This window comes from Passer montanus, unplaced genomic scaffold (assembly GCF_014805655.1).
Source record: "Passer montanus isolate IOZ18808 unplaced genomic scaffold, ASM1480565v1 scaffold62, whole genome shotgun sequence".
Lineage (NCBI taxonomy): Eukaryota > Metazoa > Chordata > Aves > Passeriformes > Passeridae > Passer > Passer montanus.
The window spans coordinates 2,644,609-3,217,444 of NW_024371260.1; the positions used below are offsets into that span (position 1 = coordinate 2,644,609).

At 47.0% G+C, this 572,836-nt stretch overlaps 4 protein-coding genes and 1 long non-coding RNA gene across 9 annotated transcripts in view; 2 read left to right on the forward strand and 3 right to left on the reverse strand.

The window, feature by feature from the left end:
• Positions 1-4,403: 4,403 nt before the first annotated feature.
• TTC34 (tetratricopeptide repeat domain 34) lies at positions 4,404-18,723 on the reverse strand. The gene is given in 8 exon segments (XM_039727554.1): positions 4,404-5,499; positions 10,708-10,919; positions 11,534-11,801; positions 12,223-12,389; positions 13,783-13,975; positions 15,589-15,814; positions 15,859-17,513; positions 18,610-18,723. Coding segments are annotated over 7 exon segments (3,258 nt in total). The 5' UTR covers positions 17,460-17,513; positions 18,610-18,723; the 3' UTR covers positions 4,404-4,908.
• A 142,204-nt stretch (positions 18,724-160,927) lies between these two features.
• Positions 160,928-165,989, reverse strand: LOC120511149. Its single transcript, XR_005629679.1, has 3 exons — positions 165,786-165,989; positions 165,606-165,695; positions 160,928-163,629 (listed from the first exon to the last, which is right to left on the reverse strand). It is a non-coding gene; the product is annotated as an uncharacterized LOC120511149 (long non-coding RNA).
• Positions 165,990-170,305: 4,316 nt separating this feature from the next.
• PRDM16 (PR/SET domain 16) lies at positions 170,306-466,208 on the forward strand. 4 transcript variants are annotated; one of them, XM_039727795.1, is made up of 17 exons: positions 170,306-170,524; positions 279,926-280,275; positions 323,699-323,749; positions 416,406-416,540; positions 424,230-424,332; positions 429,617-429,815; positions 435,309-435,456; positions 436,734-436,887; positions 440,570-441,971; positions 445,484-445,571; positions 449,342-449,511; positions 451,437-451,514; positions 457,038-457,207; positions 458,237-458,411; positions 458,900-459,130; positions 461,790-461,964; positions 464,258-466,208. In XM_039727795.1, the coding sequence occupies exons 1-17, from the start codon at positions 170,488-170,490 to the stop codon at positions 464,390-464,392; spliced, it is 3,801 nt and encodes a 1,266-aa protein (XP_039583729.1). In that variant the 5' UTR covers positions 170,306-170,487; the 3' UTR covers positions 464,393-466,208. The 4 variants fall into 4 exon arrangements, with proteins under 4 accessions (XP_039583729.1, XP_039583730.1, XP_039583731.1 ...); XM_039727796.1 differs by having other exon boundaries at positions 445,487-445,571; XM_039727797.1 differs by lacking the exon at positions 461,790-461,964.
• A 5,421-nt stretch (positions 466,209-471,629) lies between these two features.
• Positions 471,630-484,252, forward strand: ARHGEF16 (Rho guanine nucleotide exchange factor 16). Its single transcript, XM_039727802.1, has 15 exons — positions 471,630-471,679; positions 473,655-474,225; positions 474,815-474,866; positions 475,267-475,436; positions 476,073-476,129; positions 476,559-476,719; positions 477,155-477,307; positions 477,666-477,795; positions 478,526-478,600; positions 479,441-479,533; positions 479,908-480,062; positions 480,365-480,544; positions 480,912-480,985; positions 481,366-481,467; positions 482,705-484,252. The coding sequence occupies exons 2-15, from the start codon at positions 473,680-473,682 to the stop codon at positions 482,842-482,844; spliced, it is 2,088 nt and encodes a 695-aa protein (XP_039583736.1). The 5' UTR covers positions 471,630-471,679; positions 473,655-473,679; the 3' UTR covers positions 482,845-484,252.
• Positions 484,253-484,263: 11 nt separating this feature from the next.
• Positions 484,264-572,836, reverse strand: part of MEGF6 (multiple EGF like domains 6) — a 93,251-nt gene continuing 4,678 nt past the window's right edge. Inside the window, exons 3-36 of one of the 2 annotated variants that reach the window (XM_039727799.1) lie at positions 569,361-569,470; positions 520,566-520,688; positions 511,980-512,105; positions 511,128-511,250; positions 509,985-510,107; positions 507,703-507,840; positions 507,036-507,158; positions 506,008-506,130; positions 505,077-505,244; positions 503,955-504,086; positions 503,746-503,874; positions 501,630-501,758; positions 501,410-501,544; positions 500,113-500,247; positions 497,681-497,806; positions 496,663-496,794; positions 496,202-496,330; positions 495,781-495,912; positions 495,376-495,504; positions 494,706-494,834; positions 494,155-494,283; positions 493,415-493,543; positions 492,513-492,641; positions 491,809-491,937; positions 490,847-490,975; positions 490,086-490,217; positions 489,760-489,888; positions 489,038-489,166; positions 488,799-488,927; positions 488,531-488,659; positions 487,579-487,707; positions 487,361-487,489; positions 486,370-486,501; positions 484,264-485,364 (exon numbers count right to left, since the gene is read on the reverse strand). In XM_039727799.1, the coding sequence (XP_039583733.1) occupies positions 485,297-485,364; positions 486,370-486,501; positions 487,361-487,489; positions 487,579-487,707; positions 488,531-488,659; positions 488,799-488,927; positions 489,038-489,166; positions 489,760-489,888; positions 490,086-490,217; positions 490,847-490,975; positions 491,809-491,937; positions 492,513-492,641; positions 493,415-493,543; positions 494,155-494,283; positions 494,706-494,834; positions 495,376-495,504; positions 495,781-495,912; positions 496,202-496,330; positions 496,663-496,794; positions 497,681-497,806; positions 500,113-500,247; positions 501,410-501,544; positions 501,630-501,758; positions 503,746-503,874; positions 503,955-504,086; positions 505,077-505,244; positions 506,008-506,130; positions 507,036-507,158; positions 507,703-507,840; positions 509,985-510,107; positions 511,128-511,250; positions 511,980-512,105; positions 520,566-520,688; positions 569,361-569,470 (4,345 nt within the window). In that variant the 3' untranslated portion in view covers positions 484,264-485,296. Of the gene's footprint in view, positions 485,365-486,369; positions 486,502-487,360; positions 487,490-487,578; positions 487,708-488,530; positions 488,660-488,798; positions 488,928-489,037; positions 489,167-489,759; positions 489,889-490,085; positions 490,218-490,846; positions 490,976-491,808; positions 491,938-492,512; positions 492,642-493,414; positions 493,544-494,154; positions 494,284-494,705; positions 494,835-495,375; positions 495,505-495,780; positions 495,913-496,201; positions 496,331-496,662; positions 496,795-497,680; positions 497,807-500,112; positions 500,248-501,409; positions 501,545-501,629; positions 501,759-503,745; positions 503,875-503,954; positions 504,087-505,076; positions 505,245-506,007; positions 506,131-507,035; positions 507,159-507,702; positions 507,841-509,984; positions 510,108-511,127; positions 511,251-511,979; positions 512,106-520,565; positions 520,689-527,695; positions 528,177-569,360; positions 569,471-572,836 lie in introns of those variants that run through there. The other variant, XM_039727800.1, reaches the window with a different exon arrangement.

Genomic DNA, 572,836 nt, shown 5'->3' on the forward strand with positions numbered 1-572,836 from the left:
TGCCAAGGTTTCCAGGAGGTCTTGGCCATGCATGTAGTGCCCAAGGTAGACTTTGGAAGTGAATTAATTGAAAATTACCTGGTTGCACACCTTAGAGGTGAACGTTCCACACCTGTATTGAGTGTGGGACCCAAGGGTCAGTGGCAGCAGGCTGTGATTTCAGGGAGGGCCAGGACAGGAGCTGTTTTCTCACTTTCTCACTTTTCTCAATTGCTGGTTCATTAGTGAGGCACTAAAAGCAGCATTACAGTGATCACGAGTGGTTTCCACTCTCTGCTGACATCTTTGGGACTGGCTCATGTTCTCCAGCCTCCCATTTGGGGTGGAAATTTGCTCCCCACCCATCCTCAGACTGCTGAGAGCTACAACCAGCAATATCAGCAACATCAGCAACATCAGCAATATCATCAATACCAGCAATATCAGCTGTGTTTGTTTTCTGCCCTCCAGGCACTTCTGGGAGCCAATGAACCCCTGCTCCCGTGCTCAGGGTTGTCTGTACACACCTGTGGGCAGGTGCAGCCTCTGCAGCACTGACAGAACAAGTGGATAGAGAAAAGTCATTCCTGAAATGCACAGCAGGAGCAGGAGGAGAAGGAGTCTCCTGAATCCCACAGCTCTGGAATGCTGTGCCTCCTAAATAATGAACTAATTTTCTTAAGGTGCCACTGAGTAATGGCTGAGTGAAGCAGCAGATCCCAGCACGGAGCAGAGTGGCTGAAATCCAAGGGAAGCAGCCAAGGCTCCAGAGGCAGGCTCCAGTGCCAGTGATCATTTCATGCACCACATTCAATTTCTGGTGACAGCGACTCCTCGGAGCCCTGGCAAATTAGAAACTGCTGGATGCAGCAGCAGCACAATGATAACAGTTAATCTTCTGCAGGGGCATGATGGTGAAAGAAATGGCTTTTAGATTAGCTGTCATTAGAGTGAAACATCTGCCCCTGCAAGCCAAGGGGACTGTCCTCACTTGGGCACAAGGAAGCTCATTAAATTCCTGGGTTTGCAGGGCTCTGGGCCAGAGGCACACTTCCACCACGCTCTGGGGCTGGGGAGCACAATGACCTGGGCTCAAAGGCAGGAAGAAGAATTCCCTGGAGATGTGTCAGCTTCCAAAGCAGCTGCAGAAGTTGGTTCCTGTGTTTGGGTTCCCTCAGTACCTGGGAGCACACAGCGAAGTGAAATAGGAAAAATTAATGGGAGTGATGGGGTTTAAAAGGAAATGAAACCTTCTGAGATCACAAAAGCTCAAAGCTGAGCTCTGCCTGAACTCTGAGGAAAAGCTTCCAGTGGAATATTTAATTCCAAACACTTTGCCATCATTTCTAAGCTGTTCTTTGCCTGCTGGACTGCAGAGCACGAGGTCAGGAAACTTCTCTTGTCTAACTCAATTTGTGATGCAAATATTCTCACATCTGATTTTCCTTTCACATGCTTAGAAGGAATGTTGAATACTTCAGAGGGGCAAGCCTGGCAGGGTGCTGTTTGTGCAGGAACATTCTCAACCATGATTTCACAGTTTTCTTTCACCATTCATTACCTGGTGATGATGTGCACCACGGTTATTGAGGGTGCAGAATATTTTAAAGGAACAAAATTTATGGAGAGCAAGGAAATAGTTGGTAGTGTCTGTACAGAGCTCAGAGCTGAATAAACTACAGATATTTAAGCTGTAATTAATTAATGACTGCAGCTTCAAGCTGGATTACAAACAGATATCCAGTTTCATCTTTTATTAGGCAGTATTTTCTTCTTGATTACATTAATCTTGATTAATATAAGTATATTTGAGTTCTTCACAGTTGTGTGACATTTCCAGCAGAATTCCTTGAGGATGTGTCCTACAGCACATTGTACAAGCAGCAATGAAGTTCCTTTTCTAAGTATTCAGCCTTGGGCTGCTTGCACAGGGTGAGGGAAGGGTTTCAAAGCAGTGTGAAAGAGCTCCTCAATCCCCAGGATTTGCAGTTTAACATTAAAAAAAGGTACAGAAATTATAATTGCATGTTTTTCTTCCAGATTCTTCTATCTGGAAGAAGTAGAACCAGTTTTTGTTGTTGTTGTGGTGTTTTGTTTTGGTTTTGTGGGGTTTCTTTTGTGGTTTTGTTTGTTTGTGGGGTTTTTTTGTTTAGAAAATGGCTTTTATCTAATCACAGAATTATGAACTTGTTTGAGTTGGGAGGGAACTTAAAGCTCACCTGATTCTACCCCTGCCATGGGCAGGGACACCTCCCACTATCCCAGGTTGCTCCAAGCCCTCTCCTAGAAATTGGCTGGAAGAGTAAGAACACAGCAGAGAATTAAAGAATAAATCAGCAGCTTGGGTACAGGCAAAGGAATTTAGTGGGCACAGACAGAGGACAAGGAAAACAAAAGAAACCAATGGAAATGCTGATGAGAAGAGTCAGAAGCTGCTGGGAGAAGCAGCCATTCCTCGAGGCCATGAGGAATAGACAGCCACCTGAAAAGGAATATTTCCTCTGGACAACTCTCTAGCAGTATTGCAGGGATGCCTGTGGTCCTTATTTTTAAAGAAAAAAAATTCTTTTGGGGTAATAAATGCATTCTGTCCAGGAGAATACATTGCTTAACAAAAAAAAAAAAAAAAAAAAAAAAAAAAAAAAAAAAAAAAAAAAAAAAAAAAAAGACAAAAACCCCCCAAATTCACAATAAATCCATTGATTCCGTTAGCTCACTAGGGAAAAAAAAAATTTTAAAAAAAAAAAAAAAAAAAAAAAAAAAAAAAAAAGAAAAAAAAAAGAAAGAAAACAGGCCAAAATGCCCCAAACTTCCAGACTAAAGGAGGGAATATTACTCCGGGGGACAGGACAACTGGATTGTCTTCTCAGTGCTTTCCATGGTCTGAAAAAAGGGATATCTTGTTTTTACATAATGGAAAGACTTGCAGAAAAAATTACAAACCCTTAAACAACCACTTCTCAAAAATTTTCTTGAGACAGAATTTCCTGTCTGTTGGTTACTACTGGAAGGAAATCACGATCAATTATTTTTTCCAGCTTGCAAATGGAGCCAACGGTTGTTTAAGGATATCATTTCATGCTTGGAAAGAAGCTCTCCCACAGCATCTTGATGCCCATTATGAGGAAAAAGCCTCATCAGTGTCACTAGGATTAAAATTTAATTTAAAGGGCAAGAAGCCCAGTCTTACCTGTGCTCCTAGGGCAGAAAAAAGGAGCATGCAGAGAAGAGAAGGTGGAAGGTTCCAGGTGGTATCACTGCTATGGGCTGATCCCACGGCTGCTGAATGAAGTTCCACCCTGGAATGTTGCCTTTGAGACAACAGCTCAACAAAAAAAGGAGAATGCTCCCTCTTCCCTTTCATCCTAATCAAAGCAGCAGAGCACTCCTCAGCACTGCTTTAATCTTTGTTTTCAGCAGTAGTTTCTCTTTTTCTCCATGGTTCTCTTAGCACGCTCCAAAAACATTGGGACAGCTCCTTTGGAGCAGCCAAAACAAAGGAAGGAGCTGCTGCTCTGGGCCCCACCTCGGGTCCTTTCTGCTTCTGGGCTGAGCTGAGGGCTCCCATCACACAGGTGAACCCCCAGGGATGTCCCAGCACTGCCCCAAGGCCACCCCAAAGCTGGAAAAAGGAAAAGGACAGCAGGACAAGCCCTCCTGGGCCTGCCAGGGGCTGATTTCACCTTTTTCAGCAGGGAGGAGGAGGAGGGAGGAAGGAATGCTGCAGCTCTGGGAGCAATCCCATCCTGGACGCTGCCTCCTCTTGTGCATCACCTCTTCTGCATGAGCTGCAGGGCTGCCTCTGGGGCTTGGACACCCAGGAGTGTGAGGGATGGGATTCAGCAGCTCTGGCAGCCCCCAGAGATGATCAGTCTGTGGAGGGATGATCCCTGTTTTCTGCTGGCCAAGGGAGACACCAAGGTGAAGCCTGCAGTGGATATCAGGGCAGGAGTTCCTGAGTGGATGTTTGATCTCTGTGGAGTCTCACCTTTCCCCTTATCTGTTATTTCACTGCCCCTGGAGCAGTAGAACACTTTATCTGTTATTTCACTGCCCCCTGGGGCAGTAGAACACTTTATCTGTTATTTCACTGCCCCCTGGGGCAGTAGAGCAGTTTTATCTGTTATTTCACTATTCCTTGGGGCAGTAGAACAGTTTATTTGGGGTTTGTGCTGCCCCATCCCTGATATTGGTGCTGATCCTGGCAAATCCACTGCATTCCCACCAGGGCAGATCCTTGATTCGGGAGTGGGGCAGGAGAGGGGTGTAGCACACCCCTTCAAATTAAATTTTAATCCTAGTGACACTGATGAGGCTTTTTCCTCATAATGGGCATCAAGATGCTGTGGGAGAGCTTCTTTCCAAGCATGAAATGATATCCTTAAACAACCGTTGGCTCTATTTGCAAGCTGGAAAAAAAAAAATTGGATCATGTTTTCCTGCCAGTAGTAACCAACAGACAGAGCCTTCACAAACACCTTACAGGAGTTACTTTTGACTGATCCTTTTAACTGGCCCCTAAAAATAAGGCAAATTGATTGAACAGTATGTGTTAAAGCTCATCAAATGCTAGCTAGGAAATACATGATTATTATTCATGAGCTGCAAGTGTTTTGAATGTTTTCCTTCAGTAGGACTGGAACCCCTGTGTTAGAATTTGTTGTTTAGCCAGAAAAAGGCTTTTTTCACAATGGGGAGTTTACATAATCCACAATAATTTTAAGGAATCCTGTATGCTGCAATTTGCTTTTTTTTCTCATTGCTCTCTTGGTCAGTTTTGTTTTGCTGCCTTAAACTTTCTATTCCATGTTCAGTGTCATGCCTGTTGCATATTCATCATCAGCTTCTCTTTCTTATCTTTCTCATCTCTCCTTCATCCTTGCAGCCTCCCAGAAAGCAATCAGACTGGAAAATCCCCAAACAGAGAAATCAATGTATGCTACAGCTCGATGCCTCCCTTTTGAGTCTTGCTTTCAGCTTCTGGAGCTCAGAACTTTTATCAATTTTGAGCCCATAGTCTGTGATTTTCCAGGCCTCTTCATAACGCTGCTTTTCAAAGTTACACTGCGCAATTTTGTGAAATATTTTGGTTAAACATTCCCTGCCAGGGCACTCAGTGATGGTGCCCAGGGCCAGGGGCTCGTCCAGCTGCAGGGCTTGCATGTAGTGCTGCACTGCTGCCTCCTCCCGAGCCAGGGCCAGCAGCAGGAAGCCCTGGCAGCAGTGGTCCCCAGCCTGTGTTTTTGGGCTGTTACAGCCATGCCCTTGGATCACTTTTTCCATGTCTTTCAGAGCTTTTTCATATTTTTTCAGGTGCATCAGGCAGGCAGCTCTGCGCCTCAGGTACCTGGGGCTGGCCCTGCTGGCCAGCACAGCCAGGCTGTGGTAGCCCAGAGCCTGCTGGTGGTCGTGGCTTTTCATCAGCACCTTCCCTTCCTGGGCTGCTGCCTGTGGGGACAGAGTAAGCCATGTTATAAAGGGGAAAATCCATGTAATGAAGGGGAAAAAATAGGGGAATATCTAGTCTGGATCGGTCATACACACCGACACTGAGAAATGGTAGTTGTTTTATCAAATGTTGGAATTGCATCTAGCTGGAGAAACAATAATTGGCGTATTTTTGCATACAGATAAGAGTTCAGCTGCTCCCTGCACGTGGCCTTGGAGAAGCATTTTTGTCATCAGCCTCATTGCAGGAGACCTGGAAGGGCAGGAAAATCCTTGGAGTGCATTCCAGGGGAACTGGAGTGTAGCTTGTCACTAAAAGTTTGATTTTGGCTTCCAGACTGAAATAATTCAGGTGCCACCTAGAAAGTGCCATGAGTGGATCCCTGGATTCTGGATTAGGTCTCTGTGTCCTTTTTTTCCATTTATTCAATCTTAAGATATGACCAAGACATAAAACTCTTGGCTCACTGCTCACTTGCTGTTATCTCAGGAGCTTCTGATGTCCTTTGTTTCTGCACAGAATTTCTTCTGAATTTGTTTGAATTCCTTAGGAATGATGAACAAAATGCCTGGACCAACATCCCCAGGTGCTGCCCCACAAATGCAAGTGCTAAAAATGATTTTTGTGTCTCTACTGGAGCTTACCTAAGCTGTAGAAAAAAAAAGGCCAACTGGTGGCTTTGCTAATTGTTAATCTTGAGTGCAATTTGAACTCTCTGCCCCCATCTGAAGGGAAAAACAACAACAAGAAAATAGAAAAGGCCGAAAGAGCCACATAATTTTTAGGTTCATGGAGGTCAATGAAGAAAACTCCATTAGAATTATTTGCCTCAAATGGATTTCTCATTATTCCCCTTTATTGGTAATAAATAAAGCTTTTAACGTGCTGCAGCACAGTGAATATTCAGGTCATAAACAAGCTGCCATCAGCAGCTGAGGGTTTACAAAAGACTGGGCCAAACAAGATGAGGCTCAAGCAAAGGATAAATATTTCCATCCTCCTCATTTTGGGGGGTAACTCCTGCTTGGGGATGCAGAAATCCAGTTAGCCCAGCCACTGTTTTAGTAGCCACACCTGGCAGCCAGGTCAGGTCCTCCAGACTCTTTGTGTGCCCCTTTTATTTTGGCTGACTGAGGTTAGGATTGATTGCTGTCTGCCAGGACTGAGAACAGGTTCTGCAGGGAAAGGATCAATACTGCAGGGCAAGTCCCAGCACCTCATCTGAGAGCAGTGGCATGACATAATTCAGCCTGTCCTCATGGTTTAGGAGGAATTCTGCCCCAGTTATGTCATTATAATGCACATAATAGATATATTTTGCTATTTTTATATAGAGCAATATATATCTATATATAATATATAGCTAAATAAATATTATATATATAATATATAAAAACAATTATATATACAGAAATAATTTTTTATTTATATATATATATGTCTATTCCTATTTTTCTTAACATATTTGTTAAGGAGTCTCTCAGCTTCCACACAGAGAAATAGCAATAGGACTTCTCCCCCGGGCTTTAACAATTCTGGCCATAAATTTTCAGGCAGCCTGTCCAAACCCACCTCAGATGTCCTGTGTACATTTAAAGAGCAGCACATTTGCTTTGTCCTTTGAAATGTTTTTAAGACGACTCCTCAGTGTCCCCTCAGTGGCAGGAATTTGACAAGGGATCAAGGTGGAATTGCAGCTGCCTGAGGAGCATCTTGGCAAGAGAAGGTGGTTTTTTTTTTTGTCCCCCCTAGAAATTCCAGAGTTCTGGATCACATTGTTCCAAGGAACACAGGGCAGTTCCTCAAGATAGCTTGTGTTTGTGTGGTTAAATTGCCATTTTCAGCCTCTAAGGTGCATTTGTTGTCTCAGAGGCAGAAGAAAACACAATGGTTGTTGTTGTGCTGAATGCTGAGTCTGGTGCTGGAGGTTTCAGTGCTCTAACCTGGGGCATTTGAGGTTATTGCACCACAATGTTGCACTTATTCACTGAGCAATATTGCAATATTGCATTTCTCCACTGAGCCACTGCTTTGACTCCTTCCCTGAGAGTCCCCAAAACAAGCCATGAGATTGTGCCTTTCCTGCCACACTTGGAGGCAAAATCCCATCTGAACATAAAGGATTCCCTCTCACCCTTGCAGATGGAGCAAGGTTGGGCAGCTGGACTCTGGATTCTCTTTTGTCTCTGCCTGATTTCAGGGACCTGAGTTGGGACATTTTTGGTGTGTAACAGGGAAGGATTAACCAGCAGCTTGGACATTATCTTCTAACAGAGATAAAGATGAAAGCCAGGCTCAGGGTGAGAAGGCAAGGGAAGCCAGAAGGACATGGCACAGCTGAGTTCAGCTGCTCCCTGCACGTGGCCTTGGAGAAGCATTTTTGTCATCAGCCTCATTGCAGGAGACCTGGAAGGGCAGGAAAATCCTTGGAGTGCATTCCAGGGGAACTCGAGTCCCCTAAAAGTTTGATTTTGGCTTCCAGACTGAAATAATTCAGGTGCCACCTGGAAAGGACCATGAGTGGATCCCTGGATCCCTGGATTAGGTCTCTGTGTCCCTTTTTTCCCATCTATTCACCTCACTGGGTGTAAAGGACTGAACATACACATATTTCTGTGACATTTTTGGTTCCAGTCCCTAGGGATCAATCTTATGACACGACCAAGGCTTAATTCCTTAGAAAGAAAAAGAGTGAGGAGTTTACTGGGCATGGAATTATGGCCAAGGGTCAGCCCCTGAGCAGTAAATCCCAGCAGATGGAATGATAAACTCTGAGCTTTGGGAGAGGGTTGGGTGTTTCCAGGAGAATTTGGAACAAGTCTTTCCTTCTCCACCTGCACATGCCATGAAGGCCATGTGGAATGGCAACTTCACCTAACTCTAGCACAGTCCATGTAGTTTTGGAGACCTTTTTTTTTAGGAATCTGGATCTCCACAGCAGCTGCAGCCCCGAGGATCTGTGTGAGGGGTTGGGAATCAGTCGTGCATTTACCCCTGACTTAGGAAAGCCAAGGGTTGAAGCTGCACGAGCAGCAAGCAAACTCCCTTCCTCTGACCTTTTGCAGCTTAATAAATCTTTCAGATTCCTTTTCCCATGGGGCTCTCCCAGTTGTTTACAAATTTCTCAGCATGGGACCCTTTTCACTATAAATAATGGGAGAATTTCGTGGCTTTGTTTTCCATGAAAAAAAAAAGAGTACATCAAGGAGCTTTCTCCTTCCTCCACCCTTTCCTATTCAGCTTATGGAGAACTATTTTTAGCTCTTCAGACCTGGCTCCAGGATAATGATGACACGTTTTTAAAATGCCTGTAATTCCAAATTCTCAAAAAAACAATGTGGCAGAAATGCTTTTGTGCTGGAGTGCTGAGACTGGGTGTGAACTCAGAACTCTTCTTTTCCTACCTGGGAAATTCAGGAACAAAGCAAACTCCCTCTCCCAGGGCAGAAATCCTGGCAAAGTCAGGACATCATTGGGATTCTTAGCATTAATTCTGTCTGCAAGCTTTTAAAACTTTGCTTTTACTGAGATCTTCCTTTCATAAACCAGAATAACCTGACGGGCAAAAGGAAGTGCTGCTGGGAAATCCTTTGAGACACTGGGCAGGTGGATGAAACAATTCTTTCCACACCCCAGAGAGCACACACTCCTCCCCTGGCCACAAAATACATCCAAAAACCCCCAGGTGCTTGAGTTCAAACATTTACTAGTTGAACAAAAGCATGAGATGAAAGAGAGAAATGTTTTGTTTTTAAACTTCCAACCCTGGTATTGGGCTCTGGTTTTGAAATCAGCCTGATCACACCTCTTGTCTCAATCTCTCATGATAAATAAGCCACAGTGAGGAGTTTTATTTCAGACACAGCTGCCAAAACCAGACAGAAATAAATTTCTCTCCCATTTTAAAGGCTTCACTCACCTGTGGCACCTGTGGGTTCTCACTTGTCAGTGCAGTATAAATGATACAAATGTTAGTTTGATTTTTTCTTTTCATTTTTCTTTTCTCACTGACAGCAAAGAACATCCCTCCTGTGCTGCCTCAGAAGGGAAGCAGCATGGATGGACTGAGACCCCCACAGAAGGAGTGATGTGGCAGCAGGGGAAATTCAGCTGTAAAATGTGTCTTCATTTACAGACACCTCCTTAGGGCCTCCCTAGTCACAGTCTCAATTGTTCCTTTATCAACTTTCTAAAGAGGAAAATTGCAAATTGCCTCTGAAATCTTCCAACTCTTCCCCCTAAGACTGAACTTTTTACATTATTTAGAAGAGAGGGGCTCTTTTCTCTGTAATGGGTCATGTCTGGGGACTGGTAAATTAATACTTGTTTACTTATATCCTCCTGCTGTTCTGTTCAAATACATTTCAAGGGCTCCTCTTGCTGCATTAAGGATATCAGCATGTTGTTTGTTTTATAACCTGGGAGAGAGCATAACAATATAGCTTCTCACCAGGGTGCACACCAGCAACAAATTGAATAAAAGGAAGCAAACTGATTCTCAGAACACAGAGCTTCTGGGTAATCAGAATTGCAGATGCTTGGCTGAGTGTTAAAGCTCTTGGCCATCAATCTGACCTTCTGCTGTCTTATTATTGGAGAAACTTTCTGGGTGTACTTTGGGGGAGAAACATGAAAAAATGCCAAGTAAAAAATACTTGGGGGGGACCAGGGCTTTGTGGCATTGTTGTGTCAGTTTTAGCTAAGAAAACCAGCTTTAAAACCTTTAATTTTGTAAAAATGCGAACATATTAGAAATCCTAAATGTTGCACAAAAGAAGGATGGCAGCATTTAATGTCACTGAATTGAAATATTCATCTTCTTTTCATCAAGAAAATGAACGAAACATGAATCCCCCTTCACCAGGAGCCACCCATGAGCCCCATGTATCCCCAGAGTACAATTAGCAATGATCTGTTAAATCCCTGTCTGCTGCCCCCACACCCCCTGAATTTCAGTGTGGGCATCACCAGCTCTTGTGCCAGGGAGACCAAAAAGGAATCCCAAATGGGCAATGATGGATGATTAGAGACTGATCAAGGTCACTGCAGTGGAACAAGTTTGGCTCCAGCTCCCTGACCTGGCTGGAGGAAAAGCCAATTTGTGCCCTGTCCATCTGCTGAAACTCTTCCCACACACTTCTCAAGGCAGGGAGAAATTCCTGCAATCCCAGTTTTCCTTCCCAATTCTTTCCCCACTGAATCCACAGATGTGGGATCAAAAAAAAAAAAAAAAAAAAAAAAAGAAAAAAAAGAAAAAAAAAAAGGGGCTGCTGTAGGACCTTAAAGAGTCCCTGTTGCTTGGTGTCTACAAAGTTCAGGAGAAAGGCCAAGTCCTTCTCATCTCTCCTGGCCAGGACACTGAGCGGGGCAGCTGCCCCTGCCACGTTCCTGCTCTGCAGCTGCAGCACAGCCAAGCGAGCCCTGGCAAAGTCCTCAGCAGGACAGGGGCCAAAGGCTTCCTGCAGGTGCTTGAGGGCCTCTTGGTGCCTTCCTGTTGGGGAACACCAGCACAAACCCCATAACCCATCCCACGGGGAGAAAGGTACTGAGAAACCACAGCGAGGCAGGGTTCAGGCAGCCAGTCCATGTCTAAAGGTGTTAATTATGTCATACCTGTCCCAAAGTGTTTTCAAACTTCTCTTGAGAAGCACCATCCAGCACCATCCAGAACCATCCAGAACCATCCAGCACCATCCAGAACCATCCAGCACCATCCAGAACCAATCAGAACAATCCAGCCCCAACCAGAACCATCCAGCACCATCCAGCACCATCCAGAACCATCCAGAACCATCCAGCACCATCCAGAACCATCCAGCACCATCCAGAACCATCCAGAACCATCCAGAACCAATCAGAACCATCCAGCACCATCCAGAACCATCCAGAACCATTCAGAATAATCCAGCACCATCCAGAACCATCCAGAACCATCCAGAACCATTCAGAATAATCCAGCCCCATCCAGAACCATTCAGCATCATCCAGCCCCATCCAGCATTACCCAGCCCCATCCAGCAACACCCCTGACATTTCATATTCACTTCAATCCATTTTTGCTCCTTCACCAGGCCTGACCAGCCGTGCTGAAGGACTGGGACTCACCATTTGCCATCAAAACATCAATGCAGAAGATGTGATATTGTGCAGCCCTGCAGATTTTGGTCAGTGCTTTTGCCATGGTGAGAAGGCCCCCGAGGGTTTCTTCTCCTGGGACATCTTTGGTGGCCACGAGCTCGCTGAGAGTGGCCCTGCCATGCTGGAGGAGCCACCCAGTGATCAACCCTTGGGTTTCAGGCTTCAAGGACAGGATTGCTGGGATCACTGCTCCTGCCTGCACCTTCAGTGCTGAGAACAGATCTTGCACTGCCTCCTGTGGAAAAACAACACCAAGGAAAGAAATGGAAGCAATAATTAAGTATTGATCATTTGTTCTTTCAGCTGCTTTCTGTTCTCTGCTGAAACATGGAGAAACTTTGTTTTTCCTTGTCCTTGTGCTGCAACTTTTCCATTTGCAAAGCTGATAGGGGGTCATAAAGGCAGGTTTGAATGAGTGTTTGCAAAGTGCTTTAAACTCCTTGGATTATCACAGAAAATTGTGACCAAGGTTTAGCCCTCCTCTCCCTAAGCTTGGGAAAGAAAATCAGTAAAGCCAGATGGGCTGTTCATACACCCAGCCAAACTCAGAGCCTTTCACTGCCCAAATCCTGATTCCAGTGATTCCACAACAAATTCTGTGATGCTTTACACTCATATTGTTCAGAAAAACCAGCAAAGCCCCACATGGACAGTACCTTCTGCTGCCTCAGAGCGAGATGAACAAAGCCTCGGCCACTCAGAGCTTGCACATTCCTGGGATCTTCCTTCAGGACAGCATTAAAATCAAAAATTGCAGTTTTCATCTGCCCAAGGCGCCCATAGCATCGGGCCCTGGTGAGGAGGCAATCCTCAGCATAACCACCTGGAGGACAGGGATGCAGCCATGGTTACTGCAAGGATACCCACAGGAAGCTCCAAAAAAGCTCCACTTGGCCTGAGGATACCTCAGGATGAAGTACAATGACAGTTTTCTTAAGTGGAAATTTCCTGTATTTTTGTTGCAAGTGGAATTCCTGCCACGTGTTATCAGCCATGAGTTGGAAGGGAAGAAGAATCTGTGTCAGGTTGGAGTGGGAGCAGCAGGAATGAGAGGAGAAAGCTCTAAGAGGGAGATCTATGACTATGTGAGAGTGGAGGCACGAAGCCATTTGGCTGTTTTAATAAAGTGGGGTCAGAATCACAGAATAGTTTGGGTTGGAAGGGACCTTAAAGAGTCCCCAACCCTCTCCCACGGGCAGGGAAGGTACACATTGTTTTGGATAATGAGTTATCCAGATGGGACTGACTAATTCTCTGCCAGAATTAATATGCACTGGGATTTGTGATACTGAACTGCTTTTTTTTTTTTTGTCCTCTGCTTTCACACAAGTGCTGCCCAAATAAACACATTGAGTTGTCAGAGAAAATCCTGGTGCCCCCATTCCCTGCCTGCAGAGCATTTCTCTGCCTGCCATCCACATATCCCTTCCTTCCAAGGCAATTTCGATAAGGATCTTAACATGCCCAGGGTTGCAATCAATAATTGTGGCATCCAATATTGGATGATAAATCATCAGTGCCACTGGAAATATGTTTTCATAGGGAGGTCATCAAATGCAGCTGCCTGCAGGGATCAGCCAGCAGACAGGCTCCAAGCAATTCCTCTGCAGTAATGAGGCTTTTTCTCCCGCCTGATTTGCTCCAAAACTTCTGTACCAAAGGTTATTATCACTCTGGAGCTCTACCAGTTGGCTCCTCTAAAGACAATATCTATTTCTTAACAAGCATCTGTTCTAGCAGGTGGGGAGCTGATAAGCTGGAATGCACAGGCTGTGAAATGGAACCATCTCCAAGCAATTAACAGGGTTTTTATTCCATTTCCACGAGCCAGTCTCTCTTCTCCTCAGTGCTGCTGTCATAACATTTGCTCAGAGTGAAAGGCAGATTTCCATACAAACATGGTTTTACTTGGAACACGCCAGAAGAATTTCCATGTCAGCCTGGTCTCTCTCCCGAGGGAAAGCTGGGATAGTGAAATGTGTGAGGGGGCTGCATTCACTTCTTTGCACTGGCTGAAGAAAAGGGGGTGATGTCCCTGTAGAACTGAGCTGAACCCATTTCAAGGAATTTAAAATTCCTTATTGTTGAACTCCACCACTTCACGGCCCGGGTGAACGTGCTGTGTCAGCCCTCAATGGGGAGGTGACAGAGGGACATCCTCCCACTCACATGATTTCCCTCAGGAGCAAATCCCCACGGGCATCCTGGCGTCCTACCTGCAGCAAGGATGGCAAAGGACAGGTGGGCAATGGCCTCTTTGATGGCAGCAGCCTCCTGTTTGCCCTTCAGGAGGGCCAGGGCTCGCCAGCGGCAGTGGCTCTGCAGCAGCTTTCGGTCCTCCTCCTGGAAAATGTCCAGCACTGGCAGGAGGCAGGAGGAGTCTCCAATTCTGATCAGTCTCCTCAGCAGCTTTAGGATGGGAGAGGAAAAGGCAGCAGAAAAAGAGTTGGATGGGATGTGAGGTTGTGTGTGAGAGCTTTGTGTGCTTCCCCAGCATCCCCAGCTCTCCCTGGGGGTTCAGTCAGGCCAGGATCACAAATTTGCCTGATTTATCTCCCCAGCTGGCCCTGCTGTGAATGCAGGCTGGACAAAACAGGGATTTTTATCTTTCCTCACCACCACTACAGCTGTGGAAATAATTCTGGGCAAATACCTGTGCTGCCTGCTTTGTTTTGGGTAGCATCCACATTGGAGTGTTTTTATAAATACAGGATGATTGCCCAAAAAAGAGAATGTTCCTGTGGAACACAAGAATTCCAGTGACCCTTTTGACTGCAAAATCAAAACTAGTGAATTAATGGAAAATTAGGGAACTGCTGTAAGTTATTTTTAGTATTGTTATTGGTAACCTGGGAAAAGCATGGATTCAAACCCACAAAGTACTGTCCTTCTGGAAAAGAATCCTGTCTGACCTTTGGTATCTTTGCCTCAACAAGCACTTTTTAAACATAATTTCCAAAGAAAATTAATCAAAAGATGGTTTTTAGAGTGCTCAGGAGGGACTGGATATTCAAATCTGAGCCAGAGAAACCTGGACAAGAACAAAGTTATCCTGATGTACCAGACACATCCCTTGAACTCATAAATTTCTCTATTTTATTGATAGATAAAAGTGACCGGCATCTGACAGGCAGGTGGGATAAAAATATTTTGAAGAGAAATATTCAGATGTTCCATGCAGAACTTGCAGCAGAAGCTGCAGATGGAATTCCAACCTCTAAGGAGAACATTCTAATAAAGCCACACCCTTCATTAACAGCCATCCCAAAGGCAGCAAATTACAGCAAACTTTTATTTTTCTTTGGGAGCAGTGAAGTGCTGACAATAAAACCTTTCTCCTTATTGGTCAGCAGAATTTATATGGCATTTTAAAAAGAATACAAGAGTTCCCTCTGACGGCAGAGCCTGGGAATTCAGCTTTGTAATCCTGGGTAGGAGAGCCAACTTGCTGGAATGGCTTTCAGGGTTTCCAGCACAATTTATCAACATTGGAGAAAGAAAACTGCAGACTGATATTGGAGTTTCTGCACTTGTGTTTTTCTTCTCCAATGCTTCATTAGGATAACTGGGGAGGTGGCACTTGTGCCTTCTTTCCTCTAAGGGAACATTCCAATCCCATAATGTTGTCCCCAGGGACAGGATGCTCTGCCTGGTAGAAGTGCTGAGAAATGCCATTAAAAAGCACGTGAGAAATGAGCTGGATTTAACTGGGAGTCCTTGTGTGGCCTTTTTGACACAAATTCCTGTGATTCCATGATTTTATGGCAATATCAGCCCTGTATTTAATCATTTAAGTTCTGCTAGAGGTTCTGCATGTGGGCTCCAAGTTTCACTGTGTCACAGCTCTCCCTGCTGCTCTTCAGAGAGCTCCTAACAGCAAAGTTTAGTTATAAAGGGGAAATGCACCCAAACCACTGAACACAGGGATTAATCTGTAATTTCACTGTGGAATGGGAAAAAATCTGGCAAAGCTGTTGAGGAGGGAATGACCCCGAGGATGAGGCTTTCCAGGTGCTCCTTACCTGGTTGCCATCATACAAAAAGCCTCTCTTGAGCTGCAGCAGGGCCAGCCTGGCCAGCACAGGAGCCCTCTGGGGGTTTCTGGAGAGGGCCAGTGACAGCATCTTGTGGGCTTCTTCCCCACGGCCCATCTGGTACAGGGCATCAGCACACAGGATCTGGGATGCCTCATCGGAGCTGTCCAGCTCCACCAAGAGAGAAGCCAGCTGGAAAACCCCAGGGGCATCTCTGGAGGGGAAAAACAAAAGCCAATTAAAAAAAAAAAAACAAACACCTTCAAGGTTAGGAATGTGCACAGCCCTGTTTGCTTTTTCTGAAAGGAAACTGAGCTGCCTCCTGGCTACCTCTTCTTCTGGAGCATCATCTGTCCTTCCTCCTGGAGGACCTTCAGCAGCAATCCCCTCTGGTTCCATGGCACGTAGGACTTGATGGTGAAGATGGTTTCATCCAGCTTTAACTGGCAAGCTGTGATATAATCCAGGGCTGTCAAGTAATTGCTGCCACCAGAAATTCGGATCAGCCCACGCCCACACAGGGCTTTGATGCAGCTGTTGGGATGGGGGGACTCGTGCTCGATGACCCTCTGGAAGTCCTGCAGGGCTCCCTGGTGGTCCTGGGCATGGAGGGAGCAGAAGCCTCGCAGTGCCAGCAGGGTGTTGTGGTAAGTGCTCTGCTCTGCTGCCAGCAGCTGCTCACACATGTCCAGGGCGGCCCCGGGGTGTCCCTGCAGGAGGTGACATTCTGCCAGCCGGACACTGAGCTCCCGGCTGGACCCTGGGCAGATGTGCAGGAGCAGCTGGATTGTCTGGATGACAGGAGGGAGCAGCTCAGTGCCACAAGTGCCCCTGAGCTCAGCCCGAGCACGCACAGCCTCCCTGTATGCTGCAAACCTCCCCTCCAGGGCAGCTCTGGCCTGCTCCTCGACCTTCTCAGCATCACAGGGTGAGAAAAGCTCTTCAAAGCGTTTCATTGCCTGGGCAGGGTCTGCTGCAAAGGCTGCTGCTAAATCCTGCATCATTTCCTGTGTGCATCCTCCCAGGAGGAAATACCCAGCAGCTCGCTCCAGGAGGAGAGCCAGAACATCCTCACCTCTGAGATTCTCAGCTGAGAATCCCTCAAGGGCCCTGGTGCAGACAGCCACACACTCCTGAAACTCTCCTGTTTTTCGGAGGTGGGCTGCCCGTGCCCTGCACACCCAGGTGTGCCCGGGTGCCACCGCAGCCAGGAAGCTGTAGCAGTCACCCAGCCACTTCTCCGAGGATTTGCAGCTTGGGCTTCCCTCCTGGTACATGGAGAGATGATCAGAGAAAGCCTGGACGACCTGGGGCAGGTGCTCCCTTTGCCTGCTGCACACGTAGGCCGCTGCCTCAGTTTGGTGCAGCAAAAAGGCTTGGACGTAATCCATAATTCCCTTCCCAACCTGTGTCCCTGAGAGAACCCGTGCCAGCGCCCTCAGCAGCAGCAGCTCCATGGAGCCCCTTGGGTTATCCTCCAGCAGGAGATTGCATTTTCTCACCACCTCCTCCGAGCACCCTCGCCGCAGCAGGGCCTCCAGCTCGTACACAGAGGCCACCAAGTTTTTGGGGATCAGGGTGGAGAGGAAAATTGCAGCTATTCCCACGCTGAGGGACACCACGGCCAGGTTCCTGCTCTGGATTTTGGGGATCTGAGCCTTGCCTTGGCACCAGGCCTCCAAGGTGGCCACCACTCGCTCCCAGAGCCCGCAGGCCATGGAGTTCACTCTCTGCGCTGCTGTGGGGGCACAGCAGCTGAAGGCGGCCAGGTAAAAAGCCGTGGCTGCTGGAAATTCCTGCTGGGAGAGGTGCTCGTCCCCTTCCCCACAGAGCAGGGCGGCGAGCTCCTCGGGGGACATTTCCTGTGCTTGGGCCTTCACCGAGCGGCATCACGGGCGGGACATGGCCGGGGCCTGTAAAACAGAAATGAGGGGAAGCAGAGCAGGGTTTGAGCAGAAAATCATCAGTGAGGGGTTGTGGAGCTGAGTTTTATTAGAGAACTAGCAGTGAGGGGCTGTGGAGCAGGGTTTGAGCAGAAAATAGTCAATGAGGGGCTGTGGAGCTGAGTTTTATTAGAGAATTAGCAGTGAGGGGCTGTGGAGCAGGATTTGAGCAGAAGATAATTAATGAGGGCGTGTGGAGCAGGGTTTGAGCAGAAAATCAGCAGAAAATCTTCAGTGAGGGGCTGTGGAGCAGGATTTGAGCAGAAAATAATCAGGAGGAGTTGTGGAGTAGGGTTTTGACAGAAAATCAGAAATGAGGGGCTGTGGAGCAGAGTTTGAGCAGAAAGTCAGAAATGAGGGGCTGTGGAGTAGGGTTTGAGCAGAAAATAATCAGTGAGGAGTTGTGGAGTAGGGTTTTGACAGAAAATCAGAAATTAGGGGCTGTGGAGCTGGGTTTTAGCAGAAAATCAGAAATGAGGGGCTGTGGAGCAGGTTTTGAGCTGAAAATCAGCAGAAAATCATCAGTGAGGGGCTGTGGAGCAGAGTTTGAGCAGAAAATAATCAATGAGGGGCTGTGGAGCAGAGTTTCAATAGAAAATAATCAATGAGGATCCATGAAGCAGAGTTTTAGCAGAAAAACAGCAATGAGGGGCTGTGGAGCTGACTTTTGACAGAAAATCATCAGTGAGGGGCTGTGGAGCACAGGTTTGAGAGAAAATCAGCAATGGGAGACCATGGAGCAGAATTTTAGCAGAAAATCAGACACGAGGGGCTCTGGAATACAAGTTTTTCCATTTGGAGGGAGCAGCTTTTCACATGCCAGATGCCAGCAAGCCCAGGTGCAGTGAAAAGCCAAGGTTTGGTCACTGCCAGGTTTCTGGGGGAGTAAAGCCACGAGGAGAAACATCACAGAGGTTGGGAAGCACCCAGCCCCCCTTGTCAGCGCTCCCTGCCCATGGAATGAGGCTGGGACAACCATTTCATAAATCTTTAATCATCAATGTCGCCGCTGGCGGGGGACACGGAGGGGACAGAGCCACACCTTGATGCTTCACCCAGCCCTTACCTTTTCCACTGGCCTGGAGGAAGGAGGATAAAATCGGCTTTTTTCCACCAGGCTGCTGCCCCTCATCCCGCACACCTGAGCCCGGCCCTGCCGATACCTGAGAGGGGACGAGCCCGGAGGGATGGAGGAAAGGAAAGAGAAAAGGAGGGAGGGAGAACAGGGCAGGAGTGTTGCCTGGAGACCGCAAACACTGCCCGGGTGTCCTGCGGGGCGGGGACGGGCACGGGAATCGTGCCTGCCCTTCTCCCTCCTTATCCCGAGGGACCGGGAGGGATGCTCAGGGCATGGCCAGGGCAAGGATCTCCCTCATCTGAAGAAATGATGGTTCACCTCGGGGAAAGGATCTCCACTGCTTTGGGGAAAGGATCCCACTCACGTTTTAGCAGAAAATAATAAATGAGGGGCTGTGGAGCAGAGTTTCAATAGAAAATAATCAATGAGGAACCATGAAGCAGAGTTTTAGCAGAAAAACAGCAATGAGGGGCTGTGGAGCTGACTTTTGACAGAAAATCATCAGTGAGGGGCTGTGGAGCACAGGTTTGAGAGAAAATCAGCAATGGGAGACCATGGAGCAGAATTTTAGCAGAAAATCAGACACGAGGGGCTCTGGAATACAAGTTTTTCCATTTGGAGGGAGCAGCTTTTCACATGCCAGATGCCAGCAAGCCCAGGTGCAGTGAAAAGCCAAGGTTTGGTCACTGCCAGGTTTCTGGGGGAGTAAAGCCACGAGGAGAAACATCCCAGAGGTTGGGAAGCACCCAGCCCCCCTTGTCAGCGCTCCCTGCCCATGGAATGAGGCTGGGACAACCATTTCATAAATCTTTAATCATCAATGTCGCTGCTGGCGGGGGACACGGAGGGGACAGAGCCACACCTTGATGCTTCACCCAGCCCTTACCTTTTCCACTGGCCTGGAGGAAGGAGGATAAAATCGGCTTTTTTCCACCAGGCTGCTGCCCCTCATCCCGCACACCTGAGCCCGGCCCTGCCGATACCTGAGAGGGGACGAGCCCGGAGGGATGGAGGAAAGGAAAGAGAAAAGGAGGGAGGGAGAACAGGGCAGGAGTGTTGCCTGGAGACCGCAAACACTGCCCGGGTGTCCTGCGGGGCGGGGACGGGCACGGGAATCGTGCCTGCCCTTCTCCCTCCTTATCCCGAGGGACCGGGAGGGATGCTCAGGGCATGGCCAGGGCAAGGATCTCCCTCATCTGAAGAAATGATGGTTCACCTCGGGGAAAGGATCTCCACTGCTTTGGGGAAAGGATCCCACTCACCTCAGGGGAAGGATTCCTCTCACTTTGGGGAAAGGATCCTCCTCACCTTCGGGAGAGGATCCTCCTCACCTCAGGAAAGGATCCCCCATCACTTTGGGGAAAGGATCCCCATCACCTTGGGGAAAAGATTCCACTCACTTTGGGGAAAGGATCCTCCTCACCAACGGGATAGGATCCTCCTCACCTCAAGAAAAGATACCCATCACCTTGGGGAAAGGATCCCCCTCACCTCAGGGGAAGGATCCCTCTCACTTTGGGGAAAGGATCCTCCTCGCCTTCGGGAGAGGATCCTCCTCACCTCAGGAAAGGATCCCCCATCACTTTGGGGAATAATAACTACTCTTACTTTTTAAAGGATCCCCCTCACCTCAGGAAAAGGATTCCACCTACTTTGGGGAAAGGACCCCCCTCACTGTGGGGAAAGGATTCCACCTACTTTGGGGAAAGGATCCCCCTCACTTCAGGGAAAGGATTGCACTCACTTTGCTGAAAAGATCCTCCTCACCTTGGGGAAAGGATCCTTCTCACTTTGGGGAAATGTTCTCCATCACCTTCAGGAAACTAACCCAGGTCATGACCCTCAGCAGGACAAGATACAGGGAATTACTTACACAAACCAGCAAATTCTGTGATGCAGCCTAAACTTTTAATCTTATTTTTTATTAATAAGCCTTATATTTTAATTATAAATATAAGTTTTAATAGTAATACTAATTTTTAATAACTACTCTTACTTTTTAAAAATAACCCTTATCTTTTAAATAATAACCCTTATTTTGAAAGAATGGCCCTTATTTTTTAACAATTGGAGTGTTTTTAGTAATAGATCAAGTCTGTTTTTAGGAGTGTTTAGCCTGATGATGTCCCTTTAAGCCAGGGCCACTCTGAAGCCCAACTCCTTCTTTCTCTCTCCACATTCTTTGACATTCAAAAGAGTAAAAAAACCCTCTATGATGAATAGAGTTTTTTGACATTTTATTAAGAGTTTGCCCATTACGTTGATTTGATTACTTTCAGTTTAATTACCCTAATTAGCCATCAAGATATAATTTAGCATTGCTGTCACATTGGGCCACAGGTGATATTGCCAGGAAAAGACTCAAGGGCACGACAGAAGCAGTTCTGAAATAGAAATCACATTAAGGGGAGCTGGCTTGATCAAATGCCTCTGCCCCTCCTCGGAGGCTCAGGCAGAGCTTGTGGGAATAAAACTGGGACTGGAGCCTCCAACAGAGCCTGGTCCAGGCTGCAAAAATCATTACCCATCATCTGACTTTGCTGCATGACTGAGTGGGCTGGAAGTTGCTCCCAGCCACGTTTTGCCCTGTAGATACAGAGAATGTGAGGATGGCATTGTCCTCCATCCATCATTTCCAGCTGGAAAAGGCTGGTTTGGATAAGGATCCCCTGTGCTCCCTGATGTACACGGATGGTTTAGGGGATGCTGTGCTTGGCCAAAAAGGCAGCGGCCTCATGAAATGTTGTTTTGTTGACTTTAGGTGAGGAAAACACAGCCAATTTTACATCGTGTATCAAGCTTAAATCAATTTAGGTTCTTAACTTTGAAGCTTGAAGGAATAAGAGGAGCAACATCTAAGGAGCAGAGTGGAAAAAGAGAACATTTCTCTGTGCCTTGGTGTGATCCCTGAGAGTGTGAGTGTTTAAACCTGTTGTTGTAAGAGGTGGAACCAGCAATGCCTCTTAAAGACTTACAGGCTCTTCTCAAGCCCCCAGACAATTTGCTGTGTGTCCTGTGGGGTAGATAAGACCAGCTCCTTTCCTAAAAGGGTCATAAAAACATAGGGGAGGAGGGATAAACTGTGAAGATGTCTATCTAAACATTAAATATTAAGTCTGCTACACATTCATTAAATAGTAACTCTGCTACAAGAGCTCCTCGGGATGTCTCTGATTACCGATGAATTTTTAAAGGGAGGTGGGTGGGGAGGGAGTAAATACAGAATAAGTTTGCAAACTTTCTTTTTCCTGCTTTGCAGAGCAGGGGGTGCACAAACACATCTGCAACAGCGCTTCTCAGAGTCAGGGCTGAGAAATCTTGCACTTCTTTCTTTTAAAGGCTCTCAGTTCCTGCAGTGTAACAAGTCCCTTCTCTTATGGCTGTTAAATGCCACGTGTAGCTATGGCTGAGGCTGAGAAACCAGCATTTTGGGGTTGAAAATTTGGCTTAAAAGAAGGGTGACCTTCCTTTGACAGAAAGGAGCATAACGGAGTGGTGTATTAAAAATATAAAAAAAATCTTTGACTTATGTGATGACTGTTTTTCACTCTGAGCTGGAGAGCAGACACCAAATTCTGCTCTCTTTAGGTTGGTGTGAGCAATGCCAAATTCTTCTCTCTTTAGGCTGGTGTGAACATTCAGGCTGGGGAGTGAATGTTGTCCTAATGATCCAGGCTGAGTGCCCTCCCCACTGAAGCCAGAGGAGCTCTGCTGGTGTCTGAAGCCACAGGATGAAATTTCATCCTGAGGCATCTTTAGTTCCACGCCCTCAGTCTGTTGGGAGAGCTGGGCTGCTGGGAGAAAGAAGGTCCCCTCTGAGCCTCCTTCTCTCCAGGACTTAAAATCCTATTATAGAATGTGTTACACAGCTCTTCAGTCAAACTTTTCTGCTCACCAGGGAATCACAACCTCCTGGGTGCATGAAGGTGTGTGGGCACAGAAAGCCAAGGTGATCTCTCTATGTACTGGACTATTTTAATCTCTGCTCACCCAATAACAATAATAACAAAAAGAATTGTAGACATCCTCCTTAAGGAGCAGGATTAAAATGCACTTGAGTGAGATTACAAGAAAAGAGTGGTTGTTCCATTAGAAAAAGGAATAATCAGGAATAATCCCTTTGTTTATGTTCTGGAGATTAAAGCAGTGACAGCAGAAAGCATCCAGAGGTCACTACACACAGACTTTGCTGTCTCAGCGGCTGGCTGGGCTGTGGCTCTGGGGTTCAGCTGTGCAGTTGCAGAATTTAATCTGTTCTCCTTGAGCTGGGAATTCTGCAGTAGCTCTGTGTGAGGCAGGGAAGTGGCTCTGCCTATTCCACAGTAACAAAGGTTGTGCTTGACCAGGACTAAAAATCTGTGGGGTGAATGAAGGAGGTTCCCCTGCGATGTTCATGATGCTCCTTTAGGATGGTCACGCACCTGCCTTCCCCTCTGAGGTTGCATCTCTGATACAAAGGCTCAAAGGTAGAAATTTCCAGCTGCAATGACAGAATTATGAGGTTGGAAAAGGCTTCCAAGATCATCAAATCCAACCTGTGACCAATCACCACCTTGTCATCCAGACCAGAGCTCTGAGTCCATGTCCAGTCATTAAATTGGTGTTTAAGAGAGCTCTCAAACATGTGGGTGGAAGGTGGCCCAGGCTGGAGAAGTTTTATCCTGGTTATTTTATAATCTGACCCAGTCAGGATCTGGCTGAGTATTACAAAATTCACCCCCTGTAATCTTGTCCTTTCCTGCTCTGAGTTATTCCACTGGAATTTCCCAGCCCGGCTTTGCAGTCCAGGATTTTCTAGATGGAAAGTGCTGAAATCAGGAGCAGTTGGGCCATGTGTGACTGGGGACCAAGACCAACCTCTGGGTATCCAAACACTCCAACATCCCAGACTGCCCACCCTCATAACTGGGCTGATTTTCCATCTGGCTCAGCACCTCTGTGGCCAGTGGGGGACATTGGAACGGGTTTGTTTGAACAAATTCCTCAATGTGCCAAACGAGGAGCATTCCAAAGGAATAGCTGTGCCCTCTGCTTCTGCTCTTCCCAGTGCAAAGTGACAAAGTCATCACATTTCTGGTGTGATGTGTGATTTTCCATGTTTATTTAGCATAGAAGCATTTGAGGCTGAGGACAGTGATGAGTTCGATGGGCTGAGCCTCAGAAGGGACTTCCAGCACTGCCAAAACTTGGAATAACCATGAGGGATAAAAATGGGAAGCTGTTAATGTTGCCAGCTAAAATAAAACACTATTAACCAGCCCACTTTATCCCTCCTCTGTTAATATTGAAGCTTTCTGCTCTTATTTCCCCTCATTCCTTCCCTGCTTTCCAAACAAACAGGGATAAGGGGATGTTGTTAAGGGATAACTTGTTTGGTTCTGCTGTTTCCAAGTCATCTGGGCCTGCAGTAAGTTTATCAAGCAGCCATGGCAACATCAATCACCCAGAAAAATAGCACAGAGTGAAATGACTTTTCAAAATGTCGTTGGTATAATTATCATCTTGGCCATTACATTAAATGCCACCATTTATAACTGTTATGTTTAAGTATGCAAACAGTAATTAACTTGGTAATGAACTGAGGACCCCTGTGCCTCTCTTCCCTCAGCTAATTTGCATGTTAATTATCATTAGCAACCAGGGAAACAAGTTATAAACAGCTTAATTAGCAGCTTAATCATTTTTACAAGAAAACGTGCTGCACTTTGATACACGAGCAAGAGTTGGATTAATGAAGTCAGACGAGGGAGTTCTCCCTGTGCTGGTCCTGCTGCAGTGCTGGGCTTGTTTTGGGGTTGTTTTGGGCAATTTGGGGCCCCCAATGTGCCCTTACACACCCCTGTGCACACTTAGGCTCTGGGAATCCTTGCACAAGGCTCTCTCAGCCTTCCTGATTGGCATCTACTTAAGAAATCCTGAACTTCCTAATAAAAACTAATTTACTTTAGTTTTACCCCTATTTTGTTTCCTTTTTGGCAGAAATTTTCTGTTGGTTTAATGGAAAATTTAAATATAGTTTTGATTATTTAGATATAATTTGATTATTTGGTTGTATATTTTTTTAATGTTCGTTTGTTTGTTTTTTAGGTGGTTATACGTCCATCCCCCAACTACACTATAAATAATAATTATATTATTTAAATTCTAATATAAATAATAGTCAGCTCATACGCATCTCAAAGAATTTTTTTTTCTTTTTAAGGTTTTTTTAAAATCACACTCAAAAGTTAAACAGAGAGCTGGAATTGGGTCTTAAGGACATAATAATTAAAGGAAGATAAGAAGGAGAAATGCAAGCTGTGCTTTGTAGGTGGTGCTGCCCACTCTGTCTGATGGCAGGTGCACTGACCTATTTGGATTTAGGAGATTTTTCCAAGGTCCTGGATGGGTAAAATCTCCACATGAGGCTCACCCTGTTCTTATCCCTTGGATAAATTGTCATTCTGGGAATTATCCCACGTTACCCTGCCAAGAGCGCTTCTCACTGGACCAGGAGTCAATAATCTGAGGGAAAGCAGCAGGAATTTTGTCCTAAGATGGGAACACATTATCCGAGGAGCTTGTGGGATCTGTCACCAGGGATTTTGGGAACGGCTCAGATAAACATCTGCAGGAGAGGGTTTGGACATTCAGCAGGGCGGACCTGGAGCCTGGAAGCCGTTCTTGGGATGTGGCTGCAGAGCATCCCTGCCGTTCCACCGGCACATTTGGCATCCCACAAAACCCGCAGCTCCCACCCCAAATCAGGCCTGAATTCCCCATTCCAGGCATTCTCCACAGCGAGATGAAGATTCCCGTGGTCATACAGAAATAGGGGTTTGTGCCCAAATCCGGCTGCAGAGGTGGCACAGCCGCGATTGTCACCCCGGTCCCCGCGGTGCCACCTCTGCCGTGCCGGGGTCTCGCCAGCAGGGGAGGCCAGCGCACCGCCGGAAAGGGCAGCAATTCCCGTTTGGGAATCGGCCCCAAATTATTATTATTTATTTTTATTTTTTATTAACACAGGAGCAAGAAGCTGCCGCTGCCGTGTGGGTTCAGCGCAAGGAACTCGCCCCAAAAGGCTGCTTGCAGAATCCTGACTTTTCTATCCAGAATGAGGGAGTTAATTTTGGGGGCTCAAATGCCTTAAATGTCTTTGCTTCTTCCTTTTTTATTTATTTATTTTTTTCCCCCGCAGACAGAAATATTTTGATTTTTGACATTTGAATTTACCTGCTGGCACATCACTGGCCTTTATTAATTCAAGAGATTTTATAAAGAGATTACACCATCTGTAAGGATGGGTGAAAATCTGAAAGTTCCCAGCTCAGGCAGGCAGAGAGTGGCAATGAAGGGTACAGTGAAAAACTGCAGTCCTCGGAGGTTAATGTGTAATTTTAGCAAAGAAAAGACAGTGAATGCTGAAAGGGGAAGGAATTGTTGCATGAGGCACGGCTGGAGTGCTCCAGGCAGCTCCAGAGCCCTGCATGGCTCGGGAAGGGGGCGAAGGGGGTGATTTACAGCAGCTCAGGGGCAGCCCCGTGTGTTTTATCTGCTCTGCCACTGCCCCCATAATTTCCTAGCGAGGGGCACTGCCCCTGGAATGGCAGCCAGCAAAGACAGAGCTTCCTGTGCTATGTTCCAGAAATTCTTTATCAGCTCTGTAATCAGAGAGCATGGCTGGATGTTGATTTTGTTACGGTACCTGGAGCGAATCTCTATATGTTAATTTAAAGCCATAAAACTACAGCTTAGGGTTTCGGTGTCCTAATTGAAACTTCCTCTTCTTGGAGGCATTCATTCTGCTGCAGAGGAATAAAAATCATCAAAAAGAAAGGGAGATGCAGATAAAATGAGAGGGCATTGTTCCCAGGAGCCCATAAATGCCAGTGAAACTCTGGCACTCAGTGCCCAGCTCAAGGATCCCCACTGGACTTTTTGTTGGATTTTACCAACAGTGTAGTAGAGGATCCATGAGATTTGTGGTTCAGAAATGTGGGATTTGGTCTTTTTCTCCTGGAGAAATCTCTCCTTTGCACTTCCACTTCCTGGGGAGCACCAGAGCTGGGCACAGCCAGGCCCAAGTCGTGGTTGTGTCATTTCATTCTCCTGTTGATATTTGGCTCTTCTGCTGTGGAAACGCTCACCAAAAGCAGAATATTTGTTCTCAAAGTGTTGAAACCAGTCCAGGCAGTCACTGACAGCTGCAGCTCATGTCCTGAAAATCTCCCATCCCTCAGCCAAGAGTGGGATGGGAGCATCACCCCAAGGGAAGGGCACTGAGGGTGGGTGGTGGGTCCGGGGCAGGCACTGGGCTCCCTCCTGTTGTTCTGTTATTTCCTCAAGCTCAAGGTGGAAGTTCTGCTCTTCTGCACCCTCCAACCTCAGGGTTGTGTGTCCAAAAATCCCATTAAAGCCCAGGCAGGGTGTGGGACCTCGTGCTTGGAAGCGAAGCAGGAAGGATAAGACAGCAGCAGCTGCCAGACTGGGAGCCAAGGGCTGGAGCAGATCAAAGGCAGAACTAAATTATAGATTGATAGATGCCTTTAGTTTATAAGTTATTAAGCACCAGGTAACAGGTTAGATTAATATTGTGCCTGGAGGTTTCTTTTTTGCTTCTTTTTTTCCTCCCTTTCTTTCTCCTTTTTTAAAAATTGGAGAAAACAAAATATTTTTCTAATTAAGTAAATCTACAGTGCTTGCTAATGGGGCCCGTCTGTGTGCTTGTCAGGGCACAGGGAGAGCTGGAATAATGATTTTATTTTTTCATTAAATAGAATTATAGGCAGTTACTCAAAGCAACTGTGAGTCTAATTGAAAGAAAACCATTTCTTCTTAATTTACTTTCACGGTTCTGGATGATAAAAGAGTGCGTTCGCTGGAAAATTAAATAAAAAACACAACATGAGGAAGCTTGAAATAATGCTGCTCAGGCACAGGTGGGAAGAGGCAGCACAGCAGTTTTCCTGCTTGTTATTAGTGCAGATACCAGAGCTTCCTCTTACACCCAAAAAGTGCATTTTTGCTTCCTAAGCTTTCCTTTCAACTTTCCATTTCCATTTCCAGGACATCCCTTTGCTTTCCAGTTTCCCATCCACTGGGTAAGCTCAGCCTGTTTGCAGGGTTAGATTTTTCCTCTCCCCACCTCCATGGCAGCAGTTTTTGCCTGTATCCCTGAGATTCCTGGCCAGTTCAGGAACTGGGATCACTGGGATAACTGGGATCACTGGGATAACTAGAATCACTGGGATCAGCAGGCATGGCTGGGATGTTAGCAGGGGGTGTGGGGAACAGCCCAGGACAGGGCAGGGCTGTGCTGCCCAAGCCCTGAAATCACCACGTGTGAATCTGGGAGAAGCCAGGTAGGGAATTCAGCTTGGAGAGGGAATTGGAGCCACTCCAGGAGTTATTCCAGGGGCAGAGCAGGAGGTGGGTCTGTGAAAGGATGAGTTCCAGGGTGTAAAGAACATCTAAGAGGGGCCTTGGGGCTGGGAACTGCAACGGGGCTCTGCAAACAGGTGAAGCCCAGGAATTCCTCCTTCTCCTTCTCCTTCTCCTTCTCCTTCTCCTTCTCCTTCTCCTTCTCCTTCTCCTTCTCCTTCTCCTTCTCCTTCTCCTTCTCCTTCTCCTTCTCCCTCTCCTTCTCCTCCTCCTTTCCTCAGCTCCTAGCCCAGCTTTGGGCTCCAAGGGCACCTGGGATTTCTCAGAATCTCATGGCTTGCTCGGATTTCTGTTCTCTCAGTGGCCAGGAAAAGTTTTTCTCTGCCTTCCTCAGCCTTGAGTGACCACAGAAACCTCCAGGCTCGTGGGGAGTCGCCCAGCCCGGGCACGGGAGGGGTTAAATAAATGGGAACTGATGAATTCCATGGTGAGGGTCTCTCCCTGGCCCTGGTGCCACATCTGGCAGGGTCACAGCAGCAGGAGGAGAGGGTCTGTTTCCACTAACCAGTTCTGCTACTTCTTACACTAAGTACTTCCTAAAGCAGGCCTGGGATAAGGTTTCACCGGGGCTGCCGTTAGATTTACGGGGATCCCATTTGCTCCAGCCCTTGGATTCACTCAGGCCGGGACAAGATTAAAACCAACCCTTCAATTTCCTTTTTTTTTTCTTTAGGAAATGAACTGTGGCTTTTCTGCTAATGAAAGTGCAGAGACACTGAACTCATTCAGGCTCTCTGCTGGCTCTGGGTGTGTTTGATGTGTCTTCAAGGTGCACCTGAAGGAAACAAGAAGTTAAGGCAACTCTTGGCAATTAGCACTGACCATTATTTTCTGCCTTTTATCAATGCCTGTGCATATAAGGAAGCCAGAGCAGCACTCGGGAGCTGTCACTTTGGGAAATGTTTAGTCTTGTCTGTTTGAAAATAGGATAAAGAAAATGTATTTCCATGAAACAAAGGTCAGTATCCAGATTCCTTCTGCATCTTCCTGTGAGGCTGAAAAATCTGTTTCATTCCAGTTTCATCTTCGTGCTGGTCATACAAAACTCAAGAAGTAATTTCAAAAGAAAATTGGAATCTGCTCTTCTTCTACTCCTGAAATATTTCTAAGGAATGGTGTTTGTAATCGAGAAGAGCTTTTCCTTACAAACTCTTCTGCTGCTGATGCCATGAGGCTTTCCAAGGGAAAGACCTTCCCTGTGATCAGCTGTGTCTTGGATCAGGATGATTCACAGCAATGGGACAAGATATTTATATTTTTTTCCCACCAGCAGATTTAGCTGGGAATTTTCTGACAAAAAGGGTTTTTCATTGCTAAGTGCTGGTTCAGCCAAAATTATTTTTCTTCCATTTCATTCCCAGAAAACACTGCCTCCATTGTTTCCCTCTGCTGCTGGAGGATCTGGGCCTCTGGGATCAATGGTTCCAGTGCTGTCCCTGCACAAGCATTTTCCTCCCCTTGGAAAATATGAAGCCTTCCAGGTAGTCTGGAGAACTGGACACCATAAAAATCCCCATGGAGGCAAAGGAGCTGGGATTTTGAGATCCAGATGAACCCTGGCTTGAGTCTGATTTGCAGAGGACCTGCCAAAAGTTGGGTTTGGGGTTTTTTTTGTTTGTTTATTTTTCCTCAGTATCTGAAAGGATGGGGTCAGGTAAAGAAAATCCCCAGTCAATGGGCTCACTGTGCTTTAGTGATAATTAAAACTGGGAGGAACTATCACCAGGCCCTTGGAATTAGGTGGTTTTTTTAGGTTTGGGAGCACACTTCCAGTCCAGAGGAGCTAAAATGAAGATTTGCTGCTGAATCTCCCATTTTATTAATGTGGAGGCTCCCCTGGTTCTGAACACCCCAGGGAAGTGCTCTGAGGAATAACCAAAGTCCTGGGAACTGCCTGATAAATGCTTCTTTCAAAAGAAAGATTTTTTTCCCTCCAAACTCTTTAATACCTTCCTAATCTGAAGGACAATTTTTCTCCTCTATAATCACTATATTAAAATTTAATACAGAGTATTAATATAACATACTTAATGGCAACCTGAATATTATTCTGGACATATCTGCACTCCAAAAGCTCTGGGAGCTTGAACAGGAGAGGATTTAACTCTTCCCAGGCTCATGGGGGTAGCAAAGCTGTTTTTGTTGTTGCCACACAGAGCAGTGCTGGGAATTTTGTTGGCAGGTGGCAAAAATGGCAAGCAGGGAATTTGCCCTCTTATTTTGTCTGCTGGGGTCGTTTCTGTTCTGGAAAATGTTCCTTCTGAGCCCATATTTGTAGGGAATTTCAATGAGAGAGAGGGTGCAGCTGTTGTGGAGGCTGTTACTGAGGTGTCTGTGTTCAGTCATGGCAGGGTAGAGGATGGAGAAGTTTGGACATCCCTAAAAAGAAATAACTGAGGAATAGAAAAGGAAATTTTACTGCCCCACACAGCAGTGTTGCTGTTACCTGTCCCCACAGCCCCTGGGCTGTGGCTGGGGGAGCGGGGGCTCCATGCAGGACTCTTAAAGTGTGGGAAAAAGAAGCACTTTCCCACCTTTCTCCTCGTGTCCTTTCTCCCTGTGCTTCTTCAGGCAGCAGATTCTCCAGATCTTGTGCTTTGCTCTTCCTGGAGATGGCTCAGCCTCACCAAGGAGCCTTAAAAAGGGAATCAGCCCCCAGTTGATGAGATTGGCTTCAACTGACAAATTACTGCTGAAAGATTGTTTTAAAATTTGGGGTTTTGAAGGTTTGTATTTCTAATGTTCAACCTGTGGTGCACAACTTGCTGTAAAGGAAAATTCAATTAACTTCTAAACACAGCCAGGCAAAAGCTCTGGCTTGATGCAAAGTGCTGAAAGTCAGGACAAAAAAAAAATCTGTGTGGCTGACAAAGCCATAAAACCTCAGATCCACTTAGAGGAGAGAACATGGGAAACAAATATTTCCATGCAGGTTTGGTTCTGTGGGTCCCTTTTTGCAGGAGTGGCTTTGTGAGGGGCTAAAAATGGTGAGAGCCAGGGCTTTTTTTACAGCCTGTTTTAACAGAGTCACAAGGTGAAATATTCTCACCTGGAAAGAAGTCTGTGCTGAGGTGGAGGGAGGGGGGAAAGAAATTGGAAAAAGAAAATAAAGCAGCAGGCAGTGGGTGGCAAAAGGGAGCGGGGGACACAGCGGTGAGTGTGAGGGATGACTTGGAAAGGAGAGGGATGCTATTGAGGAACAGCAGTAGGAAGGAAAAGGAGGGGGGGGCTGAGGGGAAAAGCAGGAGACATGGTAAGTTAAGTAAATTCACATTTATTTCTGCAAGAATTTGCTTCAAACGCTCTTCCTGCCCTCGCTGAACGCTCGGTGTTTGGACGCCCTCCACGCCCGGGGAACAAAACGGCTCTGTTGGAGAGCTGGGGGTGAAGCCCCGGTCACGGGCACGGCCAGCCTCCTGTGCCCCACCTGAGCAGCACATGGAGCTCCTCCAGAGCTCCCCAGGCCCTGCTGAGCCCCTGGGCTGGGCTGCAGACCCCAGCCCTGCTGCTGATTATCGCCAGGAGCTCCGTGGAGGAGCTGCTTCTGAGCCTTGGTCACCTCACGGTCATCCTGGTGGTGTTTAAATTCAGAACGGGCACGTCAGGCCATGCAGCTGAAATCCCATCCCAGCCTGAGCTCAGGGTAATCCCATCCCACCCCTGAGCTCAGGGATGCTCCCTGGGTAATCCCATCCCACCCTGAGCTCAGGGTAATCCCATCCCACCCCTGAGCTCAGGGTGAGCTCAGGGTAATCCCATCCCACCCTGAGCTCAGGGGCGGCTTGGGATTACCCTGAGCACAGGATGGGATGGGATTACCCTGAGCACAGGATGGGATGGGATTACCCTGAGCACAGGATGGGATGGGATTACCCTGAGCACAGGATGGGATGGGATTACCCTGAGCACAGGATGGGATGGGATTACCCTGAGCACAGGATGGGATGGGATTACCCTGAGCACAGGATGGGATGGGATTACCCTGAGCACAGGATGGGATGGGATTACCCTGAGCACAGGATGGGATGGGATTACCCTGAGCACAGGATGGGATGGGATTACCCTGAGCACAGGATGGGATGGGATTACCCTGAGCTCAGGGTAATCCCATCCCACCCCTGAGCTCAGGGATGCTCCCTGGTTAATCCCATCCCATCCTGTGCTCAGGGTAATCCCATCCCACCCCTGAGCTCAGGGATGTCTCTGGTTAATCCCATCCCACCCCTGAGCTCAGGGATGTCTCTGGTTAATCCCATCCCATCCTATGCTCAGGGTAATCCCATCCCACCCCTGAGCTCAGGGATGCTCCCTGGCTAATCCCATCCCAGCCTGAGCTCAGGGATATCCCTGGTCAATCCCATCCCACCCCTGAGCTCAGGGATGCTCCCTGGCTAATCCCATCCCACTCCTGAGCTCAGGGATGCTCCCTGGTTAATCCCATCCCACCCCTCAGCTCAGGGATGCTCCCTGGTTAATCCCACTCCTGAGCTCAGGGATGTCCCTGGTTAATCCCACCCTTGAGCTCAGGGATGTCCCTGGTCAATCCCATCCCAGCCTGAGCTCAGGGATGTCCCTGGTCAATCCCATCCCAGCCTAAACTCAGAGAAGGAAAGGCTTTTCAGCACCAAGGAGGACAGCAGGTTTCCCCCAGGCCCCTCCCTGCTCACAGATATGTCCCAGCTCCTTGGGATTACAACCAGGCCATTGTTGTGGGCCAGGGGAGCTGCAGGGGACAATGGGGGACATTGTGGGCTCTGCTGCTGGGGGTTTTTGAACTTGTCTTGTGCTGTGAGGGCTCAGAGCATCTGCAGAGTGGCTGTGGTGATGTTTCTGCACAGGCCTGAGGTGGCTCCTTCACACAAATCCCTGTTTGAGCCAGGACTTCCCATTCCATGCAGAATCCTGCATGTTCTCAGCTCTAATGGCTTCTCTAGACAAAAGCTGCAACCCTTTCCTGATCATAATTTGCAATATTTTACCTGCTGTGGACCCCAGTGGGTGTGTGGCAGGGCAGTTGCTGTGGGCATATTCCACAGGCCAGCAGTATTAGCATTGTATTTATACATGTTTTTTATTAAAGCTGGTTGTTGTTGTTCTAGGCCACTCTTATTAATCTGTTATTTTTAATGGTAAAATCTTATTTCCTTTAAAATAGATTGTGTAATGGTGTTTAAGAAAAGAACTGATGCACCTTCTATGTCCATTAAAAAGTACATTTTACTGCTACAGACCCATTAGTTTTTTTATGCAGGAGAGTTGCAATTTTACAGAAATTTTTAGAGATTTCATTCAAAGTCCCCTGCAGAATTTATTTGGCTTTGTCACCTGCAGTGGAAGGCTTTAACAGATAAATCCTGAGTTGCTTTCTGAGGTGGGAGCACCATCCCATCCACATTAGCTGGAAGAGACTCTTTCAGGAGCACCAGCATGGCCAGTGGTCTGACAATTAAATAGAATATTTCATCCAGTGCAAGTCTTGGTTCCTGTAACAGGAACCCTCCTTCCAATGGATAAATTTTCCTTTTGGGATGGAGGATCTGCTGGAATTTTGAACCAGGGGTTCCCACCCTCTATCTCTGGTAGTGGCAGTGATGCCAAGCCAGGAGTACCATGGTTTTCTAGGAGAGGAGAATATGAAGGGCATGTTTTTAGGATTTTTTTCTCTTTGTGTTGGTGTTTTTTATTACTTGGGTTTTTGGTTTTTTTTTGTTTTTTTTGAAGAGTAGCTGATTTATCCAAGTTCACCACTGCCAGAGGCTTCTCTAGGCAGGGATGTTCTGAATGACCTGGAGGAAATCAGAGGTTTATACCTGAATTTCTGATTAATGATCAGAATAACTGATCAGTAATGTCTCAGCTAACTTATAACTTTAATAACTAAATAACTGATTAATTATCAGTTCCTAAAGGTGGAGGAGGCTGAAACAGGGGTGCTCCTCATTCCATTTCTCTGTAAAGTTTCTGGTGGGCCCTGCTAACCCAGAGGGCTCCAAGGCAGCCTCCAGCTGGCTGACATTTCCCACACGTTCAGGGTGTCCCCCCAAGATGTTCTCCAATTAGTCACCATCACTCACAGTCTGTTTTCCATACTCACCCACAGTTTACAGTCGGGCAGAGGAGCACAATGGCAGCACAGCTGCTCCCAGCCAGACACAAAGGTTATGGCTCTGTGTACATAAGCAAGCTGTGAAAGTTCCAGTCCCAGCCACCCAGCCCCTTCACCCTCCTGTGCTTTTAAAAGCCAACAGAAGCAGAGACAAACAGTGAGTGCTCCTCTCGTCTCAGCCCTGGAAAAACATTTGGAAGCATGGAGTGAAAGGAGGGATTTTTGTTTTTCTAATTTGATTCCCATTGCTGCAGCTGCAGCCAAAACCTTTGGGTTCTGGAGAAAGTTCAGAAAGTGCTGTTTTTTTGGAAGAGGTTGTGTTTATTGGAAAATTACATCTTGCCCAGTAAAAACTGACAGTATAAGTACTCCAGTCTATTAAAAACTACAGAAGACACAGTTAAGAGTTGATTTAATGATTGCTGCAGATGGGGTTTGGGAACTCAGAGCCCTGGCATTGGTGAGTTGGGCTGGAGATTGTGTTCTGGGAACACAGAAACCATCACTGTCGTATTTGTGACCCCTCTCATCCACCCTCGTGCCTAAACCAGAACAACTGCCACAAGCAGGCTCTGCTGGTGCCTTGTCATTCGTTTTTCCTGAAGGAAAAGGTGTCAGGGATCAACACAGCAGCTCAGTGGGAGCAGTGGGCACACCACAGCTGGCAGACCTGGCATCCTATTCTGGGAGCAGACTCTGGCTCAGACTGGGGCACGACCCCGTGAAGTTTCCTGGAACTCTTTCAATATGGAACAAAAATACGTCGTGGAAAGAGAGGAACTGCTGCCCCAGAGATGTTAGACCTGACCTAAACCCCAGCAGAATGCCGTGAGCTGTGGGCAGGGTTTGAACTGAGCCCTGAAAACACAGCTGCTCCATGGCAGAGCTCTCCATGGGGGAGGAAGTTCCCATCCAAACCTGGATGTCCAGGGAAGGTCTATTTCTCTGCCCATGAAGAAAGGAACAGCCTTCTCCTTTGCTCAGGGAGCCTTCCCATTCCTTTTCCCCCAGCTGTCAGGTCTGTGCAGAGCAGTGGAAACCCAGAACAGCTCGGGTGGTTTGCATGGCTCTCACACACACCCCACATCTGCCTCTGCCATCCTGCTCAGCCACACCCCACTGGGAAGGTGTGTGAGCCTCGAGGCTCTGGATGCCTCTGCAGCTGTGCCAGATGTTTGATCCAGCCCAGCCCTGCTGATCTCCTCTTTCAGTTCCAGCCCCCGCATTTGCTGCCTGCTGTCTTTGGGCTTTTCCCCCTCAAATTTGCCTGGTGCCCTCAGCCTGTGGGTTGGGCTGGAGCAGCAGGTGCTTGTCCAGGGAGTGGAAGGGCTGTGAAACTCAGTGCTTTGGTTCTGGGGTTTGTTGGCTGGACACTGACTGGGATTCTAAGTACCTATGGAGCCTCTCCTCCCTGAGACCCACCCGGTACTGGATCACCCACGACTGCCCAGGAATTCTCTCTTCCCACTTCACTGGCTCCTGAGGCCTGGAGAGAGTGGATAGAGACTTCCTGTGCTTTTGAGAGGAGCTGCCTTTCCCCTGAGCATCAGCTGCAGTTTCCCTCCAGCCAGCAGAAGAGTGTGTGTGTGTGTGTGTGTGTGTGTGTGTGTGTGTGTAAAGATCTTCGTGTCGCAGCTGCTTAGAACAAATTCAGTCTAATTCAGTTTTACAAGCGGTGCTAGGCTAAATCCAAATCAACATTGCTTTCAGCAAAATGCAGTTAGAATTCTTTTTGGCCTGCTAGCAGAGCGTGTGTTGCCATATTTTTCTTTCAGAAGTGAAATAAAATATGACATTTACTGACAGCCTGCTTCCAAAGTGGAACGGGCTGATCTCGGTTACACGCGGAGGCTCTGGAGCCAATCCATGATTGCTCCTGGTTCCCTGGGTTGGAGCTGCCATCAGAATGGAACCTCTGCAAAGAGGAAAACTCATCTAGCAGCAGTCTCTTGTAAGGAGATGGGGAGGTTTCTTTCAGGAGGGATATTTTCAGCTCAAGTGATGGAGTGAATTTTGAAACTCCTCGTGCCCTGGGCTCAAGCCTTGTTCTCAACCCGAAAAGTCCCAAAGGCAGCTGTAATTCAGACAGTTCCACAGCTGAAAACTGGAGAAAACCCAGCCAGCAGCGTGTGGAATATTGTATGGCTCCTAGAACACCCTTGGGGAGCTCCCCTCAGATTCAAAGCACTCACTGCTCACTCAGCTTTGCTGTTCATTTTCTTCTAGTTCCTTCTGCTGTGGGCAACACAGGATCATGGAATGGTTTGGGTTGGAAGGGACCTTAAAGCTCATCTCTTTCCCATGGGCAGGGACACCTTCTGCTATCCCAGGCTGCTCCAAGCCCTGTCCAGCCTGGCCTGGGACACTTCCAGGGATGGGGAATCTCCAGGGTCTGACTTAGTTACACTCAGTTACCATCATAGGGATTTATTCTCCATGGGGAATGACCTCATTAGTCCACCTAAATACCCTCTTGCAAATCTATTTCCCTCCCCAACATCAAGCCTGGGGATAAAGAGGGAACACCAGAGCTGCAAGTACACACAGATGTATTCTCTGTTTCTCTTTCCCTTGGAGCTGTTCCCTTCCCATGCCCACCTTTGGACTCTGGACTTTCTCCCACCCACTTCCCTCCGAGCTGGTGCCACTCCCACTTCAGCTCTGAGTATTTGGGCAAATGAGCACTGGGACAATGTTGGCTGCTCTCCTCCCATTATTCCCAACCTCCTCAAGCCCTGTGATGTTACTTTGGTGGTAAATAGTCACCATAAATTCTTTAATAGGACGAAGATAGGCTATCCCTCATCCCAGCCAGGCTGTGGGAAGGTTGTAAATCTGGAACAAGAGCCATTTGTTTGGTTGGAGAATCCAAAGCTTTGCTGCTTAGAAGGATTCATTTCCCCCCTGCCCCTCAGTTAATCATTCTCCAAGTCCTCATAAATATCCTGGGCAAAGGAAAAGAACGACCTATTCTTGCTGTGCCATAAATGGGTGGTGTTATGCTATGAGTTTTTACTCCTCAGCTCACAGGTGAGAAATTCAGCAGCAAACCAGAGGTTGCAGTGTGGGGGTTTCTTGCTGACTCTGCTTTCTAGGCCAAAAGGAGGTGGAATAAATGTGTTCAGAAACCACATAACCTCCCAGGAGAGAGAACAGAGACAGCCAGCATCACATGTAGGTGTGTATTGATGTGTTTTCTCTTTTTAAAATCTGTGTTAGTGGTGCAAACTCAAGAAAATACCGCTCAAAACTACTGCAGCATTTCTACTGGCTAGGCTTCAAAAAAGCTCAATTATTTCATTATTTAATTTTTTTTTCATTCAAAATGTGAAGGTGGGAGGGCCTTTCAAGGTAGACTCTCAACTGCAAAAGTCAAAACCACTTTTGTTTTTGAAGAGAGACATTTTCAGGCATTTATTGAAAACATCTTCCGAAAGAGAAAGAAATAATGAGTCATGAGGATTTCCATACTAAAAAAAAACCAATGGAGAAAAGCCCATGTTGTATTTCCATTATAAGGGAACGTCAGGAGGAGTAAAAGCCAACGTGTGAGCAGACTTCACCCAGGAGCAGCTGAAATAGCCCCAGTCCTACACATGGCTGATTCCTTGAGGATCCAGCTATGACTCTGCTACAGGTGGAGCTGCTGCTCACTAGACCCCAGTCCATGAGTTAGCCTCAGCCAAAAATTCATTTCCCAGATGTGCAAGTTTCTATTTTTCCTAAAAATGCCATTTTTCCTTGTTAGAATGGTTTCTTACCAATTCTTGTCTTGAATTGTGTTTTGAACAAATGCTTTGAGTTTGTCAAGATGTGTTGTTTCGAAATTTTAAATGACTTTTTGCTTTTGAACTTTATTGCACTGGAGTAAAGACACTTAAAAACATACAAAAATGAATATTTCTCCAAAGTGAAAGGAACAATATGAGAAAACACAAAACTACTTTCTTCAGGCAACATCCTTGGTGGTTGTGGCCAGAGAAAGCTGAGACTTCAACTGATCAAAAAATGGGCAGGCTGGTGGTTCCAGAGTTGAGCTGTGTTTGTTTTGGTGATGGGAACATCTGTCCCTGGCAGTAACATCTGGTTCCTGGCAGTGGTTCAGTGGTTTTGGTTGCTTGCAGCCCAATTTGTAGAACCACTGGTGGTTATGAAGACCACACCTACAATTTAATGTGACCACACGTGTCCTCCCTTCATTTTCCTGTCACCAGTTGGCTCAGCACTGATTCATCAGCTCTGCTGTGGTGGAAAACTTTCTTCTCTTGTGCGACTTCTTGGAAAGGAACATGAGGTTGGGAGGGTCATTCTTGGAAAGCTGCAAGGAAGCCAGAGTGGCCTTTGGGGGTTGGAAGGAGGGAGGTCACTTTGGTGGTGCTGAGAAGTTCAAATGTGTTCAGTGGGGCAACCACCACCATGGATTCATGACTTGAAGCTGTGCTAGAAATCCTGGAACACAGGAGCTATTCCCTGGGAGTCTGCAAGTTATGAGAAGGAGGTGTAGAAGGAAAAAAAGAAAAAAAAAGGAAGAGAAAGAAAATTGTCTTTTTTTAATAAATTGCTTGAGCTTCAGTATTAGCAGCCCAGGGTTTGCCTTCGGATTAGGAGCCAGCTTGGGAACCAGTGAGAGCTATCTTTGCCTTCCTCTAACCTCATTAACTCTGTAATGTTAAACACATTCTCCAGCCAGGCTCCTCTCCATGTCCTGCCTTCCTCCCAGGCCAGGAGCACCCATCTCAAAAGCATCTCTGTGAGCGCCAGCGCTCCCTTCTTAGCTCTTATTGTCCTTGCCCGCAGATAACTGAGCAGGTATACACTTAAATCCAAGATAAACACTTCCCTGGCCTCCCATTTATTGCAGCCCTGGGCTGCTCTGAAGCTGGCCACTGTGCTGGGCTATCGTGGCCTCTATCGCCTCCTCGCAGAATGTAATCCATAAAATGCTTTCATGGTAACCTTAGACAGCGGCCAGCGGTGATAACATCTCGAGGCCCCCGTGACAGACAGGAACTCGCAAGCATGGAGTTAATAATGCAAACTTTCAAAAAATGAAACTGGCAGAAGGAGCCGAGGAGGGGAATAAAAGGGGCCGGTGTGGCTGTAATTGGGACCATGTGAGCTTCCTTAGAGAGGGATTAAGGGAAAGAGACAGGCCTCGCCCGCGAAGATTAGTTTCAATTAGACGGGCTGGAGGCGAAAGTCAGGACTTGGTGAAAGATTAAAACAAGAAGGGAGAAAGTTTCCATTGCTTTTGCTCCAGGCCTACACAAGAGGGTTCAGTGAGATCATGCTAATTGAAGGCAAAGCTTGCATGGAAGTTCGGAAGAACTCGCATTAATTGATTCGATGCTGCAATTTTTTTCCTCCTTATCCTCAGTGTTCTTTTGGGTTGTTCTTTTTTTCTGTCTTTTTTTCTTTTTTTTTTTCCCTTTTCCCTTTCAAAACCATCCCCAACTTTTGCTGTGGTTGAAATGAAGTTGTGAACACCCCACCCCTAGAAGTGAAGGGAGAGCAGGGGACAGTCCCTGGTGCCATCCAGCCAGTGCTGTTTCCATCCCTGAACCCCTCCCAGTTTAGCATCAGCTACCAGAACCAAATTGATGCTGTCACTGTTGCTGCTGTACAGCTGAGCTCCTGGTTTCACAAATTAAAAAGCCTCTTCTCTTGACAGATTTGTTTTTCCCACATGAAGATCCAATTTAGGGCATTATTTTAAAGTCCCCGCTGAAATTTACAGTGTGAGAATCACCCAGGCTTGTGTTTTTTTCCAGTTCTGAGGCTGAGTTGGGCAAACACGTGGTTTCCTCATGGCTCCCATGAAAAGGAGCTCTTCAGGAAATGGGAAATGGTGTTTGAGTCCATCTCTGCCTGGCTGAATCCAGTGCTGGTGTAACTGTGATCCCAGGGAGGAAATACTGCTGCTTTCTTCCTCCTGCCTCCCTCCCCACTGCTTGTCATAGTTTCAGTGAAAAAGGAAATAATGGAATCACAGAAATTGGAACTGGGGAAGATGGGCTGGAGTCAGCTGGGCAGAACCTCTCTCTGGCACAGCCCTCGTTGCTTTGTCTGGTTTGCAGTGCTGAAATTACAATTACACCATTTCCTTGAAGAGGAAACTATTCCAAATATGAAAAGGTTTCCCTGTTAAGAATTTTCTCCCTTATCCCCTTGACAATACTGAAAGTTATAGGAAAATGTATATCCAATCTTTCTATATTAGATCAATATTTTTATTCCATTAAACTTGTCTCTGAGGAGCAAGAGACATCATCTTTTGCCAGATTTCTGTATCAGATTGTCACTCGGTGGGTTTTTGTTGCAGAAAGCTTTGGAATTACAATGCCCAGTCAATTAGAGTTAAATGCATTTTCACAGCCAGCCAGAAAAACATTAGCACTAATCAAAACCATCGCGCCGACAGGGATTCCCAAAGAGATTTTTCTGTTTTGTTGTGCTTTATGAAAATGTTCTCTCAGCTAGAAACATCAAAAGGCAACCACCAGCATGTTCAGCTAAAATATGAGGACAAGACTGGGAGCTGGGGCTGCAGGGGGATCTGCCCTGCTCAGTTGCTGCAGGATTTTTGTGTCTGAGCTTGGCAGGGGAGGTCCCTCCTGGCAGCCCCAGGTCTGCTCACCCCTCACTCCCATCCCCTGTCCTCAGCTCCCCACCCAAATCTGTGTCCTGGTTCCTGCTGCATTTTTCAGATTCACAGTGAAATCAGCTCCCAGGGCTGATTGCCTGCTACCTTTTCATTTTTCATCTTGGGAAAGGCCAGCTCTCCCTGTAGGATCCCACCTGGCCATGGGATGGCTGTGGGGTGTTTGTCAGGGAAAAGGGCAAGCTGCAGGGCTGGCCCTTGGAGTGGAGCCCTGTGTGTGCAGTGGGGATGTTTTCTTCCATAAATATCCTTTTGCAATGCACACATCTCCTCAAGGTGATGCCTTGGGATTTAACTTTTATATTTTTCAGATCCTGTGCTTTAATAGATAAAACTCTAAATGTATAAATGTATAATGTAGAAATGATATAAATGTATCATGTATAAATTTTAATGTATAAAACTCTGAAACTCCATGGCCTATCAGCTACTGTTCTCCAATTTTATTCAGAAAAACAATTCCTCTCTAGGCCTGAAACTCAAGGACACCTTATTGTCTCAGGCCATGAGAGATGTAAACAACAATGAGTTGGGGGGAAAAACTTGGAGTAAATTACTTCATTACCTGAAACTTTAATTGGAGGATAAACTCCTTATGGGTAAATGGACTAAACTTATAATTGTATGAAAAACTCTTGGCCATTGTCCATCTTGGGTGTAGCCCCTCAGAGGCTTTTCACTGCCCAAGGTGTATCTACTGAAGGCCTTTAATAAAAACCCACTTTATTATCTTAATTTTGTCTAGCTTCTGTTTGAGGTGGCCACAAAGGAGTCACAGAATCCCTTTCTGAGCACAGAACCCAGAATGCTCCAGCTGCAGCTCACGGGGGTTTCTGAGGACCTGACCAGTTTTTCCAGCCATGGAAATGACACCACGGATATTCCTGAAGTGGATTTGGACTCATCTGGGGCGTGAGAGGCTGCAGTTGGCTGAGGGGTGTAAAAACCTGAGAAGTTCTAAGAGTGGGCTATTGTTCAGATGTGGGAGCACGGAGCAGAACCAATTGACATCATCCGCTACCTCCAAGTGGCACCTGGACACAAACAGCACTTTGTAATTCCAGCACTTTTTTTACATGGAAACATTGACAACATTCCAAAGTTTCCCTGTTAAAACCCACTATCCTTGTTTCCCTCTCCCCCCCCACCTCCCTCCAGCCTTTTTTTTTTTTTGGTTTTTTTTTTTGGCCTGGAGTTATTACATGAAAGCCTGATAAATGGATGCTGTGAATGAATGTTTTCCAAACATTGTAGGAACTATTAAGAAAGTGGTTTTCCTTCTTCCCCTTTTTCCTTCCCACACTCCTCCCTGCTCCCACCCCACAACTAATAGCACACAAATAGCACTTCATGCAATTTTGGCTACTCTCCACTATTCCAGGCAGACTTCAGGAAATCTCTTGATTTATAGTTGGGGCATCCAAAGGCAGCATGCTGCCTGCTTCCTTCAGGGATGCCTGTTGGTGACATTTAGTGGGGTTGAGGTGCAGTATTTCAAGTGGGCAATATCCATATTTTAGTCAGATAACTCCATGTTTATACTCATAAATTGATTTAGTATTGAAATAAGCTCCTTTCATGATGCTTGCTGGCTTTAGGGGCTTTGTTATGGTATATTCAGACTTCCTGAAGTTTAGTTTACCAAAGCACAGCCAAACTCTTCTATCCATATTCCCACAAGCAGTCCAAGTGAATTCAATAGGGCCATTGACATTAATAGGGAAAGCAGGATTTGGGACTGGGCTCAGAAAGCCCCTGGAGCATGTGCTGGGGGCTCAGTGGCCTTTGGGCTCCCCACTGCTGCTCTTGGCTGCCCCAGGAACATCAGTCCTGAGATGCTTTATGAGGCTGGAGCTTCCTGGAGCCCTGCATCTGCTCTCCTGCAGATGGGATGATTAGAAAGGGCTCCAGGCCAAGCCCAAAGCTGCAGCTCAGTGCTTGGCCCCTGGTTTGGTTTTTATCTCCATGATCAGTGACCCATAACTGGGAACAGTCCCCAGGAGAATTCCCTGTTTGGAAGGGTCCTGGGCGTTTCCTGATCTCTCAGAACTGGTTCTGCAGGAGGATGAGTGGTCCCTGGACACTGGGGGCTGGCTGTGCCTTGTGCCATGGCAAAATATGGAAAAACTCCTTGGGATTGCTATAATTTGGCTTGCTTACTCTTAATGTAGGTTACATAAATTACTTTTCAGCAAGGGGCACAATTTTCCTTGTTGGTCCCTTCTCTTTCTTAGATATTGGGAAATGGAGACTCTTAATGCACCACCAACAGAACTTCAGCCTAACAGGGTAACACTTACAGAACCTAATCCTTGGATAAATCTGTGCCTCTGACACAGGAGTTATTTGGAGAAAGAAAAGGCCTGCAACCTAATTGTGTGCTCTGCAGAAAGGATTCCTCCTGCTCAGAGCACAGAGATCCCTCTGGACCACGGAGGGCCAGAATAAATAATGTTTCACCCCAGTTATTGAGGTGCCTGTCCTTAAAATTGCATTTTGTTGATGGGCCTTGCTGATCTGACCTTGCTGGACCATGGCAGAATTTCCTCTTTACACTGAGCTTAATTCAAGCTCCCTTGCAGTGAGGACCTGTGAAATCTTTCCATAGGAAATGTGAGAATAAATAAGGCTTGGCTTTGACTTTTCCTTCATGGGAGACAGGACTGTCACTGTTGTGCTTGGAAGGAATTTCTCACGACATCTCCTCCTGAGCTGGGCTGCTCCTGGCTGCAGGGGGAAGGTGTTTGCAGAAGGCAGAGAGCTTCTCTATGGCACAGAAAGATGGACATTGGAATAAGTAAAAAAATAACCCCTGGGTTTAGGTTTTCCTATCCAACGTCTCCCAGGGAATGAAATGTTAATTGAAAGATGCACCTAAATTCCTGCACTCCTGAGCTCAGACTGGGCTTTGGCCCAGGATCAGGGTGTTCTGGTCCCAGTTGGAGCAGATTTGTTTTTCCTGCAGTGTTGTTCCAGAGATTTTAGTCTTTTTTTCTTACAGATGGGTGATCTGTGACATTCCTCCCTTCTGGAGATGTTCTGGTTTTCTCCTCTATAAACAGAGGAAACACCCATTTCTATGAAGTGCTGAAGACAAGCCCCACACAGCCTTGGCTCTGCTGAGAGCTCTTTAGAAGGGTCTCAACTGAAAGCTTTATTCTATCCAAAATAATAGTAATAATAACATTATGCCAAACTGTGGCATCCTTGGACAACTCTGGGGCATTTACCAGAGGGGATTTACCTGTTTCAAAACATGTTTGGAATTCTGGCCAGAGTTAAACACTTTTCTATTGGTTTAGTCTTGTTTTGAAGGGAAGGGGTGTAACAGCACTGACAGGTATCTCAAAGTTTTTTAGGGGATGTAGCTTCAGGTTTCTCCTCAATTTCAAAACTGTGTTTATCAATAGGTAATGATTCTTTCTCCAATTGTAATATATTTTGCTTTATGTTATTTGTTTTCTCCTTTGTCATTCATTCTTTATCTTGGATGGAAAAAAAATCCCATATGAACTGTGAAACAAAGGAGTTGATCTTTTCCCTAAAAACATTCTGATATTTTGTATATCTGCTTTTCTCTCTGGATTATGGCAACAGGTAAAAGTTTTCCCAAGAACAAAATAATCCACGCTTACAGAGAAAGCAGAAAGTTTTTAAATTTCAAAAACTCTTACAATTGTGCTCCCAAAACCACACCACGAAGGCCCCACATTAAAACATTATTTTAGAGACATCAGTGCAATAACTTTGATTTTTTAGAGAAGTTCGAAGAGGAAAACTTAAAGGAGGAACTGAAAGCAGGACAAGCTCCAGAGACTGTTCCTGCAGAGCCGTGTGGGACTGGGGCCTTTGTCTATTGAAAAAAAATGGCCCCAAAAGCCCCTTCTCGTCTCCCACTCCTCCCACGGCTTCAGCTAAATTCTCAGATCGTGAGGGCATGTAGGGAACAGCTGCTTATGATCTCTTCACAAGTGCTGGGTCATTGGTAAACAACCATCCCTCCACCCTCTTGGAGAGAAGGAAAAAAAAAATCATACAAAAAATGCATTCATTTTGCTGATGATGAAGAGTAATGAAGAGCACGTGCACGCTGCGCGCGGAGAGAGGGAGAGAAAAATGACAAATTAAATCATGTCTGGTTTGACAAGCCTTTAAGTGTAACAGATCTGCACTTGTGCTGCCTGACAGGCGTGATTGATACCACGGAGCACTCGTCAATTTTTAAACACACAGCCTGAACAAAGAGCCACTTCATCCTGGGCCTCGCGGTGTCGAGGCAGCGCGGGGTAAGCACCCTCCGTGCCTCGTGTTTTCCTTGGCAAAGCCCTGCTCCTCGCTGTTTGGACAACTATATTTATTTTTATGATCCTTAAAATATTGTAACCCAGTCAACTCAACAGTCATTTAAGGTAATTTCTGGTCTGAACGGCATCTATTTTCTAGACAACTTTACAATAATGTATGTTTGCTGTGGGCCAAATTCTTTGTGTGGGTAGGTGGGTGTTCAGAGTTGTTAACTGGGGGGGAGTTGCAGGATCCAGGAATTTCTAATAGCTTGAAATCTAAACCTCCTGGATGTTTCAGGCCTTGCCATTTATAGAAGATATTTAGCATGGCAAAACAATATGCTTTTCTTTATGTTTTCTTTGTGTACACACCAAGATTTGGGTTTTTTGGGGGAAAAACTTGGTCTGAGACTGACTTTGAAAGTCTCAGTCTGAACAGGTCAAGGTGTTAAATGTGGAAAAGGGCAGTAGTGTAAAAAGAGCCAGTCTTTAGTCATCAGTGCTTTGCTATTGCACCACATGAACACTTTCCATGGGACTTATAAATGCATTAAATAGGAGCTGAAGGATAATGGATGGTTTGGTATCAAAGATGGCTCAGCAGTTCAGAGCAGCCAGAAGGATTTGTGAGGGCACAAAAATGAGCACAAAACCCCTGTAAGTGTCCTAGAACATGGGTAATCCTGTGGAAGGAGACATCAGTGCACTCACTTTGGTTTTTAAAGATTTAACTCACTCAAAGCAGAGTTTGTGGAAGAAAATCCCACCTCACCCTGCAGGCAGTGACAACCTCTGTCACCTCCAGGTGCCCTTGGCTCATGTTTTTATGTTGCTGTGAAAATATTTATTAGCAGGGAAGATGAACCAGCAGAGCTTTTAGCTAAATCCAAGTGTCTGTAAATCCAGGAGCCTCCTCAGCCTGGGGTTTAGGAGATGCTTCCCTTGCTATCAGCTGGGTCTGTGCAGGGATAATTCTGGGATTCAGCCTTTCATTTTCTGTATCTTTACTGCTTCTCCTGGGCTCCTGGCTCCATTAAGGGTGGATGCCCAACTCTGTTTATTTAGGCCTTTTTAATCTGACATTTCCAATCAAGCTAATTCATCCGAGAGAGACCAACCATCCTTTTATTTATTTTAGCCTATTTTAGCAAGGTAACCCAATCCAGACCATCTCCATATCTTGTTTACAAGAGCAGCTGTGGTGACAACATCTGTCCTGTGTAAAATGTCAAAAAAAAAAAAAAAAAAAAAAAAAAAAAAAAAAGGAAAAAAGAAAACTTGGTGAAAATCTTTGAGGTATCAGCATTGTTATTCAGCCACATGTGGCAAAATGAGCCTCTAAAATTATTTTCTGCATTATTCAGAGAAGAAAAAAGGTCAGAAGGAGGTAGAAGAGCTGTGGGTGAGGGTCTATGTCCCTGTGTCAGGCCATGGAATGTTCTGTGGAATCTGGGAGTGCTGGGAGTACTGGCAGCTCCAGACGTGTTTGGACAATGCTCTCAGACACAGGGTGGGATTTTGGGGTGTCTGTGCAGGGCCAGCAGTTGGACTTTGATTATCCAGCTCAGCATATTCCATGATCCCAGGAATACAGGTAGAGGAACCCATGGAGGAAATGGTCGTTTCATGCTTATAAAAGGGGTTTGTTTGTAAGAAAATAAAGACAGGTTCTTTTCCTGATGTAACTGGTTAGATACATCAGCAAGAGAAGGTTAAAAGGAAGGGAAAATACTGTAAAAAATCAGGTTTTGGGCCCAGTGATACCTGAACAGGCAAAAAAGGCGTTGTGATTATTTGCATATTAAGCTCTTGTAGATTCTGAGTGGCACTAAAGGGATTTTACACCTTGCTAGTGAAAACTGCTGATGTTAAATGCTGCTGGGAAGTCGCTTTTACCATCCAATAAACGAGAGGAAGTGTGGCAGAATTCCACTCTGGGAGGTGAACTCCCACCAAAATGACATTTCAAACATGTGAGAGAGTGCAAGGGAGGGAACAGCCAGGGTGACACCACTTTGTGTCCCCAGGAGGGAGGGAAAGCTGAGATTGCTGGGATGCCTGGGCAGCACTCAGCTTGTCCTGATCCCTCTGAGCCCTGAAAGCTCTTGGATTTCAGGAAGAGGTGGAAGCCTGAGGAATTTATTTGTCACTTGAGCTGGGGATGACCACCAGGAATGAAACCTGCAGAGTCAATTATAATTATTCCTTGCTGTTGTGTGGTAAGCTCCTGTTTGAGTTCTCTGCTGCACCATGTGAGGTTTGACATGAATTGTGAATTTTCCTTATCCACAGTTTATGGAATAATATTGGAATAATGTTTATTTATGTGCACAGAAGGGGCTGGACACCGGGGATGGCAGCAGCTCTTCCTTGGCTCAGGTCTGACCTACCCATAAGAACAAACCCCATGGGCAGAGCTGGCAGAAATTTGTTGTTCCTACATTTTCAGGAATTCAACACATCCCCATCCCAATCAATAATGCAATGATTATTTTGTGAAGTGAAATATCTGTGTTTTATCCAACAGCCATTTCTTACAGAAAAAAAAGTGAATGTTGTATATCTGACAGGCACCTCTTTGCTACTAAAGCTGAAAAAAAAAAAAAAAAGTTAAATTAGAGGGAGGAAGAATTGCCCCACTGATCCTTCAAATTTCAACCCAATCAGAAATAGATCTGGTGAAAAGCACTGTGCGTGGTGCAGGAGCCAAACCCACCTGAGAGAACTCTTTAACTGCATTATGGCCCAGCCTGGTGGTGCACAGAACTGAGCCCCATCTGCTCCTGCTGCTGCACTTGCACCCACGTGACAGAAAAGATTAAAACAAGATACCAAGAGAAAAGTCAACTGATAGGGGAGGAGCGAGTGGGAACGCCTGGAAGGAGGTTGTGAGATAGTGACAGCTTGGAATAAATCCAAACCCAATTGCAGCCTGGAGAAATTGCCTTTCTGTTGTTGCATGTTTTCTGTAATGCAAACCAGTGTGTGTGAGGGGCTGGGGGGATGTGACTGTCATTAGGAAAAGCTTTTGCCAGCACAGTAGCTCAGACACCAGGGGATAATGCATTACACACTGATGCTTCCCAGGATGTGGATTCCTCCGGATTCCAGGGCTGTTGTGCTGCTGATTCCATCGGGAGGATGTGTTCCCCAACCACAGCAGGTTAAAGATGGTCCAGAGGAATTCCCCCACCTTCCTGCCATGCTCAGGTTTCACCCGGCCCCGCTGCCCTTTGAGGTTCCAGGAGGAGGTTGGATTTCAGACAATGGGCAGAACAATGGGCAAACAGGGAAAGCAGGAGCCCTGGTCCTGTTACAGCTTAATCCCACCCTGGGAAAAGCTGGCTTGGCATTTCAAAGCTGGGGCACGCCAGAACACCTGCGGAGATGAAAGCACTGGCAGGGATGTGCCTCTCCTCGGCCCTGCCCAGGTCCTGCTCTGCACCCAGGTTTGGCTCAGGTGATGCCTTGGGAAGGCTGAGCTAGAACAGAGACTAGACTGAGCTAAAGAATAAAGCAGGGATTTGTTAAGAAGCCTCAGTGGAGCCGCCTTGGGCAGCACAACACAAAATGGCCACAAAAAATGGACAGCTGGTCACAAGGTCTCGCACTTTTAGAAGTTCTGCGCCATTTGCATATTGGAGTTAATTAGCCAGTTCCAGCTTTAGCCCATGCAGTCCTATCCTGCTTGTTTTCTCTCTTCAGCCCACGTTGTTTATGCTCTTGGGCCTGAGATTTGGGTCATTTGTCCTTGGTCCCCAGCTAGAGGAGGAATTGTTTTGTCTCCCTGTTCTGTGCACAGAGTTCACCATCTCCTGATGTGAACCCAGACCCACACACTAAAGCAGCACAGAATCTGAAAAATAAAAAAGCCAAAACCAGAGGCATCACAGCAACCATTGCACGAGCTTGGGAGGACGGGGCTGATGGTCCCGACAGCACCAGAGCTGTGCTCAAACCCAGTCACTTTGGGCATCCGGGGAAACAGAGGAGCTTTGACCACTGGTGGCCATGAAGGAGATCCCAGAGCCTCGGTGTTGTGCTGAGCAGTGGTGACACCCCCAGCTGAGTGACAACTCCTGAAAGGTGGCTGTGCTCAGCTGGGGCTGGGCTCTTTCTCCAGGCAGCACCGACAGAACCAGAGCACACAGCCTTAAGTTCCACCAAGGGAAATACAAGTTGGATATCAGGAAAAAGTTTTTTACAGAAAGAGTGATAAAGTTCTGGAATGGCTGCCCAGGGAGGTGCTGCAGTCACCATCCCTGGGTGTGTTTAACAAAGCCTGGATGTGGCACTGGGTGCCAGGGTTCAGTTGAGGTGTTGGGGCTGGGTTGGACTCCATGGTCTTGAAGGTCTCTTCCAGCCTGGTCATTCTGTGAATTCTGTGATTCTGTGGATTCTGTGAGTGGCCCTGTGATGCTGAGCCCTTCCCTGCTGCAGTTTCAAATGAATGCAATAAATTTGGCTTCCTGTCCTCACTGCTTTGCTGCTGGACACGGCCACGTTCCACTTCAGAGGGAGCAGGTGCTGATGGCTGCGAAACCCGACCCAGGGATTGATTGTAAGGCATCTTAAAAACTCCCACTTGCCAAGAGGTAAAAAAGGAGCCTGCAGAATGAGATTTTCTTCCCTTAGACCTGGAAAACCTGGTGGTGTCTGTGGTTTTGTAAAACCTCTCATACTTTATTTATTTTTATTCCTCTGCTAGCCCTTGGGTACAGATTACTTTCAAACAAGCTGGTTTACTGTTTGCATAACACAGGCTTAAATTCAGTTAGAAATGGATCGTTTTTCAAGTAAAATTCCCCAGAAAATAATTACAAGTATTTGGGGGTGTTGGGGAAAACATCAGAAATCTTTCTTGCTAAAGTCTGGTGACACCTGGCAATTAAAAATAAAAATCCATTTCGTGATCCAGACCTTCCTCCTTGTCCTTTGGGACAAATTAAACTGAACTGCAGAAGTTTCAAGCATACTTCTAAATCCAGCATCGTTTGCTTCTGGGTAGATTCTACATTCTACAAATTATTTCTTCCTGGGAAAGTGTCTTGGATTCATATTAATGAGGATTCCATGTTTGTGGTTAGGGGAAATTCAGTCTTGTGGCTTAAGCAGCCTCAGGACTCTCATTAAGTGCAAGAGGTTAATAATCTAAACTAGCAGTTAACTAGCTCTGGTCAGCAGAGCATTATTGCTTTTGGCTCAGGCAAGCTGAGCTGGTCCCTTGTCCTTTGCAGTGCTAGAAATGCAGGTGGAGACCAAAGCAGGTGAGCTGCAGATCAGCCATTTCTGATTTTGGTGCTGGGGGAGATGTTGGGAAGGGGAAATAAGGGACTGATGGAAAAACTATGTGAGAGGAGGGAGGTGGGAGCTCTGGGGTGAGCTCTTCGCTCAGAGGTGGTTTGTGCTTTGCTGGGTTCAGATCCTGGTCCAGCCAAGGGCTCTGCACAGGCAGCTCAGGCAAAACCCTTCTTTTTTTTGTGGGAGTAAAAGGTTGTTTTGCTACAGCACAGTTCACTGTTCCCAGCAGTGCTTGGCTCTGTGTGGGGAGGCATTTCATGTGTCAGGGACAGCCACTGAAAGAAATCATGGAATTCCAGAGCCCTGGTTGGAATGGAGCTCTGGAGATCCTCTGTCCCAACCTGATGGGCAAGCAGCTCCACTTGGCCTGCAGAGTCTCTCTGGGCAGCTTGTTCTGATGTTTGATTGCTGTTCTGATGTGCATTTGGAAATTCCACCTGGTGTGAGTGCCCCCACACTACTGCCCCTCTCCTCCAAGGACAGCCTGGTCCCATCTGTGCATCTTCAGCCCCACCCCAGCCCTCTGCTCCCCTTTGCCTTCTCCCTGTGCCCAAAAGAGTCACCTCTGTCCAGTGCTCCTCTACGTCCCTCTCCAGCCCCTGTCCTTTGGTCCTGTAGTCTTTTGATGACCCCAAACTGGGCACAGTGCCCCAAACCCAAGAGGAAAAGAGGGAAAAGCTCATTTTCCTGGCTCTGCTGGCTGCATCCTCACCAGGACAGCCTGGGATGTGGTTCCCCTTCCCACCTGCCAGCAGGATTGAGTTGCTCTGTGGGTCAAGAGCCTGAAAGAATCAGCTCAGGTGTTCCTGACGTTGAAGAATTGCTGCAGGAAGGGGAGGGCAGTCACAAATTGGCTCTGTCCTTCTACAGCCCGTGGAAACTTTAGTTTTAATTGCACAGACTCCAAGCAAATTAAAAAGAAGCAGCCGAATCAGTTATCAGGCTGGCTTCCTGCAGTGTCCTGACAGGTCCCAGAGGCCTCTGCAGAGACAAGGTTTGGCTGGTTTCTGCCACATCCTCTCTGCCTAAATTTAGAATGGTAAAGAGATTCTAATCTTTTTATGGAGTAAACTCTGTTCCCAGTGGAAGAAAATAGGACATGATCAGATACCTTAGAGTGATGCCCCCCTGCCTTTATAATGTGTTTATTTCAAGGCTACAGTTTATTTTAGCAGATGTCTCCTGTTGGAGCATCCACAGATTTATATTCTGGTGTTTCTGGAGATCCCTAAATATCGAGAAAAGCACATTTCATTTAGTCTTGCTAACATCAATCTGAGAACAAGCATCCAAGATGTTGTCTGGAAATCCAAAACATTATTGTGGAGAATCAAAAAGAGCCTGGGCTGAGATGTCTGAAGGAAGAGCTCTTTTTCCCCGAGTCAGCCCCATGTACTGACACAGCTCACACCACCCTGAGCTGCCTTTTCACCTGCTGTAAAAGGGGAAAGAGCTTCAGAATCCACAATTTTTGGGAGGGATAGAGCTGCTTTTGCTGTCTGGAGCTCCTGTGGCCGTGGTCTCCAGGGTGTCTCTGCTGCATCAACAGGCAGCTGAGGTTTGGTGGGAGCAGGGGGAGCAGCAGGGGCTGCTCACAGTGAGTGCAGTGCTCAGAACCCCTGGGAGCCCCTCTCTGATGTGGTTTGGGGCTGTTCTGAAGCCTCTCTCTCCTTCTGTCAGGCTCTGCACAAGCAGTTCCCCTTGGGAAGAAGTGCCTGGGACTCCAGCCTAGCCATACATCTCTGTCAAAATCCCTATGAATAAATTAACCTTTCTAAAGATTAGTGCACCCTAATACCTCAGGGTTTTTTTGCTTGTTTTTTAACAGAACAAATGCTAAAAATGCCTTGACAGACCTGGCTGGGGTTTGAGCTGTGGAGCATCTACAAGGGATTATGCTGTGAGTGGTGTTAAAGGCACAGCCCTGTGATTGTGGCCAGCACTGCTCAGTCCCCTCCTCTGAAGAAGGACAAAACACACGGTTTTGAGCAGGAAATCCTCATTTGAGCAAATCATAACAACGCTGAAGAAAGCTCTCATGCTTTTCCTTCTAAAACACCTCAAATTCAGCCACCTCCCAGTGCTTCAGCCCTGGTAGTTCCCAGACAAAGCCGTGGTGGGATTCAAACAGCTCTGGAGGTTTTGGAAGCTGCACCAGCACGGGGAGAGGCAAAGCACTGGTGGCCAAATGGGAACAATGGGCTCAGTGTCAGCAGCCCAACATCCCCTTGTCCTTCAGGCTTTTCCCTCTTTCCCTGCTCAGCTCCAGCCCTTATTTTGGTAGGACAGACCAAAGGGAGGTCAGGTATCTGTGGCTCCATTCTCCTGCCATTGAATTGCTGGAATTGATCTGATCCTTTCCAGGAGGCCTCCAGGGGTGGAGGGGGCCATTCCAAAGATGGCAGGGAGTGTTTGGGTTTTTGATCCTTTTGAGATGAATTATGGGGAGGAAGCTGTCTGCTATCAGAGGAATTAGTCAAATTCCTTGTCAGATGTGCAATCCCATTAAAAATGCATTATCTGTTTTCAAAGCTTAAGTGTGGGTGTTGGTTGAGAGTCTTTAAAATATTATTGTAAACTTTCACTGAGAAAAAGTATTCCTGAGTCTTTCATGAGGGCTAATCCCACTTCAACTACCGTAAACCATCAACTTCTGGGGTGGCCTTCATGAGCAGTGCCATTATTCTGGGAAAATCCCCCTGGAAGATGCTCACATTTGGTTTATGACGTTATTAGCAGCTCAGCATTGAGCCGATTTGTTCTGATAATGAGTCTGCTCCTCAAATTCTCCCTTTGCTTTCCTGCCTGGCATTTAGAGTTCAAACAACTCCCTGAATCCGGGGCTGAACTCATCCCAAATGAGATCCCCAACTCTGCTGCCAGCAAAGAGTAAATTCGTGACCTTTGAATGTATGTGCTCCTAACCTGAACATGTAAAATGTACATGGAAGGAATCTCAGTCAAAGCTTTGAGGAATGTGCTCGTGGAGGGAAGCCACAGGTTCTTCTGTGAGGGATTAAGGGGATATCCTGGAGCAGTCAGTGTCACTCATTCTTTGGAGCACATTCCAAGGAATTCTTTTAATAAGCAGATAAAGATGTCATGTAAACGTCTCCTTTTAAAGTATCTATTAATTGCAGAATCACACATGCTTCCTTTTTTTTTTTTTTGTTGTTCAATTTTTGACGTGTAAACAGAATTTCCAGGAAAATCTCACAGATTTCAGATGCCTTTCACTGACACTCACAACCACAGCGTGGCTCCAGTTGGATTTACAGTAGCCATGGCACATCATAAATGATCTTCTGGGGCCAGCTGAGCTCTGTTCCTCAGGTTATTTCCCTAGACCTTTGCTCACTGGAATTATTGTTAAAGAACAGATGTAATTCCATCATTTTTATTTGCTTCTCTGAGCACAGCTGGGATGGCCACAAACCTGCAAATCAGTCTGCACAACAAAGGCACATATTTTAATGATCAAAAAATAGGGTGGTCACTTTTTTAGAGGAAGGAAACAGCCTTGGCTGGCAAAGTCTCCTTCCTAGGTCTGTGCCAGCACCGAGGGCCATGTTTCATGTTACTTTATTTTTCTGTTCCATGCGAGGAGTTGGCAGAAAAGAGACAAATTCCTCAGCTCTGGCTGGGTGCTCTGGCTCTTACAGTGACCATGTTTCCTGCCTGCATCTCTGGCAAGGGACTCAGTTTCTATAACAACTCCAGCCCTCTGTGTCACTGCAGGGTAATGGAGCCCAGCTTGGTGCTTATCTCCTGAAATACCTAAAAAAATCTGGGTTCAAATCACTTTCCACACCATTGCCAGTCCACCTGTTAAAATATTTTGCAGACAACAAAGTATGGAAGGAGTAGAAGCTCGTCAGGAGTGTTTGGGATAATGTTTTGTTTTTGAGGGATTCTTTGGTTTTATTTTGATGGTGGCTGAACTCCTCAGAGATCACAATTGGGACCTGTAAATGAATGCTGGAGAAAGGAACAATCACTCTTTCTTTAGCCTATCCTCATAAAAATTCAGCCCAAAATTACAGTTTGAAGAGAGTTTCCCTCTCTCCTCTGCTAAATAAATGAAAGGGCACCAGCAAATATTCCCCTCCACCCTTCCAGGCTCAGCAAGCAGTGAATCTTCAGGACCTTGCACAATTTCCACCACTCTTTGCAGTCTGGGTCCCACAGAGTTCACATTGTCCCAATCACCAGAGGCAGAACCCTGCCTGACATTGCCCAGACAACCTCATAACCCAGCAGAGCCAGAAAATAAAGACATTTCCTTGGATTCCAAGTGCTAAGCAGAGAACATGTGGTGCTCAGGTCTTCCCCAGCCCCACGAGGCAGCTGCAAACACAAGTTATTGCAAAGCTGCAAAGCAGAGACGGTGGCACTTTAATGTTTCCTTGTCTAGAATGGGTTTATCTCAAAATTTTATGTTATTTCAACAAAGTGAAGTGTTTACCATAAATAGCAGGTCCTGCAGAAAGCTGTTGGAACACTCTTCCTACTGTGAAGCAGCAGTACCTCAAGCCTGAACCAATTTAGGGGAGGCATTGGCCATCTGATTTTAATATTAACAAGCGGAGCAAATTTGTGAGTGGGTTGTTGGCCAGTTTCATAGTGAGGGGCACCTGCAACCCATCAACACGGCTCAGGCAACAAGGTGTCAATGCACAGGCAGAATAAAAACACGAATTTGGTGCGTGCAGGGATCACTCAGCTCGTGGGGAGGTGTTAACATGCGGGAGGAAAGGAAAGCTGGCTGGTTTTGGGGCTTTGTCAGCAATGGCCCAGCTCTCAGAGGGGAGAGGAGCAGGGTGAGGGGTGGAACGCGGCACAGGGCACAGCTGCAAGGCTCAGATGGGTGGGTGGGAGCAGGGCTTGAAGCTGGAGGTGGCAGAAATTGGCTTTGACCTTGTTTTAGGCGGCAGAAGACAGCTCCTGTGGCACGTGGGTTGTGCAGGAAAAGTTTGGAAAGTCCAAGAGGGGCCAGGTGGATCCCTCAGCACAGAGCAGAGTCTCCTGAAGTCACCTTAAAACTTGTGCTCCTTGAAGGGTCCTTGAAGGAACTTGGAAAGACCTTGGAAGGATCCTGGAAGGGCCTTGGAAGGACCTTGGAAGGGTCCTAGAAGAACCTTGGCAGGATCCTGGAAGGACCTTGGAAGGACCTTGGAAGAACCTTGGAAGGGTCCTAGAAGAACCTTGGCAGGATCCTGGAAGGACCTTGGAAGGACCTTGGAAGGACCTTTGAAGGACCTTGGAAGGACCTTGGAAGGATTCTGTAAGGACCTTGGAAAGATCCCTCCCAGCTGTGTCCTGAGCTATTGCTTACATTTTTTGCAATTTCTTGCCCTATTTCATAGATTTCTCCCCTCTTGCAGTTCCCCAGAGGGTGATCTCAGCACGTTGTTATGTTCTTTCCATTGTGTGCCAGCTCCAAGGGTGTGTTTCCATTTCTCTGAATAAGCACAGACCCACAGTGACACGATCCAGGGGCAGACAAACATGGGCTGTCACAAAAACCTGGGCCTGTGTTTGAGGGAACACAGGTCACCTCCTGATCCCACCTTCCCCTCTGACAAACATCTGGAGCCTCTGTGTCCTGCTGGAGTTTCTTTCTGCTCACCTTTCCCTCTGTTGCTTTACTTTATCCAGGCTGAGGTTCTTGGGGCTGCTCACAACAGGAGGCTGTGTGGAGACCTCTTTGAACCTTCCAGGACCTGAAGGGGCTGCAGGGAAGAGGAATTGGAGCAGCTGTGGCTGCTCCAGGATCCCTGGAAGTGTCCAAGGCCAGGCTGGGTGAGGCTTGGAGCAGCCTGGGACAGTGGAAGGTGCTCCTGGATGAGCTTTAAGGTTGTGTCCAGCCCAGCTCATCCTGTGATTCTCTGGCTTAGCCAGCCTTGACTTAGCAGAATATTCACCCTCCACTTCAGGAGGTTCACACACACCCTTGGCACATGGGGACTTCCCTGTGTCCATGGTCACTCTCCTGCACATCTGGAGTAACACCAGCCCTCCTTCTCCATCCAGCTGAACCTCTCTGAGCCCACACTCAGCTTTGCCAGTCACTGTTTCCTGTCACTTGCCATGGCCTCTTCCCTGGAGGTAAGAAAATAACCTGGCTCACTCCTTCCCAGTGGTAATCTGTTGTTTTGGCATCCTGTGAATGACTGGTTTCAGGCGAGTCTCTCAGTGTCCCTTGCCAGCAACCAGGTTTTGGATGTTTGCTTTGGGAACATTTTGTGGTTGAGTGGCTGTGTTCCATTCCACATGTAAACACGGGTGAAACTCACATTTAACAGTTCTAAACACTTGGACACTGGTCAAAGGGGCTACTCCACTTCTCTTTATTTAATACACTCAGATTTTGCACAAAGTACAGAACAATTTAGTAGCAGGAATGCCCAGGACCTGCCAAATGTATGATTTTGTTTGATTTTATTTTTAAAAAAGCCTAGCACACAAGCTGAGCCTTTATTTGGAAGGAGATATCGAGAAAGCAAAGCTTAATTGGCTCTCAGACTGTACAATTGGAGTCATGTCTAAAAGCAAAGCTGCCTTCTCCCTCAGTGTGTGCTCCTACTGGAGGCCACTTTCCACTCCTATTTGCATGAGTGGAAACCACAGTAACCCCCCACAGGACTGTGCCAGCATGATTTGAGATTGGAATTGGGTCTCCAGTATGGTTTGAGATTGGAACTGGGTCTCCAGCTCTTTCAAGCTTTGATTTTACTTTCTCAGTCATCTGCTTGCTCCCAGTGATGCCAATCTGGTTCCTTGCCGTGGCCACGTGCAGGAGTCTGGCTGCAGCACCAGGACCTCATGTCTGCTCAGCAGTTTTCTAAATCCAAACCTTTTCCTGCTTCTTCATGTGGCACAAGGTCAATGTTCTGGGGTCTGTGTGTTTGAGCCACTTCATTTTATACACCCTGGATTGTTTGCTGAGGACCAAGCACTGAACTTACACTCGTGAGAAATCCAGGGGGTGCTGCTGATGTCCTTACATGTATTTATGGTGAGCTGACGTCCTCTGTGTAACAAAACCACCACTTCCAGACCTATTTTAGCTCTAAGTATGTCCTGTAGGCCTCCAAAAGTAGGGCCTTTTCTAGTGAGGGACCTGGGAACAGCAGAGCTCAGCCTTGCAGGCATTTGCATTTTAAGGGCACTTCTGGCTCATTGAACTCTTGTGGGTTTTCATGCCCAGCCTGGAGGGGACTGAGGATCTCTGGTAGCACTTGTTGGTGCTCCACAGCTTGTCTGCTCACATGATGCTGGCAAACTGCCTCATTTCCAGCTGCTAAATTGCATTCAAAGGCCATTTAAAATACTTTCCTAATAAAACTTGCCTATAAAAATAGTTACTATAGCTGCTGCAAGGATGTTCTAGGAGCCGGTCCAAAAGACAGTCCCTGCTGAGATGAGATCCACCCTGCTAAAAAAAGCTGAGAAATTGCAGCCTTAGCAGGATTCCAGCAGGATTCCAGCAGGAATGAGCAGCAGCAAAGTGGCAGCGGAAGCGTTAATCAAACCTTGGGCTTTCTTAGTTAATGCACAGTCACTGCTGCAGCTGATGGATCAGATACAGAGCAGGGCTTGGTGGGTAGGGTTTCTGAGCTGTTTAAATATGTTACAGCTTGGCTTTTAAAGTAGAAGAGCTTGGATTAATTGGGTAAGTGGCACTTAAGAGATTGCAGTTTAGGAGGACGTGGAGTGTGGCTAAACACAGCCTGGGTGTTCGCTGGCTTTTCCCTCTCCCAGCCTGTGCTGCTCTTTCCCCAGCCTGGGGACACAGCAGATCTGCTGCAGCTTTCATTGCCAGGGAGCTGAGACATGCAGCTGTTTCCATTCTTTGATCACAGGAGATAGCAGGACAAGCAGTCCCAGTGCTGATGCAAACTCCTTTTTTTTTATTCACAACAAGCTCTGTTAAGCTCAGTCCAGCTGCATGGGCTCCCAGGAGGGGCAGGGGAGGGTTGGCACAGATGGTACCTGCTGTGTCCTCTCTCTGGCCAGGTACAGCTATCCCCTGCTTGCCATTCCACTCCAAAGTCTGCTGGAAATGTAACTTTTAAAAGGATTCTTTTCTCCAAACGCAGCAGAAACTCTCAGGGGCTGACACTTCCCTCTGAGCTTGAGCATCTCCTTTCCCTTCTCATGGAGGGGAAGGGTGGCTCTACCTCAGCCCCATCCAAACAGCTGATGCTTTAATTTACCCTTTTGTTATCAATTCAGCAAGGAAAACCTTTCCAGGTCCTTCTGATTTGTGAAAATATCTTCTTCTTTTTCTCAGCACTTTGTCCCAGGACAGAGAGTTGCTTTTCTTCATATTTGGACATGCCTGGCTCATATTCCAGCTGCCACAAATAGCTCAATTTCTCTTCTTTCATCAGGACTTTTTCCTTCTGTGCCATTCCAGGGGCAGACAGATCTGGATTCTCTCTGCAGAAAGGATGACAGTGACAGAAGAAGCTGTCAGGGAGCTGCTCCCACTCCATCATTTGCTCAGAACTGGGCACCTTCGTGTGTTTTCAATGGGGATTTAGGGGCAAACCTTGCAGAAAATCTTCCTTTACACACTTAAACCCATACCAAGGATAAAAGTGCACATCTCCAAGCACACCTGGAACTCTTAAAAGCTTTTTACTGTTCTCATCCCCACAAGAAAGTGGAATAGTTTGATTACACCCTGGAGAGCCAGAGTGGTTTTTCTAAGAGTCCCTTTGGAAATGGGTGATTTTTGTTTCCTGTACCATCCTCTCCTTGCTCTCTCCCCAGTCTTTCCTTGGCATTTCCAGAGAGAAATTGTTGCAACACTTCTTGTTGTGTGGTGAAATCAAACCTGGAACATTTGGGATTGATGCAAATAAAACAGCAACCATGGAACAAAACAAAGTGCAGACTTTCTGCCTTTGGAATGGGCTCTGCTGCTCTGGCTGCAAGTAGAAATTGTCTCATTTGGGAATGCTAAAACATTGCTTTCTAGTGCTAGAAAATTGCTTTCTGTGAATTTCTTCTTCTCTTTAAGCTTACATGGCTTTGAAATGTGTTAAAATGTAAATTTTCAGGCTGCTAATTGAGCTGTTTTAACAAGACCTAAGGTTGCAGACAAGGTCTCCAGGAATGGGTTTGTTCATTTTTCTTTTTATAGAAAGTTGTAGCACAGGAAGTGATGGGGTGTTTTTTAGTTAATTCTAAGTGAAATATAAGAATTTTCGCTTTCTAATTCGTCTAATTCAGGAGTGAGCACTTAGAATGAGATTTTTCCATCCTAATTTCTGTCTTAATTTTTGATCTGCTATGAGAGACATAACATAGAGGGATATCACTTATTTCATCCTTCTGCCTTCCTAGAATATAAAACTAAAATATAAAACTACAGACTTTTGGGATCATTAACTAAACAAAATCTGCTAAATCTGTTTAGCAAATTTGCTAAACAGAGCTGATTTGACCCACATTATCCAAATTAAAACCAAGAAAACTCACACTGAATTTTTCTGAAGTACCATAAGTGTTGACAACACCTATCAGCTTTAAAGTGATATTTGTGCATTTCCTTATGTCTGTCACTGCAGATGGAACTTAGGACTTCCTTAAGATATTATTTTTATAATTTTCAAGCACTGAAGTGCCTGTATTGATCCGAGTGATGCTCAGCTTGTGTGGAAATCAATAAATATTTAGGATCTCACTGCAAGCGTGTGGTTTTTAGTGTGAGTTCTTGCCTTGCCTTCACAATAACCCTCTCTGCCAGTAGGTGGGGTTCCAATCCTGTTAAAAAAAACCTGGGAAAGCCTGTCCACGACTGCTGGCTTCCCTCGCACTTCCATCCACAAGCTGGCCACATCTGGAAATGTTTGATTTGATATAGTGTCGTTTTACATTGCAGAAATGAGCGTAAGCGGTTTTTTAACCCACCAAGTGAGAAATGTGATCTGGGTTTTACTACCGACCCTTTAAATAAAAACCAGATCGCTTATTAAACCATTATCTATCAAGGATATGGAAAAGGGTTGGAAATATCCCAGGATCAGGATTGGAATTGGAAAGGACACATTTCTGTCTACTGTCCGGCCCTGATGGGCAGAACTGAAATACCTCACAGGAGGGAAACAAATGCAGGGAGAGAGGAAAAAGGAACAAATTCATCTCCTCTCCCTGTATCTGCCTTGGCTCTGACCATCCCCACTCAGTGCTGAAATGTGTTATCAGGTGTTGCTTGTTATCAGGGGTGGGGTAAAATCTTCTCTCATGAGCTTGTTGAGCAGGAATAGATGAGGGAAATTCAGCACATCCCAAATCCCTCCTCAGTGCAGGCAAAAGACAGCGAGAGGAGCAAACTCCTGCCTTTGAAACAGAACTCAGAATTGTGCCACCCTTTGTGCCAGCTCTGAACGTGGCACTTTGGAACCCCCTATGAACTGCAGCTCATTTCTTTGTGTCCCAGAGGATTCACCCTGGTTATTGCAACTAATTCAGCCCCTTGTTTTCACCCCTCTTTGAGTGATGTTTCCTCCTCCATGAGGGCACATCCTCCTGGCTTTGACAGAGCTGCTCACGTGAGCAGAACCCTGTGAATTATGACAGTTGGCATCTGAAGTGAAACAAAGATCAGATCTGAGATGGAGATTTATTTTTTTTTGGCCATCATGTTGCATTTAAAAGCTCGTATTACTTTAGTTGTATTACATTGCATCACACCCGGCTGAGTCAATGTGTCATAAAGCTGCCTCATGTAATTGTACCCTGCATAAATGCACCAAAATGCCCCTGAAAAGTGATATTTCATGCTTGCCAGCTAACGCCTCGGTGAAGATTAAATCCACCAAAAGTAGGTATGTCCAATTGTTCGTTTGGATCAGCAAATAATTCATTACCCACATTATCTTTTTTCTGAAATGTCACTCTGTGTTGTAAATCACTACAGGGCCTGCTTAAAATGCCAGCACAGGGATTTGTTTTAAAGGGAAAATGAAATTTTAGGGCCAATTCACACAGTCGTTTTCCCCCTGAAGCAGGGCTGCCCATCTCCAAAGGCAAAGTGCCTGCTTAGAGGATTTTTCTCCCTTGAAGTTGTGGTTCTCCCTGGGCTCAGTTTATTCACGTGGAGACTCCCACCCACATGCAGGCCTGGAAATCCTGAGGGGAGCAAAGTGGGAATTGTGAATGGAGCTCTTGGGACCCTCCGGTCTGGTCTGTTTTTGTGGATTATCTCAGGGAAAAGGAGATTCTGCTTTTTTTGCAGGATTTTCTGCCTTCTTTGCCCATCTGCAGGAGCTCAGGAGATCGCTGTGTTAGCAGGAGCAGGCCCAGCTTTCAGAATTCATTCCTTCAGCCTGGAATGAAGGGACAATGACAAAAACAGACTCAGAATGTCACTCAGAATGTCCTGAGTGGGAAGGGATCCACAGGGATTGTCAATCCAACCCCTGGCCCTGCACAGAGACCCCTAAAATCCCACCCTGAGGAAGTTATCCAAATGTCCTGGAGATGTTCAGGGCCGTGCCCATTCCTTGGGCAGCCTGGGCAGGGCCCAGCCCCTCTGAGGGAAGAACCTTTCCTGAAATTGAGCCAAAACCCCCCTGGCACAGCTCCAGGTGATGTGAGGGGTCAGCTCAGTCGCTGGAGCTCAGCAATTCCCTTCCTGGGAGAACGGGGAGGTGACCCCAAGGAATTGCTCAGGTGGGAGCTGCAGGCAGCTGCTGCTGCTGAGGGGAGGGAAGGGCAGATCCCTTCCACCCTGTGGAAACAGAGACTCCAAAAAGCACAAAAAGGGAAGGGAAAGGCCAGGATTTGGTGTGGCAGCTCAAATTGCTGACAGGGCCTGGGGAATGGGGGCCAGCTGGGGCCAGGCTGGGGCCAGCTCTGCCTGGGCAGGGCTCGCGGAGGGGTGAGAACCAGAGTGTGGGGTTTTGGCTGGTCCCAGTCTCGCTGGAGGGTGGGCAGGGGCTTTTTGGGGTACAACAGGAATGTTCAGTGTGCACAGGCAGTCACTGGCACGGGGAAAACCTGAGGCACTGCGGAGATGCTGTCTCTCAGCACAGGAAGCTCCCAGGCTGTGCTGTGAATTTTGACTAAGAGTTACCTCAAAAAATGAGTTTCTGAAACACTGATGGAACTGGGGGAAAATTGAATAGCACCTCTGGAAACACAAATGAACCCTTTCCAGCAGTGATAATAGAAATATTTCAGCATAATTTCAAATTAGGGGCACTCAAATGGCTACAAATATTAGGAGTTTCCTTCTTATCAGAGTGATGACATTAAAGATCATCTCATTCCATCCCCTGCCATGGGCAGGGACACCTTCCACTGTCCCAGGATGCTCCAAACCCTGTCCAACCTGGACTTGGACACTTCCAGGGATCCAGGGGCAGCCACAGCCTCCCTGAGCAGCCTGTGCCAGGGCCTGACCTGTGTGTCAGTCCCATTAATTAGCCACTTAATTAACCTCAGGATGTGCTTTTCAAAAGCCTCTAGATTAATTCAGGAAGGAAGATGTATCCAGGTGGTTATTGCCATTTAATCGCTGCATTTTGCCAGTAGAAAGTTTCATGGAATACCCTGAATATCCTGAGTTGGAAAGGACTCCCAAGGAGTGAAATGTCTGTATGTTGGCTTTGTTCTTATGGAATCATTCAAACTTATAGTTTTTTTTTTGTTGTTTGGAATATCAAGGAGCCACATTTGCTGGGAATAAAGCAGGATTTATTTTCTGCATTAGTTAATGGCACTTCCTCTCCTCAGCCAGCATTCTGACTGGAGGGGATGAAGCTCAAGTAGAGCAGCAAAACTCTTGGTAACACTTTAACAGGATTTATTAAGTTTGTTTGCTTGAATAAACAGAAGAATCCTCAAGCACTTTCTCTTCTGAGGATTAACAAGGAACCTGGTTGCCTGACACTGTGAATTCAGGGTTTTATGGATGTCTTTATCCTCAAATACATTCACAGATCTCAAATTTTATCTTTTTTAGGTAGCAGGAGGGACATTGACCCTGAAGTGAGCATCTCTATCAGTGAGTTCCTCAGCTCATGGGTGTCAAATTGTTTCTGCAGCTGGTTTTAAAGCCAGTCAAAAATGATAAAGTTGCAGTCAAGTAGGATCAAAAGATTAATAAATCTGTGTCCCAAATTTGCAGGATATTTGCTCCACACAAACCCTGTTCCATGCTAATTTTAGGAGCCATTTTTACATCACTGAGAGTGAAAAACATCACACCCTCTACTGTGAGCATCAATTGGGAAGAAATAATATTGTGATTCATGTCCAGGCATAAAAGTTTATAGCTATTATTTAATGCCTGTTACACCTCAATCCCTGTCTGTGTGTGAATTTGCTGTTCATGTTTCTCCACGTACTTTACACTCAATTTCTGCCATCTCTCCCTTATTGCCTTGCCCAGGTAATTAGCTGCTCCACATTTGGGGCTAATTAGGAGAAATTCCAGGCTACTGATACAGTCACACACTTTGATTTTGAGAACTGCCTGGAATGGGTGGTTCTGATCCATTCCTTCCTAAGGAGAACAGCACCAGTGGCTTCAGCTGAGCCACTCTTGATTTATGGAGCTGATTTATCCATGATAAAGAGCCTGGCCCTGCTGGTTTCCCTGGGACACTTCTGTTTCTTTGGGGGATGAATTATCCTGCTGGCTGTAGCTTGGTAGGGCTGGCTGTGAGCTCCTGAACCAAATGCAGATTTGAATATTCTCAAGTAGTTATGAAAAAACCCCTTTGGGTTGGTTTTGGAGCTTGAGATCCATAAGTTCCAGTTCATCCTCTGCTAAACCTCTTCTCTAAGCTTATATATTCTACTTATTCTGCACATATCTTTGTTTTTTTGTACAAAACCCTTAGGTACTACTGAAGAATTCTACTTTTTGAAACACTCTGAATGCCTCCTATTGAAACGTTTTCACTCTGACCATCTTTTCATGCCTATATTGAAAATATTAACAGCCTGCTTGTGAAAGAAAAAAAAAAACAAGTTTCCATGTCCATATGGAAAATGACTGAAGGGTATGGATGAAATTAGGGCTTGCCTGTTGGAACATTAACAGATTTGTCACACTGTTAGTCCCAGCTAATCCATGCAAAGTTGGGAAGAAAGCAATTCAGGGTGGATTTGGGAGCTCCTGGCTGTGGGAAGGGCTGTCCAGAGTGCAGGGCAGGGATGTTCCTAAAGCCTCCTAAACACCAAAATCCTGATTTGCACCTGGAAATGACCTGGCAGGGGAATTCACTGCATATATTTATATCACTAAACTGTTGTGGAGCACATTAATTTGGACATGTAAATCCCTTTTATCACATGGAGAACGTGGCTGTACCCCAGGAAAAGGTGTGGGACGAGCCTAAGGAAGGGGAACAGCTGAAACAATGCGGGTGCAGGTGGGTGTGTGCTCCCTGTGCCTTTCCATGCCTGAGGGGTCCTGTCCCAGCAAGGCTGGGTGACAGAATTGGGCTGAAATGTCCAAATTCTGCTGTGTCTTTGGCACAGCTGAAGACCCCCAAAGTTTGATGTGCTGTGGGTAAATGTGCAGGAGACCCAATCCTTGTTCAGCAGTGATCAGCTGGGAAACAGTGATCAGGGAAGGGCAGTTCTTCTGTCCTTAGACTGGCCCTGTTATTTATCCAAACAGCTTTGAATCAAAATAAGAGAAGATGCCAAAAGCTCCTGCAATTTCCCTACTCATATTCATTCAGAGAAAACTTAGGAAATCAGTGCATCTTGCTGCATTTCCCACTGTCTATCCAGCATGAAGGATGAACTGTACTCCACGCTGAAGCTCTGCTTTGATCTCAGGGTATTCCTGTTAGATTTCTGGTGGTTTTAGCTTTTATCCCCAAATCTTTCACCCTGGGAAATGGGGTTTATGCACACACCTGAAACACAGGCCAAAAGACACAAAGGCTGAAATGCAGAGGCTGCAGAAGGCTGGCACTTTCCTTTTGTAGTGTGAGGTTTGTTTTTTGGGGTTTTTGTTGCTGTTGTTGCTGCATTCCAGTTCTGATCCTATCTGTTAATATCCTAGCTTGGCTTCACTCCCTCGGAGTTTGATGTCCCAACTTTTCCTTGTTAGCACCAGGAAATCATAAGCTTATAGTGAGTGATAGCCAGTGGGTCTGGGATTGATTACAAACAAAAATCCTAGATAAGATCATAAATTTAACCCATCCCTGTGATGTGATGGTATCAGGATTCAAGAACGTCTCAAAGTTGTTTCCGATTTTCAGCCACTTCATCTGGTTTCCATCCACCCCAGCTGGGAGCAAAGTCCTCTTGCGGTGGACTCTAATCCATGCCAGCCTGGGCTTGGGAGAACCTCTCGTTTCTGTTATTATTGTATTATAAAAATGGATAGAAATGCTTTAGACAGGATGGACTTTTCAAGGAAGATCAGCTCAGGCACTGCTGAGATAAAACTGACTCGCGAATAAGATCACAGGGCTGATTCCCTGCCCTCCCATCCCCTTCCTGGACTTTGGCTGCATCTAAACAAGTTCAAAACTCTATTTTCACACCCTGAAAGTCAGCAGAGAAACACTGGAGCTAAAACCTGTACTTCAGAATTCCCTGAGAAGAGTGAAACAACCGTGATCGATCCCTGCAAACCCAAACGTGCCGCGATGTTTGATCCCCATTTCTCCATCCTAGGAAAAGATCTTTCTGCTCCTTCTGCAACCACTACTGGTTTTATATCCATCCTCCATCCCAGCTGCCAGCTTCCCCTGCTGGGAATGAGGGCTGGGATGCAGCCCCTGTGCCTGAGAGCAGATTGAACTCTCCACCTTGGCGGCGGCGGCGGAGCCGATGCGCTCCCATCCATCGGCGGCCCCCTGGAACCAGGTGATTTAATGTTACTGTTGCTTTAACGGCCTCATCGCTGCTCTGGCTGCACAGTAGTTGTCTCCTGTGTGACTGTGCCTGGGAAAATCTATTACTGGAGTGCCATTAATCTGAGGCTGCCGCCTCTGGCACTTTCTGACTCTTCTATTTAATGGGCCTCTGCTTCCGGAGCTCTGGAGACATGCTGTTTTCCTCTCTTGATCAGCTTTGTTTAATTATCAAAATATTTGATGCAGAAAATTGACATTAGTTGTGAAGGTTCCTGCCTTCCTCCTCCTCCTCCTCCTTGCAGCCCTCCCTCCCAGCTCTGCAGTGACATTGAGATCTTCTGTGTGTTCCACCTTCACCTTAAAACAGAAAATCCCTGGGACTGCTGCACTGGTGAGCCACAGGTACCTGCTGCGAGCCCTGGGCATGCAGACCTGCACTTCTGTCTCCTTTCTGCACAGGTGACAGTGCAGCCAGCTGGAATTGCTGAAAACCTGGGAAGAGGGAGCCCTGTGGGTTGCTGTGCCTGGCTCCAGGCTGAGCTAACCCATAAATGAAGGCTCAGTGAGGTTCAAAGTCATGGAAGTCCCTTAGAGCAGAGATTTCCACTCTGGTTTTCTTCTCCTGTTGCCAAAGCTGGAAGCTTTAGGGCTTGCAGGTGTTTCAGGTGAATTTTGCTTACCCAGTGAGCACATTCCTCATTCCAGGGCTTTGGGATGGGCCCAGATTTAATGGCTAAAACAAAGATTATGGTGTAATGCTGGTACCATACATATTAGGATCTTCATGAGCAGGGAATCCCTATAGAAGTCCTCACATTAGCCAAAAAACCCACTGGTGGTGAGAAGGCAAAGTTAACTAAGGTAAATTATGGTTCTCAAAGTGAACTGAGGTAGATTATGGTTCTCAAAGTTAACTGAGGTAGATTATGGTTCTCACTGGATGTCCTGAGCTGCTGGAGCAGCTCTCACGTGGAAGTGGTTTCCTGTGCCATGGAAAATAACCTTTCTCCAAGCAAAACCCAGCAGGTTTAGTGCAGGGAAATGTCTGGGCCCTGTTCTTTCAGCCAAGCCAGAGGAGCTGGTGCTTCCTCCTGGGTTTTGAGCCTCTGCTCTTGTCAGCATTTCCTGGGGCCACAGGCAAAGCAGCTTTGAAGAGGGTCCCAAAGCAGTGCCACAGTCTCTGTCTCTTCTTTTTGCTGTGTCTCCACAAAATGCAACAAATAATAGGAATTCCTGAGATTTGGGGCTGCTGGGAGGCAGAGCAGGGAGCTCTTTGTGTGATGATAAAACACAAACACCACTGTTGTATTATTCCTCAGACATGTTTCTCTTTGTTCCACTGGACTTGGCTCCTTACTCCAACAACCAACCACCATTTCTTCTTTCCACATGCTCTGCTTTCCTCACAGGACACACACAGGCTGTGAGGAAGGTGAGGAAAGTACAGATGGGGCCTATAAACATTACCCAATTCACTTTTACAGTGACTTTCAACAAACAAATCACATCCCAGCAATAATTATCCACCTTTACCAGCAAAGCCTTACATGCTCCTGTCACCCTCAAGTTGCTGTTTGATGTTTGTGTAGCTTATTTGGGTCTCTCTATAGAAATATTTCCATTTCCTCTTATTAATTAAAATGAAAGGTATTACATTTACTAATTAATTCCTGTTAGAAGGCTGTCAGAGAACCTGGGGTGTTTGAACAAAGCATTTTGCAGCAAAAAATAAATAATATTTCGCTGGAGCCAGAACATTTTGCAGAAGGACACAGATTTTGATGAGGAAGCTTCTGGGCATCAGAGTTTTTCCTCCAGCCAAAGACAAAGGGACACTGAAGGAAGAGGTGACCGGACACGAGTGAGCTCTGCCACTGCAAGGGTGATTTTGTTTTCACCCCATGCAAATAGAAACAAGTCCAAGGTCTCCAAACCTTGCAGTGCTGGCTCAGAGCTTTGCTTTCAGCTGCTGCTGTGCTCAGCTGAGCCCTGCCTAAGGACGGGAACTGGCTGGGCTGCATTGGCACCTCCCTCCCAGCTGGAGCAGGGAATGTGCCTGATATTGCCTAGGAGACAACCAAAATGGTACTTTTTGGGCTCAGGTTTTGAGCAGTTTTCAGCAGAGCTCCCATTCTGCCTTAAATAAAAGCCAAATGGATGATTCACAAAATCTTGACCTGTTAGTTACTGATCCTTGGCTGTGTAATTAAAAAAAAAGAAGGAACAAGGTTGATGGCGTTTTCCCCCCTCCTCTCCCTTTTTGTAAGGTTTAGTCTTGTGTGGTTTAAATTTTCCAACCCCTCTCTCCCACTGCTGTTATCCTTAGAATATTTTTGTGGAAGTCAGTGGAGTTATCTGTGTGTAATTCTGGAATAATCCAGGCAGCTCTGGACCACTCGGATAAATGGGGAGTGCAGGAGAGAATAAAATTCAGGCTCTCCCTGTGAATAACCACTGCTAAAAGCTCAGGGATAAACCGCAGTGCTGTTTGGGGCTCAGAAATGCAAAGCTGCTCAGGCAATAGAAATTCACTGCATCACAAATCTGGGCATCAGGAGAAGGAACACCCCGAGCTTCATTTATACTGCAAATGAAAATAATCCTAAAAATACAAACCACCAAGGTGCAAAATGGGCTTTCCAATTCATAAGCACAAGCCACCACGAGTTAAAAACCTCTTGGTTTCTTTGCTGAGTGCCCCAGGCAATAGTTTTCATCTATATTTCTCCGTGGTCAGAAGTCAGAGCAGACCACTGCTATCTAAGACCTTGACTTTTTTCCCTGACAGTTACAATTATTACAGCCCGGGGGACTCATTTTCTCAGTCTGGCCACCCGCTGACCTAGCCTGCAACCAGAATACACTTTAAAACAAACAAACACCAGCTCAGCTCCCCTCTCCTCCTCCTCCTCCTCCCCCAGCCCAGGAATATTTTCACACCACCCCTCGCAGAAGGATATTAGCCACTATTGCTGAAGGCACAATCACATTATCAGCACCATTCTCTCTCCCTTTCTCCCTCTCCTCCCCCCAAAGATAAATCTTTTATGTTGCTATTTTCTTCTCTTTTGTATTTGGCACTCGATATTTACGTGATAAACTGCAGAGCTGCTACTAAATGGGCCCTGATACAACTTAATAAATACATAACAACATCCAGGCTGCACGGCCCTGCCATGTCCTGGGCTCCTCAGCATCCTTGGAGATAATGGCTGCTAAAATGAAAGTTAAGCCTTCCTGTAAGGAAAACAGATATTTATCCTGCAATAATTAATGGCATGGAATGAGCTGGTTGATAATCCTGCCTCTCCCTGTTTGCTGTTTCCTCCTCCCTGAGCACCAAACTCCTCGGGATGAATATGTAAGGAATACACAAATAACAATTTTTTTTTCACTTGTCTCCTGTTGTCTGCTGCTGCAGCCAGGAAATGGCCACATTTAGGCTAGCTTTATTAGGCCAGACTTTAGAGAGAAGTCAGTGTGAGGTGCTCACTGAGCTGAGGGGATTCAGTGAACACAGAGAGAATAAATCCAGGGGTTGGGCCTCACTAAGGAGAGTCAGGAAAGGGCACAGAGCAAAAAATAAAGGAGAGATCCCAGGTTCAGGCAGATCCTCCTGCCATGGAGGCATCTCACATTCACCTGAAGTGCACAAACCTTTCTCTGTTCTCATAGTCTAACATTCCCAAAGGTTTTTCCAAATTTTTAGCAGTTTTAATTTTTTTTTCGTGTGTACAGAAAGTAATTTAACCTGGCTAATTTCATACTACGCACTTGACAAAACATTCCCCCCTAACATCCAGTGAGGTTTTCCAGGTGAATCATCACTCTGTGTCCTGGAGACATGGAATCACAGAATCCCAGAATGGTTTGGGTTGAAAAGGACCTTAAAGATGACTCATCCTAAAACCCTGTCCTGGGCAGAGAACCCCCCTCAGATCCCATTTGTACCCAGTGAGGTTGTTCACAAAATGCTGTTTCTTCAGGCATTCTTTCCATCTTTCTGTGGAAACAGAATTTCCTTGTTGAATCCTTGATAAGAAGGGTGGTCAGAGTGTAAAAAATTGGGCTGGAGGTAACCTGTGAGTGTTGTACAGCTGTGATTCACATGACGTGACTTCAGCTCCTACCACACGCGCACAAAGGTTTTGTTATCTTTCCAGGAAGAAAAGAGAAATTATCCCAGAGTTTGAACCAGCCACAGAAGAACATCAAACAAAACGCTTCGGCAGTCTCTAAAATCCCTGTATTTTTGAGAAGAGCTGTTTTCCCTGTGATAACATTGATGGCAGGATGAATTAATGCATTAACTCGCACGGGGGACACATGTGGAGGTACATTCAGGAATCATTCCTCCAATTCCCCCCTGCTTTCCCTTTCCAAAATTCCTCTCTTTTCTTTACCAGAGCCTTTCCTAATTGCTGAAACCCTCGGCACAAAGTGCCATCAGCCAAAATGGAGCGAGGCAGACTCCCACAAGCTGCAAAACTTTGCAACACAAAGCCACGGGCACAAAGCCTTTAGGCTCTATAGAAAAGCCCAGTGAATGGCAGGAGGAATCCCAGAAAACTTCACACGATGCTTCCAAAATGATGAGGAGCTCAGTGGAGGAAAAGCACCCAGGGCTCTGCATTCCTGGTCCTGGGCATTCAGAGATGTGGATGTGTGGAAACCCAGGGCACTGGGAACATTTCTCTGTCTGCTCTGGGGTGTCCTGACCTCCATGGGAGCACTGACTTTGATCCTCATTCATGGAGAAAGTTTCCTAAACTTCAAGGTAGACTGGAATCCACAAAAGTGTGAAATGGATTCTAGAGAGTAGTGTAGGTGTATCACCTGGTGAGAAATTTAGGGTTTGGGATTTTTAGTGTGTTGTGGATGGGAGCAAGATAGAGGGCACAGGGTGTTGTCCTGGGTTTCTTCTTCATGCTTCCTCTTCCTTCTTCTTCATGGGTTTGGGTGGCATCTTGTAATTGGGCAGATAAGTCCACATTGCAGCTCTTTGGGATCAGTGATTGGGTTAAAAGGGAAAATAATCTAGGTGTCAGTTCTTAATTGGATAGTTCAGTCTTAAAATACCTTGTAACAAGACATTGTTGGACATTTTGTGCCTTGTTAATGAAAGGTTGCCGCATTCATGGTTGTAAGGCTGTTTCACTGATAAGAAATAATAAACACCTGAGTCCCATCATGAAACTACTGCCTCAAGTGCCTTCAATCCACACCCAGAGAAACCAACAACGGGACCCTGACATGGATGCTGAGAACTGCTCAGAGAAGAAAGTCAGATAAACTTTCCCAGACATTGCTCCGCTGAGTTTTGGGAAGTTTCAGAGAAGGAATTAAAACAATTCTTTATCTTTGCACCTGGTGTTGTTTTTTCCTAAGAATGTTTACAGAAGGGTGGTGTGAAGGGTATTGATTGAGGACCAGTCAGGTCCACCTGTATCTAATGGTCTATTAAAATGTGTGGATTTTAATAAACTGGGATTATCAGCCTTTTGAGACCTGTGAGTTGCCTTATTTATCCATCCTCAATGTTATAGATATACATTATAATTTATAGATATAGATTATAGATATTTTTATTATATATGTAATATAAATATATATTATTATATATATTTATAGGCGCATAGTATAATTTTGGCTTTTTGCAAACATTAAAATGGATTTTATACGCGTGGTGTTAAAGTAACTTTGTTATAAAGATATAGTTTTTATTTCTGTTGTTAATTAAGCTTAGTGGAATAGCTGCTTGTGTCAAAATGCCTGCTTGGATGGGATAACACCCAATGAACACAGGATGAGGACCCTGCTATAACTCTGCCAACTATCAGCACTCATTGTCTGAGGGCAGTGTGGACCAAGGCCCAGAAACTGAAGAAGATGATAAAAATGGACTAAAACCACAACCAAGGGACAAATATGCTCTAAAAAGGCAGACCCAAGGAGGAGCCATGTAAAATATGTAAACTAGTTTGGTAAAATGTTTACTATGCATAATTGTTTATGAATATGCAACAGGCTGGTGTAATTAAAAGGTATTTAAGGGATATTCCTGAAGATAAGTGTGCTCTTGGCTGACCCAATAATCTTTGCTCTGTGCTCCTTGTCTCCTATTGTCCTTTTATTAAACTTTTTACTTTTTTGCTCTGTGCTCCTTGTCTCCCATTGTCCTTTATTAAACTTTTAAAATTTTCACAATGAACGTGTTTTCCACACTCGATACAACACCGACACAGGACATTGTGGAGCTCAGCATCCCACAGAGAACACCACGAGGAGCTTTGAGTGGTGCTTCCACAGGAGCCTGGTGGAAGCTGCTGGAAAAGCAGCAGATCCCAGCCTGTGGAGGTATCTCCATGCCCTCTTTGCAGGTCCCATTCTGTGGAGGTATTTCCATACCCTCCTGGCATGTCCCAGCCTGTGGAGGTATCTCCATGCCCTCTTTGCAGGTCCCAGCCCTTTGGAGCAGGCCTGTGGAGGTATTTCCATGCTGCCTTAGCAGGTCCCAGCCTGTGGAGGTATTTCCATGCCCTCCTGGCAGGTATCTCCATGCCCACTTGACAGGTGGCTGCTCCTCGGACGGGGCTTTCAGCAATGTTGGGATTTTCTGCATTTAGCTGCCCCACAAAGAGCATTCAGAGAGCTCGCTGCTCCCTGTTTGTTTAGAGACAAGCCATCTTAAACTTGTTTGAAGCCCTTTTTTATTGAATTCACACTCTTGTGCCAAGCACTGAAAGATTTACTTTGGCTCTTGCGGGAAGATGGAAAGCACATGAATGCGTGGCTGGCTGCCAGCTGTGGGTGAGCTCTGAAAGGCCCAGGACAATGTGGTTACAGGCACCAAACATGACTAAAGAGGGGTTTTGGCACTCAAAGGGCTGCTGGAGGTTCCATCCAGCGGCTGGAGAGGGCTCGGGAGATGATAACACAAGAGAACACACCCGACCTGCATGGTTTGCATCCCAAGCCACAGGTCCACAGCTGCTCCCTCCCCTCCTGCTCCTCCCCAGGCTCCAGCTGCACAGGAGAAGCCCCAGTTGGACTCATCCAAGGCCAGGTACCCCAATGGCTGTTGTGTATTTCTTGCAGATGTTGCCGTAATTTTGTTGTGGTACAATTTGACATACGGCTCCCCGCTGCATCCGAAAGGGGCACATTATCTCAATTAATGTTTCACGGCAAACACGGCACTGATAGTATTCATGGGACTAAAGACTATTACCATTTGCATGGTGACTAGCACAAGAATTATGACTATGTGTGTTTTCCGCAGCAAAATTTGCCCTCGGGCTCCTTTTTTTTTTTTTTTTTTTTTCCCCTCCTCCTTTTTGGCTTGTGACAATGTTCCCTTTTTCTTCCTCCTTCTGTTTTGATTTCTACTTAAAGTTTTATGGCTCTGTCCCCTCCAGGGTGCTATTATCTTGTATGCTAATAGGGCTATGCATATTCTATTAGCGTTGTCAGTGTGAGATAAGAGGCACATTCTGTAAGGAGCACTCAGGGGGTAATAATCCCAGCAAGGGGTCTCAATGTTAGTACATTATCAGTCATCTTCACATTTCAGTGGAGCCTGTTTATGCACCTCTTCAGCTGCGCAGCCCAGACACCGAAAATTGCTGAATGTTTACGGAAACTGTTGTAGGGGAACATAATGGGGCTTGGAGATTGACTTGATAAAGGAGCCTTCTCCTTTTGTCGGCTCGCAGATCCAAGATGTTTGGAGCTGGGTGCAATAAGGAGGATAATGCGTTAGGATAATATGTCAGGATAATATGTTAGGAGGCAGTTAGCAGCTGAAAGGAGGGGCAGATCCATGCTTCAAGCAAAGGATGAGAACAATCTGTGCTCCTTCAGAGATTCCTCTTTTTTTTCCCCTCTCCTGGCTGGCATCGAGTCTTTTTACACCCTTTAGGCTTGAACTTTCTCCTGGCATTGGGACTTTTTCACCCTTTAGATTCAAACTTGAGGGCCCACAGAAAGAAAATCGGTGGCAGTGTGTGAAGGGCAAATATGTGCAATAAGAAGGAAAATATCTTAGGATAATATCTTAGGATAACATCTTAGGATAATATATCAGGATAATATATCAGGATAATATGTTAGGAGGCAGTTAGCAGCTGAAAGGAGGGGCAGATCCATGCTTCAAGCAAAGGATGAGAACAATCCGTGCTCCTTCAGAGATTCCTCTTTTTTTTTCCCCTCTCCCGGTTGGCATCGAGTCTTTTTACACCCTTTAGGCTTGAACTTTCTCCTGGCATTGGGACTTTTTCACCCTTTAGATTCAAACTTGAGGGCCCACAGAAAGAAAATCGGTGGCAGTGTGTGAAGGGCAAATATGTGCAATAAGAAGGAAAATATCTTAGGATAATATCTTAGGATAACATCTTAGGATAATATATCAGGATAATATATCAGGATAATATGTTAGGAGGCAGTTAGCAGCTGAAAGGAGGGGCAGATCCATGCTTCAAGCAAAGGATGAGAACAATCCGTGCTCCTTCAGAGATTCCTCTTTTTTTTTCCCTCTCCTGGTTCACATCACTGAGATTTTTTACACCCTTTAGGTTTGAGCTTTCTCCTGGCATTGGGACTTTTTCAGCCTTTAGGCTCAAACTTGAGGACCCACAGAAAGAAAATCAGGGACAGCATGTGAAGGGCAAATGGGTACAAGAAGGAAAATATGTTAGGATAATATCTTAGGATAATATGTCAGGATAATATGTTAGGAGGCAGTTAGCAGCTGAAAGGAGGGGCAGATCCATGCTTCAAGCAAAGGATGAGAACAATCCGTGCTCCTTCAGAGATTCCTCTTTTTTTTTCCCTCTCCTGGTTCACATCACTGAGATTTTTTACACCCTTTAGGTTTGAGCTTTCTCCTGGCATTGGGACTTTTTCAGCCTTTAGGCTCAAACTTGAGGACCCACAGAAAGAAAATCAGGGACAGCATGTGAAGGGCAAATGGGTACAAGAAGGAAAATATGTTAGGATAATATCTTAGGATAATATGTCAGGATAATATGTTAGGAGGCAGTTAGCAGCTGAAAGGAGGGGCAGATCCATGCTTCAAGCAAAGGATGAGAACAATCTGTGCTCCTTCAGAGATTCCTCTTTTTTTTCCCCTCTCCTGGCTGGCATCGAGTCTTTTTACACCCTTTAGGCTCAGACTTGAGGGCCCACAGAAAGAAAATTGGTGGCAGCGTGTGAAGGGTAAATGGGTGCAATAAGAAGGATAATATCTTAGGATAATATCTGTTTTAGGTGGCAGTTAGCAGCTGAAAGCAGGGGCAGATCCACCTTTCAAGCAAAGGATGAGAATAATCCCTGTTCCTTCAGAGCATCCTCTTTTTTTTCCCCCTCTTCTGGTTCCCATTGAGACTTTTTACACCCTTTGGGCTCAAACTTGAGGGCCCACAGAAAGAAAATCGGTGTGAAGGGCAAATGAGTAACTATTTGTGACTCTTTGGGACTTAAATAACATTCCTGGGTGGCAGCAGTGGGCACTGGGCTGTGAAATAAATGTCCTGCCAGGGTTTTCCCCAGCTGGGCAGGCAGTGGTTGGATGTAATTCCTGTTTCTCCCACTCCACTCGTGCTCCCATTAAAATTCTCAGCAATTCAGGGCCAAGAGTCCTCTTAGGGATGAGTGTTTGTTCTGTCCCCACCCTCCACTGTGGCATGGCTTGAGCAAATCCATTATTTACCAAAAAAAAAAGGAGAAATTTCATCTCTTTTTCCACTTTTCTGAGAGCACAGTTGTGAGGGAACCTTTCACTGTGTTGGGTTTTTGTCGTGGAAGTTGTAGGAGAAAAATAAAAGCCCAGTGTTAGTTCTTTGTATGTGAAGTTAGAAATAGGTGGCATTTTAATGGGGTTTCTGTGTATTTCTCAGTAATGCAGTTACTTCTGACCCAGCAGAGCAGTGGATTTATGTGGTAACACCTGGAATATGATGGGATCCAAAGTTATCATTTAATTGGGTTAAGGATGGGAAGAAAAGGAGATTTTGTGCATTTCTTAGGTGAGAAATGTCATTAGGTCTAAAATAATGGATTTTGTAACAGATCCAGTGCCTGATTTGGCACAATCAGGGGAAATTTTTGGAAAATAATCTAATGGGTAATGACGAAATAAATGAGAGGCGAGGAACCAACCTCATATTTAGAGTGGACAAACAATTTCTGGAGACAGGGAACTTTTGCTGTTCCTACAGAGAAACTTTTCTCTGGGTAGAACAGTGAACAGTGCCATGGGAGCAGCTGAAAATGTCACTCAGTGTAAAAATGCAAATTTTTAAATGCAGAGGTGCCCACTTAGGGCATCTAAACTCAATTCCTGGCTCCAGAAGGGAGGAAAAGGCTGGTTTGGATCACTTGTGTAGGACTTCAGACTGCGCATGGATATGAACACTCACTCCTTACTTTAAAAATACTTGTCCTTGACATTTCCAGACACATGGCTCACACCAAATGTATGCAGCTCCATCTCCTGAGGGTCCTGAGATTAAAACCCCTGCTTTCTCACCTTGTGATCTGGCATTAATAGCTGATAGAAAAATCACAGACATGACTGACATCTTCCTAGAAATGTGAGCCTGTGGAATTAATGAATGCCATGCAGGAAAGCAGGGGTCAGTTTGGAAATAGGATTTCTGTTGCCAGCCATCCAGTCATGAACTGGACAATCTGCTGTGCTTTTTTTGGGGGGGATTTTATTTTTTTTTTCTTTTGCATTGAGGAAAATTGGTGTGGAGAATAAAGCAGTTGGAAAATAAGCAGCTCTGTTTCTGTGGCCGCTGGAAATCAGGCTGGCTTCTGTTTGTGTGCCTTTAGCACGTTCCTTGGCTGCTAAATTCTGTATCCTGCTGTTCATCTGCAGGGCAAACCTGCAAATCTGCAGGGAAAATCACCCAAATCTTGGTGGGTTGGTTGGGTGCTGGCAGAAGCTGAGCCCTGGATGCTCCATGGAAAGGCAGGGGGAGAATTCCAGCCCCAAAGTCCATCAGCTGATTGAGGCACGGAAAAGTCAGCTCTGGAGGATTTTCCATCCCTTTGATCAGTGCAAGGGATGTTCCTCACCTTGCCTTGAGATTTGGGCATCTCCCGTCCCCACAGCAGCAGGCACAAGAATTTTGTCCCCTCTTTTCTACTTTTTTCTGCTGTATCTGTCTCCAGATTTGTCAGCACTGATCATGTCAGGATGGATTTACCTTTACATGTTGAAATAATGTTATTCATAAATGAAACAGTTCAACCTCTGCACAAATGTCACCAGCATGGGCTTAAATTGCTAAAAGTTCTCTGCACTTTTCAGGACACTCAAATATTTAATCAAAAAAACCAACATCTTTCTGGCTATTTTTAGTGTGAGATACAAACTTGGAAGCATTTTCTTCGGAGAACATGGACAGATTTCCTTTTCCCTTTTATAGCTTTTTAATATCCTTTATATATATTATTTTTTTCCTTTTTATATCTATATTTTCAAGGGTAAGAAAAAAAATAGAAAAGATACAAAGGAAGTTGGAAGAGAAAAATTGAAAGCATTTTAGTTACACTTTTTTCTTTGGTAAGGAGCAGGAATATTTGAACAGCCATCCAGAAATGCTGCAAAGCTTTCATTTGAGAGTGACATGCCATTTCTCACCGCCCTGTCCTGGCAGCTCCCACCCCTCTGAGCTCTGCTGCAACCACTTTTCTTGCTTCTGGGTGCACACAGCTTGTTTTGGCTTCCACAGGGAAAAAGCAGAACTCCTGAGCCTGTCACAGGAGGCTCAGGTTTTGTTCCTAAGCCAGGAACAAATGCAAAAGGGAGGGAATGGCATCGCTGCTGCTGCTGCTCTTTTGATATTTCATCAGAAAAACCCCTGAGCCCTTGTGCATCCACGTTATCCACAGGCACTGAGGGGCATTCAGGGCTCACTCTGACTGGATTCCTCACTCAAGGTGTGTTTGAAGGAAGATTTATTTAATTTAATCGAAACGAGGGTGTGTTCAGCTGAAGCAATCACTGTAAATCAAATCTCTCCTTGCAGGACCAAGCCAGCTGTGTTTGTAGGAGCTAAGAGGATAAAAGTAATGAAACCCCCAGGATGGAGCTGTCTGATGTTTTCTGGGGGTTTGTTATTGTTTCAGAGCAACTTATGCAAAAGGAATCCCCAAAATATCATTTTTGTGGGACCTGTGTAGCAATGTATCTGAACAGCTCCAGCCTCAGTGTGAGCAGCCACACCACTTGTAATGTTCCTATCAGAATTTTCTCAGGGCACTGCAGAGTTCATCAGAGTTACTGAGACATAAACTGTGCTGAAACAAGAAAGAAGAAGCTGAGAGACCAAGATCACAAGAAGTAGAAAGCAGAAGACTGTGAAACACCTAGGCTGTAACCAGCCACAGATGCTGAAAGATATGGGCAAAAAATGAGTGAACAAAACAAAGGCACCAATCAAGAAGGGTGCACTGAGCAGTTTGTAGAATCTATAAATGTGAGTGTGATGTAAGCAATAAAAGGCTTCTGCTTGATCATATTAGAGTCCGAAATTTCCCACAGCAGACCTGGAGGTGAGGGATGTGCTGCCAGCCTGCAGGAATTGGCAGAGCCTGCTGGCACAGGGCACAGCAGGGCCCCAAAGCCACCAGGAATCCCCAGGCTGGGGGACACAGAGGGACCCTGTGGGATTGAGCCCTTTTCTGATCCAGAGATGGAGCAACTGAGAGGTGTGTTAAAAACTTTAATTCCATTTTCAGTCTTATTTGAAGGGTGAGACAATACAGATGTTACCAATCTGTAAAATGGTCACAATACAATTGACACAGTCTCAAGCTGCACCAAGGGAAATACAGATTGGATATTGGGGAAAAGTTTTTTACAGAAAGGTGATAAAGTTCTGGAATGGCTGCCCAGGGAGGTGCTGCAGTCACCATCCCTGGGTGTGTTTAACAAAGCCTGGATGTGGCACTGGGGGCCAGGGTTTAGCTGAGGTGTTGGGGCTGGGTTGGACTTGATGGTCTTGAAGGTGTCTCCCAACCTGGGGATTCTGTGAATTCTGTGGATTCTGTGATTCTGTGAATTCTGTGAATTATAAGAATTGACACCATCACAATCAGAATCCAACTATTTCCTAATTACAATACACTATAAGTGTTTCTTGGCCTATCAGCTTTAGCCACACCATGCTGTAAAAGCCTTAATAATAATCTCAAATTACCCCTTGTGTGTCCCATCTTTCACAGTTCTATTTCTCCAAATATCCAGCCTTATTTCCAAGGCCATCCTTTGAAACTTGTCTCTGGTTCCATTTCTCTCCCAGCAGTATCTGTCCCATTCCATGGCATCTCTAAATCAGCATTTCTTATCTCAAGGTTTGCACACAGAAGTGACCCTTCTGCCAGCCTTGGAGAATTTCCTATAAATTGAGAATTTCCTATACATTTGGAGAATCTCTATTTTGAGAATTCCCTACCAATCCATTTCCCACAGGAGCCCAGTCCCTGGCAGGCCCTCGGTGGCACTGGTGAGCTCAGGAAGGCAGAAATGTGGAAGCAATTACTTTAAGAGCCGTCTTTTGGGCAATTCCCAGAGAGACATCAGACCCTGTATTTATGAAGCCTATTGCATCGGGCCCTAATGAAGCAATTAAGCAAAGGGTCCTCTGTGTTTGATCTAAATGTGGTAATTTTTACAAAAACATCACCGAGTGATAGATACCCATAACTCAGAGTCCTTAATTGTACTTAATTTGTTTGGAATACGAATGTGCATTTAATTAAGCCGGGGCTTTGCCCACATGTTTAAAGAAGGGCTGTCAAGGAAAATTAAGGCCCAGTTTGTTTTCAAAGTTACTGGTTTTTATCAGGCCAGGACAGCGATCTTCGAACAGAAGGTTACAGATAATTAGGCAGAGACCTCAAGCCAAAAAAGAAAATAAAATAAAAAAAAGTAAAATCCAGAGACACTGTACAGCTGAGAAAGCAGGAAGAAAAACTCCTTGATGAAGAAACATAAGATTCAGCTGCTCACACAGGGAAGTCATGCATGGCTGGGATTTGGGAAATGGGACCTGTTGGTTAAAATGTGGTTTGTGTTTGAAGCTGGGGGTGCAGGATGGCAGCAGCAGCTGCTGCCAGGAGCTCTGGCTGCAGGGATGGCATCACCACCGAGCAGCAGGGACATGCAGAGGGCAGGCAGCAAGTCCTTGAGATTCCTAAATCTGGGGAAAAAATGTGTTTTAATTACCCCTGTCCCATTTTTGTAGGGAGTTCTCCAAGCCTGACAGAAGCTCACGTCTGTATGCAAACCTTGAGATAAAAAATGCTGATTTAGAAATGCCATGGAATGGGACAGACAATGAGAGAGAAATGGAACCAGAAATATTGTAGGTGCCAAAATTCATCCTGGGGAAGAATAGGAATCTGATGTTTGGAAATGGAATTTATTCCTGGAGAAGCAGAGCTTTTGATTTGCTGATCCTGTTCTGAAGCAGCACTTTTAATGCAGACAATTATTTTCAAGAGTGGCAAACAGGGAGGACAGCACACAGGAAAAAAATCTTGTGAGCAATTGTGGACTTAAAACTTTAAAAAATTTAAATTAATAAAAATTAATTTAAAATTCAATTAAAATTAATTTTAACATGAATTTAAAATTTTAATTAAAATTATTTAAAGAATAATTTAAAAAATAATTTTTAAAATTTAATTCAAAAAGTTACAGAAGGCAGTTAGAAATTAATAACACTTCAGCACATGAAGGAAAAGGGGGATTTTTTGATATTGAAAAATTGGTTTCTCAGCACAACAGCAAACAAAATCCATGTGTGGACACCACGCTCTGCCACTCCTCAGGAATCACATGCTGCTTATCAGCTTCTCAACACTGTCATTTTTAATGTCCTGCTGAGACATTTCTGTCAAGGGATCCTTAGGGTGGAAAATCCTTCCTGTGGCGTTACCTGGAAGCCTAAATGGGGTTCGTGGCCAGCAAGGAGCTGTGCACTCCTCAGCAGAGTCACAGAGGGTGACTTTTCTTCAGAGAGGAGCTAGAGCTGGACATTGAACCCAGATCCCCACTCTGAGGGTCTGAAGAGGGAAAATCTTGTTTTTTTGGAAAGTTTTGATGGACTGCAGTGCTGATGGCAGCTGCAGAAGCATTAATTGTGCATCAAAACATGGGGATTGTTGGTGGATTTTGTAACAAAAATGATAACTCTGGTGGTGTCTCCTGATGGTGGAGCTGCCTTCACACACTCACAGCTCAGAGGAGCTCGCTGTGGGATGGGGCCTGCCCTTCTCTCCTTGGGGGGCTCCATTTCAAAGCTGGCAGAACACCCAGAACGGCCCTCATTTAGAAGAAAATGAGTCAACTGCAAATAAACAGAATAAAATAAAATAAATCCTGTGGCATTAAAGTCTTTTTGGCTGGACCAGCCCATGCCTCACCAAGATTTATGGCTCGGGTGTCAGAAGGAATGTCCAGCCCAGTCAGAGCAGGATTCTCCCATGTTGCAGATGTGTTTGGAGAGCCCAAAAATAAGATTTAGCAGGATTCTCCCATGTTGCAGGCATGTTTGTATGGCATTTGGAGACCCCAAAAATAAGATTTAGCAGGATTTAGGAGAATTCTCCCATGTTGCAGATGTGTTTGGAAAGCCAAAAATAAGAGTTAGCAGGATTCTCCCATGTAGCAGGCATGTTTAGAGAGAGTTTGGAGATCCCAAAAATAAGATATTGAAGGGAAAAATGCTGAAGGGAGAGCAAGAGGCAGCAGGAGGGCAAAATAAAGGCAGGGAGATGCTGAATTGTGGCAGTCCTGGGGGTGAGGAAGAGGAGAAAGAGGAGAAAGAGGAGAAAGAGGAGAAAGAGGAGAAAGAGGAGGAGGTCACTGGTTTTTACGTATCTGAACCAGTTTGCAAAGGCAGGCCCACAGCACAATTCCTCTCCCAGTTAATGAGTGTGGCAGCTGCTGCACCCCCTTGCTGGTGTTTAAAATTTTTGCAGCAATAACAGAGAATTTGAAAGGACATCAGAGGTGGATTTACGGGGCTCCTGGGAAATCAACTGTTTCCTGTTTCAACAGCTTCTTCATCATAACTGGCTTTCTCAGACACTGAATGATGTTCTATTAATCTTGGTGTGCAGTGATTCCTGCTAAACACAGAGCTGGGCTCAGCTTCAGTCTGTGAACCTCAAAATGGGAACCTCAGTTTGTGAACCTCAATTTGTGAATTTCAATTTGTGAACCTCAGTTTGTGAACCTCAAAATGTGAACCTCAAAATATGAACCTCAGTCTGTGAACCTCAATTTGTGAATTTCAATTTGTGAACCTCAGTTTGTGAACCTCAGTTTGTGAGCTTCAATCTCTGAACCTCAAAATATGAACCTCAATTTGTGAACCTCAATTTATGAATTTCAATCTATGAACCTCAGTTTGTGAACCTAAATCTGTGAATCTCAATCTGTGATCCTCATTTTGTTAATCTCATTTTTTTTGATTTTTGTCTCTTCAGCGGAGTAAACTTTGGGCAGAGGTCTACTGCCCAAGTGGGTAATTGTGTTCCAGTGCTTGGTGTGAATAATGCAGATAAAAAACCTCCAGTGAATAATTCATTTTGCCCCAACTCCTTTTGAATTAGCCTGTTCCTGGGTGTATCCTTGAGCTGGGCTCCCTCCGTGCGTGGATTGACATAGCAACGCTGCAATTCACAGGTACTTAAATATCAAAGCTGCTCCTCCCTTCATGTGTTCCTGACAATTCTTGTGGATAGCCGAGCCTCGTGTGCTGTCCCATAAAATCCAGGGTTTGATTTTCAGGTGAAACATGACCCACTGTGTCTGTGTTATCTAGGATTAATATCAAAAAACTTGCAAGTGAGGGCAGATATTTTGGCCTCAAATGAAAAGAAAAATTATTTGGGGTTATTCCATTGTTGGGTGCCAGTTTTCTGCAGCATGTATAGCACCAAAAATCAGATTACACCCTCACAGCCTGGCAGTGACTTCTGGATTTTTGGTCAGGCAAAGCTTGTGAGGAGGAGGAGGAGGAAGGAGCTGCCTGGAGGGATGGAATTCCCGAGGGGTGTGGGCAGCACTGGAGTGCCTGAGCATCACTGAGAGCTCCAGAGAGCTCCGTGGAAGGTGTGGAGTCTCCCTCACCAGAGATTTCCAGAACCCTCTGGACACAATCCGGTGCTCTGGGGTGACCCTGCTAGGGCAGGGAGGTGGCAGCAGGTGACCCAGTGTGGTCCCTTCCCCCCTGACCCATCCTGTGGATGTTTTGTTGATCTGAACAGAAGGAGCCTGATGGGGTCGGGTTTGTCAGAGGGTTCTGAGGAGCCTCTGGGGGTGTCCAAAGTGCCCTGTTCTGGCTCTGTAATTGGTGCCACCCACCTGAAAGCTGCTCCTGGCTGCTGGAGTCATTGGCCAGGCTGCTCAGGTTGTGGCTCTGTAGGACAGGGTACCGTGCAAGTGGCTGAATGGGCAGGGTTTTATGGAAATTCCAGTGGGAATCTGCTCTCAGAGCATTCTCCTGCCTCCCACGGCCAGCAAGCTGTGAGGATGCAGCTGCTAATGAGGGCTGGCAGGGCAGGGGCTTCTCTTTGCCTGCCTGGGAGTTCCTGCTCTGCAGAGAGAGGCTGATGCTCCTTTGGGCTCCTTTTTTCCCTTTCCAGTCCATTAGAGGTGACAGAGCCGATGAGGAGCCTGTCTGTCACCACTGTCCCCAGGGGGAGAATCTTCATCCCTCCCTGTGCTCACACCCAGCCTCGGCTCAGCTTCTCAGGCTGTGCACCAGGACAGGGGGAGCTCCCCTGGGAGCTGGATCACAGCTGGATCACAGCTGGATCACAGCTGGATCACAGCTTCCAGCCCTGCCAATCCCTGCCCCACACCCCCCTCCTGCCCTGCTCTGGCACAAACCTCTTCCCAAGTGCTTGGAGCTCCAGATAAATCCCTGCCCATCGTTTTCTGAAGATTTGTGTTCTGAGCAGCTCTGCCCCACTGCTCGGGGAAAGATCCCCAACACCCCAGCAAACACTGCGTGGATTTTTCCAGGAAGGAAAATGGGAACACCCCCCTGGCAGCTGGGCCATGGGGAGTTACTCTGTGCAGCCCCAGCTCTTGAATTTACAGAAATGCACAATTATATCCCAGCCAGGGCCCGGCTGCACTGCTGGGGGAGCTGCTCCCACCCCGCAGCAGAGGAGGGAAGGGAGCCCTGCCCAGGAGCTGGCTGCAGTCAGGGGGCACCGGGGGGCTGATCCCAGGGGATCTGGTGACAAAGTGACCTGGGGGTGGCCACAGGGATGGGCTGGGGAGGGTTTGCATCCCCAGGCATCGATCTGAACAACAGCAGCAATAACATCTTTGGATTTCGCTGCTAATTAATACGTGTGCTGTTCACACCCCACCTCTTCACGTCCCGCTTTGAGCTGACCTCCTGCGCCTTTGCCAGAGCCCCAGTGCTGCTTCCCAATGCCCATTTCCGAGGAATAAAGGCAAGACAAACAAAAATATCCGTATGTGTGTGTATCTCTATTTGTTTAAGTATTCTCCCATATCCCACCGGCATGAGCTTCCCTGTCTCTGGCTCCATAACACCCCCTTTTTCCTTTCCTATATCAATTCCAACTCAGTTTATTACAGTTTTCTGTCTGAATTTCCAAAAATTATTTTTCTAGGGTTAATCCCTAACCCCCAGCAATACCACTGGGAGAGCTGTATGGCAGGCTTGAAATAGTTCCTACTTGGAGCAAGCAGCCTTTTCAAGTCTTTATTTATAATTCAAGGATTGGAGAAGCTGGAGCAACAATTTTTGGGTGTAATGCATGACTCTGCTGCAGTTGTGTCTGACAGACCTGTGCTAATTACTCTGTGTGGGTTTGATGGAGAGCCAAGAACGGGCTGGAGAAAAATGTGAATCACTAAAACTCAGGTCCCTGAAGTCAAAAGTAAAACAAATAGGGAGAGATCATTATCTGAGGCAGAGCCTTGCTTGCTGTGTACAGAAAAAAAGCCAGTCTTATGTTTCGTGCTTCTTTTTTTCTCCTCCTTTAGATGCAAGTGGTATTTCTGTCTGTATTTATAAACCCCCTGATTTTGTACAGTTGGGGCAGACAGTGCATTCATCCTGCTCTTGCCCATTTTCCTGCTCTTTGGAAAGCTGTAGCTGGACTTTGTGTGGCCTTCAAAGAGTCACTTAACCTTCCTGTGCATCAGCTTAGTCATTTGTAAAAGGAATATTATAATAATAGACACCCCTAGGGGCTCTCCCAGGTTTCAATAATTAATGGGGCTAAAGCAGTTGGTGAGCCTCAGATTAGAGGTCCTAAATAAAGGCATTAAATTCATATTTTTTACTCCAGAAAAGCAAAGCATCAGCCTGGGAAGCGCTGCTTTAAAGCTGGGAGCTGCTGTGAGCCTCGTAGCAGATTTTAATTTCCATGCTCCCAATTCAGCAGAGCTCTGAATCCATTTTTAATTTTGCAATGCCCATTTTTTCCCTGCACCTGAGGGAGCTGCTTGAGCCAGATCCTGGAAGAGCAGAGGAAGAGGAGGATCTGTGAGTGTCTGTGTGTCCATCCCTCTGCACCTCAGCCACAGCATCCTTACCACAGGAAAACCACAGGAACATGAGAAACCAGGACAAAATGCAAATCAATAAATGGAGAAGGAGAAACCACAAGCTGTGCATTTCCAGGGAGGTTCTGGGGGATGGATGGAGGCTGCTGAGCATGACCTAATGCCGCAGGAAAAATCAGCAACCACCGACCTCAGCATCCAGGCAGCCCGAATATTGAACCAGAGGTCCTTGAGTAATTGTCCTTTCTTCACTCCAGGGGTGAAAAGGCTACATTAGACATTCACCAGCAGCAAATGGCACCTGACATCTCTTTAAGTGAAAGTCAGCTCGGAATTTTTTTTAATGGCCGAGCATAAATCTTTTAAATTATAAATCAATAAATAGTTAATTCAATAATAGGAATCTTTTAAATATTTAATGAGTCATATGCAGAATGGCTCTATAACTGGATGTTGATGGAACTGTGTCAAAGGAATTTGAATCAAACTTTTCTAAACTCCCTGTATTAAAATAGTTATTGATTCAAACATAAACTATGAAGACTCTGGCAAAAGTCAGGGGGGGCTTGAGGGGCTTGGCATACATTTCCTCATCCAGGAAAATGTGAAGCCAACAGCTTATTTTTAATGATGGATTCTGGGGCTTTTCAGGTTGTGTTAATGCTCCCACTACAAAAATGAGAAAGACCCTACGCAGACAAGATTTCTCGTGTGCATATTCATTAAAATCCTGGTTTAATGACAGCTGTGCTCTGAAATAAAAGCTGGGGCAGCCTGGTCTGGTTAAAGTTCTGTAACCAGCACTGACAGGGGCACCAGGAGCCATCTCCACTGGAAACTGCCCCAAGTTTTATTGATTTTCCAGAGTTTTCAGGTGAGAGGCAGTGGGAGGTGCCACTGTGGACACCAGACCTGAGTTTCGGATTCTTTAGGATCCTTTAGGATCGGCAGTCAGTGTTTACTTAACAACTACGTGCTGCTGTAACTCAACACTTCCCTTAATTACCTTTAATTGAGGGCGTTTTGTGCTTAATCCTCAGACCACACCCAGTGCTCTGTTATTCCACAGCAGAGGTGGCACCTTCACATCTCCTACAGCCCCACCTCGGCTTCCCAAACAAAAAAGGAGCTTTTGGGGAGAGGGATGGTGCTGAGAACAGCCTGAAGGAGCTGCTCGGAGGGGAAATGCAAACAGGGGAGGGGGGCACAAAGAGAGGGAAAAAGGATTCCAGGAAGGAAGGAGGGATTTCAGGAAGGGAGGGATTGTCTGGCAGAGGAACTGGAACTGGTTTTGCAATGTGGCTGAATCTCAGGTGGATTCACTCTGGGGGTGTTCAATGGGCATTCACTGCTGTGGATTCCAGAAACAGATTCTGATGTTTGAGGAGCAAAAAGGGCTTTGGTCACAGAACCATGGAATTATTAAGACTGGAAAAGACCTAAAAGATCATCGAGTCCCACCATCAGGTTTGGACCTTCACTCAAGGCTTATTCAGTATTTCAGGAACTTCTTGCCTTGAAACCACTCAGCAATATTAACAGTCTCCACTCCTTTCCAAACCAGCATGAAGGCATTTGATTTTGCCTCCTGAAATAACGAAACGTGGTGTCAGAAACTCCTCGCCACCACACCCTGCACCCATCACAAAGAGTTTTGTGTCCTGAGGAGCCACATCCTGAGTGCTCAGGATTGGTCTCACTGCCCTGCAGGGGAGCCAGGACCAGCCCAAAGCCAGGCTGAGCATCACCTGAGGCAGGATCTGCTGCTGGCTCTGCCTGTGCATCTGTAATCAATCGCAGTTGGTTCAATATTTGTAGCAGATCAGAGTTCCATTTGTATTCTGCGCACCTCTGCTTTCTCCTCTCTCCCTGGGTGTATAAATATACCTCCAGAAAAGCTGCCTGCATATCCTTGTTGGGTTTTTTTCCCTCCCTGAGATGACAGATACTGTAACAATGGCAGTAGATTAATATCTCCTTAATCAGCCAAATGAACATGACATACAAGGGTGACAGCTCAATTTGCTGCTAACAGATTGTGCCTATCACAGCCCTTCCAATTCCAAGGGATGGTTATTTCTGGAAGAGATCACATGCTGAGGGGAGGACCCCACAGCTCAGAGGCTCCCATTAAATACATCAAGCACCTCATAGGTGTTACTCAGCCTCCTGTCAGGACACTGCCTGTGTGGGGAATGAAATGAGCCTTGACACAGACACTGCCTCTCTTGTTGGCTCCCTCTCTTTATTGCCAGCTATTTTTTGTTGGCTCATAGACTTTTTTTCCCTGTTGGAGCAGCTCAGACTCCGAGCCTGATTCCTGAGGAGATGCACAAAGAGATGTTGTGGGGAGGAAGGAGTCTGGGGGGAAGCCACACATTAAATCTGAGCCCCACAGCTCTCTGGTTTGCAGGTGGGATTTTGGGAGGATCTGGTTGCTAATTCTAAAATTCAAATTCGGATTTTGGGTTTAATCCAAGTCTTTCTTTCCCTGCTTCTTGCAGTGTTTGAAGTGAAGGGACCATGGGAACCATGGGCAGGTTGTCCCCAGGGGTGTCCCAGGCTCAGCCAGGTCCCTTTGTGCCAGACAACACCTGAGCCCAGCTGGGGCCTGGCACCAGGACATGGAAATCAGGCTCAGGCCGTGCTTGGTGAGCCCAGTCTGGGGGTTTGCACCGCTCATCTCCACTGGAAACTGCCCCAAATTTGTATTTATTTACCAGTTTTCAGTGGGAAGTGTCTCTGTGGGCACCAGACCTGAGTTTAGGATCCTTTAGGATCTGCAGTCAGTGTTCACTGATGTAACTCAACACTTCCCTTAATTACCCTTAATTGAGGGTGTTTTGTGCTTAATCCTCGGGGCTGTGGCTTTGCTGATGTGCAGTCGTGTCCTGGGCAGGGCAGGGTCTGATCCTGCAGCCCCTGCTGCTCCTGGGGGCTGGGACAGCACAGCACAGGTGGCATTTCATGGCTGAACCCCAGGGCTTGAATTTCCCAGTGACTCCCAATTCCTGCTTTTGTTGAGACCCTCCCCACCCTGATTTTGCACCCAGATTTATAAACCAGGTTTGCAGGTGTCTGCCAGCCCCATCCAAAGGCAGGGGTCTCCCCAGAGTTCCCAACAAATCCCATCACTCCCCAGTTTCCTCCGTTTCTTTCTTGCACAGCTCCCAGCAGTTTGCTTCAAGACAAGACCTGTGCTTACTTTTGAAAGATAAAATCGAGCAGTTGGAGTGGAAAAGGTTTCCAAGGTAAAATTGACAATATATTACTGAAATAATGGCATGGAGATATATCCCTATGATTGCAATTATGGAATTAACCCTGCCCAAGGAGGCTTCTGTCATTCCCCACACTTGCCACAATTTCTGTCATACAAATGTGTTCATTATTTTTATTTTTTTTTTCTTATTATTACAGGTTTTGCCATGAGAATAATCATCAAGGTTTTATGACTAATAAATTCTCTAAATTACAGTCCAAGGATGCATTACTTTAATTTTTCCCTCCATATTCTGTTTTTAATTGCCAGGCGATTTCCCACTTGCCTTTTTTAATGACTCATTAGGCTTAAGGGGAAAGAACAGAATTTAGTCCAATAAAGATCTTGCATTGAGTTTTGGACACTTCAAAATGGGAGTGACACATTAAGAGAGGAAAAATCTGAGAGGAGAATTCAGATTTCAAAGGTTGAGGATATTCAAAGCAAAACAAAGAAAAAATTTTAAAGAAATCTGTAGGCCAGGTATTCTTTATTAATTATTTGAACAATTATCTCTGATGAGAAATGCACTCAAGATGTCTTTTTGGTTTTTGTAGGATGTAGATGCATGCATGACCTTTAATGTGTAAATGGACCTCCTGGGATAATTTCAGAGTTCTGAAGATTAAATTTAGACATGTCCTTAAAAACCTTGTGAAATCAGGGCTGGAGGGAATAAAAGGTGACGCTTTTGGTGACAAATTCCTTTTGTGGGCTCTGTGCTTTGCTGTCTGGTGGTGGCTGGGGCAGGTGAGGGCACTGGAATAAAAGGGGATGCTGAACGTTTGGGGTTTGCTGAACCCACTGTAAATTTGGGGTTTGCTGAGCCCACTGCACATTTGGGAATTCCTGAACCCACTGCACATTTTATGTTTACTAAACCCACTGCACATTTTGGGGCTTTGGTTTTGCTGAACCCACTGCCCATTCTAGGTTTACTGAACCCACTGCACATTTGGGATTTCCTTAATAATATAATCCCAGAGTGCTGCTCATCCCAGTGACAGATAATCCAAGATATCATGAGTGGCTGGGGCTGGAGGAGCAGATTTCAGGTGGAAAACTGTGGATAACAAAAACTCACAAAAACCATGAACATAGTACAGAATATAAATTTCAGAATATTTAAGAAAGTAGGAAATCTGCTGGGGATACACAGTTAAATTCATATTTATAATTATATATAATATTATATCTATCTATCAATATATCTATATCTATATCTTTATCTATATATCTCTATATCATCTATATCTATATCTATATCTATATCTATCTATATATATCTATATCATGTTATAGTTATATTTGTATTTATATGTATAATAGACATTATTATTAATATATGCTATATATAAAGCAATATAATAACATATTCTGTTTCATTATTATATATATATTATACATGTTAATATTTATATGTATTTTTATTTGTTTGGGGACAGGGATTTGGCTGTGCTGAGCCTTCTCTGAGGACACCAAATTTGTCCCTGCATGTCCCCACATATTCTGGCAGAGCTCAGCTGCTGCACTACCCACCCTGCACTGCTCAAAGATTTTCAGGCAGCCCTAAAGAGCGAGTAAAATCCCCCTGGCTGCACGGCACAGAGCAGAAGAAGGAGTTTTCCCTGCGAGTACCATCGCAGCCGCTCTAGAGGGAGGCAGAGCGCCGCTGCTCCAGGAATCATCCTGGGCTGTGCGAGCAGCACAATCAGCAGCAAGGAAAAAAAAATAAAAATGCTCTTTGTCAAGTGTGTTTCAGGTGGCAGCACGGGTTATGCCAGTGGCAAAGTCCTGAAATATTCAGCTCCATCAGTGGCTCAGCAGGATTTTGCTGGCCAGCACTTTCCCTGCGATTGCAGCCCGTGCAGGGCAGGATCAGGGGGTGCTTGGGGAAGCTGGAGCTGAATTTGGGGCTAATCAGGACTGGAAGTCACAACAAAGTGGTTCCAGGGATCACATCTGGGCTCCCGGGGTGGGGGGAAATTATATCACACCTGGGATATATCTATATTTATATCATCTATCTATCTATCTATCTATCTATCTATCCATCTATCTATCATCTACCTATCTATCTCTATATAATCTATATCTATATCTAATCTATATCTATCTATATCTATGTCTTTGTCTATATAATCTATATATAATCTATCTATATCTATATATATTCTATCTATATCTATATCTATATCTATATCTATATCTATATCTATATCTATATCTATATCTATATCTATATCTATATCTATATCTACCTATATATCTATAATATATATCTCTGTATATCTATATCTATATCATCTATATCATCTATATCTATCTATCTATCTATCTATCTATCTCTATATATTTATATCTATATCTATATCTATATAATCTCTATATCTTTATCTAATCTATATCTATATCTATATTTTTAAATTCGCTCCTTGATATTTCTCCTTCCTCTGCTGACCGGGAGCAGTTTGCTGGGAGTGTCTTCCCACATGGACTCAGTGATTCCACCAGGTGCTTCCTTGGGCTTCAAAATCACCATTTTTGGGAGTTGCAGCCTGTGTTGAGTGTGAGATAAAATCCAGCCTTGCTGGAGCTGATGAGCTTCAGCCCAAGCTTGCAGGAAATCTTCTCTTCTGCAACAGTTTTGGTTGTGTTATTTTTAAACTGGCACAACAACCCAGTTACTAAATAGATTTTAATTAATATCAATTTTTTGAAATGTATTTGCATGCCTGTTGAGGCTTTGTGCATTATTAAAAATAATTTATTGGATATTAGACTCCTCCAGGACACTGCTCACTGCTGTGTGGCCTTCCTGTGCCTTGGCAATGGGTGGAACTGGCCTGGCTCTCCTGCTCCTCAGCATCTGAGGATGATTTTAGCCCTGTGTGAGAAAACCTGAAATGCGGTTCACCCCAGCACACACAGCGTGGAAATCTGCACCTTTTTAGCCAGGAAAAATCCATCCCAGGGAATTGTGTGTCACACAAAGAGCAGAGCAGTGACCCCACTACAGTCCCAGTCAAACTCCTACAACTTCTGCCTTTTGCAGGCCATGGTTTCCCTCTGCTAACTCAATCCTAACCTGCATTAACTGTTTAAACCCAATTTCGTTGCAGTTAAAACTGAATATGACTCTTAGTCTAGAAAATATGGCCTATTTCCTTTTACTAGTTAGCTTTTAAAGGTGTTTTACAATTCAAATGAGCCATGCAATTAAAGGTGACATTGCCAAAACTGGACAGACTAAAATTAGACATTCCTGCTGTGTGTTAGAGCTTGGCCCACATTTAGATCATGCTGTCTTTGGGCTCTACCTGTCTGCTCCAATCTTCTGAGTCAACAGGACACTGAAATGTTCCAGAATCCTGGTGTGTTGTTCTATTCCTTCTGTCTTCCAGGATTACCTGATTTAGGGCTCCAAGCACACTCACACACACTCATAACAATATTTTAGCTTTATTTTTTTTTTAATGATGGTTTTTGCACCGCCTTGACCACCACAAACCCATAATTAGGAGCAAGCTCTGCCTGAAATCCCTGAACTGTGCACCCCAGAGCAGGCAGCTGTGTGTGCTTCTGAACAAGGGCTGAGGGGAGCTGCCAGGCTCGGGGACAGTCACCTCCTCCTGCTTTGATCTGTAGTAGCCTCAGAGTAACCCCTGAGTTACAAGGGTGTTGAAGGAAGGGTCTCTTTCCACTGTCTGGCAGCAACAATGCCCAGAATCCCTGACATGCCACCTTCTAAACACCCCAGAGCATTAATTAAGATGCAATTACACCATCCCTGGGTAATCAGGGATGTGATTACCATTGGCAATTAGCGCAGGATTCTGTCCCCACAGTTTGGGGACAGCAGTGTGAGGAGTCCTGAACTCTGCAGTGAATTCCAAAGTCAGGAGTGAGGGATACCCCCAGAAAATGCCTGTTCTTCTCTGAGCAGGGCATGTGGCCACAAGGAAATCTCTCCTCGTTCCAGGCTCAGCTCCCTGGCATTCCCTGAAATCAGTGGAGCTGGTTTTGTCCTGTCCAGCTGGGGACTGCAGGGAATTCTCTCCTATCAGCCCATCTAACTGCCTGACATGATGCTGCTGGAGCAGGCAGGTGAGGAAAATTCACTCACTCCTTTCTGGGAGAAAGGCAAGGATTGAACAGTTACAGCTCCAGAGGGATGTGTGCCCACCTCAAAGGCAGAAATAGTCAAAATCTTTGGAAAAAATGGTGGAAAAAAAACAGGAAAAAACCAACATAAAGTGTATTTTAAGTTCCCCAGTGCAGCTCCCTGGCAAGACAAGATTCTATCCCAGCAAACACAATAAGGCAGTGTTTGTGTAGCATGTTTAAGGGGTTTTACAACGTGCTGTGGAACTTCTGTGTTATAAAATAGCACATAAATATGCTAAAAACTTCTTGTATTGCCTGTCTGCCTTTCCCCATGTCTCACTGCAGTGCTGAAGCGTGGCTCTGGGAGCAGGCACCTGATCCAGCATCAAGGAATCTCTAAAATTCTCTAAAAAATCAGTTTTTCCAGCACTAGCTAGAAGATGCAGCCCCTTGCAGAGAAGTTTGGGACACTTGGAAAAGCCACATCCAGCCCTGGGATTTCTGCAGGAGTGATTCCTGCAGTGGATGAGGGATCTGTGCTGTTTGGAGCAGTTGCAAAAAGAAAAGAAACTGGAGTGCAGGTGCCTAAGGATGGAGAAAATGTTAAACTGGGATTGTGTCCTGAGGGATGGGGTAAATTCTCCACTTCCAGCAGCTGGGATTGGAGCTTCCCTGCTACATTTGGCTCTGAGGGGATGAGCCAAAAGCTCCCTGAGATCTCCCCCCATCCCCGCCAGCAGGTACAAATGTATTCCCCCCCTCAGTAAATCCCCCCTGTCAGGAAACAAAGTAGTTTTTAAACTTTAAAGAGCAAAGTAATGGAAATGAAATACAAAGGGAATGAGAGAAGGAAAAAAAAATTGAGTAAAATGTCTTTTTATTTTGGTATTCTGCAGCAAAAAGTGTGTGCACTAAATAATAAATAAGCCATGCAATGTTTTTACAGCTTCTTTCGTATGCGTGAATATTTAAAACATGCAAAAATGTGGAACAGGCATTTACTGGGGACAAAAGCAGGGAACTGATTTTATGTACAGAGAGCAAGATGGGAAAACCAGAGAAATGCATGTTTAATGGCTTGCTGCTCACAGAAGGGAGATATTTCCAAGTGTGAACATATTTGTAGACAAACCAATCTGACAAGTCTGCTGGGGGATGATGGATTACAGCAGAATTGGCCTGAGAAGCAGAATTTTGTCGTGTGGGTGCTCGTGGTGTAAACAGTGCCTGGGGCTGGCAGCAGGGCTGGGAGCTGGGGCTGGGCTGGTACCTGAGAGCTCCTGGGTTTCCTCAGAGGATCCACGGCTGGGTTTTCATCCCTTTGTTGGATTTAACTCTGTTATTCATGGCCAGGAGTTTGGGGATCCAGGAGGAGACTGAGGGGGACCCCAGGGGCTGCAGGGACAGCTCTGCTCCCTGCTCCGGGACAGGGACACACCCAGGGAACCCCTGGAGCTGGGCCAGGGGGTCGGGCTGGATTTTGGGAAAGGTTCATCCCCCAGAGGGTGCTGGGCACTGCCCAGGCTGCCCAGGAACGGGCACGGCCCCGAGGCTGCCAGAGCTCCAGGGGCTGCCAGGGGTGCCCAGGGTGGGATTTTGGGGTGTCCCTGACAGAGCCAGGAGCTGATCAATGATCCTGAGGGTCCCAGGAGCTGCCAGGGGTGCCCAGGGTGGGATTTTGGGGTGTCCCTGACAGAGCCAGGAGCTGATCAATGATCCTGAGGGTCCCTCCCAGCTTAGGACATTCTGTGATTCTCAATTTGAAGGCAGTAACTGTGCCCCCTTAAATTGGTGATTGTAGAGAGGCTGCCCTGGTGCAGTGCCAGCCCCTCTGCCTGCTCAGGGCCATAAAATCAGAGCACCCCCCTCAGAGGTGACAGGAACTCCCCCAAATCCTGGGTGAGGAACAGAGCCTGGCCCCAGCCCCAGAACGCCGAGCTGAGGGGGTGCAAAGGGCAGCCCTGCAGGGTTTTTTGGGATCTCTGAGCTCTGGGTACAACCTCAGCCTCCTGCCCAAGGCTCCCCATCCCTGGCAGTGCCCAAGGCCAGGCTGGGCAGGGCATGGAGCAGTGGGAAGTGTCCCTGCCATGGCAGGGGGTGGCACTGGGTGATCTTTAAGGCCCTTCCAACCCAAACCATTGTGGGATTCTGTGCTGAGGGAGGAGGGACAGGCTGGGGGAGTGAGTGGGAGTTTGTCAGGGACTTTCTCCAGCACCACTTGGCTCTTTCCTTTGTGCTGGGAAGTAGCTGAAACCAGAGAAGGAGCAGCCTGCTGCCCTGACTGGCAGGGGCTCCCTGCTCCCTGGCTTATGGTTTAATGCTTCTTTAACTGGATTTTTTTTTTCCTCCTGACTTTTGATTTCTTTCTGCCAACTTTATATTTTAATGCATGTTTTTATGGAAATATTTATGGTGCACATGTTGCATATAAAACACTATCATAAAGCTTTTTTGCTTCAGTCCTGTTGAAATAAATGATGTTATTATTATAATAATTTCATAGAGTTATATCTGTTCTGTAATGAAAAAGACCTGTGGCTGCTTGAGCCATCAACCCAGGCAGTTTTTACAGCTTTCTGTAGCTGCAGTGACCTCATGGAGCTGCTGAAGCTTTTAAAATACTCCATTTCCCAGCAGAAGTGGGCACACAAAGCAGAAGGAGCAGATAGAAGCAGGAGGTTTGACCACGAAATCAGGATGGGCTTCATGCTGCACATAATGTTATATTTGATGGGTTTTGGTATTGCACCACCAAAACCAGGGTTGTGTCCTTCAGAAGCGAGGTGCCAGGGATGCTGTCCAGGTGGGATAGGTGGATGTGTTCATCTGATGCTGAGGGATGGACCTTGGGGCTTGTAAAGGGCTTTTTCCTCCATCAAACATTTGTCCAGCACTTAAATTACAGAGCTCTTGTCCACCTTCAGCTCAGCAGCCTTTGGGTTTCTCAAACGAAAGCAGCCTTTGGGTTTCTCATCAAGGACAGACCCAAACCCAGGCTGTAAGGGAGCCAGAGTAGAAAAAACCAGCAGGAAATTTGTGCCCATCTGCTTGTGTGAGTTTATCTGTGTGTGCCTGTGCGTGCACACTCACCAGCCTGAATGACAAATTTGGAAAGGGCTAAAGCAAACAACTGCAAAGTACACTGGGTTTGCAGGAGATTTTAAAAATTAATACTCAAACACGAAAATGCTTTATAGAAGAAAGGAACCTTTTAGTAACTTCTGCATCCTAGGAAGAAAAAGTATAATGAATAATTCAGCCTTGTGCTGAGGAAACTGATTTGCTGAACACGTGAAATAAATCTGGGGGTGAACTGGTCCAGATCACCTGAATTAAGAGTTTGGAGCAGGAATGATGGGAGTGAAGCATGAGGGTCTCTGTAATATTGTTGTGAGTGGTGTTGTCATCACTAATGTTATTGAGGATCATGGTGCCACAGGATGCTGCTAATTGTGGGTCCTTTGGGAACCCAGTAGAAGAAAGTTTTTGACATTTCTGTTACTCAGGAGACGGGGCAGGAGGGAGCATCACCCATGGGCTGGCAGCTCTGAGGTGGTGGGACAGGTTCACATCAACTTTCAGTTAAAAAAATAAACAAAAAATCACCAGAACAGCCCCAGAATTCAGTAGCTTTTTGGACTTTGTGTGCCTATTAGCCTAGAGAATTTTCCATAGGATGATTTAATCTTTGTGGAGAGCACAGTCAGGTGGCCCTGGAGAAGAGGCTGGTGTTCTTTTATTTCTGTCAGAAATTCTTCCCCCAGTGCCTGCTGCAGCCTTCCTCAGCAAAGCCAAGTGTGAGCTGCAGCCCCATGAAAAGTGGAGATTAAATCCTCTGCCAGGAGAGCTTTGCTGCTGGTTTGCCATAGGACAGGGCCCCAATTTGTTCTCTTCAGAAAGAAATGCCTCAGTTATCCCAGAATAACCCCAAGACACGAGCCAGGAGTGAGTCTCTGTTACACTGCGCAGATAATACTGTGAATGAAATAAAATTTAATTCGATAAATTATTCCAGAATCAATCAGTGGCATTTTGGAAGCAGCTGCACCTGCAGAAACAGCTCCTTGTTAGATCTCCAAACCAGGAGTGGAGTTCAACGGCTGAGGGAAAACTTGAAAGCAGGGAGGGCAGCAGGGTCTCTCCAGCAGGTCAAGGTCATCCTTGGGTAGGATCAAAGGGCAAGGAGGTGGGGGAGTTTCAGGGAGAACAAAGAGCAGGGTGGGAGATGGAACCCCAGCTCAAGTGTTTAGGGGATGGGTGAACTGAAAGCTATTTTGATTTGGTCTGAGCCTCCAGGTGAAGTGTTTTATATGTTCACAGCATTGAATCTGATTTACTTTCTAATTTTCATAAATGCCACACTCTGGACGTTTATTATTGCCCCCAGGTACAGGAAGTGCCAGGAGTTAAATTCCCTTTTTGAGGAGGAGATGAGTCCACTCCAATTCTCTGGAGTTTCCTTCCCTCCTCTGAGTGACCTGAGCTGGGTGAAGCCACCTGGGAGGACCTGGCAAAAGCAGCTCCAGGTTGGTTTTTCTGGATGTCTGTGCCTCTGTGGTACCTGAAGGCCCACACTCAACTCCATCACCTCCTTTTTGACTTTTCTTGTGGAGCTCCTCATGGCTGGGGCGAGGGGGAATTTCCAGCAGAAAGAACCAGTGTTTCTTCACTTGTCAATTAACCCCAGGCACAAATTCACTTGCTGCCCTGGGAGCAGCCCTGGCAAGGCTGTGTGGTCCATTTGGAAGGCCAGTCCCATCTCTGGATGCTGGAGGGGGCACAGACTGAGCCCCTTTTCTGCCATGCCATAAAAGAGTGGGGTTTTGCGTAGTGCGCTTTGGAATGAGCCCCTCGCAGGAACAGGCCCCATAAACTTTTTATAACCCATATTTTATAAGGTAGAATGAGTTGGTCAAAAGGAGTTTTTTCATGTGTGTGTGCACATGGATCAGACTCATGCACAGGTCAGTCAGCTTGGCAAAGCAGGCTGGACCAAAGGCCCAGTGGATGTGGAAATGTCACTCAAAGGTGTGGATGAGAGGAAAAAGTTTTGGGAAAATGGCACAGCACTGCTTGGAGAGGCATCAGGAGTGTCCAAAGCCACACTGGACAGGGCTTGGAGCCCTAGTGGAAGGTGTCCTGCCCATGGTAGGGTTGGTCTCTAAGGTTCTGTGTGACCACAAACGTTCCACGGTTCTGTGGAATGGCAGCACCTGGCTCCTGCTCACCCTCAGGTGAACACCAGGTGAGGTAAAACCCTCGAGCCAGGCTCTGTAAAACCCTGACACTTCAAACAGCTTTAGAATCTGAATTTTAAGGAGTCACAGACTCAGCATCCCAGGCTGGGAACATCTCCATCCTCCTCCATCCAGAGGTGACCACAATCCTGCTGTGCCCCCAGGCACAAACCCTTTGCACTTTGATGTGTGCTAAAGGTGTGAAAACTCCTTCTGACACCACAGAGAGGAGTGGAAGAATTCCACAAAGTTGTTCCCAATGCCACAACTGCGAGACAAGAGAGAATTTGTTCCCAATATTTGGCAGCTAAAAAAAAAAAAAAAAAGCCCCCCAGACATCACTCTGCAACAATAATTTAGACATGGGCAGGATTTGAGGAGTTGTAAGGAATATTACCTGCCATAAAGTTTGAATGGTGTTGAATTTACAAAAAATGCCTGATGTAAAATCATACTGTCAGGAACAATTAGCCATGGTGCATAAAAAACCTCTTACAGAGATTACACTTCCCAGATTGTTTTACAGGAAAACTTTGTGTTAATGTTACGCTTTGAATGCCTTTTGCCATGAAACATTTAAGGAACAACAGTTTATAGTCTCTGATCTTTATGGTTTGGAAGAATGAACACTCTCCTCATGTTAGGCCAAATTGATGTTTTAAATTCAGGAGAAACCCCATCATGGCATAAAAAAGGAGGGAATGTCCTGAGAAGAAAGTGGTCAAATCATTCCAAGATGTTATGGGTTTAAGGGTTTTTTTCAGCTTTTTTTCCTACGGAAAAATTTTCATGGTCCTGGGCATATGGTCAAAAAACACAGAAGTGAGATATTTTTAGACAGGCACATTTGGGATAAAATTACCCACTCTGGAGTGCTCAGGGACAACCTGGTGGCACTGGGGATGGCAGGGGAACATCGCTCCTTGCACGGATGCTGCTCCAGCAACGTGGTCTGGCTCAGGAGCACTGAGGAGAGGCTGGGAGCCTTCTCCTCCTCCTCCTGCATCATGCCAGGCCCTGTCTCCTCCATGTCCATGTGCATCCCCACAGCCAGGCTCCAGGAGAACCTCTGCCCATGCCAGCCCTGAGCTGAGCAGGGTTTGCCCGGGCAGGACTGAGCACAAACACAGTCTGCCATGAGCACGGCAGGAAAGGGGCTGGGAAAGGGGCTGGGAAAGAGGTGTGCAGGCAGCTGAGGGACTCTCCTGTCCCCTCACACCGAGGAAAGCTGCAGGAAAAGCCTCTCCAATGACTGACACTGCCAGGATATGACTGGTGCATCCTCTGTGCTCCAGCACCTCCTGTGCAGCGCTGGTGCCGCCCTGGGTCTGGTCCTGGGTCTGATCCTGGGCCTGTCCTGGGTTTGATCCTGCCCTGGGTCTGGTCCTGGTCCTGCCCTGGGTCTGGTCCTGGGTCTGATCCTGGGCCTGTCCTGGGTCTGATCCTGGGCCTGTCCTGGGTCTGGTCCTAGACCTGTCTTGGGTCTGGTCCTAGACCTGTCCTGGGTCTGGTCCTGGTCCTGCCCTGGGTCTGGTCCTGGGTCTGATCCTGGGCCTGTCCTGGGCCTGGTCCTGGGCCTGTCTTGGGTCTGGTCCTGGGCCTGGTCCTGGTCCTGCCCTGCGTCTGATCCTGGGCCTGTCCTGGGTTTGATCCTGCCCTGAGTCTGATCCTGATCCTGCCCTGAGTCTGGTCTTGGGCCTGTCCTGGGTCTAGTTCTGGTCCTGCCCTGGGTCTGGTCCTGGGTCTGATCCTGGGCCTGTCCTGGGTCTGATCCTGGGCCTGTCCTGGGTCTGGTCCTGGACCTGTCTTGGGTCTGGTCCTCGACCTGCCCTGGGTCTGGTCCTGGTCCTGCCCTGGGTCTGGTCCTGGGTCTGATCCTGGGCCTGTCCTGGGTCTGGTCCTGGTCCTGCCCTGGGTCTGGTCCTGGGTCTGATCCTGGGCCTGTCCTGGGTCTGGTCCTGGGCCTGTCTTGGGTCTGGTCCTGGGCCTGTCTTGGGTCTGGTCCTGGGCCTGGTCCTGGTCCTGCCCTGCGTCTGCTCCTGGGCCTGTCCTGGGTTTGATCCTGCCCTGAGTCTGATCCTGATCCTGCCCTGAGTCTGGTCCTGGGCCTGTCCTGGGTCTAGTTCTGGTCCTGCCCTGGGTCTGGTCCTGGGCCTGTCCTGGGTCTGGTCCTGGGCCTGTCCTGGGTCTAGTTCTGGTCCTGCCCTGGGTCTGGTCCTGGGTCTGATCCTGGGTCTGTCCTGGGCCTGGTCCTGTGTCTGATCCTGATCCTGTCCTGGCTCTGGTCCTGCCCTGAGCCTGGTCCTGGTCCTGCCCTGGGTCTGGCTCTGATCCTGGGCCTGTCCTGGGTCTGGTCCTGCTCTGGTCCTGGTCCTGCCCCATCTCTGGTCCTGCCCCGTCTCTGGTCTTGCCCCAGGTCTGGTCCTGCTCTGTCTCTGCTCCTGCAGCTCAGCCTGACTGCAGGGACTCAGATCCAGCTCTCCCAGCCTGTCCTGCAGTTTTTTTTCCAGCCCTGTCAGCACCCTCAGCCAAGGCATCCCTGGCAGCTCGGGCTGGATTCCGTTTGGCCTCACGCATCATCACCAGCCTTGCCAGTCCATTCAGGCCCGGGGTGATGATGTGTGAGGCAGAAAAAGCCCAGCCTGGCCTTCAGGTGCTGGGCACAGTCACCACAGGGGCAGGAGAATGCTCCTTCCTTTGGTCCCTGGGAGCCAGGGTGACCTGGGAATCCCTGAGGCTGCAGCAGCTCCTGGGCTCAGCAGGGTGAAGATCCCTCTGTGGGCATTTTGCTTTGGTTTTCTTCTCTTTATGGGGTGCCTTGATGGGCACATGAGTATTTTTAGGAGTGGCCTGGCATCAGATTAATAAATACATCCCAAGCTGGACTGTTCTGTGTGGGATTTTCTGTTCCCACCACCCCATATTAGGAGATGCAGTTCCAAAATAACTGCAAGTGCCCACAGCCCTGCAAATAACCCACAGGAAACTGCAGAGCAGGAAGCAGAGCCAGGCAGGAGCATCCAGCATGCTCAAAAATCATATTCCATACATTTTCTGGCAGGAATGGAAATCAGACTGTGGAAGGTTCTGGAATATATGCAGGTAAACACAGAGTTTTCAGAATTCCACACGTCTGGAATCATGTGCTGTTTGCTTGAACTGGCTTGGAAAAGGCTTTTTAGGATGGTGACCAAACAACCTCAGGCTTTGGGTTTGAAGATGATTGAGCTGGATTTTGGTCTCTAAATGTTTCCAAGGGTTGATGGCACCACATGGAATCACAATCCAACAAATCCTCACAGATGTGTGGTGAGCAGAGTGAGGAAAACCAGGGAAATCCCTCTGGGAATCCAGACATTTCCCTGGCTGCAGCTTCAGGTTTGCACCCAGCAGGGAGAAAAGGCTGGGAAGAAAGGTGTGGATCCATGAGGAGGGTGAAAGTTTAGGGAGAATTCTCATTTCTTCCTGTTTCATGTGGGATTTGGAGGGACTCACACTGCTCAGGAATGCCAGGATGGGATCCAGAGCTGATGGATACCAACAATTTCCAGCACTTTCAAGGAAAGCTGGGTTTTTTGATTGATCCTGATGGTGTGGGATGAGCTGCAGAGCTGGAAAATCAACCCTGTAGCCCTCTGGAAATGCTCCTGTTTGCTCCTTTTCCATCAGTTTATTTCTAGAACCTCAAAAATCTCATCCCAAAAGGCTCCACCAGACAGATGGGCTGCTCTGGAAGCCAAAGCACCTCATCTGTCCTTGTGCTGCCCAAGGTGGATCCATTGAGGAGATCCTTTTCATAAATCCCTGCTTTATTTTTTAACGCTGTCCAGTTTCTGTTCTAAGTCAGTCTTCCCAAGGCATCACAGGCCTTTCCTCTGGGATTTGAAGAGCTCCCTTGGCTCCCTGAACTGCTGCCCCTCTAAGGAGAGATGTTTTGGGGGTTTGCTCTTTGTCCAGTGGTTCTGTGGGGAGGAATTTTCCTTCTCTGGAGCTGCTTGGGCTGGGAATTGTGGTTTTTGCTGCCTGAGCCCTGGGCACAAGGAGATTTGGGAAGGTGGGAAAGCGAGAGGGAACATTTTAAGTGTTCTTCCCAAGCCTCTGACGCAGCTCCTGCAAGAAGAAACCCTGAAAATGAAAGAATTCTACTGGAAATTGGGCACTTCTGGGGCTTCTCTCCAGGAGCAGGCAGCAGCTAAACCCTCCTGGCAATGGGATGTGCATTCCCACAAGGGTTTGGGTCCAAAAACCACCCCAGATGCTGTAGGAATTATTTATTGTGTTCATCAAGTGTCTTTCTATGAGTTCATGGGGTTGTGGTAGAGATGTGAGAGCTGGAACACGGGCTCAGAGCAGGAGTTTCAGAAAATGGGGTGGGTGAAAAGAGAGATTCTCCATCCTGGGCTGTGTTTGGGGAGCAAACAGGGCTGGCAGAGTGGCCAAGGAGTGCAGAGAGCTGAGTTATTTTTCTAACACTCTTTCTGACCACCTCTGCTTATTATGGTGATTTATTTGTTTATTTTCAACTTTAAAGGACATCTCTTTTTCCACCCAGAAGAGCTGAGAGCTGTCAGCAGGGCTGGTCCCCCCAGCAGTCCAACAGCTCAGTCTGACAGTGTGAGAGGTGCAGGGAGGGATTTAAACTGGGGGTCAGCAGTGAAAACAGGGGAGAATCTGGGCTAATTCACCCCAAATCATCATGGGTCAGCATTCCAGCAGTGTCTGTGCTGCCAGGCAGGCTCTGCTTGGTGCTTCCTCTACCAAATGTGCTCCTCAAGCTTCTCTGAGTGCCACAAGTCCTTTTTGGGGTGCTGGAGGAGGGCTGGGAGAGTTGCCTTGCTCTCCTTTGGAAGGCAGAGCCAAGGAATAATCCCATTTTCCAGCCATCTTCGTACCAACAGAGTTTGTGTGTCGTGTCTGACCTCCTGTAACAAGGTTAAACCACAAGGATCCCCTGGAGAAGTTGCCATTCATCTTTTATATGTGAAGATTTTTGAGTATAGAGAGGGGATAAACCTAATATGGTGTTTAATGGGAAAAAATTATGACACCAATAACACATCTGTGTCTGTAATTTCACAGGTTTTCTCTCTGTATATTTATATATGTATATATGTATAATTTAATATCAGCCTCAGGGTTGTGGTCTCACATGTCATCAGCTTGCAGGAAACTGGATCCTTGGCCTAAGTATCAGATGAGTTGCTAATGTTTGGAAAAAAAGCAAAAAACATGCTTTAGGTCTCTGTTTTATGGCTGTTATTGAAGTAAGAATTTGTGATTGTAACCCAAGCACTCGCCTGGCCAACATGTTTTCATTATTGTCTGGATAATTGAAAGTCCAGGCAAATTTGGATGCTGGGAGACACTGCACAAGAAGGTCTTGGAGCTCACAAGTGTTGAGGTGGCTGAAATTAAGGCTGAATATATGAATATATTTCAGCATTTAATGCAAGGCTTGAAGATTTGTTTTATTCTCCAGACGTGGTTGATTAACTTGTGCTTAATTCATTTCCAGTTCTGGTTATGCAACACTCCCAGGCTGTCACCCACAGCTCTGCTCTCCTGAGCTGCACTTTGGCTTCTCAGGCTTAATTTTGCTGCAGCTCAGGGTAAACAATCCATGAAAATGTTATTCCATTGTCGTGGAAGGAATTGCGCCAAGGTAAGGGAGCTTCCCTCTTGTGGGAGCAGAACCTTTCTGATCTTTGGAGATTCACCTGTGGAAAGAAGCTGCTGGATCCTCACCAGCCTGGAAAACCAAGTTTAGACATTTCTGTCCACAGCCCAGCATTTCTTGAGGAATTTTTGTTTGCTTTTGTTTGTTGTTGCAAAAAAATGGGTGATCCTGGTTCAGTTTGTGGCTAAAAAAGCCCCAGAACCTTGGTTTGTGGGCAGGAATTGATATTTATTGAAAATTCCCACAGCTGGCAGAGCAGGGATGGGGATTTAACCCAAAAGGTGGTCCTGTGTGTCACTGAGACACGATGACAGGGGCACCTCTCTGCCATAGTCCAGGCCTATTCTGTTCCCTGGGTAAACACAGGATCCAAACCTTCAGGATTTATGAACCCAGAGCTTTCCCCACCACGCTCACCCCAGAGCTGACACACACAGCAAAAGTCAAATGAGTTTTGCACAGTAATCCCTCCTAACTGGGCAGAACTGGGAAATGAAACCCAGCAAAAAAACCTTTGGGTGGCTTTGGAAAACACCTTGGGACTTGTGTGCCAGGTTTCTGGATGCTTTAATTGGATGCACGTGTCTGTGCTGACAGAAATGGGGGCTTGGGCCCTCATTAATCTTCACACAGCTAAGGGGTGCAGAGCAGCCCCCAGCCCACGTGGAGCAGCCCTGCCTGCTGCTCTCCAATTTGGGGGGAAAAGCCTTTGAACAAGTGGGAAAAGCCAAGTCCATCCTGAGCTCTGCAAGGAACTAATTACTCACCTGGGCTCTCCCCCATCCCAGCTTCTACCCCATAAATCCCCCGAGCAGCAGACACCCACCAGCTTCTCCTCTGAATCAGGGCCTTTATGAACATCTCAACTTGCTGGGGGAAGATTCATGGCCTGAGCTGCCTTTAAGTATTTTTGTTATGAATAGGAACCCTTAAACATTTCCTTCTCATTTAATTTATCATTTTTTTTTTTGGGCTTTCAACACCATGTACGAGTTAGAAATAATGGGAGGCAAAGTCTGTCCCTGAGAAAAGGGACTTAAAATAATAAAGTGTGCCCTGGGAAGGAGAAGAGTGAGGGGAATAAATTGCCCATTACCAGCAGGGACCAGTGTCCCCAAATATTGACTTTATTCCATGCTGGAGCATGTTGGGCACAAAGTTTCTACTTGATTTTGCAATGTTCTGTAGGATGATGATACCCAGAATCACTACAGCTCAGCCATGCCTCTATTCAAGGTCATTCTTAATAATTAATAATCAAAATCTGGTGATTTACTTACACTTGCACCAGTGGGGTTGGGTTTTTGTTGTGTGTTTGGAGAATTTTAAATTTTGTTTAGTTTTTTGTGTGTTTTGTTTGTTTCTTTGGGTTTTTTGTTATGGTTTTGTTTTGTTTGTTTTCATTTTTTGGGTTTTTTTTTTTGCCTCACAGACTGAGAAAGTTCAGGCTGTGGTTTGAATTAGGGGTTCAAACAAATCAAAAGGAAACAGTGACTTCCTCCCACTCAGGTATCCCAACAATAAACCTGAGGAGATTTCACTTGGAAATGGATTGTGGATTTGCTAATACTTTTACTGAGTCCTTTTTACAGCTTGCCATGTCATTTAACATCCCAGCAGAGCACAAAACCTAATGCTAATAATATATTTAGAGCTTAAAATTGAGCTGTGTTCGGAGTGAAAGCTTTGTTTATGGCATCCTGGATGAACTAAAAAATGGCAAAATCTGCGAAAATGCAGATGAAGGATAAAAATCTCAATAGAGAAATCCCTTGGACTGTTCAGTGGAGAAGATCTGTGTCTGAAATGCAAATCCTGCCCTGCACTTGGGCCCTGAGTGAAATAACAGCTTGCTTTTCTCAGCTGCTGAAAGCCCCTTTCCAGGGGCAATTTGGTTCCCTGCCTTTTCAAAGGGAAATTTCATCCACCTGATTTTTTCCCGGGTTCTGTTTACAGGTGACAGATGGACTTACAAATGTGCAACTCGTCACTGGGCCCAGAGTGACCCTGCCCATTAGCAGTGCTGTGTGCGAGGTGTGTTTGGGGGAGTTTCAGGAGAAAAATGAGCATTTCTGGGGGAATTTCAGGAGAAAAATGAGCATTTTTGGGAATTTCAGGAAGAAAATGGGCATTTTGGGGTAGTTTCAGGAGAAAAAAAAATAATGTTTTGGAATTTCATGAGGAAAAGGAGCATTTTGGGAGAGTTTCAGGAGAAAAATGGGCATTTTGGGGATAGTTTCACAAGAAAAATGGGCATTTTGGGGATAGTTTCACAAGAAAAATGGGCATTTTGGGGGAGTTTTGAGAGAAAAATGAGCATTTTTGAGGGGTTTCATGAGAAAAATGGGCATTTTTGGGGAGTTTCAGGAGAAAAATGGGCATTTTTTGGAATTTCAGGAGAAAAACAGGCATTTTGGGGAATTTCATGAGAAAAATTGGTGGTTTGAGGGAGTTTTGGGAGAAAAACAGGCATTTTTGGTGGATTTCATGAGAGAAATGGGCATTTTGGGGATTTCATGAGAAAATTTGATATTTTGAAGGAATTTCAGGATAAAAACTGGCATTTTGGATGAATTTCAGGAGAAAAATGGGCCTTTTGGGGGAATTTCAGGAGAAAAATGGGCATTTATCCCATTATAACCCAATTGTGCTTTTTCTAAAGTCAGTGCCAACCCCCCAGATGTCTCTGGGGGAAGCAGCTCTGGGGGAAGGTGGTGAGTTCACCTTCCCACCTGGTACCTGCATGCTCTGGCATCTTTTCCAAGCAAAATTTTGGGAATAAAACACCTGGAGAAAATGAGAACTCCAAACTCATCACCCCCAGGGCTTCTCTGCTTCCCACTGATTGAGGAGAACATTTTTTTTTTCCCCTGTTCCAAGCCAGGCTGAAGACAGCCTGTGTGGTTTCATCTAATCTGCTCCTGGAACTGCCACCACCACGTTGGATAGCTGGGATTTGGAATGTTAACCACAGAATCAGCCTGAGGAATTTATAATTCACCTCAGCTATGGTGGGATTTGGTACAATAAGATCATTATTGCCTCGAGATAGCCTTCAGGTCATTAATTTAAATTAGAAATGCCTTCAAACAGGATATTGTGCACAGCTCCTTCCATGGGCTTTAAAGCTTAAATAAGCTCCAGAAATCCTTGCTGCCAGATATTCTGTTGGCAAATGTGGATCACCACTTCCTGACAGTGAAATACCTGCCTGTGGTTGTTGAAAATGGCATTAGAGACGTTCTTAATTGTGTTAATTATTGTTGTTGTCTTTCAAGGACTGAAGCCTCACACAAGATAATCACTTGTCACTGTTCTTGGGGATTTGGCACTGAAGAGGGGGTGGTTTCTTGCATAACTGGATTCAGGCTAAAATAACTGTGACCTTGTAAATGAGGTGGATGTTTCCTAGGGCAGACAACTCTTGGAGCAGCGGAGGCTGTGGGAGGGAGCTGTAGCTGGAAAGGGAATTTTTAACAACAGGAGACAGCACTGGGAAGTGGGAAAGGCTGAAGGAAGGACTGGGAGGGACCTGGATGTGATGGGTGAATGGAGATCCAAAAATGACTTAAATATCTGAGGGTGCAGAGATGCTCCAGTGCAAAGAGAGGGTTGGAGGGAAGGCAGCCTGGAGAGGCAGGGCTTTGGCTCACTCTGGGGATGGAAATATTGGAAATCATCTGCCAAACTGAACTGATCAGTTTGGAAATCAGCTGCCAAACTGAGCACCAGCCAGTTCTGAGGGCACAGCCTGCAATTTCTGCTCCTTGCTTGGTGTGGATGTGCCACAAGCAGAGCTCAGTGCCTTGGCCTCTGCTCCATCCTCAATGCCATAGCAATCTGATTTTAAAAACTTAGCACTAAACTGTGCTGCCAGGCTCAGCAGGAAAGACTCAGCAACATTTAAATTTACAGTTCTGTCAGCTACAAATTTTGCTCTCTTAGTGGTTTCAGTCATCTCCTCCAGCCTTTGATTAGGATTTCTTTCCCAGTCTGAATTTCCCCGTTCAGAACGGGGATTACCTCACATCCAGGGTTTCTGTCTGACCCAGATTTCGAGTGAGGGGCTGAGCTGTCAGTGCTGCAGGCATCTGGAGAGACCCAGGGCTTGAGCATCCAACCTGCTGATTGCAAACGTACCTGTGGAGGTGTTTGCAGTGAGTGTTGGGTGATCACAGCACACACAGAGCCCAAATCCTCCCAGGCCTGGGGCAGGAACCTTCATTCCTGCATGCTGCAGCGTTTGTGCCCTTGCTTTAATGATGTTTTTGAGGTTTCCTGGACAAGTTGCTGCTCAGTGATGAAGAAAGGCGTTGTCTGGTCCTTCTTGGAAAGCTCAGAGTGGAGCTCAGTGCTGGTTATGGATAATATGAAATTGGTTTTTTCCCTCCTTTCTAACCACCCAGAGCTGTCCCAGTCCTTGCTGCTGTCTTCCCATTTCTTGGCTAACTGGGGGAAGGAAAGCTCCCTGGCAGCTTGCCACACCGAAACCCCCCAGCCCTGATTTATTATCACCAAAACCAGCTGCAGATGTTGGCTGGGCCAGGGCTCTGCTGCCAATTAGGGCGTCTCATGCAGAGATTCCTGCTCTGTTTGCCTGGCACTGAGGAGAGCAGGGATGAGGGGAGTGCCATAAAAATGGGGTATAAAATGATGGGAAATGGCTTTCACCTGGGCAGGTAGGGGCTGCAGCAGCGTGGGAGCAGGTTGGGCCAGATTTCAGGGATTTCAGCTCATTTTTTGGGTCTTTCACTGTGTTAATGAACCCTAAAATTCCACACTGAAACTCTCCCAGCCTGTGTGGTTTGGGGGTTTGAAATTTGTCTGGGGTTCACTGGAAGTTTGTCTGAACTTTCCTGTATTGGAAAGAAACTTTGTGTTTTCAGCAGCCCCCAAACCTCAGCTCAGCCCCTCTGCCTGGGGGAGCAGCCCTGGGAGGGTTTGGTTTCTGAAACCATTTGGGGAATGGTGAGAGAAAATGATTTTCAGGGAATTCTTGGATGAAAACAGCACTACTTACAACTGTGGAGACAGGAGAGAAAGAGATACAAACATTTCCAGTGTTGTAAAGTACAGCCAACCTCAGGTTAGATATTTCCTCCTGCTGTTAATTCATTGTTTAAATCAAATTGGTCACAAATCTAGATAATCTCATTCAAAATAGAGTGATATAAAACATGATTCCTTGAATCCCTTTATACTACTTCTATTACATTTTTCGTCTGTGATCTTTGTGGCAATTTCAGCAATAATTTCCCCAATACTGCATTTCCAGTGCTCCACGTGACCTGTTACATCCACAAGACTGCTCGAAATATTATAAACATGATGAATATCACCAACTCAGATTTTCAACACTCTGTGAGGAATTGCAACTGCAATTTGACAAAGTTAAATACAGCTGAGGTCTGTGAGGATTAAACTGGGGGGGAATTATCTGAGTGCAGAGTGAAATAAATGTGTGAAATTGTGGGAGAGGAAAATCTGAGACAGCTTCCTTCATTGGTCTCATTTGAACTTGTGATGGGAGGATGCTCCTAAGGATAAAAGCAGTTGTGGTCCTTAGTGAGGAGCCTAAATAATTTATTTTTTCTTAAGTCAGTGTTTTTTAGTGTTGTCTAAAACTTTTGAAATTCAGCAAAAAAGTCTGCTACTTGCTAATTCTGACAGACCTCCTTAACACAGGGTTTATATTTGTGCTGTGTCCAGAGATTTCCTAAAAATAAATAAATAGAAAGTCCAGGAGAACTTAAAGCTGCCTTTTGCCAAACATTTACTCCTTCTATGGTGTGTCTGTGTCCATCTTTTTATGCTTCCTATAATGTTTAAAGTCAACAGGAAATAAATAACATCTCAGGCTGTTGGTTTATTGTGGGAAATGGATTTACAGAGAATTCTCCAAGCCTGACAGAAGGCTCACCCAGTGTGCATCTGTATGCAAATTTTGAAATAAGAAATGCTGACTTAGGCATGCCATGGAAGGGGACAGACATTGCTGAGAGAGACATGGAGGTAGAGACAAGTTTCAAAGGATGCTTTTGTAAAAAAGACTGGATACTTTGGAGAAACAGAACTATGAAAGATGCATTGTAGTGGGACCCGCAAGGGATAATTTTAGATTATTAACTTTAAGGCATCTACAGCATGGTGTGGCTAAAGCTGATAGGCCAAAAACCACTTATAATGTATTGTAATGAGGAAATAGTTGCTTCTGATTGTGATGGTGTGAATTATAACATCTGTATTGTCTCATGAGGCAATGAGACTGAAAATGGAATAAAAGAGACAGAGACAGTCTCTTCACATGAGATTGAAAATGGAATAAAAGTTTTTAAATCGCCTCTGAGTTGTCCCATCTCTGGGTCAGAAAAGGGCCTAATCCAACAGTTTATAACCTGTGTATTTCCAGCTCTGGATATTTGATTTAAAAGCAGCTCTCAGTGAGCTCCTCAGGTATCAAGTGCTGAGTGCTCCACATGAAATGCCAAAGCCGAGCTCAGCGCGGCCAGCTTGGAAGGAATTCCTTGTACACACAGAGATCAGAGCCCATTAGCCACCAATATTAGATTAAATGAGACTAAACACTACGGAGGGTGATTTTTCCCTTCTCCCAGTGGTTTATTATTGCCCTAATGCAAAGCACTGCTTTGCTGGAGAGACTTTGCAGTGTTTAGTCTCTCCCCGGGAGCTGCGCTCGGGATGCTCCGAGGGGATCCCGGAATTTGGGGGCTTATCTCCAGAGCAATCTGATGCACGGCCCCAGCAGAACTGAGGGGTGAAACCCTAGAACTGGCCTTTGCTCAGACTTAATAGCAACATAAAAGACTTGATTTTCAAGACTTGATTTTCCCCTTTAAGGGCTGAGATGGATTTCCCGATGAAGATGTGGTGTTGTGTTACCGGAACGCACCGAAAGGATTTTGCAAGCGAAGCCCCCAATAAAGTTCCACAGCTCCTGTAGGGCTTGAGGAATTGGGATGCTTGAGAAGGGCCAAAAAACACCCACCTAAAGAGCAGGAAAAGAATTTTGGGTAGTGCTAAAGCTTCCCTGGCAATGACACTTGGCGGAGCTCTCCGGGCATCCCCGGCTCTGTGTGTGCTCAGTGTGTGGGATGAGGCTGTGCAAGGAGGAGGTTTTGTTTTGTCTCTGCTTTGTCTGTTTGGGAAACTGAAAATTGGTTCCTTCCAGCAGGAATTGCTGCTTGCCAACAGGTCACATTCCCTGGGATCTCAGTGTTGTTTTGCTTGTGGCATAGCTGGTGAATGCTGAGTGTCTTTCTTAATTTTCACTTTCTCTGAAGAAAAATGCCATGAAAATTTTCAGTTGAGTCTCCTGAGGGAGTTAAGTGATGCTTGGCCAGGCGAGTTCTACCTAAATCTTAGGGATCCACAGGGAAACAACAAAACTGACACAAACTATGTCCTGTTCTCTTCTGCCTTCGGAGAAAAAAAAAACCCAAATCCCATTCCTTCAGGCTCTGAAGATTTCACGATTCCAGGGAGCCAATGGATCCTAAATTCCCTCCAGTGGGGGAATCTGAGCAAAACAAATTCCACATTCTGCTCAGAATTTTTTTTTTTTTTTTGCCACCCAAATGTGATGCTCTGGTGTGACACAGAAATGTTGCCAAAACCACACTGAATCCAAATGCTTCACAAAGCTCAGTCAGATTTTTCTGAATTTTCATTTCAGAAGGGGAAAAAAGCTGCAGCAGAATAAAATAAATCCTGGTCATGCTGTTATCAAGTGTCACTCTGGATTTTCAGGGATTTCTTCTAAAAATTTTTCTGTAGAATGAACATAACACCATTAGAAATTTGAAACTGGAGTAAAGTTTGGATGTAATAGAATATTTCCATGCATTCAGGTTTTAAATCAACAAATAGATTTTGGAATTTTGCTCTTGCCTAAAAACCCACAAAATTTAAAAATCCTAGAATTCTTTATGAATTTCAACCCCCTTTTCTGATTTTCCCTTCCTGTGAGGTGATGCAGAAGTCTTTAAGTAGTTCAGTGAGTATTTTACACCTGGTACCTGCTCATCTGTTGTGGGGATGAATTCCCAACAAGTATTTTTTGTCAGGTCCAAAGGAAGGAATGATCCTGACTCTCCCAAATCCCAACAAACTGCCTCAACCACAACATTATTATTAATTTTGGTGGTGATTGGAAGTGTTTTATTGTAATTAATAATGACCTGAGAAAAGCAGCAGCAGCTGCACTTGTGTTTTTGGAACCAAAGACAATATTTTCTGATTTAAGAAGCCTTCACAGGTGATTTTAACCTTCAGCATTAAACAGAAAGTCACCTGCAGCTGGAACAAGCTATCGGACAGTGTGTTGGATTTTTCTGTGTATCAGAACATGCTGGATATTGAGATTCCTGGTGTGAGGGACAGAAAAGTGGCTCTAGGGATGAAGGGTCTCTGCTCCTTGGGAGGTTTCCCATCAGATCTGACCAAAAAAATCCACCCTACAACCTCCAGAACCAGAGGCTGGGGGTTCATGGTCCAAGTCTCACCTGCTTTGTCCAGAAATCCTTCATTTACACCCTGCAAATTCCCTGTGGGCAGGATTTGGGTTAATATTTGCAGAGTTGGGATGATTCTCTGCAGTATTTGTGCTCCTCAGCCAAAAGAGGAAGAATTTTGGAGCCTAGAGATCCACAAGAGGATAAGATGAATATAAGAGGTGCAGCTACTCCAGGTTGTTACCCTGCATGTTATTCTGCTACCGACATGAATTTGGTGTACAACTTCAGAGTCTGAGTACAAAAAACATTTTAGATCAACATGGAGCAAGCCTTGTCCTCTGGGGAAGTGGGGAGTGAAATCCCTTTGGGAAAAGAGGTTTTTGTTCCTGACAAAGGAGCCAGCAAAGAAAGGTTGGTGGGCCTGGTGTGGCTGGAACATCTCATCAATGCTCTGGCTTTAATTGAGTTCTTTCACTGCTCATACACTTTTAATAACATCTGGAGACAGGGAACCCAAGGCCGTGGCTTCTGTTTCTGATAGATTCCTTTGCACTGAGATTTAATGGATTAGCCAAAATGATGTGAAAAAATGGATCTCTGATTTATGACCTGCAATTTTTCGCTTACTGCAGCATTTTTTTCCCCCCTCAATCAGTGTTTTCCACCCTGTTAAAGTCTTGTGTGAATAAGTGCTATGTTGTGTTTCTGGATTTGCCCCGAGGGCTCATCAGACGACCCTTTGCCTACAGTCCCCACCAGGCCATTTAAACAGGAAGTTTAATTTTATAGTATTAAAAAAGAGAAAACGGTACTTAATTATCTGGCTGTGAAACAGCAGTACTCTTTCTTAATTTTAGTAGCTAATAAAATGCTGTTCCTGCAGTTAACTACTTCTGGTCCAAATGCACTACAATTTTGGCTATTTGAATAGAATATTTTATTAACTGTTATATATTGCACTACAGTTTTTAAACTCTGCTATGACATATTTCTCTCAAGATTTATTAGCATTTTTTATTTAAAACAATATATTAAGGAGAGGAGAAAGAGTAATCTTAGCTAAAATTCAAATATTAGAAAAACATAACATAGACCAAATCTTTTCATTTAACTTCTCCCCCCCCTCCTCCACCTTCTCCTCTCCCACCGTTGCTATAAAAAAGTTTTTTGGAACAACAACCCACACCTGCATCATTAATTCAATATGTCTTCCAACATGACTCAAATCAGAGTATCAGTTTCAGGGGCCATTTGCTACTTAAATGACTTTATGAAAACAGAACAATGAGCTGCCCCTATGCAGTCCTGACTCCAACTCTGGCTAAAATAAATCTCGACATCTTTTATATCCTCGTGCATTTCTTTCTTTCCCAACAGTTGCCTCTCTGCTCCCCGCCTGGAGCAAACAGGCTCATTAAGTGCCAGGTCTGTTGTGTGCAACTGTCTTTAAAAACTCGTTAATGCCCCGAGCTGGGGCAGGGTGTCTGTGCCCAGGCACAAACCCATCTGGAAGTCTGCTAAATTAAAAATTACTTGGGGTAAAAGCCTTTTGTCTCAGCCCAGGCTCTGAGGAAAGAGACTCCTTGCTCATATTGACAATATTGGAATTTTTGCCCCCAGTTTGAAGGTGCAGATGGCAGAAGCTGGGATGGTCCCATCGTTGCAATGGGCTGAGGGTGACCACTGAGAGGATTTTGTTCCTCAGGTTTTGGGTGAGATAGAAGCTTTCTTACAAAGCTGGGGCTGATCAACCACCTCAGCTTGTGATGGGGAGGTTTTGATGAGATATTAGGAAAAACGTCTTCAGAGAAAGGCTTGTCTAGCACTGGAAGAGGCTTTCCAGGGAAGTGGAGGAGTCCCTGGCCCTGGATTCTCCCATCATGGGTGGGATTTTTGGGGTCTGTGCAGGGCCAGGAGCTGGACTGGATCAATGCCTTTTGGGGCTACCTAAAAACAGAGGCCAGGCAAAATTAAGGGAATAAAAAGCAGTTCTGTTTATTGAAGGGCCTTCAGGTACATTTCGGGAAAAGCCCCCTAGGGCCTACACCCAAAATGAACCACGGGTCATGAGTTTTCATATTTTTGTAAGTTTGACGCATTTGCATATTGAGGATTAATCTTCCAATTACAGCTTCAGGTAATGAAGGAATTTACCCCAAGTTTGCTGCCCCCAACTCCCTTTTGTTTCCATCTCTCAGGCCTGAGGCAGTGAGGTGTCCTTTGTTGCCAGGCCTGGAGAGGAATTGTTGTGTCTGCCCCAAAGGGGAAAGCAGCAGCTCCCCCTGTCCATGGAGTTTAGAGTTCTGCACTGAAGAATTTCAGGATTATAAATACATGGAAAAGATAAAAGCTCAGTCAGGCTGATCCTTGTGGGTCCCTTCCAGCTCAGGAGATTCTGTGTGTCCAAAAAACCTGTGGATGTGACACCTGGGGACATTGTTTCATGGCGACCATGGTGCTGGGGCTGGCCTGACAGCCAGACCTCATGATCTGGGAGTTTTATTCCAACCTTGATGATTCTGCATGCTCCAATTACAACCTGCTCTTCCTCTGGTGCTCTACTACAGGGTGTATCCTAGTTGTAGCAGCTGATTTAATGGAGCTAACTCTTATTCCAAGGGTGCTCCTACTCCACACAGGCCAGACCATCACCCTGACTCCCCCAGGGGGCTCAGGGTGTTCTGGCTGGTGGGGAAAGAAACTCAGGATGGACAGCCCATGTGGGAAATGGATTTGTAGGGAATTCTCCAAGCTGACAGAAGGCTGATCCAGTGTGCATCTGTGTGCAAACCTTGAGATAAGAAATGCTGACTTAGAAATGCCATGGAATGGGACAGACATTGCTGAGAGAGAAGGTGAATTAGAAACAAGTTTTAAAGGGTGGTTTTGTAAAAAAGATTGGATACTTTGGAGAAATAGGACTATGAAAGATGCTTTGCAGTGGAACCCATGAGGGATAATTTTAGAAGATTGGCTTTAAGGGATTTACAGCATGGTGTGGCAAAAACTGATAGGCCAAGAAACACTTATAATGTAATTTGGAAATAGTTGGCTTTGATTGTGATGAGCGAATTATAACATCTGTATTGTGCCACCCTTCGCATGAGACTGAAAATGAAATAAAAGTTTTTAAAATGCCTCTGAGTTGCCCCATCTCCGGGTCAGAAAAAGGCTCAGTCCAACAGGCCCACACAACTTCTAAATCAGGTCACTTCTAAAGGAAATTATCCTTTGTTTGCAGAAGGGATCAAACCCCAGCGAGCATCTGCTGAGCCTTGGCTGTCACTTAGCGATGGAGGACACACAATTCCTGCTGCAGCCAGGTGAAAAGGGAAACTCTTGCCATCAATTATGTGAGGAGGAATAATAATAATAATAATAGTAATAATAATAGTAATAATAATAATAATAATAAAAAATTAATAATAATAATAACAATAATGATATTTAGTATGAAAATATAATTATATCTATAATTATATATCTTATATAATTATTTTCTCATATATCTTATATGAATTAATTTTCTCTTATATAATTATATAATTACAATTTATATAATATTATATAATCTATATATTTTATTATAATAGTAATTATAAGAGGTATATAGACTAATAATAGATACATACTATATGTAATATATTACATATATTATATAATTATCATATATAAAATAGATTATTATTATCATCATCATCATCATCATCATTATTATTATCACTATTACTACTATTATTATTACTATTGTTATTATGATTATGTTTTGGAGGAACCATCCTTCACAGCTGTGCTGCTGAGGTTTCGTGGTGTGCAGTCAGTTCATTTGAGCCTTTATGAGACCCAGACAATGATCAATATCAGCCTGGCAAGCACCTTGGATGGCAGCAAAAAATAAATGAGGTTATCATGGATATACAATGGAGTCTGTTGGAAAGCTCTCTGTGCTGGAGGTTGTCCTCACACTGAGGAAATGCATCTCCAGCACTGGAAAAATCTTTATTTTTATCAGGGATGTGGCTGCTCATCCCATGTCCCAAATCCAGCTCTGAATTGCTTGAAGGGGGGGAAAAAAAAAAGCTTCCTATTCACTTGCAAAAAGCTGCTGCTTATTATATCCCTTCTGGTTTGGTGCCCCCTAATATAGACATAGCTAAAAATCTTCCCAGATCTATTTTGAGGGCTGTCTGAGCATAAATATTTTGTTGATGACAAAAAAGTGGCTTGTTGGTATATTTGAGAGTCTTCAAGGGCTAAATTGGGATTGGATGGGAGCCAGGATTGTGCAGAGCAAAGGCATTGGGGAAGACAGTTTGTACAATGTGTAGCAGGGAGGAAATATGTCAGGTTTGAAAAAAAACATGAAAAATCAAACAACAAAAACAAAAACTGGGGTGGAAACAAGGAAAATGCTACTGAAGATGGTAATTGAAATCAGAGTAATGAGAATAAAAACGAGGTTTAATATCTGAAGCATAGGAAGATACTAAAAATGTGTTACTTTTAGCAGCAAAAATGCTGATTTGTGTCATAGTTGTTGTGAATTCTGGGTGTAGAATTTGGAGTTGAGGGGAAATTGAGAGAAGCTCCACAAAGATGCTTCTGTGGGAGAAGGTAACAGGAGGGAACTCTGCAGAAAATCCTTTGCAGGCCAATATTGGCAGTTCTGGATGAATCAATGGATGAAACAAAGCCAAAGAAATCACTCCCTGAGGGCTCCAAGGCTCTCCTGCTTTCGAGAGGAGCCGATGCCTCAAAGGAATTGGAGATCATGGCCTTGAGAGGGGCACTTGGGGATCATCACCAACCCCTGCAATGTCTTCACTCTGCAAGCCCCCGGTAAACAAAAAAACCCCAAAACATGGAAGCTGTAGAGCCAGGATCAGCTGTCCTTTTGATCCAGATTGGGATGGCAGAGTGAGTCACTCATGTGCCAGGGAAGGCTCTAAACACTGGGGAAACACTGATGGATTGAAAATGACTAAAAAACAAAACTGGTGATGGCTGGACTTCATTAATTTCAGCCCAAGTGCCTGAGACAACATGGAAATGTCACTGCTGATTGTTGCAGGGGTGGCTGAACGTCAGGGATGAGGATGAGGATGAGGATGAGGATGAGGATGAGGATGAGGATGAGGATGAGGATGAGGATGAGGAGGTCTGGCTGAGGAGTAACCCAGTGGTAGCTGCTGGGTGGTAAATCCTTGCACACCCTGCCTGGGTGGGGGCCTGCTCCTCCCAGGTAGGCTGGGTGAAGAGTTTGGGCACATCCCAGCACCCCTGGGGAGGAGGGCAGAGGAATTCCCAGCTCTTACCTGGATAGTGCTGGAAGGAAGATGTTTGGTTGATGTGCAATTCATGAAGGTTTGGTTGATGTGCAGTTGATGAAGGTGCCCAAAATTGGCTGCACATGAGCAGGTAATGAGCCCCTTTTGGAACCACTCTCAAAGCTGGTTGGGTCTTCTTGAGCATGGAACCCGATGGAAACTTTAACAGAAAATATTTCACCTCTACTTCTCAAATCAGGCCTTGACTTTCTGGTGAGATGTGGGAGAGGTGATCACTGCTGAGACATCAAGAACTGATTACCAAATTACTTTTTATTCATAACTGATTGGAATGAACACAGTCTGTGTATCTGAAGGCCTGTAGACAGAGAATTAAACTCATCTCTGGAGCTCCAGCCTTGGCTTTCCCTATTCTCTGTCTCCTGGCCCATCCTAGACCTAAAGCTGTGCCACCAGACAGGTGAAAAGTGAATAAATTCTCTGCTTGTTCCATTCAGTGTTCTCAAATCCTCCCAGCACTTCAAGAAAAGGCTCTAAAGAACTCCTAAGAGTGAGACTGTGCCATTTTTGTGCAACAGCAGTGTCACAATAAGTTGAGGTGAGCCCCTGGCCCACGAAACCACTTTTCAGGAGTTTGGTTGTGATGCTGAGATTTCGACATTGATAAATCCAGAGGGAATGATGTTGGTGGGAAGCATTAGGGGAGTTCAGGACATGGTGAAATATTAAATTACACAATTTTTCTAAACCTTTCAGTGTTCATATCTGTGTCTGGCTGAGGAAGAGGTCCCAAACCCTCCCAGGTTCACTTTGTCCTGGAGAGAGCAGCTCCTTTTGGGGAGCGAGAGGCCTCTGTGGAAGGAAGAGCTTAACTCCAGTGACTCCTTTGGGTTTGACTCCTTGCAATTCCGATCTGAAGCTAATGCCCCATTATTCCAGCAGTGGCTGGTTGCTTGCTGTCATTTCAGGCACCCCTCAGTGCCAAGCAGCCCTCAGTATTTACCCACCTGAGCCTTATCAGTGCCTGCTCTCGGTAACCCGGATTCGTTGGCCATTATGGAGATTTGGTGGCTGTTCTCAGTTGACACACTCATTCTCTAAAGACAACATCCCAAATGAGTCTGTTAGGGCTGGGAGCTGCTGGGCCAGCCCTGCTAAGCAGGCTGAGATCAGAGTGTTTGCACTTTGAATTTGCTCAATTGGGCCCTTTCCATTATTGAGGCTGGGTGGCTCCTGCTCCCCGCCCTTGTTCCCTGCATTAACTCTCTATTACCTTGTTTGTTCAATGCCAGCTTATGAATGTCAATTTGTTCTCCAATTAGCTCTGCCTTATTGACTGCCCTCAGACTCCCCAGCTAAGCTTTCTGAAGTGCCTATCACTATCAAAGTGATTTGTTTAATTTTTTTAAGGGATATAACTTTAATGCGTCCTTTTATTCTGCTGTTATCTTGGTTGCCCCTATCTGGAGTCCGTTTATGGAGTGGGGTTTGTTCTAATAGCTTCATATCTGTGTTAATATTTCGTGACAGTTTATGTACTTAACTCGTGTGGGAGACACATTAATTCTCCTCACCTGGCTGTGATGGACTGGCAGGAACCTGTGAGAGGAAGACAAATTTCCCAGAGGTCTGGAGGGTAAATGCAGATGGGGTTTGTGGGAGAAAAATTAAGAAATGCATTTACTTGAGCATCTCATTCCCTCTGCCACGTACAGGAGATATTTTCCTCTGTGGGACTCAGCAATATCCTGGTTTTCCCAGTACACTGGTAGCTGGAGGGACATCAGGTGTTGGTGGAGAAGGAATTATGGAATATCCTGAGCTGGAAGGGACCCACAAAGATCCTCCAGACCAAATCCTGGCCCTGCACAGACACCCAACAATCCCACCCTGGGGTTAACTGGTTGTGCTTGAGATAAAAGAAACATCTCAGGCATTAGTTTTTTGGAGTTTCTCATTCTTTTCTCCCATATATCGTAATAAAATTGAAGTGTCAGAGCCCTTCCTCTTGTTGCTGAGTTGTTTTTTTTTAGCAGCACAGGGAACATCTCAATGGGGAGCAGGATGCAGATGATTCCTGACTCTTCTCCAGATTGTCTGCTCTGGACATCTCTGGGAATTCAGGGCTGGGTTCCGAGGAGCAGGGCTGGGTTTAAATTCCATGTGTTGGTGTTTATTGGGAATTATCTGTCACAGCAGAGACAATAACACAAAGAACAAATGGTTTATTTTTCTTTCTTCCCTCTGAACTTCAAACACCCTCAACATCTTTGCCTGCCTTGGATCTCCTGTTTCCAACCAGGAAAGGTTTTCTTTTATTTAGAGAAAAACTCCAGGAGACATTACACTGGGAACATTTTATGCTGAGCTCTCATGGCTGTCTAGACTTTTTAGTTGTCAGTTTTAAAGTCTGGAGGAGAAAAAAGAAAAATGGAAAGAAAAAAAAGGAAAAGAAAAAATAAAGAGGAGAGAAAATAGGAGAAAAAAAAAAGAAAAAAAGGAGGAAAAAGAAAAATACTTTTTTTTTTTTTCCTAGAGGTTTTAGAAAAGGGAGGAAATTCAGTTTTTCCATCTGTTTTAGCCTTGATTCATGACACCCAAAGGAACTGGACCCAGATCTTGTAGGGACACTGCAGGTGCTGAAGCTCTTTGAGAGACTTCCCTGACCTCTGATGCCAAGGGAATGTGGAGTTTTGAGGGATCCCCAACTGCTGGGAGTCCAGCCTGGCAAAATACAGAAGTCAAACTTCAGATTTCCCTGCTCTTTCATTCCCTCTTTTCTACAGCAGCTTCTCGTCGTGTTTTCCCACCAATTTTTTTTTAACGCTACTCCCCAAATCCATGGATAATTGGGTTCATTGGCTCCCCAAGCACCCCAAATATTGCTGTCACTTCTTGGTTTGGCCATTCCAGGTCTGTTCTGATGGATTGGATCAGTGCTACTGCTGAGCAAGGAAGCACAAATCCAGCTTTGATTTTGGTCAAATATTTCCTATGTTACAGCAATTGAACCCACTGTCTGAAAATAACATTTCTCAGCCATCCTCAGAGCTTTGCTCTTCTTTCTTAAGCAATCCACCCCCAAAAAAGTTATTTGGATTTGCTGAAGAAATATAACTGGGGCAAAAGCGTTGAGAACTCTTAGGAAAGGACACAAGGAATGGTTGTGAGAGGGGTTTGCTGCTTTTTTCTGTCTGAGACAGGTGGGTTTGGGCATCAGAGCAGTGTCAATAAATGGCTTTTGCAGTTATCTAAATGCTTTGGCTCTGCTTGGGCGTTTAATCTCTTGTAAAAGCTGTTTATTGCTCTCAGTGCTGCTCTGCGAGGATACAAATGCCACAATTAGGCCTCTCAGAGACTTCCCAAAACACAGCTGATGAAAGGTCAAGCAGAAAAATTGAGATGCTGCTCTCCTTAATGAAGAGAGCCCAGCCCTCCTGCATAAAGCTCGGTATCAGCCCCAAATCCGGGGTGGGAGGATGGAGGGGATGTGGGTCCCTGGCCAGGGTGAGGCTGTGTTTGGTTTCCAGGTAACAAACTGCCATCACCAAAGGTGTTCCTAAAAGTCCATTTGAGTTCTCTTAGCGATCTTCCCCAGGCAGATTGTTAACCCCAACGTGCTGTAAAATGTAAGTGGCATTTAGAGGTGGCATCACAAAGAAGGGGCAATCAAGCCTCATTAACACTGGAGTTTATAATTGCAGATTACTGTAATTTGTGGTGGATTCGGGATTTAGCAAGGGTGTTATTTCTGCTGTTGGGGGCTAATGAGTGGTGGGAGAAATTTATGTAAGTTTAGGCATTTCTTCTTCTTTAGCAATCAACTGACAACAAATGAAGACCTCAGCTTTTGGTTTGTGATCAGAAAAAGCAGCCCAATAAATATTACACTAAATTTGGCCTGGGTGGAAGCCCAGACCTTTCTAGGTCCTGTTTTTAGTCCCTCCTCTTGCAAGGAAAGGAATCATAGAATTGTGGAATTATTAAAGTAAAAGACCTGTAAGATCATCAAGCCCAATTGTCAAACCAGTGCCACCACAGAATCACGTCCCCAGGTGCCACATCCACACGTTTTTTGAACACTTCAGGGATGGTGACTGCACCACTGCCCTGGGCAGCCGGTGCCAATGCTTTATAACCCTTTCCATGTGAAAATCTGTCCTAATATCCAGCCTGAACCTCCACTGGCCCAGCCTGAGGCTGTTCCCTCTCCTCCTGTCCCTATTCCCTGGGGCAGAGCCCGACCTGGGGCTGTCCCCTCCTGTCAGGGAGTTGTACAGAGCCTCAAGGTCCCCCTTGATCCTCCTTTTCTCCAGGCTGAGCCCCTTTCCCAGCTCCCTCAGCTGCTTCTGAAAGACTTGTGCTCCAAACCTTTCCTGAGGATTCGTTTGTTTTAATTTAAAATGTGGAGGATAAGAATGAGGCATCTTCCTTCAGGGTTTCCAGGTAATGCTAAATCAGGTGGTGCCCAGAGGAGGACAGGTCTGTCCTTTGGATCAGAACCTCCTGCTCATCTCTGGCAATTAAGTGAAAGGAACTCCTTTGGTTCCTTGATTTTCCCTTTTTAACATAATAAACACTTTCTTAATAAATAATTTCTTAATAAATAATTTCTTATAATAATTTTTTGTTGTTTCTAGGGGTGGATCCAAACTCAGGAGTGTCTGAGCTCAGCTCTGAGCTCCTTTGCTTTCAAGCAGTATTTGGTTAGTAGGATAAAAGGCAGAGCACAGGTTCTTACCCTAAACCAGGGAAGTGTCCTAACCTTCCACAGAGATTACAGCTGAGTTAGTCCAGGTTTTAAGGAAGTTCATAATTAGGGGTTTTAATTTATTTCATAGGATCTTTGAGAGGGGTGAATTTAGGTAAAGAATTGAGGGGTGTGCCCTTAGGCCTTGCTGCTGATGGAAAACAAAAGGAAAAAACAATGGAAAACCAGCTTTGATTTTTGACTGTTATTCCATTCTTTAGCTCCAAGAGCTGCTTTAACGTAGCCTGATTGCTGAGGTAAATTAAACTCCTAATCACATTGACCCAATTATCATCCAGAACACTCTGCTTCCCTCCTCTGAGGTTTGGAACTTGTGACTTCGCAGCTCCCTCCAGTTGTGACAGTGATGCCATTTGATCTGCCCTGGCCTGGTTTTTCCTCTCTGTTCCCTCACCCCTGAGAACTCCTGGCTGGAGAGTTTGACTCTCCCACAAACCTTTTCCTGAAGTTAAAAACAAGAGTTAGTTTTTCACAGCGATGCTGAACTCATGGGGAATGAAGGGACCTCCCCAAGCCAGAGGAGAAGAGAGGAAGGAAAAGAGACTTTAGCAGTGGACAAATATTGGGATTGTGACCACCAGCCACATGTTCAGGGCACACAAGAACTATTTAAAGCATAAAGACAAGTTTCAGGCTTGGAAGAAGTCAAAGAGATCCCCTGGGGCTACCTGAGCACCCTGGAGACTTCCAGAGCATCAGAAATTCTGCCTTCAGTGTCTACACCAATATTTGCTGCAGCAAAAGTGTAGCAAAACCTAAAAATCCCAGCCCAGCAGCATCTGTGCACTCCCAGCCAAAATGCCTGAGGAGAGCCTGCAATTGCTTTATTTTTTTTTTTCTGCATGGTGACAACATTAAAAGATGTGCAAGTTTTATTTTTTGACTGCACTCATCGTTCACAAACAGAAATAAAAATGCAAACCCTCCAATTTAAGTCCTTCAGCCAAAAATATGTCGATTTGCAAAGCAAAAAATAGCAGCCCCTGCCATCCTTGACAGCTGTAGTTTGGCTGATTTTAGGAGATATCCCGAAAGGTGAGCTTGGAAGGATGTCATATCTGACTCTTATCTTTGAATCCCATATACTTATGTTTATTAAAATCAATATAATCCATTAGCCTACTTTGTTTCCATTTTTAATAATCTATTGATATATTGCCTGGGCTTTTATGGGACTAAACAAATTTCCTCTTTATATGCCCTGTAATAGCCGGAGGTCAGGCTGCTTGAGAGCAGTTGCTGTATATAAATGTTTATTTACTGCCTGACTACTGATTGAGAACATATCTGGTCCACAGGCTTCAGATGGCTTTTAAACTAGAGATTTATGGCTTACTTCCTGTTTTCCAGACACAGTACACCATTTTTAAATAAAGTAATGAATGCAAGGTATTGTGAAAATAATAGCCAGGGATTGCCCCAAACTCCACGTTTGGGAGCAGGGCCTGTCGGGCCCTCTGTTATTTCATCATTCATTTGTTTTCTATTGGGGTGGCTTTTAGGGACATTAAACACTCAACTGGTGCAGTTTCCTTTGTGCCCAGGGTGTCTTTGTAGTCTGGAGCTGCCCTCCTGGAGCAGCTCAAGTGCCCCCTTCAGCCTCTCCATGGCCAGGCTGGGAATCTGAAGGGAAGAGCGTTGTCAAAATTTGCTGATCCATTTTATTTTGGGGGGGTCACTTTCTAGCAGCTTCTTTTCTGTTAACCCCCAGTTTAGCAAAGCATTTACAGTCAGGATGGGTTTTACCCGAGACCAGGTCCCTCCTTTGTGTGGTTTCTTGCCTTTTTTTGCTTCTAGCTGAGAGCACTTCACAGAAAATGCTCATTTTTAAGTCTCTAAAAGTAATTTTGACATTGCCGTGTTCTGTTTCTGTGCTTCTTGGACACCACATTTCATGACATGTCAATTAACCATGTTTGAGAGGCTTTTGTTCTCCAAAAGTGTGATTATCTACCCAGAAAAATCCTTTGTCCCTGCTGTGACAAGACAAGGAAATCACATTTTTCATCATGTTATTGTGATAAAAGCGCTCACTCATAAAATATCTCAAATTGGCGATGGCAGACAAGTGGCTCAGTTCACACTCGTGACAATGGGATCCCTGTCAGCAGAAGTTTGCATAAGTTCCTGGTCTCAGGGTGAGAATTTCAGCTCCAAATCACAATTTCATACACTAAAATTGGCCATTATTTAGGACATCTCTGCCTCACAGGGTTTATTCCATTCATGATTCCTGAGAGCTCAAATTCCTTGGCAGAGAATGGGGTGTGAGTACAAGAGCAAGAAACTGGAATTTCCCCCTGGAGATGGGCTCGTTCACTTATTTATTTTTGCAATTTTCATTGAACATTGCTCCCCTCTGGCCATGACATGGTTCAGAATCACCATTTTTAAGGGTATTTTGTTTTTTTACAGAAACCTCTTGGTTTGAGAGTCCAGCTCTAGCTTGCAGGAGGTGAGGATTTCAAAGGGCCACTGAGTCATGGCTGTGGCCATAACCTGCTCTGCCTCATTTAGAGCCACCCTGGGCCCTGCTAACCCCAGGAGGGGAATTTTTGTACTGATTTCAGTGCCTGATATTTATTTTTATATAAATTATATTTATATTTATGTCATATTTCTGTCTGTGGATGCCTTTAGGCCCACACTAGGCCTTGTTTGGTGATTTTGGTGTCCCCTTGAGGGACAATGTTGGTGGCACAGGGACTTGAGCAGGCACAGGATATACCAGCTCCAATTTGGGTGTCTTATACTCACCCTGGCCACACATACATTGTATTTATATTTATATTTATATTTATGCCATATTTCTGTCTGTGGATGCCTTTAGGCCCAGACTGGGCCTTGTTTGGTGATTTCGGTGTCCCCTTGAGGGACAAAGTTGGTGGCACAGGGACTGAGCAGGCACAGGATGTACCAGCTCCAATTTGGATTTCTCATACTCATGCTGGCCTAATCTCCAGATGCTTTTTCAGTGATTTCAGTGATGTTATTGTGATTTTGCAACCTGAAAAAGGTGTTGTGCATCCCTCCAGCTCTGAGGGCAGGGCTCTGGGCTGCCTCCTTAGGCCCAGGGTGATTTCACCCAGCTGGAAACCCACCAAAATAAAGATGATTTGTAACACTAAACCAGCCCAGCTGCATTTGGGTTTTGTGGTGTTGCACAGGGTGTTGTTTTAAACAGGAATAAAGCAGTGGCTTCTCCTTGATGAGTGCCCTGCCTGCTGAGGAGCAGATCCCCCGGGTTTCCTGGCCGTGTGTGATTCCCAGTGCTGATCTCTGGCCCCTAGATGATGCTGTTCATCTGTCAGGATCCATGAGTGCCTCTGACAACAGCTGCAGTGTTTTGGAGATGCTGCAGCGTGGCAGGAGTTCAGTCAAAACCGCCAATTACATTTTGTCCCACAAGGAAATGAGAGTGAAGAGAGGTGGCTGTGAAAGTGCCACGTTGGAGTGGCCCCGACACACAAATATAGGCCCTTCGAGGGAGTTTTATGTGTATTTTTAACCTTTTATCCCATTAAAATGAGTCCTAATGAAGGCAACACAGAGCACGGTGTGTGCCTGGGGAACACAGAGCTCCTGCTCTTTAAAATGTCCCCCAAGAGACTGAACTCCCTGATCCTTTGACTGACCATTGCATGTCCAATATCACCATTTTCTACAAGGAATAGGTGGCTGTCCTTAGGGATTTATTTGGCACCAATAAAGGGAGGGGCTCAGTGACTCTCACAAAGTGTTCCAGGAGCATTCCCAGCCTGTTCCTGCATGGAGCACCTCATGTTACCTCATCATCCTCATTCCCTTTGGACTCCGAAGCATGGATCCTGTTTGTGTGGGTGTTCACGAGATGTTTTGGGGCTTTTCCCTCACTTATCACATGCAGAGCTCGATTCCACACCCCTTCCACTCAAGTGGAGAGTGATAGACTTTAAAGGGAATCTACTGATGCCACAGCTACTTAACAGGATTTTCCAAAGCATTGGTGTGTCTAATTCCCATTGGTTTTACATGAGGGAATTGGCTTCCACTTCCAGGGCATGATTCTTGATCATTCCTTTGTTTTTACAACACCCACAACATCAGCAAACTCAATTTTGCTGAAGGGGTGGCCCAAGGGACAGCTCAGCTTTGAAAGATTTTTTGCATCATTTTTTAATGGAGAGCTTAAAAAATTTGGGAATCCTCCCATTGCCTTCTGGAACAATATTCAAAAGTTTAGGGCTTGACTCAAGTACTCAACTACTCCCACTAAGAGGGGCTTATTCTGCCCGTGGTGAAGCTGATCTGTGGTGGAACTGAAGGAATTTTAAGGGTTTTACACCCCAAGTGGACTTGGCTGAGAGCATTTCCTGACTCTTGGCTGTCTCCCCTTCTACGTGCACCAAGCTGTCAAACTCCTTTCCTTTGTTTGGATGTCAATGATTTCCTTGATGACAAGATAATCCAAATTACCTCTTTATTGCCCTGTAAAATCAAGGTAGGGGAGGAGCACACCCAGGGATTTTGGGCTGTTCCAGAGCTCTGGCAGCAGGTTTTGAAATCTCTTTCTCCTCTCTCTCCTCATTTTTGGGAAGGATCTGGGACTGTGGGTGCTGGAATAAAAACTCTCCAGCAAGTGCAATGTGTAAATTTTGAAAAAAAAAAAAAAAAAGAAAGAAAAAAAGAAAAAATTAAACATGTGGTATGTGTTTCAAAACCCGGAAAATATTATGAAAGCAATAAACTATCCCTGCTGCAGGGGCTGTGCCTCTGTGAGTACACACTCTCAGATTTGGTTACGTGTCACTCTCCAGCCCCATTCCAGGAGAACCTGGGCTGGCCGAGGAGCAGCAGGGCTGGGTGTCCCTGATGGAGCCTGTGCCACCCCAGGGGAGGTGACAAACACCTCCCTGCATCCATGGAGCTTGTCCTGGGATTCTGCAGCTGTTCCAGCACTGGGGAGCCTCGTGCCAGGCGAGTGGATAAACATTCAGGGGGCAGAGGTGTCCTCTGAGCTCTGTGACGCTCATCATTAGCAATGGCCACGTGGCTCACGTTGTTTCCTCCTGGGAATTAGACATTTTGGCCCATTAATCCACCCAGACAGACACTCAGTAGCCTGAGGGATGGAAAACAGCTTGGAATCATGGCATCCAACCCAGCCAACCATCCTGGGATGGTTTGGGTTGGAAGGGGCCTTAAAGCTCATCTGTTCCACCCCCTGCCACGGGCAGGGATGCCTCCCACTACCCCAGGTTGCTCCAAGCCCAACCTGGCCTTGGAGAAGGAATTGTGGAGCATCAAGGAAAGGTTCAGGAAGAAGTAAGTCCCTCCCAAGCTTTCCAGCAGGTTTTGGAACAAGCCGAGGACATTGGCAATGGGATTCCTGTGCTGTTGTGGCTTCAGCAGGTTTAGTCCAAGCTCCAGTTAAACAAATCATTGTTTGGGGAGCATGGACACTTCATTTTTTTAATAGCCTGTGACCTGCAATAGAATTTAGGTTGGGTGTTAATGACCAAAGGTTTTGCAAGTAATTAAATTTGTGGCCAGAGCTGTCCCTGAGAGGCTGGGAGTGTTCCTGAGAACAGGCTGGTGCCTGTGTGGTGCTGGAGTCTTAAACTTGAGTAGGAGAGCTGTGAGGAACAGGGATGGGGCTGAGACTCATCAGTCCAGGTGGCTCCTTTAATCTACATCATGAGTTACACACACTGCCGTGGCTGTTTCATGAATTTAGTAGCAAAATTTTATGAAATTATGAATATAACTCTGGGGTTTTTTTCATTGGGCAAAATAAATGACAGGAGTACAAATGAGATGAGCTGTAACTCACATCACAGAAAATGGTTTCATTTTCAGGATGGGAGTTTCAGGTTTAAATTTCAGGTTGGGAATCTCATGTGTAAATTATCCATTAAGTTACTCACACTTTACAAAGAGAAGGTGTGGACCACATATATGTTGTAGGCCACTCCTAAAATGTGAATATGTGCATCATTTTAGGATCTGTGCACAAATCACAGAGAATCTTCTTGTTATCCTGCAACCATTCTGCTTTTTGTGAAATTATTCTCTTCTCTATCTAAGCTTTTGTGCCATCCTTCAGGAACCTGAGGGGCCACAGCATTTCCCTTCCATTATTGTGGCCACAGTTCAAAAGGACATGTCACAGATAAAATAAAATCAACTTTAAGTTCTGCCCAACATCTCAGCTCCTGTCAGAGTCCTACATGGGATCTTTGCTGGCTGAGGCTCTGCTGAATTGCCTGAGCAGTGCTTTCAGTAGGAGTTATTAAATTTGGAGGGTTTACATCCGTTCTTGTGCCCTGGCAGGTGGCTGTGCCCTGCCACCCCTCCCAGTGGGCAGGAGGGAGACTGGGATTACACTGGGCTGGTTCATGTCTGGGGCTGTGAGAAGCCCCCAGCAAGAACAGACACAATAAAGCTGCAAAATAAGAAGAAAATATTGTATTTTAAATTTTTTTTTAGCCAGAAGAAGGGATGGGGAAAGGCTGTAAATACACAAACTCTGCATTTACAACGCTTTGTGCTGCAGCTTTGCACGGGAGGTTACCTACTGTGCACTGTGTCTTTAAAACACTAATGGGCCCACTGAAAAAAGAAAAAAAAACACCAAAAAAACCCCAGCAAACCCATGACAGTCCACCAGCAACTAGCACACTAACAGGTTCTCATCTGACACCAGTAGGGAACCAAAGATATTTTATTATTTGGAAACTCCATATAGGGAAAGCCAGCCTTGAATCTGTCATTACTCCAAGAACCACACCTCCCCTGGGAGTTAATTATTTTCTTAAAATGCAACTTGTACTGTTAGTTTAAAACATTCCAACTGTGTTCGCACTCTTTAAATCTTCTGTAAACCTTAGAGTTTAAATCACTTGCAGATAAGAGTAATTCTATTAGAAAAAAAAGGTTTGGTGGAAGGGGAAAGAGAGGGAAATAAAAGGGCATTGATAGAAGCGTCCTTTGGGTGCCCATTGCCCTGTCACCTTTAGAACTTGGCAGGAGCTGCAGCCCACAGTAACTTTATAGGTCCTGGCACAGAATGAAACAAAATAGGTGCATGCCACATTTTCCTTCCAAAAAAACGCCAGGCAGAGACTTACGCCCTTTGTGAGGGGCTGAGTATGGCAGAGCTCGGTTAGATTAAAAAAAATAATAAATTTATGCTTAGTGGGGCTGACAGGTCAGAGCCTTTGCTGGGCTTGTATTTTGAAAGAAGGCATTGGGCAAAGGGCTGTCTCTGGCTGGGATCACGTTTGGGAACGGAGGGTTGGGAGAGGTGTTTAAATACGGGGCGCTACTGCGATGTTTGAGCACCTCAGCTCCTCTTGCCTTGGCTCCTTTCGCTGCTTTCATGGCAATTCTGGGGCATTACAAGGAGAGAAAAAAAAAAAAAAAGAGCTGGTTGCTGTGGGTTTGCCACGAGTGAGGCAGGAAAGGAAGAGGGTGATGTGTCATTTTTGGAACTGTCTGGCCAATCCTTCGTATGCTGCGTTGGCCGTGCTCCGAGGTTTGAGGGTAATTCAGTGGTTCCAGAGCTTGGCTTCTTTTTCTCCTTCATGCCCTGCCCAGCCCTTCTTTCTCCCTGTAATTTGTTTGGGCTGAAAATCAGCATCCCAAATTCTTTAAGGACTGTTTTTCTTTTTTGACCAGTTTGCTTTTGCAGGAGTGTCTTGGTTGAGCTGGGGTCTGTGCCGAGGACCCCACAGCTGTGGGAGCTGTTTGGGAAGGAAGAGGATTTGGGAAAGGCAAAGAACTCATCCCTGATGATGCTGTGTGACACTGGTTGTGATTCTGGGGACACTTCTGCTTTGTGGGGATGCTCAGAGACCCTGCTGGGGGACAGACATGAGTGGTGAAAATCCTGGGCCTTCTGAGAGTGTCTGGGTGTTGCTGTCACCCATTAAATAATAAAATCTGTTCTTTTGTAAAGCAAATCCCGCCCTTCCCTCCAAAAACATTCTGGATTTTTATTTTGGAAATACCCTAAAATTGGAATTGTCACCCAACCTTTCACTCCATCCAAGGGCCTTGATAAATGGAACCCCAATTCTCACTCTATATGATTTCTGCAGGTGAGAGCACTGCAAAGGCATCTTCTCCTCTCAAGCCCTCAAACCCTCAGCACCCTTGGGCACCTGGAAGAAAGCAGAGTGTCAGGAAGAATCCAGGATCCCCTTTCCCAGCTTTATTTGCCTCCTCTCCCATTTTTCTTGATTTGTTGAAGTGCCCAAGGTGCTCCAGGCAGCCCAGATTCCCTGCCTGCCCCACGGCCTGCAGGCAGGGAGCTGATGGAGTCACATCCCCTCACCTGAGTTCTTCTATCCTGTAGAAATAACAGCAGTAAAATAAGAGAAAGAGAATTCTTTTTCTCCCCAAAACCAGCCTTGACTGAAAATTCTTGCCCATAGGTTCAATCAGAACAGATCAAGGATGTGTTCTGGAGGTTTTTGTGTCTTTCTCTGGGTCTCTTCAAGCAAGTAAAACACTTCTACAAAAGGAATCCAACATAAAGCCCAGAAGAGTATTTACAGAGATGACTATCAGAGGAGGAAACACTTCTGATTATGTTTTTAGGCAGAATAAACCTGTATAAAGGACACATTTCCCCTTAAAGCTGAACTGTGTGTAATGAGACACAGGAGCCCACTGAAAATAATGAGCTGTTAAAGAAATAAACAGTTAAAATAATAACAAAAGGCTAAACAGCTTTGGAAAGACCGAAAAAAAAAAGTCTAATGTGATATAAAGACAGAGTTCCTTGCTTACAGAGAGAAAGGTGATCTGCTTGAAGTGCACAAACTTGAGAAGCCCTGGGTAATGTCGCTGCTGTTTGCACAGTTTACCCAGACAGGCTAAAATATCCTATTAATAATAATAATTTGCATTCAGACCTTGGAAATACTTGGCAAAGCCCAAATCTCTCTTTCAAGGCTCCCTAGGAGTGAAAGTGATTCCCTCTGGCTGATGCTCAGCCCTGTCCCTGTCCCCTGTACCCTAAGGGACTGATGGGACAAAGAAAAGCAGCCTTGAGTTTGGTTCAGGTTGGATTTTAGGAAAAAATTCTTCACTTTAAGAGTGGTTAAACACTGGAACAGCCTCCCCAGGGAAGCACTGGAGTCACCATCCCTGGGATTGCTCAAAAAACGTGTGGAGAGAGCTCTCCACTGGATACTGCCTCTCCTTTCTTCTCACACAGTAAAAATTTGCCCACTGGCATTAATTCCCATCCCAGCTTCAAGGGAATTTCTCATCCTACTGGAGCATAAAACAAGGAGTAATTAGTTTTAATGTATCTAAAGCCTCTTCAACAGAGAAGAAAAATCTCATATCCTTGGTTCTCCTTGGTGGGACTAAGCCTCATTAAGGACCTTGAAGTTGGAAAAAAAAAAAAACAGATAAAGAGAAATGTGCTTTTTATGATGGTGAGAGTTCCTTTTCTGCTTTATTTTTACCTGTTTTTCTCATTTTTCTCTTTTTGGGGGCGATTTTGGTCCCTCTGAGTGTTCACCCTTCAGAGTGCAGAGCAAAGCACTGATGATGATTTGCAGAGCAGAGACATCACAACAGTGACTGAGTGCCAGGGATTTGTGCTGGGAGATGGTGGAGAAAAGGTTTGAGGGGGAAAAGATGGACAAAAAGCCTTGTGGAGCTGGGGGAAAAGAAGGCTAAAAAGCCTTGTGGAGTTGTTGAGTTTTGTCAATCTCTTTAAGGTTTTTTTCACATGGAACAAGGCACTTTTCTCTGCTTGCTGGGGCCGTGTGCTCTAACACTCCAGAGAAGAGACAACAGGCTTGGCTGAGTTTCGGACTTGGCCAACATTCCCAGAGCCTTTCTGAGGAGGTGAGGCACCCAGGGAAGTCCAGCCCTGTGCCAGCTTTCGTTGGCCATGTCTGCAGCAACCTTAAATTCTATTTTTCACCTTGCATTTGCTTGTTTTTGTTTCTTTTCCTCTCCTGGTTCCCTTCCAGAACTGCTGAGTGTACGAGGATGCAAGTAAAGGGACATTCTCTGTTGCCTAAATTGTGTCAGTTGGAAAGCTTTAAAAGTTAATATTTACATGAAATGATCTCCAATCCATCTTGCTCGATGCCTGTTTGTTTAACATATTTAGGTGATGGCTGCATTTGTTTTTTTAAACTATTTGCACGTTAAAGTACTTAAATCCTAACAAACCCCATCTTTCTCCAAGCCCTTATCACAGTTGTTAAAGATTTTTTCATTAGTTCTATAATTGCACCTTTTAAAAACATGTCTGGGTATTTCTCATTTCAGGACAAAAAAGCAACATTTTAACATATAAGCCCTTTAGAGTGCAGAAAAAAATCAAACTTTTTTTGCTGAATTTTATATGGTTTTACAATAAAACACATTTCAGATGCTCCTGAAAGTGTGGGGAAATTAAATCCCAGAGGTGAGTTCTTCAACCTGCAGAGATCAGTGCAGGATCAGTGGTTTTACCAATGCACAGCCCAAGCCAAGGGTGTCCCCTGTGGGTTTGAGGAACAAATTTGGAATTCCTGGAGAGCTCTGCAGGTCTGGGTGGGCTGAATTTTGGGGGAATTCTGAAGGAATTCTGAAGGTCTGAGTATCCTGAATTCCAGGAGAGATCTGCAGGTCTGATTTCACTGAATTTCACGAGAGTCTGCAGGTCTGAGTGTGCAGAATTTTGGGGGAGCTCTGCAGGACTGGATTTGTTAAATTCCTGAGGGTCTCTGCAGGTCTGATTTTGCTGAATTCCTGGGGGTCTGTACAGGACTGAATTTGTTAAATTCCTGGGGGAACTCTGCAGGTCTGATTGTGCAGAATTTTGGGGGAGCTCTGCAGGTCTGGGTTGGCTCCATGAGCTTCCCCCCCAAGGGAAGCAAGAGGTTTTCAGCACTGGCTGAGAAGGAAGAGCAGCACTGCATGAAATAACTTTCTAATCAGAATTCCCTCCTCCCTCAAACTCTGTTTGGACAGACAGTTAATTTATCTCTGTTTAACTGCGGAATCAATCCATCCATCAAAGCTCCAAGAGCTAATTAGCTGGAGTCAGGGCAGCTGGGCTGGGATGCAGGCTGGGGTGTGGAACACTTTAGGAAGCTGTAGCGGGAATACAGGGAATATTTCCCCTAAAAGCTGCCCAGGAGGTTCCAGGCATCCAGAACCTGCTGGTTTGGGCAATCCTGCCCCACAGGATCCCTGAGGGAATCCCTGCTGGCACAGAGCTGGCACTCCAGGGTGGATGAGCACTCCTGTGGTTGGGAAAGCAGCTGTGGGCTTGGAGGTTGAACCCAAAATGTTGTGGGCAGTGCCCATGGGATTGCCCTCACCCAGCTGTGACTTCTTAACTGCTGCTAATAAGGCACATCCCTGGAGCACAGAGTGGTTTGGGGTGATGATGGATTCATTTATTGGGGTTGAGGCTCCTCTGTGCTCGGCCTTTGGAGTGATTCCTGCCCCTGGTGCATCACTCCCACATGAACCCATTTTCCCTTCCTGCAGACAGTGCCATCCCTGGGCATTGTTTTACACCCAGTGGCCACAGTTATTAAATTTGGTGTCCATTAAATCCACATAAAGGGCTGGATGCTCCACTTGCCGTGCCCCAAGCCAGCCTGCAGCCCGTGCTTTCCCCACACATGTTCCACGTTAGCCCTTTTCATTGACTATGAATCCATAAAAATCCATGTGGAACAGAGGGTACCCAGTGCAGCCCTGTCTGCCTGACTCCTTCCCATTCTAATTGGGCAGCAAAGCTGTTTAATAGAGTCTGTGGAGTCTGTTTAACTGCATTCTGCCAGAACAATGCTCTATTCATGTTCTCAACAGAACTCTAGTGATTGCACTAATATCTTTAAACTAGAAAACAAGTCTTAATTGGAACAGATGCTGCAAATACCAATGCAAATGGCCAGCTCTGGTGTGATCAAAACCAGGCCCAGCCCATTGATTTGTTTTTAATAGCAGCTTTCATTTTTTATTAGTGTACACAAACCTCACTAACACTATACAAAAAGTCAGTAACAATATTCTGAAAAATCATCTTGTTTAAAGCAGACTCAGCCCTGCATTGTTTCTGGCAAGGTGCTGTTAAAGAGTTTCCGTCCTGTTTTGGCAGATCACGTTACTCAAACACTCCTCTCTACTTTCTTCCCTTCTAGGGTTTGAATAATCCCAGTGATTTTTGGAGAAAGCTGTTGCTGTTACATGTAATAATCTATTTAGATATTCACTCACATTACAAACAGGCATTCAGGTTAGATTAGGAGAAATAAATCCCCAATCCTGGTAAGTATGTGTGTGTGAGACAGAGATTTGCTTGCTTTTGGAACCTGCTCTAGCAGAACTCAGCCATTCCCAGCCATGGACTTTTAAAAAATTTATTTTTGTGGCAGTGCTTGGCCTGGGGAAGTCAGAGATATAAAGAATACAATGCTTTATATGCTAAGAATAAAACTCTAGTGTGATTTTTCTGGAACAAATCGGTTTTGTGTTAAGGATGTGTGAGCTATTTGATAGCAGCAAGAATATCAAAACCACTCAGAGCAGAGAGAAATTTATTATGGCACACCTGGCACTCAGGATTAGTTTATTGGTCTGTGTAGGCAAATATTCCCTCAGTAGCTGCTACTTGGAATTGGAAAATATTTATATATTTATATTTATGTGTATAGACAGATATTTGAAGCTGACTGCAGGGATTAGATGCTGTTTCAGTCAAAATCAAGAGGCATTGCAAGCAAGAAAAGAACAGGAGATGATGGCTCTGGGCCTGTTTTCAAATCTGTGGGCTCCTGTTGGCTTTTATTTGGAGAATTTGCTCTCACTGAGGCTTTGCAAGAGAATGAAGAGGCTTTTTAGGCCTGGGGTGTGTTCTGTGGTGCCTGGGGGAGGCACAGCTGAGGATGTGGGGATGGCCCAGGGAGAATGGCAAGGAGGGCTGGGATGATGCCTTGGGGTTTGAGCTTTTCTATTTCCCATCTCTTTGTAATCCTGCAATTCTTTAGTGTAGAACTCTAAATTCCACATCGAATGTGAGCTGCTGCTTTCCCATTTTGGGCAGACACAACAATTCCTCACCAGGCCTGACTTGCTGATTTGGGCCTGTAAAAGCTGGAGCCACTTTTGGGGTGAATTTGGCCACCTCACCTACAGGTGGAGGCACTGTATAGGATTTTTCCAAAGCTGGGAAGGGTTCTCCAGGTCCTTGCTGTGAAACTCTGGATGATGGTATTTAAAGTACTTAAACAATTGATGGTAGATCTTTCTCAATCCCTATCCTTTCTCTCCTATAACAATCATTAGGTTCATTACCTTGCTTATTTTTGCTCATTGCTAAAGCTGAGCAGGCAGTTTTATTGGATGTACCATTTTATTTTTGTGTTGTCTTTATATTCACAGTAAAATAAGACAATTCTTTCCATTGGTGTCTTTGGTTTTTAAATCTCCCCCATCAACTGGCAGAACACACAGACAGGGCAGGCATGGCACTGTGGGAAATGGATTTGTAGAAAATTCTCAAAACTGGGCAGAAAACTTACACGGTGTGCATCTGTATGTAAATTTTGAGATAAGAAATGGTGACTTAGAAATGCTACAGAATAGGACAGACATTGTTGAGGGAGAAATAGAACTAGAAACAAGTTCTAGCTCTGTGGGTCAAAAAAGAGCTTAATCCAACAGTGAACACCTGGAAGGGAATCAGGAGGGGCACCCCAAAAGGGGCTTGGATTGAATTTGGCCTCCTTGGGAAAAGGTTTTGTCAGTCCCCTCCAGCTTTGGAAAGAAATGGAAGGAATTTTGAATGTTTACCTCAAGAAAATTCTGGTTTTGTATCAAAAAAGAATCTTCTCTCACAGGGCTGCTCCAACAAAATGAATTGCAGCAAATAATTAAAGGCAGTGTGTAGGGGTTTGAAAGTCAGGTTTTTCTTGATGCATTTTTGGTTTCAAAGCAGCACAAAAGTAGTTAATTTCTCATTTATACACTTCTTCCTTTTTACATGAGGAACATGTGAAAAACTATAGGCTTGGAGCCAAAGAAGTGGCTGGGATTTAGGCAACCAGTTTGGATAATTAATGTGTGAGTGTATGAATTGATGAAGCCTACAGAAAATTATTCAGAGGCTCTAAAATAAATGATGTTTGAATAGACTTGGTGAGCTCTGCTATTTTTATTTAACGCTAATACTCTTGTAGGTGTGTGTAAAAAAGGGGAAAAAAACTGATTATAAGCTGTTTGCTAATGGTTCACTGTCATGCCTGAGCTTTCATTTAACTGATTTTTATGCTGAAAAACACTGAAAATTTTGGTTGACCCCTTTCATGAGCTCTTCATACCATGGCCAGCAACCTGAATGGCTCCAAGCCCTGCCCAGCCAGGGATGGGGCAAGCACAGCTTCTCTGGGCAACCTGTGCCAGGGCCCCACCACCCTCACAGGGAAGGATTTAATCCAAATATTTAATTTAAATGTGCTCTCTCTCAGTTTAGAGCCATCATCCTGGAATTTTCCTGCTCCAGGAGGGTTTTTGCAGGAGGAGGCTTTTCACCAAATCTTGGAAAACATAGAATTTTCCTCTGAAACCACTTCCCTGTTCCACTGGGAACTGCACCTCCACACTCCAGCCATCACCAGTTTGGGCTAGAAGTGAAAATAAAGAGAATAAAAGGCCCTGATCAGTGGGAATTGTGCAGGGAACAGCCAGTGGGAAATGTTGTCCCTGCTGCAGGAGCCGTGGAATTGCTGAATTTATCACAAGGCTCCTTTCCCCAGGTGCTGAAAGGAGCCTGGGATCCTCAGGTTGTCTTAGTACTTGCACTCTGCTCCCAGACAGGCGGAGAATGATGTTGGGAATGATTTACAGTCGGTGTTAGGGGAGGTTTTTACAGAGATCAAATCACACAATGAGCTGGAAAATCCTCCCCATTGTTGTGGCTGCTCCCTGGCTGCTGCTGGCCCTGGGACATGGCTGGGTTTGCCTTGCTCAAACCACAGTGGGGGAATTACAGTGGGATTAGGTCAGTTTATTATAGAGAAAAAAACATAATAATAATAATAATAATAATAATAATAATAATAATTGGATGTGTTGGAGGAAACACCTTTTTGAAAACCAAATCCACCACTTAGGTTTTGAGGGCTAAGAAAGCAAATCCCATGTTTATTTAGGATATTAACAGAGGAAACAAGTGGCTTCTCTCTGCTGGTTCTGCTGCAGAGATTAACAGGCACACACTGGCCTCGGTGTTGAAGTCCTTGCTCCATTTTTGCTTGGAAAAAGCTCTGAGCTACCTTTTAGATGTCCAGCTGGGCAGCTGACAGCTGAATTCTGATCCAAAAGCAGGGAGCAGCAATGTTTTGTGGATATTTAATTAAAACAGCAGTCTCTCAGCGGAGGGAAAGCTGCCACAGTTGCCTTCAGCAGTTGCTTGGTACTTTCTCTTTAAGTGGCTCGTGACATTTTTAGTTTTGGAATTAAACTTCTTTCTCAATATGTCTCAGTCTTCAGACTTCTGGGCTGATTTTGCAATTGCTCTTCTGGCTTTAATGATCTTTGTTTGGTAGGACAGAATTTTAGCTGCTACCTAAACATCTCAGAAGAAATTTCAACAGCACAATCCAATGTCTGAGTTTGAAAATGTTTGAGGGAAAACCTTCAGTGTCTGCCCAGAGCCAACTGAATAATTAATAAGCAGGTACTTTCTCTTAAAGGAATTTTTGGTGGCTCCCACAATCCTTCTGATTACACCATGATTTTACCTAATGAAGTTCCCAACTGCTCATGATTTTTCAGTCAGGTGCATCTGCTCCTGCACTCATCCATCTGCATTAGGAGCATTCCCAGTTTCCATAGTAACTGGGCAATTTAACATATCTGGCCTTACAGTATCTAACAGTGAAATACTCTGTCCATTTTATAAATGTGCAGCCAGAGGTGAGGGGGAACAAAGTGATTTGCCCAGGGTTACGGAGTTCATCTGCAGCTGAATGGGGTAAGAACATTGTTTTTTCCAGAGTTCCAGGGAAATGCTGGAGCTGCCAGGCTGCCCGTTCCCAGGGAGGCGTTTTGCTGGATCACATCAGCTGAAGGTTGTGTCCCAAGTGTTCCTTTTCTCAGCCTTGGAAAAGAGACTTTCAGAAATGAGGAGGTTAGGGCTGGAGAGCAGGGTGAGTAATGAAACCAGAAATCAAAACTTGCAAGTAATGTATTCAGCAGAAATGCCAGCCACATTCCTGGGATAAATAACTCCCGATGAATAATTCAACCGGCGTCATCACTACAGGGCACAGGAGCAGGATTGGTTTCTAATTATTTGGCCTTTTCCTCTGTAAAAGTTCAACCCAGATTCAGCCCCTGACGTGTTCCAGCTCAGGGTCTGGGTTTTGCTTGTGGCTTGGCTGGAGATAGCCCAGGGTGAGCTTTGGAGTTGTGCTGAGCACCCTCATTTCTCTCTGACACCTGAAGAAACTCCAGGAATTTGGGCTGTTGGAGGGTACAAAGCCACCCTTCAAAGGAAAAAAAAAGGAATCTGGAGCCTCAAGACTTTGTGAAAATAGGAAAACTCTGAAAGCTGTTGAGGAATCCTGGATTAACACAGCTCACAGGGAGTAGGGAAAAGGTTGGTGGCCTTTGGAACAACTTCTCACATTAATTTTCTTCCAACGCTGACAGCTTTGATTTATTACCTCAAGGCTGGTTAGAAAACACCCAGACATGAGTGAAGCCAGGAGTTATGGAAAGAAAAGGAAAATATGGTAAACACAGTGATGGATAGCACTTGGGAGACAGACAAACACTGCCCTGCTCTGCTGCTGCACCCAAATATTGGCTCCCAGTGAGGATCCAGCCCTGGCAGAGGATTCCAGAGTCTGGAATTGCTCCCAGCAGAACAAGCAGGCAGGAAGCTCCCCTTGGGATTTGCTGCTTTCCCATCTGTCAGTTCAATTTTGGTGCTGATTCCTGCCTCAGAGTGGGTGTTTGGGGTTGAGTTGCTCACTGATCAGCCTGTGTTGGGGAAAAAATGTTGTTTGCAAGTGCTTCTTATAAAGAAATCAAAATTATGATTTCCCAACAGAAATTTGCTAAGATGAGTTAAAGAGAGTCACCAGAGTTGTGTGCTGAGGATCCCTGGCTGCTCAGGGCTCTCCCAGCCCTTTGCTGAATTAAACTCTTATTTACAAAAGAAGGGCTGATCCCACAAACCAAAGTGAACAAAATCACTGAGGAGCACAAGTTGTCTTTAATGTCATCAATGGCATTAATTATTTAGAAATGCAGTGCAAAAACCTTCAGAGCAGGCAGACAACTCCCCTGGCTCCCAGAACTGTTGGGATGTACAAACAGCCAGCAATTCTCAAGGTGTGGAGCTGCTCCTCCAGACTTTCCACCACAGTTTTACATTCTTGTGTCATTTACAGCTCTTCCTCCAGACCCATATTATATATTATTATATTATTAAATTGTTATATGTTGCATTATATATTATGTATTATATATTATATTTAATATTATATATTATATTTTATCTGTTATAATATATACTATATACTATATAATATATATATTACATATTATATAATCTACGATATATTCTATATTCTATATTCTATATTATATATATAAGCCTGTATATATATAATATATATGTATTATAATATATATATTATATAACTATTATAGTATTATAAGTTTAAGTAGTATTTGTAATTAGACAAAAAATGCCTGCATTGTGGACATGAGTGAATAGTTATTAGGTTAAAAAATAAAAAATAATTCAAGTGTCATTTCTTAATTAGACAGTTTTCCCTTAAAAGACCTTATAAAGATAGATACAGAAGCATTTTATAACCTGTTAGGGGAATGTTGTAAAACTCACACTGAGCCACTGGCCCTGCTCCAGAGGACCCTGCACACTCCGTGGGAGTGTGAGAATTTGGGAATGTGGGAATTTGGGAATGTGGGAATTTGGGAATGTGGAAATGTGGGCATGTAAGAGTGTGGGAATTTGGGAATCTTATAATTTAAGAGTTATTAAGGAAATATATTTCCCCTAATTTAGATTTTTTTTTCATTTAGCAAACACTGATTTTGCTCTTTTTCCCAGTGCTGTTGTTCCTGCCACAATTTATGGGGCTTTTTGGTTTTTATTTTGCAGAGGGAATGTCTGGGGGCAGTCATGGAAGTGGGTCCTGCACCCTCTGAGGAACTTGGAGCAGGATGAGGAGCCATGTACTCTCTAGGGATTCTTCTAAGACATCACTCTTAGCAGCAGACACTAAAACCAGAGAGTTTTACACCATTTCTCCTTCATGCAGTGAAAATTCAAAAGGGAGATTGGGCCATGTGGCACCCATAAAATGAAGGCAAAACCTTTCAAAAGTATTGAGATCTGCAGATAGGGTCAGTTTTTTCTTAATGTTTCAAAAGTGTTGAATATTTTAAAAAAACCCTCAACAGGAGTTTAAATAAACACAGGCAAGTGAGTCAGTAAGAAGATATAAAATCATCAGGAAAGGCTGAGTTTGTTTTAATACAGGGATTACTGTAAACACTCACAGTGCATGGTAACAATTTGTAGCCCATGTGTTTTGAAATATCATAACTGGTGTCAATAAACACATTAAAATTTGACTTCAAAGAGCTCTGGGGATGTTTTGAGTGTCACAAAGACATTGCAGCCCGGGGATTTGGGATGGAAACAAGTATGGGAGCAATCAAACAGCTCCTCTGTGAAGAAAGGGATCTTGTCAGGCTGTTAGAGCCAAGCATCTGTGAGGGTGATTATTGCTGTGGACGGCTCCAAGAGCTCCCAGCTCCTGATTTTGTTTTTTGGTCTGCCTCCCCTCCCACCCTGACCTGCTGTTTTGGCTCTCCCACCTGCTGGGTCTCACTACCCTTTGGAGCAGGGTTTGTTTCTGTCTTGGTTTGAAAAGACAGGTGTTTGTTAAGGAAGGCAGGAGCCTCCCTTGAAATGGAAAATGCAAACTCCTCCAAATTTTTATAATTTTGAAATTAAGGGGCTCTCAGGCAAAGATATGTGAATAGGAATAACAGTTCTTTACTAGGAAAATTTTTGAAAAATACACATGCAATAGTACAAAAAGAAAAGCCACTGACAGAGCCACAACAGGAGCTGAGCCCTGTGGGTCAGGGTGCTGGCACAGCCCCATCCCGTGGGGGCTCAGCCCTCCTGCAGTGCCAGCTGTGCTTCTGCTGGAGCAGGGATCCTGCACAAGGCTGCAGTTTTCCTCTGCAGCTCCAGGGCTGCTGGAGATGGGCCTGGTGTTCCTCTGGGAATGCAGGGCAGGAGAAAGCTGCTCCTCTGGGCATGCAGTGGGCAAAGGCTGCTGTTGTGTTCCATGCTCAGATTGTATCCAGGTAGGAATGCTTGGCTCCTCCCCTGGGCGGAGCTTCTCCCAATGGGATGGTGGAATTTGATCAGCCATGCAGGGACACTCACTGGCCCATTAACAGAAGATAATTAATAATTAATGGACCATTAACAGCAGAGATCTCCTGGAGGGAGGATTGGTTGTGGAAGAAATAAAGAAAACTGCCCAGTGAACAGGAGATAACTGCCCCACCTCTAATAGATAAGAATAGAATAGACAACCCCAGCCCAAGACAATTTCTCCAGACAGCCTGACTGATGCCCAGGCACTGTCCCAGCAGGAATCACAAATTTGGGATGTATCTGTAGCAGGTGACACACCTGAGAGTTTTCCCCATGGGCTGCCTGGGGATAAAGCTCATCCATGCATGGGATGCTGTGGGAATTGTGTTATTCCTGCATTTCCAAGGTGCCTCTCAGCCTTGAGCTTATGTTCCACCCCGACAGCAGAAACCACCCAGGCAAGGCATGATGGAATCATGGAATATCCTGAGCTGGGAGGGATCCAAGGATCACCCAGTCCAGCTGCTGGCCCTGCACAGACACCCCAACAACCCCACCCAACCCCTGGAAGTGGTGTCCAAAGGCTCCTGGAGCTCTTGGGGCCGTGCCCATTCCCTGGGGAGCCTGGGCAGTGCCCAGCACCCTCTGGGGGAAGAACTTTCCCAAAATCCAACCTAAACTTCCCCTGGCCCAGCTCCAGGGGTTCCCTGGGTGTGTCCCTGTCACAGAGCAGAGATTGTCGCTCAGGAGGAGCTGTGGTGGAGTCAGTGACTCATGTGGGGTGGATTTGCTTTTCTCACTCCTGTTCCTCTGGTGTCTCACAGAATCACCAGGTTGGAGAGACCTTCAAGATCATCGAGTCCAACCCAGCCCCAACACCTCAACTAAACCCTGGCACCCAGTGCCACATCCAACCATTTTTCAAGCACATCCAGGGATGTTTTAAAACCACCACCACCTCCCTGGGCAGACCATTGCAGCACTTTATCACTCTTTCTGTAAAAAACTTTTTCCTAACATCCAACCTAAATTTCCCAGCTTAAGGCTGTGTCCTCTTGGGACTCTCAAGAGCTCTCAGAAAATGAGCCACCTCTCCATTCCCAAACGAGATCCTGTCACATCAGCACGAGCTCCAGGTGAGCACAGGGTGGCTTTGATGTCTCACATTGTCTCATCCACAAATTCAATTTACTGCACCTGAGCTAAACACAAACAGCCATTCCCCTTATTGCAAAGCCCACAGCACCCAAATTAATTCACACATGTCCTTTTTTAAGGTGACAGAACCAGTCTGAGGGAACAGATGAGCATTCCCTTGTCCAGGTTTAATCATCCCAGACAAGATTCCCTTGTTTTAATCCTCATGTTGACAGCAGAGTGCTCCATGTGCAGCCCAGGCAGGATTAAATGGGGCTTCTTGGGGGGATGTTTGGAACAACCTTTAAATGCTGAGGGCACCTGTTGGCATTAATAGAGCAGGGGTAAAATCCAGGCTGGATGTACACAACTGGAGGGGACAGGGGACATTGCTGACACTTAACACGTGTTGGAGTGGGAGGAAAATGGAAATAACACCCACAGAGACAGCCCCTGGTTCCATGTTGCAGGAATTTACCTGGGGTACAAACATCTCTGCACACAGGCAGCTTTTGCTTGAGTTGAAATTGCTGTTTAATCCATATTTTTGTTTGGAATCTGCCCCTGATTCATCAGCACCTTCCTGGAGTCACTGTAGCACCTTTGCAGGCGAGCTGCAGGAAAGGGTAATTAAATTTAATAGAAGCCACCCTTGCTTTGAAGCTGCCCTGGTTTTAGGGCCACAAGGAGAAGCAATTAAACTGCAGCAGCCGTGGATTTAAGCTGAAGGTAGAGAGTAATTTATTTATTTTCTTAAAGGAAATTTCCTCAGTAAACGGATTTGAATTGTCAGATCTGATTGGATTTTAAAGCTACAGATATTTCCTTCTTTGGGAGTTTTGCTTCTCTTGAAGCAAAAATGAGATTATTTCACAATTTCATGACTTTATCAAAAATTAGTGGTTAAATGAGGTAACAAGGAAAGGAAAAAATATTCTAGAATGCCATAATCAGTGCCAAAGTTACTTCTAACTATTTAAAAATAATTTTTAGGAGTTTCCTATGAAGGATCAGTTGGAAAAGGTCTGCCTCCAGCACGGACATTATTCAGAAAAGCAAACTAGTAACTCAGTGAATATTTAGAAGGAGAAAAAATGGTCCTAAACTTCACCAATCTTGGAAATATTTGAAGAACCTCAGCTAAGCCAGAGGCACAGATGAAAAATCTCAGTGTTTTTCATCTCTCTTCCCCTCCCAGAGTGCCCAGGTGTGCAGGGATGCAGGACCTGAGTCCTGTGGGAGCAGCACCTTCTCCACTGGGGGACCCTTCCCTCTGAGCTCTCTGAAATATTTGGGGTTTGGATTCTGAACATTATTTTAACCTCATTAAAACCATTTCCTTTGGAAACCCAGCAAAACCCCAAAGAAAGCCCAAGTACAAATCAATGCAAATGCAATTACTGCAACCCCCCTGCCTCTGTGCCTCGGGGGCTGCAAAAATCCATCGATTGTGGGCTGTAATTGATCTGGGAAAGGGGAACACCCCACCCGCTCCCAGGTACAGCCCTGGAGCAGAGGCTCGGGGCTGGCCGGGACCCGGGGGCAGGCAGCGCTGCCGGGGGAGCTGCGGGGGCTGGAGCTGGGAGCACTGGGATCGTGGGAGCTGGGAACATGGGAACTGGGAGCACTGGGATCATGGGGACTGGGATCACAGGGGACTGGAGCTGGGAGCGCTGGGATCATGGGGACTGGGAGCACTGGGATCATGGGGACTGGGATCACAGGGGACTGGAGCTGGGAGCGCTGGGATCATGGGGACTGGGAGCACTGGGATCATGGGGACTGGGATCACAGGGGACTGGGAGCACTGGGATCGTGGGGACTGGGATGATGGGGACTGGGAGCACTGGGATCATGGGGACTGGGAGCACTGGGATCATGGGAACTGGGAACATGGGAACTGGGAGCTGGGAGCACTGGGATCATGGGGACTGGGAGCATGGGAACTGGGATCATGAAGAACTGGGAGCTGGGAGCACTGGGGTTTGGGGAACTGGCAACACCGGGAACTGGTAACACGGGGGACTGGGAAGACAGGGGACTGGAGCTGGGAGCACTGGGATCATAGGGTACTGGAATGGGGAACTGGGAGCTGGGAGTACTGGGGTTTTGGGGAGCTGGGATCATGGAGGGCTGGGGTTACAGGGGACTGGGAACATGGAGGGCTGGGAACACAGAGAACTGGGATCACAGAGAACTGGGAGCATGGGAGACTGGGGTCACGGGGAATTGGGATCACGGGTAACTGGGACCTTGGAGGACTGGGAACAGGGGGAACTGGGATCGTGATTGTTTTTGCTCACAGAAGGGGTTGGTGTGGTTGTTAAAGCAGAGCTCTCACACCTGTGGGATGCTCTCAGCTCTCTCTGCTCTTGGCAGCCTTCCTGTGGGGTTTGCTGTGGCACATCCCATAAAAACATCCCCTCTGTTTGTCCATCCCTGCAATTTCACCAGAAATCCAACATCAGAACCCTGTGCGGCTAAATTTAGATCATAATGTTCATTAAAATTATGAAATTAGAGAGCACGAGGTGAGAGGTACCTGACTTGGGGTTATCCTTAGAGGTCTCCTCAAGAAATATTTAATGTCAGGGATCTGAGGGATCAACCCCAAGCTGGCATCAATCCTCTTTGGGAAAAGCTGGATATATTGGAGGAAGTGTTAATCTCTCTGCTTTATCACCAAGTGCTGGGACCTGAAAGGTTTTACTGAAATTATTAAACGAATCTGCCATGCTATGCTCTGTGTTTATAAATAATTCCACTGGTGTAAAAATCCTGGCTAAGTGAGCTAAGGAATTCCTAGGAAAGGTGAATCTTCAGCAATTAAATTCAAATTCAGTTAAATAATCTGAAAGTTATGTGTTTACAGAGATATTTATCCACACATCTGTGCACATCCAGGCAGGCAAGAGAAATCACATCTGAATTTCTGCTTGGCCCTTCTAAATGATTATAAATTGCTATAAATGATTTATAAATTTCTCAGGAACCACTGGGGGAAATCCCCTGAAGAGAACTTGGAGAATCTGCTCAGGACTGGCAGGAAAAGAGCTGAAATCTGCCTTGTTCATCACTCAGCTCCTGCAGCTCCGGGATGAATCTCCAAACTCAGGGATGCCCTCTGCTGCCTTGGGACCGAGCATCACCTGGCACCTCCCTGCAGCCCTGCCAGGGATCTCGGGGCTCTTTTCCTCTGCTGAAGAGCTCTTTTCCTTTCCTACAGGAATTTTCCTTTCCTGCACGGATCTTTTCCTCTTCTCCAGGGATCTTTTCCTCTTCTGCAGAGATATTTTCCTTTCCTGTAGGACTCTTTTCCTCTCCTGCAGGATTCTTTTCCTTTCCTGTAGACTTTTCCTGTCCTGAAGGGCTCTTTTCCTTTCCTGCAGGAATTTTCCTTTCCTTCAGGGCTCGTTTCCTCTTTGCAAGGCTCTCTTCCTTTCTTGCAGAACTCTTTTCCTCTCCTGCAGAACTTTTTCTCTCCTGAATGACTTTTTCTCTCCTGCAGGACTTTGTCTCTCCTTCAGGATTCTTTTCCTCTCCTGCAGGACATTTCCAGGGCTGTGAAGGAGGCACAGCCACCCCTGGGCTCAGCCACCCTCAGCCAGGCATGGAGGAAAATCAAATTCCATGGGCAGAGGATTTAGAACAACTCCACAAACCCCACCAAATCTCATTTTCTCCCGATGAAGAATAAAGCAAAGATTTAGGGAAAATCACAAGGCTTTCCTGTTCCAGAGGCTTCCCAAAGCTGAGATCCATGTTATCCCACCTGTTGGGTTATGCCTTTTTTTGGCCCCGAGATGGGGCAACTGAGAGGCATTTCAAAAACTCTTATTTTATTTTTAGTCTCATGTCATGAGACAATACAGGTGTTATAATTTATGCTATTATAATCAGAAGCTATTTCTTAATTAAAATACACTGTAAGCATTTCTTGGCCTTTTGTCAAGCTTTAAAAATTTTCTACAAATTCATGTCCCACACTACCGAGTTAATGCAAGAATTCAGAGCCCTCTGGAGTGTTCTGGAATCAGGATCTTGGATTTTTCCTCCAGCCTGGGGTGTCACCTTTGAGCAGTCTGCTGGAAAAGAGTGAACAAACGAGGGAGAGCTGGGGACAGTTTAAATATTTCACAGCTCCACGAGTTTTGTATGGGGACGGATTTGTAGTGGCTGAAATGTTTAATTTAAGGCAAATAAAATGTTTTAAAAAGCACAAAAAAAATCTGATGTGAAATAAAAATAATTTAAAAAAATTTGCTGGAAAACAGAGAGAACCTGTGTGAAAATGGAGGGGAGGGAAGGGAAGGGAAGGGAAGGGAAGGGAAGGGAAGGGAATTCTGTGTTCACAGAGTGACACCCAGAGAGCTCTGTGAGTGCTTTTAATGAGATTTCACCCTCACAGAGCATTGCTGATGTAATCCAAGATGGATCCATTGATGCCAAACCCATTTTACATGCAGGCACCCAGGTCAGCTCCTCCCTCCCAGCAGAAAATCCTTCAGCAGCCCATCATTACTGCTCTGCAGCACTCCCAGGCCTGGCCTGGCTGTTTCCATTCCCCTCTCAGGCACGACTTTGCTCAAGGGCACACCACGAGATAGCAGAACTTGGCACACATTCCCTGCCTCCATTTCAGCCTCCTGCTGCCCTTGTGCTGCCAGGGCTCCACAGGGCACTGGGAATTCATCCCCCTCGCTTTTATTTCAGTTTTGGTGTGAACAGGCTGAGGTCTCAACCATTTGGGACTCGATTCCCTCAGAGACAGGGAAGGAGTTGCAGGAGTCCTTCCTGTGATGCATTCCCACCTGTGCTGTGGATACGTGGAGGGTTTAAATTGTAAATTTATCCAGGCAGGATGTGCAGTGTCCCCCCCTGGAAACATTCCAAACCCACCTGGATGAGTTCCTGCTCCAGGTGGCCCAGCCTTGGATGATCTCCAGAGGACCCTTCCAACCCCAGCCTCCTGGGATTCTGGAAACTCCTTGGATTCTGGAAACTCCTGGGATCCTCCTGCTCCCAGGAAAGCATCACCAGCCTGGTGAGCAGAGGACTGGTAATGAGGATTAAAGAGTGGGAGCCAAATGCCATCACCCCAATGTTCCCCTGTTCCTCCTTCTTCGCTGTCAGACTAAGCCAATGTGTCAGATTAAACCTTTTTTTGACCCAGAGATGGGGTAACTGAGAGGCATTTTAAAAACATTTACTCTGTTTTCAGTCTCATGTGAAGGATGAGACAATACAGATGTTATAATTCACTCATCACAAGCAGAAGCCAACTATTTCCTAATTACAAAACACTATAAGTGTTTCTTGGCCTTTTTTTTTTTTGCCACACCATGCTGTAAATGCCTTAAAGTTAATAATCTAAAATTATCCCTTGTGGCTCCCACTCCAATGCATCTTTCACAGTTCTGTTTCTCCAGAGTATCCAGTCTCATTTGCAAGGCCATCCTCTGAAATTTGTTTCTCCTGCTGGTCCATTAAATGTTCTTTGAAATTAAGAGGAAGTATTTTAAGAAATCCTGGCAAAGAGGAGTCAATAAGCACAGCATGGCAGTACCCAAAGCTCCTTGGAAATGCAGCAGGAGCTGTCCCAAAATCCAGGAATGCCTGAGGATCATCAAATCAGGGAATGGTTTGGCTGGAAGAGACCTCTAAAACCCATCTAGCCCAACCTTCCTGCAATGAGTAGGGACATCAAGCAGAGCAGCCTGGGATGCTCCCAGGTGTGGTTGTGTCTGAGGGTCCCCAGGATGAGGGAAGAGGTGAGAATCTCCACTCCATGTTTCAGAAGGCTGATATTATATTATATTATATTATATTATATTATATTATATTATATTATATTATATTATATTATATTATATTATTATCATAGCATATCATATTATGTTATATTGCTATATTAAAAATAATAGAGTGAAAGGATCCATCAGAAAGCTAGAAAGGAATAGAATGGAATGAATAATAAAAACTTGTAACAGACAGGGGTTGATCAGGAGCAGGGAGAGGGCAGCAGTGCAGGGCTGTCCTGCACATCTGGTGGGAAACAACATCTGGAATGCTTGGAAGTGACCAGGAAGGATAAGGGGCAGGAAAACACCAGTCCAGCACTGAGCATGAGCACCTCCATCCCATGATTTATCAAGAAATTTACAGCTCTGGCTCCTTTTTCCCACTTTGGAAACATCCAGGTGAGTCCCTAAGTGTGAGGGGGTGGAGATGAAGGATGAGAGAACATTCCAGAGCTTTTCCAGGTGGAAATGTCCCTGCCTGGAACAGGCTGCAGCTCCTCAGGGTGAGAGGCCGTGCAGTCCTTACCCCAGACCCACACGTGCACCCACACATCCCCCCAGCCCCTGTCACCGCTGTGACCCCAGCCAGAGGCTGCCCGTGGCCAGCAGGGACAGGGCTGGCAGCAGGGACAGGGATGGCAGCAGGGACAGGGCTGGCAGCAGGGACAGGGATGGCAGCAGGGACAGTCCAGTGTCCCTCTCTGTGCCTCAGCCAGGACGGGAGCCCAAACGGCCCTGGGGTGCTGCTCTGGGAGGGGCAGTCTGGCTGCCCACCCACTCCCTGCCCAAACAGGGCACGGGGACACCAAAAATATTGAGGTGATTGTGAGAAAGCTCAGGCTGCTTTTAGGAAGCTGCACCCCTGCCTTCACCCCCTGCCTCAGCTTCCCCCAGCTATGGCCACCTCCTCCCAGGGCTGATCCAGGTGTGACACATCCCATCCCATCCCATCCCATTATCTCATCCCATCCCATCCCATCCCATCCCATCCCATCCCATCCCATCCCATCCCATCCCATCTTATATTATATTATATTATATTATATTATATTATATTATATTATATTATATTATATTATATTCATAGCATATCATATTATGTTATATTGCTATATTAAAAATAATAGAGTGAAAGGATCCATCAGAAAGCTAGAAAGGAATAGAATGGAATGAATAATAAAAACTTGTAACAGACAGGGGTTGATCAGGAGCAGGGAGAGGGCAGCAGTGCAGGGCTGTCCTGCACATCTGGTGGGAAACAACATCTGGAATGCTTGGAAGTGACCAGGAAGGATAAGGGGCAGGAAAACACCAGTCCAGCACTGAGCATGAGCACCTCCATCCCATGATTTATCAAGAAATTTACAGCTCTGGCTCCTTTTTCCCACTTTGGAAACATCCAGGTGAGTCCCTAAGTGTGAGGGGGTGGAGATGAAGGATGAGAGAACATTCCAGAGCTTTTCCAGGTGGAAATGTCCCTGCCTGGAACAGGCTGCAGCTCCTCAGGGTGAGAGGCCGTGCAGTCCTTACCCCAGACCCACACGTGCACCCACACACACACACAGATTTTATGAAGCCATTCCATGCAAGGATTTTAAGTATGTGTATTTTTTTTTTTATTTGGAAAACTTCAGAGTGCTGTTTTTTTCACACACAGTAAAGTTAGCTTTGCTGAGATTCATTAGTCCCCTTTCCCCCTGTGTGTAAATGGATCTCTCTCAGTTATGCAATGCAAGGGTACACAACCATGAAAAGTGCAGAGCCAGCCAAAAAAAGCATTGTTCTGAACTCGGACGTGTAAAATATTCATATTCAATAATAAAAAAATAATAATAATAAAAAAACCACCCAGCCCTTAATAAAAAATTCACAGTGTAAAATATGCATTGTCCTCCCATCCCCAGGGCTGCAGCCCTTTCCAGCCCACCACACTCCTGGGCTTTTCACTGCCTTGTTGGGCTCGATTAATTCCAAACCAATTCACCCCAGACATGCCAGGATTAGGTGCCTGAATTGTTTCTGCTTTCCCCACGGCTGCAGGAAGAGCTGCCAGCAGCTGGGGGTGCTCACAGCAGCCAGGGGTGTGTGGCAGGGCTGGGCACCCAGCGCCACACTGGGCATGGCCACAGCCAGCAGAGCTCTCCCGGCAGGGTTTGCATCCCCTAATTACCTTAATGAGCACATTCCCAGGGGCTGAGCAGCTCCCCAGGGAGTGTTGGAACTCAGGGAATATCTCTCTGCCTGTCCTGAGAAGTCCTGACCCCCAGGAGAACACTGCTTTTAAACATTCTCCAAAGCTTCCAAGATGAATTGGAATCTGTGAGTGTGTGAAATAGATAGTGGTGTGGTTCATCACAGGGTGAAAAACTTAGAGTTTTGGGGTTTTAGTATGGAGTAGATAGGAGACAAAATGAATTATTTTGGGCCTTGCCTGATCTCCTTCTTTTTCCTCATCTCCTCCATTTTCTGCAGTGTTGGTGGCACAGAGTGATGGGTTAGAAAGAGCCACAATGCAGGGGTTGTGTGAACAGACAAATAATCAGTTATTGGTAGAAAGGTAGAAATAAAATACATTCTAAGAGTTAATTGGACAAAATTGTTTTAAAATACCTTGAACCTGTGTGTCTGGTGACTTCTGGTGCCTTCTCTTTGTGTGCTAAACCTGAGATGTAGACAGCAGGCTGAACTTTTGATAAGAGAAAAAATAAACAACCTGAAGACCAAAAAACCCAAAACCCTTTTGTCTCTCAACCCTGGCCCAGAACTTTTTAGGGATCTCCCTACCAGGGGATCCTAGGGGGGATTTCCACAGGGGATCACTTTGGGAACACCCTGAGGTGTCTCTGTCAGATTAGGCCTTTTCTGGCACCTCTAAATCAACATTTCTTATCTTAAAGTTTACATACAGATACATACTGTATGAACTTTTAAAGAATTCTCTACAAATCCATTTCCCAACTGTCCCCATCCCTTTTGCCCTGCAGAATCTCCCATGGAGCTCTCACAGGGAAGAAGATATGAAATTATCCTGTTGGGATCATTTCATTCCTTGTTGGGATCAGTTCATTTCATTCCTTGTTGGGATCATTTCATTCCCTGTTGGGATCATTTCATTTCATTCCCTTTTGGGATCATTTCATTCCCTGTTGGGATCATTTCATTTCTTGTTGGGATCATTTAATTTCATTTCATTCCCTTTTGGGATCATTTCATTCCTTATTGGGATCATTTTATTTCCTGTTGGGATAATTTCATTCCCTGTTAGGATAATTTCATTCCTTGTTGGGATCATTTCATTCCTTGTTGAGATCATTTAATTTCCCTGTTGGGATAATTTCATTCCCTGTTGGGGTTGTTGTGGGGTCTGGGCAGGAGCTGGGCTTGGATCATTGATCCTGTGCGTCCCTCCCAGCTCAGCATGTCCTGCCTCTGTGATTCCATGCTTTAATTCTGATTTTTCTGCATCCCCCCCTCCTGCTGGAGCTGCCTCAGCGTGTGTGTCCCAGGGGTGACACAGGACAGGACAGGACAGGACAGGACAGGACAGGACGGAGGAGGCTGAGCAGCCTCACCTGGGACTGGAATTATCCACCAGGCCCTGCTCAACAGGTGCCCTGAGCTGCTTTAATGTCACTAAAAAACACCAGTGGGACCCAGGAGCCCAGCACTGCAGGGGAATATTAAAGTGTTATTATGAAAATTGCTTAAAAAAAATTAAAATAACTCAGGAACAGGAGGAAGGGCTCTGGCACTTCAATTATATGAAGATATATGGAAGAAAAGAATGAGAAACTCCAAAAAAACAATGCCTGAGATGTTTCTTTTATCTAAAGTACAACCAGTTCAACATTTTACACAGAATGAGTCCCAAAGAGCATAAATCAGGGGATGGAAGAAATGTTTTAAAAAGGTCTCCAAATATAATTTCTTTACCTCCCACGTTCTCAGGCCAAATATTTTAAATGGAAAAGCATGTGGGACAAAGAGCATGGATATTATCAGTGTCCTTAAGGACATTCCCAGCAAGGTGATTTGTTCTGTGTCCCCAGCCTGATATTAATAAATAAGGAAAAGGAAGGAGAGGAAGAAAAATCAGAAGTTGGGAAAGCTGTGACCACAAGTGACAGAATGAAAATGATAAAAATATTATTTTTAATAATAATTAAATGCCGTGATGAGACAGCTGTTGGTCATAGCTGAGATTTTTGGTGGGAAAAACGAGCTGAAATTGTTCTTTCTCAGTTCTGTTGGGTCAGATTTGAGACACAGCACTGGGATGCCTTGAAGGGAAGTGGGAGGATGAAGGGAAGGAAACTGGGAGGGTGAAATGAAGGAAATTGGGAGGATAAAGGGAGGAGAACTGGAAGGATGAAGGGAAGGAATTAGGAGGATGAAGGGAAGGAAATTGTGAGGATGAAATGATGGGAAGTGGCAGGATGAAGGGAAGGAACTGGGAGGATAAAGGGAAGGAACCAGGGGAATGAAGGAAACTGGGAGGATGAAATGAAGGAACTGGGAAGGGAACTGGGAGGATGAAAGGAAGGAACTGGAAGGATGAAGTGAAAGAACTGGGAGAATGAAGTGAAGGGAACTGGGAGATTGAAATTAAGGGAACTGGGAGGATGAAGAGAAGGGAACTGGGAAGATGAAGGGAAGGAACTGTAGAATGAAGGAAATTGGGAGGATGAAATGAAGAAAACTGGGAGAATGAAATGCCCTCAGTGGCTTTGGGAACATCCCAGCCTCCCCAGCCCAGTTCAGCCCATCCATCCCCATCCCCTGTCCCTCAGTGCTCCTGCAGCCTCTGGGAATTCCCTGCTTGCTTTTCCCAGGAATCCCTGCCTGAGAACAGAGAGAGGAGCTCGGTGGTGCTGGAAACATTTCTCCTGCTGGTTCCCCAGGCAGCTCAGACCAAGTGTGACCCTGCTGGTGTCAGAACCTGCCCTAACCCAGGAGCCCCTGGAATGCAGAGGAGATGTGGAAAGGTTCAGCCCCTCGGATCCTTTGCTCCCCTGACAGATCCAAGTGGAAACACAGGCACTGCCAAAGCTGTTTCATTCCCAGATTCCTTTGGAAAGCAGCATTTTTCAGCACAGCACAGCAGGGGAGCTGTGCTGGTGGGCTGATGACACCTTCTGAAGGACTTCCAGCCAAAATAATATGGATTTCCTGGAAGCACATGCCCCCGGAGGAAGAGATCATGGATTTTGGAGGTATCCAAGACAACAGCCCAGATGCTGCTCCCAGCTCTGCTGCTGAAGTCACTGCCTTCAGTGGCTGATGCAGAGCTGTGGGGTTTCACTGCTGAGGTCATTGTTCCTTTAGGAGGGGAGGGATGGATCCCTGCATGTCCAGGATGCCTGGATAACCTCCAGCTTGCAGGCTCAGAATTTACATTTCCAGACCCATCACAGGCTTTCCAGGGCAACTCAACAACATCTGGGTTCATCTGACATCTATAACTAAACAAAAAACTTTAAACCCTGATTCAGATAAGAGAGAGAGACAGAATTCACCTGCACAGGAGCTGCTGAGCTTTTATCATCTCCTTTTACTGGAAATAAAAGCTTTTGGGGCTGGGTTCCTGATTGAATTCTCTTCTTTATGGAAGAAAATTAAATTCCTTTTAATTCTCTTCTTCAGTGGAATTGATGGTGCTGAAATGCTGCAGAAAAGATGAAATCCACTTTCAGAGTGAGATGATTTTTGTTTTTAGAAGGTTGTGCCTGAAAGTTGGAAGAAGTGAACAGACAAAAATATCACTGAGGACATTTAAAAGTGAAAATTGATATGGTCAAAGATCCCAGCAGTGAACAGAGTTAACTCAGCCCTAATTGCCCGTGCCAGACCCCCAAAATCTCCAGTCCCACCACCAGAGTAATTTACCAGCACTTCCATCAGGCTGACCCTCCTCCAAAGGGTTTTAATCCCAGCTGATGTTTGATGTTCACCAAGAAGTGTCTGTGTCAGGAGCAGCTGAATGTGTGAGGTTGTTCCTTCAGAAGCCACAGAAGTGATTAAACCCAACAATAATCCATGAAATCACATCAATTTTTTTCTTCTCCTCGCATGTCCCGAGGAATTCCCCAACTCCAGCCCCGTTCCAACTGGCACCATCCTGCACTTGAGCTCCAGTATCAGTGGAGGCTGTGGTGGTTCCAGTTTTCCTGCTGAGGGATTACATGAAATCCAAATCATTCTTTCCATGGGGGATTACAGAGCCACTCCGCTTTCAGACATCCCCATCCAGGAGTGAGGAACTTTTTCCTGGGTGTCTGTCCCTTCCTTGGTTATTTATCCTATCTAGGCATAAATCCATTCCATTAATTTCATTCCTAATGATTCAGTCCCTAAAGGAAGCTGATGGAACAGCCCATTGTAAATGTAATCTTTGTAGTTTTGGCTGAATGCCCTTGGATTGCTAATTCCACATAAATTACATGACTCAGTGTTCCCCTTTTCAGTGGTTGAAATGCTTCTGCTGAGATAAAAACTCACCTGGAGGAGCTGTCAGCCGCTGCTGGACGTGGTTCACATCTGAGGGGTGAATTGCAGCTGATTAAAAAGAGTCTGGATCAAATGTCCATTCTCAAAAATTGGGATTTTCTGTTCCACTACCACAGTCTGCTTTGGGGATTTTTTTTGGCAGTAGGGTTTAGAGCAGGAAAATAGGAAATTAAGTGGAAAAATGTGAAGACTACAGCAAACAAGAAAATCCTGGAAGGAACACACTCTGGAGATCCACCCAGGCCATTAATAACATGGAAAGATTTCATTAGAGGGAAGAGGAGAAGAAAGGAAGTGCAAGGGGGAGCATGGGATAAAAAATCCTGCATTAAACCCCACACTTCTGGTTATAAATCTTGGAATCAAAAATTCACAAAATCATTTAAGGCTGGAAAATCTCTCCAAGACCACCAAGTCCAACCTTTGGCCAGTCCCCAGCCCAGAGCTCTGAGTGCCACCTCTGGGAATTCCTGGGACACTTCCAGGGATGGGGACCCCAAACCTCCCTGGGCAACCCCAAACCCTGCCTGAGCATCCTTTCCATGAGGAAATTCCTCCTGGAGATGGCCCTTGGGGTCTGAAAGTGCTGCAGGGGTCTGTGTGGGGCTGAAGGTGCTCAGGGGAGATGCTCCAAACCCAAACCAGGGCAGGAGCAGCTCCCCAGCACCATGCTGTGTAAATAAAGCAAGTTAAATTTGTTAAGGACAGTGTGGTCACCTAAAAATGAATTTTTTCAGGTGGAAAAACCCCTTCTGCCCTCTGCTGAGGAGCACCTTGCAGGGGGAGCAGCCGCCCAGAGTAAGGAGCTTTGTTTAAGAGAGCTTCATCTTCAATTCTTCTCCTCTTCTGCTCCTTCCCAGCCCACAGCTCCCCACGGCCGCTCAGACCCCCCAAAACACCCTTGAGCAGGGGTCACCCACCGTGATGCCTTAGGGTTTTAGTTTCTATATTTTTTATCTATTTATAATCCTATAAATCCTATATAATCCTATAATTTTTATCTATTTGTAATTCTTTAGTGCAGAACTCTAAACTCCATGGACAGGGGGAGCTGCTGCTTTCCCCTTTGGGGCAGACACAACAATTCCTCTCCAGGCCTGACAATCAAGGACACCTCACTGCCTCAGGACCCAAAAAAGTTGAACAAAAATTAGGAGCAAACTTGGGGTAAATTCCTTCATTACCTGAAGCTGTAATTGGCAGATTAATCCCCAATATGCAAATGGACCAAACTCATAAAAATATAAAAACCTGTGGTTTGTTTTGGGTGTAGCCCTGGGGGGTTTTGTCAGCCCTAAATGTACCTGAAGGCCCTTCAATAAACATAATAAATACACTTTTTATTCTTTTTAATTTGTCTGGCCTCTGTTTTTAGGTAGCCCCAAAAGGCATCAGCCAAGGCCCAGGTGAGCCCCCAGCACAGCAATTTAAAACCCCTGGGGTTTTTTGCCAAAAGTTTTTGCACCATTATGTCACATCCTATATATCAGAATTTGCTGGGAAACGCTTGGTTTTGTTGTTTTGGTTATTTTTTTAAAATTTCTTTTCAGTGTTCCTGCTCTCTCCTGGAAATAGAAACCCCAGCAGGTCGAATGACCTGAGGGTTTATTTATTTCCAGGGTAGGTAGGAGGAAGTTCAGCCTTTGTGCTCACAGAACACTCTGAGCATTGGAAACATAATGAGCATTAATGAGTATGAAATAGAGACCCTTTGGGATCCATGACTGCTAACTCAGCTGTCCCACAGACCCCAAAGCTGCCACAAATCCCTTTCCCAAGTCACCACGAGCACACAGAGGGGAGGAGGAGCTGTGATTTGAGTGAGCCAGGATGAGCTTTTGGGATCATTGGCAGCTCAGCTAAAATCCATTTATTGTCTGTCTTTAGTCTCAGTGAGCTGCTTCAACACGTGGGGGGTTTGTGTCTCTGTCATGGAATAAATCTGAATTTCTCAGGACACACAGCAGAGACCTCTCCAGTCAGTCAGAGACTTGGAGAATCATTGGAATGATTTGGGTGGAGAAGGAGATTAAAGACCCTCTCATTCCACCCCCCTGCCACGGGCAGGGACAGCTTCCACTACCCCAGACTGCTGCAAGCCCTGTCCTGGGACACCTCCAGGGATGGGGAATCTCCAGGGTGTGACTTAGTTACACTCAGTTACCATTATAGAGATTAATTCTCCACGGGGAATAACCTCATTAGTCCACTTAAATAAGAAAGGAAGAAGGAAGAAGAAGGAAGGAGGATGAAGGAAAAAGAAGGAGCTCAGGACAACACCCTGTGCCTTCCATCTTGTTCCCATCTACAACAAAATTTTAAAAATACTAAAACCTATAAATATGGGATTACTAAAAATACTAAAACCTATAAATCCCAAAACCTAACTTTCTCACCCAAGTGACACACTACACAACTCTCTATAATCTATTTCACACTTTTGTAGACTGTAGTCTATCTGAAGTCCTGGAAGCTTTCTCCATGGGTGCGGGTCAAAGCCAGTGCTTCTCTGGGGGGGAGGACCCCTCAGAGCAGACAGAGAAATATTCCCTGTGCCCTGGGTTCCCACAACAGAAAAGCTGAATAATTTCAAATTGTGTGTGCAACAAAATTTGGAATTCCAAACAAGTTGAAATTCCAAACCAAATTGGAAATTCCAAACCAAATTTGGAATTTCTGCTTGATGGCCACAGGCACCAACCTGGGAGCTTTTGATGGTTCTGGAGGGGAAATGGCACCTGAGCCAAGGTCCTGGGGAAGAGGGTGGAGAAAAACTGGGTGAGAACCACAGGAATTGTCCTTTTTGGAGATCCCAGCCATGTTTGAGCTGCAATTCATCTGCTTCTGCTAAAGAAACACACAGCTGCTCTCTGCCTGCATTCATTGTTTAATTCATTCATGCTGCTTGCTGGAAACACCATCCTTAAAGTCCTTCTGGGGCAGAGTTTGCTTTAAAGAAAACTCTCCATGGAAAAGGCTTTCCTTTAAATTTAGTACAAAAGAAAAGCCCAACCAGTTTTATTTATAGATCAGGGCATGAGAGATTTTCAGTGTTCAAGCCAGTGCTCTATCTCTGTTTCTCCCATAAAAACATGTTTAGCATTTTTCTCATCCTACCAGAATAAAATTCTTTTATTGAGATTTTTTTTTCCCCTTGCTAAAATGCAGCCGCTTGAATGAATGACAAAAAAATACTGGATTTATCCACTGGATAATTTAGTGAGTTGTGATTCTGTTCTTGGGTGACATGAGCTGGGTTTTGGTTATTCTTTAATAGATCATCTCTTACTTCTGTGGCTTTGGGACAGTTTATAAACCTAAGGTTGTATTTCCCAGAGATCTGTACCAGATGTATGATAAATTTGGGAGTTTTATTATATTTATTTTTCTATTTTTTATTATTTTATATTTTATTTTATTTTTATTCTATATTTTATTACTGTAGAAGCATCCAGAATTTCCTTGTGGAATGTCTGCTTGGAGGAGCAGTGAGAAAATGGCTGAATGGAGAAATGGCCAGAACTGTGGCCTTTCCAACAACCTGAGTGATAAAATGAACAATTTCATATTGTGTTTAATGTGTAAATTTCAGTTTGTGTTTAATGGGAGGGGAAATGTTAATTGGTTTTTTTGGTGAATGGCAACACTGCAAACACAACTTGATTTCTATTTATTCATAGTAAAATGCAGAATTTGGGGTGTTTTTCTTTGAAGTGATGGTTTTCCCTTTCCTGGTGGAGGTGGGTGGTGATAACCAGCTCCATCTGTAAAAAATTCAAGGGTGGGGTGGTTATTGAGCAGAATCCTGACCTGCTTTGCTGCCACAGAGCTCAGTGTCACCTCAAAAAGTGCTGCAACCCTTAACTGGTTAAAAAAAAAAAAAAAACAACACTGGGGGCAATGGCAGCTTATCCCCTCGATGAAAATTTGAAATTTTTCCATTTTATTGTTTCCCAGTTATTCTTTAACCCTTGCTGTGCCCTGCCAGCCCACTTTTAGTGACTGACACACTTCAGAATCAAAAGTTTCACTGCCTGGATGGTTCATTCTGCTGAGCTTTGTGACAAAATCCCTGATTATGACTCAGCTTCCCTTCCAAATGTCTTTGCGATCAGTAATGGAGTCACATTCTGGGTTACATGAGAGAGGAGTTAAAGGTTTTAGTGGTAATTTCATAGAAAATATGTTTTCCATAGGAAGCAATGCTGCCCCTTAGAATGCACCTGAGCACCTGGAAATGTCCAGGGTGAGGTTGGACAAGGTTTGGAGCAACCTGGGATGGTGGAAGGTTCCCTGCCCATGGCAGGGCTGGCATGAGCTGGGATTTAAGGTCCCTTCCAGCCCAAACCAGTCTGGGGTTCTGTGAACGAGCAGGTGCTGAATCTTATTTGAGCCATTCACTGTGGAATCCTTGGATTTATGGGATGAGAGCTCAGAGGCTGCTGTGGGAGAGCTGGGCAGGAAAAGGGGTGGGAATGGGGAGTGTGGGGGTCACTGAGGCCACCCCTGGGACAGGGTGACAGCAGTGACAGCAGTGCTGAGGGTGTGACAGCCACAGGGGCTCCAGGTCAGACAGGGAAGTTCCCTGGACGTATTTAAGTCATCGTGTGGATGATCTCACTCCATTATGTGTCACAGAGCTTCTCAGTTCACTCTATTTCACTTTATAATTCGGAGAAATGAAACCATTTCCCCATCTCGGCCCTACCAAGGGAGCACAGCCACAGCTGAGTGGCAGTGAAGGAACTCCTGATGTGTGTCAGGGCACTGGAAGGAGCCAAGTGAGAACAGGAGCAGTCTGGAGGTGAGGTTGTGTGGCAGGGATGTGCCTGCCTGGCCTCTCCCTGCTGTTTTAGGGGGGTTTGTTCTGCAAGCAGGAGCTCTGCCCAAGCATCCTGCACAGCTTTGTTGGTGCAGAGAGGATAAAAGCCACCTGCTTACACCTGTAATGTGTTTTACTCCTGTGTTCTTTCATCAGGGATTCTGCTTTTCCAGCAGCAGAATGGGAAACATGGGCATTTAAATGAATTAAAGAGGATTTTAATGGGAAAGCCTAATAAAACAAGTTGTCCTTATCAAATTGCCTTTGAGTTGGCAGCTTGCTGTGCTGCTTTTTTATAAATCACTTCATCCTTTACTCAGAAGCTTTATTTCCTTCTTGGAAATGACAAATTCCAGTGTGGAATCCCAGACTGGTTTGGGTTGGAAGGGTCCTTAAAGCTCATCCCATTCCATGAGCAGGGCTGGGACACCTTCCACCACCCCAGGGTGCTCAGAGCTCCATCCAGCCTGGCCTTGGGCACTGCCAGGGATGGAGAATCCCCAACCTGAGCCAGAATTATCCATCTGCTGGGGTACCTGTTGCTGATTCCCCGACCCCAGAGGCTCCCCTTTTAGGGGAGATCCTCCTGTCAGAAAAGAGAGACCCACTGGACTTTTTCGGTCTTCAGGTTTTTGTTTATTATTATTTTATATAAAGTTTTGCACACTGTCCACACCAGGCTCAGCACGCTGGAAAAGCACCACAGAAATGGCCAACAATCTCTTGTTACAAGGTGTTTTAAGGCTAAACTATCCAATTAAGAACCAACACCTAGATTATTTCCCCTTTTAACCCAATCACTGATCCCAAAGAGCTGCAATGTAGATTTTTCCACACAATTGCAAGATGCCACCCAAACCCATGAAGAAGGAGGAAGAAGAAGCATGAAGAAGAAACCCAGGACAACACCCTGTGCCCTCCCATCCACAACACACTAAAAATCCCAAACCCTAAATTCCTCACCTAAGTGACACACTTACACCACTCTCTATAACCAATTTCACACTTTTGTGGATTCCAGTCTATCTTGAAGTCTAGGGAACTTTCTCCATGAATGAGGGTCAAAGTCAGTGCTGCCCAGGGGGTCAGGGCACCCCAGAGCAGACAGAGAAATATTCCCAGTGCCCTGGGTTTCCACATTCACGCAGACTTTTGTTTGACCCAGGTGGCAGTGCAATATTTTCTTTTAGTGCCAGTTGTAAAAGCCTTTCTCTCCCACAGGCTGCAAAGCAGCATTTCCAGGTTTTCTGACACAAGGAATAGTGAGAGTGTCTGGTGCTTTCCCAACTGGGCCATTCCTTCCCCAAAATTCTGCTCTTTGCTGTGTTTTAGCACAGATCTTCCCAGGAATAAGCCAGTGGAACATGAGTCACTGCAGGAACCAGGGCCTGGGCGAGGTGGGCTCCTGGCTTATAAATGGCACAATTGTAGATACAGGAGTGCAAGGGCTGCTCTGCTTGGAAAGCTGGCTGGAAAATAGCACTCATGAGGTAGGCAGGCATTTATATCCACAGGAACCATTGGCCAGTTTGTATATATTTGCATTTCATTTTCTAACCACACTTTTGGAGCTTGGTTTTTAACTATTCATTGATGAGCTTATCACAGGCTGCGCCTCACAACAAAATTCTGGCATCCGTCTGAGGCTGCCACAAGCCCTCATTTGGAGAATTTCTGGGCTAAAAAGCCACCAGCAAGGTGGAAAAGCCTGATGAGCTCCCTGTTCGATGTTTGAAGTGCTATTTTTGTGTTAATGAAGAATGGGGGAGGGTCTGTGTGAAACTTGGGGTGTCTGAAAGCAAAGGGCAGGACTCTGACAGTGTTTGTCCATTGCTGTTTCAACCCAAATCTCTGAAAGGAACGAGTAGTTTGTTCTTCCACCTGTAAAAGAGCCCACAATAAATGTGCATTTGTGAGTGGAGAAAGGTTTCTCTCTCAATTCATCCTTCTGGGTGAGCAGAGTCCCCTGCCCTGGGAGAAGGGAGTGGGGAGGAAACTTTGCAGGAGTTTTCACCTCCTCCCTGCAAATAAAACCAAAACCTCGCACGGCTCAACACCAAAATTGTGGGGAGAGGAGAAACAGGGTTTAGGAGCCAGAACAGAGGAGTGGATCCCTGTGATGGGGAAATTTTGCCTTTCATCTTCCTTGAGCCCTGAGCTGTCCTGTCCTGCCATGGATGGTGTGTTTGTGTGTGTGAGAGAGGCTTTTCGGCTCAGCAGTTATCTGCAGCTGATGTGACACCGCGGGGAGAATACATTTCCCAAACCATCCTTTGCCGGGGATTAAAAGCCGTTTTTAAAAGAATTCCCACCTCGTTCTGAGCCGTAACCACACTGGAGAGGTCCTTAGTGGGACAGCAGCGCACGGAGGGGGGACACGAGGTGATGCCGAGGCATTTCTGGTGTAATTCTCTCAGCCTGGCCAGCTCTGCCCAAGGAATGAAGTTGACTCATTCTTCCTGGATGCGATCCACCTCTCATGGAAATCGATGGAATTCTTTCTGCTGCCTTTTTAACACATGTTCTTACAGTTACTTTCTCCTCGTTTGTAAATCTACATGAACTCTTGCTTCCCTGCGGTTAAAAATATTATTTTTTCGCTAGTGATGGACCAGTCACTCCGAGAGTCCCGTAAATACTTTCCCATCTCTGGTTATGATCTGCAGAGCCGAGCACAGGAGCTCTTTGTGCTCTCTGCGCTTACACCATTTCATTGATTCCGCCTTTAAGGTCAGCGGGGAGAGCCGGGGGGGGCAGGGGGGTCCCCCAGCATCGGGGGGTCCCGGGGGGCCGGGCCGGTCCCGCAGCCCGGGGAGCGAGGGATGACGGCGACATCACCTCACACCCCATCAGGTTTTTTTTTTTGCCTTCCCCCCCGGCCCGTGAGTTATGCTCTGAACTGCCTTTTTAAAGATCTTTTTTTTTTTTTTTAAGGAGCTGCTTTGTATTAAATGAATAAAATATGTTCCTGTCCCGTCGGGTCCCTGTTCGCTTCCATTCCGCCCCTTTATAAAAAGGAGTTAATCAGGAATGAGTTGCCACTGGCTTTTTGCAGTTTATCGCATTCCCCAAAGGAGTTTTACATCCTCAGCCCATTGGATCATCATCTTTTAATCCTAAAAAAAATACCTCTGCCTGTGTATGGGGTGTTTGAACACTGAGATCCCGGCGCCTTGTAAACAGTTTTGTGTTTTTTTCCCCCAAACCCAGTATGAATTTAGGTTTGCGTTTATTTTCTGCTCTCACAGATGCTTCTGGTATCAAAATCTCGCCGCTTTAATTTGTTCAGCTGTAGAAGAACAGCGTCTGTGCAGCCCCGAGAATGTTTTCAGGTGTTCTGGGAAGAGATAAATGTTTCCGCTTTTAGAACGCTGTTAGTGTTTAAAGAAAAAGGAACATTCGGAGAAGTGTTTGAGTCTTTCTCCTGTTTGTTAGGGGGGGGAAAAAAATGTTCTTAATTATGACTTGCAGGGTTGGGGGGGGTGCTTGGAAAGCTCCTCCAGAAAAGTAATTCTAAACAGTAAAGAAGGGGGAGAAATAACGGAGGAAAAATGCTCTATGATGTTTTATTTTAATAATCCTTTGCAGGCATGTGAGCCGCGGTCTGAGGGAGAAAAAAAATAAAGAAGTTTCAGGAAAAAGGCACGAACAATACCGCCTTTAAACCCAAATCTGCAAACTTCTGAGAATATGCCCTCGTATTGAATACACCGGATTTCTCTCCCGAGCGAAGGGGAAGGTTTTGTTCGTTTGGACAGTCTTTGAATACTGTTCTAAAACTTCTTTCAAGTGGGAACTGAAGAGAGAAATGTTAAGTTCTGGGAGGAGACAATAAGTTAGCATCTTTGAGCGGGGTCCCTTGCATGCAAATCAGCCTTTTGGCAATTTGGGGAAGTTTAATTGGAAGGTGGAAGCGTGCAAAGATAAGAAAGCGGCATCGGTAGGAGCTCGCTGGGGGTCCGGGGGGACCCCGGCCCCGCTCCTCACCTTGCCCGGGGACCCCGGCCCGCCCCGTCGGGCATCGCCCCTCTCCCCCCTCTCCCCGAGGTGTCTCGGAAATCAATCCCTGCCTCTGAAGTTTCTATAATTTTCACCTCATGAATTTTTGTCGCCCCTTTTCCCCCCACCTCTCCCCGCCCCCGGGGTTCTGGGTCAGGCCGCGGTTCTTTGGCTGCTCGCAGCCCCTCCTTGGGCTCGCTGCTCGGGCTCCTCATTTCCCACCGCCGGAAAAGGTCTTGAACTCAATTAATAGCTAATAATTATCCAGCCAGCCCCGCCGCAGCCGTTCCTAGCGGGGAGAGCCCAAGTGAATCAGGCGCGGACCCCGCGGGGACTCGGGGAGGCCTCCTTGGTGTCCCCTTGGGGACTTCGGCTGCTTTTTGGGGGCTGAGCCGCAGTCCCGCGCACCCAGGGGCAGCAGAAAGAGGGGACAGTGAGGGGACACCCCCCGAGGGCTCCATCGGGGTCCCCAGGGGATGGGGACACCGCCAGAGCGGGCGCAGCTCCGCGGGGACGAGCGCAGGAAGCTCCGAATTGGGGCAGGGCAGCAGATGGAGATTTGGGGTGCAGCCCTCGCCACCTCTACAATATTTAATTAACGCAAATCCCGCCCTGGCCGGAGCCCTGCGGGGTTGCGGGCCTGGCTCGGGGCTGCCGGGAGGAGCAGGGGGTGCCCCGGGCAGGGGAACCCCAAAAACCGGGAGGGGAACGCGCCCCGAGCCCGCCAGCGGCTGCATCTCCCTGCGAGCCCTAAATCTCCTTAAATCTCCTTAAATCGGGGGCAGTTCGGGCACTTCCGAGGGAAAAGGCGACTCAGGTCGTTGTAGTGGCTTCAGAATTGGGCGTTTGGGCTGAAAAATGCTCGATCGAAAATTGCCCCAGCGGTACCTGTTTGCCAGGGGCACTTGCCGCAGGGGAGAAGCTCCCAAAAATCCCCCGGGAGGAGGAGAGAGCTCAGCCCTGAGAGACCGCGGGCTTGGGCTCTTTCCATAACAAAACTCTTCTGAATTACAGTGCACATCGTTCCTATTTTGCTTTCATTTGGCAAGCAATCTCCGGGCAAAAATATTTTGATCAAACGTCGAAAAAAATTGCTATAACTCCTTAATTTCCCTTCATTCCCAGAGATCGTCACGATTAAAATTGTGTTTACATCCCCAAAACTGTCTGTTCATGGGAGACAACACTGCTCGATGTCTGACGATTGTAATTATAATCATGTTCAAGTTAGATATTCAAATGTAAATTGTGCTTTTCTTTTTCTTTTTTCTTTTTTTTTTTTTTTACGACTTATTTTAGGACGTGAATTTTTACCTTCGCCGGGACCAGCAAGGCGCAGCCTGGCGCGGTGGAGTGTAACGAATTCGGAGGAATTCTTAGAGCTGAACATGTTTTTTGAAAAATCTGAAATGGCAATTGACACGGTGTTTTTTCATGGCCAGAGGAGCCAGTGTTTTCTTCTAGAAATAAGAAAAAAAAAATTAGACTGATCACCTCATTTTGATGCACAGACGGGTTTCAGTGCAGCTGGAATATCTGGGAAGAGGTGCAGGACAGAGAATGCAGGCACAGGTTATGCTGCAGTATTAATCTTCCCCTCTGTGTTTCATCGCTAAGGGGACCAGCAAGTGACTTAATTTCATTTTTTTTTTCAATGTACAAAACGCATCCATTTCTCCCTTTCTCACTGGCGCTTGTTCCGCCGCTTCTCAAAGCTTTTCGGGTAAAAAAAAAAAAATTAATTTAAACCAATGAGAGTGTAAATAGGTCACTTCAGGAAAGGCTCTGGCGGGTGGAGGATGTGACACCCGCACCGAGCTCCATCACCCTGAGCAGCTCTGAGCCCCCCGAGCGGCTCCGGGTGGCCCCGACACCGGGGGGAGGACCCGGGCCGGTGTCTCGCCACCTCCTCAGAGCGGGGAGGGGGCGCAGCCACCTTTGCAGAGTTTGATTTTTAGTATTTTTATGGTTTTTCTCCTCTCCCCGGCCGCCAGCACAGCCGCTGCTGGGAAGGCGAACTGTCGGGGATGCTCGGAGGGGGCTCCCCCCGGGCCCCCCGTTATCCCCGCAGCCCCGGGGCTCCCGGCTGTCCTTAACCGCCCCCTTGTGCCGGCTGCTCGCAGGGACCGCGCCTCGGGAGGCGTCGGAATTCCTGGGCAGGAGGGATGCGAGGAGCGCTGCTCCGTGGCGTGGGTGCGAGGCAGCGCCTCGTCATCCCGTGGGTGCGCTCCCGCCGCTAATTAGCGGCAGATTAGCGGGGAAAATCCCCAGGGAAGCGTGTGACATTCTCAGCGGCTGATCTGCGACCCCGCGGAGCGCAGCCCCGTCCTGTGCCGCCGGGTTCTTGCGTAGTTTAAAATATTAATTCCCGGTTTAATCCCGTGCGCAGAAACAAGGAGGGATTGATGCGAAAATCCTCGGCAAGGGGCGTGCGGCAGCGCCCGGACAAGCTGGAAGGGCTCAAGCATTTTAATCTTCTTTACCGCTTGAAAATATTTGTGCAAAACAGCTCGCCAAGCGCCTCTCCTCTCTCCCGTGCCCCCCGTGGGTGCCCACCCGAGCCCGGGGCTCCCGGGAGGGCCCCGCGGGGAGCGGAGCCGGGCGCTTCCCACGCAGCGCTTCACCTGGAGCGTGTTTCCCAATCCCATCTGGCAGCACATGGCTTGTGCTGGAGATGCCGAGGAACCCACCCGTAAATCCCTGCCACTCCAGCGCCCCCTCCCCAGAGCTGCGGGGACCCCCCCGCCCGCCCCACGCCGCGCTGAAATCTCCGTTAGCGGGGCGAGGGTGGAGGAGCAAAGAGGGGCCAGGGCGGAGGGGTTCAACCCCGAGCAGGCTCATTTTGGGACCCTCCCTGCTCCCCTGTGCCCCCAGACCCCCCAGACGCGGCCATGCGGGTCCCTGTCCCCTGGCACGCAGAGGGGCTTGGCTGCTTCTTCCCCTGCAGGAGGTGGTTATTAATTCTCGCTGGAGTGGTTTTCCCCTTCAGCCATCCCCAGGGTGCCCGTGGGCACAGTTCCTGGGCAAGTGGCGGAGCACGGCGTGGCTCCAGGCCGGGCAGGGCCCCGGCTCCTTGGCAGCCACCCGGCTTGACCCGGCAGCGCCCAGAAGCTTCCTGGCGCTTCTCCCTTCCTCCACGGGCATTCATTTGCCCTTCCCCGTGGAAGCGACACGCACGCAGACAGGTGCAGGCTGGAAAAGCCCGGTGGCCACCGCGGGATGCTCGCCCGCCGGGACACGGGGGGGCTCCGGGGATCCCGGGGGGGCTGCGAGGCTCCCCCTGCCCGGCCGCACACCTCGCTGCGGGGCTTTGCTGAGCCCCAGGAGCCCTTTCCTTCCACGGGGGCTCAGAGCCGGGATGCAGCGAGGCCCCGTGGAACCCCGGTGGGAGCAAGAGCGCTGTCCCCGGAGCTCCCGGGCCGTGCCCTCGCCAGCAGCCCCGAGCTGCTGGGGCTTGCAGCGAGTAGGGGCAAACGGGGCCCGTTCCGGGGCTGCAACCGCCCGGCCGTGCCCGCTGCGGGGAGGGATCCCACTCGTGTCGGGGATGGCAGCGTGTCCTGCCCCACACGCACCGCAGCCCACGGCCAGCACACCCCGGCTCCGGCCCTTCCAAATTCGTTCTCTCTTTTTTTTTTCCCCACATTTTCACCCTGTTATATATGTTTTTATTTTAGGGGGGGGGCTTTATCTCCTTTTCCCCCCTTTCCTGGGCCGGCAAAGCGCCGCAGCCCGGCCTTGCCGCCCCGCTCCGTGCCCGCCGGCGGCTGCGGGAGCCCCGCTCCCCTCTCCAGCCCGGCCGCCGCCGCCTCGGCCCGGCAGGAGCGCGGCCGGAGCCGGGGAAGCGACACGGGCAGACCCGGGGTGCCGGGGACAACCGGGGCAGCCCAGACACGGCGGCTTTCGATCTCTTCTCGGTGGCTTCGTTTGCAGAAGCATCCCCCAAACCGTGGTACCCCCAGAGCCACCCCAACCGCGCACCCCCGAAAGCGTTTCGCCTCTCCCCAAAAAATCCCCGAGCGGATCCGCTGGAGTGGGGCTGTGCCCCGCAGGAGCCGATTCCTGGGGGAGTCTGGGTGATGGGGATGCGGGGGGTTTTGGCCAGAAAACAAAAGCCGGGGTTGTGCGGGGCTGGGGCTGCGGGGGGCACGGCCGCGGTGCCCGCCCGGTGCTCCGAGCCCTCCGTGACCTTCGTTCCCCGCCTCGGCCACGGGGACGCGGCGCCCGGGGCATCCTCCCCTGGCCAGCCGCGGCTCTCCCGGCTCTACCCGGTCTTCTGCCAGAAGACCGCTTCAATAACAGCGAGAAATAACCTGGGACGACGTTTTCAAACTGAAACCCGCCCGTCCCGGGAGCGGCTCGGTGGGGGACGCGGGGACAGCGAGAGTCCGGGATGGCTGGAAGAAATATTTCAATGAGTTGGAAACACTCGAGCTCCTGTTTCACCGGTGAGGCTGGGAAGAGCTTGTTTTTCCAACCTCGGGGTGCCCGGCGCGCCGTGGAACGGCGTCCTCGAGGCAGGAATTCACAGGCACCGCTTCGGCATTTTAGGCGACACGTGGCTCCGAGTTCCCTTCAAACGGATTTATTTTATTTGGCCTCCTGCTCCCCCACCCTTCCCTCGGTAGCATCTGAAAGGCCTCTGCTCCCATTTGCAATTAAAGAGTTTATTGAGGAGGGGAAAACCGGTAATTAGCAGGAATATTCCCCCCCTCCCCAGTTCCACCTGCAGGGCAGGAGTGCAGCTGGCGGAATGGCTTCCAGCAGGGACCTGACGCACCCACACAAGTTTTGCTTTGTTTTTTTTTTGGGTTTTTTTTGCGGTGCCCTTCGGTGCGAGGGCTCCCCGGGATGGGTCCGCACCTCCAGCGCGGAGCGCCGCGCTGCCCTCACCCCATTATTTTATGGAATGTTTAAGACGACGCGCGTTTTCTCCCTCTCTCCATATTAATCTCATTAAATCCTACCTTTCAACCTTCTTCCGTGACCATCTGACCTGGCCACTTGAATTAAAATAGTGCTTTCTCCGCAGTCAAAGCCAGCACATCAATCACCGGCTATTTACACTTCGCTCCTCTCTTCAAAGCTCCTCTGCCCCAGCGCTCGCTACCTCCGCTCGGGGAGGGGGCGGCCAGGTCCTGGGGGGCTCCGGGGGTGTCTGTCCTTCCTCTCCCCCCTTTCCTCGGGTGGCTGGCGGCTTCCCCCGTCCCTGGGGAGCGCTGCCCCAGCGCGCTGCCTTCCACCTGAAAGGCAGAGCGGAGCGGCCGCCCTCCCTGCCCGACCCCTCCCGGCTGCCCGCGGGGTGCGGGGCCCGGGGCCCTCCCGGCGCGACAAACCGAGGGTGAAACCCCCGCCAACAGCGACAAAACCGAGCCGGGGATGGAGGAGAGAAGCTGCAGAAACGCTGGAAAAAAAATTCTGGTAGAAACACGAGAAATACCGACAAAACACGACAGCGCAAGTTCTCTTATTTTAAAAGTTATTATTTTTCAAGTTAGGCAACCCACCCCCTGAGCCGAAATGGGAGAGGAAGGCAAAAGGAAAAAAAAAGGGTAAAAAAAAATAAGGAAGAAAATAAAGACAGACACTGGTTGAAAAGTTACGTAAATAAACATTTTTCAGATTAAAAACAAAAGCATGTCCAAACTAGGAACGTTTACAAGATGACAACTACTAACAAACTTTCTCTACAGCATTGCTATTTAGCAGTAACAATAATAATAGAATAATAATAATCACCTCTTTAAAGGATGGCACCTTGATCCTTAAATATTGTCCAGTGTGTAAGGTCAGTGTGCGGAGGGTTAGGAGCGGAGAGGGCTGATTTTTCTTAAAGGGGCAGATCAGGAGAAGGCTCTGATGGTGCCGGCAGAGAGGAGGGGGCAGAGATAAGTGGTCTGAGGAAGAGGATAGGACAAAAAAAAAAAAAAAAAAAAAAAAAAAAAAAAAAAGGGGGGGGGAAAAAAAAAAAAAAAAAGAAAAGAAAAAAAAAAGGGAGAGAGGAAAAAAAAAAAAAGACCAAACCAGCCCGATGATGATGAATACATTGGAAAGTTTTTTTGGCCCTGGTGAGGGTGTCAGATTGAATGCTCTGTGCGCATGTGCGAAGGTGTCCAAACTGACAATGCTGGGGAGATGAAGATAGTGTGTAGCTGCTTCTGGGCTCAAGGAGGAGGAGAGGAATCCACACGCCGACACGATGAGATCCAAGGCGAGGGCGAGAAAACTGCCCAAAAGTAGGTCCTTTCTCTCCCTTCTTCCGCGTACCGGCGGCGGGGCCGGGGGCACGGAGCCGGGCCGGGGGCTGCGCGGGGCTGAGCCCCTCTCGCCCTCCCCGCGGCGGCCGCTTTTTTTTTTTTTTTTTTTTTTTTTTTTTTATTGAGTCGTTCCAAGTCTTGTGAAATAATATTCCCGGCTCCTGAAATAGTGGGCGCTAGAGGTCTGCGTTTGGCATCTGCCGGCGGGAGCCGAGAGACGGAGCGCTGGAGAGAGGGGGGAGAGAGAGACAGGCAGAGGGAGGGGGGGGGAGAGTGGGAGAAACCCTTCTGGTCTCGGGAACAATTATCGAGGAGAGGGAAGGAAGAGAATTTGTAGCAAAAAATGGATCCGCTCTCAGTGAGGGGCTTTGGAGTCGCAGGTCCAGAGGGAAGATCCTGAAGGCAGCTCGGGTGTCCCAGCTGGGGGTTAAGAAGGTCTGGGGGAGGGGAGTGTGGGGGAGTGTCTTTAATTTTTAATTTTTTAAAATTTACTTGGGGGTGGAATTGCAGCTCCTAAGTCTCCCGCAGCTTTTGCCCTCCGTCTTCCAGCGGACCCTCTGCCGTTCGTTCTTTCTTTCGAGTCGTTTTTAGCCTGGATTTTCCGAGGAGGAAGGAAAGTGTGGCTTTTGTAGGGAAGAGCGGGTCCTCTGTGCCCCGCTGCCTCAGAGTCCCGCTGCAAAGGCTCGGGATGGTTCCTCGGTGATTCCCTGTTAGGTTCCGGTGGCAGCGCAGGATTCTGGAGCCCGGGCAGCCAGCCTGTCCTTTCATTATTATTATTATTATCATTATTATTATTATTACTATTATTTAGTTTCTGTTTCGCTCTGTGCAAAGTATCTGGAGCTGCAGAAGTTGCAGCGCAGTGTGTGCCCCGCTGGAAACTCCGCTCGCAGCGCTCGGAAAAGGCTCGGGCGAGCAGCGCTGCCCGCTCCGCTTCCTCGCGTGGCTTTCCACGGGACCCCCGGGGGGAACCTGGGGCCGCTCAGAGCCGGGCGTGGGGCGGGGGGATCCCCGCAGGTGATGGAGAGCAGCCCCCCCTGCACACCCCGTCGGGGTTCAGCCTCTCCCCGCGGCTGCCGAGGGCTCACGGGCGCTCCAGCGCTGCCACACGTGGGCTCCGAGGTTGGTTTTGTCGTTCAAGTTCGTCATCCCGGAGCCTTTCCAGGCCGCCAAGGTCAGCGAGGGCCGGTGCCGCCCCCCGGGATGAGCCGCGGTCGCCCCTTCCCGGGGAGGACACCCCGGTTCCAGGGGGGACCCTTCTCCAAAGCCAGCGCGGCTCCTGGGGTCACTTTTCCTCACAAAGTGGCTTTGTCGCCGGGTTTGTCGCCGGCCCCGAGCTCCGGCCGCCGTTCCTGTTTCGCAGCAGCCCCAGGCCCCGCGGCTCACCTTGGTGTCGCGACATTTTCCATCGCGATCCAGGAGGGTCCCCCTGTCCCCAAAGCGTGTCCGTGTGTCCCCCGAACACCCCGCTCGGCTCTGCGGGCACCAGCGCTGCTCGGGGCGGGATGGGTGACCCTTTGCGTGGTCAACATTGTCACCCCATCGCTGGGGAGTTCTAAGGGAAGTTCATTGAATTAATCCAGGGATTTTATTTTACTTTATTTTATTTTTTTCAATAAACACTCGTTTTAAGCGTCCCCGTTCAAATAATAACTTTTTAAAAAGTCGTCAGTTATTGTTTTGGATTGTTAAAGTGAGGAATGATTTTCAGAGCTCTCTTGGCTGGAAAAGCCAAGTTCAATGGTTAAACAAGGTGGAATATTTCACTTTTACTTTTATTTTCTTTCTTATTTTTTTTTCCTCGCCTCTCCTTCTCTTTCTTTTTACTTCTTGAAAAGGCCCCGGGTTTTTTTTGCAGATGTGCCCCGGCGGTTCAGTGCGGGTTTTTACAAATGTGTCCCCGGTGGGTGCGATGCGGATCCGGCCGCGTTTGAGACCCTCCGCGCTCCCCCTGTGAGCTCTCAGCGAGCTCCTGCAGCTCAAGGGCTAAAAGATTTTCGGTGCCTGGATATCTCCAGAGCTCGGGGAAGAGCTGGGAGCTCCGCGGCCGGGAGCGAGCCCTTCCCGGCGGCCGGAGCCGCGAACGCGCCTGGAAGCGCCTGCTCGGAGGCTGAGCCCTGATTAAAATCAGGTGTTTAATACAATACAAGGCCCAACGGTTTATGGGGTTTCAGGCGAGGATTTTTTAGGGATCACAGTTCAAAACAGTAGTCCGGAGCTAAGGTTTCAATATCCCAGGAGTATTTATTTGCCAAACAGATTAAACACGGACACGAGTGTGGGATCTCGTTGTATTTTCTCCCGCGAGGTAGCCACAACTTCTTTCACCGCACGGGACCCCGCAGGTCCCTTCCCAGCTCCCTTTTCTGGCTGCTGCAGCCCCGGGAGCGGCTGCGGGTGCTGGGAGAGCCCGCACGGCCCCGGTGCGCGGCCGCCGAGCCGTGCGAGGCTTTAAAAACACGCTGTGCTGGAAAATTTCATTTCATTGGACAATATTTTAAGCAGATGTGAGGCTCCGCTGGGAATTCCACAATATTACCTGTCTGGGAAAAGGGGCGAACGCTTGTGCGCTGGGGTGGGAGCGGAATTCTCGGCGGTTTCAGCGCCACTCACACGGGGAGAGCGGCAGGTACCGGGGGCAGCGGAGCTGAACCGGAGCCGGGGATGGCTCTCGCTCGCTCCGTGGCTCCCGGCCGGGCTGGGAGCCTTTAGAAACGGCTGTAAATCAAAAAACGAGGCTCGCTCAGGGTGCGGGGAGGCGCAGCAGCCCCGGGGGTGCCGGCGCCCAGGTGAGCGCTGCCCCCGCATCCCCCGCAGGGCCGGGCTGGGCTCCGGGGGCTCGGCCACCCGCAGCCCCCGAGGGGATCAGCGGCACGGCCAGGTAGAAGGCCACGCCGTGTCCCCGGCTCCAAGGGCCTCGTCTTTTCGCGAGAAAATAAAATCTGGGTGAGCGGGGAGAAGCTCTGCAGCAGCCGGGGTCTCGCTGCTGCTGGCAGAGAGAGGATGCAGGGGAGGCGAATGACACAGGAGCTGGGCGCTGCACGCTCAAAGCGAATTCGTTTCCTTTCGAAATCCCTGAATTTCAGAGTACAGCTACAACACCAAGCTACACACCGCAGGGCAGGATCGCAGGCTCTTAAATAAATGCTCGTGCTGGCAAAAGGTGGTTGATATTTCTGCAGCTCCGTTTGTTTTCACTGTTAGGAACAGGACGGAGGAACACTTTGGGGCCGGAGTTTTCAGGCAGCGCTGGTGCATCCTCCGGGCAGGCTGGATTGGCAGCAAAATGGTTGTGAACCCAGCCCTGCCGTGCCCGGCACCGCTTCCTCGGTTTCAGGCTTCGCCTTCGAGGAGAGAACAGCCTTCCCGTTTACCGATATTTTATTAATTTTATTTTAATTAAGGCTGAAGAGACAGTGAAGGGGAAAGGGAGAGGAGCGAGGAGAGCTAGAGCCCAAGCGCCACTTCCCGGCGCATGGCTCCGTTTGTGCTCCCACAGACGCTCCCAAAGCTGCAACGCACGGACGAGGAAAATTTATGGCGCTTTGGGGCTTTTAGATTTTTTTCCCCCCATCTCCAAAGCTCTCCCTCTGCCCTGTCCCTACCCAGAGCCCCGGGAGCGAACACGGGGGAGCGGAGGGAGGCAGCGCTGTGCCCGGCCCGCTCCGCTGCCCTCGGTGACCGGGATGTCCCCAAAGCTCTCCCGAGCGGCGGCCGCGGGTGCGGAGCCCCGCGCAGGTGCGGGGCCGCCGCCGCCGGGTCCCCACCGTGGCTGGGTCCCCCCCTGTCCTGCCCCGGATCTGTTCAATTAGGCAATTAGGGATGCGGGGCAGAGAAGGGGAGGGGGGGGGGGTTTGATCCGCTAATTAAGATGATGCGTAATTAGCGCTTCAACAAAAATCGCCGAGGATTTGAGATCGCTTTACTCTTAATTTATTTTTTCTTCCCCCCCCAAAAAAAATCTACAAATATAGTGTATCAATTCCCCCACTCGTCCCGCGTGGGTCATTTGGGAAAAAGCACCGAGGGAACAACTGCAGGGCACGTCCTCTCCTTGGCCTGGGCAGGAACTTGGCAAACGGGGGCACCGACGAGGGGCACTGGCTGCTCTCACCCGCAGAGCAGCAGCTCCGAGGTGCCAAAGTGCTGCGGGAGACGCGGGGATGGGGGATCGGGGTCCGGCCCCGGCTGCCGGCAGCGCCCGTGGGTGTCCGAGCCGCTCGGATGAGGTGCGTGTGATGCCCGTCCACGTGTGCTCGCATCACGGGGCACCGGCGGGTCTGCACAGAAAAGTGAGTTTGGAAAGTGCGTCAGAGAAAAGGCGCGTTATCCCAAATTCGCCGAATTCCCGATTTCACTGAATTCCCGTTTCCTGTAAAACCTCCGTGCCGGTGCAAGACGTGTCTGTCTGTCTGTGCAGAGGCGTTTGTCTGTCGGGCTGGCAGCGCGCATACAAAGGTCTTAAAACACGCATTAAAATCACAGCTACTGCACGGTCACGACCCAGAATGTTCTGTGCAGAAATCGGACTGAATGTGTACTTTATGTTTAGTTTTTTAACTCGACCACCTAAACCTGCTTTATTTTTAGGCTTTGCACCGCGACTGCTGTGTGAGTTCAGGGATGGCAGAGGAGGTCTTTAATGAGCTGGGGGGATAAAAATAAACCAAACATTTTCCTGAGGGCTGCTATTAAAAATACCTGGGGAAGACACTGATGTCGGGAAAGCACTGAATTGATTTTTTGCCCGATTTTAGGCACACTTTAGCGGGGTCAGAGATCCCCGAGGGAAGCAGGGCTGGGAAGAGCCGGCCGGGATGAAGCGCAGCGCACCTGAAGCGCGCACGATCCCCGCTCCCTCTCAGGCAAAAAGCGAGGCAGGAGCTTGGATTTCACCCCACGGCAGCTCTGTAATTCATCTCTACCTCTCGCTGCAACGATACCCCGGCTCCTCGGGCGGCTGGGAGCGTTCCACGAGCGGGGAATTCTGCCGGGATTCTCCGGCCCCGCTGCGCCCGGTTCCACCTGCCCGCCGGGCTGCGGGCTCCGCTCCCTGGAGGGAAAGCCTCGGGAATCTCCTGTGCCGCAGGGAAATCTCCTGTGCCGCAGGGAAATCGCCTCTCCAGGCACGGCTGAGCTCCTTGGTGGCTGCAGAGCAGCCGGAGATTCTCGCAAGGAAAGGCCCTGTTGAGTGAGAAGTGTTATTATTGTGATTATGGCTATGATTATTACGGCTTACGTGGTTTATAAAAGCTCGGTGCTGTTTAATACGGTGCTTTAAAGACAAAGGCCTGAGAAGTTTGCAAACATGAAGGAGGTGAGGCTCAGGAGCCACCTGGATGGTGGGGAATGAGTTGTGATCCTCCGGCAGGGTTGGGGAAGGGAGGAGGTGTTGTGCAGGATCCCTGCCCGCTCCTGGTGGCAGGATCAGGAGGAGAATCCACATTTTTCAGAGCTGCTTTTGCCCCTCTACCTGTAAAATTTCAGTTTTCTCTGGTTATTATTATTTCCCCCCCGTCTTGATGCATTAAAACTTCAGCTGTGTGAAATTGTTTAGTGGAAGAAAAAGCTGCATTCCCAAGCCAGACCCTTCGTGTGGCACAGAGCTGATGGCACCTGGGATTATTTGTGCCCTCCGTGGGCCAGGACAAGCTCAGGCTTTGTTTCCACAACTTGCTGCCTCTTCCCTATTACTGGATGTGTTTATTTTTCCCCCCAGTTAAGGATTATTTAAATGACAAACTCCGACTCCGAACGCTAAGGGGAAACACCCAAATCTTGGCTGAGCAAAGATTTTCTCTTTCTATTTGCTATTTCCCAAAAAGATAGCGTTCATCCCAGGGGGGTGAGAGCCCAGCACATCAATAAATGCATGGCCACAGTGCCTGTCTGCAGCTGGGGATGGACACATCCGAAGAAGGGGATGTGCAAACACATTTGTTCCACTCTGGGTAATAGCCTGTTGATATGGCATCCCCCTCCAAAATTCCTGCTGGGCTTCCTGATCTTAAATACACTTTTAATATTTTTTTTCTCTTTTTTCATTCTTTCTTTTTAAATTTTTTTTTTTTTTCTGGAGGAATTTCAGTCCAGGGATGTTGGAGTGGAAAAGATCTACGACCTTATTATTTCTTTTCTTTTCCTAATGGATTTTCATGCATCAGTGCTACCTCCTCACGGCTGTTTATTTTCATTTTTATTGCAGTTGGGTTTGCCTTGTGCACCGTCCAAATCCGTAACGGAGTGTCCCTGTCCCGTGGAGGATTTCTTCCTCCTCTTCCTTCCCTGAGTGATGGCACCTTCTTTGCTCATAAAAATGAAATATGACTTTCATCCCTGCACTAAGTGTGCATCATGCTTCTGAATGCTCATACCCTGAATAAGGAGATTTTTTATCTTTGGGTTGTTTTTTTCCCTGTAATTGGGAAGAAATTTCCCTGCAGCAAAGGATGTCTTGGTGGATAGGGTTGGAAAATGAACTCCTTTTTCATGGATTTCAGTGTTTCTCTCTGCAGAGGTGTGCAGGACAGTGGGAGGAAGGAAAGTTTCTGTTCAGAGGGTGACTGAACTTTCAGCATGTGCCCTAAAAGAGGTGTTTTACCCAAATTTATAAAAAAAAGCTCATAAGGTGGGGTTTTCTGTACCACCGAACCCACTTTTGTGCTGCAAACGAGGCCACTGGTCCTCTTGGGGAGACATTTGCCAGGTGAAAATGGACTGAGACAGCCAAATTATTTCCAGTAGGCCACAGAATAATGCTCCCATCACGCTAAATCTTGGTCTGCACCGAGCTGGTGTGGAAAGACTTTGTCTTCTCTTCACCATTCCCTTTTTGGAATAATTTTAGGGACAAGAGTGGGGTGGCTGCACCACAGCCCTCCCCAAAGCAGGGCTGCACGGGCACCGGGGGTGAAGTGCCAGCCCAAGAGAAACCAGGTGCTGATTAATTTTTGCCTCGATGGTTTTACATCTTTCAGGTGTTTTGCTTTAAGGTCCGGTTTGGGAGGGGATTTTTTGGTTTTTTTGGATTGTTTTTTTTTTTGCTGCTCTGTTGTTCTTGGCTTGGGAACTCTCCCAGCAGAGCCCTGAGACACAATGGCCTGGCCTCAGCTATTGGGATCAATTTAGCCATCATTACCAGATAACGCTGTCAGCCCGTTTGAGATCCATATTTGTTTAATAGTTAATGTTCTGGACAAAATACAGAGGGCTGGGGAGAAGTCAAACTGCCCTGAATGCTCTGCTTATTTTATATCCACTATAACTATTTTTGTCCATGAAAATTGGCTTAATTATATCAATGGAATGTTTCTTTTTCAATTCTGTAGGCAATTAGTCCATCTTGCTGGCTGCAATTTATTTTAATAAAAAAATAAACCAGTGGCGTGTTCAGTTCCTCATCCCCTGGGGACAAATGCGATTGGTGTGTTTAATTTCATTAACTACAATGCGGCCTACTGGAAAAATGTATAAAATCAGCTTTATACAGCTTAAACACTGGCATTTGAAACAAATCATTACTGCATTAGCTGTCACCCTGGTAATTCTAGAATCCAAGACAAAAATATTATAGCTGTTTTTATAACCCTCTGCAAATACACTGTTAAAATAATTTGTAATCATTTTTTAAACACGGCCTGATGTTTTCAGTTAAAATATCTTATCACCACCAGAGAAGGGTGGCTATTCATTATCACATGGAGGCTTTATTGAATGATTCATGGGTTGCTTCCCCAGCAGAAAATCCCCTCCTGTCTGCCTGAAGCTCCCTCGTTTTGGAGATGGACTCTCAGCACTCAGGGTTTTTTTGAACCAAATTTGTGTTGCTCCAGTTGTAATTCCAGCTTTGGGAGGGCAAGTGCAAGGAGCAGTTTCATCAGCAGTGCAGAAGAGGAATATTCAAAAATTTAGTTTTTTTTTTTCATGAGACCCAGTAGGGAACATCCTAAACCAGCTCTGAGTGTTCTTTTGGGCTCTGAGGTGAGAGGGAAGAGCTGAGGCTGTGCCCATCCCACTCTGAGTTCCCAAAATCAGTCCTGATTCTGGAAGGTTCAGGCCAGCCCAGCCCATCTGAACCCAAATCCTCAACACACACAGATCCTGCCTGAAGCTCCCTGGTTTGGAGGTGGACTCTCAGCACTCAGGGCTTTTTTTTAATCAAATTTTTGTTGCTCCAGTTGTAATTCCAGCTTTGGGAGGGCAAGTGCAAGGAGCAGTTTCATCAGCAGTGTAGATGAGGAATATTCAAAAATTCAGCTTTTTTCTTCCATGACACCCCGTGGGGAACATCCTAAACCAGCTCTGAGTGTTCTTTTGGGCTCTGAGGTGAGAGGGAAGAGCTGAGGCTGTGCCCATCCCATTCTGAGTTCCCAAAATCAGCCCTCAGTCCTGATTCTGGGAGGTTCAGCCCAGCCCAGCCCATCTGAACCCAAATCCTCAACAGATCCTGGCACTTTGGTTCACACTGTACCCCCTCACTCCACCTGGGTATTCTTCAGATGCCACAATCCAGCCACAAAACTGCTCTTTTTGATTTTAAAATGAATCTGTTCCCTGTGTAAGAGCACCCAGGGCTGGTTTAAGAAATGTGCAACCCATGACTAAGGCTGGGAACAGCACCCGTGCCTGATCTAAGCTTAAACTGCTAAAACTCAGCATTCCTTTTTTAAATGCAAGGCCAGATCCCCAACTCATGTAAATCAGCATCAACATCAATGAACCTAATTTTCACCAGCTGAGGACACGGCCCCAGAGATTTGTGTGCATGTGCATAATAAAATGTACAAATATGGGTCTATAACTGCTTTAAGGGGGTTCACTTTCAGCCTCTGCAGATCAATATCTGCTGCAGAAATGCAGTTTGGCTCGGGTTGGTTTTTCTCCTTAACTTAAGGAATGATCAATTCTATAACCTCAGCATTTTTTAGACAGATTGCTATTTTCTGAAGTGGCAAGGACTTCCTTTCCAGGGGAGTAATCCACAGAGGATGGGCCACACTGGACATGAGCCATCTGCTCCCTTGCATGCACTCAGCTTTATTTATTTCTTCTCCCTTCCCCTGCTGTCATAACCAGTAGTTCATTTTCTTTCCCTATCTTTAACTTTACAGCGGCGGCACCTTGTTGGAAGTGATACCAATTTATTGTTTTATTGGTGTGGCAGGGCAGGAGAAAAATCAGCTTTATTTCCTACTCAGGATGAAATCACTTCAGGGGGACTAAAGAAGCTCGGGGCAGTTTTTCTCCTGGGTCTGGAGGGCACAGAGTGGCTGTGGAGGGTTGATTCTTACAAAATACCACCTAAACCCATGAAGAGGAAGGTGAAGAAGAAGGACTGGCTTCTGCCTTAAAACCTCTATCTTGTTTTATATATATTACTGTATTCTAAATCCTTAAACTCTAGGTTTTCCACCATGTGATATATTCAAGCTACACAGCCATAATTCCAGTTTTATCATTAAATTTTGGAAGCTTTCTCCACAGCCTCAGGTCAATGCAGTGTTCTCTTGTCAGCACAAAAAGTCCAAATCTCTCAGCAGCCAGGGTTCCAACACTGGAGGGTTGGGATTGGGATCACCGCTCTCTCTTGGTTGCCCGGGCTCTGTGGAGTGGCAGGAAAACTGCAGGATAAGAGGGAAAAAAGTGACTTTTCCATCATTGCCACGAGCATCTTTACATGAGTTTAGGCTCAGGATTAGGCTGGGATCAGCTCCAGGCAAGGACTGGCCCCCAGCTCCAGGGCTAAGTTTCTTCTCTTTCTCTGGGCTCAGGATTTGTTGGCTGGAAAGAAATGCAGGAAGTTTGACCCAAAGTTTTGCTCTGAACTTGGAAAAGTTGCAGAATGGAGCAGTGGTGGAATGGGGGCAGCTCCTGTGCCCTGTTATTACAACAAAACCAACTTGGAGCACACTGAAACAACATTACCTGCTCCAGGATGCAGGAAAAGCAGGAATTTGGCATTTCACGGAGCTGACAAAGTAACTTTCCCAGCTTAAAAAAATAATTTACCCTCAGCTGCTCCATCTGTGACATGGGAGGGATGCACTCTGTGATTTCTGGACCAGCAATGCCTCATTAATCACCTTTGTGTTGGTCCAGCTCCCACCGAGGTCCTTGGGATGATTTTGTTGAATTTCCTGCAGCAGATTTTTCCCTTTTTTTTTTGCAAGTTTCATATTTGGCTTAAAAATCTTTCATTCCATCTCAGACACTAATAAAAAAAAAGCTTTTGTTTACTTGTAGTCTGGCATTTTCTTTGCTTTCAGGACAGTGTTTAGTGTTTTTTATTTCATGGCAAATGGACCTTTTGGGCTCAATCATGTAAATGAATTTTTAAATGGCTGTGCTGCGAGTTCATGTAGTATAAAATCACTCCTCCATTTATTTTTTTTTTCTGTTTATAGAAAAGGACTGGTTTCATTTTATATTTTATTGCCTCAATGTGAAATAAAGAACCTGCACGACTTGCGAGCGATCATATATTTTATTTCAGAATTATCACATAGGGATAAAATAAATTTCAATCCCTACATGGCACAATAGGCAGATTTAAAAGGAGTTGATACCTCGTGGAGAACTTTGAAAAGCCCTTTGCTCAGCAACAGTTCTGCTCATGTATCCCATATAGGAGAATAAAACCAGATCTTGGTTACTTTGGGAGTTTTTAAACGTTTCCTGCTAGAATTCCCAGCAAGCCTTTACCCAGGGAAAGTCCAGGACAGAATTTGGTCCTTTGTCCTCTGTTCCTGATAGTGTTTATGAGGGAGGGATTTTCTCAGGTGAGCTGCAGGAAATCCAAGTTATCTGCACTGTGTGTCCTCAAGGAAATGCCTGAGGAGCTACTGATGCTCCCTCAAACACGCAGACATTCCTGCTTTTCCACACAGATACAATATTTGCTCAGTTGAGACCTTTCAGATGATTCTAGTGCTTCCTGAAATAATTTATTTCAGGGCTTTATGATTATTGGTATAAAAAATGGGTGCACCTGTGAAGCAAAGAGACACCAACCTGTGAAAACCCCCGGAGATTCCCTGCTGGACTCCACAGCTGCTCCAGCAGCAGGTGGGTGATGCAGATGTTCCACGTTTCCAAGTGTGGTTTTCATTTCCTCTCTTAACTCACTCTTGGCTTTTTAAGTCCCATTTCAGCTAAAGAATCATTTTTGGGTGGCTCTGGAGAGAGCATGGGTGTCCCCAAGGTTGGTGGCACCAACATCATCTCCAGTCACAGCCAGAGAGTTTCTCCCATGACCAGGAGCCAATTCCCAGCTAAATATTGATTTTTGGAGCAGCAGTATCTGTTGCAGTAGATCAGGGGAAGGAGCCTGGGTTTAACACCCATCCATGAATCTATTTTTACCCAATGCACAGTAACCAAACAGTTTTGTTTTTTTTTAATTATTATTAAATATCGTGGTTTAGCAGTTTGGGAAACAAGTCTGGAGGCATTAACCAGAGAAAGCCCTGCTGCAGAATTAATTCCACTCAGCACCTCCTTGGTGTTCCTGTGGCTGTGATATCCAGGGGATTTGTGTTATATTTCTGTTATATTTGTGCTATATTTGTGTTATATTTGTGTGATATTGGAGAATTTGACTTTTCAGGCCAGCAATAAGGACCTGCAGGCAGGGCTGGGGGAGCTGAGCTTCTGGTGGGTCAGTGGCTCAGCCCCAATCCCAAACCTGGAGAAAAAGCACAAAAAATGGCCCTGCCCAGCTCCCTGCCTGAGAATTCTTGGTTATTTACTGCAGAATCCAGAGCTTTGGGAAATGAGGTGGGGGTAAAGTGAAATAGTGGCAGATTCCTGGAGCCTTGCTTTGCTCTGAGCCCTCTTTTCTCTCCCTGTGAAAATCCCGAGGGTGTAACTGGGCAAACTGAGGCATGTGTCCAACTCAGGAACTGGGAATTCCAGGATGGAGTTTTGCCTTTCCTTCTGTGCAGCTCTTCAAGGCCTTGAGGGAACCTTCCCCATGGCTGGGTAGCATCAAAATCTCACTGCTGGGAGCCCCAAACCTTGATGGTTCCTGGTGGTCTTCCCATGGACTTTGCAGGACTTTGGAGCAGCTCCTGGAGGCCCTGGAATCTTTGGGATATCCATGGTGTTTCCAAAGAAAGAGTTTTTCCTTCTGTCTGGGTCCCTGTGCAGCTCTGGTTAATGATTAACCACCGAGGGGCTGGGGTAAGACGGATTTATCTCCATGGAAAAAAATCAGCCCTGCCTTTGTCTCCACTTCTAAAGTTCTTCTGGTGCGATTTGGCTTTTAAATATTTGTAAATGTGCCTGGTTTTTTTAAATCTGCAATTTGTAGAGTTCTGTGCCTGATTCTTCTCAAATATCCCAGAGTAATGTGTATTTCTGCCCCCTCAAAATCCCAGAGTAAGTGTGATGATCCCATTCCAAGGCAATGTTTTGGTAATTGAAGACTGAAGAGACAGCCTGGAGGACTTCCATGTCAATATATATATATTTTATGTCTCTATTTCTAGTTCGGAGTCACAAGTTATAATTCTGCAAGGAGTTTTACTTTTGTTTACAGAGGAAGATTCTTAATTTTCCTTTTTAATTTTTTCAACGTGGCACATTTAAAATGAGAAAAAGCCCCCAAAACAGCCCAGTACCAACCTGCTGATGTATCTATGTAGAGGTTAAATATTGGCAGAGTGGCCATTTAGATCCTTGTGCCTCAGTGCTTGCATTAGAACAAAAAAAAAAACCCAACAACCAGCACTCTTGAAAAATTACTGAATTCTCCTTGCAGTGTCGGGTTCCAAGATAATGATGTGTCTGTGTGTGAAAATATTAAATTGCAATAACATGCAGAGTGAGTGGCTTTCTGAATGGGGTATTCAGTTCACAGCTTGGACTATACATAAAGCTAGTGAGTGACAGAATACAAATGGTGTCATAAAACATCAGGGGAATTTAGAGCCAGCCTCAATCTTTTTGATCTATATTCTATCTGTGGAGCTCTCTCCATCTATCTTTAGTTAATGAAACAGTTAAACAGATTTAATTATTTATCACTGTTTAATGTCAGGAGTTATCAAAACAGATTACACTTCCCCCCACACACTTCAAGGTATTAGAAGGACTCTCAATGTCTTCAGAGAAGTCTGGGATGTTTCCTGTGCACAAACAGTGCTTTAAAACAGGTTTTTAAATGTTTTTAAGCCCCAATTGTTTGGTGACAGCAGTTGCTGAGTTTCCTTGCCTGAGAACAACTTTATTCCTGCAACTTGGCTTGTTTCTTACACAAACTACTTTTATTATTCCCAGAAACCAGAGAAAAATGAGAATTCTGTTTCACTTGAGATGGGGAACGGAACAGAATGGGATAGGTTTGGAAGGGTGGGAGTGACAGGGCCCGAAACGAGAAACACACTGAAAAATTACCCAAATCACTGTAAAATCTTCTGTGTTCTTCCTCTGCACCCCAAAATCAGCCCCAGCAGCTTTAGAGAGCTCTGTTAACCATCGTGTCCCAGTGTGGGACGTGTTCTTGTGGCTTCCCATTGCCCATTCTCTCATCTGGGGATGTGTATAAAACATTTCAGGGAATTTCTGATCTACCCCTGGATCCCAGCCCCTTCTGAAATGCTCCTACCTGTGGGTCTGGTGTTTCCTTGGAGGAAATTTCAGCATTGTCACCCCCAGGAGGACACCAGTGTTGATATTCCCCTCCCAAGGCTGTCCTGAGCTGCTGAAAGCCCCCATTTGTTCCTCAATCTCATCTGCTCATTGCAGCCTTTGGGATCCCTCTCTCTCATGTGTGGATGTGTACAAAACATTTCAAGGAATTTCTGATCAGCCCTTGGATCCCCTCTGGAATGCTCCTACCTGTGGGTCTGGTGTTTCCAGGGAGGAAATTTCAGCATTGCCACCCCAGGAGGAAATTTCAGCCTTGCCACCCCCAGGAGGACACCAGTGTTGATTGTCCCCTCCCAAGACGGCCTGAGCTGCTGAAAGCCCCCATTTGTTCCTCAATCTCATCTGCTCATTGCAGCCTTCGGGATCCCCCTCAGCCCGACCACCTGGGTCTCCTCTATTGGCAGCTTTGATAAGAAATCATTCTTCTCCACCTAAGCTCTCCCTTTCCCCGTGGTTTTAAGTTGCTCCCCAGCCCTGACAGACTAGCCTCGTTCAAAGGCAAGCTTGGAGGAGGCTGCTGCTTCCACTCAGGCCCGGGACTCCATTACCAGAGGCCTGAATCCTGTGGGGACCTCTGGGGACACTCACTCCCCTCCTGGGCCCAGCAGACAGAGTGTGGCATTGTGAGCGCAAAGGGCAGGGGGATAAAGGAATCCAGCTTGGCTTTTCCCTCACAAAGAGACCTCAATACTTTTGTTCAGAGGGGGGAAATGGAATAATGCTGCTGGGTTTGCTCCCAAAGCCACCGGGCGGCTTCACGCCCCAAGGGCTCGGGTCTGGGGCAGAGCTGGCTGACAGGGGAGAGGACTTTGCACGTGAAATGAGATTAAAAGGCCTCTCCGTGCCAACACCTGAAAGATTTTGGGCCTTGCCAGAAGAATCAAAGGCACCAGGCTGGGTAACCCCCCTGTGCTGCAGGGATGGGCAGGAAAACCCAGCTGCTGGAAAGCCAACCCTTCCTCCATGCCAGGAGGGCACCGGGGTTAGGGGCTGCTCCAGGTACCTCAGGGAGGAGCCATTCATGGGCAGCCAAGTGATGTTCTTTATCTTTTAGGTGTCCTGCCCTAAAACCCTTCTAGCTGCACAGAACTCCCTGGGATGTCCTTTATCTTTTAGGTGACTTGTCCTAAAACCCTTCCAGCTGCACAGAACTCCCTGGGCAGCCAAGTGATGTCCTATATTTCTTAGGTGTCCTGCCCTAAAACCCTTCCAGCTGCACAGAACTCCCTGGGATGTCCTTTATCTTTTAGGTGATCTGCCCTAAAACCCTTCTAGCTGCACAGAACTCCCTGGGATGTCCTTTATCTTTTAGGTCACCTGTCCTAAAACCCTTTCAGCTGCACAGAACCGCCTGGGCAGTGGGATCCCACTTGGTTTTGGGTGCAAGAGAAGGTTTTGTGTTGTAGACATCAGTGTTTAGCTAAGTTTGGAAGCATCTACACATCTAAAGCCCAAACTTGTTTGAAATGTGGGAGCTGGGGCATTTGGATTAAAGGGAAAAAATCATAAGAGCAGAATGGTTTGGGGGGACCTTGCCTTTATCTTTTAGGTGATCTGCCCCAAAACCCTTTCAGACACAGAGAACTCCCTGGGATGTCCTTTATCTTTTAGGTCACCTGTCCTAAAACCCTTTCAGCTGCACAGAACCGCCTGGGCAGTGGGATCCCACTTGGTTTTGGGTGCAAGAGAAGGTTTTGTGTTGTAGACATCAGTGTTTAGCTAAGTTTGGAAGCATCTACACATCTAAAGCCCAAACTTGTTTGAAATGTGGGAGCTGGGGCATTTGGATTAAAGGGAAAAAATCATAAGAGCAGAATGATTTGGGGGGACCTTGAAGATCTTCTAGTTCCAAATCTCTGACAAGGACAGGGACATTTTCTACTATCCCAGGCTGCTCCAAGTTCCATCCTTGAACACTTCCAGGGATCCAGGGGCAGCCACAGCTTCTCTGGGCACCCTGTGCCAGGGCCCCACCGCCCTCCCAGGGAACAATTCCTTCCGTATATCTGACATAAATGTCCTCTCTTTTGGTTCAAAAATGATACCTAATGATAAATTTTCCCTCTATGATACTGAATTTCCCCTCAAAAATGATACCTCTAATTTTTCCTGGACCTGCCCAGTGGAAACCTCTTCCTCTCTGCACCTCTTGCATGCAGAGGGGCTGCAGCTCCCAGGGCCAGGTGGCACAGATAGCTCTGCCAGAGGTCACTCCTGTGGCCAAACCCTCCCCTTGTGTCACAGGGCCATCATTTATGACACCCCGCCTGCCTCAACGGGAGGAAAATCGGAGCCCATAACATCATATTAAAAATATTGATAAATTATTGATTATCATTTAGCCCAGCCTTCAGATGTGATGAAGTGGTGGCTGTAAGTGCCCTGAGTGCTGTGGGGTGGGAGGGGATGTGGCTGACAGGCAGATTTCATTTGGGAAGTACAGGCCTGGCTGTGTTTCAGCAGTCAGCTGCTGACACAGACTCCTGATGCTCCCATGGATTTTTGCTGCTGCTGTCAGGTGACAATTCCTAAAATATTTGAGTAAAATGTTGTCCCAAATAGGATCTTTCAGTAATTTTGGATCTTAAACCCACAGAGCTGTGTCCCAGGGCAAACTCCTGGGAGGAGAGGGCAGAGGGGACAGATGATGCCACCTCTAAAGGGCAACAGGAGAGACTATCTGAAATTGGGGTTTTTTTATGAATGAATTTTATCTCTACAATTATTGTAGGAGCAGCTTCTGGCAAAAGGAGTTGTTGGGAGCCAAGTGCTTGGAATTTTGCACCGTGGGATAAATAGCAAATATCTGACTGGCTTTGCAGGAGGGGACAGGTGGGGTGGTGAAAGATTCCAGCAATGGAAATGAACTCCGAGAGTGGTTTTGCTGTTGCAGGAAAAGCTCAGGTTCTATCCCTGTACCTTGGCCTAAACACTGTAAAGATCCACAATAACAGAAATTAGAATTAAAATGAATGAATGGCTAAAATGGACCTTTCACAATTTGTTGGCAACAAATTCCCTTTTATTTTTTAAGAGTATTCTTTGCTTAGCTCATATCATAGAAAATAGCTGTTAAAACATTAATTACTTTAATTCCAGCCATCATTAATATTGAGGAATTATTTTATCCCTTGTTGAACTCCAAACCTATTCAGCTGTGCAAACTTTTGTAGGGAGGGGGAAACAAATTTGTGAAAAGACAAAATTATCTCACTAAGGACCTAAAATTCAGACATTTATTGCTGCTATTTCTTGGTTTAATTTCTTGTTTCTCTCCTTCAAACAAGGAGCAGGAACGACTTTGGTGTTCCCACACTGGGAGAGGGAAGGAGCTGGAAGTGCTGCTGAGGGATTTTTATTAAAACCTTGGAAAAAAACCCCACAAACCACCTCAAAACCCATCACTGCCATGATCCAAATGGATCCTCTACACTTCACCTGGATAAAAACCCTAGGAGAACCAAAGCCAGGTGAAGGCAGGGCAGGTTTCCTGGGAGAGGGGAGAGGAATTGCTGCTGTTTCCATGTCAGGATGCTGGGATGGGATGTCCTGTAGGTTGGTGGGCTGGTATTTAGTCAGAGGTTGGGCTTTATGACCTCTTCCAGCCTTAATGATGGCATGATTTAATTGCCCTTGGTGTGGGGTGGAGGGGCTGGCACTGCTCCTTCCCCTCCATCCCTGGAGCCACCCTGGGTTCAGCCCAACCTCGTTGTTCCACAGGGAATATTTCCCAATTTTTTCCTTTGCTGCAAGAGCACTGTGGGAGTGACTCCCAGCACAGATTTTCTGTAGGATGAACACATTTGGATAATTTGGAGGAGTTTGAGCCCTCAGCACTCACCAGAAGCAAGAGCCAAAGCTTCAGGAGTTTCCCCCTTCACTTGCGGTGCGAGTTTCCCCTTTGATTAAACAAATGATTCTTTGCCTAATTTGTCTATGTTGGCTATTTTTTTTAAATGAAACATGCACTTAATTAAGTAAGAGAAATACAGAAACATGTTTATTCTTGAGATTTATGCGAAAAATGAGAACCCCACTGAAATTTCCAGTAGTGAAGCAATTAAGTAATGGAATTCCACAGTATAAACATGGTATAATTCAACTATAAAACCGATGTCTAAGTAATGTTAATGAGCTGACTTGAAGCTACAAGGGCTCAAAAAGTTCAGTCACAGATGAAAATGGAATTTGTTCTCAATTATAAGTGAAAGAAAGTTGGTTTGAATGAGGGATAGGCTCCAGCTGGAACCCCCAGATAACTTCCCCACGGTTTGGGCTGACAGGTTGCAGAATTTGCAGTGGGTTGTTTAAATCTTTGTCACAGTAACTACTGAAAAATTCTATTTTTTGTGCTTTAACACAGAGCTGAGAGCCACAACTCAGGGATTGTGTCTGTGGGAAGCAGCTCAGACCAGACTGATGCTACAGCAAAGCTCCAGCTTGAAAGCTGACAAAATGTGGGGGTTTATTTCAACTTGAACTTCCAGTTTGTATTGAAATTTGGCAATTGCTGGAGCAAACCTTGTAGCTGGCAAGTTTAATCCCTGTTTTCTGTAGAATCCCCCCCCCCCCCAGCCAGTGGAAGCATCAGGAGGACAAAATGAATGAGGGCTCTCAATGGCACCTTCCGAGAAGTGAATTTTACTTGTTCCATGTTCCCTTCCCTGCTAATCCTGACTTTTTTTCCCCTTCTAAATTCCTATCTATTTTGGTAAATCCCTTTTTCCTGAGCATTAATGAAGCAGTTTGCTGGGGGGGTTGTGTGCACAGAGCTCAGGGTCACTCTGCCAGCCCCAGCCTTGCCTGTTCCAGTGTTTTTGGCCATGTCCCGGGGGCTTCCCCTGCTCCCCACACTCCATTTTCTTTTCTTCTCCTATTCCACTTCAGAATGTTGTTTCTGTCACCTTCTCAGCCCAGTAAATAGCACGCTGAAGATTTATGGGGTTTAAACTTTTAATGCCATAACAGGTTTTATATATTTTTCACGGCATTATTCAGACGTGTGATGTTATGGTTTAGCTCAAATTCTGGTGCAACTGCTCCGAGCAGCTCCTTCCTTGTGGGCAGCTCCTCTTTGCCAAACTCCTATTTGCACTTGCTCCAGAGGAGGAGGGAAGGAATGTTCCATAAATGTTGCACGGGATTAAAGGATGGAGACTCAGAGCCTGGGGGAAACACCAGCCACAGTTTGCCTTTGAGAAGTGTCTGTTCTTCCTTCTCCTTCCTTCTCCTTCATTCTCCTTCCTTCTTCTTCCTTCTCCTTTCTTCTCCTTCCTTTTCCTTCCTTCCTTCTCCTTCTTTCTCCTTCTTTCGCCTTCCTTCTCCTTCCTTCTCCTTCCTTCTCCTTCCGTCTACTTCTTTCTCCTTCTTTCTCCTTCATTCTCTTTCTTTCCTTCTCCTTAATTCTCCTTAATTCTCCTTCCTTCTCCTTCATTCTCCTTCCTTCTTCTTCCTTCTCTTTCCTTCTCCTTTCTTTTCCTTCCTTCCTTCTTCCTTCTCCTTCCTTCTATTTCCTTCTTCTTTCTCCTTCCTTCTCTTTCTTTCCTTCTCCTTAATTTTCCTTCATTTTCCATCATTCTCCTCCCTTCTCCTTCCCTCTCTCAGATTTCCCAGCCCAAATGGGGTTTGGGGTGATGCTGTCAGAGCTGGGGGAGGATGGGGAAGAAAAGACCTCGGGGGTTCTGGGCAGTGAGGCATTAATGGGGTATTTTGGGTGGATGTGGGGGTTTTGACTTGGTTGTTTCCATGTTGAATCCCCCTCTGTCTCCAGCTGCACCCTCAGAATGGTTCTGAACACCTTCAGCACCAGGTTTTGGGACGTGGCACCTTGGTCAGCCTCACTCAGAGTCAGGGATGGTCCCTCTGGTGATGGAAAGGTTTCCAACATGAAAATCCATAGGAAAATTCACAGGAGGAGGTGAACAACACAGAATGCTGAGGAGGGCTGGACTCCCTGCTCATTTTGGGGAAAGTCCTGCTCTCTTCTCTCACACTTTCTCTGTTGAACACCAGACTATTAAAAAGAAAGAAAACAACAAAAAAAAACCCCACTCCACCTAAAATGAATTAATTGAGGGGCACATCTGCTTGCCTTGGGTTCTTTTCCCAGTGATCCTAATTCTGTGGAGTTTCATGAGTTTATAAAACATTAACTACTTCGACAAGAACAACAAACATTGTTCCCTCCTCACACAGCTCCCAAACCCAGCTACCAGATGGACCCAGAACCCAGCAAGGGAATATAAATTTTGATGGAGAGAGCTTTGGTGTTCTGGGTATTAAAGTGTGTGCCTTGGGAAATGCAGCACAGTAGAAGTGTGTGTTTGTGCTGAGTGGTGTCTTTGTCTTTCATCTATAAAAACACTAATTAAAATATAATGTAAAAACCTGCAGCAGATCTGCGTGTGCTGCTAAGGTAAATAAAAATGGAACAAAAGGTGTATATATACATATATATATCTATGCATGGTAGGTCATTAAAAGTGCATTGTTAAACTGCTGTGTGCCCCAAAATTTCCGAATTAAAAGCTGAACAGAAACACATCTGGAGTGGGGCACGAAATTCCGAGTTCTGCATTGAGTCCTTGCTCTATTTACCAGGAATTGCTGTGTGGGGATAGCTCCTGGACCCCCACATCCCAACCCCCCTTTGCCAGCCCCTCCTGTGGCCAGCACCAGCCCTGGCAGCTTTAGCCCAAGGCTGGAGCTGAGCTCCAGATGCTGCTGCTGCTGCCTGGGGTGTCCAGACCCTTTTAACCACTCCAAAGCTGAGCCAGCCTGGAAAATTAACTGGGCTGTGTAATGAGGGAAGGGGATGAGCTGTCAATCAGTTCAGACTGATCCTGTGCAGTTTAAAATGGGGAACATCACATTTAAACGTGGGTTATTTGGTGTTCTTTCATCCAAAGGTGGTGCTGACAGGGAACCACCGAGGCAAATCAGCAAAAGAGGGTTTTGAATTTAGTGTGTGACCTCCCTTAGGCTCCTGGAGCCCTTCAGGTGGCCCTGGGACAGGGGGACTGTCCCCTCCAGGAGGTGGCCCACATCTGGGGTGTTTCCCTTTGGATGGAACACACCTGGAGTGCCTCAGGCAATTCCCAGCACTGAATTCTCTGAAATTGAGCTCTGGAACCTCTGCCAAAACAGGTCCCCTGCACAGGGCACAGCCTGGTGCTGCAGCTTAGGAACTTTCCCTGGAAAGTGGAAGGATGGTTTCTCATGGAGAATCAGGATGGGAGCAGGCTGGAGTTGGGAGCAAAGCAGAGTTTCCTCCTTGAGCAGGAAATTCATGATGCCTTGAGGTGACCACGGGGTTCTGAGTGTTTCCCTTTGTCCACTCACTGTCCCTCAGAGCAGCTCTCTGGAAGGTTTAATCCAAAGTCCATCAGGAACTGTGAAGATCTTTCCATGGGATTCATGGAGTCATGGAATCACAGACTAGTTTGGGCTGGGAGGGACGTTAAAGCTCATCTCACTGGAGCTCCCTGCCATGGGCAGGGACAGCTTCCACTGTCCCAGGCTGCTCCCAGTCCCATCCAGCCTGGTCTTGGACACTTCCAGGGATCCAGGGGCAGCCACAGCTTCTCTGGGCACCCTCACAGGGAAGAATTCCTTCCCAATATCCACCTAAACCTCCCCTCTTTCAGCTTGAATCCATTCGAGCTTCTCCTCACCCTCACAGGGAAGAATTCCTTCCCAATATCCACCTAAACCTCCCCTCTTTCATCTTGAATCCATTCCTCCTTGTCCTGTCTCCCCAGAGCCCCTTTCTGGTTTCCCTGTGGCCCCTTCAGGTCCTGGAAGGTGCTGTGAAGTTTCCACACAGGTTTCCTCTTCTCCAGAATGAACAACCCCAACGTTCCCAGCCTGAGAACTTTGATTCACCCAGTTCTGCATTTGTTCCTCGGTGTGTGAGTGGAACAACTCCTCCCTGGCACTATTGGCCTTATTAATAAATATCTTCCTGGGCAGAGATCCAAGGTTGAAGGTCTCTGGTACAATGGAGGTTACAAAAGGTCCCCTTATCACCACTGGATTACTTTAAAGGTGTTTAAGTCCCCTCCAGAATCTTCTCCTGCTCTTCCTGGCACAGGAACAGCCACCTTGGTAAAGAGAGAGAGGGGAAAAAAATAATAAAATCATAAAATCTCTCTTTGTGCCACTCTCTCCCTGAAGAAAAAGCAGAACATCTGATTTAGGTTTGCTGAAATAACAACAGATGTTTATCTTGTATTGTATGGCACATGGCACTACATCCCATAAACCCCCTCCTGCAGCTTAAACCCGAGTTTCTGCTCCCTCATTTGGACACTTGCAGGCTTTGTGCTCTTTCTGAAATGTTTTCATTTCTCTGGAGCTTAATCTGCTACCAAAGTATTTGTAAGTATCACGTTATAAAGCGTGAAATGAGGAATAGCAAAGGAGATTTTCAATACTTCCTTCCCCTAAGCACAGCTACTTACCTGCAGCCCCAAAGAATGGCAAAATTGTGCAAACTTGCTGCAGTCTTTCATTAAGAAGAATCCACTCGATGTGTGAGGTTGGGAACAGATCAATAGAGGAAAAAATCCTGTCTTGGGAAAGCAAAAGCTGGGAGGAGAAATGTAAGGGGAAAAAGAAATAGCAGTTTTTCTAGGGCTTGTAAAAAGTGAAATATTTTCACTTTTAAAGTTTACATTTATTTTACTGTGAAAAGAGTGAACGCCTGCAGTGGGTGTATTTTTATATATATTTATACACTCTCTATTTAGGTTATATAGAGACTTAATTCCACTCATTGCAACTGCAGAAAACTCTGCTCCTTCAGAGAAATGGCAATTTTCATCCAGAATTAAACCGTAACTATTTGTGAGCAAAAAGAAATGAAAGAATAAATTCAGGAAGAATTTCTTCATGGAAATGGCTGTCAGGGGAAGAATTTCTTCATGGGAAGGGAATTGGACAGGGAGGTTTGGAGTCCCCCAGGAGGATTGGAGGTGGCACTCAGTGCCCTGAGCAGGGGACAAGGTGGGCATTGGGCACAGGTTGGACTGGATGGCTCTGGAAGGATTTTCCAGGTGGTTCCAGGATTGTTGATGCGGTAGAAGCTGAATCCTGGCTTGGACAGAGACATTGTGTGGGTCACGAGGTGTTTCAGGTGACAAAACAAAAGAGATGGACAAGAGGCGTCTGAGGAAATTAATGTTGGGGGAAAAAGCAAAATGGGAACATCCTGATCCTGCACAGCCTCATCCCCGTCTTCAGCTGAGACAGATTTTAAATATTTTTTGGACATTTTCTAGGTATTTCTGAGCTCCACTGATCCGTGAATGTTGTGGCTTCTCCGTTAGCGTTCTCTCTGAAACGTGGTTTATTTTATGTTTGAACAAACGCAGCCCTCCTTTGTTTCCTCCGCTGAATTCTTTATTTATTATTTCCTAAAATGATTTGATTTTCCCCCTCCTTCCCGACACATCTGATTGCAATAAGCTGATACAAAATAGAACCAAGAAACAAAAGGCTGAACATGCTGATAATGTACATTTGGTTTGTATTTATCGTTTTAAGATGTGTTTTAATTGGTTCACTACCAACATCCTGTAACTTTCAGTCAGACAGAAGAGAAACCTGTTTCATTTTAAAGTCAGTTAATTCCTTCCCTCTTTCAGCTGGGAGCACTGGTGAAGGCCCTACTGTAGTATCTCCAAATTTAATTTCATTATAACATTTAAAAAAAAAGGATTAGAGTACATTTTGGTTTGTGATTCTCCCTTGGATTTCATTGTGAAATGGGATTTTAAAAGAAGAACGACACAAAATGTGTTTGGGTATGTTCATGAATAATTTCTAATGAAAAAAATGCAGCTATAAACCTCAAAATAAACAGTGTTCTTGTTATCCCAGAAGCTTAATCTGCTTAGTTTAATGAGGAGAAAGTGGAAAGGTGACAGAAATGCCACCTTGGAGCACTTACCTACAGCAAAATTGGAGACAATGGCGTAAAGGTGCAACAACCTTTATTAAAAAAAGAGAAAAAATAGAAATTGAGGAAAAAGGGGCTGGAAGAGCAGCTCCCACATCCCATAAACAGCAGCAAGGGAAACCTCACCTCGCTGGGTCTGCCAGGAGCTTGTTCAAAACTACAACATTTCCCTGCTCAGAGAATTCTGCAGAGACTCCAAGTTCATGGCTGAAAATTCGAGCTCTGAGGTTGGAGCCTCCTGAGAGCTCTGAGTGCCCCAAACAGGAAAATTCATTTGGGGAAGTCTTGCTGAGCAGGAGCTCACCCAGGAGAACCTCAGCACGGCCCCTCTTGCCCCTGCAGAGGCCACTGGCACAGTTACCTTGGATTTCAAGCTCCAAATTGGAATTAGTTTTCATAAATATTTCACATTTTAGAAGGCACAAGTGTCCTTTTGCCCCTGCTGAAATCAGAGCTAATTAAAGCAGTGCAAGTATTTCTATTTTCCACCTCACTGCAGCAAATTTTATGAAAAATCCTGGCTTTATTTCATCCACGACTGTTCCAAACCCTGGATTTAAACCCACCTGGCAGCCTCGGTCCTGCTGGGATTTAAATGGGATCCATGAGCACATTGAGGTCACAGGGAGGATGATGAGGATGATGAGGATGATGAGTCTTCAGTCTCTGTGGGTGACAGCTTTTGGGTGATTCCACAGCCAGCTCAGCCTCACAGAAGTGACACTTTCACACCAACTGTCCCCTCCATGGGAAAAAGGTGTCCCCAGCACCTCTGCTGGGTGATAAGGAAAGGTTTTGTTGCTGTGGTGAAGCTGTTTCATGTGGTCAGTCTGAATCAAGAAGTTTGTTAACAGAAGTGGTGAGCTGGTGGAATTACCTGGAAGCTTTCCTGTCTTGGTGTCACACACTTGGGGACCTGCAGGAGCTGCCAGAGCCCAGAGAGGGGCACGGACAACCTCGGGGCCAGGGTGGGTGATGGAGATCCAGGGGGTGCTTGGAATCAGCCCTAAAAGTTGGGGTTTTTTCCACCAAAACTGAGCGATTTGGAAGGTTAAAAAATCAGGTTTTGAAAATAAGTTTTCTGTCTTTGAGGTGTGTGAGGAGTTGGTGATGGGGATTCAGGGGGTGCTTGGAATCAACCCTAAAACATTTTCCCCTAAAAACTGAGCAGTTTTGAAGGTTAAAAAACCAAATCTTGAGAATAAGTTTTTCTGCTTTTGAGGCACTTGAGGGTGGACGATGGAGATCCATGGGGTTCTTGGAATCAGCCCTGGAAGTTCTTTTTTGCCCCCAAATTTGAGCAGTTTGGAAGGTTAAAAAATAAAACCTTCTTGAAAAGAAGTTTTTCTGTCTTTGAAGCAGGTGAGGAGCTGGTGCTGGAGATCCATGGGGTGCTTGGAATCACCCCTGGAAGTTTTTCCCCTCAAAACAGAGCAGTTTTCAAGGTTTAAAAATCAGATTTTGAAAAGAAGTTTTTCTGTCTTTGAGGCGGGTGCGGAGTTGGACCCTCGTCAGGAAAACTTATGGAAACTTTTGTTTCAATGAACGCTGCGGAGTTTCCCTTTTCCACTTGGCTCCTGGAAAAGTGGGGAGGGGGAAAGATGGAAAAAGCTTCAATGTTTTTCCCTGGCCAGTTTGGGTCACAAAGAGAACTGGGAAGTTTCTTTTCCCAGCAAAGCCCTTGCTGGAAGCCTCTGTCCAGCTCTGCCAGGCTGAGCCCTAAATCTGGGAGCTGGGATGGGAGATGCCAGCTCACCTGGGAATTTTTGGGCAGGATTTCTGGGATTTTGCACAAGTGAGAGGTGCAAAATCAGGGAGGGAGACGCATTCAAGGCTGAGTGAGAAATTGAGGGCCAATATTGCACCAGTGTGGTGAGGAGAATGACTCCAGGAAGGAGCGATCCCTCAGGCACTGGGCTGACAGTATAAATAGCTCTGGATGCTTTAAAACAAATACAGAATCATTTATTTAGCTCAGCACTCTGGAGCTTTGCCAAGGCTGTGCTAATTATATTGTATCTTGTTTTTATCATCTCCGTTACAAACGATTTCTTGTGCCAAAATGTCTGGACTCAGCTTCTCCCCCAGTATCCCGTTCCCACTTCAGGTTTCTGTCCATCTCCTCGTTTTTTGTTGAGTTTTCCAGTTGCTGGAAAAAAAATCTCAGTTGTTCACCTTGTGCCACAGCAATCTGCTGGGGGAAATTCCCTAAAAATGGGGAAGAAAGGGGAAAAAAAGGTGATTAAAGTGCACCATGATGCCAACACACTCTGCTGTGCATCCCTCTGGGTCTGCAGGAGGTGTTTGCCCTTTCAGAAGTTCTCACGAGGTTTTCTGTGCCTGGAAATCTTGCAAAGAGCAGCTGCACCACGAAGGAAAAAGGGATTTTTTGCTGGGATGTTCAGTGCAGAGGTGAGGCAGGCAAAGCAGGGGGTTTGGGGTTTGCAGAACTGGGAGGGAGAAGAGCTGCAGCGATGGGAGATAAGAATAAAGAGGATGCAGAGGGTGCTCAGATGCAAAAGGAGAATAAGGGGAAAAAGGTAGCTGGGACAAAAGGGGTCAAAAGGGCACAGAAAATAAGAAGTGGAGCAGAGGGGGGAGAGTTTCCATGCTGCAGCTTTTGTGAGATAAAGACAGACATCAGTTTAAAACACTCCCAGAACAAACTTCAGAAACGATAACATTTTATAATTCCGAGGACGAGGTGATTCAGATTGAATTTTTTTTTCTATATTTAGTGAAACTTTTCCCCTTGAGCACTCGAACAGAAGAGTTTCATCATTGCAGGGGATGCTTGGTCTAAAGGGGCTGTGGGCATCAATCCTGCTGCACCCACAGCTCAGGGGGGCAGGAAGGAGATGGGGGAGGGGGTTGCCAAGGGCAGAGGACCCTCAGAGCGGCTCAGAGACCCTCAGGGTGGCTCAGGGACCCTCAGGGTGGCTCAGGACCCTCAGAGTGGCTCAGGGTGACTCAGGGATGCTCAGAGTGGCTCAGGACCCTCAGGATGGCTCAGGAACCCTCAGTGTGGCTCAGGCACCCTCAGGGTGGCTCAGGACCCTCAGAGCAGCTCAGGGACCCTCAGGATAGCTCATGGACCCTCAGAGCAGCTCTGAGACCCTCAGGGTGACTCAGGGGACCCTCAGGGTGGCTCAGAGACCCTCAGAGCAGCTCAGGGACCTCCAGTGCGGCTCAGGGACCCCAGAGTGACTCAGGGACACCCAGAGGGGCTCAGGGACCCTCAGGGTGGCTCAAGAATCTTCAGAGTGACTCAGGGATGCTCAGAGTGGCTCAGGACCCTCAGGGTGGCTCAGGGACCCTCAGGATGGCTCAGGGACAAGGGTCTGGCTGTAGCCTCCCATCAGATGCTCCCTGCACACCCAGCTGAGGGGAGAAGTCACTCTCCAAGGATGACAAAGGGGGCCTTGCTCTCGAGGCCTGAGCTGCTGCTGAAACACTCTTTGAACTCTTTGAGGTTTCTTTGGTTCCTTTCTTTTTCCCTTTTTTTTTTTTTTTTTTTTTTTTTCCCTCCTTGTGGGTTTTTGCTTTCTTCTGAAGAACAAAAAAGTAACTTCCCATGCAGATCTGGCCTGTGTGGGACAAGGACTCTTTTGAACTATTTTCCATACTGTCCCTATTCAAAAGAATCTTCTTGCAGCTTCCTGAGGAGCCCTGACAATGTTCCATTTGGGGAAAGACATGGGGAGAACAGGATTACAACCGGGCAGAGCACACTGAGGCATTCCTGAGGGAAATCCTGCTCTGTTCCCTGCCCAGTGGTGAAACAGAGCTGAACACTGAAATTCTCATCGCGTTCATTCAGCTGGATGTGTGTAATAGAATTATTCTTCCTTATTATTCATTATTGTTGCGCTTTCTATCATCAGAGAAAGTGCAATTCCCGCTCCGCCTGAGGCCCCTGATGCCAAAAGTCATGTCCAGAGTGGGAAAGATCCCAAGTTAAAGCTGGTCAGAAGCCCTCTGGCACGTTTTCCACGTAAACATCTCAAATGTATGGTTTCCTCAGCGAAGATATTAAGTCTGCTCCTATTTTAAACAAAGCCTATTTTTAATGCTGTAGATGAAAATAAATAAAAATACAACATGCTGGCATTTCCTTCCCATAGGATCTGGACATCTAGGGGGTTGCGATTTGCTAGTTCTCCTCTGAAAAAAATGTGTGTGCAAAAGGAGCACAAAAGTGATTTAGCTCTGGGGCTGGGGGTGAAGCTCTGTGGGAAGCTGAGGAAAAGGTGACAGAGTGAACACAGTGCAAATAAAACAGGGGTGAATCCAGGAATGGGATCCCAGCAATGAACACTTCTTCTTGTAAAATTCATTTTTACGTGGGCAAATGGGGGAAAAATCTCTGCTTGGAGCTCTCCCCCAGCGAGACCACCCCAATTAGCCGAGGGTTTAGGAGGGGAGGGGCTGCCACAGGAAAACGGGAGGAAGATTTCCCGTGGATTTCCAAACACAGGGAAGGTGCCCGCGGCTCTGGCTGGGAAATTCGATCCGGGAGGGTGAGGAGGGGTCGGGGCCAGCCCTGCCCGGGGCTGCCTTCCCCCCTCCCCTGCTCAGGGATGCTCAGCAAAGCCCTGCCTTGATAAGAACTTCTTGGAGCCCTGGGTGCAGAGAATTTCAGACTTTCTGTGCTGACAAGCACTGATCCCCACGAGAACACTGCATTGACCTGGGGCCGTGGAGAAGCTTCCGAAATGGAATGATGGAACTGGGATTGGGGGTGTGGAGTTTGGATAGAAGTGTGTAATGTCACAGGGTGGAAAACTGAGAGTTTATGGGTTTAGAATATATTGATATATATAGAGCAAGATGGAGGTTTTAGGGTGGAGGAGGCTTTAGGGTGGAGGAGGTTTTAGGGTGGAGGAGGTTTTAGGGCAGTCTGGTCCATCTTCACCTTCTTCTCTCCTTCTTCTTCTCTCTTTCTCCTTCACCTTCTTCTTCTTGCTCTTCTCCTTCTCCTTCTCCTTCTCCTTCTCCTTCTCCTTCTCCTTCTCCTTCTCCTTCTCCTTCTCCTTCTCCTTCTCCTTCTCCTAACTGGATAAAAAAGTTGGCATTGCAGGCCAACTGTGGTTGGTTATTGGGTTAAAAGTAAAAATAATTTAGGTGTCATTTCTTAATTGGGCAGTTTATCCTTAAAAGGCCTTGTAGAGAGAGAGACAGAGCTCCATTTTTAGTTTGTTAGAGTGTTTCTCCTTCTCCTTCTCCTCCATGGGTTTGGGTGGTTTTGTGTAACTGGATAAAAAAGTTGGCATTGCAGGCCAACTGTGGTTGGTTATTGGGTTAAAAGTAAAAATAATTTAGGTGTCATTTCTTAATTGGGCAGTTTATCCTTAAAAGGCCTTGTAGAGAGAGAGACAGAGCTCCATTTTTAGTTTGTTAGAGTGTTGCAGAACTCAGGGTTTGTGAGACTGTAACAGAGATAAGAGCTAATAAACATCTGAGTCCCAACAAGAAATACCATCTCACGATTTAATCCCAACCCTGACAGAAAAGAAGCAAAGACTCCTCATGCCTAAATGAGGCTAATGATGGGTTCTCCTGGGTAATGCAGAGCAGAAGTTCAAAGCCTGGTTTTGCTGTGCACAAAGTCCAAATACCTGCCAAGGCTCTTTGATGAAGTGTCTTTGTCAGAACGATTAAATGAAGGTTAAAAAGGCCAGACCTTTTCTCAACATGTTTGACTTGCTCTTTCTTTCCTCTCTTCAAGGTGTCTTCATGTTACATTTATTTGCTTCATGAATTCTTTATTACACTAATCAGTCCTGATGTACAAACTCATTAGAAAATGAGCTGGAAATGTAAGATCTGTCAAATTTCAGAGACTTCTGACATCGTTAGACTCAAGGGCCTTTTTGCAGGGAAAGGGGAGAAAGCAAAGAAGCTAATGAGGAAATGTCAGATAACGTAGAAGTCAATCCATTTGGGGATGAAGTTTTACAAAGTTCAGAGGGAAAAGTCGCAGCCTTACCAAGGCAAACACCTTTTTATTTTAATTTAAATTTTGGACAGAGGAATTTTTTTCTTCCTGGGGTTGCTGCACACTTCTAGTTTGATTTTGTAATCGACATTTTAAATCAGTTTACTGTGTTGCTTTTCCAGTGATGACATAGAAATGAGGGAAATAATTATTTTAAGGGGATTTGCTAATTAGATGAATTAAAAAAAATGTGCATTTTGGGGTTTGTGCCAGCTGAAATCACTGCCCCAACAGGCAGGTGCTGTGGAGATGCTCAGGGAAATGAGCAGTGCTTTGAAAAGACCTTAGGTGGGTGAGATCTGTCAAACCAGGAGGTCACAAATCTTGTCATGAGTTTAACCTAAGGAGAAAGAGGTGAAAAAAAGGAACAGTGGTGGAGAGAGAAGGAACTTGGCTGTGGTCACACACAGGTCTGTGGCTCTGAGAATCCACAGGAGCTGTGCCCTGCTCACTCAGTCACTCCTCCCTCTGTGCAGGACCTGCTCAGGGAGCTGAGCAAGCTGAAAGTGAGGAGAAGTGATCCAATATCAGCACAGAGAGCATCTCATGGCACTGGAGATCAGCCTGCAGCCTTTATTCAGCAATGGTGGAATATAAAGGTTAAATAGAATTTCCTTATTTAATTTTTTTAATGTTTGCTAATTTCAGCTCAGGTCACTGTTCAAATATAATATGAGTGGCTTATTGAATTTGTTTAATTTTATTTAATTCATCAGCTCAGCATTGGGAAAATTTGGATTTTAGGATCTGGTTTGGGTAGGAAGAGACCTTAGAGATCATCTCGTTCCAAACCCTGCAGTGGAATTGTTAACCCTCCATCCTCCAGGGAATGCAGCAGGGATTTGTCAGGTTCTGCTCTGGGATCCTTCCCTGGATCTTTGGGCATGGAAATGCCTCCTGCTTCCATCACCTCAGGCTGGCACCTGGCAAGGGGCAGTGCCACCCCTGTGCCCCCGTGAGATCCCTCACATCCAAGAGGTACCAAGCAAGGAAATGAAGCCTCTCACATCTTCCAAGGAGGGCTGGGATTTGGGACAGCTGGGATCTGTTCCTGGTCCTGTTCTGACCCCCCTGTGCACCCTTGGGGTCTCCCCATCCCTCCCTCCTGCCCAGGCTGCGTGCCTGGCACAGGCACGGCTGCTCTCTCTGCTGTAGCTGGATCCCACAAACCTCCAGGCATCAAAAAGAGATTGGTTCTGCTTTGAGATGATTTCTTCTTCCTGAGGTACTCATAGATGCATTCCCCTTGGATTCTGGGACCTTGGAAGGTGCCAGTGATGCACAGCAAGGGCTGGGTGTGCTGGGCACTGAGTGACTGCTGCTCTGCAGTGTCCTGGAGAGCACAGAGTGGGGAGAACCCGAGGAAAAAGGAGAGATTTGGGATTTCAAGCACAGGAAAATGGGAATCAGGTGGATTCTGTGCTGCCAGGACAGGTAGGGGAGGTTTTGCTGAGCACAACTGCTGGAATTGTCAGTGGAGAGTGTCTTCAGACCCAGAATGAGATCCTGTGGCCAGGAGGAGCTCAGACAGGGAACTCCTGCTCACACAGAGCTGGAGAGAGCTCCACACCACCTGAAACTTCTGTCCAGAGCTTGTCCCTTCCCTCTCCCGTGGCACAGAGGAGGTGACAGCCCAAAGAGGTTTCCTGCTGTGTGGGACCAAGGCTCCCAGGCTGAGCATCCCTCAGGGATGTCCTTCCGTGGGCTCTGCTCTCTGGGGTGCTGAGCAGAGCCTCCCTCCCTCCTGCTCCTCCAGCCCCAGCAGGGAGAACAGGAGCTGGGCCTGCTCAGCACCTCGTAAAAACAAATCCCTGAGAGTTTTGGGGGGATCAAGGAGGGAAACCAGGCTCAGCACAGCAGATAAGTTTGCTGGCAAACTGCAAGGAGCAGGGAAAGGCAAACTGAGGCATTTCCATCCCCAGCAGAGGGGAGTTCAGCCCTGGATCCTGGCCTGCTCTGGAATCCCTGCTGAGGGGCAGCTGCCCTGGATGTCCAGGAAGAAAGCTTAGCTTTCCTCTAAATGAAAATGCAGAGTCTCAAAGATGAAGTCATGGTGAATTTTGCCCCCTGATCAGGAGTGCAGGATCAAGTTCTCCAAGAGACAGCGAGTTTGTGTGATGTAGTTCAAGGATAAGGGGAAAAAAAAAAAATGACAGGCCTAATTCATGCTCTTCCAAAATTATTATTATTTTTCAGCCAGGGTGGTGGCACTTTGGGCACACCCAGGGCAGGTTTGGCCAAGGTTTGGGGTCCTGCTGCAGCCTGGGGGTGCACGGAGAGGGCAGGGCAGAGGTGACCTGCAGAACCCCTCTGAGGCAGAACTTCTGGGGCAGGCCAGGATGATTCATTTCAGAGAGTTCTCCTAAAATCAGATTAGAGAGGGCAGGCCAGGGAAAGGGAAGGGGTTCTGTTCTGCTTTACAAATCAAACTCCATCACAAAGGTGTCAAAGAACTGGCACTTCCTTCTTGCTTCTTCCCCTCTTTCCTTCCCCTTTCTGTCTCTGGCTGCTGTCTTGCCATTTTTTTCACAGACAAAACCCACATCTCAAATTCCTCTTTGAAGCTGCTCAGGTAAAGCCATTTCATCAGTCCCTTAGGAAAGGGAAACTCTCAGGGATTTGCTTTAGCTGAGGGCTGTGGATCTGAGCTCTGAGGAGCAGCCCACAAGATTCCCACCCCACGTGGGGAGCACTGGACCAGGCTGGCTGCTGGCAGATTTCGGGTAGGTGCTTCTTTCCTGATGCCTTTGCTTTGCAAGTCCCTTTATCCAGAGCAAATCAGCTGCTTTTGCACCAGTCTGCTTGAATTCATCCTAAACTTTCCCCCAGTTCTATCCCAGCGACGCTCTCAGCCAGGTCTTTAGGATTCCTCAGAGTTTCCTCTCCTTTCCAGCTGGGAGTGGTGCTGGTGGCTGTGTCTGAGTGTGCCTGCCCCAGCCCTGCAGCGGGAGGATATTAAAGGCTCTTGCTGCTGCCAAACAAAACCCACTTCTCTGCAGGTATGAAATCTAAGCACACACCTAAAGTGTTGTTGTTGGCTCTGAGCTTTTACAGCCACTGGCAACCCCTGACTTTGTCTTTAGGCTCTGTCAGAGCCTCAGCCTGGGACTCCCACTCGGGTTTTGGATGGGTTTGTTGGGCTGAAGAGTTTTGCTCACCCCTTTCCCAGTGGTCACTGCCCCCCACTCAACACTTGCAGCTCCCCCAGCACTTCTGTCCTGTAGTGTCACACCCAGGATGGCTGCAGAAATCAGGGAAAAAGGAATATTCTAAATATTTCATAGAATAGTTTCAAACAATTGGCATTTTCTTTCTCCACAATGCAATTTTAAATTTTTCTTTAATGGTACAAGGGAATTTTTAAATCAAATTTTTGGAATAATCCTCCTCCTGAAGTGCTGCAGGAATTGCAGAGCTGTGTGAGTTTTACTCTCCAGAGCCTGGTTAGCTCCTGGTGATCTCCACTTGGGAACGTTCAGCACTGCTGGTTCTCTGTCTTGCTGTTAATTATTCCTCATGACAAAGTTTTCCTTCTTTTCTTCATTTTCTTCTTTCTTCATCCACTTCTCTTTTTCTTAATTTTCTTTTTTTCTTCATTTCTTTCTTTCTCTGCTCTCCCCTCACTCACTTGTGGCAGCTGGGATGGGAGGTGGATTTTACTTGCACAAACTTTTCCTTTGGAATTGCACACCACTTGATTTTTTTCCTGTAAAAAATTGTTTCACCATCAAACCAATAATGTTTAGATGGAAAATATCCTTTGATACTTTTATTTTTGCCTCTCTGTTGGTACCAAAAGATACCAAATGCACCAATCTTGACACAATTCTTCCCTGAAAACTTAAAAACACCAGCTGGGAGAAAAATTCCCTTTCTCCAGCACAATTTACCCGGGCTGCCTTTGCCATCCAGGAAGGCTCGGGCAGTTTTCACTCCTTGAGACACCTTTGGGCTCTCTCTGAGTGAGTTCAAACACATTTCTGAGCCCTAGATGGGGAAGTTTACATTTCTGCCAAGTGCATGGTGATAAAGGGGAGACTTTGATCCCCTGTGCCCCATGTGCTGGGCCAGGACAAAAGTCTCAGGGTATTTCCCTCAACAAAGGGATTCTGTGCCCCTGAAGTTTTGCATCTGGAGCAGCCAGAGCAGGGTTGTGCCTGGAGGGATTTATTTGGGGGGGGGAAAACCTCTGGGGAAAAAGGGATTCCACACATCAAACCCTAACCAAGCTCACCTGGATTGTCCAGCAGCTGGTGGTGGGAAATAAACACAATTTCTAGAGGGCGGGAAATAAACACAAATTCTAGAGGGTGGGAAATAAATAAACACAATTTCTAGAGGCTCTGCAGGAATTTGGGAGCAAACACACACCTGCAAGGACTATAAATAGAAACCCTGCCACTGCTGTGTTCTTGCAGGGGCTGCAGCTTAGCCAGACAAGTTCCCTGTATATTTTTTAAGTGGATTATTAGAGGGAAAGGAGTCATTCCATGAAGAGTTAGTGCTGCTGCCAAAATGCAGCAGTTTGAAAGCAAAGGAGCCTCCTGGATCCTTGTACTTTTATGTCAGCCTGACCTGGGGCTGGGGAAATTCTGGGTGCTTGGAACAAAAACCCATTAGAGAAACAAGCTGAGCCTCGGTGTCTAATCACTGCTGTGTCACTGCTGGCTCTGGGCAAAGACTGCTCAAGGGCAGAGGGGTTTGTGCTCCTTCTCCTGAGTGCTTTGTGCTGCTCAACTCCTGAGCAGAGAGCAAGCAGCCCAACCAGCTGGCTTTTAAACGTGGAGGATGCGCTGAGGCTGGTTTTGGGGTTATTTAACGCCTTTTTGTTCCTGCTCAGGGCAGCTGGGTGTGGTTTGGGCTGAGCTGAGCTTAGCTAGGCTGGCCTGGGGAGGCAGGGCTGAGATTTGGGAAGGCAGAAGTCCAAGGTTTGGGTTTAAGAAAGGAGGGTTTGGGTTTAGGAAAGGAGGGTTTGGGTTCAGGACAGTTGGATTTCTGCCTCTGGCACCACCCTGCAGGATGCCCCTGGTGTGGCCACATCTTCTCTTTGCTCTGCAATGTAAAAATCACCAGCAATGAAAGGATTTGTTGGTTCTTTGGGGAAAAAACCAAACCCCTTTTATTAACAAATCAGATCATTTCCAGTGTCCTTTGGAGGTCTCTGGGAATCCCTACAGCACAAATTCACCCCAGATGGGTTCAGCTGGGTGGAGCAAGATGGAGGTTTTAGAGTGGAGGCTGCTCCTTCTTCTCTCCTTCTTCTACTTCTCCTTCTTCTTCACCTTCTTCTTTTCTCCTCTTCTTCTCCTCCTTCTTCACCTTCTTCTCCATGGGTTTGGGTGGTTTCGTGTAATTGGATAAAAGTCCACATTGCAAGGCACGAGTAGTTAGTTATTAAGTCAAAAGCAAAAATAATTTAGGTGTCATTTCTTAATTAAACCTCAATAGTTTATCATTAAAAGGCCTTGTAGAGAGAAAAATACAACTTTTTAGTTTGTTGGAATTAAGTGCTGTAGAACTCATAGTTTTTGAGACTATAATATAAATAAAAATAATGTAATATCTACATTATAAAATTTTTATCATATAAAATAGAAATATATTTTAAAATATGAATTTATTTTCTTTTTATTTTATATATAAAAATAAAAGTAAAAATAAAAGCAAAAATAAAAGTAAAAATAAAAATAAATATAAGTAGAAACATAAATATAATATAAATATAAATATATCATATAAATATATAATATAAATATAATAACAATTCTATAAATCTATAATGTAAATGAAATTATTAGCTTTTATAAATAGAAACTAATAAACATCTGAGTCCAAACAAGAAATACCATCTCACACATTTAATCCCAACCTCAACAAAAAAGAAGCAAAGGATCCACAAAGCCAGAGGTGCTGGGAGTGTCAAACCCTGCTTCAGCTCAGGGGGGAGGTGTTGAAAAGGTTCCCAGGAACCTCAGAGGAGGCTGAGATGGGTTCAGAAGAGTCAAGGACAAAATCAAGAGGGCAGAGAGTGCAGACAGGGATGAGCTGTTCAAATTCTTTTGTTTTAGAGGTTTTTTTCCTTCCCCAAACTGGGGTTCCTGCCCTGACGGTTCCTGCAGGTTTGCTGACAGAAATGCTGGCAGGTGAGCAGTGCTGGGCTGGAATTCCCAATCTGTTCCTAAACTTGGGGTCAAATTACAACAAATAATGAAATAAACCCCAAACAACTCCCCCCTCCTCATGCCCCCCCAAAAAAATCCAACGAAGAAATCCCAACAAAACACAGCAAAAAAAACCCCTCCAACAACCTCACCAAAACCCCAACCAGCTAAAAAGCCCAACTGAAAACCTTAAAATGCTCCATAAAACCTTTTCTTTTCATTCCTTTTCAAGGCATTTCCATTTAAAGGCCACTCAGAAACCCCCCATTCACCCAGCTGATCTCATTAAAGGCACTGAAGAACTCAAGTGACTCCTCAGGGACTTGAACTTGTCCTTGAAGGAGCTGAAAATTCCAAATATGATGTTGAGGAAATCTTCAGCTATTCCCTTCCACGTCCTCCTACTGATGTGTGTTGGGGCTTAAAGGCTCTGGTTGTTTTCTGTGTAGATTTTCTTAAATTTCAGGAAGAGAAACCACATTTAACTGCCAATTAAATGTGGGCAGATTTAATTATGGAAAGTGCCATCGTGGGTAATTTGTGTGCACTCTGCAGTCACTTGTGGTGCTCTCACACCTCTCACACTGTTCAATTCCTGCCTAAAAATCTTGCCAAATTCTTAATTTTTGCTATTGAAAATTTTGAAATTTAGAGACTTCAAAACTAAACTAGTTATTTAATTGGATTTTTTTTTTCCATTTTACAGCCATTTGGGTGCAGTGGTTCTGTTCCTCTTGCTGCTGTGTTTAGTGGTTGAGGGTGGACTCCAGATTAGAATCGTGACATTGCAATACCTATATGTAAAAGAAATAACATAAAACTACATAAAATATTAAAAAAATTAAAATAAAATATAAATAATATAAATATAAATATAAATATAAATATAAATATAAATATAAATATAACTATAAATATATTCAATACAATATCATTATATGCATATACTACACAATATATTTATTATATAAATATACTATGTAATATATTTATTATCTAAATACAATAAATATAAATTCAATATAAAATAGTTGAATCTCCTGGCTTGGAAGGGCCCATTAGGACTGAACTGACAGACTCACTGCAACAAACAGAACAGTGGAGCATTTGAGGCTAAATCTGTGTTTCCACTCTTTACCAAAATTGCAGCATTGGTGTCCACAGTGTTTTCTTACAGGAAGAAGGACATAAACCACTTTTTTGTTGTTGTTGTTTTTTTGGCCACAAAGACTAATTTGTAGATGAGAGTGGAGGTAGTGTTTGCTTTCCCTAGGGATGAGAAACTCCCTGGTGGTGAACTTTCTGATGATCTCAAAATCCTGGCACGGTTTGGCTTGGGAGTGACCTTAAAGATTATTTTGTTCCACCCCTACCTTGGGCAGGGACAATTTCCAATATTCCACGGTGCTCCAAGCCCTGTCCAACCTGGCCTTGGACACTTTCAGGATCCGGGACCATCCACAGCTCCTCTGGGAAATCCATCCCAGGGAAGGATGACATCATTTGGGATATATTTTACATTTTAGGAAGAAAGGATCTTCCTCAATGAAGCGCAGCAATCGATGCACAGCACTTTGTGCAGTGCAGGTGTGGCACTAAAAGCCTCTCTGGGGGGCACCTGCTGCCTTTTGCAGATGTTTGAGCTCTCATTGTCCTCTGCCATGGCACCTTTGCTGGGCAGGAGCACAACACCAACTTTTTTACCCCAAAAAACCCTTTTTTGGACAAAAAAGTCAGCAAAAAAGTCCTTCTTCTCCATGGGTTTGGGTGGTTTTGTGTATTTGGATAAAGAAGTCCACATTGCAGGCCATGAGTAGTTAGTTATTAAGTCAAAAATAACAATAATTCAAGTGTCATTTCTTAATTAGAAGGTTGATCAGTCATTTCTTTATTAGGCACTTTAGGCTTTGAGCTTCTTTTATTCATTAATTTTCAGGAATTAATTTAGGCAGCACAGCACATACCTAAAGATTTGTGGGTAAGTGGGACCGTTCTAAATAACAACCACCGCGAAATAACCGCAGAGCTTCTGAAATAAACGGGATTTTGGTGCCCTTGCCCAGCTGTCCTCCGGAGGTGACAATGCCACCCTGCCCAGCCCACTGCAGATAGCGCTGGCATCCACCCGGCATTTCTCCCAGATGAGTTCAACTTTTCTCCCCCTCCCCTTCCTTTCTCTTCTTCCCACCTCCCTCCCTCCCTTGCCTGGTCCTTGACAGAGGCGCAAACACTCTTAAATGAGAGATAGTGGCTTCCATCCAATGGAGCCCCGGTTAATCACCGAACATCGTGGGAAAAGCACAAGATGAGGGCCGAGAAACAGCCCATTGTCTGGGCAAGATTAAAGCCCCAAAAGCCGTATTGTCTACTGAGGGGATAAATCTTCCTGCTGTCACTCAAGCACTGAATTAAATTCCCCTTCATTTCTAAAGGGGCTTATCTGTCCTGAATAGGCTGTTGCGCCACAAGCGTAAGGGAACGTATTAAGTGAGCTCCTGTCTTGGGCACCTTCACAAATAGACGAAAAACAGGAGCAAATCTGGAAGGGGCGGGCGGCAGGGGGGACGAGCAGGAGAGCTTTGGGCCTGGGGAAGAGAGGAGGGATGCTAATTGTTGTCGCAGGTCGCTCTTGCAGAAGGAGGGGGCGGATGGAGCCCCCCGTGCGCTTCCTCCCATCGCCGCAGGAAAAGCGAGGAGAGGCTCCGAGCATCACCCGGTGCTTGTGCAGTCTCAGGGTGGCAGTGGCACTCTTTGGGGTCCCCAAGGGTGGAAGCAGCCTTTGGGTGATGCCAGGGCTGGGGTTTGGGGTGTTGGCACCATGCAGGTGGTTTGGGGAGGGGTTTTTGGGTGGGTTTGGTGACATTTAGGAAGGATGTTGAGCACATCCAGAGGAGGCAACAAGGCTGTGAGTGGCTTGGAACACAAATCCTGTGAGGGACAGCTGAGGGAGCTGGGGGTGTTCAGCCTGGAGAAAAGGAGATTCAGAGGTGACTTCAACTCCTGAAAAGTGGCTGTGCTCAGCTGGGGTTGGGCTCTTTCTCCAGGAACTGGCAGAACCAGAGCACACAGCCTCAAGCTGCGCCAAGGGAAATACAGGTTGGATATTAGGGAAAAGTTTTTTACAGAAAGGTGATAAAGTTCTGGAATGGCTGCCCAGGGAGGTGCTGCAGTCACCATCCCTGGGTGTGTTTAACAAAGCCTGGATGTGGCACTGGGTGCCAGGGTTTAGCTGAGGGGTTGGGGCTGGGTTGGACTCCATGGTCTTGAAGGTCTCTTCCAACCTGGTAATTCTGTGAATTCTGTGAATTTTGTGAATTCTGTGAGTTCTGTGAATTTTGGCTCAGCTGCCCTCATGGGCTGAGCTGGGTGGGAGCTGGGGGAGCAGGGATATTGTGAGAGGTGTAAAGTCTCCAGGAGCCCACAGGCAATGCCACCACTGCTGCCACCCTGAATGCTTCCTCTGGGGGCTGCCAGGGGGGGACAGGGGACACACATTTGTGTCACTAGGATCCCCTCCTCCTTCTCCTCTTCCTCCTCCTCCTCCTCCCCTTGAGCTCACCCTCACAGCATTCCCAGCTGGCTCTGCTGATACCTTGGGAAGGCTGACCTAGAACAGAGACTGGATTGATTTAAAGAATAAAGCAGGGATTCATTAAAAGGTTCTCCTCAATGGATCCACCTTGGGCAGCACAAGAGCCCAGCCAGAGCTGCACCCAAGGTGAACCAAAATGGTCCCAAAATGCATGATGGTCACGGGGTGTCTCACTGTGATCAGTTCTGCTCCATTTGCAGGTTGCAGTTCATTGTCTAATTCCAGCTTCAGGTTATGAAGTCCCATCCTTCTTGTTTTACTCTCTTCAGCCCACGTTGTGGTATTTGGATCCTTTGTCCTTGGTCCCCAGCTACAGAAGGAATTGTTTTGTCTCCCTGCTCTGTGCAGAGAGCTCACCATCCCCTGACATGAAGCTCAGAACTGCACATTCAAGCAGCTCAGAATCTGAAAAATAGAAAAGCCAAAACCTGAGGCATCGCTGCCATCCCACCTTGAGGGAATGAATGTTGTCCCACTCTTTTTGGGGGTTCAGAGCAGCACTTCTGGGCTGCAGCAGGGAGGGACACACGTGGCTGGTTGGTGGCACTCAATGAGCTCGGGGTGTTGGATGTTCTGCTGTCTGGGAGGTCCCAAGGGCTGGAGGTTGGGTCCAGCTCCCTTTGCACTCCTGTGATGGTCTCATTTTTCTCCAGCATGGTTTTAACCCAGAGAAAGGGCAAAAAATCTCTTCTTTTTCAAGTTAGTTGCTATTCCTTAGTGCCAAACCAGAACAATTGCACCAAACCAGACTGGGGATGGTAACTATGGAAGTGAGTCTGAATTCTGCCTCTTTGCTGATACTATTTCTATTTTTCCCCTCTCTGATTGAAATTTATTCTCCTTTATTAACCCTTTCTGTGCCTCTGGTGATGCCCGGGCTGTGTGATGCTGTGTTTATTTTTAGCCTGGTTGGTTTCTATTTCTGCACGTGGAAGAAGCTCCTTATTGCAATAAAAGGTTGGTCTTGAACTGGTCCTGAATGAAAGCTGAGGGTGCTGCTGGCTGGGCATTCCCAATGCAAACGCCAGCACTATTTCTGTTTCTATTTACCACACAAAGCATTAACCAAGTGAAACATGCCCAGCACAGCTTTGCAGCTTCCCAGGCAGACGGTTAAACCTCACCTCAGGGCTGGGCTGGTGGATTAGAGGCGGCCTTGGTGAGATTTGGGAAGTGCTAAACAGGATTTTCTGCATCCTGAGTGGAGTTTCCTCTTGTTGATAGGGTTTAATGCTCCCCTGTACAAATCTCTCACTGTGCAAATACCTCCAATCTCTCCTTTTAGCCACCCAAACAAGTGGGTTTACACCTGCTTACCAGATTAATTTAATTAGCCAAAAATGGAGTGAAAGAACTGCCTGGAGAACAATAGTTCCCAAAGAACTTTTTTTTTTTTTTCTATTTCTTGTTGGTTCTGGTAATCTGGGGAAGCTGGTTTGAGATATTATTTCTCTGAGCTTCCTGACTTCTTGTTCCAGTACACAAACTTGAGAAAATAAATGGTCAGAATAATGTTTTGAGGGTTTTCTTAGATTTGGAATAATACAAACAAAACTTTTTCCAGACTTCCCATGAAAGAACTGATCTAGCTCCTTGCTATCTCAGGTAATACAATTTATTTGCAGTCTAAAATTGACTCAGTTCTCAAGGAAAACCCAGAGCTGTTCTTCCACAGAACTTGTGTTAATTCATGAATGAAGAAGGTTTGGGAGGACATTCCTGGAGCTGGAATCAGTGCTTTGGTGTAGCTTTTTATCTGCTGCTCACCCAAAGGAATTGGAGCTTTGGGGCAGAGCTCAGAGCCCAACCCTGCTCCGGCTCCCTCAGAATCCACTTGTTCCAAACCCTCTGGATTGGGTTTGAGCACAAATTATTTCATAATTTCAGTAACTTTAAATATTCATTTCAATTCCCCCCTGATTCTGAAGACTTTTATTTACAAATCAAGCCTCTTATTTGAGCAGACAGCATTTTCAAGCTAAAAAAGGAGCTGTTTAGTCAATGCCAAACTGCCTTTTCACACTGATGCTCCTTTGCTATTTTAGATTGTAAAGACACCAGACAGATTCCTGCTTTATTACATCTATATTTTCTATTAAATAGAGTTGTTTAGAGGTACATTGGATTGAGCAATGTGAAACCACTGAATAATATTATTAATTTGGTTAAAATTCAGCTGACTTTTCCCTACTGAACCGAGGTCATGGGCTGCTCCATTCATTTTCCCCCATATTCCCAAATCTTTTGGAAAACGGCACAAGCTTTCCTTAAAGCACCTTCTGAGCCCTCCATAATGCTACTTTCAAAGTAATTTGTATTTAAAAATAATAATAACAAGCAAACAAACTTGTCAGCCCATGGGATGCTTCTGCCCCGCGGCTTAATGGCGCAGGTCTTTATACAGCCAAATCCAGCAGCTTTCAATAACAAAGGATGAAATTCATGAAACAAATTGCTCCTCTCCTCATAAGTCACACTCTCGTGTGCCAGGGGAAAGATGTGTTGATAACATTCAAAGAGTTTGGTCGCCGATGAATTGTAAATTCCCACCGAGCCCCGGGCCTCGGCGGAGAGCTGTGAACAGCGTGGGGCTGGCCACAGAATGCTCTCAGATTGGGGCATTCACCACTTCATTCTTGCAGCACTTTTAGGATAAGAGCTAAGGAACACCACGGGGAGATTTTGGTAGGCAGCCTCGAGGGGGGATATAAAAAAAAAAAAAAAAAAAAAAAAGAGGGGAAAAAAAAAAGGAGCAAAATATGCAGAGGCGATTTAATGAACATCCAGGGCTCTTTAGAGCAGAGCTGCGAGCTCTGGCTGCGACTTTGGGGGCAGGGGAACAAAGGACAAACGCTCCTGGCTTTCCTGCCTGACAAAAGGGAGCAGTTCCCAGCCTTTGGCTGGTCCTCGCCCACCAGGAGTGGCACTGGGCAGGCTCTGCCGTGGGTGCTGCACTCCCTGGGGCTCCGGGAGGGTGGGAGAGAAGTTTGGGGTTGGAGCATCTTGGGATTCTCCTGCTGGTGGGATTGAAGGAGCACGGAGATGTTCCTGAGAGCTCCTGTCTGTCCCACCAGTGTCCCTTGGGGCTGTGGTATCTGCACAGGCTTGCCCAGGGCAGTGTGTCCGTGGATTCCCTGGAGTAATTTGGGATGTGGGCACATGCTGCTGCTTTCCCAGGTGGTGGGATGGAGGCTGGTGCTGGTTGGCTTTTCTGTCTGAGCCCCCTGTGAGTGCTGAGCTGGGACAGCTCTCATATGAGTCCAAACCCATGGGGTTTTCTTGTAGGATCTCACACTGAAACCTTGAGGAAACGTGGCTTTCACAGGAATAAAAATGCTGGAATTCTGCTCTTCAGTTTTCCCCGGTTACGGTTTTTTAGATCTTGGGATTACCCAGTTCAACTTACCCCTGACAGACCTCCAAGTGACAAAAGCAGGGAAGGATGGCTCTTTGTGCCTTTTGGGGACCTCCAAGTGACAAAAGCAGGGAAGGATGGCTCTTTGTGCCTTTTGGGGACCTCCAAGTGACAAAAGCAGGGAAGGATGGCTCTTTGTGGCAGTTGAGGACCTCCAAGTGACAAAAGCAGGGAAGGGTGGCTTCCTGTGCCATTTTTTGATGAACCCCTCCCTAATTCCAGCCCGTTTGGAGGCAGCTCTCAGCCTGCCCTGCTCCATGCCAGCCCTGGGCCCTGAGCAGGGACTCCAAGCAGGCCAGGGGAGGGGACCCAGCAGCAGGGAGCTCTTCCCGCGGGTCAGGACACTCGGGCAGGCCCCAAAAGGGTTAACAAACAAAGTGCCTGGATGGCTTTGTTCCCTGGCAATCTAATCAGATGTTAACCTACAGTCTATATCCAAGCAATCCTTTCCTTATGATAGTGATTAGTATTACACTGGGAATGAATAGAGCGAGGAAGGATTCCTATGGTAACCTTCAAAATGCATTCCATCGGCAGGCTCTGCCTACTCACAATAATTACGTTCTTAACTCGTCTAACAAACGGCATGCTAATTAGCTGCTTAACCAGCCTCGGCTCATTATTGCCAGGGTTGGGCAGGCTGGAGCAAAGTGACCCAAAGAGAACAGGCCCCACTTAAAAAAAATAATAGTAATCATAAGGCATTTGTCAGATTGGCCATGAAGATGGACCTCCTCCACGGCAGCGGGGCTGGCCCTGTGTGGGGACAAACCCTTGGCACAGAGCTCAGCTGCCATGGAATTTGGCTCCCTGGGATGCCCGAGCCTTAGGTTGGCATCTGCTGGTGCTGATGGTGAGCTCCAAGTGTCACTGGGGGATGTCCCAGGTTTGCTTGAGCAGTGATTTTGTTCCAGAGCAGGTTGGGTCCTCCCACCCTGAGTGTGGCTGGACCTTGGTGGCTTGGCTGAGCGCTCACCCCTTCTCCTCTCCTTGGAATCACAGAATCCTGGAATGGTTTGGGTGGGAAAGGACCTCAAAGATCATCTCATTCCAGCTCTGCCATGGCAGGGACTCCTTACACCATCCCAGGCTGCTCAGCGCCCCATCCAACCTTGCCTTGGACACTTCCAGGGATGGAGCAGCCACAGCTTCTCTGGGCACCCTGTGCCAGGGCCTGCCCACCCTTCCAGGGAAGGGGAATTTGCCCTAACCTGGTTTAACCAAAGTTTTTTTTTTTTTTTTTTTTACTGAGGCACCATTTAAACTGAGTTAACCATGGAAGTTTTGCTGTTTCAGATGAAAGCAGGCCTGGCTCAGTTCAGCTCTGTTTAGCTCTTTGGAAGTTGGGTGAGTGAATAATTTATGCCTGGGCACAAAGAACACGTTCTGAAGGAAACTGAGCTTCCTGCATTCCTGAAACGCACCAAAATCAAGGATGCTTGTCCCACTGGGCACTGCCCTCCACCTGTCCCATGCTTTTATAAAGTCTCTTCGTTGTTTTTTCTGGGACAACACATTCAGGGTCATTCCCTGGATGCCAGGAAAAGACTCACTCCTCTTTTTGCCCCTGACAGGCACACACCATCCAGCCATCCCAATCTGGAGTTGTGGTGTTTCTTCTTTGAGGATAGAGGGGTTTTCTACAGCTGGGCACGGCACCAGATTTAGGCAGGGTTGGCTGCTGGGATGCTCTGTCCATCAGGAATGTCCTGTGAGCTTCAGGATTGTAACTCTGCTGAGAGAGAAGATGAACTGAAACTCACTGGGGGATTCCATCAGCTGTTTGCTTGGTTTACTTTTTTTTTTCCTTCCCCTCACAAAATATTTCATTTGCTGCTGGTCCTTGGGCTGACTTCCAATCCATGGAGCACAAGGAGAACAGCAGGTTCATTGCTTTTGTGGTGGGTTTTTAGTTTTTTTTGGGAAGTTTTCTAATTCTAATAGTTGAGATGAGGGAAAGTCCCAACAGGTCCATTCCAGCAGCCCTTGCAAAGGCATTTTCCAAACTGGAGCATGCCGGGGAGGATCCTGCTTCAAAAACCCTCAAAATCCAGTTGTCTTTATGGGCAGCCAGGGTGGCTTACAGTAGCTGCTGTGGTTAAGGAGAGATCACAAAAGTGAGGAGGTTTTAAAACTCTTTTTACAGTTCTTCAGTGTCAATCCACAAAGTTAATCCTAATGTCAACAAAGAATAACACCATTTATGTGCCACTAAATGCAAACTTGTGCTGTTGCAGAGCCTGCAGTGGTAGGGCTTGCCCTAAATACAATCTGTTCCATTTTTATGCCTTTGCACCAGCTGGAAATGCAAGCTCCTACCACGATTTCAAATATTGATTCGCTTAGCACACATCAAAACATTACCTTGAGATATTAAGCAGAATGTTTATTTTTGGGCTTCACACCTCCAACCCTTTTAACACCTTAATGTGCTCGTGCATTTTGTTGCACTCCTAATTATTTTTCCCCTCTTCACCTCTGCAGTTTATTCTTGCATTGTTGAAATCCAAGGGTATGAATAATGAGAGTGAGCAGAGCACTCTGACTCTAACAGAACACAGTTCCCTTCTTGGATGTGCTTTGGGAGGACCACAGTGTTGGAATTGTGGTTGTTGAGAATTTCAGACTTTCTGTGCTGACAGGCACTGACCCCCAAGAGAACACTGCATTGACCTGAGGCCGTGGAGAAGCTTCCAAAATTGATTGATAAAACTGGGATTGTGGATGTGGAGTTTGAATAGAAGTGTGTAATATCACAGGGTGGAAAACTCAGAGTTTAAGGTTTTAGAATATAGTGATATATATAAAGTAAAATAGAGGTTTTAGAATGGAGGTTAGTCTTTCTTTTTCCTTGTTTCTTTCACAGAGTCACAGAGTTTTCAGTAGAAATAGGAGCTGTATTTACGATTTCATGAGTTTGTCGTGAGATGGTTTTCATTTAAATGAGAGCAAATTTTATGCTCAAGTGTTGCTATACACAGTTTTAACTTCCTAAAGTAACTCTTTATCTTATTAGCAGCAGTGATTTTCCTCACCTTCCATTCAGAAGGAATTTCTCCATGGAAAGGGTGCTCAGGCCTTGGCAGGAGCTGCCCAGGGAGGTTTGGAGTTCCCATCCCTGGAGGTATCCAAGGAAGGGCTGGACGTGGCACTCAGTGCTCTGGGCTGGGGACAAGGTGGGGATTGGGCACAGCTTGGACTCGATGGTCTTGGAGAGCTTTTCCAAACTCAGAGATTCTGGGATTGTGTGTATCTGTAGAATAGAAATGCAGTTTCATCGCCACCTCTCTTCCTCATCATAAAATGTTGGCCAACTTTACAGCAGCAAAACCTGGAAATACTTTTTTGTCTACACGTGATGACTTCTTCAGTTGTTAATTTGGAATTTGCAAAGTTTCAAGAAGCTGGATATGTTTTAATAACCCAGTAGGAGCTCCGTGATTTCATCATTCCCTTATCAATGGCTACTGGTGAACCCAAATATCCACACCCAACAAAGGCTGACTAAGGGATGAATGTTTATTTTGGTTATCAACTCACTTTTCTCTAGTGGAACACTCAATTATATTATCACTCCATCTTTAGTACTGATAATTTCCACAAATATTTTGCATTCTGCCTGTTTAGCCCTTGTTTTTCCATGTTAACAACTCTCCTGGCAGGAGGGGCAGCATTTGGGAATTTCGTGCCTGCTGTAACAGAACTTAATTTTCTATTTGGACATAAAACCATCCCCAAGAATTTGTGTTCAGCTTCTGTGTGCAGGACAGATATGGCACCGTGCAGTATAATGGAGCTCACATTTCAGCTCTCCTTGGGAAGCTGCTCCTGCTGCAAGTTGAGAGTGAAAGAACCCCCCAAAATTCCCTTCTGCTCCCAGGCCAGCTCAGATGGACAACTCTTATGGAGTGTGTCTGCTCTGGGTCAGCTCTAACAGCTGCAGCCTCATGATGTGAGACAGACAGGGGGGAAATCATGATCCAGGCCAAAAAAATCAGAACATTTTTATCCATTGGATGTGATTTCAGGCGTTTGAACAGAATCAGAAAGAAGCAAAGGCCCCCACTTAGCAAAGAGTCGCCGTCGGCCGGCCACGAGCTGGGGCGTGCTGGTGGCAGTGGGAGGAATGCAGCTGCTGAATTCCCTGCTTTCCACGGGAGCACAACAAAGGCTGCAGCAACGTGGGCAGCGGGGAAAAGCATTTTAAAAATCCTGCTGGGAAATGGAAACGTTTGGGAGGCGCTGCCTGCGTTTGGCGTTGGTGACGAGCAGGGCAGTGCTGGGTTTTGGAGGCTGGGCGGGTTTGTGTGGCAAATTCTGAGTGTTGCTTTCATGGCAAATCTGCCATGGGCCTTCCAAAATGTCATTGGTGTCTTCAAAGGGGTGCCACACACCCCTGAAACCCCAAAAACCCCAAATTGAAATGTGCATCTTCGCATGGAGAATCCGTTGAGAAAACAAATTCTACCTGCTTGAAAGAGAGGAGCAAAGCAGGTGCTTGGCTTGACCAGGTGGGCATGGTGGAGGATGGCTTCTGTTCTCTTGGCTTTTTGGGGCACAGAGGTTATAGGAATATGGCATTAAAATAAACCAGTTGGGATATGGCATTAAAACAAACTAGTTGAGATATGGCATTAAAATCTCTTTTGAGAAAGGATCCCTGCTCTGGTACTGCCTAGAAATGTAATTATTTCTTAGTATTCCACCCTTGTATATTTATTTCAAATATATTTTGATGCTAAGAACAGTTTCCTCAGTGGAATTATGGATTTCTTGTGGCTGCAGTTGCTCCTCTGCCTTTCAGAGTTGCTGTGGGGGTTCATCCCCATCATGTGTTGGTCCAGTTCAGGAACAGAATGTGCTTCCAAGTGTTGGGACACCAAGCTGAGGGTCCCAGGCAGGTTTGGGGCAGGCTGTCCCTACTCTTCAGACTGCTCTTCCAGGGCGGGTGGGAGTGGATGAACCAGCTGGAATGTGGAGGGCTTTTATTCCTTCCAAGTCAACGCTGGAGAAACGCAGGGTCCCGTCTCGAATAACTCCCTGAGCAGGAAAATAAACAGCCCAGTGGCTGCAGAACCCTGCCAGCCCTCTGGCCCCAGGTTTTTCAACAGTGTCAAGTGATTTCTGTGTGTACAAAATTTCCTTTCACCGCCGACTCGGGCAGTGATGTGTGCTAAGAACCAGCTGAGACTTTGGCACTAAAACACTGCAGAATCTTCTGTTATGTTACAGAAATCCTCTCCCTCTTCCTCAGGCAAGCCCAGCTTCTCAATTCCCCAGCCCTGTTGGTAGGGAAAGTGGAATTATCAGCAAGGAAATGCCTCATTTTCTGGAATTAAACCAGAAAGTGCTGGAAATCTTCCTCGTGCTTGCAAATCCGCGGGGTTTTTGTGCTGTTTAGCCCTTGGTAGCCGGGGCTCTGCAGATTTGGGGTGCCTGTTTGAAATGGCACCTCCCAGGCTGCAGGAGAGATCCCCTCCTCGTGCAGTTGGAGTTTGTGGCTCTGGAGAAGCCCCTAACTCTGAAATGCAGCATATTCATAACCACCCCCGTTTGTGTGAGGCAGAGAAGGAACAAGGAGTATGAAAACACAGCTCTGTGAAAGATTCCCATTATCCCACCCCAGATGGCACCAGCTGTACTCCTGGACCAACACTAAATGACTGTGGCTTGTGCCAAATATGTACTTGAGTGGGTTGTACATGCCCTTTACAAATAGAAGTTGAATGTTAATAGATACTGAATGAAACCCACTGCCAAACCAAACAGAGCCCCTGGATATACCCAGGGCGTGCAGGGAAATTACACATCGCGGCGGCGATGCGTGCGAAGGATTTCAAAGTGCTGCTGCCTTTAATGTGGCCCTGGCTAATTCTCCCTATGCTAATGGCCATGCAAGGATGCAGGAAGAAGAATGAGGAGAGGTTAAAGGAGCGCTGCACCGATATCATGTAAATTCGGGATAGGGTCAGCGTACGGTGTTGTAAACAACATCACATCTCGGAGTACATGGAGTTCTGATCCTTTCAGGTATTCGAGCCTTTGTCTGCTGATATAACGCCTGCCTGTCAGCCCCACGGTCAGAGGCCCAATCTTTTTTTCTTCCCTCGTTGAAAAGGTCCCAGCGCCACATCGGGGCAACACACTGGCTGCCTATTCTCCTTCCCCACGGAACGCAATCACCGGACAACTCGGCTATAATTCACTCCCTGGCCAGCCCTTTGAAAAGGTGGGCTGCCTCAGTGCTGTTAGCCCAGCAAGATAAATCATGTACTCGAAATTAACTTCCATTGAAAGGAAGGGGTGGAAGAAAAGCCGACTGGTCAGGCGGAGCATGCTAAAGAAAAGATGACTGGAGTTGATAAATGTCATTGCGGATAATTTGGGGGCTGTGATTAAGATCTTATCTAGGTAGGAAGTAAATAGAAAAGACTTAATAAAAGTCCTACCCAGGGATCCGTCCTTATGAACTTGTGAAGTTTTAATTTTTTTTTTTTTTTTTTTGGTGAATATTGAAGAGAGCTCCAGAAAGGTCTTCATTAAAGGGGAAGTTGTTTTCAGGGCACTGCCCAGAGAGCTCTGAAAGGCGCCTGGGTGAAACTGTATGTCTTCCCCCCACTCCTTTTTCTTTTCCAGAGGGGAAAGAAAGCATCTTTGTCTAAAAATTCCTTCAAAAAGTTAAAGGATAAACAACTGGGGGGGAGCTGATGAGGATTTCTGGGTAACAATCATCTGTTTTTTCTCTGCTCTTTCGCTTTCTTTAATGAATGGCCTTTGCTGCCATAAAATTCCCTACAAATAAAATGTAACCTTATCCCCAATATGTGTTAGGAAGAGAAGGCAGAGGCCCGTTTGTCCATAAACTCACAAACTGCTCACCCAGAAAACGTAAAACTGCCTCCCATTTTTATAGTGCTGCCCAGAATTTGCTTTTATTATATTATTAGCAGTAGTTTGCTGGGGGGTTTTTTCCCCCCTTTTCAACCAATTACTGCAACAACCTGCAAGCAAGGAGCAGTAAACTCTGTGAACATCTGTGGGGCTGAGTGACAGGGATCCAGAATTGCCTGTCCTGGAGAGGAGGGAGCCTCCCCCCAGCCCTGCCTGCGCTGCTTTTCCAGCTCAGAGGGAGCACAGACAACCCCAGCAGCTGGACAGATGTGTGGGCACTTCTGCTGGCTAATGAGAATGGTTAAAATTTTATGGAAGAGTGTATCCTGTGATCTGTAACCTCCCTAATCCCAATCTCAGGGGGATGCTGGGCTCAGAGAGGTTTCCAGAACCCTGGAACGCCACCTCCTAAATTACCCAGGCTTCTCATTTACTTCCTCCATGTCCTTTTACTACTTTGCCCACCACACAGAACATATTTCAATATGAAAACTGGGTAATTTGCTTTAGGAAAAAATGATGGAAAGGCCCAGCTAAGGGCACACAGAGAGGGGAGGTGCAGAGCCAGGGGTGTTGTGTGCTTACCCAGAGTGGGGCAAAGCCAGTTTGGAGAATTTGGGAGGTAGAAAAGGAGATCAGTGTGACTTTAACCCCTTTGTACCCCAGAGCTTTTGCTGCTCTAAAAAACAAACTGGAAAAGGCAAGAAGTGTGAGCAGTTACAGCATTTGCCTTTCAGAAAGGCTCTGATACTGAGTAAATTATTAGACAGTGGTGAAGGACAAAAGCAGAACCTGCAGCTGCAAAGTGCTGCTGTAGTGTGGAGGGAGATTTGGGGACAGTCCTGCTCAAAATGAGACATTTCCAGGCTCAGCTGAAGATGGGCTTCAATGCAGATAAATATTCTGAGAGCTCAGTGTGGATCTCAGCCCACTAAATGCAACCTCCAACCTGCCCAGCTGCAGAGGCACCCTGAAATTTGGGAAAGGAAAAGGAGCACCAATATGGGGAGGTTTTTATAAGAGCTGGGAATTCCTGGGAATGCTGGCTCCAAGGTGCCTTGCTGGCAGCCCCAGCTCCCAGGGCTGCCTCTCACTTTGTAATTAAACACTCCTGGGGGGACCTGCCCTGCTTGCATTGATTTTTAATAACCCCTGCAACAACAAAACTTGGGAATCTGCAAATTTCAAAAGTGTATTTTCCCCTCTGTGGAGGGGAAATGAAGTTCTGCACTTTCTGTTTGTGGATTCACTGAGGTGATGCAGGTTTCTAAATGTGAATTCACCAAATTGAGCCAAAATTTGGGGTTTAGTCTTTAATAACAGGAATATTTGCCCTGGGGAATTGGTCAGGCACTACTCCCATCATTGTGTCACAGGCACTTGAGCCACGAGAGCCTCTGCTGCTGCAATGAAGGGTAATCTGCATTAAAAAATAATTATAAAATGGCTATAAATGTTGGCAATAAACAGATGCTGTCCTTATGGTGCTGACCTGGTTTAGGCCAAATTTGGGCAAAAACCTCTAAAGGGGTTTCCTCTAGAAAGTAAATTCAAGTGGCTTTTTATGTCTTTAAATGTAAAAATAGCAATGGTTATGATAAAAATTTCTGTGCTAGCTCCCATTTCTAGAGTTACTAATTAGAGGTAATGAAAATGATGAAATAGAACTTCCAGCAGATTTGTTTGAGAGATTTTTGCCCTGAGATACAAACAGCTCTTAAACAGGAAAGGTAAAAAAGAAAACTGTGAGTTTGCAATGCAGTAAACTCATAACGTGGGGTTTGTGTCTCTGAGCATTTCCTGCAAGCTGTGCTTTAATGACTGACAATTTCAGGGACTTCTATTCTTGCTTTTAAGAAATGTTGGGCACAGTTTCTGAACTGGCTGCTTCTCTCAGTTCTCATTGATGAAGTCACCTGCCAGGTTTCTGCTTTTCACACGTGTTTGCTGAAGAAAGTGAAATTTTTTTTAGGAATTTCTCCTCCAAATCTAGTTTTAAATATGAACTCCAGGCATATTTTAATTCCCAGACTGCCAGCATCTTCATTTCCCAATGATTTCATCAGCGTGTCCAAACCTCCCTTGTTAATGACTCTGAGAAAACTGTGGACCCAATAAACTCCGTGTCAGGCAAAGAATACAGTGAGGATTGGGAAGTGACAGATAAAGCAAATATCCTGCTCCTAAACAAACACAGCAGGACAGGAGAAGATGACAAATGACGGGATTGTGTCAGCTTGGAAACAGATTGGACTAATGGCATGCTGGACTTTGCACTCCAGGAGATCGATACTCCATCAGGCCAGAGAGCTGCAGCCCCCGTGAATGGCAGGGCCAGGCAGGGAGATGTGCTGATAGCGCTGCTCTAAAGCCCAGCCTGAGCCTGCAAGGGCACTTCTGGCCACTGGCATTTCCATTTTTCACCCTTCCCTCACTGCTGGAAGTGGCCATGGGGCAGAGGCTGGCTCTTTGTGGAGTTTGGGCATTGCCAAGTGCAAGGCTTGTGTTGTTTCTCTCCTCCAAACCTTCTCTTTTCTTTTTATTTTACATAATTTTTTCCCCTTGCTCCATTTTTTCCCCAGCTCATCCATTTCTCCCTTTTTACCCCATCCACTTCTTTTTTCTCCCTGTTTTCCAATATAGATAGTAGTATTTTATGTATTTACCCAGTATTTAGTTCAAGATTTTATGTATTTACCCAGTATTTAGTATTTAGTTATTTACTATTTAGTTATTTAGTGTTTCTGTTAAGGAAGCTGATTTGTGACTCCTTAAGGTGTTCCCTGGGGGAATTGAGGAGTTATGGAGACAGAAAAGAGGGGTTTATTTCTAGACTTTGAGGGAGGGTGTTCACATAAAAATGATACATTTTTGTCCTTTTTTTCACTTCTGTTCCCCAAACTTTCAGTTGCCATCAGCTGGGTTCAGTCTGTGTGAACTCCCTCTCACTTTCTGGGGTCAGAAAATCTGATGGGATGGGAGCTTCCTGTGCCATTTAGCAGCTGGTGCAGAAATATGGCACTTCTTCATCAAAAATAGCTGCTTCCATACCTGTGGGGGAAAAAACAGCTGGCAGTGGTGTGGGAGAGGCAGATCCTGTCTGGATGTTGGATTCCAGGCTCTGGGGGCAGCGCCAGGCTCCGTGGGATGTCCAGGGAATGCTCAGAGTGTTCCACAAGCTCTGTCTGGTGGGATTCCCATTACCTGAGCTGGCTCCCATTTCACCTGAGGCCACATTTCCATTATCAGGAGCCACCAGAAGGATTTGGGTTCCCCAGCTTGTTCTTTTCAGCTGCTGGCTGCACCGAGGACCTAAAATTTCTGTGAAGTGCGAGTGGTGAGGGCAGGGGACAGGGGGGACACGATCCAAGGGCTCCCTAAATGGGAATGATCCTCACAGGTGGAGAGGGAACTGCCAGGGGATGGGTGAGGAGCACTTTAGGGCTTTGTTTCATGGCAGGGAAGGAGGAGAGGTGACAGCGTGTGCACGGTTGTGTCACCTCAGTGTCACTGCCAGGGCAGGAGGGGAGGGAGGGATGTGGAGTCACCTCCAGTCCCTGAGCAGGGTGTGCAGAGCCAGGGAAAAGCCCAGGTTGCTGTCCCTGGATAAGTGTTGGTGCACAGCCCTCACTGCCACCCCAGAGCCTCCAGGGCCACTTTGGTTCATCCTCTTCATTCCCAGTGGGGTTCTGGAGACCCCTCCCCATGAGCAGCAAGTTCAGAGTCCTGCTCCTTCCTTCCTTCCTTCCTTCCTTCCTTCCTTCCTTCCTTCCTTCCTTCCTTCCTTCCTTCCTTCCTTCCTTCCTTCCTCCCTTCCTCTCCTTCCTCTCCTTCCTCTCCTTCCTTCCTCTCCTTCCTCTCTTTCCTTCCTCCTCTCCTTCCTCTCCCTCCCAGGGACTGCACAGCCCCTTCCCTGTGTGGAGGGGTCTTGGCTGGGGCTGCACTGCCTGGAGAGGGACACAAACCCTAAATGTGCAGTTTTACCCCTTGCCCCAGCAGCAGGGAGGTGCCATCAGAGTTTCCTGACAGACCTTTGGGTGTTCAGACAGGAAAAGGTGGTTGGGATTGGGAATGGCTGGAGTCCCCACCTCTGGGTCACAATTTGGGCTCGAGAGTCTTTTCCAGGCTCTGGGATTGTGGCATTCAGTGAAATCCACACTCTGGAGGGTTAACTGCCTCCTGATAGATTGCACTCTCTTTAATAGCTGTTAGTTGTTTACCTGAGCTAATAAGATTAATGTCGTGCTGAATATGGGGGGGGGGAAAATTCCCAACACATGCTTTTAGATTTATATGCTAATCACCAGGAGCAGGGAATTAATGCTGAGGAGGCATGGAGGGAATGCTTTTGCCTGCTCCAGAAAACAGAAGAATTAACAAACTCCAGCGTGGCCTGAGAGATCCCATCCTGTGGATCCTGTGGAAGGGGAACCAGCACGTGGAAGCAGCAGGCAGGCTCCTGTGAGGGAGGGTTGGTAGGATCAGCCTGGAAAATGTGTATTTTTAACTTGGAGAGGTCAGGTTCAGAGCCCAGGAGATCCCTCTATTGCTTGTGCTTTTCCAAGGTGTTTATTCAGCTTTAAAGTCTCTTCAGAAAGAGAAGGAAGGGAAGCCTCTGGTGTGCCTATCGCTTTCTCTGTTGATGTTTCTCTCTACCCATTTGATATTTTAGATAAATAGGCATTATCTAATCTAAAGGAACTTTTTGGAAGGCCCGGCGAGTATTTTTTATTAGAACCTAACAAGCTGCTATTTTAGAAATTATATATATATATTTAACTATGCTATGGAAAGGTGGAGTTTATGTGAAGGCCATATAATAAAAAAAAAAAGCAAATTAAATTCCAAGCAAAATATATAGAAATAAGTCATGGAGAAATTTAGCTATGAACAACATAAATATTTTTCATGGTGTAGGATTTAATTAAAATCAAGTACTCTCAGTTGGCACAGAGGTGCTAAAACATACATGAGTTGTAACAACCGATGTGGACGATTTGTAAAATAAAATAATTTGGAAATAAATTCAGTTTGGAAAGGCTGGCTCTCACAGAGAGGGCGATTCCTGCAATGCAGGAGGATAAATGGAGAATTGGGAAGGTTGGGATTCCATTCCTACCTGTGCCATCCCATAAGGGAAGAGCCTGCCCAAACCAGTGCTCCCAATCCCTGCCTGCCCACCTTGCTGCTGCCCCAGAATTTCCTACCAAGAGCACATTCCAAGGGCAGTGAGGAACTGAAATTGCTCAGGCATGGAAGTCATCACAGAGCTGGAATTTGCTGTTTAAATTCTTTTTTGAGTGACATCTTCTCCCCTCTTTCCAAGAGTGTTGGAGAAGACGGAATGCTCATCTACCTTGCCTTTATTCCTGAACGCAGGGAGGTTGGAGAAAAGAGTTTCCAGTCGAGGATCGCTGCTCTGAGGGGGCTGACCTGGCTTAAAATCAGATTTTTGGAGGTGAATTGTGGGAGGGGGAGCGGGCAGAGAGAAGTTTAGTCTCAGTATTGTCTGGCTGGCTTGGTTACTGCCATGATCTCACTGCTTCTGGTTGTCAGACTGGACTAAAATCATGGAGATGATTTGCTGAGAATGAGAAAGCGAAGCCTTCTCACAAATATTTCAAATGTTACCTTTGTTTTACTGGATTTTCTTGAACACCAGCAATTTAACCCAAACAACAAACACAAACCTCTCTCTTACTCGCTTTTCTCTTCCCCCGCTGATCTGTAATTTATGCACAACGTGTGCTGGAGGAAACTGGAGGAAAAGGAGACTTTTACATTTATTTTGGCTTCTCTTCCCTTCTAACAGGGTTGCTTGGGCCAGAGAAATTGCTCCTCATATGGGTGGGGAGTGGGGCAGGCTCAGACAATCCCAAAAAAGGCTCCCATCCCTTTCACCCTTCCCTTGAGCAACAAATGGATTGCTTCACGGAGGCATAAATTTGAGTTAATAAATTTGAGTTAATAAATTGGAGATGTATAAAATATTGTATATTTGATGTATAAATTGTAGTAATTTACACACCTTATTTATACATATTTGATGGATAAATTGGACATGTGCAAAATAAATTCGAGCTGACTCCACTTTCAGGTAGCTCAGAGGAATCTGCTAATTTGGTTTTCTTTGGGAAAATGAGAAACCATGGACTTGGCTGTGACCAAAGGATTCCTCACTCGTGCAGCACTGGCGATCTGTGTGTGTGTTTGCGTGTGTGTGGCATGAAATTTGGCGTTTTCGGGAGGATTTTGCCTCAAACGGGAGCTCAGGAAAGAGGCAGGATGCACATCCCGAGCTCCCGGTGGTGTCGGGCAGCGGCAGCGAGTTCTGGCAGCCAGGGAAGTTTGTTCGTGGCGCTGGAAGAGTGAAAACGCCTCGAAGGCGCCGCGCTCATTTGTCTTTTTATTTGTGGCTCTAATTAGAAGGAGAACACGCGCTAATGGAGGGCACGGGGTGGGAAAACTCAGAGTTTTTGGCAGGGGGAGCGCGGCAGGGCAGGATGCTGCCCCAGCCGGCGTTATCCCACACGGGGATGCTGCGGGACAGCATCCCTGCTTCCCCAGGGCCCAGCTTCCCCCGGGCTCCCGCAGCGATTCTGCAGGGATTCTGGGTGGATTCCTGCGTGGATTCCTGCATGGATTCTGTGTGGATTCTATGTGAATTCTGTGTGGATTCTGTGTGGATTCTGCGTGGATTCCTGTGTGGATTCTGTGTGGAATCTGTGTAGATTCTGTGTGGGTTCCTGCGTGGATTCCTGCATGGATTCTGTGTGGATTCCTGTGTGGATTCTGTGTGGAATCTGTGTGGATTCCTGCATGGATTCTGTGTGGATTATGTGTGGATTCCTGTGTGGATTCCTGTATGGATTCCTGCTTGATTCCTGAATGGATTCCTGCAGGGATTCTTGCATGAATTGCTGCAAGGATTCCTGCACGGATTTCTGCATGGATTCCTGCATGGACTCCTGCATGGATTCCTGCAGATTCTGCATGGATTCCTGCATGGATTCCTGCTTGATTCCTGAATGGATTCCTGCATGGATTCTGCACGGATTCCTGCATGGATTCCTGCAGGGATTTCTGCATGGACTCCTGCATGGATTCCTGCAGGGATTCCTGCAGACATTAATGTGTGGATTCCTGCATGGATTCTGCATGTATTCCTGCACGTATTCCTGCACGGATTGCTGCATGTATTCCATGCTGGCCCAGCAGGACAAGCCCTGCTCTTGCTGTGCCTCTCCCTGAGCAGCCCCAGCGGGCTCTGTCCTGTCCCTTGACTGAAGTGCCACCGGGCCAGCTGCCACAGTGGTGGCCCATTGTGCTGCCAGACGGGAGAGCCGGGCACGGGCTTGTCCCTTTGCAAGCCTTCTTAATTATCTTTCACATATTCCAGCTCGGAATGATATTTCAATCAAATTTCTTCGTAAATATTCATGGGCTGGTTTGTTGGGATGCTGAGCAGCCAGGGATGGGAAGAAGTGGGAAGAATCTGACAATTTTAACTGTAAATATTGAGAGCTTGGATGGGGTAGAAGGAGAACTGAAAGCCACCTCTTCTCAAAGACGTGTTTTATGGTTAGTTTTTTTTCTTTCCTTCATTTTAACTATTTTTAATGCAGCATAAAGTGAAGTGCAGCTATTTGACCAGACTCAACAAGTGAAAGGCTGTGAAGATCTGTTGGGGAAAGCTGTCTGATGATAAAAACATTTCTGTAATCAAAAATCAGCTGCTCCATTTGCCCCTGCCCCCTTCTCATTTCTGTCTATTTTCCAATGTAGATCCAAATATTTTATAATGTATTAAGGAAGCTATACATGACTCCTTAAGGCCTTGGATGATGTTTTGGGAAATCTTCCATTGTTTGGTGACCAAGTGGAGATACCTGAGTGAGGCTGCAGCTTTTTTCTCCCAAATTCTGTTCAAGCCTTTCCCTTCTCTCCCAGTTTACCCAGGAAGCCAGGTGGTCCCTTCTCAGTACTGACCCATGGTAGCCCTGTGGTCTCCTCTCCAACAAATGCTGAATTCCCCTGGGATGGAAACTTGGCAGGTTTGTGGAGGTGCTGTCTGAAGAGCAAGGCATTAATTCATCTCTCTAAAGGTGCTTTGTGCAACCAAACCCCTCCAGGGCCTCTAAGAGCAATGTTCAGGCTTTTAATATCAGGCTTCCATGTCCCAGAGGAACCTGGGGAAAATAGAAATACTTTTAAGAGTCAGGTTCTAGTTAAAAAAAAGCCAACACACCAAACCCAAAATAATTAAAAAGATGGATGCAGTCTGGTTCCGACCTTTTGTTTATTCAGCATTATTTAATTTCACAAATATTAAGTTTCCCTTTTCCATCATCAACACCCCTCCCATGGGATGCAAGTTGCCACCAATTCCATTCTTCTGAAGCCTCATTATTCTCACCAGTTGCTCACTTTGACTTATGGAATTCCCAGAGCGTGGAACAAGTGTAAATATCATTGTGAAGCCCTTCCACACTCCAAACTCTGGTGGTAAACAAGATCTGAGACAGTCAGGAGGCTGCAAAGCAGGTTGGATATTGAGATAACTCCCTCTGAACCTCCTTGCCAGGACTGAGCAGTGTGACCAGACCAGCTGGAGTGACACAGAGCAGAAACAGGAGAAATACAGAAATTCCTGAGGGAAGCAGGGCAGGTGGGAGCAGAGCTCACTCCTCACTCGTGTTTGCAGCACTGGGGCTGCTCCTGATCACCCAAAGCACTCATGGAACAAGTGAGGGGGCAGGAGGATGTGGGGCACAAGGTGGTGATGGGGAACACCCCAGATGAAATGGGAATGGGGCGGGTGTGGGACACCCCTCACGCTGTGTTTCTGGGGGTGTTTCCCCAGCAGAGCCCACCCCAGGCTCAGAGAGCAGCACTACTGCTTTCACACAAGATTTTTCCTCAAAGAATATTTCGGTGAAAGTTGGGGAGAGGTACTGAACCAACAAACACAAACAACTTGGTGCAACTTGTTACTTTCACTTTAAATACTTTAAATACTTAAAAATCCTTTATATACTGTAATTATAAAAATCTATCTGCTGTTGATTTTCATATTCTGCGCTTTTTAAAGCCTCAAGCTGTAAAATAGGATGTGATTTCTAAGGAGACACAGGTAGGGAACTCTGAGTTGTAGTATCAGATGAGCTTCAGCCAGGTGGAGGCTGAGTGCTTTTAAAGAAATACAGCAAGGGGAAAAATGGGACTGTCAGGAACCTGAGGCTGAGGAACACACACTTGGAAATATTTCCTGAACCTCACAATTTTACAAGAGGGTTTATAACCATGGCACCATAGTGGGAGGGTGATTTGGTATGAAAAACCCTGTGTTTGACTCATGGGCTCGTGGCAAAATGAGCTCAGCCACAAGAATTCAATCATTTCATGTGTGGATATTAAGCTGTGAGTGTTGGAAGTGTCATCCTGGCTGTTCCCTCTCCAAAGAACAGCTCTTTGCTATTTAGATCAGCAACAGGAAATAATAAACTCGTTAACATGTCCAAAATCTTTTGTTGGGAAAAAGCTACTTGGTCTCCTCCTTTCAGTTTGGTGTGTGTGGCAGTGATCAGTGCTGAGAGGGCAGGATGGGCTTGAGGGAACAATCAGGAGCAGCCTGGGATGGGCTGGCAGTTGGGAAATCTCTCCTCATTCCCAATATAAAATGTATAAAACCAGGAAAACATCACAAGATTTGACTGCAGCTCACACAGGGGTGAGAAACCAGGCCCAGTACAACTGCACTGTGTGCTTGCAGTGGGGTTTGTGGATATCTCCAGCCTGCTGAGGAAAAAGGGACAAATGGGATTTCCTACTACAAACTACTCCTGCTAATGATAACACAGATTTTTGTTGCATCTGTTTATTTATTTGTCCCAAAGCTGTGAAACCCCGCGCAGGCCGCAAACGCTCCTGCAAAACAAAACAAGCCAACGACAAGCAATGGGGGGAAAAGCTCCTTGATAGGGAACAAAAACATTTTTGTTGAGGCCTAATAGAAGTTTGAGCTTTGTCTTAAAGCTCTCCCCAGCCTGCAGTGCCTCTCGCTTATTGAATAAGTGAAATGAAGCCCTTGGCGGGAGCGAGCGAGTGTGGGACAAAGGGCAGCAGTGAAAAATGAACACAGTTTCAAACTGCAGAGAAACAGATGTGAATCTGCAGCGGGGAGAGAGAGCCAGGAGAGCCCAGCACGGCCACCAGAGCACGGGCAGCCTTTAAAAAAAAAAAAAAAAAAAGCAAAGTATTTCTCTCACTGTGCTTCTGCCGCCACACGGGACTTGGCGGGATCGTCATCATCATATTCATCTTTATCCTCATCCTAATCCTCAACCTAATCCTCATCCTCATCCTCATCCTCATCCTCATCCTCTCCCCAGTGAGGGTATGGACAGGCTGCATCCCAAAGTGTGGGGAACAGCTGAGGGTTTTTGGGGAATGGGCATCAAAAGGGCCAGGGCAGGGCGGGGGGGAGGAGGAGAAGGAGAAGGTGGGTGCTTATTAAGCCCTGCTAATGTCGGTGATGTATTGAGTGAAACATCATGAAAAATGAAAGCAAATCCTCCCATAATCTTGACAGAACAAAAGGCTTTCAGTTAAAATAGAAAAATGCTACGGCGGCATATATCAAACATAACTTTTATATTAAATGTGCATGTGGTAGAATATGGATCACATTAGAAGAAATGTTGTTTGGCTTTTTTTTTTTTTGCCTTCAACAAGCACCTAAAGCTCTTGCTTGGGAAACGCTTGGACAGTGCTGCTTTCTCCTAGTAAAATTAGATTTTCTTGTGTTTTTTAATTGTGAGGGATTTGCCCATCTGCACTTGGAAGAGAAAAAAATTTTGCTCATCAGTCATTAACTACAAGGTTTACATGTCTGGCCTGAGTGAAAGTAGCTGGACTTCTCATTCATCTTCTCCTGACAGGATAAACCCAATATATTGAAGCAGTTCTTCTTGCTTTTAAAAATCCCACCTCTCATAACCACTCCATGGTATCAAATTTTCTGATGGCTCCGTCTCTTTGAGCACAACTTCCCCAATTCTAATTACTGCAACCTTTTCTTCTAAGAATAATAAAATATAAACCAGAGCTGGCACAGGAGCAAAGTGCCCCCTCACAAAAGTCAAGGGCTTGCAAAGAAAATAGAGTTCCTCCTCAGAGCCCAGTAGCAACAGCAGTTGTTTCCTTTAATGCATTTAATTTGTCACAACTGGAGAAAAAGTATTTTAAAATACTTTCTCTCTTTAAAAACCAGTGTATTCCTCTGGCTCATCCCGCCCGGTGCCGCTGCTGTCATCTTGGCAGGGAGGAGAATTCACGTATTAGTTTAGGGCTCAAGCAACATAAACAAAACTCAAGTGGCTGGAGGGAAAAAAGGATCATTATGTGAGGGGAAAAAAAAAATTAAACATCTTGACTCAACAAATGCTCCAGCCCTGTCTTATACCAGACTGTCTGTGTGCCAAGTTACAAAAAAGTCATCTGACTTGGGAGGGGAGAAAGGGAAATGGGGTTGTGTTTCCATGTGCAGAAACGTAAGACAGGGGAAAGTGGAAAGGATTTTTCTAAATATAATTCTTTTCAGCTCTTTTTTTTTTTTCCCTTTTCGGTCTATAAAATGGTTTCGTTGTAAATACAGTTGTGCCAAATGCAAATGAGTGTTGAAAAGGAAGTTTGAGCTCTTTAGGGTGGTGGGGGGAGTGAAAGCCAAACTCGGGATTTCTGTGCCTGCCCAAGGAGAGACCATCACGTGCTGGGTTGTCTTCTAGAAAGAAACCATGACAGATTGGAGGGAAAAGATTTCTCTATCCATCTTGTTATGTCACCTCTTATAAATCAACATATCTTAATTAATTACATTCTTTTCATAGCGAGACTTTAAAATTGATGAGGGTGTGCCAGTGTGTATTTATTGCTCATTAGCTGCATGACTCTACAGAGTTTCTGTACTCTATTCCCACATGTTTCAGAACTCTGCAGCTCACTGTGGACATCTCATTTTACTGGCTCTGGGGATAATTGTCTCCGTCACGGTGACTTAATTGTGCTGCCATCCTGCAGCAGACATGGGAGACGCAGAAAATTATTCTCTGTGTGTGTGTGTGTGTGTGTGTGTGCGCGCATTTTTACCTGTCATATAAATATCTGTGCATTAATGGCTGTTCACAGAGACCTCAGCTTAATTCCACTTAGGGACAGCAGCATATTTGAGATGGCAGATGTGTGGGGTGTTTTGGCTGATTTGTCTTGTTTTTAAATTAAATATTTAGTGGAAAAGGCTTAATTCTGGGTGATACCAGGAGTTGATCTTCCTTAGATGTGCAGAAGGTCACACATTAAATATTTCTCTCTCATCTTGATGCACCAAAATTTCCTCAAAAACCAAGTAGAAATGAAACTGAGTCTTTAATTTTTAACTAATAGCAGGGCATGTTTGATACGAGCTGCAGAGGTTGATTTGAGCCACAAAACAAGGTGGGGTGTGAAGGGAAGCAGCCTGGAATTGTGCTGGTGGCAGTGGGACAGAACTGTGGAACAGAGCCCTGGGCTCACCCTGGATTTTGGAGGAGCCATCCCAGAAATGCTGAGGGAAGGGAACAGCACGGAGAGTTTCCCAGAGCCCAGGGAGAGAGCAGCAGATGGAAAGTGTCAGTGTGTGAGGGCACTGCTGCTGCTGCTGGAGAACGGGCAGGGGAAGGGATGGGGGAAAAGAGAGGGGGAAGAGGCCAGTGAAAGATGGATTGCACTGCAGAGGAGGGGGGAGAATGAAAAAGGAGTGGGGAAGGGGTGTGTGAGTGCAGCTGAGCTGGCTGCACAGTGGGGAACAAACTGTGCCTGAAGAAAAGAGCAGAATTTGGTTTAAATTTGCTCACGAACAAAGCGGACAACTTTCAGCATTTACACCAAAATCCTGACAGATTTGGTCTCTAAAATACCCAATGAATAGGGCAAATCAATCCTGGGGCTTATTTTTTTTTTAATCCCCATTTAAAATTGGATCTCCCTCATATGTGACCCACCTGAAAACAACCCCACCTAGGCAGGACCAGTGGCCCTGGGGCAAAAAACTCCAATTCCCTGCTGGAGGGAGAGCAGGGAGAGTTTCCCATTCTGACAGGATTTACCTGCAGTCAGAGGCACCTTGGTTAAAATCCCCATTCCCACCAACCCCAGTTCCCTTGCCACCACATGTTTATCTGCTTTGAGATGAAGCTTTTTGGAGAAAAACTGAGAAAACTTGGCCAAAACTTCCTGCCAGATGTACCTGAGACTTTCTCTGTGTGCTTGGAGCTGAAAAATGATGAGTGGCAGCAGGCAGCACCCAGTGGGTCAGCTCAGTGTGTGTCTGTTCTGGATCCTGGGTGGGGAGGAGGAGGAGGAGGAGGAGGAGGAGGAAGAGAGCGGCAGCAGTCGGGGTCACTCCCTCAGCAATCCCAGACTCAGATCTCCAAGCCTGAGTCTCTCACGCTCTCATCACCTGTGAGAGCTCCCCAAGTGCTGCTTTCTGGGTGCTGAAAGATCCCTTCTGTCACAGCCCTGGGCCCTGAGAGCCCAAAGCCAGCAGGGTCAGCTCCCAGCTAGAATTTGTTTTGCCCAAACACCAAATTTCTGCACCGAGGGCCAGTAACAACCTGATAGTAGAAATCAAACATCTGGACCTCAAGAGAAAAGAGTCACCCCTAATTTAGCTTCTAAGAATAATTATTTCTTTTTCCTATAATTGATGCTCAACATTTTATAAAATTTTCTACCTACGAATGAATATTTTGCCAAGTGCTAAAACATTTTCATTTTCTGCTGTAAAATATAAAAATATGCTTTAATAATTTGTATATAAAACTCTTATTTCTTAATCTTTTTACTTTGAGGTGCTGTACCTGTGGTTAAAGACTGCTTAGCTTTGTTGTTCTAAGGATGTTAAATCCCCTTAAATGAATATGTTTTGGGCTACATTAGGAATTAGGAATACGGATTAAAAACATTATGAATATGAATAAACATTTTCAGGAGCATATCCTTGGTTTTCTTAAGGAACAAATGTCTATAAAAGATGGTTTGTAGCTACACTCATTTTTTTTCTAGGATTTTTTTTTTGGTTTTGTTTTATCAAAAAATCCTGGATTTTTTGATACATCTTTGTGTGCAGGCTTCTTCCCTCAGCTCACTGGTGATTTCTATACATGATGTAAAAACCAAAACCTGAAATAACAGCTGAGTTTGAGCAGATCCAGTACAACTCACTCTTGGTTTGGTTACTTTGCTTTGACTGTGCTCCGTTGCAGATCTGTCTGCTCTAACAACTTGTTCATGGTTTTATATTTTACCCAGACTTGCCCTGGTTTGCAACATAAGTCAGTTTATGCATTCTGAGTAGAACTGAAAATATTTTCCATGCGTTAGAACAGCGGCTCCTCATCTGCAGTGTGGGTCATGCAGAGCTTGGTGTGTTCAGGATGCCAAAACCTCTGGAACATTGTTGCTGAGAGGCAAAATCAAGGCTGTTTTCTTGCTGTCCTTCCTTTCTTGTTTGGGACATGAACCATGGCTGCTTGCTCCCAGGGAAGACCTTGGTGGTTTGGGGTGATCTCACCTCAATTTGAAATTCTCAGGAGTGCTCCTAGGACAGAGTTTTAACTTGGCCTCTCATAACTGCTGGTTGTGTTTTGCTCTCAGGGCTAAGCAGAGTGATCCCGCTGCCTGGAGCCTGCACCTGAGCAGGGCAGCTCTGGCCTTTTGTGCAAGATAAGGTGGGGACATTAAAAAAAGGCTGAATTCAGTTTGTCCACACCACAAACAGTGATAAAGCAGCCGTGAGAAGATGTGAGCTGAGGCGAGATGAGTGGTTGAAGCCCCAGGGCTCTGTTTTGCAGTGATCTGGGATCAGATGTCCCCAGAGCCAGGACAGTGAAGGTTTTGCTTTGTCACATCCCTCTGATGGTGCTGGATCCACAACGGCTCCTTCCTCTGCCTTCATCCCGAGGGGACAGGAGCCACCTGTGCTGGTGTCCCTGTGCCCAAGGCAGCAATTTGGGACCCTCAGGGTCTGCAGCCCCCCAGCGTGGCTGCTGGGGAGGCCTGGGGACACCCCAAGAGCAATTCACAGAATCAGGGAATGGTTTGGGCTGGATTTAAAGCTCACCCAGTTCCATGGCAGGGACACCTTCCACTGTCCCAGGCTGCTCCAAGCCCCGTCCAGCCTGGCCTTGGGCACTTCCAGGGGGCAGCCACAGCTTCTCTGGGCACAGAAATTCCTCACTCTCCTCTTCCTCCTGCTGGGAAGGAAGGAGGTGCAGCTGGGTGCAACTTTCCCTCCCTGGGAGTGGGATTGAAAAGGGGCACTGGGCCTTGGGGTGCGTGTCCCTGAGGAATCAGTGTCACCGTGTGGGATGTGGGCACCCCTCGACCCCCGCACTCACTCAGTGGCTCACAGGTGAATCCCTGTGGGATCACAGGGAATCCCTGCAGGATCACACAAGGAATCCCTGCGGGATCACACAGGGAATTCCTGCAGAATCACATGGGGAATTCCTGTGGGATCACACAGGGAATCCCTGCAGAATCACACAGGGAATCCCTGTGGAATCAAATGGGGAATCCCTACAGGATCACACCAGGAATCCCTGTGGATCACACAGGGAATCCCTGCGGGATCACACAAGGAATCCCTGCAGGATCACACAGGGAATCCCTGCAGGATTACACAGGGAATCCCTGGGGGATAAAATGGGGAGTCCTTGCAGGATAAAATGGGGAATCCCTGTGGGATCACACAAGGAATCCCTGCAGGTCATGGGGAATTCCTGCGGGATCATGGGGAATCTCTGTGGGAATTAAGACACGGGTGGGATCATGGGGAATCCCTGCAGGATCACACAGGGAATTCCTGCGGGATCATGGGGAATCTCTGTGGGAATTAAGACACGGGATGGGATGGGATGGGATGGGATGGGATGGGATGGGATGGGATGGGGATAAGGACGAAGATGAAGATGAAGATGGGGATAAAGATGAGGACAAGAATGAGGTTGAGGCTGAGGCTGAGGCTGAGGCTGAGGATGAGGATGAGGATGAGAATGATGATGAGGATGAGAATGCGGACGAGGACGAGGATGGAGTCCGGCGCATCCCCGCGGGTGCAGTCCGGGGGAAGGCGATCCGGGGCTGCGGGCGGTGGGGCCGGGGGGTGCTGCGGCTCTGCCCGCGGGTGCAGCAGCCCCTTGGGAGGGTCGGGCAGGGCCGGCCCGGTGCTGCCCCGCGGTACCGAAGTGCCGCCCGCGGGAGGCGCAGCGCCAGCGCCCGCGGCCGCTAATTCACTAAGTGCTGGGTGCCCGCTTTGTTTGTGTGGAGCTCGCAGCCCTATTGATGTCAAGCAGGCTGTTAAAAAGCATAATGACATGGCATTAGAGACCCCGAGAGCAATTAACAGGCTGCTTAATTAGCAAAAGGAATTAGAATTTGAGTGGCTGATCTTTGCTTAAAGACTTGTAAAAAAAAAAAGCTGGAGCAGTTATCTGATTATGCATTGATCGCACGGCTAACCCTGTCCTTGGGTAATTCTCGTCCCTCCATTGTGGGCTGTGAATATAAAACTGTTTAAATATTCTGACCTGCCCCGGGAGCTGGAGGGGAGCAGCGCTCGGGGGGCTGGGGAGGGCGGCCGGGGGTCCCAGGCTGGCCGGGGGCTGGGGGTCAGCGCCCGGGGATGGGAGCAGCGGGGCTCGGCCAGGGCGGCAGGCGGCCAGAAGAGTCTGAAAAGTGCCAAAAAAAGAGCTGGGAAAACGGGGAAGGGTCTGGAGGGGCCACACGAGGAGAGGCTGAGGGTGCTTGGTGTGTTCAGCTGGAGGAGAGGAGGATGAGGGCAGAGCTCGGGGGCTGCAGGGACAGCTCTGCTCTCTGCTCCGGGACAGCGACACACCCAGGAACCCCTGGAGCTGGGCCAGGGGGTCAGGCGGGATTTTGGGAAAGTTCATCCCCCAGTGGGTGCTGGCACTGCCCAGGCTGCCCAGGAACGGGCACGGCCCCGAGGCTGCCAGAGCTCCCGGGGCTGCCAGGGGGGGCCCGGGGGGGGTTTTGGGGGGTCCCTGACAGGGCCAGGAGCGGACCAATGATCCTGAGGGGCCCAGGGTGGGATTTTGGGGTGTCCCTGACAGAGCAGGAGCTGATGAATGATCCTGAGGGTCCCAGGAGTTGCCAGGGGTAGCCAGGGTGGGATTTGGGGGTGTGTGAGCAGGGCCAGGAGCTGACCAATGATCCTGAGGGTCCCAGGGTGGGATTTTGGGGTGTCCCTGACAGAGCAGGAGCTGATGAATGATCCTGAGGGTCCCTCCCAGCTCAGGACATTCTGTATTTCCATGTTCATGCATTTCCATGTGCCTGGGCCATGGTGTGTGTGTCACTGCCAGCAGAGCCAGCCCTCACCCCTGTGTGCCAGTGTTCCAAGGGTCTGGGCACAGGCAGGACCCCTCTGCCAGGGGAAGGGGCAGTTTTGGGATGAGGATGAGAGGAATTGGATGGGTCAGAGTGAGTTTCTCACTGGGGTGGGTGGGGATGGATCCCCCAGGGGTGCCCAGCCACGCTCCCTGCCCAGCTGGGGCAGCAGAGGAGCCCCCAAAAATGGATTTTTATACAAATTCCAACTGCCCCAGGGATGGATTTTACACCTGTTTGCTCTGCCTGCTGAGGGGTTTGAGCTGCTCCTGATGCTCTCCCTCCTGAAATAATTGTGGGAGCAGGCTGGTGGGAAGGGGGAAGTGTGGGCATCCCAAATGTGTTTATTTTTGGTGGTGTGTGCAACAAAACAAACACATCCAAAGAAAAGAAAATGTACCAGAGGAAAAAGCAAGTTATAAATGCTCTGAGAGCATTTCAAAGAAAGTCAGAGCCAATGTTCACAGAATTTCTTGGGTTTTCATTTTAATTTTTTAATTTTAACTTGGATGTGACACCTGCCTGACCTCGCTGTGCTTTTGGCAGGTGCTTCCCTATTTCTGTGTGGCACTGAGTTATTAAAAAAATCCATTAATGCCTGTGTTTGGACTTGCCAGAATTCCACCTTCCCCGAATTATTTTTTATTTTATATTCTCTTTGCTGCACATAATTTTTGGCTTATTGGGAAGATATTATTTCCCCACTTCTCGAAGCAGCAAACACATAATTTTTTATGGATTTGTGAGACTGAGGAGAGAGAATTAACCTTTCCAAGGCAGAGAATTCTGCTGGAGCCAGTAGAGTTTTCATTGTTTTACTTGCAGAAGTTTTGTTTGACCCAAGCCTGATTGTGTTTAGTTCCTGTCAATTTGAGTTTGGAAATGTTAGTTCTAAACATAACCACCCAGTCACTAAAAGGCCACCATTGTTTATTGTTTTCCTTTTAATAATCTTATTTTTTCCTGTCTTCTAGATAGCTACAAAGAGAACTAAAATCAGTCCCATGTTCCCAACTTAGTGGATAAAAAAATCTATAGAAGTTTTTTGGTTTATTTTCCTATGGATACTGTCTGGGAGTTGTGCTGTGGGATCCTCTTCCAGGGATCCAAGTTCCAGTGAGGGGCTGATGAGCTTTTAATGCTCTGAAATGAGTAAATTGTGATTTGGGTTACAGTAAATCTCTGCTTACGGGGAAATGATTCTGTAGGGAAATATTTATTGCCTCGCTCTGAGTTAGTGTGAGAGAGATCAAATATGTGTTGTATTTCACGTTGTATTTGAGTGAAATATTGGAGATATTATCAGACTGAAGTTAATCAGCTACTCCTTGGCTCACTGACCCCTCAGATTCCCTCCTTTCACACTTTTCCTGCTGAATGCAGCAGTTTTTTGTTTATTTGTTTGATTTTTTTTGAAATTGGATTTTTTTCTGTTGTCATCATCTTTGCCTTCTTTTATTTTTTTTTTTCCCTTAGAGGTACAAGTCCCTAAAATAGAAAGAGTAGGGAAATTTTCATATCAGGAGGCCGTGTGATGCAATTGCCAGGGAAATTTCGAAGCTGACATTCCAAGGTCTTGATCCAGACATCAGCTCCATGTAGGCAGAGCTCTGCACTCATGATTTAATTGGGATTTCTTGTGTCTTCGGGGATCTGTCCAGACGGGCACCAGGCTGCTATCAGTGAAAAGCCTGTGTTGCACACAAGCATTTTCCTCATCTTTCTACTTTCATGACATATTTCTCCCAGAAAAAAAGCTGAATCTTTTCCAATAACTGCTAAAGTGTATTTGAAATAAAAAAATCCCATCCCTCCAGAGGTTTCCCTCGCTGATAAATGGACCATTATGCTGTGCAGCCAAAGGAGATATTCATATCTTCCCAAAATTGAAAGAACATATTAATAACTGATCTTGTGTCTTAAATAAATTCCACATTAAGTCGAATAAAACATATTTTTAAGGAAAGGAAATGACAAGCCCACATTTGATACCCATCACTGGGTGAATGAGTGTGTGAAGTTTTGCTCATGTTTAAACATTTGTGGGATGAAAAATGAACTGCTCAGGGTTTGCTCTTGCTTAAATCCTGGGGAACCTTTGATTTCTCAAAGCCTTCACCATGAAGATAACCAGAATTTCTGAGAAAGGTTTTCCTGAGGGTTGTTTCTGGTCATCAGGAGATGGTTGTGAGAGGGAGAAGAAAACACCCAGGACAGTGATACCCGAGCCACACCAGGCACTTAGATGTGATATTGGGAAGGAATTCTTCCCTGTGAGGATGGGGATGCCCTGGCACAGGGTGCCCAGAGCAGCTGTGGCTGCCCCTGGATCCCTGGAAGTGTCCAAGGCCAGGCTGGAAAGGGCTTGGAACAACCTGGGGTAGAGGCAGAGGATGGAATGGGATGAGTTTTCAGGTCCCTTCTAAGCCAAACCATTCCAGGATTCTGTGATCCCCTCTGGTATTCACTCACTCAGGTGTTTTATTTCTTTATTGGTTCTTTTTATTAATAGTTGCCCACACACTTTGTGCTCTCTGGGGGAGGAAAAGAAAAAGGGAGCAAAATTCCAAACAGTGCAATTTTAAGGAGAGGAGGAAGGGAATTTAAATTGAGTTGGTGGAGTCATACCCTTGTAGGTAATCTTGACCTAATTAGTCTAATGGAACATAGTCCAGCACTAAGCATCTGCGCTCAGATTTTTCAAGAAGTAAAGATTAAATTTAAAGAGATTAGGCAACTTTTTTTTTTTTTTTTTTTTTTTGCCCCCCTCTGCAAGATATTAGCTGTTCAAAAATGACAAAAATGTCTTTAAGCCTCTCTGAAGGAAGGGTGACCAAACAAGCTGCCTTTTGTTCAGGCCCGGAGCTGGCTCGCGAGCGGGGAGAGGTGGTGTCCGGTCACCGTGTGCGGGACCAGGGACACGACTGATCCATGGCCAGCAAAGCCAATCAGCCCGGGAATTAGCAGGAGGATTAGGAGCTGGAGTTGCCAGTGCAGCAGGGAAATCTTTGGCCACCCACCAGGCCTGGTGGAGAGAGGAGTTTGTGAAAGGTTTCTCTAAACCAGGGGGAAATGTGGGGTGATGTCCTCAGGGCTGGTGTGAAGGAGCTGACAGAGGCCACCTTGGCTTCTGCCTGTTCTTGAGGGTCTGAAGTGAATTCAAGCTCCTAAATCTCACCTTTGGTAGTTTTGAGAACTTCAGACAGGCTGAGAGTGCTGATGATTCACAGATTCACAGAATCCCCAGGTTGGGAGAGACCTTCAAGACCATGGAGTCCAACCCAGCCCCAACACCTCAGCTACACCCTGGCACCCAGTGCCACATCCAGGGATGGTGACTCCAGCACCTCCCCAGTTCCTGGGAATTGCCAAAATTCCTCCAAATTCACAGAATTCCCCCAAATTCATAGAATCCCCAGCTTGGAAGAGACTTTCAAGACCATGGAGTCCAACCCAGCCCCAACCCCTCAGCTACACCCTGGCGCCCAGTGCCACATCCAGGGATGCTGACTCCAGCACCTCCCCGGGCAGCCTTTCCAGAACTTTATCACCTTGCTGTAAAAAACTTTTCCCTAATATCCAACCTGTATTTCCCTTGGTGGAACTTAAGGCTGTGTGCTCTGGTTCTGTCAGTTCCTGGAGAAAGAGCCCAGCCCCAGCTGAGCACAGGCACCTTCCAGGAGCTGTAGAGAGTGATGTTCAGCACAGAGGAGAAAAGGCTTCGGGGAGAACTTAGTGCAGCCTTCCAGTACCTGGAATGGCTTAAAAATGGAGAGGGGCTTTTTATATGGGCAGAATGTGACAGGAGTAGGGGGAATGGATTCACACTGAAAAAGGGGAATTCGGATTGGATATGGGGAAGGAATTCTCTGTGAGGGTGCTGGGACCCTGGCACAGGGGGTCCAGAGAAGCTGTGGCTGCTGTGGAAGTGTCCAAGACCAGATTGGACAGGGCTTGGAGCACCCTGGGACAGTGGAAGGTGTCCCTGCCATGGCAGGGGTGGCACTGGGTGAGCTTTAAGGTCCCTTCTGACCCAAACCTGCTGTGATTGTTCATGACAGGCACATGGAAAAGGGAAATTTTGGAAGTGTCTGCACAGGAAGGTGCTGATTTTGGAGATGGTCAGTTGTTAATCTACTAATGTTCCACTTGAGGGGACAAAAACTACTCATGAACTCACAGCACTGTGGGGACTTCAAATGGTGATTGTAGGTCAGTCCATGGTGTGATCCTAAATATTTTCCTCTTGTTCCTGGCTGGATCTGTGTGAGTCCTGTGGAGCAAGAATGAAGCAGGATGTTTCAAACCTGACTGAGGAGGTTGGATGGATTTTACCATCCAAACTGGTAGCAATAATCAGATTTTTTAACAATGCTTCTGAATTAATTCTTCTATTGCCTGTCTGTGCTCAGACGTGAGAGCCTCAAATCATCCCAGCCAATGCCAATGTGGATTTTTTTAAAAGTATGGTGATTTTCCTAGATTTATTTTGGTTGATTTGTGTTTTGAGGGCTGGCATTAAACAGCATCTGTCTGAGGATCAGTGGTAATTCCAGGGGTTGCATTGCCTGATGAGTACCAGGTATTTCCATGTTACCTACAATTCCCCCAAAGAGGTGAAGCACAGAACTGCAGCACAGCTATTGTTCAAATTTCAGCAGAAACAATAAGATAGAAACCAGCTACATGAGCCTTCCTTTTACCTGCTGGTTAAAATAAGTTTGATTTTCTTTTCCCTGAAATCAGAACCTCAGAGAAATATCTCCAAGCATTTTGCCTCTCTCTGCTGTCAATCTGAACAAACATCTTAAAAGAACAATTCAAAAAACTTCTAGAAACAGCAAATCAAAAATTAAAAAAACCCCTCACAACTAAAAGAACAATTCAAAAAACTTCTAGAAACAGCAAATCAAAAACTCAAAAAAACCTTTACAAGTCTCCATATAACTCCTCAACAAAACAACTCCATAAAAATAATAATAACAGAGCTCACCAAAAAAAAGTATTTCAAATATAAAAAATTGAAACATATAACAAAGTATTGCCCAAAATCTACAGAAAATACAAAAGCACCAAATCATTACCCAAAATACAGAAAAAAACCCCCACTATGCAAATCAATACTATTGTAAATATAACATAGATAGAAATCTTTTAGTTCCTGTTGATGGTCTTCAGACCTTGGCAATCAGAAAATGCAGGTATGATGTCTGCCATCATATCCCAAAAATATATATGGGAGTGGAGTGGATTGGAGGCACTCGCTGTGAGGCTGTGCTGTCCAGAGAAAGGAGAACTGCTCTGCCAGAGATAAATCCCCTGGGATGTTTGTTGTTGGGAGGTGTTGATTTGAACGTCAAGGTTGTGGCATGGGGAGGGCACCCTGCTCAGCAAACCTGGAGTCAGGGCTGGCCCCAGTCGCTGTCACTGCTTCCCAGTAGCTCATTATTGAGTCAAGTGACCTGGGAAGCCTTTAGGAGTGGTTTTGAGTTTGTTTAATCTCTACATTTTGTGAGTTTTGGTTCGTTTTTCTGCACAGCTTTGAGCTCTGTTGGGCCAGGAGCAAAGCAGGAGTGTCTCAGTTCAGAAAGTGTTGTTAGCTGTTAGAAACCTGGTGAGAAACCCTCTTGATGTAGCAGATTTCGTGGGACTGGAAGGATTTATTTATCCCAGACTCTTTTAAGGATTTATTTATCCCAGACAATCCATCTTCTTATGTGGGAAGGTTGTGAGACCCTCAGCACTGCCCCCACAATTCCACAGGTGAAGCCTCACCTGTGCCTGTCCCATCCCTAAAATTTATCCAAGCAAAAGAATAAGAAGCGCTCACAGCACCTTTATGAAGTCCCAATTCTACCAGTAGGGTTTTATATTTTATTAACAACCCCCTTGACTGTGAAGCCTCAGCTGAAACACTTCTTGACCTTTCCAAGTGAATCGGCGAGACACCGACCATGTGAGGTGGGTCATATGGAACAGATTTAGACACAAACTCATATCATCCCACCAGAGGAATGCAAAGTCCCTCCAGATCCCTTCCACAAAGCTGCATCATGTGTGTGAGATAAATCCAAGGGACACAAGGGGCTGCCAGACAGCCCAAAGGACAATAACTTTGCTATCTCAAACCAAACCGGCAGCGCTGCCCGCGGATTTCCCTCTTAAAGGTGTAGGAACTTCTCCCCTGCTGCTGGGAATGGCTGGGTGAGGGGGTCAGGGGGTGCAAGGAACAGGGTTTTTTGCTGTTTGGGTCTGTGGTGGGCTGGCAACATGGATAATCATGAGCAGGAAGGTGCCTTTGGAAAGCTGTGCCAGATTTTAAGACATCAGAAGCATTTTTTTTTTTTCCCTGAGCCCCACAACATCCTGGGAGAAGCTTCCATCAGCTCTTGTTTTACACAACAAACCTACAAGGGCTTGGCAGAGAACTCAGAGGTGAATTTTCTCCTCTGCTGAAATGTAACCTCTCATGAAGGAGAGGTTGTGTGAGAAGTGAATGAGTGTGCTGAGAAATGAATCTTACAGGCCTGAGAGAAACGTCTTATGGGTCTAAGAGAAACATCTGAAAGGCCTAAGAGAAACACATTCTACAGGCCAAAGAGTAACATCTTATGGGTCTAAGAACAGGGATTTATTGCTGTTTGGGTCTGTGGTGGGCTGGCAAAATGGATAATCATGAGCAGGAAGGTGTCTTTGGGAAGCTGTGTTAGATTTTAAGGCATCAGGAGCAATGATGTTTTTTTCCTGAGCTTCAGAATTTCCTGGAAGAATCTTCCACCAGCTCTTGTTTTATACAACAAACCTACAAGGGTGACAAGGTAGAGAACTCAGTGGTGAATTTTCTCCTGATGTGACCTCTCGTGAAGGAGAGGTTGTATGAGAGGTGTCCTGTGCTGAGAAATTAATCTTTCAGGCCTGAGAGAAACATCTTCTGGGTCTAAGAGAAACATCTTAAAGGCCTAAGAGAAACACATCCTACAGGCCAAAGAGAAACCCTCCTTACAGCCCCAAAAGAAATACATCTTTTGAGTCTAAGAGAAACACATCTCATGGGTCTGGGAGAAATACATCTCACAGGCCTAAGAGAAGTACATCTTATGGGTTTAAGAAAAATAAATGTCACAGGCCTGAGAGAAATACATCCTGCAGGCCCAAGGAAAACACACATCTTACAGGCCTGAAAGAAACTCATCCTAGGCCTAAAGAAAATAGATGTTACAGGCCTAAGAGAAGCACATCTTGTGGGCCCAAGGGAAATACATCTTTCAGGCCTAAGGGAAATAAATTTTACAGGCCACGGGAAGTATAAACCAGTAGGAATTGTTCAGCAGGCATGGAGCAGAGGAAGTAGGTGACAGTGGGAGGTTAAAAAGCACATCCAGTTCAATGCTCCAGGTGTGCAGGGAGAGATGTGGATCCTCAAAACGCCCCCAAAATCCCTGGTTTGGGATGTGTTGCCTTGTCTACAAAAAAACCCCTCCTCATTAGGTGCTGACCTGAGGGATGAAGCATCTCCTGTTCGTTTGCCATCATCTCCTTTGTTTTGGGGACACTGAATAAAGGTTCTTTGGGTTTCAGAAAATCTGCTGAGGAAATACAGCTATTATTTATGATCTTACTCATTCACAATCTATTAACAGGAAGAGCATCTTTAAGCCTTTAGGCAATAGTTCAGCTGATGGGGACAATTTCCTGCTGTCTCACTTTGTGCAGGAGGAGCTGCTTCAGCAGGAAAGGTTGACAGTCTGCAGGCCCTGGTGATTAGGACATTTTTTCCCCAGTGAAAAAAGGAAATTACGTCTTCCCTTGGGAAGGAGAGGAGGAGCTCCACAACAGAAGACCATTATGGTCACCTTGTGCTGCTCCTTTTGATGGAACCCACAAATCCAGCAGACACAGATAGTGCTGAAGGCTTTGACAGAGGCAAAACTGGAGGCAAAGACATTCTTCAGCATTTTATTTGACACTGTGACTGTGCAAACACTTCTCTGCTCAGTCTCAAGGTCCTTTATGAGCCCACCTCTAAATTTCCAATGGGTTATTAAAGGGAGAATAGATGCCTAACACCAGTGGTGTGCCCAAAAACCCAAAATGTGATGCCCAAATGTCATTGAGGCACTGAATAACAGCTGGAGGTTCCTGAAGATTTGGGGAGGCCCTGGATGTGGAGTTCTGTTGGAAATCCAGCCATCAGTGGGAACCAGCAAGGCACAGCCCTTCAGCAGCCCTGTTGGGAATTCTGACCTCTGTGACCTGTTTTTTGCTGATGAAATGTAGAAAAAACTTGAACATCAGGCTTGAGAGACAAAGCTTTGCAAGTTAATTTGAATCATGGAAAGTTTGGGTTGGAAGAGACCTTAAGGATCATTTCTTTCCAACCCCCTGCCACGGGCAGGGACACCTCCCACTATCCCAGGACCCATCCATCCTGGCCTTGGATACTTCCAGGGATTTCAGGGACAATGACAGCTTCTCTGTGCCAGGACCTGCCCTCACAGGGATGAATTTCTTCCCAATATCCCACCTAAACTTCCCCTCTTTCAGTCTGAACCCATTCCCCCTTGTCCTGCCACTCCAGCTCCTGGTCTAGAGTCCTTTTTCCTTCTCTGCGTCCCCTTCAGACCCTGGAGGGTGCTGTGAGGTCTCCACACAACCTTCTCTCCTCCAGGATGAGCATTCCCAACTCTTCCAGCCCGTCTCCAGTTCCCTTGGGAACTTTTTTGGTCTCCTCTGGACTTTCTCCAACACTTCCATGTCCTTATCCTGGGGGCACCAGAAGTGTTTGCAGCATTCCAGCTGGGACCTCACCAGAGCAGAGTAGAGAGAATCCCCTCCCCTGGCTCACTGAGAGGTGTCAGGTGCTTGAGCAGCCTCATCCTTCATTCCCTTATTTCTGAGCTCTTTCCTTCCGAGCTCTTTTGCCTTAGGACTCCACAACTCTGACCTCCAGCACCAACATTATACCTTTAATTACGTCTGCCAGACAAATGCGTCACCTTCACCTTATTTTAGTGCTGTCTGAACAACCCTGGGCCACAGTGCTGGGAGGCTCAGGGCTGACAGTGCCCTGAGCACGGAGCATTTGAAGCTGTTCCTTGTCTAATCATCCTGTAAAGGTGGTGCTTTGCTCTTAAATTAATCAGCAGGGCTCGTATTTAAGCAACAATGATACCTGTATTTTTTCCCCCCCTGAGATTACAGGCCTCTCTCTCATCCATGGTAAGCTGGATTCTGCTGTTTATCTGATTTGTAGGATTTTAATAAGTTTGGCCTGCACAGAAGTAAACATGTGCTTGACCTTGAGCAGAACAGAAGAGGAGCTCAAGCCCCCGTTGGTGCTGCTGACAAAGCAAACGGTTTAAACATGGAAATCAACACTCTATTTTCCTTCAGTATTTATCCTGCTTTTAGTTAAGCTACAGCAGAAGAAAAATACAGCTCGGGCTACATCTGCACCAATCCTCACATTATTAATATTCCTATTAAAGAGCAATGAGGATAAAGAGCAAATGGGCAAGAATAGGATTTTCCTTTTCTTGCTGGCACTACGGCATAAAACATTATTAAGATGATTTGTTAAATAATAGAAAGGGTTTTTCATTTCCTAATTTTCCAGCTGCAGCTAAAGCTATCTCCCGGCAACCAGCTTCTCATTCCTTAATATTTAGACTTATGGACCAATTTGAGAGTATTTTCTTTGCTGCTATGATTAATGCTCCTGTGAAACAATGTCATCGCCAGCCATCCACCTACCCTGTCAGCCTGGCATCAGCCTGGCTGTGCTCTGCTGTAATTTATGGCTTCAGCCAGTAATTTGCAAATCTAATGTTGGGGAGGCTATGAGGATGTGAAATTTGAATGCTTTCCCCTGATTTGGTAAATATCTCCCCCATTAGTGAAACAAATGGCACAGGGATCAGACATCATCTCCAAGGCTCGATAAATATTTTATCAGCCATAATGGAAATTGTCAAATTGATCTAATTGTACAATACGTTATCAACAAGATATCAAAGTTGGACATGGCCTCTGCCCTTGTCTATCATTTGCAGGCTTTTGTCTTCGATTGCCTCTTCCTGGGAGGAAAGTAGGGAAGTGCAGAGTTCATTGCAAAGTAGGGTGAATAACAGAGCCACTGAATATCCATTTAGAAGATAAATTCTGGAGAAATAATTAACTCTCCCCTGCTTGACTATAAAGTAGGACTGCAGAGGGTTCATGTAAATCTCCCGAATGGGAACTGCAATTTTTATGTTGAACCCATATCCATTGATCTCATACATAAAGGGAAATTATCCATCACGGATACTGCTTTTGGGGGAACATTCATGGCTTTGTTCCTTTAAGAAGAGGCTGAATGGATTCAAAAGTGAATTTTAGTTGTCTGGCAGCAGCTAGGGGAATGATTTAATTAATTTATTTTTGAAAATTTAGGGGTAAAATGACCTGACTTCAGCTAAAATTAAATGTAATCATTACTCTGCTTGGAAATGGTCAGTCACAGGAAATCCAAAGTTGTAAATAATGAAAGATGTATTTGAATGTCTGATGTTAACAAGATAAAAGTAGAAGATTTTGCCACGTTAATATTCATTCTTGTAGAGTTGCCTGGTTAAACCTCAGCCTATAGAGATGCTTGACTTAACAGAGCTGTTTTCAGATATTTTGAGAATTTTGGGGGAGAGGGAATCCCATCCATTAATAGAGAAAAATCCATTTATATAAAAATACTGGCGACAATTTCTCATTTCAGAATTTCCTGAAAAGTAAAAAGGAGAAAGGGTTGCCCTGCCTGGGAGAGTGAGAGAAGGAGAACTGGGATGTTCTCACTCCCTGTTCTCTGCAGCACATCCAACCAGGCAGCCAATGTCCTCAGGGGCTTGGGGGAAACTGGAGTCTGATGGAGTAAATTCCTGATATTTCTCAAGGTGGAAAGTCCTGTCATCTTTTCTTTCAGAAAGCTCCATTTGCAGCCAGCCTGTTAATATTTAATGGCCTGGGACACAGGAAGGGACCCGGGCTGTGCAGAGTGTGTGACTGGTCAACCACTCCGTGGCTTTTGTGTTCATATTAATTTTTCCCCCAATTATGCATTGTCTAGGAGCTATAGGATCTGTTTTTCCCTGTGCCTCAGGCTGTTTATTGCTAAAAATGAGGATGTCACTCTTTCCCTGCTGCACTGAGGGTGTGGACACTGCGCAAGTGCTCGAGATCTTTGAACTCCAGGTGCTGATGAAATGGAAGAGCCTTCTTTTCTTTTCCTTGATACTGTTTGTGTCTCAAAGTGCCCAAAGGTGTCCCATTCTGGGAAACCAGCTGAAGGGTGTCAGCGGCCTTCCCAGAGCTGGAATATTTAAACATGTTCTTGGATGCAGCCCTTAATTATGTTTTTCATTACATCTCTTGGAGGCCTAAAGGGAAGCTCCACACTTGATGTTTTTGGTTTCCTGTCATTTTGAATAAAAAGAAGGAGGGAGAATGAGTTATCTTAATAGGAACCTGGAGTAAAAGTAGCTTGAGGTAGCAGTGCCTTTGAGGAAGTGCTTGAGGTTCAAGCTAACAAGCTGCAAACATCCTGCAGAGCATTTTCTGCTCTGAAGTTGGGCGGGTGCAGCAACTTTGGCCATCCTAAATGGGGACCAGAGGTGCATGGAAGTGTGTGTGGAATTAGAATCCATTTCAGCATGTTAATAACTGAGCACAAGCAAAATCACAATGCTCATTAACTCAGTGAAGGGGAAAGGGGGCTGTTTTAACAAAACACAGCACACAGACAGCCCAGACCGAGGGGCTTCAAGGCAGCCCCGTAGCCTCGGGGTTGTGGAATCAAGAAAGGTTTTTAAACATAAGCCATATGCTGGTTCTTTCTTCCAAATGTTCTTTGAAAGTCCACGTTCAGCTTTCCACCCCTGCTCCCCGTGTCCTGTGAGCATGGGAGTTGTTTGGTATGGTTTGCTCCAAAGGGCTTCTGGATATGATTTTTATTTTTTTGTTTTTAATTTTTTCTTTTTTTTTCCAAACAGGATCTGAGCTTGATGGAGTGATAGCTCCACAGATAGTATCAAGGTCCTGACATTATTCAAAATGTTTTAAAAGAGTGGATTTGGACGGCTTTAGGCACTGTTGTGTAGCAGCATAGTAAGAAGTGGGTGTAATTTAATTTTTGCTGAAGAGGGGACACGGCTCAGTGTTTGCTTGGCTCAGCCTACACAGGCTCATTTTTGGAGCAATATTTTCTAGATCTGTAAAAATACAAAATTACTGGCCACCTTGCCTTGCAATACAGGTGAGTGTGAAGCCTTTCCTGTGAATTATTCATTATGTGAAAATGTATTTACTGAACACCAACCCATGTGTGTAGGACCCTATAAGGAGGAGAGTTTTATGTGGAATTAGAGCTTTTGGCAGGGTCAGCCAGGAGCCAAGTTCTTCCAGGTCCTTAAGGGCAACCAGGGAGTGAGGAGTGTGACAAAGGGTCTGATCCTGGCCTTGCATCAGGAGGTGAGTCAGAATATCCTGATTTTCCAGCACAGCTTGGTTTGAATCCCGTGCTCCTGAGTCTCTTCATTCCTTTCAGCTCCACCACTCGTGGTCAAGGAGAAGCTGGGAATTTTCCCACTCTTCCCTATCCTCCCCTCTCCCAGTGGTGACTTCCACAAAGATCCATGTTGGATTAAGCTCTTTTCTGACCCAGAGATGGGGCAGCTGAGAGGTGTTTTAAAAACTTTTAATCTATTTTCCATCTCATGTGAAGGGTGAGGCAATACAGATGTTATAATTCACACCATCACAACCAGAAGCCAACTATTTCTATATTTCCATATCTATATTTCTATAACTGCACCAATTCATTTCCCACAATCCACACTTGTGACTTTGTGGTGGAGGGAAGGTTTGAGCCATTAAATCCAAGTTATGGGTCCTTTTTTGGCCTGGCTGGGGGCTGACTCATTCCCAGTCTCCTGCACTCTGCCCACTGTGTTCTCTGGAGCATCTCAGGAGCTCTGCAGTGCTTTTGTCTCTCTCTGCACACACACAGAGCACACAGATTTCCCCTGAACCCCTCAGGTGGCTGTGAGCAAGCCCAGATTCAGCACCACTGACCTGCACTTCAGCTCACTCTGGTGAGACATCTCCTCCCTTCTCCTTCCATCCTGCGCACACTCCCACTTCCAAATCAGCAGACCTAAGATTTTTATCTGTAATGGCTTCTGGTGAGAGGAAAAAACCCAGTTGTTCTTAAACATTCATTTTCTAGGCCAACAATAACCCCGGCCTAGACAAATAACTCCCTCCTAGTTCCTACAGAGAGAAGTGTTAGACTACACAGACAGTGAGGTCATTCATAGTCACTATTGTTTCTTGATAACCCAATTAAGAAAGTGCAATTTATCTCGCCTGTTTCCATTTAATTATCTAATTTGTCTGCCCAGCCGGGGTAGTTATCTCCCCTGCACTCTGGGGTTGCTCTCCTGCCTCAGCCCTGCTCCCCAGGTGCTGCTCATTCCTTTGACCTATAGCCAGGGACACTTATAAATCAGGGGGGTGGAAAGAGCCATCACCTCCCTCTGCCTTCCTTTGTGGGGAGGGGAGAGAAATGTGTGTGCTGGATGGAGAGGCACAGAGCTATTGCCCTCCTGCTAATCCCAGACTAAACTTTAATGCTTTAAGGTTTTTTTATAGGATGGCTTGGGAAAAAAAAGAAAAGGGTTGTGTGTGAGGAGAGGGATTTGTCAGGGTGGGTGTTCTACAGCAAAGGGTTAAACCCTTGATATTAATATCCACTGGAGGAGTTATTAACACCTGTAATCCTGATATTAATCCTGATATTACCAGGCTCTAATGGATGCTGGGGGTGGAAATACTGTTTTACCTGATATTAGCTGTGGTGCCAGCTTCACTCTGGATCAGGGCAACCCCTGGGATCAATCCAGGTCCAGAACTACCCTGGAAGGGGGGAAGAACTTGGGGTGCTGGTGGGTGAGAGGCTGGAAATGCCCCAGGTCAGAACCTCCCTGAGTTCTGGGCTGATCCCACAGTTTGGGCAGCAGGAAAGGGGGGATTCTGCCCCACTCAGGTGAGACCCCACCTGCAGAGCTGCCTCCAGCCCTGGGGCCCAGAGGAGGCCAAGAGGATCAGAGGGATGGAGCAGCTCTGCTGTGGGGAAAAACTCTGAGAATTGGGATTGTTCATCCTGGAGAATTTCTGGGTCCCAGCTCTGCAAGGCCCACCTACAAACACTGTGCTAGACACGCTGCAAACCCTCAGAGATAGAAACAGCTCAGAGATTTGTGTTCTGGGTGGAGATCTAGAGCCCAGAAAGCATCATTTGGGGCTTAATGTCGTGAAAATGAGGCACCTAAAGGGTAGGGATTAGAGAGCATTTCAGTTTTTGCCTGGTCTCAGGTTGCTGTGTAAGTACAGCAGCAGTGACCGCGTGTACTTTCAGTTCTGAGTGCTGGGAGCCAGGGCCATCCACCCTTCCAAAGGTGCTGGGTGTGTGTGTGTGTTTTCAGTTTTTTTCTGAGGTTGTTTGAGCTGCTGCTCTTTCTCAAGAGGTGTGTTCTGTGCTACTCGAAGTTAACCATGAACTGTGCTATCTGCTGATAGCTCAGGGATTGTGTTTGCTTTGCTCCAGTCCTGTGCAGTCCAAGCAGGTGGACAAATACCTCAGCAGGGCTTGGCTCTGTTTGTGTTGTGTTGTGGGTGGGTTTCTTCCTCTCTGCTCTCCACCCCTTTAGCCCTGGAGCAGAGGAGCTCTTGCACTTGCAGGGGTGCAGGCTGTGTCTTGCTGAATCATGTTTAGAGAAGAGTTTAGCAGAGCAACCAGAAACTTGGCGCCCTGCAGGAAATCTCAGTGGTTTCCAGCAAATCTCTGAGAGCGCTGGCTGGCTGAGGGAATGAGGAGCAGGTATTTGCATTTATCCCACACATCACCAAGTGAGGCTCTGCTGCCTTGTTTGTAGAGTGTCAGAATTCAGTGGAACTCTGATTTCGTGTCATCTGCTCTCTCCTTTTGACAGGGATTATCAGATCACGGGGCTGAAGCAGCCTGTTGGGAAATGCCTCTGGAGGAGTTGCTGCATGTGCTGATTTCGTGCTGTGCATCTCCAAATCCTTGGGCATTTTATTCAGGAATGATTATCATGCACTGATGATGGGTGCATCCATACCTGGAGAGCCCCCAGGGGTTCCTGGCTGCCCTGGGGCTGTGCCAGCATTGGGATGATTTACACCCAGTGTGCACAGGGCAGGAGGGCATGCCAGGGGACTGTGGTGTCCTGTCATCACCATGGCCACAATTCCCAGGGGATGAATTCTCTGCCTGGTTTACTCTGCTTGTTGTTGGTTTAAGGGTCCTGTTAACAAATAATTTTTATTCCCCAATGGTTTTATGTCTCAAAGTTCCTCTTTTCCAAGAGAAGTTTCAGCTCCTTTACTGTAAAGAATTAATGCAGGACAAAGCACAGCAGTGGAAATCATTCCACCAGCAATGACTGAGATGTTTATTCACATTTAAAGACCAGGCTTAGGTGATTTGATCCTGACCCACATTTTGTCCAGCAGGATAGAACCTTCCTGTTTGGTTCATAATCCCTGGCAGTTAGTGGAGAAATCCTGAATTTTCCTGGTGTGTTTAAGAGTAGAAGCAGAGTCACAAACACTCAAACATCTTCTGGTCCTCAAGATTTGCTTCATCCTTTCAGGGTGGTATTTCTTGGACCTTTTCATGTGCATGGATGGCTGCTAGGGATGTGATGAAATACATTTTTTCCTACACGCAGAAGTATCTTTGCCACCAAAATCAGGTGTCCTGCTGTCTGATGTGCCATTCCACAGGGATTTGTGACTTCCAGCTGTCCTGGAATTTGGGCTGTCCAAAAAAGGGTTAGGTTTGGGGTGTACCTGAAGTGGAACCCCCAAGGGTTGTCTTGGCACCTCTACCTTGATTTTGTGCTTCATAAGAAGATGTGTTAAATGGGGAAACATTTCTAAATCCTGAAAGCTTTGCTTGTTTCTCCTGGATGGTGATTTTTTTCGATCAAATATTGATTCTGTGAGAAGCCATCAGCCACTGTTTGTTATTTTCCTGTTTCAGAGGTCCAGCTCAGGAACTGTTTTGTGGGGTGACCAAGCCCAGGTTCCTGCAGGGAATTTTGGAAGGTGTAGCTCTGGATTTTGGCAGCATTTTTGCCACAGACCTGCAGGAAGGGACCTCAAGAGCTGAAATGAATTCTGAGAACCCGAGCTCTGAGTGTGATGAAGTCAACCATTCAGCACAGGCTTAAAAAACCAAACATGTTCAGAGAAAACCCAGCCTGCTGGCAACAGGGGCAAAGTGTGGAGTCTTTAGCTGAATCCACATTGAATTCTGGATCCAAAAGCAGAGGATCTGCTCATCGGGTCCCTCCTCATCACATTCTTCTCCAGGAACCAGAGAATCACAGAATGGGTTGGAAAGGACCTTAAACTCATCCCATTTCACCCCCTGCCATGGCAGGGACACCTTCCACCATCCCAGGCTGCTCCAAGCCCTGTCCAGCCTGGCCTGGGGCATTTCCAGGGATCCAGGAGCAGCCACAGCTGTGCCAGGGCCTTTCCTGAAGTAAAGAATTCCTTCCCAAAAAACCAAAACCAATCAACCCAAACCAAACCACACCATAGAAAGGGCTCAAGGACTTTTTTAGGTGCTTAGGGGATGACACCCAGAGATCCCATGCAGTTCTTGGGTAAGTGTTAATTCACACAGTGCAAGAGCAGAGTTTTGGGGCTTGCTGGCCATGCAGAAATTGCTGTCTGAGCCTCCATGAGCATCTTATTTAATCCTTCTCCCCCTGCTCTCCCTCCCCTGTCGTTCTGGGGAACCACAACAGTGAAATCTGCCTCCTCTTTCATGGCAGAAAGCCTGGGAAGGATCCTGTGCTCGTTTCCATTATGATAAAAGACAAAACAACTAAATTAAATTGGAAGCAATCTCTGCATTACACAAGTCTGCATACTCCAAAATTCTCAAAACAAAAGAGGTGCAGGGGAAGCCAATCACTATCAGAAAGGAGGAAAAAAGTGACTCTGGACTAGAACTTTTACAGTTCCTTAACTCAGAACTGAAATATTTTAACCCCTCCACAACCAGAGCTGTAGAAACAGCGAAGGCAGGGAAGGGGCACTGGATGTGGACATTCCCTGAATTTAGGGAATTCAGGGAATGACATCACTGCAGAGCAGAGCTGCCCCCAGTTGCTGTCAGAGCTGCTGCAGCAGGGCTGTCTGGAGCTGCAGTTTGCAGATGTTCACAGGGAGATGTGGTCACCAGCCAGAGGGAAAACGCGACTTGGCAGGGGGAGGATGCTGAGGAAATCCAAACTGTCTTTCAGCACTCGGGTTCTTCAAGAAAAAAAATAAAAGAAGAGGTTGAAACTTTGAAAGGCTAGACTATTATTTGTTATGGTTAAATTGGCCACTGACCCACTGGCATGGAGAACAAGCTTTTGCATAAAGTTGTTGCTAGATTTTATTTCCTTGGAAATGGAGGAATGGAAAAGTTCACTGCTCAGGTATCTTGCCTCATCCAATTTAATTATTTTAAGCAAAAAGGAGGGAAAAAAAGTGGGGGGAGGGGGGAGGGAATTCCTTGGAGCTCAAGTCACAATGTTATTATCAATTCAAATTCAGCTTTTCTGTCCCTCACTCTGGATGGAACCTGATCTCATGAAACAGAGCTCCTTTACCTGCTGCTGTGTGTGCTCGTGTGCGCTGAAAATTGCTGTTGATGTGTCCAACCTTCTTTAATCTGTGTTAAAAACAAATGGAATAGACTTATATTCTTTTTAAAAAAATATTATTTTATGTTTAAATAATAAATATTATTTGCATAAGTGAGCTTTCAGCCTTTTCAAAGACCAGAACTGGTCTTTGCTGCCTGCTTGTGAATTAAATTTTGAAAGGAATATCAGGTCACATGATACCTCAAACACATTGTTTAGGAAAACCTTTGCCAAGGTGACACCTGTGATCTTTGTGGAGCTCTGAGCTCAGTGCAGGGGAAGCTCTGTGGGAGTCACTGGCAGGATGGGATGCTCCCAGGAAATGTGCTCAGCACTTTGCAGGATCATTTCCCGCCCTGTGAATTCCTGAGAAGGGTCAGGACAAGGACTGGTGCCCACCACAGCATCCCTGGGACTGGGTTCAGCTCCTGGGAGCCTCAGCAGTGAAAAACAGAGAGAGTTTTGCATCAAAACCTTTAAAATAGGATTTAATAAAAGCCCAGACAGATCCACAGCCTCCACTCCATCACCTTGACCAAACCACATCCCTAGGGTTTGGGTTTTTAGGGTTTTGTTACTCATCTGTCTTTTTCTGTCTGTTCAGGTCTAAAGTTTCCTGGGGTTCTGTGCAGTTTTTGTCTCTCTGGTCTCTGGTACAAGGGGGGTTTGCTCTGGGTTGTGGCCTCTGTAAATGACATTACTGCACACACAGGGACAGCTGGAACTGGCTGGGTGCACACAAAACCTGGACCCTACAAGGGATGTACAAATGTGTGACAATGCCCAGAAATTCCATGAGCCTGCTGCTCACAGCTCTGGATTTTCCTCCCTAGTTACAGCTGCCACCAAACACAGCAGAGTGTGGGGAGTGTGGTTGTCCCTTATCAGTGACAGCAGCAAAGGTGTGCAGAAAAATACAGAATTTTGAATTTGAAGGTTGGCAGGTACCAATTCACCTTTCTGGGTTATCAAGAAGCATCTTTTTGGCAGGGATTTATTCAGTGATGAGACCAGCATTGTGTTTAACAGACCTGGAGTTGGGTTAACAATGAGTGGTGCTGGGATTCCAAACTGGAATGAGCAAAACCATTGTTATTCCTGCAGAATTCCCCATTTGAGATGACTGTGATTAAAAACTACCCCTGCAGAAGTGATGTAATCCCATAAAATTTTGTGATGAAAATGCAATCAGCCTTTTTTTTTTTTTTTTAATGGGGGGAGATATTTACATTGGGGGAAAAGGAACTCTTGTTTTCTAAAAGAATTTCAAGCCCAGTGTGGGAACTGCAGGCCCTGCTGAAGGACTCTGCAGTCACCTGGCTCTGCCTCCCTCGTGACTGATAAGTCCCAGCTCTATTTTGATAAGGCTCCATGGTGACATAGCTGCCACAAAGGAGGGGCTTTCTCCTGTTACAGACTGGGCTCCCCCCAGGTGAGGCCACTGGCTTGTTCCTGAGTTGACCCATTGACCTTTTAATCACTGGCAAATTATCCACTGCTGTATTCCCCAGCCCTCCTTCTGCACTGTTATTAAACACACTAATTTCTGTTTTATTAGGCCAGGAGCACTGAGGAGCAATAATGACCCTTTTCCTTGACTGCACTGAGGGGTTATGGAAATTTTTTTTATGCTTTTTTCCATAAATTTTAGTGTCTTGCAGTAGCTCCCGTGGCACAGTGGGCTTTCAGGTGCTGCATTTAATGCTTTAAAACTGAAGTTCCTACAGAGGAAAAGCCTTCACACAAGGTGTCCCCATCCCAGAGCTGAGGCTCCTTCCTGGTGGGAAGCAGCAGCCATGGAATGTGCAGCTAGCTTTGGATTTTGTTGGGATAAACTCTTCCCAAGCTGGGCTGGGACTTTCCTGTGGCTCCTGGGCTCTGCACAGGTGGAAGTGCTGCTGCAGGAGGAGAATTTTTCCCCCAGGGATAATTTTTTCCCCCAGGGAACCCCAGCAGGAGGGAGCTGCTGTGGATGGGACCCAGCCCAGGCTCCGCTGCAGGCCTGGAGGGAGTCTGAAGGGGAAAAAAGCAGGAAACACATTTGGCCTAAAATAACAGAGATAACTTGATGTTGCTTGCCTGATATTTTTTAACGTTTCCCATCAGTCTTTTCACTAAAGCATTTCCAGTTTTTCAAAGGATTTATTGTGAAGGTATAGGGAGCATGGGGGAGGGCAAACAAATTAGGGGGTTTAAAATTACTATTAAGTATCTTATTTTCAAGCCCCTTGACTGAGTCCCTCAGTTCAGAAGGGAAGAAATCAATGAACCATAGTCTACATTTTGAAAGAGAACTGGAGAGCTTAAGTTTCCAATACTGGACTCTTAAAGAAACCCAATTTTTCAGAAAGCTGCAAGTGCCCACATTCCACACAGACATTTCCTTTCTGGTGTTTCCATTGGGAAGCAAACGCTGAGACACCTAAATTGAAATTGAATTGAAAGCTTAAAACAGTATCTTTGATAATCATTTTTATGAAGGGATGGAATTTATTGTACTTCAGAATGTAAAAAAATAATCTAAATTAACTATTTTCCTAAAAGTTCTTTTGAACATTGATGAATGGGGGAGGTTACCAACAATCCTGAGTGTACAAGGTGATCAAATGAGAATTTAGCCCTTATGAGGGTTTTGAGAAATTTCATATTTGATCTTTTTTCTCCTTCTGTTGTGTTTATTTGGGTTCAGTTGGGCTGCATCACCAGAGGCAGAACTGCTGTTTATTCAATATATATATATTTTAAAATCTATATGCAGTGTGTATATATACTTTATAGAGTGCTGACCATCCTTAGTCTCACCTTATCCTTTAAGCACACAGAGGCAGAACCCCAGTGACATTTTAGGACTGAGCTTCATCAGAGCACCACAGATTCCCCCAAAAATCAGTGAAAAAGCACAAAACCCACTTAGATTTGCCGAGCAGATGAAACAATCCAGGGAATCACAGCACAGGGCCCGAGCTGGTGATAAACCCCTGCCCCTGCGTGCCTGGTGGGTGCAAGCTGGGGGTGTTTTAGTCCCAAGCCTTTTGTTACAAGGTTTAAACAATAAGTAAATCAAGTGCAATCAAAGCCTGGCTTTGCCTGGATGGGGACAGGGCCTGCACTTGGCGGCTCTCACCAAACAGGCCTCGGCTCCAGGTTCACAGAATTATTTCCCCCTTATCTTTGTTGTCGATGCCCTGATTGTATTTAGATTTCCACAGAAGGGCTCTGTTATTTTGGAGTAAAAGGGACCTGTTGTATTGTTTGAGAGGCACTTGTTCCAGTTCTGAGGACTTTCCATCTGTTTTCCTCTTTCCTTCCTCTCGATAGGAGCAGCATTTCCTCCCCTCCTGACGCTGCTGGAGGGGTGGAGAGGGAGCTGTGCTCAGCCTTGCCCAGCTCTGTGCTGGAGGACGTTGCCCAGCATTTAATCCCTGTCTCTGGGCAAAGAGAAGAGGGAAAGAGGAGAGAAGGAGCAATTTTTTGTCCTTTTGTTCAAAGAATTTGGAGAAAGGACACATGGAAGGCTCGGAGGCTGGGCAGAGAGCAGGATCAGGAGTTTTGCTACCTAAGAGCTCGTGGGTGGCCCGCACGACACAAGTTTGGGCCCTTGTCCAGGTCATGGTGAATTAGTGGCCCACAACAGAGAAAAACCTTCTCCAACCAGTGCTAATTTCTCCCTCTTTCCTCTCCCATCCTCACACACCCTTCTCTTCACAACTCCAGCGAGTGTTGAACGTGCTGGGCTGGCAAAGGAGGGCTCATTCTTCTCTCAGCCTTGATGTGTGGTTGCTTGTTGGAGTCCTGAGTGCTGAGAATTTGAAACTTTCTGAAGGGCACAGACCCACAAGGAAATACTATATTTGACCTGAGGCTGCGGAGGAGGCTTCCAAAATTGATTGATAGCACTGGGATTGTGGGTGTGGAGTTTGATTAGAAGTGTGTAATGTCACAGGGTGGAAAACTTAGAGTTTGGGATTTTAGAATATAGTGATATATATAAAGCTAGATGGAGGTTTTAGGGTGGTAGCTGGTGCTTCTCCTCCTTCTCCTTCTCCTTCTCCTTCTCCTTCTCCTTCTCCTTCTCCTTCTCCTTCTCCTTCTCCTTCTCCTTCTCCTTCTCCTCCTCCTCCTCCTCCTCCTCCATCTTCTCCATGGGTTTAGGTGGTATTTTGTAATTGGATAAAAAATCCACATTGCGGACTTTGAGTGACTGGTTATTGGGTTAAAAGTGAAAATAATTTAGGTGTAATTTCTTAATTGGATAGTTTAGCCTTAAAAGACTTTTTATAGGAAGTTAGGCATTTTGTAGCTTGTTAGTAGAATGCTGTAGAACTGACAACTTGTAATTTAGATAAGAAATAATAGACATCTAAGCCTGAACGTGAAATAACATCTCTAGTGCTTCAATCCTGACCCTGACAGAGGCAAAAAAGAAGCTGAGAAGTGGCAGTTGCTGCCATGAATTACCCACATTGAGACACTCAGGTGACAGCTCTGTGCCCTCTCTGAGGCGGGCAGGACTCAGCAACCTGCCAACCAAAGCAAAGAGAGGAATTGAGAGGAAGAAAGTTCATAGGTTAAGAAATGTTTATTGTAATTAGGAAATAGTTGGGTTTTGATTGTGATGGAGTGAATTGTAACACTTGTATTGTCTCACTTTTTAAATGAGACTGAAAATGGAATGAAAGTTTGTAAAACACCTCTCAGTTGCCCCTTCTCTGGGTTAGAAAGGAGATATAATATAATAATATTTTTACATAATATAATATAATATAATAATATTTTACATAATATAATATAATAATATTTTTACATAATATAATATAATATAATACTATTTTACATATAATATGATATAATATAATATAATATAATAATATATAGTGATATATAATAATATATAATATATAATAATATATTATATTTAAAATATGTAATATTTTAAATATAATATAACATAATATAATACTAATTCTGACATAGAATAATATAGAATAATATAGAATAATATAGAATAATATAGAATATTTTGCATATAATATAATTTAATATAATAATATAATATATAATAACATGGCATAATAATAATTTTCTACAAATCCATTTTCCACAGAAAACCACTCAAAAAATCCTCTTTTCCAAGGAAACTGAGCATCCTGGGGTGGTGGCAGCAGGGCTGTGTCTCCAGGTGACCCCCAGCTGCCTCTACCAGCTCTTATGTAACCTTGTCCTCCCCTCGGAGCCCGATGGGATAATGGATTTCTTTAAATTAATAATGCGTAAAGGGAGATTTACACCGCGCCGCTGCAATATTGTCTTTGCCTTTTATTCCTGCATTTGTCACTGTAATCCCTGATCGAGGTGTGCAGTGGGGGGGATAAATAATGAAGGCTAAAAAAACTCTGTCATCAGCCAGAGCCGTTTGCGAATTCATCACCGATATTCTTGGGGAGGCAGGGACAGAGGGGGATGAAAAATAAGGAGTGGTGCTAATATATCTCACTGATTTCCATCTCCCATTTATTCCACTTTGAGCTATGATAGAATGTGAATGTGAATCCCAGAATGTGAATCTCGGGAATTGCCATTCCTTTTTTTTTAGGGATGAGTCTGAGGCTGCTCCTGAGCCTCTCAAGCAACACAGTCAATACCAAATTAATGGACTTTAAAGTCAGATGTAATACACTTACTTGGAGTTTTTTGATTAATTAGGGTTTAACCCTAATTAAAGGGTTAAAATAGTGACAAAAATAGTGGGGAAATATGGACAAAATAGTGAGAAAATTGTGGCAATTCCTTAGCATTTAAAGTGCTGGGAAATATTTTTAAGATGTGTTTAAAAAGGCAGAGAAATAAAGCAAGTATTTTTAAAGTAGAAACCCTGTAAAGATTTATTTGTTCATTACTACAAGAATGTCCGAAATAGTTCAGAAGAGTCACCCTGAACCAGCTGCAATTTCTGATTTCTTTAACCTTCCTAAAAAATGTTGCAACTCCTAAATTTTGAAATTGTGGTCTTGTGACAAAAAGAAAATGTGGTATTGCAAAAGAGCTTCCCTTGCCATATCCCCTGAGCATCCCAGCCTAGGAATTCTTACCAAATTTTGAGGGTAAAACATTTGTTTTTTCCTCTCAGATGAAGTGTGACATGCTGCAGGGGTATTCAGGGTAGAACAGAGTATCTAATATATTAATTTAAAATAAATAAAGGCCTTTATTTAAACTTTTACTGAAGCATTTGTAATCTCCCTGGTACCAAACTCATCCTGTGAGCTTCAAAATTCCTGAATTTCCAGAATCCAGTGTTGGATGCTCAATCCCTGCCAGGCCCAGGCAGCAGAGTGAAACCAGAATGTAGTAGCACTCAGAGAAGGGGGAGAAGATGAAATATATCACAAGATAATAAGAAAATAAACCATTAAAAGGCTCTGTTTCCCATTATCATGTGGTTTTATGTTAATGAAGTTGTTCCAGGCCTGTTTGAGTTTAACTCAAGCAGGGGAATATGAGTAATATGAAAAATATGTGGGGCTGAAGACCCTAAGTTGAAAAGTCTGTGAGCCATGGGATGTTTTCGTTCAGCAGGCATTTCACAAGAAGGAATAAAGCAGCCAGAAAGTGGCACGGAAAAACCCCTGAGTGCCAGATTTTCCTTTTTTTTTCAGCTCTAGGTCCCCACTTTGTGTCCATCAAGGCAGGGCAGCCCTGGTTGGTTGGAAAATTGGAATTTCCAGCTCAGATTCATCCTCTTGGTTGTCCATATTTTTTATAAATGCTTTTATGGATCTTAAAATTCAAAAATAAGATTATATTAGTGGTAAATTGGCATCTCTGTCGAAGCTGAGCTAGAGTTGGGTGTTTTTGAAACAGATAATTGTTTTCTAAAAGAAGAAAAAAAACACTGGAGGTAGGATTTGGAAAGCAGCTTCCGTCAGCAAATGGAAAATTGTGAAAATGGCCAGACTTGAATATTTTTTGTAGTGTTTTATTTCAGAAAAGCTGAAAAATTGAGCTCTGACCTGAACTGACCTGATTTTAATACCAGAAAAGAATAAGCACAAAAGGACTAAGATGTCCCAGATGTAGCAAAACAGATTCCACTGTGAATTGAATTATCTAATGTTAAAAAAAATTATTATTATTTTCAGTTAATTGAAAATGTTTAACAAAACCTGTTATGTAACGTGCACTGAGCTCTTTAATTTATTTTTTTTTCTTTAAGAATGAACTTAACAAATCCATGTTCTACGATAACAAGGATCTTATCATAGAACTGGGTTGGAAAAGTTGTGAGCAAAAAGTTTGGTTTTGTTTTTATTTATTTATGTTTAAAGTAGTTCAGCTTTTTATTTTCCTGCTGGATATAAGGAGCAGTAAAGCTTCAGATTCTGGATCTGGCCCTTGCTCCAGGCGAGTAAAAGATTGTCATTCTCCTTTTTAAAGGCAGATATTTGTGTTCTCAAAGCAAAATCTCCTAAAAATCAAGACAGAGATAAAGAACCTGTTCCCTGATTTAAGGAAAGTAATTTTTAAAGCGTTATCTCAAAAAGAGAATAGACCAGGTGGCTCCAACCTGGCCTTGGACACTGCCAGGGATGGGGCAGTCAGAGCTTCCCTGAGTAGCAGTTGACAGGAGCAGAATTGAACTCTAAATGAAAATAAAATGTTAATTTTGAGTGCTGTCCTTTCAGTGCATCTGCATTACTTCCTGAAAAATCAGCAGTGAAAAGCAGCAGCCCTTCAGACACCTGGGTGACAGCATAAGAATTTTCCCTCTCTACAAGAAAGCTTGGAGTCCCACTCGCCAGCAGTTCATATTTCAGACTGCGGGACAATCGCTGGCCAGCAGAAGCAAAATGTAAAAATATTTTTATCTTAAATATTTTTCTTAATAATAGTTTCAAAGGCAGAGAAATGGCTGGTTGGACTGCAGCTGACTGCTGCGTGCTGTGGCCTGGCAAGGCCGAGCTGGGGGGAAGAGAAAATCTTGGATTTTGGTGTGTTCCTGGCCAGGGTGGAATGTGGATTATTCTGCCCTGGTGTACGACCCAGCAAAAGTATTTCTAGAAGGAGTAACACAGGAGGAGGAGATGTTGTGGGTCTGTGTGTGGAGATCCCACTAGGAATGAAGCAGTTGTATGGATTTTACGTAGAATTTTTGGATTTAGCTATCAAGCTGCAATGAAAATGTTCATAATTAACAGTGGAGAGTGGAGCTGTGGGTGAGAACGGGGTGGAGTGGGAGCCACCAGTTGTTAAATGGGAAAACTCACTTTATTTCATTGTTCTAATCAATAATCTGCCTCCTGTGAGTGAGGAGAGCAGGGAGCTCAGTGTGGAATCCCTGAGGAAGTTGGGATACTCATGGGGTAGGTCTGTAGTAAGGCTGAACGTTCTTTCCTCACATCTACTCTGAATGAGATTGAGACTTTCCCCTCCTCTTCCTGCAGCAGTTGAGCTCTCTGTGTGTCAGGGAATGGCTCTGGGAGGGAGGAAAAGCCACAGGGATGCTGAGGCTGCCCTGGGGAGCCCTGATTTTGCATTTATCCCCAAACCTGGCTGGGTTGGGTCACACGCACAGGCACTGCTCATCCAAAGAGCTGCCCCACTTCTGGAAGTGTTCCAGGCCAGGTTGGACGGAGATGATGGGATGATGGAAGGTGGAACAAGGATCCCCTCCCAACCCAAACCATTCTGTGCCTCCAGACAGGCACAAATTTTAAGCAGAAATTTTCTTTTTAACATTAAAGCTGCTTTTGCACCCAACCCGAGCTCTCAAATGAAAGGATTGTGTGTGAGGCCACAGGAGCCTCTGCCAGGGCTGCAGGACCTGTGGTTTGCACCTCCACTGGTTCTTGTTCCTGCTTTGATGTTTAAATTCACAAAAGTTGCAAATGGAACAAAATAGCTCGGGGGTGGAAGAGCCTAAATTGGCCCAAGGTGGCACTTGGTGCTGGCAGTGGTGCAGGGATGGGGACGCACATGGGATCCCTTAGAGCCCCCGGGGAGTGCTGCAGAGGGGCTGCAACATTAAACAGCAATATCACCTTGCCTCCTGTTTTGCTGAAATGAATTAACTGGCAGGAAATCATGGATTTCCGAGCCCGGCTTTCCTTACGACATTCCTCGCTGCAAAAGGAGAATTAAACCGGTGAAAGTGAGTAACGAGAAACAGGCTCTAGAATTATTCTGTGTGGTAAGAGGGAAACAACATCGACCTGGGGAGTAGCAGCTCTTTTAGGAAAGGGTTTTGGAGAAGAGAAAGGGGCTGAGGGAATGGAGAGTGCAGAGAATTGATCAGAAGGTGTTGGGTTGCAAAGAAGGCATAAAATCTGTTAGAGGTGAGAATACACCACAAACACCCCAAAAATTGGGGCTGTGTCACAACAGTCCTGAATTATTGGAAATTGCTCCACAAAGTTCTCTTTTAAAAAATTTATTGTCTTAAATCTCTGATGGGTTCTTTATCCCTGCTTTGATTTTTAAGAGATTTTTCTTGGAGAAAATATATCTGGCTTTCAAGAGAGAATGACGATCTCTCACAGCACTTGGCTGTGTGCGTTTGCAGAACTGAGGGGAAGAATCCACTGAGCACCTCTGAAAATTCGCTCTTAAATCCCTTATTAGGTCATGAATGGCAAAAAAAAAAAAAAAAAAAAAAAAAAAACCCAGCCATAAAAAGTTTTGAAGGAGATATTTGGAATTCTCACCATGGTTTTATCATCTTCCCAGCACTGAATGGTCTCACTGTTGGAACTGCTGTGGTGGGAGTTGGGGACTGATGGGACAGGGCAAGGCTGCAGGAATGTGCTTTCCTTGCCACGGATTGTCCAGTACAGCAGGAACATTCAAACCACTGCAAAGATTCATTCTTTGCCCTGTTCTTCCAGAGCTCGTGTGAGTTCTCCTTCCTCGTGCATTTGTACGGGACCACATTCCTTCGGATTCCCCTTCTCAGCTCTTTCTGAGGACTTCTGAATTTAAAACTTGCAGTTATATCCACGTGTTGTCCTGGATTGCTGCAGCACTGTCTTGAGGAACATGAAGACAGTGCCACTGGGGAAAATTCTGTTTTCTATGGTTTGTTGTGTTTGGGTTTGGGGCTTTTCTTCTCTAAACATTGTGCAGTGTTCAAAAGCTTGAAATGAGAAGCCACATTCCAGGAAAACAGTGAGTGCTCCTTGCCATGTTCACTGCTAGCTTCTTTCAGAGTGTCCTGAGAGCTCTGGGGTCTGGAAGCCAGCAGTTCTCAGGGATCAATATTTTGGAAGAAGGATCCATTTCCTATGAAATGTGGTTGCTCTCAGGATGAGAGGGAACGGCCTCAAGCTGGGCCAGGGAAGGCTCAGCTTGGATATCAGGAGGAATATTTCCATGGAAAGGGTGCTCAGGCCTTGGAAGGGCTGCCCAGAGAGGTTTGGTTTGCCCATCCCTGGAGGTGTCCAAGGAAGGCCTGGATGTGGCACTCAAAGCTCTGGGCTAGTGACAAGGTGAGGATGGGTCACAGTTTGGACTCAATGGCCTTAGAGGTCTTTTCCAACCTGAGTGATACTTGAAATTTGCAGAGAGAGAGAGGCGAGGCCTTGAGGAACAAGCTTTGCTCAAACCAACCATGCTTCCCAGAATTTCCCAATCTGTCCCTGGTAAAGTGCTGCGGATTTAAGATCGAATTCCTGCAGCCTCTCCTGCTTGGAAGTTGCTGGAGGGATGGCAGGACCAGCAAGACATGCCCTCACCTTGCAGACCCCAGCTGCTTTACCTTCTTATCCACCATCCCTCCCTCACTTCTCTCCCCTCTCCTTTTTTTCCCTGCCTCAGCATCTTAGCGAGAGACCGCGAGACGAAAATAAAACAAAAAAAAAAACAACACCAAAAAAAAAAAAAAACCCAAAAAAACCCAACAAAAAATTCCTTTCTTCCCCAGCCCCGTGGCTGTGCTCTCCTTGCCTGTGCTCGTGTCCCAGAGCCGTGCTCGGGTCAGCAGCGAGCTCACGCTTTTGTCAGCGTGATTAATAGCGCTGTGGATTGTCGTTAATTCACTGGCTAATGACTGCAACTCTGGCCGCTCCCGGAGTAATCGGGTGATGTATGTGGGGAGCGCGCACCTCATGGCAGAGGTGAAAATCATTTCGACAAGTCAAATATTGTCACAGGGAACAAATGGCTCTCCCTGTTAATAAAAATTAATGAATTTTTTTTACCGCCGGCCTGCTAAATGAAGCCGTGGAGTGAAGGGAGTGGAGTGGAGGGGACAAGCTCGGCGGAATTAGAGCGCTTTATTCGGTGGTTAAAAGTGTAAACATCTTTATTACGGCGGTGATGGGATGTGGCAAGGAGTGGTGGGGCTTTTGTTTGTGCTCAGGAGGGGTTTGCTGGGATGCACCGAGGCTTTTCTGAAAGTTTGGGGCTGTGTTTGCATCAAGAGGGAGAGGAGACAGGAAACAAAGAGGTTTAGTGGAGAAAAAAAATAGAATATTTAATATTAAGATGTGGTGGATCCCTGCCTTCATTCTTTCAAGGAGTGCCCTGGCTGCTCTCAGGCACAGATCTTTGGCAAAGCCACCTCTGAGCTTGCCCAGTGCTGGCTGGTTCTGCCTTTCCATCAATTCCCTGCCCAGCCCTGCCTCCAGTTCCACCAGGGTTCAGACACTTGTCCACACCAAGCCCAGGCAGGGACTGATCCTGTGGGAGAGGTTGGTCTGGGCCTGGTGGGTTTGGAGACCAGGTGGGGGAGGAAGGACTGGCATGGCAGAGGTAGCACCCCTGAAGAAGTCAGCAGAATTTTGGGATTTTCATCTCAAATTGGTACCTTATTACCTGTAATTAGTGAGCTCTGGCTCACAGGTAATCACAGAAGAGTTTGGGTTGATTTTGCCAGGATTTTGGCTCTGACCAAATGAGAAGCGCTGGATCCTGTAAATGAGGTTATTTTTGATGTGCAATCCCTGGAGCAGGTGGTTTGCTCACAGGATTGGGGTGCAGCCCAGCACCTCAGAATTCCAGAGAGATTGATGGGAACACTTCTGGAATCCTGTGGGAATGGGTTTTGGGACCACTGCAGTGGATGCATTCCTCTCAGGGAGCTTGCATCACCTCCTGGCTTGCCTTAGCTGTAATTTTTATACTCTTGCCAGGCTGACTGATGAAAATTCTGGTATTGAGTAGAAAACGAGAGTTAAACAACCTTGCTCTGAGGCCTTGTTTGTTTTATCAAACTTGTGAGGGAAATCTTCAAGCAATTCCACCAGTTAAAGTCAGGTATATGAAGAAAAATAACACTTGACCTGCAAGGGACCTTTAAGGTTCTCTGAGTTTCCATGGATTTGGCTGTGGAGGGAGCAGAAAAACAGAGGGATTAGAGAAGGAAAACCCAGGGAAGCTTTAGACAAACAAACAAACAAAAGCCCTCAGTGCACTCCTGGGGGGAATGTTGAAGTGCCCAAGCTCCTGTTGCAGCCAGGGCACGGAGAGATCCTGCAGCTTTATATTTTGGGAATTTGTGCAAAGCTGCTCTGACAGAGGCTGAACACAAGAAGAAATATTTGTGCTACTCAAAAATGGCTCATTTTTCACAGCTGGGTATAGGTGCTGTCTTGGGAGATAGAGACTTTCATATTTTTGGGTTGTTTCCATCAATGAACTGATTTCCCTGTCTGCATTTAATTTTAATGTAAATATATTTGCTGATGATCCATAAAGGAGGATGTCATCTTGGTGATTTTAATCCATTTTTGTGGGTATAATTTTATGATTAACAAAGTTTAGAAATGTGTTTAAAACTCTAAACAACAGTGAAAACTTCCTGCATAAAGGATTATTAATTGTCAGCTAATTGGGAGGGTGATGATCTCTGCCTAAACACTAAGGCAAGGTGTTGATTTGTATTAATTGTTGAGGATCCCATTAAGGTGTTAACTCCTGTTTCCTGTAACAGTATTTTGGATATTGATGCATTTTTTTTTCCCTTGAGGTAAATTGTTCTTTCTTGATGCTCTCAGCTCTGTGTGGTAGGGATGGCAAATGAGGACTGGATTCCAAACAGCACCAGTTTAGAGAGGTATAAAAGTATACTGGATTTCCTCATTTATAATTATTCCCTTTATTAGAGGCTATGGGCATTTTATAAATGCGGGTCAACAAACAGCTCCTGCTGCAGCTTCTGCTTTCGAGGGATATTTTATGAGTGTACTTGAACACTTGGCATATATTTCACTGGAAAATCCACCCTATTTGTCAATGAGACAGACTAAATTAAAACTTGATTAGGCAATCCCAAATCTGGGTTAAGCGTTACTGTGTTTAAAACCAAATTCTTTGTGGGAGATAAGAAATGAAGAGCCTTTTTTATTTTTGAAAAAAGACTTTGAAAACTCCAGATTTCAACTTGGTGGACTTTCACATACGTGACTGTTGTGTTCAGATTTATAATAAATGAACACCTGGCTGAAAATACTTTTACAGAGATGAACAAATTTGCCGTGTATAATAAATAACACGAGCCAGAGCTGCTCCTCTGCCTTGCCCTTAATCCCTCCTTTGCCAGAGCAGCCTTGGTGCATCTCTTTAACCATGTGACTGCTCCAAATCCAGGAGCTGAAGAGTTAAGGCACAAATAAAATCTCAAGTTCAGACTGTCAGCTTAGATAGTGCTTAGCAATGGTCGAGGAAAAAAAGCCAGTTGTGATTTAGAAGAAAAACAGTGAGATTTGACCAATTCCATGGAATACCTTTCTTAGCCCCGGGGTGAGTGGAAGTGGTATATTAACCAAGGAATAGAGCAGAGGAGGAAAAAGGCCAAATCACATTTCTTTGAAACAAAGAGGCTTTTTACCAGGAACAAGCCTTGATAAAAATTACAGTGGCATCGCAAGTCATTTCAGCCGCTCTGCCTCGGGCCATATTAGAGCAGTGAGGAAATAGGGGATGCAGCAGCCCTGAAATACAAATACAGTAGTCCCAGGAGAGTTTTTAGTATAAATAATCCTTTTTGGAATAATGTTGGGGCTTTAAATAGGGCCAGGTGGTGGGTGCAACACCCAGGATTGCTTCGGAAGGAGGAGAGGGAAATGAGAAGCTCTGCCTGGATGTGGGGAGTGCCCTGGGAGAGCCCCAAATCCTCGTGCTTCCTCAGCTTCCCAGGCTGTGACTGCACCAGAATCTGCTGGAATCAGATTAAAATGAATGTGAGTGTATCTGTCAGGCTAAGGCAGGAGGATGTTGTGGTGTGGCTATGAAGTGAGTAGGTCTAAAACAACTGTGGAGTCTCTGGAATTGGGCAAAGTTCCTGTGGAGAGGATGGGATTCTCCCAGGAGTCTCACCTGTACCAAGGTTTGTTCACAGTATTGGGAATGGATTTTATGGAGTGTCTCTTCTCACTGTCATTTGTTGAACCTCCCATCTCTCCTCTCCTACATTTTGCAGACAAACTCTGGGAGCACTTTCTCTGTCAGAAGTGACTTGTAAATAGACCACAGTGGGGAAAAGCAGGAGGATTAAACACACGCTCAGTTCTTTGTCAGGTTCTTGTTTCTGGAGAGAAAAGAGCACTTGAGTGGCCAGGAGAAAAGTGCCCCAAACAGCAGCTCTGTGGAGGTGCTCCCAGTGCAAACATTTATTGAAATAAATAATTTATTCAGTGGGATGGGGACAGGAGAAATGGAGAGATCTCTGCAGAGAACAGCATCAAAACCCCCAGTTGTTTCTTGCTGTCATCACTTGGCTGGTTAAAATTCAATTTTTCAAAGTAATTAAACATTTCTACAATTATCAGGACACTGGTAGCCAGAGGAAAGGTGATTAGCCAAAGAAAGGAGTTCAGTTCTGCTCCCAAAATATCAGGAACCTCCTCAGCCCAGCAGTGAGAAATACTTGGTCAACCTCTGAATTTTCCTTATTTACATGGTCAAAATGTGGCAGGTGAGATGTGAATTGGCTGGATGGACACAACTGGATGGGTGCAGTCAGAGATGTGTCCCAAATATATTTTGGCTTGGTGGGCAGGCTGGGATGTGTGGGAGCATAAAATGAAACCCAAAACGAGTCAGGAGCTGTAAAACCCCAGAGCATTCCATGGGCTCTGGGAGTGAACCCATGGGGAGTGGGAAAGCCATTTCCAGCTGATTTTGGAGCACAATCCTCTGCTCCCAGCCCAGATTTAGGCCAAGGAGCTTTGTCCTTGTGGGTCACAGTGAGGAAACCAGCCCACCCCAAAGATCAAAGTTTGAGAGCCCTTTGTGTGTCCCTGTGGGGCAAAGCTCAGGCACCCCTTCTGTGCCGGGAGGGGTTTTCACCCAAATCTTCACTTCCAGGTCTGGGAGAAACATTCCTAGGCCCAACTGAACTTTGAGGCTGCTGCAAAAATGTGTCTTTGAGTGAAAAACTTGTTCAAAACTTGTTCAAAACTTGTTCAAAACTTGTTCAAAACTCGGGGAGGACTCGGCTCAGTGACCCAGTGGGGTCTGTGCTAAAAGGTCTTAAGCTGGAATGGTTGGATTTGGTTTCACTGATATTGTGAGTTGGAGCATTTGGGAAACTCTTTGGCAACATCCCTGTGAGTTCTGCTTGTGCTGTTTGTAATTAAAGAGTGTGTGAAATAATGATAATGACTTCCAAAGACTGAATTAAAAAACTAGGGCTGATCCATTAGAAAAGATGAAAAAAGTTTTACAGAATTTTTTGGCTTCAAAACAGAGGGATAGTTGTAGAAAAGGACTTGAAATACAAACACAGAAATCTGGTAAATGTGGACAGACCTGAATTTAAAAAATATCTGTCTGGTGTTCTGAGTGTTGAGGACAATACAGTTTGCAGAGAACAGCCTTACTCGGGAGGACAAAAATAAGATACAGGATATTTTCCCCCCTGTTTTTGCAGAGCTCTGCTGTTTCTTCCCCGATACAAAACCAGCGAGCTTCCCCAGAATTTTTTCTTTTTGGCCGGGGCAAGGCAAATCCCACTTATCTGGTGGCATTAAAATGTGTGCCTGTGTGTGCCTGTGAAAATAGAGCCCTGCTTTTGACACCCACCTCACGGCTCCATCCTGTGCCCTGCATTGATTCACTGCTCCCCTTTTCATTCCCCACTCCGTGGGCACCATCCCCTTTCCTTCCCCGCTCTGCCCTCCCTCCTCTCCTCCCGCACCGTTTGCGCGCCTCCCGTCAGGAAGTGGAAATTGTTATCGATTAATATTAATATTTGGCATGTTTGTGAAAATGCCTCTCCCCTCTGCTATTAATCTGCCCTGTTAATAATGCCAGGACTCCTGTTCGGGACCCTGGGGAAGCCACAGTGAGCGGAATGACAATGAGACGGTGACAACAGCCCCAAAGCCTCCGCTTGGCAGAGCCGTGAATTCCAATGGCGAGGGCTCCTTTTGGAGGCTCACAAACGCTTTATTCTCGCTCCATGGCCTGACATCCAGCACCGAGAGAAATCTCCAGCACGGGCTGGTAGTTTTTGGAGGGCCAGCCCAAGTGCATTTCTTTATTTATTCTAACTAGGTAGCGTTTCTCCCAGCGGAGAATTTTCTCTCGCCGTCGTTTCCAAAGTTCCACTTTGCTGCGTTTTCAGCGGGGTTTGGAGAGTTTCTATAGATTTTTAAAGGGGAGGGATTTTGGAGCAAAAATAAGCAAACCACTGCAAAGCAATGACGATTTTTCTGCACCGAGTGGAGCTTTTCTCCAGGCTTTCCTCTCTTCCTTCCCTGAATTTTTTCGCTGTTGTGCTATTGCTCCCCAAATGTTTGTTACTGCTCTGGTAATACACTGTACACATCTCGTGACACTTCACTTCAGCTTTTATCTCATAAATAGTTCAGAGACAGAAATCCCAAAGGCTGATATTTTTTCTAGTGCCTTTAGTAGTAAGATAGCAGAGCTTTTTTGTTTTGTTTTGGTTTTTTTTGCTTAAAAGAACCAACTTTATCTACTGCATCCAAATATGGATCAAATCAATATTTGGACGTAGCACAAATTGTAAAAATGTCAGTTTGAATTCAAATGTAAAACAAAATTGTGGATTCAGGGAGATCAGGTGAAGTTAAGAACAACAAACAACAACAACAATATTCTCTACAGAGTTTGATTCTAAAAGGATCTTATGTGGAAATATTTTTGATGCCTGGTTGAACCAGACTTTTACTGGAAATATAATACTGGCATTTAGAGCAGAGTAATTTGGACACTTTCCCTGCTGGTTTTACTAGAGGAAAATGGGTATTAAGGAACACACTGAAATACTGTTTCGAGCTTTATTCTTCGTTTCTGCCAGCAGAAATCCCTTAATAAAAGAAAACACTTAATTTTTTTTCTGCTTAAAACCAAAGGTACTTGAAATCCTTAATACCTGTTCTACTCACAGCCAAGTTCTGCAGCAACTGCTTTTGGAATGTTTATTGAAAAATGCGCCCGATTAACTCTGCTCAGTCCTCATCTGCTCTCGCTGCTCCTTTCGGATCTGCTTTCTGTTTCTTTTTAATAAAAGGACTTGACGCTGCCTCGAGAGGTGCAGTTCCAGCTAAGACAAACCAGGGCATAAATGTGAAACTTGAAAAATGAACACAAAAAGTAAGCACGAGAATGGGGCTGCCTTTCCAAGGGTTTAATTTTTATGGGAGTCCTTCTTCCTTTTTCTTGTCCTGTCTCTGCCTCCTGCCTCACCCCTCACCGTCTCTCTGCAGTTCTGAGTATTCTTCAGCAGAAAATTGGGTTTTTAATGTGTTCTGCAGCAGTTCTGCATCAGGCAGACACAAGGAAATTCCCTGTATTTTGTCCTTAAACTCCAGCTGCAAAGATTTGGGCAGCAGAGCCAGATTCAGCAGTACCTGGGGCAGGTTCCTGTGCTGGGAATGCTCAGAGCTTGTTCCTGTCTGGAATCTTACACAGGGATGTGCTAAAACTTGTGGCTCCTCCAGATTTCATTTCGATGGCAGCTATAAATAAAAATTTCCATGTGTGGCCTGGCAAATGTGAGTGTTTGGGGCTGTCACTGGGGTACAGGGAGCTTGGCCAGCAGAGTTTGGAGCAGCTGGGTCCCTCAGGGGTGGGTTCCTGAGCACTCACCTCCAGAATCCTGTTTACCCCATCAGCACCTTCCTGCTTCTTGAGCATTCCCAAAATTCTGTGCTTTGTAGTGTGGAAGAGAAATAGAAATATTTATATTAAAACAAATAGAAATATTTCTATTAAATTTTTCTATAAATCCATTTCCCACATTTGTGTTTTAAGGGAAACAAGCTGAGAGTGGAGTTTGGGTTTTGCTCCAGTTTTTCTGGAGCTGGGCTTGTTGTGGGATCAGCTCAGATCTGACTGAGTACCCAACAATTTCAGGTTGGCAGGGTCTGAATTTTCCATGCACACCTATTTAGTGGAATTTAACTTGTGAGCTGGACAAAGCTGTGACCTGTGACTCGTCCTGTCACAACTGTGCCACCATTCCAGCTTGAACAGCGAATAGCAAAGACCAGATCTCACCCATAACCATTTTGATTGTCCCTAATTCCCTTTACTTGTAGCATTTTTGGGTTTTTCAGGTGTCAGGGAGCTGTGAGAAGCTCTGGATATGATTGATCTAAGGAAGAAAAAGCATTATTCCACTGAGAAATAATCTGAGGTGCTTGCTGTGTCAGTGTCAAGTTAAAGGCCCAAGATTCAAGAGGAATCCAAAGGGATGAATACTAGAATTCCAAGCTGGGTATCTCTAGATATGCTCAGAAAAGTTGGCAAAACCACAGCAAGTTGTAGCAGAAGTGCCAAATGAAGTGAAAAATTAAGAAAAGGTTTGTGTGAGCAGCCCCATTTCTCAAAGGGAGAAACAGCCCCTGTGACATTCCCTTGGCACCGTGGCACGGGGGCAAAACCACTTCCCACTCTTGGCCACTTCCCTGCCTGGATATTTATTGCCCAAACCTTATTTCAACTGTAAATTCGGTGAAAATGAAGGGGTTTTGTGAGTGAACAAAAGAGAAAAAAAAAAGATATTTCCCAATGGTCATTTAAAGCAGAATTTCCTCTGGCTCTGGCAGCACTCAGAGGTGATGGGACAGCTGTCAGAGCATCCTCTGCAGTCTGAGAATCTGCTCTCAGGGGGTTCCTCAGGGCCAGGCTCTGGTTTGGGTGCTGGATATGTTGATTTCAGATCAGTATCCACCAGCAAACATTGTAGATCCCAGTTCAGCTTGGATGGAGGTGGAGGAGAAAGGTTCTTGTAATGAATGGGATGAAGAAATTGGGTGCTGGGCTTGAGAATCTTAAGCAACTGATTGCTTGTTGTCCTTTCCTTACATAATTCTCATTAATATTGTCCATGGATGAGGGAAAAGCCATTTTTTATGACCTTGAAGCATTTAATGCTTCAGCCTATCCTTAATGGAAGAGGAATAATTCCTCTCATGACATTTTGTCACTAATTTGTATATTTTCTGGCAGAAGTATTTCACACCAACTTCCAGCGAAGGTGTTGCACAATCCAACCCACAAAGGTGCATTTCTTTCATCACACAAGACTAAGGAAAATGTGCCTGGTGTCTGTAGCACCCAGAAGTGAGATCTCCCTGGGAATCCAGACATTTCCCGGGCTGCAGCTTCAGGTTTGCACCCAGCAGGGAGAAAAGGCTGGGAAGGAAGGTGTGAATCCATGAGGAGGGTGAAAGTTTAGGGAGAATTCTCATTTCTTCTCATTTCATGTGGGATTTAAAGGACTTAGAGACTCCCAGAGCTGACTGAAACCAACAGTTCCCACCACCTAGAGGAAAAGCTGGATTTTTGGGCTGGATTTTTGGGCTGGTCCTGCCAGGCAGATGCAGCAGAGCAGGGCCTGGATTTGGGATTTCCTATTGTATTTCAGCTGTGGCCATCAGGTGGCAATCTGACCACTGGGATCATTCTGTGCTGGAGGCACTTTGGGGTGGGTTCTCCTTGGGCTTTCCAAGGTCCTTTGTGATTTAGGGTGGTGTCTGCCAAGCTCTGGGCTGTGCCTGCTGTCAGCTGCTGCCCTGTGCAGGGCACAGAGGGATGGGCAGCCAGGCTCCTGCAGAATTCCTAATAGATTAAGGCAGGATGGAGGGCAGATATTCCTCAGGATTCACCTAAATTGAGGTGAGATGAGCAGCACAACACCCTGAGGTGATGAACCCTGTCAGCAGTAGCTAAGCACATCATTAATGGGAATATTTCCTTCTTGGTTGGGCAGGGCTGGGTTTTGATCATCTGATCCAGCTCTTCTGGCCTACAAAGGAGTTAGAAAAATGACTTTATTTTTGTCCTGAGTCCATAGAAATGGTGACAGAATCACCTCAGAGTTAGAAATGAAGGTGATTTTGTTCACTGGAGGTGCGAAATAAAGAATCATGGAATCAGGGAATTCCTTGGGTTGGAGTGACCTTAAAAATGATCCAGTTCCAACCCCACTGCCATGAGCAGCTCCCACTAGACCAGGCTGCTCAGTGCCCCTCAAGATATTCCTCAAAGTGCTCAAATTTTACCTGCCTCCTCACCAGCCATTATATCAGGAATTGTTTGATTTGGTTTGGTTTGATTGGTTTGTTTTCTTCCCTGGGGAATGTTTCTAAAGGGACATTACAGTGCAGGAACCTCAGGACATCCAAGGACCTGTAAAGGTGGTGGTGATGCCCTTCTTTGGGCTGGAAAAGATGTTTGAGATCACCCCACTGCTCTTTCTGTAGAGCCAGAAAATGGAAACAAATCCCCGGCCTAATGAATATTTCCCTGATAATATTATTATTTATTATTATTATTATTATTATTACCACTTAACAAGCAGTTCCAGACAGTACTGAGGTTTTAATACTCACAGCTACAAATGAGCTGCAAAGTTTGGATAATGATGTAAAAACCCTTCCAACACCCAGTTAATCCCTAAGGAAAAAGCACCTGTTGGTCTGTGCCTGTGTGGTTCCATTCTTAGCTACAAAGTCAAAGTTCTCTGTGAATATTTGTATTTTCGACTTTTCTGCTTGGATATTTCCTTTGGGCCTGAGGCTCCAGGTTCTGAGGCAAAGTGTGAGTTCAGGGGGTGCCTGGCATTCTCCTCCTTGCTTAGAAAATAAAAATAACTGGGTTTCACACAAATGTTGAATTATCCAGGCCAGTGAAACTCAAGATTGTTCTGGTGATCAGGCACTGCAATTAATTCTTGGGATGTTCTTTAAACGTTCCCAGTGAAGAAGTCAAAGAAGCTCTTTGCAATCTGTGAGTGTAAAAAACGCTCTGTCATTTTAGATAATTGGGTATTTCCACAGCAGAATCAGATATCTAACAACAACAACAATAATTAAACCAGGAATAATGACAATAATGATAATAAAAATAATAATAAACACATTAAACCCCAAACACAACAAACCCACCCCAAAACCTAACGCATTATTTCCCCTACCACCATTTCCTTTAACACCAGCCTTGCTTTTGCTTTCATTACAGCTGCTAAATAGATTATTCATGAGGTCTCTCACCACCACTAAACCATCCCTCTCATTGTTGCCAGCCCCTCATTGGTGTCACACAGATTTTCAGCGTCTGCCCATATCTGATTATCTGTGGAAACAACCTTTCAATGAGCCTTTTTATCGCGTCGTTTCGCCGGGGAGCTTTCAGGGACTAATTTTAGTTTCATGACAATAACAATAAGGTCAAGTTGTATTTCTGTGCTGCTTTTCACCCAGGCAGACATTCCAGAGGGGCAGATGTGGGACGGAGTGGTTGTCACTGTTGTCACCACGGAGTGGCCACGTCTGGCTCTCCACGCCCCCGGCTGAGTTGGGATGGAGCTCAGGAGAGCTGTTCTTCCTGGAAAACGAGATGTTCTCTGCTTTTTTTTTTCTTTTTTTTGAATGTGTTTTTTTAACTTAACCAGTTGTGGAATATTTGGGGTGAAGCTGAGAGGAGCCCTGCAGGGCAGAAGGGGTTCAGCGGGAGCAATCTAGAAAATTCTGTGGAATAATCAAAACTGAACCCCAGCTGTTGGATTTGTCCCAAATCCCTGGAATAAACACAACTGTGGAGAAGATCAGCTCCCTCTCCTGTGGGGCTCAGCCTGGAGAAAAGGAGACTCAGGGGGGACCTTTTTCTCCACAGTTCCCTGAGAGGAGGGGACAGCCCCTGGTCGGGCTCTGCTCCAGGGGTCAGGGACAGGAGCAGCCTCAGGCTGGGCTAGGGAAGGCTCAGGCTGGAAATCAGGAGGAATTTCCCCATGGAAAGGGTGCTCAGGCCTTGACAGGGGCTGCCCAGGGATGTGCTGGTGTCACCATCCCTGGAGGTGTCCAAGGAATGCCTGGAGGTGGCACTCAGTGCCCTGGGCTGGTGACAAGGTGGCATCAGTCACAGCTTGCACTTGATGACCCTGGAGGTCTTTTCCAGCCTCAGTGATTCTGGGATTCTGTGAAATCCACCTGGTAGTGCACAAAAAAAGTTCCAGGTTTGGATTTTCCCTGGCTGTTAATCAATGCTGGGTACAATTTGTTGAACTCAGCACTGGGTTGTGCTGAGGAACCCAACGTTCCCACACCTGCCTGGCTGGGATTCAGCTCCCACAGATGCCACCTGGAATCTCTGGTATCAGACCTATCGTGAGCTGAAATTGTTGTTTCATTGTCATTTCGTGCCTCTTGCCAGTCTCTGGTCATTTAACAACTGAAAAAACACATTTACCTATCTTTTGATGATTCCTCTTGAAGTATGAGGTCAGTCACAAAAAGGACCAGCTTCACTGTTAATTAAAATTTAATCAGAACTGCCCTGCTTGTCCTATAGAATAAATTAAATTAACCACATTTAGTAGTAAGGTTTATACTTTACTTGTATCCTCTGGAAATTTTCACAGGTTGTGCTCCAATAAACCCAGTTTTGCTCTTCAACTCAGTTGGAATTCCTGTTCCTTAAGTGCAAAAGAGGCTAATCATAGAGCAGAAAATAATTTGACTTGCTAATACTGGGTGAGAAAACATTTACTGCAACCACAAATATTTTCAGGATGATGGAGTATCTCATGTTCATGAAAGCTTGGTTCTGGTGACATGTTTGAGTAGGGAGGGCTGCACTTTCTAGCAGAGGAAACCCATGTCAGCTGCAGCAGGCAGCTCCCTGTTCTCCTCCAAAAGCTGCAGCAAAAAAAAAATGTTGGCAGAGGAATCAAAATCCTCCTCTTTAGTCGAGTCTGCCACCAGGTTTCTTAGGCATGAACTCCGGAAAATCTTTATTAGGCATAAAAAAAAAAAAAAGAAATAGAGGGGGAGATGTGCCTTGCAGACAGAAGGTGCATTCTGAGGTTAGCAAAGAGATGAATTATAAATACCTCAAGTCGAGCCGTGCTTTTCCAGCTATTCTTCCCTGATGGTGCCTAGCTGGGAGGCAGTGAAAAGTGTCATTTTGGTGGGGTGCTGCTCCCCCCTGGTGACATCAGTGGCCAGGCATTAGCTGTGCCCACAAAGCGGCGGTTGTTGGGTTTCTTATCGTGGTGGGAGCTGCTGAGCACAGCCCCTGCTGCCTCGTGGCTCGTGGAGACAGGGCAAATCTGCTCCCAAAATACTCCGGCTACTTCTGTTGGGTGAGAAATTGTGTTTTTCTTTTCCCTCTTTCATGTTTTACTCCCCCACCACCACGGTTTTTTGCTTTTTGGATGAGAAAGCTCAGTTTTCGTTACATGAATGGCCTTGCTTAGAAATTGATTCCCCTTGGAAAAATCCCCAAACTTTGTTGCCTTCTGTGTGTCCAGGGTTTTCATTTGAGGGCAAGGGGGAATTGGCTTCAAACTGACCGAGAATAGGGCTGGATTAGAGATTAGCAAGGAATTCTTTCCTGGGAGGGTGGTGAGGCCCTGGCACAGGGTGCCCAGAGAAGATGTGATCCCTGGAAGTGTCCAAGGCCAGCTTGGACAGAGCTTGGAGCACCCTGGGCTAGTGGAAGGTGTCCCTGCCATGGCAGGGGGTGGAACTGGATGGTTTTCAGGTCCCTTCCAAGCTGAACCAGTCCAAGATTCAGTGATTACAAGGCAGTGATGCTCTGTTACACCTGCAGGGGTGCATGGCTGAGCTTACAGCCACAGCTGCTGGTGTGGGACACACTGAGCAGGAACCCCAAACACCAGGCAAACACTTCTTGCCAAACTTGGATTTTACCCTAATTTATTTCTGTTTTTTAAATTTTTTATACCCCTTTTACAAAATACACTGAGCCAGTTAAAGCAAGAAGTGGCTGAAGACAACCTCAACCACCCCTTCTGTGTTTTTTCCCCCTTCTTTCCAAAACTGAAGTGCAAACAGCAGAGGACCCCTGATCCCACAGAACCCACAGGCTGCAGTGAGCCTCCCCCCACCCTTCTGCAGCACCCCATGGTGATCAGTGCCCTTACCTCAGCTCCACCTGAGCTCCTCGAGGGAGGTTTTTATCCTTTTAGAAACGTGCCAGCTCGGCTTAGCCAAACTTTGCCCCAGGCAGAGACTAACCAATGTTCACGTGAGTATCTCAGTGTGTTTTGTTCTGCTGTTTCCCCTTTTAGGTGACAGCGAGATTGTAAATAATATGTACGAGACCGACCCCGATCTCCTTGCTGGAGAAAGCGCAGAGGAGGAAACTGAGGACAGTATAATGTCCCCCATCCCTGTGGGACCTCCGTCACCCTTCCCCACCAGTGAGGACTTCACTCCCAAGGAGGGCTCACCCTATGAAGCTCCCGTCTACATTCCTGATGACATTCCAATCCCACCAGATTTTGAACTCAGAGAATCTTCGATCCCAGGGGCAGGGCTAGGGATTTGGGCCAAAAAGAAGATTGAAGTTGGGGAAAGATTTGGACCCTATATGGCAGTACAGAGGAGCACATTAAAGGAAACAAACTTTGGATGGGAGGTAAGCGTGTGGAATGTGGCCACCACATTCCTTTGTCTTCTCTGCCAAGTGTTCCTGGAGCTGGACTGAGGCCTGCTGGCCTGGGGATGGAGGTGGTGACTTTGCTGATGCCGTGTTTCCCTGAGTAACTCCCCCCCCCCGTTACCTGAAGGATTTAAAAATCAGCAGAAATCCCTTTTAAGTTCGCTTCTTGGGCCACAAAAACTGCTCGAGCACCGTTTTGGAAGTCTGCTTTTGAATGATGTCGGGTCACTTCATCAAGTGCTTGTCATTTCCAAATTGTGTTCGGGAGTTGTCGCGTGGAGGGAATGGGATTAATCGCATCATGTTTGGTGGTTGGGGTGTTACCTTTGACTCCCAGCCCGTGTCAGCAGTGCAGGCATTAATAACTGGGCAGGGAAAAATAGCATGTACCCATTAACAGCCCCCATGTTCTCGAGTTCTTGTGCTGCAGCAAAGATGGAGAAATGTGAAAGTCATTTTTCCCCGAGAACTGAACAAAAACCAGCCTTCAGCAGGAAAAAAGCTCTGTCCCACATCTCCCATCTTATCCTTCTCCCTGTTTTTCTGAGCTTGTCTCAGAAATCATCTTGGCCTCTTCTGCTCTTACAGTCTTGATTAGAGAATATCTAGATCCATAATTATCCTGGAATATTCATTAACAGTGAAGTGTGTCCTGGGATTTCTGCTCTGTGCTCACAGTCCTATCCCAGTGGCCATTATCCAATAGATAATTCCTTCTCTCTCCCCCAGTGCCCATCCCAACAATCCATCCCCTGCTGCCATGGGAGCTGCTGGCTCTTGTCCTGGGGAAGAGGCTGTGTCTGGGGCAGTGGGGGAAGAGAGGTTTCCTGGCAGGATTTTGCTGTAGCATAGGTGAAGCCTATCCCAATAAGTGGGGCTGAATTTTCCCTCATTTTTCCCTGGATGAACCAGTCTCTTGCCCCATTTTCTCCATCAGCCACTACTGGGGTGAACTGGTTCACAAAATCCTGGAGGATTTACAGGGTGGGAAGCAGCTGGGGGCTGGAACTGTAAGGTTTTCCCAGGCACCAGTGGAGAAAGCACCAGTGCAGTGACAGAACCCTCTTTTCTTAGAGGTCAGAAAGGCCAGGCTGAAGCATTAACAGTTTTAATTTTCTCTGATTATATTTGCACTCCTGATTGTGAAGTCAAAAATCAGTGAGCAGTGAGACCCAGTGAGGCCCAGAGAAGCAGGTCCAAATATTTTTGTTTTGTTTTACTTTTTCAATGTGTCTGAAGTGCAGGAAACAGCAAAAAGCTCCTGTTTTAACAAGAAAACTCAATTGTGTTTTGTTGTTCTGCAGTAGGAAGTGTCTGAAGAGCTAAAATCAGAGTTTGGTTGAATGACTGAGTGGAGAGTTTCCTTTTCCTTCCATCCTAGTGCACGGAAAAGAGGGTAATTCAGCTGAGTTTTGATCCCCTCTCTCCCCTCCAATGACATTCCTGGTGTTGGCTTCTATTGTGAATATCATTGCAGAATATTTGATTGGTAGTAGCGTATGAGCCTCAAAAAGTGAGGGTTTTGGGGGGGAAAATCCCTTTTATTTCACTGGCAATACATGGTCTGGTTCAAGGGGGGCTGTAGGTGTGAGAAGCTCGAGATTCCTAAGGAAGGTATTGATCACTTCCAGGTGCCTCTGAAAATAAGGATAATTTTCCTCTAGGACTATGCCAGATTAATTATTTGTAGGCTGCAATGTGAAAGATGAATCCTCTTTATTTTGACCCAGTTATTGATAGGTGGCATTTGTTGTTTCAATGTATATTTTTGTTTGCTATTTTGTTTAAAGGCTGATTTTTAGGAACAAAGTGCAATCCTCATGGGCTGGCAGAAATTGAGTGGTGGAAACCTTTTTTTTCTCTGACCTTGGCAAAACATTGTCCTTGCATTTCATAATTCTGATAAAAGTTGCTATTTACACTCATGATTTTCAGAAAGGTTCCTCACATCCCCACTGCTCTGATAGGAGCTGCGTTTATCAATTCCCGTTGACTTTGTGATACTGTTTGTTTTTGTAGTGTAATTGAGCAAACTTTCCCTCTCTGGGCACTTCTCCTGTTCCAGCGGCACTCCTTTGTCCCCTGCCGTGGCAGGGACATTTCACACCTCAAAGGAAGGGCTTTGTCCTCCCTCAGGTGTCCCCAGACCCACCCCAACACTCTCTGCTTGTCCTCACAGACACCTCTTGAATTTTCCCATTCTCCAGAGCATTTAAGGACATTTCAGGGCTCTGTTTCCAGAAAGGGCCTCCAGAATTTCATTTGGGAGCAACATCCATGAATCCCTTCACGTGCTGGCCAGGAATTCATTGAATAAGTTCTATCTGCTGGGTGCTGTTGTCTGAGCTCTTCCCTTGGGGTAGAAGGTTGGGAAAGCCCTGAAATATTCCAGGCAGCTCTACCTGGTGGCAAATTGGGAATTGGGAACTTGGAATGTTCTAGGCAGCTCTACCTGACGGCAAATTAGGAAATGGGAACTTGGGATGTTCTAGGCAGCTCTACCTGGTGGCAAATTGGGAATTGGGAACTTGGAATGTTCTAGGCAGCTCTACCTGATGGCAGATTGGGAAATGGGAATTTGGGATGTTCTAGGCAGCTCTACCTGATGGCAAATTGGGAAATTGGGAACTTGGGATGTCCAGGCAGCTCTACCTGATGGCAAATTAGGAACTTGGGATGTTCTAGGCAACTCTACCTGATGGCAAATTGGGAAATGGGGATTTGGGATGTTCTAGGCAGCTCTACCTGATGGCAAATTGGGAAATTGGGAACTTGGGATGTGTTTGCATCCTCTGCTCCTAAAACTGAGCAGGCAAGAAATGGGCAATGACTGGAAAAAAAGGAAAGGGGAGGAGTTTTTTCTCACCCAGTAACTTGTTGGCTTTTGCTTCAATGTGCTGTTTCTTTCCGTGGTGATAAACTCAACAAATCTGAGATTTGTAGGATCACCAGGAATGTTCCTTCTGCAGTTTAACATTGGTTTTTTGGTCAGTATTTCTCTGGAATATGGAGTTTTGTCATGCAGTGACTTGTGGGTTGAATGCTGGTGTAAGACTTCCACAAAACTCCTTGTTATGGCCAATTAGAACATATTCCATTTGAACTGTCTCTCATATTAGACATTTATTTCAGGAACGATGCCTGTTCTTCACACCCAACCTCTTCTCTATTCATATTTCTCAATTCATTTCCTGTAGTTTATAGTCTTGATAATCCCAATTTTTTGCACACCTCGCTCCCCAAACTCTGAAAACCTGGCCTTTGTGTTTGTTTGTTTGTTTTTAGGAGTCATCAGCTCCTTAATTTGAGCAGTGCTTCTGCCTTTGGCACGAGAAGTTCTCGCCTTTCACCACAGGAAATTTAGTGTCAGGCTTTGACTAAACTGGGAGGGAGATCACTGGAAGTGGAATTGGCTGCAAAGTGGTCATTCCTCAGCACCATCTCAGTTTTGCTTGAAAAAATTTTGTTGGCATACAGGACGTGCTTCATAATTAATGTCTGTTCCTTCTGATTTCTGCATTAAAAAAAAGAAAAATCTAATTACATTTTGGGGCTTGGAGAAGGTGCTGTTGAGGGCTTTGATGTGAGATTGGATCTTTCTCTTCTGCCCAAGGATTACCACTGCAGAAAAAGCTTTCTCTTTTCAAACTCCAGCAAGGAAAGATTTGTGAAAATGAAAATGGGCAGTGACTTGTATATCAAAATCTTCAGGAAATTGAGTTTGTGTTTGTTTCCATCTGAACTCCTCACAGGTGTAACTTGGTGTTACTTGCTGAAACTTCCAGCGTCACTCATTAATAGCCCAAACATCCATGGGAATGCAGAATGCTGTGTTTTATCTGCCATACCTTGAAAAAAGCTGCATAATTATCTTTATTATTGGCGTTTTTCCTTTCAGGCAGAGAGGAGGGCTGGGTGCTGATGGCTTGAACACGTGTCCTGCCTTATCTGCAGCACAGCCTCATATCTGGCCTCCTGCTTTGCTTTGTGGGATATGTTTTAAAAAAAAATATTCCTTGATTTAAACCACACCTATCACTCAAGGGCTTTTTTGGACATGGGATGGCAGCGAGTGATTCACTCTCATCTCATAAAAATAAATAAGATGTGTCAACCCTGGCCCCCAGCCCCTCCCAGGGATGATTCAGTGCAGGACCTGTTGGGTGCTTTCCCTCATTCCCTGACACTGCTGTGCTGATGGTGTCATTTCACCTTTTTTTTTTTTTTTTTGTGTGTGTGCCTTGAAAGACCCCACCTAAAAGCCCTGTGATTATTGAGTGTGACCTGATTGCATTTCTCCTGCTCCCATTGCCCTCCTGCCCGCTGACACCGAGCACAGCACTGCCAGCACCCTGAATAAATCATGGCATTTTTGTGCTTTATGGCCTCTGGGAGCCGAGGAAAATGAAAATAAAATAATTACATAATGATTTCCGTCAGCTTTGGGTAAATAATGGTATTTATCACGGCGCTGTTAATTTTCCTAATTGAGAGAAGAATGGGAATCTCATCTTGGGGGGAGATTTAGCACCTGGATTATGGGAGTCGTGATTTTAGCTCAGTTTGCTTCACAGGGTAAACACCACCAATAAATGCAGTTTGTTTTAATTTATATTTTAATTTATATTTTAAGAGAGGTTATTTGCTGAAGCACAAAGGCTTCTCTCACTGAAGTGTTAGAGCCAGGCTGCTCCTTTACACAGGAAAAATAAATAAATAAATAAATAAATGCTTTCATTTCCTACCTGGGGGGTGAGGTAGAGCCTGTCCCATAGAAGACAAATAAAAAATAGGAGCCAGCAGCTGAGGATGCAGCAGAGTTCTGGCTTCACATCTGGGCCAGAAAAAACTGCTGGGTTTTGAACACCCTTTAAAGTGTCACTGACTCACTGCAGCCCAACCTCCCAATTCCTCCAAAATTTAAATTTTTAGCAGGGGGTCTTTTTTATTTTCTTTGCTTTTTAGAAATACTTCCAAGTGCCGAGGGAAATTTACTTTATATGAGTGGCCTTAAATGCTGGGAGGAGAATTATACTGCATTTTATTGAATGTAATAAATATTAACATTTTTAATATTTAATATTAAAAAAAATTTAAAATTAAAAAATATTTTAAAATTAAAATATTAAAATATTAAAAATAGGCTTTTGAGCACTGCATGAACTGTGATGATTTTGTCATGTTTCCCAGCCCAGATCACCCAGGGATTCCTTCATTTCCCTTTAAAAGCTGATCCAGCTGAAGCAGCGAGTTCTTGCCCATCCTGCCTTAGCCAGAGATGCTGAAAGGGGAGTGAGCCCTTTAAATGAGCAAAGAAATCCCCAAGGCTCCTCGTGTCTCTTGGGCTCTCACCTGGGAGGATGTGATGACATTTCCTGCTCCTTTTCCTGCCCTGATTCATTCATTTTCCCCTCCTCTGCCTTTCCCTTGGCCTGGGGAATGATGTTACTGCAGCAGCTTCTCTCCCTCGGGGAATTCCCTCCCGAATTGTTCTTTTCCAACCCTCATCCTGCTCTTGCAGGGAAAAATTGCTGAGGGATTCTGTGCAATTCAACATCTCCCATGCAATGTTGATGCTCTCCCAGGGCTGCTCCTTGGGAAAGGGATGGAACTGAGCATGGAAGCTGAGCAAGCTCCTCTAGCCCAAAAATCTCATTAAAAATTTTAAATATTTAAAATAATTAAGATTAATAGAATAAAAACTAAATGTTTACAATATTTAGAGGTCAAGGACTTATTTTTCTTCCTTGAGATTATTTTTTTTTCACTTAAGCTCTTAGTCTTGGTCCAAATCAAGTTTCTCTGCAGTTTTATATGCATGTATATAAAATCCTAACTGGGGATGCTCTCTTCATGAACCCACAGAATCTTTCATTTTCAGAGGGTTTCCAGCTTGGCAGGTCTGGGAAATAGGAATTCTGAGGGTTCATTAAGAAAACAGAATGCCAGAGCACCTTGGGACTGCCCTCAATTGTTGCTAAGAGTTAGAATTTTTATACATGTGAATATAAAACTGCAGAACAACTTTTGCTTTGGACCAAAACTCAGAGCTTAAGTGAAAAAAAAATTAACCTCAAGGAACAAAAATAAGTCCATGACCTCTAAATATTTTAAAGATTTAATTTTTATTCTATTCATTTTAATTATTTTAAATATTTAAATTTTTAAGTGAGATTTTTGGGCTGAGGAGGTTGCTCAGCTTTGTACATGCTCAGCCCCATCTCCTTCCCAAGGAGCAGCTCTGGGAGAACATCAACATTTTTATTTTCCCTGCAGGATCTGGGCTTTGTTCTGGTGTCAGGGGACACCACGAGGAAGAGGAAGGGTCAGATCCAGGTGCTGGCAATTGTTGGGCTGTTTCCTATGATTGGAATTAAAACCATGCCAGGAGGAACAAGGACTGGCTTGGGATTGAGAGGAAAAGCTGATGGAATCACAGGACAAGCCTCATTTTCTACAGCTCCACCTTTTGGGGGGGTTTAATTTAATAATTTCTGGATAAAAGTGACGAATGCACCTTATGGCATCCAAGTGAAACGACTGAAATTTGTCCTGTTTTTTGACATTTCCCCAAATGCTTCAGTGCCAGGGTTAAGAGAGTAAAGCCTTTTTTAGGGCCAAGAATGCCAAGATAAGTTGCTCTATCTTAGGCATTGGCTAAAACATGGGTATATAAGGAATTAAGGGAAAGAAAGAAGAGACAGGGGAAGGGAATGACTAAGAATACCTCCTGATATTTCTCCTTTATTTCCATAAGGGGTAATAACTCATGAGCAATCCGGCAGAGGGCACTTGCTTTAAATAGAACATTCTGATTCACAAGCAGAAAAAGGAAATAAATATTTTCCTTTCGTCTTTGAGAGCCATCCCTGAATACCAGCTCCTGAAGCAATATTTTATCAGCCACACGTTCAAAAAGGAGAAAGAAAAAGAAAAATCCCATGAACGGCTCAGTGGTGACCACAGTGGTTTGAAAAATAGCTTCTTTTTCACTATCAAAAGCCCTGCAGAAGTCAGGGCACTGATTCTTCCTCTGGAATTTTAACCTACAGAGAAACCCAACCTGGGTTTTGTCCTCTCCCAGCAAAGCCTGGCTGCTGGAGCCTGGAACACAGTGGGATTCTGTAAAGGAGATGATCAATAAGGGAAACCATAAATATACATGGGCTCTGAAGGAGGAGCACCCTGGGGACTCTCTCAGAGGCAGTTTGGGAAGGTGGGAGCAATGCAAAATAACTCATTTTGGGGTTTGCAGGCTGCTGGTGCCAGGCACTCAGGAGGTTTTTTGGGAATCAGCCTCATGCTGCTCACTGCTCAGAGATTTTTGTATGGGATTGGGGTACTGAGGGCTCCAGGGTGAGGTTCAGGGATGTGCTCAGGGTCATCAAACCCTTCAGTAAACCCCACCTGAGCTCCTGGTCAACCCTAAAGTCTCAAAGTTCTAAATTCCATTGCTTTACCTCAATCTGTGCAATGCAAGAAATACCAACAGCGAATTTTCCCAAGTAAAATGTTGTGTTAATCACTTTTCAAGAATGGAAAAATCACATTTTCTGCATAATTTGGCACCATCCTCCTCTTCCCATGGCAAATACAGAGCAGCACCACAGATCTGGAGAGCTGTTAAATGTAGCAAGGATAACTTTGGTTGGGATTTAGGACTTCACACATTTTGGCACTTGTTTGGCTCTGGAAATGCCAGGGAATTTTGTTGTATTTAGGGATGGATCCAATTTCCATGGGATTCATGGAAATGAAGAATTGGGTCTATGGCTTTTTTCTAGGAGAGGGACATAAGTGGACTTGGTTCTTCACTTGCTAACACAGCTCTTAAGGCCACCTCTGTGCCTGGTGTGTTCTACAACCTGTCTGCTCCAGGTTCAGCCCCTCCATACCTGTGTAGCACTGAGACCTTTCCCTCAGCACAAAGAGCTTTTTCCTCCTTTGGCTGTGCCCAGGCAGCCGTGTGCTCCTTCCCTCTGGGACAGCGCCCTGCTTTAATCGTACATCTCATTGTGCCATCCCTGCTCCATCCTGTTCAAAAATACCTACAGCTCACCCTTGTCCCCCACCTCCCTTTTCCCATTTAGATCTCCCTGAAGCCCATTCTCCCTTATCAGCACAGTAATTTCGTGAGCAGAGTTGGATTTCTGCCGTTTAGGCCCCGGCCATTGTCTGTCGCAGCTGCAGTCAAGATAAACCCTCACCCAGAACAAAGTTGGAATGACCTTTTACAAGCAGAATCTGCCTTGTTTCCCTCCAGACTAATTTATCAGCCTTCATTTCAGCCTAGTCTCTCAGCAGAGGCCTGAAAGAACATTACAGAGAGCATGAATGAACAGGGGGATTAAGATGCTTGGCTAGTCCCTCTTTTTCATCAGACACCTTCTGGATTTGCTGGGATGTAAGCTGTAAATGACCGTAAGTGCTGAACTGCCTTAAACTTGGAGCAAGGGGAAGGGAAGAGGAGGGGGGGAGCCACCACAGCCAAATGTTTGGAAAAGAAGAGTGATGTGAGGAGCTGGATAAACCTTTTGTCAGAGGGTAGCAGGACTGAGCAGTGTCCCCAGTCCTTTGCAAGGGTCTGTGTCTGTCCTCAAGCAGAGCAGGGAAAGGGGACAGGCTCAGCTCCTTCAGAACTGTTAATAAAGCAAATTTAAATCAAATTTATTGGTTCAGAGCAAGTTTTAAAAACTGGGCTACATCCAAAGTGTTTTGGTGCAGCAGAGCAGCAAAACTTTTCTTGTGAGTGTGATTTTAACGCCGCAAGAGGGGAAATTTTTCGAAGTGAACTTGACAAATGTCAAAGATCCCAACAGCAAAGCCATGATTCTCCTGTAGCTGACAACAGCCACAGTCTAAAGGAATTGCTGTGAGGAGGGGAATAAATATTTGTCTTTTGAAGGAGGAGAGAGTTGACAGCTGTAGTTGGGGTGAATTTCCCAGCAGCTTTCGTGGGACTGGATAATTCCACCCCTAAACACCATAAAACATCTGATTCTCCTTTCCTGCTTACACCTTTTAGATTCCTTCATCTTTTATGTAATGAAAAAAAAATGTTATTTAACAACTTGGAAACTTTACTGTTAAATCACAGCCTGCTCAGCTGAATGGGGGAAATCCTTATCCATCAAACTTGGCTCATTGTGTTTCATTCCTTGGAGTAAATAAAACTTTTTACAGGGGGAGAATTTGGTGCAACCCCAGAGATTTTGGTTGTTGCTGGGACTGTGCTGGTGCCTTGTGTCCTGGTAGAACTGCAGGGCCCAGCCAGGGAGCAGAAACATCCCCATCTAAAACAAGCAGCGCTTGCACCTCCAGCATTTTATTTGGATTTTTGGTGTATCAGAACGTTTTGGAATGTTTCCAAACATCCCAAGTGTTTCCAAAAATTTTGCTGGAAGGCAAGGAAGGTGCTGCAGGTGGGCGAGTGGCAGCAGTAAGTGAAAATGTGCTGTGGGACCAGCTTGAGAAATGGGTGTTGCACTCAGGTGATGCTGAACATCAACCACAGGGTGTTTAGAAATGGGTGCAGATAAAAGATCAACGTTTTGGGATGATTTTAAAGTTTTAAGGTATTTTAAGGAGTTGTACTTGTACAGTATAAAATCATGTACCTATATAATAAAACAGTATATCTAATTTTTAGGTATTTTAAGGAATTCACTGGACCAGCCTGGCATTTTGGCCTATGGGACCATACATACCATTAAATACTACTGCAATAATTGATATTTTCCTTTCTAAGCAATAACCTCCCCAATTCAGTGCCTTGTGAACATCACAGAAGTATCCAGATTTCTCTAAACCTTTGCAAGACTTGTGATTTCATTTAGGCCTTTGGGTGAAAATTCAGGCTGTGGTTCCTTTCTCTCTCCTGTGTCCTACCCCAGTTTGGTGCCTTTGCAGACTTTAGCCAGTAATATGGAAGGTGTAGAATTTTCAGATTTGATACAATCTTTTTTTGGCGGTTGTGTTTAATCCCTTTTTTAGCTTCACAATTCAACGAACCAAAATGTTGGTAACTTGCACCAAGTTTTCATGCTGAAACCAAAAGTAAGGGCAGCCATTCTGAACCATTGTCCCAAACCTTGATTTAGGGACACTCCCACATTCAGAAGTGAAGGATCTTTTGCTATTCCTGAGTGGTTTTACCATCTCCAAAATGAATTTCAGCAGCATGGCAGGGAGATGGAGATGGTGCCTTTCTGGAGAGTTGTGGAGGCAAAATGCAGATGCTTCAAGCGGGACAGATTGTTTCTGGCTCTTGTCCAGTTTCCCGGGAAATGGACAGAAAGAAGCTTAATTTCTTCTAGTTCCCTGCAGCTGTGCTTTGGGTTTAATAAGCATAGAAGGTGGTTTAAGGAAAAAAAAAGGCAGAAAGTTCAGCTCCTTGTTGAGCTGTCTGTGTTCTTTGGGGGCAGAAATTGGGGTTTGCTGCTGAGTGGAGGAGCAGCACTCCTGATGGAAGTTCAGCATCAGGGATGGTGCCCAAAATGTTCAGTAGCCCTGCAAAACTCAGTGAATGGGCCAAGAAGATCACAGGTTAACTTCAATTCAAATACACACAAAGTTCATTTTAGAATATTTAGAATTTAATTTAGAATATGCAGGGAAGAATAATCACAGTTGTGTCTATGCAAGGTTGAACTTCAGGCTGGGATTGTTGTCTGAGAACAAACAGGATCCTTGTATAGGAACATTTGATGAAACTACTGGGAAAAGTGTTTAAATGGAGTACAAGCAAGTTCTGCTTTTTGTAGGGAAAGGTGAACTCCAGAACACAGGAGATCAGGAGGGTCAGAAAGGATGGGGATGGTGTGAGGAAAATAAATTCATATATTCATTCCAGCAGGGATGTTCTGTCTGATGGATCTTACCTGATGGGCCAGGCTCTCACAGCCTCCCCAAATCCCATCTCCAGCTTTTATTGTCACTGATGTTGTCCTAAGGTCAGGCAAAGACCAACCTGGAATTCATCCTTAGAGAAAGAGGGGCATTGAAGGCAAAAATCCCCTGAGCTGGGAGAAATGAAATGTTGCTGGGTGATAAGAAAATACTCCAAGGGAGGAGCTGTGGGGTCAGGGGGCCAAACCAGGGAATACCTGGAGCATTTCCCTGGGTGAGGGAACCACATGGATCAGCCCACAGGGGTATGTGAGGCTCCCAGTGCATCCCCACCCCCTGTACTGGTGTCACTGGCGCAAGTCCCATTTTCAACCCTTCGATCTTTTTGTGGATTTTAGATCCAGGCCAACGTTCTCAGTGTAAATTCTCATCTCGCCTGTGATTTGTTACAAGGGTTTGTTGTTGCTGCTGGAAATTTCAGATTTAGGAATTTGAGCCAAAGTAACTCCTTTCCCTGTCTTTTCCTGTTTTCCAAAGTCACCTCATTTTGTAAAGGGTGTGTGAAATAAATCAGTGTAAATTTACTGCTCACTATAAATTGTAATTGGCAAGAGTTGGGATATAGCAAATCCAGAATGGGAATGATAAAATACTGATACTGTATCCTTTAATTTATTACCTGTATTATCCACACTCGGTGTTTTCCACTCGGTTCTCTCTCCTTCACGAGTTGTGTTTTCACTAGACTGGCATTTTCCTCCTCTGATGAATTAACTGTCAATTGAAGTTAGTAAGATAAATCAAAACAAATGGACACACTGCTCCATATTGACTTTCTCACTGCCTGATTCCCAGCCCCACTTTCTGAGCACGGGGCTGTTGTTCTGCTCACTTGCTCCTAAGCAAATGTACAAGAAAAGGAGGAACTGGGGGAGGTTGGTGTTTAATAGCCAGTAATTACATTTTTCCCTGCTTTTGTTTTACCTGGGATCTTGTCAATGATGAGATCCAAGCCATTTACCAAGGAAGAAGAGACTTGGCATGGTGGGAGAGAGGGAAATGTTAAATGGATTTCAGGAAGCAAATATGGAAGTTCAGATCTTCTGAAATGTGGTCGTAATCTACATAAGGAAGGAGTTTTTGGGATAACCATAAGGGTTTAGGTGAAGAGGGGGACACTTTTCATCAGCAGGGGTGATGTGCAGGCCCTCACTGTTAGAGAGACAAGGCTCCAGTCTGAATCCAGATTTATTAACATTTGCTGTGGGAATTCTGGTTGTAAAATGTTGTTGTGTAGGGGACTCCAAGATGTTGAAGCCTTGGCTTTATCCCAAAATGGCAGAACAATTTCTGGCTGGTTTGTTCTATTGGTGCAAATGTGATCAGGCACCCAAATGATTGGGCTCATCTCTGTTCCTGATCACACAAAACTAAAAAGTAGAAATATATAAAATATATATTTATATATGAAGTAATCAGTGGAATAGATCTGAAATGTGGATCAAGGCTTCTCTCTTGCAGATATGGCAAAAATCTCAGAGTGAGGCCCACAGGCCCACAGGCCTTCTCTCTGCTGCCACCAGAGTTAGAGCTCTGAAATAAAAAATTCAACTGATTATTTTAAAGAAGGAGAACACAAATCCATGCCCCTGTCTCCAGCAGTGCCATCTGCGTGTGGATCAAACCCCAGGCACACCTCTGGCTGAGCTGGCTCCTCTGCCAGGGTTCAGTGCTCAGAACAAGCACACGCCTGCCACAGAGCAAGCGTGGAAATTCTTTTGTTATTTGTTTACTTCTACTTTAAACATCTGTTCCTTAACACTCAGCTTTGAAAAGAGCTGGAGATCAAGCAGGGTTTTCTTTCAGGGCTCTCACCCCCATCCTGGGTCGTGTCTTCCTGAGTAACCTTCAGCAAATAAATTTAACACCTTCTCACCTGGAAGGGATCTCCTGCACTTTAATTCAAGAAGTAAAAGGTTAAAAAAAAAAAAAAAGAAGTCTGTGCAGAGGAATGGATGGTGGAAAGGGGTAAAGCCTCTCAGCAGTAGGTTAATTGGAGAGTGGAATACCAGTGTAGATGGGAGCACATAGTTTCCTTGGACAATGTGCTAAAGAACTGGGAGCTGGGAAGGACCAGCTGGGATTGTTAGTGAATTAGCTGAAGTCAGAAACTGCTGAATGGAGCAAAGAAGTAAAGGGGAAATGAAGGTTAGGGTATAATTCAGTCTAAATTAGGTGGGCCATTCACAATGCATAAAAGGGCTCTGAGCTTCCTTTCTTGGGGAAAATGGGGAGGAAAGCTCACTTTTATTTGGATGCGTGTTGAGTGGTTGATTTTAAGAATGTGCATACCTAGAGCCTACTTTTTGGGAGTGCATTATCCCACATGAGTTTGGAGGAAGCATTGAAAATGCCATGAATCTGAAAGACAACAGATTTAGCAATAAAGCCTCGGGACCGTTGTGCTGCAGGAGAATTTCATTTAATCCCTGATGGGCTGAAACAAATCCTCTTCATTCCTTCTACCTCTGCTTGTTACTCACAGTGAACACTGTACCTGATCACCTCCCAGGTGCTTGGAATCCACCCTGCCCCTGGCCCTCCTCTCTGTGTAATTTGTGATTTATCACAGCACTCCTGTGCTTTTAATTGTGACTGAGTTTTGTTTCTAAGTGGTTCTCCCATGGGAAGGGATGTGGCAGGCAGCACATGGTCTTGGAGACTGTGTTTGCTCTACACAAGTCTAGGAAAAAAGAGGGAATAGTGTGAATTTAAGACACAAATAGTTAAATTGAAATGCCTCCATGGAGCAGAAGTGGTGCTCCATGCCTTCCAGTGGTGTCTGAGTTACACTGACTTCTAATTTGGAAGAGTTTTGCTGCTTCCCTTTGGGTGTTGTCTCTGCAGACCTTCAAATCCATTTCCCTCAAATTTGCTTAGCATCCCTCAGAGGTGCATCATCCATCTGATAAGAAAAAAATCACAATATTTTCAATTTTTTACGTATTTCAGAGCTTACAGCCTTTCTTTGGTCTGAGAGTTGTTTGTGAGTGCAAAGTGATTTCAACTTGGACTTAAGAGATGTGGTTGTGGCTGAGCAGAGCCTGCCAATGGTCTGTGCCCTTCATCACCACTGAGAGAAAATCCAAATTTTCTGGTTTAGAGCCCTGGGGGGTGCTCTGTGTTTTCTGAATGAACTTTCAGAGCTGTTGTGCTGTATCACCAATAAGATAAAGTCCATCTAACTGTGGTTTTCTCAGACATAAAATGTTTAATAAGGAATAGAGAGCGCTGATTTTATCAGGGTATAATTCCAGAAGTGCTTAGACTGGAGGTGGAACATTTTCCCCCCTTTTGCTGAAGCTTCCAGAGCCTGGGCTCACTCCTGTGTTCACTCCAAAGGCTTATGTCAAGCCCAGTCAATTTAAATGAGATTCAGAACTGGAGCAGCAATAAGTGTTCAATCAAAGTATTTGATAAATCACTTAAACAATCTCGCAGATTGCAAATTCTGTAAATGCAAGTTCTGCACTTATTCAAAACTAGTGAATGTGACAGGGCTAAGAGACAGCAAAGTCAAAACAGCAGGAAGAAAAACTCAGATTCTTTGATGAGATTAAAATACCAGCAATTGCAGTGGCAGGCAGGTAGGGCTGTGCTGCTCGTGGAGCCCCTGCTCCAGCTTTTCCAAGGAGAATATACAGATGGGATAAAGAAGAGAAGGCTGATTTGATGATTGCAGCATAATTTTACCTTTACTTCAGGGTATGTGTGTTTTCCTTAACGTCTTGAATGGCCTAATTTAGCTGGTCAGGAAAGTTTTCTCTCTTATTAAACAGAATGACAAGTGACTGTAGAAGTAGGAGAAGGGAAATCTCAACAAAGCCCAGATTGCTCTGAATGCTCAACAATTTTACTTCAGTTACTCAGACAGGGGCATGAGCTTCCTCAGGTGGAATTTATTCTGCTGAGTGTCTCCACAGAAAAGCTGAAAACAAAGTGTTGAAACAAGCTCGTGGAGTTGGCTTTCCCCTGGCTTGTCACCCACTGCAGCCATGAGGATTAAATACCAAACAGGTATTTAATGAATTTTTTTTGTTATGATTTTTATTGTGCCGAAAAAAGATGGAAAAAATTAAAGATTTTTTTTCTGAATAGCTTCCAGAATAAAACTTTGTATTTTGTCTATTGAACTTTTTCCTGGTTATTAATGAAGGAATTTTAGGAGATTTTGCTGGGAGAGGAATAACTCATTGTCAGCACCAACATGAAGCATGATTTGAAATAAGTTTTCATGAAACAAAAAGGGAAAATAGGATCATTTTTGGCTGTAGCCAGTGTTGAAGTTCAGCATTTTACTTTTAAAAAGCCATGGTTGGTTTTGTGTGAGCAGTTCAATGTTCCCTCATCATCTTTGTCCTCATTCACAATATCAGGGGGATTTTAATGAGGATCCAGGTGCCAAATTTTGCATGTTGTACATTTTGCTTGCTCCCACCATTACTGTATTCCCAATCCTCAGAAATCAGGGGGGGTTGATCACTTTTACAGTAGAAACTGCAATTTGGGCTGGTCTCCTCTCAGGCATTTATTCCAAGGACAGGAGCAAGGGATTGATCCCTTTGTCTCCTTTTCTCCACCTGTTTTACTGCAAATGGAAAATGGCTTTAATTGGGGTTGAAAACAAGAATTCTGACAGCTCAAACATTTATTTTCAGGCAGCACAAGGCCTTGTTCAGGGAAGGCTTTAAGGACTTTGGAGATGTTGAAGGAAAACCATGTTGGAATCCCAGTGCATAGGAGTTATATGGGTAACGTGTTGTCCAGCTGTGAACTTGGACAGATTTTCATTATCCTGATTTAAATCCATAAATATCTGCAAAAATAGACACACAGTCTTAAACTTCCAACCCAAAAAACCAAAATGGTTCCTAGAGACCTTTGCATCCCTTCTGTGTGATTTCCTGTTCTCTGGGAATGCTTCAGGCAGTTCTCTAAGTTAAGCAAGTTTTAAGAGCTTCTCAAATACAAATTATTTTTTTATAAATTAGGAAAGATTTGTGCCCTTTCAGTTGCAACTGAAAAATAATTACTGAAGCTGCACTAAAATCCACTTTACATGTGATATAATTGTCAAAAAACTTTTCCTTTCACTTGAAACTAATCCTTTAACTTGAAACTCATTTTCTGCCCTCCAAAAAGGTAATTTTAAAGCTTTTCTAGCAACCCTTCTTTCTCCCATAAAATATTTATGTTCAACACACTGAGCCCATATTAATTAAAGGGAATGAGCAATGACGAGGGTTCATCTAAAACTCTATGCTGTGGGTACGAGGCAGAGTTATTTTAAAACTTGATTTTCTTGCTGGCAGTGCCTTTATTTTGTGCTGTGGCCATGGCTCTGGAGGGGCTGAGCTCTGGGGGTGTGTGTGAGCGTGTGTGTGCGTGCGGCTGTTGTTCCTTTCTTCTCCAAATGCTTCACCACAGTAGGCGAAATGGATGAAACACAGAAAAAGAGAGACAATAAATAGTTTCCTAACCTGGCTTGGAGAATGGAGAAAGTTCGTTAGATTTATTAATCCTCATTTTCCTTTGGACTGTCAGGCTTGGAGTGACAGTAAAAAAGCTTGTGACGACTTTGGCTAATTTGCACTCCATTCACTTTCTCATGAAAACCCATCAGGATGACTGAAGAACTGCTCTGCAATTGACCTTATTCAATGGCAGAGTGATATACTGGGAAACAGGCCAGTTTTTACAATGCCCAAAAGAGCAAATTGGACGGAATCTTTGTTCCTCTCTTTTTTCCCCTTTCCTTTTTATGCCAGTCTTGCTCTAGTTAAGCTCTCTCATTTGTTCCAGCAGTAGCTCTAGGGCTCAGGTCACCCTCTGGGGCTGCCATTGCAGGTGATCACTGGGCTGCTTGTCTTGGATGCAAAGAGGAGGGAGAAAGGGGAAGGCTGGAAGAGTCTGCTCAGAGAAAAATTCTGAGATCTCATTCTCAGCCAGATGTTGGGGGACAGGGTGTTGCTTTTGCCTCTGCACCCAGAAATCCCAAACAGGTTGCGTGAGCCTAAGCCAGGAGCAGGGTTTTTGTGGTGCTCTTTGGGTGAGGAATTAAAGCTGGTGGTGCTCAGGGCAGAGGGGAGACAGAGAGCAGATTCTGTGCTCATCAGCGAGACTTTTCTGTGTTCCTTTTATATTCACACACAGCAGAGCCAGGATCTTTCACTCTGGGAAAATGAGACAGGGTTGGAGTGGCCAGAGGCTGGTGGGGAGAGATCCCGCACAGGGGGTAGGGACAACTGTCCCCTCAAACCAACATTTAATGTTTTATGCAAAAGAGACCAGCCCTGAATGAGGGTCTGAGTGGGATTAGCACATGAACAGTCCATGGGCTGGCAGATATCGAATTTATCTGGGGCGCTGCAGAGAGGCAAAACAATTTGAATTTGAGTCTGAGAACGGGCTGGTTTGGGTGGATTCTCTCTCTCTCCTTCTGGCTGAAATTTCTGAAAGTCCAGCTTCGTTTCCAGTTTCATCAAAAGTGGGGTTTGTAAAGATTTCTGACCAGGAGCATTATAGTGACGTTTTTAATAGCAATAATTCCAACCTGTACCCTAGGTCCTGTCTTTACTGGGGTCCCAAACGTGCTGTAATTCCCTGCCAGAGCAGCTGTGGTGGTTGCCCTGCTCCTGACACCTCACACAGGGCAGTGTGAAGCTTTCAGGTGGCTTTTGAGCACTTTGGGGATCTGTCTGAGCCAGCAGCTTTGATCTTTCTCTGCAGAGGGCAGGTCCTGCCAGCCAGACCTGAGAGTTCAGGGCTATTCAGGTGCACCTGGCAGGACCAGAAGTAGCACAAACTGTGCCCCCCATGCTGGAAAGGGAAATGTGGCTCACCTAGTGTGGCCCAGAGCTTCACCCCTGCAGTTCCCAGCTCAGCAGACCAGCAGCAGGGAAGACCCACGGTCAGTCCTGGAGCAGGGTGGGAAAGACCCAGAAGGGTTTGAAGGGACCTTAAAACTCATCTTGTTCCACCCCTGCCATGGCAGGAAGAGCTTCCACTACCCCAGGGTGCTCCAAGCCCCATCCAACCTGGCTTTGGACACTTCCAGGGATGGGGACCAGCCACCACTTTAATGTTCCAGTGCCTCACCACTCTCCCAGGGAAGATTTTCTTCCTCGTCTCTAATCCCAACTCACTCTCTGTCAGTTTGAAGCCATCCTCCCTTGTCCTGTCACTACACGTTCTTGTAAAATGTTTCTCTCTGTCTTTTTTCTGGGTTATGTCAGGAACTGGATCCTAAAGGATGGCAGTCACCTGTTATTGTTCTTCTTTCTGAGTTTTTCTATTTTACAACAAACTTTTTTTTTTTTTTTGTTTTAATACAAGTAAAGACAACCTGGTGGCTTTGTTAAACTCAAACCACCCAGAAAGGAACACGTTGCCCTTCTACAACTTCACCAACTGATTAAGCTCATTTTGGGCCTCTGCTTCTGAAGGGGCAAGGTGGGATTTTAAAAAAAGCCACTTAAGAACCACACCAAACTTTCAACTTTTCCTGAAACATCTCTGGTTTATCAGTGTTCAAACTCTTTTCTGACCAGCATCACTTCTTCTGCCTAATTCACATGAGAAAATAAGAGCCATCCAACTGAAAGAACAGGATTTAGGAGACTTTTCTCTCTCCAATCCATCCCTCCCCTGCACCCACAAGGATTTCAGGGTTGTTTCAGCACAGGGCTTTAGGCTCCTGCAGGAAAGTTGTAACCTCTGTGTGTTCAGGTTTTGGAGTTAAATCAATGGAGTGGAGACCGAGGAATGAGGGGAAGAAGAGAGGAAGGTGTTCCAAATTGCATTTTTGGGGCAAAATGAGTAAAAGGTTACATTGGCACAGCAGGTTTTGCTGTGCAGAATAACCCTGGAGAGGTGGGAGATGCCCCTTAAATGTCCCTGTCACCGTGAGGGGACACTCTCCTGCCATGGAAGTGTCTCTCCCCCATTCCAGATCCCTGGCCCTGGGTGGGGTGACTTCCGCCACTCGCTGTGCACTCACTGCCATCCTTCTGCTCCTCTCTGTCATCTCCTTGCCCTCCTCCTTCTGGTGCCCTCAGGTCCTCCAATTTCCCCTTCTCTCTCTATCAAATTCTGCCCATGTCCGCACCCTCATTAATCAATGTCAAGTCACAGAGTGTACAACAAGGGCTGTATTCTTCCACTGCCCCCTCAGCCCTCATACATCCCATTGTTCCAAAAAACTGATTCAGATGGCAAGAAAACAGCCGATGCAGCACATAAAAGAGATGAGACAGAAATGAAAAGAATCAAGGAGGGGAAAAAGAAAAAAAAAAAGGAGGCATTTTTTTCCCCTGAAACACTCGAATAAATACTCGGCAATGATAATTTAAATTATTCATACATTTATGAAAACATCCATTGAAAAGTGAAGTGTATGATGCTCTTTGTCTACTTTACTTGTCTCTTGTTTGTGATTAACCTTTACTGTAACTTGGGCTGGCAGTGCCACGATCACAAAGACCAGACTTTTCCTTCCATGGGAAAAAATGTTTCATCGGGTCCAAATGAAAAATTAAGTGGAGGTATTTAGTGCTGATGTGGCAATTTGGTGCAAAGCATTCAAGATGCAGAATTATCCATGTCTATAGCCCAAACACTGCCTAGTAAAAAAAAAAATACAAACGAGACAAAGCCAGCTTTTAGTAGCGTGTTCCCTCGCAGGGGAGTTTGACATAAATTCTACTTCCAGTCCCATGACATCCCTCAAGAGCTGGAGAGCTCAACACCACGGAGAGTAAAGGGTTTGCTGCCACAAATAAGGAGAATCTGGGTGTGTAAGAACATGGACAAACACAGCCAGAAAAAACGGAAATGAAAAAAGCAGCTCAGTTATTTTAATTACGGCTCCCAAAGTATGGAAGAGTTCCTAGACCAGCATTAATAATGTCATTGGGAAATGGGAGATATTTGGGACCTGACAGCCTGTGAAAGTCCAGAGGAAATTTATTTTGCCTCTAAGACAGACTTTTTTTTTGCTCATACTTCGTGGTTATTGCTTTACTTTAAAAAAAATAAATTTGTGGCAAGATCAGTAGTGGAATATTAAATGCCAATAGTGATAAACTATCTGAAATCAGAGAAATAATAATTCGAGACGTTTTGGAAGCTCAGCTCTGTGGGGACTGTATTTTTTGGTGTATCCCTGCCATTCTTCTAGGAGGTTTTTTGGTGGTTTTTTTTTTTTTTTTTTTTCCAGAGAAACAGTCAAAGCAAAGATTCTCCTCTAACATTTGTGTCGTGCTTGTAATTCATCAAATTTCGATCCAACTTCCAAAGCGGAGCGGTCTGGAGAATGTCAGATAATTTATAGATAATCATCCAAACATTTTTATTCTCAAGTGAACATATTTAGCCCTGCAAATATGCATTTATGCCTTTCCATAACTGGTTGATTACGTGGGAGGGGGAGCCATTGTCTGGCAGTCAAAGCCAAGGGATTTTCGGCAAAGCTCTCCTTGCTCTTCTGTTGACTCTGCAGTTGACTCTGTGTGTGACCTTGGACGTGTCACTTATCCTCTGAATGCTTCACTTCCTTCTGTAAATGGCTATAACAGTTTTGAGCACATGCAGGAAAGTGTGTCTGGAACTTAGGAAAGCATTTGGAGATTTCACTCCTAAGAGGTGCTGGTGGGTCCTGGCAGCTGAGACAAATAGGGCTCTTCACTTCTTTATTAGTCATCTTTGTGCCTCATTTTAGGGGTTTGATACATTTTCTCTCATGCTTTTTTCAGTCACTTTTGGAATTTTTTTCCTAATTTTAAAATAATTTTTCTACCTGGAATTTGTACCCAAGGAGACTCCCAAAGTTTTTCATTGCATCTATCTTGTCTAGGATTTACTGGGCTTGATTTTAATGCTGCCTCTGGATTTGTCCTTTGCTGAGGTGAAGTATTTGCCCTTGTTTCAGTAGAAAACATTTTTAGTAAATCCACTAATGGATAAATCTACTAAGAGAGGCTGTCAGCCATAGGATAGAGTATTTATATAGAAAGTGTGGTGGAAAACTGTATATTAAAAGAAGGAAGGAGCTGGAGCAAAAGTCCTAAATCAAACTGCTGGCAATACACTGTCTTGGTGTGTATTTCTTGCTAGGCTGTGATTCCTTCTTCTTGGAAATTATCCAGGATTTCCTGGCTCAGTGATCTGGGATACATTTCAATATACTGGATATATGGAGCAGTGGGCAGACTTCAAACAGGTCTGGGATTTTTTTTTTTTTTTTTTAGGTATGGAGAGACATCCAAAATAGTGGCTGCCTTTCTCAGCTGATTTGCATAAATCCTCCTTGCTGCTTCCAAGCCTTTCTGGAGTTCCTGAGCGAGCAGGAGGCACCAGATCCCTCCTTCCCTCCCATTCACACACAAACCAGATTGGCTTTGGGATCAGCCAGCCAGGGGCAGAGCCCAGACTGGAATTTTTGCACCTTGGCTCTGCTCACTCCTTCGTTAGTGAATGAACGAAGGCAGAGCCATGCAGAAATACTTCTTGGGTATATGGCATCCCTTGGGAGCTGTGGAAGGGTCATTTCTGCATGCCCACACCCCAAAACCACACCCAGACCTCTCAGTTTGAGGTTTGGGGTGATGATGGTGAACTGGGGCTGGGTTCTTCCCAGCACAAAGCCATCCTGGGATTTGGTTGTCTGTGCCCAGGTACTGCTCTTTGCTGGGCTTTCTAGAGTGGAGGAATTTAAAATAGATCTATTTAAATACATATATAATAATGTAAAAATATCTAGCTTTGGGAATGGCTGCTCAGTCACTCATTCCCCCCATGGCTGTCCCAGCCCTGGCTGTGTCCCTTCCTGAAGCTCCCAGCACATTTTACCCATGGGCTGGGTTATTCCCAGCACAAAATCATTCTGGGATTTGATTGTCCATGCCCAGGTAACCCCTGGGTGTGAATTTGGGTTGGGTTCTTCCCAGCACAAAGCCGTTCTGGGGTTTGGTTGTCCATGCTCAAGTAACCCCTGCACTGCTCTTTGCTGGGCTTTCTAGACTGGTGGAATTTAAAATAGATAATTATATATATATATATATATATATATATATGTGTGTGTGTGTGAAATAATACAAAAATATATGACTTTGGGAATGGCTGCTCTGTCCCTCCATGCTCTCCCTGCCCTGGCCATGCCCCCTCCCACAGCCCCCACCACAATTTGCCCATGGTGAATTGGGTTGGGTTCTTCCCAGCACAAAATCATCCTGGGATTTCATTGTCCATGCCCAGGTAACCCCTGGGTGTGAATTTGGGTTGGGTTCTTCCCAGCACAAAGCCATCCTGCCATTTCGTTTTTTGTGCCCAGGTAACCCCTGCACTGCTCTTTGCTGGGCTTTCTAGACTGGTGGGATTTAAAATAGATCTATTTATATATCTATAGATAATAATTTTAAATATCTAGCTTTGGGAGTGGCTGCTCTGTCCCTCCACGCTGTCCCTGCCCCGGCCGTGCCCCCTCCCACAGCCCCCGTAGACTGGTGGAATTTAAAATAGATCTATTTATATATATATATATATAATAATTTTAAATATCTAGCTTTGGGAGTGGCTGCTCTGTCCCTCCACGCTGTCCCTGCCCCGGCCGTGCCCCCTCCCACAGCCCCCAGCACACTTTGCCCATAGAAGGTTTGGAGATGCCTCGTTGTGCTGCTCTCCCTCCTCCCACCCTCCCAGCCACCAAGCCCGGGCTCTGGGAAGGTGGCCAAATGCCACTGAGGACACTGGAGCAATAAATCATCCTCCTTCCAACATCTGCAGGCCCCAAAGGCGAGCCCCTGGCCGATGATGATCTCGCCTCCCACCCCCTGCTTTTTATCCTGTCCCTGGCTGACAAAACACCTATTGTCACAGCCTGAGTGAAGAAGAGTCCTTTTTCCCTCACAAAGGCCCTCTGAAGCCAAGTTGTGAGCTGCCAGGGAAGATGCTGAGGGCTCGGCAGGGAGTCTATATCTCACTCTTTTGCTCTGTAGTTCATACTTTCTCTCTCTCACAGGGGTCACCCAAAGCCTTTCACTCCGGCTTCATATTCACATAAAGACATCAAGAAAAAGAAAAACCACACCAGAAAGAATTATTAGGCATGGCTGTCAAATGCTTTATGGGGGGGTGGGGGGTGCAGGGGGGAAAGAACAGTAACTCTTTATGTGCTGGCATTGTTACAGGAGCTAATGTACCACTGGAGTGCCGTGCAGGAAGACATTACATGCCTCAGGAATTGCAGGGGCATTAGGCTAAAATATTGGATTTCAGCAAAAAGGGCGTTTGTTTTCACTTCTAGTTTCTTATCTGGGTTTTCTGGATTCCAGGAGGTTCTTTCCTGATCCTGCTGTCTTGAAGGACTTTTTGCACATGAAGAATCTTTCCTGGCTGTTATTTGCATGCGGAGATTTAAGATCCAATAGATCAAGCTGCTCCCAGTCCTTTGTTTTTTTTTTTGTTTGGTTTTTTTTTGCATGTGAAAGTTAAAAAATCACCACACTTTCACTACCAAACCCTGCCCAAAATATTGATATTTCCTGGTGGAGTAGGCTGGTTTGTTTTTGTCAAGAGTGAAGATGCTGCTCTGAGGAGTCAGCTCCTGGCTTCTTCATTCTGGTGAAAACCTCAGCAGGCAGGGATTCATGGTATGGAAACTGTGCTGCTCAGTGTGTGTGGAGGCAAGGAGATGGAAAAAGCTGAATTAGTGCAAAGCTGAAGGGACAGAAGGTCAGACACTCTCTGCCTGAGCCCAGCACATCCCTAAAACAGATTCACAAGTACAGAATTGCCCGTTCCTGGCAGATTTAAAGCTGGAAAGCCTTCCTGAGTCTGCTGCCCATCTCTCTGCACCACTCTCCGAGGGAACTTTGGGAGCTGTGAGCTGAAGGCTCAGCAAACAAATCTCCTGCCCGAGGTTCATCCAGATGCCACATCCCCGTGTAGGGTTTAACCCTTTGAAGCTGTGTCCCCTTTCTCTGCTCATTTTCAAGTGGGTGAGCAGCGCTGGGCATGGCTTTAAGAAGATCCTGCTGCCTTAGAGAGGAAGATAAATTAAAAACTTTATTTAATCCTTTGGAAGGCTGAGACTGTAAAGTTAACAGTCAAGTAAGCTATTAAAATTTACAGTGCAAGGCATCAAAACAGAAGGAAAGTGCACATGGATAAAGTTTAAAGCATCCTTATAAAAAGCCGGAAACCTAACACTGCATTCCTACAAATTATTCCCTTAGCAAACATTTTTATTTCCAATTAGTAAAAGAAAAATTGCTAATTTGCTGCAGTTGGACAGGCCTGACGTCTCAATCTGCAAAGTGTCAGTGCTGTGAAAGGAAACGTTTCACACTGTGCTGGAGAGAGAGAGCAGCTCTAAAGAGGGTCAGGGCATCGGGCCCAGAAACCAGATTGACTGGCCATAGTGCTAAATTACTCACACAAGACAGACATTGTCTGCAGTGCCAGCCCTGCACTACTCACTTTCTCATTCTTTCCCTTTTTTAGTTGGTGCTTGTGGAGGAGGTGAGGGGGTGGCAGGGCCGGCAGGAGGGGGCACGGAAGAGGAAGGGGAGGAAGGCAGGGCTCAGGGGGGGCCTGGGCTCATCCTCGGCTTCCCCTGGAGCACACAGAGCCCTGAGAGCTGCACTGGGGCTGAAACACCCCTGATCCCTCTGAGACCACCTGGGGAACCCACTGGGACCCCCTGACCCCTCTGTGACTCTCTGGGGAACCCGCTGACACCCCCTGACCCCTCTGAGATCACTTAGGGTACCAATGAGACCCCCAGCCCATTCTGAGATCATCTGGGGAACCCACTGAGACCCCTGACCCCTCTGTGATCACTTAGGGAACCAAATGAGACCCCCCAGCCCCCTCTGAGACCATCTGGGGAAAGCTTCAAACTGGCAGAGAGGAGGGTCAGGTGGGGTACAAGGAAGGTTTTACAGGATGGTTGGGGTTGGAAGGGTCCTTAAAAATCACCCAGTTCCACCCCTGCCATGGCAGGGACACCTTCCACTGTCCCAGGCTGCTCCCAGCCCTGTCCAGCCTGGCCTTGGACACTCCAAGGATCCAGGGGGAGCCACAGCTTCTCTGGGAATTCCATCCCAGCCCCTCATCACCCTCACAGGGAAGAATTCCTTCCTTGTATCCCATCTGACCCTCCTCTCTGCCAGTCTGAAGCCACCCCCCTGCCCTGTAAACCATCCCTGAGCACACCCTGCAGCAGCCCAGTGTCCCCCCAGGAGCAGCAGTGACACCCTGTGCAAGGCTGCTGGGACAGGCACAGCTTGCTGTGGCACCTCTGGGCACCTGGAAGGTGTAACCCTGATTCCTGGGGGGTGACAAGGCTCTGGGAGGCCAAGCAAAAATCTGCATTTTTTGTTGCTGCTCCCTGTTTGTGACATCTGGGTTGTGTTTATTTCATGGCCTCATCAAGAGCCTTGAACCCAGCACTGTTTTGAGAGATTGCAATACCTTGACCAGGATAACAGACAGCCTGGTATTTGAATTTAACTAACTATTATAATTGTTCTGTTAATCAGGTATTAAAAAACCCCAAACCAACAAGATAAGGATCAAGCTCACAAATATTGGCTGCTGTCTCAATGACAACCTCCTTATCTGCCTGTGACAAACTTTCTGACACTTTGAGCTCCTCCTGCTCTCGTTGTGTGAGTGGTGAGGAGTGATGAGCTGAAGCAGGGATATTGGAGGAGGGAAGGGAAAGCTTTGGACTCTGTTTGATTCCTTGGCATGGGCAGCGTGTGGCAGCACTCGGATGGGGAGCAGGGATGAGCTCTGTTGTGTTCTTAATGAGCCACTTGCAAGCCACATTTAACTTTTGCTGCTTCTCCTTGAATTTCAGTGTGCTTGGGACTTTTCTTTCCTTTCCCCAGGGAATCAGCATCAGGCAAGAGCTTCCTTGTGCTGCAAATCCCACAGAATTCCACATGATTTGCTGGAGGAGCCCAGTGCTGCTACTTTTGCTGGGAGGAATCACCTTGGCACAACCCCCCCGTCCCCTCCCAACCAGACAGGTCCTGGCTTTCTTTCTGCTGATAATCCCACCAGGACCTTTGTTCCCTGATAAAACTGGATTCCACTGGAGAAACCCAAACACATTAGAGGCTCCATTACATCCTCTGCATCCTTCTTAAAGCCTGCCCTGTGTTTCCTGAGCATTAAACAGAGCAGATGCCTGCTGGGCTCCTGCGTGGCACAGCCACGGCCACTGCTGATAGCTGAGCAGCTGCCCTGATAACACCGTGACATTCCCAACCTGGCCCTGTTAAAAAGGGGGAAAAGGAGCTTGTTTTGGGTCAGATAACTCTGAGGTATGAGCGGGCTGGTTTGTTTTTGTCAAGAGTGAAGATGCTGCTCTGAGGAGTCAGCTCCTGGCTTCTTCATTCTGGTGAAAACCTCAGCAGGCAGGGATTCATGGTATGGAAACTGTGCTGCTCAGTGTGTGTGGAGGAAAGAAGAGAGAAAAAAAAAAAAAAAAACAGTTTATTTTGGGTTCCAGGTTTGAATGTTACAGGCTGGAAAGCCAAATATGTGTTTCCTTTTTGAGACCTGCCTGTCAGGGTGCTACTGCCAGGGCAGGGAGCTCCAGGCTGCCAGTGATTCCAGGAGTGAGTTTCCTGTGAGGAGGCACACTTGAGTCTCTAGTACAGGAAGAAAAGGAAGGGAGAGAGTGATTCAAACTCTGGGGATGATTTAGGAAGTTTTTGTTGGGGCTGGGTGGGATGATCTGTGAGCCATCATGAGTGAGTAAGTGACCACAGCTGCCTCCAATTCAGTTTCCCTTTTCTTTGCCTGTTCCAGGTCAGAACTTTGCCCTGTGCATTTTGAAAAAGAGTTTTGTGCAGAAAATTGGATGGGAAATGACAAAAAATATTCTCCCTTTTTTTTTTTGTAATTTTATTTTTGATCATTGTGCTGCTGTCCAAGGAAGAGGAGCAGGCTGAGCTCAGGGCTCTGGTGGGGTTTGTGCTGAATGGAGGGCGGCTCGTGGCTCAGGAGTTGGTCAGGATGAAGGAATTTGCCTCTTTCTCAAGCCACTGAAATCAAACCCAAGCTGCCTTGAGTCACTTGTTCATTTTCTGTTTCATGCTCAGGCTCCAGGTGGGAGCTGAGGGCGATGTGGGGATGCAGACAGGGACACAGCTCATGGCAGGAGCCTGAGCACCGAGTTCCTCCTGCATCCCTGAGCTTCTCCTGGGCATCTGTGGGGCTGGAAGCTGGCCAGGCACTTTCCATGAGCAAACACCTCCACCTGGAGCTGCTGCTCCCTCCACAACGGGCACATTCTGGCAGCTGCTCACCACAGAGGGTCACTTGGAATTTGTTTCCTGCAGCTGGGATGTGGGCAAGGGAGGGAAGTCAGTGCCTTCCATCCTGTGGAATCTCCTGAAAATTTTTTTTTTATTATTTTTGGGGTGATTTTTTGGTGATTTTTTTTCCTCCGGGCCTTTAGTGTCATCCTTCAAAGCAAAAAAAAAAACAAAAAAAAAAAAAACCAAAAAAAAAAAACCCCCCCCAAAAAAAAAAAAAAAAAAAGAGCCGTCTATCACCTAGGAAAGAAAGATCTATGGAACACTTCTTCCTCAATTTCCAAGCATTATTTATTTTACCTTGCTTTTGCATTACCTTTTTGGGTATTTTATTGATAATGGTTTAATGATTTCCAGCTATGACTGTAAAGAAGGGATGTGATACCAGGGAAGAGGAGGCATTCTGGATATTTACAGTTTCACCAAGAAAGAAAGTCAAAATTATTACCCTGTCATCAGAATCCCAATAGGGCTTAAAGTCATGATCTTGCGTTAATTTTTCAGCATCTTTACTGAGGTAGTGCTTAAAGCTGAGCTGGCTACTACAGCTCAGACCTTGCAGTACTGTGAAGAGGGGAAAGATTATTTTTCATGTCTCATAGATTACAACTTGTCTTCCAAAAAAAAAAAAAAAAAAAAAAAAAAAAACCCAAAAAAAAAAACCCCCCCCCAAAAAAAAAAAAAAAAAAATATATATATTCAGGTTCTCTCCCCAAATGGTTGCCATAATTACAGCAGGGATCCTTTGGAAACCAGATGTGCCATTTTCTAACCTCTGCTGGCCACAGAAATTATACAGCACATAGGAAATAAAATTATTTTTTTTTAATGAAAAAAAGTATTCTGGTGTCCAGAAAAAAAAAAAAAAAGTATTCTGATGTCCAGAGCAAATTGCCTTTGATCTGTAGTTTTAAAAAGAATTTGTCCTAATTCCCTGTCACCTGTGGTCTTTTTCATGCTCTTTTTTTCCTCAGGGAGATTCCCAGTTTAATAAAGCAGCTCTGAGGTGTCACTTTTTGTGGGGATCCCCACGTGCCAGCAGCAGGAATGTCCCAGCTCCTGCTCTGGAGCCTCACCTCTGGAGGCAGTGCAGGTGTGAGGAGCACTGTCCTCACTGCTCAGCCAGGCTCTGCCACTCCCCAAGGGGAGGTTTCATAAAAAAAGGAAGGGCTTGCAGGGGTTTTGTCACTTTTTTTTTTCCCCCAGAAATGATATTCTGATGGCCCCAAGCTGGTGGAGATTTGATTTTTGAAACTCCTCACTGCTTGGCCAGGTTTGAGCCCCAAGTGCAGCCCCAAGCCTATCAAAGAGGGTTTGATAAATATTGTAAATACGGTAAATTTTGCTTTATACCTGCCCTCACCACTCCTGCTCTGGGCTGCTGGACACTTGCAGGGGTTTCTCTCTGAACTTGGGCACATTTCAGTGTTTCCCAGGTTCCTCCCACATTCAGAAATGGGGATGGAGGTGGGAAACACCAAATGCAGAGGCAGGAGCTGGACTCCACTGATCCCTCTGGGCCCATCCCAGCTCAGGAAATTCTATAATTTTATAAAATGTGAAATAATGAATCCTGCCCAGAGCTGCAGGAGTTTTGTTTTGCTTTTTTTTTTTCCTCCCTTGATTGTTTGTTTTTAGCCTGTTCTGTGGAGGGGACAGTTACACTGCTAGGAGATAAGCCAGGCTTCAAAGTCTGAGTGGATGTGAGTGTAATTCTGAGCTTAGCAGGGTCAAAGGTGTTTGCATCTGAGCAGGACTGACAGCCTTGTGGTTAAGATTAGGCCTAAGGAGCTTGGAAGTCAATTTCTAAATGCCAGAGCCTGGGTGATTTGGGCACCTCACTTAATTTCTCATCTCTGTCTGGTCTGTAAAATTGGGATGGAAATCCTCTTTTTCCATGCTCACTGTTTGTCTCTTGCATTCACTTATTTCCCAAGGTGTTTCAGGCAGAATCATCTTCCTGTTTTATGTCTCAGCTGGGCTTTTCTCCTGGTGCTCCTGATAAGAAATGGTGGGAAACATGGTCAGGCATTGCCTGGGAAGTTCAACCACAAGGTTTTCTGCCACAGAGCTTCCCCAGGACTTGGAAATGTCAGTGAGCAATAAAGGGGACAATTGGAGTGTCTCAAATTCAGAGGCAGTGGATTATCAGTGCTGATTTTCATTTCCCCACTGATTCTTTTTTCTTTTTTCTTTTCTTTTCTCTTTTCTTTTCTTTTCTTTTCTTTTCTTTTCTTTTCTTTTCTTTTCTTTTCTTTTCTTTTCTTTTCTTTTCTTTTCTTTTCTTTTCTTTTCTTTTCTTTTCTTTTCTTTTCTTTTCTTTTCTTTTCTTCCCTTTTCTTTTCTTCCCTTTTCTTTTCTTCCCTTTTCTTTTCTTCCCTTTTCTTTTCTTCCCTTTTCTTCCCTTTTCCCTTCCCTTTTTTCCCTTTCCTTCAGTGAGTTTTTAACTGAGATTCTCTAAATCTACCTGCTGGCAGAGCAGCACATTAAGAGAATTATCATTTTCTCCTGCTAATTCCTGGCACTTCCCAAAACAAGCCCTGCTTGCTGAGGCTGTGCCTGGGTTTGAGCCAAATTTGCTTTTTGGAGCAGACTGAGCCAGAGTGTGCTGTGCTCTGGAGCACCAGTGGAAGGTGCTCCTGGCTTGTCCAGCCACAAAAGGCATTTCTCTGAGGGAATGAGCAGATAAAGGTCACCCCGTGGCACCACAAAAAGAGCCTTGTTTGTGAAGCAGCTGCTGATTATCATTGGGGAGCAAATGGATTTGAATTTTATAGCTCCTGTTATCTGAAACTAATAAAAACACAATGCAGTGACAAGCCGAAGGTCATCTCATCTCATCTCATCTCATCTCTGCAAAATGGGGAGTGCTCAGCAGAGCTCCAGATTATGCACAGGTTTTGTCTGATGCAGTCTGGAAATGCAAGTTTGGGAACGAGGGATGTAAATCAAGGGCATCTCCTCTCCTTCCACACTTCAAAGTTTGCATTTCCTGTTTTCCCCTCCTGCTTCCCAAGCTCCACGCTGCAGGAGATGATAAAACCCAGGATGTTCCCACCTGGATTTGGTGCCATTTCAGTTCACCCAGCACTGGAGTGGTCACGAGCCACCTCTGTAAAATCAGATTTAATAGAAAATCCATGGAAACAATCCAAAGGCTCACCCACCTTGCCGTTGTGCCAAGTGCAACGTAAAGAGACAGCAATAAATCACCCTGCTCTGCACCTCAAATAGATAATCAATTTAATTGAAAGCATCAATAATCATAGTTTGACATTTATTACCCTGTGGATGTTTTATCTTTTAGGCAGGGGACAGCGGGGCAATGATGGATGCCACTTCTGCCATGGAACACAATTATGTGGTGCAAGGAAAAGGGGTTTTATATTCTGCAGAAAAAAAAAGCAAAGCAGTCGAATTCATATTCAAGCAGACTGCAGGAAACCTGTGAGAAATAAGTGCAAGTAACTCTGATCCCTGGAACCTGAATTCTGCTGTTGCGGCTCGTGAGATAATGTTGCAAATGCTGCTTGGTGTGTTCTTTTTAAGTGATTTAGGACAGAAAATCTGCAGGGCCAGATCTCCCTCTACAGAATATACAGAATATCAGCTTGTTTTCTTCACATGTGCACAAATGAAAGCCAAAAGTGAGGCTGGATTGTTCCTCCTTTGGCTGTTCTTATGGTTTGTGCTCACCTGCTCAGGTCATTGTGCACCCTCAAAGGTGGAAAACTGCATGGAAATTACACAGATTGTCTGGACAGAGGAAAAAAGGAACGGGAATGCTCCTTTTCTCCTGCAGAAATGTTCCCATACCTGCAGGACAACGTCCAGGGCAGTGCCTGGATAAATCACAGCAGTGGAGGTGTGTGCTGGGTGGGGAAAGCCCCTGGCTGTGCTCACCCACCCTGGAAGGCTTCCAGGAATGTGAAAACCCCAAAGCATTGAAGTGCAAAGTTATGGAGCAAATTCTTCCTAAAAAAACCCAAAAGAATCGTCTGAATTAGTTTGAATCAGGTGCTTTTTATGTGTCAGATTAGGTTTTTTCCTGATTTAGAGATGTAGTTCTGATGTAGAGCTACTACAATGGATCTTTCATGGCTCTATTTCTTTAAAGTGTTTACTCTTATTTTTAAGGCTAGTATTTGAAACTTTTTTTAGTTTCATTTCTCTCTTAATAATGTCTGTCTTATTCCATAGCATTTCTAAGGCAGTATTTTTTATCTCAATACAGATGTATGCTGTGTGAGCTTTTTTGTTAAACTTTGAGAACTCTCTACAAATCTATTTCCTATATTTATGCATCACTCAAAGCGGGTATTTCACCTTTTCTTTTTGATTATTTTGAGGTTTAAACATCTCAGGCTTTCAGAGTGAATTAAACCTTTTGTACTTTGACCATGCAGTGGATTCTGCACGTGCTGGAAAGTTCTCTTTGCACTTCCCCAGTCCCAGGAGGTGCAGGGTGTTGAGGAAGACAAGACCCAAGTTTATGAGAATGTTCAAGTGCTGTTATGTTATTCCCACAAAGCAGCAGCTTCCTCGATGGCACATTGAGATTATTTGGCCAGTCAGGATCTCTTAACTCTGCTCACATCAGCGATTATTTACTTTGAGCTGGCAGTTACAAAAATGCTTTACTTCATTAAACCCTCTTCAGTGGCTTAAATACATTTTGTTTCCAGCAGCTGGGTACATTATGGACATTTCTTTGTCTATGATCTATTGGTGGTAGTTTGGAAGATGTAAACATTTGTGCTATTTGGCAAGATGGTTGTGGAGCCATCTTATAACCTCAATGTTCCTCTTGGCACGAGATTAAAAACTCCTTGTAATCAATGCTTGGGGCTGGATCTCCCAAGATTTCCCTCAGAACTGACTTGGAGTGTTGGGTAACAATACAGGCTGTGTGTGCTCTTCAAAACCTTTAATGAAAATTTTAAAAAAGGATTTATTTTTTTCCTTCTGGTGCTGTTCTGAAGAAGCTCCAAATGTAGAACCCAGTTTAACTCCCACAGCAAATAACTGGAGTTAATAAGGATAATAATGTCATTTTTTAAAAATAATCTCTTGGCCATTTTGGCACACTTCAGGAAAACCTTGTGCAGAGATTCCAGGACCAGAATTGATTTATCTCCAGGACACTGGGAGACACAGAGGAGCTGTTGAGGTGCCCCTGGGGACAGCTGAGGAAGATTAATCCATGTTTAGTGCCTGCCTGGTGCTGTTTGGGAAGAGGAAAGCAGCAGGTTTGAGTTTCTGAGGTTGATGTCTCCCACCTCATCTGTCAGGAGTGGAGAGGGGTTGAAGAAAGGCCCTTGGCATCTGCAGTGTAAGGGATCATAATGAGCTAAAATCTCAACATTCTCTCATCTCAGGAGCTCTCAGCACATCCTTCACATCTAATCAGGGGGTTCCAGTCACCCAAAACCCAAGGGGAAAAAAAGCAAAACCTTATTTCCATTTGGACTCCCTGAATTCCAGTCTCAAGAAAATGCCTTGAAATTGCCACCCACTCTCTGTCTGCCTGATTAAATAAAATATTGACCTTTTCCAAACACAATATTATCATTCCAAGCATAATATTATCCAGTCCCGTCTGAGATTGTTTCTACAGCTCTTAAAAGGGAGCTCACCTGGCAGCCCTATCAATTCAGATAAAACAGCTCTGTGTGCCTTCCCAATAAAAAGCTGATTGTGCTGGTGTCTGAAGCTGGGCCATGGGATAATTCCCCATTAACTTCTCTTTCTAGAGAGCATCATTTGCTCAATATCACTTTTGAATAAAGGCAGACAAAATGCTGTTCTGTCCCTCTCTTGTTCTCTTTGCCTGCTACAGGGAGCTGCTCTCCAAGTTCACTCTCCACCTCAGAATAAATCCTTCCTCCACCTCTGAGCAGCTTCAGGACAAGGGGCAGAGAGGGGCACACACAACAGCAAAGCTGCTCCTTGTGCTTAGCATGGAAAAGAAACACCCCAGCACAGGGAATTCCCCTCCTGCTCAGAGCCCAGGCTCTTCAGATCTGCAGCTTTTAGTTTATTTGCTAAATTAAATGAGAGTTAAGAGATGTAAAGTTCCCTCAAGGCCCCTGGGAGAGGCTCCTGTGGGGGCTGCACAGGTCATCCTCTTCTTTTCCTTTTGGAAAAGCTCATCCTCATGAAGGAGCCTGGAATATCCCCACCTTTCCCCCCCAAAAAAGGCACTTGAGCACCTCCAAGGCAGCCTCATGTTTCTCTTCCAGTTCCTGCCTTTAATGGCCCATTTTTCTTCCTGCCTCAGCCTGCTGCTGATGACCTTGTCATGTTAAAGTGACAGTGAGGTTATCCTGCTGATGGGCATCAAGCTGACATTTCCCATCCTTCCTGTGGGACTGCCAGGCAGGGATGCATTCCCAGCCAGCCCCTTTCCCTCCTGCCTCTCCCAGCTCGGGCAGAGAAGCCAAGGTGCCACATCAGACAGTGATTTCCCTCTCCAGACATGGGGAATCACTGGGAATGCTGCATTTCCCTCCAAGTCTCATTTCCCTCCAAGTCGGATTTCTCTCCAAGTGTGATTGATGACCCCACCCACCCCCAAGGTTTAATTCACTCTGAAACTCTGAGCTGTTTAAACCTCAAAACAAGCAAAAAGAAAAGGTTGTTTCTATAGGACATGAAATAACATGTCGTGGACACGCTGCTTTCTCGGGGTGAAAAAGGTGTTTTTAAATTCTGACTCCAACATTTATAGATTTTCAAAAGTGACAGTGGATTGGAGGGTGACAGTGCCACCTCTGCAATGACACTGGACAAACCAACAGCCCATCAAATTTCTTCGATAAAAGAATGCAAAACAACAAGTTATTTACATAAAGTGTGTGAGAAAGTTCATTACAACAATGTAAACATCAGAAGGCTTAGAAAAATTTAAAAAATCAGGGTGACAAAGGTGAAACACCTGCTTTGAGTGATGCATAAATGCAGGAAATACATTGGTAGAAAATTGTCAAAGTTTAACAAAATGCTCACTGTCCCAGCTGCTCACCAGGGTGACACCAGGGCTGGTACTGGGGTGGAACTGGGGAGCAGCTCCAGAGCTGCTGCTCGCTGGGGGTTGGCAGATTCTCTGTGGAAATGCATTGGTAGAGAATTCTTAAATTTTAACAGAATGCTCACTGTCCCAGCTGCTCACCAGGGTGACACCAGGGCTGGTACTGGGGTGGAACTGGGGAGCAGCTCCAGAGCTGCTGCTCGCTGGGGGTTGGCAGATTCTCTGTGGAAATGTGTGGATGCCAGCCTGGTCAGGGAGAGAGAAACAGCAATCGTTTCTCACAGTGGCCTGTGAGGATTTTGGGGAGTTGTAGGAATGTGATAACTTATTAGTATAAATAATCTACAGGTAAAGTTTTTCCACTATCTTTCCTGTTCTTCTCAAAGACAGTGTGTGAGAAAGATGTTTTTATTTAAAGATGTTTTTTTATTAACTAGCCAATCAAGTAGAATGTATCGTATCAGTCCATATAAACCAGAGAATCCTTTGTAATAAATCTTCTTTTTCTCCTCTTAAGACAATTAAGAGACAAGAGAGACAATTAAGTCTCTCTTCTGTTCTTGTGTCATTCTTGACTCAAGACTGACAGAAATGTAGTGAATTGCAGGTTGGTTTTTATGGCTGTGTTTGTGATTTGGCATGTGGGGCACTGGAGCACTCTGAGGGAGCTCAGGGAAGTTGTGCAATGCTGGGCCAGAGGCAGGGCTTGGCTTCTGAACCAAGACACTCCTTATTGACCCTTTGGATGTGGTAAAACAATTCAGAATTCTTATCAGTCTTCGTAGGCTCTAGGAAAAGAATGAAATGAGGTCATTTTTCTCTGTTCTTTCTCAAATTTTTAGCTTCCTGATGACTGCATTGAAGTAGGGATGGAGGCTGTTGTTCAGCACAGGGTGGTGGGAGAGGCCAGAGGCAGCTGCTCTGTGTCTGGAGACCTGAAGGAGAAAATATTTTATCTTGGAACATCTCATCCTGGTCCTTCTCCTTGGCACCTGCTTTCCAGGAGGGATGGAAGTGCTGAGGATTTCCTGATATTGGTGCCAATCAATGCAGTGGCAAGACCTCATCTGTGATGAAGGGAATTTTGTAAGAAAAAATAAATAGTGTTGATGATCCACAAAGGGCTGAGGGCACTGGACCTCTGCTCTCTCTGAAGGGAGAAGGGAGCTTCTGGAAAGGACATTCCAACAGAATTGGGAGTCACCCCAGAGACACCAAGAAGGAGAATTTGGGTGAACTTGGAGTCTTTTCCAACCAAAGGGATTCTGTGATGAGCAGAGCCTCACCCAAACAGAGGCTGGGGGTCAAACCATGAACAACTCCAAGGGCTGGAGTGTGTCTTTGCTGAATCCACCCCAGCATTCCTTCCCTTGGAGATGTTCCCTGCTCACACCAGGTGTGGCTGGACACCCAGTGAGTGCACGGAGCTGCCTGTGCATGGATTTACCTGTCCTGGGTGTTGAAGCTGCAGTTTGAGAGGAGCTCTGAGCTCCTCAGCCCGGCCCAGAGGTGCCCATCTGTCAGCCCTGCCATGGTGGGATGATGCACAGCCCCCCTTTATTTACTTATGATTATTAGTGATCAGCTGAGCAAAGGGGGATCAATAGATGAACTGCAGGGGAAGTTCGTTTCTATTATTCTGTCAATACCAAGGTCATTTTTATAACTAAAAAGGGTCGAGCACAAAAGATGGATGGCTCATGGATGAATTTAACCATCCAATCCATTTACATCCCCACAAACAGCCTGGCTTTATCTGTTAACCAAAACATTGCACTTCACTCCTCAAGATGATTTTTTGCTGGGTAATAAATAGCTCTGGCTGCATTAAGTGATTGTGCAATGTGGGCCCGTGGCAGACAGAATTTAGAGCTGATGACCTTAAACTTCCACCCTACTGCTGGTTTTTTCTGTTCTTACAGTGAAGATGTGGCTGCTCTGCAATGCAAAAGCACCTTGTGTCCAAAAATCTCGTGTTTTATTTAATTTATTTAGCACAACAGTCTGTCACAGGCAAGTTTCAGATTGGAGATGAACAAACTGAGTAAACCAGATGCAATTTAATCCTTGCACTGCACATACTGCTCAGTGTGAGTAGTGTCTCTTTAATCTTTCCAGGATTCAGTTTTATAATGAAATTTCTCTTTGGAAGAAAGGGACTTGGAGGTAATACCTGCAAAGGGGTTTTAAAAATAAAATCATAATTAATTTTTTTTTCCCTTATATGTACTGCTACACATTTCTTTTTTGGGAGAAAGTGAGCCAAATACTAAACTTGGAGGTTTGTGTTGTTCATTGGGAATTGCTCTGATTTCAAGGCAAAGGGGGTGCACTGGGGGAGTGTTTACAATGTCAGTGTTTCATCTCTGCTTCTGGATCCTTTAAAACCTCATTCATAGAATCCCAGGATGGTTTGGGTTGGGAGAAACCTTAAATCTCCTCTTTTTCCACCCCTATTGGCAGGGACATCTCCCACTAGCTCAGATTGCTCAGAGCTTCATCCTTCAACACTTCCAGGGATGGGATAATTCTGACTATTGGTAAAACCTATTTTTCCCTAATGGTGGTCACAAAGAGCTGGTTGTAAAGGTGATGTTGGATTGCTGGGATGGAGAAAAAGAACAGCCAGAGGTTCCATGTGGAGCCTTAGGAAAGGGAAAGGCATCTCCACTGGATCCATGGGTCAGGACTGAATGAACCCCACTTGATTTCAGCAAATCTGCCAAACTCTCAAGTGAGTTTCTCATGCTCATTAACACTGGACTTTAAGAAGCCGATAAGAATGCAATATAAAATCAAAGAGCCCCTAAAGACTGCACGATTGTGTTTAATACTCTCCTATCACCAGACCCTGAGTGCTTGGCAGGAGAAAGGGTGACATTTCCTAATCAGTCCCCTCTCGTATTTGACTTGGCTGCAAGTCTCCAGTCCTCAGCTCATTGAAGTCACTGCAAATTCTCTCCATTAGATCCTGTTTGACTTCCTGGTAGCTGCAGTTAACTCCATCCCAATGGCACAGAGCAGTTATGTCTTGAAAAATCAGTGATAAAAGCTGTGATATGTATGGGGATCACAGGTTTGTGTTCTTCCTCCAAGTCTTTGTTCTTGAACATCCATTTTTCTTTATGTTTTCCTCTCCTGACATTTCCCTGAGGTTTGGTCTGTGGGTACAAACATATAATTTCATACTAAATGATGATTTAGGACGTTCCTTTCTTTTGAACCCCACTTGGAACAACCTGTCCTGAGTCACCTCTGCAAACTGCATTTTGTCCTCCAGGGATTCAGAGAACAGGGAGGGCTCTAGAGGGGGCATGAGCAATGCAGAGGTGTTCCCTGCAGCAGATTTCCAGAAATTCTGGGCTGTGGATCCCTCCTAATTCCACGCATTTTTCCTGCAGCACCGTTCCACCTTTTTGCCCAGGCTTCCAGCTGAAAAATAAATGGTTATAAAATGGTCTGTGGAGTGGCAGGGCTTTGCAGGCTGTTCCTGGGCCACAAACCACAGCTTGGCTGCTCCCCAGTGTTCCCAATTGTGCTGGGGTTGCCCTTAGCACTGAATGGTTGGTTTATTCTTTCCACTCTTTTCAGCCCCTGGTTTGTTCCTTGCCAGGCAGAGCTGTGCTCTTCATCCTCCTTCCCTCAGCAGCAAGGAGAGGAAATTCTTCCCCTCAGAGAAGAGCTTTCCTCCCTTCCCTCTCAATTCCAGGCACATTCACTTCAAATTCCCAAGGCAGGATATTGAAAATTTCCTCGAGTTAATAGGGCTCACAGATTTGCTTACTATAGAAAAAATGGAAAATTTTGGTAAATTGTTGGCCAGAAAATGCTGTAAAACCCCTATATTTTAACAACAGGGCTGAAAGACGAAATGTTTAAGTGCTGAAATGGTTTTATGTGGGTTTCTTCCATGTCTGGTTTGCCTACAGATGCACATCAGTGCTGTGGCTCTGTGGGTTGTTGGCTGCTGGGTTTGAATATATAAATATAAATTTAAATATACTTATGAAGATCTTGGAGAAGGGAAACTTTGGGGTGACCTAATTGGGGTCTTCCCAATTAAGGAAGGGATCCCACAGGAGAGATGGGGAAAGGGTGGAGGGACAAGGACAGTGGGGAATGGCTTCAAACTGCAAGAGGGGAAGTTTAGGTGGGAAATTGGGAAGGAATTCCTCCCTGTGAGGGTGTTGGGGCCCTGGCAAAGAGTGCCCAGAGAAGCTGTGGCTGGAGGATGGAGCACCCAGGGATAGTGGAATTTGTCCCTGCCCATGGCAAGGAGTGGAAAAAAGTGTTCTTTGAGCCCCTTGCAACCCAAACCAGCCTGGATCATATGATAATTGATATAAAATGATAAAGAATCTCTTCCCTATGGAATACCTGCTGTGGGTTCTGGTGCTCTGTGCCTGGGCTGGGTCCCACAAGGTGCTTTGTGCTCCTGGCCCATGGCCAGAAAAGCACTTAGGTGTGGAGACATTCCTGGTTCTGTTCATTCCACTGATACTTCTTGCTTAAATACGTGACTGGGCCGGGGCCAGCCCACTCAGGAGTTGGCAGGATAAAACTTTTAAGGGAATAATTAATGGAAATTATGAAGAGCAAGATTTGTAGCTTAATAACAGCGTTGTCTCCTGAGCTGGGTGGAAGAGAGGAGCAGGGAGGAGGAGAGGTGTGGGACAGGAGAGGTTCTCCCAGTGCTGTCCAGAGGGTTTAACCTGCTCAGAAACCACGTCCTGGAGGAGCTGGGTCCTGCTTGGGGCTGGAGTGAACTCTGCCAGGTTACAGGGGTGGATGTTGCTCAGTAGCTCAGCTGTGAGTGCCAGAGCTCCAGGCACAGGCTGGGATTGCTGGGGTGACCCTCGTGGGTCCTTTCAGCTCAGGACATTCTGTGATTTTTATGACCTGAGACATTTTTTAATTATTTAATTTTTTAAAGCCACAAGAAGCTGGCTGGAAGGAGCTGCTTGCTCTGCAGGCTGTGTAGACAACAGCCATCACACCCCAGACAAACAGAATAATTCTGCCAAGAACCTAGCTGTGAACAGCACAAACTGGGCACAGCAGGGCCAGAGCCTCTGCTTTCACCTGAAGCATTCATGTGAACCTGTGTGGAGGTAAGGACCACAGATCCTTGGCTGATTTAAGGCAAAAGAAGAGTTTTCTGGTTCTTTTTGTGAACCAGCTGCGTGCTGAGGCAGATCTGAGATGGTGCAGGTGGCGCAGCCCAGGTTGCACAGCTGGAAGGGATGTCCCCAGTGCCCTGGCCAGGCAGGAGGGCTGGGGAAGGGCCAATGCCAAGGGCAGGTGGGTGAAACCCTGCAGTGCTCACTCAGCTGTGAGCATCACTGGTGCCACCAGTGGTGTACTCAACTCTTCCTGAAAAATCAGATCATAATAAGGACCAAGTTATTGAAAGTAGTGCTGTTATCTGCCTCCTGACTTCTGTGCAATTACTGAGCATTTTCTTCTAATTCCAGCTCAGCAGATGAGGAAATATTCCTTTAAAAATCCAGATTTCAGGGGCAAGTTCCAGTCTGTCATCCTCAGAGTTTGCTGAATGCACCATGCCCTGCTGAATGCATCAAGCCATGCCTATTGAAGTTTGGGTTGGGTTTTTTTCCCCTTTAAATGACAGTTTATCTGAGCTGGGGGAATGAATGGATAACGTTACTATTTACATAAGCTCATTGTGATCTGTCTCAGTAATGTAATCAAATTAGGGTTAACTGCAGCTGGAGAATGCCAGCTTGTAAACTGTTTTTCAAAAAGAATCACATGGTGTTCCCTGACATGTTTAGTATACACTCAGGGGGCTCTGTAAAAATTCTAGCACATCCCTAACGGGTGTATCTGAGGCAGGATCCTGGTGCCACCAATTCCCTGAGCCCAGGGAAGGAAAGGCAGAGAAATTCCCCTCCAGCCCAGGCCCAAGGCACAGGCTCTCCTGACGTGGCTGCTGCTGACATGTTGTCTTTCCCCTGGCTAAAATCAACAGATCAGTTGATAGAAAAAGCATGTGGTGTAAATTTTGAGCACATTCAGGAACATCTGTGCTAAGTGCAGGAGTGCAGCCCACTGCACACGTCCAGCTCTATATTTAGTCTCGTGGCATTCACATGAGATGAAGCCCAGCCTGGGCTAAAATTACCCAATGAGCAGATTTTCGAAGTATCTTGTTATTCTTCTTAATAAACATCACATCTGGGGCTTGCTTTGCCTGGTTCTGCCTCTCCCCTCTAAGCAGGAGGTGCTGTGGACATGCTGGTGTTGCATCACCCCCTTCCCATGTGCCATGGATGGTGGAATCCCGGGATGGGCTCTGCCCCAGGGATTGGTGTGGCTGTTGGGTTGCTGTCTGGGCACACAGGTGTTGTCAGACAGTGTTTATTCCACACTGGGAATGCAGCAGGACAATTCTGAGATTCCCTCCAGCTCCCAGGAAGGTTTCTGAAGGCTCATTCGGAGCCCTGGCAGTGGCTGGGGAAAGGAAACTTTGGAATTCTGGTCTCTTTTCCTCCACAGACACCCTACAAGAATGGTGCCAACACCATTCCAAGCTGCCAACCTGCTCAGGTGGAGTGGGAAAATGGGACATTCAGGACATTGGGATGTGTCCAAGCCAACGTAGATGGTCTGTGGTAGAGCTCGGCCCACAACAACACCTTGGACATTTTTTTTTAATCAGGTGTAAAGAAAGGATGAAATATTTAATGTAAACCTGCTCTCACACTACTGCTAAAATGCATTTTCACCCATAGAATCACAGAATTGTTAAAGTTGGAAAAGATCTTTACGATCATCACTGCAGTGCAGCACCACCAGCATGTTCACCACTAATTGTCCATGTTCTGATAGTTTGAGTGTGGAGATGGTTCCATCAAAAATTAAAATTCTTTGTGATACTGAGGGGTTCTTCCCCCAAAAGTTCTGTAATTGATGGGAACTCAAAAAGGATTTCACCAAATATCAAAACCCAGCCATTTCCCAATATTCCAAACAAGCAAGATCCTACAGAGGATTTTCTGCAAAATCACCATTTTTGAATGTGGATGAAATATTTTCAACGAAATTTTGTTCTCTAAGAACTTTGAAATTCAGGATCTGCTATGAATTGAAAAAAAAAAAATGTTTCACAGGAGGAACTTGCCCCTTGAGCTCAGCTCTGTCCAAACCAACAAAAGGAAGCTTGTGTTGGCATCTCCATTCCGACTCAGGAATTCCTGACTCTTAAGCCTGTTTATACAGGGCTCCACCACAGCCCAATTTGCACTTCATTGGAGTTTTCTTTCCCCTCCACGTTTATGGTGCTGCTGGACGAGTGGATTACACACTCTGGCTGCACACACTTCTCTGATTGTACCCAAAAGCTTTTTGCAATAATAATTACAGGGAAGTATCTTCATTTGGAGGCAGCTTCATTCCCGTGGATGTTTTGGAGTAGTTTTGCATTTCTGTTTCAGATCTGAAAGTTTGATGGCCTAATTCTCCAAAGTTTTTGGGGATTGCTAGTTGCTGGTGAGCAATCAGCATACCCTGGAAGCTTGGTGACATCTAGGACAGGCAGGATGGATTTTTAACTCCAGTCATTCACGGGGTGTTCCAGGGTAGGAACACAGAATTTTATGGCTCTGGATTTGCCTCTTGATCCTATTTGCTCTCAGCTACTTTGGAAACCGCAGTTTCAACGTCCATTAGAGCTGGTGTAAAGCATGGAATGGTTTGGGGTTCTTCCCATGGAAAAACAGCCCCTTGTTAGTGCAGCTGAGCTGGAGATTTGGCAACGGGTTGGAAATTTGTAAATCAGTCGATCTCACCTGGGCATGGCCAAAGGGAGCCCGGAGCTTTGTGCCAACTCTCAGCTGCTAAAATGCAATGGAGCCTCTCCTCTCCTCTCCTCTCCTCTCCTCTCCTCTCCTCTCCTCTCCTCTCCTCTCCACTCCTCTCCTCTCATCCCTAAACATCCCTGAACTTCTCTTCCCTGTACTTCCATGAACTTTTTTTCCCTGAACTTCCCTGACTTCTCTTCCTTGAACTTCATTGAGTTTCCCTGAACTTCCCTGAACTTCCCTTCCCTGAACTTCCCCAAACTCCCCTTCCTCATTTTAACCTGCATTTCCTTCCACATTCATCTCTCCTCTTGGACGTTTTTCCTGCTCTTTGGCAGCCGAATCACCTTCCCCATCTCTGGGAGCCCTGAGCACCCCGATTACCCCTGTCCTTGGGTGCCTGTCTGACCTCAGCCACCCCAGATCCCCACAGAGCCCCGGGAGCTGCTGGAATTCCCAGCGGGGCCACTGGATCGGGTCTGTTCCCAGTGTGTTTATCCTGGAGGGGGATCCAGGCTTGAGGTACTTGACCTCCCCGAATGCCTGCTGACCTGGAGCTAATCTGAGGTGGAGCACAGCAGCGATTTAATGACTTGTTCCACCACACCTCGGCTGGAGGGGGAATTAAAGAGCCCTGGGGGGGGCCGGAGCATCCCGCGATCTGCTCCAGAGGGACTCAATCCTGGAAATCCTGTGGGTACCTGTTCCCTTGGCGCCCACACCCATCCTTGTCTGCCCAACCTAAGGGAATAATTCACAGAACTGACAGAAAACCTTAAATATATATATATATATATAATATTTTTTCTAAAATACACATAATTCAACTATGCAAATATTATCACTGCACTGTTATATTCAGTATACTCAGCAGGATGAGCTCCTTAAGTCAATAGACAAAAATTGTGGTCCCATTCCACTAATCAGTGTGCCACAGACAGTTTACTTTCCCAAGGATGTATACAACAAAACAAAAATATGTAAAATAAATAAATAAAAATGTTTCTCTTCTTGTTTTTGGTTTTGTTTTTTTGTTGTTGTTGTTGTTGTTGTTTTTGCTTGTTTTTTGCTTGCTGTTTTATATATATATATATAAAAATCTAAATTACACTTGTGCTGAAAACCCTCCATTAAACTTCCCCAAACACCTGGGTGTAGTTGTGAGTTTTGGCCATTATTATCAATAATATAATATTTATTAATTCTCCTCATCATCATCATAACAACAGCAATATGAATCTCTGTTATTTTACAGCATTTCAGTTGCAACACAACTGAATTTTGTTTCTATTCTGTTTTTTCCTTAGCAAATACTGACTGATCCCGAGGTGACCTCCCAAGAGGGCAATATTAAAAAGGTAGGACATGGCTCAATCTTTTGGGAGTTGTTTTATTCGCTGGCTTGGAAATGCACCTGGCCACTTTTCCCTCCCTTTTGGACCAAGGAGTTGATGGCAACAACGTCGTAAAAGTTTTCCAGTGTTTGCTGTTGTTTTTTTGGATTAAGTGTTGTGGTTCTGTTGGCATATTTTTCTGTCTTTTTGTGATTCCAGTCATTATGAAAGAGAAAATAATAGTTTGAGGTGTTCCTTGATTCAGCTACAACACAAACAGCTGCCGGGCCAAAGTGAGAAACCTCATTTACCTCTTTTCCAGTAAAAGAAAATGTTGGTCCTTTGTTAAAAGTGCTAAATTTTTGGAGGTCACTTCAGCATCAAATGTGGCTTATGTGAAGTCCAAGGGAGAAGGAATAGGTCTGTGAAAGAATAAAATTCAGCCCGTGTGATGCATTAGTGGTGCTTTTCATCACATTGTGGGGCTCCAACTGGAGCAGTGACCAAAGAAAATGTGTTCCACACTCAGCCCAGCTGCACAAATGTCTCCACTGGAGCTGGGAGGCAGCCTCAGCATGACATGTTTGGGTAGCCAGGCTGCTGTTTGGGTTGGGGTTGCCCTCAGAGGCACTGAAATGAGGTTTTGTTCCATGTGGATCTGTTGGTTAACAGCTTTGCTGATTAAGGCTTTACAAGTCGGGTTTGATTAGAGCTTCTCAATGGCTGCAGCTTGTGTGTCCTCTCTGAAATGAGGAGCTGGTTGTGACTCCTTTTATGTGCAGTTGTCTTGTAAAGGATGTTCACAGGCCTGTTTGTGAGGGTTTTGGGAGTGGGAAATCTCTGAGGCTAGCCCTTGCCACATTGCTGCTCATCCTTCAGGCCATGCTGCTCCTCCACTCTTGAAACTGAAAGGAATCCCTTGCTTTCCTCTGCCAGAGTGAAACACAATCCTTGCCAGGCTCCAGAGCCAGGCTGGGAAAGGGGATTTAGACACATGTCCAGTATGGCCTGTTCTATTCTCACCACATTAAAAAATAAAAAATCAGGTTTTATTTCCAAGAGGAAACATCCTTTGAGCATGCCGTGACCTCGCCAGGGACCTGTGGCAACAGGGCTGAACTTTTTACCTTGGGCACCTCCATAACTCATGGGGTGTCTGTCCCTGCCTCTGTGGGATCCTTTTGTCTGGACAGACGTGGTGACAAGGTGGCAAGTTCTCATTATCCCCACAAGGATGGAGGGAATTCTCCATGGCTCGGCTAATTCTTACTCAGTCTTTAATTACAATATCACAAATGAATTCTCCATCCCCACCTCCAGGACCTGCAGTACCCCAAAGAGAGCAGGAGTTGTGTGAAACAGGGAAACACAAAACTGGCAGTTTTATATGTTCAGTCCATGGATTTGTATTTAAACTTTGTGCTTTTATTTCAAGGGGGATTGTTACAAAAACTGCAGGTCTTTGAAAAATGCCATGTCCTTAAATATTTCCCTGTGCAGCAGGTATAAAACTGGACAATTGTGATATTTGACAAGGGGGGAAGGCCTGGCCTTCTACTTGTGTCTTTTAAATGCATTGTAGAGAAGCACTAGTGGGAGTTTATGAGGTGATAAATTTATTGAAGGATGGGCAGTAGGGTTTTACAGCTGGGGTAAAGGAGGTCAGAGCAGTAAGGTAAAGAGTTCAAGTCTAAACTTTATGGCTTGTGAAAAGACTACTGTGAGACAGCTTTTCAGTCAGGAGAAAATGAAAACTAAAGAATGAGAAATCACTCCGGACAATTTTTGTAGGATCTCTCAATTGTTTGGAAGTAGCACTCTGGCATTTGGCTCCAGTGGCACAAAACCCTCTCGGGAGCAGATTTCCTTTTCCAGCCTCTCTAAATCATTCAGTTGTCATATCCCTGAAGACACAATGGTTGAGATTTGACTTCAATTTATTCCTATTCCTTCAGAGATGAGTTGGTGGCGAGAAGGTGACTGAAGACAAATGTAACTGGAGTGGGTGGCCTGATTTAAACTGGGAGGGGAGGAAATCGAAGCTGCAGAGACCATAATTTCAGTGGCTCTTTTGACTGCTGCATCACAGGTTCAGAATTGGGCACTAATAAGGACTAGAAAGAGAAAAAAACCCTCCAAAATGCAGAGAAAAACCTGTAAAACCAGGAAAAAGTAGGGAAGGGAAGGTGATGGCAGTGAGAGGTGTAGGGAGATGCATGAAGCAACCTCTGCTTAAAACTGGCCCCAGAACTATCTCTGCTCTTAAGCTCCCAGGAAAAAACTACTCTTTTACATAACTTTAATGAAATGAAAGGCAGGAGAAAGTCTGCAGCACAGCAGAGCCTGTTTTGTAGTAGAATAAAACAGGGGGTTTTTTGGCTTGGAGCACATAGAATAAGTATTTCTCACCGTACCCAGTATTTTTCAGTTCATGTTACTGTTATTTCTGCTGGGACCACTAACACCACAAAGCTGATTTCTTTGTTAGTGATTGTCTGACAGGACTAATTCAATGTCATTGAAGGACCCATATCCAGGATCATTTTTTATATCTGTGCTGCTCCATGGATTGAAATGTTGTGTACACCTAACGAGCTTTCCTTGTATCACCTTTGCTAGCTGATATTTAGTTTAACTTTGACAAATACACACGAGCTCCTCATCTTGTTTTTTTAATTTTAAATAATCAGTGCTGGAAGCAATATTAAACCAGGAAAATCACTTATTTTAGTTATTTTAGCGACCTGAATGAGGACACTCAGAGATGAAAATATGAGTAATACCTGGGGTGTTTTTTGTCCCCTGCTCCCAAATGTCTTTTTCCCAGCCCATTTCCCTGCACTCTGTTTATTTTGCTTAGAAAGCAGTTCAGTGTCCCCTCTCTCTGAATTTTCCAAGCATTTAATAAACTGAGCAAACACCTTGTTGTCATTGTCACCGTCCCCGTTGTCATTTTGCTTCAACTTTGAGCTGAAAGATTTCCACTTCCTCCAGCAGGAAGCAAAGCCTGTGCCCATTACACACCACCTTTTTTTTTCCCCCAAGTCGACGCATTTCCCCCCCCTCCAAGGGTCACTTTGGATGAGGGTTCCAGAATGCTGGGGAAGGATTCTCTGTGTGTGCAGAGCTCCCAGCCAGCCTCCCCAGGCTGGGCTGTTTTTCTGACCGTGGTGACAAGGGACCTCAGGGACTTCTCTCTTCAGTAGACTCTCTATTTAGTTTCTGTTTACTTAGAGGGAATAGCCTGAGGGGCTACTGGAGAGAAAACATCTGTGGGAGATAATCTATAGAGTTATCTATCTATCACTCTTGTCGACCCTGTCTCCCCTGAGAGCAAGCTGAGAGACTTGTAATAAAAAGGCATCGCTGAAGAGGCTTTAGGGACAAATAAAGAGACATGTTAAGGGCCAGCTGAAAAAGGATAGAAGACATTATTAAAGCTCAATAGCCGTCTTATCAAAATCCAATAGGATAGGCATTTGGCAAAAGGCTTTAAATTTATTCTTTGACTTTCTGGAGAGCTTGAATTTATCCATTAACAAGAATGTGCTGCACGGGGAGCGGGAGATGCTATCGGCTTCAAAAGGGTTGGATTCAATCTGGTATTGTGCAAAACACAACAAAAACTGAAGACAAAACCAATTTTCCCCCCCTCCTCTAGCTGGCCTCATTCCTACATTGCCAAATATTAGAAGCTGTAAATATAATGCTGATGAGGCTGTGGAGTAAAAGCAATTTAAGCAGCACGGTTATTCTGCGCTCACAAATCACACAGATTTATTTTTAAAAATAGAGTGAATTTTAGAAAACTGGGTGTAATATTTCAGGGTGTGACCAGAAATTTTGGCCTTTATAAAAAGCATCAAGTAGCAAACAAGAAACGCAGGTACAAGGAAAGCTTTGAGCTCTAAAGCAAAAGCAAAACCCAATGAGCGTTTTGCCGCTGCAGATGCGAAGAGCGGGATGGGGCCATAAATCTCCCCGGGTTTATTATTATATCCAAAATGCTACAGGTCACAGGAACCATCTGATACTTCAGCAGCACATTGTTCACACGGGGATGATTGATTGATAATTATGATAATTTGCCAAATGATTATTTGGGTATTATGGCCGCGGCCCGTCCCGCCGGGTCGCTGTGAAGACATTTTCTATATCACGGGGCCGCCAGGAATGGCCTCTGGCAAGGAGGGATGTGGAGAGGTCTGGCCGGGCTCTCCCGGTGGGATCTGGGGGGCTGATGAATGATGACCCAGAGGAGTAAGAAATCAGACTTCAATAAGCACTCAGGAAGGCAGTTAGGGAAGAGCAAGGGAGCTGCTCACTGTCTTTTGTGCAGCAATTACTGGGCAGGACAAACGCCCCAGGGCTGAGCCTTGTGCGAGCAAATTGCAGATTTGAACTCGGATTTGAAATGTTTCAAATTGCAGATTTGAACCTGGATTTGCAATTTTTTAAATAGCAGATTTGAACTCAGATTTGAAATGTTTCAAATTGCAGATTTGAACTCGGATTTGCAATTTCTCAAATTGCAGATTTGAACCTGGCCTGCTCTGAGTTGCTCCCTTTGCAGCACAAATTGCATTTCTGCACTTAACAGGGATATATTGTCATATTATCCCCAGCTTGTAGAAGGTGTTCTCAAACTCTCGGTGAGGATTTCCCACAGATTTCAGTGAGTTTTCTTCACTTTTCTGTGTATTGAAGAATCACCCCCCTCCAATTTGTGCACAGTCCTCATCCTGGCTGAGAGCTGACACAGAATTGGGGGTCAAAGATGCTCCACAACCCCGTGGGAGGGGGCAACAATCCCAGATTTGGGAGCTAAAGCCCCATTTCTCCAGGGCTGCTGCTTCACAGTTACTACTTTAAAAAAGAGCTTTAATTTGCTTGTTTTATAGGTTGTATCTTTATGAAATAAAGGTATATTTAGCAGCCACAAACACAGGCAGCTTTGAGTTGATTTTTATAATCTTTTCCTGAATAGACTTGCGTCATTCCAATAAGCCCTGGACAAAAGAGTGGACAGTTGTCTGAGAGTCTTTTTTATAACATTTCTCTCTTTCTATTGTTAGAGAGCTGCTAATAAAAGAACCAGGAGTCCATTAATTCAGTGAATGAACATATAGTAAAGTCAGTTCCCTCTTGAGAACAATAATGTTGCGGTCAGCTTAGGTTTCCATGGAAACTAAGTACTTCTAAGAAGTTTGCATCCTTGATTTTGCTGAAATGAAGCATGTAAAGTAAAAAAAAAAAAAGGTGTAAGGCTGGCACGGAAAAGTCGGCAAAGAAAGTGATGGTTAAATTATTTCGCAGGAATAACATTGTATGTTGAATTTCTGTGATACAGATGTTTGGGCTGGGTTGTTCAGTGAGTGTGGGTATGAGAAATGGCTCCGTGAAGAGATCTCGGGGGGTTTTGAGCCCATAAATCAGGCCAAGTTAAGAGGACTGGCAGTGGTTAAGTTTGCTCTCTCCATATCTGCAGAAGGCTGAGGCAGCCCCAGGCACACGCAGGGCAGAGCAGGGGCTGGCCCAGGCTCTACACCTGCAGGCTATGAAGTGGTTAATGGCAATTTCCTATTTCTCCCTGGCAAATAATGTGGATTTTGGGTATGGTGTGAGCTCCTCACGCAGTTCTAAATAAGATCTTTTTGTGAGTTAAGCTGGTTCTTCTCCTCCTCCATCCAGTGCAAACCCCAGAGCTGCGATGTCGAGCTGTTCCCCAGCACTGATTTATAACCTGTGTTTGATTCCCCTGCATTGCTGGGGCTCAGGAGATGTCCAAACCGTGCTGCTGAGCTGCTCCCATGCATAGCTCAGGTGACACATGCCTGCAGTGAGCAGCATTCCCTCAGATAAAAGTGTCCCTGAACTCCAGGCAGGTTTAGGAGAGGTCACCTGGTTGTCTTGATGCATCCCAAGCACAGATGGGATTCTAACTCAAACCCAGTTTCTAACTCAAAATCCAGCCCAACACAGACTTTGGGCTGGGTTTGAGTTAGAAACTGCATTTCTGTGGAGGTCAGGAGACAGGTGGCTGCTGCCTTGGCAGAATAAATGATTTAGAATCCTTCCCTGTGAGGGTGGGGATGGCCTGGCACAGGGTGCCCAGAGAAGCTGTGGCTGCCCCTGGATCCCTGGAAGTGTCCAAGGCCAGGCTGGATGGACATTGGAGCTCCCTGGGACAGTGGAAGGTGTCCCTGGCCATGGAATGGGGTAGAATGAGGTGACCTTTAAGGTCCAACCCAAACCATTCCATGGTTCTGTGATCAGGGCACAAAGGAGACTCATTAAGACGTTCTGACTGAGTAATAGTTATGCTAATAACACATGCAAATTCAAGATTCCTAAACTTTTTTATAACCAAGAGTTTCCTAAATAATCTGAAACCCTCATGTGCTGGTCCCTGCTCCCTTTGCTTGGGGTTTGTGGGAATGCTCACACATTTAACAGTTTGAACACAAATTAACAGTTTCAACACAAACGAAGAGTTTCAACACAATTTAAGATTTTGAAACAAATTAAGAGTTTGATCACAAATTAATGTTTTAACACTTCTCTCCCGATCCTCCTTTTCCCTCTGTGTTTATAAAATTCATTTCAGTGCTCCCCTGTTAAAAGCCACGTGCACTATCACACATGAAATGCCAATACCCAGCATTGCTGCTTATCCACTCACATCTGATGTGTTTTTAATTGTTTGCATCAGGAGCCCAGGCTCCTTTTCCCTGCTATCCAAAGTGAGGGGCTGGCATTTCCAGCCCGCCAGTGAAACAATATTCTGGATGATTAGGAGGCCTTACAGCCCCGGCTCAGTTTGAAAATGCCAGAATGCCCCAGAGATCCCCATGAATCTGCTGCCAGCCGGCCCCTGTCAGAGCTGAAGGCAGCACTGTCTGGAGCCCAAAATCAACTTCAGGAAGGTCATGTGAAAGAAAATCCTCAGTCATCAGGAAGCCCTTGGCCCCGTGGCCTTTCTGACATTTTCTGACAAACCTTAAATCACCAGAGTAGACAAAACATCACAAATTTTGGAATGATAGCCTGTGGGATTTGGGGGCTGTGTGGTAACTTGGAAGGTAACACACACACAGAGCCCCCTCCCCTCCCTCTGCTCTGCAGTTCCTGCTGGGATGCTGAGCTGAGTGTGGCACCAGGGTTTTGCTGGAATCAGCTCCTGGAGTCAGCTCTGGATGCAGAACCACCTCTGGGGTGGGCTGGGAGCTGATGCAGCAGCAGGGGACGGGGCTGCCCTGGGCCAGCTCCAGGTTTTTCCCCGGAACAGGGAATATTCCTCAGTGTGGCAGCTGGGATCTCTCCCAGGACAGGCTCCTGTGCCATTGGGGAGCCTGGAATTGGGTTTTAGTGTGTGGTTCCATGTCTTAGAGGAGGTTGATGGTTCCATGAGGTGCTCTGGGATGCTGAGGGGTTGCAGGGCTGGGTTGATCCCATTGGAAGGAGAATTTGGGTCAGGCAGGAGCCTCTTGGAGCTCCCTGGATAAGCAGGAAAAGCTGGACAGCAGCTGGGGAGGGAGGAAAGGGGAGGGGGAGGGTGAGAAACACCAGGGGGACTTGAAGTTGGGTCCAGCACTGATGGTGCTGCTGTAAAAATGAAAGCCAGAACGCAGAGAACTGGGTGCCAGTGAACAATAATTAAATAGAAATATACATAACATAACAAAACAAAATATATTTTTTATTTTGTTTTTTTTTTCATATTTTTTTCCTAGAAATAAATCAAGGTTCTGCAGAGCAGCAAAGGTGGGACTGTTGTCCCACAGGGACAACAACATATATTGATATATTTTGATTTTAGATTCTACAATGTTTCTATGAGATGTTAAAATGCATGTTCTGGGAAAAAATAAAACAAGCCAACCAAGTTTATTTTTCACAGGACAGTTTGGGGAGAAAAATAAAGAGAAGTAATCACCAGAAGTCAGCTCCTCTGTGATGTTCAGTAGTGCTTTCCCTCTGGAAATTTCAGCTCTGTAAACATGTATATAAATATATATAAAAATATACATAATAATAATAATAGCAGCAGAAGGAGTCTAAATTAAGTGCTTAAATCCTTTCTTGGCTAACCCAAGCAATTCATTCTTTTATTACTTTTTTGCCCTCCTTATTTTAGACTGTAACACAGAATATAGACCAGAAATACCAAAAGCTGTGGAATAGATTAGAAACTAATTTGTAAACTTCAGAGGAAATTTTCCTCCTGCTTAATGTGACCTTATAAGTAACTGAAATTAAGAAATCTTCTGTCATCTGGAGGCATCCCCTCTCCTAATCTTCTGGAGTTAGCTGATTATTTTAGGGATTTGTTGCCATGAATTCTGGCCTTGGGGAGGGGAGGTGAATTTGCTACCCAGCATTTTTCCAGCTCATTAATAACTGCTGCAGAGATAGTTCTGCACTGCTGCTGTCCGGACATCTTAGCCCCTGCTTGGTGCAATAATTTCTTCTGTTCCAGAAGAATAAATTGCAACTCCTAAAGGAATTGCTTCTTTGAGTTTCCACTGGAATTTCAGTCTTTAGCTTCAGCTCCTCTGCCCCAGGATGTTGGTTCTTCCTCACAGAAGGCCTGGGAAAATTCTGGAAATTTGTATCAGTGCTGCTGCCTCAAGGTAGTTTTTAGGACAGTATTGAATTCTTCTTTCCTGAAATATTCAATTTAAAAATGAGTCAAGAGAAATTTTAATTTTTTCAATGTTTGCCCTTCCACTTACTAAAATTTATATGTAAAACCAGGAAAGTCTTCACTTTCATTGTTCATCTCTTCCCTTAATACCTGCTTCAGTTTTTCCCTCTTTCTGCAGCGCTGCCGAGAAATGAGCTGGACTTTTCTCCTGGTTATCTTGGCCAATTCAAGCAGTCTCTTGCTCAGCTCCTGCTGCCATGAAATGGAGATTAATCATTTTACATGTCATGGGAATCTTAAAATAGGTGAATCCTGGAAAATGTCTGTGCTGGGGCTGGGGTTGCCTTGTAAATCCACCCCAGGGAAACACCCTCAGCTGGACGCTGAGCTCTGTCTGGGCTTGGGATGCTCCTTACTCTGACCTCATCCCTTTTTTCTGCCTGGCTGTCTCTTCTTCCTCTCAATTCCTGTTGGGAGCAGAGGAATCCTGGAGGGTTTTTATTGTATTTGCAGGGATCCTCATGGCAGGGAGGAATGATGAATCAGACTCCATGTTCTCAGAAGGCTAATTTATTACTTTGTAATACTGTATTATATTAAAGAATACTATACTAAAGAATACAGAAAGGATACTTACAGAAGGCTAAAAAGATAATAATGAAAACTCGTGACTCTTTCCAGAGCCTCGACACAGCTTGGCCCCGACTGGCCAATGAGTCAAAATAATTCACACCAGAATGCAATGAAACAATCACCTGTGGGTGAACAATCTCCAAACACATTCCACATGAGCACAACACAGGAGAAGCAAATGAGATAAGAATTGTTTTTCTTTTCCCTGAGGCTTCTCAGCTTCCCAGGAGGAAAATCCAGGGCAAAGGGATTTTTCAGAGAATGTGAATGCCACAGGTTATTTCCCTGCTTTCCTGCAATGCCAAGCAGGGAGGATGTGCAATTTTTCCTAAGGAGGTTGTGCTGTCCCTGAGTGAAATCCTTCCTCTCAGGCTTTGTGTCTGCTGATGACTCCAACATGTCCTCGAGTTCCAACAGCAATTTATTCCTGGCAGTTTGGATTTGCCAGACCTTTTGCCAAGAAAAACTTGGGATTGGGAGAGTGTCCCACCCTCCATTCCAGCTCTGCTGCTCACCATGTGCTCCTTTGCTCTTTCCTGCAAACCCCAGAGCATCCCCTGCTAAACCCAGGTACAAACTGGGCATTCCTGGAGTAGGAAATGTGGGATTTAAAAAATGTTTATTTTTCCAAGGCATTGCTATTTCAGAGATATAGATATAGATATCAATAGTATAGATATAGATAGTTATTTAGAATAAATATAAATATAAATATAAATATAAATATAAATATAAATATAAATATAAATATAAATTCAACCATCCAGAAAATCCCATCCTCATCCAGGAGCTGAGTTGGGTTTATGCAAAACACTTCATGTTCAGCTGCTGTTCACACCACCTAATGATCCATTTTTAAAGTATTTGATTCCAAGAAAGAAGCCATAATGGTTAGTCGTGGACATTTTAATTATTATTATGCTGATAGCATGATTTTCTCAGAGCAATGAAGTCGGAAAAATGAGATTTACTATTTAATCCTGGTGTATATCCACATTACTGCCCAGAACAAGGCTTTAACCATTGGAAATATGAATATTTTTGTTCTGGTGACTTCAAAGTGGTACAGAGCAAAACAGCCATGAAAGCAGAATATTCTGGGACAATTTTAAAGGGTCATTTTGCTCCATGATAGGAAGATTGGCAAAGGAGCAGCTGATGGATGTGAGGGTTTGCAGCCATGTTTGGTTTGGAAACTCACTGTGAAGTTTGGATGCATCTCTGAAATCCATCAGAACCCCTTTGGTCTGAAAAACATCCATGAAAACCTTGCACATGACTTTATTTTTATTGTTTTCTTTCATAGATTTCTTCTAATTCCTCAGAGTAACTGGGCTGGAAATACCCAAGGAACAGATTTTCTTGTTGCATTTTCTCTGTTCTGTTTGTAACGCCAGGGAAAGCCTGGAAGTGTTGGAAGCTTGTGCACATAAATGATGAAAAAAAACTAATGGAATTTTGCTTTTTCTCTGGAAGTTCAGAAATCCTTTAGAGCTGGACAAGGCTTTGAGTGTGTTTTGCTTCTTGCAGAGGAGTAGAATTCAAGAAAAAGGACTTTTAAAAAATTTATCTTCATTAATTGAGTCTCCACAAAGCACAACCACAAATTGATTGGCATGATGTTCAGATTTTAGGTTTTAAAGAGGGAAAGGAGATTTTTCCAGCTACATTTCTCAGCTCTGTGGTTAAATTAATATTTAGTGTCAGTCAGAAAATCTGCTGGACTCTCTTTTTGGGTAGGACAGAAACTGCTGATCTCACTGATCTCCTGTACCTCTGCTCTTCCCTCAGTCTTGTGCTTTTTGTGCTTTTTCTGTGATGCTTAAAGATGTCAAACTGAATTGCAAAGCCACGTGGTTGGTGCCTCTCTCTCCCATTTGAGGACAACCAAACCTCTCTCTCTGTATTTACACAGCCAGGATTTACCTTTGTAGTAGCCCCATTTCCTCCCCAGGTTGTTTTCACTCCCATAAAATAGCTCACCTGTGCTTTCTGTGCTTGTACAGGGCTCCCCCTTTTCATGCTAACACAGCACATCAAATATTTGTTTGCTTTCTTTTTTAAATATCAATGAATAACAACTTCGTTTAAAAAAAAAAAAAGAAAAAAAAGACAAAGACGATGAAGAAGAAGAAGAAGAAGAAGAAGAAAACTGCTAAGCATCTCATCTTTAAAAAAAAAAGAAAAAAAATACAAAGACGATGAAGAAGAAGAAGAAGAAGAAGAAGAAGAAGAAGAAGAAGAAGAAGAAGAAGAAGAAGAAGAAAACTGCTAAGCATCTCATTTCACAGGTTTGCTGTTGTAAAACAGCAAAATGTGGTGGCACAGAAGTCCTTTAAATAAATGAATTTGAGCTGATTTTGTGCTTGTACAGGAAAAATTTTTGAAGATAATGTCATACTGTAAAAGAAGCTGCCGAAATTCGTATTCTGCTTTTTTGGTCACTCACCTGTGGCATGCACAGAATGGGACCAGCAGGAACCAGCCCAGGAGCAAGGTTTGGGTTGGATGCTGAGAAAAACGAGCCCCTGGAATAGCTGAGAGCTGAGCAGACTCTCTGGGGAGCAGATAAAATACCTGTCCCTGCAGGCTCTGGAGAGGTTCACACAAATACCTGCCAGGCCGGCCTGGATCTCCACAATCCTGCATGAGAATGAGGGGTTGCCCAGCTCCCTCCCAGCACTCGGGTTTTCATGGAGCTCGTGGGTTTATCTTGTTCATCAGTGAGAAAGGGAGGCAGGAGCCCGAGTGTCCTTTCATTCCGCACGTGTGCGGCCCCAGCACACGGGGAAAACGCGAGCTGGGGGCACTGAAAGCTTTTCTTCTCGTTTTAGGCTCTCTTTGCCTCCCTTTAATGGTGTCTGGGAAGTGTCGTGCCCTTTGTGTTCGGTTTTCCTTATCAGCCGAACATTTTTCTCCGTTTTCAAGTGGATTTGGTGCTCAGGAGAGCTGGCAGAGCAAGGTGATCTGAGGGGCTGAAAGTGGCTGAGTTATCCAGCATGGAAACCAGTTGATCCAGATTCTAAAACGTGTGGTTGTACCTACCTGGATAACAGAAAAACAGAGGAAATGGAAGGAAAGGAAGGAAGAGGAGGAAGAGAGAAAGGAAGGAAGAGAAAAAGAGAGAGAAAAAGAAAGATAAAGAAAGAAAGAGAGATAGAGAGAGGAAAGAGAAAGAAAGAGAAAGAAAGAAAGAAAGAAAGAAAGAAAGAAAGAAAGAAAGAAAGAAAGAAAGAAAGAAAGTAGAAGTCCTAATAGTTGTAACTGTAGGCCAGAGTTCTAAATTAATGCATTAAGTTAAAACAAGGATGATAGAACATGGAATAACAGCTGCAAGTGAATGCTGGAATGCTCAGTGCTTTTATAAAGAGGATTGAAGGTGTCGAAGCATTTTTCTGTTTCAACATGGCAGTTCTTTGTCCTTGCTGCTGACATTGCTGAGTTTCTATGTATCGTTGCACGGGGTGGAAACATCCTTTAACTGCCAGACAGCACTTACTGATAAGCCACCAATTAATAATGTTGATTTGAAAAGCCCGAGAATAGGTGAGAAAGCAAAGTCCTTCGGTAAGTCATATTTGCACAGTATTAAGAGTCCCCTTTTACCTGGCCCAGCAAACACGGCGTGGGGAGCTCCGTGCCATTGAAAAGCTGAGAGACTCTAATGATATGTGCAACTGATAATTGCCACTCCTCGCTGCTCAGCACCCACTTATCGTGCCTTTTGTACATACATACCTTTGCAACAGGCAGCTCCTGGCAGATGTGGTTCTCTTTCCTAAAGAGCCAGAAGCTGAGTTTTTTATTTTTTTATTTGTTTGGTTTTTGGTTTTTTTGGTTTGTTTTGGTTTCAGTTTTTTGGGGGTTTGGGGGGGTTTTTTTTATTTGTTTTTTCCTGCTACATCGACCTGTTTTATCAAAGAAGTAACTGTCGGGGAGGAATCAGCATTTCCTTCAAAGCTTGGATTGAAGGCTTTGCGTTGGGTCTGGGTGTGCAAACATCCCCCTCTGTTTGCTCAGCTGATGCCACAGTCGTCCCTCAGCGCCGGCAGGGCAAGGCCAGTGCTGGTTCTGATGGAACAAAAAGTGATTAAACCCGGTGGCAAACACCAAAACAACTCGCCGAGGGAATCACAGATGATTCCACTCATGGCTTTGGTGGAGGTGATTGTGCAGGTACAAAAGATCTCAGAGTGTGCACAGGGTTCTGGGCTCTCGAATCACAATGTGAAACATCCCCTAAACTCTCATTTATTGAAAGAACAAACTGCAGAAAAGTCAAAAACCCAATCCAGGCGGGCCCAGGCAAGTGGGGCACGGTGTTGCCATATTTCTCTTCACAGACAAAAGCAAGGCACAATTCTTCCCAAGAATATTTCTCGGTTTCACATTCTCTGAAGCTCAGAGAAAGGGAAAACAATTCTTATTATTTGCTGTGCCTGTGTTTGTGCAAAAGTAGAATGCAATATGGAGGTCGTTTACCCAAAGTGATGGTGTTTTGTTTCCTTGGCCTGTCAGGGCCAAGTGTGAGTGTTGGGATTGTCGGCTGACAGTGCAGTTGAGCACTTGGCAGATTCAGTTTAGATATAAAGTAATATAATGTAATATAATATAGAATAATATAACAAAGTGATTAATTAGCCTTCTGATAAGTCAGATGCATCATTTCTCCCTGCCATGGGGGTCGTTCTGTTTCCACAGCACGGAAGGTGTGAGGTGGGGACACGTCGTGAGGGGAGCTGCTGCCGGCAGCCGCGCGCAGAACGCGCTCCATCATCTCTATCTTTGTATGTTCCTGTGCTCTTAAAAAGGCATAGAAATGGAATTAATTAGAAGTAGATGAAGCTGTTTGATTAAAGGGCTTACTTGTTGCCCGGCCGTATGTGGAGGTATAGAAATGCAATTAGTTAGAGAGTGCCATTAGCAGTGTCAGGGACCAGAAGTAATAGAGCTTAACCCTCCCGGGAGGCTGGGATCCCGGGCTGCAGGGCCGGGGTTACACCACAACAACTGTTTTTCCCTCTTAACTCTTTCCGTGGAGAGTTTCCCAGCAAGAGCCAGCCTGTTCAAACACACACAGAGCCGGCTCTGCCCTCCCTGCAATCAGCAGCCTGCAAAACGAGAAGTTCCACAAAGACTCGCTTTTAAAATATGCAAAATACATCAATTTGCCAGCTTTCAGAAATCCCTTGAGAGCGTGGCTGGGAGCGCGATCCTGCTGCAGCATCTGTTGGTGTAGCACTGACCTGCAGGGTTTTGGGGTGGGAGAAAACACACGGGATTGAGCAGGAGCCTTTCCCCAGTGACACATTCGGGAGCTGCACGGGGCTGCTGCAGTTTCACTTTATCAGGTTCTGCCTAAGTTCACTTCGATGGCATCAGAGTTTATCTGCCTGCTGCTCAGGGTGCACTTTGGACACCTCTAGGATCTCTTTCAAGGAGTTTTGTGTGGTCTTGCTGCTGTTGCTCCTCGAGTTCTGTTGGGTGTGAGGAAGGAAGTGTTGGCTGAGCCCTGGCTTTTGAGGTTTCAGTCTTCCTGCCCAGCACTTTTTCTGCTCTTTCATGGAAGCTGGATTGACTGAAGTGCTGGAGTGTGAGTGCTCAGCCTCGCTGCCAGCTCAGTAACCTGCCCACAAACATGGTATCCAAACATTTTCTGGGGAGGAACATCCACGTATGGGATGCCCTTGGGTGAGAAAATGCTCCCCAGCATCAGCCAAGGTTGGGACAAACCCACTCCAGAGCACCCAAAATGTGTCTGAGGTATCTATCCTTTCCCTTGAGAAAGTGCTGCTCTCCAGATGAAAAGAAATGCACTTCATATTTCAGCTGATAATGAGAAGTTAATAAAATCGGGATTTTGTGCAATGCAGGACCTCTGACATCTTAATCTTTATTAAAGAGACTTAAACTACCAGGAACTGCTGGTGCTGACTGGCACAGCCAGACTCGAGAAACACCAGGAGAGACTGGTCAAATGAACTGTTAAACAACTCTTCCTAATCCATCAGGAAGAAACAATAAGTGCTGGAAACATCTATTTACCATGCATCAATCACGCTTACCTAAGCAATTTCTAAGTAATTATACTTCTGTTATATAGTTCCTGAGATGACTGGTCTGAATGAGACGTTGGGTTTATTAAAACAACAACAAAAAAATCACTTTACTTGACATATCAAATGTCATTTCACATTCTGTCACAGTAGTAATTTTTCTGGACATGATTTCTGCTAATAGTGTTAAAAATCCTATCTGGAATTCAAATTGCTGTTTTTCCCTTTTCAATACTTGACAAAAGGAAGGGTTTAAAAAATTTTAAGTGGTAGAGATTTTGTCTGTTGAGTTCTGCAAAGTCAGTAAAAAAGGCGGTGGGACCAGCTTGCCGAGATGTGACCCATGGGAAGGGAACATTGGGAACAGGGAGAATAAAACTGATCTTTGCTGCAGTGAAAGCTGAGTGCTTTTTCCCTTCTTTATTTCTATTTCTGCCTGCTTTTATCCACAGCCATCCCTGCAGGAGCAGGCAGAGATAGGAAGCTCTGGTGGTCTCCAGGACACACCAAGCTGTGAACAACCATCTCGTTCCTATTCTGAAGATTTTTGCTTATATTTTTCCTGACCAATAGAACATTCCAGGCTAATGGATCAATTAATGGAGGGCAGTTTGTCTCTACATTTTATACAGCCATGCAAATGCAGCGCCTTGTGGCTCGTTGACCTTTGATGTTTGAACATCACGGAGTTATAAAAACAGATATAAATATATGTGTGTTTTACAGACCCATCATTGTGTGGGGCTTTGAAATGTCGTTTTCTAATCCACTCAGAGGAAGGGGAGGGATGGAGTCTTTGTCAGTATCCAAGCAATTAGGATAATTAAAAAAGAAAGCTTATTGGGTAAACATGCTCTTAGATTGTGACCTCTTAATTAATGGACTACAGGGAGAAATTACAGCGGTGGCAAGATAATTAACACATGCATTTAAAAAGAACTGTTAGACAAGGGTATTATAGGATAGTAAGACACAGATTTGAATCAGGGAAGGACTCTGGAGGTGAACAAACACGGTGGAACAAGACAAGATTTGCATGTGTGAGTGCCCCAGCACACAAGAGGGACAGATTAGGATAACTTTGTTATCACACCCTTTAGTGCCACATTCCCCCAGCCACGGGCTTTAAGTCCAGGCTGGGTTTTGTGGAGTCTCCCAGGAGCAGAATTCCATCACAGGATGTATTGCCACTCCTGGTAATTCTGAATTTTGCCACGGGAGTGTTGGAAACTTTGCTCCCCTTGACAGGGATGTTGGCACCCACCAGGGACTGTTTTGGGGCACCCCGCGTGTGCACTCCTGGTTTTGTGGCTCTCACCAATCCTGACAGCTCCAGTCAGTATTTTAGAAACTGGATCAGTCATTAACAAATTTTAAAAAATCAGTTTAGGAACCAGATTGTTTCCCTTCTCAGAGCAGAGTTTGAGTCGTGTGTGATGTTGGGTTACAGAGTCAATCATCACCCCCAGTGTGGAGAGAGCTCCAAACAAGCCAGAACACCCAAAGCAGACATTTTTTGATTGATTTGCCTCTTTCTGTCACCAAAACTGTCTCATCCTTGGCAGGTACAAAGCAGAGCAGGTTGTGAGGGGGGTTCTCAGGCTCTGGCTTTGTACAAGAGCACCCAAACCAGTGTGAGCACTGAGAGGAGTGGTGGTTATCAGCAGTGTTATCAATAATTCACCAGTGCAGGGTTTTGGTGCCTGGCAGCTGAGGGGCTGAGCAGAGCAGCAGCATCCAGGCATCTTGCTCACCTGGGATCATTTCCCCTGCACCATCTTTGGGGTGGTTTTTTCCATTTTTGAAAGAGAATCAAAGCTCTGTGATGCCCAGACCTACCTCTGCAATAGGGTTTTTATCTCTGCAGAGTGAGTGTTCCTGAGCTGGCTGTCAGGATTGCCCTGCTCAGTGCAGGGAAGCAAAGCTCAGAGCATCAAAGTCTCTGATGGATCATCATGGATTGCTCAGGGAAGGGTACAAACACCCAACAGGGATCTCCATGCTCATGGAATTGGCCTTGGGAAGGGTACAAACACCCAAAAGGGATCTCCATGCTCACGGAATTGCCTGTAGATCAGGCAAAATCTTGCCCAAAATAGGGAGGAACTTTGGATGGGCTATGAAGGTGCTTTGTGTGGATAGAAAAGATCTCAGGGTGCACACAGGGCCAGGGTTCTGGGCTCTGGAATCACAAAATCCCCTAAACTCTGATTTATTGAAAGAACAAGCTGCAGAAAAGTCAAAAACCGAAATGATTTGTGCTTAAGGGATCAAACCTCACGCTCCAAACGTGCACACAAGCCAAAGCTGGATGATTAGGTACAGTTTGAGGAACATGTGATTTGCATAAGTCCCCGCTCCCCACAGCATCCCAGGGAACAAAGAGATGCTCTGCCAAGCCAACATTTCAGGGATCCCACCGAGCACTTACCCAAATCCCACCCACTTCTTGGTGAGTCTCAGCACTGCTGCTTTTGTCTGAATATAAATGTCCCTGTTCAGTGCAGTGTTCATCCTACCTGGGACATTAAGAGATGCATGTGGACTAAAAAAATATTTTAAAAAAGCATTATGAATGTTTGATTAGTGACTTGGGCCCCAAATTTTTAACTAATTGAGCACATTAAATGGTATGTCTGTGAAAGACTAATACAAGACACTTTTCAAAGCTTCTTTAATAAAAATTCTATTTGGGATTTGACCATAATGGCTATCCTTGCTTGCCAAAACATGACTTCTTAGCAGGTGACTTTCATCAAGTACATCTGAAATAGTACCTAAATGAATTAGCAATAAAATGGACTTAGGCCGAGCAGTAGGAGCCTCCATTAATCTTGGGTTAATCACTAAAGAGATGCCATTCACTTTTCTTAAGAAGTCACATTTTTCTCCCCTTGCTGGCGACCAGATTTCATAAAGTAACATATTTCTAATGAAAGGGCTCTGCTTGAATTAAAACCCTGAAGGTTTATGCAGATTTTAGTTTTGATTACTGCTGGCATGGGCTCTTAGCAGACTCCGGAAGGTAGGGCCGCAGTGAAAGAGTCCCAGCATGCAGTTCATAATATTCTTTGAAATAAAATAGTGCACTTGTACTTAGTGGCTTTAATCAGCTCTGACTTTTGATAGTCAAACAATAGCTAATTACAGTAACACCTGCCTTCTAAGTCATGTCATGTAGGTTATTGCCAACAAGAGACCTTGTATCTTAGCTGCGTGATTATTATAGAGTCTAAAACCTATCTGTTCAAAAAAGAGGGGGGAGAAGAGTGGAGTTTGGTGGCCATTATCCCTCTTTTTATTGTCTGATGCATTTCTGGCTTTTCTCGTGGCAGTTTGCAGCGTTTGAAAGGCACAGAGTTGGTGTTTACGGCCGGATTAGAGATGGGAGTCTCGGGGAGAAGGATACGATTTGCAGCTCTCACTTTTCCGTGCACTAACGGGAGATAATGCTGGATGTGTGCAGCCCCAAAGCTATCTGAATGCGTCTCAATTTTCAGTGTAGCACAAAATTTGAAATATGTTGTGAGTTGGTTGTATCATCGGATCTCTGGCAGGCAGCCACGGAGCAGAATTTTATTTCGCCGTCATTAAATGCACTGGTACGGGAAGGGGAACAAAGGGCCATTTATTCCAACCTTCATCAATTCTGGAAGGGTTTCATAACATAAAAAATACCCAGCTAAGAACCCGATTTTGAAATGACAGGCCACGTTTCTGAAAAGAAATCCACACTTTCCCCCCAAAATATCTGCCTTTCCTGTGAGGAATTGTCAGATGAGTTTCCCTGTCGGGTGGAAGCCATAAATTATTGTCTCATTGAAGACTCTTTTCTCATTAATTTTGCCAGCAAATAAGGCTTCGTTTTCACAAACTCAGTCAAGTGAATAATATCAGATGTTTGCCAGAGGGTCTTCAAGAGCTGCAGCTCCGTGTGCTGATCCTGAAGGGATGCTCCCTGCTCCAGACCAAAAGGATAACGGAACAGATTTGGCCCCCAGTTACTCCCAGATTTGGGCTCAGAACTGTGTGAGCAGGAAAATTAAGGGTTTTAATGCCCAGAGCATTCAGAGAAATCCTGGAAGTGTAAAACGGACCAAATGGAGATGTCGTTGGGTCTTGTTTTACAGGGTGTGTTTTATGTGTTGATGTTTTAGGAAATTGTCACGGGTGGGTTATGCATGCCCAGGGTTCCACTGTTCTTCCTCCGTGATTTTGAAGGGAAATAGATTAAATTCTGGGAAGAGCATCATTCTCAGATAGCTCTGCTCTGGCTGGCAATAGAATCCCTTCAAAATATTTGGGGATTTTGGCAAGATGTGGTGTATTTCTGCCCTGGGCTTTTCACCTGGAATCTTGCATTTCCTGCACTGTAACCCATCGCATCTGAGCACTGGGTGAGTGTAAGGGGGTTAAATTTCCCTTTACAATCAGATTGCATGTTTAAAAAAGGAATTATACAAGGAATTTGTGACGGAATGTATTCAGGGCTACCTCAACGAGCAGGGAATTCATGTCACAAGGCCATGTTGTTAACTCTGCTTCCCAAAACCACTTCTAAGTTCAGCCTTTAATGGGTTGGCTTTTCCCTCTAAGTTATTCTTTCTCACTCCATCATTTGTCACGTTAACCTCAAACCGTGTAGCGAGAAATCTTCTTTATATCAGTTACCATGTTTGCCATATCTGATCAGCGTGATTGATCATGGCCCCAGCCACAGGTTGGTAATAAGCTGTTTTGAGAGAGACACACATTTCCCCCAGGACAAAGCTGGCATGACAGCATTATAAACTGGCCATTTATCAAGCTGCTCCCAGGTGGTCACTGTCGGAGCACGGCTCGGCAGCCTGGGCTTCCAGGGAGCTACGGGGGGATGGACCAGGGGCTGGTGGGCACCGTGCTGCAGCTCATGCAGGAGACAGTAACAAATGACACCGCGCTGCAGGCGCCATCCCGAGTGCAAATGTCACGCCTGGAGTCGGCCAAGTCCCTCCTGGAGCGTGGCAGAGGGGTAAAACACCACGGGGCTGCTCCACAGGGAATGCTGGGGGGTTTGCTGTGCCCCGAGGGCATGGGGCTAACAGGATATTTGCCCTTGTTTGGATCTTTAATTAGTTGGGGTGTTGTCGCCCTGTTCTTCTAAGTTCTTCTAAGCCTTCTGATGTTTACATTGTTGTAATGAACTTCTCATGCATTTTATGTAAATAACTTGTTTTGCATTCTTTTATTTAAGAAATTTGATGGACTGTTGATTTGTCCAGTGTCATTGGAGAGGTGGCACTGTCACCCTCCAATCCACTGTCACTTTTGGAAATCCATAGATGTTGGAGTCAGAAATTCTTCTTTTTATCTTGGAGATTCCAGTGTCCGGGTCGTTTTATTTTGTGTCCTAGAATGACAGGGAATTGCCCAACTCTTTTTAGGGTGTGAAGGTGTGGTTGTGGGCAGACAGCCACCAAGGTGTGTGGGCATCTGTGGAGTCTAAAGACAGAAGGAATTTAGGAAAACTTTGCTTTGACCAACCCAATGTGCTTTCATGAAATTTCTCCCTGAATTGTATTCAATATGCTCTACTTAAGATCCTCACAAAACTGAAATACAATTTTGTCTAAACTGCAGTTGAAAAAAGTTATTCATGAAATTGCTCACTGAATTGTATTCAATATGCTCTACCTAAGATCCTCACAAAACTGAAATACAATTTTGTCTAAACTGCAGTTGAAAAAAGTTATAAAATTTCCATTTATCCAAAACAATTTGTAGGGTCTGTTTTGTTGTTTGGTTTTTTTTTTAATTGAGTGTTTTTAGAGTATAGAGCCAGACACTAACATACCTCTGAGATGGAAGCCTTGCAATTGTATGTATGTCTTGTGGTTTACACATCAGAAAATAATCTGGCATAAGTATGAAAATGTAACTGGCATCCAGCTGCAGGTTTTATTGGAGCATCCTTTGGTTGGGGTTTAAATCCCCCTTTGGGGCATGGTGCTGTCCAAAACAGGGATGGAGCAGAATCATCTTCATCCCAGCTTTGCAGCCCAGGACTTTCCAAAGGGTGTGTTTGCAGGGAGGCTGGAGAGCATCTCCCACCAGCTGGGAATGCTCAGCACGGCCAAGAGAAGGTTCAGGGTGACCCAAATGTGGCCTTGCAGTTCCTGAAGGAGCCAACAAGAAAGATGGAGATGGAGTTTTTACAAGGGCCTGGAGTGACAGGACAAGGGGGAATGGTTTCATACTCACAGAGGGGAAGTTCAGGGTGGATATATGGAAATATGGAAAAAATCCTTCCCTGTGAGGGTGGGGAGGCCCTGGCACAGGGTGCCCAGAGCAGCTGTGGCTGCCCCTGGATCCCTGGAAGCGTCCAAGGCCAGGTTGGACAGGGCTTGGAGCAGCCTGGGATAGTGGAAGGTGTCCCTGCCCATGGCAGGGACAAAATTGAACAAATTTATCTTAAAGGTCCTTTCCAACCCAAAGCACTCTGAGATTCCATGAAATTCATTTTCTGAAGAACTGAAAAAGGTGTTACAAAACTGTTTGTCTTTTAAGCCGCTCTGTGTTGTGTTCCCCCCCACCCTCCTCCCCTTCCCCCTGAATTTTGGTAAAGTGACTTTTATTTTCCAGCTTAAATGTGTAGTTATTCCCAGACTGCACAAACTGCAATTTTTAATCTTAATGATAGATTTAGTGACCACTGAAGTGTAAAATAAACTACTGTGGCCTAATCAATCAAATCTGCATAGTTGAGAGAAAGCACCTGTATGAGGCTTTTATATCAGAATGTCTGTAATGGTAATAGATGTTTATTAGCAACCATAAAGCTGTTTGAATTTAATATCTCTCTAAATAACACCAACAGCATTAAAACAAATCTCTAAAGCAAATGCAACTGTGCCATAAACAGCCCACAATGCAGGGTTTAAAAGCCTTTACAAGAATCCTGTGAGATTCATGGGTTGTTCTGTGGCTTAGGACACTCAGCTGGGAGGCAGCAAACGCTGCATGTGTGGGGAGGTGCCCAGGAATAAAACATTGCCCAGGTATTTGTGGAGGGATAGATTTTGTATTTTGGCACAAAACATTTGTTGCTGAATGCAACAGGCAGCAGAGGCTTCCACCAGGGCAGTGTTGACATCTGAATTGTCCTGAAAAAGAAATCAAACCCCGTCAGATTTCAGGGCAAGAACCTCCTCCTGTGCAGTGCTGAGGACTCCGAGGTGGTTTTGAAACACTGAAGAGGCTGCAAACACTCCAGACTTGTTCAAGTGCTGGTCCCTCGTAGCCAGAAGTGAACACAAAGTACCTCCTGAGCAGATTTTAGGTTTCCTTGGCACTTTGATACCTGTGGAAAATAAACGTGTGGTCCTAAGAAAATGGCATAAAAGTAAAATCATTAACAGATCGCTAAGCCCATTAGTGCACTCTCAAGGATTAAAAAAAATATTCGGGTTTTGTGGATTTAAAACAGTTCAAGTTTTCTTCTGCTTAATCAAGAGTTCTTCTTTAGTCCCTTATTTACTGGAATGTTAAAAACTTCCTTGGGGGTGGTTATAAGCTGGAAAACTCTCAGAGAAGCTGCTTTTTAAATCCTGAAAATACAATTTTCACTGAGCGTGGCTGCTCATGGACTGGGAAGTATTTTAAAAACATATGAGCCACTCTGGGAATTTTTGCTGAGCAGCTTTGTGAGGGGGTTGGAGTGAGAGGGAACGGATCCACAGGCAGGGATTGGCTGCACGGGGTGGTGCTGGTCCTGCTGAGGTGCCTAAAGCTCTTCTCCTGGAGTATGGACACTGAAATCCACACTTTAATGGGATATGGACGCAGATAAACCACAGTTCTGGGATCCTGACACAGCCTGAGGCTGGGGCTCCCAAGAAGTGGTGGTTTTTTGGGTGACAGTGGTCAGTCAAAGTGGTTGGGAAGAACAGGGATGTTCAGCTGGAGCATGTGGGGAGGAACAGGGACAGTGTTCCCCAGGTTTGTTCCCAAGATCTGGGACTCCCACAGGAGACACTGGGGTGATCTGAGCTCTGACACAGCCAGATCAGCCCCTCCTGGGGGATGCCAGATCCCAGGATTGTCCAAAAGTGAGGCCTGAGCAGGGGATTTTTCCCAGTAAAGGAGGAGAAAAGCTAAGTGAAACATCAGCCTGTTCCTGGGAGGGAGCAGGGAGAGGGCACCAAGTGCTGGAGGAGTGTGGCTGAAATCTCATCTGCTTCTGGGAGGGCCTGGAGTGGCAAAGGGAATCCTCTGCATGCTGGAAATGAAATTTCAGGAGGAATTTTTGGGGTGTTAAAAAGCCAGGTGAGGCTCTGCAGTGCTGGCATGGAGGGTGCTCCCAACGCCTGGTGACCTGCCTGCTGTAGCTGTGGCTTCCAGACACTGAGCTGGATGTCCAAGGAGTCGAGAAGGGGACTGCCTGTGATCCCTGGGGGCTGGGACTGTGGTGGGGAGGGCTTGGAACAGCCCAGCTTTGTGTTTGTGCTGTCCCCTGAGCAGGAAACCCCCTGGTTCCGCTGGCAGGGCTGGCACGGGGGAGCCGCAGACAGTTTGGGCAGGAGGTGACAGACTGAGAGAGAAGCCTATCACCTACCAGCCCCCAAAACAACTGTGAATGATCAAAATGAATGCTGCTTATCGTTTGTAGGAAGTGCAGGGTTGATATGTGGCCTGTGGGAGGTGTTAGGAAGAAGAAGCTGCGTGGTTCCATGGCGAGCGACGGAACGGCTTTTCCTCAGCTCTTCAAACGCAGCTAAATAAGAACTCTGCAACAACAGAATGGCTTCTGTTATAAAGAATCATTTCTTATTTTGCTATAAATTACAAAACACCAGCACCACCCTTCCAAAAAAAAAAAAGAAAAGTGGCTTGAGAAGGAACAATTGCAGGAGACAGCGTAGGGGCTGCCCGGGCGCGATAACGAGCCCTGAGCTCAGCTGGGGAAGCGGAGGGGCAGCAGCCCCCCAGCACCAGGGATTTTCCTGTCCATCAGGGAGAGAAAAAAATGTAACAGAAGGCCAGAAAGGGTGGGATTGGATTGTAGAGGCCACAGACCAGAGAGAGCACCAGGAATTATTTTGGGGAATTAATGGGATTAATTTCAGGACTCGTTCTGGGCTGGGTTGGACTCGATGAACTTGAAGGTCTCTTCCAGCCTAGGAAGGTTGTGAATTCTGTGAATTCTGTGTCGTTCTGTAAATTCTATGAACCCATCTGAAACTGTTTTGTACCTGTATATGTTTTGTACCTGTTTCATGTAACAATGAAACTGTTCCTGCAGTTTAAGTTTTAAATTTTAAGGTTTAAGTTTTGCCCATCGTTCCCCACTGCTGTTCCTTTTGTGCCACCTTTGTCCTTGCAGCCACTGGAATTTTCTCAGATCTGTGTTTGGACTGTGAGTTCCCAGGGACCTCGATCCCTGGGAATCCCCCAGGTGTGATTCCCAACCATGGAACTGCTTGTGAGGAGCTTGGGAAGCAAACAGCAAACCTGGCTCAGCTGTTTCCTCCTCATGCTCTCCCATTTCTTTTATGTCTTGCTTCACTCCTGACTTATGAATTCCTTGAAACAGGCCCTGTTTTCTTCATCACTTGGCTACTTGGCACTTCCTCAGAAGTGCCAGTCCATGTTGGGTTTTCCTGGCTGCTCTGACAGTGTACTCGGGGATGCTGGAGGAGCTACTCCCTGGTTTTTTTGTGTGAGGCAACTGTGATGTGCTGAGGACAGAAACGAGGTGTTCTGGGGCTGTGAAGGGGTTCCAGTGGTTTTTTGGGGAAGCCTATTGGGGTGTGAGCAAAGCTGCTGGTTTTCACACTCTCTGCAGGATGAGAAATGGGTGAGCTGAGCTCAGCAAGTGTTGCAGACTTGTCTTGCACTGAGTGCAGCAGGATGAGGGAAATTGGGACAGGAAGAAATGGAGAAACTCCTGTCCAGCCTTGCCTTAGGTGTGGAAAGATAACCCAGCTCTGGTGCATTGATCCCTGCCTTCTGAACACAGCTTTTAAAAATATTTCCTGCTTTGTACATCTTGTCCAGAAACAAGACACCAAAACCTGGCCATTTTCAAAGCTCCAATATTAAATTATGGTGCAGGGTCACAGCTCAGACACAACTCTCTGATCTTGAGTGCATTACTCAATGAGAACAATCATCTTTACTAATTATTTGTGGGAAATGGATTTGTAGAGAGTTTTTAGGTTTTGATAGAAGGCTTATATAGTACATATTTGTAGGTCAACTTTGAGATAAGAAATGTTGATTTAGAAAAAATGTAGAAAAAATTGTAGAAAAAAAAAAAATCTACATTTTCCCAGCAATTAGTGAGAGGGTGAGAGGAAACAGCCTCAAGATGTGCCAGGGGAGGTTCAGGTTGGACATCAGGAGGAATTTCTCCATAGAAAGGGTGGTCAGGCTTTGGAAGGGGAGGTTTGGAGCCCCCACCCCTGGAGGTGTCCAAGGAACTCCTGGATGTGGCACTGAGAGCTCTGGGCTGGTGACAAGGTGGGGATTGGTCTCAGGTTGGACTTGGAGGTGTTCTCCAACCTCAGTGATCCTGTGATTCTGGGATCTAAAAGTTACTACTGTGCTTCAGGAAGGGGAGAGCTTCCAAAATTTTAGTAGAAATTTGAGAGAAGCAGCCTGTGCTCTCAGGGATTTTTGTCCCAGCACAAACTTGTGGGAATGTTTGAGCACCTTCATCATCTCAGCTCATCAGATCCAGCTTCCAAATTCGATTCTGTCTCTGAATGGGGTGGACTGAGAGCTCCTCAGCAGTTTGGTGGTGCAGCACTTTGTGTAAAGAGCCTGTGCTCCTCAGAGGACCAGGAATTATTCCTAAAATTCCCAAGTTTCATATCTGGGAGCAGGACTGTGATGCAGATCCACAGTGGAGGGCAGTGTCCCCTTAAAACAGTGGAACTCTCAATCTAAAGGACTTCTTCTGTGAGTTTTGCTATAAAATAAATGTCCTGTCCAACCACAGCACTCATTGGTCCAAACGAAATAATTTGTCTTTAAAATGCATTATTTCTCCTTCTCCAAGCAGAGCCAAAGGCCTGAGTCTGCCTTCAGGATTAGCAGCCAGTACAATTTCAATTTATAAATGAAGCCCTTTCTGATTTGCAAATAAAAAGCATCTGAAACCACTAACCAACTTGGCTTGAGTTTTTCTGCCTATAAAAATGTCTGAACCATTTGTTATTAGAATTTTCTAACTGGAAAATGTGCTCCTATGAGCAAATATATCCAAGTTTCAACTGGAAGATGAGAAGAGTTTGATTTTTGGATGAGAGGAGTTAAAAAATCTTCATGTTTGCAAGGAAGCTCAGAGCACCTGGTCCTCTAGAAACAGCTATAATTTAATTTTAAACCACCACCAAGCCATATTGCTGCACCTGAGTTAGGGACACAGAGCTAAAGGACTTGTTGTACTTGGATCCAAAAACTCAGGTGCAGAATTGTGGCCCAAGCAGAGCAAGGAGGAGTTTTCCTGTGGATTTCAGTGGGATTGGGGTTGTTAATCCAGCACCTGTCTCAGGGGCAAGCGTTTGCACGAGCACACACAGTGCTGACAAAACCACCACGGACCAGGGTGTTCTTCCCACATTTCTTTGGCTGCTGGCATGTGGAGCCACTGCAAACCATGAAAAATACTAATTGAGAGCAGGGTAATTGCAGTTTGGTTGTAAATGACTCAGCAAAGAGCTGTAAATTCATCAGGTTCAGCAAGTTCAGGTGAGCTCAGGGATGGCCGTGGCTGTGTGAGAGGCTGGGCTGGCTCAGGGATGTTTCTCCTGCTTCCCAACTTTTCTCTCCCCTGATCTGTGCAGGTATTCCAGGAATATTTTAGTGCCCTCAATTTCATAGCAAAACATATAAAAGGTGCAGGACAAATAAATAAAAGGTGCAGAACAAAAATACAAATAAAAGGTTTTATTCTTGTTCTTGCAGAACAAGAATAAAACAAATAAAAGGTGCAGAACTCAAAACTCGACGTTACTTTTTAAATGTTAAATTGGCTTGGGGCCGTGGTAGGAATTCAGAGCGACTCCTCTGAGTTTTGGGTTTCTTTGAGTCGGAAAGATTTAAGTCGTTACCCCTTTGCCCAGGTCTGATTTCCTGATTTCTTAACCCCCAGTTTAATGTTAGTTTCTGCTGCTGAGAGATGAACATTGCTGTGCCAGGCAAAACAGTTGGAATGGTTGGAAAACCATTCCCAGCTGGGAACGTGCAGGCCTGGGGCAGAAGATCATGGCATCATTTATTTTGGAAAACACTTCCAAGCTGATCCAGTCCATCGAGACACTCCAGGTTGGAGGGGGGCTTGGGCTGCATTTGCTTTTCCTTGTTACTTTACAAATTGAAAAGGAGGAGGAAAAAAAGATTGTAAACAAGCGAAAAGTCGCCACTCTCGGTTTGTTTGTATTTTCCTGGTTGCAGACTGTTCCTCCCACTCTTTCCTCAGCTGGTGCCTCATTTTGGCTGCTGTTTGTGTGCAGGGTCCTGCTGGAACCATGGCCTGCGGGAGGCTGTGGGGTTGTCCCCCCCTCCAGCCCACTGCCCCCCATTTCTTCAGGAATGCTTTAGAGTTTAATGTCTTTTAACACCACTTGAAATTGGTTTTGTTGAGTCTGAGCTGCCCTTGTGGAGGTTCCCTGCTACAGGAGGAGGTTTCCTTAAAGGCTGTTTGAGGGGAGATCAATGGAAATGCAGGGTGAGGTGTCCTGTGGGCCTGGGGCCTTTTGGTGTCACCTCTTGGCCCTATCCCCACCTGCCCCAGCCCCTCAGGAAGGAAAACCCTTGGAAGAATATCCCTGGGAGTGTCCCTGTGTCCCAGTGCTGCTCTGGCCAACGGGCAGTGAACCAGCCTGGCCTTTGGCACTCCTGGAGGAACCACTTGGGATACAGGAGCTTCATTCCAGCCTTAACCAAAAGTTTTCCTAAACCCAGGCAATCCCTGTGCTGTGACAACCTAAGCAGGTCTCAGTGCAGTGTCCAGGATGGGGAATTCCCATGGATGAAGGACTCAGGGAGCATCTTTCCACAAAACAGAATAATATAAAATATTCCCAAACTACAGAAGAATTTCCATAAATCCCCATCATTTCCCATGTTAACCGCACCTGTCCTGCTCCCATGTGTCCCTCACTCCTGGAACACTTCTGGCCAAGGAACTGCTGCCATGGATGGGCCAGAGCCACTGCCAAAGGGCATCCCCTGGTTCTCCCCATCCCTGTGCCCACCACAGCAGCGTCCCTGGGGCTGGCAGGGCTGGGAGAGCCTCATTATCCCCTGTTATTCCTGTTATGTCCTGTTATTCCCACTACTCCTGTTGTCCCCTGTGATCTCCCCATTCCCCTCCGTTATTCCCATTATTCCCATTACTCCCCTCCATTATTCCTGTTATTCCCCCTTACCCCCGTTATTCTCCTTATTCCCACTATTCCCCATTATGCCCCTTATTCCCGTTATTCCCATTATCCCACCGTTATTCCTGCTGTCCCCCCTTACTCCTGTTATCTTCCTTTATCCCGTTGTCCCCATTATTCCCATTATTCACCCATTACCTCCTGTTATCCCCCAGTTACTCCCACTATTCCCCGTTATGCCCATTGTTCCCATTATCCCACCATCATTCTCTATGTCCCCTCTTATTCCTGTTATCCTCCATTATCCCCTCGCTATTCCCATTTTCCCCGTTATCCTCCCGTTATGCTCCCGTTATTCCTGTTGTCCCCCCATTATCCCCGTTATCTCCCCATTATTCCCGTTACCCACGTTATTCCCGTTATCCCCATTATCCCCCATTATTCCCCTGTTATTCCCTTTATCCTCCACTATTCCCATTACCCCCATTATCCCCGGTATTCCCGTTGTCCCCATTATCCCCCCTTATTCCCATTATCCCCCTTATTCCCCATTATCCCCCCGTTACTCCCCATTATAACCGTTATCCCCGTTATCACCCGTTATCCCTCGCTATTCCCATTATCCCCTTTATCCCCCAGTTATTCCCCCATTATTCCCGTTATTCCCGTTATTCCCGTTATCCCCCCGTTATCCCCCGTTATTCCCGTTATCCCCCCGTTATCCCCCGTTATTCCCGTTATCCCCCCGTTATCCCCCGTTATTCCCGTTATCCCCCCGTTATCCCCCGTTATTCCCGTTATCCCCCCGTTATCCCCCGTTATTCCCGTTATCCCCCCGTTATCCCCCGTTATTCCCGTTATCCCCCCGTTATCCCCCGTTATTCCCGTTATCCCCCCGTTATCCCCCGTTATTCCCGTTATCCCCCCGTTATCCCCCGTTATTCCCGTTATCCCCCCGTTATCCCCCGTTATTCCCGTTATCCCCCCGTTATCCCCCGTTATTCCCGTTATCCCCCCGTTATCCCCCGTTATTCCCGTTATCCCCCCGTTATCCCCCGTTATTCCCGTTATCCCCCCGTTATCCCCCGTTATTCCCGTTATCCCCCCGTTATCCCCCGTTATTCCCGTTATCCCCCCGTTATCCCCCGTTATTCCCGTTATTCCCCGTCCGCCCCCGGCGCTCGGCCTGGGCGAGGGTTCCCCCTCTCGGCGCTGCCGCGGAACTGCCTCAAGGCTCAATCCCCCCATCCCGCTGCTGCCTCTGGAACAGGGAAAATCCCATTTTTTAAACTTTTATTTTTCATTTCTCGTCAGAGGTGCTGCCCTTAACCAGCGCCTAGCCGGAATCCAGGCTTTCTTTCAGACAAATCTTTTTTTGGAAGAATCATTCCCCTTCACATCACTCTTGGAAGAATTCCTTTCCTTTTTCTTCCAAAGTCTCAACTTCCACGATGGTTTGGTTTCAAAGGAGCCACGTAGGGGTTTGTGTCTCTATCGAGTCTTTAAGGGCTGTGGTTCTGTTCCCCATAGTGTGTCTACATCAAAAATGACAGCACTTTTCTGGATATTATTATTCCAATGGAATAAACTGTGCCTGGATACACCGATTTCCAGGGCATTGTGAGTGTTGTGTGGGAGGATTTGGTAGGAATGAGATCCAGCTTCGGAGCTCATTTGTTCAAAAACAAAACATGCAAATAAACTCCCCCAAAAAAAGGCCTGAGATGCTTTTAGGACTCAAATAACTCAGTTTTGTGCCAGAGTGGAGATTTTCAATTTTGCCCAAACAGCAAAAGATTTAAAGGGAAGATTTGTCTGGAAGTAGTGAAATGTTGCCTTGTGAGTCAGTTTATTCAATTACTCCAAACTCTCTTGAAAAAACATCCCTTTTCTCATACCAGCTCGAGGAATTTGGCAGTGTTGCTAACGGGGAGTTTTGCCTTTTTGCCTTGTTGGATGATCCCGTATTCCTGGTTCTATCTGGGAGTCTCCCAGAGCAGGGATGGCACCGTGATGTTGGTGCCAGAGGATTTCAGCCCCCTTCTCCACATCCTCCATTTGGAATGGAAACGCTGAGGGAAGGGATATCAGCTGCTTTGGGAGTAACAAAACTCCAGAATTCTGGATTGATTTCTCCAGAGACTCGAGCCTGCAACATTTTGGGAGAAGTTCCAGGCTTGGAGAATGTGGAAATGCTGTCAGACATGTTCTGTGTTTATCCCCAGCCTTCTTTTAATATTTTTGGGTCCCTTTAACCCCTGAACTGTGGCAGAGGAAGGTCCTGAGTTAACAAAATCCCTGTTCCAAACTGTTGGGATTTATGATGGCAATGGAAATATTACTGTGGAGTGTGTGTGACATCGGCTGCGATTTTATTAGACCTACACTTGAGAATCAATTCACAAAAGGCAGAAGCAGGAAAATCTTGGTGAACCATTAATCAGCCCTTCTTACCAGCAAACCCAGAGCAGTGTTTATGTGACAAGTGGAATGGATTCCATGACAATTTTATCTGGAAGTTCTCTATCTGCCTCAGAGCAGTGCTGAATGCAATTCCCTTGTTATTAGTACTTAGAAATATATGTTTATTTAGTCTTTTAGTTCTGATAGCTCTGACTGTCTGGAAGTTCTCAGCAGGTTTTATCTTCTGTCATAAATGATGACACCTCTTTGTATGTGGGTGAATGCACAGTATGTGCAGATATTTGTAATTTTACCTCAGTCAGGGAGTTCAGCCTCTCTCCTGGTGTTCATTATCCCATTTCCCTGAGCCAAAATGAATCCTTTTTCATGTAAGAAACATTTAATGAGCTGTGGGAGTAGGAAAGGCTGTGGATCTCTTTGAACCCTGCTGCAATAATAATTTGAATGGGTCATTATGAGCCAACATGATCAGAGGAACTGTAAAATTTTGGGGTTTATCCAAGTTTGTTCACAACCAGAAGTCCCACCTCAAATGAGAATTTGTTTGGGTTTGGGTTTATTTGATACTTCTAAACACCATTTGTATGTACCAGATATTGGAGATCAATCAGAGGTTGGACTTGATAATCTTTTCCAACCTGAATGATTTTATGATTCTGTGATTCTGTTCAGTTTGGAGCTGCACCAAAAATCTGCTGAGTAGGGACTGGCACCTGGAGATTTCTGTTGCATCCACTTACCTCCCTAAGCAGCACAACCAAAATCTCTATTTTGCTGTGACATTCCAGTTTCTTCAGGCCCATGAAAGGTGCAGAAATTAATTTGGACCTGAGCAATGTTCATTTTCTGATCCTGTTATGTTTTGTCTGAACCAGATTGAAACAAAATTTTGCAAAATTCTTTATGGAAGTGAATTGGGAATAAGGAGGGAAAATGGGAGGTAGAGGATCTAAGCTGTCTCATGGAAGATATCGAGCAGTTTTTCTTTGTGAAATTAGCGGAGTTTGTAAAGACAATTTCAGGTCACTTCATCATCAAAGGGTTAATTCTAATTTTGAACTTCCCAAATGTCAGTGCTCTTCTATCCAAAATTACAGCAACTGGCTTTATCAACATATGCTTTTCATTACCTACAAGACTTACAATATTTTTGGTGTCTGTATCAACTTGATTCAATTACTGGTACCACTGCAAGGGAACGTTCCCTCCAGGGAAAAGGGGGTGAATGCATCAGTGCCCATGGATACAGTGTAGGGAGCAGATTAATATAACAGATTTACATCGAGACTGCTGACTCCATTACTTTAAAACTCCTGTAATTGACTTTTTTAAAAATGACATTAGCATTTAAATGGTACTATCGTTACAAGGGTGAAGGTTCAGCAGAATATGATCAATTTATTGAGCTCTTCAAATGTTCTTTTGATATTTATTTTTTGTTGTCATGCTGGAGGGGTTTTTAGTGTTTTGTCAGAGGCAGGGAAAAGTCTATAGCACGGAGATCTTGGGCTGAGCAGCTGCTGGGGAGGAAGGTATGGGAAGCACGAGTTGCTCAGAGTTCTCTTCCTCATCTCCATCTCTCCCACCTGGAACTTTTCTGAGATGTAAAATTGCAGTAAGACAGAACGGGATGATTTGCAGAAGCTGTCGTTGCCTGGTGAGAAGAGCCTGATGCTCTATGGAAAACAGGCAGGGCCATTATCCACCATGAGGGGCCTTTCCAGCATCACACATCAAAATTATTTCTGTTGCCTTCAAAACAGCTTCCAGTCCAACCAGTGCAGCTTCCACTTTCAGAGATTTCACAAGGGCCTGGGGAAATTATGTTCTCCAAACCCCACTGACTTTGGGCCAAGCTTTTCAGGAGAAATTTCGCCATGGAAAAGGTGGTCAGACTTGGGAAGGGGCTGGCCAGGGAGGTGCTGGAGTCCCCATGCTTGGAGAAGTTCAGGGAATGACTGGATGTGGCACTCAGTGCCCTGGGCTGGGTGACAAGGTGGGTTGGATTCAATGGACTTTTAGAAACATCTTTTCCAGCCTCAGTGGTTCTGGGATTCCATGGGCTGGATGTCTGATGCACTTTTCTCTGGGAAGGTTCCATGGAAGGTGCAGCACCATTTCATCTGCAGGGAGGATGCGGGAGATGCCTCTCTGCAGGTAAGAAGGTCCCTGAGAGTTCACTGAACACACCAAACTCTGAGTTTTGCTGCACTGCCAGTATTTGGAGTAGTTTTCTTAGACCTCAGCATGGTGGGAAATGCTCAGGAGGACGATCCTACAAAACCAGGATGTTGTGGCCGTAACGTATTAAAGACTGGATTATTCTAAATAATTTTGGGGTGACAAAAAGTTTGTGGGGTTGTAAAATATGTTGGGAAATATCCCTCTAATAGAAAAGTAGCAGGACAGAGCCTGTTCTTGTGCAAATCCTAACCCAGAAAACTGGGATGGCCAAGAGCTGACACCTGCAGTGTTACCCCTGCACACCTTTGTTCCCAGACACACCCGTGACAGACACACACCTACCTGTGTGTGCACATGCACATTTATAAAATCAGTAATTCTGGCCTAAATATTCAGATGGAATCTCTGAAGCAAAGTTCTGAAACTTTCTGAAGGCCAGTCAAGGCCTCCAAAGGAGTGTCATCATTTTCAAGCCTTCACACTGAAAAAATTGTGGAGATTTGGGGGTAAATTTGTGGTGCTTTACTTGGACATTCCTGTTTGTGGATAAATAAGCTTTAAGATTTTTCCTCCTGAGCCATCAAGTGCCACAAAACCCAGAACAGAAATGTAACAACCCATGGGGTTTTGACAGGCCCACTTTGTTTCTCCCAATTTTAAAATGCAAAATTTAAAAGGAGAAAAGAGCAACTGCTGATTTTTTACAGTTTTAATTCGCAGCTCTTTGTCTGCTGCCGATAAAATCGATGGCTCCCGCTCCTGATCTGTGTGGAAAAGCAGGTCTGGGATGCAGAGGGAGTTCAGACAGCAGCAATAGGTAACTTGGGATCCCTCCTGCTTGCCTGGCTATAAAAATGCTTTGTAATGACCCAGTTCGACCCTGCCAGTTCTCCCTGACCTCCCCCTTCTCAGGATGCTGCTTAATTTGCACTAATTACATTCCGTTCTGACAGAAACTTGGACATTGTCTCAAGCTCTCAGGTATTTTCACTGCCACGTCCCAACTCAGAGTGGGAAAATGGCAATAAGTAATTTATGAAAATGCACTTTGTTTAATATCATACATCAGTAGCTTGCACGTAGTGTCATCTGTGTGTATAAACACCCCTTCAAGTATGACTTGGTGTTTTAATCTTGAATTCTTCCTGGGATTCAGGAGGGCTGCTTAAACCCAGCAGTAGCACTTGGAATAATTAGTGCAGTCATTGGCTTTGGGGTGGTTTTTCTTGGTTTGCCTCCAGAATCCCAGGTTAAATTCCTAATAATAATTCTGAGGTTGATGATCACTACAGAGAATTCTGCTTCAAGGAGGTCAATAAGGTAGGAAAGATCTTCCAAGAGGAAAATTTATGGGACAGGTTCAGCTTAGGTTCTCCTAAAATCAGGGCTCAGTGAAGGTTTCTGCACGTGTGTGTTGAATGGAGATGAGGAAAAATGAATTAATTTTTTGGCTTACAATGGAGTGAGCAACAAACCTGTCCGACAAGTTGTTCACAGAATTGGACTGTGTCAAAATGCCTGTTTTGGCCTAAATTGAGCCTTTTTAGTGAGGAGGTAGCCTGGCACGAGTGTGTGTGTGAAGGAACATGGACCTCTCTCTCCTGCTTTGTACTGACACAGCCTCTGTTCCCTGCCTGGCTGATGTGTGTGGGGTTTGTCACCCCACCTCCCTCTGCTTTGTGCAGAATAATTTCCCCGGCCAGAGCTGTTCTGCTCCTCGTTCAGGTGTGTGGGTGATGCTGAGCACAGCTCAGGACCCCTCTGTGCCATATCAGAGCCACCAGGCCACGAGCCCATTGTGCAAAGAGTGGCACAGAGGGGCTGGTGTTGTCACAGCATGACCTGGGGACACAACCCAGCTGTGACAGCCACATGGCAACGATGGATCCTGCTCTAGGGTCTAGGAGAATGTGTCTTCGAGAGAATGCAAGGCCCTGCTGTCCCAACAGAAGCAGATCCCCACCTGAAGGCCCAAAATGACAGCCAAAAACCAGCCCAGGGAGCACATGCCAAGGCTTTGTGTTACCTCCCAAAGCAGCAGAGCCGAGGCATTGTTGGACTGCGCCGAGGCTTTTAGGCACAGACGGTATCAGCAAAGCAGTTGCATGTTTCAAAATATTGTATCATTTTAAAGTGCAGTGCACATTAGGTCAGTGAAAGGGGATCCGCCAATTTGAAGCGCGGGCGGATAAAGCGGCTCTGTGTTCGCAGAGACAGAGGCACCCCGGGCCCGAAATCCCTGGAGCTGTCTTTCAGAGAGTGATAGTTACGGAAATTAGCAGTGCAGAAATCCATCCTAATCATTCATCGGGAGCCTTATTAACTGTCTTAGCCGTGTTATTAGCAGAGGGCCCGGCCCCCGCGCGGGCATGGCCACGAGGATGGCTCCGGCCCTCCCGCGGCCCGGCCCTCACAAACCCCAGGAATTGCTTCACAAACACGAGGGAAAAAGTGATCTAATCATCATGTAAATGCCTTCTTGTGCCAGGCAATGGGAGAGAGAAACATCTCTGGAAGAAGCTCTGCTGTACTGGGAGAGCTGGGGGTGTTCACCTGCAGGAGACAAGGCTCTGGAGTGATCTTAGAGCTTCTTCCAGGGCGTGAAGGAGCTCCAGGAGAGCTGGAGAGGGGCTGGGGACAAGGGATGGAGGGACAGGACACAAGGAATGGCTCCCACTGCCAGAGGGCAGGGATGGATGGGATTTGGGGAAGGAATTCCTGGCTGGGAGGGTGGCAAGCCTTGGCACAGTGTCCAAGGCCAGGTTGGATGGGGCTTGAAGCCACCTGGGATAGTGGAAGGTGTCCCCATGGCAGGGGGTGGGAATGGATGGTTGTAAGGTCCCTTCCAAACCAAGCCATTCCATGATTCCCTGAAGGAGGTGAGCTGTGACTCTGAGCTCCTGCTGCTCCTCTATGAGCACCACAGGGCTCTGCCCATCCCTCCAACCAGAAGGGGCTGGCAGGGGAATAACAACAGGGAGACATCAGGAGAGGGTGCTGGGTGACTCTGCCAGTGGCTGAAGCCATTGCAGGGCCTGGTTTTGAACGGCCATGGATGGAAGTGGGAAGTACCTTGGAAGCAGTCAGTGTCTAAATATTTATATTTAACACTCTGGGAGTTCTAACAACTCCATCTTATTGACAAACTTTACCTGAATAAGGAAAAACCCAATATTTGGTCCAGCTGGCCGTCCCATAGAGAATTTTACAATAAACTTTGCCCCTAATTTTATTTTATTTTCTGAGTATCAATTTGAGACCCATTTCTTAGAAAAAAGAACACCAGAGTGTTTAAGAAGGGTGACCCTCAGGATCCCCATTTGATGTTAGCTCCAAATGAAAGAAAATTAAATTACACATTTGTGCTCAAGGATTTACGTCTGTGAATCCCACTCTGGCTGGTATCTCCACCATTAGGGAAACAAAGAACATAGAGGAGATAAATAATACTTGGGAAAGACAGAATCTTTTTTGTCTGCTCCTTTATCTGTAGTTTGACTGTGTTCCTTAAGTGTTGAAAGGGGCACTTTCTTGGCAAGTATGACACAAATAACCTTCACCCTTGACTGCACTGTCGGAGACAGTTATAAATTTGAGGATAAAGGACACGAACAAGAGTTACTTTATATGACATTTTCTCATTATAGCAGGGATGAGGAAGTGAAGGAGTGTTCCCTGCTCACTTGTCCTGGGGTTGTTTGTCACACACTCGGGTTTATGGCCCAGCAGTTCTGAGTCACAACCAGTGGCCTGTGGGGGTGCTGGGTTTTGTGCTGTGGGGTCCTTTTTCCTGGCTTTTGTCACCCAACCAAGCTGTCCTTCCTCCAGCAAGGATGGGGCACTGGGCAGCCCTGATCCTTCCCAAAGGGCCATTTGGGAATCCCAGTATTTAATAATCTGATCCCAGTATTTAATGATCCCAGTATTTAATAATCCCAGTATTTAATAATGATCTGAAAGCAGGGGAGAGTTGTCTTTTCAAGAGACAGCTCAAAAGAATAATTTTTTTCAAAGAAAGTGTTTGCGATTTTTTAATGAAGTGTTTTCTCTTGAGGGTAAAAGTATCATGTAGAATTTCTGAGCAAGAAAGACCCTACACAGCAGTACATTGAAATAGTTTAACATAAGCAGACGAAAGATATCCATTCAATTTATTAGTTATGTATTCTTAGAAACAGTTTCATGGTTTTCCAGGCTGAAAAGTGGGAAATTTGCATTGGATATTGGGAAGAAGTGGAGGGTGGGCAGGCCCTGGCACAGGGTGCCCACGGAAGCTGTGGCTGCCCCTGGATCCCTGGAAGTGTCCAAGGCCAGGCTGGACAGGGCTTGGAGCAACCTGGCCTAGTGGAAGGTGGAATGAGATGCGCATTAAGGTCCCTTCCAACCATTCTGTGTTCTATAATATTTTTAGACATTCAAAAAAATTTCTAAGATTTTTTTCACTCCTTTAAACATTTTTGATTTAATTGCAGCAATCCCCAGAATGTGGCTGTGCTTATGCAGTGGACAAATTCAGGGTATTTTCTTCTTTCTCCTACCGCAAAGCTTTTGAGGGAATTTTTCAGACTTTCATAAATGCTTTTTTAAGATTTCCTTTTTAAGGTTCAGTAGAAAATTGCAAAAACCTGCATCAAAAACCAGCAGTACCACCATGAGCTTGGCAGAATGTTATCACAGAAGCCCTGATGTTTGTTTCTGGGGACATTTTAGGGGTTCATTCCTCTTCCAGGGTTGGGGCTGGAGTTGGGGCATATGGGTTTAGAATGAAACCTGCCCGTGGACACTAGGTTTGATAACAGTGTCTGGCTAAACCCCACTGCTATCTGTACAGTGATTCATCAGCTCACAACCAGGACAAGGCTTTAATAAGAGGCAAATATTGCCCAGGGCAAAGTGAGAGCACAGACTTATCAAAGGCACTGAACTTTGATTCAAATCTAATTCCATTATTGCCTCGGAAATAGGTTAAGGTCTGTGGGCTGCTGATTGCTTGGGAATGCACTTTAGGTAAATGAATAGTGGTTGGTTTGGGGGGAAATTTCTCTCAAGCCAAATCATGGGCTTGTTTCCAGAGTTTGTTGCACAGGTTTTTGAGGAATTCTCTGTGCATGGCAATCCAGAGCACCAATGGCTGTAGGTTGCTCATCCTTTTTCCTTATCTACTTCCTTTAAGAGCTGTGATTTTTTTACTGGGAAACCTTAGCTCCTAACCCAAACTAAAACCAAAGATACCTTCAGCTGTGGCCTCATCCCTCAGCTTGCTTTCCCGCTGTGGAATTATTTTAATAACTTTCAATTTTCATAACGTTACAGCTACTCCTTAGGGTTGCTCTCTTGCTGGCAAAATTCAGAAATCACTGTGGTGACTAAAGCTCTGGGTTAAAGCAGGGGATGGACAGAACACCTCATCCTGTGTGTCTCATGCACCTTGCAGTCTGCTGAGCCCTCCAAGCTGGGTGATGAAGGAGCTCCTCTGTCTGTTTCCCTGATGAGCTTCATTTTTTTTTTTTTTTGTAGGATTATCCATAATTAGTGAGGCTCAAAATTTCTGCAGCCCCGAGTTAGGCAGTGGGAGCAGAAGATTGTAGGGTGAGACTCTTCTGATCCTGACCCCAACATGCCCTGTCCACCCTTCCCTTCAGCTCTGAGGGCCCAGGAGCTCCTGCCTGGTTTTAGGCACAGGAATTGTGTTTAGTTTGTGCCTCTGAGCATTTACTCCATTTCTTTCCTGGGATTTCTTCTGGTCCTGGCTAGCTGCTGTCCCATGGATGGGACAGTGATGTCCTCTCAGGGGAGCTCTGTCCCAGCTCCCGTGTCCTTGTCTTTCCTGGGCAGAAGCCATCAGCTCTCATTCCTCCTTTTCCACTGAAAAAGGTCCTTTGCACACCTGCTTCAGGGAGGCTGAGGCTGGATCTGACTGAGATTTTTATCATCTCCTCTAAGTGTAGAAACAAAAGGCCACTTTGTTGTTGATAGATATAATCCTTTTTTATTATTACTCCACGCTTCCACACACACTTTTAAGTCAAAGCAACATTGCCATGAGTTTGTTTTTCAAGAAAATCCCCCTTTTTTCCCTGTGGTTAAAGCTGTATTTTAAACTCTATATGGAATTGTCTATACAGAACTGTATTTTGATAGAAAATAGATGCTGCAGTTGAAATTGCAATAAGGAAACAGAGAAACAACAGGCACTGCTGAGATCGAAGCTCTGATTAGAAGGGCAAATTAGATTTAGATTTCCTGAATATCTAACAGCAGCTAAACATTTTTTTTTGTCCTTTCTGTATGAGCATTTCCATTAAAATTTACAAAGGGCTTGAACTGGATTAGACTCCCACAGTCACTTTGAAATAACAAAATACAACTTGGCTGACAGGGGCTGTTTAGAAACCTTTTGCAAAAAAATTATCTTCAGAAACATTAGCACTTAGCAGTTACAAAATGTCTACTTTTGTCTTGCCCCCTCTGCCAAGTTCCCTTTTTGTCTTGCCGAGAGGAGGATAAATTATCCGACTTGCAGAGATAAACCACAGAGAGGTGAGATTGCTGCAGCTCAATGCTCGCTCCGGCCTCCACCCCAGCTTCAATTTAACCCCCTGGCTCTGGCCGTGTCAATCAGGCTCTTAATGAATACATTCCTAAACGAGCTGGTGGTTTTTTTTTCTCCCTTGCTAGAAGATGCAATTAATGTTTTGGCTTAAGACACCAAGTTTAAAATAAATGTATAGGGTGCAGCGCGAGGCCTTTGGGGTGAAACGAGGAATTATCTGAACAGAAAAAGGCATTTCTGTGCTGCTCTGGAAGTGCTGGCACAGGGCAGAGCAGGGGAAATGCCACCTCGGAGGTGCCACCAGGAATTCTGTATGCCCTGCCATGTGTGGTTATGCTCAACATGAGCTGGGCATGGGGCTGAGGGCAAGGACACAAATAAAGTCCCTTTTGCTGCTGTGTTCCCGGTGCCTTTTTGTGGCAAATGTCTGCAAGAATGTGCCCCATAAAAAGGGGGGGAGTGTCTGAGAGGTTTCCCTCCAATAAAAGGAAGAGCAGGATTTTCTTTCCGAGATAATTCCCTCCAAAGAAGCAGTGACATGCAGACTGGCTGAAACAGGAGGTGGAAGACAATTTTAGCAATAGGTGGTGACAGTTTCTTTTAATCTCCTTTATATTCTGATGTCTCAGTCTAGTGGCTGACTAACCATATCTGTGGCTTCATCTGAGCAGGAAGCCTTTTGACAGTGTCATTTTTCCATCTATTTATTTGGTAAGATCTGTGCTCTGAGGATGTGCTGCTGGTGCCATCAGAGGGCTCGGGGGATTGGAGGGGTTTCCTCTGTTTCCCCTGGTCAGGAATAGAGTGGAGGGCAATGCAATGGGGCAGATCTGCTCACGGCAGGTTGGGGGTTAGGGGAGGTGTTAAACTGGCTGAGATTGTCTGTTTCTATCTAAAATCTACTTTAAGAGGGGTTGGCTCCATGTTGCCTTCCCAGTTCAGGGTGTTGGGATTGGCAGAAGACATGGGAAGAGGCCAGGAAATCCCATTTCAGGCAAACCCTTTATCCCAGTGCATTCTGGAGGTGAATCAAACTTAAGCAAAGCCTGGGCAGGATGTGCAGGTTGTGTCCAATTCTGGTACTTGAGGCCAGACACCAGCTGCAGTTTTCTTTGGGGTCTCTGATGTTATGGGCCCAAAATCTGTGCCATCCCTTCAGTCATTGATAACCTCACCTGCTTTCCTTATTTCATGGAATCTCAGAATCCCAGAATGGTTTGGGTGGGGGAGGGACCTTAGAGCTCATCCAGTTCCACCCCTGCCAGGGGCAGGAACACCTTCCAGTGTCCCAGGCTGCTCCAAGCCCTGTCCAGCCTGGCCTTGGACACTTCCAGCCACAGCTGGGCACCCTGTGCCAGGGCACCCCACCCTCACAGGGAAGAATTCCTTCCCAATATCCAACCTAGACTTCCCCTCTTTCAGCTTGAATCCATTCCCCTTCTCCTGGCACTCCAGGCCCCTGTAAACACTCTCTCTCCATATTTCTTGTTGGCTCCTTCAGGCACTGGAAGGAAGACCACAGTTAGAACACCCTGAAATTTATCTTCTCCAGACTGAGCAATCCCAAATCTCCCCCAGCAGAGCTGCTCCATCCCTCTCATCACCTTGGTGCCTCCTCTGGACTTGTTCCAGCAGCTCCATGCAGCCCATCCACAATTTCCCTCCCTCTGCTGGCTTGGAGTGGGTGTCCTGCTACCACGGAGTGTGTGTGGATTTTTGGGATGTGGAGGCAGCACAGGGCACATCTCCCATGTCCCCTCCTGGCAGTGTTGGCTGGGTCACCTCTGGCAGCCTCCCCAGGTGCTGAGCTCACCTGGAGGGACACCTGGCCCTGCAGGTATTCATCTGTACATCGAGTTTTCAGCCAATTTATATTTATATAAATACAGGGCTTGGGGTTCTTGGGGTAAAACAGCCCCTAATAAACAATTTCTGAGTTCTTTCCAACTTGAAAACTGAAGCCAAAAGGTTCTGTCTGCACTCAGCTTGGCTGCCAGCAGTATCTGCAGTAATTCCATAGTGCTGAGCCCAGCCTGGGATGATCCCACTGCCCCTGGAGCAATCCCACTGTCCCTGGAGGGATCCCACTGCCCTTGGAATGATCCCATTGTCCCTAAAGTGATCCCACTGCCCCTGGAATGATCCCACTGTCCCTGGAGTGATCCCATTATCTCTGGAGCAATCCCACTGTCCCTGGAGTGATCCCACTGTCCCTAAAGTGATCCCACTATCCCTTGAACAATCCCCCTGTCCCTGAAGTGATCCCGTTCCCTGGAGCGATCCCATTATCCCTGGAGCGATCCCCCTGTCCCTGCCTGTGCCAGGTGGGTGGGATCAGCGGGGCAGGCTCCGCTCCCAGCGGGAAAGGGTTAACTGCCAGCGCAGAGCACAAACAGAGATGCGAGCAAACAGTCCCGGGCAGAAACCGGAGCCATCACTTCCCTCTAATGAAAACCAGATTCACTCCTCCAACAATCATCCCACTGTTCCCTCCCTGCCGAGGAACGGGACTGTTGTTTCTCCTAAAAATAAAAAAAAATTAAAATAAAAATCCCCGAACCCCTATGTTCTATTTCTAGGGATAGTCTATTTCATCATCTGGGTAAGGAAAAAATAAAGTTAATTTTGTTTTCCAGGTCTATATGCTGAGCCTGCCAAACAAAAGGGAGTTTGCAGTGCTGCCGGTCCAAATCTGAGTAGAAATTAATTCAGACAAAGTAACTGGAATTGCACTAATTAAGGTCTTAAATGTTTGCTGCATCCCTCTTTTTTTATTATCTTAGATAGGGGACAGGTATAAAGGCTGTTTGGAGAGAGAATGAATTCCATTTTGTTAAGCAGATCTTGTTTCCTTCCACCAGCCGTATCCAGTCCTGCCTGGGAGCTCCCCTTCCACACCAAAATGAGACTCGACCTGAGAAATCTTTATTATTATTATTTATTATTATTTATTATTATTCATCATTATTCATTATTATTTATTATTATTTATGGTGCACAATTGGGCTGTCAGATCTGGGATTAAATTAGAATTTTTCTGAGGTGGATCTCACTGGCCCTTCCCAGACCAGAGCCCTGCTCCCCTTCCACACCAAAATGAGACTCGACCTGAGAAATCTTTATTATTATTATTTTTTATTATTCATTATTATTCATTATTATTTATTATTATTTATGGTGCACAATTGGGCTGTCAGATCTGGGATTAAATTAGAATTTTTCTGAGGTGGATCTCACTGGCCCTTCCCAGACCAGAGCCCTGTTTTGGATCACTCTAAGAAGACTCAAATTGACCAACAGTGACAGAATTTTTTGGGAAACTCAGTCTATATTCAGCATAACCTTGGAAAATATGGTTCTTTCAGACACTCTTGCTTGAACTGTGAATATTTTTGCACGTCCCTGTTGGGTGTCACATCTCTGTGCCCGTGTTTCTGGGGTGCCACGGGAAGTCTGCTGAGAGCTTTCGCTGCCTGCCCTCGTGAGCAGCACTGGCTCAGCCTTTAACAACCTGATCAAAACACGCAGTGCTGAGCCTTTTCTTCAGCTGTTGGTTTGGATTTCATGCTTTGGGTGAGGAGAGAACAGGATTCTGATTTGACTGCGAAAGAATCAGAATTCAGACTTTTATCTCCCCGAGTGTTTCCTTTGAACAGACAAATCAACTGGGAGCTCTTTATGAATTTACCCTGCCCCTTGATATCTCCCAGCAGCCAAGCTGTTCTCTGGGAAGGCGAGCACTTCAGCTCACACAAATACCCCTGTGCTTTTTTAACGGGGTCCAAAGAGACATTTATTTTGGCTACAACAATATTTTCCTTTTATTGCTGCTCCGAGATTCAACATTTCCAGAAATAACTTCTGAAAGATGCTGAGGGTCTGGGGTATAGGTGTTGTCAGACAGAGCAGGGAAGGCTTTTACAATGCACGGTGTGTGCTTAGTCTGATTTTAAGAAGCAAGGAGTTGGGTTGGGGAACTGGAGTAGCTTTTCCTGGTAATTTGTTGTGAGTCGTTGGGAAATAACATCCATTCCTGCACCTACAGAGCTGCTATCCCATAAATTCACTGTGAGGAGATTACTGGGTGCATCTGATGATCTCTCACTGAAGGTTTGGGTTTGAAGTCCCTTCTGAATGGGCTCAGCAGCCCACAGGGGATGATTTCTGAAGCTGTATTTTGGGGGGAGATTGAAGGTATTGAGTGATATTTAATTGACTAAAATCAGGAATCAACAGATTATTTGCTGTCCTTAACCTAAGGTTTGTCTCTTTCCATTTTCAGGCTAACTCCCAAATTCCCCTTCAGCAAACCCCAAGAGTCAGCACACTTTGCTCTGACTGAGTTTGCCTGGAACCAGGTGGTTTGGGCTCAGGAAAATGCAATTCCAGCCTGTTCCCATTTCCCACGCACACCCGTGCCTGTTGCAGACATTTCCTGGGTGCTGGACAGTTGTGACTTTTGGGATGATAAAGTCACAGAATGCTGGAATGATTTGGTTGGAAGGGATCTAAAAGCTCATCCAGTTCCACCCCTGCCATGACAGGGACACCTTCCACTATCCCAGGCTGCTCCAAACCTCATCCAGCCTGGCCTTGGACACTTCCAGGGATCCAAGGGCAGCCACAGCTCCTCTGGGAAATCCATTCCAGGGCCTCCCCACTTCTCCCAGGGAAGAATTCCTCCCCAATATCCCACCTAGATTTCCCTCTTTCAGTCTGAACCCATTCCCCCTTGTCCTGGCCCAGCTCCTGATGCAGAGCCCCTCTCCAGTTCCTGTAGCCCCTTCAGTCCCTGGAGGCTGCTGTGATGTCTCCACACAACCCTCCCTTCCCCAGGATGAGCATTCCCAGCCTGGCTCCTTAGGGAAGATGCTCCAGTGCCCTTGGTGACCTCGTGCTCTCCTCTGGCCTTGCTGCAGCTCCCTGTCCTGAGCTGGGGGCACCAGAACTGTTTGCAGTACTCCAGGTGGCATCTCAGGAGAGCAGAGCACAATTCCCCCCTGGAGCTGCTGCCCACGCTGGGATCAGCCCAGGACTGGGGGGGTTCTGGTCTGCCAGGCAGCCCTGCTGGCTCCTGTTGAGATTTTCATCAAGCATCACCCCCAGGTCCTGCCCTGCTGGGCTGCTCTGCTGGGAACAGCTCAGTGCTTTGCACAGCAGGCACAAAGTGGCATTTCCGTGGGGCTGCAAGAAAACCTGCACTACTGCATGCCTGTGCATCAATTTTGGGGTATTTTTGGGTGTATTCCATGCTTTGGAGGCTTCCCTTCAGGGATTTTCTGCTGGGAACAGCTCAGTTCTGTGCCTGCACTTCTTTGCAGGCACAAAGTAGTATTCCAATGGGGCTGCAAGAAACCTGCAGTGCTGCATGCATGTGGATCAATTTTAGGGATTTTTTGGGGCATTCCATGCTTTGGGGGCTTTTCTGCTGGGAACAGCTCAGTGCTTTGCACAGCAAGCACAAAGTGGCATTTCCATGGGGCTGCAAGAAAACCTGCAGTGCTGCATGCCTGTGCATCAATTTTTGGGGTTTTTGGGGCCATTGCATAGGGGTGCAGATGTGTAGCCCTCCTGGCTGAGGGGGAAGGTGCTGAACATGCATTCATGAAGAGCCCAGTGTTCAAAGAGAACTGCATCACTTCCCATTCATTTCTGCAACACTCCCAAATGTGCTGACCCAAGCCAAAAGCTCTCCTCTCCCTTCTGCTGGTGGGGAGGGGCTGGGGATTTGTGAATGTGTGAAAGTATTAGCTGCCAGTTATAACTGGAATGGAGCCTAGAGGAACCCAAATCCTTCAGCAGGAAAGTTTGTAATACATTATCTCTGGAATTGGCCCAGCTTTCAAAACCAGGAAGCATTAATAGGAATAAATGTGAGCACCATTAGCACTTCCAAAGGCCGTGATTTATTGGCGATTTTGGTTGCAAAATATTGTTTAGCTGCATAATCTTGTTCATTTAAATAGGAAATGTCATCAATGGATTAGTTTATTAAATACACAGACTGCAAGTGAGGGAATTCCTTCAACTCCCAGCCAGAGCAGGCAGGCACTGTGCACTGTCTCTGCAGTCCCTGCTGGACCTGCTTTGGGACAGGGGAGCATTTGCTGCTTTGAAGGGATTTTGGAGCTTTTTAAGAGGAATAAAAGCAGAAGAGTTTGGGCTGAGGGATGCTGGGCATGGACATCACCAGAGCAGCAGTGGAGGGGCTGGCACTGCCTGGGTGGGAGCAGGGAGGGCTTGAAGACAGTGCCAGGATTTGGGGCTTTCTGCTCGTGTCAGATTCTGGTTTGTTCTGCTGGGCACAGTGTGCATGAAACTGGATTCCTGCCCTGGCTCCAGAAGAGAGCGAGGTTGCTGGGGTGGAAGTGACAGGGAGGGCTGGGATCAGGCAAGGCTGGGATTAGGCAGGGCTGGGACCAGGCGGGGCTGGGATTAGGCAGGGCTTGGATCAGGAAGGGCTTGGATCAGGAAGGGCTGGGATCAGGAAGGGCTGGAATCACGCAGGATTAGGCTGGGCTCAGGCAGGGCTGAGATCAGGCAGGGCTGGGATCACACAAGACTGGGATCACACAGAATCAGGGTTAGGCAGAGCTGGGATCAGGCAGGGCTGGGATCAGGCAGGATTAGGATCAGGCAGGCATGTAATCACACAGGATTAGGATCAGGCAGAGCTGGGCTCAGGCAGGGCTGAGATCAGGCAGGGCTGGGATCACAGAGAGCTGGGATCAGCCAGGGCTGGGATCAGGCAGGGTTGGGATCACTCAGGGCTGGGATCACTCAGGGCTGGAATCACTCAGGGCTGGTTTAGGGTCAATTCTGCCACAGTCACCCAGGGTGTCCCAACACAATGCTGTTCTCTCAATATTTGTGCCCAAAATACTCCGAGGACTCTGAAGTTCCTGATCTTGCTGCAATTCTCTTTTCTCCCATCAAATCAAGCTCCACTTTTCCACCACTTGTCTCTTACAACTTAGAGGAACATTTACCTCAATAAAACATGGCCATGTTCTACTTCAGTGAGACCCAGCAGCTGCCCAGTGCCCATTTCTCTCTGGTTATCTGCTGAGTTTTATTCTCTATCTGCCTGATTCATGGAGGCAATGCTAATTACACTGCCTTTTTTTCCTAGTACAAGATATTTCTTTCCCCCTAATGTCTTGCCCCCGTAGTCAGTCTGCTCCCTGTAAAACCCTCTCCTTCCCTCTCTTCCTTTGATCTCCTGGTTAGGGTTCACCTCCTTCATTTTTTGCAATTACCAGTCTGCAGTGAGGATGCCCCTGACCTTTCTGCAGCAGTCTGGCAGACACATGGGGCAGGAAGCTTGGCTTTTATTTCAGCCTTTTCCACGATCCATCTTGGATGGATTACAACAGTAGCAGCTCTGACTGTCTTGGAGCCCTTTTTGTGATAAACAGAGGTAACCTCAGAGACACAGGGAAATGTGCAGGCTGGGGCTGGGCTGAATGGGCACATTTTTGGTGGCTAATCAGATGCAAAAGCCCCTCATGGTCTCTATGTTGCTGTACTGGGAGGAATTTCTTTTATATCAAGTTCAGCAGAGCACAATCTGTTCTGGGGAAGAATCCACGGGGATGTCAATACAGCAAATGAGTCATTTGCTTAAAAAAAAAAAAAAAGAAAGAGAAAACTTCCTTCTGTTCTGCTGCTGCTTCGCAGCATTCTTCTGATTTCAAAGTTTTGAATCTACAGGAGCAGCAGCACGCAGAACAGGCAAAATCAATCAAACTGCCAGAAAAACTGTGCCAAAGATTAGGATGGATCTTGGGATTTGTGTTTGGATCTCAGTGAGATGGGTGAGCTTATTAGGAAGGGGGTGAGTTTGTCTGCCAAACTTAAAGAGAGGGAATTCAGGTTGGAAATCCTTCCCTGGCAGGGTGGGCAGGCCCTGGCACAGGGTGCCCAGAGCAGCTGTGGCTGCCCCTGGATCCCTGGAAATGTCCAAGGCCAGGTTGGACAGGGTTTGGAGCACCCTGGGCTAGTGGAAGGTGTCCCTGTGACCTTGAAGGTCCCTTTCAACCCAAACCATTCTGCCAAACTTCTCTGGGCAATCTGTGCCAGGGCCTCCCCACCCTGATGAGGAAGACTTTTTTCATAATACCTGTATTTTTTATTTTTCACAACATCCGATGTAACCTTGCTCTGTGTCAGTTTGGAGCCATTCCCCTGCTCCTGGCATCTCCTTTGAAAGCTGCTGGGATTCAAGGCAGCGAGAAAAAGTGAAGACAGGCTCCTGTGTGAGGGGAGGGGGCAGGGAGGGAGAGATGAGCCTGCAGAATGACATTCTAACTTTACCTGCTGGCTGAAGGTATCTGTGGATTTAAATGACATCTCAGGGGACAGTATCAAACTTCTGAATTCCATTCATCCATCAGATGGGGAGAACAAGCCCTGGCTTTCAGTCGGGAGGGAGCTGCAGATTTCTCCTGCAGTAAATGAGCTCAGACCACACAGATAAAGAACGTCTTCTGTTCCATCTGAAAACATTTCAGGGGAGAATCATCTGTCACTTGGCTCCGGGCTGAGGCCTCTCAGCTCCCCCTGAGGTGCAGAGGCCGCCACAACAGGGACGCTTTTCAAACCCTTCCCAGTCCTTCATTCCATTGGAACCTCCAGAATTTGCTCCTCGGAGTTAAAAGCAAATTGCCCAGTGAAGGAAAGCTGCAATAATTCCACTGCAAGCAATTCCAATTCCCCAGGGAAGGCTGGGCTGGGTCACCCCTGAGCCCTGCAGAGCTGCTGGGTTTGGAATTTAAAGTCCCTTCCACTTTTTTTCCCTCCATCAAGGGTGCTTGTATCCTGACCAAACCCAAACTAAAGGAGATTTTGCATGGGGAGTTCATCCCCTCACTCATCTGAGGTATTTCAAATTTTATCAGGGTTCAGATGTAATTTTTATTGTTAGAATAAATGAATTTGAGTAAATGTGCCAGTTAATACCAGTCCAGTGCAGGCAGGGAACTGTGCTCTAATTTAGAATAACCTGTGGGGAAGAACCAAACCTTCCCATGTCAGCCCAGCCACAGTGGCTGTGATTTTGGAGAGTTTGGAAAGTTTTCTGCAGTTTTTATACCACTTTATACCAGACAGACTGGCTGGTCCTGCAGGTGGGGATTCCTTTTTTGAATGTTAAAAGCTGTTAATTCACTATAAAGTTCTGTTCAGGATGCTGAAGCTGATCACAAATTTGCTAAATTCTAATGCATATTTTTAACTAAATGAAAAATATACTTTAAAATGCCAGAAATCCTTTTCAGAGAGGGGTCTTGAGCATGATTCTCCCATACTTTTTCTTCCCAGTAGCTTTGAGACACTCCCACCCGGGGCTCCCACTGACTGCCTTGTTTAATATCTCACTTTGTCTGAATAATGACATTTTTATTTGGTGAAGGGGGATAACAGCTTTTCCAGGGAATGAAAATGTGAGGGGGATCAGGGGAAAAGGGCACTGAAGCAGAGGGCAAATCCTCCAGGAGTGTTGTGAGCCCTGGGGCTCCTTTATTGCCCTGAAAAGAAAAAATGGGTGCAGAGGTGAGAGAGAAGAAGTTCCCCCAAGACAAAATCACTTAAAGATCAAACTTGGTCTTTTTGGCTTAGTTTTAAAGACAAATTTAAAGACAAACATTTTCAAGACAAACAAATGTGTAGCAAAATTCCCTCACAGTCCCAACCTTCCAAAACCAAATATCACCTGAAAACTCAAAGTCTGGGTGGGTTGGTCTTTGGGTGTTTTTGGTTTTGTTTTTGTTTATTGGTTTGGTTTATTGTTATTTTGTTTTGGGGTGTGTTTTTGTTTGTTTTGTTTTTATTTTGTTTGTTTGTTTTTGGTTTGGGGTGGGGGTTTTTATTATTTTTTGGGGGGTTTTTGTTTGTTTATTGGGGGAATTTTTTGGGTGTTTTTTGTTGCAGCTTTTTTTTTCTTTGTTTTGTTTTTTGGTTTTTTGGGGTTTTGTTTGTTTGGGGGTTTTTGGATTTTTTTGTTAAATATTTCAGCGTGATTCCCAAAACAAATTAGTTTGGCTAAACTGGAGATAAGGATCTGCAATGTGAATCACGGGGCTCGTTTCGTTGAAAGCTGCCTTGGAAACAGATCCCACTTAACTCGGGTATCTCCAAAGGCTCCATCCCAATCATTTCCACCCAATTCCCAGCAATCTGGGTCAAGCACAACTTTGGATCCCAAAATTTGTGCCTCGTGTGTTTATGGCGTGGTTTTCCATGCAGGATGAGGCAAACACACCGCGGGGAGAGAAAAGGGGCAGCGGGCGACGTTTTAAAGCAGAATTTCGTTTTAATTAAAATAAAAAGCAACTTTTCAAATCCGAACTGTCAGGCTGGTTAACTTTGCATCCCGAGCCGGCAGAGATAGATTTTCATCTTTGCAGAGCCTTAGTTAGTGGTTCCTGGCACATTACATTAACTAATTTGAGATCGAATTATCAAATTTGCTCATTGCTGCTAGCACTAATTTGAAACCTTACAATAAAGAACAGTTTGAGAGGCAGATGAAAGGTTGCCACCCACAGAGGCTCCAAGACCTGTCCCTGGTGTATCACAGCAAGGTTCGGAAAGATTTGGGGTAATTGCAGTCATGAGCTGGAGTTGATTGAAGAAAATTATACCCCAGTTTTTTACTACAAGCTTTTTTTCCCCCCCTTTCTCTTCCTTTTATTGTGTGTGTGGCTTTTCTTAAATTGTGCTGGGAAACACCATTGCAGGGGGGACAAAGTGTTGCATTTTTTAATAACTTTATTAAAACTTCTCTTAATATCCTTGAAGCTTTAATGCTGCTGAAATCCTGAAGGATTCTTTATATACACGTTACCTGTGTTTTCCAAGAGGTTTTAAATTTTATTGTCTCTGAGGTTTTTGTGTTTGCTAAACTTCTAGGCAAAACCACATTAACGATGTAAAATCTTTCACGTCTCGTTAGCAAAGCTCTTGTGGCCCTTCTAAGTCTCGGTTTTATGAGGAAAGCTCCTCAATTGCTGGGTTTGAAAATGATAATTGTGAGCTGAGAGCAATTTCCTAAACATTTCCTAACGGGCAGAAAAGTGATGCAGCAGTTTCTCCGCTGCTTGCTTGAATTACCATCCTCAAAGAACTTGCATTTTAACAAGTTCTGCAGGCTTGGAGCAGTGGGGGTCCTGAGAGAGGCATTTTCTCTCTGACCTTCCTGAGATAAATAATTAAGATGGAGTCTAGATAAAGATCACTGTCAAAGGTGAGGGGTCAGCCCGGCTGCCTGACCTGAGCGCTGGAATTGCCCCGTGTGCTGCAGCAGAGCCTCAGAGGCAGCTGGGTGTCAGCAGGAAACAAAAGTTTGGGGCTCTGTGAATAGGCAGAGCTCTGGGAAAGGAGAGGGGGGGAGTGAAGGTCTCTGTTGGTGCTGGAGACCCAGAAAATGGCGGGGTTTCAACCCAAAATTTCCCTCTCTGGTCAAGGGATGGGAACAGGTGAGGGGGTGGTAACAAGGGTTGAAATTTGCAGAGGGCAAGGGTAAAAATCAGAGAATCAAGGGATGGGTTGGGTTGAGAGGGACCTTAAAAAACATCCAGTGTCACCTCCTGCCATGGCAGGGACACCTTCCACTGTCCCAGGTGGCTCCAAGCCCTGTCCAGCCTGGCCTTGGACACTTCCAGGGATCCAGATGCAGCCACAGCTTCTCAGGAAAATCCATTCCCACCCTCCCAGGGAAGAATTCCTTCCCGGTACCCCATCCAGCCCTACTCTCTGTCACTTTGAAGCCATTCCCCATTGAGTGAGGATGCTCAGACACCCCGAGGCCCCTCAGCACTGAGCTGGGCCAGCCCCAGCCCAGCAGTGGCCACTGGAGCTGCTTCCAGTAGGAATTCCTGGGTGCCTGGGTATTCTTTTTACATCACATTTTCATCTGGGAAGAAACCTGAGGAGACCACAGCAGACCCTTGTGCGGGAATCATCTCTTGGAATGCTCTGTAAGGAGAATCATCCCTCCCTGCCCCACTTCCAGGCTGGGTCAGGAGATCTCACTCCATGAGCTGCAGTCACTGAGCAGCAGTGAAGGTTTAGGAGCAGTTTGGAAAATGCTGATAATGAAATCACAGAATTCACAGAATTCACAGAATCCCCAGGTTGGAAGAGACCTTCAAGACCATGGAGTCCAACCCAGCCCCAACACCTCAGCTACACCCTGGTACTCAGTGCCACATCCAGGCTTTGTTAAACACACCCAGGGATGGTGACTGCAGCACCTCCCTGGGCAGCCATGCCAATATTTTATCACTCTTTCTTTTTTTTATCACAACTCCCACAAACCAACTTTTTCCTAACATTCAACCTATATTTCCCTTGGTGGAACTTAAGGCTGTGTCCTCTGGTTCTGTCAATCCCTGGAGAAAGAGCCCAACCCCACCAGAGTCCAGCCCCTGATCCACCACCAACCATGAACCAGGATGGGAGGGGGAAAAACAGGGGGAAAAAAACCCACTTCCCCTTCCTTCCCCATTGCTGGGCTCATCCTGTTTCCCACCCTCTGCTCTGGGGAATGTTCTCATCAAACACTCCCAATGTTGGGGTTCAGATCCCCAAAAGGAGCAGCCCTGCTCCTGCTGGTGCCAGCTCCCAGGAGCAGCTGCAGGTGCCCAGTTTTTTTGGGGGGTGGGAACATATCCAGCCCGGGGTGCCCTCACCCTGGGGGTGCCTGGGCTGGCCCCTGTTCATCCAGAGAGAGAAGGAAGGAGCTGTGCCTTTAACTGTCCCTGCAAGGCCTCTGCAGCCTGGGCTGCTCTTGTTTTGAAGAGGGAGTGCTTGGGGGCTCGTTCCAGAGCTCAGTGACAGAGAGGAAACAGGGCCAGGAATAAATGGCCTGTTGATTTACTCAAGTTACATCATTTTCTTCCCCTCAAGAGCCTATAAATCTCACGCTCCTTGTAAAAACAGAATTTAAAAACAATTGAGAGCTTCTGAGACGACCCCATAGCTTCCAGCCGCTGCGGCCTCCGAATATAGAGCTGCCTTTCACAGCCTGGCCCACTTGTTTCATATTAGATACTGGGAGCCCTGCTCCCAGCTAAGCAGCAGAAGCTGTTAAGATATTTTATAGTCATCCTAGTGGTTTAGATAACACTCTCCCCATACACAGGGAGCCAAAAAGCAGCTTCCTGGCCTGGCCGCGGAGCGCCGAGTCATTAATTCACACGTTCGGGGTTCTCCTCTCCCCACGAATATTTCTGATCAAAGGCATCCAGGCTGGCAGAGGTGCCTCTGTCAAAAAGTGGATTCTTCTGATTATGGCACAATTTATGGCCTCTCAGCCCTGAGGGTTTGGTTTTGAAGAAAAAAGATCAGTTGTTGAGGTGGCTGTGGCGGTGGTAGTTTTGCTTTCAGTCTCGAGGCCCAAGAGATCTTTAAATTCAACAAGGATTTGTGTTTTGGTGGTTTTTTTCATGGCTGGTGTGACACAGAGAGCGGGGTTCACATTCTGGGGTGGGCATCAGTGTCTGGGGTTTGAAACAATGGGTCAGTGAATATTTGAAGTGCCCCAGGTGAGGGGTTTTGCATCATTTCTCCCTTCTGAATTAAGAACTGGCCAGGAACTGGGATTTCATCTCTCTAATGTCAGCAGCCAGGTCTCCAGGATAATTTTTCTAATTGTTATGTGGGGATGTGGAGCTCATGGAGCAAGGACTGGAGTTCTAAAACTGAGTGGCGCTTAATCAGTGGCAATGAAAAACCAGTTCTGGAGGCTCAGGGTACCCCGAGGAACATCAGGGGCTTTTCCCAGTGTGTTTGCAGCCCTTTGCCAGCTGTGCAGCAATGTGACATCCAGCAATGCCCAAGAGGCATTTCTCAGCCCAATCCAAGCTTTCCAGTGGCCAAATCCAAATTTTCACACCAAATCTCCAAAGTTCTTCTTTTGTTATTGCAGCTGATATGTGTAAAGTGGCTTCCATATTATTAGATCTGCAAATATATAAAAATTTGTAATTTAAACTACTTTCTTACCCGTGAAATGTGAGTGAAGATTGTTCTTTTCATTCAGGGAGAGTGGTGCTTGCTGCTCTTGGCTGAACTGGAGATGGGAGTTTGTGTTTCCCTATCAGGGGATGCTTTGATGCTGATATTGTGGTTAAGTGCAGGAAAAGCAGAACTAAACAATGAAACCAGCAATTCCTCCTAGACTGATTTTCTTCTTTTTTGCCCCCCCCCAATAAAAGAAATAAACAGACAAGCTGACACAAGCTGGGAAATGCAGCTTGGCTCGTGCTGGCTCGCTGCCACCCCAGCACAGGGGTGAGGGAGAAGGAATCCCTGCAGGCACAACTCACACAAACCAAGTGGATTTACTTATCATTTATGAAAACAAAAAAAAGGTATCTGATGAATCACTGGGTGGATTGAGGGCTGCACAGGGACAGTTGCAGCAGCACTTTTAGCGTGTGCTGGCTCCTGATTCCAATTTGCACTTTCCTTTTAGGAGTTTCCCCGACTGGGTTAGAACAGCTGGGAGATGTTTCCCTGCCCAGACCTTTCAGCCTGATGAAATTCTCTTATTCCAAGAGGAATTAAGACATTAAGACCTGTTTAGCCAGAAACTTAACATTGAATTGATATATATAGATACACATATATAAAATATCTGTATTTACAGGGATAGCTATGGATGGTTTGTGGAAATTGCTGCCAACCAATAATTTTGAACTTGACTTTGGGTTGCCCTAATGGCTTTGATTTTGCAGAGAGATTTTAAGAGGGAAAACATCATCAAATCTGGATTAGTCCAGTTTACTCTGATATTCAGGAGTTTAAGGGCTGGATGTTAAAGCCTTCTCCTTATGCTGATGAAATTTGTTTTCTCTTCATTCCCAAATACTGCCTAAAAATGAGGAGCATTCTCCATATGTATTACGTAACTTCATCAACTTCATATTTGCAGTGTTGTGAAATTGATGGGGTTTGGAGGGTTTTTTAAAGAGGAATTTACTTTTTTGGCCTTTTTTTCACTTCTTTTTTCACTTCCCATTGCCTGCTGTTCCCAACGTGCTTGTTTGTGCAAGGGATTGTTTTGTGTCTTGCAAATTGAAGCCTGTAGGGTTTGTCAGGTGTGGTGGTGACTGAACCCCCACAGCTGCAGCCTCTGAACCAGAGCTGGGGATCACAGAAAGGCTCTGAGCTCGTGACACCACCAAAAGGAGCTTTGGGAGCCCATCCCAATGAGCCACTGCCCAGGAGGGGCTTTTGGGTTGGAATAATGTGGGATTGGCTCCTGACCACTGTGGTTTTCAGAGGGAAACTTTAGTTTGCCTGTTTCTAGAGTAAAACTACAAATAGTGTAATTTTGGGGGGTTTTGTGTTCATCAATCCCATATTTAATCCTTTTTTAAGTACCTCTATAACTTTTTTATATACTTCCATCACAGTTTCTATTTTGCTGTGGGTGCAAACTGCTTTGTGTGTGGTTTTGTGCATGACTGCAGTGGCAAAAGCCTTTGGTGACTCTCAGCAGCCCAGTGTTGTTCTCGTGCCTCTGGTACACATTCACCATTATTTTTATCTGTTTTCCTGGCCCAGCACTGTAAAGCAGGTTGAAAACCTGGTTCCCATCCCTGCTGTGTGCAGCAGAGCTCCCTGCTTTCCTCCCATTTCCCCCTCCAAGGGGAACAATGCCTGTTTCCACATCTCCAGCAACCACCCAGTGGCACAGAGCAGAGGCAGGTTCTGAATCCCACAGTGCTTCCTTTCAGCAGGGCATTAAAAAGCAGCTAAGAAAGAGACCTCACAGATGCCAGGAGCTGTTGAGCATTGAGTTGTAGCCTCCATGGAGCTTCAGTCCCTCCGTGGGCAGACAGGCAGGGGTTTTCATGCTGTTTGACAGTTATCTCCCCAGCAGCATTACTGGGCTTACACATCCCCTTTCAGCAGCTCCAGATAGAGCTGACAGCAGGGGGATTCTGTTTTGTCTCAGGGAAGGAAAGGGAAAAAAAACCAAAAAGGTGGTCTTTAGGCAGTAGCCAAGGCCACACTGGAGCACCAAGGGGCACAATGTCTCCTCTGTCTCAGGGAGAAAATAGCTCCTGACAGGAATCAGCTTTCAGTCAGCTGCCAGGCATCTGTCCTGCTGGGAGGCCTGAGCTGTGAGCTGGGATGGGAATAACTGGGATGGAGATAACCTGGGATGGAGATAAATGGGATAGAGATAACCTGGGATGGGGATAACTGGGATGGGGATAACTGGGATGGAGATAAATGGGATAGAGATAACCTGGGATGGGGATAACTGGGATGGGAATAACTGGGATGGAGATAAATGGGATGGGGATAACTGGGATGGGGATAACTGGGATGGAGAGAACTGGGATGGAGAAAACTGGGATGGGGATAACTGGGATGGGGATAACTGGGATGGAGATAACTGGGATGGGGATAACTGGGATGGGGATAACTGGGATGGAGATAACTAGGATGGGGATAACTGGGATGGGGATAACTGGGATGGAGATAAATGGGATAGAGATAATCTGGGATGGGGATAACTGGGATGGGGATAACTGGGATGGGGATAACTGGGATGGAGAGAACTGGGATGGGGATAACTGGGATGGGGATAACCTGGGATGGAGATGATAACTGAGATGGAGATAACTGAGATGGAGATAACTGGGATGGAGATGACTGTGATGGGGATAACTGAGATGGAAATAACTGAGTTAGAGATAACCCAGGATGGAGATAAGAGTGATGGAGATAATCTGGGATAGGAGAAAACCAGAAATATCCTTCCAAACTCTTCCTTCAGAAGGTTCTTCCCAAATATTTAATGTAAAAGAGATGGAAATTCTCAATTCCTTTGGAAGTAGTCTGGCTCTTGCAGGAGGGAAGGAGGTTTTCACTGTGCTCTGAGGATATTTAGGAATTGCTACAGGATTCTCAGGGAAGGGGAGATTTTTTGGGGTAGTATTTATATATTTCTCTTTTCACACCAAAGAAAACTGCTGTCCATCCTGAAAATCCTGGCATCATTCCTGCCCCAGCCCTGGGCTGCCCAGCATTTCCTGCTCCTGATCCTTCCTCACCTGCCCCGGGGTCTGCAGCAGTGACAAAAATAAAGAGGAGAGAACACCCAGAGCTCATCACGAGTTCAAAGGGCCCCAGGCACGTTGTTCAGGGCAGGCTCTTGCTGCTATCTGGGACATGACATAGCCTGCCCAACAATTTGGGGACAACTGTGCACTGTCACCTCGCGCTGTCCTGCTGGGGCACAGGCACAGAAATGCTTTCATGTCACTTTTATCTGACCCCGGGCGCCTGAGCCAAGGGGACAGAGGTAGCACTGGGTTCTTTTTAATAAATAAAATGATAAATATTCTTTAAATTATCATTAAAATATTTTTATCATTATTATTAGTATCATTAGTATCATTACACCATTATTACCATTATTTTCATTATTATAATTATTATCACCATCATCTTTATAAGTATTATTCATATTTTTAAATATTATTTTAAATAAATATGTATGGATTTAAGCACTTTTGTTATCAGGGGCTCGGAGTTTTTTTCTGGTATCTGAGCCAAGGAGACAGAACCCAGAAACACTGGGTTATTTTAAATAAATAAAATAATAAATATCAATTTTAATTATTATTAAATAGGTTAATAATAATAATAATAATAATAATAATAATAATAATAATAATAATATATTTTAATAAATAGCTGTGGGATCCTGGATGGTTTTCCTCAGAGGCTGCCCCATTCCAGCCTGGGCGATGATTCCCTTGAGGAATACTCTCCTGTTATCCAGGATGGGGATTTAAGGATACATCCCACACGAGTCAGGTGCTGCACAGGTATTAGGATCAGCCTCTCCTTCCTGGAATTCTGGAGTTCCAGCACTTCAACATTAAAACTCAGTTTAGAAGAAATTGTAGGAAAAATTTCAGTAATTGTAGATTTAAACACTTTTGTTATCAAGCTTGGAGTTTTTGTGTGGTGCCTGAGTCAAAGGGACAGAGGGTTCTTTTTAATAAATAAAACAATAAATATAAATTATTAATTATTATTAAAATTCTTAAATTTTATCATGATTTTAAATATTATTTTAAAATATTTTGTTATCTGCCTTGGAGTTTTTCTATGGTCTGAATTTGCAGATTATGGAGTAAAAGTGCAGGCTGAGGATCTGCCATCCCACCAGGACAGTGCCCAGGCTCTGAGCAGAGCCTCAGCCCTAAGGGTAACACATTCCTCAAACATGGTTTTGAGTATAAAAAAACCCAAACCCAAAAATCCTTGGCTTTCTGAAGGCTGACAGTTAATTTTGATGGGAAGAAGTTGAAATATTGTCTCACCAACGAATGCTTTTTCTCCCAAATCCTTCACAAGGCACATCTATTTCTGCCACTTGAAGTTTTCAGGGCACTCGTGTTGTCGTTCCCTTAATTGTCTCGAGTCCTTTCCCCACCGAAGCTCCTCAGCTCAAGTGCTCTGCCTGTGAGAGGTGATAAAGCTCCTCCACAGCCAGCCTGGGGCTGAGAGGGAGCTCTGATAAGAGCTGCTCTGCAGGGCATCCTCAGGCAAGGAGTTGAATTTTGGGCTTCAGCCACAGAGAACATCCCCAAACCCACCCATTTTTATTGCTGAAATCCTCATAATTCGAGGCAATCCTGATTCAGGTGCAGATAAGCTCCTAATTTCTCAGATCTGTTCCTAAAGGCCAGATTGCTGTACAAAAACTACATTTTAAAGGGGTTTTACAGCTTGAGATTTATCTCTTCAACACCCCAACGAGGAAGCAGAAGATGCTGTTCTCTTTTATTCCCTCAAGAGCCGGAGCCAAACGACTTTGCCACCTGTTTGGTGCTGGCAGAAAGAAAACCCTGTGTTTGCAAGCCATGATTCAGGGTCAAGAGGTAAGGAGATAAGGCCCCTCTTTTGTGAATGGCAGCTTGACTTTCAGCGAGCAGGAAGTGGGAATGAATGCGGGAGAATGGCGGGAGGCAGGATGCTGAAACTCCAGCCTGCTCTCATCTGATAAGGGACAGACACTCAACTTAACCCTGACGGGAGCCTCTGCTCACAGCCAGGGCACTGACAGCCCCAGCCACGCCACCGGGTGCTGGCTGGGACAGGGACAAGAGAGAGCACCCAGAGTCCTCTGTGCATTAATAAATCCCAGGGATGCACTAATCAATCCAAGGATGCACTAATCAATCAATCCCAGGGGTGATGCTCACCCCTGTCCCAATCTCCTGCCTCCTCACATGTGAGGGCACTTCCCAGCCTCCCTCTCACCCCGTTTTTCCCCTTCTAGGAACATTTTGAGTCTGAAGGGAAGCAGAACCTCTGGTGCTCCACTCAGAATTCTGAGGGAGGTTTTGAGAGGTTAGTTATTGCTCAGCAATAACCTGGGAGTGTCAGTGAGGCTTAGGGAGGGCCACCTAAACCACTGAAATGCTGCTAGAGGTGTCAAACCCATCCTGCCTTGGGCAGGGCTGAAGAGAAACTCCAGCTGGTGACATGCCAAAGGTACCCAGGTGTCCACTGGAGATGCCTTTCCTTTCCTTTCCTTTCCTTTCCTTTCCTTTCCTTTCCTTTCCTTTCCTTTCCTTTCCTTTCCTTTCCTTTCCTTTCCTTTCCTTCCCTTTCCTCGGGTTTTTCCCAGACTGTGGAAATGTAATTAGGATTTTGCCTGCACAAAGCAGCGGTTCCGCAGAAAATCGTCAATTAATTGATTCCAATTACCCCTAATTGTTTCTCATACATTTCAATTAGTCTGTGGGGCTGTTACCGGCAGCACCAGTCAATTATCCAGGTAATCAACGGGTCTTTAGGAGCTGGCATGGAAAGAAGTTGGGGGGAAAGGGAGGAAGGAAACATTGAGGATGTCAAAAAGTGCCATTTGTGCTGATTTATCATTCAGCTGGATTTTACAGACAGGGAAAACCAAACTGAACAGGGCAGATGTGAGAGGCAAAGGACTGGGGGGCTTGAAAGCAAATTTAATTACTGGCCAGAAATTAACAAAAAATGCATTTTCTCACCGCCCGTGAAAGGTGATTATATTTATTTTATAGAAAACGCAAGTTCCCAGTTTCTTATGAGGTGCAGCCTGCAAGAAAACAACCAGAAAATCACAGAATTGTGGGATGGCTTGGGTTGGAAAGGATCTAAAAGCCCATTCTGTCCCACCCCTGCCATGGCAGGGACACCTTCAACTACCCCAGGCTGCTCCAAGCCCTGTCCAGCCTGGCCTGGGACACTCCCCATCCTCCCAGGGAAGGATTTCTTCTCCATTCCAAATTTATTTGACTCCAAAAGAGGTACCAAAGCACAGCCAGGCATCCCTCCCCTGACAGGAAACATCTCAGCCTTGCCCTTGCCTCCAATCCATATGGAAATCCAAATGACTGAAAAATCACAAACTTATCAAGCCAATCCAAAGAATGAAATAATTAACATGAGGAATATTGAAATTATTACAGTAGATATTTTCGTGTTGATTAGAGATGTGAGCTTGTAATGAATATTTAAAAATCAATTCTCAACTACAGCAGCAGCTGCAACTTTCAGTGTTCCAGGGAGCCCTGGGAATGCTGGGCCCTGCTGGAGCAGAGAATTCCTGCCTCAGGAACACCCTGGGATCCCAGGTGTGAGGAGCTGGTGCTCCAAGGGGGTGTCACAGCCCAATGAACCAGCAGGGCCCTCATGGCTGCAGAAAATAACCACCAAAAAAAGGGATTGTCATGATTTGGGATGTGTTGAAGAAATTGACACATTGGTCAGGCCTTAGAAATTGTGCAGTGCTGAAAAATTTCCTTTTCATTGCTTTTGATTTTACAGCTCAAGTGGGAAAGGTGACCTCGCTTCTTTAGCAGCATCCTTGTTGGTTTTTGTTATTATTATTATTATCATCATCATCATTATTATTATCATTATTATTGACCCATTTGCTGTTGTTTTGTCTCCCACCCTCTCTCTGTGTCTGACAGAAGTATCTGGAGTTGGGAGCAGCCCTCTCAGGCACAATTACATAATTCCCATTGCAGTCAGCAGTGGAAAGGGAGCCAGCTCACTGTTGTGACAGCCAGGCTTGGCTGTGAAGTTTTAGAAGAAAATGGCTACATTCTGAATATTCTTTAGAATATTCTGAATATTCTCTAGATTTGAACATTAAAAATGAAGGTTTCATACATCAGGCTTTAAAAAATTCCCTTGTAAACGTGTTCTCCCTTAGCTCTAGTGGCTTAGAGCCCCAATGGCTCTTGCAGGTGCCTAATTCTGATATAAAGCCTAAAAAGGTCACTCAGGAATAACGCAGGATCCCCAGATTCTGGGGATGGATTCTGCCTTGCAGCACCTGTGTGAATCCCTTACCTCAGTTCCTTTTGTCACAGAGGTTTGGGAAATGCCAGGATTGAGTATTTCTGCTGTGCTGAGGTGTCCATAAAAATTGTCATTGCTCCCAGGTGATGCTGTTATTCCCATCACATGCACGAACAAATCCCAAATTCTGTTACTTTGAGCCTCTTGTGCCAGGCATCACCCCAATATCCACACTGCCAGAATGTCCATTCTGCAGCAGTGTGGGTATTTACACAGTTAATAACATGTTTAATTATTTTTTCCATTAGAAAAAAGGCACTTCACACAAACTGTGTGTCTGTATCATATTGTGCTGTGCACAGAGAGATTTTTAACAGATTTCTGACTGCAGCAGTGCAACAACCACTAATTCAAAGAGGTTGTGGGCAAGATGAAAGAAGTATTGGAAATCTAATATTTTGAATGTTGTCAGTAGCAAAGTCTCTCTGAGGCCACTCAGTGCAGCTCCACAAAGCCCATTATTCACTGAAGTTGATAACACTATCTGGGGTTTAATTAATATTGGTGATTTTTTTGATGTGTGTGGACTCCTTTCTCAGCAGAGTAAAGATGTAGCAGCAAACAAAGCCCGGGGTCCTGGGGTCAGGGACGGTCACTATGGAGCTGATATCAGTTACAGAACAGACAGGAACAGATTTCCTTTATCTGACACTGAGCATTGTGCTGCAAAAGTTGGCAGTGCTAATAATTAGAGATGGGAGTGCTGGCTAAAGGAGCCCTGCTTAGCCTGTAATCAATCTTTCCAAAAAAAAAAAAAAAAAAAAAGGGGAAGAAAGAAAAAGAGAGAAAATGAAGCAGCGCACACCTGCGAGGGTCCGGGCACTTGAAAGGGACAGAGAAAGTAAGATCCCATCTTAGGCAAACACTGGGGGCTTTCTGTGCTCAGCTCAGCCCCCAGCTCTCAATGTGGGAGGGAAAACAATCCAAGCCACCCCTGCAGGTCCTTTTTGTTGCTGGGACTGCAGGGTGGGGATTGCTGGTTCCCAAAGAGTTCCACACAGTGAGGCCGCTCTGCCCAGAAGAGCGCTGTGGGACCCCAGATGTGGCTGTGTCTGAGGCTTTAGGGGAAGGGCTCTGAGCTTCAGGGGAGGTGTCTGTGTGGCCACAATCCATCAGCAGTGCTCTGGGAGGTGGATGAGCATCACATCTGTCCTGCTTTCCCGTTTATCAAACCCATCCTGCTCCCCAGCCCACTGCTCCTGTCCTGCTCCGCACTCCCTGTGGCCATGCCAAGCTCACCTGGGTGCTGAACACAGAAAATTCCAGAACCCCAGAGTGGCTTGAGAACCTTCCCGAACCTTCACTACTGAAAATGGTGACACAGCCAAGGGACAGGGATTAGTGGCCACTATTGGAAATGGTGACACAGACAAAGGACAGGGATCTGTGACCACTATTGGAAATGGTGGCCAAGGGATGAGGATCAGTGGACACTTCCAGAAATGGTGTCCCAGCCAAGGGACAGGGATCTGTGGCCACTACTGGAAATGGTGACACAGCCAAGGGACAGGGATTAGTGGCCACTTCCAGAAATGGTGACCCACCCAAAGGAGAGGGATCTGTGGCCACTTCCAGAAGGCACAAGCAGCTGAAGATGCTGGGACAGCTGGGGCCTGTCCTGCTCCCCGTGTCCCATCCATGAGCCAATGCTGCCTCTAGAGCCCAGCAGAGCATCGAGCACGTGCAGATTGAAACAATCTGGGCTTTGTGACAAGCTTTGTGACAAGCTGAGCTGTTCCTGCCCGAGTGGAACCTTCTCAGAGCGCCGCGATTTCATTTTCGCTTTCAAAACCGACTTTTCCTGGCGCGCCCGGGCATGGAAAATGTTTATGGGGCTCTGCTTTTGTTTATAACAATTGAGAAAAGTCATTATGATGCCCCTGGTCAGTTTAATCCACGCAGAACTCGTCAGCCTGATGTGTTTATGCTTTCTGCTCCGTGTGTTTTGTCGGCCTCTTTTACAGCTTCCAGCAGCACCCGGTGCATTCCTGGCAGCTCGTGTTCTCACACAGCGTTACCCAGCAGGGGAGGAATAAAGGGAGGATGTTTAGGTTAATGTGGTTTAATAAAAGATCTGGTTTTAAGTCTGGAAAAGGCATAGAGAAGAGTCTTTATCCCAGTGTTGATGGTGAGTGTTGTTAGTCTCCAGACTCAATAACAGGTTGGGGATATGAGGAAATAGAAGAGAAGGCACGGTGATTTTTCAGAGTTTGGCTGGTGGGACCAGGCTGTCAGAGTTGTGGGTTTCTCAGGTCCCACAAGCTGATCTTTCCAAGTTATTCCAACAAAAGGCAAAATGCCACTGAGAACAAGACACTCTTTTAAAAAGCAGAGAAAGAAAGAAGACAATCGGAAAAAATGAGAACATTTGGGTCGGGATGAAAAGTACTTTGGAATACCCCAGAGATCCTACAGTGGTAAGAGAAGCATCTGTGATATTTTGGCAGGATATCCACTGGCAGGAGATGATCCCAGGTGGATCTCAGCAGCCCTATCCAGCGACAGTATGATCAGATTTTCACTTTAGCTCCCTGCAGGGACTGGGCAGCATCAGGTGGATGTTTGGCAATAAGATTCCAGATCTCAGGGAGGTTTTCCTTGTTTGTTTATTTGTTTGTCTTGAATTCTAGGCAGTGCATTAATTTAGGAAAATGTGGCATTTGTCTGGTGCAAAGTGGTGCCATGGTGTGAAGCCTGCTGTGGTTGGGGTTGTCCTGGGGGTGCAGTGAGGGATTTATCCACCTTTGTTACACTGGCACTGCCTGTTCAGTTTCCAGTCCTGAGAATGGGAATTTCAGCTCTTACCCAGCTCCTGTGCTTATTCCTCACTGCCTGCTTCTGACAGCTTTAAATCCAGTCAGAGAGATGTTTAACTCAAACTCTACAGGCGAGGCATTAAGGATAAAACATTCCAGAACTTTCTCGAGGTTGGGCAGAGCATCAATTCCCTGTCAGGCCAGGGGCTTTGAATCCCTGTGCTAGTGAGCAGCTGATCCTCTTTCCTTTTCCTGGCCCTCAGCAGAGCAGGATTTCCAGCTGCCAGCCAGGGAGAACACAGGGATTGCTCCCATGCAGGGATTGCACCCATGCAGGGATCTCTCCCGTGCAGGGATCATTCCCATGCAGGGATCTCTCCCATGCAGAAACTGTTCCTGGGCAGGGTGGGCAGGTTGCATCATTTTACTGTGCCCACCACCTTTCAGTCTCCTGACCCCTCCCCGTTCAGCCAGCAGTGTCCAGCTCACTCACACTGTGCATGATGTTCTGTGCACCTCGATTCCAGCCCGAGGAACTTTTTCATGCCTCTTGGGTTGGTTGGTTGTTTTTATTTTTTTTCATTCAAAATACCTTTTTTTTTTTTTTTTAAAGGGGGGTTTTGCATACTTTAAAATATCCATGCCACTGCATTTTGGTGTAACAACAGAGCAGTGTGGAGAGGGTTCCCTGGGACCCTCCTGAAGGTGTTTGCTGAGGATGTCAAACCATTCCCTCCTTGCTGTGCCCTGTCCTCCTTGGGCATCAGGAGGAGCACACAGCTTCTGCCAGGGAGAGGTGGCATTTTCCTGGCAAAACACACCTTTAATAAACCATCTTGAACAAGGTAAAAGAGGCTGAGGTGTCCTGGCATCACCCCAATCTCTGCCCCTCATCTGGGTGCTGTTCTGAGCCAGCTGCTTCTCCTCCTGCTATCCAAACCTGGGAGATGCCAAAGAAGGATTTTTACGGGAAGAAATTTAGAGAAAACGCTGTTGTGGTTTTCAGATGTGGGAAGGGAATTCCAGCACCCAGCCACCAGGAATAAGGCTGGAAATGAAAGATCCTGGCCCTCGCTCATGAGCCGGTGATGATGGGAGCTCAGAGCAGCTGCGCGCTGGATGCTGATGGAAGCGTCCCAGTAGCTTTGGGCTGAAATTACACTCATAATTCTTAAATTATAGCAGCCGGGAGTTAATGTATTTCTGCTCGGCATTGTCAGTGGCAAACCAAAGCCCATTAATTTCCCCCTCGGTGTTTGTTTGAGAAATCATCCCCTGTCAGCTGCCGCTGGCGGCCGTGTCTCCTCGGCGCATTCCTAGACGTGCTCTCTGTCTCCCAGCGAGGGTCCTCCCCCTGCGGGAGATAAGATACAACCGGCATTCCCCGGGAGGTGTCAGCGGGCTGCTTTATGACACATGATGAGTGATAAAGGCCGTGGAGAGGTGCTGATGTGGCCACATTAGTTAATGAGGTCATAGCCGAAGTTGCTGCCCCACTGATAACCTGCAAATCCAAATAATGTGCAGATAGCAGTGGGGTGCTCACAAGTCTTGTCCCTGTGTTCTCTCGCTGTCCATCACAGGCAAGGGCCAAATCAAAGGGAAAAAGAAAAAAAAGATGATGCTTCCAGAAGGGGAACACTCATTCCTTCAGCTCCCTGAGCTGATCCAAGCTGTGGGAAAGCAGTGGGATTCAGGAAATGTCCTCATGGTGAAGCACTGTCACAGCGAGCCCTGCATTCTTTTGGTGTCTAAGAAGAGAATTCTTATACGGGATGATAGTTCTGGACCAGGATGGAAAAGTGGGGCTTCAGCAGCTTTGTGTGCAGGTTGTGGAGAGTGGGAAGCTCAGAGTAAATGTCCTCCAGCAGCAAAGTGAAATCCTTGTTGCCACTACATGGATTTGGGAAGAGTTGCTGTCCTCAGACCTTTGGCAGTGATGCTTCTAAATATGAAGAGAACATTCCTTGTGTGTCACCAAAAAAGCATTGGGTTTCCAGAGCAGTATTTTTAGAGGGGAGGAAATGGAGTTTCCCTGCAGCCCCTGTGGGGATGGGAAGGGCTGGCCTGGGGGTCCCAGTGCATCCCAGTGATGGTGTGGGAGCACCATCCACAGGAGATACTCTGGAGGGCTCAAAGAGGAGCAGAGAAAAGCAGGTTTTTAGGACAGCTGGGAATGAGAAGTCAGTTGGGACTGCCACTTTCTCTCACTTTCCTGCGTGGCTGAGCCCCTTCCCGCCTCACCAGTGGTGGTGTGGCACTGCCAGAGCCCTGTGCTTGGGCATCGTGTCAAAAATCAAGGGAGATCTCACAGAGCTGAAAATCATATTGTCACTTAAATATAAAAAATGCCCGGAATTTGGAAATCTGTAGAAATATGCTGGGTTTTGCCCTTTTTTCTCTCGGTAAACAAGTCAAGAGCTGGCAATGTCTTGTCGTGCTGGTAGTGAACTTTGTGTCCTTCCCTTCTTAGCAGCTCAGGTCTAATTTATTTAATCATTGGAGCAAACTTTCAAAGTGCTCCGTGCCTCCTCTTTTGTTTCTAAGGTTCAGATGTATTTTTAGCGCTTGTTACTGAACAGGGGTCTGTGCATTGGAGAAGAATTAATTCTTGTTTTGGGTTTGTTGTTATTCAGACCTTTAAAAAAAAAAAAAGGGGGGATTTACAGACTTTGAACACCTCAGGGGCTTTGTTATAGGCCGCTTGTGTGTTGTTGGGGTTTTAATGATGATTTGGGCTTTAATATAAATTCGGGACTGTTGAAAGGTGACAGCCCTGCCCAGAGCAGCCCTGGGTTACCCACGAAACCACTGCAACCTCAGGAGCAGCACCGTGGTCCCCATGAGACCCCAGAAATCCCCCCAAGGCTGGGGCATTAGGAACTGAGCCTCCACCAAATGCTTAAAATAGCTGAAATCACCACATTGCCACGTTTTTGGTTATTTTCAATAATAAAAAGCTGGGTTTGCAGGTTGGGAGGCTCCAGCCTTCCTAAAAAGAACCTTTCTCAGTTGATCAACACACCGTGGAGTTCCTTTATCCAATTTTCTGATAGCACTTTTGGGTGATTTTCCATATGGATTCATGGCACAATCAATAACAAACATAATCAATTTATGTCATCTTGCCTGTGTTCCTTTAGTGAAAAATCCAACTTAAAAAAAATAAATGGGTTTTTGAAAAAATCCAACATTTTGGGGGGAAATTTTGATTTTTTAAAAAATCCAACTTTTTTTGAAAAATTTTGAAAATTTGGATTTTTGAAAAAAATCCATATTTTTTTGGAAAATCCAACTTTTTTTTTGTGCTGCAACCAGGTGATGGTGGCAGAAAGGCTGAGCTTGGCCATCAGGAAACAAGAACACAACGTGCCTCTCCCAGCATTTAATGCAGCATTGTGCAAACCTCTCACAAACAAATACTGACTTTGTGAAAATCCGTGGAAATTAGAGACTGATGGCATGGGTGGGATTAGACTGGATGGAAAGTCCTGGGATTTTGGTTGGTTCTGATGGCTTTATTTTATTGGAAGCATTATGTTTCTCATGAGACAGACATGTAATCTTGCGCTTGGTGCTCCGTGGGGCTGTTTGCTGGGGGAAGGAATAAATAAATAAATACCTTGCTGAAGGTCCAGACTTCCCATTGAGGTGGATTTACCATCTCCATGGTGTTAGGTTGGTGTTTTTCCCGTGGTGGAGAGTAAGTTCTGTAATTCCCTGGTGGTTTAAGGGAATGTTTTGAGGATTGTTAACGTTTGAAACCTCTGAATGCTGCAGGAATGGGTGAGAGGGAAAAAACTGGAGATGGAACCACGGCTCAGATGGGCTGCAGCAGCACCTCAAGTGTTGTTGGCCAGCCTCCAGTGCTTCCTCAGCCTCTGGAGAACATAATTTGGGAAAAATCACATCTTAGAACATCATTTGGGCAAAGCCACGTCTTAGAACATCATTTGAGCCACACCAGGTCTGAGTTAAGCCAGGCACAGCTGTAGCAGCCTCTCCACCCTCTGCACAGAGCACCTTTCCCATGTGTGCTGCTCACCTCAGTGTCTCTGGGTTTCCCCTGTGCTTTTTTTCTGAGAAAGAAATGGTAAAAAATAACCCCAAAAACAACAAATCCACTGAGTTTCTGAGCACATTTTTGGGGGTTCTTCAGACCTAGGGGTCTTCCTCAGTGTCCCCTGCCCCTGTTCATTCACATCGAGGATTCCAATATCTCATTACTCCCCACTCCTGCTGCATCACCAGGGATCTGTGTTTGAGTGAGGTTTCTGGTTTCTGGCTCCATGAACTTATAACCAGGCCCAAAACAGCAGCAAAGATCCGTGATGCCTTTCTCTGAGTGGTTTGTTTTTGTGATGCATTTCTCTGAGTGGTTTGTTCACTCTGATTTCACTCTTAAAACAACTTTGATGCATTTTTCCATGGCCTGCTGCCGTGTTGAACACCAGTGTTAGCTGTTCTGCTTTTATTTTGTCTTGCTAGAATTTTTTGCCATTAAACCATAAGTAATTCTCACCTTCCACTCTGTTTCTGCCTCATGAAGTCTTCCACCCTTACCTGCTTTGGTTTTGAACAGGATTTTTACATATGAAACATTTTTGGACAGAGCTTTTAAAGAAACCCTCACCTGGTTTCGTGGCTGGTGTGAGCAGGAGTTAGTCTGAGCTCTCCTGCACCTCTTCCCTGTCCTTCTATTAATTCTCTCCTCTTTTTGTGTCTCACTCTTCCTCCCTCCACGGGCCCAGCCTCTGTGATTAAGTCTGCAGCTCTCCTGCTGTTTTTAATAGGCCTGTAGACCTGACCATCTGATGAGAACCAAACTGCACAGCGTGCTCCTGAATACTTTCACTGGAATCTCCTAATGCAGGGTATTAATCATTACTGTCAAACCATTCAGGCCCTAAATGTGTCCACCCAGTATAAAATTATACTAAACAGGGGGGGAAAAAAGGACTTGGCCCATATTAAAAGCAGACATTAGACAGTCCCCTGACTTCTCAGGCATGATGGCCCAGGCACTGTCCAGTTTAACAAACAATGGTGTATTCAGCACGGGCTGCTGGTGCCAGAAAATGGGCATAATGAGTTAAAGGAAATTGAGAAAGGCGTGGCTTCCTCCTGCATTTGCTACCCCAAATTCCTGGGAAATAACTCTGTGTGTGTGTGTGTAGCTCAGTTGCTCCCACCTTGGTGATCTGAATTAACTTTTGGGTCTTCCCTGGCTGCCATTAGCAGGCAGGAATTGCTAAATCAGCTGCTGCCACACTGAGTTATTGCACAGACCGCCCGGGGAGCTCTTGCTGCAGTGTGTCCCTTGAATGTGATCCTGGGAAGTGCAGGGCACAGCGTGCTGGGAAGGCATGGGGTCACTACCCGAGGCTGGAGGAAGGTAAGGCTGTCTCTCCATTAGCTGGGAATTAGACATGCATGTTTTACACCATATTTGCCCCTGATATTCCTAAGCTGCCTGGGAATGCAGCCCCTTATATTAGAATATGCCTTTTTTTTCCTTTTTTTTTTACCCAAAAAGCTGTTTCTAATTCTCCCCTGTAAGAATGCCTTTATTCTTTGGAGCTGGCAATAAAAGTTAATCGAGTGTAAAATAAAAGTTACATAAGGTGAGTGGTAAAACTTTATGATTGCTGATGTTGGGTTTATTGATGGCTGCACTGGCTGTTATGAGCTATGGCATCCCACCAAGCCCACTGGATGTCCCTGCCAGCCCGTGCTCCACAGGCACCTCCACATGGGAACGGGCCTGGCACCCTCACATGTGCCCCAGGAATTTATGGGGAAAGCTCTCCAGCTCCCAATTACCCTGTGCTTAGGTAAACGTGGGATGTTTTACTGGCTGATGGGAGGAGCTGCTGGTTCTTGCAGCCAGGCCAGGGCTCCATGTGTGCCCTGAGTGGCAGCAGGAGCAGGACAAGGCAGCCACACACTCATTGCTGGTGGCTCCTTTCCTCACTCATGGATTTTTCCCAAGCCAATTTACCTAAATATCCCATCCTGGGGCATTCTGAGCAAGAATCCTGGGAGGGAGGGATGAGAGGGAACAGCCCCTTGTCCTGTCTCAATGCTCAGGATGTTTCAGCTTCTCCAAACAAAGTTTTCACTTGTTTTTCATGCACTCTTCATGTGGTCTGCGCTCATCCTGCTCCGTCAGGAGAACAGAGAAACCCAGGAAAAGTAAAACAAAACATCTGCACACTCTGCAGTGTGCAAAGTAAATAAATTCCTTGCATTTTGGGCCTGCCATTAGCTGTGTTAATTTGCTTGAGTGGCTAACAGGATACTGTGACCATTAATGGTTCATACACTTATTTCAGGGTAGTAATGGTTTAAACTTCTTTTTTCCCCCATTAAGTTCTGTCTGATAAACATGGCTGAAACTACCAGGGCATTTGGCACTTCTGAAAATCTTGCTAAATTTTTCTTTCTTTAATATGTATTGCATTCTAAAATCTGACTGGAGCAACGATGACAATTTAATTAAGAAACCGATACTGGAAGTTCTAGCAGCAGTGCAGCATTTCCTACCCTGACTCGCATTTCAGACTTACCATGCAATGAAAAAACAACAAAAACCAAACCCCAAATCCTCCTGGAATTGTGGTGCAGCAGGTTAGTGGCCATTGATCTCAGCAAGAATGCTCCAACCTGCCAAGTGTGTTACATGCTTGAAGTCTAGACAGAGATGTAGCAACCACTCGTGTTCCAGCTGGATTTTGCTTTTGGAATGATTCAGGGATTCCAGAAATGGAGGTGGAGGTCAGTGCTCAGACACAAGAACTTCACATCTCTCCCGAAGAAGATCCGGTTTTGTTTTCTTATCTGACAGGGCCCAGCTGCCAAAATAATGGATTTATGGGGGAAATGAGAGGAGGGGGGGCTTCTTTCCCCTCATCTCTGGGTAATTGTCTTGGTTTGAACAGACAGGTGTCTGCTAAGGAAGGCAGGAACCTCCCTTGAAATGGAAAATGCAAACCCCCTCCCTCTGAATTGTTATAATTTTGAAATTAAGGGGCTCTCAGGCAAAGATATGGGAATAGGAATAACAGATCTTTACTAGGGAAAATTTTTAAAAATACAAATGCAACAGTACAAAAACCCCTGAAAACAAACCACTGCCAGAGTCATAAGAGGCGCTGAGCCCCTGTGGGTCAGGGCGGTGGCACAGTCCCATCCCATGGGGGCTCTCCCCTCCTGCAGTGCCAGCTGTGCTTCTGCTGGAGCAGGGATCCTGCACAAGGGGGGAGTTTTCCTCTGCAGCTCCAGGGCTGCTGGAGATGGGCCTGGTGTTCCTCTGGGAATGCAGGGCAGAAGAAAGCTGCTCCTCTGGGAATGCAGTGGACAAAGGCTGCTGCGGCATTCCAAATCCCAGATTGTATCCAGGTAGGAATGCTTGGCTCCTCCCCTGGGTGGAGCTTCTCCCAATGGGATGATGGAATTTGATCAGCCATGCAGGGACTGGCCCATTAACACAAGATAATTAATAATTAATGGCCCAATAACAGCAGAGATCTCCTGGAGGGAGGATTGGCTGTAGGAGAGATACAGAAAAACTGCCCAATGAACAGAAGATAACTGCCCCACCTCTGACAGATGGTGATGGAATACACTCTTAACTTACAACTCCAGACAGTAATGCTGCTGGGTGCTGGAGGAGGGAGGGAGCTCTTTGCACTGTCCCAGCAGTATCATCAGGATCTGGGCTCAGGAGGGGCTGGGCAGGCTGTGCTGTCCCAGCTCTCTCAGCAGCTCCCAGGGAGGCTGCTCCAGTGCCAGCTCAGTCACAGCAGCACAGGGCTCTGCGATGGCAGTGACCACTCCTCTTTTGGCAGCTGGTGCCAAAAGCTGAGGGTCCAGCAGGGCCAGGGCAGGGATTGCCCCCTCTGGTACTTTTGAGGCACTTCATGGTCTGTGGCCAGTTCTGGACCCGTCAAGACAAGAGGGACACTGAGGGGCTGGAGCGTGTCCAGGGAAGAGAACAGAACTGGGAAGTGTCTGCAGCACCAGGAGGGGCTGAAGGAGCTGGAAAGGGGCTCAGCCTGGAGAAAAGGAGGCTCAGGGGGGACCCTGTGGCTCTGCACAACTCCTGACAGGAGGGGACAGACCCAGGTCGGGCTCTGCTCCAGGGACAGGAGGAGAGGGAAGGGCCTCAGGCTGGGCCAGAGCAGGCTCAGGGTGGACACCAGCAGGAATTTCCCCATGGAAAGAGTGGCCAGGCCTTGGCAGGGGCTGCCCAGGGGAGTTTGGAGTACCCGTCCCTGGAGGTGTCCAAGGAAAGGCTGGAGGGGGCACTCAGGGCTCTGGGCTGGTGGAAAGGTGGGCATTGGGCACAGCTTGGACTTGATGACCTTGGAGGGCTTTTCCAGCCTCAGCAGTCCTGGGATTCTGTGATTTTCCCTCTTTAGTAGACATGTTCCTGTTTCCAGCTCTGTGTCCCTTTCCCACCTATTTCCTGAGTGTCTTTCACCCTCCCCAGGGGACAGGGGATGTCCTGCAGGCCATGTGCCCTCTGTGCTGTCTGTGCTGCTGCAGCCCTGTTTCCACAACTCCATTATTAGTTTTGTCCAGCCTACAGGAAAAAGTGATGCTGTAGTTGGCATCCCAGTGTTAGGTCATATTAAAACCATCTGTAACAAATCTTTATTTGCAGTTACTTTGGAGTTCAGATTTCAGCTTCTACTCCACCTGTCATCAGTGTTTATCCTCATAAACTTTCACAGCTTCTTTTATTCTGGTTCTTTTTTTTTTCCCCTTCTGAGAGACCTTTTCAGGGTTTTTGGCACTCTTCCGCCTACTTTGCCTGGCAGAATTTCACTCTCCTTGATTTAGAAAAGATGCAGGTTTCATGAATCTACAGGATCTTCAGAACAGAATATTTTAATGTGATTTCCAAGAAAAAGCAGCCTTGTTGCTAGTTATGATTTCAGTTAAAAATAGGAAAATAAAATCTGTGGGGGAGTTGTCTGCAAACTCGCAGCAGAAGTGTTTTTTAATATGGATAAATAACTCTGTTTATGCTCTAAGTAACTGCATAAAGAGGATTCTAACAAATTTTAGAGGTGGATTCATTCGGATATATTTAATTTGAAGGTGAAGATGATGAAGATCACAAGCCATGGTGTGCTCAGTGCAGGTGGGCTGGACGGGACAGGACAGGGTGGTGCTCAGGCAGTGAAAGGGATGGGAATGAGGGGTGGTTGCACAGCCTGGCTGGAATTCCACTTATCTTTGGTTTATCCCAATAAAACCATGAATAAAGAGAAATTTTTGACACCCGGAGTGGTGAGTGCCAGACAGGGCTCCCCAGGGAAGCACCAGGATGAAAATACAGGAGCTGGGTTTTAGCCCATTTAAACTTTCCTCTGTTACAGTGTCACACCAATATCAGTTCAGCAGTTCTGTCCTTTTGCTGGTGCTGTTGACCAAGTTTGAGTTGGGGTTGATTTGTGGGCAGCTCACCTTGCAGAAGGTTCTTCCTAGCTGTGTATCCTACAAGGCATCATCACATCAGAGGTGTTGTCTTCAGCCAAACACACAAACACAGCTTGGTTAGAGATCAGAGTGGCTCTGGGGCTTTGATTTCAGTGCTTTGCTCAAGGGAAGCAGCTGGTTCCTGCCTTTGGTGCTGTGCCTGCAGGCCCAGGGCTGCTGGGGCAGCTTTGCCACATCAAACAGGTCCCAGCACTGGAGCAGCAGATGAAGAATCCAACCAGAATTAGCAACTCTAAGAGTTTGTTAATTGGGAGGTTTGCTTTCATGGCTGCTTGGGCTGGATAAACCTTCGTGGGTTGGGCTCATACAAAGGTTTTAAACACATTTTTTCCCCCTAATTTATGGGGTTTATTAATTCTTTCTGCTCTTCCAAGCAGACATTTTTAGCTATCAATCATTTCTGACTGTGCTGATTGCTGTGGTGAGCAGAGCTGGACATGCCAAAGCAAACAGAGATTTCTACTGTATTGGAAGAGTCACAATTCCAATCATTCTCTCCAAAGTGGGCTCTCCACTCCCATTATCTCTGTTATTGTTTCCAGTGGGGTCTGGGGAACACTTCATATGCACATGTTTTCCCTCAGAGTTCCCAGAGCTGCCCAGAGAAGGAAAGCTAGTCACAAGCATTCCTGCAGCAAAGAGTGGCACAAACTCCAGGGAAATGGGACATTCTTTGGCCCTTGGGGCTTTTCCCACATTCTCAATATTCTTGCAAACAGCCCATGAGTCAGGTGATTGATTTGGGGATCGTACAAGATCGGATGAAATGGATGAACCCTTGGAAAAGAAAGCAAAACAGAAGTCACTTATTCCAGAGAAAATTGCCCTGGGAATGGCTGATGGTCGCAGGCTTTGGGGTTACTGGGGCACACAATTGTGTGAATAATTTGTCACAGTGACAAGCTGCAGCCAGAGGGAGAGGATGGAGCTCTGGGTCCTCCTGGGCTGGGTCTGCCCAGTGCCTGGAGCTTGTGTCCTTCCCTGGCCTTTCCTCCTTCATCCCTCACCATGGCCAGGCAGAGAGCACGAGGATCTCGAGGTGATGTTCAAGTGCTCCAGGATTCCAGCCCCTCATAGCTTTCCACATTGAGGTATATTTCATTTCCTCATGCATTGATCTTTCCATTATTTTTATGATGCTTTCCACCTCTTATCCCACCAAATAATTTTCAAACCACTCAGAATGTCCAAATTCAGCTGATTCAGGCTCTCCTCTTCTTTTCAAATTATTGACAAAGCAGTGCCTCATCCTCAGGCCAAAACAGAAACATATTTTGGTTGTATTTGCTGCTGCACAGAAGGCTGAAATCCCTCTGTGTAGAACATGGGGAGAGTTAAAGGATGTGCATAAATGTAGAAACTGCAAACCTGAGCAATTCTGGGTCCTGGTTAAAGTGGCTGCCCTTGGTTGTGCAGATTTTTGATTCCTTCATGAGCTTCAGCCCCACAATGTCCCAATTTGGATTTTGGTCTCCCAGAGGAGTCACACGTGCACTGCTGACAAGACAGGAAAAAAACCCCACAAAATGCCTAAAATGTTTAACATGCAAATGAAGCTGGATTTCTGGAAAGTATTTGAGAGTCTATCAAGTCCCTGAGTAGTTTTGTTGAGCTGTGACATTCAAAAGAACGTGGCAGAACAAGGCAGCTTCCCAGGAAAGGTATTGACTCACGAGCCTGAAATTTCCAGCTCTGTTTTCAAGTCAGGCAAAATATGAACAGGCATATTTTGGGTGTTTAAAGCAGAGCTCTAGAGCTTCTCCTGTCACCACTCCATCTGTGCTGGCTTTCTTTTGATGTGTAAGTAAATACATGCCTGCATTCCGTGTATATATAAAATAATCGCCGCTGTCTGTCCTTTGCCATTTGTTTTGTTGTTTAACGATTGCGTTTGGGGTGGGAGCAGGGGAGGCAGGGAGTGGGGAGCTGCAGCAGCCATAAAGTGGACAGAAAACAAGCTTCATCTTTGTAGCTCTGAAGAGTGCATTATGGATGTTTTTAATCTCTTTGACCTTGTGGCAGGGAAGGAGGGAAGTGGAGAAATTGTGACAAACACCAGCGCTTTAATGCCAGGTTTGTTACTGCCTGGAGTGCCCTAAGGGTTAATGTAACAGTTTTAAGTCCTTCAATCACACCCACCCCCAACTACAGAACACTTCCAAATAATCCCTTTATAATAGACCCTTTTCCACAGATTGTATCTAACCCATGCATTAATGGGGCCCATTGGTGTCAAGCGTTTCAACAAATCCGGGCCAGCCCCGGCTCTGGGAGCCCCTCTTCCCCCACAGACCTTAATGATCTTTTGCCCCTCTGACTTGGCTCCCCTGCTGCAGGGACAAAATTAAACTACTGCGGATGGCAAAATAGTTATTTGCTGCCCAGGCAATTACATCCTTCCAAAAGTCTCCATCGCGGAAGGCCAGATGGACTTTATAGAAACCAGACCCAGTTTTAATTATCATAGTCCTGTCAGAAATGAGTGAAATTCTGAATGACCGCATGAAACGAACCAAAAGCCTTGCACATGGATTTTTTCCTCAATAAAATTTTATGGCTTCTTAAAGAAACAGCATTCATATATTTTATGGGGTCTAATCATTCACTAATGCCTATATTAGTGCACCTGTGGCACTCGGCCCCATGGAAATTACAGCGCCGGGCTCAGCCCCCTTCTCTTGTGTTCTCTTGTGTTATTGCAAAGCCCTTGTCCAAAAGGCTCCAGGGATAAGCTGGGCTCTTTTGCTTCAACTAGGAGTCGTTTTAATAAGGTAAAGAGATTTATGGGCCCTTATCTGCGGAAATTTTGGTGTCACTGTGTGGGCAAGACTTGTACGAATAAAATCAACCTTCCTAATATATTATTTTTAAATGTATCCCTGGGCAGCACGTGCTGAAGGGATTGGATGTGTTGTGTTGGATTCCTCTGCTGATTCAGTGAGAAAAGGAATTTCCATTGAATATTTTCCCCCTCAAATAGCAGCACTTGCAGAGTAAGTGCTGAGAGAAGTTTGCAGCTATTTCCAAAGGCCACTAGGTAACAACTTGGTGTTATCCATCCGCTCACTGCTGCACACAAACCCTTCCATTTCCAGTTCACACCCCACTCAGACCAGTGCAGGACCTCCAGCTATTTGTCAGGGTGCTTGTCTGACCTGTGCTTACAGACAGATGCTCTGTGACCTCTGTTGATGGCTGTCCGTCTTGCTCATCACTCTTTCCTGTTAATGTCTCAGTGTCTGAACCGAATGTCTTTACACCCCATCCCTCAATCTCCTCAAGGTGTGACAGCTCCAGTTATCCCAGTTTCCAGACCCTCATTCCCTTCTCTGTCTCCAGTTTCTGCCTCTTCCCTGGGGAGCGCTTGCTCCATCAGCTGCCCTTCCAACACTTTCCACGTGAAAGTGCCTCCCTCTCCTGAAGGCTCCGGTCCCTTTGTGTCCCCCGACAGGACGTAATTCCACAGAGGAGTTTAAACCCTGCATTTAAGCATTTCCCTGTACGGGGGGCAGGTTATGACAGACCTCCCCCAGCACAGCCTTTGCGCGCCGGGCACCGGAGCCGCGTCCCCGCGCAGCCACCGAGCCTCAGGTGAGCGTTTGTGTCCTGCCTTCCTTTTCCTCCTCTTCACATCCCTGCCAGCCTCCGGGGCTGCTGAGGTCATTGTCACCAGCCCCAGGGCACGTCTGGGGTCAAAGAGTGCTTTGCTGGGGTTTCCCAGATATACGGGAAGGTGCGACAGGGAAGGGCAGGGCAGGGGTGACAGGGAAGGGCAGGATGCGGGAAGATGCGACAGGGAAGAGAAGGATGAGGGGAAAGTTTGACAGAGAAGGTCAGGGAAGGGGTGACGGGGAAGGGAAGGGCAGGGGTGACAGGGAAGGGCAGGGCAGGATGTGGAGGGACAGTGACACCCAGGAACGCGTCTCCTCCGGCTGGGAAAGTCAAAATTCGCTAATGAGGTCCCGTCCAGCGCCGTGCTGACAGCCCGGGACACGCTGGGTGTGTTTCTGCAGCGGCGCTGGAGTGAAGTCAGCCCCTCTCCCGAAGCTTTCTCATTACTTCATGCGCTTGGCAGCCGCTCACGGGCTGGACGAGAAATAAGAACTGATGTAGAAACACGGAAAAGAGCGTTTAGCATTTCCAAACATTCTTCCCGCGGAGATGGCAGGCGGGGAGGAGGCGCTGCGCTGGCTCCGCGGTGCTATCAGATGTGGGCAGAGATGCCGGGGAGGAGGAGGAGGGCAGGGGGAGGATGAGGAGGAAAACGGGGGAGGATGAAGATGATAGGAGAGAGGATGAGAAGGGAGGAGGATGAAGAGAATAGGAGAGAGGATGAGGAGGGCAGAGGGGGAGAGGAGAAGGGCAGGGGGTGGATGGGGAGAATAAGGCGGGGGGGAGGAGGAGGACGGGGGAGGAGGAGGAGGAAAAGGGGGGAGGATGAAGAGGACAGGGGGAGGATGAAGAGGACGGGAGGGCATGAGGAGAGCAGGGGGAGAGGAGGAAGACAATGGGGAGGATGAAGAGAAGGATGAGGAGGGCAGGGGCAAAGATGAGAAGGACAAGGGAAAGCATGAGAGCAAGGGAGGATGAAGAGGAAAAGAAGGAGGATGAGGAAGACAGGGGGAGGATGAGGAGAAAAAGGGGGAGGATTAGGAGGACGGGGGTGGGGATGAGGAGGACAGGACATAAGGACGTCAAAGGGGAGGATGATGAGGAAAAGGGGGAGGATGAGGAGGGCAGGGGGAGGATGAGGAGGGCAGGGGCTCCGTGGTCCCTCCCCGCCGGGCGGCTCCGGCCCCGCGCCGGGCTCAGCCCTGTCCTGGCGCTGCCCCGCAGATACAAAGTGTGCTTGTATGGAGTGTATCGGCTCCAAAAGGGGCTAGTAGTAAACTGAGAATATTTGGATAAACTCGCCGGCCCTCAGGACTAGAAAAGGACTTTTGTTCACCTAAAGAAAAAGACTGTTCCATTTCCATAGGATGGCTGGATCCTGTCCAGTAAAAACTGAGCTTGAAGTATAAAAAATGATCAGGAGTGTCAAACGAAGGATCTTTTACTTGAGGTCAGATATTTATTTTTATTTATTAGCGTGTGAGATCTGCATCTCTGGCCGGGCTTTGGGCTGAGGCAGCGTCTCTCGCAGGAGCATCGTGCGCCACAAAGAGCGCGTTGTGCCGGGGGCAGGGGCGCTCCGGGGCCCTCCCGGCGCTCTGGGTTTTCCTGCCCTGTTCTCTGCCTCCCTGCGACGGGGACAGGGTGAAACTCTTCCCTTCAGCCCCTCGTTCGGTGCCTGCTGTTGGACACGGAGCGAGGCCCGGGCTGGCACAGCCAGGTGGGTTTTGTGCACACCTGAGTGTCGCCAGCTGTGGTGTTTGTTCCTCTGCAAAGCAGTTTGCCAACATTTCTGTGTCATTTACAGGCAGACTCTCTTTTGGCTTCTAAAACAGGCAGGGAAAAGCTCTGGCAGAGCCTCTGCTCCTGTTCAGTCCTTCCCCAGTTCAGAATCACTGTGCTGGTGCTGAGGCAGAGCGGGACAGGGCACAGCTTGGTCCTGCCTCTGTCTAATTTTGGGAAGTTAACGCTGGCACAGGGGCACAGGGAGGGAGCACTCTGGGGCAGCAGAGGCAGATTTGTTAATCAGAGCAGAGGAAAAGTGAATGAGAGAGCTGGAGTGGTCTGAACTCAGCCCCAGGTGCAGCCAGTGGATTTTGGAGTCAGGAACCTTTTTTTATGCGATTCTCCAGCGTGAAATGTCAAAGATGTATTTGGTGCAAATATTTCCCTAGGATTTATTTTTTATCTAATCACTTAGGAAACTTTTACTGACTCTAAAGACCAGATTTTCTCGGCACCCGTAAACCACATTTTCCTCCCTTAATGAAACCATTTTTCCTCCATGAGGTTTTGTTCACACTCTGACTACATCAATATAAATATATCTCTGCAGGGTAATTAATAAAAGCAGGCAGCTCCAGAGAGAAAGCAGATGTGTCATATCATCTTTGTGGACTCAGCTATTGCACAGCTCTTCCCAAAAAAAGTGAAGGATCACCCCCAATTAAAATGTTATGTGGTTTATGTATGTTCCCATTTAATTTGGTATAATTGAATTTATGTTCATCCTCAGAGAACTCCCAGGTCTGCCAGACACAGGCAGGAATCATTTACACCATGAATTGGTTTAATGGCTGCAGGATTAAAGCACAAGAAACTGTTTGGGCAACATTTCAAGGCTTGGGCAGTTGCTTCAACTTTTGTGTGAGTTTCTGTGAAGGGAATGGAGACAATAATGTCCTCACCACGTTTATTTGTTTTGGATGCTGAAGCACTGCTTTAAAATGTGATAATTTCTACTTAGCATTAAATTAATGTTTTTTAGTAGGGTCGAGACGGTTTTAAGTCTTGTGTTCTATAATTGAGGATTTTAAACTTCAAACAAAGAAGAAATCTGTCAGAAAAAAAAAGAAAGAAGTGTTTCCATCTGTTAATGAGGAAGTCTTTGAGATCATTATCACGTGAACCTTCTAAATACCTCAAGTCTTTTTTACCAAGAGTATTTGGATTTAAGAGACAAAACCATCCTCACATTTATTGTAACTGAGATTTGACTGAGAAAATAATTCCTGGGTTGGAAGAGACCTTAAAGATCAGAGTGCCCCAGAAATGAGGAGGGTTCCCTTTTCCTGCCCAGGGAATCCTGATGTATAAAGGAAATATTTGTCATCCTCAGCTCCACCTTTGGGTGGGAGTCTGGCTTTCTGAGAGGTGACAAATCAGCTCCAAAGGCAGATGCTGGTATATTTTTTGTCCTTCCTATCTGGCTTCAAAACAGTCCAACTTAAAAGCAGCAGAGGTCTTCTCCTGCCAGGTCAGGCTGTGGATCAGGGAGGGCAGGGGGAGGATGGAGCTGCTGGGTGCTGCCCCTCAGGCTGGGCACAGGTGTCCCTGGAAGATAAGGAATTCTGAGTGGAGGTTATCAGCATGTCCTAACTCAAACCTGCCCTGCTGGGGCAGTGCGAGCTGTCTGGAGTGTCAGATCAGCTTTGTTTTGTTTTTTCTGCTGTCAGAGAACCAGATGTGCTGGCATTGCCTCAGTAAAACAACCTGAGCAGAGGCATCGGGGTCCCCCTCACTCGAGGCTCTCCTGTGGCTCCATCTCGACACCACCACCCTGCTCAGCTGTCTTTTGACCCAGAGATGGGATCAGATCTGAGCTGGAGATTTTGAAATGTTGTTTCTCAGCATATTCAAAGGGCAGTTTTATCATCAGAATCAATTCCCTGGGATGGATCATTTCATAAGTAGGTGAATTGGCTCGGGGTAAAGTTCACCCCAGTGGCACTTGGGACTGTGCAGTTTTACCCTTGTACTTCCTTATGGCTGAGATTTCAGCTCTTCTCGTGATGTCAGACAAGATACTGCTTTGCTTTCAGTTGCAGAGGGGGCAGAGCTGCGGGGGGAAATCATTTAATCAGTCCCTCCTTGTCATAAATTGGAAAGAAGGAACAAGGTTTGGCTTGAAGGTTTGTGAACCTCTCATGGATGTCTCATCAACCAACCAGCAGGAAATTATCGGTTCAGAGATTTTGGTGGAAAATGAGTTCCCTAGAATTTCTTTACAAGTGTGACTCACTGTGTTGGGGGGAAAAAACCACATTCACAGCATAAATCTGAGGGCAGAACACTTTGCACATTTTCTTTGTGTATCTGTGAGTGAGATTGTTGCTAAACCCACAGGCAGCTGTTGGGCTGGTGCAGGGGGGACTCCCCTTCTGTAAAAGTCTTTCCTATCTTTAGGTGAGAACTGACTCCAAAACCTTCTTTTCTCACGTAGAAGCAAACTTGAGGCAAAATGTCCACCCTGGTGTCCCCAGTTCTGACTTCAGTGATGCTCACATTGAAGACAAACTGTGTGTAATGGTTACACACTGAAGAATTTCTTGCTCAAGATTTAGGTCAAGTGAATAATCTTCATATCCCTCGGGAGGCAAACCAGCCCTAAAGTAGATTTTCTGGGAGCAGATTTTTTTCTGGAAATGCCCTGAAGATCTGCTTCTCTGGCCTCGCTCTTACTCTTCAGCCAATATCCAAAGGCAAAAGGTTTGGGATAAGCCTGGATGCTTAAAAATCCCACAGCAGAGAGAAATTTTTAACTGTGGAACATCTCCCTCATCCCAGGTCCTTGCTGTCCTTCCAGCAGCCCAAGGCAAGAGGAGCAGCTGGTGGCTGATGTTCTGAGCCTTGGGTTGTTCCCCTCCTGCCCTGCCCACCCTGAGCACCCCCAAATTCCCTCCCAGCAATGGCCAACCCTTCCTTCCTGCTGGGAAGGCCTCTTGCTCACTTCTAGTGAGAGCATAACCTGAGCACCCCCAAATTCCTTCACAGTCCTTCCTTAATGCGGGGAAGGCCTCTTATTTTTGCTGAGCACCCCCAAATTCCTTCACAGCTCTTCTTTTATGCTGGGAAGGCCTCTTGCTCTTGCCATTTCATGAGAGCACACCCTGAGCACCCCCAAATTTCCTCACAGCCCTTTCTTCATGCTGGGAAGGCCTCTTATTTTTGCTGAGCACCCCCAAATTCCCTCACAGCCATGGCCAGTCCTTCCTTTGTGCTGGGAAGGCCTCTTGCTCTCATTTTTGGTGAGCACCCCCAAATTCCCTCACAGCCATGGTCAGCTCTTCCTTCATGCTGGGAAGGCCTCTCGCTCTCACTTTTGGTGACATTTATAAGATAAACCAGCTGTCGTGCAGGATGTAGGGCCGTGGTGGGACTCTGGGCCAAGCCCACAGGCCTCGTTTAGCACCTTCTCTGGGCCATGTTTTCAGTAAATATCGCTCTAAAGAGATCACACATCTCAGCTCTCTGGGGGCAAGAGAAAACCTCCCTCGGGCTGCTTTGTTTCCTGAGCTCCTCAAAGAGGGGGCTGCTGGTTTTGAACCTCGAATATCCTCTGGTTCTCTTTCTCAGTGCCAGCCCAGCTCACAAACTCATCTATTTCACACCTTCTGAAGGGCAGGAGAGCAGCAGCTGCTGATAACAAAGATTAGGAGGACTTGGCTTCCCCGTCCCATGGCCCTCTGGGGGGGTTTCCTGTGTGAGGGGCACAGCTGTGCTCGTGGGGGAAGGCACAGCCCTGCTTGGGCTGCTTCTTGGTGGGTTTTTTTTCCTCCTTTTCTTTTTTTTTTTCTAGTGGGTTTTTTTGGTTTGTTTGGGGTTTTTTGGGTTTGGGGTTTTTGGGGTTTTTTTGTTTGTTTGCTTGGTTTTTTTCTTCTTTTTTTGTGTGTATTGTTTTTATTTACCTCTGTTCTGAAAATGTCAGATCATGGTTAAACCTTGGGAATACGTAGCCTTTGGGTCTGTAAATTCAAGGCTTTTAAAGCCAAAGGGAGGAGATGTACACATGTGTTCCTGGATTGCTGGGTTGTTGTTATCCATGCTGATGGGGAAAGTAAGGAGGGATAATCATCCACTATTAACCTCTTAAAATCAGTGCTAGAAGAGTGTGATACCTGTGTGTCTTGGGGCTTGCCTTGCCTCTCTGAACCACACCTCTGGCAGGTTTTTGATGGTGATTCCCTTCTTTCCACTGTTGTGTGGTGGTAGCAGTCAGTCGTTGTTTGAGCAGCACCTAAAGCAGGGTGTAGAAGCTCTGGAGAAGACAGAAGTGAGACCAACACAGTGGTTGTCATTGCATGGGTGCAACTGGCACCAGTCACAGGTGGAATAAAATTCCACATCCTTTCCAGCCTCTCCAGACATTCAACACCTTGAAGTGAAGTTCCATTCACTTCTGTTTCCCTGTAGTTTTCAATCCTAGAAGAAAATTTGATTTGTGCTGTGCTGAGGTTCCCAACATGGCCCAACCACCAGAAGCAGGCTGCAGGGTAACTCCAGGTATCAAGCTTTAATAATAACACTCTTAGTTTTCAGGAGTGAAACACCCAGATGTGTCCATCAAATACACCCCAGGGCATGGCCTTCCTTATCTGTGCCCCCTCTTACTTGAACTTGGGCCATATGTCCCCAAATCTGTTAATTAATTGAAAATGGGTGCTATTTCAAACCCCTCAGCTCTCTGAATTCATACATCTCCAACAATAAATGTTGTTGGAGTTTGTTTCATGTGTTATTAACAATCCTGTGTAATGCCAGTGCCTTTGCAGGGGGAGGCAGTGGATCTCCCAGGGTTCTTGGGTGACAGTCTGGATTCTTCTCAAGGAAGGGACTCAGAAGGAACCATAAGACAATGTCATTTCATGGGGTTTTCTCCTGCTGGCACCTCCAGTGGTCTTTGCCAGACTGATGATTTGGAGCTGATACCAGCACGAGGAATGGGCAGTTGAAGGCTCTGCTACTGTTTTGGCCAGAGTGTGAAGTGCTGCAGATGGGTTTGGCACCGAGTGCTGCCCATAAATCACCCTGGGGAGGCCTCCACACTCGTGGTGTTCCACAGCTCCGTTCCCAAAACGTTACTAAAACCAAGCTGGAGTAATAAAAAATTATTTAAAGCAAGCAGCAGCTCCCTCTGTCAGTCCTGATCCAGTGGAAGTGCCAGGATGCACCTCAAGAAGCTGATCAGAATTTATTTTTGAGGTCGGCTCTGTTTTCCTTACAGCAGAAGTACATTTAGGTATGGATAAGGGAAGCAGCTGTGCCTCAGTGCTAAGAGGACTCTTGGACAAATTACCATCAGAAAATGTTCCCATCTTCATACAATAAAGTTCTGTTCAGCTTCTGTGCCCTCTTCCTTCTGCCAGGAGAGCTGCCCTGCTCTTCCTCCCCCCGGGCTAATTGGCACCCGGTCATTAGGGAGCCATTTTAGCCCACATCTTCCTTTGGAAATAGCAGCAGAGGAATCAGACCCTAAAGCCTTTTGGATCACCACAAAAACTCTGGGATACAAGTGATTTTTGTCTGTTTTAACCCCTTGGAACAGCCCTGGGAGCTCAGCACTGCAGCACCTCCTGCTGCTTCTCCCTCTCCCCAAAGCAGTGAAATGTCCTGAGACTGCAAATCCTCCCCTGTCTGTGGTAGCCTCTGTCTTTTTTTTCATCAGAGGAAGATTTCTCCCAAGTTCCCATTTTTTTCTCATCTATTTAGAACTTTACAATTATAACTCTTTTGGAATGAGCCACAATGCTGGAGGATACAAAAATGGGATGTCCTGAACTCTTTCGGAGGAAAACTTCAAAGTTTTTGTGTGTGTATATTACAAAGAACTGGAAATCCCTTCCTTGCCTCATGTGTACAATATCTGAGGCAGCCCTGGGATCTGATTCGAGCACCGTTTTTTATGGTTTACTGTTTAATTTAAATCAGTGTGGTATGAATTACGTTAGTGGTGAAAAATGAGCTTTTGTTGAGATAAATGCCTGCCATCAGCTTGGAAGTTGTCTTCTGTTTTGACATCTTTACTCGGTGTTTTTCTGCGTGGTGATGAGACCTTGCTGTGCAAGGGGAGCTGATTGCCCTCAGAGAGGAAGAAAACTAGGGAGAGAAACAAGGGAGTGGAATTAGGTTCCTGCATCAACAGGAATCAGCGTTGGCAGCACCTTCTGTGACATCCTGGCTCATTCAGGGTGTGTTCTGGGCAGGAAAACTGCATCTCCAAGACAGGAATAGAAGGAATTATAGGTACAGGGGAGGGAAAACAGAGCCAGGGTGGATTTTTCTCGAGATTTCTTGATTTCTCCTCTTTGCTCTGTTGCTCTGTCATGTAACCATGGTGTCTCTCTGCTGTGGAGAACAGGAGATGCTTTCCTGGAGATTGTATTTAATGGGTGTAAAGGTAAATTAAATGTAAACGGTGTCCTGTATGATTTTTTGTGCTGTTGGTTCTTGCTGAGGCTTTGTGTGTAGGGTAAGGTCTGATGTTCCTTCAGCTGGAGCAAATCTACAGTGCCTGAAGGACACAGCAGTGCCAGTGCAGCTTTTTCCAGCCCTTTTTATCCTGATGCAGAGCAGACTCTTGGGAAGTACTCACTGTGCTGGTGTGCAAGAGAAGAGCAGTTCATAGTGGGCAGCCCTTCAAAAGGCTCCGCTGGATTCAAACATTCTCCAGAAACCCAGCCTTGCTTCCCAAGCTTGTGTGAGCCATCCAGGCTCCTCTGCTTGGAAGCTGGACAGGGACTTTTGGGAGAAAACAGCCTTTTTTCATGTGATTCCTCGTGTGCTTTAGATGTGGTGGGGAAAAAAGAATGAGAAGGTTATTTCTTGTGACAGAAATACATCCCAGGACCAACCTTCCCTGGGATGGTTTTGCTCCAGGCCCTTCGTGAAGCCAGAGGATGCAGCAGCCCAGCAGCAGCTCAGAAGTGCACACACCAGTGGAAAATTCCCACTCCAGATGTGTGGCTTGGGTGGGAGTGGAAGCTCAAAAACATCCAGCCTTTTAAAAACCTGAATTGGTCTCTCTGTCATCAGCTAGATCAGCGTTCTGCCCCCCACACAAGCCTCCTCCGGGCTCTGCAGTGTCACCAAACTCAACCCTGTCACCAAAGTCAGCAATGTCACCAGGCTTGGCAGTGTCACCTGGCTCCACAGTGTCACCAAACTCAACACTGTCACCAAAGTCAGCAATGCCACCTGGCTCAGCATTGTCATTGGGCTCAGCAGCCTCTGCCTGGCATCACCAATCCCGCTGGCCCCAGTGCAATCCAGCTGGATTTCCTCACGTTCCTGGTTCTCCCAGCTCTTGGCTGAGTTTGGAAGAAGCAGAAAGGTGCTTGTTTGACAGGAGGAGAACCATAAAGATTTGTTTTGCTCCTTCTGAGCATTCAGAGTGTTTGGGTACTCTGGGGTTTTGTTGCAGAGCTGGTGGGTTCTGTGCTGTCCTGCTAGAAACCCACTGCTCCCACTGGGAGATTTGTGGGCTGCTGCTTCCTCAAACCACTACAAACTCTGCCCAAACTCTTCAGGGGCTTCAGACCAGCTGAGCATCAATGATTTGTTTCATTTGGTTGTCCAAGGGTCTGGGTGGTGAGGAGAATTCCTGAGGACAGGATCCTGCTCACAAAGCCAGGAGATGAGCTGGGCTCTGTGATCCTGCAGCCATTCAGAGCGTGCACTGCCCATGTCCCAGGGGGTCACGCTGAGGATGGAGGGGTGACCATCACACAGAGGGTGGTGGTGAGAGCTCTGCAGCCTCTTCCCTCTTCATCTGCTGGGTTTGGAGCTGGGAGCCTTCCATTTCCACAAGAAGTTTACTGTACATCACTCAAAGTAGCTCTCCCCAAGAACACTCCGAGCTTTTCCTGCGGCCCTGAGCAGACAAGTTGGGTTTGGCTCAGCTGCTCTTCCCAGCGCTTTCCAGTGCTGTGACCTGCTCTTGTCTGACACGTTTCTCATTAACTCTTTGTCAAATCACCAGGAAGCCTGCTTAATTGCAGGCAGAGTGCTGAATTTATGAGTTCATCTAGGCTTCGTGTCTACACATTGACAGAGGTGTTTCTCTGGATGAAGTCTTTTTCTCTTCATTTCGTGGCAAGAATGGACTTTCTGTTTCAGTTACTTCTGAAAGTCATAAATTGCAGCAGACCCTCCCTTCCCTTTATTTAAAAGAAACACAACAAAACTTCATGGCAACAGTTTATTGCTCTAAATCAGCTCGTGGGTCATTAAAGCAAAAAAAGGGAGGGAAAAAAAAGGAAAAAAAATCTCCAACTCCTGCCAAATAAAATGTGCACATCAGCCAAGCTGTCAGAGGCAGATTCTGCGACCATGGGATGAGAAGGTTTATTACACTCTGGGCTTCTGGGGAGGGATGTTATAGCAACAGGACGCTGGGTCAGTGATGGCAAACTCCTGGTTGCTCCGTTTCTCCATGCACACTAGGAATCCATTAAGCCAACTGACGACAGATCCGCAGGCATTCCAGCCCCCCGGCACACCTCTGCCGGGGCCAAACCTTGGACTCTGCCCATTAAAATGTGAAAGAAACAACCCAACAGAGAGCCCACAAATTAGAGGGGCAGGAAACCTCAAATGATGTGCAAAAAAAATTGTAAACGTTCGAGAGGATTTTTCCATAACTTCTGCCCCATAACTCAGCATTTCTGATGTTAATAAATTACGGAGCGGAGCCTCTGCGAGATCAAGGAGCCTTTTGGATCCAAACCCCGAGCACTGCTCGGCAGACAGCAGATGAAGCTGCAAAGTGAGCCCTGGAACATGACAACAATTTCCTTTTGGCTGGCTGGGGATGGATGTGAAGCACAGGCACAGCCGGAGCTCTGGCTCTGTGTCCCAAATCCGTGTCTCTGCAGAGGGCCAGTCAAAGCCCTGTAATCCCAGGGAACATGAAGGTGAATTTCTTTGGAGGGGATAGACTGGAGAGGAGGAGGCTGGGGGACTTCAGAGCAAGGAGAGCTCTGTGAAACCCAGAGAACGACTCCACGAGACAAAATCATGGCACTGTTGCTGGCAGGGAGGGGAAGGGGAATTGGGAATTCTTAGATGAGCTGTTGGATTTGAAGACAAAAGTGCTGGGAGGTGCCGTAGGTTAATAAATAAAGACTGAACTCACCATCTGCAGCAGAAGGAGAAAAGATGAAGTTTTGGCGTGTTCAGTGATGAAAAAAGAAGCGGGGAGAAATCCATGATGGGGTGGGAGGGATGAAATGCAAGAGTGGCCAGAGGAAGTGCTCTCACAATAATTAACTTTCTGAGCGTGGCTGCAGGCTGCAGGCCAGATGAAAATCTGCTTTTCCAGGGCAGGGGCTGTCCCAGACTGCTGGGGTTTAACATAGGGACAAAGCAAAAGGGACAAATCTTGTTCCTGCAGCTCTGTGGGGCAGGGTTGCTGGGCCTCAGAGCCAAAAGGATCAAGGAGGTGAAATGCATTTCCCAAACTTGACTAGAATAGCAGTGCATGATGGTTATAGACTTGCAAAACCAGCACCAGTTACTAATTATAAACTGATTTTATTTTGTTTGCTCCTCTCCAGTCTCTTCCCACCTTTTTTTCACCTCTCCTATCCCTCTGACAACTTCTTCTAATGTCTAAGCCAAATTACTCTCAGGAGAGACGTCAGCACTGATACAGAGCCAGCCTGAGCAGAGAGCACAGGCAGAAATTCCATGTCAGCTCCACCAAGTCAGAGTCCTGCTAATAATTACACTGCATTTTCTGATGGGTTTTTTTCCTTCTGTGGCATCTCTGGGGTTTTTTTGCTGTTGGTGCTAAATATCTGATGTCAGCCTTTACCTGCTCAGGAAAACAGGTGTGGATTGGGGATTAAAGCTGCTGCTGAGTCCTGCATAGGGAATGACTTAGTTCTGGTTTTAACTGTGAATAAACAGATTTATTAGAGCCTGTTGGGGTAAGAGCATCCCTGGGTGGGTGGCTGTGGGGAGCTGAACCTTCCAGGAGTGAGGTGAATCCCTCTGTGCTTCCATCTGGGATCTTCAGTTTGCCCATTCCCAAACCTTTTTGCCTCTGTTTTCCTTCTCCACCTGTCCTAGAGCACAGGGCATCTCTTGGTTCTTCAAAAGAACACAGAGAAACCAATGCTCCATGAACATCCCAAGAGCATTTTCAAACTGGAATTTTTTTTTAATTTATTTTTTAACTTTTTTTTTTTTACTTACTGACAAAGACTTGTAAACAGTTGGTTTGCAGAATTTCGCCAGAGGAAATTTCTGATTTCCTTCTGGTCTGAACTGGAAGAAGATGTGGTAAAAGGTTTCAGCTTGTTTTTTCCGGAGTTTTCTCAGGTTGGGGGTGGTGGGGGGAAGAGATACTTAAAATATTATTGTGTGTGTGAACATTTGACAGAAGAAAGAACAGATACTGCAGATAGTGCTTCTGGTTGCATTTAGCTGTGAAATAACTTTGATAGCGACCATCAGCGAGCGTGTGAACCTGATCTTTAATTAGAGGTGTTGGCCACAGAGGGCTGAGCTGGCCCAGGGGCTGCCCTACCTCTGGAACTGGTCCTGCAGCACTCCAAACCAGCTGATCCCCCCATTTATTCCATTTTCAGAGGGTCCTGGTGGATGCCAGCAGAGGGATTCACCCCACTCCTGGAAGGTTCAGCTCCTCACAGCCACCCACCTGGGGATGCTTTTACCCCAACAGGCATCTCCAGCTCTATTAAATGTCTTTATTCACAGTTAAAATCAGAACTAAGTCCCTCCCTATCCAGGACTTAGCAGCAGCTTTAATCCCAAACCATCCACACCTCTTTTCCTGGGCAGCTAAAGGTTGGAATCACATGAGGGGTGGCTGGGTGCTGTCCCTGTTTTGGGCTTGGGGCCGTGGTGCCAGGCTCTGTTTGTGGAGGGTGTGTGAGAACAGCAGCTCAGGTTCTCAGGCTCTCACAGCACCTCTTTCTCTCTCGTTTTGATCTGTCAGATTTCACACCCCCAGCTTGGGTTTTAAAGCCCCACGCAGATAAAACCACAGAGTTTCAGGTGATTTCGAGCTACGGCAGAACCTCCTCCTGAGGCACAGCTGGTGAGCAGGACCCTGCAAAATGAATTTGAGCTGAATTTTGGGCTTTCTCCTGTCATAGTTGGGATGGAGACAACACAAAACAACACACTCCATTTTCTGAAAGCTTCAAACCACTTTTATTCTACCATGCATGCTTTTTATACGTTCCTAAAAACTCCTAAGTTTACACTTTATTCATTGGTCAGGAAAGAGGAAAAAATTGCTGATTGGAATAGACAGTTGCAGGTTTTTCTTATTTAACCTTCTTTCTTTCTGGAACCTGGAATAGACAGTTGCAGGTTTCTCTTATTTTTCCTTTTTCTTTCTTGGTTTTTATGTCAACAACCTTGGTAGAAAATTCTTTCAGGGGTAAACATCGATCCTCTTATCAAACTTCTCTCCGTCTCACAGAAGACCCTGTAGAACCTCTTCCACATTCCCCAAGCTCTCTGCCCAGGGTGTTGGAACTAAATGATCCTTAAGGTCCCTTCCATCCTAAGCCACTCAATGGCCCTAAGTGTCCTCTCAAACAATCCTGGAAGATGAAAGAGACCATCTGTAAGACACAGCTGTGAAATTAAAGATCTTATTTGTGTGTCCTGGATTTGCCATCTTGTGTTCCCAGGGCCACTGGCTGTCACCAATTGCTGCCACTGGGAATTTTGTGGGCTGCTGGTTTCTCAAACCACTACAAACTCTGCCCAAACTCTTCAGGGGCTTCAGACCAGCTGAGCATCAATGATTTGTTTCATTTGGTTGTCCAAACAGTTTCCCTGGAAGCTGCTGTCACTTGGTGTCTGAGTGTGTCTTCACTTGAGGGGCTGGCTTGGCTGGGCTGCTCAATTTGGGGTCAAAAAATCCAAGAGAAGCTCAATTTGGGGTCAAAAAGCCAAGAGAAGCTCTTTTTTTTCACCAGCATTAGGCAGATCAGTGTCCCTGGAGCTCCCTGAGATAAAACAGAAATTACTGATATTTTAACTTCAGTAAACTCAATATTGATTCAGCCACTATAAGAACAGGTTTTATTGTTGTTTTTTGGTTGGTTGGGGTTTGGGTTTTTTTGGTTTTTTGGGGTTTTTTTTTGCTTTGTTTTTTTTTTTTATTAAAATCTCCAAACAACACAGAATTGGCTTCCTGTGCCAACAATGCCCACCTCACACTTTTGGTGCTGCCAGTAGATGAATCAAGGGTGTCTAGAAAGTTCCAGGGTCTAGCTAGGGATGAGTGAATGACCCTGAGTGTTCCCAGGCAGGGGATGAAGAAGCTGAGCACAGCCAGGTTTTTCCTCTCACCAGATCTGTCCCAGGGCAGCATTTCAGTGACTCCCAGGAAGGAGGATTAGGAAGGAAGAAGCCCAGCACTAATGGTGGGATTTTCCCTCATCCCTTTTCAGCCAAGGAGCTGGAGAAGGAAGGGTTGGTGGTGGGGATGAGACCAGGAAATGTCTGCTGGGACCAGTGCAGGGAGCTGGGAGCTGTCCTGGTGCGTCTGGCAGGTCCTGGTCCTCCCAGGAGTCCAGAGCTGGGAGCCAGAGCCTGAACTGGACCTGTCCCCCTGAGCTTTCTCATCCCAGCCTTAAGCTCAACTTGTTGCTGTCATTGCTGGGCTTTAATTTTTTCTCTCCTTTGATTTCCCACTTTTTCTTTTTTTTTTTTTTTTTTTTTTTACTGTGTCTTGAAATAGATGGGAAAGTATAATCGTATCCCACGAGATTCTGAGAGAATTAATTGCTAGTAAAAGCATGTTAAGAGCTTTTGATGACTGAAGTAATTTGCACTGACACAGGGGCTGGTCGGGGTAGAGGGAAATGTGAATCTCAGGAAAAAAGGAGTTTCTGGAGCAGGGAGGCCCACTTAGGAGCAGAGCAGAGCCTTGCTATGCCAGAACTAAGAGGGCTTCTCCTCATTTTCAGGGTGTGCTGTGTCATTTTTAAAATGTGCTTTTCTGAGTGGATTCCAAACTGGATCATCCCAAAGGTTGTTCTGGAATGCTGAGCATCTTCTCTGGTTCTCCCACCAAACTCCACTGCCTTAAGAGAAGAAAAATCTCTTCCTGGCAAACTAGTGACTTTCCTTGGACTGCAACCCCTCAATTAACTCTTTTTTTTTCCCCACACCTGGACTTTAAACATCTGAGGGGTTTTATTTTGAAGGATTCCTCTTTTTCACAGCAGCCAAATTGTATCTCACCTTCAGCCACAAAGCTGTGGCCGGTGAATTTCTCAGGCTGTACTCAGATAAATGAAAGTAGCGCGTTGGGTAAAGTGATTTTTAAAATAGAACCTCACAGCTCTGTGACCTGGTTTGAGAGTTTATTGAAAGGTTTGTAATAAAAAATTATCCTGCATGAAAGGATGAAACAGATGATGTGAAGAATGAGCAGTTAAGGACCTTGTCATTAAAATTAGTGCAGTTTGGAGGAGTTCCCTGCTTTGATCACTTGAGCTGTGGTACCAGAGCTGTGTTTTCCAGAATATTTGTACTCCTGAACCTTTTACTCACAGACCACTCTGAGCAGTGTCCTTGGAGGTTCTGCCAGCCAGCACCTTCAGATAGTGACTGAGAGCTGATGTTATTCTTGCCAGAAGTCCCTTTATCAATTATGTCCATCCCTTACCTTTCTCCTTTCTGTTTCTTGTTTGGAGTTGTGCCCTGCCAACCCTTTTCCTGCCTCTCTCCCCCCCACGTGTGCCCAGCTGACCCCTCTCCTGTCGGTTCTCCCGCAGGTTCCCGATGCCCTGGGCACTGAGAAGTTCTGCGGCGACGCCGGCCAGGGCGGGGCTGGGAACTGGCTGAAGTACATCCGAGTGTGCTGCTCCTGCGACGAGCAGAACCTGGCTGTGTGCCACATCAACGAGCAGGTAACCCCGGGGCTGCTGGGCTCTTGGGGCTGCTGGGCTGCCCTGGCATCCAGCACGGGCTGGGGGCTCGCCCGGGGCTGCTGGGCAGGGCAGCGGCCAGGGGAGGAGAGCCAGGGATGGATCAGCCCTGGGGTGAGCGAAAGCCTCCAGGTTTATGGGCCAGTCCCAGAGTCAGGATCCTGTCCCTCACTCAGGATCCAGTCCCTGGCTCAGGTCCTGTCCGTGACTTGTGATCCAGTTCCTGATTCAGGGTCCTGTCACTGATTTGTGTCCCTGACTCGTGATCCAGTCCCCAACTCAAGTTCCAGACCCTGATTCAGGATCCAGTCTCTGATTCTTGATCCAGTCCCTGATTCACTATCCAGTCCCTGATTCAGGATCCAGTCCCTGACTCAGGATCCTCTCCTTGACTCAGGATCCTCTTCCTGACTTGTGATCCAGTCCCTGACTCAGGATTCTCTCCCTAATTTAGGATCCAGTCCCTGACTCGTGATCCAGTCCCTGACTCAGGTTCCTGTCCCTGACTTGTGATCCAGTCCCTCACTCAGGATAACATCCCTAATTCAGGATCCTCTCCCTGACTCAGGATCCACTCCCTGACTCAGGTTCCTGTCCCTGATTTGTGATCCAGTCCCTCATTCACGATGCTGTCCCTAATTCAGAATCCAGTCCCTGACTCAGGATCCAGTCCCTGACTCAGGATCTAGTTCCTGACTCAGGATCCTCTCCTTGACTCAGGATCCTCTACCTGACTTGTGCTCCAGTCCCTGACTCGTTATCCAGCCCCTGACTCGGGATCCAGACCCTGACTCAGGATCCAGATCCTGACTCAGGATCCTCTCCCTGATTTGTGATCCGGTCCCTGACTCAGGATCCAGTCCCTGACTCAGGATCCAGTCTCCACTCAGGACCCTTCTGTTCTTCTTTAGTCCTGTGACTCAGGAACAGTCCCAGGAATGCACAGAGAATTTTCCTGGATTCTTAGTGAAGGAATTGACAGCATGATCTGGACCACTCAATTATATCCCACTCTCACCCCCATTAACAGATTAGAATATATTTTAAATATATTTTTTCTCTATTTAGAAAGAGGTTAATTGTGACATTTCATTCACATTTTTTCAATTACAAAGCAAATTTTCACATGTAAAATAACATTAGCCAGCTTTCTTTAGATTTGTTTGTGCTGAAGAGGTATTTGAAAAGACGATCCTTGATTGTTTGAGATAATTGTGATTCTGAAGGAGGAGTGGAAAAATGGTAGATAAATTATATCTTTTACTAAAAGGGAAATGTTTTAATTTTTGCTGTTGCTGCTCCTGCCTCAAAAAGGAAAATACTTGAGCAGTTCAGGAGTCTGAAATATTAAACAGAATCTAAAACTAATATATTTATAATATATAGTAATTATATTCATGGCCATGAGCTGGCCTTGAATAGTATTATATATTGTTAATAATCAGGGTGGCAGCTGCTGCTTTTAGTTGGGGTGCAGATATTGGTGGGGGGAAAGGAGTAACAGGAGATAGAAAAAAAAAATCAGGTCTGTGTTTAATCAGCCAGTGTGAGATGTGTGTACAATGCAGAGATTTTGGGTGCATTTTATAGAGGTTTGGTAACTCCAGTCAGGATTCCCAATACATCACAAGCTTTAAAAAGAGGAAATCAGCAGCAATGTGGCTGAGCAGAAACAAAGAGTAGGCAATTCCAAAGGAGGAAAACACGGGAACAAAAGCAAAATGTGCAGCCCTGTCCTGGCTGGACATTCCCAAGGCCAAATTTTCCCTGTCCAGAGCTGGACACACGGACAGGTCTGAGGGAGCAGGAGGGACGGATCCTCACTGGGCTGCCTGTGGAGTGAGTTATTGGTGAGACAAGGACACAAAGAACCTTTTTTTCAGGCTGCTTTTTTAGTTTTTGAGCCCCTCTGCTGCTCTGATGTGTTTGTGGGTGGGTTTTTGATTTTAGGTGAACACAGCAGCTGCTTTCTCCCTTTTTAATGCTCTTTTCTCCCTGGAGCGCAATAAAAATTAAATAAAATTAGATAAATAAAAATCCCTCCAGCAGGGAAATGGGGCTGGCTATTAGGAAGGACCCTGATTAATGAAGTAATTCTGGGATGGACTTTTCCCTCTCATCGTGCTCCATCTCCATCCCTTGCCGTGACTCTGGGAATGTTAAACCTCATTCCCAGGCTCCAGAACTCTTTTTTTTTCTGTGGAAAGGTGAGCTGGTGCTGGGCTCTGAGCTAGACAAACCCCACATTGTGGTTGTTGTGGTTCTGCAGGGTCGATATTTCAGTGATTTTGCCAAATAATTCTGGTTTAGCAGCAAAATTAGACAACCAGGGGCTGATTTCTGCTGCCCCAAGTTCACATCCACAGCAGATCCCTGGATCAAGCCAGGCTGGAACAAGATTCCTCTGGGTTATTTCTACTTTCCCTTTTTGCTTGTTTATTTATTTGGGTTTTTGTTTGTTTTGGTTGTTGGTTTGTTTTTGGGGGTGTTGGGTTTTGGAGGTTTTTTTGTTTGGTTGGTTTTTTTTCTTTCCTTTTATTTTTTTCTTTCTTCAACACCCCGTGCCCAGAATAATTTTGATAAAAATTAAGAAAAGGAGTACTCTCAGTACCACCAAACCCTACTTATCCTGTTAACTATTTAGTGTCAAACAAAGCTGGTAATTTGGAGAGCTGCCCATGCTGTGGTGGGAAACACAAAATGATCAAGTGTGGAACTTTTCTATAAACAAACAGAATTGATTTGTGAGTGTAAATCTTCTGCTGGATTATTAAATCTGAGCTTTTTCAGTGCACGACAAATAAAAAAGGCTTTGATGAGCCCAGACCATCAGTACCATGACTGAAAGATGAAGTTAATTACCATAATGAAATGTTTGATGAAATTAATGTGACTCCAGCAGAATCCAACTTTTCCCTGATCATTAAAGAAGCCCGTCCTCTTTTCTGGAAGAACTTCAGGAGATGTTTTGAAATACAAGGAGCTACTTTATTCTGAGAACAAACAGGAGAGGAAAAGGAGCTAAAACGTGAGACCAGGGCAGTGTCAGCCTTTGGCAGGGGCATTCTGAAGGATTTTTCCCCTATAAAATTTGTGACTATCTCTGAACTTGATGGACCTTTTAGACCACGGCTGGTGTTTTAGTGCTGGTTTAGGTTGCCAAGTGCACTTCTGTTAATAGCTATTTTATTTTATTTTATTTTATTTTATTTTATTTTATTTTATTTTATTTTATTTTATTTTATTTTATTTTATTTTATTTTATTTTATTTATTCTATTTTATTCTATTTTATTCTATTTTATTCTATTTTATTCTATTTTATTTTTTAATATTATTTTATTATATCTTTTAAAATTTTATTTTATTTATTTTATCTTATTTTATCTTATTTTTTCTCTTAGCTTGGCCCATCCCAACTCCTGTGTTTCCAAGTCAGTCCTGAGCTCTGGGCTCACTCCTAGGCAGCCTTTTTGGGGTTTTTTCAGGCACTTTCCCCCTTAAGTTCATTGTGGTTTGGTCCTGGGAAAAGCTTTTTTTGTAGAACAAGCAGGGAGGGAAAAGCTTTTTTTGTAGACCAAGCACAGCACTGAAGTGCAAATCAAAAAGATAATGAGAAATTTTTTTCTTTTATGTCTAAAAGGAAAATTTTAGACGATTTTTGTTTTGTGGTGGAATCCCCAGAAATGAACTCCCGGGCTGGGTGGAGCAGGGGTCTCAGCACTGTTCTCACCTGTGCCCAGGTGTGTGTCCTGTGTCAGCCTGGTGCTGCTCGGGGTTTCCACCTGGGGTTTTGGAGCTGAGCAGGTCCAGGGAGATCCCAGATCCTGCCCACAGCACCAGGTCCCGTTTTGGGACTCCCAGCTGGATGAGATGTGCCTGCCCTGGGAGAACTGTTTGCAAAGCGGTGGAAAACAGGGGTGGGATTACCCCGAGGATCCTGGCAGCACAGGGATGGGTGTCTGGGCAGTTTGGGGTATTTTATCAGCAGTGAGATTTCATTTCCCATCCCAAATCTTTGTGTTTGTGACCATCCCTGCTTTGAAACTCCCAGGGAGAGCTGCCCGGGTAGAGCTCAGGTGAGCTCAGAGCTCAGGCACCGATATTTGGGTGAGTTCGATATTTGGGGAGGTGTCGGCTGTGCTGAGCCCGGCAGGGAGGGAGGGAGGCAGGGCCGGTGTGGAGAGGACCGGGATGCACCGGAGCTCCCGAAAAGGGCTGGACAGAGAGCTCGGTAAGGGCTGTACCCCCGGTAAGGGCTGTGTCAGGGCACTCAGGGCAGTACCGAGTGCTCGGTAAGGGATGAAACCCTAACCCCGGTAAGGGTTGTGTCAGAACACTCGGTCAGGGCTGTACGGGATGCTCGGTAAGGGCTGTACCCCCGGTAAGGGCTGTGTCACAGCACTCGGTTAGGGCTGTACCAGAGCTCCCGGTAAAAGCTGTACCGGGTGCTCAGTGAGGACTGTACCCCCGGTAAGGGACGTGTCAGAGCACTCGGTTAGGGCTGTACTGAGTGCTTGGTTAGGCATGCACGGGAGCTCCCGCTTAGGGCTGTACCGGGTGCTCGGTAAGGGCTGTACCCCCGGTAAGGACCGTGTCAGAGCACTCGGTTAGGGCTGTACTGGGTGCTCGGTAAGGGATGCACGGGAGCTCCCGCTCAGGGCTGTACCTAGTGCTCGGTAAGGGCTGTACCCCCGGCAAGGGCTGTCAGAGCACTCAGAGCTGTACCGGGTGCTCGGTAAGGGCTGTACCCTCGGTTAAGGCTGTGTCACAGCACTCGGTCAGGGCTGTATCGGAGCACCCGATAAAAGCTGTACCGGGTGCTCGGTAAGGGCTGTACCCCGGTAAGGGCTGTGTCACAGCGCTCGGTACCGGAGCTCGCCCCGTTCATGGGGACGGCTGTGACTCCGTCTGGCCCGGCCTTGGAGCCGCTGCACAGACACGGCCCGGCTGCCCTTCTTCCCTTCCCTCCCCTCCCGTTCCCTCCTCTTCCCTTCCCTGCCCTCCCCCGATCGGCCCCGCCGCCGGCACCGGAGGAGCGCAGCGGCCGCGGGACAGGAGCCAGCAGGTCAGGGGAACCCGGCCCGGCCCGGCCCGGCCCGGCCCGGCCCGCTCCGCTCGCACTGCCCGGCACCGGCTCCGAGCGACCGGCGGGGTCCCCGCGGCGGCGGCGGCGGGGCCGGTGGCGGGCGGCGTGTGCCACCTGCTGGGGCGGGCAGGGGCCGCGCTCCGGGCCCCATCCCCATCCCGGTCCCCATCCCAATCCCGGTGCCCATCCCCATCCCGGTCGCCATCCCCATCCCGGTCCCCATCCCGATCCCCATCCCCATCCCGATCCCCATCTTGATCCCAATCCCGATCCCCATCCTGATCCCCATCCCAATCCCTGTCCCGATTCCGATCCCCATCCCGATCCCAATCCCAATCCTGGCCCCATCCTGCTCCCGGTCCCGGCAGCTGCTGGAGCGCCCCAACAGCAACTTTTCCTCGGTGTGTCCCGGGGAGAGGGGGGAGCCCCGGTACTGCTGCTGAGAGCCCTCCCGCCCCTCCGGATCGGGATCGGGATCGGGAGGCGCCGGGCGTTTGCAGGGGCGGCGGAGAGAGTTAATTATCCCGAGGGATGGGGGATGGTAATTAATCCGAGGGATGGGGAACAGCTCCGCTCGTGGAGCTGCGAGCACTCCTGCGAAACCAGTGCGGGAACCGGGAACCAGTGCGGGACCGGGAATCGGTGCGGGAACCGGGAACCAGTGCGGGACCGGGAATCGGTGCGGGAACCGGGAACCGGTGCGGGACCGGGGCGGACCAGGATCCGCCCTGGTGCTCGGTGGAGCGCGGGTTGATCGGTCCGGAGCGTCCTGCCCTCGGTGTGGAGGGAAAGTTCTGAGCGGCAACCGCGCCCCACGGTCCCCGCCGCACCGCGTGGTGGCTCTGGGAGCGATGTCCCGTGTCCCTGAAACTCTGGGAGCAATGTCCCGTGACCCTGAAATTCTGGGAGGGATGTCTCCTGATGTCCCCTGTCCCTGCAGCTCTGGGGACGATGTCCCCTGTCTCTGCATCTCTGGAAGGCATGTCCCTTGTCCCTGCAGCTCTGGGAGGGATATCTCCTGTCTCTGCAGCTCTGGGAGGGCTGTCCCCTGTCCCTGAAGCTCTGGAAGGGCTGTCACTTGTCCCTGCGGCTCTGGGAGTGGTTTCCCTGTCCCTGCAGCCTGCTGTCCCTGGAATCGCATGCCTGTCCCTGCCATCACACTGCTCCGGCACCCGGAGGACAATTTTGGGAGCATCCCGGGCAGGCGCTGCTCCCGCCGGGCCGGGATCTGCCAAAGCCTCGTGTGCCGTGCCAGGGAGGGAGGGAAAGGACTCTGCAAAGAGAAATGCAGGGTGGTGACACAATTAATGCAAGCCAGGCGGGAATTTAGGAGCTGTGTGTGTTCCTTCCCCATAAACACAGGCTGGCAGAGGCAGAGTGGCAGCAAATTTCGGGAATTGCTCTGGGTGAAATGCAGTTTTTACGTGGAAAAATAATTTCTTGGATTGCTGTTAAACACAGTGCTAAGAAAACCTGGAAGTTAAAAACAGTTACCAGGTGAATTCTCAGGGTATTGTGTTCAGACAGGGTCCAGTGTACTCCAAAAATTTGGGACACATCTGGAGGACACTGAAGCTCCTCGGGATAAAAGAAAAAAGAGCTCCTGGAGCAGGTGGAGGGGAGGGAATGAGGCTCAGGGGGGACCCAGCTGTGACAGAACCCCTGCCCTGCTGTCTGTGGGGTTTGGGCTGGCACTGAAGATGAGGTCAGTGGGCTCTGCCCCTGCCTGGGTCCTGTTTCTTTTTTGGGGTTTTCTCCTGGTGCAGTGACAAGAGTCCAGGAGGTGAACACAGCTGTGCTTAGGACATTGTGGAAGGTACAGGTCTGTGCTCAGACTGGAGCTCAGAATGTGGGCAAACTGCTCACCTGGAGTGGTTTGTGTCTGTGTTTAGGGGTCAGGTCTAGGCTGGTTTGTTTTGTTTTGTTTCGTTTTGTTTTATTTTATTTTAGCTCAGAATGCAGGCAAACTGCTCACCTGGAGTGGTTCATGTCTGTGTTTAAGGGTCAGGTCTATGCTGGTTTATTTTATTTTGTTTTGTTTTGTTTTGTTTTGTTTTGTTTTGTTTTGTTTTGTTTTGTTTTTTTAGCTCAGAATGCAGGCAAACTGCTCACCTGGAGTGGTTCATGACTGTGTTTAGGGGTCAGGTCTAGGCTGTTGAGGAGAATTATCAATAAAATCATTCTGTGGAGATGTGATAATTCAGTTCTAACCATGAGCCCCATTCTGCCTCAGACAGTAGAGGTTTAAACGTGACAATTCCATCAGTTTAATCTTCCCTTCACTGTGACAAACACACTGAACTCACAGGAGGACAAGAAGAAAATGGGAAGATTTGTTGTAATTTGAGGGAGAGATAATTTGTTGTAATTTTGTTGCCCAAAATATTTTTTTATTGTCCAAACCCTGTGAAACTCTGACACCCAAAGAGTCAAATAAAGGCAGGAAAACGAGCTCAGAGCAGCAATTATCCCAAATCAAGGCACAGCCTCCCCTATTAACGAAAGTAATTTGAATTCCTGGTTAAAACATAAAACCTCAAGCCTTTGCACATTTACCCTGTGTGTTCTGTTTGTGATTCCCAGGTCTATTATAAAGTTATTAAAGAGATTGAGCCGGGAGAAGAGCTGCTGGTGTGTCTGAAGGAAGGAGGTTATTCCCTGGGGAACATGGCACCCAGCATGGAAGGTAAGGCTGCCCAGCAGCTCCTGCTCCTCTCTGCAGCACCCTCAGCCAGGGCTGGGACAAAACCTGACAAACCCTGACAAACCCTGAGCCAGGAGCTGCCCCTTCTGTGTCTGTCTGGATTTTGTGCTCATTTCCACTCTTTTCCTGGTGAGAGAGGCTCAGTCCACAACACTGAGTTTTTATCAGCCTCGTTTCCTTCTCTTTGTGGGTTTGGGTATGATCAGAGGTGCCTTTTCCACCCCAGGTGCCTTTGGGTGTAATAAAAATGGCCAAACCGTCCCAAGGATGGAAAACATCCATCTTGGTAAAATCCAGCCTGCAGAGATTTAGGGAATCTGGAAAAGGGGGTGGAAGAGTCATCACTAAAATTATTATTGCTGGGATAAAGACACCTCATCTTTCTCTGCAGCAGCTGTGAGCAGGACACACACATGGAGTGTTCTGGAAATCTAAGAGTGCCCCCATCATGGTTTTTCTCTCTTAGGATATTTTTTCCCACATTCATCCAAGGCTCTGACACTACAAACGCTTTGCAAGAAAGTGATCTCTGAGGAAAACTGGGAAGGATGTGCCCAACATCATTATTCCATGATTTATTTCTATAAATACTCTATCAATAGTTTCTATAGATACTGGTAAATTCTCATTTACCAGCAATTTTACCTAGAGTTTTTTAAACTAGTAGTTGTAAATAATGCTCTATAAAATTAATTTATGAATTAACTAATTCATAATTATGAAATTGGAGTTCTCTCTGGGTATCCCACAATACATTCATTTTCTTTTACCTGTACATAAGTATAATTTCTCATGCAAATTTGCAGTAAAATCCTGCACAATCAGTTTCCATTATTTCTGGAAAATGGGGTAATTTGAGGATTTGTGCTGCTGGAAGTTCATTTGCTGAAGGGCTGGGGGTGAAGTGTTGTATTTGCTGCCTCACTCACATCAAGTTTGGAACTATTTTTTCACTGCTCTCCCCCCACAAAAGTTAATGATTTTCTCAAGACCAACACACAGAGATGAATAATTTCTGCACCTTTTTTTTTAAATTTTTTTTGATGTCAAGGAGAAATCTGAATGAAAACTCACCGCTGTTCTGCATTTCAGTTTCTAACAGGCTTTTATGTGAACAAGCAAAAAGTGCTCCTTGTTTTCCATCTCTGTCATTATGGAACATTTATCTGGATCTTCCTGGTAACGTCTAGTGCTTTTGCTGCATAATTGCTGTCAAATTATGCCAGGCCAACATTAAATATTTGACTCCTTAATACTTTTTACTTTCAGCAGGGCTATCTTCCTGCTGCCTCGCACCCCCAGCTCACTTTGGAATTAACAGGAGAGAAAATGCAAAATTGTTCCACACAAAGATAATTATCATAAAAATCTTTCCTCCCAACCCCAGCCAAACACAGCAGACCCCTTATCACTGCAGGAATTTTGAGTAGGGCACTTGAACTCCTTTGAGATTCGAGTCTGGTAGATTAGCATGTAGATGCCACATAATTGTGTTCCCCTTGGTTTCTCTGAAAGCTATTAGGCGCTGATTTATTTTTCTGTTACATTCCTGCTTTGTCCTGAGTGTTTCTGATGGAACTTCAGATAGGCACACGTAACCACAGATTTGACAAACGCGACACAGAGAACAGGCAGCAATTTCGGTGTGACTGGGGTTGCTCTTTTCTTTGCAGCCCCTTCTCCCTGTCACACAGTTACCTTTGTGAAGGGCAGTATTTTTGTTAAAAAAAGGGGGAAACTTTAATGAGAATGTGCTTTGAAGGGCCACCTTTTTATTTTTCGGAAAAAAGGGAACAGTTGAATGAACCTGGAGCCTACAAAGTGGGTGTGGGATACAGACACAGAATCAGCACCAGGGCTCAGCTCGGCCCTGAGCTGGTTTAGGTTTCAGTTTTGCAGGGGATAGTCTGGTCCTAAGCCAGGCTCAGGCCCTTCCCCTGCAGGGTGTTTGTTGAGGTTTGGGATTTGCTGGGAATGCCAGAGGAACGGGGGTTGGATATGGAGCAGTTATCATGGAATTATTTGAGCTGGAAGGGAGCTGAAGGATGATTTTATCCCATCCCCTGACCCAGCAGGGACACCTTCCACTATCCCAAGCTGCTCCAATCCCCTCCAGCCTGGTCTTGGACACTTCCAGGGATCCAGGGCCAGCCACAGCTGCTCTCCCACCTGATCTGGTTTTCCTCTCTTTAGCCTGTCTGAGCATCAAAACAGGATTTACAACCAGTGGCAACAGGAAGAACACGTGGCTACAAGGCTTTTAATCATATTTTTGTCAGCTCTCTAAGCCTCCTTTCAATACAAATTTCTTTTTCCAAACCCAGATACTCTGAAGCACAGGAACTGATTTTCCTCTCCTCCATCTTTTCCACCTGTGGAAAAGCTGCTGTGTTTGATGTCCTCTTGGATTGTGTGTGATTTGGGCGAGATATGGCAAAGGACCAGGAGAATTAGAAGCTAAATCTCTTTTCTAAAATATGCATGAGGCAATTAAGATATTTCACGTCTTTCCCTGCTCTGTAAGCTCACAGAAAGGACAAAAAAGTGTCATTGTCACTGGTAAGAGCAGGCAGGGCAGTGGCAGGGGAGGCAGTTACCCACCTTTAGCCAGATATGGAGGAAATTATTCTCCATGGCTGCTTTTCCAAACCCAGAGAGGATTTCTGCTTCCTACAGGAGAGTTTGGGTGAAATAAGCTGCAATTAATCATGTAAATCTCAAACTGGAGCAGGAAGAATTCCACCTGGATTTGTAGAAGGAATTTTGTTGCATTTTCCCTGAAGTCAAAAGAAAGGAAAGAAAAAAAAAATCAGTTTCCTCCATTCCAAGTGTTTTCAGGTCTGGGGATTTGCCAGGTGGAGCTTGAGGGACACTGGGAGTTTGGTAGGAGCTTGTTAAGAGGTGAAGGGACCTGGAGCTTCCCAGCCTGGAGGATTTCAGTCACTCCTCCAAAAATTCCTTCCTGGTTAAGCCACTGCTGCATTTACAAGAGAGCAAAGAGGGGAAATGTTGGCTCTGAGGAGGAGAAACACCTCACCAGAGAAGTTCCATGTCCCTGGAGTTTGATGCTACACTTTTTTTCTTCTTTTCACTCATAAAAAGTAGTTTGGATTGTTTCAATACTAGTCTCTCCATACTGCTGTTATTGGTGTCCTGATTTCCAGGTTTCCCTCCCCAGGGACATGACATACATGAGACACACATTGGTCCTGTTCTGTTCTGTAAAGAGAATTTCTCTGAGGAGCAGAGCAGAGCCTGACCACCCCAGTGTGAGGCTGCTGCCAGCAATCTCAGAGTGTATAAACCCTCAAAATGAGCTGAAATGAGAACAATTTGGTATTTTTTTCCCTCGGGTCTTCTTTTTTAGTCAAAATCCTTTTGTTGACTGGCTGGACTTTATTTCTTTTTGCCCCCCTCTGTTGTGCAGCTGATCTCCTGCAGCCCTGTGGGATCATCCATGTGGGTGTGGGTGGCTCTGGGAGCCCTGGGCAGGCTGCTGGGATGCTAAAACCTCTGCCAAACCCTCAAATCAGAGTTCTGTAGGCAGTAAAGTTTTGTGTCAAGTTCTATTTTTCAGGAAAAAAATCAATCAGTACTGAGACATGTTTCTCCACATCACCCAACGTACAAAACCCAATCTTTTTTGGAGTAATGACACTTCTGAAGTTCCACCTACATTTAATTCTGTTTCTCTCCAATTACCTCAGGGGATATTTTCAATTTGCCAGTAATTCCATCAAATATTGAGGGTGGCTCAGCCACCTGGCTCAGCCAGGCTGTTGCTGGCTGAGTTTTGGTGATACTTTCTTTTTCAGCTGGGTTTGATTTTGCCCGTGTCGATACTTTCCGTGTAGGTGTGCAGAGGGTGCAGAGGGTGCAGAGGGTTTCCTCTGCCCACATCGCTGCTGCAGCAGCCTCTGGGACCTTGCCTTGCTCAGTTTTAAACTCAGGTTTAAGCAGAGGAAAGGGAGATGGGAGCTGAGTGCCCAGGTGGGAGCATGGAGGTCTCTGGGTGTGACGCTGCCCCTGCTTCCACTCCTGTCACACTCATAACAAAATTAACCCTGATTTATGTAAAACACCATTCCAGGCCTTAAAGCTCAGCCTAAGTGCTTGCAGTTGTGTAAAATTTGGCATAAACAAGTGCAAGGGGGGACTTTGAAGCAAAGGGGTTGAAGATTTTTACCCCAAGAACGTGAGTGTGGCCACATCCCAGCCCAACATCCCCTCTCTGCAGAGCAGGGGATGGATCAGCCCCACCACAGCATCTCCTTTGGCTGCAGCTCCCAGAATATTCCCACTCCTCCCTCAGAGATAATGCATCACCACAGGCTGTTCCTTCTGGGAGTGCAGTTATCAGAAAAAGAGAACCAGGCAGAGCAGCAGAGCGTGGAGGAAGAGGGTAGGGGAGGACAGGGAAACGTGGCTCCAGTGACTCACAGGGGGCTGGAAAGCTTCTGTTCCAGGGTGGAGAAACCCAGAGCTATCCCGACTCCCTCGCAGAGCTTGTTCTCCTGGAAAATTTACAGCTCTGAGCTGACTGTTTGGCTTGGCACCATGGTCAGGATGCTGCCTTGTAAACTTAATAATAGCTGCCCTCTTTTTAATTTGTTTGACCTTGACTACAGTAATTTATTATGTGCATTAGAACTTTTTTTTAAAAAATAAAGAAAAAAAAAAAGCAAAGAGCACAGCAACAAAGCCTTTGGCTCCCTGCTCTTCCTTCCATGGTGCTCTGGGCTGGGACTCCTCAGGCTGATGGAGCCCTGAGCTCCTGCAGTGGAAAATTGAGAGGAGAACATTAGACAGACAATTTCCTAGAAAGAAGCTTCTCCAGGTTTGTGCTGTGGCAGTTTGCTTCTCTCACTATCTGTGTTTATATGAGTCTGGCTTATTCCTTTTCCCCTGGCAGCCCCTTCTGAGGAAAACTCATTCGTAATTTCAAACCCCCTCCTTGCAGACAAGCGCAGCACCCCGGAATGAGCCCAGAATTTGTGTGTCTCTCAATCCCTGTAGGTCTCTCCATCTCAGCTGAGGCCAAGACACAAAGAAAACAAGATCTCCTCTGGTTGTGTGATCTGATTTTTTTTTTCCTCTTAATGCTTAAAGTGAAAGCAGCTGCTGGCACAGCCTCCCTTGGGTTCTCTCCCCTCTCACTTGCAAATTCTCTCTTTGTTTGTTTGTTTGCTGGACTCGGGGAGCCTTGCCTCCCCTCTGGTTGTGTTTCCTGGGGCAGGGCTGCCATGGGCTGCTGTGTGTGTTGCAGAGGAGCCCTCGTTCCGCTGCGAGGACTGCGATGAGCTGTTCCAGTCCAAGCTGGACCTGCGGCGCCACAAGAAGTACGGCTGCGGGGCCGTGGGGGCCCTCTACGAGAGCCTCAGCAACGAGATCAAGCAGGAGGGCCTCGCAGATGGACAGATCTACGAGTGCAAGGACTGTGAGAGGATGTTCCCCAATAAATACAGGTACCCACTGGCAGCCAGACCCTCCTCTGGCCTCCCCTCTCCGTCCTGGCCAAAGGGGGTGATGGGCCCTGGGGAGGACTGAAGGGATCAACCTTCCCTTTCTCCATAGAAACCTTTCCTTCCTCCATAGAAACCTTTCCTCTTTCCATAGAAACCTTTCCTTCTTCCACAGAAACCTTTCCTCTTTCCATAGAAACCTTTCCTTCTTCCATAGAAACCTTTCCTTCCTCCATAGAAACCTTTCCTCTTTCCATAGAAACCTTTCCTTCTTCCATAGAAACCTTTCCTTCCACTGTAGAAACCTTTCCTCTTTCCATAGAAACCTTTCATCTTTCCATAGAAATCTTTCCTTCCTCCATTGAAACTTTTCCTTCCTCTGTAGAAACCTTTTCTTTTTCCATAGAAACCTTTCCTTCCTCCATAAAAATCTTTCCTTCCTCCATAGAAACTTTTCCTCTCCCCATATAAACCTTTCCCTCTTCCACAGAAACCTTTCCTTCCTCCACAGGCTTTAGGGATGTTCTTTTGGGATCAACATCTCTTTCCTCTGTAGAAACCTTTCCTTTCTCCATAGAAACATTTCCTCTTTCCATAGAAACCTTTCCTTCCACCATAGAAACCTTTTCTTCCTCCATAGATTTTGGGGGTGTTCTCTTTGGGATCAACCTTTCTTTCTTCCACAGAAACCTTTCCTTCCTCCATAGCATTTCAGAATGTTCTTTCTGGAATAAACCTTTCCTTTTTCCATAGAATTTCAGAATGTTCCTTTTGGGATAAACCTGATATTTCCCCCTAGACACGTTTCCTTTCCCCATAGCATTTCAGAATATTCTTTCTGAGATAAATCTCCTTTCTCCATAGAAACCTTTCCTTTTTCCATAGGCTTTAGGAGTGTTCCTTTTGGGATCAACCTTTCCTTTCTCCCTAGCAACCTCCCCTTTCCTTACAAGGTTTAGGAATGTTCACTTTGGGATCCTCTGTAGCTGTTGGGCAGTGTTTTATTCCACCTTGATTTCACAGACCTGTGCTTTCCATTGCGGTTGGTAGAAGCACCCAAGGGTTTTTGGTGGGAAGTTTAAGGGGTTCTTTTCTGAGAGGATCTTTCTACCATCAGCTCTTTTGTTCTGAAGGAAAAAAACCACCAATGTTAGCTCAGTCAACATGTGCATGAAGGCTTCTTTTAAATTTAATTCTTGGTCATTAGAGATGAGTGGGTTTAAAGAGGTGTCAATGCCCTAAGAACTTGTAATATGGCCACAAGCTCCTATTTGATCTGGCAGGAGCAATTAAAAACCTCTATTCCAATCAAATTTTTAATTTTCTTTGTGTCCACCAAATGTTCTTGTGACAACAATGTGAAAAGGAAAAAAAAAGAAGATTGGAAGCTGGATAACTCCAGCTCATTTTTAAATTTGCAACAATTCTTCAGTTATTATTATGATTATACGGCAACTCTAAATGAGAATTAAACTTCTCTTTGAAAGTGAAAATATTTAAACTCTGGTTTTAACTTAAAATCTGATTTTTTTCAAAGCAGAATGTGGTGGCAATGAAATGCAGCTTTAATACAGCAATCTTTGAGCTCTCTAATTCATTGGCAAAGTGAGACTCAAATAGTTAAATATTAGGAGCCAGCTTTAAAAGTTGAGGGTTTTTAAAATCAATTTAAGATTGTGTTTATTTGCATCCTAAGCCTTGATAAAAGCCTTTATAAAATTCTATAAAAGCAGAGTTTTCTGTGTTTACCGGAGGCTGAAGTTCTCACTTACTCATTTCTTTTGCCTTCTTGGGTGAACAAGCCCCGTGCACCACAAATTTGTTGTAAAACTGTGAGAACTGGCAATCCCCTGTCAGGCTGTGCCTGAGCAGAGCAAAAACCTCGAGGTTAAAGCCCCTGTTTCACTTCAGTTTAACATTTAAAAACCTGCATTTGTCACTTTGAACTTAATTACAATGATATTTTCAGCTCTTTGATCTGGGTGAGGCAGTGAGGGGGAAAAAAATCTGTTTTAAAAGATGCAGAGTAAAGGTGAAGGCTACAGAGCATTCCCTGTATCTGCATGGAAAAGAGCTTGGGAGTTGTAGAATCTGGGATGGATCCTGGGATTCCTGTGTGGGATCCTCTGAGCCCAGTGTGGTATTTTTAATCCTCACCTCTTGTCTCTACATTGCATATTTTCATCAGAAATAAGAGGTTGCAATTTTCTTCTTTTTTTTTTTTTTTTTTTTTACTTGACAAGACAAGAACTTCCTTCAAATGTTTTCAATATTATGGATTTTAGCAAAAATTCCAATTCTTTTATCTATAAGTGTCAGGAGCTCTCTCCTCTTTAGCTTCCAGTGCTCTGTAATTTTTATGTTAACTAGGAAATAACCTTTAGAAATGTGTGTGTTGTATCTTATTTGTACCCTCTGTGTATTCCTGGCTCCCTAGGGGTCTGAGCTGGCACTGTGGCCTTGGGGCTTTTGCCTTTTAAACACAATATTTTGGGTTAAGTACCATAAAGTTGATTTTTTTTGACAAGGGAAAAGAGAGTCAGCAGCATCCTCATTCAGCCTTTGACATGCTGGTGGGGAGGAAATGTCCACATCAGCCTCTCCCCCATCAATCTGCCACGTTTAAAGTCACTAAAACACAAAATAAACCCGCTCAGAGTGCCTGGATAGTCTTAGAATTTTTCAAAGTTAATACAGATGAAATCAAGGATGCCACTGGGGACCTGAAATTGAGCATTTAGCAGCTGACTAAATAAATAAATGTTTTGCTAATCCCAGTAGGTACTTGCCTCTAAACAGCGTATTAGCTTGTCCATATTTGCTCGAAATAAACTCATAAATCACAGTTAACAGGAGCGTATTTTTGGATGTGCATATGAAAGGTTTGTGTTACTTTGTGTGTGTTAAAAGTCTGGTCATTTTAAGAGCAGCATTCCTTGAGCAAAATGAATATTGCTGCTTTTAAACCAGTGGGTTGGCAGTTTATGAGGGGCATGCCCATGAATATGAATTATCTAGCTGGGATTAGGGCTGGTGCTCCAAGGGAGGAGTTCTGGGTGAGTGATCAAGGCTGACATGATTCCTGGGATCCTGAACTTGCCAGAAATGCCCAGGGAGTATCTTCCCTGAAGACTGGCAGGATTTTCCAGTAGTGTTCAGCTTTAATGTTTCTGTAAAAATACAGCCATGCTTTAAAGTTCTGTAGGAATGGTTTAATATCCATGGGAAGGGGTGTCAGGCAGGAGCAGATTCCGTGTGAGCTGGGTTTAGTTTTTTTTAAGAACTCACAGTCAAGACTCACAACTCACAGTCACAAGTCACTACAAGAGTAGTGTTTGTAGCTTCTGTTAACCTGCCCCAAAGGAAGGAAAGGAAGCAGATTTCCTTCTCTTGTTTCTCAGGGCTGGCCTGAAATGTGGAGGATTCCTGGTCTGAGATGTGCAGGATTTCTGCCTGAGAGGTGCAGGATTCCCAGCCTGAATTATGCAGGATTTATGGCCTGAGAGGTGCAGGATATAATATCTGAGAGGTGCAGGATTTAAGGTCTGAATTATGCAGGTTTTCTGCCTAAGACATGCAGGATTCCAAGACTGAGATGTGCAGGATTCCTGGCCTGAGAGGTGCAGGATTTAATGTCTGAGAGGTGTAGGGTTTAAGGCCTGAATTGTGCAGAATTTCTGAGAGGAGCAGGATTCCCAGCCTCAGATGTGCAGGATTCCCAGTCTAGGAGGATCAGTATTCCTGGCCTGGTATGTGGATGATTTTTGGCCTCAGAGATACAAGATTTAAGATTTGAGAAGTGCAGGATTCTGAACATAAGATGTGCAGAATTCCTGGGTAGGGAGGTTCAGGATTTGGTATCTGAGAGGTTCAGGATTTAAGGCCTGAATTGTGCAGGATTCCTGGCCTGGGATGTGCAGGATTCCTGGGCAGGGAGGTGCAAGATTTAAGGTCTGAGATGTGCAGGATTCCCAACATGAGAGGTGCAGGATTTAAGGTCTGAGATGTGCAGGATTCCCAACATGAGAGGTGCAGGATTCCTGGCCTGGGATGTGCAGGATTCCTGGCCTGGGATGTGCAGGACTCCTGGCCTGGGATGTGCAAGATTTCTGGCCTCAGAGATACAATATTTAAGGCCTGAGAGGTGCAGGATTTATTGTCTGAGAGGTGCAGGTTTTAAGGCCTGAATTATGCAGGTTTTCTGACTGAGATGTGCAGGATTCCCAGCATGAGAGGTGCAGGACTTAAGGTCTGAGATGTGCAGGATTCCCAACATGAGAGGGGCAGGATTCCTGGCCTGAGAGGGGCAGGATTTCTGGCCTCAGAGATACAATATTTAAGGCCTGAGAGGTGCAGGATTTAATGTCTGAGAGGTGCAGGGTTCCTGGGCAGGCAGGGAGCTGCAGGTTTCCCATGGCACAGGGCACTGGAGCACCAGGTGCCACCCCTGCCGTGGCCCTGTGCCAGCAGCCACTCGGGATTGCCATCATCCCCCAGTCCGGAGACGCTGCCAGTTGGCAGGAGGTGAAATTGCTGAGTGAAGTAATCAAAGATGTCTGACATTTAGAAGTGAAACGTGTTTGCACCTTATCATGTTTCTTCCCAACGGTGAGTCCCTGTGTTCTGGGAAGCCGTGGGCCGGCTGCCCGTGAAAATGGACACATGAGAGGCTCAGCAGCAGCAAATATCTTTTCTTTCCCCAGGGGATGCTACAAAAAGTGCCTATTTTTCCCCTCAGGGATCTCTAGGGTCACGGCTGGGTTTACTTTCCTTTTCCCCCCTGAGAATGGACTCAGGTATTTATAAGTAGCATAAAACACAGCGTCATTTTGTGGCAGAACAGGGCATCTTCCACCAGTGAAATAAATCTCAAAAAACCTCAAATGGTGTTTGGTGTCACTGTCCTTCTCTCAGTAAAGATGTTTGGAACACAAGACTTGTGAGGAATGACTGAGGGAGCTGGGGGTGTTTACCCTGGAGAAAAGGAGACTCAGGGGTGCCCTCATCACACTCTACAGCTCCTGGAAGGTGCCTGTGCTCAGCTGGGGCTGGGCTCTGTCTCCAGGAACTGACAGAACCAGAGGACACAGCCTTAAGTTCCATCAGGGGAAATACAGGTTGGATATTAGGGAAAAGTTTTTTGCAGAAAGGGTGATAAAGTTCTGGAATGGCTGCCCAGGGAGGTGCTGCAGTCACCATCCCTGGGTGTGTTTAACAAAGCCTGGATGTGGCACTGGGTGCCAGGGTTTAGCTGAAGTGTTGAGGCTGGGTTGGATTCAATGGTCTTGAAGATCTCTCTCAACCTGGGGATTCTGTGAATCTGTGAATTCTGTGACTCTGTGAATTTTATGAGCTAGTCCCTTCCTTCTCTGAGGCACCCAGAAACTGGAAAACCCCCAGGCCCCACAGCTGATTCCCTGTCACCTCTCTGGGTCTCTGACCTGCCCCAGTGCCTGCTTTGGGTGGTCTGAAGGTCAGCCTGTGTCTCTTTGCCAGCCTGGAGCAGCACATGGTGATCCACACCGAGGAGAGGGAGTACAAGTGTGACCAGTGTCCCAAGGCTTTCAACTGGAAATCCAACCTGATTCGTCACCAAATGTCTCACGACAGTGGGAAACGGTTTGAATGTGAAAACTGTGTTAAGGTACAGTGAGGACACGGTCAGCCTGGGGGATTCACCTGGGGGAGGGTGGTGGGATTTGGGGGTGCAGGACACAGTGTCCATGGGGGGATTCACCTGGGAGTGAGTGCTGGGACCTGGGGATGAAGGTCACAGTATCCATTTGGGGATTCACCTGGGGGAGGGCTCTGGGATTTGGGGAAAAGGGTGCAGGACATGGTGTCCATTTGGGGATTCACCTGGGAGTGGGTGCTGTGACCTGGGGAAAGGGATGCACGACAGCTTCCATGGGACACTTCACCTGGGAGAGGACACTGGGACCTGGGCAAGGGCTGCAGGGGATGGGTGGCCCATGCTGGCCCAGAGCAGGGGATGAAGGGAGAGGTGACCCCACTGTCCCTGTCCCAGGGAGGTGTCCTCACTGTCCTGGGCATCTCACTGGGGGTGTGGAGCTCAACCCTCTTACAACCCACTCCCCTTTGGCCATTTCCAGCTGGGTACTGGGATGGTGGTGAGGGCTGTGCTGGGAAGATGAGGGTGAGCAAAGACCTGTAAAACCATGAGCAACACACACTCAGGGAGGTGCCACAGACCTGTCCAACCATGAACACTTGAGGAGGTGCCACAGACCCGTCCAACCATGACCACACACTCAGGGAGATGCCACAGACCTGTCCAACCGTGAGCACCACACACTCGAGGAGGTCCCACAGATCCATCAAACCATGAGCACCACACACTCAGGAAGGTGCCACAGACCTGTCCAACCATGAGCACTTGAGTAGGTGCCACTGACCTCTCCAACCATGACCCCACACACTCAGGGAAGGTGCCACAGACCCATCCAACCCTGAGCACCACACACTCGAGGAGGTGCCACAGACCTGTCCAACCATGAACACTCAGAGAGGTGACACAGACCTGTCCAACCATGACCCCACACACTCAGGGAGGGGACACAGACCTGTCCAACCATGACCCCACACACTCAGGGAGGGGACACAGACCTGTCCAACCATGACCCCACACACTCAGGGAGGGGACACAGACCTGTCCAACCATGACCCCACACACTCAGGGAGGCGACACAGACTTGTCCAGCCATGAGCACCACACACTCAGCGAGGTGCCACAGCCTGACAGGGCACAGAGCTCTTTCATGACCTCTCCTCACCTCTCCGCCCCGCGCTCCTCAAGCCATGAGCAGCAGCGCTGCAAAAACCCCTAACAAAATCAGTTTCTCACATGCAGGCTGCTCTCCTGGTGCTTTCCCCCCTCTCCTGAAGGCGTTTTCCCCGCAGGTGTTTACGGACCCCAGCAACCTCCAGCGGCACATCCGCTCGCAGCACGTGGGGGCGCGGGCCCACGCCTGCCCCGACTGCGGCAAGACCTTCGCCACCTCCTCGGGCCTCAAGCAGCACAAGCACATCCACAGCACTGTCAAACCTTTCATATGTAAGTTGTCACGGCCATCACCAGCCTGTAATTGCAGGGATCCTGCCGGGGCCCCCCAGCCTTCCCATCCCTGGCCGCTGTAATTTTATAGCTCAGAGCACAAGATGAATTTTTTTTTTCCTTTTTTTTTTTTTTTTGCATGCTCCCTGTTTTTTCAGTAAACATTCGTGGCGGTTTTTGACTTTCTTGACAAGTTAAAAGCTGAGTCTCTCAGCGGTCACAGCGATGCCATTTTCTCATATCTTTTCTTTCTCTCGTCTTTTTTTTGCCTTAATCGCTTTCGAATGTTCCTGTTGGTGACATAAATAAATAGCTGGCACAGCCTGATCGAAATGTTTTACAGGGGTGCCTCAAACCCTGGAGCCGTTGTAAAGAACTTGGAATAATCACAGAGATGAGAAGGTGTTTTTTAGAAAGAAAGTTTTTTCTTCTTTATTTACTGCATGTTTCATCTAGATAATGCTGGGAGCCAAATAAACAGCAGATGAACTGTGTCCTCAGTGCTCTCCTTGGTGGGATATTTCCAGAAGGGCATTTTCCCTGGAGAGCCACCCATCTCAGTCCTTGTCATTCCCAGGGCTGTATATTTTTTTAATTGACACAGCACCCACTGGGTTTGGATAACTGTGCAGCGAGGTGGATGGTGTCACAACAAAGCTCCAGGAACTTTAGGGATCACTTCCTGACACTTCAGAACACGTTGCTCAGGCACGGGCCGGGATCTGGGTTTGATTCCAGGCTTTGATGTTACGGTAGGGAAGCCACTGAACCCACTCCTGCCTTTTTTCCCCCTGTTGGAATAATGGGAACAGCATGGAGAAATATCCTGGGAGACTCATTTCATTAATGTCCTGAGGTAATCAGTGTCCTGAGATAATCAGCTGGGTGTCAGCAGAGGAAGAAGAAACGCTCCTCTCGCTCATTTTGCTGCAATCTTTCATTGGGCACATGAAAGGGATAATTTGACTCCCAGGATTGCTGCAGGGAGATGAGGGATTTCTCCTCATAATCTCCTCACTCTCACCTCATCAGAATTAGGGAGTTGTCAGACCAAATCAGCGTGTGGAGCAACTGCAGAGGGATCCTGCCTGGTCAGATGTGTCAGGTTGTTTTGTCCATCAATGTGGAATCCATTAACAGCTTCAAATCCACATGGCAGGATTCACCAGGAAGTTGGTTCTTTTTTTTTTCCCCTGTTCAGTGGAAGAAAAGGGGTCTATGTGTGTTTGTGTTTCATTTTTTACAATATTATATTTGGCTTTCAAAAGCCCCCAAACCTGTAACTTTATAACTGCAGAAATCAGGAGGGCAAGAGAGGCCGTTCCACATGGAATCACTAAATCACTGGATAACTGGAGATTTAACAGAAAATTTCCAGTTTTCCTTATTCTAGAAGGCTGATATGAGCTCTCAGAGCTCTAGCACTTCCCTTTAGGGAATTTTTTGCAGTATTTATATGTCTAGCAAAAATTCCTGGGGTGAAAAAATGGAAGAATCCTGGAATCATAGAATGGTTACAGTTGGAAAAGCCCTCTGAAATCATTAAGTCCAGCCCTTAACCCAGCACTGCTGTGTTCATCACTAAACCACATTCCTAAGCGCCACATCCACAGGTTTTTCAACCAATTCCAGGGATGGTGATCACTGATTCCCCTGGAAAATAAAAAAAAACCCAGAGATTGTTGTATTTAAGAGATTATCCTGGAAATAAAATTCAGTAGTGCTGAATTTTCATGGAAAAGAAATTCAGTAGTGCTTCTTTTAAGAGCTCTGTTTGGATAGTTTTTAAGAAAACACTTTAAAGTGGAATAAAAAAGCCAAATAAACCCTTTCTTTGCAAGTCTAAGGTAGCTGAAATAATACTTACAACAGCCATAAAACTCTGTATGCACTTAGAGCAGTTCAGGAGACCTGATCCAAGATTTTAAAGTTATTAGGATTGGCTCAATAATAATCCAAATAATCCAAAAATTAGGATTGGCTCAAACATCCAAAGTCTTGTGATGACTTTCTTGTCCTGTTTGTGTTTCCCTGCAGCTCTGGGCTGTGTCAGGGCCAAACAATTAAATACTCTGGGGACACACAGTGCAGCTTGAATTTACAGTGCAGTCAGAAACCAGAGCCTTCAGTGACACTCCTTTGGATTTTGGGGTGCTCATCTGAACTGAAATGTCAAATTCATTGAATTTTATCTACCTCTGCTTTGAATTTCAATTGGAATTTATTATATTATTATATTTTCAGAGCTATTAATGAAATACTCTCCCGCCAGTTATTTGATATTCAAGCACTGAAGTAAATCCTAAAGATTTAGGAAATATTTAGGAGAAAATACAGGGAAAATCGTGCTCACATGCACCTATCAGTAAAGCTGGGAGGAGGGAAGGAGCACCGAGCAGTCCCTGAGCTGGAGTGTCAGAACTTGGATTCATGTCCTTGCCTGTCCAAGCCCAAACAATGTCCTTCCCCTGCTTTGTCTCAGTTTCCCTGCTCACAAAAGGGTGATAACAGCAGTTCCCCGGGGGAAGGAGTGTGCTAACTCACCACCATGTTTATTCCCGTGTTGAAAGAGGCACCAGATAATAAAAAGTCACAGTGTTTTGATGTGTAGAAAAGTTTGGGGTGGGATTTCTGTCTCGCTTTGCCCTGTTTCTTCCACAGCAGCAAGTCTGGAGGTGAAAAGGGGTCATAAAAATCCATGTTTTGAAAGCTTGGTATTTACAGGTTGTTAGAGAAAACGCTGAGGTGGCTTCAGTTAGCGGGGCAGGGGTGTTGGACTGATTTAAAGGATTAAAAAAAGAGATCCCAGTCCTGGCAGAAGCCAGGCCTGGCTGGCAGGGATTTATAGATTTATAGAGCATCCCCCTGCAGGGGTTATGTACTACTGAGGGCATTAAGGAAGGGCAGGTTTGATTAAATGAGGCAAAGTTCTTCTCCCTCCAGCCCTCAGTGCTTCCTGCCATGCTGGGACTAATGGGAAGCAGATGAGCTGGGATAAATAGATGTTATCATTAAAAATGTATGATTAGGGCAAAGATGTTCTGAGGGGAGTGGAGCATCTTCCCTCTGGATCTGGGCTGAGAGATTTCTTCGGCCTGGAGAAGGTTGTGTGGAGATCTCACAGCACCTTCCAGGACCTGCAGGGGCAACAGGGAAACTGGAGAGGGACTTTGGAGTGACAGGGGGAATGCACTCAAACTGAAATTTGAATTTAAGTTGGATATATAGAATTCTTCCCTGTGAGGGTGCTGAGGCTCTGACACAGGGTGCCCAGAGAAGCTGTGGCTGCCCCTGGGTCCCTGGAAGTGTCCAAGGTCAGGCTGGACAGGGCTTGGAGCAGCCTGGGACAGTGGAAGGTGTCCCTGCCCATGGACGGGGGTGGGATGAGATGGGCTTTATGCCCCTCCCAACCAAACCATTCTGTGATTCCATTATAATCTTTCCTGAAAATTCCCCCAAACTTTGAGCAGAACTAGCACATCCCCTCAGATTTCTGTGGATTGAGAGATCCTCCAGGATGGGCTCCATCCAAAGGGAAAGACGGTGATGTTCCACTGCTCTTCAGGGCAGGGAGATCCCAGGGACGGGGCGGTGTGGGGGCTGGTGAATCCCAGGCGTAATCATTGCTATTTTCCTGTTAATTTCATATGGCTTTTGTTGTTGGTTCCTGTTGACGCTTTAGGTGAGGTCTGTCACAAATCCTACACGCAGTTCTCCAACCTGTGCCGCCACAAGCGGATGCACGCGGACTGCCGCACCCAGATCAAGTGCAAGGACTGCGGGCAGATGTTCAGCACTACCTCCTCCCTCAACAAGCACCGGCGCTTCTGCGAGGGCAAGAACCATTACAGCCCCGCCGGCATCTTCGCCCCCGGCCTCCCCCTCACGCCCACCTCCATGATGGACAAATCCAAACCCTCTCCCAACCTCAACCACGCCAGCCTGGGCTTTAACGAGTATTTCCCGTCCCGCCCGCACCCCGGCGGGCTCCCGTTCTCGCCAGCCCCCCCAGCCTTCCCCGCCCTCACCCCGGGATTCCCGGGGATTTTTCCACCTTCTCTGTACCCCAGGCCTCCCTTGTTACCGCCCACGCAACTGCTCAAAAGTCCCCTCAACCACACTCCGGACGCGAAGCTCCCCAGCCCCCTCGGGAACCCGGCGTTGCCCCTGATCTCCGCGGTGAGCAACAGCAACCAGGCTCCTTCAGGGGAGGAGAAATGTGAAAGCAGCCTGGAGAACTCCTACCTGGAGAAGCTAAAAGCCAGGAACAGTGACATGTCCGATGGCAGTGACTTTGAGGATGTCAATACGACCACGGGCACGGACCTGGACACCACGACTGGCACCGGCTCTGACCTGGACAGTGACGCGGAGAGTGACAGGGACAAAACGAAAGACAAGAGCAAACAAATGGAGACCAAGCCAGATTTTGTCAGCAGCTCGGTGTCTGCCAGTTCCACCAACACCACGAGCGAGATCCCTCTCTTCTATTCTCAGCATTCCTTCTTTCCTCCCCCCGAGGAGCACCTGCTGCCCACCACGGGCGCTGCCAATGACTCTATTAAAGCTATCGCCTCTATTGCAGAGAAGTATTTTGGGCCTGGCTTTATGGGGATGCAGGAGAAAAAGATGGGTTCACTCCCGTATCATTCCATGTTCCCTTTCCAGTTCCTCCCCAATTTCCCCCACTCCCTCTACCCTTTCACGGAGCGGACCCTCAATCACAACTTGCTGGTCAAGGCAGAACCAAAGTCACCCAGGGACCTCCACAAAGTCGGTGGCACCAGCTCGGAGTCCCCCTTCGATCTCACCACGAAGCCAAAAGAGATTAAGCCAATCCTGCCGCCTCCCAAGGTCCTCCCAGCCCCGTCCTCAGGGGAGGAGCAGCCACTGGATCTGAGCATTGGCAACCGCATCCGAGCCAGCCAGAACGGAGGGAGAGAGCCACGGAAAAACCACATTTATGGGGAGAGGAAGCTGATGGCAAGTGAGGTCTTACCTAAGATTTCCCAGTCCCAGCTGCCTCAGCAGCCTTCCCTGCACTACGCTAAGCCATCGCCCTTTTTCATGGACCCCATCTACAGGTATTAACATACCCTGCCTTAAGCCTTTCCCTAACCAGCTCCTTTTCCAGCTGACACCACACCCTGAGGCAGGGGAGGATGCAGGTTGGTTGGGAAGAACAGCTGAACATCTCCTGTCGTTGTTTGTGCTTCTCGACACATTGAATTTCCTGAATGGAAAGGCCTGAGTAATTGCAAGGAGCCCTCATAATCAGTGTGTAAAGAGCACATCCTTATTTTGATAAAGAAGAAACTTGACCTATTTAAGGACTCTCCCACGAGCCATCGCTAAGATGGCACTTCTGCTGGAGAAATTCCAGAGGTTTGATTCGATAAGAATGCAGAGTTCAGATTGCCTTGGAGCCCTGGGCTCTCATGGCTTGGGAATGAGTCAGGAGCCCTGGGAGCCTGGAAATGCAGCTCTCCCACTGACTGACTCGAGGGCCTTTTGTGAGCCACTTCACCTTTCTTTCTCCCTCCCTCCCTTTTCCCTTCTAATGCCATTTCTTGGGTTTTTTCTGTTCGGAGGAGCTGCTGGTGCAGACCCAACCTGCCGAAACATGTTACTCTTGGAGTAACAAGTACTGTGTAAACACATGGTAGCGTGTTACTACCCAGATCTCTCCCAGATACATTTCTCACAGATTTATCTTTCTTGGGAGATAACAAGGCCTTTCTGGTGTCACTTGAACAGATGGTTCTGAGGAGGGCCTGATGCGTTACGTCAGAATGAGCTGAACATGGAAGGCGTGTGTAGAGCAGGCTGGGTGAAGTTATCCAAATGTCAGCTAAACTTCCAGAAGGAATCAATGCAGGAGGAAGCAAAAAGGGAAGACTTTGGCCTCTTGTTGCTTGAGAGCTTTTTATAAAACCTGTTCCCAAAGGAAACCTGTTATAGTAGGTTTATTATAGGGTAACAATGAATTTGTGTGTTACGCATCCAGGCATTGCCTTTGGATAAGGTGGACATGGCACATTTAATTTTAGCAAAGCCCAGTGAAAAGGCATGTCCTGAACTAGTTTGATTTAGACATTAACACATCTAAATTAGCCACTACCATGTCTAAATGCTCCACAGCATCCTTCTGGATAGTTGTGCTTATCCTGGAGTGTTCCTGGATTCAGCCCATGGAGGTGAATGCTTTGTCCTTGCATTCCTTGTGCCGAATGCGTGGTGATCCTTTCTGTGCTCAGCCTGCTGGGAGGTTACTGGCTGTTCCCCTGCAGGATCTGCCTTGTCCCTGGCACTGGAAAGCCTCAGAGCCACCGTGGTGTGACGGTGGGATGGGTGCTCAGAGCACCACGACAGCCCAGATGTCACCGCCGGCCGCTGTCACAGGGCTGATAACTCTGGGAAAAAGTGATGTCAGTGTCTGGCCAGGCCAAGGAGCTGTCGGCTGGGATGAGGATTAGTGAGCCCTCACTGCTGGCTAAATGAGTGTCTCTGGCTCTGCCAGCTCACGGGGGTGACGTGCCCACACCATGCCATCAGGGATGGGGACACCTCCCAGCTCAGGAGGTGCCATGTCCTCCATGGCACCCACTGTGGCCATCTTCTCCTGGAGATGGTTCATAAAAAGTGTTCATAAAAAGTACTCCTGGGGGAAAAAAAATCAATACATGGGATGGAAAGGCAAAAGAATCCTTGTAGGGTCCTGCCACCTCTGGGCATTCTCAGCAGGAATGCTGAAATAACACGGCTTGGAGAAGCCATTGCCAATTAAAACAGAGGCCTCGGGAAAACCGTAAATGCCCAGAAGACAGATGGAAGTGAAGGATGGGGGCATCGTTTGCTGCATTCCATGGGATGCACATAGTTTTAGTCATGTGTTAAAATAGAAAGTCAGCGGTGGCGTTGCTTGCGAATCAGACTTCTGATGTAATGAGCGAAACAGCCCAGCTTCCAAGTCCCAGCTTGAAAAATATGGAAATATTTTGTTTCTAAACTTCCCTTTATCAGACTCTCTCACATCATTTGGCTCCTTCATTTTTTTCTCCCAAAGGCCACTTAAATCCTTGACATTTTCTCCTGGTGATATAATTTAATGCGGCCAGACAGTCTGAAATGGGGGCAGTTTTTAGCTCAGCCCGTGGGGGTGACGTTCTCAGGCACTGGGCTGAAACGATCGGCTTAATCCTCCAGGCGCTGCGGAATTCAGCTCTGACGGGGACGTTTGGACCTTGTGTTTCCATTCCTGGTGCTGGGACATGGCAGAGCTGGGGAAAGGCTGTCAATTCACCAGATTTTGTGCACACGGAGCAGGCAGGGCTCTCCCCAGAAGGCTTTGCTGGGATCAGGGATGTTCCCTTGGGCGTTTCAGTGCCTCACGGAGAGCAAAGCTGGGCTGGTCAGGGGGGCTCAGGGAGCAAATTTTTACTTATTCTTTGGTTTTTCTGACAACTCAGACCCATAAAAGCACGTACCTTCCAAAGCACCCTAATTCTGGCTGTGTTTCCAATCCAGCTCTTCTCTTTCCCCCTACCCAAGAAGAATTAAATGCAGATTAAGCACAGTTTGCTGGCTGCACTCGGCAGGGCTCTTCTTTAAACTCTTTGGTAATTTGATCCACGCACCAATCAGCTGAAATGCAGCAAAAATAATTTGCTCTCAATTTATGCTAGACTAATGCAGTTAAAATCACTCTTACTCTTGGATTTCTGCTGGTTTAGCTGGATGGACTCAATTCCAACCATTTAAAGATGCAGCTGTGTTTGTTGGAGTTACTTCCTCAACACTTTTTTTTCCCTTAGAGAACATCTCAGTTTGTCTTTTTGGTGATTCCACACCTCCGTTTCCCTGCAAGTAGAATATTTTGTGGAATCAAAGCCAACATTTTCAAAAATAGCCTCACTTTAGGGTCATTTCTGCATCTCAGGTGCTTAAACATGAAATATTTGAGTGGGCCAAGGTGATATCAGAAGAACTCAGGTTTCTGAGCCACTTCAGAATTCTCCCACCAGTCCCTCACTTTTTAAATCGTTGTCCACACGGGCTTGCCAAAGAAACTCAATGCAAATTATGTCTCAGCTGCGAGGGAGGAAACAAATATGAAACACCTAATGATTTCAGCACGCTTGGGGCTGCAGAGTCTGGCCCAGTGTTAACTCTTCAGATAAATGCAAACTCTCAAAGACAATTTTTTTTTCCATGCGGGGGCTGCCTGCTGTGGACCCTAGACCTTCTCCTGCTCAGACAGTTTTACTCTAAATGCAAGGTTTTCCATGACCTTTGACAACAGCAGAGGTTTATAAACCACTGCAGCAGAGCAGGAGCAAAATGTTTTCTTAGCCATAAGCCTGAAGGCTGAAAAAAATACTGCCCAAAGGAGGGGATTGGTGTTCATGTTATTTCCAGTGCTTCCTGCACCCTGCACACAATTGTGGGGCAATTGTGCATCAGAATCTGCAGTGTCCAGGAGAAGGGGGTGTAAGACATTTGTGTGAGTGAGAGAATAACCCTGTGTGCAATTTCAGCACAGTGGGGCTGTGTGGGGCTGCCTGTGAGGTATGTAACCCTCTGTGTTGTTGTCCAGCAGGGTGGAGAAGCGGAAGGTGACAGACCCCGTGGGTGCCCTCAAGGAGAAGTACCTGCGACCCTCCCCGCTGCTTTTCCACCCCCAGGTAAAAGCAGTGCTGATGGAATGCTGGGGTGGAGCTGCTACAAGCTGGGATCACTGGGATCAGGCTCCTCCTCATCCAAGGGCCTGACTGGAATCTCCACTGTTTTCCACTAGTTCCTTCCAGGCACATTTAATTCCCAGTTTGAGGATGGTGGCAGCTGTGCCTTGCTGCTTCCTTTGCATTACCAGAAAAACAGGGATGAGGTCTGGGCAGCTCACAGGCTCTTCCAAAATCCCCTTCCACAGCCCACAACGCCTGCGTGGTTTTTCCTTTGGGAACACCTGGGGGTGTGGTTTGCAGTGGTACAAGGTGGAGAAGGACCGCCCAGCCCCAAGGTAGAAACATTTTCCACCTTCCTGAATTTCCCACATCATGGGGAGTGTGTGGAAGTGCCGGGCAGTGGGCTCAGCTGTGCGTGTGACAGTCCCCAGCTATCCCAGTCCCTCCTGCTGTGCCCAGGCTGGGATCCCAGCTCCGTGCTCCTCATTGTGCTCTCCTTTATATTCACAAGCATTGTTCTCCCCTGATAATGTTTCCCACCTTAGATAAATAACTCGCAGGTTTGTGAAATCTGGGTCCTGGTTGCTTTCACAGCTAAACTTAGTTCCTGCATTGTTTCACACCAGCCTCAGAGTTTGGTTAATAACTTCCCCTGATTTTTCCTTCATCCAGGCTGGATAATGGTGACAGGCTGGCCAGGAACATCCTGTGTTTGTGTGGCTTAGAATAGTGGGGATATCTGCCTGTAAAGAATCTGATAGCAGGGAGGAGCCAGCGTGGCAAAGCAACCCAAGGAGACGATGAGAAACATTCAGACCCCAAGCAGGAGCAAGCTCTGGGTGGAAGGTTGTTAACATTGTTCCTGAAATCCTGACCACGTCCTCTTCCCATGGCAGTGAAAAGATCTGGAAGGCCTGGTTATCTCTAGAAGCTTATCACAGAGAATAGCCTCAAATCCACAATCACTCCAGCCCAAAGCTTCCTGATAACTGATTTTTAATAATGATTTTTAATAAGGCGGGCGCTGTGTTCAGATCACTGGATCTGGAGAGGCGCCGTTCCCATGCTGCAGTCAATCAGCTATTTCAGACACAGCAAAGGAACAGCATTTCTTCCAGAATATTGATTTGTGCCACCAGATCCCCTTCCAGTATTATCATGGAATCTCCAGTATTATCATAGAATCTCCAGTATTATCACAGAACCATGGAATATCCTGAGCTGGAAGGATCATCCAGTCCAACCTGTGCTCTGCACAGGACCCCCCAACAATCCCACCCTGTGTCTGAGAGCTCTGGCAGCCTTGAGGCCGTGACAATTCCCTGGATCCAGCATTGCTAAGAATTCTGGATCCTGACTCTTTTCCTTAGAAATCACATTTTCAGGGTTCCTGCTTCTGCTTTCTTCATTAGGACCAACGTTCCTGTGCCTGGTCAGTCAGAGTCACGTTCTACCCAGGCTTTCCTCACTCCAAACACGAGTCTGGTCTCAGCCTTTTCCTCTGTGACTAATCCCCAGCTCTCTCAGAGTGCCCTCACTGGGATGTGATGAAGCCAGAAGATGTGATAAAAGCGTTCAGGAGATGTTTCCTCTCTCAAAATGAATTTCAGGCAGCTCTTATTTCTTAGCCAGTCGTTGGCAGAAGTTCCTTTGCTCCCTGGGAGTTTTCCTACATTGTCTATTCCAAATGAAACTCTGGACAACATAAATAACCAGTGTAACTTTTTGATAACTTAATGGAAAGCCTTTCCTCACCTGTTAAGTTTCTTTTCTTCCCGCTTTCTGTTTTATTATAACCAGGCAGTTGCTCCCTAAATAGCAAAGTGCCTTTGCCACTGGAGAGGCCGTGGCCAGTGTTTAGAATTTTAAAACCAGCCTACGGCTCTCAAGCCAGCAAATATCTCTGACTAAGTGCCTAAAGAACAGGGCACAACAAAGGAGAGCTCCAGGTACCTCGGCGAAGGGCTGAGAGCTCGGCTCTGAAAGGTCCGGAGAGCTTTTTAACGCGATGGTTTTGTTGCATGACTGGCAGCTGGGGCAGAGCTGGTGCTGTAAATGATCAAGTAACCTTTTCAAGTGGCTGGTGCTAAGTATTACTTACTATTTATCATGGGCTGGGAGCCTCCAGCTAAGGGGCTGTGGATCTATTATCCAGAAATGGGGGTTACTACTCCTCTTTTTTTAAAGCTTATGAATGCTTGTCAGCCCTCACAATGTCTTCAGGGGTGATTAAGACAACTTTTTTTTTCATAGCCATATATTTTTAAACAATATCTTGGCTCTCTTCCCCCTCTGCCCCCCCCTCATCCTTTTAAAGCCCAGTTTAATAAAGTGTAAACGTGCAAAAGGTCAGCCCTTCCTGCACAATCGAGCATCTCGGGGTGATGTATGGCTTCCTACTGCCTTCCGCTGCTCGCTGCCGCCCCGGCTGCCTCCGCAGCTCCCGCCTGTCCCGCTGATGTCAGCGCAGCCAGGAGGCAGCTTTATTGCTGCCTTGTTTGTTTTAGCCCTCTCTTCTGCCCTGGTATCTCCAGAGTGCTCTCAGGAGTGCACGAAGCTGGATGTCGGAGGAGTCGGCATCGTCCTCTGAGCCGCGTTGCTCTCCTGGATTGGATTTCCTGTTGCGCTGTAATGAAAGTAAAAGTGCTGTTCTTTAAGCAGGATTTTTATGCAGATTCATTTTTTCCTTTTTTGCACATGGTCCAGCTTCATTCTTTCCTTTTCTGCTTTCTCCTTCTCCTGTATCCCCAGGGTTTTCTCTTTCTCCCTCTTTCTGGTGTGGTGTTTAATCTTGTGTCTGTGAGAACAAGGCCAAGTCATACAAACTAAATCTGATCAAGCATCCAGGGACATTCTGCTTGGTGTCCGAGCTCCAGGCCTGCATGCCAGCTGCTCCCACCCCAAAGGGATGTGTAGGTGTTGCCTCTCCTGACCACAACTCACCCAGCCACCGCTCACATCCAGGGGTTTAGCTGGAGCTCCCTTTCACTCCAGGAAACTCAGCCACCTCCCACCCATCCTTCCATCACCTTTAGGAGCTGCTGAACCTTTCCTACCCATAATTAAAGTGTTGGCCTCTTCATCAGGCAAGCTCCCTGTGGATCCACTCCATCCTGAGCCTGATCCTAACTCCTCCTCTTCCCAGCTGCTCCCTCTTCACCCCTTCCACCTCTCCTCTCCTCTCCTCTCTCAGCTCCCTGCACAGCCATCACATATCCCTCCCACTTCACTCTGGCCAGAATTCAACTGCTTTGGGCCCAAAACTTCCCTGTTCCCCCTCTCCTGGGCTTGTGTCCCTGCCTGCTCACTGTCCTGTCCTTCTGAGCCCCTAGGATGTTGTAGGAGAAATCAGAATTCCCAAGAATTTGGTTTGGGCTTGGGTACTGAGTTCTACCACAGGTATCTGACCATGGTGCTTAGTTTCAGACTTTTCCTGGTAAAAATGGATGTCTCAGGTGTATTTTGAGATAATTTTTGATCTGAAGTGCTGAAGTAAGCACATGCACACTGCAGAAAATGAACAAGTGCTCATTTCTGGGACCTAAATGCCTGGCTTTGCCAGTTGTGCCTTTCCTGCTTTCTCCATGACCAATACACTACTCCAGTCTTTCCTGGCTGGATTCAGTGGCTCCATTTCCCACTGTGCCTCCAACTTCCAAGTGAGCCAGCACCAGCAGGAGGCTTTGCCCAACCAAAACCGGTGTTTTGTGCATCAGACCTTGCCCTTCCTGGGGATTCCTCTGACAGGAGCTTTGTCCTTGTCCTTGCAGATGTCGGCCATCGAGACGATGACGGAGAAACTGGAGAGCTTTGCAGCCATGAAGGCCGACTCTGGCTCGTCCCTGCAGCCCCTTCCCCACCACCCCTTCAACTTCCGATCGCCGCCGCCCACGCTCTCCGACCCCATCCTGCGCAAGGGCAAGGAGCGCTACACCTGCAGGTGAGCCGGGCATCCCACGGCATCCACACCGAGCCCCGGGGTGTGGAAACATCCCAGGATGTGGAAACACCCCAGGATGTGCATTCCCAGCTGGGCAGCTGCACTGGGCAGCAGCACAGAGAGGAGCAGCTCCACGCCGACATCTCGGCCAGGAGGGAAAATAAGGAGCGGTGGAATTAGAGCAGAGCTGGGATGACTAATTCCCTCTGAAATAGCTTGTTTTGTCTGGTAGGAAATCAGCATCTTCTGTTTGCTTTGTAATTTTTAATAACCTTGGGAGCAGATCTGGAGATTCTCAAGCAAACCCAACTCCCCAGGCCAAGTCTCTGGCGTGCAGCGGTGAACGCCGCCGTTCCCAATGCCAGTCCTGGCTATATCCAACCTCAGCTATGGAAAAATGATTGAATTTTAAAAAACAGCATAGAGGAAACAACTTTTTCAAACTGTTCTATCCACAAAACTCCTCACGTAGCCATCCAGCTCCAAACTGGAGCAGATCAAGGGTATTTAATAATAAACCTCTGTCTGCTGTCGCAGTTTTACCTCAAGGTTCTCTTGGTGGCTTCTGCTGAGGGGATTTTTTTGGGTGCAGAAAGTGGGTACAAGCTTTGGTTGAGGTGTCTTTTATATTCAACTTTACCACAAGAGTTGTGAGCTCAGATTTCAGTTGAGTGTTTAGAAATTTGAGGTTTCTATTTACAAAAGGGACTAAATATAAATTTTAGATGCACACTCACAAGTTAACATTTGAATTTGCATTGCTGGGGAACACTCACATTAACTGTTCATCTTCAGGACAGCTGAAGGTCCCTGAAATAAGGAAAGTCTGCCATGGCTCCCTCTTACAATAGGTTTCATAATCACAGAGTGCAGCCCCTCCTCCTTAGGTCTTTATTTCCCAATTAGTGTTTTTATTTACACCTTTTTGATTTTACTGTGAACTGGATTTATGGGGGAACACAATTCCTTCCTTTATTAATTTCCTACGGCTGCATTTCCTTGCTCTAAGTAGCTGTCAGCCTCCTAACCCATAGGACGGTGCTGCAGCCTTTATCCAGAGAAAATTCTGTGAATTCCAAGGATGAAAGAGCAGATTCCTTTTGATGAGCACATCAACAGGGCTATAAAGGAGATGCAGAAACATCTCAAGTGCCAATCTGCCCAGGCAGCGATTAAACCCTCTGTACCCTGATGCAGGAATGCTGTAGTTAAACCCTGTCTTCAAGTGCCTTGTCCACACTTCCTTTGAACACTTCCAGGGATAGCGACTCCAGCACCTCCCTGGGTATCCCATTCCAACGTCTGACAAGCCTTTCTGTGAAAAAAAATTCCCAACTATCCAATATAAACCTCCTCTGGTGCAACTTGAGGCTGTTTCCTATTGTCCTGTCCCCCATTTGTGGGAGCAGAGCCCGACCCCACCTGGCTGCACCCTCCTGTCTGGGAGTTTAGGAGTGAGAAGGTTCTTCCTGAGCTTCCTTTTCTCCAGGCTGAGCCCTCCCAGCTCCCCCAGCTGCTCCTGGTGCTCTGATGCCAGCACAGTGCCCCTGTGACTGGGGTGGGGGATTTGTCCTCCCCATCAGGGATGAGCTCATGATGTGAGGGCATGAAGGGATTTTGGGAGCGGTGTCAGAATGAGGGGTGCAGGTGGTGCTGTGGCATCTTTCATAGTTCTATTTCCCCAAAGTATCCAGTCTTATTTGCAAGTCCATCCTTTGAAACTTTCTAACTCCATTTCTCTCTCAGCAACGTCCGTCCTCTCCCTTTTCTAAGTCACCATTTCTTATCTCAAGGTTTGCACGCTGTGTGAGCCTTCTGCCAGGCTTGGAGAATTCCCTACAAATCCATCTCCCACAGCATCCAGGGGCTCTCCTGATGGTTTCCTTTGCTTCTCCTGATGGTTTCCTTTGGCTCTCCCTGTCCAGGTACTGTGGCAAGATCTTCCCACGCTCAGCCAACCTGACGAGGCATCTGCGGACACACACTGGGGAGCAGCCTTACAGGTGATGTTGTCCCCCATAAAAAACCCTTTCCCAAACACTCCTCACTCACCACTCTGGTATTTCCCCCCCCTCTCCTTTATAAATCTGTGCCAGCAGAATACCACAGGCCTGGAGCATTACACAGAGTGATTCATAGGGTTGTATATTATGTGTACCAGCCAAAAATAATCAGGCTTGGCAGCTCGAAGATAGACACTTAACTTATATTTAGATGTATGCTGGCAAATGAGGGCTCTGATTTGCAGTGTTGTTTCACACTCACGTTAACCATTCATCTCAAGGACAGCTGAAGGTGCTGAATGGCTCTGAAATTCAGGCTGGTTTGAAGGGCTTGCCAGGACCTTCACTGCTGGGGCTAGCTGGGTTTTTTTTTTCTTTTCTTAATGCACATCAGAGGTGCTTGGAGTAGGGGATCAAAAAAACAAAGGCTTGGGTTTGATTCCTCATGGTCACTGATTAAATTTTTTGGAGTTTTTTTTGGGGGGGGCCTATGAAGTCACTCAAACTTCTACTTAAGAAGTCTAATTATGCATAAAGTAGGAATTAATAGCACATGAGTAGTGTGCTATTAATCCCTACTTCATACATAATATACACCAGGCAAATTCTTTTTATAAAGAGAAAATGCAATACGCAAAAACGTGTTGATTTACCTGCCTTAAAACTGAATTTTGGTAGTTTCTGAGCTTAAATCATGGAGTTTAAAAGGAGAGCTGGGATGGGGGGAGTCACACAGAGTCTCACGTTTGTGAGTGTTTAAGGTAGAAGGCTGAGCTCTTTTCTGTTAGCTGGGGACAAGGTGATGTGATTTTGATGCTTCAATGTGCACAAGGACAGTGTCCCAGCCCAGTGGGTTCTGTGGCTCCTGCCTAAGTCAGGATTTTAAAATCTGAATAAATTTTTTATTCAGATTTTTAGATCTGAATAAAACTCACAAGAAAATACATGTAATATGTGTGCCTGTGTATATAAATAACTATTTCTCATGGAAATCTTTCCCTCCAGCATTTTCTCCCAGCGAGTTACAAGCAGTTTTAAAAAAACTTGGGGGAAAAATGCCTTTTTAGTTAAAATGAAGTCCAGAAATGAGCAAACCTGAAGGAATGATGAATTGAGAGCTTGCTGCAAATCAAGCCTTGTGCTTGCCATGATGTGAGGGAGTGTTTTGCAGGTTGTCAAACAATGGTAACAATTCCATTTCGTTTTGGGTAGCTGATATTGCAGCGTTTCATACACAGCCATAAGTTCACAACAAAGCAAATGGAGCAGTTATTAAATAAAGAGAAACACAAATTTATGAGCAGCAAAAGGCCATGTGGTCAAATACATCACATTTTTATGCTCAGTTTAACCTAAGAATTGACTCTCCCACATTGTAATCCCTGCTACGCTGAGAATCACGTTTATTTTCCATCCAGCATTTTTAGTGTAGACATTAGGTAAATTAAAAATACACCACCACCCCCCAAAGCAGACATATATTTTGGATTATATCCCTGCTGTGATGTTTGGGGTTGTGTTATTTGATATTCCTGTGTGCTCCCTGTCCACTGCAGCTCTCACTCCCGATTATTCCGAGATCTTTAGTTCGGTTTTCTTCCAAAAAAGGAGACTTGCAACTTAACAAAGGTTAGGAAAATAAAGATTTATTTGATCTGGTCTTCTCCCAGAAAATAGCCTGTGTGGGTTTTTTAGAGGTCTGACTCCTGGACAATGTTGCATTCTAACAGCACTCCGGAGAGCCGGGGCTGCGTTTACAGACGAGCTTTAATTATCATTGATTTGCTTTTCCTCTCAGAGAACTGAGATTTGCAGCTTTGGCAGCCAGACTTATTTTGAAAGCTTGGTTTTTAAGTGCTGACTTCAGGCAGGTAAAAGGAGGTTGCTGATTTTTCAGTGTTTTATTGTTGTCTTCTTTACAATTTTGTTTTTGATTGTTTAATTTGTTTTTTTACCCTATAAAAATATTTTAATCTATAATAATTTCAGTATTAATCCAAATATTAATTGCTTTGTTCTTAAAGACAACAGGTTAGAAAATAAGGTGGTTTGGATTTGATTCCTGATAATCACCGATTAAATTTTTAGGACTTTTTTTTGGGGGGGATATGAAGTTACTCAAACTTCTACTTAAAAAGTCTAATTATGTATAAAGCAGGAATTAATAGCACATGACCAATAATGAGGCAAATTCTTTTTATAAAGAGAAAATGCAACATGTTTTCTGAAGAGTGAGAAATACCTGGTGATGCACTTCCTAAAAATAAAATTATTTGAAAATGCTCCGAGCCCCTGTGCCCTACAGTGAAATTCAACATGTTTCTTTTCACTTTTGTTTTTGTTTCTGCACCAAACCTGAAAATCTGTACTATGTATTTCAGAATTCAGAATAAAAAGGTCCTTAGAGGCCTCATGTCCTGTTGTCTGCATTAAGCTGGAACTCACAGGCACAGCTGACATCTACCATGGCATTTAAATTGCACATAGTTCAATAAATATTGAAGCTATTTCTCATTTTTTGATTTTCAAAATGCAGCCTGAGCTCACCCCTGCTAAAAATGCACTTGGGGCTGAGGAGTCACTCAGAGAGGGAGTTGCTATCCATGTTTTTTTTTTTTGTTTTTTCCTGCAATTCTGCCTCTCCAGCTCACACTGATCAGTGCAAAACTTCATGAGAGGCACTGGGGAAATCCTCCCCACGTTCCCAGGGTTGGCTCCCTGCTTTGGCCCGTGTTGTCCCAGGTACCCGAGCTCCTGCAGCTCCCAGGATCTCCTGTCAGAGCTCCCCAGCTCCAGCCCTGGCTCCTTCCTCGCTGTCCCTCCCTCCCATTTGGATGTTTTCAGCCTTTCAGCTGATAAGGGAGAAGCTTTGTGGGGCTGTTTGCAAAGCAAACACCGCTGCCTTTGAGTTTTATTCTTCTCCTCCCTCACTCTTCACCCCTCTCCCTGAATTTCAGCTGGTTCCTCTGCCTGGGCCATTTATTTAGATTAAAACCAGCAGAGCTCCCAGCACTGACCCCTCTGGGACCACAAATAACGCCGGACATCTCCCTCATCCCTTTGCTCCCAGGCATTCCCTGCTCCTTCCCAGTGCCCCTCTGGTTCCTATTTTTTTAACAAGCTCTTTATCCCGACCCTGCATCCACATAGCTCATGGTTAGGGCCAGGACCTGTCACAGGGAACTTTTCAAAGGCTTCCTGAACATCTAAATAAATGGATGTGGAGGAGGCCAGGTCGTTCCTGCCTTGAGTTGTTGTTAAATGTCTGGAGCTGCTCCTGGCAGGGACAGCCAGGCTGGGAACATGGGTTATCCTGGTGCCCACTGTGCCAGGTATTCCCTGTGCCAGGCACTGGGACACACAAAAAAAGGGTTTTTTAGGAGCTGGTGAGTGCAGTCAGGGAGAAAAAAACGTTGGCATCATCAAGGATGAGAAGGAAGCTGGATAAACCCACTCATGAAAATCTCATGGAATATCAGGAATATTGGGATATTGGCAGGTTTGGGATATTGCAGTTTGCTGGAGTGCTGAACAGGAATGTGAGAGCAAATTCCTTGGTGCTGGAAATCCCTGTTTAACTCTCTGTACAGATTGTTCTTGATAAATCTCTGTGTGATTGTTCTTGCTGATGTTCAAATAATTTATTGTTTTCTAGAGTTATTTGGGGGTTTTTGGGAAAAAAAAAAAGAGGAAAACTAAATACTTCAGGTCTGGAAATGCTGTGGTTTAAAAATTTTACTCTCTGCCTTGCTTAATCCTAATAAAAGCCCATTATTTGAAATATCTTTATTCTTGTTGGAGATTTAGCAGTAGGAAATTCGGAGGTGGACATGGAATCCATAAACATTCAGCAGGAGAGAGTGTTTCATAAATGTATCCCCACTTTTTCCAAAAATAATATCGATTTATTTTTAGAGACCGAATAAAAATCCCAGCTGGAGCACATCTGGAAATGGGGCGTGTGTGTTTCACAGCAGGGATCTTTTCCACTCCACTGTTGTGTCTGTAGGGAAGAATCCCATGTCCTCTGTGCCCAGGGACATCCAGCTCCATCCTTGAGTGAGGCAGGCATGGGGTAAGCCTGAGCACATCAGGAGCTGCTGATACTCCCAAAATCTCCATCTCCGTGTTCTGGAGTGCTGGGGGAGCTCTGGCACAGGCTGCCCCATGCCTGGGAGTGTCCAAGGCCAGGCTGGACAGGGCTTGGAGCCACCTGGGATAGTGGAAGTTGTCCCTGCCCATGGCAAAGATGGCACTGGAGGGGTTTAGAGTCCCAAAATCATTCTGGAATTCCAGGATTCCCATGGAAGAGTAGCTCGGCTCCGTGAGGCAGACGATGGGTTAGAGGAGCTCAGAGTGGATTTATTCTGGAATAAATCCAGAGTCCGGAGCCTGCTGGTGTGGATTTATTCTGGGATTACAAGGGTTTGGGAAGAGCTGGAATTTTGGAAGCGTCCAGGATTTGCGGAGCTCCGCAGCAGAGACAGATTCTGCTGCTCGTGGGTTTTGGAAGCAGAGCCGTGGGGGAGCAGCTTTGCTGAGGTACAAGTGACGTGTTTAAAGGGAGATGGAAGGAGGGAATCGGAGGATTCGGGCAGGAATGAGGTTTTCAGGAGTTTTAGACCCAAACTCTCCACCGCAGCTCGGAGCTGCCACCTTCAGTCCATCAGCGGCTCCCGCTCTGCGCTGGGAGCTGGGAGCCCTCACCACCACCCCGAGCAATTCCGATTTATTTGGAGGGAATCTAAACCCGAAAAAGGGAGGTGGTGGCTTTGAAGAAGCCCCCAGCCCATCTGCCGTGGGTCCTGCAGAGACTGAGCTCAGAGAGGGAACATCTCCTCACTCAGCAGCTCCCCTGAACAGCCTGGCTTGGCTCCTTGCATTCCAGGTTTTCATCAAAAACCAGATTTTCACTCCTAGGAGTAAATCTTACCCTGTTTGGAAAGGATGGTGGATTTCTTTGCTATAAGAATAGTTATAATGACCTTTAAAGCCATGCTGTAATCCCTGCATGTCCAGTACCACAAGGAATTCACAAATAAAGACGGAATTTTCTGTGTGTCCAGCTAACTGTCATGCAGGGATTTGCCAGTTCATAACTATTTTATACATTTCACCTCCCTTCTTTCTTCTTCTGTCTTCCTTGTCCTCCCTCCTCAGCCATATTTCACCTGATTCCTCTCAAAAAATGTGGAAGGAATAAATCCACCTCTCTCTTTCCTACATTCATGCATGGAAAAGTAATTATTTTGTTTCAAACTCTTATTTATTTGGACGACTTCCTAATTAATCCTAATCCTTTCTTTGTGCTCCTTGAGTAACAATAATATCAGATTTGTCTGGGATGATTAATGCTTTGTGCTTCCTTCAGCACAATCTTTACTCCTGAGTAAAGATTTATAGACCAACATTTCCTGGGGTTTTGATAGTCAGATTTTTCTCCCTTTTTTTTTTGTTGTTTGGGGTTTTTTTTAAATTTTTCTCCTCACGTTGCATTCTTTGCCATCTGCTGTTGTTTTCCAGGTGTAAATACTGTGACAGGTCATTCAGCATTTCCTCCAACCTGCAGCGGCACGTCAGGAACATCCACAACAAGGAGAAGCCATTCAAGTGCCACCTGTGCAACAGGTGCTTTGGGCAGCAGACCAACCTCGACAGGCACCTGAAGAAGCACGAGCACGAGAACGTTCCAGGTAGGGAAACACCCTGGGGACCACTGCAGGGAGGAGACTCCATGGTCTTGGCCCTTGGGAAGCCTCGCTGGAATGCCCCGTCCCCCTAAGGATGAGTTTGGAGGGTTGTTTGTAGGGGTTTTTTTTGAAGTTTAAGAAAATAAAGAGGTTTTGACATAAGAAAATGAAAGGAAGGAGTTGCTGTGATGAAGCCAAGTAAGTGATTTCCCACCATGGGTAAAAAGATGTATGATGGAAAAGTTGTAGGCAACTCGCTGGAATGCACTGTCCCCCTAAGAATGAGTTTGGAGGGTTGTTTGTAGGGGTTTTTTTTGAAGTTCAAGAAGATAAAGAGGTTTTGACATTAAAAAAAAATGAAAATAAGGAATTGCTGTTAAGATAAAAAAATGAAAAGAAGGAATTGCTCTGATGAAGCCAAGTGATTTCCCACCATGGGTAAAAAGATGTATTACGGAAAAGTTGTAGGCAAACAGCTCTGCAATGGTTGTTAAATTGTGGGTATTGACCCTAAATGCCAAATATCACCTGTATTTTGGTCTGGAAAACACAATTTTCCTTTGGGATCTTTGCTAGAATGTTTCAGGTAGGGAAACACCCTTGGGACCGCTGGAGAGAGGAGACTCCATGGTCTTGGCCCTTGGAAAGCTTCACTGGAATGCACTGTCCCCCTAAGGATGAGTTTTTAGGATTGTTTTTAGGTTTTTTTGGAAGTTCAAGAAGATAAAGAGGTTTTGACATTAAAAAATGAAAGGAAGGAATTGCTGTGATGAAGTTGTAGGCAAACAGTTCTGCAATGGTTGTTAAATTGTGTGTATTGACCCTAAATGCTAAATATCACCTGTATTTTGGTCTGGACAATCTTCCTTTGGGATCTTTGCTCCACGACTTTCTTCTTGAGTGTTAAACAATCAGTATAAAGTGTGAATGCTGTTGAGAACATTCTTACTTCATGTTTCCTCATAACCCTGGCCTTGCCACCACCTGATGGAGTGTCCTGTTGTCTGTCCTGTCCCTGCTCCTGCCCCACAGTGAGCCAGCACTCCGGAGTCATCACCAACCACCTCGGGACCAGCGCCTCCTCCCCCACCTCGGAATCAGACAACCATGCACTTTTAGACGAAAAAGAGGATTCCTATTTCTCGGAAATCAGAAATTTTATTGCCAATAGCGAGATGAATCAAGCGTCGGCTTTAGCGGATAAAAGGTAGGCAAGGAAATAAAATTATCTGCTGACAGGACAGGCATGAACAATGCAAGAGGGAATTCAGGCTGCCTGGTAGAAGCTTCCTCCTGCTGTTTGCTCAAAGGGAAATTGTTGGAGGACTGAGCCCAGAGAAGGAGGAAGGCTGCTTGTCTCACAAATGTTAATTTTAAGAGATGAAAAACCAGCATTTAAATCCATTTTTATACCTCAAAAAGCCTGGGGGCTGGTGCATTCTCAGTGTGCTCATTGACCCTTAGGAACAGTGAAGGGTGATTTTTAAATGCCTAAAGCACATTGATTTTCTTCTTTGTTACATTTTAAATAATATGTACATGTATATAAATGTGTCTCTGTGTTCATATCTCTAGATAACATTATCAAAGTCTTGCATTCCAATGGGAATACACGACTGAAACATTTGCCATCTTTTTTTTCCCACTTCTTTCTTCTTCTTCTCCTCCTCCCTACCCTTCAACCAAACATTTCAGGCCAGAAATCCAGGATATTGATGGCAATTCCCAGTGCCACGGACTGGCAAACGAGAAGACAGAAGATGTGGACGATGAGGACGAAGAACTGGAAGAGGAAGATGACGACAGCCTGACTGGGAAGTCCCAGGACGAGACGGCGTCGCCCACGGCAGAGCCCCGGGGAGCATTCGAGGATGAGGAGGATGAGGAGCCCACGTCTCTCACCATGAGCTTTGACCACACCCGAAGGTGAGGGGGCCATTCCCGGGGGGCTCAGCCCCCTGCCCGTGTCCGTGGTGCATCGTGAGTGCTGTGGGTTTGTTCTCCAAGCCATGCCATGCCTCTGGTTGGATTCAAACCTTCACTCCAGATTCCATTTCACCATTTTTGGGGGGGACATGAGACAAGTGGACTGCAAGGAGAGGCTGGAATGACATCCAAGGCTTGAGGAGTCTAAACAGGAGAACATACCTAAAACCTGGACTGTTCAGGGTATCACAGCTCAGCAGATGTCGTTTTTCTCTCCAAAACTCTGGTCAGGGCAAGGGAAGAGGAGTCTAGAGCAGGAGAACAGACACAAAAGTTTTCAGGGTACCACAGCTCAGCAGATGTCGTTTTTCTCTCCAAAACTCTGGTCAGGGCAAGGGAAGAGGAGTCTGGAGCAGAACAGATACAAAACCCAGAGTGTTCAGGGTACCACAGCCCCACAGATGTTGTTTGTCTCTCCAAAACTCTGATCAGGGCAAGGGAAGAGGTGTCTATGCAATGCCTTTGGTGCTGCTGTGGCCCTTTGAGTTGGAGCAAAAATATTCTTGGAGCTCTGGCAAAAAGGGGATTGTGCCCCTCTGCCCTGCCCAGGTGAGACCCCACCCGCAGAGCTGCCTCCAGCCCTGGGGTCCCAGCATAGGAAGGACCTGGAGCCCCTGCAGAGAGTCCAAAGGAGGCCCCAGGATGGTCAGAGGGATGGAGGAGCTCTGCTGGCAGGAAAGGCTGAGGGAACTGGGATTGTCCAGCCTGGAGGAGAGAAGGCTCCAAGGTGACCTTCTAGTGCCTGAAAGAAACTACTGGAAATATGAAGGGAGACTCTTTCCAATGGCCTGGAGTGACAGGACAGGGGGGAATGGATTTGAACTGAAAGAAGAGAGATATAGGTTTGATCTTTAAGGAAAATCCTTCCCTGTGAGGGTGGTGAGGCCCTGGCACAGGGTGCCCAGAGCAGCTGTGGCTGCCCGTCCCTGGAATTGTCCAAGGCCAGGTTGGACAGGGCTTGGAGCACCCTGGGATAGCCCATGGCAGAGGGTGAAATGAGACGATCTTTTAAGGTCCCTCCCAACCCAAACCAGATCCCATTATTCTATAAAAAGTGAAGGACTTTTCCCCCAAGATCAAGCCATGTCTGAACACCTTCAGAATGAAAGATTGCTGCACACAGCACAGGCTCAGCTCTCTTTTTGCTGCAGCTTGCCCCAGTTTCTGGGGGTATTCCCAGCACAAACCACACAACACTGAGTGATGCCTTCCTCAGCTTAAAAGCACTGCTGGTTTTAGTGCAGAACTGTCACCGAAGGCTAATTAATTATTATTTTACTATATTATACTAAGTTACAGATTATATATATATTTATATAAATATATATAAAATACATATTTTACTTTATTACACTATATTATTCTATATTATATTACATTTAAACTGAATCTGCCAAGCACTCCACTGCACAGAATCCCATGACTGTTCTGACAGTCCCAACACACACAATGGGTGTGAATGACCCAATGGGTCAGTGAATCAAAACACCCACACCAGAATCCAATTCCCAATTCCCTTCAGGTAAACAATCTTCCACGATGCATTCCACTTGTGAACAAATGTTGTGTCTGGTGTTTCATGTGTGGAGACGCGAGGCTTGACTCTATGCTCTTAGAAGGCTGGTTTATTTTCTTATGATATATATTATATTAAAATACTACATTAAAACAGTACTAAAAGAATAGAGAGAAAAAGATCATCATAAGGCTAGAAAGAACAAGAATATAAAACATAAAATCTTGTGACTGCTCACAGCCTTGGCACAGGTGGCTGTGATTGGTCATCAAGTGAAAACAATCCACATGGACCAATGGAAGATGCACCTGTTGCATTCCAGAGCAGCAGATAGTTATTGTTTACATTTCTCTCCTGAAGCTCCTCAGTCCTCAGGAGGGGAAAAATCCTAGGAAAGGATTTTTAATAAAATATCATAGCTACAGATAACTTTTTTACTCATAACACCAGGAGAAGACCAGGGAATGCAAGAAGCCTAGACTAAGGAGCTCCTCTGTCTCCAAGCTGATCCAAACCAACAGACCTACTCAGATAAGCACCAGGGGACCACAGTGCACGCACAAAGGAGAAAAGTTCAAAAGTTCACGGCACAGGTGGCTGTGATTGGTCATCAAGTGAAAACAATCCACATGGACCAATGGAAGATGCACCTGTTGCATTCCAGAGCAGCAGATAGTTATTGTTTACATTTCTCTCCTGAAGCTCCTCAGTTTCCCAAGAGGAAAAAATCTTAGCAAAGGATTTTTCATAAAATATCATGGCTACAAACAAACACAGGAGCAATAAATGAGATAATTGTTTTTCCCTTCTCTGAGGTTCAGAGAATACAAATCCCAGAAATGTCTTGGCAAGTTGTGCCTTGCTTTTCTCCGTGAAGAGAAACGTGGTGACACAGAGCCTCAGACAGAACCTGCTGCTTGTTGCTTTCCACTTCCTCCTCACTCCTCCCCATGCCATGCCGTGTCCGTGTCCGTCTGTCCATCCCTTCACGCATGTGGCTGGTGAGCCCCCGTGGGTGGTGCATGCAGGCTGTGGGCCAGACGAGCTAACACAGGTCACCCCTTCCCCTGGTCATTGGTACAGGTGTATTGAGGAGGACGAAGCCGGCCTGTTAGATTTGGAGCAGATGCCGAATTTTGGGAAGGGGCTGGATCTCCGCAAAGCGGCCGAGGAAGCATTTGAAGTTAAAGATGTGTTTAATTCCACCTTAGACTCTGAGGCAATAAAACAGACTCTGTACAGGCAGGCTAAAAACCAGGTGGGTATATCCAGAACCTTTTCCTAGCTTGCCACCAGCGTGTACAGCAGGATTAGGGAGCAGCTGGCCTCCTCCAGCCAAGGGTTATTTTCCCTTTCCAGTGGGTTATTTTCCCCTTCCAGAATGTTATTCCACCTTTCCAGTGGGTTATTTTCCCCTTCCAGATTGTTATTCCAGCTTTCCAGTGGGTTATTTTCCCCTTCCAGAAGGTTATTCCCCCTTTCCAGCAAGAATTCTAGCTCATACATTAATGTGTCTTGTTGCAACTAAATTGAAATAGAGGAGGAAGGGAGTGGGCATCACCTTTAGATGGATTTATCTCAGCCTGTGCAGTGAGAACGGGGCTGTGCAGGCAGAGAGAGGCATTTGTGTGTTTTTATCTGTCTGTATAAATGTTTCTATATCTCCTTATTTATTTATACTTTGGGGTGGCTCTTTTGTTGGTAACCACTGAGGTTTGGTCTGCAGAAACAGCAACAAAGTGCCCTTGGGTTTGATTAAAACAGGTGTGAAAGACAAGAATATATCCAGGACTTGCAACCCAGCATGTCTAGAGGGTATCCTTGTTTATTTCCTTGAGTTCTAAAAGTAAACCACAAAATGGAAAAGAAAAATCCCAGCCCTGTGAGCAAGACCAGTTTAGACCCACCAAACACCATCAGAATGGCATCTCAGAATTACTGGAGCTCTGAGATAAATCTGGAGGTTTGGGGCAGGTCTGTGTGTGCTTTCTGCTTTTTCATTAGCCAAAATACCCAGACTGGGTTTATGGAGTTCATCTCTTGATCCCTCCACGAGGATTCTCACAGAAGAACTGTTCAGTGAAGTTACCTCAGCAGGCTGGGCTGGAGAGAGGACACAGCCCCTGCTGGGGAATGAGAACAGCTCCCACCTCAGCAGCCCTTTCTAAATTGAAATAGAGGAGGAATAGAGGGTCCTAAAGCAACAGAATTTATCCCAAAATCTATTTCAAATGCCCAGCAGAGCAGTAGCTTAATGCAGCCACCACACAAAACATGATTTTTAAATTAGCATCATCCAAAACTTGGGAAATGTTTTTTCCTCCTCCATAGTGGGTGCCAGTAGTGAGGCTGGGGAGGGGCTGCTGGAAGACAGAGCACAGCAGTTTTTTGGGGTGACACCCATTTGAACACAAGCCACTTGCCTGACTCTGCCCTGTGTCCTGTCACTAACATCCCAAATGCACTAACTCTTTGGGAGCAGCTTGCTCTTTTCCAATGTACCACCCTGGTACAGCCTGTGCTTGGATGGGAAAGGCATTTTTTGGGTTTTGACTCTGTTTTACACTTGAATCACAATAAGCAACTTAAATAATTTGACCCATCTTTTGGCAGGTAATATAAAACCTTGGTGTGAGCAGCACAGCACTCCTTTGGCTTACTTTTAAGCAATTTTAGAAGTGTGTGTCCACAAAACCCAAAAACTGTACTTCTTCCCTGAGGCAGGGTGGTGGGGAGGGTGGGGACCGTGTGCTCCTCTTTTTCAGGCCATGGTGACAATGACATTGGTTTTCCCCTCTGCTGTATGAGGCTCTCATCTGCCTGAGCCCTCACATCACTCGTGTGGGCTGAGAAAGGGCACAGAGAGGTGTGTGAGGCAAATCTTGTGTCCTGCTGGAGGGAGAGCAGCCAGGTTACACAGAACCAGCAGTTTGTTAGAGGACAAACAAATCTCACTGCATTTCTCTCACCAGACACCTTTGAGGGTTTCACTGCAGCAATAAACCCACCCTGACCACACTGGTCATGCCAGTGAGAATTCCACATCCCTAAATATCCACGCTGGCATCACCAGTGGGGTCACGCCAGGCATCAAGTCAGGATGAGCAGCTGCTCACCACTTCCCACTGGGCATTGCTGCCCCATTGCCAGGGCACCGCTGCCCCAGCCCAGCCTCACTGACGACTGGGAATGTAATTTTTTTTAAAAAGAAACCCCAGTATCGGCTGCTTTCTTCTGGGAGCAGAACCTGGAATCATGTGGAGGTTTGTCACAGAGCACAGGCAGTGCAGGATGGGTTTGGTCCTGTGAAAACCAGTGGGAATGACGGTGTCTCCTGACTGTCCCTATAAACCATTAGGTAAATTAAAAATACACCAATGACAAATCTGGTTTTTTGAGAGGTGGGTGCCATCCCAGAGCGTGGATGTGAGTTGAGCCCAGCCCAGAGGATGCTGCTGTTCCTGGTGGGCAGGGTTAGGTGGTGCTGTGTTTTACACAACGTTCTCCACCCTGTTTTCTCACTGGTGCCCTTGCATCCCTCTCTCCCCCAGGCTTATGCAATGATGCTGTCCCTGTCTGAGAACGCTCCCCTCCACACGTCCTCCCAGAACTCTCTGGGGGCTTGGCTGGACATGGCAGGAGCAGCTTCAGAGTCGGGGACCTTTAACCCCATCAACCACCTCTGAGAGGTCCACAAGGCACTGGCCAGAGCCCAGGTGAGGCAGTGGTGGTGCTGCAGCCATCCCAGCAAAATCCCAGCGAGCAGAAGATGGATGAGAGGGCCTCAGGGAGTCGTCTGGACTTTGGGCTGAGAAGGAAACCTGTCACATCTGACCTACACGTCCTGCATTTTTATCTCTCTAGAGTTTTCCTTTCTAATTTATCACAATGAACCTCTCCCAAACTGGATAACCCTGAAGCAGCCCCAGGATTTCACAGCCTGTAGGAATAGCATGAGCAAGACACGAATTGCAACAGGGCAATCAAAGATTGGCCCCTCCAACCTTCCAAACCAGTGTCACTGAGCCAGCACAGCCTGAGCAGGAGCGACAGCTTGGAACCACAGGGCAGCATTTCCTTCCCATCCAGCTGCATGGTGAAGCACCAAGGGAAGAGAGCCAGGTGTGACCTGTCCCCGCTGCAACTGTGACACAGCCACTGGAGTTATGTCAGGGAAAGGCAAACTCAACGCACTTAACTGACCCCCACAAAAGAATTTGGAATTCTGTACTCCCACAGAAACACCATCCTGTCCTTTGCTCCCAGCAAACACTGGCACAGTGCAAAGCTCCTCCAAGGTGAGGCCACGTTGCCTGCAGTCCTCGTGAGCCACATGCAGCTCCCAGCCTGGAACAGTGCTGAGGCTGGGGTGACAGATGTGTCACACGGACATGGATGGTCCCCTGTGCCCTGAGCGAGGCTGGGAGAGCTCCCTGCCCCTCCTGGTTCCTGTGGGAGTGCCTGGGACAGAGCCAGCATGGTGGAACTCCTGGAAATGCTTGGATTTGCCTAAGAAGAGAGGTCACAGGGTAAAGCTCTTCCTGGTTGTGCATAAGGAAACGTGTGCTGGGCAAACCCAGGGCAGCTCAGACACATCTGCTCATGTGTCAGGGTTTCAGGGTGACATCACCCTGTGCTGATGGTATCTGTGGCACAGATCTCTGATTCACACCGTTGGTTTGGCCTGGTTTTCCCTCTGCACTGCCTGCTGCTGCTTGGCCTGTAATTTAAGTAGAAAGATGAACATTTCCATGCTCCAGCAGCCTCAGGGGTGCAGAACATGGAGATAAGAATCCAGCTGTCTCTCTGACTAAAACTTCTCATAGAGATTTTATGAGTGATTTCCAATCACTTTCAAACCTCATCTTGTCTACTGATACACAGCAGCCTCCACAAATCCTGGGGGCTTTGTGCTGTTCTCTGCTGCAATTCCCAGCCTCTGTTGGAGCAGGGAATTTGGAGATGACATTCCTTTTGGGAATGGTTGGGAAAGCCATGGAAAAGGGCAGATGGAGGGTTCTAGGCCGGTCTAGTGTGGGAAGCCTCATTCCAGCAGGCCAAAACAATGGAACAAGCTCCCTGAGCAAAGCAGAGTCAGAGTTGGGTGTGACACCTTTGCAAGTCAGCTTTGCACCCAAGAGCACATGTGAGGCTGATTTTGGGGAGCCTCAGAGTGCCCCCCCAGGAAAGCATCCAGGGTGGCTTTGGTACAGAGGGAACAAAAGGTAAATTAGCAACAGTGTGTTTTCCCAAGAAAATTTACCCTCCCTTTTTTGGTTTTCCACAACATCCTGTGAAAGTGCCCAAGGCTCTGAGAGCACCAGGCGGTGTGACCGAGCTGCTTCATGTATTTGCACAAAGCTCCTGGGTAGGAGAGCCAACCCTGCCGGAGGAATCCCGGCTCTGTGGAGGAGAGGGACAGCCCTGTCCCATCCCATCCCGTCCCATCCCATCCCATCCCATCCCATCCCATCCCATCCCATCCCATCCCATCCCTCCCATCCATCCCATCCCATCCACCCCATCCCATCCCATCCCATCCCCACAGGCTGCAGCACAGCCCTGCCCAGGCACTTGGCCTTTAAATTATTTCCACAGGGGCCAACTGAAAATAATAAAAGAATTGTTTCTTTTCCTGATGGAATTTATTTTAATCTGTATATAACTTGTCATTTTGGGCTAATTCCTTTCTTATTTTATTTCTTCCTTAACAGTATTTTTTTTACATTATCTATCATTCTTGTGAAGAAATCATGTTAATACAAGTATGTAGTGAAGGACCAAAATCGTGCTGTTGAGGTTGGATGTTGGACAAGCAGGGAGCAGGAAGGTTTTGTCCATGTGCCAAATGATCCCAGTCAGTGCTGCCAGTGGTGCTGCTGATCCCCAGACAATCATCCCTCAGCTCCCCTTTGCCTTGAGGCTCCTGGGCCATTACAGGAAGGTTCCAGTGACTGGGAGCAGCACAGGAGGAGGAGGAGGAGCTCCAGGAGAACATGGGAACAGCCTTAAACTTGGGGATGGATCCATCCTGTCCCATTCCAGCTGCAGCTCCATGACTCCTGGCAGCTGTTTGGAACAAACCACATGTCTGAGCATCTCTCTGCCGTGCTGGAACAGGGTCTGTGGGCAGCAGTGAGTGTTTGTGTGCTCTGACCATGGCTTGTTCACCCTTGAAGAAACCTCAGGGCAGGTCAGCATTGCACTCCACAGCATGGGGAGGTGACAGAGCAGCCCAGGGAGTGGCATTGAACTGGACACCAAATGTGGGCCAATACTAAGGAATGCAAGTGTTATTGTGCGGATTTATTTGGGATATTTATAGTTTCCCTGTCCCTTTCTCATCCCTGCTGCCAGTTGTGTCATTTCTCCAGAAGCAGTTGGTCAGGTCCTTGCTCTGACTTAGCTCACACTGTTGCTGTCCCCCTCCTCAGGCTCATCCTGGCTCTCCATGGATCTCCTGAGGGCCCCTGGCAAGGATAGGGAGGTATTATCCAGCCAGAGATTGAGGACATTAAAAATATAGGGTTTAAAATCATGATTTTTTTTTCTTTTCATATTTCCTAATTCAGTTTCTCCCCATTTTCTCTAGCTTGTGTTGTAGAATCTCCCGACTCCTCTAATTTAGCACTGATTACAAGTTTCAATTTTCCCCATTAAGATAAAGAAACAGGAAGCCTCACTGAACTTTTGTTGACCTCTACCTTTTGTTGGCTTGCACTTGGAATGTGCTGTAGCTCACAGCAGGTGTGGAGGTTCCATTTGCTGCTTTAGCAGAGAATCTCACCTTTTCAAGGCTGCTTCCTGAGAGGTTTGTTGTCCAGGATGCTCTGCTAGCAGAGCACTGCTGGCTTCCCAGTGCTGGGGAAGCTCTGGGAGCTTTGGTGAGACATGGAGCTGTGGTGGGACCTGCTGGGATCCAGGGCAGGTGAGGGTGGCAGGGATGGGAAGTGGCTGTGGTGTGTCCAGTAGCCAGGGCACTGCTCCAGGTGTGGTTTAAACCCAGAGCTTTGTGTAGGATCTATTTATTTAAAGTATTTTCACAGCTGTAACAGCACAGAGGAGAGAAGGAGAAGCCCTGGGGATTTTTGGGGTGGTCAGGTGGGGCTGGGAGCTGCGCAAGGCTGAAGTGTTGGTGCCCTGTGAAGGGCCCTCACTTTGGCCAGGGCTGGACCTTCCTGCCTGAGCTGCTCAGGGAGGATGATGTGGGTCTCGTGTCAGTGCATTCCCTGCTTCCCACCAGCTCGGAGCTGGTGGTTGTTCCTGGTGTGATCTCTGTGGCTGGTGCAGACAGCTGGGAGCTCTCCGCTGGGAAGAGCTGAGGTTCTCCCACGGGTTGTGCTGAGGTGCCAGGTCCTGCAGGACACCTTGAGGCACCCAGTTCTCCCGCTGGGCTGCTGGCTTCATCCCTGGGGTGTTCCCTTTGGTGCTCAGGCTGCTCTGGGTGCCTTTCCAAGGTGTCCCAGGCCAGCAGGCCATGCTTGGCCAGGCACCGCGGGGACGTCGCAGCGCGGGACCCCAAACCCAAAGGGGGCTGCACAAACACCAGCGGGTGTGCCCAGCTGATTCCGGGACAAACACCCTGCTGGGCTCCTGTCCTCCCTCGGACAGCCAGAGGAAGCTTTTGCCCCCTCCCCAATCAGCACTTAGGCCCTCGGTGGCTGCTCCTGGGAGCAGCTCCTCTCTGCCGTGGCGGACGGAGCCTTTTGGAAGCACTTGCACAATGAGGTGAACGTGTTTGGCGCTGAGCATCAAAGCACTGGATGGTGACCCCCCCGTGCCCCCCGGCCAGGCCAATCTGCTGACTTCCCACTCGGTTTTTACGTGCTGTACTCTGTGTGTGTGTGTGTGTGGCGGGGGGCAGCGCTGGGGACCCTGCCCCTTTTTGGGGGGGACCCTGAGCCTTGGGGACAGCGCTGTCCCCAAGGGCAGGAGTGGCGTCGCTCGGGTCAGTGCTGGCAACACAAGGGCAAAACCCTCTGCTCCTCGCTGGTGGTCAGTAGTGTTCTCACAAAGCCATGAAACTTCTCCGTAGTGTTGAGTGAAACTGTGACTAAAACGTTCTTGAATGATTCCGAGGTTCTTTTTTTCTCTTTCTTCTGTCGTTAATTCTTATTACCACTTTGGAAGAAGAAATTTAAAAATAAAAATTAAAAAAAAAATTAAAAAAATTTAAAAAAAAAAAGAACGAAAAAGAAAAAAAAGGCAGCTTTGATTTTCCAAATGTGCAATTCACATGTGAACAAAGTAATTCTGAAAGTAATTCTCAGTGTATTTTACATTCTCATTGCTCTCTTCAAAGCAAGAGATGTTTTGCCCTGATGTCATTTCCAGCCTGCAGAAGATGTAATTTAAAACATATATATATTGTGCTTGCAAGAATCATAAATCTGTGCATCCTATGTCATTCCTTTTCCCATTGTTACAATACAGATATGATTTAGGTTGGATTTTTTTTTTCCTTTAGACCTGTATAGTGTTTTTTTAAATCAATTGTAAATGTCTGGTTTTCATATAATGTTTAAAAAACATTGAGAAAGGATGGTGCTTGTTCCATATCATTCTTGATTGTATATTGCTTCTGTTATGTTTATAAGTAAACTGTGCATGACTTGTGTTTAGCAGTCATTATTGTGTCCGTTTGTGAAATTTTTATTAAAAAGAAAAAATTCCGTAGATGCACTTATTGTATATGTGATTAGATTTTGCGTCCGAGGCTCGAAGCCTCGAACTGCCAAGGAAGAAAGAAAAAGTGTTGGCAGTTATTAATTAATATGGAATCGCTTTGTTGGGAGCATAATGAAATAAAAGATATGAAGTGTAGAAAATAATTAAAAAAAAGGCAATTTTACAAATTTCATTTTGATGCTTGTGATAAAAGACAAATGTACTTGTGTAGAGAAATTCCTTTAAAATAATGAATAGAAAAAGCTGATTTTGAGGTTAATGCTGTAGAATAGGAATGTATACCAAATGTAATCTTTCCAATGCTACAATGAATTTATACATGAGATTGATATGCAATAAACCTGTGTGCTTTTATAAGCAGTGGTCCCGTGAGCTTCTTTTCATGGAATAACCATGGAGAACGTCCCCAGTAATGGGACATTGGGTGTGTCACTGTCTGGCTTTGCTGCTCTGAGGTACCTCTGGGGTCTGACGTTGTGTGTGTGGTTTGTAATACTCAAAAGAGCTTCAAAAATTAAATTATGGCCACCCCACTTGCTGCTGAGATCAGAATCATGGAACCACAGAATGATTAAGGTTGGAAAAGCTCTCCAAGACCATCCAGTCCAGCCTGTGCCCAATCCCCACCTTGTCACCCAGAACAGGGCACTGAGTGCCACGTCCAGGCCTTCCTTGGACACCTCCACGGATGGGCACTCCAAACCTCCCTGGGCAGCCCCTGCCAAGGCCTGAGCACCCTTTCCATTAAAAAACTCTTCCTCATATCCAGCCTGAACCTCCTCTGGCACAATTTGAGTCTGTTTCTTGTTGTCCTTCTGTCAGGGAGTTGTGCAGAGCCAGAGGCCCCACCCTGAACCTCCTTTTCTCCAAGCTGAGCCCCCCAGCTCCTTCAGCCTCTCCTCACAGGACTTCCCCAGCCCCTTCCCCAGCTCTGTGCCCTTCTCTGGAAATGTTTCAGCCCCTCAATGTCTCTCTTGTTGTGAGGTTCCCAGAGCTCACAGAGCACTCGAGTTCTCCCCAGTGCAAAGCAGGTACATCACATCCCACTGAAGGGATGCACAGGGAGGAGTGAGAGTATTCCAGGGTGGGAGAAAGCGTTGGGATGGGGCATCAATAAGCTGATGGAAAATGTCAAGCATATTTCCTTTCACAACCAGAGCGAAGAGCGAGTGAACTGCCCAGTGATAGCGGTCAGATGGTTCAGCTCCGGGGGATCCTGGGAGCAGAAATTACTTGAAAGCCGGGTCTTTGAGCTAAAAACCCCATTACACAACTGATGAATGGCCTCGCTTCAAAAAGTCATTCATGGCGATCAAATGATGGTGTCCCACATTCGGGATAATGGCCCTTCCCCGGAGATCGGGAGGGTTTCAGTCGGAGCTGAACCCTTGAGTAGGAGCCCTCCTCTCGCTGGAGCCTTTCTCCTTATTAGCCCCGGAGGGGAAGGATAAAAAAATCTGTGGGATAAGAAAGCTGTGATAATGGGGCGATTGTCAGGCAGGCATTTCAAAGAATATTGCTGACAAGTGGACTTTGTCATGCACAAAGTGCTTGAGATTCACCACAAACAAGTGAGAAAAAGGCCCCATTTGGGGGATGGGGAGGAACAGAACAGGGGGGCAAAAGAGAAGGTCAAGGAAAAGTCTGTTCCCAGTAAAGACACAGAGCACTGTTGAGCCTTACTGGGCAGCTGTCAGCAGCCTGACCCTCAGATCCTCTTTCCCAGTAGCTGCAGCGCCCAAAAGCAGCCGAAACTGATGTTTTGTGCATCCGGAGGGATCACCCGAGGTTACCTTTGACCAGTGAAAACCCATCTGAAGAGAACATCAGACATGCCTGCAGTAAGGGACTGCTGAAATACCGCGTGTGTGCCGGCCAGACCCCGACGACAGCCGGGGCACACTCGTTTGTCACCCGCTAACGTGACAAGAGAACGAAGCGAATAATCCCCCCCGCCTCCAGCCACCTTGCAGAGGCAATTTTAGGGGATGGGGAACGCCGAGATTCCAGGGGCGCACACACCTGATGAACCCTCATTAAGAAGCAGCAAAACACAGTTCCTAGACTCGCTTAGTTAATTTTTCACCCCCGGGAAGCCGAGGACACCCCGGGAAGCCGGGGCGCGGCAGGCAGCGGAGCCGGGATGTGCGGGACACCGCGCACCTCCATCCCGGCACGGTCTCGGGGGCCGGACCGGCACCTCCCCCGGGGCCGCCCCGGTCCCTCCCAGCCCTGCCGGTCCCTCCCATCCGTCCCCGCCGCCGTGCTGGCTCCGAGGGGCGCGGGTAGGTGCGGGCGCGGCGGGGCCGGGGCGGGAGAGCCGCGGAGGGAGCGGGGAGCCCGGGGAGGGACCATGGGGACCGGCACCGGGAATGCGGGGCAGCCGTGAAGGGTGGCGGCCCCGAGCCAGCGGACACCGAGCGCCTTCCGGGGAGGGGACGGCGGCGGGCGGCTGTGCCGTCCCTCCCGAGGCGCAGCCGGGCTCGTCCTGCCCGCTGTCCCCGCTGTCCCCGAGGGTCCCAGCGGTGCCGGGGGTGGTTGGGTCCGTGGCGGAGGGGTTGGTGCTTCGCAGGGCTGTATCCCGCCGTGTTCCCAGCTCGTTTAGAGCCCTGCCCGCTGCACAGTACGGTGCCTGTGCCCGTGTGCCACCGCGGGCAGTGACACGGGCGATCGATGCCCTGTGTGGCCACCGAGCCTCGCTCCACGCCAGCACCGAGAGCTGTGCGTGCTGCGGCGCCCAGACCCTCTGGCTTCAGGCTTGTTTGTTGCCACCAGGGTTTAGGATAAGCTTCGTCCTCAGGCAGGATGGGGTTAACAGCGGAATGTGGCGCTTTGCTCGTCCGAGGGACACTTGGCAGACCTCAGGACACATGGGTCCCGCATCCGAGGACAGTGGAATGAGCAGCATCTCTGTCAAACGAGCTGTTGTTGATGGGTCTGTGCTGTCCTCCTGCCAGTCATTCATGCAGGGAAAAGCACGGTCCAGCCTTGGTTTGTTTCCTGGTCTTTGAAAGGGAACAGCTTGGAGATGGCACTGGCACACAATGGGATCTCAGTTGAGGACAACGAAACCATAATTTCTCCCGAAGTTATGTAATAGGCAGAGGGCATAAAACGCTCTGCCTGCTCTGTAGGGGCAGAGTTCTGTAGGTGCATGGTTCTGTGCATGGCACAGGAGGGGATGAGTGACCTTAACCCCACCTGGGAAGCCCCAGGGAGTGGGGCAGGTGTTTCTGTGGGCAGCGTGGAGTGGTTTGGGGCAGGTATGAGCTTGGAGGAGCACAGGGTTCACGGCCGGGAATTCCACAGCCTGGGGGAGGTGGCACTCAGGAGGGTGCAGACCGGCTGTGGTGGCTGGCAGCACCCCAAAGGGGAATGAGGGGACACGGAGGTGTGGCAGCAGTGGGGCTCGGGGAGGCTCCAGGCCTGCCTGTCTCAGGTCTGGGCCTGCCTGGTGCCTGAGGCACGGTCTGGGTGCTCCAGGGACTGGCTGCTCCCATGGCCTGGCTTCTCCCAGGTCTGGCTGCTCCCATGGCCTGGCTGCTCCAGGGCCTGGCTACTGCTAGGTCTGGCTGCTCCATGGCCTGGCTGCTCCATGGTCTGGCTGCTCCTGGGTCTGGCTGCTCCATGGCCTGGCTGCTCTGGGACTTGGTAGCTCCAGGGTCTGGCTGCTCCATGGTCTGGCTGCTCCATGGTCTAGCTGCTCCAGGCCTGGCTGCTCCTATGGCCTGGCTGCTCTGGGACTTGGTAGCTCCAGGGTCTGGCTGCTCCAGGGTCTGGCTGCTCCAGGGCCTGGCTACTCCCAGGTCTGGCTGCTCCACGGTCTAGTTGCTCCCAGGTCTGCCTGCTCCCATGGCCTGGCTGATCCACGTCTGGCTACTCTGGGCCTGGCTGCTCCGTGGTCTGGCTATTCCCCGGTCTCTCTGCTCCCAGGTCTAGCTGCTCCTGGCCTGGCTGCTCCCATGGTCTGGCTGCTCCCATGGCCTGGCTGATCCAGGGTCTAGTTGCTCTGGGGTCTGGCTGCTCCCATGGCCTGGCTACTCCTGGTTCCTGACCACATCCTGGAGCCCCTGTCCCAGCCCTGGCACACAGGTGGCCCCGCAAGGGGCAGGGTGGTGACAGCATCCCCAGTGCGTCCATACGGGCCCGGCCTGAGGAGCACCCTGGGAAGGTGGAGGCCATGTCCTGCACTGTCCCAAGGTTCCCGTGGCTCAGTGTAAATTCCTGCCACCTGTCTATCTGTCTGTCTGTCCTCCTCAGCTTGCTGCTCCCCTGAGCCACCACCATGTCTCGGGGCTCCTCTGCTACCTCTGTGGATGACAAGACCTTGCTCCTGGAGTACCGATGTCACCCAGTGCGGCCGGAGCCCCCCAGCCCGACGTATGCCCCTGGGAAGCGCAGCCCCACCACGGCTCCCAGTGCCACCCCGCTGTCACCACTGGGCTCCCCCACCTCGGCCGAGCCCCGCCGCATCATCCTCAGCACGGACAGCCCTGCCGCGCTGAAGGTGGGAACGCAGCAGCTCATCCCCAAAAGCTTGGCCGTCTCCTCCAAGCCCAAGAACAGCCCCTCCCGGCACCAGAGCTTCGGGGCGAGCCGGGAACCCCTGAGCCCCGACCCGAAGCGGGCGGCTGTCCCCATGCTGGCCCTGGAGGCGGAGGATGAGGATGATGGCGGAGGGGCCCTCAAACGCAACCTGAGGAACATGTCCTACCGCGCGGCCATGAAGGGGCTGGGGGCTGAGCTGGAGCCAGCCAAGGCCTCTCCTTCACTGAAACCCGTGTCTGAGGATGGCAGCGCCCTGCCCGACCGCAGCCCTGGCAGGAGCAAGGTGGGTTTAGCCCCCACTGTCAGCCCTGTCAGGCAGGGATGAGTTCCTGCATTCCTGGTGGTGACAGAGAAGCTGCAGAGCCCAGAGCTCTAGTCAGTTCTGGGGCTGGTTTGCTGAGCCTGGTGTCGTGACTGGTGCCTTGGGAAGCTCCGTGTCACCAGCAGATGCTGCAGGTCCCTGGAGAGGCTGGGAATAGCTGACATGGTTTCCGTGGGGAGTGGAGCTGGACGCTTGGCAGGCTGCGGGATGTTTGCAGGGTGGGGCTGGCCAGGAGAGCGGCTCCAGTCGTACACAAACATGGGTGAAGCACGTCTGGGGAAAGGGAGACTCCAGAGCAGGCAAAGTCCAGGTGTGAGAGAGGTTTGACAGCAGCAGTGCAAGTACAGAATGGTTCTGAGCTTGACCCTGGTTATATGGGAGGTGAAAGCTGAGTCACCTGGGTAAGGCAAACAGCCCACACAAAAGCCAGGCTGCAAGAACAGGGTGGTGTGGGCCAACTGGCACAGGTAACTCCCCCTTTCCCTGAAGGAGTTTTCCCATGGCCACATAAGTGTGGTAACCACAGCATGCTCTCCTCTTGCCCTTGCAGAAAACCCTCGGGCGGAAGCGGGTGCAGAAGCGTGGTGGCTCGTTCAAGGACCGTGAGTGCTCCTCTCCCCTGTCCCCTGTGCCTCAGCCAAGCAAATCCCTGCAAGGCCCTTCCCCACTGTGCTGCTCCCTGCCCGTGGCCCAGGGCCACAGCTTTTGTCTCTGTTTCCCCGAAGCAACAGGAGCACTGCTGCCCTGCTTTCCCACTCCTGGGGCTGATAACGCTGCTGTGCTCACAGATGGATGGCTCCCAGGGAAAATGGGAGAGCTGTGGGAGGCTGCTGGGAGCAGGAGCCGCTGGGTAATCAGTGCAGTGCAAAGTCCAACCTCATCAGGGAGTTTCTGGCCCGGAACTTGTGGCTCGTGGCCAACAGGACAAGGCAGCCATGCTGGGAAGGGAAGCCATGAGCTGGGAGAGTCTGCAGTGCTGACCTCGTGTCTTGTCCTCCGCAGAGCCCCGGCTCTATCAGGAGATCCGTGAGAGAGGCCTGAACTCTGTCAGCCATGAGTCAGACGAGGACTTGCTGGAGGAGGCCCTGCCAGAGGAGCCGTCCCCTCTGGGTGCTGCTATCGTGGTGCAGAGCTACCGCCCGGCCCAGGTGACCTGGAGCCAGCTCCCAGAGGTAGGAGCAGCAGCCCAGGGGGTCTGAGAGCTGTGAGGGGATAATTCCATGCCATTAGTGCTTGCACTGGCCTGGCTGGGACACGCAGGGTCTGCCCAGAGCTGTTGGTGCTGCTGTGGTTGGGCTTCACCCACCACTGAGGGAAGGCAGGTGCCCCTTGCTGGGCTTTCCCTGTGGGCTGTGGGGAGAGTAATCTTCATCCAGGGAGTGGCAGCAGCTGCTGGGGGCCCGGGTGATGCTGCAGGGGGTGATGCAGGAGTGAGTGGTGGTGGTGGTATGTGATGTTTTCTGATGGCTTGTGGTGGGTTCCTTTGGTGTGTGGTCGTGTGTTGCAGTGTGTGATGGTTTGTGATGGGTTGTGCTTGTGTGTGATAGTTGTAATGGTTTCTGATGGGTTGTGATGATTTCTGATGGTTTGTAATGGTTTGTAATTGTTTGTGATGGGTTCCTTTGGAGTGTGCTGGTGTGCTGCAGTGTGTGATGGTTTGGAAGGGGTTCCTTTGGTGTGTTGCAGTGTGTTATGGTTTGGGGAGGGTTCCTTTGGTGTGTGCTGGTGGGATGGGCCGTGGGGTGGCTGACACAGCCCCAGACTGCACTAGAGGGCGTGCAAGGACCATGGCTCCTGCTCATCCACAGGTTCTGGAGTCGGGCATCCTGCAGAGGATCTCCCCTGAGGAGCGCAAGCGGCAGGAGGTGAGAGAGCCCTGGGAGGTGCCCAGGAGCACAGCAGGGTCACAAAGGCTGTGGGACACACGTGGCTCTGTCAGGGAAGCTCCAGGTGGAGCTCAGCTCAGCTCATGGTGCTGCTGCTTCAGCTGCTCCAGGACTGGGCAGTGCTCAGAGGGCTCACCTGCACTAATTGGTGAGGAAACAGGCAGCTCCATTGGATGCTGATGGGAAGGGAAAACATCTTCATGCTATGGATTTTTAATGACTGACTGTCCTAAAACACACTGGGATTATTGGTATTGGCCAGGCCATGCATGAGGTGACACAGAGAACTAACCTGGAGCCAAGTCATTTCCAGTGGCTTTGTGCCAAAGAATATAAACAAGATTTAACAATTAATTCCCAGCTTTGTCCAGTCAGTTTATGCTGTTGCATCTTCCCTGCTTTCTCCAGGCAATGTTTGAGATCATCACTTCTGAGTACTCCTACATGCATAGCCTGAACATCCTGGTGAGCCACTTCATGAGGTCAGAGGAGCTGAAGGAGACCATGACTCAGACAGAGCACCACCACCTCTTCTCCAACATTGGGGACATCCTGACAGTCAGCAAGAGGCAAGTGGGGCCTGGGAGGGGACCCTGAGCTTTTTATTTGTAGTGCTAAACCAACCATCCCTTGGATTGTTGAAGGGACTCACTGGGAGGTGGGGAGGAAACGCCTTGGGAGCTGTGTCCGTGTGGGAAGGCAGCAGGAGGAGGATGCAGCAGCCCTGGGAATGGCTGTGGGGGTGTTGAGGGCTTGTGGCTTCCTGATGGGGCAGAAAGTAAAGCCTCATGGAGGGCTGAGGTGGAGGAGGGATCCCGTGCAGCAATGGAGGAAGCGTTTGCCTCTGGGGAAGGCGTGGGTGTCTCAGCTGCTGGAGCTGCCCTGCCAGAAGGGATCCAGGCCCCATCTCCTCTGGGAAAACTGGGGAAAAGCAGCACTGGGAACACTCAGTTTGTCCAGCCCTAGTGAGTCATGTGGTGAGGTTGTTTGAATTCTCTCCTCAGCTTCTTTGAGGACTTGGAGAAGCGACACCAGGAGCACCTCCTGATCCCTGACATCAGTGACATCGTGGAGGAACACGCCTCAAAACACTTCAACCCCTACATCAGCTACTGCTCCAATGAAGTCTATCAGCAGAGGACCCTGGATAAGCTGCTGTGAGTACAGGGCTGGCCAAGGAGCTGCCTCTGAGGGGCTCTGGGCTCCAGGGACTGCAGAGGTCCACAGCATGTAGGGACAGGAATGGGCCTTGTTCATTTCAGATTCAAGTCTGAGTCTGTTGTTGGTACATCTGTGGCTTTACCCACCTTTTGGTGGGCTCACCATCTCTCTCTGGGTGCTTTTCCAGCACCTGCTGTGGGATCAGTCCCGTTTCTGCCCAGCTGGGCACTCCAAGCCTGGCAGAGTACCCCAGGCAGTGTCATCACTGCTCTGTGTTTCCAGTGTGTGGAGCGCTGCTGGAACAGCCTGCCAACTGAAGAACAGAGTTAATGGAGCTTTCTTGTCCTGTTCCAGAACCACAAACCCCTTATTTAAAGAGACCCTGAAACAAATTGAAAGGAAACCAGAGTGTGGAGGCCTGCCAATGATCTCATTTCTCATTCTGCCCATGCAGAGGGTAACACGGCTTCCTCTGCTCTTAGATGTAAGTAATCACACAGTGGCACTGCTTGGCACCTCTGAAGAGGTGACTCTGCTATTCCCTTTGTTTGCTGAGCCTGGGACAGCCTCTGCTTGGAGTTCCAGCCCTCTGGGGCTGGGCCCTGGGTGCTGAGCCTGGATCCTCCTGTATTCAGGAGAAGCATTTGGATAACTCTCAGGCACATGGTGGGATTCTTGGGGTGTCCTGTGCAGGGCCAGGAGTTGATCTTAATGGATCCCTCCCAACTCAGCATATTCTGTGATTTATATCCAGAACAATCTCCTTCTCTGGAGGGTGTCAGGTGTGCAGCTTAAAGCTCTGTGAATAACATTTCATGTCTTGGTGCCACCCATCTGAGCGACCTGAGCTTCTTCTGTGCCATATCTGGGTCCCAGGGTGGGGTGGCACAAGTGTCCTGGTCAGGCAGCCCAGGAATGGAAAGCAGGTCTTGCATTCTTCATGGAAATCTGCTCTAAATGGCCAAGCTGCTGGATTTGGGATTTCCACTGACTGCTCCCAGTCTGTGTGGGTTGCAGGGATGAGGGCCAGGGGGTGGCCTGGCACGTATCAGACACGAAACCCCCAGATTCACAGCTCCCAGCACTGTTAAACCTTCCTTTGACCATTGGGAGCAGCTCAATCAATCCGTGGCATCCTGAAATCTCAGGAGAGTAGCTGATACTCCCTCCTTGGAGGTGCAATGTCACTAAAGCTTCTTATCTTGGAATTCCAGACCGTCCAGCAAAAAACAAACGCGCGCACCGCAGCGTACGGAGCTGCCACCCGCGCTGTGAAGGCCATCAGCAAGGTGAGGCCCAGCTGCCAGCCCTCCACCTCTCCTCCTGCCAGCTCAGCCCTCTGGAGCACTGATCCAGCGCTGCCATTCTGGCCTCTCGTTTCCCTCCCAGCATCAGTTCACTTGAGGCTCCTCTGCTCCAAGCAGCTGCTGGATGAACACACCTTTTCCCTTCTCGCCTTTGTCACCTGATCTTGGTTTGTTCCTTTTTCTTGCCCTCTTTTCTTCTTTCCTCTTTGGCTCATTTTGTCCTTCCTGAGACAGCTCTCACCGTGGGTTTTGGGGATTTGGGCAAAGGGCAGTGAATGAAGCAGAGAGGGAAGTGTGGAGTGCAATAGTCACGAGCTGTCCATGCTCCTGGATCTCATCTCCCAGTGTTTTTCCATCCACTGCTCAGTCACACAGGCCAAAGGGCCACAGACACTGCACCACCACCACCATGCCAGTGGTGGCTCTTCCTTTCATCCCCCTGAGGAGCAGCTCTTGGCAGCACATTCCTGCTGCTCCCAGTCTGCCCTGCTCTCACATCCCAGCAGAGTCCTCCCCTCTGTGTGCTTGTCCATCCTCCTGCCTTGAGCTCTTCTCAGATGATTAATTCTTCCTCCTCCTGTTGCTCCTCAGTTCTGGTGCAGGTTCACTTGAGTCCTTCTCCAGGCAGGGCCCATGTGCCATCTCTCTCCAGCAGAGCATCCCACTGCCTTTTCCCAACCTGGCATGAAGCCTGTGACAGGAATTGTCTGTCTCTCCTGCTCAGGACAGCAGGACAGTCCCTAACGCTGGGGGTGGTGGGAGATGGATGAGCTCAGTTTCTGACCCTTCTCCATTTCCCTTGGGATGTTCTTCTCTTCCCAGCTGGTCAAGAGCTGCAATGAGGGAGCTCGGGCTATGGAGAGGACAGAGCAGATGTACACCTTGCAGAAACAGCTGGAATTCGGGAAGAAGAAGGTGAGGTCTTGTGGAAGAGGTGGTGGGAGTTCTTCTGGGGCCTGTTTAGGCAGATCAGACCCGTGCTGGGAATCCTTCTGGGGAGCCTGGACTGGGCTGTTGGATGCAGGCAGTTTCTAAAGGGTGTAGTAAAGCCATGACAGTGTCACCACTTTTGGGGTCCAGGGGCTGCATCTGGTGTGCTGGAGTGGGGTGCACAGCTGCCCTGCCTTCCACCTGCCCCCTGGAAAATCCTTTTTAAAAAAACACTTGAACACATGTGATGTGTCCATCCCAACTGACCCCAGGACTACTGCAGGTTCACTTCCTGCCTTGAGTTTGCCTGCTGCTGGTGAGGAGGGCAGTGCCTGAGCCTTTTGCTGGCTCTGTTGCAGCCTTTCCCGCTGATCTCGGTGTCCCGGTGGCTGCTGAAGCGGGGGGAGCTGCACCTGCTGCTCTCCGAGGAGGCCGGCATCTTCCGCCGCGGCGCCGGCCGCCTCTGCCACCTCTTCCTCTTCAACGACGTCCTCATCATCACCAAGAAGAAGAGGTGAGAGCCCTGCATTTCCCTGAAGAACAGCTAGGGGGATTAAACTCCAATTTCCCCAGCAGTGCATACCAAAGAAATCTGAGATTTCCATCTTTGTGAGCTGTCCCTTGTCAGCCAGAAGAGTCCCACCGGTGGCTTTGTCTCGGTGGGTGGGTGACCAGCAGGTCCCCAGAGCCATGTCCCACCCTGAGCATCAGCTCCAGGCTGCTCTGGCAGTGCCTGCTGAGCCTCCTGTGCCGGGCTGGGAGCTGGGAAGTGTCCCAGACCCCACAGCTGAGGCGCTGATCCCCTCTGTGCCGCAGCGAGGAGAGTTACACGGTCATGAACTATGCCACGCTGGACCAGGTCACCGTGGAGAAGGTGGAGAGCTCAGACCCACCCTCCCCTCCTCCTGGCAAGGCTGGTGGGCGCCTGCTGCGAGTGGTGCTGGAGAAGGACAGCGAGGGCCGGCGGGAGGAGGTGGTGCTGTCGGCAGAGACGCTGTGAGTGCCACGCTGGGATGTTGCTCTGGCCCTTGGGATGAACTGGTGCTCTGGAATCCTCTGAGGCTTCTGCAGATCTCTCTTTCCCCCCACACTCCTCCTCCTGGAAATGGGGATGTGCACAGCCTTCCCCCAGGCTCTTTTCCTTCCTCTTTCTTATATTTCCCATATAATTCCCATATCAGCTTCCCCTGTCCAAGTGAAGCAAAGCAGCTGGGCCGTGTGTGCCACTTGGGAAGTGTCCTTACACTGAATAGTCTGATCAGTGTGACTCCCCTGGAAAGCTTTCATCTTGCTAGGAATGTCCCAGCTGCTGCTGGCCACAGGGGTGCTGTCCTAAGGCTCTGTTTGTGTTTCCCTGTGGCAGGAGTGACCGGGCCCGGTGGATTGCAGCGCTAATGCACAGGGAGAAGGAAAAGCCTGACACCACTCCCAAAGGAGGTACCATGTGCCAGAGGGCAGCCTGGCTCTGCAGGGATCCCCTGTCACACCAGAGCATTTGCAGGCCCAGGTTTCTACCTGGTTCTCCTCCACTCCTGCCAATAGAGAGGAAATCCCCATGCCTTGCTCCTTAGAAGTTGCCTCCCCTGAAGTTATCAGTCACAATTGACCTTAAATGCATTTCCTGGGAGGCACAGTGGAATTCCAGGAATGCCTTCAGCTGTTGTTAAAGGAGGTTTGACAAGCTTGGAGGGATTAGGGGCGGGGACAGGAGGGAATGGAGCATGCTGTGCTGTGGAGCACTGGGTGGGCAGCTGGGGGGTCAGGGCTGAGCAGGGGGCTGTGCCTGCTCACTGTCCCTGCTGTCCCCTGTCCTGCAGACCTGAGCCAGGTGGAGATCACCCGTGCCTACCTGGCCAAGGAGGCGGATGAGCTGTCCCTGCAGCAGGCAGATGTTGTCCTGGTGCTGGGTGGAGAGGACGGTGAGTGCCAGGGAGCGTGGGGCTGGGTGTGGGGCAGGCTCTGACCTCAGCAGAGCCGGGGCAGGGGGAGCCTTCAGTGATCCCTGGGGATTGGGTTTTAGCAATTGCAGAAGCTTCCAGGAAGGCCTGGCTGCTGGAGAGACCCATGGCACTGCCGTGGGCAGCTGGTTTGTTCCTTAGGGCTGACTCCTGTGTGCAGACTGGTCCCAGCAGTAGAGGCCTCAGAAGTGAGAGGAAACACCCCCCAGAACAGGCAGTAAATCTGAAACCTCCTCCCCTGCCATCCCTGTGGTGCCTTGTGGAGGCTGCCCTAGAACAGAGACTAGATGGAGCTAAAGAGCAAAGTAGGGATTTATTAGGAGGCTTCAATGGATCCACCTTGGGCAGCACAAGAGCCCAGCCAGGGCCACACTCCAGGTGAATCCAAAATGGTCACAAAAATGCATGGCTGGTACAGAGTCTCTCAGTTTTGTAAGTTTTGGTCCATTTGCATATTGGAGTTAATTGTCCAATTCCAGCTTCAGCCCATGAGGTCCCATCCTTGTTTTTCTCTCTTCAGCCCATGTTCTTTGTGCTCCTGGGCCTAAGATTTGGGTCATTTGTCCTTGGTCCCCAGCTAGAGCAGGAATTGCTTGGTCTCCCTGCTCTGTGCAGAGAGCTCACCATCCCCTAATATGAAGCCCAGACCCACACACTAAAGCAACATAGAATCTGAAAAATAAAAAAGCTAAAACCTGAGGCATCACCTGGACACCTCTAGCCAGAACCTCCAAGGGAGGAGAGCGGTGCATCCACAGGACCCATGGCCCTTCCTGGCCCTGTCAGCAGCTCTGTTCTCTCCTAAACTGGTGCTGGGGGAAGCAGCTCTGGAACAAGGAGCCGGGCTGGTTCCCCCAGGATCTGCAGCCCTTCTGTCAGCAGCTCTGTTCTCTCCTCGGCTGGTGCTGGGGGGAGCGTTTGCGGGACGGGGAGCGGGGCTGGTTCCCCCAGGATCTGCAGCTCTTCCTGGCTCTGTCACCCACTCTGTTCTCTCCTAGGCTGGTGCTGGGGGGATCAGCTGTGGGATGGGGAGCAGAGCTGGTTCCCCCAGGATCCACAGCCCTTCCTGGCCCTGTCAGGAGCTCTGTTCTCTCCTAAACTGGTGCTGGGGGAAGCAGCTCTGGAACAGGGAGCAGGGCTGGTTCTCCCAGGATCCACAGCCCTTCCTGGCCCTGTCAGCAGCTCTGTTCTCTCCTAGGCTGGTGCTGGGGGGAGCGCTTGCGGGACGGGGAGCAGGGCTGGTTCCCCCAGGCCTGTGCCCGGCCCATCACGAGCCGCGTGGCCGCCGAGGGCAACGTGCGGCGCATGGAGCGGCTGCGCATCGAGACCGACGTGTAGGGACAGCCCGGAGGGACCCCTCTGCCTCAGGGACCCCAGACCTCTGCAGACTGAGCCCACGGAGAGGAGGCAGCAGCAGAGCCTTTCTTCTTGAACTGATTGTCTCAGGTGGCAGATCTCATCAGGCAGGACGGGTTTGTGTGGCAGCTGTGACACAGCAGCTCCGCTGTGAGAGCTGGCACCGGGCACTCCTGGCAGCGCTGGCACTGGTGACCCAGAACAGGCTCTGGGAGCAGCCAAGGGCTTGGCTCAGGTTGGAAAGCTGGAGCTGTGCTGGGCTCTGAGGTGCCCATGTCACCATCTCCGTCCCTGCTGGCAGCTGGGCCAGCACCTGCTGCACACCTGGTGTGGGAGAGCACACCCCAGTCAGGCTGTTTGGACCTTAAATCCATGAGCTTGGCTTATTCCCAGTTTTTGCTCCTGTTTCTCTTTTTTCTGTCTCTCCCCCAACAATAATTCTTGGGCCCTTCAGGCAGAGCCATGCCCTGCACAGCTGAGGTGATGCCAGACACATTTTGGTCACTTGATAAAATACTTGATGCCAGAGTTGTTCCCATGGAGTCAGCTCTGGAGCCAAGAATGGAATATGCTCCAGGCACAGGGGGAAGCAGGGGCAGGATGAGGAGCAGTGCTGCAGCTCCCACCTCCCTTTCCCTCCTCCCACCTGGGGAGGGGGCTCTGCTGGGGTGCTCAGCCCCTCACACCCCATGCAGGGCACATGGCAGGTACAATTTTGGGGTGAGCCAGCCCCATACACTGCCAACTTCACATTCACAGGGGCACTGTTGATGTAAGGTCTGTTCTGATCGAACTGTTCAACTGTAAATTAAGGTAACAATAAATCCTTGGATACCCATGGACCACGTGTTCTCTGTTAGTGGTGAGTGTCCCTGAGCATGGCAGCTCCAAGGAGCCAGGTTGTGCCAACCATGAGCCCTAAAACGAAGCTTCGTTCTGCTGGTGGCATTGCATGTTCTGACACGATATCCACACCTCATGAAACACCCTCCAGAGCCCCTGCCAGCCTGCTGTCACCTGGAGCAGCTGTCAGGTGCATTTGAGTGAGACAGACAAGATAAGTAGAAACTCAGCCAGGCTTTCTTTTATTTCTTTTAACTGTGCAGAAAGTAACATTTTTCATCAGTGCTTAATTAAAGAAGATCCAAAAAGGGAGACAGTACATGAAAAGAGGAAGCAAACAAACTGTATTAAGAAATATGAACAGAAAAAGAACATTATATAAAAATACAGGGCTTGCTCTGAGCAGCTGCCAGGACTCATGGAGCAGCAGCTGGAATGGGACAGGATGGATCCATCCCCAAGTTTAAGGCTGTTCCCATGCTCTCCTGGAGCAGGGCCATCAAGGCACAGCATCTCCACTGGCCTCCTCCTCCTCCTCCTGTGCTGCTCCCAGGGGGGTGGGATTGGGACAGGGCTGTCCCTCTTCTCTGCAGAGCTGGTGTTCCTCTGGCAGTGGCTTCACCTGCCCAGGAGCTTTGTGCAAACAGACAAAGGGGGACCTGGGCCCTGACCAGGGTGATGTGGTGACACTGGAGTGGTGACATTCCCCGCTGCTGCAGGTGGCCAGCTCCTGGCAACGACTGGCATGGCAAAATAACTCAGGATTCAGGGCTGGGAGAGGCCACTCCAATGGGGATTTGCCTTGACCAGATGAGCCAGCTCTTTGTCTCCATCCACGCAGAATCTCTGACTTCCACACTCGAATTATGCTTCCTTCTTCTTGAAGTAAGTGACATGGGCAGCACCACAGGCTGACAAATTCCTGTCCGTGGACTCACAAAGTCCTGGCATGAAGAACAGGCTCCAGGCCCCTGACAAGCTTGTCCAGCACAGCCTGTTCTGTCAGGAGGCACCAGCTCTGCAGGTGAGCGCTGGAGCCCTGCGTGTTTTCCCCTGGCAAATGGTCACTTACAGTAAAACACCTTGGAAAATTCAAATTTAAAAAAAAATAATTCAAGTGAGGTGGTGCATCCACAGGAGGCCCAGTCTCTGGAGAGCCACCATCAGTCCTGACAACACTGTGGTGCAGCTTCCCATAAATATTGATGCATAAATACCTGATTTGGACCACGATTTCAGCCCTCTCCCCAAGCCCAGCACCCAAAAGTTGAAGGCCAGCAATGTGTCACAAGCTGTCAAAGTCCACTGTCCCCTGACCAGAACTGATCCCTCCTGAAGTGCTCATGTGGTCTCTGGCCAAAGGCACGCAGGTCTCGGGTGTGGGCACACGTGTCCTCGTGGCCAGCCTGTGCTGGCACAGTGAACTGGTTAAACTGGGCGCTTCAGCCTCACTCACACACCCCAAAAGCAGCAGCTGGGGCTGTCAGGAGACGAGAGCTGCTCATGTGGCTCCAAAATGAGTTCATTACAGGTCATTGGCTTCTTCAGGTGGCTGCTTGGTGACACCAAGGGAGTGCTCCCACAGCAGGATCTACTTCTCCGCTGGCTGGAGCCCCTCTGGGGGTGGTGGTGGCCTGGTGGGTGGCAGGGACTGCATGGCTGGAAAAGAAGACAGGTCCAGGACAGGTCAGTCCTTGCTGTGGGCAGCCCTGCTGCAGGGCTGACCATCCACACCACTGCCCTGCCTGGGGGCACATTCCCTCCCCATTCCTCCCCTGTGGCAGTCACATTCTCTGGAAAAATCCCTTAGCCAGGATTCTTCTCCTGGGAAGCTGAGAAGCCTCAGAGAAAAAGGAAAACAATATTATCTCATTTGCTTCTCCTGTGTTTTGCTGCTTTGGAATGTGGTTGGAGATTGTTTATCCAACAAGTGGTTTTATTAATTGGTTTCATGTGAATTGTTTTGACTTATTGGCCAATCAGGGTCAAGCTGTGTCGGGACTCTGGAAAGAGTCACGAGTTTTTCATTAGTATCTTTTAGCCTTCTGTCTGTATCCTTTCTGTATTCTATAGTATAGTTTAGTTTAGTATTCTTTAATATAATATAGATAATAAAATAATAAATTAGTCTTCTAAGAACATGGAGTCTGATGCATCATTCCTTCCTTCGTCTGGGAACCCCGCAAATACAAGACTCCTCCCCATTCCTCTCCCCACTGGGAGCTGGGAGCACTGTTCCCAGTGCTTGGGTTTGGGTCAGACCCTCCTGCCCCCCACCCAGCACCCACGGGGGTCACTCTGAGCCCACAGGTTTGGGCAGAGATGAGGAGTGTGGGGGTTTCACTGTGGCTGGTGCACGGGATCAACGTTCCAGCATGCTCATTAGAGAGTGGGATTTGTGCCCTGGCTGTTCCAGGGGCATATTTAGGGCCAGGCTGCTAAACACCTTCAATTCTGAGACTTCACAAACCTCCCTGGTGGCTGCAGTGACAGCAAACAGGTAAGACCAGCTGAGGGGCTTGGGAAGAGGCAGGTGCTCCCCTAAGTGACTGGACTGAGCTGATTTACTGTTCCCAAACCCACTCCGTGGCACAGGCCCCACACCCTGAGCACAGGCACAGCCTCCCCTCGTGTTCTGCCGCGTTGTCCCCTCCGTGCCCTCACCTTCCCGGCAGGTGGGTCCCGTGTGGCCGTTCAGGCACAGGCACTGCCCGTTCCGGGCGTTGCAGTAGGAGCTGCTGGGGGCACACTGGCATGCCAGGCGGCACTCGGGGCCGAACCGCGTGGGACGGCAGTCTGTGGAGGGCACAGAGCTGCTCAGGATGCTGCCGTGGCAGCAGCGAGCAGGAAGGCTCCGAGCTCTCCCAGGATGCTGCAGGGAGGGCCGGGTGCAGGAGAGGGCAGAGAGGTTTTTGCTGTGGTGACACAGGACACTGGAGTATCCCCAGGCCACCAGGATGACCCCTCAGCCTTCAACCCTCAGCCTTTTGACTGTGTCAGTCTGAACACATGGGCTCTAGAGGCTGAGGGAGAATTTGCATTCAGATCTGACTGCGAACAGGGGCCAGAGAGACGAGTGCCACTGCCACCGTCATATTTTCTGGAAAAATCCCTTGCCCAGGATTCTTCTCCTGGGAAGCTGAGAAGCCTCAGAGAAAAAGGAAAACAATATTATCTCATTTGCTTCTCCTGTGTTTTGCTGCTTTGCAATGTGGTTTGGACATTGTTTATCCAACAGGTGATTGTTTCATTGGTTTCATGTGAATTGTTTTGACTTATTGGCCAACCAGGATCAAGTTGTGTTGGGGCTCTGGAAGGAGTCACAAGCTTTCATTATTATCTTTTTAGCCTTCTGTAAAGATCCATTCTGTATTCTTTAGTACAGTATAATATAACATAACATAACATAACATAACATAACATAATATAATATATAATATAACATAATATCAAGAAATAATAAATTATCCTTCTAAGAACGTGGAGTCAGATTCATCATTTGTCCCTTCATCTGGGAGCCCCGCAAATACAATATGCCACTGCCCCTCTTGCTCTGAGAGGTGACACACCAGAAAAAATCCCCTTCCAGCCTCCTGGGAGCAATCCCCCGTCACACAGCCCCCTTCCTCCCCTGCCCAGCCGGGGCTCAGCTCACCTGCAGCACACATGGGGCCGGTTTTTCCTGGGGGGCACAGGCAGCGCCCCGTGACCGGGTCACAGGGGACATCACTGGGGCAGTCACAGAGATGCTGGCACCCCTCGCCGTATGTTCCTTCCTTGCAGCCTGTGTGAGACACAGAATACAGCCCCTGGCCTGTGTGCCCAGCCCTCAGGATCCCCAGGGAAGGGAGAAGGGGAGGAGGATGGGGGTACCTGTGTGACAGCGCTCGCCCCACAGCCCTGGGGGACAGCGGCAGCGCCCGGTGGCGGGGTCACAGCCCGCCCCGTGCTCGCAGTCACAGCGCTCCCGACAGCCCTCTCCATGGAACCCCGGGGGACAGCCTGGCACGGGAGAAGCCGTTAGAGAGTGGGTGAGCTGAGCTCTGCAGCAGAGCCTCGGCCAGCCCAGCAGGGAGGAGCAGAGAGCTCAGATTGTGCCCGACTTGTGCCCCAGTGCTCCAAGCCTCGCGTTCATCGCCACGGGATTTGCTCAGTGCCCAACACCGCCGGGCACTGGGACATGTGTGCCTTGGGAAGGCATCCCTGTGCCCACAGGGTCACACAGGGATCAGAAATCACCCTCTGCCTTGAAAGGGCTCACTGCGAACTCTTGGAAAAGGGAGAGCCCCGCAAGGTGTGACACTGCTGTCACATGTCGCCCTGTTTTTTTAAGATTTTCTAAGCCTTCTGATGTTTGCATTCTTGTAACGAACCTTCTCACGCACTTTATGTAAATAACTTATTGTTTTGCATTCTTTTATGGAGGAGGAGAAATTTGCCAGACTGTTGGCTTGTCCAGTGTCATTGGAGAGGTGGCACTGTCGCCCTCCAATCCACTGTCACTTTTGGCAATCTATAAATGTTGGAGTCAGAAATTAAAAGCTCTTTTTGGAAATCTATAAATGTTGGAGTCAGAAATTAAAAGATCTTTTTGGAAATCTATAAATGTTGGAGTCAGAAATTAAAAGCTCTTTTTGGAAATCTATAAATGTTGGAGTCAGAAATTAAAAGCTCTTTTTTTTGCCTTGGAGAGCTGCGTGTCTGCGTCGTTTTATTTTGTGTCCTATAGCAACAGTCACACCCATATCGTGCATCCCTCCTCTCCAGATGAGTTTAGACACCCCCCACGCCCCAAGCCCAGGGTGTCCCCGCTGCCACCACTCACTGTGCTCGCACAGGGGCCCGTAGTGGCCCGCGGGGCAGCGGCAGGCGCCGGTGGCCGGGTGGCAGGTGGCATTGTGCAGGCAGGAGCAGCGCAGCTGGCAGGCGGCACCGAAGCTCCCCGGAGGGCATTCTGCGGGCAGAGGGAGAGGCAGAGCTGCTCAGCAGCCCCACAGAGGGCTGTGCCAAGGCAGGGCTGGCACGGGTGGGATGGCAGAAACCAGACCCAGTGTGTGAGCTGCACAGTCAGCAGGTTGGGGATCCAGGGTTACCTAATTCGCAGGATTTGCCCGTCCAGCCTGGGGCACAGGAGCAGGAGCCATCGGCGGGGTCGCAGAGCCCCCCGTTGTGGCAGGAGCAGGGCTGCTGGCAGCCCAGCCCGTAGCGGTGCTTCTCACAACCTGCAGGGCCAGAGACAGCGGTGGTGGGCACAGGGACCACGAGCAGAGATCTCAGGGCAAGGAAATAATTTCCATTCCCAAGCAGTGCCTGACAGTCCTGATGCACTTGCCTTGCTCGCACGTGGGGCCAGCTCTGCCCGGAGGGCACACGCAGTCTCCAGTGACAGGGTGACAGGGAACACCGGCCCCACAGGGGCACAGCCCTGCACAGTCCTGGCCGTAGCGGCCAGCAGGACATCCTGGAGGGAGGGAAACCTCAGTCAGGCCGAAGCAGGGCTGGGGAGGGGGGAGGTGGGAGAGGTGAAGTTTTGCACAGCACTGGAGCTGAGCAATGGGATGAGAAGGAGCCTCCAGCCCTGCCCTGCTGTGCCATAGGGTCGTGGAATGGTTTGGGTTGGAAGAGAGCTTAAAGATCAGCAGTTTCCAACCCCCCTGCCATGGGCAGGGACATCTCCCACTAAGCCAGGCTGCTCCAAGCCCTGCCCAGCTGTGGCTGTATAACAGTACAGCGAGGGCACGGTGTGTCAGGAGAAATCATAAAATACCATAAAATATATGTATCATATCATAAAATAAACACAGCAGAAAACATTTCCATGGCTAAGGCAGACAGCAAACACGTTCATCTGCAGGCTCCTTCCCCGGGACACAGCAGGAGGGCACTGCTGCCAGGACAGATGGACAAAGGAGCTTTTCCCAGGGGTCAGTCCTTGTTCTGCTGCTCATCCCCCACAGGGTTTTTCTGCGGGCAGGGTCTGCCTCTCCCACCCCTCAGACCCCCCTGAGGAGGCTCCCCTACTTTCCCAGCCCCCGTGGCTGGAGCAGAGCTCACCGATGGCGCAGTCGGCGCCGATGAAGCCGGCCGGGCAGTGGCACATCCCCGTGGCAGTGTCACAGCTGCCCCCGTTCCTGCACTGGCAGGGCCTCACACAGTCCCGGCCGTACCAGCCTGGGGAGCACTCTGAGGGGACAACAAACAGCGGCTACAAATACAAGGAGAAGGTGCAGACAGCCCGGGGAAATCCAGCAGGTGGGTTTGCACGGGTGTTCACCCCAGGAGCAGGCAGAGAGCTCTGCTGGGAGCTGTCTGTCCCTCATGGCACCGGGATTTCGGGATGGCACAGCCTGCAAAGGGGATGGGAGCAGAGCAGGACTCACCCAGCTGGCAGGCAGGACCGTGGAAGCCAGGGGGACAGACACAGGCCCCGGTGACAGGGTGACATTCCTGGGTGGCTCCGGCGCACTGGCAGATCTGAGCACAGCCCTCCCCAAAGGTCCCTGGCAGGCAGGCTGTGAGGGGACAAGGCACCAAGGTGGCTCAGGAGCCATCCCACCCCTCTCTGCGAGGCTTTTTTTAAAACATTTTATTTTAAGCCCAGATTTGGAGAGCCTTTTATGGCAGTAAAATTCTCCGCCACCCAAAAAGCAAAGAGACTCTCATGCAAAAGGTTCATTCACTCCAGGAAATACTTGGATTGAAAGGAAAGGCAAGTACTTAAAGGCATTAGGTGCCTTTTGCTGTGCCAGCCCTTCCTGCCCTCACATTTCTGCAGGCTCCACACACAGACAAGGCAAACCCAGCACTGTCCTCTGCGTAAGGAACATGCCCACACACCTCTGTCTCTTTCAGACTTGCTCATACCCACAGGAGCTCATTTTAATAGTGATTTATTGCTAATCCTCTGCATAAATACCCAGCTCTGATTTCCCACTTGGCTCCCTCTGCCCTGCTAACATTCCACAGGCATGCACCCAGCTGCCAGCCTGGGAGTTGCTCCTTGGCACAGCTTTGCTCTTGGGCTGTTTCTCCTTGTTTATCTTTTTTTCCCCCCCTTCTATTTTCTGTAGGAATTGCTCGGCCCATCCCGTTCCCAGAGCCTGCCAGCAGAGCTGCAGGAGGACCATTCCCATCTCAGTACATTTTTCACATCCAGCGCCGGTCAGTCCTGGCGGGCAGCCACACTGGCCGGTGACATGGTGACAGGGCACTCCCAGGGGACAGCCACAGCGACTGGCACAGTTCTTCCCAAAGAAACCTGGCAGGCAGGCTGTGGGAAAACAAACAGTGGGATGTGAGTCTGCTGCTGTCGGAGCTCCGGAGAGTTTTAGACTTTCTGTCCTGACCCCCTCAGTGTCCTGAGAACACTGCATTGACCTGAGGCTGTGGAGAAGGTTTCCAAAATTGATTGATAGCACTGAGATTATGGGTGTGGAGTTGGTTAGAATGGTGTAATATCACATGGTGGGAAACTCAGAGTTTGGGGTTTTAGAATATAGGAATAAATATAGAGCAAGATGGAGGTTTTAGGGTGAGAGCTGGTCCTTCTTCTTCACCTTCTTCCTTCTTCTTCATGGGTTTGGGTGGTATTTTGTAACTGGACAGAAAAGTCCACATTGCAGACTCTGAGTGATCAGTTATTGGGTTAAAAGTGAAAATAATTTAGGTGTCATTTCTTAATTGGGTAGTTTAGCTTTAAAAGACCTTGTAATGAAAGATAGTTGGCCATTTGTGCCTTGTTAATGAAGAACTGCAGAACTCACTGCTGTGAGGCTGTAACACAGATAAGAAACAATAAACACCTGAGCCTGAACGTGAACCATTGTCTCAAGTGCCTTCAATCCTGACCTCAACAGAGCAAAAAGGAAGTTGAAAATGGGCATTCTGCCTGGATTTAAGTTGTTGCTAATGCCTGGAAACCACCAGAGCCTCCTCTGAGGGGCTCCTGCCCCAGTGCCACACCAGCCCAGCAGCATCTTGTGTCACAGCCTCAAAATACTTTGCCACAACGTGTAACTCCCATGAAAAATGAAGTTTCCCTCTTCCCAGGCTTTGGAGCAGCTGATGTTTCCTTGGGTTTCCCTCACCCAGGGGGCTCCTCACCCTTCTCACAGCGCCGGCCCCTCCAGCCAGGGGGGCAGTCACAAGCACCGGTGACGTGGTGGCACGAGACGTTGTCCCCACAGTCACAGAGCTCCTCACAGCGTGCCCCAAACAGCCCCTCTGGACAAGCTTCAGGGATGAAAACAGAGAGGACAAGTTGCACAAAAAAGTTACTTTGGGGGCTTTTTCCCTGTAGTTGCACTGCTGCCTGGGGGTCTGTGCCTTTGGGAATGCCATCCCCCTCCCACCACCACAGGCTGCTCTGGGTGTGCACCAGCACTTTCAGCACAGCCCTCAGACAGCAGAAACCAGGTGGGCTGGAACTGGATGAACTTTAAGGTCCCTTCCCACCAGAACCCCTTCGTGATTCAATGGAAGGAGAAAGGGCACAGCAAAACAGGGACACAGCCAAAACCATGGCACTGCCAGCTCCCTGCTTGCTGAAATCTGAATTTTCTGTCTTTGCTTCAGCCCCTAGACCCTCCAGGTGCTGGCAGAGCCACGATGCCCAGCTCAGCCCCCAGATGCCCCACTTATCTGTCTCACACTTATCACCAGTCCAGCCGGGCTGGCAGAGGCAGTGCCCGGTGTGGCGGTCACAGAGCTTGCTGAGATCTGAATTTTCTGTCTTTGCTTCAGCCCCTAGACCCTCCAGGTGCTGGCAGAGCCACGATGCCCAGCTCAGCCCCAGACACCCCACTTACCTGTGTCACACTTGTCGCCGGTCCAGCCAGGCTGGCAGAGGCAGTGCCCGGTGCGGCGGTCACAGAGCCCCCCGTGCTGGCACTCACAGCGCTGCTGGCACTCCAGGCCGTGCTGCCCCTGGGCACAGGCTGGCAGGGGCACAGGGTGAGACACTGCCCGGGTGCCCACCCTCCCAGCTCCCGCCCTTGCTGCACACACAGGAAGGACCCAGCGCCCCAACCCCTCGCACGTCACCTCCAACCTCCACAGGAAAACTGGTGGAGTTCTGGGTGCTGAGAAGTTTTTGTGCTGACAGACTCTGACCCCCTAGAATACACTGCATTTGACCTGAGGCCATGGAGAAGCTTCCAAAATTGGTTGACAGAATTGGGATTACGGGTGTGGAGTTGATAAGAAGTGTATAATATCACATGGTGGAAAACTTAGAGTTTGAGGTTTTAGAATATGGGAATATATATAAAGGAAGATGGAGGTTTTAGGGCAGAAGTTGTTCCTCCTCCTTTACCTCCTTCTTCCTTCTTCTCCACAGGTTTGGGTGGTATTTTGCAATTGGACAGAAAAGTCCACATTGCGGACTCTGAGTGATCAGTTATTGGGTTAAAAGCGAAAATAATTTAGGTGTCATTTCTTAATTAGATACTTTAGCCTTAAAAGACCTTTTAACAAGAGATAGTTGGCCATTTTGTGCCTTGTTCATGAAAAAACTCACTGTTACCAGAACTCACTGCTGTGAGGCTGTAACACTGATAAGAAACAATAAACATCTAAGCCTGAACATGAACTATTGTCTCAAGTGAATCCTGACCCGACAGAGGTAGAAAAAGCAAGCTGAAAACCATCAGAAAACCATTCCAAACCAGGCCCTGTCTGCCCCAGAGCCGTTTCCCAGCTGTTTCCTCACCCAGCTCGCAGGCCAGCCCTGTCCAGCCCGCAGGACACGCGCAGGTCCCCGTGGCCGGGTCGCAGGTGCCGCCGTTGTGGCAGAGGCAGCGCTGCTGGCAGTTCTTCCCATAAAACCCCTCCGGGCAGGCTGAGGGACAAACAGGACAGACATCCCCATCAGGACACAGCTCTGGAGGCTTGTGCCACGCTGCCAGAGCCGTGGGTGGATGGTGTGATAGCAACACTGATTTTGAGGCAATGACAACTTTAGGTATGTCAGCTGCTCAGGTGTGTCACTGTCATATTTTCTGAAAAATCCTTCACCAGGATTTTTCTCCTGAGAAGCCTCAGGAAAGAAATGTAAACAATAACTATCTGATGGCTGTGGAATGTGGTCTGGTTTACCAACAGGTGTATCTTTGATTGGTCTCATGTGGATTGATTATACTTAATGACCAAGCACAGCCAGCTGTGTCGGACTCTCTGTCATGAGTTTTTATTGATTCCTTTTCTTTCCCAGCCTTCTGATGAAATCCTTTCTCTATTCTTTTTAGTGTAGCTTTAGTATAGAATTTTAAATATAATATAATATAATAATATAATAAATCAGTCTTCTAGAAATATGGAGTCAGATTCATGTCTTCTCTCATCCTGGGACCGCGAACACAGCGACACAGGTGGGCACCATTCCTTGCCCACCCCAAGGAGTGGCATCCTTCCCCGGGCTGGCAGGGGAAGCAGGGGTGTGGGAAGGGTTACCTTGCTGGCACGAGGGTCCCGTCCACCCCTCGGAGCAGAGGCAGAGGCCGCTGATGTGGCTGCAGGTGGCATTGTTGAAGCAGTGGCAGGTGTGGCTGCAGTTCTGGCCGTACCTGTTCTCCGGGCACGCTGCAGGGGAGCACAGCAGGCAGGAGTGGTGGGCACTGGGTGGGAATCACAGCAGCCAGGCTCCTGCCAACCCTGCCAAGGGCTGGGAGAGGATGTGTCAGGGGTGGCTGGCTGCTGTGGGAGGGGGTTTTGTGGGGTTACAGGGAAATAATGTGCCCTACAGGCCTGGCATCCCTCATCTGTTTGGAAGCACTTTTTCTGGTTGCCCAAACCCTCATTGCATCCAACCACAAATGCCCAGGCAGAGCCCCCCAGTCTGAACCCAAATTAAACTGCACACAGAGAAAATCACAAATAGGGAATGGACAACCCAGAACTCTGGTTCCCCTGACCTGGCGGCAGAGAAAGCTCTGCCTCCAGAGTGCCATGGAGGGCAGGGTGGGCACCTCCCACAGACACCTGCCCTGGGCACAGACACCTACCCTGGGCACAGCGGGCACCAGTCCAGCCCGGGGGACACTGGCACTGTCCTGTCACAGGGTCACAGTGGGCACCATTCAGGCAGTCACAGGCTTGTCGACACTCCAGTCCATAAAATCCATCAGGGCAGGCTGTGGAAAAACAAAGGAGAAATCCACACAAAATGCAGAGCTGGAGCCCTCCCAGTGGGAAAAGGTGCCTGTCCCTTGGCCAGTGCGAGGCTGCACCAGTGTGACAGGGCTGCTGAGGGCAACAGATGTTGGATGTAAGTTCACTGTGGACATTCCAGGTACAGGAGAGGGCAGTGGTGGATCAGGAGTGATGGCTTGAGGTTCCTGACCACGGAGAGGCTGCTGGGGGAGCTGGATCCCTGCATCCAAGGATCCTCCAAGAGGCTGCTCCAAGACCCTGAGTGCAACATGTACGCACTCAGGTGACCACAGCAGCCGTGCAACCACTGGGTCACCTATTATTTACATTTTCACAGCCTTTTTTTTTTTCCCCCTAGACCTTTTCCCTCCAGAAATAAAACCAGAGGCAGCAGCTTGCAGACTTGTTGCTCCCCCCATGGCCATCCTGAGGAATTCTCTTCGCTGTAATGGGATAACAAAGTCAGACAGGGAGCACAAACCCTCTGGGATGGAGGCCTGGTGCCCAGGGTCAGGTACTCACGGTGCTCACAGAAGGTTCCTCGCCAGCCTGGGCTGCAGGTACAGGCCCCACTGACGTGGTCACAGGTGGCTCCATTGTCACACTGGCACTGGTGCCGACAGCTCTGCCCAAACCACCCTTCTGGGCACTCTGAAAAAAATGAGACTGAGGAGTCTGTCCCTTCCTGGGTCCCAGAGAAGCTATCTAAGGCAGGAGCTTGCATTCTGAATGGAATAAAAATATCTGACAGCTGAACCCACAACCAGCAGGTTCCCACCCACCCCTCACAGGTGCGTACCCACATCACCCTGGGCACAGGATCAGCATCACAGCCAGGGCAGGGGATGGGCTGGGGCAATGCCCTTCCCTGGAGCCCTGCAGGCCGTGGTGGGTGTGAGAGGGCAGGCAGGGCAGGGCAGCACTCACTCTGCTCACAGTGGGTGCCCGTGTAGCCGGCCTCGCACAGGCACTGCCCGCTCTCGGCGCTGCAGCTGCCGTCGCCGTTGCTGCAGTTGCAGGCGTGGGCACAGTCAGGGCCCCAACGCCCCAGGTCACAGGCTGGAAAAACACAGCAGGAGCCATCACTGGTGAGTACCAGAGAGCATGGCATGGGCATAGTGCTGCCTTCACCAGCAGGCACAACATCCCTTGGGCACAATGACAAACACAGCTGCAGAGAGGCCAGCGGCACTGCCAGCACCAGACAGACAGCAAAGAAACCAAAAGGATCTCAGAGAGATTTCCCTGGCAGAGGCACAGCACGAAGATGAGAATGGGGAGGTGGCAGCACAGCTTGGCACGGCCAGAGTGGCCCAGCAGTGAGGGTGGCAGAGCACAGGGGCTGTACCTCGCTGGCAGTGGTGCCCCGTCCAGCCGGGCGGGCAGCTGCACGTCCCCGTCACCGGGTGGCAATGTCCCTCGTTGCCACAGCTGCAGCTCAGCTGGCAGGCGGGGCCGAACCAGCCGGGTGGACACACTGCCAAGGGAAACAGGAGGGACTGCAGGTGGCTGCTGGAATCCCAGCCCCGGGTGGAGCCGGCAGAGCACTGACACAGCCCTGACACCCCGAGTGCAGGTGCTGAAGGGGACAAGGGGCTCAGCATTCTGCCTTCTTTTCTCCTGCTGCAGGAGTCACTGCAAGGGAGATGGGGCTAGAGGGGCTGTGAAGTCCCCAGGCTGCACCCCAGTGAGTGAGGAACAGAGATGTGCTGAGCGTGGCAGTGCCTGGTCGGTCACTGGATGCTCCAGCTCAGCTGAGATGCCCCCATTGCAGCTGGAGGTGAGGGACCCAGCCCAGGCTGCACTCACCATCCTGGCAGCGCTGCCCGGTGTAGCCAGGTGGGCACAGACAGGCTCCGGTGGCGCGGTCACAGCTGGCGTTGTTGGCACAGTCAGGGCAGATCTCCTGGCAGCCCGGCCCCCAGAGACCCTCAGGGCAGGCTGGAGCGTGAGCAGACAGAGAACACAGAGCACCAGGGTCAGAGCTGAGGTGGCAGAGGGAAATGTGAGACCTTTTGGGCTCCCTCTGGCCGTCAGAGCTGTGCTCATGCGAGACGTGGATTTTGTTCACAGCACGTGGCTGCCAGCGAGCACAGCACGGCCCTGCCTGTCTCTAAGTGCTATTCTGAGCTCACTCCAGGACTTTCATGCCAATTTTGGATTTGCAGCCACTTGCAGGGAGCTCCAAGGGCTCCTCAGTGGGAAATGGTGCTGCTGGCACAGGGGCTCCACAGCTGCCGTCACACCGTGGACAGCACATCAGTCACTGCTCTGGGACCCACTGGGAGCTGCAAAGAAGGAGCAAAAGGCTAAACTGCTAAAACCAGGACAGGAATCCTTCTCCAACTGGTCCTAAGCTGCTCCAGGGCCTGGAAACAAGGCAGCTTGAAAAGTATGGTAAGCACTGTGCACACGTAGTTTCATTGCTCAGCCAAACTCTTAGGAGCAGGACATCTCTATGTGACTAATTCCTTCCAGCTGCTGCAATACTGCAGAATCATGCAAAAGCTTTCCATTTCAGACTCTCTAGTCCTCCAGCAGTTAAAGAGTAATCTGGTGAAGGCAATGAAAAACATGCATCAATAAAGAAAGGTTCCTCTCCTACACTGAGGACTGCAACAACAAAAAACATCTTCATCTTTTTCATCATGTTGTTCAAGACTCACCATCAAAAGCTGAAATTTTCTCTAATTTTCCACAAAGATGATTCTAACTGCATTGGGTGTTTTTAAAATGAGTTTCAGTAAAAGAAAAGCAACAAGTCTACACCTAAATCCCTCCCTCCACACTGAAGTCCCTGAGTGTTTGCTCTGCTGCCCGTGCTCACCTTGGGCACAGTCGTGTCCTGTCCAGCCAGGTGGGCAGTGGCACTGCCCTGTGCTCCTGTCACAGGACGCTTCTCCACAGGCACAGGGATGCTGACAGCCCGGCCCAAATGTCCCCTCAGGGCACTCTGTGGGAGAACAGCAGGGTCAGAACACCCCCCCCAAGATACCCAAGAGCATTTTACCAACCTGGCCCTGCAGGCTGAAGGAGCCTCTGTGTCTGTGAGAGGTTCCCACCTGTGCTCATGGTTTAGTGGGCATGGTGGTGTTTGCTCAAAGGTTGGACTTGGTGATCTTGGAGGTCTTTTCCAACATTAGTGATTCTTTGAGCCTGGGTGTGACCCCTCTGTGAGCCACTCTGGTCACCTCCAGCACTGCCACCACCACCTGGTCTGTCTGCCTGATGTCTGTCCTTTCAACAAGTATTTCTTCATGCAAGAGTGACCACTCACACCCACAAAAACTGAAGCCAAACTGATCTCCAGTCCTTGGACAAGGACCCTGCCGAAGCCACGCTGCTGTCTCTGGGCTGGGGTGCAGAGCACCAGGGTCACAGCCCCACACCAAACCACCCTTGGCTTTTCCAAGGTGCTCTGGGGGTTTTTACCTCCCTGGCTGAATGCCTCCAGGATCTGAGCACCAGGATTTTAAGAAGCAGCAAGGTTTGCAGCAGGACACAGATGGAAAGAAGGAAAGAAGGAACATCCTCATCCAGAGGAGGAATAAGTGCTTTTCCTTCCCTCTGCTCTGATGCCAGCGTGGTTCTGCTGGTCCCAGCTCGCTTTGATCTTTGCACCCCGTGCCACAATTTAGCAATGAGCTGGTGACATGCAAACTGAGGGCTCCAGAGCAAAGATCCTTAAATCCTCTCTGAGTCCCCCATGAGAGCTCCACGCTCACCAAAGCCAAAGTTCTGAAAAGCTTCAGCAGAGGGGAACACACCAGCGCCGACAAACCGCGGAGGAAACGCAGCGCCTCCATTTCCAGTGACACAGTGGAGTTTTTGTTATTCCTCCTCTTTGCTAATTGATGGCAGATGTTTGTCTTCACCCTTTAATAATTTCCAGATCCGAACAACAGCCAAGAGCCTACTATTTCTATACAAATATTTGTGTTATTTCCTGTGACTCCCCCCTACAGCCTTCAGCTCCTTTCTTACCCTTTTAAAAAATATCCTGAGCGGGAGCACCCAGCCTGACAAGGTCCAGGGGCTCCAGGGGCCACAGCATCCCCCCACGGGGGGCTCAGGGCTGTCAGACCCTGCCAGGGAGCACGGCCCTGCAGGAGCTGCTCCCATCTCTCCTTCCAGCACTGTGGTCAGCAATTGCACTGAGATTTTTGCTGCTTTCTGCAGCTCTTGCTCTGTCAGAGATGGGGCTCTGCACCACGACCCTTTGCTGGCAGATCAGTGAGGCTGATGGTTGCAGCTTCTGGGCTGGGGTGAAGCAGTGCTTGGCTAAACATCAGTTAGTGCAGAAGCCCCTGGGATGCTCCAGTCCAAATCCAGATGCTGGCCACTTCCAACCTCTCCATGGAGCGTCTGCTGCTGCTGCAGTCTGTCTCCAAGTGTCCAACTTTTTGCATTTTCTGCAGGTCCTAACCAGCTGAAGGGGGTTCAGGAGGCCCCAGCCTGACAAGGGCAGCAGTGGGTTGATTTTTCAGTTGCCACTCAGCTCTGTGGTTGGCAGAACTTATTCTTTTCCAAACACTGTGTTCATATTTTGTAATCATCACCTCGGGCCAATGACTCACTGCCTTTGGGTTCTCTCAAAGCACCTTTGTCTGCCCAAAGTGAAGCTCTCTGGCACACAAACCACCCCCAGGATCTTGAAATCTGCACCCTCAGAGCCCGAGTGTTGGACACAGTTAGACATCCACAGAGCTGGGCAGCTCAGTCACCTTCCCATCAACTGGGAAGAGCACAAAACTGCTCTAGGAGGTTCATACAGAGGCAGAAGTTTGAATTCTAATGTAAATTAAAGGTAAAATACTCCTTTGCACTTGCAGATGAAACAGAGTTTCAAGAAAAATAAAGAACAGAGCAGAAAATGTGATACTGTTGTGCTGGGCAGGGATTGTCTGGAAGGGAAAAGACATCAAGGCCAGGGAAAGATAATTAGATCCCAATCATCTCCATCTACCCACACAGAGATGTCCAGTGGCAGGATGAAGAGAGACCTTGTTCTCCTTTTCTGAATCTTATCCCAGGAATTCTCTCTCGCACTTTCAACAGGCAGCAGTGTCTCACAGAGACCTGTGGATGGCAGCTCCTGTGTCCCCTGAAGTCTCTGCTGGCCACCCATCAGATCATCTGCAGTGGGCTGGGGCTCTCAGGGGGTTCTGGAAGTGCTTTTGTGTCGTTTTGTGAAGCAAAATGCTGAGGACTGGTGAGTTTCCAGCACACACAGGGCTGCCCTGCAGGGCCCTGCCTTACCTTGGTCGCAGTGCTCGCCGTGGTAGCCTGGGGGACACTCCTTGTGGCACTCCCCGGTGACAGGGTCACAGGGCACTCCTGGAGAGCAGCTGCACTTCTTCTTGCAGCCATCCCCGTAATACCCAGGGTCACAGCCTGTGAACAGCCAGAATTGGAGAGAAAGAAGCTCTGAAATTACTCCTTGCCCCTGGGTGCTGAGCATCCTTCCAAGCTCCACCACCCACTGTCACAGCTGTCCCACCACCCACTGTCACAGCTGTCCCACCACCCACTGTCACAGCTGTCCCCACCCACCACACAGCTCCTGCTGACCACTGAACGTGGCTGAGTGTGAGCATGGTGTGCTGCTGAGTGAGCAAGAGGTGAGACAGTCTGGAAGGGTGGAAAACAAGCAGAGCTTTCCCCTGAGAAAATTAATGGGGGGAAAAGGCCATGGGAGGAGAAAGGGGGATGATCTGGGGGTGCTTTGTGGGGACAGAATGACACCAGTATGAGTGTGGGTCTGCTGAAGGGAGGGAGGGCTCTGCAGGGGTACCTGGACAGGCTGGATAGATGGGATATGAGGTTTAACAAGTCCAAGTGCTGGGTCCTGCACTTTGGCCACAACAACCCCTGGAGCACTGCAGGCTGGGGACAGAGTGGCTGGACAGCAGCCAGGCAGAAAGGGACCTGCAGGGACTGATGGACAGCAGGCTGGACATGAGGCAGCACTGTGCCCAGGTGGCCAGGAAGGCCAGTGGCTCCTGGCCTGGATCAGGAATGGTGTGGCCAGCAGGAGCAGGGCAGTGATTCTCCCCCTGTGCTCAGCACTGGTTGGGCAGCACCTCGAGTGCTGTGTCCAGTTCTGGGCCCCCCAATTTAGGAAGGACATAGAGGGCCTGGAGCGTGTCCAGAGAAGGACAAGAAGGGTGGTGAGTGGTCTGGGACAAAAATCCTGTGAGGAGCAGCTGAGGCAGCTGGGGTTATTGAGCCTGGAGAAGAGGAGGCTCAGGGGAGACCTCATCACTCCCTGCCAGGAGGGATCAGGAACAAGAGGACACAGCCTTAAGCTGCACCAGGGGAGGTTTGGGTTGGACCTTAGGAAGAAATTCTTCCCAGAAAGGATGACTGGGCATTGGAATGGGCTGCCCAGGGAGGTGATGGCATCCCCATCCCTGGAGGTGTTTAAGAAAAGCCTGGATGCGGCACTCAGTGCCATGGTGTGGCTGCCAAGGTGGTGTTGGGTCACAGGTTGGGTTTGATGGCCTCGGAGGTGTTTTCCACGCCAGCTGGAGGTGTGTCCCTGTGCCTCACTCACTGTCCTGGCAGCGCTGGCCGCGGTAGCCGGGCTTGCAGCGGCAGGAGCCGTCCCTGGCGTCGCAGTCCCGCGAGTTGCGCTGCAGGCACTGGCACTCCTCCGAGCAGCCGGCCCCAAACGCCCACTTGGGGCACGCTGCAGGGAGAGGGGAGAGCTGGTCAGCGAGGGGCAGAAAGCTCCTTGCCAGAAGGGCTGGAATTCAGGGATAATCCGAGCTTACCCAGGTGGCAGAACCGGCCGTACAAGCCGGGATCGCAGAGACAGGCGCCGTAAATCCGGTGGCAGTGACCCCGGTTGGCACAGTTGCACTTCTTCCTGCAGTGCTTCCCGAAAAATCCCTTGGGGCACCCTAGTAACAGAGAGAGGTTTCCTGGGAAGATGAGTTTCAGCAGGTTGTTTTAATTGAGAGAAACACACCGGAATCAGAGCTGTGTTCAGTTCTCGGAACCGGAGCAGGGATGCGCCGAGGGAAGGGATGCATCCAGGAGGACAGAGATCAGATTCCCTGCACCAGCTCCAAATCAGCTGTGCAGTGTCACAGGGGATGTCACTTCATGGTGCTCCAGGGCACCCATCAGCTCTGCCCTCACTGACCAGCAGCTCTGCTGGCTGGGACAGAAATAACCCACCCACAGGGCTCTGAGAGGTCAAGGCTCTCCTCCGTGAGAAAGCAACCCACGAGGCTGCTCCTGTTGAAAAGCCACAGGGATATTTGCACTATTAAGTGAATAAAATTATTGTTTTTTCTCTGTTATGCTAAAGATCTCGATATTGGAAGCACATGGCAGACAGGCTGTGTCAGCAGAGTGCTCTGGCCAGCAGCTGCCCAGCAGCACGTGCCTTGTCCCTACGAACAGAGGAGCAGAAGAAATGCCGCCTTGGGACAACAGAGCAATTCTGCATTGTTTATTTTCATTTTACCTTCCTGTTTTCTCTCTGTCCCTCTCAACCACCTCCTTCCTAAAGAAAGAAGAGGTCGGGGTATCTCTTGTGTTCATTTACATTCTGCTTCACTCTCCTCCTTCAGTAATAGCTCCCATATGCTCCCAACATGTGACTGAAGTCCTTTTATCTGAATCTCTGATTGTCTCCCTCTTTCTGGTTTTCAAATTATGTCCCCCAAATTTTAACCCTTTGGGAGCAAGAAATGAGCACCACCAGCAGTGACACCTCCTTTGGGTACTCTGGGTACTTTGGGTAACTATTGCTGTCACAGCTTTCCAATGCTTTGGGTGGAAAATACCTCCTCCGTTTCCATGGAAATTAACCATGGAAATTGTGGGTTTGACATTCTTTCCTGTGTCTGCCACTGAATGCCCCATGAAATAGAGATCCCTGCTCCCAGTCACAGATGAGCAGTGAACAGGGACTGCAAAGGTCTTAGAGTGCAGAGACAGAACACCTGTAGCACTGTTTTGTGGGGGAAGAATGCCATTTACCACTCCTTTTGCTGTTTAAAATGACATTTTTTCCACAAAAGACTCAGCAGCTGATGGACTCAGACGGAGCAGGAATGTGTTGGAGCTGCTCTCACTGGGATGGCTCAACAAGAGAGCTGGAAGATGCTGCTGATCTGCCCTGAGTTCCCTGTCAATCCTACCTGGTGCCAACCCCCTGCTTGGAATTCCCTTTCAGAAATCCCCTAAAGTTCAATATCGCCCCAAACCCCTCCCCTAAATCCCTCATTGGAAGTTGCTTTTGTGAACCCTGCCCTTTACCCCTCCCCAGAATATCTCTAATTAGCTGCTGATTTATCCCCTCACCTAAAACTGCCCCTGTTTAAAAACCCTTATACACTGTTGTCGTTCTTTGTCTTTGGTCCCTGACCCTTCCATGGAAAAAATCCTTTTGAAACCATTCTGAAGGCCTCTCCCATATCCTTGCTCCTGCTCTGGATATTTAACAACTTCTGCCATAGGGTTTAAGCCCTACAGGAGGAGAGAGATCAGATTCCCTGCACCAGCTCCAAATCAGCTGTGCAGTGTCACAGGGGATGTCACTTCATGGTGCTCCAGGGCACCCATCAGCTCTGCCCTCACTGTCACCAGCAACTCTGCTGGTTGGGACAGAAATAACCCACCCACAGGGCTCTGAGAGGTCAAGGCTGTCCTCTGCGTCCTCTGTGTCCCAGACTGTGTCCTCTGTGTCCCAGACTGTGCTGCTTTCTGGGAACAGCCCACTCCTGGCGCAGTGCTGGGAGCTGGCTGGGGAAAATCCAGCACCGCGTCAAGCGGTGACAAATCCCTGCTAAGACACTGACACCAGGAAGGAGGAGCAGGAGGAGGGCAGGGATGGCCCCCAGCACCACAGAGAGGGTGAGGGGACGCTGGACTCACCATCCTGGCAGAGCTCTCCAGCCACACCGGGCGGGCAGCGGCAGGCGCCGCTGGCAGGGTCACAGGTGCCACCGTTCTGGCACCGGCAGCTCTGGCTGCAGTTGATGCCGAAGGTGCCGGCTGGGCAAGCTGGGGAGGGAGAGAGAGATGAGGCTCAGCTCAGGCAGAGCCTCGCAGGGCTGCAGAGCAGAGCACAGAGCTGCACTCACTCTGGTTGCAGAGCAGGCCAGCCCAGCCGGCGGGGCAGAGGCAGCCGCTGCCCTCGGCGCCGCACGTGGCTCCGTTCTGGCAGTCGTCACAGGTCAGGCTGCACTCGGGGCCAAACGTGTGCTCCAGGCAGACTGCAACGAGAGGCACTGTCACAGTAATGGTCCCCTGAACAGGCAATAATTAGCATTGACTCCATGATTGCAGAACACCGATTAATTGCTGTATTAAGCTATACTGTACTATACTATTAAAAAGCCCGTAATATCGGTGCTATGATTCCTGATGGGCAGGAAGAATGATGCATAGAATTCTATTATATCAGAGGGCTAATTAATCACTTTATTATACTATATTATACTATAACTGTATAACACCAACAAAAACTGTCACTAACTAGCAAACCCATGACTCTGCCCAAGTCCCAATGTGCACACATGTGGATCCAACTGGTCAATGAATCCAAACGCCATCGCCAGAATCCAATCCAGCAATCACCTCAGGTAAACAGTCTCCAGAACACATTCCACACGGGCACAAACACAGGAGCAGCAAATGAGATAAGAACTGTTTTGATCATTCTTTTCTCTGCTTCTCTCACAGCTTGTCTCTGTTCAGAGCGCATGTGAACAATACACCATAGCCCTTAGAGACAGTCTGATACAGCTTTGGCCTAATTGGTCAATCAATCTAAACACCATCACTAGTGTCCAATTAAGAAACTACCCTTTGGTAAATAATCTCCATAACACAGTTCACACGTGCACTTTTCTGCGCATCACTGGCTCAACAAGTGTAGTAAATGAAGATAACAATTGTTTCTAATTCTTTTCTCTGAGCTTTCTCACAGCTTCTCAGGAAAATCCTGGGAGAGAACTAGCTCTCTCTCTGTTCACAAAATATGTGATTACCACAAGGCACCATGCATGAGAACCTCCCTGAGGGTGCTGCAGCACCCTGGGCAGTTTGGAGCCTCCCCAAGTGGAGGCTGCAGCAGAGCTAAACGCAGAAAAGGCACTCAACAGGCCTGCTGTGTTCACCAAACAACTAAACCCAGCCTGCACCATCATTCCTGAAGAGCTCCAAGCAAGGCACAACACCGACGGCTGCTGCACAATGCCCACCGAATTTCTCTGACAGCGTGTGCTCCCCCCGTGCCTCCAGCTCCTCCTCCTCTTCCTCGTAGTCGTCGCTGAAGAGCTGGGTGAACTCATCCCGCAGGATGGCCACGTGAGGGATGGGGCGGATGACGGGGCGCCGGCCATCCAGGGCCTCCACCGTGTCCTCGAGGGCTGCGGGGCAGGGACAGAGGGGACAGCGTCACAGCGGGAACCACACAGGGTCCCTGGGAGCTGAACAGGGGGACAGGACCTCTGCAAGGTCCCTGGGAGCAGGGAGAGTGGGTCAGGACCTCTGCAAGGTCTCTGGGAGGTGAACAGTGGGACAGGACTTCTGCAAGGTCCCTGGGAGGTGAACAGGGGAACAGGACCTCTGCAAGGTCTCAGGGAGCAGGAACAGTGGGACAAGACCTCTTCAAGATCTCTGGGAGGTGAATAGGGGGACAAAACTTCTGCAACCATAACTCTCTGTGGCTCTCAGGTTTGCAGCACTGATCTCACCCCATTCTGACACCTCTGAACCTTTCCCAGGTTGTTTTTTCAGGGTTTTTTTGGCTAGAGTGGGCCCAGGTCAGGTATGTGACCTCAAGATCTCTGTACTGCTACAAATAAGTCCTCCATTATTTCTTACAAGGAAAAGTTGTAGAGGCTGGTGACTGGGGAAGGGGCTCTGGCTCTGTGTGAACATGGAGGCAGTGTTTAACACCCCAGGCTGTTGGAGGGGGAGCTGTGCCAGAACTCCCTGCACTTCTTTGGCCAGTGCTGTGAACCAGGCTGAAACAGCACTGCTCCTGTCTGGGAAAGCTTTCCAGGGCTGGGCTGAGGCACTGCCACTGCTCAGGTGCTGTGAAGGAGCTGAAAGAGGTGAGGTGCAGGGCTAAGGAGGCACAGGAGGGACCCACTGCCCAGCCTGAGGCAGCTGGGACGAGGCACTTACAGATGCAGCTCCTTCTGTCTTCATCCAGCTTGTGCCCAATGTCACAGCCACACTGGAAGGAGCCTGGCAGGTTCTGGCATGTGTGTTCACACCCACCGTTGTTTGCAGAGCACTCATCCACATCTACAAAACATGGGACACCCCAGTGGGACAGGAGCAGTGACAGGGGCCTGGCCATGCAGGAGTAATAGGCTGGTGGCATCCTCTCTGCTAAATATGTGAAGCCATCAGCTCTAAAAATGGAGTTAAACCACCTCAGGGATTAGGGGTGCCTGGGTTTCAAAAAAAAAAATGTGCTGGGCTTCAGTTCCCATCCATTATTAATTGTGTAGGAAGAGGCGGGTGTGTTTGGCTCCTTCCCCTGGGAAATGTTGAGAGCTTTGGAAGTGAGAACAACCATCAGGGGGATTTTTCCCCACATTCTTTCTGTTGAGAAGGTGACTCATCAGAAAGCTGGCAGGAAAACTGGTAGGAGCTGGGAGAAACTGGAAGAAATGCCTGGCTGTTGGCAACCAGGTAGGACAATTTCTTGCTCTCCTAATTAAAAGCTTCATTAGTCACCATCTTGGCTGTGTTTTATACAGACATTGTTATTTGTCTTTATCCCTTGGGTGAAAGTGATGGGCAGTGCTGCCCTTTGGGGTTGAACATCAAATGGTTTGTGTGAATTAATGGGGTCAGGCCTGGGCCAGCTCACTCTGACTTAGCCCAATCTGACCTTGGTGTGTTCAAAAATCCTCTCCAGCTGGGCTGGGCTTAGTATGGGGGTTAGAACTGAGCTGCCCAACACTAAACAAACTGAGGAAGGTGACAACAGGCAAATTAGAAGTAGAGGGACCCTGTGTGTCCCTCTGTGCCCTGCCTGGAGCCAGGGACAGTGGGACAGGACCTCTGCAAGGTCCCTGGGAGGTGAACAGGGGGACAGGACCTCTGCAGCAGCAAAGGAAAACCAGAACTCTCTGTGGCTCCCGGGTTTGCAGCACTGTTGTGACACCTCTAAAGCTGGTACCTCTGAAGTTGGCACTCACCATCACAGCCACAGCCATCCGTGCTGAGCCTGTACCCGGCGTGGCAGGAGCACTCGTAGCCCCCAGGGTAATTGTAACAGTCTTGCTGACAGCAGTGAGAGCCCGTGTCACACTCGTTGATATCTAAACGAGAAACAAAGGGTGTTAATACTCTGCAGAGTGGTGGCAGGAGCTGTAAGCTGCTTTTACTGATCTACTGCCAAATGCTGAGCCAGAATTCTCGAGTTCCTCCTGAAATCAGGGAGCTTTGTGTTAACAGAGCATCCTCCCCATCCAGGGAGGAATCCTGAGTCCTTGAGGGAAGTTCATTGTGATTCCCAGCTGGGGATTGTGGTTACAGGTGTCCTAACAAGCAGGGTGATTCCAGCTGACTGACTCCTGCTTGGGGCAGTTTCATCCGGGAAAAACTAATTAGTTTGGAAGCCATAATTACTGTCCAAGTCACAAGTGCTGTCCAAGTACATCCTGAGGGAAGTTTGGGGACATCTTTGAGCAGAGCAACATTTCATCTGCTCTCACTTTCCATCAGCTTCTATCCTCTTTAGCCTGTTTGAAGTGCACATACACAGTAGCGAAGAGGGATCCTGACCTAAGATCCCAAGAGGGATCCTCACCGTTACCTGGGATGTGCTTGGAAATCAAGGTCTGGCCTTTTCCTGTTCCTTACCAGTGCACGACTTCTGGTCCTCTTCCAGCCTAAAGCCAAAGTTACAGGTGCAGACTGGGCCAGAGCTGGTGTGGTGGCACACGTGGGAACAGCCCCCATTGTTGGTTTCACAGCTGTTCACAATCTCCATCTCTATCCCTGGAAAAGGCAGCCTGGTTAGGATCCTGTGGGACACATCTGCACACGCAGCTGGCCCCTGCCTGCCCCCACCAGCTCCTGGCACTGCATCCCTGCTCAGGAGGGGGATCTGCAGTGGGAAAGGATGGAAATAGCTCAGCACAGAGGCCACTGCTGGGCTGGGAAGTGGGGTATAAAAAGAAACCTCAGGATCTCACGCAGCCTCTCAGGGACGGGGCTGTGGAGCAGGCTCTGGACAGTCTCTGGGATGAACAGGCTCCCACTCCTGCCAAGCAGCAGCGTGTGCTGCCAACCAGAAGTTGGCTCAGCCTCAGAGCAGAGCTGTTCTGGTGCCAGGCAGAAATGGGAGCAGCAGAACACAGCTAAGTAGGGAAACATCCAGATGCCTACAGCGAGAATCGTTAGCTCCTGACATGTCAAAAGCGGTCGGCGCAAACATCAATTGCAGCCATAGATCATCCGAGCTTGGCAAGGTTTCTGTAAACTTGTCTAGTTAATTAAGCTTTCTTAAACTAAAAGGAACTTGTTTCATGGAGCTTTGACTCAGTCCTGAACCTCAGGAAAACAATTTCTGCCTTCAAGAGCGCTGAGTTTTTCGTGCATTCAGAACCAAGGAGGATGAAAGAAAGGGAGCTTGATGCTTCCCAATGGATCTGTGCTTGTCAAAAACAAAAGCTGTGCCACAGTGGAAGACTTTTTCCAGATTTCACAACGTGACTGTCATCCCTCCCTTCCCTTTTCTTACTAAAGCAGCACAAAACGGGGTTATTAAAAGAAATGTGCCAGGAAGGGCAGGGAGAAACCTTTCCTGTGGAAAGGCTGCTTTGCCGACCCCAGGGCAATGTCAGTGTCATGGTGTGAGACTGGCTGTGTCCCTAAGAAGAAAGCTGTGCACATACTTAGGCTCTTCAGCCTCATGTCATCATCCTGGTGCCCCATATTGCTCTGTTTGATGCCTTTCAGGACCCGTTTATGGCCTGCAAAGCCTTGTCCTCCCAGCCTTGCCAAGCTCCAGCAGCTGCACAAGGGGACCCTCAAGGCTCCCAGTAGCACCAGCTGCCAGCACTGGGACTGCCACGGTGGCTGTCATCTGTCAGGGGCTGGTGGCTCTGGCTCAGCCTGGCCCTGCTGGGGTGCAGCAGCTGCACGAAGCTGTGAGGACAGTCTGGCTCATTCTTGCATCACCGAGCTTATTTCTTTCCTTGATGGGAGCAGATGTGATCCCTTCTCTGGCTCAATTCCTCCAGTGACACATCTGCAGCTGACTGAGCCTGTCCAGCAGAGTCCCCAAGAGCAGAAGTTGGCTTATTTGAAGCCAAATGGCTCCAAATCAATTGCTTTAACCAGCTAAAGTGTCTTTGTGGTGACTTTAAAGACCAGACCAAGATTTTTATCTTAGTGGGGGAGTAAACAGCCTCAAAACTGCTTGTGAAATCCTTCAGCAGAGATTGCCACAGCTTGGCCCTGGCGATTCCCAGAGGGCAGTGACAAACATGGGCCTGCAGCAGCCCAGGTGTGCCCTGTCCTGCTGGGCAGGGCTGAGTGTTGGAAGCCTGGTCACTGAGAATTTCAGACTTTCTGTGCTGACAGACACAAGAGAACACTGCATTGACCTGGGCCGTGGAGAAGGATTCCAAAATGGAATGATAGAACTGGGATTGTGGATGTGGAGTTTGAATAGAAGTGTGTAATGTCACAGGGTGGAAAACTGAGAGTTTTAAGGGTTTAGAATATAGTGATATATATAAAACAAGATGGAGGTTTTAGGGTGGAGGCTGGTCCTTCTTCTACTTCACCTTCTTCTTCATCTTCTTCTCCATGAGTTTGGGTGGTTTTGTATAACTGGATAAAAAAAGTCCACATTGCAGGCTACGGGTGGTTGGTTATTGGGTTAAAAGTAAAAATAATTGAAGTGTCATTTCTTAATTGGACAGTTTATCCTTAAAAGGCCTTGTAGAGAGAGACACAGCTCCATTTTTCTTTTTTTAGAGTGAAGTGCTGTAGAACTCAGGGTTTGTGAGAGTGGGACATAGATATGAACTAATAAACATCTGAGTCCAAACAAGAAATACTATCTCACACATTTAATTCTGCCCCTGGCAGAAAAGAAATGAAGACATGAGAGCTGAGCCCGCAGTACTCACGGTAGCAGCGCTTGCCATCCGCCCCCAGCTCGTAGCCCGGGTTACAGGTGCACTTGAAGGAGCCCCGGGTGTTGAGGCACTGGTGTGCACACATGGCCAGCCCTTTCAGGCACTCGTTCACATCTGGGAGAAGGAGAAAGCCCAAGATAAGTAGGCTGAACTTTAAACATCCTTCCAAAGGACTGTTGTTATGGTATTTGAGTTCTGCACCGGTTTCTTGCAGCCTGAACTCTTCGTTGGGGTGCAGACCAATAAAGACACAGAGGTAAGAGTTTGGGATTGCTGTAAAGCTTCCCAGGAGATGGGGACATGACAGTGGGACATTCACAGAATCACAAAATCAATTAGGCTGGAAAAGGTCTTTGAGACAATCGAGTCCAACCTTTGACCTAAAACTACCTTGTCACCAGACCATGGCACTCAGTGCCACATGTTTTTTCTTAAAGTTTATTCTTAAATAAAGAATAAAACATGGTGACTCCACCACCTCCTTGGACAGCCCATTCCAAATCCTGATCCCCCTTTCAGGGAAGAACTTCTCCCTAATGCCCAGCCTAAATCTCCCCTGGAGCAGCTCTGTCATTGCAGACAGCACCAGAAGGGCTCTTGCACAGACACCACCTAAGCCACCCAAGGGAAGGCATGTGTGGCAGTCTGGGATTTTCTGGAAAAATCCCTTTGCCCAGGATTCTTCTCCTGGGAAGCTGAGAAGCCTCAGAGAGAAAGGAAAACAATATTATCTCATTTTCTTCTCCTGTGTTTTGCTGCTTTGGATTGTGGTTGGAGATTGTTTATCCAACAGGTGGTTGTTTCATTGGTTTCATGTGAATTGTTTTGACTTATTGGCCAATCAGGGTCAAGCTGTGTCGGGACTCTGAAGTTTTTCATTAGTATCTTTTTAGCCTTCGGTCTGTATCCTTTCTGTATCCTTTAGTATAGTTTAGTATTCTTTAATATAATATAAATAATAAAATAATAAATTATCCTTCTAAGAACATGGAGTCAGTCCATCATTCCTTCCTTCATCTGGGAACCGCATAAATACAAGAGGCATGTCCTTCCCTCCACTCTGTTCCCACTGAGCACGCCCTGGCCCATCAGACCCAGAGCTTTTCCTGCAGGGGAGCTCTGCAGGGCACTCACCTTGGCAGGCCTTGCCATCAGGGGCCAGCAGGTAGCCGGGGTGGCACTCGCAGCGGGCGCGGCCGCGGTGGCTGTGGCAGCGGTGCATGCAGCCCCCGTTCCTGTCCGAGCACGGGTTCCTCACTGCAGGCAGAGCACAGAGCCGCGTCACCCCACACAGATCCTGCACGCTGCAGCCTGTGAGAATGCCAGGCAGAAAATCCCTGCTCTGCCCGTTCAGGAGGATGTACACGCTGTGAGATGCTGCACAAGGCTGGCATCAAGCTGGGTAAAACCCTGCCAGAGAAGCTTGGCACGGGCACGTCCCTCTGCAGAGATTACACAGCAAGTGCTGGCAGCTTGCTCCAAATACTGCTAACCAGAGTTTTCCCAATATCTGACCTGCCCCAGGACCAGGACAGATGCTCCAAACCTCTCTGACTGCTGCTTTTTTACATCCCAGTTGTTTCTTTTGCTGTAGCAACTTCACAGCTCAGGACTTCCCTCCTTCCTGCCTTTCGAATGCCGACTGCCAGGAACGAGAACAACCTTGTGTTCTGTCCCCTTCAGCTTCTCTCCCTCCTGAGCCAGGAGCAGGTCAGCCAGACAGGGAGATGATCCCACCCCACTGCCACACTTTGCTGTCCCTCCCCTCCCACAGCAGCCTGTGCCTTCATACAATTTCATTTTTGTTGGCTACAACTCCTCCAGCTCTTCCCATCCCTTGGAACAAACCACAGGATATGTCCATGACAACAAAACACACAGAGTTTTTACTGGAAATCCCCCAGTCTGATCTGCTGGACATCTGAGCATCCCCATTCCCACAGCTCCCAGCTGGAATCCCTGGCTCCCCAGCCCCCCAGGACTCACGGATGCAGCGTTTGCCATCCTCGTGCAGCTGGTGGTTGTGCCTGCACTGGCAGCGGTGCTGGGCCAGGGTCACCTGCACACAGTCGTGCTCGCAGCCACCGTTGTTCAGGGCACACGAGTTCAGAGCTGCAAGGGGACACAAGGTTTGGCAAAAAAGGAGTTTGGATTGTCGTTGTGTTCGAGGGTCACCAGGACGAGGGAAGATATGAGAATCTTGACTCCATGATTCAGAAGGCTGATATTATATGCTATATTCAAGCTATACTAAAAAGAACAGAGAAATTATACAGACAGAAAGCCAGAAAGGAATGAATAATAAAAACCTGTGACTCTCAGAACCTCAACACAGCTGGACCATGATTGGGCATCAAGTAAAAACAACATGCAACACTCAGATGCACCTGTTGCATTCCACATCAGAAGATAATTACTGTTTTTCTTTTCCTCTGAGGCTTCTCAGCTTCTCAGGAGAAAAAATCCTGGCAAAGGATTTTTAAGCAAATATGACAGTGACATTTGGGTGGCACCTGGGGACACAGGGACACAGGTTTGGCACCTGCATGTGTGAAGGGCACCTCTCACACAGGGCCAGGGCAGACTGCCCACTCTTAAAGCTGGTGTGAATTGAAGACTGGAGCACATTCAGTGACAAGTTTGTGGCCAACTTGATGAGCCAGGAGGGTGTTAAGTGGGAGATGCTGCTGCAAAACCCGTGGGCAGTGCAGGAGAGGCCACCCAGCTCCGTGCCAGGTGGGCATCCTGCTCTTCCAAGGCAAGATCAGCTCAGCAGTGTTGGGCAGAATAAAAGCTGGTGACCCCACCACCTCCTTGGACAGCCAACGCCTGATCCCCCTTTTGGGGAAGAACTTCCCCCTAACACCCAGCCTAAATCTCCCCTTAAATGGTTCTTTCACGCCATAAGAGGCCCCAGGGGTCTCCCTGAAGGTGATTCCAGGACACAGGGAGCTGGGTCAGGTCCTGTCCAGCACTACATGGGAGGGAAGCAGGTTTCCTGCCAGGCATCCGCCCTCTCAAAGGGCGCCGTGTCAGCAGCCAGGCTCTGTGCTGCTCCTGGAATTCCCATCCTTTAGTCCCAGGACAGTCCCTGCAGGTGCAGTGGCACAGCTGCCTCAAGCCATTACTGCTCAGAGAGTTGTGCTGAGGCACATGCAGGTTTTCCTGTAAAAAAACTGAGTTTCTGGCTCTGGGATGTGCAAAAGTCACCGAGGCCCAGCAGGTGCTGCCAGTTGTGGGAACACTCAGGAGAAATTGTTTTAATATGCATCCTGTGTGTCCATACCTGGGCCAGGTGTAACAACCCCCAGCTCAGGGCTCTGAGCAGGAGATTTCTGTGTGGAACCTGGGGCATGTGGGGTCCCTGCTGCTGTGAGCAGCGGTGTCACCTAGACAGAGCACACAGAGACACAGCAGCAGGAGCTCTGATTTCATCCTCAGTGCAGGCAGGACTGGGAATTGAGCTTCCAAACTGGAGTTCCTGGCCGTGCCACAGCTCTTCTGTGTGGCCTTGCACAAGGAGCCCAACAGATTCCAAGAAGCCAGGCAACAGAAGGTTTTGCCTGAGCTACAGCACAAAACAGATCCCATGACCATCTCTCCCCAGACTGATCCTTCAGGTGATCACAGTGCTTTGGAAACAGGAGAGCCTGGAAAGCAGCTGCCAGCAGAACTAACACACCTCTGAATCCCAGGGCAAGTTGGGTCCTTGTTCTTGTACATGAGTGAAAGCAAATATTTGGCTCAGGACGAAAACTGGAGCTCCTGGCCGTGCCACAGCTTTTCTGTGTGGCCTTGCATAAGGAGCCCAACAGATTCCAAGCAGGCAGGAAACTGAAGAAGGTTTTGCCTGAGCTACAGCATAAAACATACCCATGACCATCTCTCCCCAGACTGATCCTTCAGGTGATCACAGTGCTCTCCACAACCTCCAGAGCTCTGGAAGCAGGAGAGCCTGGAAAGCAGCTGCCAGCAGAAATCTCTGCTTGTAACACACCTCTGAATCCCAGGGCAAGTTGGGTCCTTGCTCTTGTACATCAGTGAAAGCAAACATTTGGCTCTGGACAAAAACTGGAGTTCCTGGCTGTGCCACAGCTCTTCTGTGTGGCCTTGCACAAGCAGATTCCAAGCAGGCAGGAAACAGAAGGTTTTGCCTAGGCTACAGCACAAAACAGACCCCGTGGAGAGCACGTGGACTCCTCACAAGCCTGCTATCATTAATCAGCCTGGGAACAGCCTCCTCTTGTTCCTGTAACTGGGATGTGTCTGCAGGATCAGCAGACAGAGGGGTGTTTAACTGGGATGGGAGCACCTTGTGAGCAGCCAGGGCAATGTCAGAAGCTTTGTTTTCATTGCTGCTCTCCAGGACCATCAACCTCAGATCCAGGAGGAATTTGAGCTGGGAAACTAAACAGAGAAGGACTTTCTGGAGCTGGATTGATGGACTCTGGTACAGAAGTCATTGTGGGATGCTGACATGCCTCCAAAGCCATACAAGTCCCCTCTTGGAGCACTGGATGTCTCCTGAGCTAACCCACCCAACTCCTCATGCACTGAGCTCCTCCAGCGCTGTCTCTTATGAGAACTGGGAAATTGGCCTTTAAACCCCTGTTCTGTCTCTCAGGAGCCACCAAAGTGTCACAACCCACTGGGCTGGTGGAACATGGCTGGAGCTGGCCCTGGCCCAGGATGGAAACCCAGCCCTGGCTCCCCTAAGCTGAGCAGAACGATCAGCTCTGGCCTCACACGTTTCTGACCTATTTTTCAAACTCCAGAATAAACTCATGTGCTGGCTCAGAGGAATCTTATAGAAAAGCTAAAAATACCTCTAATGAAAACCATCTCTCCCCAGACTGATCCTTCAGGTGATCACAGTGCTCTCCACAACCTCCAGAGCTCTGGAAGCAGGAGAGCCTGGAAAGCAGCTGCCAGCAGAAATCTCTGCTTGTAACACACCTCTGAATCCCAGGGCAAGTTGGATCCTTGCTCTTATACATTAGTGAAAACAAATATTTGGCTCAGGACAAAAATAAAGGCAAAAAAAAAATTCATTTTTTTTCTGCACACCCTTCCCCTGTAAAAAAAAAATGCTTTGACTCAGAGCTGAGGATCACTCTCATTCCAAATGTTAAAATAACTCAACTTTTCATTTTATGCCTCTAATTAGCTAAACAACATTTGGGGGAATAAAAGCAGCTTGACAGGGTCAAGATTTTGCCATACAAATCATAAGGCTGGAGCAAGAACTTGGGGTTTATGTTAGTTGTGCTGGCATTGTTTCCTTTAATCCATTTGGAAGGAAACAAGAAATACTTAACGTTCCTGAAAAGCTCTGGGTCAGAGTTACACTACTCAAGCTCTAGCAGAGATGGGTGGTCATTTAAAAATATTCTAATAAATTTAAGTGTTTAATAACATATATTCAAAAATAGCCATAAATAATGTGCTTGTTGGAGAGCCTTTTTGTTAAAATAAAAAAAGAAAACAAGTCAAACAATGCTGATGCCTGCCAAAACATTCCTTCATCTGGGAAAAGCACTGGGCCAACATGGAACAAGCCAATGCATCTTGTGTCTAAAATAACCTCCCAGGATGCAGTTATTCGGATTAATTTGAAGTTCAAATAACAGCCTCCTTGCAAACTCCTAAAAAATCCAAAGTCTGGGTTCTTCCATGCAAGATTTCAGGAGAGAGAACCCGTGTGAGGCTGGGTCTCCTCAGCTGGCTCCTCGCAGTCACAGCCAGCAGACCTCACTGCTGGCCTTGTTTTAATTACTGCTCAGGGTTTTTATTCTGTTTACAGAACCACTCTAAAAATATTTCCATTCCCAGATGCTCTGCCGAGCTTAACATTTCTGTGACAAGGCTGCCAAGCCCAGTGTCATCCTGTACATCACACAGATTTTTGTAATTACAGCTCAGACAGATTTTCCACAGATGATATTTCAGTGTCTGAGAGAGGGAGGTTCCTTCCAGCCCCGCTGTCTGAGGGGAGTGCAGTGCTGCTGGAAGATGCTGCTCCCAGATTCTGACCCTCTCAGGTCTGGGAAATGGATAAAGAGGGATGGAAAGGAGATTTTTGCTCCTGATTGCAGCTGGGAAGTGGATCTGTGCAGCAGCAGCCTAACATAGGAATTGAGTTAATATCTGATCTCTGCACCCTCCAGCTGCCCTTCTGACTTTTTCTCTCTCTTCTCACTTCTCCTCTTTCCTCCCTCTCACCTTTCCTTCAGACACAAGTGATTTGCCACCAGAAGCAGCGAGCTGATACCCTAAAAGTGACTGTGAGCAGCTGTGACTAGAACTGAGCAGGATGTTCCTTCTGCAGCATCACACAAACCCCCAGCAATTCTAAGAAAAGGCTGAAAAATGTGTGACTGGGCAAAGAAAAGTTCAAATTCCCTAAAATGTGCGAGGTGTCTGCAAAGTGGAAAGCCCCACCAAGCACACGTGGTCCCTGCACACACAGCTCAAGCCCACACAAACCTCCTGGCATGGTCCCTCTGTTCATTATATCACCCCTATCACTGAGATTTCTCCATTTGAAGTTCTCCTGATACAAACAGGGCTCCATCATGTAATCCCTAACTGATTTCTCCAGACCTCAGACAACTTCCAGAAACATGTTGTGTGTTAATCCAGACCATCTCCCTGCTCCTCAGGCCAACAAAAGCAATTGGCTCCCATTAAAGCCCTCAGCCTCGGCCTGGCCTGCATCCCTCTGCTGAAACAGTGGAGAAGGACCTGGAGATGTCAGCTTCCTGCCTCCTGCCCATGTGGTTCTGATAAAGAAAGAGGTAATTTCAGGACGCCCAAGGCCTCTCTTTGTTCTGTTTCACTCGCAGTGGAAGCGGCTGCTCCTTTTCTCCCCCTCTCAGCGGCCGTCGGAACAAAGGCACAACAAAAGGATCCTGCACAAGGGAGCTGCAGAGCACCAGCTGAGAGCTGGGCACAGGAAAGGGGTTTTAAGCCATTTTTGTGCCCTCCTGAGTCACAGCCCCAGGTAACAACTAACCCTTGGCACGATTGTGGGTGAATCGTGGAGCTCCAGCTCAGCGCAGCCGGTCCATCATCGGAGCCTTTGTGGGTTTTGTGGGCACCAGAAAGCATTTAAAGGATTAAATCCATGATTTGACAGCCCTTAATGAGAAACTTGACTGCAAAGGCCTCTTTCTGTACCCAGAACACTCTCGCTGGGGCAGCCAGGAGCTTCCTACCACCCAAAATTGTGCTTGTCCCAGTGTGGAGCTGCGAGCTTCCCTCAGCAGGACAAGGATGGATGGAGGGATGGATGGATGGATGATGGATGGATGAATGGACGGATGATGGATGGATGGATGATGGATGGATGAATGGACGGATGATGGATGGATGGATGATGGATGGATGAATGGACGGATGATGGATGGATGGATGATGGATGGATGAATGGACGGATGATGGATGGATGGATGATGGATGGATGAATGGACGGATGATGGATGGATGGATGATGGATGGATGAATGGACGGATGATGGATGGATGGATGATGGATGGATGAATGGACGGATGATGGATGGATGGATGATGGATGGATGATGGATGAATGGATGGATGAATGGATGATGGATGGATGGATGATGGATGGATGGATGGATGGATGGATGGATGGATGGATGGATGGATGGATGCTCACTGTCTCCAGTTCCCTTCATTTCTGGCCTATTCTCTATATCTAGTGGCAATATTTTGTGTTTTAACAGCACAGAATCTCTACAGAAAATGAGAGGACATCCCAGCTTGAAGAGAAAAACAGCTTTGTTTTTTCTTAGAAATCCCTCAGAACTGACCACAAGGCAACCTGGTGTCTGTGGGTACAACAGCACAGCCACAAACACCAGCAGAGGAGGCACCTCTGAGCCTTGCTCTGTTCTGAGCTTTTCTGAGGAAAAGGTGTTCCACCCTCCTCACAACTGGGTCAGTACAGAGCTCTGTGAAGGTGTGACATATACACATGGACAGGCACAAATTTGTAAATAGAAAAAGCCACCAGTCCTGAAATGAGAAAGCCCCATTTTAGATCCATTTTAGAAACATTATTAGATAATTATGCCGTGAGAGGTTTTTATTTGCCCTGCCTGGTCTGCTTTGCCTTCCTGGGTGCTCTGGATCCCAGGGGTACCAGCACAAACTCACTGCAGATCCTGCAGGCTCCACTCCCCATAGCTCCAGGAACTGCCCCACTCACTCGTGATCAGATTTCCTGAACAGAGACCTCTCACTTTTGGCAGATGAATTCCAGCACTGCACTTTATGGCTAATATTTGCTCACAAGTTTAATGCAAAGCAGGTTTGCAGTGCTGGGCATGGGCAGCAGGAGTGGGGCTGGATCCTGTGGGAATGCACCAGCAGGGAAGCCTGGAGAGCAAAAGAAAACTATGAAAATTCCTCTTAAAGAAGAGATTCCTCCCTCTAGAGACGCATTTAATGCTTTTCCTGAGAACTGAGAACTTTTGGGGCTGGGGCTGCTGAGCACTCCTGTCCCACGTTTTGTTCTGCAAGGTGTGGGCAGCTGCAGGATTACCATTGATTTTTTTTGCCCCCAAAGGAGAGGAACAATGAGGGCTCTATGGATATCAGAAGGCTAATTAATTACTTTATTATACCGTATTATTCTATATTATATGACACTATATTTATATTATTCTATTACAATCATATGATATTATTATATTAAATTACTACAATTATATATTATTATATATTATTATAATGTTCTAATATCATAGCATATTGTATATATTATATATTATATATATCATCTAGCATATATTATAATTATATATTTTCATATATGATATATTATATATTATTATAATTACATTATATTATATTATATTATAAAGATATTATATTATATTTATTATATTATATTATAATGATATTATATTATATTATATTATATTATATTATATTATATTATATTATATTATATTATATTATATTATATTTAGATGTATATCACATTACATCTAAACTGAATCTGTTAAGCACTCAGATCTGTACATAACTGTACTCTTTTTGTGATTGTCAGCCAACAGTCCTGACACACGCTTGGCCCTGATAGGCCAAGGAAACAAAACACCATCACTTTGGGGAAACAAATCTCCATATTTCATTCTACTTTTGCACAAACACAGGCAGAGCAAGTGAGATAAGAATTGTTTTTCCTTTCTCTGAGGTTCAGAGAATATGAAACCCAGAAATATTCTTGGGAAGAATTGTGCCTTGCTTTTCTCTGTGAAGAGAAATGTGGCTGCACGGGATCGCTGCTCACCACAAGAAAGGGAGCAACATATCCCAGGGACAATTAGGAGATGACAGACCACAGCACACTTACATGTGAGCAGCAGCAGCTCGTCACCCCGACACGAGTGTGGAGTTCAGTGCTGGCTGCCAGGCTTGGCTTTGTCCCTTCTTTGCCATCCTTTTCCTTCTGGATATTCCCAGGGAAATATGGGGATCCTGCACCTTAAGTCTCACTTGGTTGGGTGTCATTATGTACTGGAGGCAGCTGTGGCCAGATGTGTGTCAGTGCAGAGCTGGGCACGGTGGGTACAGCTTCCCTGGGTGGATTTTTCCTGCTCACATCACCATTCCCAACTGGAACACACAGGCAGACTCTGGAGCGTGACTGTGCTCCGAGAAAACTCTGCAAACACCATGGCCCGGGAATTCTTTCCACTTGCATGAAAATATCCCTCAAATAGTGGAAAAATGTGTCAAATGAAGCTGTGGGGGAGAAGTGGTTTAATTAAAACAGCCACAGATGCTGGAGGCAGACTCCAAGTTCCACTCTGAGCCTCCAGTCTGGGGCAGGCAGACAACAACATTTCAAGGAATTGGCCCCAAAATCAGCTGCAGGGCAAACCTGGTGCCTGGATGGTGATGTTTGGACAAGCACCATCCAAGAGAATGCATGGCCAGCATCCCAGAGAAGAAGGTTTTGGATTATTATGGCCACAGTTCCACACACAGCCACATTTACTGTCACTTGTCTGTCACACCTGCTGCCCACTGAGAAAATATTGAAATGTTGAGGAAATACTGAGGTCAAAATGAAGCCTGACTTGAAATTCCTCATTATTTTTATTTATGCATCTGTTCTAAGAATGCCATATCTGATATATCCTGAATCTAAAGCAGAAGCACCAAAGCACTTGAGAGTTACTTCTCCTGAACCAGAATAAACTCAGGCACAGCAAAGCAGCCCAGTTTTATGTGACCACATGGAAGAACAGCAAATGTTCTGAACCCAGGGATTCTCCTGAACCAGAATAAACTCGGGAACAGCGAAGCAGCCCTAGTTTTATGTGATCACATGGAAATACAGCAAATGTTCTGAACCCAGGGACAGAAACTGTGAGGGAAGACACAGAGGAACCCAAACCCATCAGCATTATCTCACAATCAGGGCACGGAGAATAGGAGGGAGTGAGGAAATCAAGGTTTTCTGTTCACTGCCACGGATTTACTGGTAGGAAAAGGGCTGCAAAGAGAGATTGCCAAGGGATGTGCAGGGCAGGCTCACCGAGGCAGGTCCTGCCGTCCGTGTGCAGGCGGAAGCCGGGCTGGCACTCGCAGTAGAAGGAGCCCAGGGTGTTCACACAGCGGTGCTGGCAGCCCCCGTTGTGCACCTGGCACTCATCAACATCTGCAAAAAAACAAGGGGAAAGTGGGTAAAAATTCAGGCAAGTGGACAGGAGGGTGTCTGAGCTCAGGAATATTTATCCTCTGCTGCCTGACTCTGGATCTGAGGGATGAAAGCAAAGGGAACAAGATTGGCCATTTTGTTGCATTCAGTCAGTCAAGCTGTTTGTGAAATTCCAGGCACAAACCTGCAATCAGTGATCAACAACCACAAAAACCCAATTTGATTTGTCAGCCAGCACAAACCATCCTCATCGGATCACCTGCCAATGGTCACCTTTCCCACTGACTCCAGGATAATGGATTAATTCATATTTTACCCTTATACTTGCTTGTCAAAGGAAGTTTGTGAGGCAGATTTCTCCCTGTTCATGATCAGAAACATGGAGATGATGAGGACAGAGTTGTGCAATCCCTTAATTCCTGCCATTTGTGGGTGTGCACAGCTGTGCACCTACACAACCTTTCTGACTGGGAAGGATCAGAGTGGGGAACCAGAATCCCACTCCAGGAACAACAAAGCACCCAACCAGCCATTCCCTTCCTCATGGAGAGACAAACTTCAGCAGCTTGGGTTTCTCCATTTGGGCTTTTCTTTGCACTTTCTTCACCTCCAGCTCCCCCAAACCCCTCCCAGCAAGGCCAGCCCGGAGCCAGCTCAGTTCCCATCCACGACTGTTACTGAGAAGATAAAGAAACATTTCCTGAGTGAATCACGGCAGGGTGGGTCCCCGGCCGTGTCCTCACACGCCAGAGGTGCAGGAACGTGCCCAGTGCCCCAGCCCAGCTCTGCTTCACCCACAGCTCCCACTGGGCAGGAAAAGGGCACCGAAAAAAAAAGGAGCAACACAGCCTTGGCTGAGCCAATTTTTATATTTGTCAGACTAATTGCCAAGAAAACCAGCCAGCAGCAAGGGAAGGTCTGGGTCAGGGGTGGAATGGGAAAAGTGGGAAAGGTGACGCCTGTTTGAGTCTGAGCTCTACAGTGATAATACAAAATTACATACAAAACACAAATTACATGCAAATACAAAATCTTTTCTCACAGCACTTTTCTTAGCAAGGCTGAAAACATTAAAACCTAAAGCTCAGAGGTCATAAAAACCCCTCCTCTGTCCCAAGGAACCCCCAACCTTGTCTTGGGGTGTCCTGCTGCACTGGCCATGCTGGGCTCCTCCTGCAGAACTCCCATTGCAGCTGTGCTCTCCCTCAACCCAGCAAAATGCTCATTTCTGTAGTGCCAGCCCTTTGCTTTATTCAGTGGACTGAGCCTTTTAGGAGGTTTTAGTATTTTCTTCCTGGTTTGTTTTTTTTTTTTTCCGCAACACTTAATACTGAAAGAAAGGAAAATGAATAGATTTTTGAGGTGAAACATAAGCTTTGAGTGATGCTCTGTGAAGAGTGAGCCAAAGCCAAAGTGGCTTTCCAAGGGGAAAAATGTGATGGCATGAGTCTGAGATGCCGGTCAAAGCAACCTAATTCTGATTAAATCATTTTCCTCTGCACACACTTGGGACACTGCAGAGCCCTAGAGCCCCTGAGGCACTCCCTACTCATCTCTGTGGGCAGGATTAGCTATTAATACACAGAACTGGCTCTAGTCAGCTCAGGAACAGGAAAACTGGGTTTTGGAAAGGTTTTATGTAGCATAATAAAGTTTTTTGGTCTGCATTTAAATGACTATTCCACTGCTTCCCTTCAACTCTAATCTGAAACTGTTGAGAATTCACTGTCCAAGAAACTTAGTGATGTCTTGAGTAAACTTCTTACTTTCACCCCATTACTCATACTCAGTAATTTTACATCTCCTCTCTCCGTGGCTCCTCTTCCCCCTTTGTACTTTTCACCCTCTAAATCTCGGTGATTGCAGAGGGCTGTCCCCATCCCAACCCCCTCCTGGCTGGGGAGAGCAGATATAAAATCACCCATCACCTTCCCTGCCACCCAGAGTCCCTCCTGGAGCCTCCCTGATCTCCTCTGCAGCACCAGGGAGATTTTGGGACACCCTGCACTGTGGTGTGACCAAAACAACACTGTCCCCAGGGGCAGAGAGGGGCCAGATCCACCAGCCAGCCCTGGCAGCAGCAGCAGCACCTCCAGGAGTGCCCGAGGCTGGAGACAGTGACTCAGCTGGGAATAGGGACTGGTGTGGCATTCACATTCTCTGGAAAAATCCCTTCGGCCAGGATTTTTCTTCTGGGAGGCTGAGGAGCCTCAGAGAAAAGGAAAACAATTCTTATCTCATTTGCTTCTCCCATGTTGTGCTCATGTGGAATGTGGTTGGAGATTGTTTCATTGCATTCTGCTGTGAGTTGTTTTCACTCTTTGGCCAATCAGGGCCAAGCTGTGTCAGGACTCTGGAAAGAGTCAGGAGTTTCATTATTATCTTTTTAGCATTGTGTAAGTATCCTTTCTGTATTCTTTAGTATAGTATTCTTTAATACAATATATTATCATAAAATAATAAATTAGCTTCTAAGAACATGGAGTCAGATTCATCATTCCTCCCTGCAAGTACAACAGACTGGGAGGCAGCAGGAGCTGCTCCCAGGGCCAGCAGGAGAGCTCTGGGAAGGTCACACTGGCCCTGGTGCAGGTGCTGGCAGCAGGACCCCGAGCCCTACGTGACACCGCGAGCTGCGGCTCGTGGCACTCCGGGGTTCTTTTCCTACTGGAGAGCTCACAAAATCTGCTTGGAATTAACAATACCAAAGGAGAGCAAATGAGAAGCATACAGGCTTCTCTTCAGCTGACTCTGAGCAAGCCAGAGCCGTGCCAGGACAGGGTTTGCCAAGCCCTGCTCTGCATGCACAGGGATGTGGGTACCAGGCAGAGCCAACGGAGGAGGAGCCCAAGGCAGCAAGGGCTGGGGATGGGGATCAATGAGAGAGCAGAAATATTGATCTATGTTATGTAAAGAAACTGGAGATCTGCAAGGAAGGCTCATCCCAGCCTCTTCCCTGAGCAGCAACAAACTCTGAAACCTCAGACACCTACAGGGACTAACACAGGAATACAGTAATGAAAAACAGGGAAGGTGAGCACAAACCCATAAAAAAAAGGTTTAGTTAGATATTTACATGGGCTGACACAGGTAATACAGCAATCAGACATAGGAAAGGTGAACATAAACCCATAAAAAGGTTTGGTTAGACACCTACATGGACTAACACAGGTAATACAGCAATGAAAAACAGGGAAGGTGAACACAAACCCAAAAAAAGGTTTGGTTAGACACCTACACGGGCTGACACAGGTAATACAGCAATCAAAAATAGGGAAAGTGAACACAAAAACAAAAGAAAAGGGGCACAGGGTGAGGCTTAGGCTGGCTGAACTCCCTGAACACACACAGGTCCTTCCAGAAGGAATACTGATTTATCTCCAACAAGAGCTACACGTGAGGGGAAAGAAAGCGGCAACAGCAGCTCTGCAAAGTATTAAATATTTGGTAGGGAGGCAGTTTATCTCCTTGCAGGGCTGAGGAGGAGGCGATGGAGCCCAGCTGGAAGCACAGGCAGGAGAACACTGGAGGTTTGCTCTGTCTGGCTGAGCAGCTGTGCCAGGCTCTAATCCCTGCAGCAATTAGCCTGGATTACAGAGCAGGGCTGCAGGGAAAAGGTTAATTAAAATCCACCACGATGAGCATGTGTGGGATTTAGTGACTTTATCTTTCCAGTACCAGTTTGCTGAAGATAATTCAGCAATTTCAAGGAGTAAAAAGACTGCATGGAGAGGACCCAACAGTCCCTGCTCGTGGGCAGGGGAGCACAGCCATCCCACACTATGGACACAGATTAGAATGAAAAAACCCTCTGCATTACTTCATTTCTTGCATGTGCCACACAGTCCCAACAGGAATAACCTGAGGAATTTGGATGCCCTGTGTGCAGACAAAACAGCCATGGCAAGGTCCAGCAGTGCAAGGAGGCAATGGGAGAGGACAGTGCTTCATCTCCTCTGCTCGCCTGGAAGTTTTTAACTCCTCAAGGCTGAGGAAGGACGGCTGGGCAATCAAAAGGCCATTTGGGGCGGTCAGGGCACCTCCACACCCTCAGCTTTCATCTCATCCTAAACCAGGCATGTGAGAAAGCCCTTGAGGAGCTGCAGGGAGTTACTGAGGCCAGAATTCCTTCCACTGCAGATAGGAGATGCCCAGCACTTTCCCACACCACCTGTGCCATCCCAAAGGCACCTCAGGAATGGATGCATCAGCTTTAGAACAATCTGCTGCAGTGAAAACTCTGCTTTGCCTCAGTTCCTGGCTTTGTCCTCACCTCACCTTTTCCTTCCCCTGAGCAGTGGGGCTGGAAGAGTCTCCCAGCTCCTGCTTGTGCTCCCCTGAGTGCCTGGGGATGGGGCTGGAAGCAGGAATTACACAGCGTGGAGCAGAGGTGCACGCAGCAACAAGCACCTGGACTTGCTCTGGACTTGCTGCTGCTCTCACCCTCTCCAACCTTCTCTCATCACTGTTTTACCCCATTCCCTGGGCAGGCTGTCACTCCGAGTGAAAGATTTCCCTGTGCCACGCCGTGGATTCCCAGACATGGAGCTGGGAATGGAGCCCCTGTATCGGGGTAATTTTGCCTGACTGTAGGAAGAATGATGAGCAGGACTCCATGACATCAGAAGGCTAATTAATTACTTTATTATACTATGTTATTCTATACTATATTACACGATATTACACTACATCTAAACTGAAACTGAACAAGAACTAAGCTGAACAAAGTCTCGTGACTGTCTCCTGCCCAACCATCAGGACACAGCTTGCAGAGATTGGACAAAAAAACAAAACACTCATACCAGAATCCAATTACCAAATCCCTCCAGGTAAACAATCTTCCATAATGCATTCTGCTTGTGCACAAACACAGGAGCAGCAAAACTGTTCTGATCATTCTATTCTCTGCTTCTCCAGGAAAAAACCTGGGAGAGAAAGAATTGTCTCTCTGTTCAGAGAAGGTGAATCCCAAACCCCCGGCTGGAAATGCTGTTGAAGGAGCTAATGGAACAGGATCAAACAACAGCTCTGCTGGTTTCTGGCTGCTTTAGAGAGGATATCACCCACCTCACTGTGGTGATGGATTGTGAAAGCCCAGCAGAGCACAAAGCTCCTCCTGTAGGGGCGGCTGTGCAAGGACACAACACCCAGAGCTGCCACCAGCCCCAGCAGAGCCCTGTCTGCACACACGGGGCACATCAAGGCCCCCAGAGCTCAGTGAGAGCCACAGCTCCTGCACAGAGGGGCTGCGCAGGGCACCCCCTCCCTCTCCTGGCACACGCAGAGCTGCTGGTGATGTGCACACAGCAGAGCTTTGTGCCTCGTGGCAGCTGCCTGCTGAGGGGACACGGCTGTGGGGACGTGTCTGCTGGGTGGGCAGATGGGAGCTGCAGGGAAAGCAGCACACAGACCCTAAAAACCACACCGAGGCAACATCTGGGACTATAAAAGCACACCAAGAGAACTCCTCAAAGAGAAGCTCAGGCAGCAAAGGAAAAATTAACCAAATTAAGCAAAAGCACAGTGATACCGGTTTAGGGTGAGTCACGAGATGGATAAAAAACCCCTCAGAGGCACCAAGGATAAAGACAAGCCTGCACAGAGCTACCTGTCCATGGAGCTGAGAGGAGCAGAAACAGGATCAGGATCCTCAGGATCTGAGGAATTCTGCACTAGGGAAGGGAAGGTTGGATCCAGCACAAAGCTGGATCTCAGGAGCTTGTCTTGGAGAGTTACTTTGAGCCGACACAGTTGGATGGAGACAGCAAACACGATGTGAGCTTGAGACAAACATCTGATCTATAAATAACAAAGCAACAACTCGCCCCTTCCTGAAACTCTGGCACATCTCACAGCTCTTCTGATATCACTGCTTGGGGCATTTATTTATTAGCATTATCCCAGGATGAGATAATGCATTCCTTGATGTCTACATTACGCCCAAGCATCCCAATTCTTCAGTGACCTTCACACATTCTCTATTATTTCCTAAATCCCCACAATCTTTTCCTGCCGTGGAGGCAGCTGAGCACGCCCAGAGGAGGAAGGGAGGGTGCAGAGGCAGGATCCACACCTGGCTCCGTGTCCCCATCTCCCAGCCCACGTGAGCCACGTGCAGGGGGAGCACCAAGGGCTCCCTCCCCTCCACCTGCTCCATGGGAAGTCTGGCCAAGCGCTTCCCACGCTGCAGCAGGCTGGGAATTGGCTTCCAAAAGACACTGAGGCTGAATGTTCCAGGGCAGTGATCCCTGACACGGCTCCTCTGCCTGCACCCCCTGGCTGTGCCCAGCTCTGCTGCTGCCAGAGGATTCCCCTTGCACAAACCCAACCCCAAATAACAGCGAGCCCTGTCCTGGGGGAGAGTCTGCTGAGCTGCACTCACACAGCCCCAGCAACCCCAAACCTCACCCACAGGGAAAGGCACCACTCTTTCATGTTAAAAACATGAAAATTGCACTTTTTGCCCTGGACTGAGGAGAGATCCTTTGGAGCTGGGGATAAAAAACGAATCTACATACCCCAGCAAAATGCATGCATTTGGCTTTTTAAGGAATGTGGCCCAGGAGCTATCTTTAACTCAGCTGGACAGCAACAGATGTGAAGAAACTCCTGTTTCTCTCCCCCTGTGCCAGAAGTGACTTTTCAGAGTAAGAAATGCACCGAAGAATAATAATAACAATACCAATAGTAATAATACTAATAATAACAATAATAATAGCAATAATAACATCAATAATAGTAATAATAATAGTAATAATGGTAATAATGATGATGATGATGATAATAATAATAATAATAATGTAAAAATAAATATAATAATAGAAAGCACAGGCACATATACAACCAGGTCACCAGTCTGTCACTTGGGTGGCCGCCAGCCTGGGACCTCCACCCTGCAGCTGGGGGGGAAATCGGGCACAAACCCCTCGAGGCAGAGCCCTGCAGGGAGCCCCAGCCCGGCACACAGAGCCCGGTTCCAAGGGGACCTTCCCCGGCCCCGCACGTACCTGGCCGCAGGCCGGGGTACCCCGCTCGCCCCAGGTAGCAGGGGTAGCAGCTCCTCCACACGTAGCGGTAGTGCTCGCCGGAGCAGCCCGGGATGCCGCCCAGGCAGCCCAGGCACCACAGCAGCGCCCAGGGCCGGCCCATCAGCGCGGCACGGAGCGGGAATGGAGCGGAATGGAGCGGAATGGAGTGAGGATGGAGCGGGAATGGAGCGGGGACGGGGCAGAGATGGAGCGGAATGGAGCGGGGATGGAGCGGGAACAGGACAGGGACAGAATGCGGACGGAGCGGGACAGAACGGGGCAGAACGGGACGGGACGGGGCAGAGATGGAGCGGGGACAGAATGTGGACGAAGCGGGACAGAACCGGGCTGGAACGGGACGCGGCAGGGATGGAGCAGAGATGGAACGGGACGGGGCAGGGATGGAGCAGAAATAGAGCAGGACAGGGCAGGGATGCAGCAGAAATAGAGCAGGACAGGGCAGGGATGCAGCAGGGACGGAGCGGGACACGGCAGGGATGGAGCAGAAATAGAGCGGGACAGGGCAGGGATGCAGCAGGGACGGAGCGGGACAGGGCAGGGATGCAGCAGGGACGGAGCGGGACACGGCAGGGATGCAGCAGGGACGGGACGCGGGCGCTGGGCGGTCGGAGCAGGGGATGCGCGGGGCGGTGCGGGGGCTCAGCGCGGGGCGGTCCCGCTCCGCCCCCGCTCCGCAGGTACCGCCGGGCCCGGGAGCGCCCCGGAACCCCCCGGCACCGCCGGGAGCCCTCGGGGCTGTCCCCGCAGCCCACGCGTGGAGAAACGCGACCCTCCCGGGGCCAGGCAGCCACGGCTGCATCCACCCGGCCGGGGCTGGGCTGATCCTCCACCCCGAAATAAACCCGAGGAGTCCCCCCAAAGCAGGCTGAGGAGGGATGGAAGGCAGGCAGGGGGATCAGGATTTTCCCCTGGAGCACTAGGTTGGGGTTTGGGACATTATTGAATAAATATTTGAATAATTTAGTAATGTAATTTGTATTTCTTCTTTTTTTTTATTTTCATAATGTTCTTTTTTTTTTTTTTAAGGGATAAAAAAATTTTTGTGAAATTTTTGTTTGTTTTTGTTAGGAATTTTGTTTGGTTTTGATTATGCCCAGTCGCCCCCAGGTGGATCCTCCACCCTGAAATAAACCCACGGATTTGCCCCAAACCAGGTTGAGAAGGGATGGAAGGCAGGCAGGGGGGATCAGGATTTCCCCCTGGAGCAGCAGGCTGGTGTGGGATTTGGGAAATTATTGAATAGATAATTTTTTTTATTTTTTTTTTGTGGTAGATAAATTGTTGTGACATTTTTGTTTGTTATTGTTAGGAATTTTGTTTGGTTTTGATTATGCCCAGTCGACCCCAGGTGGATCCTCCACCCTGAAATAAACCCACGGATTTGCCCCAAACCAGGCTGAGAAGGGATGGAAGGCAGGCAGGGGGGATCAGGATTTCCCCCTGGAGCAGCAGGCTGGTGTGGGATTTGGGAAATTATTGAATAGATAATTTTTTTTATTTTTTTTTTGTGGTAGATAAATTGTTGTGACATTTTTGTTTGTTATCGTTAGGAATTTTGTTTGGTTTTGATTATGCCCAGTCGACCCCAGGTGGATCCTCCACCCATGGATTTGCCCCAAACCAGGTTGAGAAGGAATGGAAGGCATGCAGGGGGTCAGGATTTCCCCCTGGAGCAGCAGGCTGGTGTGCGGTTTGGGAAGTTAATTGAATAGATATTTGAATAATTTAGTAATGTAATTTTTAATTTTTGTAATTTTTTTTTTAAAGTGGTAGATAAATTGTGAAATTTTTGTTTGTTATTGTTAGGAATTTTGTTGTTGTTGTTGTTCTGATTATGACCCGCTGGCTCCAGGGCTCGGGCTGACCATCCACCCTGGAATAAACTCATAGATTTGCCCCAAACCAGGCTGAGGAGGGATGGAAGGCAGGCAGGGGGATCAGGATCTCCCCCTGGAACCCCAGGCTGCTGTGGGGACCCCAGGGTTACACCAAGCAGGGAGTGTTTCACTGTGGAAGTGCCTCGTGTACCATCACACCTCCCCAAAACAATGCCAGCTGCTGAAACAGCACCCAACACCAAAATTCTGTTCTTAAAATAACGACAAAAAGCAAAGCTTAATCACCAGATTTAAGCTGAAATGAGGAACAGGCACCACGGCTGCTCCAAAGAAAACCATAACGCTCATTCCCGCTTCCTGCAAGAAGGGGAATTTTATTTTACCTTTTTCATTAAATAAGAAGTAGGAATAGCTTATTGGATTTTCCAGAGGCAAGCTCAAAAGCCTCATTTAACTTTCTGGAATGTTTTGAAACAATGTGCTCGCAGGGCTGAGCTGGGGGGAGCAGGCCCTGCTACTCTGAGACGTTTTCACAGTATTATTTGGCCATAGTAAAATTCCAAATTAAAACTTGTGGTTTAGGCTGCAATGAATAGCATTCCACAAAAAATTTTGAAACAAGCTGAATCCAGGAAGAAAACAGGGATTTCATGCTATTGCTGCAGCAATTTCCAAAGGAAGGTGGACTCCAGTCACGAGCCCCCTTTGCTCATTGTCCCAAGAGCAGCTTCCTAACATTTCAGGGACCACTTCAGCTCATCTTAAAATTCACACAAGGCAACAGCTCACATGCTTCTCATTAATATTTTCATTTTGGCAAAAATAACAGACAAATTTTTGGGTCAGTTGGTTTGTAGAGGGGAAAAAATATATGACCTTTCTGAAGGATGCTGTGAATGTTTGGAAATGGTCTGGAGAAGTCCAGCCTGGTGTGCTGCACACACACCTTGCTCAAACTGCCTGGTGGGTCCAGCAGAGTCCCCGGGAGATGCTCAGCACTGAGGGAGTATTGTACTTGCAGGGACCCAGGAATGATGAAGCTGACTCCATGTTCTCAGAAGGCTAATTTATTATTTTATTATAATATATTGTATTAAAGAATACTATACTATACTAAAGAATGCAGAAAGGATACTTACAGAAGTCTAAAATGATCATAATGAAAAATTGTGACTCTTTCCAGAGTCCTGACACAGCCTGGCCCTGATTGGCCAAAGAGTGAAAACAACTCACAGCAGAATGCAATGAAACAATCACCTGTGGGTGAACAATCTCCAAACACATTCCACATGAGCACAACACGGGAGAAGCAAATGGGATAAGAATTGTTTTCCTTTTCTCTGAAGCTCCTCAGCTTCCCAGAAGAAAAATCCTGGGTGAAGGGATTTTTCCAGAGAATGTGAATGCCACAAGGGAGCAAAGAGATGGGACAGGAGAAGGGGAAATGTCAGAGGGGTCGCTGAGAGCCACCAGCAATTCCAGCTGCAACCACAAGGGAGCAAAGAGATGGGACAGGAAAAGGGGAAATGTCAGAGGGGTCGCTGAGAGCCACCAGCAATTCCAGCTGCACTCCCCTTGTCCCACAGTGAAGCCCCTGCCCTGCTGTGCTGCCACCCTGCCAGGAGCCACTTGGAATTATTAAATACTTCACCCATTCCAAAATACCCCGTGGTAAGACATGGAATGTCCCTGCTAGCCCAGAGCAGCTCCTGGGAATGCTGCCTCCAGCCTGAGGCTGTGCCATGGGAGCTCTGACACCGAGGTGCTGACAAGCAGGAATTAATGTTCCACAGAGCTGTGAAAAATGGGCCAGGCTGGGTTCCTCCATTCAGAAATGTCACCAAGACTTGTCTATCCTAAATTATCCTTGCCGGGAATGCAGATGGGTCACAGTGAGCAGCTGCTCAGGGAGTCCCTGACTCCTCAGGCAGCCACCAAAGGGATCATTCAGGACCTGGGAATTCCTCCTGCACCTCCCAAAACAAGTGGGACTTCTGTGACAAAACTGCTCAATTCCCCTTCCTTGGACTGTGGCAAAAGCCTCAGCACAGGGAGGATAGTTAATATCACATCATATCATATCATAATGTAGATATATTAATGTTAATATAATATAATATAATAATAAGTAAATATAATAATGATGTAGCTATATTAACGATAATATAATATAATTCATATTATTAATATAATATAGTATAATACAATACAATATAATATAATATAACATAATATCTTGATAATGCTCATGCTGCTGCACATGTCCTTCCTATTTAGAGATGGAAGGGAAAGTGATAATTAAGGGTGGCCAGCTTCTGTGCTTGGCACACCTTGTGAAGTCACACTGCCAGCTGTCAAACTGGGAAGGAGACTATGCAGAGTCACAGATGGGAAATGAACAGTGGCCCATCCATATTAACAGCAGTTAATTAATTCTTGCATTCAGAAATGTAGGAATAGCTAATCAAAGAGGCCAGAATAACTGGACAGATTGGTAAACTGACAGAAAGTCATAATCCTTATCCTCATTTAGGTTGTGGCTCTGTGTCCTACAAGTTTGGTCACAAAACTGAGACTACTTTGGGTTGGGCTGACTCCTTGAGCCTGACTCCAGGCTCAGACTCCTCCAGACAGCTCAGGCATCAAAAGCACATCAGGCTCAAACACAAACTGAGCCCTGCTTATGTAATAAGTTATCCTTGGCCAGGCCAGAGCCAGCTCCAGCTTCCTCCTCACCTAATTTACTTGAGCTGATTGAGTACCAGGAGTTGTTTGGAGTGTGGCAACACATGAGGCTCTGCAGCAGGTCATTGCTGCAGCTGGGAGCCAGCCAGGAGAGCAGCAACCTCCTTTAACAGGGACAGGGATGGGGCCCTGCCTCTCACAGAATTTCATTCAGATTCAAAATTCTTGTATGGAGCCAAATAAATCAGAGCTGGTGATGTGGTGCTTCACAGCCCAACAGCATCCTGAGCTCCAGAGTTAATTCATCCCTGCACAGGCACAGTCAACCTGATCAGATAAACAGGAGTGCTGGAATCTTCATCCTAAACCAAAACTAAAACCTAAACTAAAGCCTAAAACCAAACTAAACCTAAAACCAAACTAAACCTAAAACCAAAACTAAAAAACTAAAAACTAAACCTAAAGCCAAAACTAAAACCTAAAACCAAAAACCAAATTAAACCTAAAACCAAAACTAAAAACTAAACTAAAACCAAACTAAACCTAAAAGCAAAACTTAAAAAAAAAACCTTAAACCTAAAAAAATCCTAAATCTAAATTATGAACCAAAAAAAAAAAAACCCTAAACCCTGAATCATGTTTTTATGACATTTAAAAAAAATTTAAAAAATAAAAAAGGACTCCAGATAAAAGGAAATGGCCAGATGGAGACTGGGAAAGCAGAAACATGCAGGAGATGGAACATGGAAGAGGTGAGGAAAGGAACAAGCTGAAGGATGAGGTCTGTGATTTGGGGCCAGCGTGTCCTGGGCTGCATGCTCAGATATATTCCAGGCAGGTTTTTGAACTTCTCTATGTGCAATATCAGCTGGGAACTAACGGAGACCCCCATGTGCTGAACCAGGTTTATGTTCATGCACAATCCAGCTCAAATGTGAATTTTCATTTACATTTGGAGCTAAATCCCTCGTCCTACAAAGGCCATGCAAAGTGCAAATATCCTTCTCTGTGTCAAGTGGTGCTTAGAGGGATAAAATAAACAAGAGAATTGTGGTTTAGGGGCTGGTTTATGATGTTTCCTAAGAGCTCTCCACTGCGCCGCCCCAACACGCCTGCTCCTGGGGCAGAGCCCAGGGCACATCAACACCTGAGCTCCCCATCAGCCTGCCATGCCTCAAAAACCCTGGCAACACAGCAGACTTCTTTGTTTCCTGCAAAAAACCCAACACGTGACGTCCCCAAACCCCTCTGCCCACTGATTTTCCACTGGAGAGCAGATCAGAAATCCAGGCCGTGCCCAGGGCTCCTCCTGGCACTGATTCCAGGAGCAGCTGGGCATCCCTTTGGATGCAGCCAGAAGAGATGCCACCCCCCAGCCCTGCCCTCACCCAGCTGTTTTACTTCCCTCATCGCTGCTCACCTGGAAAACAGCAGCAGAAAAAAAGGTATGAAGTGATTTTTTGGGGCAGAGAGCAAATATTTAAGAGTTTCTCCCAAACTTTGTGATTCTTTCTGAGAATGTTCCCTTCCCCCCTGCAGAGTGAACCAGCACCTCACCAAAGGGGTTTTAAATTATCACTGAAGGGGTACTGGGAATAGACAGAGGTGATAAAGAGATTTATCATCAGAAGGCATGAAAAAGGCACTTTGTTATTAGAAATCCACAGTTCTGATAGAAACAATGGTGGACCTAAGACTCAATTGGCCTTTAGGAATCTTCTCTCACCTATTGGTCAAGAAGGGATAACTCCTTCTTGTAAACATATTTGACAAACAGAGATTGCCTGCCAGGTGCAGAGATCGAGGTAGTAATTAGTTTAATTGTTTGTCTGAGCTTTCTCACAGCTTCCCAGGAAAACCCTGGGAGAGCTGTGTCTCTCTGTTCAGAGGATATGTGATTACCACACCAGCATCCCACCAGATGTGTGCTATTGATACTGGCCAGAGTTATTAGCACATAAACTGCATTTCTCTGCCACTCTGCACCACTCACTCCAGCTGGTAAATAAGGATTGGAGCTGGTGGAACCTGGGTGCCAGCACTCAGGGAGGTTCTCAGCCCAATCCCCAATGACCATGGACCCCAGCCCTGTGTGGTGGGGTCCTGTGGCTCACCAGGTGTCACACGTGGCCATCCCACCCTCCTGACAAGCCTGCTGAGCTCCCACAGCCAAACACAGCCAGAGGTTTTGGGCTTTCTCTGCAGGGCTCAGATTCTCCCTCCATTTGAGGTCCCAGACTGCAGCCAAGCATGAAAGGAACTCCTGGGTTTGCCCTGGATCCTGCAGTGGTTCCCCACCTGGGGAAGAGGTTTTACAGCAACTTCCGTGAGCCAGAGAAAAGTTTGATAAGAGGACTGATGAGAAGTTTACCCCTGAATTTTCTACCAAAGTCATTGACATAAAAATCAAGAAAGAAAATGGATAAATAAGAGAAACCTGCAACTGCCTATTCCAATGAGCACTCTGTCTCTCATGACCAATAGGTGTAAAGTTATGAGCTTTGTAAGAATATATAAAAGGCATGCATGCTAGAATAAAAACAGTTTGTAGCCTTCTGGAAATGGAGTGTTGCTTTGGTTTGTCTCAACTATGACACCCACCCACTGCCTGTGCTTCTGCTGGGAGTGAATCAACATAATTTAGGCAATTCTGGGCAGGAAAAGCAGCACACTGAGCTACAATATCATTCTCCTTCTGACCAGAGGTCAGGTTGGGAAGCTCTTGAGTGGCTGAGATGAAGTTTTTTCCTTCAAAACCTCCCCTTAGCAGCACACTCTGGTCCCTGGTATTTTCCTGCCTCTGCACACAAAGCTGATGCTATTGCAGAGCAGTTTGCTCAGCAGACACTTCAGAGAGAACTCTGGAAGCCCCAGCTTGATGTCACTCCAGGCCAGGAATCAAATCCCAAGGATGAAGCCTTTCAAGTGCTGACCTCTGAACCCCCAGCTCCTCTTCTTGGGCCACCCTCAGGAGAGGTGTGGGCTCCAAACCCTCCCAGCCAACACAGGCCTCCAAATATCTGACCCTGTGGTTTGGAGCTTTATTCAGGCTCCATCAGGACTCTGACCAACACAAGCTGAATATTTTTGCAAACTGTAAACATTAATCAGTGCCTTAAACTCTCCCCGTCTGCACAAACACAGATTCAGCCCCGTCCTCTCCTGAAAGCATGTGAGAGCATGTGGGGAGTTTGGAAAGAGCTTCTTATCTGATGTAAAAATAGAAATTAATGTAAAAAGGGGTGAGGACAGCAGGGTGCCCTCGCTGACACAGTAGTGGGGTTGTTTGAGAAGTGCAGCCATGGGGGAATAACTCAACACCAGCTTTGCTGGGCTGGAAAGATTTACGCCCCAGCAAAGCAGGAGTGAGGCAGCTCAGTGCAAACTCTTCTCTCACTTCATTTAAGGCTTAATCTTCCCTAGGTGTCCTGCTCTGGCAGGATGAGACCTGCAGACAGGGCAAATCCACACAGGATGGATGAGGGGCTCCAGGATGCACTCAGAGCACCCACTGCCCCCAGAGAGAGTCAGAGGCAACGAGGAGGAGCAAAAAGCTACAAATTATTCCAAGAATATGTGCAAAGGGATTCACACTGTCCCCCCACAAAAATATAAGAAATAACGACCAAAAAAACCCCAAAAAACTGAAAATAAAAAAAAATTAAAAGGATTGCTTGTTTCCACCAAAATCCTGAACCTCTTAATCATCAGAGAAGCTAATCCTCATCAGGGGAATTCTGGGGAAACTGGAAATATTTTCACTTGGCTAAGATAAGGGCAGAGCTGTTTATTTCACACATCTCTACAGTGGTACAGAGCCAGGAAATACTTTTCAGTTATTTTCAACAAAACAAGACAAATGTACCAAATTGGCAAGAAAGTGACATTTTTCTGTGGAATTCTTTAATGTCCGAGCCGATAGCCACAGAAACAGCTCTTTCCCTGTTCGTCAGCAATCTCTGTTAATTATTTGAATACTTTTGGTCTTCTGCTAAGCAAACCAGTGCTGAAAACATGCAAGAGCTCTGCCACAAAGCCATGACCACCCCAAGGAAACCCCAGCGTGCCCTGGGTGGTGTTTCAGGGAATCCAGGGAGATTTGGGGAGCTCTGCTCTGCAGGAGCCTGGGGAAGGCTTTGCCTTCCCTGTCCATGAATCCAACCCCCAGCGTGCCTTGGGTGGGTGTTTCGGGGTCTCTCCAGGGAATCCAGGGAGATTTGGGGCTCTGCTCTGCAGGAGCCTGGGGAAGGCTTTGCCTTCCCTGTCCATGAATCCTGGAACTGTGACACCATCCAAAAACTGTCATCTTGCTCTCGGCTCTGATGAGCAAAGAGCTTTTTTGCGTTTCTCTGGCTCTGAGCTGAACCAGCAGGGCTCACACAAATGGAAGATCCCACCCGGGGCAAGGCAGGGCAATTCCAGCTGTGGGAGCCCAAAGGGCACCTGGAGCACAGCTGGCACCAAGGGTTTCCACTTACAGACACACTGGGGCTTCTCTTCCCCTCCATTTTGGGAGCAGGTTTAAGGCAGAGCAGGGAACGAACTGGGAAAGAAAAATCTCATCTTTGAAGCAATAAAATAAACGGCATGGCCATGATTCCCACCTTGATCACCACAGCACTGCCTGTGCTGGAGATGCTGCACAAAACCAAGCCCAGCTTTGTGCTTTTGCTGCAGCTCTTTTTCCCATTTGGAACTTTCAGTGCCAATAAGAAAAAGCAACATCAACAGGTACAAAACGTCCCTCCTTCATTGCCCAAAATCTCCAGATATCATCCAAAAGATTCCTGTCCTGGAGGAACTCCCATGGATAAGAACACACCTGATATCCCAACTGTCTGTCTCACTCTCTAACAACCCTCTTGTTCCTGAAAATGAGAAGACAAAGCTTCTCTGCATTACAGAATGTAATTAGAAGTTTTAAATATAGTAGTTTAAAATAGTATTTTTTTTCTAAAATTAGAAGTTTTATTTCTTGTCTTAGAACTGTTACCCCTTTCTACTAAAATCCCTTCAAATAAACACACACAAGTACCCTGGATAGCATTAATCCACAGAAATCGAAACTAAAAGGTTGAAAAATATAAAATAGACACCTCTATGCATTTTCTACCAATTTCTGTAACTCAAGCCGAGAACGAGAACATTCCCCCAGCGAAACCAGAGCTCTCCCTACCCCTGAGCAGGGCGTGGGCCAGACCTTGAAGGCACAGAGAGCACTTTTCTCAAATTACCCTTTATTAGAGTGAGTGACTAATCACCAGGTGAGAAGGGAGGAATCACCACCCTCCTGTTACCGGATCCCTCTCTTCCCTCATCGTCTCCCACGGGAGAGCTGAAGGAGCTAAAACCTGAGCTTCTCCCCCGAAGCATCCTCCATCCTCCCCCAAATCCTCCTGGAAGCCATGAACCAGCACTGGAGATGCTCTCCACCCCTTGCATCGCTGCTAGACCACTCCATTATTTTCAGATGCAGATCAAAATCACCTAAAGTTTAGTGAATTCCAAGTTTCAGCTGGATGTGTGAAATATATGGGGCGGTTTCAAAAAGATTTATCAGCTGCTGGCAACTTTCTGACGTTTGGCACCGAGCAAGGCACTTCAAAAATGTATCTGCGCTTAAGAAATAGCTTTTTTTTTTTTTTTTTTTTTTTTACTCTGTAAAGCAGCATTTCCTTCTTAAAAGGGAGCAGAAAAATGGAGACAAATAGGGTTTGAAGGCTTTTGGGCTGGATGGAAGAAGAATGGGCTGCAGCTGTGCCAGGAACGCGCTTCAGCCACGCCGTGCTCCGGCTTTCCTTCTGCTACTGCAGATAAATCTTGGTTTTTCCCTGGCTCACCCAGAGCCAGCCCCATCCCCATCACTCCCAGATCTCTGCTGCCTCCAGGGCCAGCTGCAGAGGGAATCCTGTGGCAATCCCTGGGGATGGTGGCAGGGAGGCTCGTGCAGGGCCACCCCTGCAAGTGACACTTTTATTCTGCATAAACCCAGCCCCAGAGCAGCCCTGCAACAACAGCAAGGAAAGGTGTCTGTGGGCAGCACAGCAGCCTGTCAAGTCATGAAGAATTAAATGTATTTCCAGCCAAGAACAGAGCAGGAGAAGGACAGCAATCAAAACAAGGCTGGTGTGATCAAAGAGCCCCAGCCTTTAATTCCCTCAGCCTCTTCTAATTCGGTCCTGTCTGGGCTCGGAGCACCCTGGCTGCTCAGAAACACCAGAGCCTGCAAGTTTTGGTTTACTTTTCAGAAATCCTAAGACCTGCTAGAGCTTAATGAAATCCCCAAGGGTTTATATTTGCTTAATCCCCTCTCTGCAGCAACCTGCAGACAGCTCATTCCAAGGGCTCGGGGTAGGGCAGGGTCCAGGCAGGGAGCTGGAGGAGGACTGGGCATTCTGCAGGGCCTTAAAAGTATGGAATCCATAAATTTTAATTCCATTTTCACATCAGAATTTCATAAATTCTAATTACATTCTCAGAGTAAGTGCCTAAATGCAGGGTCTGTTTGAGGGGAGGTACGGATCCACATGAAGCCCAGCATACCTGAAGTATTATTATTATTGTTGTTGTTATTATTATTATTATTATTATTATTATTATTATTATTACTACTATTATTATTGTTGTTATTATTATGTTTAACTGCAGCTTTTCATATAAAATTCCCTTTACTCTTTCAACCAGATCCAGTCTCAGCAGGTCCCCTGTAAGCCCTGAGTTTCTCCAGAGCTGGAATGATCCTTGCCTCCACATTCTGTCAAAAAAATCTTTGTGGTTGGGCTCTGCAAACACTCCTGCAGCTCCCTAGAGCTTGTATTTATCGAAGAATTATGGAACTTCCTTCCTCCCTGACCGAAACACACGATCCATAAATAAAAGGAGGAGTGTTCCTCATCCCTCAGCTCGACACAGGCTCAGCATCACTGCCTGAGGGTGAGGATTTTCCTCTCATCATTTCAGGGCTGAGCTCTGTGAGCTTTGGACAAACTCTGCAGTTCAAATCCAAGCTGAGGATTGATCCTGGCTTGGACTCGACAGGGCACAGATGACTCAGGTGCAGCTGCTGTGTCCTGATCACTCCTACCCTTCACATCACCCAGAAATGTCATTTTCGGGTGATTTTTCAAACCAAAACAAGCCAAGAATTGCTTGTTCAAGAATGCTACAGAGCCACCTAGATCCTCAGCAGTGAGGGGTTGATTTTTCTTTAAATGTATATATTTTTAAATTTATATATATATATATATATGGGGCTGACATGTTTATGATGGCGAGACACCAAAGGACTCATGCAGCAACTGGAGCAAGCACAGAGCACTGTTCACTCCTCCTGGAGATTCCCACAGACCCTTGAAACAAAGTATGGGTCACACAGGCTCCACCAACACTTGATTTCCAAGGTCACACACAGTGGACGTTGAGGAGCTCCTGGAAAACTTCTTAGTTTTGATCAAAGTGCTGTGGAAACATAAATAAATTCAATATGAAACTTCCTCCGTGATTTCTGTCAAAACTGTTTCAAATAATCTGCTTGTGAAATACCTACATTTGCTTTTTGTTTTCAAGGAGGAGCTAGGAAAGAGAACACTGCTCTGAACTTTCACCCATATAGCACATTTTTTTCCAGATAATCCACCCTCATTTAAAAACGAAAAATTCTTCTTTGGAAGAATCCCATCCTGCTCCTCCAGCCTTGCACCTGTGCAAGATTTGTTTCGGATACATTCTGAGCACAAATCCCTCCCGAGGAAGGGGCTGACAGCATCATCCCCTCCCTGGGGCAGGACACTGTGGTGTGTGCTCCTCCATCCTCCTGCAGCACCTGCACCAACATCCCGCGAGCAGACAGGCCCGGCTTTGGAGGATTTACAGCTAAACCTGGCTTAATCTGGATGGTTCAGAGCATCAGGAGCCGCGATGCTGGATGTGGTACCCACCCTGCTCACCCCGGCACCCACCAGCTCCCCCTGCGTGGCTGCTGCCAGGAAAGGGCTGAAATGAACTCCTGGTATTCCTGTTCTTTATGAGAATTCCCAGGTCGTTTAAAGGGAAACAGAACCCAAGCACATCTGGTGTTTTATTTGTGGAAGTTACACGCTCCCACATGAAAGCAGCCGTCCACTTTTAACCTGATAACAAACCCCCACTTCTCCCCCTGCCTTCGGGCTAAAACCATTAATATTCATGGGCTGTTGTCAGGTGATTTTACAGCTCCGGTAAAAAAAAAAAAAAAATTAAAAAAAGGTCTGAAGGAAGCTCGGATGCCAGAGGCCCCAGTTTGGAAGCGTCTGGCTTTGCCTTGAACAACTTCCCAGCTTTCCCAGAAGGTGACAGCCATCCCCACAGGAGCACACAGCTCAGCTGGGACTCGGGGCAGGGAGCTGAGAGGAAAAAGGAATTTCTGTGCATTATCCTGGTGACCCCGAACGGGGAGAGCTCTCCAGAGCACACAAAGCACCCCAACCATCTGCATCATGAAAATTCCCTGGGAAGGGGGACCAGGGTCCAATTCCCTGGGAAAGAGAACCAGGATCCAATTCCCTGGGAAAGGGGATCAAGGTCTAATTCCCTGGGAAAGGGGGACCAGGGTCCAATTCTCTGGGAAAGAAGACGAGGATTCAATTCCCTGGGAAGGAGAACAAGGGTCCAATTCCCTGGAAAAGAGGACCAAGGTCCTATTCGTCCTATTCCCTGGGAAAGGAAGACCAGGGTCCAACTCCTAAGGAAAGAGCACCAAGGTCCAGTTCCTTGGGAAAGGAGGACCAGGGTCCAATTCCCTGGAAAAGAGAACCAGGGTCGTATTCCTTCTATTCCCTAGGAAAGAGGACTAGGGTCCAATTCCCTGGGAAAGAGGACCAGGGTCCAAGTTTTGATACCAATGTGCCAACCTCAGCCCTATCCCAGCAGGTTCCTCACTTTGGATAGAGCAAGCAGATTGGATTAATTCCCAATATTTGGGGAATTAATTATTAATTATTAATTGTTAATTGTTAATTAATTATTCCTCACCTTGGATAGAGCAAGCAGATTGGCTTAATTCCCAATATTCAGGGAAAGCCACCTTGCTGCTGGGACTCTTCCTTTAGCAATCCTATGAATATGTATTTATAAATAAATGTTCTCTATAAATATAAGGAATATACTCCAAGATCTTCTGGGAGTCCAAAACCAAGTGTCCAAACCCAGGATTATTGTCCCAAGAAGGTCAGGGCTGCAGAGCTCACAGCACACACCTGGAGCCAGCAAAGGCTGGAGGCTGCCCTTCCAAATTCCAGATCAATTTCTTTAAAAGAATGGTCCTGAAGAAAATAAAGCATGTGAAAATCTGATTTTCCAGCGGAATCTGCACTTAGATCTGCAGTGTTGTATACATACACATGTAGGTAACTCTTATCTGCAGTGTTGGGGATTTTTTTTTTTATATTTCAATAATCTTTTAAAAAGCTTTTTTCCCTTGTGGCTTGGTTGGTTGGTTTGGGGGGGCATGGGTGAGTGGTTTTTTTGTAGTTTTGTTTTGGTTTTGGTTTTGTGGAGTGTTGGTTTTGGGGTTTTTTTTTGGTTAGTTGGTTTGGTTTGGTGGGTTGTTTTTTTTTGTAGGGAAGTAGCTTTTCACAAGATAGAAAAGTAAACAAATGTTTCTGCATTTTGTTTGACAAAAAAAAAAAAAAAAAAATTTTTTTTCTTTTTTTTTGAAAAAAAAAAAAAAAGAAAATTAAAAAAAAAAGAAAACTAGTAGAGTTTATACAGACGAAAAGTGGTTAAAACTGGGGTAAAGCAGTTTGTTTTTTTCATTCCAAAGGGATAACTCGGCAGGTTTTGGATGGGAGTCAGGCACTGCAGAGAGCAGCTCCAGGGACAGATCCCGAGCAGAGCAGAGCCCAGCAGAGATGCTCTACCCCCTCCCTCTGGCCGAGAGGACACCACACACACTCTCAGACAGAAGCTTTGGGTAATTATCCCCTAAAAACGAGGCTGCTCTAGAGCATCTTCCTGGAACCAGCTGTAGTGGGAGAAAGGCTCTGATGTCTTGGGGATTTGAGCCCCTAAAAACTCATCAATATTCCCCCAGGAACACGCCCTCCTGATAACCTAAAGGAAATCAGACAATTTGCTTTCTCCAGCACTAAAATGCTGAGCCAAGGAGTTAAGCACAGGACTGGCAGGACACTGTGGGTCCTGCAGGCACTTCTGCGTGGCTAAATTTGGGATGAAAGAGGAGCCTGTCCTTTTTTTCTCTGAAATTGTGCCAGGGGGATGAGGCTGCACAATCCTCCCAGTGTTGGGGCTCTGCTGAAGTTTGCCAGCACACAGGGATTACACACAAAATCCAGGGGGTTTTGTTTCTTTGTTGTTTTCCTTCTTCCTTTTTGGGTTGTTTCCCCTCTCTCCAGCCCAGCATCCTCTGGGATTTCCATCCCTGTCTCCCACAGTGCCTCCAGGAGATCCACCAGCAGGGGTGGCAAGGACAAGATGCAAGACACAAAGGTGTAACCAGAGTTGTGGAAAAGAGAAACTGTAAGGATATATTTTATATTTTCCCATATCTCCAGAATTCCTATCCAGATTCTCCTCCTTATTAATCTAACACTCTGTAAACCCAATTGTAAATCTGTAAACCAAATGCCTTTCTATGGATTATATCAAATGCTGAGACAAACCCAGCCTTGCTCCTCCTGACCTGCAGTAACAGAGACATCACAAAACAGCCCTGACAGACAGCACCTCCAGGAAATCTCTTTTTTTTGGGAATAAAAGGAGCCAGTGCTTGCTGGGAGCTGCGTGGTGTGCAGGAGCAGATTATCAGCCCAGCTCTGCAGCTTCCTGTGGTGCTCAGATAACGCCACGGGCACTGCTTCCCACAGGCTTCTTCCTTCACCCCTTATTCCTTCCCTCATTTCCCATCCAAACTGATGTCATCTGTCATCCTTGGGTAGCTTTTCAAGCACTGCTGATGTAGCTGGTGCTTTTGGGTTACCATGGTGTTGAACCTTTCAGGAGGGTGCAGGCAGGTGGAGGTCACAGGGAACAAGGGGGAACAGCCTCAGGCTGTGCCAGGGGAGGGTCGGGTTGGACATCAGGAGGAATTTCTCCATGGAAAGGGGGTCAGGCCTTGGGCAGTGCTGGGGTTGCTGATTCCCTGACCTCTGGGCCCTCCCTGAGGGTTCCCCTTTCAGGGGAGACCCTCCTGGAGTGGTTTTGTGTCAGAAAGGGAGACCCACCGGACTTTTTCGGTCTTCAGGTTCTTGTTTATTATTATTTTATCTAAAGTTTTGCACGCTGTCCACACCAGGCTCAGCACACTGGAAAAGCACCACAGAAATGGCCAACAATCTCTTGTTACAAGGTGTTTTAAGGCTAAACTATCCAATTAAGAACTGACACCTAGATTGTTTCCCCTTTTAAGCTAATAACCAATCCCTAAAATCCTGCAATGTGGATTTTTCCACCCAATTACAAAATGCCACCCAAACCCATGAAGAAGGAGGAAGAAAAAGCATGAAGAAGAAACCCAGGACAACACCCTGTGCCCTCTATCTTGCTCCCACCCACAACACACTAAAAATCCCAAACCCTAAATTTCTCACCAAGTGATACACCTACACTGCTCTCTATAATCTATTTCACACTTTTTTGGATTCTAGTCTATCCTGAAGTTTAGGAAACTTTCTCCATGAATGAGGGTCAAAGTCAGTGCTCCCATGGGGGTCAGGACACCCAAAAGCAGACAGAGAAATATTCAAGGGGCTGCCCAGGGAGATGGGTGGTAAAGTCCCCATCCCTGGATGTGGCACTCAGTGCTCTGACCAGTGACAGGGTGGGGACTGGGCACAGCTTGGACTGGGTATCTTGAAGATCTTTTCCAAAATGAATGGTCCTGTGATTCTGTGATGTTTTCCTCATGCATGACCAGATCTGTACCTGCTGTGGCAGAAAGGGCAGCGTGAGGCACTTTTGGGATGCTGGTTAAGCCATGTGGATGTAGGAAAATGCAACACCACACGTGGAGAGATCCCACATGCACAATCACACCCACATACGTGCCCTGTCTGGGTTTGGGGAGTCCCAGGAGAGATGAAGAAGGGACCACAGGCTCACTTTATCACAGTGGCATCATTCCCACACGTACCAGCCGTGCATGTGCAATCTGACACCCCCTCTCCAGTGGGAGCCAGCCTCCCCAGAGCGATTGCGTTATCAGTCTTGGCTCCCTCTGAACTCCTCACAAATATAAATATGTCAGAGGGCCAAATAAGGTTTAATCAATACCATAGTCAGGGCTTTCAATCCTCATGAAGTTAAAAGTTTCAGAAGCAAGTTGTCTGTAAACTTTGCGGGTCTTTTGGAACTCGACTCCTTGACAGAGAGTTAAGGCGTGAAAAGTTGTGAAGGGTTTTATCTGCTCTTTAAGGGTTTTAATTTTGTAAAGAAGAGGAAAATTGTGCTCAAATATTTCAGTTCAGGTAAACACATTTCTGCTCATCGCTTTTCCAGCTGCCTCCTGCAAGGTGAGGTAACCACGCTTCCAGGGAAACCATTCCCACCGGGGAATCTTCCCGACCTAAGGGAGACTTCTGGGACCTCTTCATCTGCCTCCATCCCACTGGAATGTATGTGCCAAGCCAGGGCAAGGTGCTGCTTTGGGCTGTGCAGACGTTCTGGGGGAACATCCACAAGAGAACCCAGCTGACATGGATCCAAGAGTATTCCCATACCCATGCCAGGTGCCCTCCACACAGCTTCTGTTAGTGGGCAGAGCAAAGATGTCCATCAAATGTCCCCTCTCCACTCAGATCACACTTTTTTTCCTATGGATGTCACATCATTTGTGGTTTTTTCAGCTCCTTGACCAATGTGAGCCTCAGGCAGACTCACCAGAGTCATCCTCCTCCTCCTGCCCACTCCTAAACCCTGCCACTGGTTTCTAGGTGAGCCCCAGGCAGCCCCACCAGAATCATCCTCCTCCTCCTCCTGCCCACTCCTAAACCCTGCCACTGGTTTCTACCTGCTGCCACACCCAGTTTGTGGGGAGTTTGGGAAAATTTCTGTTTGGTCCTGCTGAGGTTCCTCAGGAGCTGGAGAGGTGGGACAGGCCAAATTTGTGGAGAGTTTGGGAAAATTTCTATTTGGTCCTGCTGAGGTTCCTCAGGAGCTGGAGAGGTGGGACAGAAAAGCTGTTCCTTTCCCCAGGTCACCCTCAGGCTCCCAGAGCTGCTCCCATGGAGCCAGAGGCAGAGCCTGGCTTGGCTTAGCCAGGGTAACCTGAGACACTCCACTTCTGCCATAAAACCCTATGGACTATAAATATCTCCCCATAGTGGAGAGAATTCTTTTTTGACACATTATATAATGGATGCAATAAAAAATATACTGTGCCTGGCAGCCTTTCCGAGGCTTCCCTTCAGGAGCTCAGAGCACAGGCTGGGCTTTGATGATTTTTTTCCACTGTATGGCCAAAACTGTATTTAATGGGAAGACGGGAAGATGACTCTCCTGGGAAAGAACCTGTATTCCTCTTATAGAGAAGTGAAGAGACTTCCTTCAAAGTTTCCAACCCTTTGAAGCAACCTCAGCTCCGTGAGATCACAGAGACTTTGCCAAGGCTGAAGTTTAAGTGTCTCCAGCAGGTTTGTCTCATTTTTAGTTGTTTCTCACAGCAAAATCTGTGCCATGGTGAAGCTCTGTGCCCACCTGGTGACCTTCAGTGGTGTGTCCCCATGGCAGGTGGCTTCTGAATGGACACACCAGTGACCAAGACTTGCTGCCAGCACAGCAGTGAGAAAAGCACAGAGCTTCCTTCTCTCTGCTCACAAAGCCAAAGTGATTCACACAGAATTAAGGGGGAAAAATTAGCAAGATCCAGTTGAGGTTCAGAAGAAATGCTGTAGCACCAGGCTAAGCTGTAAAGGGTTCAGACAGGGGCTGGAGGAGTGGATGGCTCTGAGCACCACATGTGCCCAGGCAGCAGGTCTGGGCTCCAGACACATCCCTGGCTCCCACAGCCAGGGCTCACAACCCTGGCTCATTCCCAGGTCTCCAGCTAAACATCAAAAGTCTCTCCTGCCTCCTGAGTCCTTCTAGCTGTGATTCCTCACACAAGGAGCCTGTCAGTGCCCATCTGTGCCCTGGGGGGACCAGGCCTGACCAGTGTGTTTCCAGGAGCAGCAATGACAAAGGATAAATCTCAGCTGCCAGAGTGAGACATGAGAGCTACAGGCATGGCAAGAGTCAGTGTGACATCCAGATGTTTCACTGTCCTGGGATGCAAGATGGGTGAGGGTGTGTATTCTATCACCATCTGTCAGAGGTGGGGCAGTTATCTTCAGTTCATTGGGCAGTTTTTATTTATCTCTTCCACAACCAATCCTCCCTCCAGGAGATCTCTGCTGTTAACGGGCCATTAATTATTAATTAACTTCTGTTCATGTCCCTGCATGGCTGATCAAAGTCCATCATCCCATTGGGAGAAGCTCCGCCCAGGGGAGGAGCCAAGCATTCCTACCTGGATACAATCTGGGATTTGGAATACCACAGCAGCCTTTGCCCACTGCATTCCCAGAGGAGCAGCTTTCTTCTCCCCTGCATTCCCAGAGGAACACCAGGCCCATCTCCAGCAGCCCTGGAGCTGCAGAGGAAAACTCCAGCCTTGTGCAGGATCCCTGCTCCAGCAGAAGCACAGCTGGCACTGCAGGAGGGCTGAGCCCCCATGGGATGGGGCTGTGCCACCGCCCTGACCCACAGGGGGTCAGGTTGTGTTCTTACTCTGTTTTATATTACTGCATTTTTTAAGTTTTTAAAGATTTTCTTCCCTAATTAAGAACTGTCATTCCTATTCCCATATCTTTGCCTGAGAGCCCCTTAATTTCACAATTATAATAATTCAGAGGGAGGGGGTTTACATTTTCCATTTCAAGGGAGGCTCCTGCCTTCCTTAGCAGACACCTGTCTGTTCAAACCAAGACATTCACCTATCAGGCTTAAACTCATTCATGTGAATAGGAAGCTCCAGAAGCCACACTCTTTATTCCAAAGGGAATCCTAAACCAGCACCTTTCAAAGCACTGCAGCACTTTGGCCGGAATTTTGGCCAGATTTTGGCCAGAATTTTGGCCAGATTTTGGCCGGAACAGAGCCAGGAGTTGAAATGCCATAAAGAAGACTATGACCTCGTGCAGGAGGGCTGTAAGGAGGGGTCAGCTCTGCCCCTCTGCCTGTGCCCAGTCTTTCGAGGCACTTGGCAGCGTTTGGGGTGTCTGTGACAGCCAGGCAGTGCCCACCTCTCCCTTGAGGCCGCTCGCTCTGCTGCCAGCACACAACAGCAGTCCATGTCTTGCACTGAAAAACTGGCACATCCCTGGGAAAAAAGAGCCTTCCCCAAGTCTCTTTGTCTCCATATAATTAAGCTCAATACAACAAAGCATCCAAGTGGGGGGAGGCGTTTTTGGAGGGTGCTCAAGAGCCACGGTCACGTTTATAGCACAGGAAGGTCTGTGTAAAATTATTGATTACCGATCTTGTTATTTATATTTCCCAAAAAATGTTGCCCCTCACGTTCCCAGATGCATAATGAGTGTCAAGTGTAAGAACCTTGGAAAATAAATGGAAAAAGTTACACTAGCAAATGGCTTGTTTATGCCATAATTGGTATTAGGCAATTAATGGTGGGATGAAACATCACAGTGCTGCTGAAAACAAAAAGCAATGCTGGGTAAAGAGCATTTAATGAGCACGTTTTATGTCGTCCTCAGCAAGTTTACTGCCAAGCCACAAAAGACATTTATACACACTCCCTTTTGTCTCTAATGAAAGGGTCAGGGCTACTCGTTTCTGGGGAGATTCATGAGTTGGGGGGGAAAAAAAAGCATAAATGTAGTGTTTTAAACTGGAAATTCACCTCCTTGAAGGTGGTTGTTGTTTTAGGTGGGAGAGGTTTCTGGGCAGGGCCAGTCCTGGCACAACCAGGTGCAGATCAAACACCTCCCCACAGAAAGATGGGGCTCAGTGACAGCCAGCCACAGGGACCTATTGTACAGCTCCAATAGCCAGATATGCCAAATATCTGACATTCCAAAATCTCCACTATTAATGAGGTGAGATCCTGAACAACTGGGGAAAAAGGAGACTGAAATAATGTATTTTTTTTTGCCAGGAGTCACTACTCTGCTGTGCAATCCAGGGCAGGTTCCCAGCCTGTACAGAGGGGGATAATGCCTAAATCATTTTAAACCAGAAAAATTACCTCGTCTGCTGCTTCCCAAAACTCATTTTCTACATCTGTTTCTCCTACGTATTTCAAACACCCCCACTCTCTGCTGAATACTGGGAAAGGTCAAAGCCAATGCTGCATTTCCAACCATGGAACCTGCCAGGATGGTGGCAGGGAAGGGACAGGTATCTCCAAACACATTCCTTAGAAGAGATCCAGGTCTTTTCCCCCTCTCCTTTCCTTCATCTCTGCCACAGGAGCCCATGGAATGCTCCTCACCTTCCTCCTCCTCATCCAGACACAGCCCCAAGGCAAGGCCAGCACGGAGCCAGGTGGGAACAGCCACGGGAAGTGCTCAGGGAAGAGAGCTGTTGTCCTTGTTTTCCTTATAATGAATCTTTCTTTTCAGTTTGAAAAAAATAAAAAAGACCTTTCAGGCTATTTCTAGAAGGGAGTTTGCTAAAGTGGGAGATACAGGCAGGAAGGAATGAGCTGCCAAAGGCCTGGAAAATGGTGTATCCACAGAACTCCACAAGTGAGGTACCAAACACATGGAACCTCACAGAAACCTCAGATTCCTGCTGAAGAAAGCTCTGGGTAAAGTGTGAACATTTTCCTAATGAATTTATCCTGTAAGCATTCTGTACTCATATTTTTTTAACCATTTCTTCAGTTTAAAAACACAGATTTTTTTTGAAGCATATCCTGTTGCACCAGAGACCGCAAAGTGAAAAGCCATGTCTTCTTCTCACATAAGTACAAAACCATCTCCAGCATTCTTCCAGTAAAATCCTTGGAGTTTTCTGGGGATTCATTTTGCAAGTTAAATAGAAAATGTAATTTTATGGGCAAGTTTATCACTGCAAATCCTAACCAAGCTCTTGTAAAAATAGAAAACAACGGAGAATGCCTGATTTTGCCACACGTGACTGGTTTGGGCTGCAGAAATCCAGCTAAAGAGCAGCCTGACAACATCTGAGAGGGCAGGAAATAGCAGGAACTCGAGCTTCTCCCGGTGAAAACAGCAGAGGAAGCGATGGACAATTTGCAGCTGGTAAGAAGAGGTATCCTCTAATGACACACATCTGGCATCCATCGGCGGGGCTGAAACCCAACACCCCTCACACCACACAACGGCACGCCAAGGAAAGGCACAACATCCCTGGATCCTCTTCAGCTGCTCAGAACCCTCCTGCCCCTTCCTCCACTTAACCCAGGCCCTGCCTTCCTTCCACCAAGCTCGGTTCTTTTGGCCCTTTGATCTCTGACAGTCAGATCACGACCATGAATCACAGAACTGACTCCCATTAGCCGTGATTTGAAACAGCTCCTGGCATGGGGAGCTGGGTTGGACCTCTGGGAATGGTCTAGCCAGTCTTCAAGCAAGCCACATAAATTTCTGAAGGAAAAAAATCTCTATTTTAACTGGCAAACATGGGTTATTCTGCTTCTTTTTGAATCTGCAGCGGGGTCCCACCTCAAAACAAGGCTCTGCCACCTACAAGACCTCGTGGAGATGCCGTGGTTGAAGAAAGGCAGAATCCTTTAGTGGGGTGAAAACCACCAAAAACTGTTGCAGCCGAAATAGCTGCTAATAAAGTCCAGGGTAAGGGAGAAAAAGGGTTTTTTCCATAGTATCCATAGATGTTTAATTCAGCCGTGCAGTATGATGTTCAGGGTCAAAAAATGGGCCACTCCTGGGGAGAGTTTTTGGTAGGGGCTGAACAATGGCATGGGGGCAGTACAAAGATGAGGGCCATTAGGGGAATAGGGAGGGAGTGGCTGAAGGACATAGGAACAAGAGGAAGGAGCCAACAGGGTCTAACAGAACAGGGTTGTCACTATAGGACACGAAATAAAATTATGTGGACACTGGAATTTCCAAGGTACAAAGTAGGGAAGTTTAATTTCTGACTCCAACATTTACAGATTTCCAAAAGTGATGGTGGATTGGAGGGTGACAGTGCCACCTCTCCAATGACACTGGACAAACCAACAGTCCATCAAGTTTCTCCTCCTCCAGACAGGAATGTAAAACAATTAATTATTTACACAAAGTGCGTGAGAAGGTTCGTTACAAGAATGTAAACATCAGAAGGCTTAGAAGAACAGAGTGACACAGGGTATCTTTCGAGGGAAGCTTCTTGTGTCTCCCTAACCCAGGGAACACCTCTTAGGGTTTCCACAAAAAACTGCTTCCATCACCAACCTCCTGGTGGCCACTCATAGGGCTGGAACAGCCAATAGCAAAGAGCAAGACAAAACCCAATGGCCATGGCAGAGCAATAGAGATTTTTGGAGTGCACTTGAGTTAGCAATATGAATTAAGCATTTAAATTTTAGCTTGTAGAATTATGTGTTGAATTTTATCCTTTTACTTAAGAAACCTCTGCCATGGTACAAAGGGCACAGGAAAATGCAAACTTCTGAAGCTTCTTGCATAAAGAACAATGCCGGAAGAAGACCAAGGGATGCAAGGAACCCAGATAAAGGGTAAAGATGAAGGGGCTCCTCTGTCTCCAAGCTCATCAAGACAGACAGACGTACTCAGATGTACCAAGTGACCAAAGCGTACGCGCAAAGGAGAAAAGCTCAAAAGTTCAATCATGCAGAAGACCACAATCTTCAGCCTCAGAGACCCACAAAGACCCCCGTGTGACCACCACAGCAAACCAGAAGGGTGTGGATCTAATTACCATGTGAGGCGAGGACAGGCGGGGCCAGGGGTTGAATATGTATGAAAAGGTGTAATGTCATGCATATGGAACACCTTTGTGAATGAAGATGTGGCTCAGACCGAAGCTCAGGGCACAAGTTTTCACAAGATCTATCTCACTCGTGCAGGGTGCTGACATACATACCCACTTCATAACTACATCAGGGTGTGGAGTCTGTTTATTCCACAGATCGCTTCAGCGGTGCCCGAAAAGCCGCAGTGTGCCAGGCTTTCCAGCCAACATCCCGGGCTAAATGGAAAGACAAACACGAAGGAATGACTTCAGAGAGCAGCTTGGGGCCTGTGCCCAGCCCGTGAGCTTGCTCGGCCTCTTGGCATCCCGTGCTGGGCCTGCTGCTGCAGCGAGGAGTGGAGCATTTCCAGATCCATGGGTTTATTGGCTTGGAGAGGCGGGAAGACAGGCAGTCAACATCCATTAATGCACCGCAAACTAGAAACACCTGTTGGCCTCCAAAGCTGGGTTTTGGCTGGTTTACAGAGAGAGAGGGTGGAACAGGTGGCCCTGTGGCCAGCAGGAATGTTGAGAGGGTGCAGAGGCCCCACAAATATGGAATTATGGAAGGGGAAAGCGGCCGCACCGTTCCACGCAGCACATGTGTCACTGTCTGCAAGCTGAGCCACAGGAAACTGCAGCCCCATAAAATTAAGTGTGTCTGGGAGGAAACCAGCCATGCTGGGGCTGGGGAGTCTCAGCCCAGAATGGTGAGGGTCCCCTGGACTCTCCTTTCAGTCTAGAGATTCCTCTGCTGAGGAATGTGCAGGGAGAACCAGTCCCAGGGCCATGGCTCAGCCCCAGCACAGCTCTGATGGTTCTTGTGGGTCTCTTCCAGTCCAGGATGCTCTATAATTCTGTAATTCCATGATAAACTGCAGAGGAACAAATTCCCTGAGCTGGTGCTTTGATCCTGGTGTCACTGATGCAAGAGGAGTACCATTTTCCAAGGTAACATTTTCCATTTGAACTTTGTAGAACAGTAAAAAGTGGCCATAAAAAACTCCTCCACTGGCTGGTGCCACCTGGATTTCTCTGTGGGGGTTGTTAGTGGGAGCTTTTCTTCCTTCTCCACTATCAAACAACTCAATTGGGATCCAGGCTGCCCAGAATATCAAGCTCCCGCCCAAGGGAAAAACACAACAGGAACTTGCACACACTGAAACCCGGATCAAGAATGTGTGGAAAGTGTCCTACTCTCCCCACATAACTCACATGGATTAGACCTCTGGGGAGGGAACAATCTGAGCATCTTCCCAGAAAAAAAAATGGTATTTGTAACAACAGGAATCTCAACATGTGTTTGTTTCTGAATTATCAAACCCATTATTCTGCTGTGCTGAGCCCATGCAGCATGGGAGACAAAACAGAAACACAACAAACAAGGAAAAAATGAAAGGCAAACCTGTTGCTGAGGTGGGGATAAGGCATTTCAGAGGCTGCTTGAAAGATATTATCACCTGCCAGAGAATACAGCTTTAAAACGATGCCCCAGAGAAAGCAGCACTTAATGAATTTAAAAAAATGTTTTCTCCAACCTTTCCAAACCCAGAAACGGAAAGCATAACATACCAATGATTTACTGCAGAGTGGGCTGTGTGTTTAAGCATAAATTAATTCTACAAATTCCAGGCAGCTTTGCAGCAATACTTCTCGTTCCTGCTGCTGCCCTCACTCCTCATCTCACTCTCCAATCCTCCTCTTTCACTTGGAACCTGGCCCCTGTGCCCATGGCTAGTGTGGCTCCCACACCACTGATTTGCAGCAGATCCTTTGAAAACAGGGGAAGATTTGGTGAATGATTGGATTTGATGGCCTTAAAGGTCTTTTCCAAACTAAGGGATCTCTGTCACAGTCAGGGAATCAAGCTGTTCACTGTCATTTTTCTTTTGTGAATCCACTGAAGACCTGAAGATTTTAGCCTCTCACTCACAATCCTGTTCTTTCTCATTGCAAGAAAACAGTAATTGGTGAGGAACTGTGAGCTTGGAATGGTCCTTGGCTACCTGACCAGGGGGATGGGCTCATTCCTCTCCAGAAACAACCCAAGAATTCAGCTTTAATTCAGTCTCCTTTGCACTCGTGTAACAAATCCTTCTTATTACCAATGACACGATGGGATCCCAGCGGTGCAGTTACACTGGAGCATTTCACATTGCCTGGAAAATAATCCATTCTCCTCCATAAATGTCCCTTGACTCACCTTTGAGCTCACAAGGCTGGCTTTCCCCAGGTGATTTACGGGAAGAAAACACCTCAGGCAGACTCTGCCTCTCTCAGAGCCGTAAACTCTGCCCAGCCCTCACCCAGCTCTGCGAGGAGCTGTGGTTTTGCAGCCCCTGTTTAATTGGTCACAGCTGGCTGGGAAGCTCCAAGGAAATCCTTTGCAGGGAGATTAGAGCAGGGGCTGTGGCAGAGGAGGGATCACAGGAGGTGCTGGGAGCTTCAGCCCTCACCGAAGGGGATGAAGGGCTTTGAAGATGCCATCCAGCACTTCACATGACTTGGCCCAAGGTACCCATCCCTCACAACAAAACAGGGGTTTTGTCTTCTTCAGGTGGCTCAGTGAGTCATTTCCTTCCAAGTTTTCTTACCCTTGGCAGATCTTAACATGAGGAGCAGTAAAGATCTGTGTGAACGTTTCAAATCAGTGGAAAAGATTCCACTCTGATTTATTTGCCAAGACCTAAGCAGAGGGCTACAACTCATCCAAAGGACTTGAGCCGTATATTTTCTTCAACCCAATATGATAATCTCTTTTAAATGATCATGAAACCCTTAATTCTTGAGCTCAGCCCAAGGAAAGGCTGAAAAGAACAAAGCCAGCCATATTTCAAATCCACCAAAGCCCATCAGATTTAACTCTGCTTCACCCACTATCGTGTCCCTTTAAACAAATGGCCAGCAACACTTTTTACTTTTGCCTCTGCACGTTCTCCATCACTCACCAGTGGAGCTGGACAGAGCTGGACAACATCACACACATCCAAAAGGCTGTTGGTGTACTCCAGTTCACCTTTAGAAACTCAGATCATATGAACTACCCAGTTATGGACAGAGTTACTGCCCCGCAGTTCCGTGGGGGCTGGAGGTGGTGCTGGGTGTGACGAACAGCACCGTGCTTGACCAACACATCTCAGTGAAGGACTCTGGGGTCACCCCCTGGTACAAGTCCCAGGACACTTCTTTAGCAGGTACAACAGCAGACGTTCCCTGGCTCCAGCACACTCTCTCTTTTCTTCCAAACTCCCTTTACAAAGGATGTTTTTTAGCTGAATAAGCCCCTACATTGCTTTGGCTTGTTTCCTCTCACAGATTTCTTCAAAGAGCTCAGCCCTACCTGTTTGCCAGCTCTTAAATACCATGCTTGGCTGATGGACAAGCTGATAGCACAGGACGTGGCCGAGCTCTGCACAAGCCGCCCTTGTTCCACTGCCTTCCCGAGCCAAAATACAAGAAAATCCCAGCAGGAATCTCCTCTGGCCTCGCACTCCTCTCCCCTCCCAGCAGAAGGCTAACCTTGTGAATCAGGAGGCTGCTTATAAATAAAAGTATTCGGACTTCTTGGCTGCTGGAGAAGTGCTCTGCTTAATTTAGCCCTGGTATTATTAACCGTGGATTCTCTCCAGTGAGCTGACAGCTGAAGAACAATTGCAGCCATTTAATTCCACAGAGCGGATTTTGAATTGGCCTCGTGCACTGGAAGCATCGATCACAGTATCTTGCTACCGTCATTCTGAAGTCTGCACCGGGCTCTGCTTGGCCTGGGGAAGTCACCTGAGCCTGAACTGGCGCTGTCACGCGAGTCTCTCCGTCTTGGAAACAGCATCTGGCTCCTGGATCCAAGAAAATACTGCCTGTGCTTTCCTTTGCTTCCAAAGACTGAACCCTTCCCGCTTCAGCTTCCAACACCTCTGAGGGTTTTGCAGTCCCATGCTTCTCTGGCCTCCAGCAAACCCCTCTCTCCCAGCCCTAACACATCCAAAGGCTTCCAGCTGAACAGCTCCAGAGAGATTAGCAGGAGAAATCAGGTCCTTAGTCAATCAAACAACACGTCCGAGGCCGGGTAAATGAGGGCAGTGCTATAAAAGAGACAATACTGGTCCCCTGAAGCAGGGTGACAAAGCCACCCGAGCAGGCCTCGAGGCACAGACACCAGTCACAGCCCTGCTGGCCACAGCTGACCTCTCCTTTGTGCCAAGCCAAAGGAGGCTTGGGCTGGCCCATGCTTCAAAACACAGCCTGGCTAATTAGGAACAGTGCTGGGCCCCCATCAGAGCCCCGGGAACCTGAGTGTGGCTGAAACAATCCACTCTGCTGGGAGGCTCCAGGGAGCCAAGGGTGATGCTGAGCAGCTGATTTCCAGCAGGACACACAAATAACAGCAGCAAGAGCCACTTTCCCAGCCCCAGCACAGCCACCTCACACACACACAGCTCCTGTCCCACTGCACCCGCTGGACTCGGGTGGGCTCACCAGCCCTGGGCCCCAGAGCACTGGGTGGTCCAAGGATTCCCAGGAAGGCTGGGCAGGCTTGGAGCAGAGTCCGGGTTCCCCAACACCCCCTCCCTCCAGCAATGAGCTTGCACTCAAAGGTCATTTATGTCCAAACCTCCAAAAAGGAGCTCTAAAGGGAGCCCCACCCCAAACTTTGAATACTCCATTTACAATCCTTTCATCTCTCAAGGATGGAAGATACCAAAGGAGCTCAGGACAGCTCGGCTGCTTCCTCAGTCTGTGGTCACTGCAATATTCACAGAATGACCAGGTTGGAAAAGAACCTTCAAGACCATTGAGTCTGGCCCAACACCTCAGCTAAACCCTGGCACCCAGTGCCACACCCAGGCTTTGTTAAACACACCCAGGGATGGTGACTCCATCACCTCCCCGAGCAGCCATTCCAGAACTTTATCACCTTTCTGTAAAAAACTTTTTCCTAATATCCAACCTCTATTTCCCTTGACACAGCTTGAGACTGGACTATTGTCTACCTCTGCTGCAGTTTGCTGCAAAGCAAAGCTCACCTGATGGCAGGTGGACAAGCAGAGCAGGGGGAAAAAAATACCAGTTTCTACACTGACAGCAGCTGACAGGATCAAAAAGCCACTAAGAGGCAACAGAAAAGGTGTTGAAACCTGGACAGGCACATGCAGAGCTTCCTGCAAGAGCTCACCCAGCCCCAGCGAGGGCTGTGCCTTCACCACGGGGTGATTGAAGCCAGAGTGAGTGAATGCTCTCCCTGTCAGCAGCTCAGGGAGCAGGAAGGACAGCACCTCACCCTGGAAAGGGAGCACTGGGGAGCTGCTGGCTGCCCAGCCAGGGTAAACACCCGACTGCTGCTGCTCAGGGCTGGCCAGCAAAAATATCCCGTGCTGAAAGCTCTGATAGGAGCCTGGCCAGGACAGGGAGCGTCCTGCCTCTAAAGCAAACACGTCTGTATTTCTTCCCAGGCAAGAAGAAACGGTTTCATTCGGATCAGAGCCGGTTTCTTGAAGATGAGTGAGGCATGGAATAGCACAGCTTCGCTCACATGGGTTATTTTATTTTCATGTCCTTTTCACCAAACAGCCTGGTCCTGCCCACATCCAGAGCCACTCCAGACTCACTCCATCCTTTCTCAAGGAGCAGCCATCATCTCACACACCAGGAGAGCTCCTCTGACAGGTGACAGATAAGGAAACAATGAGTCACTGATGAGGTGTCCCTCCCCAAAGCAGCCTCTCATCCTATTAGGAAAATCCAGCACAAATGTTGACTGATGAGCAAAGCCAACCACCCAGAGCACTTTTAACAGTGAAAAAGAAGATGAAAATCCAGACAATTAGGTTTTCCACCAGAAATTTTTCCAAAAAAAGTATTTATCAAAGAGAACCATTGCTAGGAGCCAGTAAGAAATTAAGATGAAGGGAAGGATGATCTTGTGACTGGGGTCTTCCTGTATCCTCAGTCAGCACATTCTCTGTGGCAAGGACTGTGAGTTTTGAAAAATGCTACAAATAACCAAAGGCATCAAGAAACAGACAAAAAATAATTAAAATTTTCTGTAAGCTAAGGCTAATACAGCTGTTTCATTAGTCTTTTGGAATTTTTCAGGGACAACATCTCTTTAAAAACAGGATGGAAACCACAGTTAAAATGAAACTCGAAAGTCAGGAAAACTCTTTGAAAGCTTTGTCCTTCACCTGCAGGTAATGAAAATGCTCAAACCTTTACAAATGATAGGCCTGGGAAAGAGCAAAGTGTTGTCTGGCAGAAGGGGATGGCAGAGAATGGGATGGTAGGGGGTCATCTCTGCCCTGGGTGTGAAATATAAATCACCCTGGAATGAAAATAATTTGAGGTTGCAAATGCAGAGGAATGCTCCTGGTTCAGCTGAGCTTTCCTCTGCCAGGAGGCAACAGGGCAATTAATGCTTTACAAACTCAGGACAAGCTGCACAAAGAATGATTTATCCCCTCTACTTCACATTCTTGCCTGTTCCCTGTAATTAGTTCACTCCAAAATGCCAGAGTTTGGACTGCTTTCTGCCTTTAACTTCAGGTAGCAGAGCCATAATTTGTGTCCTTGTGTCTCCTTGGCCATCCTTCTTTCACAGCCCATTCCCACCACTCTGCCAAAATAGTGACAGTGGGATCTGACAACAGATATTCAGGATCTCAGACCTTGATTTAAAATATGACAGGCGTGTTACACCCAAAGCCCAAATTTCAGGTTCCCTGTGCAAGGTATTTTTACTCCAGTATTTTCCTCTCCTCCAAATCAAGCCAACTATTTCCCTTTTATTAAAATATTGGGGGTCTCCAAAATGTGTGTTCGATTTTCAAAGCTGCAACCAATTATAACTGTGAGAATTGCTAAACATTTCCAAGTGTGAAAATGCTTTTTACCTCTCAGGTTTTTCACAGGAAAATACACATTTACCTCATCAGCTTGGGTGAGAGAGGATTGTGTGTGTTCCCTGCACTGATGGATTCACACTTCACCTTTTTGCCCTTGCTTCTGATTACTCAGGGTCAGGGGGTCTGAGGTTTTGATAAAATGCTCCTCTCCAGCCCTTCCAGGTCAGCTCCCCTGCCTCCACACATCTCTGGTTCCAAAAGAGGACAGGACTGAGGGTCTCAGAAGGAACAGACAGAGTCATGGATGGTAAGGGGAAAAAGTCTCATTATTTAATGTGGTGCTATAAATCAGCATCACCTGAAGATGATGTGAGCAATCACTACTGCCCTGGACTGTTGGAACCCTGGCTGCAGAGAATTTCAGACTTTCTGTGCTGAAAAAGTTTCTCCCCAAGAGAACATTGCATTTGACCTGAGGCCGTGGAAAAGCTTCCAAAATGGAATGACAGAACTGGGATTGTGGGTGTGGAGCTTGATAAGAAGTGTGTAATATCACAGGGTGGAAAACTTAGAGTTTAAGGTTTTAAATATATATAAAACAAGATGGAAGTTTTAGGGCAGAAGCTAGTCCTTCTTCACCTTCTTTTCCATGGGTTTGGGTGGTTTTGTGTAATTGATTAAAAATTCCACATTGCAGGCCATGGGTGTTGTTTATAGGCTTAAAAGTAAAAATAAATTAGGTGTCATTTCTTAATTGGACAGTTCATCCTTAAGAAACCTTGTAGAGAGAGAGATAGGGCCCCATTTTTAGTTTGTTAGAGTGAAGTGCTGCAGAACTCGCAGTTTGTAAGACTGTAATATAGAGAAAAACTAATAAACATCTGAGTCCAAACAAGAAATACCATCTCACACATTTAATCCCAACCCTAATTAAAAAAAAAAAAAAAAAAAAAAAAACCACCACACTGGACTTTGCAGATTCAGGAGTGAGAGGGATAAGAGAGACAACCGTGTGTCCCTGCAGCCCAAGGAACATTCCAGCTTTTAGGGGTTTGCTATCAAGTATCATGTTCCCAAACCAGAACATCTGTGAGCCACCAAATATAGGAAACCCAATAACCTTCAAGAGAGAGCTTGTATATCTCACAAAGGTTAATTAAATAAAGCTTAGCAGCCCCAAAATGCAGCCTGGCCAAAGATACAAGGTTCCTTTCCGAGGTGGCCACACTGCCCTGGGCCAGCTCACCCCACAGCCGTGACCCCGGGGTTCTTTTGTTTGACCCAACTTTAATCAGCTTCCTTCTCTGATTCCAGCAAATCCCGCCACGGATGGCAGCCAGGAATAAAGGCTATTGTACAGCACCGAGCTGTGTTTCACAGCAAGTCACGATAAGTATTTCCTTTCCAAACATCCAAGTTCCCCAAGCACCGCAAAAGCCAAGAGGAGATTGTTGGAGTTTTGCAGATAAAACAACGGCGACGATAAAACGTAAATAAATCAGGGCATCCCTCGCTCCAAAGCCTCTCCTCTTCCAGCTCGGAATTAAAGGAGGAATTTGGCAGGGCTGCTTACTGTGCTGGCAGTGAGGGCCCTGGAAGCCAGAGGAGCAGTGACAGAGCTGCAAAGATCCCTCTTGGGGATCCCTCCTACCCTTGAGACAAACACCATAACCACAGGTGGCTGCAGGGAGGAGGATGAGGGTGATCCCACACTCACCATCAGAAGGGCAAACATCCCATCCCTGGTGACATGCCCAAAGCCCCAGAGAACACTTGAATAGTCATTAAAAAACCACTGTTTAACTGCTGGAACTCTGGTTACTGAGAATTTCAGACTTTCTGTGCTGAGAACACTGCATTTGACCTGAGGCCATGGAGAAGGATTCCAGATTGGAATGATAGAACTGGGATTGTGGGTGTGGAGTTTGGATAGAAGTGTGTGATATCACAGAGTAGAAAACTCAGAGTTTAAGGGTTTAGAATATAGTGATATATATAGAGCAAGATGGAGGTTTTAGGGCGGAGGCTGATCCTTCTCCTTTTTCTTCACCTTCTTCTTCTCCTTCTTCTTCTCCTTCACCTTTTCTCCATGGGTTTGGGTGGTTTTGTGTAATTGGATAAAAAAGTCGTCATTGCAGGGCATGAGTGGTTGGTTACTGGGTTAAAAGTAAAAATAATTTAGGTCTCATTTCTTAATTGGACACTTTATCCTCAAAAGGCCTTGTAGAGAGAGATACAGAGCCCCATTTTTAGTTTGTTTGAGTGCTGTAGAACTCATAGTTGGTGAGACTGTAACATAGATAATAACTAATAAACATTGAGTCCCAACAAGAAATACCATCTCACACATTTCATCCTGACCCTGGCAAAAGAAGTTAAGACTCAACATTTAACCCTTTTGGAAAGTTGATTTTTTTTCTTTTGCTTGACAGCGCAATGCTCAACACACAAAGTCTCAAAATTTAGGATAGGAAGGAAATGTCCAAAGGAAGGAAATGTCCTCAGGGAATGTCCAAGGGCTTTCCTTGAGAATCATAGGAAAACATCAGGGCTGTGGTGAAAGGATGCTTTTCCAGCCAGCAAGTGGGTAAAACAGTCAGAAAACGACTCATGCAAGATCTTGAGGCAACAAATACGAGTTGCTTGTGCTGAAATCGGAGGGATCGTTCTAGAACAGTCCGCTGGGAGCTGCTCCCACCTCTGCACTGAGCTTCCCTGGGAGCTGGCTGCCCCATGGTGGCGTCACCTTCGGGCAGCCCAGAGGGTGAAATGGAGCTAAACTGTAAGTAAGCCTGAGCAGCCACGTTTCTCTGTTCTCACCCAGCGGAGTGTAAAATGGACACGGAGACACAGAATGCTCAATTAGGCTTCTGAAATCCACCTTTCCAAATCGTCCCCATAAACCCACTAACAAGGTTATGGTTTCTCCAGGGGAGTGTGTGCTTCTCATAACTCGTGAAATGCAGACCATGGTTTATATTTCCCACTGGGAATTGCTGATGTCAAAAGCAGAAATGTTGTGAACAGGGGCACTGTCATGTGTGTGGTGCTTTGTTGGAGGGTAAGGATGCAGAACAAGCATCCATCTTCCTTTCTAAATCTGTTTAAAGATTTGCACAATGAAATTTTCTCTCTGTTCACTGATCTGGACAGAGCTGTGGTGATGGCCAGCTCCTCTCTTCATTCTTTTCCCCTCACCTCCTCTTTTCCTCCCACTTTTCATTGAAGAAATTACTCCAAACTCCAAGAGCAGTGGGACTGGTAGGAATATCTCTCACAAAAACCTGGCAAACCTGGGGCAAAGAGCATCAACTGATGACACAGAGCAAGACACACAGTGGTGGCCCCTGGTCCAGCAGGTCCCTCTCACCCGCCCCAACCCTCTGCTGAGCCCAGGACTGTGGAGAGCCCTGGGCTAAGAGAAGCCATGGGGACCAATCTATTCCAACTGATGCATGCCAGGAAGGAGCACACTACAGCCACCAATGGTGTCACAGGGCCTTCAGGTCAGTTACCAACTAAACATAAAAAGCTGTGATTAAATTACAGCCCCTTGTACAATCTGGGACCACCTGGCAACAATTACAGCAGCACTGAACCGAGGGTCCCCCACGCACGTGGGCTGTGCTGGCTGCAGCTTCTCCCTCCTACTTGCAAGTTGGGAGCCCCCCTGGCTTCTCTTCCCCTTCCAGCTAAAGCTGTAACTAATTAGTGACAGAAAAAGCAGGTCTGTGATTACACATTTCATTTCGTGTCATTATAACTGGCACCCCGCGCAGGCTTCCAAAATGGCTCCAAAATTCTTGGCACAAAACCGCCCACGCCGGCTCCAAAACACTAATTGTGCACTCGGAGGAAAAGGGATCACAGACAGAAACAGTGCAAGGCAGGGGTTGCAGTCTTGGGGCAGGACAGCTTGTGCACACCAGGAGATAAATCTGCAAAGTTATCAATCGTCAAAGGCAGCTCAAAAGTCTGAGGCAGCGCCACGAAATCCAAGCTGGGAACAGGCAGGGATTACCTTCCCAAAAGGAACCCAAAGTTGGGTGTCAACTTGTCACGCTTGAGAAATCAGCTCTAACCCACTGTACATGGAAATTTAATAAGCACGTTACTGTGTTCCCACTATTGAATCTCCCACACATCCAATATTGGCTCTGGTTTTTCCTGCAGGAACACAATCGACTTCCTGATTTCTCCTCCGTGCTAAACCCTGCTCCTGGCTCACACAACACCTTCTGCCAAGGCTGCACTGACTGGGGAAGTTGTGATTAGGGAGTTTTGAGATTAGGGAGGCTTGGTGAAGGTTTAGATCAATGTGCTATTCTCCAAATATTCACATTTGTCATCAAAATACCCCATCTTGCCAGACAGAGCTGTGTACCTGCTTAAAGGGCCTTTCTTCTATCAATTCTTTTACCACACAGGGACACCCTGGGTTAGGCCAAACCCCACAAACTTTGCACCTTCGATGCCCTAGAGCTGAAACCCCCGAGCCTCAGCATTGGCTCTTTTAAGGACCTGATGATTTTTCAAGCCCCCTCCCTCCAGAGGAGAAGATTATTTACAACACAAAGGTAGCATTGAAGCCCAAACACTCTCTCCTGGAACTAATGAACCCTCGATGAAATGCTGCTTCACAAAGCCTGTTATCTTCTCATCTAAGGCTTCAGTCCTTTCCATGGCCAGGGATCTCTGGGGACTGCAGTGATCCCCTATCAATCCCGTGCTGGCAGAGCACTGGAATTTGGGAAGCTCTTTCCAAGCATCCTGCTCATCCTGATGCCCGTGGGTTGCAAATACTTCCCTGCACAGCGAGGCAGGAACAACTTCCCATCTCCAGGTGTGTGCCAAGGTGTTCCAGGGCTGCAGCCTCCTGGTTTTCCCAGCTCTGATCATACAAGAGGGGCTGTATTTCTTTTAGTCCTTTCCTTCAGGCTTCAGCATCGTAAGAGGGAATGGATTGCTAGGCCAAATTACACAGTGGTTTGGTTTTTCCTGAATCTTTCACCTTAAACACCTAAAAAACACATTTGCATCAGGGTCCCAGCCTGGCTCCAAGGGAGCCCAACTCACTCAGCTCTCAGAGCAGCTCAGCGAGACCCAAAGCATAACAATGGAAAATATTAGAAGCAATTTCAGCGACACAAATCAGGGGTTAGAAGACAGGGGTGTTATTCTTGGCAGTGCCCCAGATTTCCTGAATGAGCCGGACAATTCCCTGCTCTGTGCTGCAGGCTGGCACATACCGAGTGGAAATCATAATAACCTACTTCCCAGCCCGGGGGCGGGTGGGGGCTGAGGGTCTCCCCCTCTGTGCCCTCCAGGCCTCCTGCAAACGAGCTCCTAATTCAGAGCGACAGAGTTTAATGTGATGAAATTTGGGGAAAGGGTAATGACACTGTTCGGGGGCGGGGGGGAAAGGGAGAGAAAGAATAAATTATGGGAAGCATCACCGCCTTCTGCTCGGAGGCCAGGCTGTGTCCTTTGTGAGGGCTCAGCCAGGCGGGATCCTCGGGAAGTCGGAGACATGAGACTGATTTAGGAGGAAGAGCCATGAAGAAAAGCAATGTTTGGGCTCCCCGAGGCACAGCCCGGCCGCCCCCTGCCTGGGCAGAGATGTGCTCCCAGGGGAGCCCACGATGGACTTTTAACCAGCACTGAGCTCCATCTCAGGGGAGAGGTTCAGGAGTTCAGCCACAGCCTTTCAGCTGACCAAACAAAGAGCCTGCAGCAGCCAGGAGGTGATGGACAAAGCAAAGCCGCCTCTCAGGGAAATTAAACTGTCAGCCAGATGCATTTCCTGCCGAGGCTTCCAACCTGCACCACAAGCCCGAGCTGCCTGCCCTGGGATGGTGCACTGGGTCGGGCTCTGGGGCTGTGCTGGGCTCCAGGGCTGTGCCAGCCTCCAGGGTTGTGCCAGGCATCAGGGCTGTGTTGAGCTCCAGAGTTGTGCCAGGCTCCAGGACATGCCAGGCTCCAGGACATTCCAAATTTCAGGGCTGTGCCAGGCTCCAGGACATGCCAAGTTTCAGGGCTGTGTCAAATTCCAGAGCTGTGTCAAGCTCCAGGGCTGTGCCCAGCTCCAGGGACATGCCAGGCTCCAGGGCTGTGCTGAGCTCTAGAAGTGTGCTCCAAAGCCATATCAGACTCCAGGGTTGTGCCAGGCTCCAGGACATGCCAGGTTCTAGAGCTGTGTCAGGTTCTAGGGCTGTGCCAGGCTCCAGAGCCATGCCAGGCTCCAGAGCTGTGCCAGAGGAGCAAGAACAGCAGGTCCCCACGAGCACTCCTCCCTGCTCACCACTGGGTGAAAACCCAGTGGAGCTGGCAGAAAGAAACCCCGTTCAGTGTGGGGTAACTCACTCTGGAGCCTTTTAGCAGGCCATTTGTGACTAATAGCAGTTTTTATTTTCATGGGGTGATTACAATTCAGCTGCTTTCTGCCCAGCCCTAGGGATGATGCCATGGGTTTTCATCATGTCTCAGACTGATGCCTCCTCAAACGAGCATTAATTCTCCTTCCTACCTAGGGCCAGGCTTTACCTCCACCTGAGCTGAAAATCAGAAGGCAGCAGGACCTCACCTGGATAAAAACTTGAGTTCAGGCCAGCTCTGGCCAGCTTTAGACCAGCAGCTCAGGCTGAGCTTCTCCAGGCCACATCACAACAGGGGCAGTGTCACCCACACCCAACCTAGTCATGATCTCCTCTTTAGGCTCTGTACAGCTCTCCTTGGTGCCTTTGTGCCTCTCCATGTCCTTCCTGAAGGTACCAAGCCTGGCCCAAGAGCACAGACAGGCTGAGGGTGGCTGAGCCCCAGCTCCTCCACACACACCAAGAGTTCCAGGCTCAGAGGGACTCAGATTTTCAACATCTCCAGCTGGAAGTGGAGACCACAGAGCTTAGCAGACAGGCAGGCCCCTCACCTAATCACGAGGGCTTTACCTGTGTTATTGAACCCAGGTGGAATTTAAGCAGCATCTCAGAGGCCACTTGAAGGCAGGCAGCTCAGTCTGAGAGTTAAACTATCAGTGATCAGGCAGGGAAAGAACCTGAAGCCATCTGAAAAATGCAAAGGGTGCCTTGACTTCTGACCTTTCTGCTTCCCAAAGAGATGAACAGTCCAGGACAGAGGGCAATGCAAGGCAACAAATCCCTCTGCTACCACCAGAAGGGAAGGGACAAAAGACAGAACCCTGCCAGGGTCAGGGCTCCCTGCCTTCCCCTGTGACAGCCCTGGGGTGACAGGAGCAGGGCTGGCTGTCACCATGTCAGAGGGCACACAAAGAGAGGAGCAAATCCAAATATTCAGTGAGGTCTCTGTTTCTATTAAATTTTCCATCTCTTTCCAAGCTATTTGCCCCTAGCAGAGCCCACAGCCTGCCTGTACTGTCCCCACAGCTCTGTAGTGGGGACATTTCTTCACCTGTAAGAGCTCAGAGACACAAACTGCACGTGAGGAAGGGGAGGACAGCCCAGTCCTGCTTCAGCCAGCCTCCAACCTGTGCTAACAGTGAATTCCTCTTGCAGGCACCAGGACAGCTCTGAGAGCCCAAACAACCCCCCTGAGCTGGGACAGGGTGCTGGCACCTCCCAGCTCATGGTGCTGTTTGGGATCACCATCAATGTCAGACAGTGCCACATGCTCACACAAGGAGGTGGCTGGTTACACACGAGCCTGCAGTGCTGAAAATTTCCCCTCACATGGGCTGGGGTGTCACTGTCACCCTCAGAAATGAAGGGATGGGGCTATTTTCAAGCTAAGGATGATTTATTGCTCAGATAAACATCAGTCTCAGAGGCTGTGGGATTTTAGAGGAGCAAGAAGTAGCCATAGCTCAAAGTAGTCACAAGTTCTTTCTTACAAGGCAGTACAGTGGACAGTTGCCACAGGATTTATTTTGCTTTTCTAACCTATCACCTTTACTTCTCCTGCACTTTAGATGCTTTTGTCCAATGCCTTCTGTCTCACTTGCACACAAATGCTTAACTGTTATAGCTTCTATAACTGCTATAACTTAATCTGTTATAACTTCTAAACTCTTGGCTTATTCCATACAACCACATCCCCACATTATAAACCCTTCACCCTCTTACCAATAGTTTCTCACTTACTTAAGCATATTCTTTCTTAAAACTACAAAACATAAATTTATGATTTTTCTGCTTGATGTCTGTATATTGTATTTTCACATCAATCCAAGCTTCTCCCAAGGCTGCAGATCAAACCCTTCAGTGAAGTTTCTGTTTTTCCAATTCCTACAATGGGGTATTTATATTTTTAAGGAGAAATGATGACCAGCAAAGAGCAAACAGAACCCTGCAGTGAGGAGATGCCAGCCCCCAAGGGAGACAAAATGTCCTTACTGGAGAGATCCCACTGCACACCAGCCCTAATTAAACTGTCAGCAGAGATGCCCTTCCCCTGCCCTGCACTCCTGGAACACCATCAATGATCTCTGGAGGCAGATAGGAAGGGCCACAAATCCTGCTGACACGTTCTGGCACAGCTCTGTGCACTCAGCAGCACACACAGCCTGAGCCCAGACCCCACACACCAACCAGAGGAGCTCCCAGCACCCAAAAACAACAGCCTGGCTGTGTGCCCCTGCCCCAGCACCCCTGATGGTCACTGACAATTCCCTCACACCCCTGCAAACCCCCAGCCTGGAGCTGCTCAGGATGAGGGTTGATTTACACAGAGCCCAGGCACGTTCCCTGGTGTGGGAAATAGAAATAAAATCTTTTAAAACCCCTCTCAGTTACCCTGTGGCTGTAAAGCTAGGAACAATCCAACACCCCAGGACAGAGATCAGCACACAGCCCCTGGCTTGGGGCACCTGCAGGGCCAGGCATGTTGTGTTTGTGGGGTCCCTCGTGGCAGGGAGGAATGATGAATCTGAATCTCCATGTTCTCAGAAGGCTAATTTATTACTTTATGATGCTACATTATATTCAAGAATACTATACTATACTAAAGAATACAGAAAGGATATTTACAGAATGCTAAAAAGATAATAATGAAAACTCCTGACTCTTTCCAGAGTCCTGACTGGCCAAAGAGTGAAAACAACTCACACCACAATGCAATGAAACAATCACCTGTGGGTGAACAATCTCCAAACACATTCTAATGGAGCAAAACACAGGAGAAGCAAATCAGATAATTATTGTTTTCCTTTTTCTCTGAGGCTTCTCAGCTTCCCAGGAGAAAAATCCTATGTGAAGGCATTTTTCCAGAAAATGTGAATGCCACACAGGCAGAGCTGTCCCATCTGCCCGTGGGATGCTCCTCCAGCTGCTGCCTGTTGGGGTCTGGAAACAGAGAGCACAATTCCCACCTGAGCCCTCACCTGGAGGCTGCTCTGCTGCTGCTCTCAGGGGCTCAGAAGATGATTGACAGAGCAATGTAATTTTATTTTCTGCCCCCTGCCTGTGTTGAGGGCCGGCAGAGATCAGCTCCCTGTCGTGCCTGTTGCACTTGAGGCACATAAAAATCTGTTTTTCTGTCCCAGGAATAAGGTTACAGCACGTCCTGGGTGTGAACCCAGTGGTACCCAGTTGGGTTGGAAGGGCTGGATGGGGACAGAGCTCACCATCTCCAGGTCACAATCCACCTCAACCTCCCCAGCAGCTCAGCAGCAATTCCTGCAGGAGTTTTTGGGCTGCTGTCACTCTTTTGTCCCTCTCTGCTCCCCTCCAGCCCAGCCCTGCAGTGAGCAGCCCCTGAGGGCCACTCCCAGCCCTGGTGATGAGAAGGATGAGTTCAGAGCGTGCCTGAGCAGCTCTATTTCCTTTTCTCTGCTTCCTTCCTGCATGGAATTACTCATTTCCTTGGCAGGAAAACTCATTACAGAAGGTGCTTTTCTGAGTTCAGCTGAGGTTATTATCTGCTCACTGACAGGGGCTAAGAGGCACCCGTGGAGCTTCCTCTCCCCAGTGGGTTGTTCTCCTTGCCACAGCTTGGAATAGGAAGAATAAAGACTGGTTGTTTGACACACCTTTTTATCCTTTTTTTTTTTAAAAAAAAAGCTTTGCTACAAGCATCAAAGCCCGAGGAAGGCACAGACAGCCTCTCCACAGAACAAAAGACAAGCAGCTGTGGGAGACACCTTCCTGTCTTGGAGGTCAATCCCAACCCTGGGAGCTGCCTCTGATTGCCCTGATGGCAGCTCAGACCCCAAAATGCTCTGCTGTCTGCTATATCAGACCCCAAAATGCTCTGCTATCTCCCTATCACCCAAATCCAAAGCTGCTTCCCTGTGGGGAAGGTGGAGATCACCTCCAAGGTGTAAATAAGAGGAGAATCAGGCACGGGGGCAGGAATTGATGCCACAGCACAAGGGGAGGGCAGGGCCCTGCACAAGGTAACATTTGGTTCTGCACATTAAGTCTGGTTCCATTCAAGAGGTTTTCCCTTGCTCTCAACACCTCAGAAGTAGTTCCCAGTTAAATGTTTCCCCAGCTGGACGTGGCTGCAGGGTTTGGGGAGTGACACAGCAGCTGCCTCCTGTGTCAGACAGAGAATCTGGAGGGAAATGGGGAATGTGGGGCCCACGGGGATAAAGCTGCCTCTGTCTTCCTCAACAGCAGCATAAAATCATCTTACAGGCTGGTGTTTGCACATCCCCATCATGTGCAAACCTGGATACCTCTCACAGCTTCCCCCACAGCTGGCAAAGGGTGGAGCAGAGATCCCAAACCTCTCACAGGGGCAGCTCCAACTCGGCCCCAAAATAACAAACCCAGCTCCTGACAAACCTCCTCAAAGCAGCTTCCAGAGCTTTATCCAGTGGAATCACTAGAAACATCAGTCTGGCCTGGATTTTAAACAGCATTTGGCAAGTGGATGAATGGCTGGGACACTGAATGTAGAAATTCTCAGAAATGGAAAACACTGCACAATGCTTCCCAGGAAGACAGAGCAGCATCCTTCTGATGCAAGGAAATAATAATAATAATAGTAATAACAATAGTAATAATAATAGTAATAATAGTAGTAATAATAACAGGAAGAAGGAGAAGGAGAAGGAGGAGGAGAAGGAGAAGGAGGAGGAGGAGGAGGAGAAGGAGGAGGAAGAGAAGAAGAGGAAGGAGAGGAAGGAGAAGAAGAAGGAGGAAGAGAAGAAAGAGAAGATTATTATTATTATTATTATTATTATTATTATTATTATTATTATTATTCCAGGAAACAAACCCAATAAAAACCCATAACAGTTATTTTTAAGCACATTTTACAGACATTTAAAGACATTTTTACCGCATTTCCTGCAGGCACAGGACTTGAAACGAGCCCAAACCAAGGTGAGCAGAGCAGAGTGACACTTACTGTGCAGGCAGCCTGCATCCCCTGCAAGCTGGGACCATCCTGGGCAGCACCTGTAGGTGGTCTGGGACCTCAGCTGGTACACCTGCCTGTAGCCTGTGTAATACACAACCCTGAAACACAAAAACCCAGCCAAAGTCAGCTCCTGCAGGGCAGGGAAACGGGGAAGAACAGGATTTGTAGCCATGGGTGCAAATAAAATGAGGTTTGCAAAAGTGCTGCCATTGCTTTCCACACGGCCTGGCAGTGATCACTGCTGCTAAGAAAATACTAATTTGTTCTAATTAGGAACACAAGAGGCAACACCCAGGTCCTCATAACACCCCAGATTATTTTTTTCTCCTTTTCTAGACTATTTACAGCTCTGAGCTCCTCCCTTACACTACCTGCTCACCAAGGAAATGTAAATTTTAAGAACAGGTATTTCTGCCTCAGTGAGCAGGAGCAGGTGTCTCTAAGGGGCTGGTGAAATAAAAAATCAGCATAATCCTGATGGCAACACCAAGAGTTGTGCTGGACACAGCAAGGCTCCACAGCTTGGCAGGGAACACTGAGGGTCCCTTTCACTGCTCCCAGGAGTGGGAGCTGGGGGACTAAAGCAGGGACTGATCTGAAGCGTAAATAAATAAAAGCGACACATTTTTTGCCCCGGAAATTTGGTGTTGTGTGTTTGTGAGAATTGAAACACAGATAATACTTCTGAAGCTGATTTTTAAAAAGCTCCCTTGGCAGAACATGAAACTGCTCCACCAAAGCGAATCAGGCAAACAACAACAAATATTTGGCACCAGCAGATGTGTTGTGCATGTCCACTGAAAATATTTACCCTAACTCAGTCGACTTGTTTGATTTTGTCTGGATGTTCCTACAAAAAAAGCCCAAATAAAAGTGAACCTTTAATCCCTGGGAAGGAAACCTTCAGCAACTCCTGCGTGCCAACCAGCACGTGGAAGCACAGCTGAGAAAAATAAAAGCAGATACCAATATTTTGGTTTTGGTTTTCTATGAGCTGTTAACAAATTATGAAGGAAATTGTTGTGTTCCAGAAGCAGCTGAGAAAGCAATTCCCAGGCAGCAGGCTCCAGCCCACCAGGATCCTGGTGGTACCAGGAGCTCTCTCCAGCCCAGCAGGAAGGAGAAGGGGAGATGGTGGATGCAGGGTGGTGTGAACACGACAAAGAGACTCAGGGATGGGGAGGAAAAATTCGAAATAGTGATGCAGGGCAGCTCAGGGCTCCCTGTGCCCCAGCAGTGCCCTGAGCAGCCTCATGCCACCCTCCTGGGTGGCTCTGTTGGACACTCCAGACCCTCCAGGCAGCTCTCAAGGAGAGGAAAATATTGTGACAGCCTCGGTGCCTCAGGGTATCTGGGTGCTGCAGACGGGAAAGAGCCACAGAGGAGATACTTTATCTTCAGTGTTTCTCTTTTGTGTTTTAAGGAGTCCCTGGCACAGAAAATGGGGAATGAGCCAGAACTAATGGAACACAGGGAATCCTGCCGTGTCCTGCTGCTGGAAAATCCCCATCCAGCCCCTCTAGGATAGCTGGGATTCCTTCAAGCTTGGTTATGGAGGGCTGAGCAAAGCTACCCGCTGTCCTCACTCACTGCACAAGGGGATGCACAAACATCCCTTCACCGGGAACACACCCGAGGATGCTCCAGCTGAGCAGATGCTGCTTTTCCCAGTCACCTCCAGGAACTCCAAGGCCATTTTCAGGCCAGATCCTGGAGCTGTGAACACACTTCCTGAGCTGCCAGAGCCGGGTCCAACTGGAGCAGCTCCAGCGTCCCGGCGAGTGCCGACACCGCGCTCCGCTGCCCGCACGAGGGAACTTGGCAGGGCACTCCCAGCTCCTGGAAAAGCCTGCTGCAGTGGCAACTCCCAGAAGTTTAGAGAGAGGAAATCTGGGACAAAACCTTGCCCAGGGAATGTTCTGCTGATAGTCCTTTCCCTGTCTGGATTTTACAGCTCCTGGGGTGAGATCCCTCCGTGGCTTCACCTCTGTGCTTCCATCAGGATCAGTTTTAGCACTGGGCTGTTCTGATATTTGTAATGAAGCAGAACTGATAGTTATATCATTTCAGTCCCTTGATTTGTGATGTCAAACCCATCCCTTAAGGAGCTGAAGGGACTGCTGGGGCTGAAGAGCTCCAGCCTTTGAAGTGGAAGCAGACAGGACACCCATCCTTCCAAAGCCTCCCCTGAAAACACAGCCAAGAGTCAGACTCTGTTTGCTCCTTTGTTACCAGGACACAGATCTCATCACCAGGGTAATTACCAGCAATTACAGGTTAGGAGGAATTCCTAAAGTCAGGACTTAAAAGCTGTCTTGAGTCCAAGATGTTTCTTTGAAACAACAGCTATCATTTTTATTCTGCAAAGGCTTGTAACTCCCTAATGAGGCCGGAAGAGCAGGTGGAGGGTGGAAGCAGCTTGGGCACGTTGTACTTTGGCTGCTGCATAGGTAAGAAAAGTTCCTTTTTGTTGTATTTGCAGGGTGCCCCTGGCAGGAAGGAATTATGAATCTGATTCCATGTTCTCAGAAGGCTAATTTGTTACTTTATAATACTATATTATATTAAAGAATACTATACTATACTAAAGAATACAGAAAGGATACTTACTAAAGGCTAAAAAGATAATAATGAAAACTCCTGACTCTTTCCAGAGTCCTGACACAGACTGGCCCTGATTGGCCAAAGAGTGAAAACAACTCACAGCAGAATGCAATGAAACAATCACTGAAACAATCCAAACACATTCCACATGAGCAAAACACAGGAGAAGCAAATGAAATAATTGTTTTCCTTTTCTCTGAGGCTTCTCAGCTTCCCAGAAGAAAAATCCTGGGTGAAAGGATTTTTTCAGAGGATGTGAATGCCACAGCTTTTTTGTGCTGTAACAGTGTTCAGGGCCCCTCTCTGCAGGACCTGCCTGGGCTCCCATCCCTGGCCAGCTGGGAACCCAAGGGATGCTGTGATTAGGTGGACAAGCACTCAGGGTCTGTTCCAGCCCTGTGCTCACCTGTGCAAGCCCAGCTCAAGCTCTTTTGACGTGGGCCTGAGCATGGTCCAGCTCAGGGAGTGAAAGAAACAAGGTGACCTGTCCTGGATTGCCAAGCAAATTTTATTCTATTTGCCATCTGTATGGCAGTTGTCTTCTATTCAGTGGGCAGGTTTCCTTATCTCTTCCACACCCACTCCCTCCAGGAGACATCTGCTGATAACAGGCCATGGAGTGTCCCTGCATGGCTGATAAGAACTGCAGCATCCACTGGGAGATGTGAGCCCAGAGGGAGGAGCCCAGCATTCCTACCTGGATAGAATCTGAGATTCTGGAACACCAGCATGGCTTTCTCCACTGGATTTCTCAAAGGAACAACTGCTTCTTCCACTGGATCTTCAGAGGAAGGCTGCACCCTTCCACAGGATCCCTGCTCCAACAGAACCACACCTGACACTGCAGGAGGGCTGCAGCC

Bases quoted from the DNA above. Each gene is read 5' to 3' on its own strand.
- PRDM16 (XM_039727795.1), top strand. From the start codon at position 170,488: ATGAGATCCAAGGCGAGGGCGAGAAAACTGCCCAAAA. The intron at 441,972-445,483 runs GTATTAACATAC...GTTGTTGTCCAG, and splicing joins TTCATGGACCCCATCTACAG to CAGGGTGGAGAAGCGGAAGG. The intron at 458,412-458,899 runs GTAGGCAAGGAA...CAAACATTTCAG, and splicing joins TCGGCTTTAGCGGATAAAAG to GCCAGAAATCCAGGATATTG.
- ARHGEF16 (XM_039727802.1), top strand. From the start codon at position 473,680: ATGTCTCGGGGCTCCTCTGCTACCTCTGTGGATGACAAGACCTTGCTC. The intron at 478,601-479,440 runs GTGAGGCCCAGC...TTCTCTTCCCAG, and splicing joins CTGTGAAGGCCATCAGCAAG to CTGGTCAAGAGCTGCAATGA. The intron at 480,063-480,364 runs GTGAGAGCCCTG...TCTGTGCCGCAG, and splicing joins ATCATCACCAAGAAGAAGAG to CGAGGAGAGTTACACGGTCA.